Source organism: Haematobia irritans, chromosome 1 (genome assembly GCF_050003625.1).
Source record: "Haematobia irritans isolate KBUSLIRL chromosome 1, ASM5000362v1, whole genome shotgun sequence".
NCBI lineage: Eukaryota > Metazoa > Arthropoda > Insecta > Diptera > Muscidae > Haematobia > Haematobia irritans.
In genome coordinates, this window is record NC_134397.1 from 191,145,514 (window position 1) to 191,600,962 (window position 455,449).

At 31.6% G+C, this 455,449-nt stretch overlaps 3 protein-coding genes and 3 long non-coding RNA genes across 6 annotated transcripts; 2 read left to right on the forward strand and 4 right to left on the reverse strand.

Annotated features, from left to right (window-relative positions):
• Nucleotides 1-1,293: 1,293 nt before the first annotated feature.
• On the reverse strand, nt 1,294-2,078 carry LOC142222295 (uncharacterized). The gene is made up of 3 exons (XR_012718299.1): nt 1,925-2,078; nt 1,709-1,867; nt 1,294-1,605 (listed from the first exon to the last, which is right to left on the reverse strand). It is a non-coding gene; the product is annotated as an uncharacterized LOC142222295 (long non-coding RNA).
• A 2,061-nt stretch (nt 2,079-4,139) lies between these two features.
• LOC142242980 (uncharacterized) lies at nt 4,140-4,787 on the reverse strand. Its single transcript, XR_012724278.1, has 2 exons — nt 4,410-4,787; nt 4,140-4,342 (listed from the first exon to the last, which is right to left on the reverse strand). It is a non-coding gene; the product is annotated as an uncharacterized LOC142242980 (long non-coding RNA).
• An 88,003-nt stretch (nt 4,788-92,790) lies between these two features.
• LOC142222297 (uncharacterized) lies at nt 92,791-447,459 on the forward strand (the record flags this gene model as incomplete). The annotated part of the gene is given in 4 exon segments (XM_075292344.1): nt 92,791-93,940; nt 416,876-416,998; nt 441,764-441,934; nt 447,312-447,459. Coding segments are annotated over 4 exon segments (677 nt in total), but the record flags the coding sequence as incomplete, so codon positions are not given.
• Nucleotides 288,129-288,577, forward strand: LOC142242982 (uncharacterized). The gene is made up of 3 exons (XR_012724279.1): nt 288,129-288,183; nt 288,313-288,388; nt 288,483-288,577. It is a non-coding gene; the product is annotated as an uncharacterized LOC142242982 (long non-coding RNA).
• LOC142242983 (uncharacterized) lies at nt 395,956-396,631 on the reverse strand. The gene is made up of 2 exons (XM_075314439.1): nt 396,088-396,631; nt 395,956-396,029 (listed from the first exon to the last, which is right to left on the reverse strand). Exon 1 carries the CDS (start codon nt 396,601-396,603, stop codon nt 396,124-396,126), a length of 480 nt encoding a protein of 159 aa, XP_075170554.1. The 5' UTR covers nt 396,604-396,631; the 3' UTR covers nt 395,956-396,029; nt 396,088-396,123.
• Nucleotides 398,205-409,762, reverse strand: LOC142222296 (serine/threonine-protein phosphatase 2A regulatory subunit B'' subunit gamma-like). The gene is made up of 3 exons (XM_075292343.1): nt 409,326-409,762; nt 408,344-409,262; nt 398,205-398,749 (listed from the first exon to the last, which is right to left on the reverse strand). The coding sequence occupies exons 1-3, from the start codon at nt 409,669-409,671 to the stop codon at nt 398,659-398,661; spliced, it is 1,356 nt and encodes a 451-aa protein (XP_075148458.1). The 5' UTR covers nt 409,672-409,762; the 3' UTR covers nt 398,205-398,658.
• Nucleotides 447,460-455,449: the final 7,990 nt, after the last annotated feature.

Below are 455,449 nucleotides of genomic sequence, written 5' to 3' on the forward strand. Positions count from 1 at the left end.
ATTTTGAAATTGTGCATTGAGTGTACAATATTATTGTATAGCAAATTTGGTCAAAATCGGTTTAGATTGGAACAAATTCCCCATATATATTCTTCCATGAAGACAAAAAGAAAATTTCTTTAATGTTAGGATACCAAATTTTAAGTGGAAACACTTAACTATAAGGACAAAACGACTTCATTGAGCATTTTTTTCTTTGTCTTTTGAACAAGAAAAAACTTTATATGAGAGAAATGCGCATTCCTAAATCTTTGTCCTCTGAAAATATTTTTTTCAGTGTGTGGAATGTAATTTTCTGTAACAGGTCGCAAAACTTATGTTAAAACTTATATTTTGGTTTATTTTCATAATTTTTATGATTATAAATAAGTAAATAAATAAATAGTTTTATCTATAAAGTAGCGGAGCAAAAAATGGACCGCTCCGAATCCCTGGTCATATGTGTGAAAATCGGTCGAGAGATATATGGGAGCTATATCTGAATCTGAACTAATTTCAACCAACTTTGACTTGAATGGCTACAATGTCTATTCTACTCACTGTGCCAAATTTCAAGAAAATTGGATTAAAACGTTGGCCCCTATGGTCATTTGGGTATACATGGGGGCTATATCCGAAACTGAACTGATTTCAACCAACCTTGACAAGTATAGTTATTAGGAAAGTTCTACTCCTTATGCAAAATTTCATGTAAATCGGAGTAGAATTTTGTCCTCTGTGGTCAAATGAGTGTAAATCTGAATTTGAACAAATTTTAACCAACTTTGACTTGTATAGCTACAATGTCACTTCTACTCACTGTGCCAAATTTCATGGAAATCGGGTCAAAACATTGACTTCAGTCGTCAAATGAGAGTAAATCCGTCAAAAGATATATATAGGAGTTATATCTGAATCTGAACTAATTTCAACCATCTTTGACTCGTATAGGTACAATGTCACTTCTACTCACAATTTCAAGAAAATCGGATTAAAACATTGATTTAAGTCGTCAAATGACATAAAATCCGTCAAAAGATCTGAAATCTGAACTAATTTCGACCAAATTTCAAGAAAATCGGATAAGAACTTTAGCCTCTGTGGTCATTTGGGTACACTACAAAAGATTTATATTGCTGAAACTTTGACCTCCATTATCACATGACTTACTATATATAGGGCGCTATGTCAAAATCGAAACAAATTTCCACCAAATCTATTTATAAATCTAAGTTGACAATCTGTATATATATATAGTAGTTGTTATCACATTCACATCATAAAAAACTAAATTGCACAATCAAAGTAAACGTGTTGGTTTTCAATTCCATTTATTTTTATACTTCAAAGCTAATGTATTTTTTTAGCACCAAGCTTAGATAATGCAAATTGTTTCGCGAGTCAAATTTATCATTTAGTTTCATTTTCCAAGTCATTGCATTACAAATAAACGGAACATCATTAAAATTGTTATCGTTCACGAGGATCCTTGTGGCATTGATCTCACCATCACTGTTCTTTTCTATATATCCAGTAGACGTTAGTCTCCCGCTTTAAGGTTTATGATTTATACATTTTGAAACTTCTTCCTGCTACACCTTCAGTTGCCCAGCAATTATATTCTGTCTGCAATGAAAAACATGGCATAGGAAAAAAAAACACAAAAAACATCAGCATAAACAGCCAAAAGGCTTTAACAAATTGGTCATCATTCATTTTTTATACCCACATTTCTATTGTATCCCAAGGGACGAGGAAATTTAGTTCAACATTCAACATCCTTGTGCCTTATAATCTCAGCGTCGTTGTCATTTTATAGTTTCGGAAGCCTTTACTGTTCTTATATAACCACATTTTTATTTTATGCCAAGTTCCCTGGCAAAGTCACCTGAAAATTGAAATTATATTTAAATAATTATCTTTTGACAAATCTTTTTTTACTTACCGTTTGCCTCGAAATTCAAAAACTACATTATCTTTGGTTTGTTTTGTTTCTCACAATGAATGTATTTTTTTTATAGTGATGGCATAAGAGGTGGTGCCATCCACGACGTGAGAATATAATGACAGCGATTATCGGCGGGCGACTTTACATTGTATATATAGATAGTTTAGATTTGATTTGATTCGATTTTGAATTTTGTCAAAAATAGTTTTATTGGAATACACTGAAAGAAAATTAACGAAAATTTTGTAGTTTGAAGGAATAACTCGGAGTTAAAAATTGCAAGAATGACTTTAGTGACATACACTATTAGAAAAAGTTTCGTTATATTAACGAATTGTGTCGTTAAAAGTCGTTTTCTATGTGTGTACGAAGTTCACGATGGACACATTTTTGGTAAAATTTACAAATTTAAAGAAATAATGAACTATTTTGTGAAAAATACGAAATTAGGAAATCTTTATGCTTTATTTATGTATATTTTTTTCCATTTTTTAGGTTCATTTAACTAACGTAGGCAAAAAATTATTTTAGTAAAGAAAACTTTTCCCAAAGATAATGATTTTATGAACTGAAATAGAGTTAACATGGCTTTAGTGAAATAGAGAGTTCACTTTTTTTGAGTGCGATAACACAAGTTTACTAACTATTTGTTTTTTCTTTATACATTTAATGATGTGGCTGTTCGTATTTATTTTGATCTGCTGAATTCGAAAATAAATAAATAAATATAATAAAACTCTCCTCTCATCAAATTTACATTTTCAATTAAATTTTCATACAAACGATACGAACTTTCACAAATACAAAAACTAACTTGATTTGAATTTGAGTGATTGATTTCAAGAAATCGATCCTTGAAAATTACAATATTTTAAAAATTTTTGGCTGCTTTTATTACACAATTTAACAAAATAAGTGCATATTGGTTATAGCTAGTTTATTTTAAAGATGAAAGGTCCAGTAACAATTTTGCCAAAGAGACTTATTTTTCGAGATATTGATTGTTGAAATTTTAAATTTGTAAAATTTTTTTAATGGTTGTATTTTTTTTTAAATTTTATAAAAAAATTCATATTGGGTAACAATAGAGTATTTTTAAAGAGAAAAAGCTAAGTAACAATTTTGCAGCCATGGCTTAATTTTTCAAGATATCGGTCCTTGAAAATGTATATTGTTATTTTTTTTTTAATTGGCTGCATTTTTACAAAATTTAACAAAACAAGATCGTATTGGGTATAAATAATATATTGTAAAGATAAAATGTTAAGCACAAATTTTATCATAAAGCCCTAGTTTTGTTTCAAGTAACAATGCTATCAAAAATGCTTAGTTTTCGAGATATCGATCGATGAAAATTCAATTATTTTAGCACTTTTTCAAAATATGGCTGCATTTTTCAATACGTTAATACAAGATGTATATTGGGTATATATGGTGTATTCTAAAGAGATAATGTTAAGTAAAAAATTTGCCAAAATGGCTTAGTTTTCGAGATATCGATCGTTGAAAATTCACATATTTTACGACTTTTTCGAAAAATGACCGCTTTTTTCAAGAAGTTAATACAAAACATTTATATTGGGTATATATGGCGTATTATAAAGAGAAAATATTAAGTATGCATCGTTGCAAATTTAAGTATTTAATTTTTTTTTAAATGGGTGCATTTTTTACAAATCTTAAGACAAAACATGCACATTGGGAAAGAATGGCGTATTTGAATGAGAAAATGTTAAGTAAAAATTTTGCCTAAAATGCTTAGGTTTTGAGATATCGATTGATGAAAATTCTACTATTTTAGCACCTCTTCAAAATATGGCTGCATTTTTTCGAAAAGATAATACAAAACATGCACATTAAGTATATATGGCGTAATCTAAAGAGAAAATATTAAGTAAAAATTTTGCTGAAATTGCTTAGTTTTCGAGATATCGATAGTTTAAAATTCATATATTTTCACTGCCAACATTTTTTGAATTTGGGGGCGCTTCTGAGAATCCCCAGTACGTCGAAAACAATCATATACGATATCAAAAACTCGTCGGAAAAGCGCCGTCACTATTGAGAAGTTGTATCACGCCAAGTTACTACAAAAAGGTTTCGCATGAGTGCAATTATTAGGTGCCTCTATAGATCAATTTAGAACGACGCCAATAAGAGACCCTCCAAACAATCAGAAAAAGCACATTTTAAGATAGTGGTAAAAGAATCATTGTGGTCGAGTAAAACACGTTTGTTTAGATATTTATTAATTTGATTAATCATTTACAAATTCGTAAAAATATAACATTTATACCACTATCACATCACATTTAACATAATTTTTTGCATTAATTATGATGTAGAGTTACAAGTAGCGAGTTACATGTTGCAGCGTCTATCAGCCAGTGTTTTTATTCGATGGAGGCAGCGTGTCTGTAAAATATTTGAAAAACAATCACTTTATTCCATTTGGAAAATCAAAAATTGTTCACCAATATACCTTTCACAATTTTAAGCGTAAAATCTATGTTTTCAGAACGTTATTTTCGTTTTTTTTTTAAATAAAATATAACAAGCTGGTTGCGCTTGGCGTTTCACAAAAAATAAAATGGCTTTTGTAAAAGTAGTGATGGCAAAATACATGTATGAAGTACATTTTGTACTTTATGATATGCTGCCCCCCATCACAGTAGGATGGTTGTAGTGACAATTACGAGTCTGTGGTAGCGATGAAGATGAAATGGAACTTTGAAATGTTAGCAGGGTTACGACTTTTTCGCTAATGGCTGAATTTTTTTAAAAAGTTAGTACAAAACATGTACATTAAATATATATGGCGTATTCTAAAGAGAAAATATTAAGCACAAATTTTGCCTAAAATGCTTAAAATTTTGCCTAAAAATTCATTTAAATACTTAAACATTTTTGAGTTGTCCGCCCAAATTCACTACAAAATTTGCCCGCTAAATTTTGTTTTTCGAAAAATAGTTGCCAATTTGAGTGTTTTAATTAGAAAACGCATAATTATAGAAATAGTTTGTTTTTAGTTGAAAATTACGTAATCAGGTGTTTTATTGTTAATACCTTAATAACATAAATCCCTTTCAGTTTGTACCAAATATTTTCTAATTCCCATCACTGATGTGAAATGTGATCATATGAGTGTCAGTGATGCCACTTCATATACTTTTTTAAGTTTGGGGGTTCCCAATAAACAAAGGATGAGCGTTTTTCAAATGCAAAAACATTTCAATTTGATGACAGTGTTCGTGTCGCACATATCCCAAATATTGGCTACACTATATGTTATGTTTGAAGACATAATCGAAATTACTGCTTGTTTATGGGATCGTTAACACAATCGATATTGTGACGAATTTGATAATTATAGACATAAGTTTATTTAAATTAGTTTCCGTTAATTTAAAATTTCAAATTGTAACGATAAAATTTCGCTATCACTTCTTGGAATCATCTACTCATTTTCTAGTATTTTCCTGAATTTCTTTTATGTTCTTTTGTTTGCTTACCGAAATGTTAGTTCTTACTCTCTCATAGAATAACAACCCCTTTGCTTTGTTATTTTGCTTTCTCATTTCATCTCATTGTCTATTGTCATTGTTGTTGTAGTAATGCGAGCATATATCTATGTGAGTGTGTATGTGTTTGGCAGCCACCAGACGAATAACTTAATGGTCGTAGATCCTTCTAGCCTTGTCTAAGAATGTTATGGCGTTGCCAGAATATTGTAGTGCTACCAGAATGTTCTCGTATTGCCACACCGTCATATATAAAAGCGCTCACATGCTGCTAACGAGTCAGTCTTAATTAAAGCGTCAAACGAATAACTCCAGTGTGAACGAATTGTAAAGTGTGAAGTCATAGTAAATAAATTGTAGATTGTCGTTATTTAAAAGAACTGTGTTTTAATTGTCGGGTAATTAAAAACGCCTAAATATAAAAACGTAACAATATTTTAGTTACGTGAGTAAATTCTTAGATTCGGCCACACTGTAAGATTCTTTAGAAACACAGATCTTCCGTCCGGAAGAACTTATAATGTGAACGGTGCATAATGATATGTTCCCGTTCTCCTCATTCGTTTTTCTAAAACATTTCACCGTTTTCACACCATTTTTTGCGAATTACTTCCAGTTTGCCAAAATATTGACATAATCTTTGAAAATGTGTGGAAGATAATATGAGAAATCTTTGACAAAATACTACCCTAAAATGCAACGAAAAAGCCATGTGGTTTTTATACGTCGTTCTCACAAAGCATGTTTTGGGGTTTTAGATGTTTTCCGTTTATACACTCAAAAGAAATGAACTCTATTTCACTAAAGCCCAATTAACTTTATATCATTTCATAGAATCATTACGTTTGGAAAAAGTTTACTTCACTCAAATAATTTTTTGCGTACGTTAGTTAAATTAATTAAAAAAAAGAAAAAAATATACACAAATGAAGCAAAAATGAAGACTTCCTAATTTCGTATTTCTCACAAAATAGTTCATTATTTCTTTAAATTTGTAAATTTTATCAAAAATGCGTCTATCATGAACTTCGTATGTCACTAAAACCATTCTTGCAATTTTGAACTCCAAGATTTTCCTTCAAACTTCAAAATTTTCTTTAACAAGTGAAAAACTTAGTTATGTGTAATAAATTTTCTTGAATTTGTCGAAAATTATTTACTTATTTTTGTCATATCGGAATGATGCCAGCGCTTGTAATACTGTTTAGTTAAAATTTTCTAAAACGAATCGAAAGTTATCTCTCCTGGTGGGTTCACTGTTTTTTCAGTATGATACTTTGTTTTTTCGAGTTGAAAAACTGATGTTTATAGCACGGCGCCATTTGCAATGTGAATTAAGAAATAATTTATTATATTAAAATCTACACAAACACGGACTATAGTTTTGTTCCGAAACTATACAAAGGATCAAAGAAGTAGCACATCAATTGCCCAAGGAAAATAAAATGTTAATTTTGTAATAGCAGGCAGCAGCCACCAACTTAATTTAAAATCGCTCCCTGTTAAATAGCGCTCCAAGCTACCTAAAAAAGCGCCACTTTCTATGTGCGAAATAATTGTTTCCATAAACATTTTTCGCAAGAATTAACGTAGTACCTGCCTTAAAGGCCGGTATTCAGTTCGGTTTTTGCGTTGAAAATCCATACAAAACCAAAAAATGCGAAAAACTAGCGAAATTTATTCCATTTGTGATACTTTGTTTTTTCGAGTTGAAAAACTGACGTTTATAGAAACTGCCATTTGCAATGTGAATTAAGAAATAATTTGTATATTCAAAAACTATTGTGTGTTTTATTTCCATAAAAATTTTTCGCAAGAATGAACGTAGTACCGGCCTTAATGCAAAATTCACGAGAGAACCATTAACATGTTTTGGGGTTTGAAATATTTATAAGCGTTTCAAAATAAGTCGTTTTTCCCATCCAAAAAATCATGTTAAATTCACAAGTTTTCCTCAAAAAGAAGACAATCAATCGCGTTATTTATTTTGCCAAAAAGTGCGTATATTTGAATTTGGAGTGTGTGAATGTGGTATAATGAAGGTTCAAAAAGTACCAGATGTGTGGCATGCGTAACATGTCACTTTTTGTACCCTAATTGTATCAATAAAAAGTACAGAAGTAACAACTTTATCAACCCTGACGTGAATTACAAACAAAAATAATACATCTATTTTTCTAAGAATACATACATCTATTTTTCTCTTTTAATTTTTTTAAGCACAACAAGCGATCCTTCAAACTTTTAGTTGTGATGACTTCTCGTTAGTGCTGTGGTGTTCGTACAAAGCCTAATTTGGAGAATTCGATAGATAAGATGTTTGCAGTCCAATTCAATCATAGAGAGGCTTGGGGAGTGAGCTATCATGGAAAATGTAAACTTTTTGGAATTGTGCACTTCTTTGAATCACACTTCAGAACATGATCTTCTGGTCTTCCCAGCTTACCGCAAGATTCTCCTTTCATCGATTGTCACCATACAATACAGAATCTTAATCGGGTTTTTATACCAGTTTTATACGTTTTACGAATGTGATTTGTTTATAATGTGTATGATTGCAAATGATTTGGAACAAAATAAATAGGAAAAAGATACTACTACTACGCGATTTGCGTTCCATAAACAAGAGTGAAATATTTGTCCTTTCCATTTTTCAAAAATTCACGGACAACCCTCTCTTGCAGTAAAGCAAAAACACGGAGAATTTAGACTATCAAGATGAAAATATTTGCAAAAATCAAAAATACCTTTACAGTAGGTGCATAGCAATTTAAAGGCAATATCGCTCATAATTTGTTCACTCCTATTGTACATAAATAGTTACTGAATACGTATGTATAATCAAACTATGAGTCATAGTGTTTCAATTCATTTCAGATTTATGTTGGGATTCTCTTGTTGACTGCAATCAACATTTTGCTGGGACATAAAAATACATTTTAGATAATAGTGTCTAATTTTGTCTTTTTATAGAGATAAAAAATGTCTTGTTCCTGTATATCGAACAAGAACTTACTTTCGTATTTCAAACAAAATAAATTGCATTTGGGTTCTTCTGTTTCGCCATGAAAGTCACTTCATATTTTGTTGTCGAGTAAAAAAGTGAAAACATTGCTAAAATTTGACTGAATACTAAGTCCAAATAATTGAAAATACTCATTTTCGCACTGAAAAAACAGTGAACCCACCAGGAAAGACAACTTTCGATTAATTTTAGAAAAATTTTGACATTTTTTGGAAAATTTTAACTAAACAATATTACAAGCGATGCCATCATTCCGATATGACAAAATGAAGTAAATATTTTGCGAAAAATTCAAGAAAATTTATTAGACATAACTAAGTTTTTTCACTTGTTAAAGAAAATTTTGTAGTTTGAAGGAATAACTTGGGGTTACAAATTGCAATAATGTCTTTAGTGACATACACTATTAGAAAAAGTTTCGTTATATTAACGAACTGTGTCGTTAAAAGTCGTTTTCTATGTGTGTACGAAGTTCACGATGGACACATTTTTGGTAAAATTTACAAATTTAAAGAAATAATGAACTATTTTGTGAAAAATACGAAATTAGGAAATCTTTATGCTTTATTTATGTATATTTTTTCCGTTTTTTGGTTCATTTAACTAACGTAGGCAAAAAATTATTTTAGTAAAGTAAACTTTTCCCAAAGATAATGATTTTATGAACTGAAATAGAGTTAAAATGGCTTTAGTGAAAAAGAGAGTTCACTTTTTTTGAGTGCGATAACACAAGTTTACTAACTATTTGTTTTTTGTTTATACATTTAATGATGTAGCTGTTCGTATTTATTTTGATCTGCTGAATTCGAAAATAAATAAATAAATATAATAAAACTCTCCTCTCATCAAATTTACATTTTCAATTAAATTTTCATACAAACGATACGAACTTTTACAAATACAAAAACTAACTTGATTTGAATTTGAGTGATTGATTTGTTTTCTTGACTGGGCTTTCGTTCGATATACAAATATAAGGCTGATAATATGCATTTATTGTATGGCTGCAGTGGTCAGTTCGTTTTAATGAAATCGGTTCAGATGTAGATACACACAAAGAAAATTTCATTATAATTCAGCCAACGAAACATTCATTCATATAACGAAACATTTTCATTAATACAATGAAAATATTCGTTAATAGTACGAAACGTTAACAGAAAATTCGTTATAATAACGAAAAATGTCGCTATATTATCGAATTTGTTTCATTGGCTGACTTTTAACGACATATTTCGTTAATATAACAAAATTTTTTCTATTAGTGCACATATATGTAGTTCTCAGCGTACTGATTTTAATACCTCAAAAAATGCATTACATGGTTAAACCGTTTTCATAGAGACCAGTTTCAGTTGGGAAAGAGAGTAAATTTGTCATTCTATCTACACATACCAAAGATGGTTGATTTGAATATAGTCCCCATATATATCATACGACCGATTTACACTCATGACTGCAGACACCAAAGCTTTACTCCGACATGCATACATAAATTGTTGCAAAAGGGTTAGATGTGTTATTCTAGTTATACGCGCCAAAGTTGGTTGAAATTGTAAATCGTTGAAAAGACGACGCTTTGATTACTATGTCAATCGCTAAATCATGTAAGTCATTTCTGGTATACTTTACTTTTTTAATAAAAGCAATATGTACAACAATAAAATACGTTTTTAGACATTTTTCTTCGAAATTTGTAAATTTGGTCCGCTGGAGGAAATGTTGGTCCGATTTTGGGAAAAAAATTGGTCCAAAATAGAATTTCGTTGTGGCAACGCTTTTCTATATATAACATTTATTCAGACCGACGACCAGAGAAGAAAGTTTTACTGCGATTTACATGAAATTTTGCGAGTAGAATTTGGATTGTTGCTATGCCGAATTTGACTGATTTAAATTTAGCTCCCATGTTTCGTCCGAATTAAACTAATATGACAATGGAGGTCAAAGTTTTACTCCGATTTACGTAAAATTTTACATAGAGCATAGAAGTGACATTTCGGCTATGCATGATAAGCTTGATTAAAATCGGTTCAGATTCAAATGTAGCTTCCAAATGACCATATAACCAAAGAGGACAAAGTCTTACTCCGAATTACGCGAAATTTGGCAGTTCAATCAGTTCAGATTCAGATACATATGTAGCTTCCATTGAAATTAGTTCAGGTTCAGATATAGCTCCCATATACACTGCCCCACATAAATATTGGCACAGCAACTAAATCACATAGTGGTTAGGGTATCTGCGAAAAAATGTGCCTACGAAAAATATTTATTTTAAGCTCCATTAAATGTATACCAATCGTCTCAGAAGCACCTCCTGAGTCAGATTAGCCCTCGGTGGCCGTCCGCCTTACCATGTATTTGTTGTTCGCAAAATTAAGGCTACTATTATTAACCGATTTTGATTAAATTTGGTACATTGTTGATGGAAGAATGGGGATATATAGTTACAAATAAAACAAAAAATTTGTCCATTCATTGTCTAAACTGCTTGATGATGTTATCAAACAAAAATGAATGCTCAAAAAGTAGTAAATGTACCAAAGAACTAATTTTGAACTACCTGTGCCAATATTTTTGTTCATCAAAATCTTCGCCTTGTTTTAATTTTTTATAATTTAAATATTTAAATTTAATTTTTTTTCTAAAATAAAAAGTGATCTATATTTTTAATGCTGTTACAATCCAATTTATAATATTTTTTAATTTAAAATAGCTTCATAGCACTTTTAAAATATGGTTTTTAAATAAAATTGTTTGGTGGGACAATACTTATGTGGGTCACTGTATATCTTTCGGCCAAAGTTTTACTCAGATTTACTTGAAATTTTGCAAACGGAGTTAAAATTTCCTTCTAGCTATACGTATCATATGTATATGAAAGCTGATTTAAATAGGTGTTTTATCCCAGATTGTTGTATTCACATTCGAATATTTTTGTCGGAATGTAAGTGTTGATCTTCACCTTCATGGTGTTTCTGCGGATGAAGAGGTGAGAAACTGCTAGGTTAACACTCTTCTTGGAGTTAGGTTAGGTTAAAGTGACAGCCTGATTAAGTTTCAGGCTCAGTTAGACTATTCAGTCCATTTTGATACCACATTTAACAATAATTACCTATTACATATGGGCACTTCTAGTCGTAACCACTGTACCTTCTCTATTATTTTATTTTGTTGAACAAACCATATTGCTCCAAAAACATTAACAGACTGCTTAAGTCCGCCAGTATCTAAAGCTATATGCTCCTAACATTCGCTTGCGCCTTACACAAAATTCAGGACAAAATTCAGGGTATTGAATTGATTATTTCCCCACCTAAAGCACAGGAGGAAAGATACCTATACCAAAGGGTAGTTTTGAACCAACCAAGATCAGGGATGTACAGCCGCATCAATTCCTAACTATTAGAGATTGTATCTCATCAACTAAGGGTCGCATGACATGCATCACCTTTTCACTTGCCCAGCATTCCTTGATGTGGATACAAGCAGATGTACCAAAGCCATAACTATATGGATCATAACGCCAAGAACTATTACAACTAAATCGTCAAAGAAATCAAAAAGAAAAGTTCATTGCACCAGAATGGACCCTTCTATCCCTAGGAAGTTTATTTATATATTTGCCCTTTTAATAAATTGTTTTGGCTATTTTCTGTAAACTATTATTTAGTTCTTCTTCTTATTCTCCAAATTCAATTTATGTAGTATCCCAATAAACACAAACGAAAAATGCTGAAATTCAACAAATTTGCAATATTCAAGTCGAAAAATTGAGGAGACAATCGCCTTATCAATATAAACAGACATTAACATCAACAGTAAAGTTCAAGAAATTAGAAATAATTGTAATCTTCACATTGAAATGCACCGGTACTAATTATTTCCTCAAACTCCCTTCGATGTGAGACAAACTAAAAATTAACATTACTGCGAATACTTTAAAACCGCCATTTGTATAAAAGACAATCCCATCATTACTCAATTTCCATGGGTTTTGTATAATTTATAAATATATATTTTTGACAAAAAAAAAAAATAATAATAAAATAAGCGAAAGTTCTTCCTACAATATTATTTACTTCTTCTTATTCTTCAAATTCAAGTTATGTTATCAATGTTTTTGCATTGCACAAATCGTCTGAGCTCAAAGTCGGTATATTTAACGGCGTAAAAAGTTGCTAAAAAGGGTAGTAAAGTGGCAATCCTTAATTTTTTTACATGTATCGCATAGAATGGGGACACGTCCTCAAAATATGCGGTACATAGGAGGAAGTCCCGAATAAATGCGGTAAATAGAAAATCGGTTATATATAAGCAACAAATAAACGAACATGACAATTTTTGTGTGCAATAAGTGTCAAAAAGTATATTTAACAGAATTAACCGTAAAAAATGTCAAAATTTTTGTGTCCCCAAAACATGCGTTAGACATACATATATATATATATATATATATATATATATATATATATATATATATATATATATATATATATATATATATATATATATATATATATATATATATATATATATATATATATATATATATATATATATATATATATATACGTAAAAGTAGTCCGCTATGACCCATGTACAATACCATCCAACCTACATTAATAACAACTACCTGTGCCAAATTTCATATATATATATATATATATATATATATATATATATATATATATATATATATATATATATATATATATATATATATATATATATATATATATATATATATATATATATATATATATATATATATATATATATACTTTATGGGGACTTAGAACAATATTTCGATGTGTTACAAACGGCATGACAATGTTAATATAACCCCCCATACTAGGTTAGGTTAGGTTAGGTGGCAGCCCGATGTATCAGGCTCACTTAGTCTATTCAGTCCATTGTGATACCACATTGGTGAACTTCTCTCTTATCACTGAGTGCTGCCCGATTCCACATTGCAGTGAGACCACTTAGAGAAGCTTTGAAACCCTCTGAAATTTCACCAGCATTCGGTATATTAATAAAGCTATTCACGTACAAACAAATGCTAGTTTAAAAATCCAAATTTTGACGGATACTTCGAAGTAAAAAATATTTTCTTAATTCCAAAAAAAAAACTTTAAACCAAAGATGCTAAATCACCTGGAAATCTAGAGGTATTTTAAGAACATATGAACCATAAATATATGAACCATGTTTTGGTTTTATCCAATTTGTCTGATATTCGAAATCTATGGGTATTTTACGACCACAAATAGATGTTACGAATATATTGTGTTTCGGTTTTTCAATCATTGACTTATTTAACATAATGTTTCTATCTTGATTAAAAAGTTAATTGTATCAATTAATTTATTAATTGAACAAATTTTCAACTTCAATCATCTTTTGAATTGGAAATATTTTGGTGATATTTTTTTCCTGTGTACACTATGGATTTCATGTACAGGCACATAGAAGAAAGAACAGAACAATTGATCTTTCATTTCCTCATTTATGATATACAGAGTTTTCATTAAAATTAACATAAAAATTGGCATTCAATGACCACAAGACATGTGTTCACATCATCATTATTAGCAGCAAAAATATGAATATCAATAGTGAATGGTAACAAATGTTGCCTTTGTTGAGGATATACAATCACCTATCATAATTCATATACAGTAAACTGAAATAAGCAACAAATTCAGACACGATTGACCTACATAATGACAAGAGAAGAGAATCATATCTGTCTATGATTAATATTTGTGATATATCCCCATACAGGTATGCACAAATTTATGTCCATTGTAGCCAAACACTGCGTGAATATGTCCATACAATTCTCTTTTCGTTTAAAGACATGACATGATTTTCTGAAATTTAACTTTTCACTTATGTACTTACCATATGCTATAATGTCTTTTTCCTGCGTATGTGTGTGCGAAAAGATTAATAAAGATGTATGTATAAATAAACATTTATTTTGTGGATTAGGTTAATTAATATTATTACATATACAACAACAAGTGATGCCATTACATTATTGTTAATGAACAACTTTATATTGTCATAGAGCAATCAGGCAATGGATTATCTTGTATAAATTGCTGATGTTGCTTCTAATTAAATGTGTAATAAATGGCTTTTGTATAAAAACCAGTTAATATTTATATAATTAATACATGATTGGTTCGATTAATATTAGTTATTAGCTGAACTCCAAAAACACATAGTTTACTTGGATCCAAAGATTTTGGACTTTCTTTAAAGTGTTTGGTATCGATTACGAGCCATAGATGCAGATACTTAAATGTAAGGACATTTTAAGCTTCAATATGGTTACCCCTCGTCCACACTGTTAGAAAATATGTGTTTCTTTAAAATAATGAAATTTTAATTAAAATAAAGTTTATAATCTTTGCTTCAACATTTTTATATCCTACGCCACACTGTGGAACAGGGTATTATAAGTTAGTGCATATGTTTGCAACACCCAGAAGGAGACGAGATAGACACATGGTGTCTTTGGCAAAAATGCTCAGGGTGGGCTCCTGAGTCTGTCCGTCTGTCTGTCCGTGAACACATTTTTGTAATCAAAGTCTAGGTCGCAGTTTTAATCCAATCGACTTCAAATTTGGCACAAGTATGTGTTTTGGCTCAGAATAGAACCCTATTAATTTTGAAATCGATTCAGATTTAGATATAGCTCCCATATATATATTTCGCCCAGAAGCCAGAGTTTTACCCTAATTTGCCTAAAATTTTGCACAAGAAGAACAATTAGTACTATAGCCAAGTGTGCCAAATTTTATTGAAATCGGTTCAGATTTAGATATAGCTCCCATATATATCTTTCGCCCGATATGGACTAATACGGTCCCAGAAGCCAGAGTTTTACCCCAATTTGGTTGAAATTTTGCACAGGGAGTAGAATTAGGATTGTAGCTATGCGTGCCAAATTTGGTTGAAATCGGTTCAGATTTAGATATATCTCCCATATATAGCTTTCGCGCGATTTACACTCATATGACTACAGAGGCCAATTTTTAACTCCGATTTAGTTGAAATTTTGCACAAGGAGTAGAATTAGCATTGTAGCTTTGCATGCCCAATTTAGTTGAAATCGGTTCAGATTTAGATATAGCTCCCATATATAGCTTTCGCCCGATTTACACTCATATGACCACAGAGGCCAATTTTTTGCTCCGATTTATTTGAAATTTTGCACAGAGAGTAGAATTAGCATTGTCGCTGTGCGTTCCAAATTTGGTTGAAATCGGTTCAGATTTAGATATAGCTCCCATATATAGCTTTCGCGCGATTTACACTCATATGACCACAGAGGCCAATTTTTAACTCCGATTTAGTTGAAATTTTGCACAGGGAGTAAAATTAGTATTCTAGCTATGCGTGCCAAATTTGGTTGAAATCGGTTCAGATTTAGATATAGCTCCAATATATATGTTTTTTCTGATTTCGACAAAAATGGTCAAAATACCAACATTTTCCTTGTAAAATCGCCACTGCTTAGTCGAAAAGTTGTAAAAATGACTCTAATTTTCCTAAACTTCTAATACATATATATCGAGCGATAAATCATAAATAAACTTTTTCGAAGTTTCCTTAAAATTGCTTCAGATTTAAACGTTTCCCATATTTTTTTACTAACATTGTGTTCCACCCTAGTGCATTAGCCGACTTAAATTTTGAGTCTATAGATTTTGTAGAAGTCTATCAAATTCTTCCAGATCGAGTGATATTTAAATTTATGTATTTGGGACAAACCTTTATATATAGCCCCCAACACATTTGACGGATGTGATATGGTATCGAAAATTTAGATCTACAAAGTGGTGCAGGGTATAATATAGTCGGCCCGCCCGACTTTAGACTTTCCTTACTTGTTTTTCATTAAACTTAAGACACAAACTTTTGAAATTTGCGTCCCTCCGTTAAAGTCGCATGTCTTTGCACTTATGCCAATTTTCTTCACAGTAAAGAAACATAATTTTGATTTAAAGAAATCATCCTTAAATTAACTGAAATATTGAATCTTTAGATTTAAGATAAAAACGCTTCAAATATGGGCTAAGACTTATTTCGATGTATCCGTTATAATTTGGATTTTTAAAATGTCATTTGTTTGTACGTCAATGGCTTTATTAATATACCGTGAAAAGAATTCTAAAGGGTGATTTGTTAAGAGCTTGATAACTTTTTTTTAAAAAAAAACGCATAAAATTTGCAAAATCTCATCGGTTCTTTATTTGAAACGTTAGATTGGTCCATGACATTTACTTTTTGAAGATAATTTCATTTAAATGTTGACCGCGGCTGCGTCTTAGGTGGTCCATTCGGAAAGTCCAATTTTGGGCAACTTTTTCGAGCATTTCGGCCGGAATAGCCCGAATTTCTTCGGAAATGTTGTCTTCCAAAGCTGGAATAGTTGCTGGCTTATTTCTGTAGACTTTAGACTTGACGTAGCCCCACAAAAAATAGTCTAAAGGCGTCAAATCGCATGATCTTGGTGGCCAACTTACCGGTCCATTTCTTGAGATGAATTGTTCTCCGAAGTTTTCCCTCAAAATGGCCATAGAATCGCGAGCTGTGTGGCATGTAGCGCCATCTTGTTGAAACCACATGTCAACCAAGTTCAGTTCTTCCATTTTTGGCAACAAAAAGTTTGTTAGCATCGAACGATAGCGATCGCCATTCACCGTAACGTTGCGTCCAACAGCATCTTTGAAAAAATACGGTCCAATGATTCCACCAGCGTACAAACCACACCAAACAGTGCATTTTTCGGGATGCATGGGCAGTTCTTGAACGGCTTCTGGTTGCTCTTCACTCCAAATGCGGCAATTTTGCTTATTTACGTAGCCATTCAACCAGAAATGAGCCTCATCGCTGAACAAAATTTGTCGATAAAAAAGCGGATTTTCTGCCACTGATTTTGGTAATAAAATTCAATGATTTGCAAGCGTTGCTCGTTAGTAAGTCTATTCATGATGAAATGTCAAAGCATACTGAGCATCTTTCTCTTTGACACCATGTCTGAAATCCCACGTGATCTGTCAAATACTAATGCATGAAAATCCTAACCTCAAAAGAATCACCCTTTATAAATGAGACCTCAATACTGATTTAAATTTTTTTGATCCTACACTTAAAAAAAAGTTTTTTAGTTCATGGAATTACTATGTTTCCTTTACTCTAATAATTATACCCTTCACCACTACTGTGGTACAGGGTATAATAAGTTTGTACATTTCGTTTTGTTTGTTATTGTTGGCTTCTCTTCAATCGTTATTGTTGTTTTTGATCTCAGCTTAAAGCCATGCATTGACTAAACTACAAGTGTAGCTTAACCAACAGAGGAAAAGTATGCTTGTCAAATTTATTTGGGCAAAGCCCTATAGACTGCAAGATGGTTGGATGTACAGCTGTTTCGGAATTACCACATTCCTCATCAGCATCCTCTACTTGCAGCAAAACTATCAACCTATTATCAGAATAAATTCGGGTAATTCACTCAACCCAAAGTGAACTACACTTGAACCTCCCGAAAAAGGGTTTGATAGTCGGCTACTGCTTAAACAAGCAGATATGCTGGCAAATTTGTTTAAGCAGTAGCCGACTATCAAACCCTTTTTCGGGAGGTTCAAGTGTAGTTCACTTTGGGTTGAGTGAATTACTCGAATTTATTCTGATAATAGGTTGATAGTTTTGCTGCAAGTAGAGGATGCTGATGAGGAATGTGGTAATTCCGAAACAGCTGTACATCCAACCACTTTGTACATTTGTATGTAACGCCAAGAAGGAAAAGTCTGAGACCCATCGTTGGCAGATAAGTCCCCGGTCTAACAAAGGAAAACACATTTTTTTTGTCAAAATTCGTTTTTATTGATCAACATAGTTCCCTTCAAGAGCGATACAATGATTATAACGACCTTCCAATTTGTTGATACCATTTTGTTAGTACTCCTTCGGTTTTGCCTCAAAATAGGCCTCAGTATCGGCGATCACCTCTTCATTGCAGCCAAATTGTTTCCCTGCGAGCATCCTTTTGAGGTCTGAGAACAAGAAAAAGTCGCTGGGGGGCCAGATCTGGAGAATACGGTGGGCGGGGAAGCAATTCGAAGCCCAATTCATGAATTTTTGCCATCGTTCTCAATGACTTGTGGCACGGTGCGTTGTCTTGGTGGAACAACACTTTTTTCTTCTTCATATGGGGCTGTTTTGCCGCGATTTCGACCTTCAAATGCTCCAATAACGCCATATAATAGTCACTGTTGATGGTTTTTCCCTTCTCAAGATAATTGATAAAAATTATTCCATGCGCATCCCAAAAAACAGAGGCCATTTCATTGCCAGCGGACTTTTGAGTCTTTCCACGCTTCGGAGACGGTTCACCGGTCGCTGTCCACTCAGCCGACTGTCGATTGGACTTAGGAGTGTAGTGATGGAGCCATGTTTCATCCATTTCACATATCGACGGAAAAAATCGGGGGTATTACGAGTTAACAGCTGCAAACACCGCTCAGAATCATCAACACGTTGTTGTTTTTGGTCAAATGTGAGCTCGCGCGGCACCCATTTTGCACAGAGCATCCGCATATCCAAATATTGATGAATGATATGACCAACACGTTCCTTTGATATCTTTCAGGCCTCTGCTATCTCGATCAACTTCATTTTACGGTCATTCAAAATAATTTTGTGGATTTTTTTGATGTTTTCGTCGGTAATCACCTCTTTCGGGCGTCCACTGCGTACACCGTCCTTCGTGGTCATTTCACCACACTTGAATTTTGCATACCAATCAATTATTGTTGATTTCCCTGGGGCAGAGTCCGGAAACCCATTATCAAGCCAAGTTTTTGCTTCCACCGTATTTTTCCCCTTCACAAAACAGTATTTTATCAAAACACGAAATTCCTTTTTTCCATTTTTTTCACAATAACAAAAGTTGCTTCACAAAAGACGCTCTATCTCACAAACTAATTTACTTACAGACGTCAAATTTTTACACGAATCATTTGAAGGTTGGTACTATATAAAAATAATACGCATTTAATACTAGCGACGCCATCTATGTGTCAGACCGGGGACTTATAAGCCAACCTGTTATACCGATCGTCCTAGAATTAAATTCGGAGTCGATTTAGCGATGTCCGTCTGTCTGTTTGTCCGTCTGTCTGTCTGTCTGTCTGTCCGTCTGTCTGTGTGCAAAGTACAGCTCGCAGTTTAAGTCCGATCGTCCTCAAATTTGGCACATAGTTTTACATTGACTCAAAGACAATCGCTATTGATTTTGAAAAAAAAAATCGGTTCAGATTTAAATATAGCTGCCATATATATTTATCACCGATCTGGTCATAATTGACGCATTTATCAACGTATTTTCTCAAAACTACGGGCAATCAAATATTTTGGGGCTTTCGTAAAATATGCAATATATCAGCTAAATCGGTTCAGATTTAGATATAACTTCTATATATATTTAAGTTCTTTAAGTCAAGTTTAGCTTTCATAAAAATATTTAAACAAAGTTATGTAGTTACCAGCATTTCGTTTTGTTATTCTTAAATTGATATATCACTACATCTCATTACCTTTTCATAAGAAAATTCAGAAAGGAAAACCGCCACACATAGTACCCACACAATATGTTATGTAAAATCTTTAATATGACACTGAAAGGACAGGATTTCTCTTAGGATCATTGACAAAGTCGTTTCTAATGATAATAAGAGGAACATGCTTTACTTTCATCCCCAGTCTCAAAGGCAGATGTATTCAAGTGGAAATGTATAAATGTGACTGTTTTCCAGTATTTACTCATCTTATCAAGCCCTTTGAATACAATTACAACATTGAAGGATGTGTATCTGTAGCTGTGTGTGTGTGTGTGGATGTCAACGATATAATTGTTTCTTTTTATGCTAAATCTCTCGCTTATTGTACATTGTCTATCTATACTTTTGCAGGCTAAGACGAAAGACTTTCTTCACAGCATTCATCCAGCAGTCACAATGTCCTTGTGTTATTATCCCATATTAACATCTACGCATTTGTTTTTGCGTTCTTGAGTCTGGAAGATGTCTGATGGATGTTTTGTGTGAATGTCTGCTTTGTTTGAAATTGGTGGAATAATCCAAAGGGCCATTAACCTTATGGGCCTACAGGAATAATGTGGCTTTAAATCGATTATGCTGAATATAACTGTGTTATTCAAAGAGTAAAATAATTTCTCTGATCACCAAAACGAAAATCCACACAAAAAAGTGCACAGTACCGAGATCAAGAAGCTACGAAAGGATGCATATAGAGAGATCTGAGGGTTAGTCGGATAGTTCAACGGGACAAGCGAAGAGGTGTCGCGTTTAATGTGGCCTTGAATGCATATGCAATAGAATTCTAATAAAAATTGTAGTTTTTTACTGTTTGGTAGAATTATTTCTATAGAAATATAATTTTGACAAAATATTTTACAGAAATAAAATTTTGACAAAATTTTCTATAAAAATAAAATTTTCGCAAACTTCACTTTAGATATAAAATTTTGACAACATTTTCTATAGAAATAAAATTTTAACAAAATTTTCTATAGAAATAAAATTTTGACAAAATTTTCTATAGAAATGAGATTTTGAAAAAAATTTCTATGGAAATAAAATTTTGGCAAAATTTTCTATAGAAATAAAATTTTGACAGCATTTTCTATGGACATAAATTTTGACAAAATTTTCTATAGAATAAATTTTGACAAAATTTTCTATGGAAATAAATTTTTGACAAAATTTTCTATGGAAATAAATTTTTGACAAAATTTTCTATGGAAATAAATTTTTGACAAAATTTTTAATAGATATGAAATTTTAACAAAATTTTCTATAGAAATAAAATTTCAACAAAATTTTTAATAAAAATAATAGTTTGACAAAATTTTCTGTAGAAATGAAATTTTAACAAAAATTTCTATAGAAATAAAATTTTGACAAAATTTTTAATAGAAATGAAATTTTGGCAAAATTTTCTATAGAAATAAAATTTCTACAAAATTTTTAATAGAAATAATATTTTGACAAAATTTTCTATAGAAATGAAATTTTAACAAAAATTTCTATAGAAATAAATTTTTGACAAAATTTTCTATAGAAATAAAATTTTGACAAAATTTTCTATAGAAATGAGATTTTGACATAATTTTCTATGGAAATACAATTTTGACAAAATTTTCTATGGAAATAAAATTTTTACAAAATTTTCTATGGAAATAAAATTTTTACAAAATTTTTAATAGAAATGAAATTTTGACAAAATTTTCTATGGAAATAAAATTTCTACAAAATTTTCTATAGAAATGAAATTTTAACAACAATTTCTATAGAAAAGAAATTTTAACAAAAATTTCTATAGAAATAAAATTTTGTCAAAATTTTCTATAGAAATAAAATTTTGACAAAACTTTCTATAGAAATAAAATTTTGACAAAATTTTCTATAGAAATGAGATATTGACAAAATTTTCTATAGAAATGAGATTTTGACGTAATTTTCTATGGAAATAAAATTTTGACAAAATTTTCTATAGAAAAAAAATTTTGACAAAATTTTCTATAGAAATAAAATTTTGACAAAATTTTCTATAGAGTTAAAATTTTGACAAAATTTTTAATAGAAATGAAATTTTGACAAAATTTTCTATAGAAATAACATTTTGACAAAATTTTCTATGGAAATAAATTTATGACAAAATTTTCTGTAGAAATGAGATTTTGACAAAATTTTCTATTGAAATAAAATTTTGACAAAACTTTCTATGGAAATAAAGTTTTGACACAATTTTCTATAGAAATAAAATTTTGACTAAATTTTTAATAGAAATGAAATTGTTACAAAATTTTCTATAGAAATAAAATTTTGACAAAATTTTCTATAGAAGTAAAATTTTGACAAAATTTTCTATGGAAATAAAATTTTTACAAAATTTTTAATAGAAATGAAATTTTGAAAAAATTTTCTATAGAAATAAAATTTCTACAAAATTTTTAATAGAAATAATATTTTGACAAAATTTTCTATAAAAATGTTGACAAATGTTGATAAAATGTTGACAAATGTTGAAGTATTCTATAGAAATAAATTTTTCTATATATATTTCTATAGAAATGAGATTTTGACAAAATTTTCTATGGAAATAAAATTTTGACACAATTTTCTATAGAAATAAAATGTTGACAAAATTTTCTATAGAGGTAAAATTTTTACAAAATTTTTAATAGAAATGAAATGTTGACAAAATTTTCTATAGAAATAAAATTTTGACAAAATTTTCTATAGAAGTAAAATTTTGACAAAATTTTCTATGGAAATAAAATTTTTACAAAATTTTTAATAGAATTGAAATTTTGACAAAATTTTCTATAGAAATAAAATTTCTACAAAATTTTTAATAGAAATAATATTTTGACAAAATTTTCTATAGAAATGAAATTTTAACAAAAATTTCTATAGAAATAAAATGTTGAAATATTCTATAGAAATAAATTTTTCTATATATATTTCTATAGAAATGAGATTTTGACAAAATTTTATATGGAAAATAAATTTTGACATAATTTTTTATAGAAATGAAATTTTGACAAAATTTTCTATGGAAATAAAATTTTGACAAAATTTTCTATTGAATAAAAATTTTGTCAAAATTTTCTATAGAAATAAAATTTTGACAAAATGTTTTATAGAAATAAAATTTTGACAAAATTTTCTATAGAAATAAAATTTGCTTAGTTATTTCGTTGAAAGATTTTCGGCAGTCTGTGGCAGTTTATGATGATTTCCATCTCAACCATTTTCCCTTTATTCCTAGGAACCTTTTACGACATCTCAAGCTGTGTTTAGAAATTTTCCCCTTACAACCAGTGTCATATCATCCACGAATTCCGCCACTTAATATTTGGGGGTTCTAAGAAAGAGAGAGAGAGCAATGGGATGTTTATAGCAACTTTCCAAAGTAACAGTTTTAGGACTTCTGCTCGGAGAGTGCCTCTGTTCATATACATGAATGTGTGCTTGCTTTAAGTGGGACTTAAAGGGTTCAGTTCAGTCAAAATTAACCTCTTCATTTGCCTTAAAAGGCCATCTGACATCTTCTCTCAACGATTCTTTTCGCTACACACTGCGTGGAAATTTCAATTCAAACAGAGACCGGCCTTCTTAAGTTACTTCCTGAGTCCTGGGGCTTACCGACTCACTCACAGTAACAATGTTTATTGATGCTGTCATTGCTCCATTTGGCACCGCAGGCATTCCTTCACTTCTTCTCAACATTTTGTTGTCATTACTGTTGTTGTTGTTATTATTGTAGCATATTTGGTGTTGCTGTCTGCTTGTCTTATCACTCGCTGTATATCTTTCCTTATTGCCTTTGGCTTAATTCAATATAACAACAAATATGACAATTAGTCTGCAATGGTATGACATAATACTGGAGTGTAATGTCATTTTTAATTATCATACTTACCCACACACACACACACAATTGTGTGCGTTTGTTACGCACACAAGCTTATGTTAATTTGCCTGGATCAGATTCTTGAGATTGCTTTTCTTTAATTTCCTTTATAAGGCAAACAAACATCTCGTCGAACCACATAGAAGCCAGGAGAGAATTTACTTGGAAAAAATATGTTTTTAATTAGTCAAATGACTTTTCTACGTACCAAAACCACTTAGATATCATCACAACACCAAAATCACAACACAACACAGCAATACCATGACACATAGACGCATACATGTACATACATACACGCAAAACAACGTTTAATTTACCATTAAAATACTCTAACACACACACATACATATACGTTTACCGACATTAAGCCTGTGGTGAAGGTGGGTAGTATTACCTCTGAAACTCTTTCCTAATGCGGTTTTTGTGAAGGTAATGCTATACATTTGACAACACTTTTTGGGAAACAGAAGCATTTTTAAAGATTTCAAATAAATTTAAATAGAAAGATGATAATATGATATTCTGAAGAGTGTCTGATATTTAATACAGCAAAATAAAGCGCTATACAGTTTCTTCTTTATTTATTTTATTGCTCAGAAGCAAAAACGTAGAAAAAAAATTAAAATTTAGTTTAGATTCTGCAAAAAAAAAAAGCTTACTTGAATTCAAAGATTTTACCATCAAAGTTGATGCTTGTTTTTAAATAAGAGATTGTTTAGGGAGCTATCTAGCTTTAAATCTAGGCTCTATAATATTAAACTAAGTATACAGATCTTACACTGAAAAAAAACAGTGAATCCAAGAGGAAAGAAACTTATAGTTAATTTTAGGAAATTTAGATTAATTTTAGTAAATTTTAACTAAACTGTATTAGAAACGCAGATGTCACGCCGATTTCACAAAACAAGTATATAATTTTGAAAAATTCAAGAAAATTTATTACACAAAATTAGTTTTTTTACTTATTAAAGAATTGATACAAATAACTTAATAAATGTTACTTTATTAATTTTTTATACACTCCACCATAGGATGGGGGGTATATTAAGTTTGTCATTCCCTTTGTAACACATCGATATATTGCTCTAAGACCCCATAAAGTATATATATTCTGGGTCGTGGTGAAATTCTGAGTCAATCTAAGCATGTCCGTCCGTCCGTCTGTTGAAATCACGCTAACTTCCGAACGAAACAAGCTATCGACTTGAAACTTGGCACAAGTGGTTGTTATTGATGTAGGTCGGCTGCTATTGCAAATGGGCCATATCGGTCCACTTTTAACAGATTGGCTGATAAGTCCTCGGTCTAACAAAGAAAAACACATTTTTTTTGTCAAAATTCGTTTTTATTATTCAACATAGTTCCCTTCAAGAGCGATACAACGAATATAACGACCTTCCAATTTTTGATACCATTTTGGTAGTACTCCTTCGGTTTTGCCTCAAAATAGGCCTCAGTTTCGGCAATCACCTCTTCATTGCAGCCAAATTTTTTCCCTGCGAGCATACTTTTGAGGTCTGAGAACAAGAAAAAGTCGCTGGGGGCCAGACCTGGAGAATATGCTGGGTGGGGAAGCAATTCGAAGCTCAATTCATGAATTTTTGCCATCGTTCTCAATGACTTGTGGCACGGTGCGTTGTCTTGGTGGAACAACACTTTTTCCTTCTTCATATGGGGCCGTTTTCCCGCGATTTCGACCTTCAAACGCTCCAATAACGTCATATAATAGTCACTATTGACGGTTTTTCGCTTCTCAAGATAATCGATAAAAATTATTCCATGCGCATCCCAAACAACAGAGGCCATTACTTTGCCAGCGGACTTTTGAGTCTTTCCACGCTTCGGAGACGGTTCACCGGTCGCTGTCCACTCAGCCGACTGTCGATTGGACTCAGGAATGTAGTGATGGAGCCATGTTTCATCCATTGTCACATATCTACGGAAAAACTCGGGGGTATTACGAGTTCACAGCTGCAAACACCGCTCAGAATTATCAACACGTTGTTGTTTTTGATCAAATGTGAGCTCGCGCGGCACCCATTTTGCGCAGAGCTTCCGCATATCCAAATATTGATGAATGATATGACCACCACCTTTGATATCTTTAAGGCCTCTGCTATCTCGATCAACTTCATTTTACGGTCATTCAAAATCATTTTGTGGATTTTTTTGATGTTTTCTTCGGTAACCACCTCTTTCGGGCGTCCACTGCGTTCACCGTCCTCCGTGCTCATTTCGCCACGCTTGAATTTTGCATACCAATCAATTATTGTTGATCTCCATGGGGCAGAGTCCGGAAACTCATTATCAATCCAAGTTTTTCCTTCCACCGTGTTCTTTCCCTTCAGAAAACGGTATTTTATCAAAACACGAAATTCTTTTTTTTTCCCATTTTTTTCACAATAACAAAAGTTGCTTCACAAAAGACGCTCTATCTCACAAACTAATTGACTTACAGACGTCAAATTTTGACACGAATCATTTGAAGGTTGGTACAATATAAAATAATATGCATTTCATACACCATGTATGTGTCAGACCGGGGACTCTAAGAGAAACCTATTTCACCCGATCCGGTTGAAATTTGGAACATGGTGTTATTATATGGTCTCTAACATCCATCCAAAAATTGGTCCACATCGGTTCAGAATTATATATAGCTCCATATAAACCGATCGCCAGATTTGGCTTGCGGAGCCTCAAAGAGAAGCAAATTTCATCCGATCCGGTTGAAATTTGGAACATGGTGTTATTATATGGTCTCTAACATCCATCCAAAAATTGGTCCACATCGGTTCAGAATTATATATAGCCCCATATAAACCGATCGCCAGATTTTGCTTGCGGAGCCTCAAAGAGAAGCAAATTTCATCCGATCCTGTTGAAATTTGGAATATGGTGTTAGTATATGGTCTCTAACAACCGTACAAAAATTGGTCCACATCGGTTCGCAATTATATATAGCCCCCATAGAAACAGATCCCCAGATTTGACCTCCGGAACCTCTTGGAGGAGCAAAATTCATCCAATCCGGCTCAAATTTGGAACGTGGTGTTAGTATATGGCCGCTAACAACCATACCAAAATTGGTCCATATCGTTCTATAGTTATATATAGCCGATCTCTAATCACACAAATTGGTCTATATCAGTTAATAATCATGGTTGCCACTCGAGCCAAAAAAAATCTACCAAAATTTTATGTCTATAGAATTTTTTTTTTAAATTTTATTTCTATAGAACATTTTGTTAAAATTTCATTTCTATAGAAAATTTTTTGAAAACATTATTTCTATGGAAAATGTTGTCAAAATTTTATTTCTATAGAAAATTTTGTGAAAATGTTGTTTCTATAGAAAATTTTGGCAGTGTTTAGAAGAAGTTTCTACGCAATCTATGGTCGGAGGGTACATAAGCTTCGGCCTGGCCGAACTTACGGCCGTATATGGTTAAAGTGGCAGCCCGATTAAAATTCAGGCTCACTTAGACTATTCAGTCCAGTTGAAAAAGTATATACGGCCGTATATACTTTTTCAACTTTTTTCTTTATGTGCTATTAAAATTCATTAAAAACGTGTTAACGAAAACTTAAATCTTCAAGTTCAGACTAGACTACAAGTACAGATGTTATGTTACAAGTAAAAACCGTCTTTAAAATAAAGTTTTAAAAATATCTCATATTTTTAAACACTTTTTAGCTTCGTTGGTTAAGATGCAAAAAGTCAAGATATTTAAAGACGATTTTATTAATTTTTAAGATAACAAGAAGTATTAAAGCCAAGTTGATCTTAGTAAAACGAAATTTTCTTTATTGTTTGGATACTCAATTTTAAGTCGGAGCACTTAACTATAAGAACAAAACGACTTCATTGACAAGTTTATAGATTTTCGAACAAGGAAACAACTTTATATCAGAGAAATGCGTCATTATGCTAAGCAAAATTCGCATTCACAAAGACGTAAAATCTTTGGCCTCACGTCAATATTGTGCGAATATCTGTAACAGTTCGCGAGATATGGGTTTTACAAAATGTTGTTATACAAAATTTGATCAAAGTGGGGTCAGTATTTTGAAGTTTTGTTTTCTTTTTCGATTTTTGTTTTCTCTCTTTAACGGCATTCCTTAAAAAATGCCACGTATTTTAGAAGAAAATTTTGGTATTGATTCCGAGCCAAAGACGCGGAGAATTCAAGTAAGAATACGTTTAAGACACAATTCTAATTTAAATTTGGGTTTTCAGCTTTTTTTTCTTCATATGCTCTCAAAGTCCTTTAAAAACAAGTTAACGACAACTTTATTTTCCAAATTCAGATACGACTTCCAGTAGAAATTATGCTGTGTTTCAAGTATAAACGCCTTTAAAATAATGTGTTGAAAAACATGTCCTATTTTTGAACGAGTTGGCAAAAAATATTTCTTTTATTCCAAACGAAATTTTAGACAAACCACCATTATTTACCATTAAGGAAATCTGAACAAACGTGTTTTTTTTATAGGATGCAAAAATAATTTCATAAAGACTAACCCAACAATTTCGGGTTTCAGTATTTTTTTCTGTAATAAAAAAAATGTTCGATTTCTAATTAAAAAAAAAACAAAAACTGCAACAAAAGAACAACGTTAGCAATAGCCATTTTCCAAACGTTTTTTCGTCTTTGTATGTACTCTCATTTTTTGCTGACCAGTCAAGGTTACAACCTTGTTCCCAAAATCGCTAGTATGATTACCACCAGCAAACCGTAATCTAAGACTCACTTCAATCTAGCTCATGAAACATAATATTTTTAATTTCTTAAACTGATTTCTGTTTGTCTTGGAATACATTGTCTAAATTGTCTTTGAAATGTATCCTCGTATATACGATATCTTGTCACAAATCTGTGTTGTGGGCGATGACAACGTCAAGAGCCACATAAAAATTACAGTGATTTATCTACGTGAAATTAGATGTTGTATATAGAGAAGGCAAATACGTTTGCTTAGAACTAAGTGCTAATTAAACTCAAATTGCTACATTGTCCTACAGAAGTGAGCAAAAAAATAGTAGAATTTTCATAATACTCGTACGATTGTCATTATGGTTGTAACTGGATTTCCGGTTATATAAAATATATATTATTAATAAGGATACAATTTTAACACTATCTAACAATCACACTTCATCTTATAATAATAGAGCTATAGAGCTAAAAATTTTCACAGTATTTTTTTGTATGCAAGTCATGGACAAAGATAGACTATATCGGTTCAGGTTTCGATACAACGTCTTACCTATTTAATTTCTTGACAACATACAAGCCGAAAGTTTGCTTTTATTATATTAGAATTGGAAATCCAGAGATATTTTCTATTCATAAATTTGTGGGCAGAATGTGGTTTATATCGGACCATTTTCCCATACAAATCGATTTGATTTCTTGATGACATGGAAGCCGTTATTTATATCCCAGTCCACCCAAAAAGTTGAAATGTACTGTTCCAATATATTTTCCAAATATAGGTTTTATCGGTCCATATTTCGCTATAACACGCAGATATGGTTTTTTGAAGGCGTAGAAACCTATACATTCATTTAATTAGCCTGAAATTTAATTTTGAGCCCAACAAGTATATTATAAAATTTTATTACTACTTGGGCATATTTTAATAAAGCCTCCGTATAGAACGATCTACGGGTCACTAAGGAGGCAACTGAAGGAACAAAGAACAAGATTCATCTCATTTCAAATTCCACATTAGAAGTAATGACCACATTGTTTAAAAAAGTCCAAAAAGCTGTAGATTTTGATTTTGAAAATTGTAATTTTTTAATGATTACTTTTCATTAAAAAATAATTTTAAAGAAAATAAACTTTTTGCATTGGTACTGTGAACCCTTCCGTTTTCAAGTCATAATAAACTGTGACAAAATTATTTTCTGTTTTACTTATTCATTTTTTAAACCCTCAACCATAGGATAGAATGACCTTATCATTCCGTTTGTCCGTTTGGATCGCGGTGAAATTCTGAGTCGACCTAAGCATGTCCGTCCGTCCGTCTGCGGAAATCACGCTAACTTCCGAACGAAACAAGCTATCGACATGAAACTGGGTTCAAGTAGTTGCCATTGATGTAGGGCGGATGGTATTGCAAATGGGCCATATCGGACCACGTTTACATATAGCCCCCATATAAACTGGCTCCCAGATTTGGCTAGCGGAGAAGCACATTTCATCCGATCCAGTTGAAATTTGGTACGTGGTGTTAGTATATGACCTTTAATATCCATGCAAAAATTGGTCCATAAGGGTATATAATTATAAAGGGTGATTTGTTAAGAGCTTGATAACTTTTTAAAAAAAAAAAAACGCATAAAATTTGCAAAATCTCATCGGTTCTTTATTTGAAACGTTAGATTGGTCCATGACATTTACTTTTTGAAGATAATTTCATTTAAATGTTGACCGCGGCTGCGTCTTAGGTGGTCCATTCGGAAAGTCCAATTTTGGGCAACTTTTTCGAGCATTTCGGCCGGAATAGCCCGAATTTCTTCGGAAATGTTGTCTTCCAAAGCTGGAATAGTTGCTGGCTTATTTCTGTAGACTTTAGACTTGACGTAGCCCCACAAAAAATAGTCTAAAGGCGTCAAATCGCATGATCTTGGTGGCCAACTTACCGGTCCATTTCTTGAGATGAATTGTTCTCCGAAGTTTTCCCTCAAAATGGCCATAGAATCGCGAGCTGTGTGGCATGTAGCGCCATCTTGTTGAAACCACATGTCAACCAAGTTCAGTTCTTCCATTTTTGGCAACAAAAAGTTTGTTAGCATCGAACGATAGCGATCGCCATTCACCGTAACGTTGCGTCCAACAGCATCTTTGAAAAAATACGGTCCAATGATTCCACCAGCGTACAAACCACACCAAACAGTGCATTTTTCGGGATGCATGGGCAGTTCTTGAACGGCTTCTGGTTGCTCTTCACTCCAAATGCGGCAATTTGGCTTATTTACGTAGCCATTCAACCAGAAATGAGCCTCATCGCTGAACAAAATTTGTCGATAAACACATTTCGAACCGAACACTGATTTTGGTAATAAAATTCAATGATTTGCAAGCGTTGCTCGTTAGTAAGTCTATTCATGATGAAATGTCAAAGCATACTGAGCATCTTTCTCTTTGACACCATGTCTGAAATCCCACGTGATCTGTCAAATACTAATGCATGAAAATCCTAACCTCAAAAGAATCACCCTTTATATAGCCCCCATATAAACCGATCCCCAGATTTTGCTTGCGGAGCCTCTAAGAAAAGCAAATTTCGACATGAAACTTGACAAAAGTAGTTGTTATTGATGTAGGGTGGATGGTATTGCAAATGGGCGATATCGGACCACGTCTACATATAACTTAGCCCCCATATAAACCGACTCCCAGATTTTGCTTGCGGAGCCTCTAAGAAAAGCAAATTTCATCCGATCCGGTTGAAATTTGGTACGTGGTGTTAGTATATGACCTCTACTATCCAAGCAAAAATTGGTGCATATCGGTCCATAATTATATATAGCCCCCATATAAACCGATCCCCAGATTTTGCTTGCGGAGCCTCTAAGAGAAGCAAATATCATCCGATCCGGCTGAAATTTGGTACATCGTGTTAGTATATGGTATCTAATAACCAAGCAAAAATTGGCCCATACCGGTCCCATTTAAACAGATCCCCAGATTTGACCTCCGGAGCCCTTTGGAGGAGCGAAATTGCTTGCGGAGCCTCTAAGAGAAGCAAATTTCATCCGATCCGGTTGAAATTTGGTACGTGGTGTTAGTATATGACCTCTAATATCCAAGCAAAAATTGGTCCATATCGGTCCATAATTATATATAGCCCCCCATATAAACCGATCCCCAGATTTTGCTTGCGGAGCCTATAAGAGAAGCAAATTTCATCCGATCTGGCTGAAATTTGGTACGTGGTGAAATTTGGAAATATTGCGCTAGTATATGTTATGACCGCTAACAACCATGCCAAAATGGGTCCATATCGGTCTATAGTGATATATAGCCGATCCCCAAAAATAATCTACCAAAATTTTATTACTATATAAAAATTTGTCAAAATTTTATTTCTATGGAAAATTTTGTCAAAATTTTATTTCTATAGAAAATTTTGTCAAAATTTTATTTCAATAGAAAATTTTGTCAAAATTTTATTTCTATAGAAAATTTTGTCAAGATTTTATTTCTATAGAAATTTTTGTTAAGATTTTATTTCTATAGAAATTTTTGTCAAAATTTTATTTCTATAGAAAATTTTGTCAATATTTTATTTTTGTAGAAAATTTTGCCAAAATTTTGCTTCTATCGAAAATTTTTTCAAAATTTTATTTCTATAGAAAATTTAGTCAAAATTTTATTTCTATAGAAAATATTGTCAAAATTTTATTTCTATAGAAAATTTTGTCAATATTTTATTTCTGTAGAAAATTTTGTCAAAATTTTATTACTATAGAAAATTTTGTCAAAATTTTATTACTATAGAAAATTTTGTCAAAATTTTATTTCTATGGAAAATTTTATCAAAATTTTATTTCTATAGAAAAATTTTGTCCAAATTTTATTTCTATGGAAAATTTTGTCAAAATTTTATTTCTATAGAAAATTTTGTCAAAATTTTATTTCAATAGAAAATTTTGTCAAGATTTTATTTCTATAGAAATTTTTGTTAAGATTTTATTGCTATAGAAATTTTTGCCAAAATTTTATTTTTGTAGAAAATTTTGTCAAAATTTTGCTTCTATAGAAAATTTTGTCAAAATTTTATTACTATAGAAAATTTAGTCAAAATTTTATTTCTATAGAAAATTTTGTCCAAATTTTATTTCTATAGAAAATGTTGTCAAAATTTTATTTCTATAGAAAATTTTGTCAAAATTTTATTTCTATAGAAAATTTGTTGAAATTTGGTACGTGGTGTTAGTATATGACCTCTAATATCCAAGCAAAAATTGGTCCATATCGGTCCATAATTATATATAGCCCCCCATAAAAACCGATCCCCAGATTTTGCTTGCGGAGCCTATAAGAGAAGCAAATTTCATCCGATCTGGCTGAAATTTGGTACGTGGTGAAATTTGGAAATATTGCGATAGTATATGTTATGACCGCTAACAACCATGCCAAAATGGGTCCATATCGGTCTATAGTTATATATAGCCGATCCCCAAAAATAATCTACCAAAATTTTATTACTATATAAAAATTTGTCAAAATTTTATTTCTATAGAAAATTTTGTCAAAATTTTATTTCAATAGAAAATTTTGTCAAAATTTTATTTCAATAGAAAATTTTGTCAAAATTTTATTTCTATAGAAAATTTTGTCAAGATTTTATTTCTATAGAAATTTTTGTTAAGATTTTATTTCTATAGAAATTTTTGTCAAAATTTTATTTCTATAGAAAATTTTGTCAATATTTTATTTTTGTAGAAAATTTTGCCAAAATTTTGCTTCTATCGAAAATTTTTTCAAAATTTTATTTCTATAGAAAATTTAGTCAAAATTTTATTTCTATAGAAAATATTGTCAAAATTTTATTTCTATAGAAAATTTTGTCAATATTTTATTTCTGTAGAAAATTTTGTCAAAATTTTATTACTATAGAAAATTTTGTCAAAATTTTATTACTATAGAAAATTTTGTCAAAATTTTATTTCTATGGAAAATTTTATCAAAATTTTATTTCTATAGAAAAATTTTGTCCAAATTTTATTTCTATGGAAAATTTTGTCAAAATTTTATTTCTATAGAAAATTTTGTCAAAATTTTATTTCAATAGAAAATTTTGTCAAGATTTTATTTCTATAGAAATTTTTGTTAAGATTTTATTGCTATAGAAATTTTTGCCAAAATTTTATTTTTGTAGAAAATTTTGTCAAAATTTTGCTTCTATAGAAAATTTTGTCAAAATTTTATTACTATAGAAAATTTAGTCAAAATTTTATTTCTATAGAAAATTTTGTCCAAATTTTATTTCTATAGAAAATGTTGTCAAAATTTTATTTCTATAGAAAATTTTGTCAAAATTTTATTTCTATAGAAAATTTTGTCAAAATTTTATTTCTATAGAAAATTTTGTCCAAATTTTGTTTCTATAGAAAATTTTGTCAAAATTTTATTTGTATAGAAATTTTTGTCAAAGTTTTATTTCTATAGAAAATTTTGTCAAACCGAAGTATATACGCATTTAATAGACCTTTTTTGTTTAATATATATCCCGTATGGACTAAGTTACAATTGAGAAGACGGTGTTAAGAAGTTTTAAGATACCTTGCCATCGGCAAGAGTTACCGCTTCGATGGTGGATGACAGTCTTTAGTAGAAGTTTCTATGCAATCCATGATGGAGGGTACATAACTTACGGCCGTAGATACTTGTTTTTTTTTTTTTTTTTTTTTTTTTTGTTTTTTTTTTTTTTTGTAAACCATTCACACATTGAGTCTAAAAATTAAGTACGTATAATTTTATTGGTTACGACAACTAAAGGGTGATTTGTTAAGAGCTTGATAACTTTTTTTTTTAAAAAAACGCATAAAATTTGGAAAATCTCATCGGTTCTTTATTTGAAACCTTAGATTGGTCCATGACATTTACTTTTTGAAGATAATTTCATTTAAATGTTGACCGCGGCTGCGTCTTAGGTGGTCCATTCGGAAAGTCCAATTTTGGGCAACTTTTTCGAGCATTTCGGCCGGAATAGCCCGAATTTCTTCGGAAATGTTGTCTTCCAAAGCTGGAATAGTTGCTGGCTTATTTCTGTAGACTTTAGACTTGACGTAGCCCCACAAAAAATAGTCTAAAGGCGTCAAATCGCATGATCTTGGTGGCCAACTTACCGGTCCATTTCTTGAGATGAATTGTTCTCCGAAGTTTTCCCTCAAAATGGCCATAGAATCGCGAGCTGTGTGGCATGTAGCGCCATCTTGTTGAAACCACATGTCAACCAAGTTCAGTTCTTCCATTTTTGGCAACAAAAAGTTTGTTAGCATCGAACAATAGCGATCGCCATTCACCGTAACGTTGCGTCCAACAGCATCTTTGAAAAAATACGGTCCAATGATTCCACCAGCGTACAAACCACACCAAACAGTGCATTTTTCGGGATGCATGGGCAGTTCTTGAACGGCTTCTTGTTGCTCTTCACTCCAAATGCGGCAATTTTGCTTATTTACGTAGCCATTCAACCAGAAATGAGCCTCATCGCTGAACAAAATTTGTCGATAAAAAAGCGGATTTTCTGCCAACTTTTCTAGGGCCCATTCACTGAAAATTCGACGTTGTGGCTCGTTAGTAAGTCTATTCATGATGAAATGTCAAAGCATACTGAGCATCTTTCTCTTTGACACCATGTCTGAAATCCCACGTGATCTGTCAAATACTAATGCATGAAAATCCTAACCTCAAAAGAATCACCCTTTATTTCTCATTTCAAATTTTTGAGTCAAAAATTTCCAAAAATTTTCTGGGGGCTAAGGCCACCTACAGAGAAATTTTTTAGATCCGCAAATGTTACCGAATCGTTGATGTTTTTAAAAAAATATTGCTTTTCTTAATTTGCTCTAAAAATTATATGTAAGTGACGTTTATATCAAGGTCTACTAGTTCGCAAATCGACATATATAGATATCAGTACATTTGTTACTGCGAACAAAATGATAAATACAAAATGTGTGCTACATTATACGTCAGAGCTGTAACAGTCGGCCTAACCATCAAAGGTAAAATTTAAATCCTATCTGTCTGCAAGTGTTAAACAGCTACGAGCTGTGTGTATGTGAGAATCGGTTTCAGTGTACACGTGCAGGCTGCCATAATGGGGTACTTGTTTCCATTGTGGTTCGGCTTTGGCGCGTTAAATGAGTTTGAAACGTGCTGTAATTAATTGCATTTAATGTTGCTGATACTTAGACGCCCTCACGCATACACAGAGAGAAAGAGAGGCATAAACACTACCCACACAAGTACTCACACTCATTACACTTTATATACATAGCATGCAAGCAAACAAAAAATGTTATATATCAATTAAAAAAAAAATTTTGAGAGCAAAAATTACCTAACTCTTAGAAAGAGAAATAATGAAAGGATAGAGAAACATTTTTTTTAACTTCATAATTTAAGTCATTTTTCCTTTCAGTGCCTGCATTGAAACAATCTGTTTGCATAGATGTAAACGTGTACATCATAATTCAAATGCTTCATTTGGCTTTATAAACATTTGAATATTTCTATGTATGCATGTAAAATCTATGCATGTATGTGTGTGTGAGCGTATGTGCGTGCGTATCTGCGGAAAAAGTGAATATATGTCTTTGTGTTATTGGGGGGGTAATTTAAAAGTTAAAGTTATGTTTATTGCCACCAGTAGTACTCGTTTTTATTTCTCTCGGTTATATTTTTTCCGCTTTAATCAAACATCATGAAAACGTGTTAAATTCAAGTAAAACATCTTCAACGGAAGCCTTATGCTGTCGGGAGGGGGACTGTTTTGGGGTAAAGCCTCAGACATGTTTGAAGACGTGAACCAAAAGAGAAACATTTCCCTCCTTAACCCAGTTTGCTATGCTGCATTGGTTTGGACTGGGTAATTTTCTTTACATCAAACGCGTTTGAAATCCTTTTGAATGGAAATCTTCCTTTGGGGAGCTTATCTTTAAGTGAAATAATTTAATTTTGTGAAAACGAAATGAATGAAAATAAACAAAACGTAAATCAAAATACATCGTAATAAATCTTTGGGAAAAAGAAATGGAAATTTTACAGAAATTATGTGAATTGTAAGTAAAAATCTGTTAAAATGTTAAATTTCGAAAATAAATGCTTGCGGAAAATATTTTAAATAACTACACAGAAAAAAAAATAAAAAGTTATCTATGCAAAAAAATGAAGTACCGAAATTTAAATAAATTGCTCTCCATTTTTTTTTTAATTTTCTCAATGCATTATTATAATAAAACCTGTATATACTGGCAGTTACTTCGGCCGGGCCGAATCTTAAATCAAAAAAAGTTTACTTGGCTCCAATGATTTTGACCTTCCCTTAAGGATTTTGGTAGTGAATTCCGAGCCAAAGATACGACTTCTTTAAAACCGTTTTATAAGGGGCTATATCAAAACCCTATACCGATACTCAATATATTCGGCCTAAAAAAACTCCCGATTTCTAATTTCAGACAAACTGGATAAAAACTTCGCTTTCTAGAAAGCCAAGAAATAAAATCGGGAGATCTATATATGGGAAATATACCAAATCTTGAATCGAATTTCCAATTTCAGGCAAATTGGACAACAACTACGGATTCTATAATCCCATGAAATAAAATCGGGAGATCGATCTATATGGGATCTATACCAAAACATTGACCGATACTCACGATCTTCGGCACACCTTTGTATGGTCCTAAAATACCTCTACATGAAAATTGAGGTTTCTATAAGCCTACGATGCCAAATCGAGAGGTTTGTTCATATGGGGACTATACCTGGGACCTGGACCGATGTAGCCCATCCTTGAACTTGACCTGTCTGCAAACAAAATAAAACTATGTTCCAAATTTAAGGACAATAACCATTATTGTAGCCTGTAACGTAATTACAAGAGACAGACAGTCGGACAGACGGACATGCTGTTAGAATTTCTCCCTGATCAAGAATATATATACTATATTTCGATATGTTGCAAATGAAATGACAAACTTATTATACCCCTATCACCATTCTATCATAATTATTACAATACACTGAAAAAATTATTTACTTGATATTAATGATTACAAATCTTAACTTTTAGGATGCGCAATATACAAAATATTAAGGATTTTTTCTTTTTTAATAATGAAATTTAAATTTAAAATTCATCCGATCCGCTTGTAATTTGGTACGTGGTGTAAATATATGGTGTCTAACAACCATTGGTCCATATCGGTCCATAATTATATATAGCCCCCATATAAACCAATTCCCAAATTTGACCTCCGGAGCCACTTGCAGAAGCAAAATTCATCCGATCCGGTTGAAATTTGATACGAGGTGTAAGTATATCATCTGTAACAACCATGCAAAAATTTGTCCACATCGGTCCATAATTATATACAGCCCCCATATAAACCGATCCCCAGATTTGAACTCCGGAGCCTCTTGGAAGAGCAAAATTCATCCGATTCGGTTGAAATTTGGTACATTGCGCTAATGTATAGCCGCTAACTGCCATTCAAAAATTGGTTTATATCGATCTATAGTTATTTATAGCCAATCGCCACTCACACAAAAAATTGGTCCATATCCGCAAAAATAATCTACCAAAATTTTATTTCTATACCAACTTTTTAAAAATTTTATTTCTATAGGAAATTTTTTCAAAATGTTATTTCTCTAGAAAATTTTGTCAAGATTTTGTTTCTATAGATAATTTTGTAAAAATTTTATTTCTACAGAAAATTTTGTCAAAATGTTGTCAAAATTTTATTCCAGTAGAAAATTTTGTCAGAATTTTATTTTTATAGAAAATTTTTGCCAAATTTTATTTCTCTCGAAAATTTTTTGACAATTTTATTTCTATAGAAAATTTTGTCAAAATTTTATTTCTCTAGAAAACTTTGTCAAAATTTTGTTTCTATAGAAAATTTTGCCAAAATTTTATTTCTATAGAAAATTTTGGCAAAAATTTTATTTCTGTAGACAATTTTGTCAAAATTTAATTTCTATAGAAAATTTTATTTCTATAGAAAATTTTATTTCTATAGAAAATTTTATTTCTATAGAAAATTTTATTTCTATAGAAAATTTTGTCAAAATTTTATTTCTCTAGAAAATTTTGTCAAAATTTTGTTTCTATAGGAAATTTTGTCAAAATTTTATTTCTATAGCAAATGTTGTCAAAATTTTATTTTTATAGAAAATTTTGTCAAAATTTTATTTCTGTAGAAAATTTTATTTCAATAGAAAATTTTGTCAAAATTTTATTTTTATAGAAAATTTTGCAAAAATTTTATTTCTGTTGAAAATTTTGTCAAAATTTTATTTCTATAGAAAAATTTTTTTTAAATTTTATTTCTAAAGAAAATTTTGTCAAAATTTTATTTCTCTCAAAAATTTTTTGTGAAAATCCCGATCCGGTTGAAATCTGGTACGAGGTGTTAGTATATCATCTGTAGCAACCATGCAAAAATTGGTCCATATCGGTCCATAATTATATACAGCCCCCATATAAACCGATCCCCATATTTGAACATCGGAGCCTCTTGGAAGAGCAAATTTCATCCGATCCGGTTGAAATTGCAAAAATTTTATTTCTGTTGAAAATTTTGTCAAAATTTTATTTCTATAGAAAATTTTTTCAAAATTTTATTTCTATAGAACATTTTGTCAAAATTTTATTTCTCTCAAAAATTTTTTGTGAAAATTTTATTTCTCTAGATAATTTTGCCAAAATGTTATTTCTGTAGAAAATTTTTTCAATTTTTTTTTTATAGCTTGAAATTTGGTACGAGGTGTTAGTATATCATCTGTAACAGCCACGCAAAAATTGGTCTATATCGGTCCATAATTATATATAGCCCCCATATAAACCGATCCCCATATTTGAACTCCGGAGCCTCTTGGAAGAGCAAATTTCATCCGATTCGGTACGTGGTGTTAGTATATGGTCTCTAACAACCATGCAATAATTGGTCCATATCGGTCTTAATTATGTTTAGCCCCCATATAAATCGATCCCCAGATTTGACGTCCGGAACCTTGGAGGAGCAAAATTCATCCGATTCGGTTGAAATTTGGTACATTGCGCTAGTATTTCTATACAAAATTTTGAATTTTTTTATAGAAAATTTAAATTTTTTTTTTTAGATAGAAAATTTTGTCAAAATGTTATTTCTCTAGAAAATATTGTCAAAATTTTGTCAAAATTTTATTTCTATAGAAAATTTTGTGAAAATTTTATTTCTATAGAAAATTTTCTCAATATTTTAATTCTATAAAAAATTTTGTCAACATTTTATTTCTATATAAGATTTTGTCAAAATTTTATTTCTGTAGAAAATTTTGTGAAAATTTTATTTCGATAGAAAATTTTGTCAAGATTTTATTTCTATAGAAAATTTTGCAAAAATTTTATTTCTGTAGAAAATTTTGTCAAAATTTTATTTCTGTAGAAAATTTTGTCAAAATTTTATTTCTGTAGAAAATTTTATTTCTATAGAAAATTTTGTCAAGATTTTATTTCTATAGAAAATTTGTCAAAATTTTATTTCTATAGAAAATTTTGTCAAAATTTTATTTCTATAGAAAATTTTGCCAAAATTTTATTTCTGTATAAATTTTTGCCAAAATTTTATTTCTATAGAAAATTTTGTGAAAATTTTATTTCTATAGAAAATTTTATTTCTATAGAAAATTGTGTAAAACTTTATTTCTATAGAAAATTTTGTAAAATTTTATTTCTATAGAAAATGTTTAAGATTTTTTATAGAAATATTTGATATATACCCCGTATGGACTAGCTTACAATTTAGAAGACGTTGTGAAGAAGTTTTAAGATAACTTGCCATCGGCAAGTATTACCGCAACCCAAGTAATTCGATTGTGGATTACTGTCTTTAGTATAAGTTTCTATGCAATCCATGAAGGAGGGTACATTAGATTCGGCCTGGCTGAACTTAAGGCCGTATATACTTGTTAACTTTTGTTTAAGTTTATTCTAATTTATATTTTATAGAAAAAATGAGCACTAAAAATACTTTCATTTTCGGTAATGTGAACCTTTGTTTCGCAACGAAACCGGCAACCTGGCTGAAGAAGAATTTTACACTCAATATTTAATAAAATATTAAGGACAAATGATGAGTTGGGCCGGCAAAACCATTTTTCAGTTGCTTGCTGCACACAAGGTTTCTATTGGCATTGATATGACATCGAGGGATTTAAAGATGTATTACGAGTGTAGGTAAATGCAATGAAAGGATGCTAGCATATATTCCCATATCATAACTGCAGTATATCTTCTCTACATCCATCATGTCATTCGTTTTGTTGTCTAATATATATGTACAAGGATATCGGTAAGGTTGTTTGGAATTTTTGTTCCATTTTTCTATGATAATTGAGATAACTGACATTGAGATATGATGTTATCATACCATTTTAATTACTCCATTATAATTTAATTACAATACCGTGAATAGAAAAGTTACTCTTATACTTATAAACTAAAAATGTACCTTCTAGATGCTGGAGATGGGAAAATAGATTTTATAGTACCTGTATTGAAGAATTAAACATCCTCGATTAATCCATAATCTATCTAAATTTTCTGTATATTGAACCAAGTTAATTTCCATTAAATTCTCCTTTTTCCCACCTTTGAAATAATTCCACAAAAAACTCAACTAAATTTTCCCAGAAAACTTCAAATACTTGTCTAAACTCCCTTGGGTGCATTTTACCTAATCAGACATCCAACTAATCAGCACTGATTGACTTTGTCTTGACATGACCTAATTTCTTAGAAAATTTATTTCAATTTCCTTATAATCACAATAAACCGACAACAAACTCCGTAAGGCGAATTAACCTTAATATCCTAGAGAAAATCATGTTTCTTGTACTCCCCAAAGCCTACTATTGTGGGTGATTGTAATGAACGAACAAACAAAATTTAAACAATAATTAATTACAACCAATTTACAGTGCTTTTCACTCACTCTATGTCCTTCATTTGCCAAAGGCTCCTTAGCTTCTCTATATAAACACTAATAAAGCGCTAATTTTTGGCTATAAAATTCAAGTCGATTGTTGTTGGTCTCCAAAGGCTAAATAAATGCTGCCTCCCAACTCTTTCCAATGCTTTAACCATCTTTTATGTTCATTAAATGAATTTTTATTAGTAGAACGGCAAGAACACCAACAAAGCTGGTTAAAAAGCCGCAAGCTACAATAATAGAGTACACTGGAAAAAAATTTGCGAATCGAAAAAATTGCTTCCAATGAAAGGGTATCGGATGATGGCAATTTATAACAACTGCGATACCTTTTGCACTGACTGTGGTGCATAAATAAAGACTCCTTGAGAAATACCCCACAATAAAAAATACTAGGAGAATTTTTAATTACACTTAGTTATAATTTATAATTGATTTAAGAATTTTTCACAATTTTTGGAGAGTTTTTCGTGGTAGGTTTTTTATTTTATTTTTTTGTGTTTTCAAATGTCATTTCAAATTATTGGGTGCGTATTTAATTCGGAATGTTCTTTTTTTCTTCATGAATGATTTCGGAATTATTCACAAGTTTTGGGAGACTTTGTCATAGTAGAGTTTTGGGAAACACCAAAAAGCAATAGTTAGCATGATCACCTTCCATACCGAAGGTCAAGGTTACAGTTTCGACCAAAACACCAAAAAGTATTTCAGCGGTGGATTGTCCCTCTCACTGGTGACATTTCTGAGTGGTTTCACCATAATATTCTTCCACAATCGGACTCAGCAGCACCCATTGCTAAGAGCGAAGTTCACCGCCTGTGCTACCACAATGGACTGAATAGCTTAAAGAAATTTAACGGGCTGCCATTGTTCCCAACTTTACAAGTTGAAGGGTTTTGGGGAATTTTTCATCTTTTTTGTTATGTTGAGGTAATTTTTTAGAAATTTCTTAAAGCATTTTTATACCCTCCACCATAGGATTTTGTAATACATTTGTAACACATCGAAATATTGCTCTAAGACCCCATAAAGTATATATATTCTGGGTCGTGGTGAAATCCGGAGTCGATCTATGCATGTCCGTCCGTCTGTTGAAATCACGCTAACTTCTGAATGAAACAAGCTATCGCCATGAAACTTGGCACAAGTAGTTGTTATTGATGTAGGTCGGATTGTATTGCAAATAAGCCATATCGGACCACTTTTACGTATATCCCCCATATAAACCGACGCTCAGATTTGGCTTGCGGAGCCTCTTGGAGGAGCAAAATTCATCTGATCCGGATGAAATTCGGTACATGGTGTTAGTATATGGTCTCTCACAACCATGCAAAAAATGGTCCAAATCGGTCCATAATTATATATAACCCCCATATAAACCGATCCCCAGATTTGAACTCCGGAGCCTCATGGATGAGTAAAATTCATCCGATTCGGTTGAAATTTGGTACGTGGTGTATATGGTCTATAACAACCATGCAAAAATTGGTCCATACCGGTCTTAATTATAAATAACCCCCATTTAAACCGATCCCCAGATTTGACCTCCGGAGCTATTGGAGCAGCAAAATTCATCCGAAAGGTTGAAATTTGGTACGTGGTAAAATTTGGTACTTTGGCTAATATATGGCCGCTAACAACCATGCCAAAATTTGTCCATATCGGTCTATAGTTATATATAGCCGATCCCCAAAAATAATCTACCAAAATTTTATTTCTATAGAAAATTTTGTCAAAATTTTATTGCTATATAAAATTTTGTCAAAATTTTATTATTATAGAAATTTTTTAAAGATTTTATTTTTATAGAAAATTTTGTCAAAGTTTTATTTCTACAAAAATTTTATCCAAATTTTATTACTATAGAAAATTTTGTCAAAATTTTATTACTATTGAAAATTTTGTCAAAATTTTATTTCTATAGAAAAACTTGTCAAATTTTATTGCTATAGAAAATTTTGTCAAAATTTTATTTCTATAGAAAATTTTGTCGAAATTTTATTTCTAGAGAAATAAGTTTCTATGCAATCCATGGTGGAGGAACAAAATTCATCCGACCCGGTTGAAATTTGGTACGTGGTAAAATTTAGTACATTGCGCTAGTATATGGCCATTGACAACCATGCCAAATCGGTCTATAGTTATATATAGCCGATCCCCCAAAATAATCTACCAAAATTCTATTTCTATAGAAAATTTTGTCAAAATTCTATTAATATAGAATATTTTGTCAAAATTTTATTACCATAGAAAATTTTGTCAAGATTTTATTTTTATAGAAAATTTTGTCGAAATTTTATTTCTATAGTAAATTTTGTCAAAATTTTATTACTATTTATTTCTATAGAAAAACTTGTCAAATTTTATTGCTATAGAAAATTTTGTCAAAATTTTATTTCTATAGAAATTTTGTCGAAATTTTATTTCTAGAGAAATAAGTTTCTATGCAATCCATGGTGGAGGAACAAAATTCATCCGACCCGGTTGAAATTTGGTACGTGGTAAAATTTAGTACATTGCGCTAGTATATGGCCGCTGACAACCATGCCAAATCGGTCTATAGTTATATATAGCCGATCCCCCAAAATAATCTACCAAAATTCTATTTCTATAGAAAATTTTGTCAAAATTCTATTAATATAGAATATTTTGTCAAAATTTTGTTACCATAGAAAATTTTGTCAAGATTTTATTTTTATAGAAAATTTTGTCGAAATTTTATTTCTATAGAAAATTTTGTCAAAATTTTATTACTATAGAAAATTTTGTCAAAATTTTATTACTATAGAAAATTTTGTCAAAATTTTATTACTATACAAAATTTTGTCAAAATTTCATTACTATAGAAAATTTTGTCAAAACTTTATTACTATTGAAAATTTTGTCAAAATTTTATTACTATAGAAAATTTTGTCAAAACTTTATTGCTATAGAAAATTTTGTCAAAATTTTATTACTAACAAAATTTCAAGATTTTATGTCTATAGAAAATTTTGTCAAAATTTTATTTCTATAGAAAAACTTGTCAAATTTTATTGCTATAGAAAATTTTGTCAAAATTTTATTTCTATAGAAAAACTTGTCAAATTTTATTGCTATAGAAAATTTTGTCAAAATTTTATTTCTATAGAAAATCTTGTCAAAATTTTATTTCTATAGAAATAAGTTTCTATGCATTCCATGGTGGAGGAACAAAATTCATCCGACCCGGTAGAAATTTGGTACGTGGTAAAATTTAGTACATTACGCTAGTATATGGCCGCTGACACCCATGCCAAATCGGTCTATAGTTATATATAGCCGATCCCCAAAAATAATCTACCAAAATTCTATTTCTATAGACAATTTTGTCAAAATTCTATTAATATAGAATATTTTGTCAATATTTTATTACCATAGAAAATTTTGTCAAGATTTTATTTTTATAGAAAATTTTGTCGAAATTTTATTTCTATAGAAAATTTTGTCAAAATTTTATTACTATAGAAAATTTTGTCAAAATTTTATTACTATAGAAAATTTTATTACTATAGAAAATTTTGTCAAAATTTTATTACTATAGAAAATTTTGTCAAAACTTTATTACTATTGAAAATTTTGTCAAAATTTTATTACTATAGAAAATTTTGTCAAAACTTTATTGCTATAGAAAATTTTGTCAAAATTTTATTACTAACAAAATTTCAACATTTTATGTCTATAGAAAATTTTTTCAAAATTTTATTTCTATAGAAAAACTTGTCAAATTTTATTGCTATAGAAAATTTTGTCAAAATTTTATTTCTATAGAAAAACTTGTCAAATTTTATTGCTATAGAAAATTTTGTCAAAATTTTATTTCTATAGAAAATCTTGTCAAAATTTTATTTCTATAGAAATAAGTTTCTATGCAATCCATGGTGGAGGAACAAAATTCATCCGACCCGGTTGAAATTTGGTACGTGGTAAAATTTAGTACATTACGCTAGTATATGGCCGCTGACAACAATGCCAAATCGGTCTATAGTTATATATAGCCGATCCCCAAAAATAATCTACCAAAATTCTATTTCTATAGAAAATTTTGTCAAAATTCTATTAATATAGAATATTTTGTCAAAATTTTATTACCATAAAAAATTTTGTCAAGATTTTATTTTTATAGACAATTTTGTCGAAATTTTATTTCTATAGAAAATTTTGTCAAAATTTTATTACTATAGAAAATTTTGTCAAAATTTTATTACTATAGAAAATTTTGTCAAAATTTTATTACTATAGAAAATTTTGTCAAAACTTTATTACTATTGAAAATTTTGTCAAAATTTTATTACTATAGAAAATTTTGTCAAAACTTTATTGCTATAGAAAATTTTGTCAAAATTTTATTACTAACAAAATTTCAAGATTTTATGTCTATAGAAAATTTTGTCAAAATTTTATTTCTATAGAAAAACTTGTCAAATTTTATTGCTATAGAAAATTTTGTCAAAATTTTATTTCTATAGAAAATTTTGTCAAAATTTTATTTCTATAGAAATAAGTTTCTATGCAATCCATGGTGGAGGAAAAAAATTCATCCGACCCGGTTGAAATTTGGTACGTGGTAAAATTTAGTACATTGCGCTAGTATATGGCCGCTGACAACCATGCCAAATCGGTCTATAGTTATATATAGCCGATCCCCAAAAATAATCTACCAAAATTTTATTTCTTTAGAAAATTTTATTTCTATAGAAAATGTTGTCAAAATTTTATTACTATAGAAAATTTTGTCAAAATTTTATTACTATAGAAAATTTTGTCAAGATTTTATTTTTATAGAACATTTTGTCAAAATTTTATTTCTATAAAAAATTTTGTCAAAATTTTATTACTATTGAAAATTTTGTCAAAATTGTATTACTATAGAAAATTTGGTCAAAATTTTATTACTATTGAAAATTTTGTCAAAATTTTATTACTATAGAAAATTTTGTCAAAACTTTATTACTATAGAAAATTTTTTCAAAATTTTATTACTATACAAAATTTTGTCAAGATTTTATTTCTATAGAAAATTTTGTCAAGATTTTATTTCTATAGAAAATTTTTTTAAATTTTATTACTATAGAAAATTTTGTCAAAACTTTATTACTACAGAAAATTTTGTCAAAATTTTATTACCATACAAAATTTTGTCAAAATTTTATTACTATTGAAAATTTTGTCAAAATTTTATTACTATAGAAAATTTTGTCAAAACTTTATTACTATAGAAAATTTTGTCAAAATTTTATTACCATACAAAATTTTGTCAAAATTTTATTTCTATAGAAAATTTTGTCAAATTTTATAGCTATAGAAAATTTTGTCAAAATTTTATTTGTATAGAAATAAGTTTCTATGCAATCCATGGTGGAGGGTAGATAAGATTCGACCTGGCCGAACTAATGGTCGTTTATACTTGTTTACACTTCTGATTGAGAAAAATTTTCATAAAATTTTTTTGTGGAATACTGAACCCATGTAAAATACCTCTATCCGCTTCTAACATACCTTTCCTTATTATAGAAAAATTTAAAAACGTTTTTTCTAACAACTTCAAAAACTACATTTAATTTTGGGAGTGTAACTTCAACAAAATCTCTACAAAGACTAAAAGATTAAATGTTGTTAAGTCATAACAATGACAACAATAATGCCACCAAGAGTTGAAAGAAGCAGGATGTTAACAACAACAACAACACTCAAATCCATGTAATGATTCTATACAAAGGAGCTTGGTTGTATGAAGAGACGGATAGACTTTTAGAGGTGAATGAAAAAAAAACAAAAACAATTACAAGTCTATTTTGCCAAAGGCCATTTGCAATGAGCGTAACAACAACAAAAACAAAAAAATCTAGAAATAAGTCCATAAGCCAAGGATCTTTTAACCCATTGGCTGTATGATACCATTGACACTATATCACAATAGTTAGTAGTCGTCCAACTGTATAAGTGTATACAAGAGTTTATAAAACAGAAAAAACATTGCTTGATTAGTCTTTGTTGTATAAACTTTTGTTAAAATCATGAACTTATGTAACAACATGAATTATTAATTCATAAATCTTTTATACAAAATATTACGGTCAGTGAAGTTTAAACCAGGTGAAGGAATATGACAACCTCAAGAGCATAATATTGTTTTTGGATGGGGAACATATAACATGTTTGCCGTAATCTGGGTTGTGGAGTCGGAGTCTGCTAGTCGGACTCTGAAGAGTTTGAAGCCCGAGTCGTAGTCAATTTGCTCCACTCCGACTTCGGTCAAACCAAAATTTTGAAGCAATTAATATTTTTGTAATTAAAGAAATATTTACGCAAATTTTATTCCATTGACTTCTCCAATCCATCAATGGTTGTAATTGCGATACAGCTTCCAATGATGATGATTATTCTATGTTTCCTAGAAGGTTTCACTATAAGATGGGGTGAATCGATCGATTTCAATTCCTACCAATATAAAATTCTATTTATCAAAATATTGCTTTTAATTTTATTTTTTTTTTTTTCAGTTTTATTTTAAAACTATGTAGTTATGTCCGTATATATGATTATTTACACATACACACCAATCTTTGGATTTAGTTTCTTGAGTTAGGCTAATCTGATTCTAACAAAAAGATCTACCATTTAGTCCAACCTGAAATTGTCATACGATTTGCAAGAAATTGGGATCCCCAAAGGAATATGCAAATGTTGCTCTCATCGGCCACACATTCAAATTATTGTTGTTGTTTTTTTTTTCTTACGTACTTTTTTATATAACACTCGCAGAAACCGATACCAGGATTTTAGTTCCTAAACTTTTTGAAGTCAAATTATTTTTCTTATTTTTGTGTTTTTATAAAGACATATGCTGAATATTTTTGGTATCTGTTCATATTGTGACGGGGCCTCTATATAGATTTATGTCATATTTTAATTTCTTGAACCAATTTGTAATATAGATCACAAATGTTAAACTAAAAGCGGAATCGGAGTCGGGGCAGATGAAAAATGGAGATGTCGCAACCACGGCTGCCACCAAAAATGGTAGATTTTTTGCTGTTTGGTAGATTCCACGCAAACAGAATATTACTTTTTTTATAGAAATACAATTTTGACAGAATTTTCTACAGATATAAAATTTTGACAAAATTTTCTACAGAAATAAAATTTTGACAAAATTTTCTACAGAAATAAAATTTTGACAAAATTTTCTACAAAAATAAAATTTTTACAAAATTTTTCATAGAATTGAAATTTTGACAAAATTTTCCACAGAATTGAACTTTTGACAAAATCCTCTATAGAAAAAAAATTTTGACAAAATTTTGTATAGAAATAAAATTTTGACAAAATTTTCTATAGAAATAAAATTTTGACAAAATTTTCTATAGGAATAACATTTTGACAAAATTTTCTACAGAAATAAAATTTTGACAAAATTTTCTACAGAAATAAAATTTTGACAAAATTTTCTATAGAAATAAAATGTTGACAAACATTTTCTATAGAAATAAAATTTTGACACAATTTTCTATAGGAATAAAATTTTGACAAAATTTTCTATAGAAATAAAATGTTGACAAAATTTTACATAGAATTGAAATTTTGACAAAATTTTCCATAGAATTGAAATTTTGAGAAAATTTTCTAAAGAAATAAAATTTTGAGAAAATTTTCGAAAGAAATAAAATTTTGACAAAATTTTCGAAAGAAATAAAATTTTGACAAAATTTTCTACAAAAATAAAGTTTTGACAAAATTTTCTATAGAAATAAAATTTTGACAAAATTTTCTATAGAAATAAAATTTTGACAAAATTTTCTATAGAAATAAAATTTTGGTAAAATTTTTTGTAGAAATAAAACCTTGGCAAAGTTTTCTATAGAAACAAAATTTTGACAAAATTTTCTATAGAAATAAAATTTTGACAAATTTTTCTATAGAAATAAAATTTTGACAAAATTTTCTATAGAAATAAATTTTTGACAAAATTTTCTTAAGAAATAAAATTTTTACAAAATTTTCTATAGAAATAAAATTTAGACAAAATGTTCTATAGAAATAAAATTTTGACAAAATTTTCTAAAGAAATAAAATTTTCGTAAAATTTTGATAGAAATAAAATTTTAGTAAATTTTCTATAGAAATAAAATTTTAGTAAAATGTTTTATCGAAATAAAATCTTGGCAAATTTTTCTATAGAAATAAAATTTTGACAATTTTTTTTTGCAAATAAAATTTTGAAAAAAAAAAATTTTAAATAAATAAATAAAAATGAAATTTTGACAAAATTTTCTTTGGAAATAAATTTTTGACAAAATGTTCTATAGAAATATATTCTATGTTCCCCGGCCAAAAAATAACATTATAATCTTGAAACATGTTTTTACAGTGATACATACCAATTTGGAGCTTTTAGCATTTTGATACCAATTTTAGTAAACTTAGTGATTTTTGATTTCCATAAAGCACCAAATTGCCTTTTAGTTCCTTTTCAAAATAAGCACCAACTTGGTGTTTTCTGCCGTTTTCATTTAGTGATTTTTATAAATTTGAACGGTATTGAGGTAAATTGACGACATCTTTTCATACAAAAATTCTGATTATACTGTAAAGGCTTAAAAAAACTCAACTATATTGCCATATATAGTACTTCATTATTATTAAGGATGTATTGACTCTTTTTTATCAATATTGTAATTAAGGATATTCTTTTTAAAAGTCTAGCGACGTGTGCAGAATTTGATAAACTTGATAACTTGATAAAAATGTCTTTGAAAACGTTTGTATTAAATTCACAAAAGCACTCAAAACTTAATATTTCCAATCCCTCCAAATATTTATATATCCATATTTAATGTCGAAAGAGAGAAGTTCACCACTGTGGTATCACAATGGACTGAATAGTCTAACTGAGCCTGATACATCGGGCTGCCACGTAAACTAACCTAACCTAATGTCGAAATATTTATTTTCTCTTCTGAAAAAACATATTTTGAAATGTGAAAACCATTACTGATCAAAATGCGTTCAATGAATGTTCAGAATTTCATAAAATTAAAAATACTTCAAATCAAATCAATACCCAAAAGTTCTACAATAAATCATTGGATTTTTTTTAGCAGTAGACATTGAAGATTAGTTGGCTGGAGGAGTTTTTGTGGTGGGGAACGTGTGTGTTAGAATTTATATTGGTATGTTAGAATATAATACTTTTGTTTGCTTTTTGCATCAATGATGTTTGAGGTGGTCATATTTCGTGTATACAAGTTATAGTTCTATACACGAAGTCGCTGTGAGGTATTAGTTATCACAAGTTTTTGTGCTAAATGTAAATGATCAAAAATTGGCTAAACAAGGACCTCTCAGGACATCAGATACAGAGTTTGTCTTTGAGACACAACCAAATTCTAATTAATGCCTTACATTGCGTCCTAGCATTTTAATGTAAATAAACTTTTTTCAACATTTCATGGATAGTCCAAATATTTCCATATCCATTGGAATAGATCAGTATTGTCCATGGACATTTTATCGATCTATTAGTTTCAATTTTACAATTTAATAAAACTATATTTTTTATTCTCATTAAAAATGCATTACTCCAATATTTTCTACCTTATTTCTTATAATGTTTATGCGATTACATCAATCTTTCAATTTCACCTTTATAATTTAATACTCAACCAGATTTTCATCTATCATCGTCACCACAACATACGGATAATGTTTTAAAGTAAAAGCATCTGTTTTGTAAATGTATTTGATGGTGAGTGTGTTAGTGCTTGCTGCGTATAAATGTTTATGTATCAGAATATGAGAGGTGAAAACTTTTTAAATTTGTACCTATCAACAGCACAAAAGTTTAAAGAACCAGCAATTTGGTATATAAGATTGTGGAAAGTTTATGCTGATATGCGTTCGGTGTAGGGTTTTCAGTGATGTTTTTTTTTTATTTTTTATCTTTCTACTCCTTATAAGTACTAGGAAAATTCGACAAACGAAAGTCTAACAAGTATACATGGCGGAAAGTTCTAGGCCGATTATGAAATCTGAATCCACCATGGATTGCGTACAAAGTTCCATAAAAGACTGTCATCCTCGCTCATGGATGACAGTCTTTTATGGAATTGCTAGAGCTGTAGTAACAGTTGACGTCTGTAATGTATACTATAACTTCCACAAACGTGTTCTAACATCACGCACCCAAATTCAACCAGATCGTGGGCTATTTTTTGTGGGGCTGTGTTAAAACTAATCTCTATACAAACAGGAGGGCAATCTTGAAGTATTTCTTCGTGAGATACCGGCTTAAATGTTCGAAAGAGTATGCCAAGTGAATGGACCATTTAAGGAGCAGTCGCGGTCAACATTTGCATGAAATAATCTCCAAATGAAGTTTTCTGATTTTTTTTAAAGCTTTTCCTATAGCTGTTGATCAGTGTTTGCACAGTTGTTAGAGCCGATATACCACCAGTGCGTGCCAAATTTCTACCGGATGGTAAAAAATTTACACTTCCAAGATGCTCCGAAAGACAAATCTGAGGGTTAGGTTGAAGTGGCAGCCCGATTAAGATTCAGGCTCACTTAGACTATTCAGTCCATTGTGATTTACATTTAGCACAAAAATCTGAGGGTTAGTTTACATGGAGGCTATGCATAAACGGGGTTCGATACTATTCAGTTGCAGTCACGGTTGCCACAGTTGGAAGAATTCTACCAAAAATGGTAGATATTTTACTGTTTGGTAAATTTGTATAATTCTTGATGTTTTGGCAAATTTTGCAAAAAATATCTCTCCAACTAATAGATACTTAAAGTTTTTGGAGAAATACAATTTTGACAAAATTTTCTATAGAAATAAAATTTTAAGAAAATTCTCTATAGAAATAGAATTTTGAAAAAATTTTCTATAGAAATAAAATTTAGAGAAAATTTTCTATAGAAATAAAATTTTGAGAAAATGTTCTATAGAAAGAAAATTTTGAGAAAATGTTCTATAGAAATAAAATTTTGGCAAAATTTTCTATAGAAATAAAATTTTGAGAAAATTTTCTATAGGAATAAAATTTTGACAAAATTTTCTACAGAAATACAACTTTCTATAGAAATAAAATTTTGACAAAATTTTCTAAAGAAATAAAATTTTGACAGAATTTTATATATAAATAAAATTTTGACAAAATTTTCAATGTAAATAAAATTTTCACAAAATTTTCTATAGAAATAAAATTTTGAGAAAATGTTCTATATAAATAAAATTTTGAGAAAATGTTTTGAGAAAATTTTCTATAGAAAGAAAATTTTGAGAAAATATTCTATAGAAATAAAATGTTTACAAAATTTTCTATAGAAATAAAATTTAAGAAAATTTTCTATAGGAATAAAATGTTGACAAAATTTTCTAAAGAAAAAAAATTTAACAAAATTTTATACATAAATAAAATTTTGATAAAATGTTCGAGGTAAATAAAATGTTCACAAAATTTTCTATAGAAATAAAATTTTGAGAAAATTTTCCATAGAAATAAAATTTTGCCAGAATTTTATACATAAATAAAATTTTGATAAAATTTTCAATGTAAATAAAATTTTAACAAAATTTTCAATGTAAGTAAAGTTTTCACAAAAATTTTCTATAGAAATAATATTTTGACAAAATTTTCTAAAGAAATAAAATTGTGACAGAATTTTATACATAAATAAAATTTTGATAAAATATTCAATGTAAATAAAATTTTGTCAAAATTTTCTATAGAAATAAAATTTTGACAAAAATTTCTATAGAAATAAAATGTTGACAAAATTTTCTATAGAAATAAAATTTTGACAAAATTTTCTATAGAAATAAAATTTTGACAAAATTTTCTACTGAAATACAATTTTGACAAAACTTTCTATAGAAATAAAATTTTGAGAACATTTGTTGACAAAATTTTCTACAGAAATAAAATTTTCTATAGAAATAAAATTTTGCCAAAATTTTCTATAGAAATAAAATTTTGACAAAATTTTCTATAGAAATAAAATTTTGACAAAATTTTCTATAGAAATAGAATTTTGAAAAAAATTTCTATAGAAATAGAATTTTGAGAAAATTTTCTATAGAAATAAAATTTTGAGAAAATGTTCTATAGAAAGAAAATTTTGAGAAAATGTTCTATAGAAATAAAATTTTGGCAAAATTTTCTATAGAAATAAAATTTTGAGAAAATTTTCTATAGGAATAAAATTTTGACAAAATTTTCTACAGAAATACAACTTTCTATAGAAATAAAATTTTGACAAAATTTTCTAAAGAAATAAAATTTTGACAGAATTTTATATATAAATAAAATTTTGACAAAATTTTCAATGTAAATAAAATTTTCACAAAATTTTCAATGTAAATAAAATTTTCACAAAATTTTCTATAGAAATAAAATTTTGAGAAAATGTTCTATATAAATAAAATTTTGAGAAAATGTTTTGAGAAAATTTTCTATAGAAAGAAAATTTTGAGAAAATATTCTATAGAAATAAAATGTTTACAAAATTTTCTACTGAAATACAATTTTGACAAAACTTTCTATAGAAATAAAATTTTGAGAACATTTGTTGACAAAATTTTCTACAGAAATAAAATTTTCTATAGAAATAAAATTTTGAGAAAATTTTCTATAGAAATAAAATTTTGAGAAAATTTTCTATAGAAATAAAATTTTGAGAAAATTTTCTATAGAAATAAAATTTTAAAAAAAATCTCTATAGAAATAAAATATTGAAATAGAAGTAAAATGTTGACAAAATTTTCTATAAGAATAAAATTATGACAAAATTTTCGATAGAAATAAAATTTTGCGAAAAACTTTTCTGTAGGAATAAAATTTTGAGAAAATTCAATATCTTTAAAAATTTTATTTTTTGTTATGTTTCAAGCTATCAAAGGAAGTTCTCCCTTTTTGAACTTATGAAGCATATAAAATTCGATGAAGTATATAAAATTCGACACATTCAAGGGCATTTATGCACCAAAAATATCTTAACAAGGCAAAAAGGTGTTTAAAAATAGGACATGTTTTTCAACTCTTTATTTTAAATATGTTTGGCTTAAAACAAAGCATAATGTCTACTTGTAGTCGCGTCCAAATATGGAATTTAAGTTGTCGTTAAAATGATTTTAAAGGACTCTGATAGTACATGATGAAAACAAAAAAAAAAACTAAACTAAACTAAAACAAGTATATACGGCCTTAAATTCGGTCAGGCCGATGCTTATGTACCCTCCACCATGGATTGCGTAGAAACTTCTTCTAAACAATGCCATCCACAATCGAATTACTTAAGTTGCGGTAACGCTTGCCAATGGCCAGGTATCTTAAAACCTCCTAACACCGTTTTCTAAATTGTATGTAAGTCCATATATATTAAATCAAAAAAGATCGATCAGATACGATATAATTCAGTTTGACAAAATTTTCTATAGACATAACATTTTGACAAAATTTTTTATAAAAAAAAAATTTAACACAATTTTCTATAGAAACAAAATTTTCAAAAAAAAATTTACAGAAATAACATTTTGACAAAATTTTCTATAGAAATAAAATTTTGACAAAATTTTCAATGTAAATAAAATTTTCACAAAATTTTCAATGTAAATAAAATTTTCACAAAATGTTCAATGTAAATAAAATTTTCACAAAATTTTCTATAGAAATAAAATTTTGACAAAATTTTCTATAGAAATAAAATTTTGACAAAATTTTCTATAGAAATAAAATTTTGACAAAATTTTCTATAGAAATAAAATTTTGACAAATTTTTCTATAGAAATAAAATTTTTACAAAATTTTATATAGAAATAAAATTTTGGTAGATTATTTTTGGCTCAAGTGGCAACCATGATTATGAGCCGATATGGACCAATTTTTGTGTGATTGGAGATCGGCTATATATAACTATAGACCGACATGGACTAACACCACGTTCCAAATTTGAACCGGATCGGATGAATTTTATATATATATATATATATATATATATATATATATATATATATATATATATATATATATATATATATATATATATATATATATATATATATATATATATATATATATATATATATATATATATATATATATATATATATATATATATATATATATATATATATATATATATATATATATATATATATATATATATATATATATATATATATATATGTATACTTTATGGGGTCTTACAGCGAGCTTTTTTTCAGTTTACAGAGTGGTTCAGTGTATAAAAATAATACATTCCAAGTTCATCTATTTTAATAGTTTTAGTCCTTGTCTTGAAATTTTAAAAATTTATGAAACAATGACATCCCTGATTTCATGTATCCAAATACAAAGTTTTCCCAAAAAAATCCTTAGCAAAGAACACAAGTTAGGCGTTCACTTTTGCTCTGTGATATCTCAGTGACCTAAATGGCATGGAATGTGGGAGATGACGAGACGATGAAAGAAGAATTCGTTGCACAGACATTTCGGATTACTGATGATGGCGGTAATTTCTGTGAACATTTTGTAGCCCAAACAAGTGTTGCCTGAACTTTGACAAGGTTTAATAAACTTCATTTTTACGCTATATTAACTCAATCAATTTAATTTGTTGTAACTTTCTTTTACGAGATTTCCAAATGCCATCGTAAACGGTGGCCGTGACAGTTGGAGGGTGTGTCTTCAACACAGACATAGTCATCTGTCCATCAAAATCTTTTGTTCGAACATTTTAAGATTTCCTCTTGACCAACAGCAAGAAAGGTAGAAGTTCTTATTTGTATACCGTTGGTCCTTGATGGGCATAATGCATTTTACTTTCGTTTTGGCCAGTTTTTTTTTTTTGTTCATTTGATTTCCTATGCTTTATCTTAAGGGGATTGATGAAATGTTTGTTGTATAATATCAAGGCAACTGCAAAGAAACGGAGAGATTGCCAGAAATTTAATTAAGCTAATTTGATTTCCATGGTCATTTTCAAATCATTAGAAATGTTCAAGGATTTTTGTTTTACACAGAGATAAGAAGCGAAGTCTTTTGAAAGGCATCAGCATGATGGCCTTGAGATTCAAATGTGTAATTTGAAAGGATTACAAATTTAAAACATGTTAGAAGAAAGAAGGATGTCTACACAGAATGAATTTAAAAAACAAAATATTTTTGTAAGACCCTTATTCGAAACCTAAGTTATTTGATCGTAGGAATTTAGATAACCAACGGTAAAGCTACATAAATTTAAGTGAGTCTCTATACTATTTTTCTCTCTTACATTTCCATAATATTTTTTTGGAAAATTCAAAACTGATCCATGACCCACAAACTGGCTATGATAAACCAATCGAAAAATAATTTCCTTTTTGTTTTGGCCCAATACCTTTATAGAGACCAACCAAAAAACTTTTTTTCTTTGTCCCCCAATGGCTTTACTCTACATTTCATAAACCCCAAATGTATCGAAAGAAATCGGACAGTTGGTTCGTTTATTATAAAACAAATCGAATGCAATCGAACATTTCATGGGAATAGAAACGGGTAAACTAATTTTCAAAAACCTCAACACAAATGTCATAAAATGTCCGCAGAATGGCAGGAGAAGTCGATGTGACAGCATATTAATGAAAATGGCATTTTTGGTTATGGCTTGCTTGGCTGTATGTATGAGTTAGATAGTTTTATTTAGGATGTCCTTGCACTGTAGATTGCCATGGACTATGACAGGGATGAATGCAAATTTTTTGCTATACCACAAATATACATTTACCATTAGGCCGTAGCGAGATAGAAATAAAATATAAAATTTAATCGAATCTATTGACATTTTTTGATGATCCAATATTGCTTTCCTCTCGTAGGGGTTTTTAAATCCCAAGTGAAATAATTTTTGAAGACTATCATTAATTCAGAATTCATAGTAGGAAAATGATCTTTCTTTCTTTCTTTTAGCTTTCTAAAGCAAAAGCTTTTTGAGAAAATGAGTATTGGATCAGAAAAAACACACTGATAATTTTCACGTCGGCCAAGATATAGAAACGGTTGCCACTCTAGGCAAAAATGTTACCAACCAACAACCAAACAAAAAATCAAATTATTTCGATAGAAAATGTTTTCAAAAATTTATTTCTATAGAATATTTTTTTCAAAATTTTATTTCTATAGAAAATTTTGTCAACATTTTATTTCTATAGAAAAATTTGACAACATTTATTCTATCAAAAATGTTGTCAAAATTTTATTTCTTTAGAAAATTTTGTCAAAATTTTATTTCTATTGAATATTTTTGTCAAAATTTTATTTCTATAGAAAATGTTGTCAAATTTTTATTTCTTTAGAAAATTTTGCCAAAATTTTATTTCTATAGAAAATGTTGTCCAAATTGTATTTCTATAGAAAATTTTGTCAAAATTTTATTTCTTTAGAAAATTTTACCAAAACTTTACTTATATACAATTTTGTCAAAAAATTTTTTTACATAGAAAATTTTGTAATTTTTTTTCTTTTTTTTGTTATAGAAAACGTTATCAAAATGTTATTCTATAGAAAATTTTGTTTCTATATAAAATGTTGTTCAAATTTTATTTCTATAGAAAATTTTGTCAAAATTTTATTTCAATAGAATATTTTGTCAAAATTTTATTTCTTTAGAAAATTTTACCAAAATTTTATTTCTTTAGAAAATTTTACCAAAACTTACTTATATATACAAATTTTGGTCAAAATCTTATTTCTATATAAATTTTGCTCAAAATTTTATTTCTATATAAATTTTTCTCAAAATTTTATTTCTATAGAAAATCTTGTCAAAATTTTATTTCTATAGAAAATTGTGCCAAATTTTATTACTATAGAAAATTTTGTAAAAATTTTATTTCTATAGAAAATTTTGTCAAAATTTTATTCTATAGAAAATTTTGTGTCTATAGAAAATTTTGTCAAAATTTTATTTCTATCAAAAATTTTGTCAACATGTTTTTCTATAGAAAATTTTGTTAACATTTTATTTCTATAGAAAATTTTGTCAAAATTTTATTTCTATGGAAAAGTTTGTCAACATTTTATTTTTATAAAAAAATTTGGTCAAAATTTTATTTCTATAGAAAATTTTGTCAAAATTTTATTTCTTTAGAAAATTTTACCAAAACTTACTTATATATACAAATTTTCGTCAAAATCTTATTTCTGTATAAATTTTGCTCAAAATTTTATTTCTATATAAATTTTTCTCAAAATTTTATTTCTATAGAAAATTGTGCCAAATTTTATTACTATAGAAAATTGTGCCAAATTTTATTACTATAGAAAATGTTGTCAAAATTTTATTTCCATAGAAAATTTTGTTTCTATAGAAAATTTTGTCAAAATTTTATTTGTATCAAAAATTTTGTCAACATTTTATTTCTATAGAAAATTTTGTTAACATTTTATTTCTATAGAAAATTTTGTCAAAATTTTATTTCTATGGAAAAGTTTGTCAACATCTTATTTCTATAAAAAATTTGGTCAAAATTTTATTTCTATAGAAAATTTTGTACAAATTTTATTTCTATAGAAAATTTTGTCAAATTTTGATTTCTTTAGAAAATTTTGCCAAAAATTTGTTTCTATAAAAATTTCTGCAAAATGTTATTTCTATAGAAAATCTTGTCAGAATTTTATTCTATAGAAACCTTTGTCTCTATAGAAAATTTTGTCAAAATATTATTTCAATAGAAAAATTTTCTATACAAATTTTGGTAAAAATTTTATTTCTATATAAATTTTTGTCAAAATTTTATTTGTATATAAATTTTTCTCAAAATTTTATTTCTATAGAAAATTTTGTCAAAATTTTATTTCTATAAAAAATTTTGTCAATATTTTATTTCTATAGAAAATTTTGTCAAAATTTCATTTCTATAGGAAATTGTTTCAAAATTTTATTTCAATATAAAATTTCGTCAAAATTTTATTTCTATAGAAAATTGTGTCAAAATTTTATTTCAATAGAAAATTTCGTCACAATTTTATTTCTATAGAAAATTTTGTCAAAACTCTATTTCTATAAAAAATTTTGTCAATATTTTATTCTATAGAAAATGTTATCAAAATTTTATTCTATAGAAAATTTTATTTCTATAGAAAATTCTTTCAAAATTTTATTTCTATAAGATTTTGTTTCTATATAAATTTTGGTCAAAATTTTATTTCTGTAGAAAATTTTGTCAAAATTTTATTTCTATGGAAAAGTTTGTCAACATTTTATTGCTATAGAAAATTTTGCCAAATTTTTTCACAAATTTATTTATTTTTTCACAAATTTATTTCTGTAAAACATTTCGTCAAAATTTTATTTTTAAAGAACATTTTATAAAAATTTTATTTCTATAGAAAATTTTGTCAAACATTTTAATTTCTATAAAAAATTTTGTCAAAACTTTATTTCTACAAAAAATTTTGTCAAAATTGTATTCTATAGAAAATGTTATAAAAAAATTTATTCTATAGAAAATTTTGTTTCTACAGAAAATTTTGTCAAAATTTTATTTCTATAAAATATTTGGAAAAATGTTATTTCTATAGAAAATTTTGTCAAAATTTTATTTCTACAGAAAATTTTGTCATAGTTTTATTTCTAAAGAAAATTTTGTCAAAATTTTATTTCGATAGAAAAATCTTGTTTCTTTAGAAAATTTTGTTAAAATTTTATTTCTATAGAAAATTTTGTAAAAATTTTATTTTTATAGAAAATTTTGTCAAAATTTTATTTCTATAGAAAATTTTGTCAAAATTTTATTTCTATAGAAAATTTTGTCAAAATTTTATTTCTGTAGAAAATTTTGTCAAAATTTTATTTCTATAGAAAATTTTGTGAAACTTTATTTCTATAGAAAATTTTGTCAAAATTTTATTTCTATAGAAAATTTTCTCAAATTTGTATTTTTTTAGAAAATTTTGTCAAAAATTTATTTCTGTAAAAAATTTGGTTAAAATTTTATTTCAATAGAAAATTTTGTCAACATTTTATTTCTATAGAAAATTTTGCAAAATTTTTATTTCTTTAGAACATTTTGTCAAAAATTTACTTCTATAAAAAATTTCTTCAAAATTTTATTTCTGTAGAAAATTTTGTCAAAAATTTTTATTTCCATAGAAAATTTTTTCAAAAATTTTTATATCTATAAAAAATTTTGTCAAAAATTTATATCTATAAAAAGTTGCGTCAAAATTTTATTTCTATAGAAAATTTTGTCAAAATTTTATTTCTATAGAAAATTTTGTAAAAATTTTATTTCTATAGAAAATTTTGTCAAAATTTTATTTCTATAGAAAAGTATTTCTATAAAAGTTTGTGAAGTACCACTACCTACCAATCTACAAAACAGTAAAAAATCAACCGTTTTAGGTAGAATTCTACAAATTGTGGCAACCGTGGATATAGATCGGTACCCTTTTCAGATTATTGTGGAAATTTCTATTATTTATTTGTCCTTACTGTACCCTGTGAAATTCAGATAATTTATATTTATTTGGAAACTTGTGTAAAAGTTAACTATTTTACACAGAAAACAAGTTAACTCTTTTGTAGGAAAATGTTAGGCTGGAAAGAGCTAAGAGTTCTCCGTTGAGAAGCCATTGGATACAAACAGAATAATCGGGTTTGCTTTCCAAATGGCTCATGGGTTCAATCCCATTTTAGAGTTAACACCAAAAAAATTTGTTAGCGTTGGATTATCCCCTCTCAGTAAATCTGGTTGCATTTCGGAAAGTTTAATAAAAGCTTCCCTAAGAGGTTTCACCGCAATGTGAGACACCGTTCGAACTCGGCTATACATGGTAGGTCCCTTGTCATCGAGCTAAACATAGAATCGTGCATTACTTATTGATAAGAGCCTACAATAACAGGCTGCCGCTATATTTAAACCTAAACTTTGCCAAAACTTGCCAAAGAAGTCAGCTGAAATTTACCATTTCGATTGGCCACCTAAGCTGTACCGGCCGATGGTCTCTCTCCGCTTGTACTTCTCGGCCGTGGGGTCAAAATAAATGCCCTATATTATTGAGAAAGTGTCCTAAAGATGTAGTCAAGCCCTGGGCAGGCAAGCCTTTCGGTCGCATGAACATTCCAACAGGACTCAGCACCATCGCATAGGAAGTTCCCTGCATCACTTCCAACGCACAATAGCTACAAACATCTCCGGAGTTTAATCCGTTGGTTTTTTTGTGCTTGTGACATTTGGAGAGTAAAGTTAAAGCAATAAAAATGCCAAAGCATCGATATTTCAAGGCCACAGAAATCTGGGCAGAAAAGACTATCGATTGCATGAACACTCCAACAAGACTCACCACCATCGGAAAGTAGATTCCTCACATCACTTCTAACGCACAATAGCTACCAACATCTCCGGATTTCAATCCGTTGGGATTTTGTACTTGGGGCATTTTGGAGAAGAAGGTTATGGCACTAAAAATACCAAAGTGCCGATAATTTCGCGGCGACCTTGAATGGGCCAAGTTACCGTTTTATCGGTCATTTGGGAGTACAATGATATCTCTGTGAAGTGAACATCCACGGTTGCTTAAATTTTGTCCATATTTGGGACATATCCAGCTAGGATATATTAATTTTAATAGGCTAATATAGCAAATGTTCCTAAAAAACTGTCCACTTCTGAGATATGCCCGTTTTCATGGTGTCCTACATACACTGAAAAAAATATTGTCGTGAGGTCAAAGATTTCATGTCTTTAAGATACCAATACAAATTTTGCTTAGCATAGAAGACGCATTTCTCTAAAATAAAGTTATTTTCCTTGTCCAAAAGTCGATAAACTTTTCAATGAAGTCGTATTGTCCCTATAAATAAGTGATTTGACTTAAAAATGTGTATCTTAACATGAAAGAAAAAATGTATAGGCTAAGGTCAACTTGACTTTAATAATTCAGAAAAATTCTTTAAATTTAATGAAATTGTCTTTAATTTTTTTGTCTTTTTGCATCTTGACTACAAAGCAAAAAATCGTTCAAATATAGGACATGTTTTTCAAAACTTTATTTTAGAAGTTTTTTGCTTCAAACATAGCAAATTTCTGCTGGAAGTCGAGTCTTAATTTGGAAAATAAAGTTGCCGTTAACTCTTTTTAAAGGACTTTGAAAAACTGAGAAATCGAAAATTTAAAATTTGCTTCCTAGAAGCAGGTACACAAAACCCAAATTTAAAAGAGAATTGTGTCTTAAAAGTATCCTTACTTGTATTCTCCGCTTCTTTGGCTCGGAATCAATACCAAATTTTTTAAAGTAAAGACAAAATCTTTGGAACAGAGTATGCTTTTTTTCAGTGTATCTATCATACATATCTACCTCATATTTGGTTGGAGTTTAGTTTGTTATTCTTCAACTGCCATAAATAAAATTTGAAACATACATATCTACCCATTTTGTTTTTTTGAAAATCTTCTTTCTTTTCTAAACATATTTTGATTTCGAATAGCTGGAATTTCTGAGCTAACTTTTCATAGTTTTTCTTAATCATGCTTTCACCTTGACCATATTATCTAGCAAATTAAGTTTCTCTAAATTGTTTATTTTAACTTAAAAAGGACAACCATCATTATGCGAACCCATTCAAAGTCAAACATATTCCTTCCGTTAACGCAATTCAACTAAATCTATGACCTCCCTCTAAGGATCAATTATCCTTATAAACTTTAAAACTTTGAAGAAAATCCATTAAAAATAACAAAATAATGTGAAATTTAATAATTCATAATAATGCGGCCAAAAACCACATCGCATGTCTAACAAGGCAATGATGTCTACTACCAAAAACCACTACAAAATGTGGAAGTCCCAAATGCAGACACATACATATTCACACCGCAAAACCAAAAAAAAAAAACTTTTCAAAGTTTTTAGTCTCAAACTAACAAGAATAGATTCCTGCCAATGGCATTGATTGGGATGGTGATGGTAGAGCTGGTGCTGGTGCTGGTGGTTTCCATCAAATCATTCACATTTTTTAGGCCATGTCAATATCAAAAGGAATTGGGGAAAGCTGTATCCCAAAAAAATAATAAAAAAAAAAAAAACAGAAAACAAAAAACTTCTCGCCGACTGTAACATATCTCTGCCATTTGCCTGTATTGATAAATTGTCAATTTTATTCTTATCCTCCTCCATTATATGTAACGTCGATACTGCTACGTTAAATTATGACTCTGACTCTGGCGATGATACTTCTCTGCTTTTGCTCCTGATGGGGATCAAGATATGGTTGATGACGACTACGTTAACATTCACCATGAAGAAGATGGGGATGATGATGACGATGCTATTTCTGTGATAAGGGCCAGGTAGTGTAACTCATCCACTGGAGTCGTTCATATTGATGTGTCCAATCCAATTCTTTCTCTCCTTGGTCCTTTGGTTCATTTTGCTTTACTCTTTGCCTGTCAATCATAGAGGGAATACAAATACATCTATAAACCTGGGCTATAGGAGTGTTATATTTACTCTTGATTTTGTGGTATGAGTGTCAAGGAAATTCACCAAATCAAGGAAGGAAATATACTGCAGATACGTCTCATATATCTTAAAATTCCAACATCACAAAATGACTAGGATAGACCTCAATGATGGGACACATTCCTTGTTTTTTGGTTAAACTTACACCAACCAACCGAGCAACCAGAAAAAAATGAAAGAATGGTGCACTTCTACAGCAGTGACTGTAACCTCAAAGCTACCAACCAGAAGAGAACGAAGAAGAAGATGATGATGACAGTAAGAGTCTTCCCCCCGAAAAAAAAAGGTCCATAAAATTGCTTCATCGTAGTAGTTTGATTATAGACAAATTGATGAAATGCCAGTTCAGTAACCAATGAAACTAAAAATTTTAAAGGAAACTCTTAACTATTGCATGATGATATGGACTATAATGGTCATAGCTCTATGTGTCGTCGAAATGGATGATGAAAAAATGCGACAAAATTTAACAAAATAAAAAAGAAAAAAGCAGAAACAGAGCTATCGCAGTAACCTCAAGGAAGCATTTGGTGGTTAAAGTAATTGATTACAATTTTTCAAATTAAATATAAAATATCGATTTCCTTCCTAAGGAGTTTCTCCCTAGGATGGGATCTCATCTTAAAGGTTGTCTTAAGATGTTGATTTGATACAAATTAAATTTGAAAGTAAATCACTATAAGAGGAGGACTAAGGAATATAAATCAATATGGTGCATAACAATTTTTGGATATCTATGTAGAATATCTCATGTCGACTGATGGCAACCCATAAATCTGGCTAGGACACTATCTGTCTGCATTGCTCAATAAAAAAGAGCGTAGAATTAAATATAGATCTATCTTATATATATCTTATACATATTGCAAACATTTTAAACCAAAATTTCTTAACTATATCCACCACCATAACAGGTTTGCCATTTCGAAATATTGATTTCCGACTATACACTGAAAACAAGCCTACCCTGTTCCAAAGATTTTTTTCTTTTTTTTTTTCTTTACATAAAAGATTTTGGCATTGATTCCGAGCCAAAGAAGGCCAGAATCGAAATAACGATAACTTTAAGACAAAATTATCTTCTAAATTAGATTTTTGCGTACTTGATACTACGGAACAAATTTGAATGGATTCGTTTTTTCTGAGATTTTATACCCTCCACCATAGGATTTGGGGTATATTAACTTTGTCATTCCGCTTATAACACATCGAAATATTGCTCTAAGGCCCCAAAAATTATATATATTCTGGGTCGTGGTAAATTTCTGAGTCGATCTAAGCATGTATCGGTCCATATCGGTCCACTTTTACATATAGCCCCCATATAAACGGACCCTCAGATTTGGTTTGCAGAGCCTTTTGGAGGAGCAAAATTATCCGATCCTGTTGAAATTTAGTACATGGTGTTGGTATATGGTCTCTAACAACCATGCAAAAATTGGTCCACATCGGGCCATAATTATATATAGCCCCCATATAAACCGATCCCCAGATTTGGCTCGCGGAGCCTCAAAGAGAAACAAATTTCATCCGATCCGGCTGAAATTTGGTACATAGTGTTGGTATACGGTCTCCAACAAACACGCTAAAATTGGTACACATCGGTCCATAATTATATATAGACCGCATATAAACCGATCCCCAGATTTGGCTTGCGGAGCCTCAAAGAGAAACAAATTTCATCCGATCCGGCTGAAATTTTGTACGTGATGTTGGTATATGATCTCTAACATCCATGCAAAACTTGGTTCACATCGGTTCACAATTATATATAGCCCCCATATATACCGATCCCCAGATTTGGCTTGCGGAGCCTCTAAGAGAAGCACATTTCATCCGATCCCGTTGAAATTTGGAGCATGGTGTTAGTATATGGTCTCTAACAACCTTGCCAGAATTGGTCCATATCGGTCCATAATTATATATAGCCCCCATATAAACCGTTCTCCAGATTTGACCTCCGGAGTCTCTTGGAGGAGCAAAATTCATCCGATCCGGTTCAAATTTGGAAAGTGGTGTTAATATATGGTCGCTAACAACCATACCAAAATTGGTCCATATCGGTCTATAGTTATATAGCCGATCTCCAATCACACAAAAATTGGTCCATATCGGTTCATAATCATGGTTGCCACTCGAGCCAAAAATAATCTACCAAAATTTTATTTCTATAGATAATTTTGTTAAAATTTCTTTTCTATAGAAAATTTTGTCAAATTTTTATTTCTATAGAAAATTTTGTTACAATTTTATTTCTATAGAAAAATTTGTTAAAATTTTATTTCTAGAGAAAATTTTGTCAAAATTTCATTTCTATAGAAAAGTTTGTCAAATTTTTATTTCTATAGAAAATTTTGTCAAAATTTTATTTCTATAGAAAATTTTGTTAAAATTTTATTTCTATAGAAAATTTTGTCAAAATTTTATTTCTATAGAAAATTTTGTCAAAATTTTATTTCTATAAAAATTTTTGTTAAAATTTTATTTCTATAGAAAATTTTGTTAAAAATTTTTCTATAGAAAATTTTGTCAAACTGAATTATATATGTATTTAATCTTTTTTTTATTTAATATATACCACGTATGGACAAACTTACAATTTAGACCACGGTGTTAGGATGTTTTAAGATACCTTGGCATTGGCAAGTGTTATCGCAACCCAAATAATTCGATTGTGGATGGCAGTGTTTAGAAGAAGTTTATACGCAATCCATGGTGGAGGGTACATAAGCTTCCGCCACGTACTAAGTTTCAACCGAATCGTATGAATTTTGCTCCTCCAGTTGGCGCCGGAGATGAAATCTGGGGTTCGGTTTATATGGGGTCTATATATAATTATGGACCGATGTGTACCAATTTTTGCATGGTTGTTAGAGACTATATGCTAACATCATATACCAAATTTCAGCCGGATCTGATTAAATTTGCTCCTTCAAGAGACTCCGTAAGCCAAATCAGGGGATCGGTTTATATGGGGGCTATATGTAAAAGTGGTCCGATATGGTCCATTTGCAATATTATCCGACCTACATCAATAACAACTACTTGTGCCAAGTTTCAAGTCGATAGCTGGTTTCTTTCGGAAGTTAGCGTGATTTCACCAGACGGACGGACGGACATGCTTAGATCGACTCAGAATTTCACCACGATCCAGAATATATATACTTTATGGGGTCTTAGAACAATATTTCGATGTGTTATAAACGAAATGACAAAGTTAATATACCCCCCATCTTATGGTGAAGGTATACAAATAAATTTTAGCTTCACACTTTAGATCCTCCATTTTGCACAAAAGATGTTTGATAATTCTCGTGAGCCCTAAGCAACCAAAAATACACGATGGTTGATATGTTATTGGAACAAAGTAAAACGCCATATTTTTTAAAATTTTAATGTTCAAAATAAAAAATCTCGAAAACAACGTCAAAGTTTGGAATCTGTTTAGATTTTGTACCTTGGACACATATTGTGAGCTTCCAACGGCCGATAGAGTCATCACACGCTGCACTAAAGTGGGACAACGGTATTTCGGTATTGCTCAAGGCCCAAAGATTCAACGGATTAAGAACGGTAGACATGAAGCGAGGTACTCCTTTTTCAGACATTCTTGATTGACAATGGTCTACGACCGAAATGCTTGTCTGCCCAGCTTTAATACTTTCTTTATATTATTTCCCCGATCACATTCGGCATTTATGTTGACCCCACGGTCGATGAATACGAACGGGGATTCACCATCGACCGTTACGGCACCATTACCATCGGTGACGCATAAGTTACGTTGCTCAATCTAAGGTGCGAAGCATTTCCATGGATCTTCCAATCTAATGGCGATTTCGATTGGGGGAAAAAGGTGCAACATTCTTGAAATTGATAACAAAATATAAAGGTTACTGTCATTGCTTTTGGGTCCTGTATCTCTCACAATATTATGAATTAACAATAACTTTGGAATGACACTATCATTTGGGCGAAAATACATTGAGGGAAAATGTAGTGTAACACCAAAGCAAAAATATTTTTTGCGAAACGAAAACGCCCTAACATTATTTATGTGCATGTGGTGAGCTCGGTCAAATCTAGCCTTCACATTTCGCATCGTTTCTGGTGTCGTTACTATTTCTTTTGTTCCCTTTTTGTCCGGATTTAAAATATGAGACAGTGTCTTGTATTTTCAAAATTTCCAATGCAATTGACTAAAATCATAAAATCGGATAGAATACTAAATTCCCCATAAATTTTAATTTAACATATTTGTTTTTTTTTTTTTTTGTTTTATTGCACTTCATTGCAAATGCCAGGATTGCAATGCATCATGTGGTTTGGGCTTGTGTTTTTAATAGAATTAAATTGCAACAAATGGCAATAACCTTTTTAATACCCAATGTTTCCTTTTTTTCCACTCCAAGTGCTAATGCAGTATAATTTACTTTTTGGTTTTTGTGGTAATTTGGTCTCGACTTTGATTGACTGTAAAGGATGGCTTTTTAATTGTTTGCACTCATGCATTGACAATTCTGCTCTAAGTGCAATCATGTAAAACTCATTGTCGTACGCTAAGAAGAAAGTGCATACCAACACATACAAGATGTGGGCCGAGAGAAAAAAATGGTCTCGTTTGTTTAAAGAAAATTGTTAAATTGAAAAAAGTTGAAAATTACATATAGCTTAAAACAAAGTCTCAAACATTTTTAATTACTTTGTAGAAAATTTTATTTCTATAGAAAATTTTGTCAAAATTTTATTGCTATATAAAATTTTGTCAAAATTTTTTTACTATAGAAATTTTGTCAAGATATTATTTTTATAGAAAATTTTGTCAAAATTTTATTTTTGTAGAAAATTGTTTCAAAATCTTATTTATAGAAAATTTTGTCAAAATTTTATTTCTACAAAAAATTTTGTCAAAATGTTATTTCTATAGAAGTTTTTGTCAACATATTATTTCTATGGAAACTTTTGTCAAAACTTCATTTCTATACAAAATTTTGTTAAAATTGTATTTCTTTTGAAAATTTTGTCAAAATTTGAATTCTATGGAAAATTTTGTCACAATTTCAATTCTATGGAAAATTTTGTAAAAATTTTATTTCTATAGAAAATTTTGTAAAAATTTTATTTCTTTAGAAAATTTTGTCAAAATTTTATTTTTGTACAAAATTTTGTTAAAATTGTATTTCTATAGAAAATTTTGTCAAATTTTATTTTGATAGAAAATTTTGTCAAAATTTTATTTCTATAGAAAATTTAGTCAAAATTTTATTCCGATAGAAAATTTTGTCAAAAAATTTTTTTGTAGAAAATTTTGTCAAAATTTTATTTCTACAGAAAATTTTGTCAAAATTTTATTTCCATAGAAAATTTTGTCAAAATTTTATTTCTTTAGAAAATTTTGTCAAAATTTTATTTCTTTAGAAAATTTTGTCAAAATTTTATTTTTGTAGAAAATTTTGTCACAATTTTATTTCTATAGAAAATCTTGTCAAAATTTTATTTCTATAGAAAATATTGTCAAAAATTTTTTTTTTTAGAAAATTTTGTCAAAATTTTATTTCTTTAGAAAATTTTGTCAAAATTTCAATTCTATGGAAAATTTTGTCAAAATTTCAAATCTATGGAAAATTTTGTCAGAATTTCAATTCTACGGAAAATTTTGTCAAAATTTTATTTCTATAGAAAATTTTGTCAAAATTTTATTTCTTTAGAAAAATTTGTCAAAATTTTATTTTTGTAGAAAATTTTGTCAAAATTGAATTTCTATAGAAAATTTTGTTAAAATTTTATATCTATAGACAATTTTGTAAAAATTTTATTTCTATAGAAAATTTTGTCAAAATTTTATTTCTATAGCAAATTTTTTCAAAATTTTATTTCTATAGCAAATTTTTTCAAAATTTTATTTTTGTAGAAAATTTTGTCAACATTTTATTTCTATAGAAAATTTTGTCAAAATTTTATTTCTATAGAAAATTTTGTCAAAATTTTATTTTGTACAAAATGTTGTCAAAATTGTATTTCTATAGAAAATTGTGTAAAATTTTATTTCTATAGAAAATTTTGTAAAATTTTATTTCTATAGAAAATTTTGTCACAATTTTATTTCTATAGAAAATGTTGTTACAATTTTATTTCTATAGAACATTTTGTCAAAATTTTATTTCTTTAGAAAATTTTGTCAAAATTTTATTTCTATAGAAAATTTTGTCAACATTTTATTACTATGGAAAATTTTGACAAAATTTTATTTCTATAAAAAATTTTGTCAACAGTTTATTACTATGGAAAATTTTGTCAAAATTTTATTTTTGTAGAAAATTTTTTCAACATTTTATTTCTATAGAAAATTTTGCCAAATTTTATTTCTATAGAAAATTTTGTCAAAATTTTATTTCTATAGAAAATTTTATTTTTGTAGAAAATTTTGTTACAATTTCAATTCTTTGAAAAATTTTGTTACAATTTTATTTCTATGGAAATTTTTGTCAAAATTTTATTTCTATAGAAAATTTTGTCAAAATTTTATTTCTGTAGAAAATTTTGTCAAAATTTTATTTCTATAGAAAATTTTGTCAAAATTTTATTTCTATAGAAAATTTGTCAAAATTTTATTTCTATAGAAAATTTGTCAAAATTTTATTTCTATAGAACATTTTGTCAGAATTGTTTTTCTATAGAAAATTTTGTCAAATTTTATTTCTATAGAAAATTTTGTCAAAATTTTATTTCTATAGAAAATTTTTTCAAAATTGAATTTCTATGGAAAGTTTTTTCAATATTTTATTTCTATAAAAAATTTTGTCAAAATTTTATTTCTATAGAAAATTTTGTCAAAATTTTTTACTATGGAAAATGTTGTCAAAATTTTATTTCTATAGAAAGTATGTAGTTGGAGAGGAATGTTTTGGAATGAATTCTACCAATCAATAAAAAATATAATTTAGTGGAATTCTACCACATTTGGCAACAGTGACACCAATGCCTTTTTGAATATTGCCTATTTTTTACAAAAATCTTGTACAAATATACCTAAACTAGGACTACTTCTATTTCTTGAGCATATATCCTTTAATTTTAGTTTATATATGTACGTATAACATTATCCGTTTTCAGGGCAAGACTTCTGCCTGCACATCAATGAATATAGCGATTAATACCCATGGCATGTAGAGTGGTTTTTAAGACCTCTATAAAAATACACCCCTTTTGTGAGTTTTCCAGGCAAATGGACGAGGATATCTGAGGATAAATTTGTCTTTACAAGTTTTCTTTGTTTACCTTGTAAAACTTGCCACAATTTTTTATATTTACTATTACTTATATACTACTACTATAGTTTGATGTACCATTCAAGTTGGTGCATGAAACTTTCTTAGGTGCTGCAATTTAATTTAGTTTAACTAAGTGGTAAGCTTTGTTTGCTTTCAATTAAACTAAAAAGGAGAAGCCTCGATATATTTTTTGTAGCCACAGTAAAAGTAAAATTACAAAAACTATGATCGCAAAGCATCGATTGACTGATGGTGTAGATGTGAGTTAAATGGTTATAGTTCATTCTGGGCTATTTCCTTCCGTGAGTATATTTCAGAGTGGTAGCAAAATCGTAATACGAAACATGGCACGATAACAGGAAACGAAGAGGCAAATAAACTATCGATAAAAATTATGACACATAACGAAAATGAACTTAGAGAACGCAAAGCCCAAACACCAATAAACAAAAACATGAACGGCGTGAACGTTTCAAAACGATCCGTCCATGAAAATGAATCAACACACATGTGGTGTCAAACAGAGAACAGACAGACAGGTATCATGCCGACAACAATAAATAGACACCATGTGTTGTCAAAACAACAACCATGTTTCAATAAATACCTACGTATGCCTCCTTAGTTCTTGATCGTTTTATATAGAGAAATAATAATGAAGGCTATGGCTATTATGGGGCCAAATTTCAACCGGATCGGATGAAATTTACCCTTCCAAGAGGCTTCGGTAGTCAGATCAAGGGATCGGTTTATATAGGGGCTATATTAATTTATGGACCGATATGAACCAATTTTTGCATGATTGTTAAAGGGCATATACTAACATCACGTACCAAATTTCAACTGAATCGGTTAAAATTTGCTCTTCAAAGAAAGTCAAAGATAAATCTGGGGGTAGGTTAATATGGGGGGAGTTACCAGTGGTCCGATGTGGCCCATTTGCAATACCATTCAACATACATCAATAACAACTACTTGTGCCAAGTTTCAAGTCGATATCTTATTCCTTCGGAGGGACAGCCGGACAGACGGACGGACATAGGTAGATCGACTCAGAATGTCGCCACGTCCAATAACACATATGCTTTGTGGGGTCTTTGACAAATTTTTCAATGTGTTGCACACGGAATGACAAATATATACCCTATATATTATATCCGGATCTCAATCCGTTGGACTTTAATGCCTCAAGGGCATTTTATAGCCGGTGTACATTTTCACCTGACCTCTTTGGCAGGTAAACCCGATTGTTTTATTTGATTACAATCTGCTCAATTTGAAATGGCTCCTCATCGGGGAAAATCAATTTTGGTAGCTGCTACGAGAAACAAAAGATGTATTCATATTTAAATGCTGGAGGGCGCTTATTGAACTCCGTTCCATCATTAACTATTTGTCATGACTTATATATTTAAAAACACAAAACAAATGAATTAAAAATCTATGAATTTATTGAATGTTTATAATGTATCCCTACTGACATTTGAATTAATACTGCAAGCGGTAGCAAATTATGATATTCCAGCGTAATATAAACCAATTGTGCTATCACTTTGTAATTTAAGGTAAATCAAATCTTCCGCCTTCTGAAAAAGTCAAATCGAAAGATCCGATTTTACATTATCGTGTTAACATTAGAAACATTGCATTCTCTTACAATGTCTCCCTAACTTATCACAATAACCTTCTCGTTTTATTGACGTTGGAGATACGATATCATAAAATCGTCGTAGCTTAATTTTAGCTCTTTGCACGTGTATATTTAAATAAATGAAAATAATTTCAAGCTCATTGAAATTTTATTGGTGACCTTTTTCAAATGTCAATTTAATTTGTACTTAATGCATGGTCTCTTGTAAAATTTTAATTGTTTTTTATTACTGAATATAAACGCTCATTTAAATTACACATTTAAATTCCATTCATGATATTTTAATAGGATAATTGAAGGCGGAAACACAGTCATGTCTCCATTTACCATCAAAATTGTAACAAATGTTGTGTAATGCAATGAAAATCAATAAAAAATAAATGAAGGTCATGGGGATTTTTTTAATGTGAGTAAAGTATCGACAAAATGAGGTTTGCTACATATATGGGGTCCTTCAACCACATACTGTTCCAAATAACTCATTTGTAATACCTTGCGACCTTAGCTATAAGAAGTCTTTAAACCAAGTGTCAAGTAGATATCTCAATTCCGTCAGGAGTTTATGTGATTCCAGCTGTAGAAGGTACGGACGGACGGACATTAATAGATCTAACAGAAAATCCATATGACAAAGAATAGCACACAATTGTACTCATGTGGTCTTTCTCATAGGATCTCTGCTTAATAAATTTGTCCACCGGAAACCTGATTCTAATCTTTTTTTCAATTTCTGGTTTTGCGCTCTGAATGTAATTTTACTTCTCTGGGAGATTTCACTTAACGCTGTTACAGTCCACTTATAGATATTTGTCGTGGAGTTGAACATGGTCCTTCGAGCCGTATATGAACCAGCGACCTATGGATGGAACTGTAGAGGTGCTTTGCATTTAATACAGAAACGTTCAATAACATTTATTTGAAGCCCAAAAAAGTATTTTAATAAAAAATAGCGAATTTATAAAAAACAAGTATATACATCCGTAAGTACGGCCAGGCCGAATATTATGTACCCTCCACCATGGATTGCGTAGAAAGACGGTCACCCACAATTGAATTACTTGGGTTACATGGTAAGGCATCTTACAACTTCTTAATTGTAAGTTAGTCCATGCGGGATATATATTAGACAAAAGAAAGGTCGATTAAATACGTATATATTCAGTTCTTGGCCGGTATATATAGGGAAGAAATAATTACGAGCCACCGTGGTGCAATGGTGCCCACCTTGCATACACAAGGTCGTGGGTTCGATTCCTGCTTCGACCGAACACCAAAAAGTTTTTCAGCGGTGGATTATCCCACCTCAGTAATGCTGGTGACATTTCTGAGGGTTTCAAAGCTTCTCTAAGTGGTTTCACTGCAATGTGGAACGCCGTTCGGACTCGGCTATAAAAAGGAGGTCCTTTGTCATTGAAGTTAACATGGAATCGGGCAGCACTCAGTGATAAGAGAGAAGTTCACCAATGTGGTATCACAATGGGCTGAATAGTCTAAGTGAGCCTGATACATCGGGCTGCCACCTAAACTAACCTAACCTATATGCAGTTTTGTGCGGTAATTATAGAGCCGGAATTGAAATATAGGGGTCGCTTTATATGGGCGCTATATAAAATAATGAACATGAGTCTAACAAAACTGAAAGATTTTTTACTGCAATTTTGTAGTAAAATTCTGTCGAAATTTTCTATAGAAATACAATTTTGAGAAAATTTCCCAAAGAAATAAATTTTTGACAAAATTTTCTATAGAAATTATATTTTGACAAAATTTCCAAAAGAAATAAAATGTTGACAAATTTTTTATAGAAATCAAATTTTGACAAAATTTTCTATAGAAATATACAATTTTGACAAAATTTTCTATGGCAATAAAATTGTGGTAGATTATTTTTGGCTAATCACAAAAAAAAAATATCACGATTGCCACCGTGATTTTTTTGTGATTAGGCATCGGTTTATCTGGGGGCTATATATAAATATCGATCGATACGGACCAATTTTTGCATGGGTGTTATGGACCGATATGTACCAATATATGCATGGTAGTTAGAGACCATATACTAACACCACGTACCAAATTTCAACCGGATCGGATGAATTTTGCTCCTCCAAGATAGAGGTGTGTACGTGATACGAAATTGTCGTGACTCACGAAAATTTTCGTGATTCGTGCGTGAGTCAGGCCCATGACAACAGCGTGAGTGTGCGTGAGCGTGATTAACAAACCAAAATGTCGTGCGTGAGCATGAGTCACGAAAATAATATCTTCGTGAGTGTGCGTGAGTAACGAATTACACTCACGAAAATATTCCTACTCACCAATATAAAACGCTTAAGAGTTAAATTCTTTTACAATTTTAATGACACCTGTGATGTTAAGATTTTAATAACATTCTCGATTTTAATAATGCTCATATTTTCAGACACTTCGGTAAGGTAAATTAATCATAAAATTATTCGTGTGTCACGATATTTTCCGTGAGTCACGGTATTTTTCGTGAGTCACGACGTTTTCGTGAGTGAGTACAAATTTTCTTTTCGTGAGTGTGCGTGAGCGTGAGTCCTACCAAAAACTATCGTGCGTGAGTGTGCGTATGATTTTTCAGTCGTGAGTGTGCGTGAGCGTGAGAAAACTATTACTCACGTGCACACCTCTACTCCAAGAGGCTCCGCAAACCAAATCTGGGGATCGGTTTAAATGGGGCTATATATATAATTATGGACCTATATGGACTAATTTTTGCATGGATGTTAGAGACCATATACTAACATCACGTACCAAATTTCAACCGGATCGGATGAATTTTGCTCTTCCAAGACGGTCCGGAGGTCAAATCTGGTGATCGGTTTATATGGGGGCTATATATACTTATGAAACGATATGGACCAATTTTTGCATGGTTGTTAGAGACCATATACTAACACCAAATTTCAGCCGAATCGGATGAAATTTGCTTCTCTTAGAGGCTCCGCAAACCAAATCTGGGGCTATACGTTTATATGGGGGCTGTACGTAAAAGTGGACCGATATGGCCCAGTTGCAATACCTTCCAACCAACATCAATAACAACTACTTGTGCTAAGTTTCAAGTCGATAGCTTGTTTCGTTCGGAAGCTAGCATGATTTCACCAGACGGACGGACGGACATGCTTAGATCGACTTAGAATTTCACCACGACCCAGAATATATATACTTTATGGGGTCTTAGAACAATATTTCAATGTGTTACAAACGGAATGACAAAGTTAATATACTATGGTGGAGGGTATAAAAAAAGTCCGCTAACGTGACTCGAACTTGGATTGTCTGTTTCATACGCGTTACATTTGCCTTAGAACATTGGACCACCGACAAAGTTCCCATAAGAATGTCTAACGAATATTTTAAGACTTTTCATGGCCAAAGAAAAACGAAAGCCGTTCTTGAAATCATGAACACCCGTGAACGAAACCATGAGCATTCTGTTTTGATTTCTCGTCAACGTCCGCTGCATTTTTTTTTTACCACCACGTTCACGATTTTAGAATGTAGTTTTTTTATTAGTGTAGTATTGTTATCTACCAACTGATAGCTCTATAATTTAGTTTGATATTTCTGAGGTTAGGTTAGGTTATGTGGCAGCCCGATGTATCAGGCTCACTTAAACTATTCAGTCCATTGTGATACCACATTGGTGAACTTCTCTCTTATCACTGAGTTTTGCCCGATTCCATGTTAAGCTCAATGACAAAGGACCTCCTTTTTGTAGCCGAGTCCGAACGGCGTTCCACATTCCATTGAAACCACTTAGAGAAGCTTTGTAACCCTCAGAAATGTCACCAGCATTACTAAGGTGGGATAATCCACCGCTGAAAAACTTGTTGGTGTTCGGTCGTAGCAGGTATCGAACCCACGACCCTGTGTATGCAAGACGGGCATGCTAACCTTTGCACCACGGTGGCTCTGAGGTTATACGCACCCAGAACCTTTGGATATACGAGAGCTATTTGTGTTGTTTGAATCATTTCGCTCAAAAAATGGAATTAAATCGTGAACATTTTTGTGCGATTGTTTTTTACAACGTTCCACATGGATTTACTCAATATCAGTAGATCGATCGAACTTAATTTAATTTGTGGCAATGAAGCTCTATCAATGACAAATGTTTATCAATGGTATAGTGAATACAATCGAATACGTAGTTAACTCCAAGACGAATTTCGTGAAGGTTTCCGGAAAATCAATTGTTTTTCCGGAAACCTTTGATACTGTGCTCCAACTGATATTTCAAGATCGTCTTGTGACCTATCGTGAGATTAAGACAACCTTAGGCATTAGTGGGACCAGAAATCAAGAAAACCAACCGGCGAAGAAGGATCAGTCGTCACCACGAGAATGAGAACTCCCACACATAGTCCCAAATAACTGCTTTGTTTGAGGACTCAAAATATTGATTTGATGGGCCATCCGCCGTATAGTCCTGACTTGTATCGGAATGACTTTCTTTTATTCCCATATGGAAACATTTTTCAACACCTGAAGAAGCGTTTGAAGCCTTCAGAATGAATGTTTCAGAGATACGTCAATCATAGTGTCATAAGAGCTTCGACAATTGGTTCAAAATCATGCAAAACTCTATAGATTTTAATGGGAAATATTTTGGAAGACTATAACGGCCATTTTTATGTAGGCCTGTTAGGTTTTAACTTCCAGTCAACAGAAAGTAAAATCGAAATATCTTATCTCCGGTTAACTTTAACTGAGAATTTTTCAGCAGTTAAGATCCTAACTGACATATGGAATATATAATCAAGATGTCAGATATGTCCGTAGTACGGGTTAAAAGTTCGTTAGCTAACGGAGCACTAACGGGGATTCATGAAAATGGGCGTAAATCTATTTTCGTTGGTTAAAATTTGTTTTTGTTCTCTAATCCCGGAATAGAAAAGGCAACCCTCGTATCAAAAAACCAAAAAAAAAAAAAAACATCAAGCTATGTCTAATGATGTATCATTTCATTCGTTTATTTAACATAAAAACAAATCCAGTTGTTTACTCTTCGTCATCAATATTTTGAAATTTACCTTGAAAATTTTACGCTAGAAAATTACAAACTTCAATTGCACCAGATAACCATATGAATTTATTTTATAATGTCAAATATAAACAAGAATGGTGTCAAGTGAAAAAAAAAAATAAACAAAAAAAAAAACAACTCACATCCAATACTTTAGCCAACAAAAAATTGTACTCCTGCTGAAGGAGGGACCTCGAACCGACCTAAACATTGCAGACATTGTAATTAAGAATGAACAAAATGAAAAAAATACAAACTCAACAGAAAAAAAACTGAACTGAAATCTCATAGAACGAACAATGAGTGAGTCAGTGTACTACATTCCAAAAGTTCTGTTAAATGGAAATGTTCAATGTTGAATGTATTGTGCTCCTATTGTAAGGGAAGGAGGAGAAACAAAAACTGCTGGGTAATAGCCTGAATAGAAATTTCCTCACAAGAAGCAAAATAATTTCAAAACACAACTTCTACAATAACCAAAAATGAACACAAACAACATTCAAACTAACGCCTGCGTTGAAAGCAACCACAGGAATAAAAGAATCCCAACAAGTATATACAGCAGTAAGTTCGGCCGGGCCGAATCTTAAATACCCACCACCATGAACCAAATATTAGGGTGTCCTTTGAAATTTCAGGAGGGCTTGAGGACTTGAGGACACTTCCCGAAGATAAATTTAAAGATTTCATCCATGAGGACTATATCAGATTCTGCATTTATAAGAACCATTTTTGTTTGAGTTTTAGAGGAATCATTAACATCTCTTGTAAGTGTGCAAGAAAATTATAAAATAACGTCTTGATTTGAAATCTTAAATCTGTAGAAGTAAAATCTGGAAATTTTACATTGAGTTTCAAGCAATTTTCATCATCAGTGCGCCTTCTACACCCTCAAGAAGTGAAGTCGGTCTATATGGAGGCATTACCAAATGGACCTATAAAAACCTAATCCGATACACGTTATTGTGAGCCTAAAATACCAGAATATTTACAATTTCAGGCAAATCAGATAAAAACTACGGTTTCTAGAAACACAAGGAGTTAAATCGGGAGATCATTCTTATGGGGGCTATACTGAAATATGGATCGATGTTCACCGTTTTCGGCACACCTCTTTATGACCCGAAAATACCTCTAGATTTCCAATTTCAGGCAAATAGGATAAAAACTTCGGATTCTAGAAGCCCAAGAAGTAAAATCGGGAAATCGGTCTATATGGGGGCTATACCAAAATATGGACCGATCCTCACCATTTTCGGCACATTTCTTTATGGTCCTAAAATACCTCTAGATTTCCAATTTCAGACAAATTGGATAAAAAATAAGGTTTCTATAAGCCCAAGACCCCAAATCGGGAGGTCGTTTTATATGGGGAACATACCAAAACATGGACCGATACTCACAATTTTTGGCACACGTATTTGTGGTCCTACAATACCTCTAGATTTCCAATTTCCGGTAAATTGAATAAAAACTGCGATTTCTATAAGCCAAAGAAGTAAAATCGGGAGATGGGTCTTTATGGGGGCTATACCAAAATATGGACCGATACTCACAATTTTTGGCACACGTATTTGTGGTCCTACAATACCTCTAGATTTCCATTTTCAGGTAAATTGAATAAAAACTGCGGTTTCTATAATCCCAAGAAGTAAAATCGGGAGATCGGTCTATATGGGGGCTATACCAAAATATGGACCGATACTCACAATTTTTGGCACACGTATTTGTGGTCCTACAATACCTCTAGATTTCCAATTTCCGGTAAATTGAATAAAAACTGCGATTTCTATAAGCCAAAGAAGTAAAATCGGGAGATGGGTCTATATGGGGTCTATACCAAAATATGGACCAATACTCACAATTTTCGGCACACGTATTTGTGGTCCGACAATACCTCTAGATTTCCAATTTCAGGTAAATTGAATAAAAACTGCGGTTTCTATAAGCCCAAGAAGTAAAATCGGGAGATCGGTCTATATGGGGGCTATGCCAAAACGTGGACCGATACTCACCATTTTTGGCACACCTCTTTACGGTCACAAAATACCTCCAGATTTCAAATTTCAGGCAAATTGGATAAAAACTACGGTTTCTATAAGCCCAAGACCCCAAATCGGGAGGTCGGTTTATATGGGGACTATATCAAAACCTGGACCGATACAGCCCATCTTCGAACTTGACCTGCCTGCAGACAAAAGACGAGTTTGTGCAAAATTTCAGCACGATTGCTTCATTATTGAAGACTGTAGCGTGATTACAACAGACAGACAGACAGACAGACAGACCGACAGACGGACAGACGGACATCGTTATATCGTCTTAGAATTTCTCCCTGATCAAGAATATATATACTTTATATAGTCGGAAATCGATATTTCGATGCGTTACAAACGGAATGACAAACTTATTATACCCCCGTCACCATTCTATGGTGGTGGGTATAAAAATAGTTTGAAACCAAAAAATGATTCCACCCAAGGCAAAACAATTCTAAGGCATTTTGTTTCGAGGTTTAAATTTTCTACTGAAATGTTAGGAGAGCAAATGATTGGCGTTGGATCATTCATGTAGCCAGGTATTACAATTGACGTGCCTAATTATGTAAATTTGTTGAATACCGTGGAAAATATTTCAACTTGAATATATAACGGAATTAAGCTAACAGCGAACTGACACATAGATACCACTCAGAAACAATTTCATAATATCAATGAAAATGTTCATTAGAATTAAGCCATCGTGATTTATTCATAAATATTATGAAAATGTTCGTTATTGTAATGACTTTTTCTAAAATAACGAACATTTTCATATTAAAAATATTAATTTCAATGATTAAAAAAATTGTTGGCTAAATTTTAACAAGTAACTACGGCCGAAAGGTCGAATCTTATGTACCCTCCACAATGGATTGAGCACAAAATTCTACTAAAGACTAAAGACGCATGATATATAGAAGGCCAAATTTCAAACGGATCAGATGAAAGCCTTCATGAGGCTTTCGAATTTCAATTTTAAGGTTAGGTTTATTTGGCAGCTATATATAATTATGGACCGATATGGACACATTTTTGCATGGTTTTTAGAGGGCATATACTAATATCACAAACCAAAGTCCAACCAGATCAGATGAAGTTTACTGGTTTATATGGGTGCTCTATATAATTTTGGACTGATATGGACCAATTTTGCTTGTTAGGGGGTATATACTAACATCGCGTACCAAACTTCATCCGAGTCGCAAGCCATATCTGGATTTCGGTTTATACGGGGACTATACGTAAAAACGGATCGATATGACCCATTTGTAACACCAGCTGACCTACTTCAATAACAACTACATGTGCCAAGTTTCAAGTGGATAGTTTTTTTCGTTCGGATGTTAGCGTACTTTCAACAGGCAGACGAGCTGTGCTAAAGATGATATATATGTAGCCATAGATGGCATAAGAAGCTGTGCGGCACCCACGTGCTACTTGGTTTAAATCGAGTAGGCTACGAAATAATAATTGTAACAGCTAAAAATAAAATATTCATTATCTACCTATTTCTCAACCTTAGAAGTTTAATAAAAAAATATACAGCAGTAAGTTCGGCCGGGCCGAATCATAAATACCCACCACCATGAATCAAATATAATAGTTTACTTTGAAAACTCATCGTCGTAGCGGGTTACTTCATAATATATAGCATTTTAGGGGGCTTGATGACAAATCTTCTCCCAAGCAAATCAGTTCAACCAGTACGCTTCCCGAAGAAAAAAATTAAAGATTCTACCTTTGAAGACCAGTTCAGATTCTGGATTTATGAGAACCAATTTTGTTTGAGTTTTAGAGAAATCATAAACATATCGTGTATATGATGAAATAACGCCTTGATTTGAAGTCCTAGAAATAAATTCGGGAGTTAGGTCTATATGAGGCCTATACCAAAACATGGACCAATACTCACCACATCATAATGTTCCTCAAAATACCTCTAGAATTCCACTTTCAGACGAATTGGTAAAAACTACGAATTCTAGAAGCCCAAGAAGTAAAATCGAGAGATAAGTCTATATAGGGGCTATACCAAAACATGGACGGGTACGGACCATTTTCGACATACCTCTTTATGGTCCTAAGATACGTCTACATTTCTAATTTCCGGAAATTTGGATAAAAACTATTGATTCTAGAAGCCCAAGAAATAAAGTCGGGAGATCGGTCTATATGGGGGGCTATACCACAATATGGATAGGCACCATATGCGACACACCTATTTGTGATCTTAAAATACCTGTAGATTTTCAATGTCAAGCAAATCGGCTAGAAAATATAGTCTCTAGACGCCCAAGAAGTAAAACCGAAAGATCGGTCTATATGGGGGTTTTGCCAAAAAATGGACCGATACACCTCAATTTCGGCACACATATTTGGGGTCCCAAAATACCTCTAGATTTCCAATTTCAGGCAAATCGGGTAATAAATACAGTTTATAGAAGCCAAAGAATAAAAATCGGGATATCGGTCTATATGGGGGCTATACCAAAACATGGACCTATAGGGACCATTTTCAAGACACCTCTTTATGGTCCTAAAATATCTCTAGATTTTCAATTTCAGGCTAATTGGACAAAAACTACGTTTTTTATAAGCCCAAGACCCCAAATCGAGAAATGGGTTTATATGGGGACTATATCAAAACTTGGACCGATATAGCCCATCTTCGAACTTGAACTGCCTGCAACCACAAAACGAATCTGTGCCTAATTTCAGGACGGTAGCGCAATTATTGAAGGCTGTAGCGTGATTACAACAGACAGACAGACAGACGGACATGCTTATATCGTCATAGAATTTCTCCCTGATCAAGTATATATATACTTTATATAGTCGGAAGTCGATATTTCTATGTGTTACACACGGAATGACAAACTTATTATACCCCCATCACCATTCTATGGTGGTGGGTATAATAAAATTTTCTTATCAGATAATTTTTATACCCTCCACCATAGGATGGGGGGTATATTAACTTTGTCATTCCGTTTGTAACACATCGAAATATTGCTCTAAGACTCCATAAAGTATATATATTCTGAGTCGTGGTGAAATTCTGAGTCGATCTGAGCTTGTCCGTCCGTCCGTCTGTCTGTTGAAATCACGCTAACCTCCGAACGAAACAAGCTATCGACTTCAAACTTGGCACAAGTAGTTGTTATTGATGTAGGTCGGATGGTATTGCAAATGGGCCATATCGGTCCACTTTTACGTATAGCCCCATATAAACGGACCCCCAGATTTGGCTTGCGGAGACTATAAGAGTAGCACATTTCATCCGGTCCATAATTATATATAGCCTCCATATAAACTAATCCCCAGATTTTAAATCCGGAGCCTATTGGAGGAGCAAAATTCATCCGATCCGGTTGAAATTTGGTAAGTGGTGTTAGTATATGGTGTCTAACAACCATGCAAGAATTCGTCCATATCGGTCGACAATTATTTATAGCCCCCATATAAACGGATCCCCAGATTTGGTTTGCGGATCCTCTAAAAGAAGCAAATTTCATTTGATCCTGATGAAATTTGGTACATGTTATTAGTTTATGGTCTCTAAAAACCATGCCAAAATTGGTCCATATCGGTCCATAATTATATATAGCCCCCATATAAACCGATCCCCAGATTTGAACTCCGGAGCCTCTTGGAGGAGCAAAATTCATCTGATCCGGTTGAAATTTGTACGTGGTGTTAGTATATGGTATCTAACAACCATGCAAGAATTGGACCATATCGGTCGACAGTTATATATAGCACCCATGTAAATCGATCCCCAGATTTGACCTCCGGAACCTCTTGGAGGAGCAAAATTCATCCGATTCGGTTGAAATTTGGTACATGATGTTATATGGTCTCTAATAACCATACCAAAATTAGTCCATATCGGTCCATAATTATATATAGCCCCCATATAAACCGTTCCCCAGATTTGATTTCCGGAGCCTCTTGGAGGAGCAAAATTCATCCGATCCGGTTGAAATTTGCAACGTGGTGTTAGTATATGGCCGCTAATAACCATGCCGAAATTGGTCCATATTGGTCTATAGTTACATATAGCCGATCCCCAATCACACAAATCATAATCATGGTTGCCACTCGAGCAAAAAATAATCTACCAAAATTTTTGTTTTTATAGAAAATTTTTTCAAAATGTTTTTCTGTAGAAAATTTTGTTAAATTTTATTTCTATAGAAAATTTTTTCAAAATGTTATTTCTATAGACAATTTTGTAAAAATTTTATTGCTATAGAAAATTTTGTCAACATTTTATTTCTATAGAAAATTTTGTCAATTTTTTTTTCTATAGAAAATTTTGTCAAACTGAATTATATACGTATTTAATCGCCATTTTTTATGTTTAATATATACACCGTATAGACTAACTTACAATTGAGAAGACGGTGTTAAGAAGTTTTAAGATACCTTGCCATCGGCAAATGTTACCGCAACCCAAGTAATTCGATTTTGGATGACAGTCTTCAGTAGAAGTTTCTACGCAATAAGCTTCGGCCTGGCCGAACTTACGGACGTATATACTTGTTATAATTGGTTACCCCGAAATTTGAAATTTGTTTGGATTTCAGCTCTCTTACCATCATGGTTAATTTCTATATTTGTCTTTTCAGAGTCTCTATCTGACTAGATGTTTGTCTAGTAACAATTGTCTAGGAAAAGCTAGGGGTTTCGGCAATTCTGTCGGCTAGTTTTGAGAGTTCTTCGAGGGAAGCCGGTGATGCGATGAGTGTAGCCTGTATATGTGGCATGGGAGCCGGTGTAATCAAAGCATGTTTAAAAAATCGTCTGTTACGTCATTTTTAGCAAAATTACGCATTTCTCGTAACATTTGGGAGGGCTTTTTGTACTCACTAAAAGTTCTTGGATTCTTTGTTCTTTGGAAATAACCAATCAGACTTCTTTAATCCGTTGGTATCCATTTTCCGGTTGGTTGGTTTAATCTCTCCTTAAGAGCGTGGCAGCCGCATTTTTTATGTGATTTAAAATGGCATTTTATAGTTGTAAAGAGCTAAATTGTAAAATTGGTATATATAAGGTCAAGCCTTGAAACAGCTCAAATATGTATCAATCTCCCGATTTGACCTCTTGAGAGCGTGGAATTTTCAATCATATTTGCTTGAAAATTGAAATTTAGAAATATTCTAAGTTAATAAGAACTTCCTTTTATATATCGGCCCCCAATATAGACCGATCTTTCGATATGACTTCCCAGCAAAAAAAGAGCTTCCAAAAAAGTAGTTTGGATCCCCAATCTGTGATCCGGAAGTAGTGCAAACTTGGATCATCTCCAATGAATTTTACATGGGCTTGTCATAGGACGGAAGTACTCCCTTTTTGGATCCTTTGCATTGCTTTAGAAGTTGTGCCCTGGAATTTAATTTGAATGAAGAAATTTAAAAAGCGAAAAAAAATTTTTTTCAACCAATTTCACTTTTTTTTTCATCCATATGTTTTATTACACAATTATTTTCCTATTATCTAATTTTTACAATTTGAAAAACTTTTTCGCACCGACAGGGGTTGAACCTGGGTTTGCTGGCACCATAACAGAACGCCTTAACACACTCAGCCACAAACGCCATTGAACATAAAGCGTCGACAGGTCAATTCAAATGTTTATGATATGATCGTAATACGACACCAAGGAATAACATTTTAATTGCTTCTCAAGATGTTCTTTATTAGTATGAACGAAAAAATAAGAAACGCAGGTTCAAATCTCACCAGCGGCAATTTTTTAAACAAATATTTTTCTAAAAAATTATTTTTTTATGTCATGCATCGTTTTTATTTTTTATTTTCGGCATATATTTTCGTATAAATATAACTTTTCCATTAAAAATCATCAAAAAAAAATATAAATTCTCGTAAGTTGCAAAACCTTCTCAAAAGAACTTCCATGGAAGCGAAAAAGTCAAACGGCACAGGTTCAAATCCCAGCGCGGATGAATTTTTCCAATTTTTTTTTTGCTGGGTTATTGATGTAATTTTAATGCAATTTGCATTTTATGAACTGTGACAACACAATCTAGTGAATCCTCTGGTTCATGCAATTCGTTGCAAATGGATTTTACTACGCTGACGAGCTTAATGGTATGTCGCTCAACCGTGCCAAATGTAAATGTATTCCTTATTTTCATAGTGTCTATATCATTGGAAATTATACACTTGAGAACATCACGAATTTTCATGATCTGGGTGTTCTGATGGATTTTCGTATGGATTTTAACTCTCATATTGAATCCTGTGTTGTTAAGACATATAAAATTCTAGGTTTTATCAAAAGTTAGTCTAGGGAATTCAATGATCCATATCTGACGTAGCTGCTTTTCAGATCCTTAGTTCGGACTCATCTGGAGTATGCTTGCTTACTGTGGTCCCCTTAATATAAGCAGTACATTACAAAGATTGAATCTGTTCAGAAACAATTTCAACTACTCGCATTAAGAGCCTTGGTATGTGATTACAATAATCTTCCTTATAAATTCATCGAAGAATTCCTTGCAAGGGCAAGTGCTGCTTAACTTTTCTTCCTTTACAAAGCTGCTGAAAATTCAGCAAGTTTGTTGCTGGGATAGTTCACAATCTTCAGTGGTAAGCAGTACTGCACAGAGCTGATCTAATGAGTCTAAGATAAATTAGCCCCTTGTAGTAGAGTTCTTCATAGTAAGCGTTTTAAATCCCTATTTGCTGCTTAAAAATAACTCCCTTTATTTTTTTTCCACTGTAACTTGCCGCTTATTTTGTCACAAATGTGTTCAATTTACTCCACTCTCTGCTTTGTTTTTGTTGTTGGAGCTTTTCCACGTATTTCCATGTATATCGCATATCGGGAGTGAAACTTTTCAAAAACAAAAAACAATGCGAGTGTGAGAGTACTTTAAAGTTTCATTTGTATTATAACAAATTGTTCTGCTTGCTCTCTCTTTCTCTCTCTCTCGGTAATAGTTATGATACTAAAGGTAATGGTGGGTGGTTAAATATTGTATGTCACTCAATGGTCTGGTGAAACTGGCGAGGTTTGTTCGAGAGCCAATTTTTTTAGTAATTGAGAAGTTTAGCGTAACGCTTTTTTGTATTGTGTCATTTACATGGAATTACCATAGAAAAAGACTAGTTGGAATAGCAACAATACGCACAACAACAACAATAATAATAATAATAAGAAAAAGAATCGTTCTAATGAGACACCTCTACAATCACCATTGTTATCAGGTTAATATTAGGGATTACAATTCAGGGGGAAAAATTTTATGGTATGGTAATTTCTATAAATTTTCTTAAGGTTCACTCACATGTATCTGAAAATTGATTACTATTGATCTTAGTATTAGCTATATTCATCAATTATGTTTAATTTTTAAATTCTCATTTAAAGACTTATGAACAATAACATACTTCATCAACAGTGTTGATGTGATGTAAGTCTTCTGACAAATAGAATTGGGGGAAAAAGCGAAGCCTTATTCAGACTTCACTTCACCAGGTCGACCGCTTTATCAATTTAAGGTTATGCCATTTGGCCTTTGCAGAATAATGGACAAAGTTATGTCCGCACGTCTAAAACCCAAGGTATTCATATACTTAAGTACTTACTTATGATTGCCGACAATTTTGATGCCCGCCTAAAATTGCTAAGGGAAATTGGGGTTCATACTGATAATGAAGACAGGTCATGAAGAAGAAGAGGTCATTAAGGGCTATGAAGGGTGGGCATGTGTGGGAGCGTAACATCAAGCTCCTGTGAACAGAATGTGTGTTTTGGGTTTTGTTTGAGTTTATTGTGACCATGTTGTATACACAGCTTCAATTATTTTAGTGTCCTCATGGGCTAAGGTGGCGGATTGAGACCGTTTGGGGTTTACTTTGGTAAGTCACCGTAGTACCACGATAGGGGAGAATTTCGGAGTCACTGGGAGTAACATTTTAAAACTTAAACAACTTAAGTTCGGCCAGGCCGAAGCTTATGTACCCTCCACCATGGATTGCGTAGAAACTTCTTCTAAAGACTGTCATCCACAATCGATTTACTTGGGTTGCGGTAACACTGGCCTCTAAATTGTAAGTTAGTCTATACGTAGTATATATTAAACTAAAAAAGGCCGATTAAATACGTATATAATTCAGTTTGACAAATATTTCTATAGAAATAAAAGTTTGACAAATTTTTCTATAGAAATTAAATTTTGGCAAAATTTTCTATAGAAATAAAATTTTGACAAAATTTTCCATAGAAATAAAATTTTGACAAAATTTTTTATAGAAATTAAATTTTGACAAAATTTTCTATAGACATAAAATTTTGACAACATTTTCTATAGAAATAAAATTTTGACAAAATTTTCTATAGAAATAAAATTTTGACAAAATTTTCTATAAAAATAAAATTTAGACAAAATTTTCTATAGAAATAAAATTTTAACAAAATTTTCTATAGAAATAAAATTTTGATAACATTTTCTATAGAAATAACATTTTGACAACATTTTCCATAGAAATAAAATTTTGACAAAATTTTCTATAGAAATAAAAAAAAACTATAGAACTAAAATTCTGAGAAATTTTTCTATAGAAATAAAATGTTGCCACAATTTTTTATAGAAATAAAAATTTGCCACAATTTTTTATAGAAATAAAATTTTGACAAAATTTTCTATAGAAATAAAATTTTGACAAAAATTTCTATAGAAATAAAATTTTGACAAAATTTGCTACAGAAATAAAATTTTGACAAAATTTTCTATAGAAATAAAATTTTGACAGAATTTTCTATAGAAATAAATTTTCTATAGAAATAAAATTTAGACAAAATTTTCTATAGAAATAAAATTTTGACAAAATATTTTATAGAAATACAATTTTGACAAAATTTTCTATAGAAATAAATTTTGACAGAATTTTCTATAAAAAATAAAATTTTGACAAAATTTTCTATAGAAATAAAATTTTTACAAAATATTTGATAGAAATACAATTTTGACAAAATTTTCTATAGAAATAAAATTTTGACAGAATTTTCTATAGAAATAAAATTTTCACAAAATTTTCTATAGAAATAAAATTTTGACAAAATATTTTATAGAAATACAATTTTGACAAAATTTTCTATAGAAATAAAATTTTGACAGAATTTTCTATAGAAATAAAATTTAATAAATTTTTCTATAGAAATAACATTTTGAAAAAATTTTCTATAAAAACAAAAATTTTGGTAGATTATTTTTGGCTAGAGTGGCAACCATGATTATGAACCGATATGGACCAATTTTTGTGTGATTGGGAATCGGCTATATATAACTATAGACTGATATGGACCAATTTTAGCATGGTTGTTAGCGGCCATATACTAACATCACGTTCCAAATTTCAACCGGATCGGATGAATTTTGCTCCTCAAAGGGGCTCCGGAGGTCAAATCGGGGGAACGGTTTATATGGGGGGCTACATATAATTTTGGACCGATATGGACCGATATGGACCAACTTTTGCACGGTAGTTAGAGACCATATACTAAAACCATTTACCAAATTTCAACCGAATCGGATGAATTTTGCTCCTGCAAGAGGTTCTGGAGGTCAAATCTGGGGATCGGTTTATATGGGGGCTATATATAATTATGGACCGATATGGACCAATTTTTGTATCATTGTTAGCGGCCATATACTAACACCACGTTCCAAATTTCAACTGGATCGAGTGATTTTGGCTCCTCCAAGATGCACCGGAGGTCAAATCTGTTGATCGGTTTATATGGGGGCTATATATAATTATAGACCGATATGGACCAATTTTTGCATGGTTATTAGAGACCATATACTAACACGACGTACCAAATTTCAACTGGATCGGGTGATTTGGATCCTCCAAGATGCTCCGGAGGTCAAATCTGGGGATCGGTTTCTATGGGGGCTATATATAATTATGGACCGATATAGACCAATTTTTGCATAGTTATTAGAGACCATATACTAACACGACGTACCAAATTTCAACCGGATCGGATGAAATTTGCTTCTCTAAGAGGTTCCGCAAGCCACTTCTGGTAGTCGGTTTCTACACTCAAAAAAAAGTGAACTCTCTATTTCACTAAAGCCAATTTAACTTTATTTTAGTTCATGGAATTATTATGTTTGGAGAAATTTCCTTTACTCTAATAATTTTTTGTGTACGTTAGTTAAATTAACGAAAAGTGAGGAAAAAAATATACTCAAATGAAGTATAAAGATTAACTAAATTCGTGTCTTCCACAAAATAGTTCAGAATTTCTTTAAATATGTAAATTTTACCAAAAATGCGTCCATCATGAACTTCGTATGTCACTAAAGACATTCTTGCAATTTTGAACTCCAAGTTTTTCCTTCCAACTACAAAATTTTCTTTAACAAGTGAAAAAACTTAGTTATGTCTAATAAATTTTCTTGAATTTGTCGAAAAATATTTACTTATTTTTTGGACATCGGCGTGATGCCAACGTTTGTAATACTGTTTAGTTAAAATTTTCTACAAATATTCAAAATTTTCTAAAATTAACCGAAATTTTCTTCCTGGTGGGTTCACTGTTTTTTCAGTGTATGTGGGCTATACGTAAAAGTGGTCCACTATGGCCCATTTACAATACCATCTGACCTACATCAATAACAACTATTTCTGTCAAGTTTCAAGTCGATAGCTTGTTTCGTTCGGAAGTTAACGTGATTTCAACAGACGGACGGACGGACGGACATGCTTAGATCGACTCAGAATTTCACCACGACCCAGAATATATATTTTTTATGGGGTCTTACACAATATTTCGATTTGTTACAAACGGAATGACAAAGTTAATATACACCCCATCCTATCTATGGTGGAGGGTATAATAATATACACGCAAAGAAAAAAAACGTTTGGATAACGTGTACCGAAAACGTTTTTCTTTTGTTAGAGTTTTTTGAATTGCTTCGAAAATCACCAAAAAAATCGTTTGTTACAAAATTTTTATTTTTTCAACAAAAAAAAGTTATTTTTGAAACATCAACACAGTCCATTTCGTTTATATCAAACACTGTTCTTTTCTGACTTTAGGTCTTTAATAAGACACATTTTACAGTTCAAAATTTAATATACTACAATGCAATGTTGAACATTTTTTCGGAATCTTCCGAACATATCTGGAATATATGTAAAAAAAAAACAAAAAAAAAAAACTTTGGTCGAAGCAGGGATCGAACCCACGACCCTTGGCATGCAAATCGGACTTAGCAACCACTGCTCCACGGTGCCAAACTAAATGTTTGTTTCTGTTAAGTAAACTATGTTATTCGGTTCGTGGGCGCCACAAGCTATGCTATATAAATATAACTTATATGGATAATTATCTATTGATGACCATAACAGGTACATAGCTCAGTGGTTAGTATGTTGGCTTACAAAGTGCATGGTCCGCGGTTCGATTCTCCGTCCAGGCGAAAGGTAAAAAATGTAAAAAAATTATAAAATCGTATAATTTCTTCTACATTGTTGGTATTACAAAGATATAAGAGCAAAAACCAAGTTCTGTGTTCAGCATTCTCCTATATGTAGTTTACACCGACTTGAATTGAGCTGCATTAAATCAAACTTTATTGCATAGGGTTCAATTTCAGAAAGGACAGGCTGAATGCTTTGAATTACATTCATTTAAATTTAACTCCTTGTAATTGCATTGAATAGTAATAATTTTAAGTTGAATTAAACTGTATTGCCTTCATTTGAAGAGCATGATATTGAACGGCTTTGGAATGACAAACATAAATTAAATCAAAATAGGTTTACTCAATTTTCATGTCAAAAATGTTAGTGATTATTTAAGCCCCACAGAAAATCTGGATTCCCTAGAAATACATTTTGTTCGTAAAACGTTTCTTCATTCTCTCGCAAAATGTCTCATCGTTTTTTGGAGATATCAAAAATTCTTCCAAAACGAAAAAAAAAATTATATGAAAAAATGATGCACAGTGTTGGTGAAAAAATGGTTCAATGTAGGAAAAATAATTCTCGTATGTGAATTTCATAAGGAATTAACATAAAATGACCCAAATTAAATCATCTCACCCGGCCAGCTCCTACTAAAGGCTATGGAAATGTGTAGTGGCCAACACTGAAACATGTGTATAGTTAGACTTGCGAGATTGGAATCTGGCATTTTCTTTTCAGTAACTTAATAATATCAATACCCCTAGTCTTCCTGTCCAATAAACTCGACTAAATATTGTAATAATATGCAGTATAAATAATTTGGACATTGAACCAACCTTCTACTCGCAACTGACATCTCTACTCATAGCACAATCACCTTTAGCCAGTTGTAGCAACAGCAACACCAAATGGATCTCTTTCAACGGATATCAACGAATCGACGAACCGACACGTGATGGTTATGGTCGTACTTGCAAAAATTTCCACTTTAAAGCAATGAAAAACTTAAATTGAACGTGATTTTCCTTTGTTTTTCCTTACAATTTTAGAAAATTTCTTAGAGCGATACAGTGATAAAATTCTCCAACAACAACAATGGATGTTAAATAACAATATCATGGATTTGTTAAACCCACCAGGTAACACCAAGCTTATGTAGCACAAGGGAACATTTTACCATAGGCGACGGTGTGACAGTCTGCTATCACCAGCAATCATCTTAAAAGAAAAGTAAACTTTGAGTGGGGCTAGCTGGCATCAACAGAAAAATCACAAAAACTAAAAAAGAAAATATATACACATCCAGGACAATAATAATAAAAAAACAACAAGAAAATCTCTTTAGTAAAAATATACAAAATAAACTTTGGGCTCAGCGAGATTTTTTTGGTTTTGTTCAATCTTGTGTTACATGATTGTGTTAGTCCCGCTCTCTTGGCAAAAGGATTTTTGTATTTGGTTGTTGGTGAAGGGGGTACTGAGAAGAAGAAAATTCTGAATATCCTTTCAATACCAACAAATACTCAAGTGACAATACAGACATCAAAACAGAGAGGGAGATAGAGAAGGTGAGGAGCGAAGGAGAAACAGGAAGCAAAGTAAATATTTATAAAAGGAAAACATAGTCAACATCAAGAACAACAACAAGAACTATAAGACGAGTACTAACAACATAGTCAGCAACATTGTAATCACCATAACAACAATACCAGTAACACAACCAATAACAACGACTCCATACCAGCCACATCAGCATAGCGTGGGTCCTGAAACTCAAGGATCAACTTTAACTTTAAACACCACCGTCATCATTACCCCATCAGCCATAGTGTCCTTATTTTGGACGTTGTTGTGGGTGGTGGTGAATTGTTGACGTTACCAGCATTGCTTGGGCTTTTCTTGAATTCTTTGTCACTGGCCTCGCCTACGCCGTTGCCGTTGTCGTCGCCTCTGTTGCTGTTGCTATCATCATGACCCGCTTTAAAATAAAAAACTTAAAAATTCTCTCCTGTTGCCTGAGTATATGGTTCGTTATATTTGGAGCCTTACATTTGGTCCGTTGTAGTGAATTTCCCGAACGGGAATGCTGTGATTTAACCACCACATCTACAGTAAGTCCATTGCCTGTGCCGCCTGCAGCATTACCCACAGATAAAACGTTGTCAGCGACAACAGCCGTACAGACAATATCAGTTGGCAGATCAGGTAAGTGAAAAATCAACAATGCTAGCTAGTAATTGCCATGAATGTCAGTCATATAAAGTAATAAAAAAATAGCATGCAATTTTTCATATCATATAAAGTGATTCTGTCGTTGGTTTTTCTTTTGTAAACTCCAATTGTGGATATTTAGATGACAATTGGCTTATAGGCCGGACCATGTCTTTAGAACCCACCACCATGAAATACTCCTATTTCATCACATGGTTTCCTTAATGGTATCCTTTAAACAAATCGAAGAAACTTGGATTTCCATAGGAATACATGCGAATGTGAGGAAAAGTGAAATCCCTTCAAAAAATGAAATACTGAATAGTTTTGATGAACAAAGCAGGAATAGTCGAAAATTGTCTTTCAGAATAATAAACTTTTTATCATAAATAGTCGAATACTCAAGGTGAAATGATGCGTTTTTAGCCCCTTATAAAATTTTGAAAAAGGTAAATTTTCCAAATTTTGATAAAACGACATTTTTTATTTCCGGAGGGGATGGCTCCTCGTCACCAAAATATTTTAAAACTTAGTACAGTATTCCAGTCGCTGGACCATACATTTTCGGTTTTCATACCCTCCACCCTAGGATGGGGGTATATTAACTTTGTCGTTCCGTTTGTAACACATTGAAATATTGCTCTAAGACCCCATACAGTATATATATTCTGGGTCGTGGTGAAATTCTGAGTCGATCTGAGCATGTCCGTCCGTCCGTCTGTTGAAATCACGCTAACTTTCGAACGAAACATGCTATCAACTTGAAACTTGGTACAAGTAGTTGTTATTGATGTAGGTCGGATGGTATTGCAAATGGGCCATATCGGTCCACTTTTACGTATAGCCCCCATATAAACGGACCCCAAAATTTGGCTTGCGAGGCCTCTAAGAGAAGCAAATTTCATCCGATCCGGCTGAAATTTGGTACATGGTGTTAGTATATGGTCTCTAACAACCATGCAAAAATTGGTCCACATCGGTCCATAATTATATATAGCCCCCATATAAACCGATCCCCCGATTTGGCTTGCGAGGCCCCTAAGAGAAGCAAATTTCATCCGATCCGGCTAAAACTTGGTACATGGTGTTAGTATATGGTCTCCAATGACCACGCAAAAATTGGTCCACATTGGTCAATAATTATATATAGCCCCCATATAAACCGATCCCCCGATTGAGCTTGCGGAGCCTCTAAGAGAAGCAAATTTCATTCGATCTGGCTAAAATTTGGTACATGGTGTTAGTATATGGTCTCAAATGACCATGGTCCACATTGGTGCATAATTATATATAGCCCCCATATAAACCGATCACCAGACTCTTGTGGTCCTCCAAAATTCATCTGGTTCAGTCGATATTTGGTACGTGGTTTTAATATATGGCCTCAAACACCCATGCAAAATTGTGTCCATAGTTATATATAGCCCCCATATAAACCGATCCCCAGATTTGACCTCGGGAGCCCCATGGAAGAGTAAAATTCATCCGATTCGGTTGAAATTTGGTAGGTGATGTTAGTATATGATATCCAACAACCATGCATGAATTGGTTTATATCAGTCTATAATTATATATAACCCCCATATAAACCGATCCCTAGATTTGACCTCCGGTGCCTTTTGGAGAAGCAAAATTCATCCGATCTGGTTGAAATTTGGTACGTGGTGGTAGTATATGATATTTAACAAATCGTGGTCCATATCAGTCCATAATCATATATAGCCCCGATATAAACCGATCCCGAGATTTGGTTTTGGAGCCTCTTGGAGGAGCAAATTTTATCCGAGTCAGTTGAAATTTGGTACATTGTGCTAGTATATGACCGTTAACAACCATGCCTAACTAGGTCCATATCGGTCTATAGTTATATATAGTCCTCAGATAAATCGATCCCCAATCACACAAAAATTGGTCTATATCAAGTTCATAATTGTATATAGCCCCCATATAAGCGACCCCCATATTTCAATGTTGGCTCCCTACGTACCGTGCAAAAGTCCATATCGTCTAATATATACCACGTATAGATTGTCTGATATATACCACGTATGGACTAACTCACAATTTAGAAAATGATTTAAGATACCACAACCCAATTAATTCGATTGTGGATGACAGTCTTTCGTAGAAGTTTCTACGTTATCCATGGTGGAGGGTACATAAGATTCGACCTGGCCGAACTTACGGTCATATATACTTGTATTTTTTTTTTTTTGTAAATTGTAAAAATTTTTTAATTTTTACATAAAAAAAGCTGGGAAGAGGGAGATTCCCTTCCCGTGCAAATATCAAAAAGTTAATCTCAGATTTCTTATATAGGATACATTCCTTCGGAACGAAATTTTACCCAATCGAAATTCTCCTTTTTCTTAAAGTATTTTCTATGAAAGCCAATAAACCCTAATTTATGGCAAGCGATGTCTATAATAATTATTATATACTCTCAAAGAACATTTATAAATGTCAAAAAAATCTTCGTTTATCGATTTCGTTCACCAGAAAAGAAAACTATTCTTTCCTGTAAAGGTTCGACCATATATCGCAAAATAAGATATCGTATACTTATTTCATAACCTTTCCCAAAAGCCTTGTAAAACGAAATTGGAGGAGTTTATATACATATGTATTTCGTTATCCTTTAAAAATGAAATTCTGGAAAAGGGGAGGTTCCCTTCCCCTATCAAATGTCGAAAAATCAGAAACCCTGTATAGCTTTCCTAACCTCCCCACGTTGCGAGTAAATTTCAAGTAAATATTTGAAATTTGATATTTTCACTATTTAAAACAAGTAAGGAAAGACTAAAGTCAGGCGTGGTCAACTATTTCTATTCTATGCCCTGTCCACTTTGTGGATCAACGTTTTCGATACCATCTCAAATCCTTCATGTTTGTTGGGTTCCATACATAGAGGTTTTTATTGCCAAAAATTTTTTTGACTTCTACAAAATCTCTTGGCCGCCGAGTCGTACCGCTAATTTCATTCGCCGCCGACCATTTTTTGCCAGTCGATGCCGCCGCCGAATATGTCGACTCAAATTTAGCCGCCAATTTATCAAAAATATTGATTTAAATCAGAACAAGTATATAAAGCAGTAAGTTCGGCAGGGCCGAATCTTAAGTACCCACCACCATGAATCAAATGTAATAGTTTCCTTTGAAAACTATTCGTCGTAGCGGGTTACTTGCTAATGTATAGAATTTCAGGGGGTTTTATGACAAATATTCTCCCTAGCAGATCTGTTCAACCAGTACACTTTTCAAAGATACAGTTAAAAATTCTACCTATGAAGAATAGATCAGATTCTGGATTTATAAGTACATTTTTTTTGAGTTTTAGAGGAATCATAAACATACCCTGTAAGTGTCAAGAAAATGATGAAATAACGAATTGATTTTAAATCTAAAATCTGTAGATTTTACGCCAATTATTTAAATGATAACGAGAAGTAAAATCTGACAATTTTGCATTCAGTTTCAAGCTATTTTCATGATCAGTGTGCCTTCTATACCCTCAAGAAGTGAAATCAGTCTGTATAGAGGTTCTAGAATGTAGACCCCAAATCGGAGAACCGATTTATAAGGGAGCTATATTAAAACTTGTACCAATACCCAATATATTCAGCACACCTATTTATAGTCCTAAAAACTCCAGATTTTCAACTTCAGGCAAATTGGATAAAAATTACGGATTCTAGAAGCTAAAGAAGTAAAATCGGAAAAACAGCCTATATGGGGGCTGTACTAAAACATGGACCGATAATCAACATTTTCGGCACACGTATTTGTGGTCCTAAAATACCTCTAGATTTCCAATTTCAGGCAAATTTGATAAAAACTGCGAATTTTAGAAGGCCCAGAAGTAAAATCGGTAGATCGGTTTATATGGGAGCTATATCAAAACATGGACCGATAAACAATATTTTCGGCACACGTATTTATGGTTCTAAAATACCGCTAAATTTTCAATTTCAGGCAAATTTGATAAAAACTACAAATTTTAGGACGCCAAGAAGTAAAATCGGTAGATCGGTTTATATGGGAGCTGTATCAAAACATGGACCGATTCTCACCATTTTCGGCACACATGTTTACGGTCCTAAAATACTTCCAGATTTCAAATTTCCAAATTTCGGTTTCTATAAGCCCAATACCCCAAATCGGGAGGTCGGTTTATATGGGGACCATATGGAAACCTGAACGGATATAGCCCATCTTCAAACTTGACCTGCCTGCAGACACAAGACGTGTCTGTTGAATTACTCCATGATCAAGAACATATATACTTTATATAGTCGGAAATAGATATTTCGATGTGTTACAAACGGAATGGCAAACTTATTATACCCCCATCACCATTCAATGGTTGTGGGTATAGAAAATTAGTTGCTAGCAACTAAATCTTATTAAATTTGTATATATTATATTCCGCCATGTATATATAATTGTCGTATTTTTTCAAAATTTTGAACACAACCAATCATTTTCAAGCAGCTATAATAATTTTTAAAAAATTTAGCTTAGAAAATTTGAATGAAAAGTAAATTTGTTTGTAAGATTGGATGTAAAAATAATCTCATTACCATTCGAATAACTTCAAATTGATTTTATAATGGATTAGCCGTCAAGCCGTCGCCGGAGGCAACCATTTAGTGTGAGCCGCCGCCATCAGGTCGGCTTCATTCTCTGGTTGTATTCTGACCCAAAACAGAAACTTGTGCAAAATTTGAAGTCCATTGGACTTAAACTGCGAACTAGACTTTGATTACAAAAATGTGTTCACAGACAGACGACTGGCCGGACATGCCTATATCGACTCAAGAACCGATCCTAAGCATTATTGCCAAAGACACCATGTGTCCATGTGGTCTCCTTCTGGGTGTTACAAACATATGGACTAACTTATAATACGCTCTTCGACAGTGTGGCGCATGATATAAAAAGCTTGCAAAGGAGAGTTCCCCTACCTCAATAATCAATAAAATCGGAGGACTTTTCATTCCTTTTATAAAAGTCGGCCATGGGGGTTAGGTTAGGTTAGGTTATGTGGCAGCCCGATGTATCAGGCTCACTTAGAATATTCAGTCCATTGTGATACCACATTGGTGAACTTCTCTCTTATCACTGAGTGCTGACCGATTCCATGTTAAGCTCAATGACAAAGGACCTCCTTTTTATAGCCGAGCCCGAACGGCGTTCCACATTGCAGTGAAACCAGTTAGAGAAGCTTTGAAACCCTCAGAAATGTCACCAGCATTACTGAGGTGTGGGATAATCTACAGCTGAAAAACTCTTTGGTGTTCGGTCGAAGCAGGAATCGAGCCTACGACCTTGTATATGCGAGGCGGGCATGCTAACCATTGCACCACGGTGGCTCCCGGCATGGGGGTTCCCTTCGATACAGATGGAAGCAAGGTCCTAAAAGTTTGCCCCAGACTGTTTCATGAGCAGTTGTCTAAGGGGTAGTCATACTAAGTTGTTCCAGGATGTGTCCTTTGGGATGAGTCCGAGTTTTGTCCTAAAGTGTAATTTTTCCCAGCCAATGACAAACCCATGTTAAAGTGACCGGTCCATTCCATACGCTTGGACCAGAACTGTGAGCAGGGACTAACCCTGTACCGGTTCTGGGGTTGACCCATTTTCCGTAGGGGTATTATGCCCTCATTGCATAGTGATGTAAGCTGTAAACATTAAAGAAATAATATTTTTATAATAAAATCACGTCATTTTATCATCAATAATAACAATATTTTTTTTGTTGCTCATTTATGGTTCAAGCATCATTATAGTTTTTATTATAATTAATGATAATTTGTATGACTACACTTCTCATATAATGAAGGTTAATGAATAGTTACAATAAACAAAAAACAAAAAAAAAACAACAAATAAACAATTAGTTTACACTGCATAATTTAGACAAACTCGTAAAGTTTATTACCACTAAATATAATCATAAAACCAACTGCACAAAAAAACTCTTTCTCTACAATTTTATTTAATGTAGTTTGCTTTTTCTAAATTCTTTGACAAACAAACAAACTGAATATCAAATATACCACTTTAATGAAATATTAATTATATAGTAGATTTTATGGAAAATTCTCTCTATTTGTGAAAAGCAAAATATGGTTGAAGTATTTTCATTAAATTTACTAAAATTATGTGTGGTTAACCCTTTTCCATAGGTACCACATGAAAAGGGGGAAAAATTACTTTGATATGCCTACAACAAACATTTTTGTAATTAACAATTTTATTATTCATATCATATTCCTGGAATAGATTTTATAAAATTTACTTTATATGTAAATCAATAGACATTGTAGTAGGGCAATATCTAGATAGACATAAATACAAGGGTATTAGGGTGTAACGAAAATCGAATTTGACATACATTACTCAGACAAAATTCCATTGTATGCTTAAATAACCGGTGTTAGTTAATGAAAACATGTTGTAATGGGAGCCAATGGGTAGTGCAATGGCTAGCATGCCTGCAATGCGGCATAGGTGGTGGGTTTAACCGCAGTTTCCAGTTTTTCAGGGGTGAATTATACCCCCTCAGTAATATTGATGACATTTGTGAGTATTTTATAGCTTCTCTAAGTAGTAAGTGAAACGTCGTTAGGACTCGGCTATAAAAAGGAGGTCCCTTGTTATACCCTCCACCATGGGGGGGTATAATAACTTTGTCATTCCGTTTGTAACACATCGAAATATTGCTCTAAGACCCCATAAAGTATATATATTCTAGGTCGTGGTGATATTCTGAATGGATATAGCTACGTCCGTCCGTCTGTTGAAATCACGCTAACTTCCGAACGAAATAAGCTATCTACTTGAAACTTGGCACATGTTGTTGTTGTTATCGATGTAGGTTAGGTTAGGTTAGGTTAGGTGGCAGCCCGATATATCAGGAACTTCTCTCTTATCACTGAGTGCTGCCCGGTTCCATGTTAAGCTCAATGACAAGGGACCTCCTTTTTATAGCCGAGTCCGAACGGCGTTCCACATTGCAGTGAAACCAATTAGAGAAGCTTTGAAACCCTCAGAAATGTCACCAGCATTACTGAGGTGGGATAATTCACCGGATAATTCGGTCGAAGCAGGAATCGAACCCACGATCTTGTGTCTGCAAGGCGCTAACCATTACGGTGGCTCGATGTAGGTCGGATGGTATTGCAACTGGGCCATATCAAACAACTTTCAAGTAGAGCCCCCATATAAACCGACCCCTAGATTTGGATTGTGGAACCTCAAGTATAGCCCCCATATAAACCGACCCCTAGATTTGGATTGTAGCACATGTTGTTGTTGTTATCAATGTAGGTCGGATGGTATTGCAAATGGCCCATTTGCAATACCATCCGACCATCAGACCACTTTCAAGTGTAGCCCCCCATATAAACCGACCCCTAGATTTGGATTGTGGGGCCTCAACCGATCCGGTTGAAGGTTGGTACGTGGTGTAAGTATATTGTCTCTAACAACCATGCAAACAAATTATCCATATCGGTCCATAATTATATATAGCCCCCAAATAAACCTATCCCCAGATTTAAAAAAAATGTCTATAGAATAAAATATTGACAAAATTTTCTATAGAAATAACATTTTGACAAAATTTTCCATAGAAATAAAAATTTGACAACATTTTCTATAAAAATAAATTTTTGACAAAACTTTCTATAGAAATAACATTTTGACAAAATTTTCTATAGAATTAAATTTTGACTTTTCTATAGATATACAATTTTCTATAGAAATAAAATTTTGACAAAATTTTCTATAGAAATACAATTTTGACAAAATTGTCTATTGGAATAAAATTTTGACAAAATTTTCAATAGAAATAAAATTTTGACAAAATTGTCTATAGAAATAAAATTTTGACAAAATTTTCTATAGAAATAAAATTTTATTTATCGTTTTGATCTCAGCTTAAAAACCATTGCGTTGACTAAACTACAAGACTAGCTTAACCAACAGAGGAAAAGAATGTTTGTCATATTTATTTGGAAGCACGTTTCGGAATTACCACATTCCTCATCAGCATCCTCTACTTGCAGCAAAACTATAAACCAATTTTCAGAACAAATTCTGGTAGTTTATCAAACCCAAAGTGAACCACACTTGAACCTTCCGAAAAAGGTCTGTGATAGTGGACTTTTGCCGAAATAAATCTTTGTACAAACATTTTCTTTCTTTTTTCTAAAGAAATAAAATTTTGACAAAATTTTCTATGGAAATAAAATTTTGATAAAATTTTCTATAGAAATAAAATGTTGACAACATTTTCTATAGAAATAAAAATTTGACAAAACTTTCTATAGAAACAAAATGTTTACAAAATTTTCTCCGGAAATAAAATTTTGAAAAAATGTTCTATATTTAGGAATAAAATTTTGAAAAAAATTTCTATAGAAATAAAATTTTGACAAAATTTTCTATAGGAAAAATTTTTCAATAGAAGTAAAATTTTGACACAATTTTCAATAGAAATAAAATTTTGACAAAATCTTCTATAAAAATAAAATTTTGACAAAATTTTCTATAGAAATAAAATTTTGACAAAATTTTCTATAGAAATAAAATTTTGACAAAATTTTCTATAGAAATAAAATGTTGACAAAACTTTCTTTTGGAAAGTTTTCTATTGAAATTTTTCTATAGAAACAAAGGTTTCTATAGAAATAAAATTTTGACAAAATTTTCTATACACTCTTAGATAAATATGTTTTTCATATGTTCCGATATAAACAAAATGTGTTTCGGGCACAATTTTAAAACACAATATATTTAAGTGCAAACAAGGAATGTTCCTAAACTAACACTAAATGTTTGGGACATCTATGTTAATATGTTAGAATATATTATGTTTGGGGCATGAATGTTTCATAAAAATCATATGTGTGAATGCAAACATATATAAATTTACAAATTTCGACTAAACATACATATGTTGTGATATTTTATTCAAAGCGACAGAGAGAGTATAGAGAAAGAAATAGAGATGGAAACCGGGAGAGTTGACGGGAGAGTCCACGTGGCAAACAAATGTATGTTTCTGTTAAATAATGTTATGTTTGCATGGGCTCGTGGGCGCTGCAAACTATGCTATATAAATGTAACTTATAACGATAATTATCTACTGGTGACTATAACAGCTACGTAGTCCAGTGGGTAGTTTGTTGGCTTACAAACTGTATAGTCCTCGGTTCGATTCTCCGTGCAGGCGAAAGGTAAAATTTAAACAAATTTATAAAAGTGAATAATTTCTTCAACATTATTTGTATTACAGAAAAAGGTGCCAAGAACTAAAATATTTCGAGGAAGTGAAAATTACGAGTATGTTAGGCAATGAGCACAATCGTCTTTGGGAAAAATTCTTCCAAGCATATAATATTTTTGGGCTCAAAATGCTTCCAAACATATGATATGTTCACATAAAACAAACATATTAATGTTTCGGCAGTATCCAATAATATATGTGCTTCCTGCAAAATATGTTTGGAACATATGTTAAAGAAGCGATTTTTTTTTGAGGGTGTAGAAATAAAATTTTGACAAAATTTTCTATAGGAATAAAATAGATTTTCAATAGAAGTAAAATTTTGACAAAATTGTCTACAAAAATAAAATTTTGACAAAATTTTCTATAGAAATACAATTTTCACAAAATTTTCTATAGAAATAAATTTTCTACAGAAATTCTACAGAAATAAGGGAGCCACCGTGGTGCAATGATTAGCATGCCCGCCTTGCATACACAAGGTCGTGGGTTCGATTCCTGCTTCGACCGAACACCAAAAAGTTTTTCAGCGGTGGATTATCCCACCTCAGTAATGCTGGTGACATTTCTGAGGGTTTCAAAGCTTCTCTAAGTGGTTTCACTGCAATGTGGAACTCAGTGATAAGAGAGAAGTTCACCAATGTGGTATCACAATGGACTAAATAGTCTAAGTGAACCTGATACATTGGGCTGCCACCTAACCTAACCTAACCTAACAGAAATAATATTTTGATATACTTCTAAATACGTGTTTTTAAGTTGGTAGACTATTTGTGGCACGAGTGGCAAATGTGCTGGGGACCCACAAACAAGCAAATTTAAAGGAAAAACGGATAACTGGTGTGAAGTTTATACGCACTAGCATCCATTTTATTATTAATGATCTTCCCTCGGTCTGGTCATATTTTTAAAATTGTTCCACACTATATTCTGTTTTTTGTCAGCCACATTGTACCACCCTATTGTATATGATTGCAAATATTTTAATGGGAAATTCTCTATTCTAATGGAACCACACCGGTCCTGTGAAGTAGAATATATTGAACTAGTGAAAGCAATGGCCCTTACTATCTATACATGGTCTTTGGAAAATTTGCGTTTTTCCTACGTTTGAATTCCACCCACCTCATATGAAGATGTAATGGGAACACACATGTTTAAAGTCCATACAACCATTTGTACACATTTCCAATGAAATGAAACCTACGAACGAGAGTATATTAAAGTAATTGAGAGTCTAACTCTTTTTATAGAAGCAGATGTTAAGAAATTTTCTATGATTCTTAGAAATTCTTAACTATCTCATAGAGAAGAAGGGTAAGCGTAAGTGAACAGAAAGCAATTGAAGTTGACAGGCCAACTGTCACATTGAAGTAAACTATAGGTATTGTTTCCATGCTCATGAATGACCAACACATATGGCTAACTGGAAAATATCTGGTTAGTGGCCACAAGCTAGAGAATAATTGAAACTACCCAATAATTAAAGGGACATTATAGTTCTTTCCTCCTCTAGAATGTGATGATGGGTCTTTGATTATCGTGAAATAATTAAAAATTTATTCGATCCAACTAATTGTAATACATGGCTATATATACGAGGGTTGCCTTTTATAAACCGGGCTCAGAAAAAAACACAAATCATCGTTCTTTAATGTATATTTTTACCATTTTTAAATTAAATAAATAATCTTTAAATTTTAAAATGTATATATATACGTCCGTAAGTTCGGCCAGGCCGAATCTTATGTACCTTCCACCATGGATTGCGTAGAAACTTCTACCAAAGACTGTCTTCTACAATCGAATTACTTAGGTTGCTTTAACACTTGCCGATGACAAGGTATCTTAAAACTTCTTCTAAATTGTAAGTTAGTCCTTACGGGGCATGTATTAAACAAAAAAGCAGATTAAAAACGTATATAATTCAGTTTGAAAAATTTTCTATAGATATAAAATTTTGATAAAATTTTCCATAGATATAACATTTTGACATAATTTCCTATATGAATAAACTTTTGACAAATTTTTTTATAAAAATAAAAAATTGACAAAATTTTCTATAGAAATAAAATTTTGTCAAAATTTTCGGTAGAAATAAAATGTTGACAAAATTTTCTGTAGAAATAAAATTTTGACAAAGATTTCTACGGAAATAAAATTTTGACAAAATTTTCTATAGAAATAAAATTTTGATAAAATTTTCTATAGAAATAAAATTTTGACAAAATGATCTATAAAAATAAAATTTTGCGAAAATTATTTATAAAAATGCAATTGTGAAAAAATTATCTATAGGAATAAAATTTTGACAAGATGTTCTATAGAAACAAAATTTTCTATAGAAATACAATTTTGACAAAATGTTCTATAGAATTAAAATTTTGACAAAATTTTTTATCGAAATAAAATGTTGATAAAATTTTCTATAAAAGTAAAATTTTGACAAAATTATGTACAGAAATAAAATTTTGACAAAATTTTCTATAGAAATAAAATGTTGACAAAATTTTCTATAGAAATAAAATTTTGAGAATATTTTCTATAGAAATAAAATTCTCACAAAATTTTCTATAAAATTTAAAAATTACAAAATTTTCCATAGAATTGAAATTTTGACAAACTTTTCTATAGAAATAAAATTTTGACAACATTTTCTATAGAAATAAAATTTTGACAAAATTTTCTATAGAAATAAAATTTTAAAAAAATTTTCTATAGAAATACAATTTTGACAAAATTTTCTATAAAAATAAAATTTTGAAATTTTTTTTTATAGAAATAAAATTTTGACAAAATTTTCTATAGAAATAAAATTTTGACAAAATTTTCTATAGAAATAAAATTTTGATAAAATTTTCTATAGAAATAAAATTTTGACAAAATTTTCTATAGAAATAAAATTTTGAAAAAAATTTTAATAGAAATAAAATTTTGATAAAATTTTCTATAGAAATACAATTTTGACAAAATTTTCTATAGAAATAAAATTTTGACAAAATTTTTACATATAAATAAAATTTTGACAAAATGTTCTATAAAAATAAAATTTTGACAAAACTATTTATAAAAATTCAATTTTGCAACAATTATATATAGAAATAAAATTTTGACAAAATTTTGTATAGAAACAAAATTTAACAAAATTTTCTATAGAAAAAAAAATTTACAAAATTTTCTATAAAAAGAAAATTGTGACAACATTTTTTATAGAAAGAAAATTTTGACAAAATTTTCTATAGCAATAAAATTTTGACAAAATTTTCTATAGAAATAAGATTGACAAAATTATCTATATAAATAAAATTTTGACAAAATTATCTATAGAAATAAAATGTTGATAAAATTCTCTATAGAAATAAAATTTTGACAAAATTTTCTATAGAAATAAAATGTTGATAACATTTTCTACAGAAATAAAATTTTGACAAAATTATCTATAGAAATAAAATTTTGAGAATATTTTCTATAGAAATAAAATTCTCACAAAATTTCCTATAAAATTTAAAAATGACAAAATTTTCCATAGAATTGAAATTTTGACAAACTTTTCTATAGAAATAAAATTTTGACAACATTTTCTATAGAAATAAAATTTTGACAAAATTTTCTATAGAAATAACATTTTGATAAAATTTTCTATAGAAATACAATTTTGACAAAATTTTCTATAAAAATAAAATTTTGAAATTTTTTTTTATAGAAATAAAATTTTGAAATTTTTTTTTATAGAAATAAAATTTTGACAAAATTTTCTATAGGAATACAATTTTTAAAAAATTTTCTATAGAAATAAAATTTTGATAAAATTTTCTATAGAAATAAAATTTTGATAAAATTTTCTATAGAAATAAAATTTTGACAAAATTTTCTATAGAAATAAAATTTTGAAAAAATTTTCTATAGAAATAAAATTTTGATAAAATTTTCTATAGAAATACAATTTTGACAAAATTTTCTATAGAAATAAAATTTTGACAAAATTTTCACATATAAATAAAATTTTGACAAAATGTTCTATAAAAATAAAATTTTGACAAAACTATTTATAAAAATTCAATTTTGCAACAATTATATATAGAAATAAAATTTTGACAAAATTTTGTATAGAAACAAAATTTAACAAAATTTTCTATAGAAAAAAAAAATTACAAAATTTTCTATAAAAAGAAAATTGTGACAACATTTTTTATAGAAAGAAAATTTTGACAAAATTTTCTATAGCAATAAAATTTTGACAAAATTTTCTATAGAAATAAAATTGACAAAATTATCTATATAAATAAAATTTTGACAAAATTATCTATAGAAATAAAGTGTTGATAAAATTCTCTATAGAAATAAAATTTTGACAAAATTTTCTATAGAAATAAAATGTTGATAACATTTTCTACAGAAATAAAATTTTGACAAAATTATCTATAGAAATAAAATTTTGCCAAATTTTCTGTACGTATAAAATTTTGACAAAAATTTCTGTAGAAATAAAATTTTGACAAAATTTTCTATAGAAATAAAATGTTGACAAAATTTTCTATAGAAACTATATATAACTATAGACCGATATGGATCAATTTTGGCATGGTTGTTAGCGGCCATATACTAGCGCAATGTACCAAATTTCAACCTGATCGGGTGAATTTTGCTCGTCCAAAATGCCTCGTAGGTCAAATCTGGGGATCGATTTATATGGGGGCTATATATAATTATGGACCGATATGGACCAATTTTTGCATGGTTGTTATAGACCATATATTAACACGACGCACCAAATTTCAACCGGACCGGATAAATTTTGCTCTTCCGAAAGGCTTCGGAGTACGAATCTGGGGTTCGGTTTATATGGGGGCTACATATAATTATGAACCGATATGGACCAATTTTGGCATGGTTTTTAGAGACCATATACTAAAACCACGTACCAAGTTTCAACCGGATGAGATGAAATTTGCTTCTCTAAGAGGCTTCGCAAGCCAAATCTGGGGGTCAGTTTATATGGGGGCTATACATAAATTTGGTCCAATATGGCCCATTTGCAATACCATCCGACCTACATCAATAACAACTACTTAATTCAAGTTTCAAGTTTCGTTCGGAATTTAGCGTGATGTCAACAGACGGACGGACGGATTTTCACCACGACAAAGTAAACAAATTTTAAATTTTGAAATAAACACAAAAAGAGCATTTTGTATGCAAATAGTTTTTCTTTTTTGTAATCTATAATTTTCATGTGTAACAGAACTCCAACTCTTGAGTGTATGACGTTATTGATTAAACACTCAAATGTCGGGTCTGGTTTACCGACTGACTGACTGCATAACTTGACCAAATGACGTACTGAGTGCATATTATACAAATCGATCCTTTTCGAATATTCTCTGTGTATTTGTGTTGGTAATGACCACAAGTCCATTTCGATTGATTGTTATTTGCTCATAGGTAAGTGAGTTTGAGAGTGTGTGTGTGTGTCTGTGTTTTATTGCAGTTACCCACTTTAACGAGTACCCGTTTTTATGTGTGAGTTTCAACCATGTGTTACGGTGAATCAAAAAAAGAGTGCAAGCGGAAAAGATGAGGAAATTTCTCTTTCATATATAAGTGGAAAATTAACTTCGAAGTGGTCATGTGCACAATATTGAATGGATATTTACTTGGACGACCAACATGTCAAGGGGACAATTGGGGGGCGATGACGAAAACCAACGCCATGGAATCACATATACCAATGTATGGAGTTATATACGATATATTGCGTATAGATGCCGCAGTCTTTGGCAAGTTAGTATACTTAGGGTCAGTCCTAAAGAGGAGAAGACAAAAAAAATGCAATAAAATAAAACGGAAATGAACTTAACTTGAGGGATATTTCAACATGAGCACGTAATCATTTTTCCGTTTAGCATTGCAGTAATGTAGGTAGATTCCACATAGACATTTTACACTCCCTACAATCTGTCTTTTGTGGAAGGTGATATTCAATTCAAAAAGCAATTTTGTAGGGGCTGGAAGATATTGTTTAAATAGCTGCATAAAAATTTCGATTTCGATGTGAGACCAGAATATAGAGTTTAAAGGACAATAGAAAGAGCATTTTGCAATATTTCTTTGTATAAATTGTGTGGGCACCAACGCTAAAATATTCATGCTGGTCTCATTAATGCGTAAGGTTGTCTCAATCTCACAATAAACCACATGACGACCTTGCAATATCAGTTGGCGTTAAGCATCAATGGCCTCCGGAACAAACAATGATTTTGTAAGATTTTCACGAAATTCGCCTTGCAGTAAAGTACGATCTCTGTTGAATTCACAATGCCATCGATAAATACTGGCCCTTTACGAAGCTTCACCGCCAAAATTTGAATTAAGTTCATCTATACACTGTTGTTGAGTTAATCCATTTCGAAAATTGGACGAAAGTTTGCACGAAAATGTTCACCAACTTTTTCCATTTTTTAGGCGAGTTGAATCATTTAAGTTGCTGCAAACAACGCGAATAGTGCTAGTATGACAATACATTCTTGGCACATATAACCTCAAAAATTTAAAGCTTTACGATAGAGCTTGCAACACTAGCATTTCCCAAACCCGAAATATAAAAGACAACCCTTATATTCGTGTGAGAGAATGATATGCCAGTTCCAGAAGATTGATAATTGAATTTATTATTTAACGAAACTCATATTTTTGCGGATAGTGTTTTGCTATAGCCAGAAAAGTTTAATCAATTTTCTTACAAAAATATATTTTACAAAAAATCCGATTCTCAATTCTGAAACAGTTGATGACTGGCGATGAGAATTGAGGCTGTGAGCAAGAGGAGGCGATGATCAAACCAGGATTGATGGTCAGGTAGATTTTACTGAAGTAATTAATTGTGTCAAAGCGACAAGCGTTGGCAAATATAAGAGGAACTTTGTGCAATCAGAACCATGCCAGATCAAACATATCAATGGAGTATTATCAGAACTCCGGGCCCTTGGTTGGGAAGTTATTTTGTATCCAACATATAGCACTGGTTAAAATATTACTGTATCTGCCTATGTTTCTGTCTTGACTGAACGGATTTTATAGACAATTTTGTCAAAATTTTATTTCTATTAAAAGTTTTGCAAAACTTTTTATTTCTATAGAAAATTTTATTTTATGTGTCAAAAATGTATATCTATTTATTTTATTTTATTTATAGCAAATTATGTAAAAATTTTTATTTCTATAGAAAATTTTGTCAAAATTTTATTTCTATAGAAAGATTTACCAAATTTAATTTCTATAGAAAATTTTATTTTATGTGTCAAAATTTTATAGATATAAAACATTTTGTCAAAATGATATTTTTGTCTAAATTTTATTTCTATAGAAAATTTCTCAAAACTTTATATTTGTAAAAAAAAATTATTTCTATAAAAAAATTGGTCAAAATTTTGAAAATTTTTACAAAATTGTATATCTTTAGAAATTTGGTCAAAATTTTATTCTTATAGAAAATTTTGTCAAAATGTTATTTTTATAGAAAATTTTGTCAAACTTTTATTTCTATAGACATTTTTTGCAAAATTTTATTTCTATAGAAAATGTTGTCAACATTTTATTTCTATAGAAAATTTTGTCAAAATTTTATTTGTATAGAACATTTTTTCAAAACTTTATTTCTATAGAAAATTTTTGCAAAATTTTATTTCTATAGAAAATTTTTGCAAAATTTTATTTCTATAGAAAATTTTGTCAAAATTTTATTTCTATAGAAAATTTTGTCAAAATTTTATTTCTATAGAAAATTTTGTCAAAATTTTATTTCTATAGAAAATTTTGTCAAAATTTTATTTCTATAGAAAATTTTGTCAAAATTTTATTTCTACAGAAAATTTTGTCAGAATTTTATTTCTATAGAAAATTTTTGCAAAATTTTATTTCTATAGGAAATGTTGTCAAAATTTTATTTCGATAGAAAATTTTGTCAAAATTTTGTTTCTGTAGAAAATTTTGTCAAAATTTTATTTCTGTAGAAAATTTTATCACAATTTTATTTCTATAGAAAATTTTTTTCAAAATTTTATTTCTATGGGAAATTTTGTCAAAATTTTATTTGTATAGAAAATTTTGTCAAAATTTTATTTCTATAGAAAATTTTGTCAAAATTTTATTTCTGTAGAAAATTCTGTCAAAATTTTATTTCTATAGAAAATTTTGTCAAAATTGTATTTCAATAAAATATTTTGTCAAAATTTTATTTCTAGAAAATTTTGTCAAAATTTTATTTCTATAGAAAATTTTTTCAAAATTTTATTTTTATAAAAAATTTTGTCAAAATTTTACTTCTATAAAAAATTTCGCCAAAATTTTATTTCTATGGAAAATTTTGTCAAAATGTTATTTCTGTAGAAAATTTTGTCAAAATTTTATTTGTATAGAAAATTTTTCAAAATTTTATTTCTATAGAAAATTTTTTCAAAATTTGTTTTCTATACAAAATTTTTTTCAAAATTTGTTTTCTATAGAAAATTTTGTCAAAATTTTATTTCTATAGAAAATTTTGTCAAAATTTTATTCCTATAGAATTTTTTTTTACACATTTTATTTGTATAGAAAATTTGTCAAAATTTTATTTCTATAGCAAATTTTTTCAAAATTTTATTTCTATAGAAAATTTTGTCAAAATTTTATTTCTATAGAAAATTTTGTCAAAATTTTATTTCTATAGAAAATTTTTTCAAAATTTTATTCTTATAAAAAATGTTGTCAAAATTTTACTTCTGTAAAAAATTTCGCCAAAATTTTATTTCTATGGAAAATTTTGTCAGAATTTTACTTCTATAAAAAATTTCGCCAAAAATTTTATTTCAGTAGAAAATTCCGTCAAAATGTTATTTCCCAAGAAAATTTTATCAAAATTTTATCAAATTATTTCTATAGAAAATTTTGTCAATTGTTTATTTCTATAGAAAATTTGATAAACATTTTATTTCTACCGAAAATTTTGTCAAAATTTTATTTCTATAAAAAATTTTATCAAAACTCTATTTCTATACAAAAATTTATCAAGATTGTATCTCTATAGAAAATTTTGTCAAATTTTTAGTTCTATAGAGAATTTTGTTAAAATTTTATTTCTATAGAAAATTTTTTAAAATTTTATTTCTATAGAAAATTTTGTCAAAATTTTTTTTGTATAGAACATTTTTTCAAAATTTTATTTCTATAGAAAATTTTTTCAAAATTTTATTTCTATCGAAAACTTTGTCACAATTTTATTTTATAGAAAATTTTGTCACAATTTTATTTTATAGAAAATTTTGTCAACATTTTATTTCTTTAGAAAATTTTGTCAAAATTTTTCTTCTATAGAAAATTTGGCAAAATTTTTCTTCTATAGAAAATTTTTCAAAATTTTATTTCTATAGAAAATTTTTCAAAATATTATTTCTTTGGAAAATTTTGTCAACATTTTATTTCTATAGAAAATTTTGTCAAAATTGTATTTCTATAGAAATTTTTTTTTCGAAATTTGTCTTCTATAGAAAATTTTGTCAAAGTTTTATTTCTGTAGAAATTTTTGTCAAAATTTTATTTCTGTAGAAAATTTTGTAAAAATTTTTTTATATAGAAAATTTTGTCAAAATTTTATTTCTATCGAAAATTTTGTCAAAATTTTATTTCTATCGAAAATATTGTCAAAATTTTATTTCTATAGCAAATTTTTTTCAAATTTTATTTCTATTGAAAATACAAAAATCTACCAAAACATCAGTAGTTCTACCAGTCTATTAAACAGTAGAAATTCTGCCAACTGTGGCAACCAACGCATCGCTTGTTCACGCTGCGCTGCAAACGCGGCAAAAGACATGACCAATCCAATACGCTTCCGGATTTCGGAACTGTTTGGTTTGTGACTGATTTTCTAAAATCAGTGTTCTGTTCGACAATGTGCACATCTAGTCGCCGTGTGTTCTCGTCCGTTGGAACAGGGTCCTCGATAATGAGCAACAGTAATATGGACGAGATTATGCAGCCCTATCTTACTCCAGTCACAACATGGAACGAGTGGGATGATTTTCCTTTATCCAGAACATATCAGTTTGCACCATTGTAACTTTTTTTAAAAGGCTTATTAGCTTTGGCAAAAAGCCTCTTTAGTGAAATGAATTCCAAATTCAGTCATGGTTAATACTATTGAAGGCCTTTTCAAAATCTTTGAAAAGTAGATGTAGTTCAGATTGTAGTTCGACACTTTGGATGGTATTTCTATGACCAGCATATGAGCATATGATGAGAATAATTTCAGCAATTGTTGTTGCAATTGTCGGTAGTACATAGAAGCCTCCGCCAATTTCATATTATTTTTCCCTTCTTGGCAATTTCAACATCTTTCCATTTCGCTTGGAAAAACCCTTTCCATTCGCTTGGAAAAACCCTTTGCTTTCAGACTTCAGTTATCAAAGGCAGGAGGAATTCAGTACCAAGATTTACATGGGCTTTGAAAAATTCGGCGGGTTTGTTTGGAAAGTATGGACTTTTTGTGATATATGTTGACTCTTTTACAGAAAGTGAAAACAATTTAATAAAGACTAAGTAATTTATTTGTCTGAATCTTATGGCTAAATACCTTATCTCTCATCTATTTTTCACTTCCAAGTGGTTAACTTACTCTCATCAGTTTTTTTTTTTAATTATTCGATTTTATAAATTTTGTTTAATATCATAATTGATAATGATCCTATATTTTTCAATAAATAAATACATTTTGTAAAATAGACCTTATGTCCACACTGCAAGTTAGACAAATTTTCCGAAGGGGAAATATTTTCTATTAGAGCAAATAAATCCGAATTAATGACAAGATTTGCAATGTTTCTCTCTAATATTGTTTTATTTTCTTTCAAGAAATTTTTTTTATGGTCAAACAAAAATTCCTTTTTCGAGATATACATTCCTCAGAAAAGAAGACTATTCTCTCAGTGTAGTGATGTCGAGCAATAAAAAGTTTATATGGCAATTACCAACACTCTTTACTTCAACCCCATTAATATTCCCTTTCTACCTCTTGACAAAGGGAATATTTTTAAAGCAATTGCAAATACAGCGTTTTTACAGGACACTTATTGACAAGTCGAAGTCATTATAATTCCATAGATATTACTTACCCCACACTCAATACATACTGTATATACAGGCAATTTCCTTCAATATTCTCAATTATAGTTATTTTTACTTTAAATGTACAATGAATGTGAGAAATATGGTTAATATTACTTAAATTTCTAGGAAATTTCAAATAGAGCTCCATAAGAAATATGAACCTCTATTATTTTACGAAAAGTCTAGTGCTGGTAGAGTAAGTTGAGATGATAGGCTTTAGTTGGACGTCATAGTAATTTTTAATGGGCTATTGGTTGTTTTTCCTATTAAATATTTATGTCCTTGCCTTCTATCCTCCAGCAATTTGAAAGGCTTTTGAGCTAACAATATATACTCGCTTTTAAGTTTTTTTTCAGTAATTTTTGTAGCAATAAATTGTTGTTTGATTGAACTTCTTGTCTATGGAATGACTTGACATTTTAAATGTGATAATAATTTGACAAGAAAATGCAATTTGTGAATATTTGAAATACAAGGTTGTTTTCAATTTCTTTCGATACTGGCCTTCTTACATAAATAATTTTTTATAGAAATAATATAATGACAAAATTGTCTATAAAATTAAATTTTAACTAACTTTTTAAAAGAAATAAAAATTTTACAATTTTGTTTTCAGAGAAATAAAATTTTGGCAATAGTTTTTAAAGAATTAAAATTTTGACAAAAATTTTTATAGAAATAAATTTGGAAAAAAATTCAATAGAAATAAAATTTTTACTAAATTTTATAGAAAAATCAAATGTTGACAAAATTTTCTATAGACATAAAATTTTGACTAAATTTTCAATAGAACAAACATTTTGACAAATTTTTCTACAGAAATAAAATGTTGACAAAATTTTCTACAGAAATAAAATGTTGACAAAATTTTCTACAGCAATAAAATGTTGACAAAATTTTCTATAGAAATAAAATGTTGACGAAATTTTCTATAGAAATAAAATGTTGACAAAATTTTCTATAGAAATAAAATGTTGACAAAATTTTCTACAGAAATAAAATGTTGACAAAATTTTCTACAGCAATAAAATGTTGACAAAATTTTCTATAGAAATAAAATGTTGACGAAATTTTCTATAGAATAAAGTTTAGACAAAATTTTCTATGGAAATAAAATTTTGACAAAATTTTCTATAGAAATAAATTTTGGAAAAAAATATAAATAAAATTTTGACTAAATTTTATAGAAAAAGAAAATGTTGACAAAATATTCTTTAGAAATAAAATTTTGACAACATTTTCTACAGAAATAAAATTTGGACAAAATTTCCTATGGAAATAAAATTTTAATAACATATTCTATAGAAATAAAAATTTGACAAAATTTTCTATAGAAATAAAAGTTTGACAAAATTTTCTATGGACATAAAATGACAACATTTTCTATAGAAATAAAATTTTGACGATATTTTCTACAGAAATGAAATGTTTGCAAAATTTTCAATAATAGAGAAAAAATTTCGACAAAGTTTTCTACAGAAGTAAAATGTTGACAAAATATTCTATAGAAATAAAATTTTGACAAAATTTTCTACAGAAATAAAATTTGGACAAAATTTTCTATGGAAATAAAATTTTGATATAAAAATAAAAATTTCACAAAATTTTTTATAGGGATCAAATGTTGACAAAATTTTCTATAGAAGTAAAATTTTGAGAAGAAAAATAAATATTTAAACAAAACTTTCCATGGAAATAAAAAGTTGACAAAATTTTCTATAGTAGTAAAATTTTGATAAAATTTTCTGTAGAAATAAATTTTTTACAAAACGGTCTATAGAAATGAAATTTTGACAAAATTTTCTATAGATATAAAATTTTGATAAGATTTTCTATAGAAATAACATTTTGATAAGATTTTCTATAGAAATAAAAATTTGACAAAATTTTCTATAGGAATCACATGTTGACAAAATTTTCTATAGAAATAAAATTTTGAAAAAAATTTTCTATAGAAATAAATTGTTGACAAAATTTTCCATAGAAATAAAATTGTGGTAAAAATTTCTTTAGACATAAAATTTTGATGAAAATTTCCCTACAAACGAAATCATGATAAAATTTTCTCTAAAAATAAAATTTTGACTAAATTTTCTACAGAAATAAAATTTTGATAAAAAATTTTCTAGAAATAAAATTTTGACAAAAAATTCTCTAGAAATAAAATTTTGACATATATACCTTAAAAATAAATTTTCTATAGAAATAAAATGTTGACAAAATTGTCTACAGAAATAAAATGTTGACAAAATTTTCTATAGAAATCAAATGTTGACAAAATTTTCTATAGAAATAAAATGTTGACGAAATTTTCTATAGAAATAAAATTTTGACAAAATTTTCTATAGAAATAAAATTTTGACAAAATTTTCTGTAGAAATAAAATTTTTCATAATTTTCTATAGAAATAAAATTGTGACAAAATTTTCTACAGAAATAAAATATTGACAAAATATTCTATAGAAATAAAATTTTGACAAAATTTTCTATAGAAATAAAATTTGGACAAAATTTCCTATGGAAATAAAATTTTGATAAGATATTCTATAGAAATAAAAAATTGACAAAATTTTCTATTGGAATCAAATGTTTACAAAATTTTCTATAGAAGTAAAATTTTGAGAATAGAAATAAAAATTTAAACAAAACTTTCCATGGAAACAAACATTTGACAAAATTTGTTATAGTAATAAAATTTTGACAAAATTTTCTATAGAAATAAAATTTTGACAAAATTGTCTATAGAAGTGAAATTTTGACAAAATTTTCTATAGATATAAAATTTTGACAAAATTTTTTATGGAAACAAAATATTGACTAAATTTTCTATAGACATAAAGTGTTCACAACATTTTCTATAGAAATAAAATTTTGACAACATTTCTATAGAAACAAATTTTGGAAAAAATAGGAACAAAATTTTGACTACATTTTATAGAAAAAGAAAATGTTGCCAAATTTCCTTTAAAAATAAAATTTTGACAAAGTTTTCTACAGAAATAAAATTTGGACTAAATTTCCTATAGAAATAAAATTTTGACAAAATTTTCTATAGAAATAAAATTTTTCATAATTTTCTATAGAAATAAAATTTTGACAAAATTTCCAATAGACAAAAAAATTTTGAGAACATTTTCTACAGAAATAAAATGTTGAGAAAATATTCTATAGAAATAAAATTTTGACAACATTTTCTACAGAAATAAAATTTGGACAACATTTCCTATGGAAATAAAATTTTGATAAGATATTCTATAGAAATAAAAATTTGACAAAATTTTCTATAGGAATCAAATGTTGACAAAATTTTCTATAGGAGTAAAAACAGAAATAAAAATTTTAACAGAAGTTTCCATGGAAATAAAAATTTGACAAAATTTCTGTAGAAATAAAATTTTGACAAAACTGTCTATAAAAATGAAATTTTGACAAATTTTTCTATAGATATAAAATTTTGATAAGAATTCCTATAAAAATAAAATTTTGATAAGATTTTCTATAGAAATGAATATTTGACAAAATTTTCTATAGGAATCAAATGTTGACAAAATTTTCTATAGAAATAAAATTTTGAAAAAATTTTCTATGGAAATAAAATGTTGACAAAATTTTCCATAGAAATAAAATTGTGGAAAAAAATTCTATAGACATAAAATTTTATCAAAATTTTTCCTACCAATGAAATTATGATAAAATTTTCTCTAAAAATAAAATTTTGGCAAGATTTTCTATAGAAATAAAATTATGACAAAATTTTCTACAGAAATAAAATTTTGACAAAAAATTCTCTAGAAATAAAATTTTGACATATATACCCTAAAAAAAAAATTTTGACAAAATTTTCTATAGAAATAAAATGTTGACGAAATTTTCTATAGAAATAAAATGTTTACAAAATTTTCTATAGGAATGAAATGTTGACAAAATTTTCTATAGAAATAAAATGTTGACAAAATTTTCTATAGAAATAAAATGTTGACGAAATTTTCTATGGAAATAAAATTTGACAAAATTTTCTATAGAAATAAAATGTTGACAAAATTTTATATAGAAATAAAATGTTGACAAAATTTTATATAGAAATAAAATGTTGACAAAATTTTATATAGAAATAAAATTTTGACAAAATTTTCTATAGAAATAAAATATTAACGAAATTTTCTATAGAAATAAAATTTTGACAAAATTTTCTATAGAAATAAATTTTGGAAAAAAAAATAAAATTTTGACTAAATTTTATAGAAAAAGAAAATGTTGACAAAATTTTCTATAGAAATAAAATTTTGACAAAATTTTCTACAGAAATAAAATTTGGACTAAATTTCCTATAGAAATACAATTTTGGCAACATTTTTTATAGAAATAAAATTTTTCATAATTTTCTATAAAATAAAATTTTGACAAAATTTTCAATAGAGAAAAAATGTTGACAAAATTTTCTACAGAAATAAAATGTTGACAAAATATTCTATAGAAATAAAATTGTGACAAAATTTTCTACAGAAATAAAGTTTGGACAAAATTTCCTATGGAAATAAAATTTTGATAAGATATTCTATAGAAATAAAAATTAGACAAATTTTTCTATAGGAAATTTTCTATGCAAGTAGAGGATGCTGATGAGGAATGTGGTAATTCCGAAACGTGCGTCCATCCAACCATCTTGCAGTCTATAAGGCTTTGACCAAACAAATTTGACAAACATTCTTTACACAGTTTTAGTTTACGTCCAATTTTTTATGATCGTAGTCATAAGGAAAAACATCTGTGATATTTTAATTTAGTTTTGTAATTATTTTTGAAAATATTTGAAATATTTGTTTAATGTCGTGGTGTTCCTGTGCCGTTACTTTTTACAATTTAAAATTAATTTTAAAAAATATGACAAAAGACTAAATATTTCAATAAAAAATTCATCCCAGAAGAAGTTGGAAATCACCAACGAAACGTCGGATGTAAATATGAAATAAAGTCTTTTTATTTGCATATTGAGAGACCTTGAAAGCCCATTTTAGAACAGATCTAAAAATAACCAAAAATAAAGAATAAGGTCGTACCAAAAAATTTAACAACAAAAAAAAAAATTCTTTTCCTCTGTTGGTAAAGCTACACTTGTAGTTTAGTCAATGCATGGTTTAAAGCTGAAATAAAAAAAAACAACAACAGGAATCAAATGTTGACAAAATTTTCTATAGAAGTAAAATTTTGAGAACAGAAATAAAAATTTAAACAAAACTTTCCATGGAAATAAAAATTTGACAAAATTTTCTACAGAAATAAAATTTTGAATAAAAAATTTTTTAGAAATAAAATTTTGACAAATATACTTTAAAAATAAAATTTTGACGAAATTTTTTATAGAAATAAAATGTTGACAAAAGTTTTTACAGAAATAAAATGTTAACAAAATTTCCTATAGAAACAAGTAAGGAAAGTCTAAAGTCGGGCGGGGCCGACTATATTATACTCTGCACCACTTTGTAGATCCAAATTTTCGATACCATATCACATCCGTCAAATGTGTTGGGGGCTATATATAAAGGTTTGTCCCAAATACATACATTTAAATATCACTCGATCTGGACAGAATTTGATAGACTTCTACAAAATCTACAGACTCAAAATTTAAGTCGGCTAATGCTCTAGGGTGGAACACAATGTTAGTAAAAAAATATGGGAAACATTTAAATGTGAAGCAATTTTAAGGAAACTTCGCAAAAGTTTATTTATGATTTATCGCTCAATATACATGTATTAGAAGTTTAGGAAAATTAGAGTAATTTTTACAACTTTTCGACTAAACAGTGGCGATTTTACAAGGAAAATGTTGGTATTTTGACCATTTTTGTCGAAATCAGAAAAACATATATATGGGAGCTATATCTAAATCTGAACCGATTTCAACCAAATTTGGCACGCATAGCTACAATGCCAATTCTACTCTCTGTGCAAAATTTTCACTAAATCGGAGCAAAAAATTGGCCTCTGTGGTCATATGAGTGTAAATCGGGCGAAAGCTATATATGGGAGCTATATCTAAATCTGAACCGATTTCAACCAAATTTGGCACGCATAGCCACAATGCTAATTCTACTCCCTGTGCAAAATTTCAACTAAATCGGAGCAAAAAAATGGCCTCTGTGGTCATATGAGTGTAAATCGGGCGAAAGCTATATATGGGAGATATATCTAACTCTGAACCGATTTCAACCAAATTTGGCAGGCATAGCTACAATGCTAATTCTACTCCCAGTGCAAAATTTCAACTAAATTGGAGCTAAAGATTGGCCTCTGTGGTCATATGAGTGTAAATCGGGCAAACGATATATATGGGAGCTATATCTAAATCTGAACCGATTTCAATAAAATTTTGCACACTTGGCTACACTGCTAATTCTACTCCCTGTGCAAAATTTCAACCTAATTGGGGTAAAACTCTGGCTTCTGGGACCGTATTAGTGCATATCGGGCGAAAGATATATACGGGAGCTATATCTAAATCTGAACCGATTTCAATGAAATTTGGCACACTTGACTATAGTACTAATTGTTCTTCTTGTGCAAAATTTTAAGCCAATTAGGGTAAAACTCTGGCTTCTGGGGCCATATAAGTCCATATCGGGCGAAATATATATATGGGAGCTATATCTAAATCTGAACCGATTTCTTCCAAAATCAATAGGGATCTATTCTGAGCCAAAACACATACTTGTTCCAAGTTTGAAGTCGCTTGGACTAAAACTGCGACCTAGACTTTGATTACAAAATGTGTTCACGGACAGACGGACAGACGGACATGGCTATATCGACTCAGGAGCCCACCCTGACCATTTTTGCCAAAGACACCATGTGTCTATCTCGTCTCCTTCTGGGTGTTGCAAACATATGCACTAACTTATAATACCCTGTGCCACAGTGTGGAGGAGGGTATAATGATAAAATTTTCTATAGAAATAAAAGTTTGACTAAATTTTCTATAGGAATAAAAGTTTGACTAAATTTTCTATAAACATAAAATGTTGACAACATTTTCTATAGAAATAAAATTTTAAAAAAATTTTCTATAGAAATAAATTTTGGAAAAAAATAGAAATAAAATGTTGACTAAATTTTATAGAAAAATAAAATGTTGACTGTTGATAGAAAAATAAATAAAATGTTTGACAAAATTTTCTACAGAAATAAAATTTTGACAAAAAATTCTCTAGAAATAAAATTTTGACAAATATACTTTAAAAATAAAATTTTGACACAATTTTCTATTCAAATAAAATATTTGTTAAATATTGTCTATAGAAATAAAATGTTGACAAAATTTTCTATAGAAATAAAATTTTGACTAAATTTTCTATAGAAGTAAAATATTGAAAAAAATTTTCTATGAGAATAAAATTTTGACAAAATTTTCTTTACAAATAAAAATTTGACTAAATAAAATTTTGACTAAATTTTTTATAAAGATAAAGTTTTGATAACATTTTCTTTAGAAATAAAATTTTGACAAACTTTTCTATAGAAATAAAATGTTGGTAAAATTTTCTATAGAAATAAAATTTTGTTAAAAATTTCTCTAGAAATAAAATGTGGATAACATTTTCTATAGAAATAAAATTTTTACAAAATTTATCTAGAAATAAAATTTTTACAAAATTTATCTAGGAATAAAATTTTTACAAAATTTTCTATAGAAATAAAATCTGGACAAAATATTCTATTTTATTTTATAATTTTCTTCAAATTTTGGTAGAATATTTTTTGCACCAATGGCAACCATGGTTGCAATACATACCAAACACCGTGTAAATCTCTGCCTTTTTTTAATTTAGCTAGAGATAGCAATTTTACCTTTCATAAAATGTTTTGTGTGAACTAATTTATACTCCACATTTTGGGAATTCCACAAAGCCTTGTTAAAATCAAGAAAATTTAATGCTCTGGTGTACTTTTTAACTACAATTCAAGAAATTACACCCTCTTCTAGAAAAAAAAATTAACTAAAAGTTAAGTAAAAAATCGTTGGCGCCAAATCATGTCCATTTTAACCATGCTGTAACCATGTCCATTTAAGCATGCTATTGGTTTTTTGTAATCGTGTGGAAATTTTCTTTAGCTTTAATTCATATTCAACTGATGTGCACGGTCATTGAACTTTATATCCACATTTAGTTCACACTCTAATACAAACTGCTTAAAGTCCTTATAAAAACTTGACCTTATATAAGTCACGCCCATTTTCATGTAGCTCCGTTAGGCTTTAACTGCCAGTTGATAGAAAGTAAATTGCAAGTATCTTCTCTACGGTTAATTTTATCTGAACAATTTTCAGCAGTTAAGATACTAAATGACATATGGAATATATAGGCAAGATGACAGATATTTCCAAAGTGTGGTTTAAAAGTTCGTTAGCTAACATAGCACTAACAGAGCTTCATGAAAATGGGGGTCAAAATCATATTTATCGCCTTTTTCAAAATATGATCGTCCACATTTTATTTTACTTAAAAACATTTCTTTCTTAAATGTGTCAATTTTCCTAATTATTTTGGTTTTTTCTCATTGCAGGTACGTTTTTAATATAAATAACGGATGTATGGTAAGCAACAAGAATCATTTCATTCAATCGTGCAAGAATTTATCTGACCACCCGCTTACATTCCCCAAATTTGTGAATTCTTAAGAAGTGGACCTACGAAATTTATATCCTTGAACATTTCATATAATATTCGAGTGCAGCAGATTCTTAAAGACCCGTTTCATTAATTATAAATATGCGTAGCATGGTGTAGTATTGCATAACACAAGTACCATTCTAAGCCACAAAAATAGGAAATTTTTTTTTTCTAAATTCGTATTCAAAGGTCTTCCATTTCATTCTTCCCAAAATGCAAGTAAACAAGTCTATTGACCTTGCCTTGGTTTAAAGTGTTGCTGCTCTATTACTTGCCATATCGAAAATAAAATTAATGCTATTTTATGTGCTCGCCGAAAAAAATGTGGAAAAATACAAGAGAAAAAAAAAATAAGTGAATCAAGATGTACTTTCACTTTCTCTTTTGTGGTACATAGCATATTCATAAGCTTCTTCTTCGCCTTGCCATGACTACACAATTCCTTAAAAACTTGACGTCGCCATGACGAAAGTGAAATTGAAAATGCAACGACAACAGCCATAATGTCAACAAGACAGAAAGTACGCAAGCCAAGGTAGTATGAGAACTAGAGCTCTGTGTAAAGTCAATTCACAGTAGTTGTGATTTGTCTTATATCAAAGGAAAAAAATTTAAATGCTTTGCAAAATTTTATATTCGCGATATGTTGAGTGACTAAGAAGCGGATAGTTGACCTTTTGAAAAAACAATAGACACACATTTTAGTGCGGCTAAATTGAACTAAAAATACTTATTTGCTTACACTTAAAAAAAAAAACTCTATATGGCACTAAAGCCAATTTAATTTTATTTTAGTTCAAAGATTTGGCTTCAACACTTTTTTGAGTACGTTTGTTAAATTAACAAAACAAGAGGGAAAAATATACAATAATTGAGCATAAAAACTTACTAAATTTTTGTTTTTATAAAAAACAAGTATATACAGCACTAAGTTCGGCCGGGCCGAATCTTAAATACCCACCACCATGAACCAAATATCAGGGTTTCCTTTGAAATTTCAGGAGGTCTTAAGGACTTGAGGACACTTCCCGAAGATAAATGTAAAGATTTCACCTATGAGGACTATATCAGATTCTGGATTTATAAGAACCATTTTTGTTTGAGTTTTAGAGGAATCATTAACATCTCTTATAAGTATGCAAGAAAATTATAAAATAACGTCTTGATTTGAAATCTTAAATCTGTAGAAGTAAAATCTAGAAATTTTACATTGAGTTTCAAGCTATTTTCATGATAAGTGCGCCTTCAACACCCTCAAGAAGTGAAGTCGGTCTCTATGGAGCCATTACCAAATGGACCGATAAAAACTTAATCCGATACATGTTTTTGTGAGCCTAAAATACCAGAATATTCTAGAAACCCAAGGAGTTAAATCGGGCGATCGTTCTTATGGGGGCTATACTAAAATATGGACCGATACTCACCGTTTTCGGCACACCTCTTTATGACCCGAAAATACCTCTAGATTTCCAATTTCAGCAAATAGGATAAAAACTTCGGATTCTCGAAGCCCAAGAAGTAAAATCGGGAAATCGGTCTATATGGCGGCACACCTCTTTATGGTCCTAAAATACCTCTAGATATCCAATTTCAGACAAATTGGATAAAAACTACGGTTTCTATAAGCCCAAGACCCCAAATCGGGAGGTCGTTTTATATGGAGACCATACCAAAACATGGACCGATACTCACAATTTTTGGCACACGTATTTGTGGTCCTACAATACCTCTAGATTTCCAATTTCAGGTAAATTGAATAAAAACTGCGGTTTCTATAAGACCAAGAAGTAAAATCGGGGGATCAGTCTATATGGGGACCATACCAAAACATGGACCGATACTCACAATTTTTGGCACACGTATTTGTGGTCCTACAATACCTCTAGATTTCCAATTTCAGGTAAATTGAATAAAAATTGCGGTTTCTATAAGACCAAGAAGTAAAATCGGGAGATCGGTCTATATGGGGGCTATACCAAAACATGGACCGATACTCACCATTTTTGGCACACCTCTTTATGGTCATAAAATACCTCTAGATTTCAAATTTCAGGCAAATCGAATAAAAACTACGATTTCTATAAGCCCAAGACCCCAGATCGGGAGGTCGGTTTATATGGGGACTATATCAAAACCTGGACCGATATAGCCCATCTTCGAACTTGACCTGCCTGCAGACAAAAGACGAGTTTGTGCAAAATTTCAGCACGATTGCTTCATTATTGAAGACTGTAGCGTGATTACAACAGAAGACAGACAGACGGACAGACGGACATCATTATATCGTCTTAGAATTTATCCCTGATCAAGAATATATATACTCGGAAATCGATATTTCGATGTGTTACAAACGGAATGACAAACTCATTATACCCCCGTCACCATTCTATGGTGGTGGGTATAAAAATAAATATAAATATACTAGAGTAACCCGGCCCGCTTCGCTGAGCCTCCGGTAGCATATTTTCGTTAACTTAGTCAAGCATAACCTTCGATCTGAAAACAAATTCGAAAAGATTTGAACTCTTTTAAAGAGTAAGATCAGGGGAAGTCTGGCACAGAAACTGAAGTACTGATTAATCACTTCATGGTTTCCACACACGTGTCGCATACATTTCAAAAAAATCGGACTACTTGCTTTTCCATTTACAGAAATAGGGCGGTTATGCAGATGTAAAACAGACCGGCTTAACAAACGTCGTGTAGGTGGTGTTCCCTTTCAACCATTTTTTGTTTATTAGTTGTTCTGAATTCACATTTTTGGACAATCTTCTACATTTCCTGTGAATTTCAAGCGTGGTTTGGCGACGGGAGGTATACTTATCCTCTACAATAAATCGGTACGTAAACATTTACCATGTTAGCATTTGTTAAAGTGTTGGACACGGAGAACATGCATTTCCCAAACATATACCGGAAAATGAAGCACCTTCTACGTTGCCTGTCAACTTCATGTAAATTTAAGTTTTTTACTTAAAACAAGTATATACGGCCGTAAGTTCGGCCAGGCCGAATCTTATGTACCCTCCACCATGGATTGCGTAGGAACTTCTACTAAAGGCTGTCATCCACAATCGAATTACTTGGGTTGCGATAACACTTGCCGATGGCAAGGTATCGTAAAACTTTTTAACACTGTCTTCTAAATTGTAAGTTAGCCCATACGGGGTATATATTAAACAAAAAAAAGGCATATTAAATACGTATATAATCTAGTTTGACAAAATTTTCTATAGAAATAAAATTTTGACAAAATTTTGTATAGAAAAGAAACCTTGACAAAATTTTCTATAGAAATAAAAATTTGACAAAATTTTCTATAGAAATATAAACTTGACAAAATTTTCTATAGAAATAAAATGTTGACAAAATTTTCTATGGAAGTAAAATGTTGACAAAATTTTCTATAGTAATACAATTTTGACAAAAATTTCTATAGAAATAAAATGTTGACAAAATTTTGTATAGAAATGAAATTTTGACAAAATTTTGTATAGAAATAAAATGTTGACAAAATTTTCTACAGAAATAAATTTTTTACAAAATTTTCTATAGAAATAAAATTTTGACAAACATTTCTATAGAAATGAAATTTTAACAAAACTTTCTATAGTAATAAAATTTGACAAAATTTTCTATGGAAATAAAGTTTTGGTAGATTGTTTTTGGCGATATGGACCAATTTTTGTGTAATAAGTCATCGGCTATATATAACTAAAGACCGATATGGACCAATTTTTACATGGCTGTTAGAGGCCATATATTGACAAAATGTACCAAATTTCAACCGTATCGGATGACTTTTGCTCCTCCAAGAGGTTCCGGACGTCAAATCTGGGGACGGTTTATATGGGAACTATATATAATTATGGACCGATATGGACCAATTTTTGCATGGTTGTTAGAGACCATATACTAACACCATGTACCAAATTTCAACTGGATCGGATGAATTTTGCTCTTCCAAGAGGCTCCGGAGGTCAAATCTGGGGACCGGTTTATATGGGGGCTATATATAATTATGGACCGATATGGACCAATTTTTGCATGGTTATTAGAGGCCGTAAACTAACATCAGGTACCAAATTTCAACCGGATCGGATGAATTTTGCCCCTCCAAGAGGCTCCGGAGGTCAAATCTGGGGATCGGTTTATATGGGGGCTATATATAATTATGGACCGATATGGACCAATTTTTGCATGGTTGTTAAAAACCGTATACTAAGACCACATACTAAATTTCAACCGGATCGGATGAATTTTGCTCCTCCAAGAGGCTCCGGTGGTCAAATCTGGGGATCGGTTTATATGGGAGCTATATATAATTATGGACCGATATGGACCAATTTTTGCATGGTTGTTAGAGGCCGTATACTAACATCAGGTACCAAATTTCAACCGGATCGGATGAATTTTGCCCCTCCAAAAGTCTCCGGAGGTCAAATCTGGGGATCGGTTTATATGGGGGCTATATATATTTATTGACCGATATGGACCAATTTTTGCATGGTTGTTAGAGACAGTATACTAAGACCACGTACCAAATTTCAACCGGATCGGATGAATTTTGCTGCTCCGGGAGGCTCCCCAAGCCAAATTTGGGGATCGGTTTATATGGGGGCTATACGTAAACGTGGTCCGATATGGCCCATTTTCAATACCATCCGACCTACATCAATAACAACTACTTGTGCCAAGTTTCAAGTCGATAGCTTGTTTCGTACGGAAGTTAGCGTGATTTCCACAGACGGACGGACAGCCGGAAAGACGGACAGACAGACGGACGGACGGACAGACGGACGGACGGACGGACATGCTTAGATCGACTCAGAATTTCACCACGACCCAGAATATATATACTTTATGGGGTCTTAGAGCAATATTTCGATGTGTTACAAACGGAATGACAAAGTTAATATACCCCCATCCTATGGTGGAGGGTATAAAAAGTCTGGCAGAAGCCTGTGGAAAAATCATAAATTATATACCGAGTTCCCATTTATCGACTTTCCTCTACTTTCTATTTTTAAAAAAATCGGGCAAAAGGGAACCCCCTTCCTTCCTCCTCGACCAGATATCGTAAATTCACGTACCCTATATTCATTTCACAAACTACCCAACTTCACTATTCCCAATTTGAAGTAAGTCGGAGAAGGTTAGATTTTGCTCTAGTTTTTGTAAAGCGACATCACTTTCTCTGCAAGTTCCAAGAAAATCTGTAAACTTTCCTTAAAGGAGAAGGTTCCCGTCCAAATACCCAAAAATACGCTATATTGATTTCATAACCTTCGCCTAGGGTCTTTGTACATTTAAAGTAAACTTGAGAATTCTAGAGGAAGTCTCCCTGTACTCTCACATATATATATATAAATCATATACATCATGTAAATTTCATAATCTCCCCCAAGTTCACCGTAAAATTTCAGTAAGTCGACAAATTTTGGTTTTTTCATTGTCCTTTAAAAAATGTCGGACAAAGGAGAGGCCCCCTCCTAGACCAAATATCTCTGAAAATTTCAAGCAAATCGGATAATTTTGTTCCAATTCCGCCTTCCCGTCCAAGTATTAAAAAATCAGTTATCCCATAATAAATTCATAACCTCACGGAAGCCGAGACCTTTCCAACGAATGCAAAACCGTGGAAATCAGTTAATGCGTTCTGGAGTTATTGCGTCAGGAAGGAAAACCGGACTTAAGGTTGAATTACACACCATGCGTCAATCCGTGCGTTGATGGAAGGGTTGTTTTTTTTCTGTTTGTGGCAGACTATTCGAGCTTTTGATTTCAAAGAGAAATTTCAACTCTTCAATCATCGGACGCATTGAACGCATGGTATGTAATCCTACCTTTATTTTTATGTAGTAGAAGATTAATTCAACATTTATATTTATTTTTATACCCTCCATCATAGGATGGGGGTATATTAACTTTGTCATTCCGTTTGTAACACATCGAAATATTGCTCTAAGACCCCATAAAGTATATATATTCTGGGTCGTAGTGAAATTCTGAGTCGATCTAAGCATGTCCGTCCGTCCGTCCGTCCATCCGTCCGTTGTCTGTTGAAATCACGCTAACTTCCGAACGAAACAAGCTATCGACTTGAAACTTGGCACAAGTAGTTGTTATCGATGTAGGTCGGATGGTATTGAAAATGGGCCATATCGGTCCACTTTTACGTATAGCCCCCATATAAAGGGACCCTCAGATTTGGCTTGTAGAGCCTCTAACAGAAGCATATTTCATCCGATCCGGCTGAAATTTGGTACATGGTGTTGGTATATGGTATCTAACAACCATGCAAAAATTGGTCCATATCGGTCCATAATTATATATAGCCCCCATATAAACCGATCCCCAGATTTGGCTTGTGGAGCCTCTAAGAGAAGCATATTTAGTCCGATCCGGCTGAAATTTGGTACATGGTGTTAGTATATGGTCTCTAACAATCATGCAAAAATTGGTCGACATCGGTCCATAATTATATATAGCCCCCATATAAACCGATCCCCAGATTTGGCTTGCGGAGCCTCAAAGAGAAGCAAATTTCATCCGATCCGGCTGAAATTTGGTACATGGTGTTGGTATATGGTCTCTAACAACCATGCAAAAATTGGTCCATATCGGTCCTTAATTATATATAGCCCCCATATAAACCGATCCCCAGATTTGGCTTGTGGAGCCTCTAAGAGAAGCATATTTCATCCGATCCGGCTGAAATTTGGTACATGGTGTTGGTATATGGTCTCTAACAATCATGCACAAATTGGTCCACATTGGTCCATAATTATATATAGCCCCCATATAAACCGATCTCCAGATTTGGATTGCGAAGCCTCAAAGAGAAGCAAATTGCATCCGATCCGGCTGAAATTTGGTACATGGTATTGGTATATGGTCTCTAGCAACCATGCAAAAATTGGTCCACATCGGTCCATAATTATGTATAGCACACATATAAACCGATCCCCAGATTTGGGTTGCGGAGCCTCTAAGAGAAGCAAATTTCATCCGATCCGGCTGGAATTTGGTACATGGTATTGGTATACCATGAAAAAATTGGTCCATATCGGTCCATAATTATATATAGCCCGCATATAAAAAGTTCTTCAGAGCCTCTTGGAGGAGCAAAATTCATCCGATCCGGTTCAAATTAGGAACGTGGTGTTAGTATATGGTCGCTAACAACCATACAAAAATTGGTCCAATCACACAAAAATTGGTCCATATCGGTTCATAATCATGGTTGCCAATAGAGCAAAAAATAATCTACCAAAATTTTATTTCTATAGAAAATTTTGTCAAAATTTTATTTCTAGAGAAAATTTTGTTAAAATTTTATTCGGTTCATAATAAAATTTTCATCATTGTCAAAATTTTATTTCTATAGAAAATTTTGTTCAAATTTTATTCGGTTCATAATCATGGTTGCCACTCGAGCCAAAAATAATCTACCAAGATTTTATTTCTATAGAAAATTTTGTCAAAAGTTTATTTCTATAGAAAATTTTGTTAAAATTTTTGTTCTGTCGACATTTTTGTCAAAATTTTCTTTCTATAGAAAATTTTGTGAAAATTTTTATTTCTATAGAAAATTTTGTAAAAATTTTATGTCTACTTTGTCAAACTGAATTATATACGTATTGGATCGATCTTTTTTGATTTAATATATACCACGTATGGACTTACATACAATTTAGAAGATGGTGTTAGGAGGTTTTAAGATACCTTGCCATCGGCAATCGTTACCGCAACTTAAGTAATTCGATTGTGGGTGGCAGTGTTTAGAAGAAGTTTCTACGCAATCCATGATGGAGGGTACATAAGCTTCGGCCTGGCCGAACTTACGGCCGTATATACTTGTTTTTTTAAATTTGTTCAACTAAGGTATAATAGCAAATTGATTATCTATATATATAAAATTCAATCTATGTTTGTTTATTTGTTTGTTTGTTTCCTTGTTTGTTTGTATGTTCCGAGTTGGCTCCGAAACGGCTGAACCGATTTACTTGAAACTTTCAGAGATCGTAGGGGGCGTTCATGTGGTGAAAATAGGGTACCTCATTTTTTGACACCTGGTCGCGGAGGGGGACCTCCCCTTTGTCGGACTTTTTGAAAATTGGACCAAAGTTGACCGATTTGCTAGAAATTTCCATTGAAGATTGGGGTTGGCATCTAGACAAAGATCAGCTACTTTTTATTTCGATATTTGGTGGCGGAGGGGGGCGTGCCCTTTGTTCGACTTTTTTTTAAGTACAGCGAAAAAAACTAAAATTCTCTAAATTATCTGAGATTTACAGAGAATATGTGGTGACGTTATGGAATTAATCTGGGGTACCTGATGATTTCATATGTGGATGGGGAGGGGGACCTCTCCCTTGCCCTACTTTTTGAAACTTGTAACAAAATTATGCGATTTGCTTGAAATTTTCATTGAATGTTGGGGTTGGCATCTGGACAAAAATCCGCTACATTATTTTCCGATATTTGGTCGGGGAGGAGGACCATCCCTTTGCCGGGATTTTTTTTAAAGTACAGTGAAAACAAAACTAAACTCCCCCGACTGAAATTTTACGGAAAAAATGGGTGAGGTTATGAAATTTATATCAGGTTATTGATTTTTTAATAAAAATAAAGGGGCATAGGGAGACACCCGCTTCTCTTAAGTACATACAAAGAAACAATTAAACTTTACCGAGTTACTTGAAATTTACAGAGGACTGGGGAGAGGTTACGATATTAATTGTTGATACTTGATTTTGTGATATTTGGACGGAAGAGAGGCCGCCCCTTTAGGCTTATAATTTGCTTGACATTTTCTGGGACGTTTACAAAAGATACGCTACATCACTTTTCGATATTTAGTCGGGGAGGAGGTCCTCCTCTAAAACTGCAAAGAAAAACAACAATTCTTAAGTTTTCTTGAAATTTATATAGGCAGTGGGGGAAGGTTATGAACGAAGAGGCAACCTTCCTTGCCCCACACTTGAAGGAAAGTTTCAAGAATTTTCAGGGAAGGTTAGGGTGCTATTCACTACGGTGTTTGTCGATATTGTATCGGGGAAAGTGACGTCCCTTTAAAACAATAGAGCAAAATTTAAACATCGCCGATCTACTTGAAATTTACAGGGAACGTGGAAGGAGGTGATTAAATTTATACATGATTTTTAAATTAGTATATGATTTTTCGATATCTGGTTGGGGAAGGGGAAAATTGAAATAAACTTTGTCGATTTACTTCGATAGAATTTATAAGGACCATTGAGTAGTTGCGAAATTAATATAGGGTACGTGATAGTCCGATATCAGGTCGGAGTGGATCGAAGTTGGGGAGAGGGTTCCCTTTTGTCCGTTTTTTTTTCTTAAATTGAAAGTAGAGGGTTGTCCGTAAATGGGAACTCGGTATATAATTTTATGATTTTTTGCACTGGCTTCTGCCAGACTTCTTTTTAGTAAAGAACTTAAATTTACATGAAATTGGCTGCCAATGTAGAGGGTCCATCATTTTCCAACATTTTAGCAAATGTTAATGTGGTAAAATTTTTTACTACTTTGCTGTTTCCGATTTATTGGATGGGAAACAGTAATTTTTTGTATGTTATTATAATATAGTGCTTATTTTCAGATATGTTGAGGAGAAGGATACCTTTCCTTGACAAACCACACTTAAAATTCACGAGAAATATAGAAGAAGGTACACCCTCTCCCGCCGTATTTGTACCTATAAACGAAAAATCAAGTAGTCCGATTTGTTTAAAAGAATTCAAATCTTTTCGAATTTGTTTTCTGCACGAAGGATATAGTTGACTAAGTTAACGCAAAATGTTCCTCCAAACACGCTTCGGAAGGCGCAGCGAAGCGGGCCGGGTTACGCTAGTATTATAATAAAATCTAATAAATTAGTTTTAATTTTTATTTAAGTTTTTTTTATTTTTTTATTTTTTTCTTGAATTTCTATTTATTTGACCATACCACACTATTATCATCCATCCATTGTTCACTGGGAAGAATTCAACAAACACTCACAAGCTGTACGGTGGGGGTTGAAAAATGAGATGAACAATATGCTGTGGTTTAGTATTCAAGTCATGTTTAGTAATGTTTACTTGAAATAGGCTCATTGTGTATGCAAAACATCAACAGATGATGCAAAAAACGAGATGAACGAACCAAAGGACAAGCAATGCTCGCCTCGAACATGTTGCGTTATTTATGCATTTATTGCAATCAAAAAAAAAAAAACAATCTGTGAGAAAATGTTGCCCGAGGTCGAGAGATAGAGAGAGTGGGACAAAGAGAGCAAAAGGGGCAGAGGCATCAAAACAAACACAGAAAAAACGGAAATGTCTTTAATAAACACGTACCATCATTCCTCACATTGGTGAGCAGTAAAGTTTTTGTTTTTCTCATTCTGACGATACGACCTTAGCGACCACACAACAGCACAAATAATGGTGATGATGGTGTTGTCAGAGACGACTTTTGAATATGTGCCAGTTTCACTATCTAACGCCTCCATGGATTGTTAACCAAATGGCCTTCAAAAGTTCACCTTAGTAAATCTATAAAGTTGTTGTGGGCATGGACATGCATATGATAGTCGTCTTAAATTTATTTTTTTTTCTTCGCTCCAAGCGGAATTGAGGGAAAGATGATACCATCAAACACAAACACACACGCACAGTTACTCTCACATACTGCAGGAAATTGAGTTGTTTTCCTCTTTTGGTGTCTTTTCGGTTGGAATTGTAGCGCCGCATATCGCATCTCATTTGTGATGAAGACACGTGCAGAACATGCTGTTTTCATATTCTTTATTACCATTTATTTATCTGGCAACGAAGGTGGTATGCCGGAAATGTTACTTTTGCTGTTTACGTTACCAAGAGGCAATATTCGCAGTATTTGGTACTACTTAATGCATAGAAACGAGTCAAAAATTCTTATTACCAAATAATCTTGGAGGTACACACAAAATTATTTTTTCTGATTCAATCACGAAATTAAGTGATCATCCAATTGAGTTTTTAATTGAAATGTCTTCAATCACTAAAATGGTAGTATCAATCACAGTTTTAATTGGACATTAAAGAATAAAAATTAATTGATTTCATTAGCAAATTTCAATTAATATTTTCATTGATTCAATTAAAAATTTAATTGATGTTGATTGCAAAGCTCAATTATTTTTTCATTAAACACGTAACTATTTTCAATTACTTTCTTAACTGACTTGGTGCTTTTAGTTTGATTAAAAACTTTATTGTTTGAAAAAAGTTTTTAGTTAAAAATTAAAACAAATTCCATCACTTTTTTAAGTTGTTGTTGTAACAGTTTGTTGTGATTTCATCCATTTTTATGTTATACGCTCTGGTACTTCAGATTGTGGCCAGATCGAGGAACTATGCGACTAAGGTGGGGTGCGTCCAGAGTGATCTGGTGCTTAGTCGGGTTGGTTTAGCAGGGCAAGAGAAAAGATGACGCGTGTCGTGTGGCCCTTGGTTGCAAATTGGACATACGTCAGCTACGCTGCTATCAATCACTGATAAGTTGGAATTGAGGCGGCTGCACTTGCCTGATCTTAATTGGGCTAAAACTACCCTCGCCTGCCGTGGGAGATCTCTTTCCTCCGGTGCTATGGGCGGTGGACGAACTCCGAGCACAGGATTAACCTTGTCCTGTTCAAATCTGCCTGGTACGCTGCTTGATCTCGAGGCTCTCTTTTGTAAAGCTGGATCTCGCGCTCTAGATGATGTATATCAACCCTTACATTCCCGGGTGGTGGTTGTGTATCCATGAGATGGTGGTTTGTATGATTACTGCGATAACAACCCAGGAGATACTGCTTTGACAACATATAATTGTGTCTTCCCACAGGGATGATCTGTGGAGACAACATAAAGGTGATCCAGGGGTGTGCTGCGGAGACACCCAGTCGCAGTTCTAAGGGCAGCGTTCTGGCAGGTCTGTATGTTATTCCACTGCGTGTCATTGGTCTGCGGTGTCCACACTGGAGCTGCATAGTTTACCACTGACCGGCCAATTGCCTTATAAGTAGTTAACAAGGTTTCTTTAACCGCACCCCAAGAACTGCCGCCAAGTGACTTGAGGACCTTGTTTCTACCGCGGATCTTATTACATATTGCAGTGGCATGGACAGATGACCTAAAAAGGCTGTTGAATGTTACCTCGAGTATCTTGGGGTAGTTTACTGTCGGAATTATTTCGCCATCGACTCTAACATTCTACTGCCTACGCACTTCCGCCGTCCATGTAGTAAACAGTATGGCTAAGGATTTGGTGGCAGATACCCTCAGATCTCTAGCAGTGAAATGACTGGTAAGATCAGTAATGTGACTTAGTCTTCTGATTTTGTTAAACATTTTAGTTAAAAATTAAAAAAAAATCCATCACTTTTTTTATACCCACCAACATAAAATGATGATGGGGGTATAATAAGTTTTTCATTTCGTTCCTAATACATCGAAATATCGATATCCGACTATATAAAGCATATATTGTATATTCTTGACCAGGGAGAAATTCTAAGACGATATAATCATGTCCGCCTGGTTGTCTGGATGTCTGTTGTAATCACGCTACAGTCTTCAATAATGAAGCAATCGTGCAGGCAGGCCAAGTCCGAAAATGGGCTATATCGGTCCAGGTTTTGATATAGTCCCCATATAAACCCACATTCCTATTTGGGGTTTTGGGCTTATAGAAACCACAATTTTTATACAATTTGCCTGAATTTGGAAATCTAGAGGTATCTTCGGACCATAAAGAAGTGTTCCAAAAATGGTGAGTATCGGTCTATGTTTTGGTATAGCCCCCATATAGACCGATCTGCCGATTTTACTTCTTGGGCTTATAGAAACCGTAGTTTTTATCCAATTTGCCTGGAATTGGAAATCTAGTGGTATTTTAGGACCATAAACAGGTGTGGCGAAAATGTTCAATTCAATAGACCAATATCCCGATTTTACTTATTGGGCTTCTAGAATCCGTATTCCATTTGCTTGAAAGTAGAAATCTAGAGGTATTTTAGTACCATAAAAATGTATGCCAAAAATAGTGAGTGTCGTTCCAGGTTTTGATATAGTCCCCATATAAACCGACCTACATATTTTGGGTCTTGGGCGTATGAAACCGTAGTTTTTATCCAATTTGCCTGATATTTGAAATCTAGAGGTATTCTAGGACCATAAACAGGTGTGGCGAAAATGTTAAATATCGGTCCAAGTTTTGATATATCCCCCATATAGACCCATCTCCCGATTTTATTTCTTGGGCTTCTAGAATCCGTAGTTTTTATCCAATTCGCCTGAAATTGGAAATCTACCGTACAATGGCCACCAGAATCTTCGAATCTCAATCACGGTTACCACAGGAGCCAATAACAATCCACCACTGTTTTAAGAAAATTTTACCAAAAAACTACCAAATAGAAATATCTTATTTCGCAGTGTTTGATCAAATGTGAGTGGTTATTATAAAAAAATATTTCTTCTATAGAAATTTTTGACAATTTTTTCTATAGAAAATTTTGTCACAATTTTAATTCTAAAGAAAATTTTATCATAATTTTATTCCTATAGAAAATTTTGCCACAATTTTAATTCTAAAGAAATTTTGTCATAATTTTATTTCTATAGAAGATTTTTTTTTTATAAATTTAGTTGGAGAGGAATATTTCGAAAAATCTACCAGAATATCAGGAATTTTACCAATCTACCAAACAGAAGGAAAATCTACCATTTTTTGTAGAATTCTACCAATTGTGGCAACCGTGATCTTAATCCGTTGGACTTTTGCAACTGGGGCATTGCGGAGAGTAGGGTTGGCACAAAAAAATACCAAAGTATCGATAATCTCAAAACGGCACTTCGCCGGGAATGGGCCAAAATACAGCAGAGCAAGTTTCGTACAGCGTGTGATGGCTTCATCGGCCGTTTGAAGGTCATTACTCGTGCCAGGTAAAGGTAGCCCTTCGAACAAATTTAACAGTTTCTAAAATTTTCTGTTATTGCCATCATTTATAATTGACCAATGATATTAAAAAAGAAAATGAAAAATTTTCGACAAATTGAATTTTGCCCACTTAAGAAAATTTTGTATTTTAAAGAATACTGAGCCATTGGCATTCCTAAAAATCTAGACTTGGAGTTGGACCTTATCTTGCTGGACATTTTACAAAACGAACGAACTTATGTTATTTTGTCGTGTTGGCAAGGTCAAACTCAACTCATTTTGAAAATCCAACTTCTCTTAATTTATTAAATAGCAACAGCAGTGGTCAGGAAAGGAGAACTATCTGATATACGAGAAAATCCTAACACATATAATTTTCGACTTTCGGAGAGGAAAAATAAGGTGCATATTTAATTAACAAAAATAAAACATTAAAGAAAAATTCTGTATGTATTTCAAGTAGTATGTCAAGTGGTCATGATATTAATCTCAATCCGTTTAAAAATAAGTGCTTTGTATTAATATATTATTCCTAAAAAAATGTCAAAAACAATGCAGAAAATATACCTCGTTGTTGCAAAATGGGAAACATATTGCAATAAACTTCTAAGAAAAATTACTTCTTTAAATAAGATTCGTAAACAATTCTACCTTAAGCTTTGCTTATACTTTTATTGCGTGCAATTTTTGAAAAACAAAAAAAAAAACAATAGCACGTTTCCTTTGGCGGACGTGAGCGCATTAACTGTCACATGACATTAAGATAAATTGAAAATATATATACGAAAACCAAAACAATATTCTTGGTAAGGAAGGCAACAGTACTCAGTTTCCTAAGGAGTTTTGAAGATGTTTGTTAAGAATGGGACTGTTAAAAATGACCTAGACTTAGGGCAGAGTATAAACGAATAGGAAGGAAGGTAAGATATACTGTCCTTGGTTATCATGATGAAATATTGAATTTCAGGTTTGATCAGATTTCCTCAAATAATATCTAACTGGATCTCTCAAAGAAATGAAATGTTTTAAAGAAAACAAGTAAGAAAAGTCTAAAGTGGGTCGAGGCCAATTATATTATACCCTGTTCCACTTTGTAGATTTACATTTTCGATACCATCCTTCAAATTAGTTGGGTGCTGTATAGAAGGGATTATATTCTCATATACATATATTTAAATCTGAACCGATTTGGACAAAATTTTTACATTTCTACAAACTGTCTAGACTTAACTACTATTGGCATGGGACCGAGCAAAATGTTATTTAAATCAATAGGGTTATATTCTGGCCCAAAACAGAAAGTTGTGCCAAATTTGAAGTTTATTTACTGCGACCTAGACTTTGAACACAAAAATGTGTTCGCAGAAAGACGGACAGACGGACATGGCTAGATCGACTCAGGGACCCGCCTTCGTCTCAGGGACCCACCTCCTTCTGGGTGTTGCAAACATAGGCACTAACTTATAATACCCTGTTCCACAGTGTGGCGCGGGGTATAAAAATAAAATTGGGAAATATTTCAATCTAAAGCCATTTGTATGCAATTTCGCAACAGTGCATTTACGATTTACTACAGAAAATATCTACGAATATATGAATTCTGCAATGTGGCGCGGAATATAATAAAATTATATTACATTTTCCTTATTATACCCTCCACCATAGGATGGGGGTATATTAACTTTGTCATTTCGTTTGTAACACATCGAAATATTGCTCTAAGACCCCATAAGGTATATATATTCTGGGTCGTGGTGAGATTCTCAGTCGATCTGAGCATGTACGTCCACAAGTTGGCACAAGTAGTTGTTATTGATGTAGGTCAGATGGTATTGCAAATGGGCCATATTGGTCCACTTTTACGTATGGCCCCCTCTAAGAGAAGCAAATTTCATCCGATCCGGCCGAAATTTGGTACATGGTGTTAGTATATGGGCTCTAAGAACCATGCAAAAATTGGTCCACATCGGCCCATAATTATATATAGCCCCCATATAAACCGATCCCCCGATTTGGCTTGCAGAGCCTCTAAGATGTTAGTATATGGTATCGAACAACCATGCAGGAATTGGTTCATATCAGTCCATATTTATATATAACCCCCATATAAACCGAGCCCCAGATTTTGGAGAAGCAAAATTCATCCGATCTGGTTGACATTTGGTACTTGGTGGTAGTATATGATATTTATCAACCATGCCAAAAGTGGTCCATATCAGTCCATAATCATATATAGCCCCAAAATAAACCGATCCCGAGATTTGGTTTTGGAGCCTCTTGGAGGAGCAAATTTCATCCGAGTCAGTTGAAATTTGTTACATTGTGCTAGTATATGTCCGTTAACAACCATGCCTAACTAGGTCCATATCGGTCTATAGTTATATATAGCCCTCAGATAAATCGATCACACAAAAATTGGTCCATATCAAGTTCATAATTCTATATAGCCCCCATATAAGCGACTCCCATATTTCAATTCTGGCTCTCTACGTACCGTGCAAAAGTCCATATCGATTCGTAATTATTTGTAGACTTACCTACACATACCTTTTTTGTCTAATATATACCACGTATGAACTCTCTTACAATTTAGAAAACGATTTAAGATACCACAACCCAAGTAATTCGATTGTGGATGACAGTCTTTCGTAGAAGTTTCTACGCTATCCATGGTGGAGAGTACATAAGATTCGGCCTGGTCGAACTAACGGCCATATATACTTGTTTTTATTAAGGTGTACTAGTTAAGCTGATCTCTTTGGCATTGAACTCAATTTTGATATTAATTAACGAACATTTTCTGACACTTTTGGGTTTTCAACTTCCATTTACGAAATACATCCTTCTCGAAAAGCAAAAATAAATTTAATAAAAAACAAGTACATACAGCAGCAAGTTCGGCCGGGCCGAATCTTAAATACACACCACCATGAATCATTCTAGAAGCCCAAGAAGTAAAATCTGGAGATCGGTCTATATGGAGGCTATACCAAATCATGGACTGATACACCCCATTTTCGACACACCTCTTTATGGTCCAAAAATACCTCTAGATTTCCAAGTTCAGGCAAATCGGATAGTAAATACAGTTTCTAGACGCCCAAGAAGCAAGATCGGTCTATATGAGGGCATCATTTCCATACCAAAACATGGACCGATGGGCATCATTTTCGGAACACCTTTTCTGGTCCTCAAGTACCTTTAGATTTCGAATTTCAGGCAAATTGGATAAAAACTACGGTTTTTATAAGCCCAACACCCCAAATCGGGAAGTCGGTTTATATGGGGACTATATCAAAACTTGGACAAATCTGTGCCAAATTTCGTGATTACAAGAGACAGACAGACAGACGGACATGCTTATATCGTCGGAAATAGATATTTAAATGTGTTAAAAATGGAATGACAAACTTCTTATACCCCCATCACCATCCTATGAGGGAGGGTATAAAAATTGGCGTCAGATCATTACCATTTTAACCACATAAATCGGAGTAACACTTTTTAACAACTCTGTAGTTGATTCTTACAATTCTTGAAAAGTGTACAAAAAACTTTTTCTGCTTTAGTTAGCATTGAACTTATTTCTATGTCATTAAATCAGTTTTACAACTGACTATTTTTTGTGCACAAACATCTCAATTTGGAATGTCTTCTCAGGGAAAAAAACAACTTTGTTTACTGTCCTTTTGCGTATAAAGGAAAGTAACTCTTGCCACACGAAATTTTTGGGCAGCAGTGAGCTTGCATTTCTTGAAAATTCACTGGCTTTAATCCACGCTCATTATACCCACCACCATAGAATAGTTTTTCATTCCGTTTGTAACACATGGATTTCCGACTATATTTTAAACATATATTCTTGATCAGGGAAAAATTCAAAGATGATATAACCATATCCGTCTGTCCGTTGCAATCACGCTACAGTCCTCAATAATAAAGCTATCGTAGTGAAAATTTGCATAAACACGAAGCAAATTTCATCCGATCCGGCTGAAATTTGGTACATGGTGTTAGTATATAGTATATAACCACCATGCAAAAATTTGTCCACATCGGTCCATAATTATATATAGCCCCCATATAAACCGATCCTCAGATTTGGGTTGCGGAGCCTCTAAGAGAAGCAAATTCCATACTATCCCTCTGAAATTTGGTACATGGTGTTAGTACATGGTCTCTAACAATTACGCTAAAATTGGTCCACATCGGTCCATAATTATATATAGCCCCCATTTAAACCTATCCCCCGATTTTGCTTTCGGAGCCTCTAAGAGAAGCAAATTTCATCCAATACGGCTGATATTTGGTACATGGTGTTAGTATATGGTCTCTACCAACCATGGACAAATTGGTCCAAATCGGTGCATATTTATATATAGCCCCCATATAAACCGATCCCCAGATTTGACCTCCGGAGCCTCTAAGAGAAGCAAATTTCATCCGATCCGGCTGAAATTTGGTACATGGTGTTAGTATATGGTATCTAACAATCATGCAAAAATTTATATAGCCCCCATATAAACCGATCCCCAGATTTGACCTCCGGAGCCTTATGGATGAGCAAAATTCATCCGGTTCGGTTGAAATTTGGTACATGGTGTTAGTATATGGTCTCTAACAACAATGCAGGAATTGGTCCATATCGGTGCATATGTATATATAGCTCCATACAAACCGATCCCCAGATTTGACCTCCGGAGCCTCATGAATGAGCAAACTTCATCCGATTCGGTTGAAATTTAGTACGGTGTGTTAGTATATGGTCTCTAACAACAATGCAGGAATTGGTCCATATCGGTCATTAATATATGTAGCTCCCATATAAATCGATCCCCAGATTTGACCTCCGGAGCCCCTTGGAAGAGCAAAATTCACATTTTATTTCTATAGAAAAATTTGTCAAAATTTTATTTCTATAGAAAATTTTGTCAAAATTATATTTCTATAGAAAATTTTGTAAAAATTTTATTTCTATAGAAAATTTTGTCAAACTGAATTATTTACATATTTAATCGGCCTTTTTTTGTTTAATTATACACCGTATAGACTAACTTACAATTGAGAAGACGGTGTTAAGAAGTTTTAAGATACCTAGCCATCGGCAAGTGTTACCGCAACCCAATTAATTCGATTGTGGATGACAGTCTTTAGTACAAGTGGAGGGTACATAAGATTCGGCCTGGCCGATTTTACGGCCGTATATACTTGTTTTTTTTTTTCATATCTACCAGTATCAAGGTAACGAGCAATGGTTCGAGAACTAAAAGATATATTCACATTTAAATGCTGGAGGGCTTTAACAATAGTCACCTTTGGTTTTCCAACCAAATATAAAGCAATCACACTTGAATACCGTCATCAACTTTATTTCTGAATCTAGTAGATCAAAATGCTTTTGTAAGTTTGTAAATAATAAAATGAACTTACACTGGATTAAATCTGTGAACTGTAAGATGAGTGGTTCAATATTTGATAGCAACCTGAATTATTGTAACCATTTTATATCCAGGTCTAAAATTTAATGTATTCAGAATTGCGTTTCCACCTATAACCTTAAGCACCTGCATTACATTCCATCTATGGTACATATGATTGTTTACTATAAAGTAAACAATACTTTGTTTATCAAATAAGCTTATGTTTCTATATTTATATCTTGCAACTCTATTCTATAGTGATCTAACTTTGTTCTATACTACGTTGTAAAAAAAAAACCATCTCGCTTTACGTTTGACTAGTGGTGAGTTCACTTTTTCAAGAAAACTAAGGATGATTGTTATTCCTCTGGTCTTATAGGTTTTGTCTACAAAGGGAAACAAAGTGACCTAGTTTCACGTTATGCTTCATAACTAATTCAATAGCCACTGATGTTGTTATTGTTTGCTGGTGTTTTTTTTTTCTGTTCGTTTTCATTATTGTGGCAACAAATACTTTAACAATACAAAAAATACAGTTGACCCTTTAATAAACTCCGAAAAACAAACGAGACTTCATATATGGGAGTAGTTGTGGAAAAAACCAGATCTGTTTTTGTAAGGGCCTTAAATGCAATATGAAATGATTTTTTATACTAAATTTAAGTTTCCTTCGCATAAAATTGAGAAAATTTGCTTTAATATCCCTACAAAAAATTAATCTTTGTTTCTTTAACACGTGCGGATTAGAAATGATATCAATCTGAAGTTAGATGCCATACATATCAGCCAAACTGTAAATTCATACATAGTATCACACATAATTACTTTCTTAGACATTCTCATAAGGCCAGGGATCCGGAGCGGAGCGTGGAGCGGAGCGGAGCAAGCCCTTTTTTAGCCGGAGCGGGAGCGGCATTTCTAAAATCCGGAGCGGAGCGGGAGCGGAGCGGTTTCCAAATGAAAAACCGCTCCGCTCCGAATAAAATATTACTTGAATGAAATGTGTAACTTTGAAATTACACTGTGTAGGTAATTTCAAATTTAGCTAGTACTTAGCGTAGTGTGAGCAAACGTTTAAAATGTACGATGTGTATTTTTGTACGTACGTACATTGGGGAAAACACAACGTGTTTTTTTAGTAATTGTTTTCAAAAACGGCAAATGTCAAAATATATCTCTAGTATGTGTTGTAAAAGTAACAACAGTACTTTCGATCAATTTCATCCCGTATTACTACAAAGATGTTTGTAATGAACGTCAAATAAATGCAATTAAACGATCTTATTTATATTTAATTTTTTTAGTTTTCTACACTGAAAAAAATATTGTCGTGAAGTCGAAGATTCCATGTCCTTAGAATAAGAATGCAAATTTTGCTTAACATGGAGGACGCATTTCTCTAAAATAAAGTTTTTTTTTCTTGTCCAAAAGGCAATAAACTTTTGAATGAAGTTGTAATGTCCTTATAATTAAGTGATTTTACTTAAAAATGTGTATCATAACATGAAAGATAAAATTTTTGAGGTAAGGTCAACGTGACTTTAATAATTAAGAAAAATTCTTTAAAATTAATAAAATTGTCTTTAAATTTGTTTCCTTTTTGCATCTTGCCTACAAAGCAAAAAATCGTTAAAAAATAACACATGTTTTTCAACACTTTATTTCAAAAACGCTTTTTACTTGAAACATAGCATAATTTCTACTGGAAGTCGAGTCTTAATATGGAAAAAAAATAACTCGTTAACTCGTTTTTAAAGGATTTTGATAACAACTGACGAAAAAAATCTAAAAAAATTAAAAATTAACATTTGCTTCCTAGAAGCAATTACATAACCCCCAAATTTAAAAGAGAATTACGTCTTTAAAGTATCCTTAATTGTATTCTCCGCTTCTTTGGCTCGGAATTAATACCCAAACTGTTAAAGTAAAGACAAAATCTTTGGAACCGGGCATCCTTTTTTTCAGAGTAAGGACATTCATATTTGCTTTACTATTGTACTGTATCCTAGCATTCTCTTATTTCTGATATTAGTTCTCGAAAATTTAATTAAAATTATGGATAGTTTCAATTTTGGTTGAAAAATGTGCGTATATAGATTTATTATACAATAAAGGGGAAAAGGCGAAATTAGGTAACACTAGATCTGAGTAAGAATATTCGTAGGTATACCACGGACTGATGTCGATGGAGGTTGTTGCAAACATAAACATACACACACACATTACAAATATAACAAAACCTCTTCTCTACGTCTGTTGCAAAACAAAAAAAAACTTTCGGAGAGTAGTTACTTCTACTCTGTGTATAGACTTTCAATTCCAATCAGCGTTGCCGTTTTGGTCCGATCGGACCAAAATTGGTCCAAAAGATTTCTAATTTTTAAATTTGGTCCGATGGTCAGACTAAACAGAATTTGGTCCATTTTGGTCCATTTTCATAAATTTGGTTTCTATCACATATTAAATAGTAGATGGCGCACCGCAAAAAATATTGTCGGGAGGCCAAATATTTCACATGCTTAAAATACGAATACGAATTTTGCTTAGAATAGAAGACGTATTTCTCTGAAAAAAAGTTTTTCCTTGTCTAAGTGATTCGACATAAAAATGTGTATCCTAACATGAATGCAAATTTCGTTTTAATGAAGTCAAAATGGATTTAATATTTCTGAAAAAATCTTCAAAATTAATAAAATATTTCAACACATTGTTTTAAAGTCATTATACCCTAAACCACATAGTGGTTAGGGTATAATAAGTTTGATCTGCCAAAAAATGTGCCTACAAGAAATATTGATTTTAGACCCCATAAAATTATACCGATCGACTCAGAATCACCTCCTGAGTCGATCTAGCGCTTGGTGTCCGTCCGTCCATCCGTCCGTCTGTCCATGTATTTGTTGTTCACAGGATTTCGGTCGCAATTATTAACCGATTTTGATGAAATTTGGTACAGGGAGTTTCTTTGGGCACAAGGACGAACGTTATTGAATTTGGAAGAAATCGGATCAAATTTAGATATAGTTCCCATATATATGTATTGCCCGATTTCGACAAATGGGGTCATGTTGCACTTTTTTTACTAACCGATCGTCGTCAAATTTAGCACAAAATAATCTTCTGTATCACCCTTTAAGTCTGAAAATTTCATCGAAATCGGTTCAGATTTAGATATAGGTCCCATATATATGTATCGCCCGATTTTGTCAAATTAGGTCATAAAACCCTTATTTATCAACTGATCTTACTCAAAGTTGGCGAAATGTAATCTTCTATAGCACTAACTATATGTGCAAAAAATCATCGAAATCGGTTCAAATTTAGCTATAGCTCCCATATATGTACCGCCCGATTTTTCTAAATAAAATAAAACTCAATTGAACAAATAATACAATGTTTGTACTATAATTTTCTCGAAGAGGAGCGGAGCGTGGAGCGGAGCGGAGCGGAGCGATTTTTTTTTCTCGGAGCGGAGCGAAGAGCGGAGCGGTTATTTTTTCTCCGGAGCGGGAGCGGAGCGAAAAAAATGGACCGCTCCGGATTCCTGGTACAAACACTGTGGTTAAGGATCTGCTTACGGATTTACGGTTTACATCAAAGTCAATTTATTTTAGAATTTCAGATGTATCTACTAAGACAAGAAATCACCCATCCAAATAGCAAGGGTCAATAGTAGATAGGATCTGGTGTAAGGATGGTTACATAGGACCACCGCAATCACCACCCTACAAGGAAGAATGGCTTAAAGTGGAGGTTGCTCGTTTCATATCTAACGCATCATGGCCAATAAATGTCCGGATCTCAATCCGTTGAACTGTTAAACCGAGGCATTTTTTCGATTATTTCAAGACGGTGCTTCGCAGGGAATTGGTAAAAATACCATAAGTCACTTTCGTGCAGAATGTACACCAAGAGAAGGAATATGATCACCTCAAAAATGTTTTAAGAGCAAAATGTTATTTTTGGGTGGTGACAAAATTTTCTATAGAAATAAAATTTTGACAAAATTTTCTATAGAAATAAAATTTTGACAAAATTTTCTATTGAAATAAAATTTTGGTAGATTATTTTTGGCTCGAGTGGCAACCATGATTATGCACCGATATGGACCAATTTTTGTGTGATTGAAGATGAACAAAATTTTCTATAGAAATAAAATTTTGACAAAATTTTCTATAGAAATAAAATTTTGACAAAATTTTCTATAGAAATAAAATTTTGACAAAATTTTCCATAGAAATAAAATTTTGGTAGATTATTTTTGGCTCGAGTGGCAACCATGATTATTAACCGATATGGACCAATTTTGTGTGATTGAAGATCACATATAACTATAGACCGATATGGACCAATTTTTGCATGGTTGTTAGAGACCATATATCAACATCATGTACCAAATTTCAGCCGGATGGGATGAAATTTGCTTCTATTTGAGGCTTCGCAACCCAAATCTGGGGATCGGTTTATATGGGGGCTATATATAATTATGGACCGATATGGACCACTTCTGGCACGGTTGTTAAAGATCATATACTAACACCATGTTCCAAATTACAACCGGATTGGATGAAATTTGCTTCTCTTGGAGACTTCGCAAGCCAAATCTGGAGATCGATTTATATGGGGGCTATATATAATTATGAACCGATGTGGACCAATGTTTGCATGGTTGTTAGAGACCATATACCATGTACCAAATTTCAGGCGGATCGGATGAAATTTGCTTCTCTTTGAGGCTTCGTAAGCCAAATCTGGGGATCGGTTTATATGGGGGCTATATATAAATATTGACCGATGTGGACCAATTTTTGCATGGTTGTTAGAGACCATATACCAACACCATGTACCAAATTTCAGGCGGATCGGATGAAATTTGCTTCTCTTTGAGGCTCCGCAAGCCAAATTTGGGGATCGGTTTATATGGGGTCTATATATAATTATTGACCGATGTGGACCAATTTTTGCGTGGTTGTTAGAGACCATATACCAAATCATGTACCAAATTTCAGCCGGATCGGATGAAATTTGCTTCTCTTTGAGGCTCCGCAAGCCAAATCTGTGGATCGGTTTATATGGGGATTATACCAAAAAATGGACCGATACACCTCAATTTCGTTACACATATTTGGGGTCCCAAAATACCTCTAGATTTCCAATTTCACGCAAATCGGGTAATAAATACAGTTTATAGAAGCCCAAGAATAAAAATCGGGAGATCGGTCTATATGGCGACTATACGAAAACATGGACCGATACGGACCATTTTCAACACACCTCTTTATGGTACCAAAATACCACTAGATTTCCAATTTCAGGCAAATCGGATAGTAAATACAGTTTCTAGAAGCCCAAAAAGCAAAATCGGGAGATCGGTCTATATAGGGGCTATACCAAAACATGGACCGATGGCCACCATTTTCGGCACACCTTTTTATGGTCCTCAAGTTCCTCTATATTTTCAAATTCAGGCAAATTGGATAAGCCCAAGAACCCAAATCGGGAAATCGGTTTATATGGGGACTATATCAAAACCGATATAGCCCATCTTCGAATATGAACTGCTTGCAAACAAAAAACGAATCTGTGCCAAGTTTCACGACGATAGCGCCATTATTAAAGGCTGTAGCGTGATTACAAACAGACTGACGGATAGATGGACATGATTATATCGTCTTTCAATTTCTCCCTGATCAAGAATATATATATACTTTATATAGTCGGAAATCGATATTTCGATGTGGAATGGCAAACTTATTATACCCCCATCACCATTCTATGGTGGTTGGTATACAAATATATATAGCGGTTTACTTTATCACCCTGTAGGTATTATGATCAGGTGTCCTTGTAGAAGGTTGGTCATGTCTAAAGCAGCATGCTGTAGACCCTCTCACACAATTTTTTCTATACCGTAGACATTGTTCATAGTTGAATCGAACCTTTCGTGGACCCTGTTTAAATCCTTATTAATAGTTAAATGAGTTTTTAAAATATATTTCATATAATTTATCCATAGCCATTCGTACTTATTTTATTTCGATTTCCAAACTTTTCTAAGTTATTTTAGAACGACATTTAACAATTTTATCTCTTCCAATTCATTGCACTTTTCTTGATCTGTTTCAGTAAATTTAAAAAAAAAAATCTTTCGCCATTTCAAAGTAGTACTGGTATGCTAGACAAACTTCCATTATCCCATTTGCATAAAAAAGTGATTTTGTTATCGATTAAAATGTTTATCAAACTAACTGAACAAATTCTAATGCCTTGAATTTCATTTCGTTAAAGCGGATTTGCTTAATAAAAAATGTCTCTGCAGCGTTTTATCTCAACTGCTTCGTATATTTGGTGTAATCCTACCACCCTATCAGGCAACATTGAAGTGTTTGTATTTCACATTTGCTAAAAGAGTGGGTGAGTGTGTGTGTGTGCGAGTGTGGGTTTTCCTCTTCCAACAAGTATCGATTTCTTGATGTAATTTAAGCAAAGCACACGCATTCACTTACACACCTATACTCTGATAACTGCACACGCACTCACTTTAGCTCAGTTAAGAATGATTTCAACAAGAAATACTAGAATGTATATAAGGGTGTTATGAAGGTGTGTTTTATACCTACCTCCATGGGAGGGAGCTATACAGCAGATAGCCGATATAAGAAAGAAAGTCTTTTTATATGCGGTTTTTAGTTTCCCTATAAACTGTTTGCTGATAGATATGAATATAAAAAATTGTTAATATTCAAATCAGCATTTTTTTTTATATTTTAAAACAATTCACTTTTATAAATATATTTAAAAATTTTGTTGTATAGTTTTAAAAATAGTTTTTACCATTTCACTCCGCCAAAAAAAAATCCGTTTTATTAAAGTTCGGTGTAGTCCACTCCAATTAAGGAGGACCTTTAACTAATTAGCCTTTAGCACCATGCCCCCTCGTTTTTTCGCACTGGTTCACCCCAATGTTCTAGTGTATAAAACAACCAGCATTTTTGAAAATTTGGCATATGCGTGTTTACCAATTTCCATCCCCAAAAAAAAAATCACTGCTGCCGAAAAAAAGGCACATTAGATGAGAATTTAGTTGTTCCCGCTGTCGTTGTACATTTCTTTAATGTTTATACTCCAAACACACATATCAAATCATTACGATCTAAATGACATTTTGACAGGAGATGACGGCGAACACGATGACGATGTCGATGGTAAAGTCGACGACAATTTAAGCGTTACAAGCGTTGGTTGTACAGATCCAAAGTACAACTCAAAGGAGCTTAAGTAACAAAAAGAACTCGTTAAGATTAACTCTTATGCAAATACCTTGAAGGTGATTTATTTTAGTATATAAAAGACCAGAGGTATACAAAATTGTAGCCAAAACTTAATTTCATATTAATGATCAAAATTTATATAAAAATTCTTTTACATAAAAATTCTAAGTTTTCGTTATTTTTTTTGACATTTTCTCTAAAGGCATTTCTCCTTCAATGATAAATTTTTCCATTCATTTAAAAATCCAGGAAAATTTTGTTAGACAATTTTGAATTTTACTTTGCCTCTATCAGTACCTCAACTGAGTTTTCCTTTCAAGCTAAATTGAGAAGAAACACAAATATAAATGAACCAAAAACAAAGTAAACCGAACCGAAATGAAATGAAATAAACGTTGAAACAAGAGAAACAAAATGTCAAGAACCAGCTATATGGCATTAAAAAAAATTGCTTGACACAATTTCATTTTCCTGAAGTAGATTTAAGAGTAAGAAAATCTACTGCACAAATTTGAAAAATTAGTCACTACAATGTGTGATAAGATTCAAAGCTTAAAAAAAATATATTGATAAATTTTATGAAAATTTAGCCCAATTTTTCGAAATATTAAACAAGATACCAAAATCTAGTATTTTATCTCTTGTCCTCAAAAATTATAAAAATAAAATAAAATAAATTTGTGGGTAACATGACAAGATAGGCAGTACTTGTATTTTCGAGCAATACGTAAATTTTAAATAATTTTCTAGATATTGAATTTTTATATGCATATAAAAATTCAATATCTAGCAAATTCCATGGAATTGTAAAATAGTTTTTTTAGGTTAAAATTTAGGGAGCCACCGTGGTGCAATGGTTAGCATGCCCGCCTTGCATACACAAGGTCGTGGGTTCGATTCCTGCTTCGACCCAACACCAACAAGTTTTTCAGCGGTGGATTATCCCACCTCAGTAATGCTGGTGACATTTCTGAGGGTTTCAAAGCTTCTCTAAGTGGTTTCACTGCAATGTGGAACGCCGTTCGGACTCGGCTATAAAAATGAGGTCCCTTGTCATTGAGCTTAACATGGAATCGGGCAGCACTCAGTGATAAGAGAGAAGTTCACCAATGTGGTATCACAATGGACTGAATAGTCTAAGTGAGCCTGATACATCGGTCTGCCACCTAACCTAACCTAACCTAGGTTAAAATTATTTTAACGATAATTATACCCTGCGCCACACTGTGGAACAGGGTATTATAAGTTGATGCATATGCTTGCAACACCCAGAAGGAGACGAGATAGACACATGTTGTCTTTGGCAAAAATGCTCAGGGTGGGCTCCTGATTCGATATAGCCATGTCCGTGAACACAGTTTGGTAATCAAAATCTAGGTCGCAGTGTTGGTCCAATCGACTTCAAATTTGGCACAAGTATGTGTTTTGGCTTAGAATAGAACCCTATATATTTTGAAAGAAATCGGTTCAGATTTAGATATAGCTCACATATATATTTCGCCCGATATGGACTTATGTGGCCCCAGAAGCCAGAGTTTTACCCTATTTTGCTTAAAATTTAGCACAAGAAGAACAATTAGTACTATAGTCAAGTGTGCCAAATTTTATTGAAATCGGTTCAGATTTAGATATAGCTCCCATATATATCTTTCTCCCGATATGGACTAATACGGACCCAGAAGCCAGTATTTTACCCAAATTTGGTTGAAATTTTGCAGTAGGAGTACAATTAGTAGTGTAGTCAAGTGCGCCAAATTTTATTGAAATCGGTTCAGATTTAGATTAGCTCCCATATATATCGTTCGCCCTATTTACACTCATGTGACCACAGTGGCCAATATTTTACTCCGATTTAATTGAAATTTTGCACAGTGAGTAGAATTAGCATTGTAGCTATGCGTGGCAAATTTGCTTGAAATCGGTTCAGATTTAGATATAGCTCCCATAAAAAGCTTTCGCCCGATTTACACTCATATGACCACAGAGGCCAATTTTTTGCTCCGATTTAGTTGAAATTTTGCACATGGAGTAGAATTTGCATTGTAGCTAAGCGTAACAAATTTGGTTGAAATCGGTTCAGATGTAGATATAGCTCCCATATATATGTTTTTCTGATTTCGACAAAAATGGTCAAAATACCAACATTTTCCTTGTAAAATCGCCACTGCTTAGTCGAAAGTTGTACAAATGACTCTAATTTTCCTAAACTTTTAATACGTATATATCGAGCGATAAATCATAAATAAACTTTTCCGAAGTTTCCATAAAATTGCTTCAGATTTAAAGGTTTCCCATGTTTTTTACTAACATTGTGTTTCACCCTAGTGCATTAGCCGACTTAAAGTTTGAGTCTATAGATTTTGTAGAAGTCTATCAAATTCTGTCCAGATCGAGTGATATTTAAATGTATGTATTTGGGACAAGCCTTTTGTATATAGCCCCCAACACATTTGACGGATGTGATATGGTATCGAAAATTTAGATCTACAAAGTGGTGCAGGGTATAATATAGTCGGCCCCGCCCGACTTTAGACATTCCTACTTGTTTTATCTACATTTCTGCGAAAATTATTCATTGAAATTGACTGTAACCTGAACATAGGAAACGTGCCACAAAAGTGCCAAAACTGATGCAAATATTTCACACTAGTTTCTTTTTTTTTGTAAAAAACAATTTTTTTCTTATTCAGTCACGAAATTAATTGATCCAATTAATTGTTTTTATTGAAATGTCTTCAATCACAGAAATGATAGTATCAATTAAACAATTAATTGACAGTCAATTAAAAATTAAATGGTCCAATTAACAAATTAATTGATACTATTCATTGTTGTGAATGATTTTTGTTTTAATAAAAAAATTGTTGAATCAATTAAAAATTTAATTAAATATTTTTTAAAACTCAATTAAAATTTTAATTGGAAAAATTTTCGTGAATTTTTTTTTCTGTGAAGACATGGGGCGATTGCCTTAAAAGGTTATTTTTAATATGGTAATATAAGGTCTCATAAAAATTGTCCAGTTTTGACTGTGTCCGCTCAGAGTTTTGGCGGGATTCACTGTAGTGTACTAAAAAAAACTTCATAATATTAAACCAAAGATTGTTCTCATCGGTTCATTTGTTGATATTACGCTTGTATTGACTAGTATCCCGTTTTTAATTCAAGAGCAATTGAAAGCCGGAATTTAGACAAAATTAGCCCGAATATTTTAATTTAGTGTAATTTTAAATCTATATTAAATATGGTTTATGCGTTTTTAGCAACGGATTTCGTTATATCTTGTCAAAACAAGCTACCCAAAATGGAGCTTGGATCCCAAATTTGTGATCCGAAAATAGTGAAAACTTGAATTATCTATAATGAATTTTACATGGGCTTGTCATTGGATGGATATTATTATGTTTGGAACCCAACAAGGTTTTTTTGGTGTATTATAACAATTTATGCTAAATGAAAATTTCTTAATTTTTTGAACAAATTCATCCATTTTAAAATTCTATTGCTTGACATTCACAAATATATATCCAATTGTTACACTTTCTCATTTAAATTATTGGCCAAAGATGTATGTGACTTTAGGATATGCATTAGATAATCGATCGTCCACAATATAATCCTTGATGATAGATAAAACTTAGATAAAACTTTTCAATACATTTATCACACGATTTTAAAATTCATCAAAAAATTACGTTTATGTTTTGAAACAGGGTTTATAAATTCAATCAATTTCAGATTTGTATATAGGTACATACATACATACATACATACATACATACATACATACATACATACATACATACATACATACATACATACATACATACATACATACATACATACATACATACATACATACATATGTTATCCATAAGGCATACTTAAAAGAAGTAAGGAAAGTCTAAAGTCGGGCGGGACCGACTATATTTCTGTAGAAAATTTTATCACAATTTTATTTCTATAGAAAATTTTGTCAAAAATGTATTTCTGTAGAAAATGTTGTCATAATTTTACTTCTATAGAAAATTTTGTTAAAATGTTATTTCTATTGAAATTTTTATCAAAATCTTATTTCTGTAGCAATTTTTTTCAAAATTTTATTTCTATAGAAAATTTTCTCAAAATTTTACTTCTACAGAAAATTTTCTCAAAATTTTATTTCTATGGAAAAATTTGTCAACATTTTATTTCTATAGAAAATATTGTCAAAATTGTTTTTGCTGTAGAAAATTTTCTCAAAATTTTATTTCTACAAAAAATTTTCTCAAAACTTTATTTCTACAGAAAATTTTCTTTCTATAGAAAATTGTGTTAGAATTTTATTTTTATAGCAAATTTTATTAAAATTTTATTCCTATAGAAAATTTTCTCAAAATTTTATTTCTATAGAAAATTTTTCTCAAAATTTTATTTCTCTAGAAAATTTTATTTCTACAGAAAATGTTCTCAAAATTTTATTTCTATGACAAATTTTGTCTAAATTTTATTTTTATAGCAAATCATATAAAAATTCTATTCTATAGCAAATTTTGTTAAAATTTTATTTCTATAGAAAATTTTGTAAAAATTTTATTTAAATAGAAAATTTTGTCAAATTTTATTTCTATAGAAAATTTTGTCAAAATTTTATTTCTATAGAAAATTTTGTGTAAATTTTATTTCTATAGAAAATTTTGTGTAAATTTTACTTCTATAGAAAATTTTGTCAATTTTTTTTTTATAGAAAATTTTGTCTCTAGAAAATTTTGTCAAAATTTTATATCTTTAGAAAATTTTGTCAACATTTTATTTCTATAGAAAATTTTGTCAACATTTTATTTCTAAAGAAAATGTTGTCAAAATTTTATTTCTATAGAAAATGTTGTCAAAATTTTATTTCTATAGAAAATATTGTCAAATTTTTATTTCTTTAGAAAATGTTGTCAACATTTTATTTCTATAGAAAATTTTGTCAAAATTTTATTTCTATAGAAAATTTTGTCAAAATTTTATTTCTAAAGAAAATTATGTCAAAATTTTATTTTTGTAGAAAATTTTGTCAAAAATTTATTTCTATAGAAAATGTTGTCAACATTTTATTTCTATAGAAAATTTTGTCAAAATTTTATTTCCATAGAAAATTGTGTCAAAATTTTATTTCCATAGAAAATTGTATCAAAATTTTATTTCTAAAGAAAATTGTGTCAAAATTTTATGTCTATAGAAAATTTTGTCAAAATTTTATTTCTATAGAAAATGTTGTCAAAATGTTATTCCTATAGAAATTTTTGTCAAAATTTAATTTCTATAGAAAATTTCGTCAAAATTTTATATCTATAGAAAATTTTGTCAACATTTTATTTCTATAGAAAATTTTGTCAAAATTTTATTTATATAGAAAATTTTGTCAAAATTTTGTAAATTTTGTAAAATTTTATCTCTATAGAAAATTCTGACAAAATTTTATTTTCAAAGAAAGTTTTGTCAAAATTTTATTTCTATATAAAATTTTGTTAAAATTTTTTTTCTATAGAAAATTGTGTCAAAATTTTATTTTTAAAGAAAATTTTGTCAATATTTAATTTCTATAGAAAATTTTGTCAAAATTTTATTTCTATAGAAAAGTTTGTCAACATTTTATTTCTATAGAAAATGTTGTCAACATTTTATTTCTATAGAAAATTTTGTCAAAATTTTATTTCCATAGAAAATTGTGTCAAAATTTTATTTCTAAAGAAAATTTTGTCAAAATTTTATTTCTATAGAAAATTTTGTCAATATGCTATTTCTATAGAAAATTTTGTCAAAATATTATTTCTATAGAAAATTTTGTAAAATTTTATTTCTATAGAAAATTTTGTCAACATTTTATTTCTATAGAAAATTTTGTCAAAATTTTATTTCTATAGAAAATTTTGTCAAAATTTTATTTCTATAGAAAATTTTGTCAAAATGTTATTTCTATAGAAAGTTTTGTCAAAATTTTGTAAATTTTGTAAAATTTTATCTCAATAGAAAATTCTGACAAAATTTTATTTTCAAAGAAAGTTTTGTCAAAATTTTATTTCTATAGAAAATTTTGTTAAATTTTTTTTTCTATAGAAAATTGTGTCAAAATTTTATTTTTAAAGAAAATTTTGTCATCATTTAATTTCTGTAGAAAATTTTGTCAAAATTTTATTTCTATAGAAAAGTTTGTCAAAATTTTATTTCTATAGAAAATGTTGTCAACATTTTATTTCTATAGAAAATTGTGTCAAAATTGTATTTCTAAAGAAAATTGTGTCAAAATTGTATTTCTAAAGAAAATTTTATCAAAATTTTATTTCTATAGAAAATTTTGTCAAAATTTTATTTCTAAAAAAATTTTGTCAATATTTAATTTCTATAGAAAATTTTGTCAAGATTTTATTTCTATAGAAAATTGTGTCAAAATTTTATTTCTAAAGAAAATTTTGTCAACATTTTATTTCTATAGAAAATGTTGTCAATATGTTATTTATATAGAAAATTTTGTCAAAATATTATTTCTATAGAAAATTTTTTCAAAATTTTATTTCTGTAGAAAATTTTGTAAAATGTTATTTCTATAGAAAATTTTGTAAAATGTTATTTCTTTGGAAAATTTTGTCAACATTTTATTTTATAGAAAATTTTTTCAATTTTTTTATAGATTTTTTTTTTCAAATTTTTATTTCTATAGAAAATTTTGTCAAGATTTTATTTCTATAGAAAATTGTGTCAACATTTTATTTCTAAAGAAAATTTTGTCAAAATTTTATTTCTATAGAAAATTTTGTCAAAATTTTATTTCTATAGAAAATTTTGTCAAAATATTATTTCTATAGAAAATTTTGTAAAATTTTATTTCTATAGAAAATTTTGTCAACATTTTATTTCTATAGAAAAATTTGTCTAAATTTTATTTCTATAGAAAATTTTTTCAGAATTTTATTTCTATAGAAAATTTTGTCAAAATTGTATTTCTATAGAAAATTTTGTCAACATTTTATTTCTATAGAAAATTTTGTCAACATTTTATTTCTATAGAAAATTTGGTCAAAATTTTAGTTATATTTATGAATTACCTCTTAGTTGGAAAGGAATATTTTGCAAAATTTACCAAAACGTCAAGAATTCTACCAATCTACCAAGTAGTAAAAAATCTACCATTTTTGGTAGAATGCTACCAACTGTGACAACCGTGATTTTGAACCTCTTAGCAATAATAGTGACATTTCTGAAAATTTCAAAGTTTTTCTACTTTGTCTCGCCATGGTGTTGCGACGACGTTACTTTGATTTTTGTGATTTCACAGACTTCTTCACACACACACTTCTATGAAATTTCCATTTCCATGGTGTCATTACACTACTCCCCCAGAAGTTAAAAAAAAAAACCAAAAAACGTGTATAAATTTCACTTTATAAATACCACCTTTGGTGTAATACCAACGACCACAGTAACAGAAATGCCTTCACCAATACAACTACTACACATTACCTTAAGAGTTCTGATATTCATTGCCGGCGGTGACGGGTTTACTCTCTTACACACATAAATGTAAATAGGTGTGAGAGTGGGTGAGAGAAGTGTCGTTTTTTTTTTTGTTGTCATTTATATCAGTGATGTTTGTGATTTTGTTGTTGTTATTATTGTGAACATTTGTGTACCATGTTCTTTACAATGAACTTCCTTAAGCGAAAAGCTTTCCGCTTCCGGTGTTTTCATACACACTCACCAATACACGCAAATACATTGGATTAAGTCGAACAACTGATGTGAGTCTTGAGTGTTGGCACAGGGTGTGTGTGTAGCTACATATCTGAGTCGGTTTATGTTCAGAATTGAAATTATTTGTATTATTTTTGTGGGTTTCACAATATTCTTGTAACACTATTCTCGGTATGTGGGAGTCGACTTCAGTTTGGTTAGTCCCACAGTCTGTTGCATGCAAATTAGTACAAGTTGCCAGTCATGGGGATAAGCAAACAAATACCATGGAAAAAGGGTATGCGTTTCTGGTGTACATGTAAATTCGGTCATAATCTCCACTCCAATTTTATATATACAATTTTTGTACGAAAACTAATTTAAATATTCGCTATTTTTAAAGAACATACTCAGATATTGCAAAAGCTTTTTTGTTAAATATTTCAATGAAGTTGGTATCATAAAATTAATAATAACAAAATAAAAAAAGAAATAAATTTTACTTTAAAATATTTACTTCAAAGAAAACTTTATTGGAGATATTTTCAAAATTACTTTTCTATAGGAAATTTTCTGATAATTTCATATCCACATTCTGCAAATTTCTTGTCTATGGTAAATTTTCCGAAAGTTTCTTGTCTATAGGAAATTTTCTTAAAATTTCGTTGCTATAGGAAATTTTCTGATAATTTCATATCCATTTTCTGCAAATTTCTTGTCTATGGGAAAATTTCCGAAAGTTTCTTGTCTATAGGAAATTTTCTTAAAATTTCTTGTTTATAAGGAGATTTTAAAAAAAGTGTTTAGTCCATAGAACAATTTTGGACAATTTTTTGTTTATAGGAATTTTCTGACAATTTCAGATCAATTGTATAAAAATTTCAGTGTGAAGGAAATTTTCTTAAAATTTTAGTGTTAAGGAAATTTTCTTAGAATTTTAGTGTTAAGGAAATTTTCTTTGATATCTATAGTAGATGTTCTTCTTTCGTCTTGAAAATTTCTTGTCCATAAGTAAAAGAAATTCTCTTCTTTTGTCTCTCCGAAATTTTCAAAATATTTCTTGTCCATAAGAACTTTTATTGAAAAATGAACCTCCATAAGGAATGGAAATATTTGAAAACTTCGTGTACTATATAGGAATGTTACGGACAGTTTCGTGTTTTAAGAAAATTTTCAGAAAAACCTCTAAGAATTTTTCTGAATATTTTTTATTTATAAGAAATTTTTTGAAAATTTCTTTTCCGTAAGAAATTTTCTAAAATTATCTTGTCTAAAGAAAAAAAATTTTAAATGATCAGTAAATAATTTTTGGAAAACTTCTAGTCGATAAGAAATTTGTTGAAATTTGCATTTCTATAAAAATTTTCTGAAAATATCTTGTGAAGGAAATTTTTTGTCAATGGGCAAATGGTGAACATTGGTCCATGTTTTGGTATACCCCATCTAGACCGATCTCCAGATTTTATTTCTTGGGCTTATAGAAACCGTAGTTTTTATCCAATTTGCTTGTAATTGGAAATCTTGAGGTATTTTCGGACCATAAAGAGGTGTACCAAAAATTGTTAGTATCGACCCATGTTTTGGTATAGCTCCCATATAGACCGATATCCAGATTTTACTTCTTGGGCTTCTAGAATCCGCAGTTTTTATTCAATTTACCTGAAATTGGAAATCTAGAGGTATTTTAGAACCATAAAAAGGTGTGTCAAAAAATGTGAGTATCGGTCCATGTTTTGGTATAGCTCCCATATAGACCGATCCTCCCAATTTTCTTCTTGGGCTTCTAGAATCCGCAGTTTTTATTCAATTTACCAGAAATTGGAAAACTAGAGGTATTTTAGAACCATAAAGAGGTGTGCCAAAAATGGTGAGCATCGGTTTATGTTTTGGTATGGTCCCCATATAAACCGACCTCCTGATTTGGGGTCTTGGCATAGACCAATTAAAATAGAGACATACCTTGATAATTCACCATGGTTTTGTTTATTTGCAGAGCGCAGTCATTCCACTCAATTGCGCAGTCAAGTGACTCAATTTCTTTTTGGAAAACGAGAATTACCGTACAAATCACCTAATTTGCATTACAAAAACGGTGTGGATGGATAGAATTTTATATGCTTTTTCAATATTTGTTGTTTTCTCAAGAGAACAAAGGAAAGAAAACACAAATAAAGCCAAATTAAAAATCACTCATTTGCAGACGAAAAAGAGCCATCTACGGTGTGCAGACAAACTACAGCGCTGTGAATTCACTTGAGATGTCTATACCTTCCTTGGTCTATGGTCTTGGGCTTATTTATAGAAACCGTAGTTTTTATCCAAATTGCCTAAAATTGGAATTAATGAAATTGGTATTTTAGGACCATTAATGCCGAAAATGGTGAGTATCGGTCCATGTTTTGGTATAGCCCCATATAGACCGATTCCCGATTTTACTTCTTGGGCTTCTAGAATCCGAAGTTTTTATCCAATTTGCCGATTGGGGTCTTGGGCTTATAGAAATCGTAGTTTTTATCCAATTTGTTTGAAATTTAAAATCTAGAGGTATTTTATGCCCATAAGGAGGTGTCCCAAAAATGGTGAGTATCGGTCCATGTTTTGGTATACCCCCATGTAGACCGATCTCCAGATTTTACTCCTTGGACTTATAGAAACCGTAGTTTTTATCCAATTTGCTTGAAATTGGAAATCTTGAGATATTTTCGGACCATAAAGAGGTGTGCCAAAAATTGTTACTATCGACCCATGTTTTGGTATAGCCCCCATATAGACCGATCTCCAGATTTTACTTCTTGGGTTCTAGAATCCGCAGTTTGTATTCAATTTTCCTGAAATTGGATATCTAGAGGTATTTTAGAACCATAAAGAGGTGTGCCAAAAATGGTGAGCATCGGTCTATGTTTTGGTATGGTCCCCATATACACCGACCTCCCGATTTGGGTTCTTGGGCTTATAGAACCGTAGTTTTTATTAAATTTTCCTGAAATTGGAAATCTTAAGGTATTTTAGGACCATAAAGAGGTATCCCAAAAATTGTTAGTATCGACCCATGTTTTGGTATAGGCCAAATATAGACCGATCTCCAGATTTTACTTCTTGGGCTTCTAGAATCCGCAGTATTTATTCAATTTATCTGAAATTGAAAATCTAGAGGTATTTTAGAACCATAAAGAGGTGTGCCAAAAATGGTGAGCATCGGTCTATATTTCGGTATGGTCCCTATATAAACCGACCTCCCAATTTGGGTTCTTGGGTTTATAGAAATCGTTGTTTTTATCCAATTTGCCTAAAATTGGAATGAATTGGTATTTTAGAACCATTAATAGGCATGCCGAAAATGGTGAGTATCGGTCCATGTTTTGGTATAGCCCCCATATAGACCGATTCCCGATTTTACTTCTTGGGCTTCTAGAATCCGAAATTTTTATCCGATTTTCCTCACAAAAACGTATATCGGATTAAATTTTTATCGGTCCATTTTGTAATGCCTCCATATAGACCGATTTCACTTCTTGAGGGTATAGAAGGCGCACTGATCATGAAAATTACTTGAAACTCAAAATTTCTAGATTTTACTTCACGGGTAAAAATCTACATATTTAAGATTTCAAATCAAGACGTTATTTTATAATTTTCTTGCACACTTACAAGAGATGTTAATGATTCCTCTAAAAATCAAACAAAAATGGTTCTTATAAATCCAGAATCTGATATAGTCTTCAAAGGTAAAAATTTATAATTTATCTTCGGCGAGTGTACTGGTGCAACTGCTCTGTTTGATCTGTCCTCAAACGCCCTGAAATTTCAAAGGAAACCCTAATATTTGATTCATGGTGGTGGGAACTTAAGATTCTGCCCGGCCGAATTTACTGCTGTATATACTTGTTTTTTGACAATTTCTTATCTATAAATAATTGTTGGAAAACTGCTAGTCTATAAGATTTTTTTTGAAATTTGCATTTCCACAAAATTTTTTCTGAAAATGTCTTGTTAAGGAAATTGTTTGCAATTATCTGAAAATTGTATTTGGGCAATTTTCTGAAAATTTCTTGTCAATAGGAAATTTAAAAAAAAAAAATAGAAATTTTTGTTTTTTTTTTTTAATTTCTTATCTATAACAAATTTTTGGAAAACTTGTAGTCTATAAGAATTTTTTTTGATATTTGCATTTCTATAACAATTTTTCTGAAAATGTCTTTTAACGGAAATTTTTTGAAAATAGAAAATTTGTATTTCTATAGGAAATTTTCTGAAAACTTTTTGTCAAGAGGAAATTAAAAAAATATTTTTTTTTAAATTTCTTATCTATAAAAAATTTTGAAAAATTTCTAGTCTATAAGAAATTTTTTGAAAATTGCATTTCAATAAAAATTTTTCCGAAAATTTCTTGTAAAGGAAATTTTAAGAAAAAGTTTTGTCTGTGGACAATTTTCTGAAAATGGTATTTCTATAGGAAATTTTCTGAAAATTTCTTGTCAAGAGGACATTTTTTAAAAATTTCTTGTATATAACAATTTTTTTTTTTTTTTGGAAATTCTATAGGAAATTTTTTGTAAATTTCATTTCCATGAGAAATGTTCTGCAAATTTCTTGTCTATGGGAAATTGTGATGTACTAGAAAGATGTTCATAATTTTATAGGCTAAATTTCTTCCCTTGGTAATAAAAGTTGTAATTTTTCCAACATTTCTGCGGTTTTGAGCATGAATATAAGAAATTTCTATTCAGAATTTTTTTGGCAGAGCCAAGAGCTACAACTTTACAGCGTCACAGCGTATTTCGAGCTATGGCATGTGAAAATTGTGCCGAAAATCGAATTTTGGCGAAAAAAAAAACTCATAAAAACGAACGGCAACCAATCTAGCAATATCCAGATATACTCGTAACTTTTCTTCTCTCATCGAGTACTCTCGGCTGTGATGCATAATTTTTTATTTGGAGTCAAAAAGTAGAATTTTGCGCGACAATGTTTTTGAACGCTTTGTAGTCGATATACAAAAACTCAAAAAATTTAAAGACGGTTCATTAATTTTGAAGAATTTTACAGAAATATTAAAGCCAAGCTGACCTTAGTCAAATAAAATTTTCCACAAAATTTAAAACGAATCACTTAACCATAAAGAGAAAACGACCCCATAGAAAAGTGTAGCGATTTTTGTACAAAGAAAACAACTTTATATCAGAGAAATGCATCTTCTTTGCTATGCAAAATTCACATTCGTATTTTAGGGAAATGAAATCTTTAGCCATTCGTCAATATTTATACCTTTCACCACTACTGTGGTACAGGGTATAATAAGTTTGTGCATTTGTATGTAACGCCAAGAAGGAAAAGTCTGAGACCCATCGTTTAGTATACCGATCGTTTTAGAATTAAATTCTGAGTCGATTTAGCGATGTCCGTCTGTCTGTCTGTCAGTCTGTCTATCTGTCTGTCTGTCTGTCTGTCCATCTGTCTGTCTGTCTGTTTGTCTGTCTGTTGGTGTATTTTTGTGTGCAAAGTACAGCTTGCAGTTTTAGTCCGATTGTCCTAAAATTTGGTACAGGGTCCTGTTTCGGCTCAAAGACGATCCCTATTGACTTTGGAACAAATCGGTTCAGATTTAGATAAAGCTGCCATATATATTTTTCACCGATCTGGTCATAATTGGCGTGTATATCAACCGATCTTCCTCAAATTCCGTACATCCGAATATTTTATGAGTCTCGAAAAACTTGCTAAATATCAGCCAAATCGGTTCAGATTTACATATAGCTCCCATATATAGCTTTCGCCCGATTTACACTCAATTGCCCACAGAGGCCTATTTTTTGCTCCGATTTAGTTGAAATTTTGCATAGGGAGTAGAATTAGTATTGTAACTATGCGTGCCAAATTTGGTTGAAATCGGTTCAGATTTGGATATATCTCCCATATATAGCTTTCGCCCGATTTACACTCATATGACAAACGAGGCCAATTTTTTGCTACGATTTAGTTGAAATTTGCACAAGGAGTAGAATTAGCATTTTAGCTATGCGTGCCAAATTTGGTTGAAATCGGTTCAGATTTAGGTATAGCTCCCATATATAGTTTTTTCTGATTTCGACAAAAATAGTCAAAATACCAACATTTTCCTTGTAAACTCGCCACTGCTTAGTCGAAAAGTTGTAAAAATGACTCTAATTTTCCTAAACTTCTAATACATATATATCGAACGATAAATCATAAATAAACTTTTGCGAAGTTTCCTTAAAATTGCTTCAGATTTAAATGTTTCCCATATTTATACCCTTCACCACTACTGTGGTACCGGGTATAAAAAGTTTGTCCATTTGTATGTAACGCCAAGAAGGAGTAATCATAGACCAACCTTTTAGTATACGGATCGGCTTAGAATTAAATTCTGAGTCGATTTAGCGATGTCCGTCTGTCCGTCTGTCTGTCTGTCTGTCCGTCTGTCTGTCTGTCTGTCCGTCTGTCTGTCTGTTGATGTATTTTGGTGTGCAAAGTACAGCTCGCATTTTTAGTCCGATTGTCCTAAAATTTGGTATAGGGTCCTGTTTTAGCCCAAAGACGATCCCTATTGATTTTGGAAAAAATCGGTTCAGATTTAGATATAGCTGCCATATATATTTTTAACCGATCTGGTCATAATTGGCGTGTATATCAACCGATCTTCCTCAAATTCCGTACATCCGAATATTTTATGAGTCTCGAAAAACTTCCCAAATATCAGCCAAATCGGTTCAGATTTACATATAGCTCCCATATATAGCTTTCGCCCGATTTACACTCAATTGCCCACAGAGGCCTATTTTTTGCTCCGATTTAGTTGAAATTTTGCATAGGGAGTAGAATTAGTATTGTAACTATGCGTGCAAAATTTGGTTGAAAATACCAACATTTTCCTTGTAAAATCGCCACTGCTTAATCGAAAAGTTGTAAAAATGACTCTAATTTTCCTAAACTTCTAATACATATATATCGAACGATAAATCATAAATAAACTTTTGCGAAGTTTCCTTAAAATTGCTTCAGATTTAAATGTTTCCCATATTTTTATACCCACCACCATAAAATGGTGACGGGGGTATAATAAGTTTGTCATTCCGTTTGTAACACATCGAAATATCGATTTCCGACTATATAAAGTATATATATTCTTGATCAGGGAGAAATTCTAAGACGATATAAGCATGTCCGTCTGTCCGTCTGTCTGTCTGTCTGTCTGTCTGTCTGTCTGTTGTAATCACGCTACAGCCTTCAATAATGGCGCTATCGCCCCGAAATTTGGCACAGATTCGTTTTTTGTTTGCAGGCAGGTCAAGTTCGAAGATGGGCTATATCGGTCCAAGTTTTGATATAGTCCCCATATAAACCGACCTCCCTATTTGGGGTCTTGAGCCTATAAACACCGTAGTTATTATCAGATTTGCCTGAAATTGGAAATCTAGAGGTATTTTGGAACCATAAAGAGGTGTGTCGAAAATGGTCCGTGTCGGTCCATGTTTTGGTATAGCCCCCATATAGACCGATCTCCCGAGTTTGCTTCTTGGACGTCTAGAAACTATATTTACCATCCGATTTCCCTGAAATTGGAAATCTAGAGGTATTGTGGGACTATAAAGAGGTGTGTCGAAAATGGTTCGTATCGGTCCATGTTTTGGTATAGCCCCCATATAGACCGATCTCCCGATTTTGTTTCTTACGCGTCTAGAAACAGTATTTTCTATCCGATTTGTCTGAAATTAAAAATCTAGAGGTATTGTGGGAATATAAAGAGGTGTGTCAAAAATGGTCCGTATCGGTCCATGTTTTGGTATAGCCCCAATATAGATCGATCTCCCGGCTTTATTTCTTGGGCTTCTAGAATCTATAGTTTTTATACGATTTGCTGGAAATTAGTAATCTATAATGAAATTTTAGACAAACGAAATTTCCTTTTCGTATAAAGTATTTTCGTTTATTCAACGATTGTCTCTAAAATTTGTGTCAAAAAAAAAAAAAATTTGCTTGTCTAAAATTACGTTTCTCAAAAAAGAAAACACTTCTTTCATGGTCATGAAAATTGCTTGAAACTGAAAGTAGAATTTTCCAGATTTAACTCATCGTATATGGCGGAAAAAATCTACAGATTTAAGATTTCAAATCAAGTCGTAATTTCATCATATACACGATATGTTTATAATTCTCTACAACTCAAACAAAATTGGTTCTCATGAATCCAGAATCTGATCTGGTCTTCATTGACTTGCTTGGGAGAAGATTTGTCATCAAACCCCCTACAATTCTATATAAAGGGTGATTTGTTAAGAGCTTGATAACTTTTTTTTTAAAAAAAACGCATAAAATTTGCAAAATCTCATCGGTTCTTTATTTGAAACGTTAGATTGGTCCATGACATTTACTTTTTGAAGATAATTTCATTTAAATGTTGACCGCGGCTGCGTCTTAGGTGGTCCATTCGGAAAGTCCAATTTTGGGCAACTTTTTCGAGCATTTCGGCCGGAATAGCCCGAATTTCTTCGGAAATGTTGTCTTCCAAAGCTGGAATAGTTGCTGGCTTATTACTGTAGACTTTAGACTTGACGTAGCCCCACAAAAAATAGTCTAAAGGCGTCAAATCGCATGATCTTGGTGGCCAACTTACCGGTCCATTTCTTGAGATGAATTGTTCTCCGAAGTTTTCCCTCAAAATGGCCATAGAATCGCGAGCTGTGTGGCATGTAGCGCCATCTTGTTGAAACCACATGTCAACCAAGTTCAGTTCTTCCATTTTTGGCAACAAAAAGTTTGTTAGCATCGAACGATAGCGATCGCCATTCACCGTAACGTTGCGTCCAACAGCATCTTTGAAAAAATACGGTCCAATGATTCCACCAGCGTACAAACCACACCAAACAGTGCATTTTTCGGGATGCATGGGCAGTTCTTGAACGGCTTCTGGTTGCTCTTCACTCCAAATGCGGCAATTTTGCTTATTTACGTAGCCATTCAACCAGAAATGAGCCTCATCGCTGAACAAAATTTGTCGATAAAAAAGCGGATTTTCTGCCAACTTTTCTAGGGCCCATTCACTGAAAATTCGACGTTGTGGCTCGTTAGTAAGTCTATTCATGATGAAATGTCAAAGCATACTGAGCATCTTTCTCTTTGACACCATGTCTGAAATCCCACGTGATCTGTCAAATACTAATGCATGAAAATCCTAACCTCAAAAGAATCACCCTTTATTATCAAGTAACCCACTACGACGAAGAGTTTTCAAAGTAAACTATCATATTTGATTCATGGTGGTGGGTATTTAAAATTCGGCCCGGCCGAATTTACTGCTTTATATACTTGTTTTTACTAACATTGGGACAAACCTTTATATATATTGGCCCCAACACATTTGACGGATGTGATATGGTATCGAAAATTTAGATCTAAAAAGTGGTGCTGGGTATAATATTGTCGGCCCCGCCCGACTTTAGACTTTCCTTACTTGTTTTTTACTAAAATTGTATTCCACCCTAGTGCATTAGCCAACTTAAATTTTGAGTCTATAGATTTTGTAAAAGTCTATCAAATTCTGTCCAAATCGAGTGATATTTAAATGTATGTATTTGGGACAAATCCTTATATATAGCCCCCAAAACATTTGACGGATGTGATATAGTATCGAAAATTTAGATCTACAAAGTGGTGCAGGGTATAATATAGTCGGCCCCGCCCGACTTTAGGCTTTCCTTACTTGTTTTTTTTTTTTTATTATTTTGAATCGAGTTCATTTTCCATAGCCTTATTAATTAAATATGTGTTCTAGTAGGCAATTTAGAATTACTGTAGAATTTCGTTCATGCTATTGAAATGTACTCACCTATTAAAACACATTCTATGTATTTCATTTCAATACTCTGTTTATACTCCTACAACTATTTTAGGTGGCATATTGCACAGGTCCCACGGTAGAAAGAATAACATTTTTTAGTTACCAATGCATTTTTAGCAAGATAGTGTTTTTTGCCTTTGGTTTTATAAACGGATGTCATTCTATTGCTTGTAAACATTTAAAACTTAAGAAGTGCAAAAGCTAACTAAGAAGTTTTCACAGTTTTCGTTTTTATATCTTATGTCCATTCCTGGAAAATTTCTATTTGAATGCATTTATGTGGAAAATGCTTTTCTATGATAGTGATTTTATGGACTTGATACTATTTTGTAGTTCTAAACTGTTATTTTAATGGTATCATTGTATGATGACAACTTAACTAACAGGAAGGAAGTCCAATGTTTTTTTGTGCAAGTTTCTCACAGTGTTGGTTACCAACAATGCAAATGGGCGCATTGCACTAACTTCAATTTAAATTTTCAATTTCTTTCTTATTTTTGAGACAACGGAATAAACATACGTGGAAGTAGAAAAGAACTATATAGGCCAGGTGGAATCTTATGTACTCACCACTACCCGTAATGGATGGTCATATACAATGCATAAATAATATGACAACCACGGTTTCCAGTATTGGGGGGTTTTCCCCAAATCTGGGATATGTTTTCGTGGATGGGGACCAAATTTTTGATTTAGCAATTTGATAGTATATTTTCAGATTTTTTTTTCGGATTTTTCGAAATCTGTTCAGTATATGAATAGTCGTTTATATGAAATACTTTTTTCCAAATTTTTAACACAAGGCTTAAAGAATTCAAAATAAAAAAAAAACTTTCCTCGTATTTACTCCACGGCATTTGTTTCTTTTTTTTTGGCGCAAGCGTTAATGTAGAATTAACTCTGCTTGGCTAAGGAATTTTTCTACTATTGTGAAATTATATCATGATGAGTTGGGTCGAGATGTTATCTTTAATTTGTGTACATCACTGACTTGGAAAATATTTAATAGGGTTCATATCGACCCAACAAGACCTTCATATTGAAATATCGCCCAATTTAATTTCTTGATGTAGAAGTTAATTTTGATTCATAAAAACACATGCTGATCTAACTCGCATTTATTTTTATTTCTTGAATATTCACAAGGCTATTTGCATAATATACAAATTCGATGACTTTATATGTTACCCATAACTTATTGTGATGAGGTCTCCTATGTGAAGATATTTTGCACACCCATCTCCTAATTTTGTGTGGTGAAATCTTCATTTTATTGTATCTCGCAAACTGGCATAACAAAAATTCCATATTTTTTATACCCTCCACCATAGGATGGGGGGTATTTAAACTTTGTCATTCCGTTTGTAATACATCGCAATATTGCTCTAAGACCCCATAAAGTATATATATATTCTGGGTCGTGGTGAAATTCTGCGTCGATCTAAGCATGTCCGTCCGTCTGTTGAAATCACGATAACTTCCGAACGAAACAAGCTATCGACTTGAAACTTGGCTCAAGTAGTTGTTATTGATGTAGGTTGGATGGTATTGCAAATGGGCCATATCGGTCCACTTTTACATATAGCCACCATATAAACCGATCCCCAGATTTGGCTTGCGGAGCCTCTAAGAGAAGCAAATATCACCCGATCTGGCTGAAAATAGGTGCATGGTGTTAGTATATGGTTTCTAACAACCGTGTAAAAATTGGTCCACATCGGTCCATAATTATATATAGCCCCCATATAAACCGATCCCCAGATTTGACATCCGGTGCTTTTGGAGAATTTTAAGAAAGTATAAAAAAGGTATTTTTTGAACCAGAAAGTACTTTCCACTAAATTTTTTTGAACGAAAAAGTACTTTTCACTAAATTTCAACAAAAATTCCATTGGAAAATTATTGTCAAGAGCTCCTTTAGACTGAATTTTAAAGAAAATAAAATTTTGTTTGTCAACTACTCAATTTTAAATATATATTTTTTTTAGTTTTACATCCGCTTACAAAGGCTACCGTAGTATTGTAATCACGGTTGCCTCAGTTGTGCTTCATACATTTTCTGAAGAGAAAAAGAAATAACATTTTGACAAAACTTTCTATAGAAATAAAATTTTGACACAATTTTCTATAGAAATAAAATTTTGACACAATTTTCTATAGGAATAAACTTTTGAAAAAGTTTTCTATAAAAATAAACTTTTGAAAAAGTTTTCTACAAAAATTAACTTTTGATAAAAATTTCTATAAAAATAAAATTTTGACAAAATTTTCTATAGAAATAAAATTTGACAAAATGTTCTATAGATATAAAATTTTGGCAAAATTTTCTATAGAAATAAAATTTTGACAACATTTTCTATAGAAATAAAATGTTGATAAAATTTTCTATAGAAATAAAATGTTGATAAAATTTTCTATAGAAATAAAATTTTAACAAAATTTTTTATAGATATTAAATTTTGGCAAAAATTTCTATAGAAATAAAATTTTGACAAAATTTCCTATAAAAATAAAATTTTGACAAAATTTCCTATAAAAATAAAATTTTGACAAAATTTTCTATAAAAATAAAATTTTGACAAAATTTTCTATAAAAATAAAATTTTGACAAAATTTTCTACAAAAATAAAATTTCTATGGAACATTTTCTATCAAAATTTTCTATAGAAATAAAATGTTGACAAAAAATAAAATTTTGACAAAATTTTCCGTAGAAATAAAAGTTTGGCAAAACTTTCTGAAGAAATTATTTTTTGCAAAATAATATTTTTTGGTTCGTATTGTTTTAGTAAGCGATCGATAATTTCTCATCTAGAAAGTGTTCTTTTACAGAATTGAGATTTTCTTCCCGCATGAACTTGTCTGTTTTGCCAAATTTTTAAAATACTATTAGTAAATAAGTTTGTTAAAGACTTTCTTAAAATATTAAAATATTTTGTTAAAACTTTTGTACAATAAATCTGAAATCACCTCAAAAATGTCTATACGAAAGGTACTAAACTATTCGCGGGGGTACTACGATACTGACCAGGGTGGAAAAGTATTGAAAAAAGTACTATAGTACTGCATTTTCCATCCCTGGTATATGGTCTCTAACGACCATGCAGGTATTGGTCCATATCAGCCCATAATTATATATATCCCTCATATAAAGCTATCCCGAGATTTGGTTTCGGAGCCTCTTGGAGGAGCAAATTTCATGAGAGTCAGTTTAAATTTGGTACATTGTGCTAGTATATGGCCGTTAACAACCATGCCTAATTAGGTCCATATCGGTCTATTGTTATCTATAGCCCTCAGATAAATCGATCCCCAATCACACAAAAAGTGGTCCATATCAAGTTCATAATTGTATATAGCTCCCATATAAGCGAACCTCATATTTCAATTCAGGCTCTCTAAGTACCGTGCAAAAGACTATATCGATTCGTAATTATTTGTAGACTACCTATACATACCTTTTTTGTCCAATGTATACCACGTATGGACTAACTTACAATTTAGAAGATGTTAAGAATTTTTAAGTATTACCACAACCCAAGTAATTCGATTGTGGATGACAGTCTTTCGTAGAAGTTTCTACGCAATCCATGATGGAGGGTACATAAGATTCGACCTGGCCGAACTTACGGCCGTATATACTTGTTAAATTTAAAATGTCTCTTATTTTCAGCAGAACCTTTTATGTGAATACTCTTCTCTTTTTTCAAAAACACACACATCTGGGATTTTTGTGGAGAAGAAAGTGTTCCAATTTGGGGACAAGAGCCAGGGAAATTCTGTCTGCACTTATGACAACTTTTGATATTGTTAAAAAAACGGTACAAATTCGGTTAATATCGCGTAGGAGCCACGGTCGTGCAGTGATTACCATGCTCACCTTTCATACATAGGGTCAACCCCAGTCTCGACAGAATACCACAAAAAAAACAGTTAAGGAAAGTCTAAAGTCGGGCGGGGCCGACTATATTATACCCTGCACCACTTTGTAAATCCACATTTTCGATACTATATCAAATCCATCAAATGTGTTGGATGCTACATATAAAGGTTTTTGTCCCAAATACAAATATTTAAATCTGACTCCATCTGAACAATTTATAATTTAAAATTTAAGTCGGCTAATGCCCTGGGATGGCACACTATGCCAGTAAAAAAATATGTGAAACATTTCAATCTGAACCAATTTTGAGGCAACTTCGCAAGAGTGTATTTATGATTTATGGGTCGATAGACATGTATTGGAAATAAAGGAAAATTTGAGTCACTTTTACAAACTTTCGACTTATCAGTGCGATTTTATAGGCAAAATGTGGGTATTTTTGTCATTTTTGCCCAAATCGGAAAAACATATATATGGAAGCTATATAGAAATCTGAACCGATGTCAACCAAATTTGACATGCATACTTAGTATTTTAATTCTACACCCTGTGCAAAATTTCACGTCAATCGGACTACAATTTTGACCTCTGTGGTCATATGACGGATAATCGGGCGAAAGATATATATAGTAGCTATATCTAAATCTGAACCGATTTCAATAAAATTTAGCACACTTGAACACACTACTAATTGTACTCCTAGTGCGAAATTTCAACCAAATTGGGTTAAAACTCAGGCTTCTGGGACCATACAAGTCCATTTCGGGTGAATGATATATGTGAGAGCTATATCTAAATCTGAAACGATTTTAATCAAATTTGCACGCCTGACTATAGTACTTATTGTTCTGCTGGTACAAAATTTCAAGGAAATTAGGGTAAAACTCTGGGCCCGTAAAAGTCCATATCGGGTGAAAGATATATATGGGAGCTATATCTAAATCTGAACCGATTTCAATCAAATTTTATACATTTGACTATACGACCACGTGTTATGTTTGTACAAGCAAATCAGGGTAAAACTCTGGCTTGTGGGCCCATGTAAGTGCAAATCGGGCGAAAGATATATATCACAATGGACTGAATAGTCTAAGTGAGCTTGAATCTTAATCGGGCTGCCACTTTAACCTAACCTATATATGGGATCTTATCTAAATCTGAGCCAAAATCGATAGGGTTCTATTCTGACCCAAAACAGGAACTTGTGCCAAATTTGAAGGCGATTGGACTTAAACTGCGACCTAGACTTTGATTACAAAAATGTGTTCACAGACAGACGAACATGGCTAGATCGAGTCAGGGACCCACCCTGAGCATTATTGTCAAAGACACCATGTGTCTATTTCGTCTCCTTCTGGGTGTTGCAAACATATGCACTAACTTATAATACCCTGTTCCACAGTGTGGCTCAGTAATGCTGGTGATATTTCTGAGTGATTCTTTAAGTGGTTTCTTCGTAAAGTAAAGTCCAATCGACTCGGGCGAAATTTCGTTCGCCCGATTTACACTCATATGACCACAGTGGCCAATCTTTTACTCCGATTTAGTTGAAATTTTGTACAGGGAGTAGAATTAGCATTGTAGCTATGCGTGCTTAATTTCGTTGAAATCGGTTCAGAGTTAGATATATCTCCCATATATATGTTTTTCTGATTTCGACAAAAATGGTCAAAATACCAAAATTTTCCTTTTAGAATCGCCACTGCTTAGCCGAAAAGTTATAAAAATAACTCTAATTTTCCTAAACTTCTAACACATATATATCGAGCGATAAATCATAAATAAACTTTTGCGAAGTTTCCTTAAAATTGCTTTAGATTTAAATGTTTCCCATATTTGTTTACTAACATTGTGTTCCACTCTAGTGCATTAGCCGACTTTAATTTTGAGTCTATAGATTTTGTAGAAGTCTATCAAATTTTGTCCAGATCGAGTGATATTTAAATGTATATATTTGGGACAAACCTTTATATATAGCCCCCAACACATTTGACGGATGTGATATGGTATCCAAAATTTAGATCTACAAAGTGGTGCAGGGTATAATATAGTCGGCCCCGCCCGACTTTAGACTTTCCTTACTTGTTGTTTTTTTTTTTAATTTTTTTTGTACAATTTTTAGAATTCTAACAACTGTGGCAACGGTGCTTGCATAGCTCGATAGAGATCCAACCACTTTAAAAGAGCCTTGGACCGGAATTCAGACACAGTGGCCACATATTCCATACTAACACATCAAGATCAAAGTATGTCTGGGGGTGTAAAAATATTAAAAAGAGAAATTTCTTAAACGAGCAAAAGTGTATACTTTGGTTTTATTTTATGTTTTATACCCTCCATCATAGGATGGGGGTATATTAACTTTGTCATTCCGTTTGTAACACATCGAAATATTGCTCCAAGACCCCATAAAGTATATATATATATATATTCTGGGTCGTGGTGAAATTCTGAGTCGATCTAAGCATGTCCGTCCGTCCGTCTGTTGAAATCACGCTAACTTCCGAACAAAACAAGCTATCGACTTGAAACTTGGCACAAGTAGTTGCTATCGATGTAGGTCAGACGGTATTGAAAATGGGCCATATCGGTCCACTTTTACGTATAGCCCCCATATAAAGGGACCCTCAGATTTGGCTTGTGGAGCCTCTAACAGAAGCAAATTTCATCCGATTCGGCTGAAATTTGGTACATGGTGTTAGTAGATGGTCTTTAACAACCATGCAAAAATTGGTTCACAGCGGTTCTTAATTATATATAGCCCCCATATAAACCGATCCCCAGATTTGGCTTGTGGAGCCTCTAAGAGAAGCATATTTCATCCGATCCGGCTGAAATTTGGTACATGGTATTGGCATATGGTCTCTAATAACCGTGCAAAAATTGGTCCACATCGGTCCATAATTATATATAGCGCCCATATAAACCGATCCCCAGATTTGGGTTGCAGAGCCTCAAAGAGAAGCAAATTTCATCCGATCCGCCTGAAATTTTGTACATGATATTGGTATATGGTCTCTAACAACCATGCAAAAATTGGTCCACATCGGTCCATAATTATATATAGCCCCCATATAAACCGATCCCCAGATTTGGCTTGCGGAGCCTCAAAGAGAAGCAAATTTCATCCGATCCGGCTGAAATTTGGTACATGATGTTGGTATATGGTCTCTAACAACCATGCAAAAATTGGTCCACATCGGTCCATAATTATATATAGACCCCATATAAACCGATCTCAAGATTTGGCTTGCGAAGCCTCAAACAGAAGCAAATTTCATCCGATCCGGCTGAAATTTGGTACATGGTATTGGTATATGGTCTCTAACAACCGTGCAAAAATTGGTCCACATCGGTCCATAATTATATATAGCGCCCATATAAACCGATCCCCAAATTTGGGTTGCGGAGCTTCAAAGAGAAGCAAATTTCACCCGATCCGCCTGAAATTTGGTACATTATATTGGTATATGGTCTCTAACAACCATGAAAAAATTGGTCCACATCGGTTCATAATTATATATAGCCCCCATATAAACCGATCCCCAGATTTGGCTTGCGAAGACTCCAAGAGAAGCAAATTTCATCCAATCCGGTTGTAATTTGGAACATGGTGTTAGTATATGATCTTTAATTGGTCCATATCGGTCCATAATTGTATATAGCCCCCATATAAAACGTTCTCCAGATTTGACCTCCGGAGCCTCTTGGAGGAGCAAAATTCATCCGATCCGGTTCAAATTAGGAACGTGGTGTTAGTATATGGTCGCTAACAACCATACCAAAATTGGTCCAATCACACAAAAATTGGTCCATATCGGTTCATAATCATGGTTGCCACTAGAGCCAAAAATAATCTACCAAAATTTTATTTCTAGAGAAAATTTTGTTAAAATTTTATTCGGTTCATAATAAAATTTTCATCATTGTCAAATTTTATTTCTATAGAAAATTTTGTCAAAATTTTATTTCTATAGAAAATTTTGTCAAAATTTTATTTCTATAGAAAATTTTGTCCAAATTTTATTCGGTTCATAATCATGGTTGCCACTCGAGCCAAAAATAATCTACCAAGATTTTATTTCTATAGAAAATTTTGTCAAAAGTTTGTTAAAATTTTATTTCTGTAGAAATTTTTGTCAAAATTTTCTTTCTATAGGAAATTTTGTCAAAATTTTTATTTCTATAGAAAATTTTGTGAAAATTTTATTTCTATAGAAATTTTTTTTTTTTAATTTTATTTCTGTAAAAATTTTATGTCTACTTTGTCAAACTGAATTATATACGTATTGTATCGATATTTTTTGATTTAATATATACCACGTATGGACTTACATACAATTTAGAAGATGGTGTTAGGAGGTTTTAATATACCTTGCCATCGGCAAGCGTTACCGCAACTTAAGTAATTCGATTCTGGATGACAGTGTTTAGAAGAAGTTTCTACGCAATCCATGATGGAGGGTACATAAGCTTCGGCCTGGCCGAACTTACGGCCGTATATACTTGTTTATTATCATAAATATCACTGAAAAAAATATTGTTTTTTTTCCAACGCTATATCATGAAACTTTTAAATAAAACATGGTATTTATTTGATGCTTTTAAATGCAGTTTTAAACTAAATGTTGTAAGTATGTAACCCCAAGGGATCGCCCCTGCTGCTACCTGTTTCCTAAAGTCCCTCTTTACTGGGAATTTAACACAAAACCCTGCCTGTTTTGTTAAAGCATAATAAATTATTTGCTACGTAGACTTTTGCTTTATAAGTAAAACATTTTTTCCATCCATTATCTTTTACTTTATTAACCATATTCAATTATTTAGTATTTTTTTTTGTTCGTGAATCAATTTATAATTAACAATCCTCTTCTTTTTTGAATCTCTTTTCAGGTATGTCTCATGTTATGCTGGGTAAATGAATCTGCTCAATATTTCCGCAACAATATAAACAAAAACAAACAAAAAAAGAACAGAGCTGAAAAACGCCATAACTCAATGGTGAGATAAAATTTGGAGGGGAAAAAAGAAAAACGACGAAAATAAAAAATAACAACAATGAAACCATTGAGGTCGGCATTAAATGATGACCTTTTTTTGCTACATGTCTTCACAGTATAATTATAATTATTAATAATAAATGCTTGTTTGGTTTCAAGTTCACCATGACAGAAAATGAGAGAAAAATTAAAATAACAACACATCAGATGTATCTATATTTACATTCAGGGTCTATCGAGGGTACCGATGGAACATTTGTTCATGGTCGAAACAGAAAAGCAATATTAATGCAACATCCACCAGCCACTATGGGCAGTTCGCAATTAGACCATGAAGTTTTTCACTAACCATATGACAATTTTTCTTGGTCATAACATAAACAACGGTAGGTCTTATACTAAGAGAATGTTTCAACGTTATACCATGTTTAGGTTTTCGCTTTATCTTCATTTCATTGCAAAAAATATCAGATGCTAAAGGCCAATGAAATAGGATAAAATGAAACGCCAGACTGGCCACCGAGTTAATGTCAAACGGAAGGTAAAACAAAGAATGCAAAATATAGTAAATATTTTATAGGTCATTGAATATTATGAGAGATACGAAAAAACGAGAAACGAGGGCTTATAAAAGGAAGAATTGTTTCAGTACAAAAAAAAATATTATACAGCTAAATTATGAAAAACGATGCAATATTTTTTGTATTTCATAAAATATACGAAATTTAATATATTTTTTGTACTCTTCACTACAGGGTATAATAAGTTTCTATATTTGTATGTAACGCCAAGAAGGATCATTCGGAGACCTATCGTTTAGTGTACCGATCATCTTAGAATTCAATTCTTAAGCGATTTAGCGATGTACGTCTGTCTGTTCATGTATTTTTTGTGTACAAAGTACAAATCGTAATTTAAGTCCCATCTTCCTCAAATTTAGCACAAGGTCTTATTTAGGCTAAAAAAATGATTTTGGAAAAAACCGGTTAAGATTTAGTTATATATTTTCACCGATCTGGTCTGGTTGACATATTTATCAACCGATCTTTCTCATTCTAAATACATCCGAATGCGTCTTGTAAAACTTGCAAAATATCAGCAAATTAATTCAGATGTAGATATAGCTCCCATATATATCTTTCGTTAGATTTACACTCTTATGAGCAGAGAGCCCAAAATTTTACTCCGGTTTATACGAAGAGAGAGCAGAATTGGCATTATTGCTACGTTTGGCAAATTTTGTCAAAATCGGTTTAGATTGAGACATAACTCCAATATAAATCTTTTACCCGATTCAAACGGATTTATTTTAAAAATTTGCAGAAATTGTAGAATTAACATAAATGCCAAAGATTTAGAAATAGTTCCCATATATATCTTTCGATCAATGTATCTGTGGTCGCCTGAAACCCATATGGATCTATTTTGACAAAATTTTCTATAGAAATAAGTTCTGGACAAAATTTTCTATAGAAATAAAATTTTGGCATAATTTTTTTGAAATAAAATTTTGGCATAATTTTTTTGATATAAAATTTTGACAAACTTTTCTATAGAAATAAGTTTTGGACAAATTTTTCGCTAGAAATAAGATTTTGAAAAAATGTTTTATTGAAATAAAACATTAACAATATTTTTTTATTGAAATTAAATTTTGACGAAATTTTCTATAGAAATAAAATTTTGACAAAATTTTCTATAGAAATAAGTTTTAACCAAAATTTTCTATAGAAATACAATTTTGAAAAAATTTTTTATTGAAATAAAACATTCCAAAATTTTCTATTGAAATAAAATTTTTAGAAAATTTTCTATAGAAGAAAAAATTTGACAAATTTTGTTATTGAAATAAAAAGTTGACAACATTTACTCTTGAAATAAAATTTTGACAAAATTTTTTATTGAAGTAAAATTTTGACAAAACTTTTTATTGAAAAAAAATTTGACAAAATTTTCTATAGAAATAAAATTTTGACAAAACTTTCTATAGAAATAAAATTTTGACAAAATTTTTTATAGAAATAAAATTTTGACAAAATTTTCTATAAAAATAAAATTTTGACAAAATTTTTTATAGAAATAAAATTTTGACAAAATTTTTTATAGAAATAAAATTTTAACAAAATTTTCTATAGAAATAAAATTTTGCAAAATTTTCTATAGAAATAAAATTTTGCAAAATTTTCTAAAGAAGTAATTAATTACTAAAAAAATAAACAAAATATTATCTAAAAATAAAATTTTGACAAAATTTTCTCTAGAAATAAAATTATGACAAAATTTTCTATATAAATAAGTTTTAAACAAATTTTCTATAGAAATAAAATTTTGACAAAATTTTTTTTGAAATAAAATTTTTACAAAATTTTCTATAGAAATAAAATTTTGACAAAATTTTCTATAGAAATTAAATTTTGACTATATTTTTTATTGAATTAAAACTTTCCAAAATTTTCTATTGAAATAAAATTTTGAGAAAATTTTCTATAGAAATAAAAATTTGACAAAATTTTGACAACATTTTTTATTGAAATAAAAGTTGACAAAATTTTCTCTAGAAATAAAATTTTGACAAAATTTTCTATAGAAATAAAATTTTGACAAAATTTTTTATTGAAATAAAATGTTGAAAAAATTTTCTCTAGAAATAAATTTTTGACAAAATTTTCTAGAGAAATAAAATTTTGACAAAATTTTCGATCGAAATAAAATTTTGCAAAATTTTCTATAGAAATAAATTTTTCTACAGAAATAAAATTTTGACACAATTCTCTCGAGAAATAAAATTTTCTATAGAAATAACATTTTGGAAAAATTCTCTATAGAAATAAAATTTTGACAAAATTTTCTATAGAAATAAAATTTTTGACCAAATTTTCTCTAAAAATAAAATTTTGACAAAATTTTCTATAGAAATAAGTTTTAAACAAATTTTCTATAGAAATAAAATTTTGACAAAATTTTTTTTGAAATAAAATTTTTACAAAATTTTCTATAGAAATAAAATTTTGACAAAATTTTCTATAGAAATAACATTTTTGAAAAATTCTCTATAGAAATAAAGTTTTGACAAAATTTTCTATAGAAATAAAATTTTGACAAAATTTTTATTGAAATAAAATTTTGACAAAATTTTCTATAGAAATAAAATTTTTGTCAAAATTTTCTATAGAACTAAATTTTAAACAAAATTTTTTATAGAAATACAATTTTGACAAAAATTTTTATTGAAGCAAAACATTCCAAAATTTTCTATTGAAATAAAATTTTGAGAAAATTTTCTATAGAAATAAAAATTTGACAAAATTTTGACAAATAAAAATTTGACAAAATTTTGACAAATAGAATTTTGACAAAATTTTCTTTAGAAATAAAATTTTGACAACATTTTCTAAGGACGTAATTGATTACTAAAAAAATAAACAAAATATTATCTAAAAATAAAATGTTGACAAAATTTTCTCTAAAAATAAAATGTTGACAAAATTTTCTAAAGAAATAAGTTTTAAACAAATTTTCTATAGAAATAAAATTTTGACAAGATTTTCTATAGAAATAAAATTTAGACAAATTTTTTTTTAACTAAAATTTTGACAAAATTTTATCTAGAAATAACATGTGGACAAAATTTTCTATAGAAATAACATTTTGGAAAAATTCTCTATAGAAATAGAATTTTGACAAAATTTTCTATAGAAATAACACGTGGACAAAATTTTCTATAAAAACAACATTTTGGAAAAATTTTCTATAGAAATAGAATTTTGACAAATATTTCTATAGAACTAAAATTTTGACAAAACTTCCTATAGAAATAAAATTTTTACAAAATTTTCTATAGATATAAAATTTTGCCAAAATTTTCTATAGAAATAAAATTGTGACAAAATTTTCTATTGAAATAAAATTTTGACAAACTTTTCTATAGAAATAAAATTTTACAAAATTTTCTATAGAAATAACATGTGGACAAAATTTTCCAAAGAAATAACATTTTGACAAAATTTTCTATAGAAATAACATTTTGGAAAAATTTTCTCTAGAAATAAAATTTTGACAACATTTTCTATTGAAATAAAATTTTGACAAACTTTTCTATAGAAATAAAATTTTGCCAAAATTTTCTATAGAAATAAAATTTTGACAAAATTTTCTATAGAAATAAATAGTTGACAAAATGTTATATAGAAATAAAATTTTTACAAAATTTTCTATAGAAATAACATGTGGACAAAATTTTCCAAAGAAATAATATTTTGACAATATTTTCTATAGAAATAACATTTTGGAAAAATTTTCTCTAGAAATAAAATTTTGACAACATTTTCTATTGAAATAAAATTTTGACAAACTTTTCTATAGAAATAAAATTTTGACAAAATTTTCTATAGAAATACAATTTTGACAAAATTTTCTATAGAAATAAAATTTTGACAAAATTCTCTATAGAAATAAAATTTTTACAAAATTTTCTATAGAAATAACATGTGGACAAAATTTTCTGCAGACATAACATTTTGGAAAAATTCTCTATAGAAATAGAATTTTGACAAAATTTTCTATAGAAATAAAATTTTGACAAAATTTTCTAAGGAAGTAATTAATTACTAAAAAAATAAACAAAATATTATCTAAAAATAAAATGTTGACAAAATTTTCTATAGAAATACAATTTTGACAAAATTTTCTATTTAAATAAGTTTTAAACATATTTTTCTATAGAAATACAATTTTGACAAGATTTTCTATAGACATGAAATTTTGACAAAATTGTCTGTAAAAATTAAATTTTGACAAAATTTGTTATAACAATAAAATTTTGACAACATTTTCTATACACATTAAATGTTGACAAAATTTTCTGTAGAAATAAAATTTTGACAAAATTTTCTATACAAATTAAATGTTAACAAAATTTGTTATAACAATAAAATTTTTACTGCACAGTAGTTACCAAAATCACCGGATTCCAATCCGTTACACCTTTGGGTCTGGACAATCTCCAAACTTTGCACTAAAAATACATATAAATCAATAGTCTCAAGACGGGTATGATCCCAAATACTGCAGAGCCATTTTCGAACATCGTGTCGTGGCTTTTTCAACCATTTGAAGGCTAAAATTTTTGCCAAAGTTATCTAATTCGAACAAATCTACATTGATTCTAAAATTTGATGTTATTTCCGAAAATTTCTTTTGAATTTTTTTTTTGGAACTTTGTTGCATTACATTTCAGCCACCCTGTACATTCAGAACACCCCACCCCCTTTTTTAGCTTCTACTTACAGAATACTACATAAATTGCTGTAATTATGGGGAAAAGTTTTTTTCTTCAGCTTTAGTACGAAAATTTTGTTTGGGTTCATCAGTGCGTATGACGTACATATAGTCATTATAAATTAAGTATACCACACCATGGTCAAATTAATTCTATAGAACCAAAGCTAATATGGCGTACATCCACAGTTGCCACAGTTGATAGAATTCTACCTAAAATTGTAGATTTTTTTACTGTTTGTTAAATAGGTAGAATTCTTGAAGTTCTGGTGGATTTTGCTAAATAATACTCTCGAACTAAGAGATATTTTATGAATTTAAGCGAAATAAAATTTTGACAACATCTGCTATAGAAATTAAATTTTGAGGTTTGTTCAAGAAATAAAATTTTGACAAAATTTTCTATAGAAATTCAATTTGAACATACAATTTAAATTTGAAAATAAAATTTGTTTACATATTATTATTACAATATTCTCATATAGATACAATTCCTTAGTCTTATTTTTGATTTTGGTTTGTTACTACACTGATAAGAGGCGTATGTAAAGTAATTAATTTGGACGAAGAATCAGCCTGCATTGTTATCGGGCTAACATAAATAATAGGAAATAAATTCAATATCATACCTTCAAAGTCCATTGTGACTAATCTCTCCCTGTTTAGAGGGACACTTTTACAATTTAAGGTTTATTTATTCACCCAAAAAATGATCACTAGAAGGAGAGGCCATAATATATAGTATTACAAATACTGCAATATTACATTTCTTTCGCAGAAAAAATTTTTGTTCTTCATAATAACCACACAAATTTGATCAAATACTTCAAAATAAGAATTTTAAATATGGTAGATTTTTGGTAAAATTTTCTTTAAATTTTGGTAGATTATTTTTGACACAACTGTATACTTAATAGAAACATCTAATTAGAATATTTATGATCAAAATTCATATATCATAGATGTATAGCTTTGGTTCATTTTGATTTAGATCGCATTAACTTATTTGCAAAAATTTCCTAAATACAACCAATCAAATCAATCAAATCAAAAAAAATCTAATGCTTAAAGTATGTTTAAATTTTCCACATTATATAGCCACACACGCATTTAATACTAATTCTAACACTTCACCATATCGGATTATTGACAGGCAATTTTATTCAAATTCCATGTCACTGAACACGATGGATAAACTCATGAACTAACAGCTGCTTTTTGGGTGATATAATAAGTTTGGCCAATATTAGTTCAGTCTTAATAAATTTGTGAACTCGTTTATTTATGGGACACAAATATACTCGCACATACATATTCACAAGTACCCATCGAGCCAATCAAGAATGCATTTGAAATTGGATTAAATGTGAGTGCATGTGTACGTATGGATAGCCACAAGCATTTAGCCACAATTACCAATGCAGTGTTGTTTGTTTGTGGAGATCACATAGCGGCAATAGTGGCTATAGTCTAGTGATTGCAGTTTATTTTAAAGCTCAAATAACACTCTATACGTAAATATTTTCCATGACCAAGCGATGAGTGTGGGGGTAGGGTGCGAATTAGTAACTCTGTGAATGTCATTTAACATAAATATGAGATCTATATTTAATAGCGATATTTTGGAAAATGACTTAACTTTTAGAAAACTTTTATTTCGCTACTAGAGCAAGTAATAGTTACTAACAATGAAGTAGACGCAAACGGAACAAAACATTTGGATTTATACACAGAAAAAATTTCGCGAAAATTAAAATTTTTCCAATTAAGTTTTTAATTGGTTTTTAAAAAAATATTTAATTAACATTTTACTTGATTCAACAAACTTTTTAATTGAAATAAAAATCAATCACAATCAATCTCTTGCTTTTGTGTCGTTAACATTGACAATTAAATCAGCTGGCAAAAAAATTGTGGCATTAGAGGGTTACCCTCCACCATAGGAAGGGGCGGTATATTAACTTTGTCATTCCGTTTGTAACACATCGAAATATTGCTCTAAGACCCCATAAAGTATGTATATTCTGGGTTGTGGTGAAATTCTGAGCCGACCTAAGCATGTCCGTCCGTCCGTCTGTTGAAATCACGCTAACTTCCGAACGAAAAAACGACTTAAAACTTAGCATAAGTAGTTGTTATTGATGTAGGTCGGAAAGTATTGCAAATGGGCCATATCGGACCACCTTTACGTATAGCCCCCATATAAACCGACCCTCAGATTTGGCTTTCGGAGCCTCTTAGAGAAGCAAATTTCATCCTATCCAAAATTGGTCCATATGGGTTCATAATTATATATAGACCCAATATAAACCGGTCCCCATATTTGACCTCCTGAACCTCTTGGAGGAGCAAAATTCATGCGATTCGGTTTAAATTTGCTACACTGCTACAACTATATGGCCGCTAACAACCATGCCAAAATTGGTACATATCGCGCTATAGTTATATATAGCCGATACGCAATCACCTAAAAAAAATGGTCTATATCGGTTCTAATCATTGTTGCCACTCGAGCCAAAAATAATGTACCAAAATTGTATTACTATAGAAAATTTTATTAAGATTTTATTTCCATAGAAAATTTTGCCAAAATTTCATTTCTATAGAAAATTTTGTCAAAATTTTATTTCTATAGAAAATTTTGTCAAAATTTTATTTCTATAGAAAATTTTGTCAAAATTTTATTTTTATAGAAAATGTTGTCCAAATTTTAATTTCTATAGAAAGTTTTGTCAACATTTTATTTCCATAATAAATTTTGTCAACATTTTATTTCTACAGAAAATTTTTTTATAATTTTATTTCTCTAGAAATTGTTCTCAAAATTTTACTTCTATAGAAAATTTTCTCTAAATTTTACTTCTATAGAAAATTTTCTCAACATTTTATTTCTGTAGAAAATTTTGTCAAAATTTAATTTCTATAGAAAATTTTGTCAACGTTTTATTTCTATAGAAAATTTTATCAACGTTTTATCTCTATAGAAAATTTTGTGAAAATTTTATTTCTACAGAAAATTTTGTCAACATTTTATTTCTATCGAAAATGTTGTCAAAATTTTATTTCTAAAGAAAATTTTCACAAAATGTTATTTATATAGAAAATTTTGTTAACATTTTATTTCTATAGAAAATCTTTACAACATTTTATTTCTATAGAACATTTTGTGAACATTTTATTTCTACAGAAAATTTTGTCAACATTTCATTTCTATCTAAAATGTTGTCAAAAATTTTATTTCTATAGAAAATTGAGTTAAAATTTTATTTCCATAGAAAATTTTGACAAGATTTTATTTCTATAGAAATTTTTTTCATAATTTTATTTCTATAGAAAATTTTCTCAAAATTTTATTTCTATACAAAATTTTCTCAAATCTACCACATAGTAGATGGAATTATCATATGGTCTCTAACAACCATGCAAGAATTGGTCCATATCGGTCCATAATTATATATAGCCCCCATATAAACCGATCCCCAGATTTGAACTCTGGAGACCCTTGGAAGAGCAAAATTTATCCGATTCGGTTGAAATTTCGTACATTGCTACTACTACATGGCCGCTAACAACCTTGCCAAAATTGGTCCATATCGCGCTATAGTTATATATAGCCGAACCGCAATCACACAAAAATGGTCCATATCGGTTCATAATCGAGGTTGCCACTCGAGCCAAAAACAATCTACCAAAATTGTATTACTATAGAAAATTTTGTTAAGATTTTATTTCCATAGAAAATTTTGCCAAAATTTCATTTCTATAGAAAATTTTGTCAAAATTTTATATCTATAGAAAAATTTGCCAAAATTTTATTTCTATAGAAAATTTTCGCCAAAATTTTATTTCTAAAGAAAATTTTGTCAAAATTTAATTTCTATAGAAAATTTTGCCAAAATTTTATTTCTATAGAAAATTTTCTCAAATTTTTATTTCTATAGAAAATTTTGTCAACATTTTATTTCTATAGAAAATTTTGTCAACATTTTATTTCTATATAAATTTTGTCAAAATTTTATTTCTACAGAAATTTTTTTCATAATTTTATTTCTATAGAAAATTTTCTCTAAATTTTATTTCTATAGAAAATTTTCTCAACATTTTATTTCTGTAGAAAATTGTGTCAAAATTTAATTTTTATAGAAAATTTTGTAAAAGTTTTATTTCTATAGAAAATTTTGTCAAGAGTTTATTTCTGTAGAAAATTTTTTCAAAATTTTATTGCTGTAGAAAATTTTCCCAAATTTTATTTCTATAGAAATTTTTCTCAAAATATTACTTCTATAGAAAATTTTCTCTAAATTTTATTTCTATAGAAAATTTTCTCAAAATTTTACTTCTATAGAAAATTTTCTCTAAATTTTATTTCTATAGAAAATGTTCTCAACATTTTATTTCTGTAGAAAACTTTGTCAAAATTTAATTTCTATAGAAAATTTTGTCAAAATGTTATTTCTATAGAAAATTTTGTCAAAATTTTATTTCTATAGAAAAATTTGTCAAACTGAATTATATACGTATTTAATCGGCATTTTTTAGTTTAGTATATTCCTTGTATGGACTATCTTACAATTCAGAAGGCGGTGTTACGAAGTTTTAAGATACCTTGTCATCGGGAAGTGTTGACGCAACCCAAGTAATTCCATTGTGGATGACAGTCTTTAGTAGAAGTTTCTACGCAATCCATGGTGGAAGGTACATAAGATTCGGCTTGGCTTGGGATCAATTCGTGATTGAAGACAAAAAAAATATTTTTTGTGTGTACGATTATTTATTTATGTCATGTTTGTACTTTTACGTAAATTGCCAACATAAAGGTGATAAAACTACGACTAAGAAGATATATATACATATATATTATTTTTAATATTAATTGTTATACTATTTTTATTCTCAATACTTTTTAGATATGAGTATACGTGTGCATCGACTTGAAACTGTGTCACAGTTGGTCACTTTGCTTAGCATTTTCCCTCACAAAACACCGTTTTTACCGTATTGATTGTCCAGTCGCTGGTGTTAATAACCATCATTGATGGAGGAAAAGAAACTAAAGGTATGGTTTCATGGGACACCATGCACTGTGTTCTACAAGAAAAAATGTTCTAGATGCCTGATATTTAATTTCTTTTATACCCTTCTTCACTACTGTGGTGTAGGGTATAATAAATGTGTGCATTTGTATGCAATGACTAGAAGGTCCAGTCTGATATCCGTTTAGTATAGTCTTAGAATTAAATTCTGAGGCGATTTACCGATGTTCGTCAGTCTGTCTCTCTGTCCCTTTCATGTGTTTTTGTGTGCAAGGTTTAAGCAGTGTTGTCAGATTAGGGGATTTTTCCCCAAGCTAAGGATTTTGTGTAGTGTTTGGGGCTATTTTTTCACTTTGGGGATCTGGGGATTTAGCTGGAGATAACGTCGTGATTTGGGGTTTTTTTTGGGATATTTCCAGCTTCAATCACATAGTATTAAATTTGTTATAGAAAGTGTAAAATCGAAGTACAAGAAGGCATAGAGCATAAAATCTTATAGATCATAATTCTCAGTGAAGTTTTCGAGTTGGAAGAAAATGTCTAAAGTTGATGTCTAAATATGGGAATATCAGAATTGTTATCGAAGAAATTATATGACTGAAAAAATATTGTCATAAACGACGTTATTGTTGTAAATATCGACCACACTCATAGAAAAAATCATGCACGGCATGCTCATTTCAAAACGATTCGTTCATGAAAGTGAATCAACGCACATGTGATGTCGATAGGAGAACAGGCGGTGTCAATCTGACAACGATAAAATGACACCATGCGTTGTCGAAATAACAACCAGCGTTCACGATCTGAAAACGTTATGGTTACGAATTTATAAACAGAATTAAAAAAAAAAAAGATTTCTGCTACCGTGACTCGAACCTGTGTTTTCTGCACCATACGCGTTAAAAGTCGCCTTAGCACATTGCACCACCGATGGAGTTGTCTAACGATTATTTTAAGACTTTGCATGGCCAATGAAAAACGAATGCCGTTCATGAAATCGTGAACGCCCGTGGACGAAATTGTCAACATTCCGTTTTGATGTTTTGTGAACGTTTCCGTTTAATTTTGCCACCGTCTGTTCACGACTATGGAACGTACTTTTTCCTCTTAGTACATTCTTATCTTGGCTTGTCGAATTTTACCCCTGAAGGATCAACGAAATTTGACGGATATTATCAGATCACATTGGAAATTTAAAATAATTTGAGAACATTCCGATTTCTTGTAGTCAGTAGGGGAAAATAATCCCTAGATGTAAACTAACATAGGTACAAAACGTCGTCGCTTTCTCTCTTCGAATTCTTCTACTAGGTTATGCGAAAATGAAATATCTCGTGCAAAAGTTGAACTAAATTGTATTCCAAATTTTAGGTTCATTAAATTAACGAAAATGTTCTGACATTTTTTTTTTTGATTTTTAACTACCATTTACGAAATGCATCCTTCTCGAAAAGCAAACATTAACTAAAAATAAAAAAAAAATCTTATACGCCAGATCATTCTCATGTTAACCACACTGTAGTTCATTCTTACTATTTTTGAAAAGTGGACGAAAAACTTCTTCAGTGTTTGTTAGAATTAAACTTATTTGTATGAAATGGAAATTTTACTGCCTTTGACTTCATAAAATGTTTGAGACCTACTTAGAATAAAGAAAAAATCGTTGGGCTGGGAAAAATTTCTTACAAAATTTTAAAAATAAACTAAAACAAAATATTTTTTTTGCAATTAATACAAGTTAATTTTATCGTCAATTTTACAACTGACTTTTTTTTTGTGATACCACAACCCTTTTTTGTGATACTATCCTATTTCAATCTCTTCTAAATCGCTTATTTAAATTTCCAAAAAAACTAAAAAAAAAATATCTCGATTAAAGTCACAGTTCAACCAATGCAACCAATCGCTAATATTATTGTTCTCCTCGACCCAGAAACTACGATAAAACCAACTACGTCCATATACATACATAAATCGTGAATATTCCAATTGAACTTTGCCACCATCAAGCAATTAAATATACTTGTACACCAGATTGTATTTGAACAACCGGCTTCGTTAAACTCTGGAAAATTTTCCGCAGGCAACACCAATCTTTGGATGTACAATATGGAAATAAAAATCAATGAAATTAAATTCGAATAATAGCCAATGGGGATTAAAAAGGAAAGATAAATTAGCTAGACACACTTAAATCGAAATAAAGGAAAATCATGGAAGTTTATAATCGAATCAATGAGGTCTGTGAACTTTGGAATGGGATTGATATAGACAACGAAGATCATTGCAAGGATAATTCTCGGAATATACTATGTCTATAGAATTCTACTTTCTATGGCTAAATAAAAAACAATGGTTCCTTTTTATACAGCAAGTAATAAAGCTTACTTGTTACATCTGTAATAGGTTTATAAGTTTAATTCTAAAATATCCCCTTTACAAAAATTGATTATATTTTAAGACTATGATTTAGTTTTCATAGGGATTCTATTTATGTCTTTAAGATACGCCTAGAATATTGGTAGTAATTCACATAATTCGTTAAAAAATTAAAACCAAGGTTGTCTGATATGTCTGATATCGGCATAATAGTTTACTAGCGTATACTTTATTCTCATAACCGATTGCTATCGACATTTCAGCCACATCGAATACGTTTTTTTTGCGCGGAAGAAAGGATGAATATAATCAGAATCAAAAATTCGATTTTTTCTCAATATTCAATTGATGGTCGTTATTATTATGTCAAAAGAATGTTTCTTCAAAAGAAGTGTTTTATTATTTTATTTTAGAAGTTTTTTTTATTATTTTTCGATCACTCCTAATAGCAACAATTTATCTGAGTGTATAAATATCCTTTGGGACTTTGATAGTATGGCCTAAAACAAAAATTACAGTTATTAAAGTTAATTATAGAAAATGGTTATAAATAGAAAATTTTGTCAAATATATATTTCTATAGAAAATGTTGTCAAAATTTATTTCTTTTTTTTCTAAAGAAAATTTTGTCAAAATTTTATTTCTATAAAAAATTTTGTCAACATTATATTTATAAACAAGATTTCCTCAAAATTTTATATCTATAGAAAATTTTGTCAAAATTTTATTTCTAAAGAAAATTTTGTCAAAATTTTATTTCTATATAAGATTTTGTCAAAATTTTATTTCTATAGAAAATTTTGTCAACATTTTATTTCCAAAGAAAATTTTGTCAAATTTTATTTCTAAAGAAAATTTTATGAAAATTTTATTTCTAAATTTTATTTCTATACAAAATTTTGTCAAAATTTTATTTCTATAGAAGATTTTGGCAAAAATTTATTTCTACAGAAAATTTTGTCAAAATTTTATTTCTATAGAAAATTTTGTCAACATTTTATTTCTAAAGAAAATTTTGTGAAAATTTTATTTCTTTTTTTTTCTAAAGAAAATTTTGTCAACATTTAATTTCTATTAAAGATTTTGTCAAAATTTTATTTCAATGGAAAATTGTGTCAAAATTTTATTTCAAAAAAAAATTGTGTCAAAATTTTATTTCAAAAAAAAATTTGTCAAAATTTTATTTCTATTCAAAATTTTGTCAAATTTTATTTCTATAGAAAATTTTGTTAAAATTTTATTTCTATATAAGATTTTGTCAAAATTTTATTTCTATAGAAAATTTTGTCAAAATTTTATTTCTAAAGAAAATTTTATCAAAATTTTATTTCTATAGAAAATTTTGTCAACATTTTATTTCTATAAAATATTTTGTTAAAATTTTATTTCTATAGAAAATTTTGTCAAAATTTTATTCCTATCGATAATTTTGTCAAATTTTTCAATTTATAGAAAATTTTGTTAAAATTTTATTTCTATAGAAAATTTTGTCAAAAATTTATTACTATAGAAAATTTTGTCAAAATTTTATTTCAATAGAAAATTTTGTTAAAACTTTATTTCTATAGAAAGTTTTGTCAAAATTTTATTTCTATAGAAAATTTTGTCAAAATTTTATTTCTATAGAAAGTTTTGTCAAAATTTTATTTCTAAAGAATATTTTATCAAAGTTTTATTTCAATAGAAAATTTAGTCAAAATTTTATTTCAATACCAAATATTGTTAAAATTTTATTTCAATAGAAAATTTTGTTAAAATTTTATTTCTATAGAAAATTTTGTCAAAATTTTATTTCTATAGATAAATTTGTTAAAATTTTCTTTCTATAGAAAATTTTGTTAAAGTTTTATTTCTATAGAAAATTTTGTCAAAAATTTATTTCTAAAGAAAATTTCGTCAAAATTTTATTTCTATAGAAAATTTTGTCAAAATTTTATTTCTATAGAAAATTTTGTGAAAATTTTATTTCTATAGAAAATGTTGCCAGAATTTTATTTCTATAGAAAATTTTGTCAACATTTTATTTCTATAGAAAATTTTGTCAAAATTTTATTTTTAAAGAAAATTTTATCAAAATTTTATTTCTAAAGAAAATTTCGTCAAAATTTTATTTCTATAGACAATTTTGTCAAAATTTTATTTCTATAAAAAATTTTGTAAAAATTTCATTTCTATAGAAAATTTTGTAAAAATGCTATTTCCACAGAAAATTTTGCAAAAATGTTATTTCTATAGAAAATTTTGTCAAAATTTTATTTCTAAAGAAATTTTTTTCAATATTTTATTTCCAAAGAAAATTTTGTCAAACTTTTATTTCTAAAGAAAATTTCGTCAAAATTTTATTTCTGTAGAAAATTTTGGCAAAATTTTATTTCTATATATAACTTTCTTTCTATAGATAATTTTGTCAAAATTTTCTTTCTATAGAAAATTTCGTCAACATTTTATTTCTATAGAAAATTTTGTTAAAATTTTATTTCTATAAACAATTTTGTTAAAATTTTATTTCTAAAGAAAATTTTATCAAAATTTTATTCTATAGAAAATTTTGTCAACATTTTATTTCTATAGAAAATTTTTTTTAAAAATTTTATTTCTATAGAACATTTTTTCAAAATTTTATTTCCAAATTTTGTCAAATTTTTATATCTAAAGAAAATTTCGTCAAAATTTTATTTCTATAGAAAATTTTGTTAACATTTTATTTCTATAGAAAATTTTGTTAAAATTTTACTTATAAAGAAAACTTTGTCAAAATTTTATTTCTAAAGAAAATTTCGTAAAAATTTTATTTCTATAGAAAATTTTGAAACAATTTATTTCTATATAAAATTTCTTCAAAATGTTATTTCTATAGAAAATTTTGTCAAAATTTTATTTTATAGAAAATGTTGTTAAAATTTTATTTCTAAAGAAAATTTTGTCAAAATGTTATTTCTATAGAAAATTTTGTCAAAATTTTATTTCTATAGAAAATGTTGTCAAAATTTTATTTCTATAGAAAATTTTGTTAAAATTTTATTTCTATAGAAAATTTTGTTAAAATTTTATTTCTAAAGAAAATTTCGTCAAAATTGTATTTCTATAGAAAATTTTTGAAACAATTTATTTCTATATAAAATTTCTTCCAAATGTTATTTCTACAGAAAATTTTGTAAACAACTTATTTCAATAGAAATTTTTTAAAAATGTTATTTCGGAATTGTCAAAATTGTATTTCTAAAGAAAATTTTATCAAAATTTTATTTGTAAAGAAAATTTCGTCAAATTTTATTTCTATAGAAAATATTGTTAAAATTTTCTTTCTATAGAAAATTTTGTTAAAATTTTATTTCTGTAGAAAATTTTGTCAAAATTTGATTTCTATAGGAGATTTTGTTAAAATTTTATTTCTATAGAAAATGTTGTTAAAATTTTATTTCTAAAGAAAAATTTGCCAAAATGTTATTTCTATAGAAAATTTTGTTAAAATTTTATATCTATAGAAAATTTTGTCAAAATTTTATTTCTATAGAAAATTTTGTCAAAAATTTTGTCTATAGATAATATTGTCAAAATTTTTTTTTTATAGAAAATTTTGTTAAAATTTTATTTCTTCAAAATGTTATTTCTATAGAAAATGTTGTTAAAATTTTATTTCTAAAGAAAATTTTGTCAAAATGTTATTTCTATAGAAAATTTTGTCAAAATTTTATTTCTATAGAAAATTTTGTCAAAATTTTATTTCTATAGAAAATTTTGTTAAAATTTTATTTCTATAGAAAATTTTGTTAAAATTTTATTTCTAAAGAAAATTTCGTCAAATTTGTTTTTCTATAGAAAATTTTGAAACAATTTATTTCTATATAAAATTTCTTCAAAATGTTATTTCTACAGAAAATTTTGTCAAAACTTTATTTCTAAAGGAAATTTTATCAAAATTTTATTTCTAAAGAAAATTTTGTAAACAACTTATTTCAATAGAAAATTTTGTAAAAATGTTATTTCGGAATTGTCAAAATTTTATTTCTAAAGAGAATTTTATCAAAATTTTATTTTTAAAGAAAATTTCGTCAAATTTTATTTCTATAGAAAATATTGTTAAAATTTTCTTTCTATAGAAAATTTTGTTAAAATTTTATTTCTGTAGAAAATTTTGTCTAAATTTTATTTCTACAGGAGATTTTGTTAAAATTTTATTTCTATAGAAAATGTTTTTAAAATTTTATTTCTAAAGAAAAATTTTCCAAAATGTTATTTCTATAGAAAATTTTGTTAAAATTTTATTTCTATAGAAAATTTTGTCAAAATTTTATTTCTATAGAAAATTTTGTCAATAATTTTATTTCTATAGATAATATTGTCAAAATTTTATTTTTATAGAAAATTTTGTTAAAATTTTATTTCCATTGAAAAATTTGTCATAATTTTATTTCTATAGAAAATTTTGTCAAAATTTTGTTTCTATAGAAAATTTTGTCAATTTTTTATTTCTATAGAAATTTTTGTCAAATTTTTATTTCTATAGAAAATTTTGTCAAATTTTTATTTCTATAGAAAATTTTGTTAAAATTTTGTTTCTACAGAAATTTTTGTAAAAATGTTATTTCTATAGAAAATTTTGTCAAAGTTTTATATCTATAGAAAATTTTTTAAAAATTTTATTTCCATTTCAAAAATAAAATTAATGTCCGATTTGAATTCGTTAGTGGAAAGGTCGTCACGAAAAAAAAAACACAATAACACACGTGGATCCGATCCGAAAGAAATGTCGATTTTTGGCTTTGTGTGTAATTTCGAAAATTTTCGAAAAATACTTTTTAATGATTGGTCCTCATGGAAACGTATATAAATCACATTATGCTTTAATCAAAGTTGTCTTCTCGATTTTATCGTTAAAAGACATTATATTCCGGAGTTATTAGAACCCTTTGTGTTTCAGTTTTAGATGAATCTTAAAATTCTCTTTTAAGTGTGCAAGAAAATCTTGTGACATAACGCCTTTCACATGATTTTAATTTTAAATTTTGTATATTTTCGTCTCCACTACTAGTACGAGAAATTAAGATAAGAAATTTTAATTTTAATCGAAGAATGTACTGCGATTGCAACGGACATCATTAAATCGTCTTCGAATTTCTCCCTGATCAACAACGACTATATTCATTATTCACCCTAAAATCGATATTTCTATGTGTTAAAAAACGAATATCAAGCTTATTATACACCCATTACCATCCTATGGTGGTGGATATGAAAATTGTGACAACAATTAAAAATTAAAAAAAAGTAACATTTTAAATAGAGTTCAATCGACCATGGTCTGATTTAAATTTCCACAATGAAAATATACAACACGTAACATAAGTTCAACAATTCTTTCACCTACAACTTCCTTGCGATTGCTCTATGCAAACACCCTCAATAAATTAACTTTGTTTACACAATGGTAAATTTCAAATTTATAACCTACTTTTGTTGCGATAACAATGCATTATAATACAAAGACGAAAGTTATTACGGATTAAAGGCAAATGAATAAATAAATTGTATAATAACAATAGAAATTCGTTAAATATTTGTCAATCATAGAATCCAAACATAATGATGCTACGTGCAAATTATGTCAATAACATATAGGACGGAAATACAATAACGACATTAACATAGATTTTCACTTAAACGAATTGCTAAAATGTGATAATACCCCCACCTGCTAATAACCGCTGGCTGGAGAACAACATCAACATAACATTGAATCTAATATACGGCACTCAATTGTTATCTCTTTGCTTAGATATCTGTCTATTTCTATGTCACATAGGAGAATATTTTCATCCTATTTCACTGAGATAATGGGGGTCCATACCCACTATCTCTTCGTTCTTCACAAACACCAATACTCTAAAAATAAAATCTATATGTGTTAAAAAACAAAGATCCCTGCAAACATTTTCTATCGAAAGTGTATCGAAGTAGTTTCGCCGCGGAAGATAAAACTTTCGCAGGCGATATCATCTTCTTATCGAATTAGGGTCCCCGTTCGGGAACAAATGTCCCACTACGCGATAGTGTTCTCGGGGAATCGATCCAGTGACTAATAGTAGCTAGAAAAGCGATAGTTATTTTTAAAAAAATAAAAATGATGATCGGATGCACCGAGCATTGAACTCGGAACCTTTCGATTTCAAGTCAGAGGCTCTCCCTCTGTGCCACCCACGCTCGTTGGTTGATAGTGGCTTTTTACACACATGTACACTCGAGAGGTGCTATTGAAAAATTTGCTATGTCGATGTATGGAGTTTATATTTAAATTTTTGATCGCTGTTAGAGTCGAATTTGTTTCGAAACGGAAACACCCCACGCGACAGTTGTTTTTATTGTTGCTGTGCTTGAGATTTTACTACCAGAAAACTTCCTGGCGATCAGAAATAGTGACATCTTAGCGAAATACGATAAAACTATCACCCAAATGTTGGCAGGGATGATACAAAAAAAAACAATAAAATGTTTACTTTACACCCTAGTAGTAGATATTGTTGTTGTTGTTATTTAACGCGACTGTTACAATTTCTTTCTGTTATTCTTAGAGTACCAACACACATTCAAGGCAAAGCTAACTACTATTCGTGTGGTGAGTATGAGTACATATTCATACTCTTGAAATGATTTCGAAGGGAAGTGAGAGTATTGCTTAGTTCATATCAAGTGAATTGCAATGTACTCACTAACTGCTACTCATGAGCATACACAGTGTTCCTTTTGTAGTATTTACAGAATTTTTTGTTTTGTTTGTTTTTTGTTTTTTCATTCCTGAACTTCTCTCAATGACGTTTCTTCCGCACAATATGAAAGCTTCCTTTACCTTTTCCACATTGAAAAACCTCCATACGTACTCGTTTACTTATCAGTCAGATATTCTAACGTTGGCATGTGCAGTAGCATACGAAATATGGATTTTAATCGACGTATATTTCCGCTACAATAACTATGCGGAATATACATTGTGTTCCTGTTAACAACGAGCAAATAACGTATGAGAGCGAATAAGCAAATCGATTTGAAGAAGAGGGGTAATAAATGAGCATTTGAGAACAGACAGAGTCAGCTTAATTTTTTAAATTAAAATTTATTCTTTTTTTCTCTAAAGATTGAGTTCATTATTATCACATTTGAAAATTATTAACTTTAACTTTTTATACCCTCCACCATAGGATGGGGGTATATTAACGTTGTCATTCCGTTTGTAACACATCGAAATATTGCTCTATGTGGCAGCCCGATGTATCAGGCTCACTTAGACTATTCAGTCCATTGTGATACCACAGTGGTGAACTTCTCTCTTATCATTGAGTGCTGCCCGATTCCATGTTAAGCTCAATGACAAGGGACCTCATTTTTATAGCCGAGTCCGAACGGCGTTCCACATTGCAGTGAAACCACTTAGAGAAGCTTTGAAACCCTCAGAAATGTCACCTGCATTACTGAGGTGGGATAATCCACCGCTGAAAAACTTTTTGGTGTTCGGTCGTAACAGGAATCGAACCCACGACCTTGTGTATGCAAGGCGGGCATGCTAACCATTGCACCACGGTGGCTCCCCATAAAGTATATATATTCTGGGTCGTGGTGAAATTCTGAGTCGATCTGAGAATATCCGTCCGTCCGTCCGTCTGTTAAAATCACGCTAACTTCCGAACGGAACAAGCTATCGACTTGAAACTTGGCACAAGTAGTTGTTATTGATGTAGGTCGGATGGTACTGCAAATGGGCCATATCGGTCCACTTTTACGTATAGCCCCCATATAAACGGATCCCTAAATTTGGCTTGCGAATCCTCTAAGAGAAGCAAATTTTATCCTATCCAGCTGAAATTTGGTACATGGTGTTAGTATATGGTCCCTAACAACCAGGCAAAAATAGGTCCACATCGGTCCATAATTATATATAGCCCCCATATAAACCGATCCCCAGATTTGGCTTGCGGAGCCTCTAAGAGAAGCAAATTACATTCGAACCGGCTGAAATTTGGTACAAGGTGTTAGTATATGGTCTCTAACAACCATGCAAAAATTGGTCCACATTGGTCTATAATTATATATAGCCCCCATATGCCGATCCCCAGATTTGGCTTGCGGAGCCTCAAAGAGAAGCAAATTTCATCCGATCCGGCTGAAATTTTGTACATGGTGTTGGTATATGGTCTCTAACAACCAAGCAAAAATTGGTCCACATTCATCTGATTCAGTTGAAATTTGGTACGTGGTGTTAATATATGGCCTCAAACACCCATGCACAAATAGGTCGAAATCGGTCCATAATTATATATAGCCCCCATATAAACCGATTTCCAGATTTGTCCTCCGGAGCCCCTTGGAAGAGCAAAATTCATCCGATTCAGTTGAAATTTGGTACGTGATGTTACATCACGTACACAACCATGCAGGAATTGGTTCATACAACCATGCAGGAATTGGTTCATATCAGTCCATAATTATATATAGCCCCCATATAAACCGATACCCAGATTTAACCTCCAGTGCCTTTTGGAGAAGCTAAATTCATCCGATCTGGTTGAAATTTGGTACGTGGTGGTAGTATATGATATTTAACAACCTTGCCAAAAGTGGTCGATATCAGTCCATAATAATATATAGGCCCCATATAAACCGATCCCGATCAATAGATATTTGGTTTTGGAGCCACTTTGAAGGAGCAAATTTCATCCGAGTCAGTGAAATTTGGTACATTGTTCTAGTATATGGCCGTTAACAACCATGCCCAATTAAGTCCATAACGGTCTATAGTTATATATAACCCTCAGATAAATCGATCCCTAATCACAAAAGATTGGTCCATACACTGTTAGAAAAATATGTTTTTCATATGTTCCGATATAAACAAAATGTGTTTCGGGCACAATTTTTAAACGCAATATATTTAAGTGCCAACATGTAATGTTCCTAAACTAACACTAAATGTTTGGGACACATATGTTAATATGTTAAAATATATTATATTTGGGACATGAATGTTTCATAAAAATAATATGTGTGAATGCAAACATATATAAATTTACAAATTTCGAGTAAACATATATATGTTTACTATTTCTGTGAAACGGTTGTATGTTGTTTCGGAAAACTGCTTTATGATAAGGCCAAAAATGTCTAAATATTATTTAATTTGAATATTAGAATGAGTATTCGAAGTAAAGAGAATATACATTCGGAACCAAGAGCATAGAGATTTGAAAAAAACAGCATGTGTTTTCGCCTTAAGAGGAGAATTTTATGTATGTGTGGACAAGTGTTTTGTTTATCATTTTGGCATTATGGACACATATTTTTAACGGCCTTAAAGGTAAACATGAAATTAAGTACAAAACACGATAAGTTTTAAAGGCATTTAAAATGGTGTTAAATGCTAGTAAAAAACGGTTCACGCCTAAATAAATTTATGTGTACATTATAAAATTATTTATGTATGTTTATACTCTTCTTTTGTTAGAGTTTTTGATTTTCTTCCAAAATTTCAAACTTTTATACCAAACACAGTTTTTTGTTATAAAATTGTTATTTTGCAAAAAATTATATTTTATTCAAAAGCCATTTCGTTTATATCAGGCACTGTTCCGACTGTAAATCTTTAATAACCCACATTTCGGAGTTTCATTATAAAAATTTTATATAGTATAAATGTCTAAATTACAAAAAAAAAAAAAAAAATTGTTCAGTCGGAGCAGGAATTGAACCCACGACCCTTTGCATTCAAGGCAGACATGCTAACCCCTGCTGCACGTGGCCAACAAATGTATGTTTCTTTTAAATAATATTATGTTTGCGCTGCAAACTATGCTATATAAATTTAACTTATAACGATAATTGTCTACTGGTGACTATAACTGCTACGTATCTCAGTGGATAGTGTCTTGGCTTACAAACTGTATGGTCCTCGGTTCGATTCTCCGTCCAGGCGAAAGGTAAAATTTAAAAAATTTATAAAATCGAATAATTTCTTTAACTTATTTGTATTACAGAAAAATGTACCAAGAACTAAAAATTTCGTGGAAGCGAAACTTATGTTAGGGAATGAGCACAGTCGTCGTTGGGGAAAATTTTTCCAAGCATATAATATTTTTGGGCTCAAAATGGTTCCAAACATATAATAAATTCACATAAAACAAACATATTAATGTTTCGGCAGTATCCAATAATATATGTGCTTCCTGCAAAATATGTTTGGAACATATGTTAGAGAAGCGATTTTTTTAGGGTGTATCAAGTTCATAATTGTATATAGCCTCCATATAAGTGACCCCCATATTTCAATTCTGGCTCTCTACGTACCGTGCAAAAGTCCATATCGAGTCGTATTTATTTGTAGACGTACCTATACATAACTTTTTTGTCTAATATATACCACGTATGGACTAACTCACAATTTAGAAAACGATGTTAAGAAGTTTTAAGATACCACAACCCAAGTAATTCGATTGTGGATGACAGTCTTTCGTAGAAGTTTCTACGCAATCCATGGTGGAGGGTACATAAGATTCGGTCTGGCCGAACTTACGGCCGTATAACTTTGTTTTTTTTTTTTTTTTTTTTATTGATTTTCTATTATTTTTTGCAAAATTTAATTGTCCAAAACTTAAATTTTCACTTAAAATGATCTAATTCCTTACTTTCTAAGACTTGTTCAAAAGGACTGCATCGGAAGTGGAAAAAAATCGATAGGAGATCCCGGGATGCGCTTTAAAACAAATCTTTGTGGAACAACTTCAATTTTTTATTGCTGGGTTATTAATTATTTAATTATCAACGAAGAAATAGAAAATAAATATCGTTTTAATACACCTCATTGAAAATGTTGTAAGTTCTCAAAGATTTTAACTGATTTGTTCCCAGATAAAGGCTTGAAATACATGTGTGCCTGGAGAGACATTATAGTTAAAAAAAATTTAATGTCCCAAACATAAAATGCCCTAAAAAAAAGTGAAGCCTTTATGTCACTAAAGCCAATTTAGCTTTATTTTACTTCATGGAATGATTACGTTTTGAGAAAGTGTTTTTGACTTTAGTAATTTTTGTGTACGTTAGTTAAATTAACTAAAAACGGGGGAAAAAATTACACAACAAATGAAGTATAAAGAAAATCTAAATTCGTGTCGCCCACAAAATAGTTCAGAATTTCTTAAAATTTGTAAATTTTATCAATAATCCGCCCATCCTGAACTTTAAAGTGGCAGCCCGATTAAGATTCAGACTCACTTAGACTATTCAGTTCATTGTGAACTTTGTATAGCACTAAAGACATTCTTGCAATTTTGAACTCCAATTTTTCCTTCAAACTACGAAATTTTCTTTTACAACGGAAATAAAAATAATTATGTCTAGTAAATTTTCTTGAACTTGTCGTCTATGTTACATATATGAAGAGAGCAGAATTTTCTATTTCCCCAAAAACATTTTTTGCAACAATAAAATACATATACAATTTAAAGCTTACAATAGCAATAGTGGTGACCATGTTATGTATTTTTTTGATGGACACACTATAATCCTTCCAAATCCCCTCTGGCCTCAAACAGACATTCGCGACAAAATCACCCACATATGTACGAACATGCTAAAAGTATCTTAATCATATTCCGTGCGAATCAATTAACAAAGTGTGCATAAATTTCATTTGACGACTGACGCTTGTTGTATACCTGCCTACCCCAATGAGAACCAAGATGAAAACCAGAATTCCATTCATTTTGAGGAGGGAAGGAATATATTTTGCCGTATGATGTTGAAAAAGTAGGTTAGTGTACTTTGATGGTGGGGGAGAAAAACAAGATAGACAAGCCGTCTCCAAACATACTGACACTCGATACTTGACACATACGCAGAAATAGACAGAATAACAGACAGACAAACACCCAGACGGACGGAATGACTGACGGGCACACACACACACAAACACACCACTAATAGGCAATGCTAATACTTGTTTCACTTGAACCAAATTATAGGCACTTTGTTCGTAAGGTTTTTTTTTTCTTTTGAGTCCGGACTCAGTATATCCATTTATATGCCGTGCTACTGCAGAGGCCGCTGATGTTGTTATGTTTCTCTGGGCAAGCCATCCAGCCAACTAACCAATACAGCCACAGAATCCACAACCATCAAAAACTGTTACACATTCAAGCAAATGGATAGAATTTCACCAACATGTTTCTTCACACACACACACACACGTCAATATCGACAGGCTATCGTTGGATGAAATGATTTTCTTTTGAAATGGAATTATTTCACGTTGTGTATTGCTTCAAAGAGTGAGCCAGGCAATTGGGAAGGCTGGAGGACGAGATATGTGATGGTGATGATTTTTATGCGGATAAATTGTGTATATTTGTGTGCGAATGCTTAATGGCATGAAAATAAAAACATTTTCACTTATTTGCTGAGAAATTGGATAACAATCGAAATAAAATTGGATATCGCTCATTTTCGATTTCCTTATTCTTTTGAGATTTCATTAATCTTTGGGAATGGGTAATTTAGCCTTGACTACAGAGTGAAAAAGGAACTGTATCATAATTAAGGTACTAAGCAATTTTCAATAAAAGGAAAACCAAATAATATTTTGAGAGTGTACACATTTAACCCTTTGAGTATTCTATAAGCGAAATTTTAAAACGACCCCAAATTAGAAACTTCCAATTAGTTTCGATTTATTTTCTAATGCTAATTGAAAGTACTATATACAGGCTATCTAGGTTAAAGTGGCAGCCCGATAAAGTTTCAGGCTCACTTAGACTATTAAGTCCATTGTGATATCTATATACAGGGTGACTCATATGTATTGCAACCAAGTTGTTTTTATTTCTGGTCTGACAGCAGACTTGGCTTAGATTAGGTATAGTGGCAGCCCACTTTTCAGGCTCACTTAGACTATTCAGTCCATTGCGTTATTACAGTGGTGAATTTCTCTCTTATCACTGAGTGCTGTCCGATTCCATGTTTAGCTCGATGACAAGGGACCTCCTATATATACCCTGCGCCACACTGTGGAACAGGGTATTATAAGTTAGTGCATATGTTTGCAACACCCAGAATGAGACGGGATAGACACATAGTGTCTTTGGCAATAATGCTCAGGGGGGTCCCTGAGTCGATCTAGCCATGTCCGTCTATCCGTCCGGATAGACTTCAAATTTGCACAAGTTCCTGTTTTGGGTCAGAATAGAACCCTATTGATTTTGGAAGAAATCGGTTCAGATTTAGATATAGCTCCCATATATATCTTTCGCCCGATATGCATTTATATGGACCCAGAAACCAGAGTTTTACCCTGATTTGCTTAAAATTTTGCACAAACATAACACTTGGTCGTACAGTCAAGTGTGCAAAATTTGATTGAAATCGGTTCAGATTTAGATATAGCTCCCATATATATCTTTCGCCCGATATGGACTAATATGGCCCCAGAAGCCAGAGTTTTACCACAATTTGGTTAAAATTTTGCACTAGGAGTATAATTAGTAGTGTAGTCAAGTGTGCCAAATTTTATTGAAATCGGTTCAGATTTAGATATATCTCCCATATATATCGTTCGCCCGATTTACACTCATATGACAACAGTGGCCAATCTTTTACTCCGATTTAATTGAAATTTTGCACAGGAAGTAGAATTGGCATTTTTATACCCTTCACCACTACTGTGGTACAGGGTATAATAAGTTTGTGCATTTGTATGTAACGCCAAGAAGGAGTAATCATAGACCAACCTTTTAGTATACGGATCGGCTTAGAATTAAATTCTGAGTCGATTTAGCGATGTCCGTCTGTCTGTCTGTCTGTCCGTCTGTCTGTCTGTCTGTTGATGTATTTTTGTGTGCAACGTACAGCTCGCAGTTTTAGTCCGATTGTCCTAAAATTTGGTATTGGGTCCTGTTTCGGCTCAAAGACGATCCCTATTGATTTTGGAAAAAATCGGTTCAGATTTAGATATAGCTGCCATATATATTTTCACCGATCTGGTCATAATTGGCGCGTATATCAACCGATCTTCCTCAAATTCCGTACATCCGAATATTTTATGAGTCTCGAAAAACTTGCAAAATATCAGCAAAATCCGTTCAGATTTAGATATAGCATATATAGCTTTCGCCCGATTTACACTCATTTGCGTGCCAAATTTGCTTGAAATCGGTTCAGATTTGGATATATCTTCCATATAAAGCTTTCGCCCGATTTACACTCATATGACCACAGAGGCCAATCTTTTACTCCGTAGAGTGGCCACCAAATCTCAATCACTTGTACTCTTGCTTCTGGGGCCTTATTTAAAAAATCAAATTAAATTTCTTTTTCAAGTTCAATTAGTATAAAATTCAGGAAAAATATTCAGTTAGGATTTCGCTTTTCCAAATCCGAATTGCCGGGCCTCACGCTTGACACCTGCCACCAGATTTTGTAGAGCCACCTCTTCCACCTTCTTCGCCGCAGAAAGCCAGTTTGCCTTAAACTGCTGCTCGTCCTTAGCAGTTTTTTTGGTCTTCTTTAGGTTCCGCTTGACAATAGCCCAGTATTTCTCAATTTGGCGGAGCTCTGGCGTGTTGGGAGGGTTCTTGTCCTTGGGAACCACCTGCACGTTGTTGGCGGCGTACCACTCCATGGCCTTTTTACCGAAATGGCAAGATGCCAAATCCGGCCAAAACAGTACGGAACAACCGTGTTTCTTCAGGAAAGGCAGCAGACGTTTATTCAAACACTCCTTCACGTAAATTTCTTGGTTGACAGTCCCGTAAGCTATCGAAATGCTGCTTTTCAAGCCACAGGTACAGATGGCTTGCCAAACCAAATATTTCTTTGCGAACTTTGACAGTTTTATGTGCTTGAAAATATCTGCTACCTTTTCCCTTCCTTCCGTATCACCCTTTATACATTCTGAGTCGTGGTAAAATTTTGAGTCGATGTAAGCATTCCGAACAAAACAAGCTATCGACTTGAAATTTGGCACAAGTATTTGTTATTGATGTAGGTCGGATGGTATTGCAAATGGGTCATATCGGTCCACTTTTACGTATAACCCCCATATAAACGGATCCCCAGATTTGGCTTGCGGAGCATCTAAGAGAAGAATATTTCATCGGATCTGGCTGATAACAGGTTGGCTTATAAGTCCCAAGTCTGACACATAGATGGCGTCGCCAGTATTAAATGCATATTATTTTTATATAGTACCAACCTTCAAATAATTCGTGTCAAAATTTGACGTCTGTAAGTCAATTATTTTGTGAGATAGAGGGTCTTTTGTGAAGCAACTTTTGTTATTGTGAAAAATGGAAAAAAGGAATTTCGTGTTTTGATAAAATACTGTTTTCTGAACGGAAAAATACGGTGGAAGCAAAAACTTGGCTTGATAATGAGTTTCCGGTCTCTGCCCCAGGGAAATCAACAATAATTGATTGGTATGCAAAATTCAAGCGTGGTGAAATGAGCACGGAGGACGGTGAACGCAGTGGACGCCCGAAAGAGGTGGTTACCGACGAAAACATCAAAAAAATCCACAAAATTATTTTGAATGACCCTAAAATGAAGTTGATCGAGATAGCAGAGGCCTTAAAGATATCAAAGGAACGTATTGGTCATATCATTCATCAATATTTAGATATGAATCCAATCGACAGTCGGCTGAGTGGACAGCGACCGGTGAACCGTCTCCGAAGCGTGGAAAGACTCAAAAGTTCGCTGGCAAAGTAATGGCCTCTGTTTTTTGGGATGCGCATGGAATAATTTTTATCGATTATCTTGAGAAGGGAAAAACCATCAACAGTGACTATTATATGGTGTTATTGGAGCGTTTGAAGGTCGAAATCGCGGCAAAACGGCCCCATATGAAGAAGAAAAAAGTGTTGTTCCACCAAGACAACGCACCGTGCCACAAGTCATTGAGAACGATGGCAAAAATTCATGAACTGGGCTTCGAATTGCTACCCCACCCACCATATTCTCCAGATCTGGGCCCCAGCGATTTTATCTTGTTCTCAGACCTCAAAAGGATGCTCGCAGGGAAAAAAATTTGGCTGCAACGAAGAGGTGATCGCCGAAACTGAGACCTATTTTGAGGCAAAACCGAAGGAGTACTACCAAAATGGTATGAAAAAATTGGAAGGTCGTTATAATCGTTGTATCGCTCTTGAAGGGAACTATATTGAATAATAAAAAAAAAATTATTAAATATAATTTTGACAAAAAATATAATTTTGGCAAAAAAATGTGTTTTTCTTTGTTAGACCGGGGACTTATCAACCTGTTAGTTGGTACATGGTGTTAGTACATGGTCTTTAACCACCATGCAAAAATTGGTCCATATCGGTCCATAATTATATATAGCCCCCATATAAACCGATCCACAGATTTGGCTTGCGAAGCCCCTAAGAGAAGCAAACATCGTCCGATCCGGCTGAAATTTGGTACATGGTGTTATTATGGGGTGTTAGAGACCAAGCGAAAATTGGTCCATAATTATATATAACCCCCATATAAACCGATCCCCAGATTTGACCTCCGGAGCCTCTTGGAGGAGCAAATTTCATCCGATCCGGTTGAAAATTGGTACGTGGTGTTAATATATCGTCTTTAACAACCATGCCAAAATTGGTCCATATCGGTCGATAATCATATACAGCCCCTCTATAAACCGATCCCCAGATTTGGTTTTGAAGCCTCTTGGAGGAGCAAATTTTATCTGATTCAGTTGAAATTTTGTGTTTTGTGTAGCTATATGGACAAAAATTAGTCCATATCGGTCCGTGATTATATATAGCCCCATATAAACTGGTCTCCAGATTTCACCTCCCGAGCCTTTTAGAGAAGCAAAATTCATTTGATCTGGTTGAAATTTGGTACGTGGTGTTAGTATATGGTCTTTAACAACCGTGCCAAAAGTGGTACATAGCCCCAATATAAGCCGATCCTCTGATTTGGTTATGGAGCCTCTTGGATCAGCAAATTTCATCTGATTCAGTTGAAATTTTGTACATTGTGCTAGTATATGGCCGCTAACAATCATGCCAAACTAGGTCCATGTCGGTCTATAGTTATATATATCCTCAGATAAATCGATGCCCAATCACACAAAAATTGGTCCATATCAAGTTCATAATTGTATATAGCCCCCATATAAAGCGACCCCCATATTTCAATTCTGGCTCTCTAATTACCGCACAAAAGTCCATATCGGTTCGTAATTTTTTGTAGACTTACTTATATACACCTTTTTTGTCCAATATATACTACGTATGGACTAACTTACAATTTAGAAGACGATGTTGAGAAGTTTTAAGATACCTTGCCGTCGGCAAGTATTACCACAACCCAAGTAATTCGATTGTGGATGACAGTCTTTAGTAGAAGTTACTACGCAATCCATGGTAGAGGATACATAAGATTCGGCCTGGCCGAACTTACGGCCGTATATACTTGTTTTTTTAATTGAATAAATTAATTTTCCAATTAAAATTTTAATTGGAAAATTTTTCGTGATGTTTTTGCCTGTGTATTTAGTTTTAGCATGCCTTTGAAATTACACCGAGCGCAATCACCCGAGCACATTCTATATGAGTTGCAAACTAGGTTAGGTTAGCTTAGGTTATGTGGCAGCCCGATGTATCAGGCTCACTTAGACTATTCAGTCCATTGTGATACCACAGTGGTGAACTTCTCTCTTATCACTGAGTGCTGCCCGATTCCATGTTAAGCTCAATGACAAGGGATCTCCTTTTTATAGCCGAGTCCGAACGGCGTTCCACATTCCAGTGAAACCACTTAGAGAAGCTTTGAAACCCTCAGAAATGTCACCAGCATTACTGAGGTAGGATAATCCACCGCTTAAAAACTTTTTGGTGTTCGGTCGTAGCAGGAATCGAACCCACGACCTTGTGTATACAAGGCGGGCATGCTAACTAAATGGAATTACTACCGACTTTTTTGCTTCAGTATTCATTTTTACCCCCTCTTCACGGCATTTTTTGTGAAGAACTTCACTCCCCGGTGAAGGTGTTATTCGTTTACTGTACAGACACACTGTATTTCACTACGCTTCTACCTTAGAACGATGCCAATGAATTTTCTCTTTACGAGTGTCTCTGTGTTTGGGTACATACCAATACAATGAATGAATGTATTGGTATGTATTGAGCAGTTATTGGTCCATAAAACATTTTTCCGGTTGTTTAGTTTTTGTCTTTAAGCCCGATGGTGCTTTGAGCAACTTATTCCGTATATTATCGTAATAGAATTTGCTAAATTGAGGTTGAAATTTGAACAACACGAAAGCAGGCAAACAGGCAGCAACAGCAAAAAAATGCAGAAAACCACAATAACAACGACAACGGCAACAATAAGAAAACAATAAAAAGAAAAATAAAGGAGCAGAGCCGTAAGACACACCAAAATAGAAGGAAAAAAATTTTTATTTTATAACATCGTTTATTAATTACCGTCAAGGCTAACGTGGCATCATGCCATCCGTGAAACATACAATGGACGGACAAAGTAAAGGACATTTGGGGATGAGATGAGGACAAGAACGTGAATGTGGTCGATATATCGCAAACCTAGGATGAACCAACATTTTCTTTTCCATCTCACCCAATACACCAAAATCCTTCATAGGACTTGGGGGTGGATGAGGAGAGGCAATGTCGGTTTGCAGAAGCATGGGTTCGATACACTTATCAATTGCGTTTTTATTGGCAATAATTCTTTTCTAATTTTTTTTGTTTTGTTTTCCTATTGCCTCTTTCGTTTCGTTTTACTACCTTAGGCAGGGAGTGTGTCATATGACTGTTTGTCTATCTGTGCAAGTGGCTGGCTGTTTTTGGCTTATTCCTTGCCATTGATCCTTGCGTTACACCACAACTGCTCGCAACTATTGTTAGTCTTTCGCATTAACTGACTGGCTAGCTAGCAGGCATCAGGGAAGCGATGTGTTTATTTTGAGTTTATTGAGTTAAATGTTTATAGCTTTCTTCTAGGCTGCTCTGCTCCCGCGACCATGACCCCTAAGCTTTGTGTTTTTTCCACCGCGAATGATTTGCTATGAGAGCATGATTTTGGCTACTAGTTTGCAAGTATGTGGTTTTATTTCATCTAACATATCAAATGATTGGTTTGTGCGTTACGCTGTGATACTTTTGGCTACAGTTTAAGGTCCACAAATTGTCACTGAAAAGTGATCGATTATTTTCAAAAGCTTTCTATAAAAAAAAATACATGGGAGTGCATTGAAAAAAGCAGCTTAACCAGTTCCAAAGATGTTACCTTTACTTTAATTGTTTTGGTTTTGGTTCCGAGCCAAAGAAATGGGAAAGAATACATTTTAAATGCAATGCACTTTTAAAATTATTTTTTTTTTTTAGTATTTGATACAGGGATACAAATATTAATTTATAAATTTGTTCATTTTTAGTCTCCGTGCTAAATCAATGTCCTCCATAAACATGTTAATCTTTACTTGAAATTTCGTTCCACTGCACACAAAATATTTTTTCTCTGATTCAATCACCAAATTAATTGATCCAATTAATTTTTTAATTGAAATGTCTTCAATCACGAAAATGATAGTATCAATCACAGTTTTAATTGGGCATAGAAAAAATTCTTGATTAAAACATTAATTGATTTTTCCAGCAAAATTCAATTAATTTTTTAATTGATTCAATTAAAAATTTAATTGATGTTGATTGCAAAACACAATTAATTTATTAAGGTAACTATTTTAAAAAGGTAACTATTTTTAATTACTTAGTTAGATTGGCTTAGAGTTTTTATTTGGATTAACAAATTATTGTTTGAAATACATTTTTAATTAAAAAAGTAAAAAAAAAATCAGCACTTTTTTAACTGAATTAGTCTTCCGAATTTGATTAAAAAGTTAATTGTATCAATTAATTTTTTAATTAAACATTTTAAAAATTTCAATCATTGACTTAATTAACTTAATGTTTCTATCATGATTAAAAAGTTAATTGTATCAATTAATTTATTAATTGAAAAAATTTTCAACTTCAATTAACTTTTTAATTGGAAATATTTTGGTGATATTTTTTTCTGTGTGAATTTGCATCACTTCTTAAAGTGTGATTCGAATTCAGTGTTTTAGATGTGAATTAAAAAATTTTGTAATATTTTGTCAAATAAATAACATTTAAAATTTTTTACGATTTCTAATGCAATCTAACGCTTTCTTGAAACATTTGGCCTCAAAAATTCGCAATTTTTCTTGAACGACTTTAGCATTTTTTTTTTTTGACAAAATTTTAATAATTTGTACCATTTTATTAATTCTTACTCAGTTTTTAACCCAGTTAAAACAAAACAAGATAAAATTTCCCATTAAAAATATGAAAAAAGCTAGTTATAAAAAATTGAATTAAAAGAACTTCCTGCGTTGTTAAAATAAAAAACATCTTTGGATGAACATTTTTGGAAGTGTTTTTAAAGCTGTGCCTTTGGAACAACTTCCAAATTTTTTTGTTGGGATTTTTTGTTCACATCGCTAAATGTTTTGGTTAGGTTCCATATAAACAGATCTTCCGATTTGACTTCTGGGCTTATGGACACCGCATATTTTAAGCACTTTTCCTGAAATTCAAATTCTAGATGTATTTTACATTCACAAGTACGTGTTCCGAATGTGCCGTCTATAGCTTCGTGGATTTGATCTGATCCGATTTCAGCCAAAATTGGCATACATATATAGAACCTTAATTCTACTCCCAGTGCAAAATTTAAAGCTTCTGGGGCCACATAAGTGAATATCGGGCTAAAGATAGTATATATGTGAGCTATATCTAAATCTGAACCGATTTCAACCAAATTCGGCACTCTTTATGACTTTATGACAATTGCACTCATTGTTCAAAACTAGAAGCAAATAAGACTGAATTTCTGGCTTCTGGGGCCATATTAGTAGATATCGGGCGAAAGATATATATGAGAGCTATATTTAAAACTCAACCGATTTCTTCCAAAATAAATAGGGTTATATTCTGACCCAAAACACATACTTGTGCCAAAATTTGAAGTCGATTGGACTAAAATTGCGACATAGTCTTTGATTACAAAAATGTGTTCCCAGACAGACGGACATGGTTAGATTAGGTTAGGTATTGTGGCAGACCGATATTTCAGGCTCACTTAGACTATTCAGTCCATTGTGATACCACAGTCGTGAACTTCTCACTTATCACTGAGTTCTATCAGATTCTATGCTAAGGTCAATGACAACGGACCTCCTTTTTATAGCCCAGTCTGAACGGCGTTCCACATTGCAGTGAAACCACTTAGAGAAGCTTTGAAACACTTAGAAATGTCACCAGCATTACTGAGATGGGATAATCCACCGCTGAAAAACTTTTTTCGATATTTGGTCGAAACTGGGTTCAAACACTCGACCCTGTGTATGCAAGACAGCCATGCTAACCATTGCACCAATGTGGCTTCCGACAGACAGACAAAAAAGTTATGTATAGGTAAGTCTAAATTTCAACTGAATCAGATGAATTTTGGTCTTCCAAGAGGCTCCGGAGGTCATATCTGGTGATCGGTTTATATGGCGGCTATATATAATTATGAACCGATGTGATTTTTTGATAATTTTTTGCATGGTCACTAGATACCATATACTAACACCATGTACCAAATTTCCGCCGGATCGGATGAAATTTGCTTCTCTTAGAGTCTCTACAAGCCAAATCGGGGGATCGATTTATATGGGGGCTATATATAATTATAGACCGATATGGAACAATTTTGGCATGGTGTTTAGAGACAATATATTAACACCATGTACCAAACTTCGGCCGGATCGGATGAAATTTGCTTCTCTTAGAGGATTCGCAAGCCAATTTTGGGGGTCCGTATATATGGGGGCTATACGTAAAAGTGGACCGATATGGCCCATTTGCAATACCATCCGACCTACATCAATAACAACTACTTGTGACAAGTTTCAAGTCGATAGCTTGTTTCGTTCCGAAGTTAGCGTGATTTCAACAGACGGACGGACGGACTGACATGCTCAAATCGACCCAGAATTTGACCACGACCCAGAATATATATACTTTATGGGGTCTTAGTGCAATATTTCGATGTGTTACAAACGGAATGATAAAGTTAATATACCCCCAACCAATGGTGGAGGGTATAATAATTGAATCAATAATTGACAAAGAATATTTTTTTGTGTATCACAGTATATTTAAAATTTTCTAAAATTAACCTTAGACAATTTTATTTTCTAATGCAGCCTTATCGATCTAACACTCTTTTCCTCTCTACAAAAGTACTAATTCCATTATCTAAAATACGAAATATTTTAATCTTCCGCAAATTTATTTATTTACAACATTTTCCATCGCTTAATTTCTAACATGCAAGGAAATCTCCCAAGCACAATACTCTTGGGAGCACTTTTCCAAATCAAATCCTTGATGTTATTTTAACGCAATGACTAGTGACTGTTGAAGCATCATCTCATGCCTTTAAATGCCACATCATGTGAGGCTTATTGACGTAGACATAGCTAGGAGGGAGTGTATGGGTTGGCCAATTAAGTTTACTGGACTACTTATGGGGTATTATATGTTTTATTTGTTGTTTAGGAGATTTTTATCATTTAACCATTCATTTTCATTTGGGGATTGTGTGCTGCTGTTATGTTGCTTCTTACTGCCGAGGTTACTGTTGCTTTTGTTTTATGGCTCATGCTGCTGCTGCTGCTGCTGCCACTGCTCCTATTAAGTATTTTGTGGCCTCTGTTATTTAATTGTTTATTCCCCCGGTTATTGGCCCTAGTATTTATTGGTATTTTTCTAGGAGATAGGAGATACAACTAGGTTATATCAAAACAATGTGAAGGGTAGGGGGTATACCGATTTTGGCTGTTGCTGCCACAGGCAATGACCGACTATTTATTGTTTGGCCAACCAAGCATTTGTTATCTTGGGGGAATTTAAGCAAAAATGGAGATCCTAATTCAATTTGTTTTCTTCTGCTATTAGGTTTGTTGTGGTTTTTGTTGTTAGCAATTTTTGCTTGTTGTTCGATTGTGTTTGTGAGCCATAAATAAAATCCCAGTTAACTTGTGTAATTAGCTTAAGAGTTAATCAGTTTACATAGACAGACAATTGGGGAAGTTAATTTGTCTTAAAGCACGATAATAACACCAAACAATGAAAACACAGCAAAACAACCAGATCATCCCCATAAGGCATGACACTTTAAGGAATAAAGCATGCTAAGATAACGTGGTCACGTTTAGTCAGCAAGAAGAATTGTGAAAAGAATTTCGTAATAGTTGAATAACCTTATGCTGAGATTTGAAGATTTTTAAAGTTAAATCGTGTAAAGCGATTAAACAACAAGTGAAAAAAAATTAAAAAAGAATTTACAAGAAATAATGTAAATTTTTAAGCATCTCAAAATATCAAAAAATCGCTTTTTCAAATGTACACTAAAAAAATATGAATGCAGAAAATAAGGACAAAGGTCTCAGAGCACTGAACAAAAATAATGTCTTGAGGCCAAAGATTTCATGTCCTTAAAATACGAATGCAGATTTAGCTTAGCATTGAAAGTCGATAAACTTTTCAATGAAAGTCGATAAACTTTTCAATGAAGTCGTATTGTCCTTATAATTAAGTGATTTGACTTAAAAATCGGTATCATAACATGAAAGAAAAATTTTTTGGGCTGAGGCCAACTTGCCTTTAAAATTCTAGAAAAATTCTTTAAAATTAATGAAATTGTCTTTAAATTTGTTGTCTTTTTGCATCTTGACTACAAAGCAACAAATCGTTTAAAAGTAGGACACTTTATTTTAAAGACATTTTTACTTGAAACATAGCATAATTTCTACTGGAAGTCGTGTCTGAATTTGGAAAATAAAATTGTCGTTAATTTGTTTTTAAAGGACTTTGATAGCATATGAACAAAACAAGCTGAACAAACGAAAAATTAAAATTTGCTTCCCAGAAGCAGGTACATAAAACCCAAATTTAAAAGAGAATTGTGTCTTAAAAGTATCCTTACTTGAGTTCTCCCCTTCTTTGGCAATACCAAAATTGTTAAAGTAAAGACAAAATCTTTGGAACCGGGCATGCTTTTTTCAGTGAGGGTGAACTGTAGGGATAATGCCGAATTTCTCAGCACCGAAGATATAAGTGATGGAAATGTACTGCTGAAGATTTCAGAAAGTTCGAAGGCCTCAGTTAGAGAATTGCATTTCTAAGTAGTAGAATTTTAGTCCCAGATATCGTAGTAATAGATTTATTTGGCCTGAATTTCTCAGTAGCCCTGATGGTCTCAATGGTGGAACTGTAGCGCTGGCGCTGAAGGTCTCAAGGGGACGGCAAGCCCGAAGATCTGAATTCGGACCAAAGATCTCAGTAGCCCCGAAGATTTCAGCGGTGGAACTATACCGCTGAGAAGATCTGTATAGACTCGAAAGCCTCAGTTATAGTATTTAATTTCTTAGTGGTTAAGTTGTAATCCCACAGATCGTAGTGACAGAGTTGTTGCGGGGTCTTGGTGCCCAACAATTAAAATCGGATGACCGAGTTTTTGGGGATTATACAAACCATGCATCTCAAGTATCTCTAGATACCCATTACCTAGCAAATCGAAGAAAACCTTCAGTGTTTAGAAGTCTATTATGTCAAATCAAAACATCGGTATATATGAGGCCTATAATGTCCTAGGCCTATGGTTTTGTCAAACCATAGAAATGAAAGTTTGACAAAATTTTCTATAGAAATGAAATTTTGACAAAATTCACTATAGAAATTAAATTTTGACAAAATTTCCAATAGAAATGAAATTTTGACAAAATTTCCTATAGAAATGAAATTTTGATAAAATCTTCTATAGAAATGAAATTTTGACAAAATTTCGTATAGAAACAAAATTTCGACAACATTTCATATAGAAATGAAATTTCGACAACATTTCCTATAGAAATGAAATTTTGACAAAATTTCATATAGAAATGAAATTTTGACAAAACTTTCTATAGAAATGAAATGTTGATAAAATTTCCTAGAGAAATGAAATTTTCACAAAATTTAGTATAGAAATGAAATTTTGACAAAATTTCCTATAAAAATGAAATTGTGATAAAATTTCCTATAGAAATGAAATTTTGACAAAATTTCGTATAGAAACAAAATTTCGACAACATTTCCTATAGAAATGAAATTTTGACAAAATTTCATATAGAAATGAAATTTTGACAAAATTTCATATAGAAATGAAATTTTGATAAAATTTTATATAGAAATGAAATTTTGACAAAATTTCGTATAGAAAGGAAATTTTGACAAAATTTCGTATAGAAATGAAATTTTGACAAAATTTCGTATAGAAAAGAAATTTTGATAAAATTTCCTATAGAAATGATATTTTGATAAAATTTTGACAAAATTTTCTATATCGGAAAAAAATGTTGACAAAATTTTCTACAGAGATGACATTTTAACGAAATTTGCTATAGAAATGACACTTTGACAGAATTTCCTTGGGAAATGAAATTGTGACAAAATTTCCTAAAGATATAAAATTTTAACAAAAATTTTAACAGAAATAAAATTTCTTATAGAAATGAAATTTTGACAAAATTTTCTATAGAAATGAAAGTTTGACCAAATTTCCTATAGAAATGAAATTATGAGAAAATTCACTATAGAAATGAAATTTTGATAAAATTTCCTATAAAAATTAAATTTTGACAAAATTTTTTTATAGAAATGAAATTTTGACAAAATTTTCTATAGAAATGAAATTTTGATAAAATTTCGTATAGAAATGAAATTTTGACAAAATTTCTTATAGAAATGAAATTTTTACAAAATTTCCTATAGAAATAAAATTTTGACAAAATTTCCTATAGAAATGAAATTTTGACAAATTTTCCTATAGAGACGACACTTTGACAAAATTTCCTATGGAAATGAAATTTTGAGAAAATTCACCATAGAAATGAAAGTTTGAAAAAAACTCTATAGAAATGAAATTTTGATAAAATTTCATATAGAAATGACATTTTAACAAAATTTCTTATAGAAATGAAATTTAGAGAAAATTTCCTATAGAAATGAAATTTTGACAAAATTTTCTATAGAAATGAAATTTTGACAAAATTTCCTATGGAAATGAAATTTTGGCAAAATTTCTTATAGAAATGAAATTTTTACAAAATTTTCTTCAGAAATGAAATTTTGACAAAATTTTTTATAGAAATGAAATTTTGACAAAATTTCCTATAGAAATTAAATTTTGATAAAATATCCTATAGCAATGAAATTTTGACAAAATTTCTTATAGAAATGAAATTTTGACAAAAATTCCTATAGAAATGAAGTGTTGACAAAATTTCCTATAGGAATGAAATTTTGATAAAATTGTCTATAAAAATGAAATTTTGATAAAATTTCGTATAGAAATGAAATTTTGACAAAATTTCTTATAGAAACGACATTTTGACAAAATTTTCTATGGAAATGAAATTTTGAGAAATTTTGGTAGTTTTTTGTTAAAATTCCTAAATTTTTCCATTTGTTTTGTTTTGTTATTGTTGGTTTTGTTCTTTAAGCATTGTTGTTGTTTTTTATTTCAGCTTAAAACCATACATTGACTAAACTACAAGAGTAGCTTAACCAACAGAGGAAAAGAATGTTTGTCAAATTTATTTGGGCAAAGCCCTATAGACTGCAAGATGGTTGGATGGACGCACGTTTCGGAATTACCACATTCCTCATCAGCATCCTCTACTTGCAGCACAACTATCAACCAATTATCAGAATAAATTCAGGCAGTTTATTAAACCCAACAAAAACCACACTTGAACCCTCCGAAAAAAGGTTTTACATTGATAGCCGGCTTATGCCGAATTAAATTCGAAACAAACATATCTCTTTTCCTATGCCACTGTCAAATCATCGATTTTAATTCACATGGCTGGGTTTATTTTGAGCGTGCCTCCTCTTCTTTTTCCATTTGTTTTGTTTTGTTATTGTTGGTTTTGTTCTTTAAGCATTGTTGTTGTTTTTTATTTCAGCTTAAAACCATACATTGACTAAACTACAAGAGTAGCTTAACCAACAGAGGAAAAGAATGTTTGTCAAATCTATCTTTTCCTCTGTTGGTTAAGCTACTCTTGTAGTTTAGTCAATGTATGGTTTTAAGCTGAAATAAAAAACAACAACATTCCTAAATTTTGGTAGATTTTTTTTTTTTGTTGGTTCCTCCATCACCATTCTATGGTGGTTGGTATAAAAATATAAATTAAAATGTGAACAAAAATTTTTGCTGAATAAGAAATGTAATATTTTTTTATACCATATAAAAATTCTAGTATAAATTAAATGAATTATTATTTGCAATTTGGTTCAATTACCTTAAATAATATAATCAAGGTTTAAATTTTCACTTTACATAAAATTTAAATAAAATTTCCCTTTCATATGGTCTTCATTACCTTGAAATAACAAGTGTGGAATTTTTCAAGGTTTTCTCTCTCTCTTGCTCGATGGTCTTTATGGCTTTGAGATCTTTTAACAGTTGTAGGCTTCACGGTGAATTGCAATTTCCCAAAGTGAAACACAATGCCTTAAAATTCACATATAAACATTTTAACATACAAATTGCATCATTTACACAATTCCAACACATATAATTGTATGGCATACTACTACATACAAACTCACACATACACTCACACACACACACACAGACCCAGTCACCCACTTATGGCGATAAAGAAAACCATAGGATACTTTTACAAACATGTAAGAAAATAATAATGTAGCATATTTTAAGGAGCATCATTCAAAATTAAAATATAAAATGCCTCCAACAACCAGCGCAACGAAACCACCGCTCACCATAAAAACAAAGCAATACCAACAACAACAAGTTAACATTTACATCGGCCCTGTCGACGGCAATAAACAAAAGGATATGCCACTCTTTTTGTGGCTAAGTATGAAGAGTGTAAATGAGTGCATGTGTGGGTGTTCGAAAGAGATTCACTATCTCATGTGTATACATGGGCTTGCAAGAATTTATCTCACTCACTGGTGGACTCTTTACATGTGCATTTTTTTTCTTTAAACATTTTTTAAATGTTTATGTATCGTCTTTTTCTTCACGATTTTCATTTGTATTCCAACACAAAGTACTTTTATCTTTTACAAAGCACCTTTACTACTATTTGTGTTGCTTATTATGGGAATTTTTACCCACTTACATGGATTCAGAAACGTGCGAGAAAAACACACACCAACACATAGGCTATCCACCAAATGCGTGAAAGGCATATCCAATAAAAATACAAATGTGAAGATTACCAGTATATATGGGAAAATTTTTTATTCTCGAACAATAATAACTGGGAGAATCTTTTGTCCATGATATACAAAAGAATTTAAGACACATTTTAAATATATGAGGGTTTATCTCAGCCTGAAACTTGGATCATATCTAATGAATTTTACATGGGCTTGTCATAGGACGGAAGTACACCATTTTTGGATCCTTTGCATTGCTTTAGAAGTTGTGCCTTGGAAATTCATTTGGATGAAAGAATTAAAAAATAAATAAAATACAAATTTTTTTTTTCCAGTTTTACTTTTTATTTTTATTAGTATTTTTATACCCACCACCATAGAATGGTGACGGGGGTATAATAAGTTTGTCATTCCGTTTGTAACGCATCGAAATATCGATTTCCGACTATATAAAGTATATATATTCTTGATCAGGGAGAAATTCTAAGACGATATAACGATGTCCGTCTGTCCGTCTGTCTGTCTGTCTGTCTGTCTGTCTGTTGTAATCACGCTACAGTCTTCAATAATGAAGCGCTGAAATTTTGCACAAACTCGTCTTTTGTCTGCAGGCAGGTCAAGTTCGAAGATGGGCTATATCGGTCCAGGTTTTGATATAGTCCCCATATAAACCGACCTCCCGATTTGGGGTCTTGGGCTTATAGAAATCGTAGTTTTTATCCAATTTGCTTGAAATTAGAAATGTAGAGGTATTTTATGACCATAAAGGGGTGTGCCAAAAATGGTGAGTATCGGTCCATGTTTTGGTATAGCCCCCATATAGACCGATCTCCCGATTTTACTTCTTGGGCTTATAGAAACCGCAGTTTTTATTCAATTTACCTGAAATTGGAAATCTAGAGGTATTGTAAGACCACAAATACGTGTGCCAAAAATTGTGAGTATCGGACAATATTTTGGTATAGCCCCCATATAGACCGATCTCCCGATTTTACTTCTTGGGCTTATAGAAACCGCAGTTTTTATTCAATTTACCTGAAATTGGAAATCTAGAAGTATTGTAGGACCACAAATACGTATGCCAAAAATTGTGAGTATCGGTCCATGTTTTGGTATGGTCCCCATATAAAAGGACCTCCCGATTTGGGGTCTTGGGCTTATAGAAACCGTAGTTTTTATCCAATTTGTCTGAAATTGGAAATCTAGTGGTATTTTAGGATCATAAAGAGGTGTGCCGAAAATGGTAAGTATCGGTCCATATTTGGTATAGCCCCCATATAGACCGATTTCCCGATTTTAATTCTTGGGCTTCTAGAATCCGAAGTTTTTATCCTATTTGCCTGAAATTGGAAATCTAGTGGTATTTTAGGACCATAAAGGAGTGTGCCGAAAATGGTGAGTATCGGTCCATATTTTGGTATAGCCCCCATATAGACCGATCTCCCGATTTTACTTCTTGGGCTTATAGAAACCGCAGTTTTTATTCAATTTACCTGAAATTGGAAATCTAGAGGTATTGTAGGATCCCAAATACGTGTGCCAAAAATTGTGAGTATCGGTCCATGTTTTGGTGTGGTCCCTATATAAAACGACCTCCCGATTTGGGGTCTTGGGCTTATAGAATCCGTAGTTTAAATACAATTTGTCTGAAATTGGAAATTTATAGGTATTTGAGGACCATAAAGGAGTGTGCCAAAAATGGTGAGTATCGGTCCATGTTTTGGTATAGCCCCCATATAGACCGATATCCCGATTTTACTTCTTGGGTTTCTAGAATCCGTAGTTTTTATGCGATTTGCCTGAAATTGTAAATATTATTTAGGCTCCCAAAAACGTGTATCGGATTAAGTTTTTATCGGTCCTTTTGGTAATGCCTCCATATAGACCGACTTCATTTCATGAGGGTATAGAAGGCGCACTGATCATGAAAATTGCTTGAAACTCAATGTAAAATTTTCAGATTTCAGATACTTCTCGGGTGAAAATCAAAGCAAGACGTTATTTTATAATTTTCTTGCACACTTACAAGAGATGTTAATGATTCCTCTAAAACTCAAACAAAAATGGTTCTTATAAATCCAGAATCTGATATAGTCATCATAGGTGAAATCTTTAAATTTATCTTCGGGAAGTGTCCTCAAGTCCTCAATCCCTCCTGAAATTTCAAAGGAAGCCCTAATATTTGGTTCATGGTGGTGGGTATTTAAGATTCGGCCCGGCCGAACTTAGTGCTGTATATACTTGTTAATGACACATTTCGTTAATATAACGAAGTTTTTGTATTCAGCATACACTCCTTATTTTGCAAAACTTAAAGCCAATTTATGGAATTTTCAAAAAACAAAACCTTCCGTATATACTTATTGTAAATGTTTAATATTGAAAGTTTACATCAATACCAATTTATTTAATTCCAATAATCCATGCAAATCCTAAATTTGACAATTTTATTCACCTGACTTGTTGATTTTCTATTTTTTGCTTTTTTTTTTTTGTCATTTAATGGAAATAGCAGACAAGGTCTTGTTTACATGGGCCATGAGTTCTAAACTAAACCTTCAAAATCTCTATGTTGTCCATTCAAAAATTTTCCACAACTAAACAAACACTATTTGGGGTAGACGAGAGCCAACGCAAACCTCTACTAATGCTCATCTGAAATTCCATTGAATTACATTGGCTCTTTGTAGCTGGGTCAGTGTAAAATATACGTGCAAACATTGCTAACATTAAAAGTCAACAAATGATGTAATCGCCTATATCCAAACAGAAACAAATCCTTTGACCCACTATACACCACACAGATATACACAAATACAGACAAACAACCCTTTTGGCTCTGCATTAGAAAAATAGTTCACATTGACACAGTAATGTGAGCTTTTTCTCAGAAAGATGATAAAAATATTTGCTTTCACTCAGTAGCAGAAAAATAATTTGGTAATTTTGTGTAACATGAATGGAACAGAAATATTAGCCCATATTACCACAAAGAGATTAATTGTAACATTTTTTATACCCTTCACCACTACTGTGGTACAGGGTATAATAAGTTTGTGCATTTGTATGTAACGTCAAGAAGGAAAAGTCTGAGACCCATCGTTTAGTATACCGATCGTCTTAGAATTAAATTCTGAGTCGATTTAGCGATGTCCGTCTGTCTGTCTGTCTGTTGATGTATTTTTGTGTGCAAAGTACAGCTCGCAGTTTTAGTCCGATTGTCCTAAAATTTGGTATAGGGTCCTGTTTCGGCTCAAAGACGATCCCTATTGATTTTGGAAAAAATAGGTTCAGATTTAGATATAGCTGCCATATATATTTTTCACCGATCTGGTCATAATTGGCGTGTATATCAACCGATCTTCCTCAAATTCCATACATCCAAATATTTTATGAGTCTCGAAAAACTTGCAAAATACCAGCCAAATCGGTTCAGATTTAGATATAGCTCCCATATATAGCTTTCGCCCGTTTTGCACTCATTTGCCCACAGAGGCCAATTTTTTGCTCCGATTTAGTTGAAATTTTGCATAGCGAGTAGAATTAGCATTGTTACTATGCGTGCCAAATTTGGTTGAAATCGGTTCAGATTTATATATAGCTCCCATATATAGCTTTCGCCCGATTTACACTCATATGACCACAGAGGCCAATTTTTAACTCCGATTTAGTTGAAATTTTGCACAGGGAGTAAAATTAGCATTGTAGCTATGCGTGCCAAATTTGGTTCAAATCGGTTAAGATTTAGATATATCTCCCATATATAGCTTTCGCCCGATTTACACTCATATGACCACAGATGCCAATTTTTAACTCCGATTTAGTTGAAATTTTGCACAGGGAGTAGAATTAGCATTGTAGCTATGCGTGCCAAATTTGGTTGAAATCGGTTCAGACTTAGATATAGCTCACATATATATGTTTTTCTGATTTCGACAAAAATGGTCAAAATACCAATATTTTCCTTGTAAAATCCCCACTGCTTCGTCGAAAAGTTGTAAAAATGACTCTAATTTTCCCAAACTTCAAATACATATATATCGAGCGATAAATCATAAATTAACTTTTGCGAAGTTTCCTTGAAATTGCTTCAGATTTAAATGTTTCCCATATTTTTTTACTAACATTGTGTTCCACCCTAGTGCATTAGCCGACTTAAATTTTGAGTCTACAGATTTTGTAGAAGTCTATAAAATTCTGTCCAGATCGAGTGATATTTAAATGTATGTAATTGGGACAAACCTTTATATATAGCCCCCAACACATTTGACGGATGTGATATGGTATCGAAAATTTAGATCTACACAGTGGTGCAGGGTATAATAAAGTCGGCCCCGTCCGACTTTAGATTTCCCTTACTTGTTTTTATTTAATTTATTTATTTTTTTTTTTTTGACAAAGAATATGATACGTCCAAAATCAAAGCCAAGTGAATTTAGATTTTTCTCTTAAGTCTTACAGTGAATTTTTTGCACATTCTTCACATTCACACATCAATCCTTCCTACGTCCACAGGAAGAGTCAAAAGGCTAGAGATCAAAAAGTCATGGGCGTTTTAATGGGGAAAATACCCAATGTGTAGGGTAAGAGAATATAGTCGGCATTCTCTTACCCTACACATTGGGTATTTTCCCCATTAAAACGCCCATGAGTTTTTGGTGACTTTTTCGTCTTTAGCCTTTTGACTCGAACCATATGTGTTGGATAATATACCAACACATATGGTATATTACCCACGCCAATATTAAATTATTTGCGTGGTGGTAGAGCGAAACGATTACGTTAGATCTCTCAGAACTGCATCAATGGAAGTTTTTTCTTTTTCAGATTTCGTGGAATCGTGAATATTTAAATTTTTTCTATAGGGCAATGGTAGCACATGTAAATGGCAACGCTTGTAAATTTATCTTGAGTTCTGGAATACCCGTTCTATTTAAGCTTTATGAAAAAATTCCAAGAATCTTATATTGGAGAGGTAATAACATATGAAATTGTTTATCAATCAAAATGCAAAATTCCCACTAAATGCCCATGATTTTATTGTTGAAAATTAAACAATAATTTACTAATTTTACATTATCATTTCACACTTAGGTCGAAAATCTTAGCTGTTAGTGCCTTCATTTTTTTGTATTTATTTTCATAATTTATTATGATTTTAAACTAATAATAATAATAATTTTACACTACATATTACAAAATTTTAACATTAGCAACCATATAGTTGTGGAATATTTTTGCTTTAATTCGATAATTTTTTTACTTGTGTGAATTATCACAATGCCTTAATTTTAAAATTTACATTTATATTATCAAATCGATACTAAAATCTTATCGAAACTATATATTTGCTATGGTTTAACAACTTCTAAGACTGGTTCCTTCTGCAGACTTCTGGGATGCACATTTTTTAACAAGACTTTTTCGAAAATTTTTATTTTTTTATACCCTAAACCACATAGTTGTCAGGGTAATGATAAAAATAACTTTGATCTACCAAAATATCTGGCTAACAGAATTATTGATTTTAGACCCCATAAAATATATACCGATCGAATCAGAATCATCTCCTGAGCAGAGAATGAAGCCGCCGAGTCGCGCCGCCGATTTTAGCCGTCGCCGACCCGTTTTTAGCAGTCGACGCCGCCGCCGAATATGTCGACTCATCTCGACTCAATTTTAGGCGCCAATTAATCTAGAACATTGATTTATATCAAAAAAATTAATAATATTTGTTATAGTTTTTGCCAAAATTTTGAACTTTCCACCTTCAATCAATTCGTATCAAGTTGCTATAATAGTTTTACAAAAATTTAGCTCAAAAAATTTTAATGAAATGTAAATTTGATTGTACGATTGGTTGTACAACTAATCTCATTACAATTCGGAAAACTTCAAATTGATTTTATAATAGATAATTTTGCGCCGCCGAATAGACAATTTTTTATCGGCTTAGCCGTCAAGCCGCCGCCGCCGGAGGGAAAAATTTAGTATCAGCCGCCGCCGACAAAAATGGGTCGGCTTTATTCTCTGCTCCTGAGTCGAGCTGGCTCTTGGCGTCCGTCCGTTCGCCAAATTTCGACGATGCGTCCTAGAACGGACTTCAATTCGTGACCACATCCCAAAAATCAAATTTTCTTTGAAAATCCTCGAAAATTTTAAAATTCTATATGAAAAACTTATTTTGGCCACAACTTCGTAAATATGCGTCCTAAGACAAAAAGGACCTAAATTCCCTTCAAAAAATCAAAGTTTAAAATTAACAAGTATATACGGCCGTAAGTTCGGCCAGGTCAAATCTTATGTACCCTCCACCATGGATTGTGGTCATATGACCACAGAGGCCAATTTTTAACTCCGATTTAGTTGAAATTTTGCACAGGGAGTAAAATTAGCATTGTAGCTATGCGTGCCAAATTTGGTTCAAATCGGTTAAGATTTAGATATATCTCCCATATATAGCTTTCGCCCGATTTACACTCATATGACCACAGATGCCAATTTTTAACTCCGATTTAGTTGAAATTTTGCACAGGGAGTAGAATTAGCATTGTAGCTATGCGTGCCAAATTTGGTTGAAATCGGTTCAGACTTAGATATAGCTCACATATATATGTTTTTCTGATTTCGACAAAAATGGTCAAAATACCAATATTTTCCTTGTAAAATCCCCACTGCTTCGTCGAAAAGTTGTAAAAATGACTCTAATTTTCCCAAACTTCAAATACATATATATCGAGCGATAAATCATAAATTAACTTTTGCGAAGTTTCCTTGAAATTGCTTCAGATTTAAATGTTTCCCATATTTTTTTACTAACATTGTGTTCCACCCTAGTGCATTAGCCGACTTAAATTTTGAGTCTACAGATTTTGTAGAAGTCTATAAAATTCTGTCCAGATCGAGTGATATTTAAATGTATGTAATTGGGACAAACCTTTATATATAGCCCCCAACACATTTGACGGATGTGATATGGTATCGAAAATTTAGATCTACACAGTGGTGCAGGGTATAATAAAGTCGGCCCCGTCCGACTTTAGATTTCCCTTACTTGTTTTTATTTAATTTATTTATTTTTTTTTTTTTTGACAAAGAATATGATACGTCCAAAATCAAAGCCAAGTGAATTTAGATTTTTCTCTTAAGTCTTACAGTGAATTTTTTGCACATTCTTCACATTCACACATCAATCCTTCCTACGTCCACAGGAAGAGTCAAAAGGCTAGAGATCAAAAAGTCATGGGCGTTTTAATGGGGAAAATACCCAATGTGTAGGGTAAGAGAATATAGTCGGCATTCTCTTACCCTACACATTGGGTATTTTCCCCATTAAAACGCCCATGAGTTTTTGGTGACTTTTTCGTCTTTAGCCTTTTGACTCGAACCATATGTGTTGGATAATATACCAACACATATGGTATATTACCCACGCCAATATTAAATTATTTGCGTGGTGGTAGAGCGAAACGATTACGTTAGATCTCTCAGAACTGCATCAATGGAAGTTTTTTCTTTTTCAGATTTCGTGGAATCGTGAATATTTAAATTTTTTCTATAGGGCAATGGTAGCACATGTAAATGGCAACGCTTGTAAATTTATCTTGAGTTCTGGAATACCCGTTCTATTTAAGCTTTATGAAAAAATTCCAAGAATCTTATATTGGAGAGGTAATAACATATGAAATTGTTTATCAATCAAAATGCAAAATTCCCACTAAATGCCCATGATTTTATTGTTGAAAATTAAACAATAATTTACTAATTTTACATTATCATTTCACACTTAGGTCGAAAATCTTAGCTGTTAGTGCCTTCATTTTTTTGTATTTATTTTCATAATTTATTATGATTTTAAACTAATAATAATAATAATTTTACACTACATATTACAAAATTTTAACATTAGCAACCATATAGTTGTGGAATATTTTTGCTTTAATTCCATAATTTTTTTATTTGTGTGAATTATCACAGTGCCTTAATTTTAAAATTTACATTTATATTATCAAATCGATACTAAAATCTTATCGAAACTATATACTTACTATGGTTTAACAACTTCTACGACTGGTTCCTTCCGCCGACTTCTGGGATGCACTTTTTTAACAAGACTTTTTCGAAAATTTTTATTTTTTTATACCCTAAACCACATAGTTGTCAGGGTAATGATAAAAAAAACTTTGATCTACCAAAATATCTGGCTAACAGAATTATTGATTTTAGACCCCATGAAGTATACACCGATCGAATCAGAATTATCTCCTGAGTCGAGCTGGCTCTTGGTGTCCGTCCGTTCGCCAAATTTCGACCATGCGTCCTAGAGCGGACTTCAATTCGTGACCACATCCCAAAAATCAAATTTTCTTTGAAAATCCTCGAAAAATTTAAAATTCTATATGAAAAACTTATTTTGGCCACAACTTCGTAAATATGCGTCCTAAGACAAAAAGGACCTAAAATCCCTTCAAAAAATCAAAATTTAAAATTAACAAGTATATACGGCCGTAAGTTCGGCCAGGTCAAATCTTATGTACCCTTCACCATGGATTGAGTAGAAACTTCTACTTAAGACTGTCATCCACAATATAATTCATATATAATTCAGTGCTTGGCCCGGTATATGGAATATAGGGAAGTGTAAAAATTTTAAGGGCCGATGTTGAATGTCAACCACACCTAAACGCCAAGTTTTTTTCCGAATTTTATTTGACATTTCTCTATTTCAGACTTACTCAATTTGAACCATAGAGAGATACACAATCCAACAACGTGTTAAATGGTTCCAAGAAATGGCAACAGTAGATTATCAATTTTCGAAGAAAATCATCTTCAGTGATGAGGCACATTTTCACCTCAGTGGATTCATCAATAAACAGAATTGCCGCATTTAGGCAAATGAGAATCCAAGAGTGATTGTCGAAAAACCAATGCACCCACAAAGAGTGACTGTTCGGTGCGGTCTATGGGCTGGCGGCATCATCGGGCCGTATTTTTTTCCAAAATGAGGCCGGTCAGGCAGTTACTGTGAATGGTGTTCGCTATCGTGAGACGATAACGAACTTTTTATGGCCCGAATTGGAAGATATGGATGTGGACGATATGTGGTTTCAGCAGGACGGTGCCACTTGCCACACAGCTAACGAAACAATAGCTCTTTTGCGCAACAAATTCAATGGCCGTGTTATCTCACGTAATGGCGATGTCAATTGGCCGCCAAGATCATGTGATTTGACACCGTTGGACTTTTTTCTTTGGGGTTATTTGAAAGAAAAGGTGTAAGTCGATAAGCCAGCAACAATTCAAGAGCTAAAGGATGAGATAATTCGGCACTTTAACGGCATAGAACCTCCATTATGCCTCAGCGTCATCGAAAATTTGGACCATCGGATGAAGGTGTGCCACCGAGGTCGCGGCGCCCATTTGGCCCATATTTTGTTCCATACATAATTGAGTAACACCAATATATCATAATGAAATAAAATTACAAAAATTTCTTAAATAGTTTGTGTTTCATTCAAAATCAACATCGGCACTTGAAATTTTAACCACCCTTTAATTACCAACGGATATGAAGTTTTGCGCGGTAATTAGAGAGCCGAATTGAAATATGGGGGTAGTTTTATAAGGGGCCTTTATACAATTATGAACCGAAATGGATCAATTTTGGCATAGTTTTTAAAGACTAAATACTTATACCATGTACCAAATTTCAACCGGATCGGATGAAATTTACTCCTCCAAGAGGCTCCGGAGGTCAAATCTATGGATCGATTTTTATGTGGGCTATATATAATTGCACCGATATGGACGAAATTTTGCATGGTTTTTAAAGACTAAATACCTAGACCACGTACCAAGTTTCAATGGGATCGGATAAATTTTATCCCCTCCAATAGGCTCCGGAGGTCAAATCTGGGGATCGGTTTATATGAGGACTATATAATTATGGACCGATATGGATATATTTTTGTGTGGTTGTTAGGGACCATATACTAAATCCACGTACCAAATTTCAACCGGATCAAATCTGGGAATCGGTTTATATGGGGACTATATAATTATGGACCAATATGGACCAATTTGTGCTTGATTGGTGCAGACCCTATAATTACACCACATACCAAATTTCAACCGGATCGGATGAATTTTTGCCCCTCCAATAGCTCAAATCTGGGGATAGGTTTATATGGGGATTATACGAGTATATAATTATAGACCGATATGGATACATTTTTGCGTGGTTGTTAGAGACCATATACTAACACCACGTGCCAAATTTCAACCGGATCGGATGAATTTTGCTCCTCCAAGAGTGTCCGGGGGTCTAATCTGGGAATCGGTTTATATGGGGGCTATATATAATTATTGCCCGATATTGATCAATTTGTGTCTGATTGTTGCAGATCCTATAATTACACCACCTACCAAATTTCAACCGGATCGGATAAATTTTACCCCCTCCAATAGGCTCCGGAGGTCAAATCTGGGGATCGGTTTATATGGGGGCTATATATAATTATGGATCGATATGGACCAATTTTTGCATGGGTGTTAGATGTCATAAACTAACACCACGTACCGAATTTCAACCGGATCGGATGAAATTTGCTTCTCTAAGAAGCTCGCAAGTCAAATCTGGGCGTCGGTTTATATGGGGGCTATACGTAAAAGTGGTCCGATATGGCACATCTGCAATACCATTTGACCTACATCAATAACAACTACTTGTGCCAAGTTTCAAGTTGATAGCTTGTTTCTTTCAGAAGTTGGCGTGATTTCAACAGACGGACGGACGGACAGGCTTTAGGGTTTAGGTTAGATGGCAGCCCGATGTATCAGGCTCACTTAGACTATTCAGTCCATTGTGATACCACATTGGTGAACTTCTCTCTTATCACTGAGTGCTGCCCGATTCCATGCTAAGCTCAATGACAAGGGACCTTCTTATTATAGCCGAGTCCGAACGGCGTTCCAGAGAAGCTTTGAAACCCTCAGAAATATCACCAGCATTACTGAGGTGGGACAATCCACCGCTGAAAAACTTTTTTGTGTTCGGTCGAAGCAGGAATCGAACCCACGACCTTGTGTATGCAAGGCGGGCATGCTAACCATTGCACGACGATGCCTCCCGGACATGCTTAGATAGACTCAGACGGAATAACAAAGTTAATATACCCCCATCCTATGGTGCAGGGTATAAAAAGTTATTTTGGTCATAACTGCTTAAATATACGTTCTACAGCGAAAAGGACCTCAACTCCAGACCAACCCCGATAAACCAATCGTCGTATAATATAACACAATGTATTTTTGGGAAGTATCCTTTAAGTCGGACAAATTTCATTGAAATCGGCTCAGATTTAGATATAGCTCTCATATATATGTATGGCCCGGTTTTTTCAAATTGAGCTATAAATCCCATATTTATAAACCAATCTCTCTCAAAGTAAGCAGAATTTAATCTTCTATAGTACTTGCAAACATCTGCCCAAGACCCATCGAAATCGATAGAGATTTAGATATAGCTCCTATATGTATGTGTCGCCCGATTTTCCCAAATTTGGCTATACAACCCTTATTTATTTTAGAGATGGACACGTGACACAAAATTGTCTGACTCACGAAAATTTTCGTGACCACTCACGCGTGGGCAACGGCGTGAGCCATCACGTGAGCGGGAGTCACGAAAATGATATCTTCGTGAGTGTGCATGAATAGCGAATTACGCTTAGTGACACCTAGGATGTTAAGAATGTAATATTGTTCTCGATATTAATCGTGCTAATGATTTCAGACACCTTTACCACGTGACACGAAATTATCACGTGAGTCACGCTGATGTTAATTATATTGAAAATCATAAAAAAAAATTATAAAAATTAATTATTTGGCCAAATATCACAAACACTTATTAATTCACATCCAAACACTGAAATCGGATTACACCGTAAGAAGTGATTCAAATTCAGTGCAACGACTGTTGAAATGGTGAAAGTCCGTCCTATGACAAGCCCATGTTAAATTCATCGCTTCTGAGCCAAGTTTGTGCCACTTCGGAAACACGTTTAAATTCTTCCACCTGTGCTTTAAATCGTTAGTTTGTTAGGAAATCTATACCTGTATTTAAATGTGTATTAACATGAAATCTAAGCACGAAAAAGGAAATCTACTTTTGACCTCGAGTTCAAGTACTTGAATTGAGACAAGAGTTTTAGTTGCATTCAGGCAATAGAAGATATTTTTACACCTCAACTCTTAGACCCCTATACTCCTACTCACTCTGTAACATCTACAGATATTTTTGTGCGACGTGGTGGATGATGCTTTTCTCCACCTTAGTAAAGAAATGCTGCTTTTGTTTTGAATGCTATGGCATTCTTAAATCGCACAAGTTTGTTAGTGTAAGCTTTATTGTATTTCCGGATTCTGCTCCTTCCCTGACTTGATTTTCATTTTCTTCCACTTTTGTGATATGGCAGTCGACCCCATGCAATAGGTCCTCGAATTCATCTTAAGCATTGCAGACAAACCACTTGCTGTTGTTTTATTGCCTTTCCTGTTCCTGTTGAGATCCTTGAAGGTACTGGAATTTGATACTTGAAACAAAAGCAGTTAGTTAGGCTACACTTTTTCTCTTTGGAAGGTGTAGAAGGGCAGAGCAGATTTCTTCGAATGCTTTTAAAAAGGGAAGTGTCAATGTGATTTATTTCTTAAAATCACATTTACCGTGACTCTTATGACTTTATTCCTTTTCATTTCAACATGGAGAAAAGAAAAATGTGCATTGCATTGTCTGAGATCATTCACAAAGATATTGTATTCATAAGTTAACTTAAGACACGCAATTTTAAACTTAATCCAAATTTCTCCAAAAAAAAAAAAAAACGTTCGTTGAATATACATATACAAAATTTAATAATCTTCGATCCATTCGAACTTAGGGCTCATATTAAATATACATTTCTAATTATTTAATATTCGACTGGAAAGCTTTTAGCACGATGAAACAAATTTGACACTAATTGAAGCAATTTCAATTTCCTTTAAATAAACAAATAAAAAAAAAAAACAATAATCGTGACATTTTGTACATTTTAATTTAGATTCAAGTGCATGACATAATTTGTATTTATTCTTATCTAACATGATTTTAATATGTTTGACATGTACACAATACATGACAATAATGGAGTTCAAAAATGCGACAATTGTCTAGAGAATTTTTTTTTATTCGAAAAAAATGGAAAAAAATGGTAACAGTGATGTAGACAATTTTAGCACAGGATTTAAATAACCTAAAAAAACAATGAAAAATTATTTGTCAGTCTTTCTGTTTGTATTGTCTATTGAAACCAAATTTATTTTTTTCTATTTTTTTTTTAATCTATTGAAAATTGGATGCCACTTCTATTGCGTGTAGTAAATATAAACTTTGTTGAAAAAAATGTGAAAAAATATTCTCGTACTTTCAAAGATTAAAAAAAGTAAAGTTTTTTTGATAACAAAAAAGAACTAAGTTGTGCGAAAATTGAAGTAAATTATACTCCACATTTTGAGATTTCCAGAAAGCGTTATTAATCCAAGGAAAACTTATTGCTCTGGCATAATTATACCCTCCACTATAGGATGGGGGTATACTAACTTTGTCATTCCGTTTGTAACATGTCGAAATATTGCTCTAAGACCCCATAATGTACATATATTCTGGGTCGTGGTGAAATTCTGAGTCGATCTGAGCATGTCCGTCCGTCCGTCCGTCTGTTGAAATAACGCTAACTTCCGAACGAAACAAGCTATCGACTTGAAATTTGGCACAAGTAGAAGGTCGGATGGCATTGCAAATAGGCCATATCGGTCCACTTTTACGTATAGCCCCCATATAAACGGGCCCCCAAATATGGCTTGGGAATCCTCTAAGAGAAGCAAATTTCATACGATCCGGCTGAAATTTGGTACATGGTGTTAGTATATGGTCTCTAACAACCATGCAAAAATTGGTCCACATCGGTCCATAATTATATATAGCCCATATATAAACCGATCCCCCGATTTGGCTGGCGGAGCCTCTAAGAGAAGCAAATTTCATCCGATCCGGCTGAAATTTGGTACATGGTGTCAGCATATGATCTCTAACAACCATGCAAAAATTGGTCCACATTTCATCCGATCCGGCTGAAATTTGGTACATGGTGTGAGTATATGGTCTCAAACAAACAACAACAAAATTGGTCCTCATCGGTCAATAATTATATATAGCCCCCATATAAATTGTCCCCCATGGTCCATAATCATATATTGCCCCCATATAAACCGATCCCGAGATTTCCTCTTGGAGGAGCAAATTTCAACCGAGTCAGTTGAAATTTGGTACATTGTGCTAGTATATGGCGGTTAACAACCATCAATATCGGTCTATAGTTATATATAGCCCTCAGATAAATCGATCCCCAATCACACAAAATTGGTCCATATCAAGTAGAGGTGTGCACCTGACACAAAATTGTCGTGACTCACGAAAATTTTCGTGACTCACGCGTGAGTCGTGATTCACGCTGATGGCAACGGCGTGAGTGTGCGTGAGCGTGATTAACCAGTCAAATGTCGTGCGTGAGCATGAGTCACGAAAATAATATCTTCGTGAGTGTGCGTGAGTAACGAATTTCAGAAAAACACACTCACGAAAATAATCCCGCGTACGAACATAAAATGCTTACTAGTTGAATTCATTTATAATTTTAGTGACACCCTAGGTGTAAAGAGTTTTATAGCGCTCTCGATTTAATCATAATGTTTTCAATCAGGTTCCATAGGTAAATTACTCATAAAATTATTCGTGAATCACGAGTTTTTCGTGAGTCACGACATTTTTCGTGAGTCACGATATTTTTCGTGAGTCACGACATTTAAAAGATTTTCGTGCGTGAATGTGCGTGAGTACAAATTTTATTTTCGTGAGTGTGCGTGAGCGTGAGTCCTACCAAAAAATATCGTGCGTGAGTGTGCGTGAATAAGATTTCTCCGTCGTGAGTGTGCGTGACCGTGAGCAAAATATTACTCACGTGCACACCTCTAATATCAAGTTCATAATTCTATAGCCCCCATATAAGCGACCCCCATATTTCAATTCTGGCTCTCTACGTACCGTGCAAAAGTACATATCCATTCGTAATTATTTGTAGACTACCTTTTTTGTCTAATATATACCACGTATGGACTAACTCACAATTTTGAAAAGAAGTTTTAAGATACCACAACCCAAGAAATTCGATTGTGGATGACAGTCTTTCGCAGAAGTTCCTACGCAATCCAAGGTGGAGGGTACATAAGATTCGGCCTGGCCGAACTTACGACCGTTTTTAACTGCAATTCTCCAAACTACAGCCTATCATAGAAGAAAACAAGTAAGGAAAGTCTAAAGTCGGGCGGGGCCGACTATATTATACCCTGCACCACTTTATAGATCTAAATTTTCGACCATATCACATCTGTCAAATGTGTTGGGTGCTATATATAAAGGATTGTCCCAAATACATACATTTAAATATCACTCGATTTGAACAGAATTTGATAGACTTTTACAAAATCTATAGACTCAAAATTTAAGTCGGCTAATAGACTAGGGTGGAACACAATGTTAGTAAAAAAATATGGGAAACATTTAAATCTGAAGCAATCTTAAGGAAACTTCGCAAAAGTTTATTTATGATTAATCGCTCGATATGTATGTATTAGAAGTTTAAGAAAATTAGAGTCATTTTTTCAACTATTCGACTAAGCAGTGGCGATTTTACAAGGAAAATGTTGGTATTTTGACCATTTTTGTCGAAATCAGAAAAACATATATATGGGAGCTATATCTAAATCAGAACCGATTTCAACCAAATTTGGCACGCATAGCTACAATGCTTATTCTACTCTCTGTGCAAAATTTCAATTAAATCGGAGTAAAAGATTGGCCTCTGTGGTCATATGACTGTAAATCGGGCGAAAGCTATATATGGGAGCTATATCTAAATCTGAACCGATTTCCACCAAATTCGACACACATAGCTATAATGCTAATTCTACTCCCTGTGCAAAATTTCAACTAAATCGGAGCACAAAATTTGCCTCTGTGGACAAAGGAGTGTAAATCGGGCGAAAGCTATATATGGGAACTTCGAATAGCGAAAAGATTACCTAATCACTGTAGTGTTTTTCAGGCTGAAATATTAGCAATAAGAGAGGTGGCGAATTGGCTGAGAAGTAATGTTCCAAAAAATGTTGGCATTAATATATACTCAGACAGTCAACCTGCAATAAAATCCTTGGACTCTGTGTTCCTCAACTCGAAAACGGCCATCGACTGCCGCAAATCTCTCAATGAGATGGCTGAGCAGTACAATATTCACCTAATATGGGTGCCTGGCCATAGGAACATACCGGGGAACTGCGAAGCGGATGAGTTGGCAAGGCTAGGGACTACCTTACATATTCCAGGGGAACTAGAATTTGTTGGTATGCCCCTAGCTACCTGCAAGCTCATGCTGCGTGAGAAGGCTGTTATGATGGCAAATGTTCGATGGGAGAATTGCAAGGGTTGTAACGACACCAAGCAAATATGGCCCCATTTCAACTTAAACCGCACACTAGATATGCTAATGTTCTCGAGACGTCAGATATCACTCCTGATATCTGCTATAACGGGTCGCTGCCTGATAGGCGATTTTGCAAAAACTATTGGCGCGAAGTATAATGACTATTGTACGAGCTGTCATGATGCGGAGGAAAAAGAATCAATTAAACACCTCTTGTGTGAGTGTCCTGCATTTTGTGTAAAGCGCAAGCAACTTTTAGGAGCATATAGCTTCAGATTACTGGCGGATCTGGAAAACGTTAACTTAAGCAGTCTGCTACTGTTTTTGGAACAATCTGGTTGGTTCAACAAAGAAAAATAATCAAGAATGTTCAGCGGTTAAAACTAGAAGTGCCCATATGTAATAGGTACTTTTAGTTAATGTGGTATCACAATGGACTGAATAGTCTAAGTGAGCCTGAATCTTAATCGGGCTGCCACTTTAACCTAACCTAACCTAACCTATATATGGGAGCTATATCTAAATCTGAACCGATTTGGATGATATTTTGCAAGTTTTTCGAGACTCATAAAATATTGTGATGTTCGGAATTTGAGGAAGATCGGTTGATATACACGCCAATTATGACCAGATCGGTGAAAAATATATATGGCAGCTATATCTAAATCTGAACCGATTTTTTCCAAAATCAATAGGGATCGTCTTTGAGCCGAAACAGGACCCCATACCAAATTTTAGGACAATCGGACTAAAACTGCGAGCTGTACTTTGCACACAAAAATACATCAACAGACAGACAGACAGACGGACATCGCTAAATCGACTCAGAATTTAATTCTAAGACGATCGGTATACTAAACGATGGGTCTCAGACTTTTCCTTCTAGGCGTTACATACAAATGCACAAACTTATTATACCCTGTACCACAGTAGTGGTGAAGGGTATAAAAAGTATATATGGACTTAAGTTCGGCCAGGCCGAATCTTAAATACCCACCGCCATGAATCAAATAATCTAATGGTTTCCTGTAAAAACTCTTCGTCGGGTTACTTGAACTTATGGAGAATTTCAGGGGTGGATTTGATGATAGATAGTCTGATAAGCAAAAATATATACCAACACATGGAAATCGGGAGACTTAACACATGGGGTTGTATGTTACCAAACCATGAACCAATCCACACCATATTCGTTACACCTATTTGCGGACCCAAAATATCTCCAAATTTTGAATTTCAGGCAAATCGGATAAAAATTGCGGTGTCTAGAAGCCCAAGAGATCAGTCTATACGAGAATATATCAAACAAGTATATGGTTAGGTTTGGTTAGGCATAGTGGCAGCCCGATATTTCAGGCTCACTTAGGCTATTCAGTCCATTGTGATACCACAGTGGTGAACTTCTCTCTTATCACTGAGTGCTGTCCGATTCTATGTTAAGCTCAATGACAAGGGACCTCCTTTTTTAGCCGAGTCCGAACGGCGATCCACATTGCAGTGAAACCACTTAGAGAAGCTTTGAAAACCTCAGAAATGTCACCAGCATTACTGAGGTGGGATAATCCACCGCTGAAAAACTTTTTGGTGTTCGGTCGAAGCAGGAATCGAACCCACGACCTTGTGTATGCAAAGCGGACATGCTAACCATTGCACCACTGAGGTGGGACAATCCAGCGCTGAAAAACTTTTTGGTGTTCGGTCGAAACCACGACCCTATGTATGCAAGGCTGGCATGCTAACCATTACAAAAGGGTGACTGCCAAAAAACAAGTGTCTACAGCAGTAAGTTCGGCCGGGCCGAATCTTAAATACCCACCACCATGAATCAAATATAATAGTTTATTATGAAATCTCTTCGTCGTAGCGATGTACTTGATCATTTATAGAATTTCAGGGGGTTTGATGACAAATATTTTCCCAAGCAAATCAGTCCAACCAGTACACTTCCCGAAGATAAATTTAAAGATTCTACCTATGAAGACTAGCTCAGATTCTGGAATTATAAGAACTAATTTTGTTTCAGTTTTTGAGAAATCATAAACATAAATGATGAAAAATCGCCTTGATTTGAAATCTAAAATCTGTAGATTTTCACCCCCTTAATTTAAATGATTACGAGAAGTAACATCTGGAAATTTTACTTTCAGTTTCAAGCATGATCAGGGCGCTTGCTATACACTGAAACAAGAGTTTTCTTTTCCGAGGAACGAAATTTTAGACAAGCAATGTTTTCTTTTGACACAAATTTTAGAGACAATCGTCGAATCGCTTATCAAAAATTTGGATTAATTTGATCTAACTGAATATACCTTATACCAAAGGGGATTTCGTTTGTCTAAAATTTCATTCCGGAGGAAAATATTTTTAAATCGGTCTATATCGATGCCTTATCAAATGGGCCAGTAAAAATAAATGCTATACAGCTTTTCAGGGTCTAAAATACCAGTATATTTACATTTTCGATGAAATCGGATAAAAACTACGGTTTCTAGAAGCCCAAGAAGGTAAATCGGGAGATCGGTCTATTCAGGGGATATACCAAAACATGGGTCGACACATACCATATTTGGCTGACCTATTTGTGGTCAGTCGGATTCTAGAATACCGAATGTAGGTCTATATGGGGGCTAACCAAAACATGGACCAATACTCACAATTTTCGGCACACCTCCTAATGGTCCTCAAATACCTCTAGAATTCCAATTTCAGACAAATTGGGTAAAAACTACTAATTCTAGAAGCACAAGAAATAAAATCAGTCTATATGGGGGCTATACCAAAACATGGACCGATACGGACCATTTGCGACACACCTCTTTATGGTACTAAGATGCCTCTACATTCAGTAATTGAATAACAACTACGGATTCTAGACGCCCATGAAATAAAATCGGGAGATTGGTCTATATGGGGGCTTCACCAAAACATGGACCGATACACACCAATTTCGGCACACCTATTTGTAATTATAAAATCTTAAGATTGGATAGAAAATACAGTTTCTAGACGCTGCTTAATTAAAATCGGGAGATCGGTCTATATGGTGGCTATACCAAGACATGGACCGATACACCCCAATTTCGGCACAACTAATTATAGTATTAACATACTTCTTGATTTCATACTTCAGTCAAATCGGATAGTAAACACAGTTTCTAGAAGCCCCAGAAATAAACTCGGGAGATCAATCTATATGGGGGCTATACCAAAACATGGACCAGTACGGACCATTTTCGACACACCTCTTTATGGTCCCAAAATACTTCTAGATTTCCATTTTCACGCAAATCGGATAGTAAATACAGTTTCTAGAAGTCCAAGAAGTAAAATCGGGAGATCGGTCTATATGGGGGCTATATCAAAACATGGACCGATGCTGACCATTTTCGACACACCTCTTTATGGTCCTAAAATAAGTCTACATTTTCAATTTCAGGCAAATCGGATAGAAAATACAGTTTCTAGAATTTTCTAGACCAAGAAGCAAAATCGGTAGATCGGTCTATATGGGGGCTATACTAAAACATGCACCGATAGGCACCATTTTCGGCACATCCTCTTATGGTCTTAAAATACTTCTAAATTTCTAATTTCAGCCAAATTGGATAAAAACTACGGTTTTTATAAGCCCCAGACCCCAAATCGGGAGGTCGGTTTATATGGGGACTATATCAAAACTTGGACCGACATAGCCCATCTTCGAGCGTGACATGCCTGCAAACAAAAAACGAATCTGTGCCAAATTTCAGGACGTTATTGAAGGCTGATTGCAACAGACAGGCGGACATGCTTATATCGTCTTAAAATATCTCCCTGTTCAAGAATATATACTTTTTATAGTCGGAAATCGATATGTCGATGTATTACAAACGGAATGACAAACTTATTATACACCCATCACCATTCTATGGTGGTGGGTATAAAAATGGACAAGCCCCATATTCGGCGTACTTATTTGTGGACCAAAAATACCTCTAGATTTAGAATTACAGATAAAAAGGTTAAAAATTTGGATGTCTAGAATCAAATCAGGACATTGGCCTATTTGGCGGTGGCTATAGCGAAAGATGGACTGATACACACCATCTTCGGCACACTTATTTATGCACCCAAAATACTTGTAGATTTTGAAATTCAGGCAAATTGAATAAAAATGGGGATGTCTAGACGCTCACGACCCCAAATCGGGGGGTCAGGTTGTATGCGGGCCATATCAAAATCGGGACCGCTATAGCCCATCTTCGAACTTTAAATATCTGCAGGCAAAAGAAGAGTTGGTGCAAAATTTCGGCATGTAGCTTCATTATTGAAGAATGTGGCGTGATTAAAACAGACGGACAGACCGACAGACGGACATGGTTATATCATATGAATATATACTTTATGTAGTCGGAAATCTATATTCGACGGTGGTGGGTACCATTCTATGGTGGTGGGAATAAAAATAATTCATTTGGTAGACAGGGGAGTTATTAAATTCTATACTCTCTGAGAGGTTGACCATGTGTTTATTTATATTTCTAAATACCTATTTTACATACAATTCTTGGATTCTATGGTATCAGCTCTATACAAATTAACCCTCTAATGCCCAATCTCGCCTTTAGGCGAGCTTCGTTATATCAGGAAGCTTTTAGTAAAACACACCGTCAGACAAAAAAAATGGGTAAAATAAAAAGAAAACTTAGTTAAAACTGTTCAAGAGGCTTTGCAGCATATACTGAATTTTACCGTATTCATTTTTCTTGTTTAGTTTTCTTGCTTTTGTGTCGTTAACATTGAATATTTAATTAGCTGGCAAGAAAATTGGGGTATTAGTGGGTTAATATCAACTAAATATAAGATAATAATTTTGAACCTGACATTAACCATACCGTCATTGCTGACTTATAATCATGCAAATGTTTAACTTCATTTGTAACTATCATGGGCTTCATAACAATTTTCATGATAGATGAGATCTTTTTGTTGTATATCATTAATTGCAGCTATTTAATTGCTCTCCATTGTCTAGACTAGAGTTTATGATACCATCACAGCCCAATGGCAATAATAGAAAATTGACACAAATGCACTTTTGTGTCACATATCGTAATAATCTGAAGTACACCAGTATAAGTCATTATAAAGCAATTGTAATGCTTTATTATGATGAGGTTTCACAACGACATGCGCATAGTGTCACATATTCATGTGAATGAATGAGTTATTAGCTGTATGAGAAATTTCATAAATAACTGGAAAAGAGCTTATTTTTACCAATAATCAAGAATTTTAAATGTCCTGTCTCGTAAGTTCATGTGAAATTTCAGGATTAAGTTTCATCGAATCAGTTCATATTAAAAAAAGGGGATTATGCGTCCGTAAGTTCAGCCGGGCCGACTCTTATGTACCCTCCACCATGGATTGAGTAGAATCATCTACTAAAGACTGTGATTCACAATCGAATTACTTGGGTTGTGGTAATACTTGCCGATGACCTTGTCATCTTAAAACCTCTTAACACCGTAGGTTTTGCGCGGTAACTAGAGAGCCGAATTCGGTAGTTTCAAGCGAAACCCTAACCTCTCTCTCCGAGATGCCGCAAATAAGCTGGGTGTATCATCTACAACCGTGCATCGAGCCAAAAACGAGCCGGACAATCGACTTACAAGAAGGTAGTGACTCCAAATCGCGATGATAAACAAAATACGACGGCCAAAGCGCGATCCCGGAGGCTGTACACGACGATGCTGACGAAGTTTGACTGCGTGGTAATGGACGACGAAACCTACGTCAAAGCCGACTACAAGCAGCTTCCGGAACAGGAGTTTTATACGGCAAAAGGAAGGGGAAAGGTAGCAGCTATTTTCAAGCACATAAAACTGTCAAAGTTCGCAAAGAAATATCTGGTTTGGCAAGCCATCTGTACCTGTGGCTTGAAAAGCAGCATTATCATAGCTTCCGGGACTGTCAACCAAGAAATTTACGTGAAAGAGTGTTTGAATAAACGTCTGCTGCCTTTCCTGAAGAAACACGGCTGTTCCGTACTGTTTTGGCCATATTTGGCATCTTGCCATTACGGTAAAAAGGCCATGGAGTGGTACGCCGCCAACAACGTGCATGTGGTTCCCAAGGACAAGAACCCTCCCAACATGCCAGAGCTCCGCCCAATTGAGAAATACTGGGCTATTGTCAAGCGGAACCTAAAGAAGACCAAAAAAACTGCTAAGGACGAGCAGCAGTTCAAGGCAAACTGGCTTTCTGCGGCGAAGAAGGTGGACAAGGTGGCTGTACAAAATCTGATGGCAGGTGTCAAGCGTGAGGCCCGGCAATTCGGATTTGGAAAAGCGAAAGTCTAACTGAATATTTTCCTGAATTTTATACTAATTGAACTTGAAAAATAAATTTAATTTGATTTTTTAAATAAACGATTTCACCGATTTACACGCGTTTTCCCTTGACCAAATTTTGACCGTATCACCCTTTATATACTAAATCCACGTACCAAATTTCAACCGGATTGGATGAAATTTTCTCCTCCAAGTGGCTCCGAAGGTCAAATCTGGGGATCGGTTTATATGGGGCCTATATATAATTATGGACCGATATGGATATAATTCTGCGTGTTTGTTAGAGACCATATATAAACAGAACTTGCCACATTTCAACAAGATCGGATGAATTTTGCTCCTCCAAGTTCCGGAAGATCGGTTAATATGGGGGCTATATATAATTATGGACCGATTTGGACAAATTTTTGTATGATTGTTGCAGACCACATATTATCACCACGTACCAAATTTCGACCGGATCCGATGAGTTTTGCTCCTTCAAGAGGCTCCGGAGTTCAAAGCTGGGGATCGGTTTATATGGGGGTTATATATAATTATGAACCGATATAGACCAATTCTTGCGTGGGTGTTGGAGGTTATAAACTAACACCACGTACCAAATTTCAACCGGATCGGAGGATTTTTCGAGAATACTTTTACCTCAATATTTTTTTTTATCGATTATTGTTTTATTGAAAACTCCCCTATTTCGATGGAATAGCTCATAAATCTAATAGCGAGATTACCATTAGATTGCACGTGCTCTAACCGCCACATATAATGTAAGTATGTAGTAGATAATCATACATACATTTGATGTTATATGTGTTTATGTTAGTGTTCGAACCACCTTCATTGTTGGATGTCACATTCAACGGTTATTATGTCACGAGTGCGACAATAGCAAAATGAATAACTAAATTGGTAATGTTATCTTAATTATTGATCATCATTACATGTCACAGTAGGTAAAGGCAAAAAGTATAACGACATACCATTCTGCTCTCAAATACACTTCAACATCAAATATCACTCCAACAATAAAGTATACAATACATTCAAATCTACTCATTTTGGAGCACACACACACACACACCCGCACACACTTACACTCAATATATTCTCCTATAAGTAGATAAAATGAGCTCTCCAAAAATATGAATTATCAAACGGGGAAAGGGAGACATATGAGGAGAAATCTAATGTTCTAATTGACAAAGTATATGTGGAAAAAGGGAGGCTAAGGGAATATATTTTCGTAATGTGGTAAATTCATGTGAACTCTAGTGAGAGGTTCAATATATGGCTCTGAGCTTTATATACAATATTCTTTGAACTATTTGAAAATACATAGATATGTCTATTTTTATCTGGTTTTGTATAGATTTTTCGTATAGATTCATCAATTATATTGTATCTATGTCGTTCATATGATTAGCCTTGGATTGTTATTGAAGCACATTTGCTTACTTGTGATTTTTGGTGCAAAGAATGAAGGATTATACTGTAGTAATTTAAGTACCAGGAAATTTTGAAATTTAAGTTTTTCCAATAAATAAGTGAAAACTTGAGTGTTGCACACAAACAAAATATTCATTTTTCTGCGAAATTTGGAAGTAACGAAGTTTTCATTTTAAAGTAATCTCAAAACAACATTGCACCCTGTGAACCCACCAGGTACACTCAAAAAAAGTTTACTTGGATCCAAAGATTTTGACTATCCTTTAAGGATTTTGGTAATGATTACGAGCCCAAGATGCGCCTTCTTTAACCCTTATACTACGTTGGGGTCATTTGATGACCCATGTCGTATTTTTCATCACCGCATTTCTTACTGTTCGAATATAATTAAAAATGTCTATCACTCAGTGCGTGAATTGGTGACATATGCTGAATTCATACTGAGTAGTAAGAACTTTTAATTATAATCCAACAGTATAAAATTCGGTGATGAAATAATACGACCTAATACCCAACGTAGTATAAGGGTTAAAATAAAGAAATTTTTTAGCGACCTATTTGGCTTTAAATCTAGGGCCAATAAAATTAAAATTAGGATACAGATCTCATTTATCAAATTTTCATTCTCTTTTCGCGGTTTATTAATAAAGATACTCACGTACAAACAAATGCCAGTTCAAAAATCCAAATTATAACGGATATTTCAAAGTAAAAAATGTTTTCTTAATTCAAAAAAAAAAACTTTAAACCAAAGGCGATTGTTCAAAACAAATATGCTTTCAACATGGAATACCACAGTCGTTGATATTCCTGATAACAAAAACGATTATGAAGGGCACTTTAGCCATTATTCACTTGAGATAACGTATGTTAAGTGCATCTAGTTGTCTTAGGGTGGTCTATTATCAATGCCTTGTGTGTCGTTGCGTTTTATGACCTTCTTTCCTAAGAAGACCCTACTGAAACACAGCGGCATATGTTTGTTTAGGATAGCGATAAGATTTTAGGGTTAGCATGGGGTAACCAAGTGTTGCCTCTAGACTAGATTTAAGATTTGTCAAAACCTTTGTGATAGCATAGATTCAAATAAAGAATTTAGTTTGAAAAAACTACTCAACACGTCTGTTTCAATCAGAAACATTTTGGCCCTTCGAACCGGATCTTTGGTTGTACAATACAATTTGCATCATAAAATTTAGGTTGCATAATTTTTAATATCACGTAAATATTTTTTTCACTGTAGGAAAAGTTTGGTTAATTTTTGAAAAATTAGCTTAATTTTGGAAAATTGTAACTAAACTATATTACAAATGCATTTTTCAACAAATTCAAGAAAATTTGTTAGACATAATTATTATTATTTTTATACCCTCCACCATAGGATGGGGGGTATAATTCTGAGTCGATCTGAGCATGTCCGTCCGTCCGTCTGTTGAAATCACGCCAACTTCCGAACGAAACAAGCTATCGACTTGAAACTTGGCACAAGTAGTTTTTGTTGATATAGGTCGGATGGTATTGCAAATAGATCATATTGGTCCACTTTTACGTATAGTTCCCATATAAACGGACCCCCAAATTTGGCTTGCGAGGCCTATAAAAAAAGCAAATTTCATCCGATCCGGCTGAAATTTGGTACATGGTGTTAGGTCCATAACTATATATAGCCCCCATATAAATCGATCCCCCGATTTGGCTTGCAGAGCCTCTAAGAGAGACAAATTTCATCCGATCCAGCTGAAATTTGGTACATGATGTTAGTATATGGTCTCTAATGACCGTGCAAAAATTAGTCCATATCGGTGCATAATTATATATATCCCCCATATAAACCGATCACCAGATTTGACCTCCGGAGCCTCTTGGAAGACCAAATTCATCTAATTCAGTTGAAATTTGGTACGTGTTGTTAATATATGGCCTTAAACACCCACGCAAAAATTGGTCGATTTCGGTCCATAATTATATGTAGGCCCTATATAAACCGATCCCCAGATTTGACCTCCGGAGCACCTTGGAAGAGCAAAATTCTTCCCATTCGGTTGAAATTTGGTATGTGATGTTAGTACATGGTATCCAACAACCATGCAGAAATTGGTTCCAATCAGTCAATAATTATATATAGCTCCCATATAAACCGATCTCCAGATTTGACCTCCGGTGCCTTTTGGAGAAGCAAAATTCATCCGATCTGGTTGAAATTTGGTACGTGGTGGTAGTATATGATATCTAACAACCATGCCAAAAGTGGTCCACATCAGTCCATAATCATTTTTAGCCCCATTATAAACCGATACCGAGATTTGGTTTTGGAGCCTCTTGGAGAAGCAATTTCATCCGAGTGAGTTGAAATTTGTGGATGACAGTCTTTCGTAGAAGTTGCTACGCAATCCATGGTGGTGGGTACATAAGATTCGGCCTGGCCGAACTTACGGCCGTATATACTTGTTTTTTTTTTTTTAATTCCACATTTATAATATGTGATGTTTATATATTATGGGTTCCCAGATCAATATTTCGATGAAAAACTACAATTGAGTTAAAAAAAAAAAATAATTTTTTTTTTTGAAAATTTATCTTCATGTATATCTTTTGGTAATATCTTCATCTCTTCATACAATTCCCATTTTTTAATAAAAAAAAATCAGCATTGTAGTAGATTTATTGAATTCTTATGTTTTCTTCAAAAAAAATTTTTTGTGAAAACATAAGAAATGAATTACAAAGGTTGTATGGAGAAATTATTTGCATGTCGCATATCTGTCATTTATTCATTCATTTGTACGAATTTTATATATACTACACCAATTATTACCATCACCATATTACTTGGTTTCCATCCATGTAAATAATAATATGTTTGCATTTTCAAAGAATACATTTATCGAATATCTTGAAGAAATATACCTTAAATAGCTTGAATAGTTGAAATTCCCTTTAGGGAGTGTGCAAAATACCTTGGAGTTATTTTGGACAGGAAGCTGAACTCTAAGCTTAATATTGAAGAAAGGGCGAGGAAAGCAACGGTAGCTTTATACTCGTGCAAAAAGGCAATAGGGAAAAAGTGGGGACTAAAACAAAAATTGTACATTGGCTATACACGGCAGTGGTTAGACCTATAATGCTATATGGTTTTGTAGTCTGGTGGCCGGCACTTCACCAGCCGACAAGTTTAGACAAAGTTCAGCGTATGGCGTGCTTGTGTATCTCAGGTGCATTCAGCAAGACAGGAACAAACTCCCTTAATGTCATACTGCATCTATTGCCTTTAGACATTTTGGCCAAACAGTCAGCTGCAACAACGGCTGTGCGGTTGCGCGAGCTATCGCTGTGGTCGGAAAAAAGTTACGGTCACAGTTCGGTCCTCAAAATAATGCCAGATGTGCCTATCGTAGTGGATTACACTTTGGCGAGTCCACTTTTCGACAACAAGTTTGAGACTCTAATTCCCAACAGTGAGGCGTGGTGTACACGGACCCCGGGGAATAAAAGATATATAGATTTCTACACTGATGGCTCCAAATTGGATGGCCAAGTGGGTTTCGGAGTATATTCTAAAGATCTGGAACTTCGAATAGCGAAAAGATTACCTGATCACTGTAGTGTTTTTCAGGCTGAAATATTAGCAATAAGAGAAGTGGTGAATTGGCTGAGAAGTAATGCTCCAAGCAATATTGGCATTAATATATACTCAGACAGTCAACCTGCAATAAAATCCTTGGACTCTGTGTTCCTCAACTCGAAAACGGCCATCGACTGTCGCAAATCTCTCAATGAGATGGCTGAGCAGCACAATATTCACCTAATATGGGTGCCTGGCCACAGGAACATACCGGGGAACTGCGAAGCAGATGAGCTAGCAAGGCTAGGAACTACCTTACATATTCCAGGGGAACTAGAATCTGTTGGTGTGCCTCTGGCTACCTGCAAGCTCTTACTGCGTGAGAAGGCTGTCATGATGGCAAATGTTCGATGGGAGAATTGTAAGGGTTGTAACGACACCAAGCAAATATGGCCCCATTTAAACTTAAACCGCACACTAGATATGCATTTTGTGTCCTGCATTTTGTGTAAAGCGTAAGCAAATTTTAGGGGCATATAGCTTCAGATTACTAGCGGACCTGGAAAACGTTAACTTAAGCAGTCTGCTAATGTTTTTGGAACAATCTGCTTGGTTCAACAGAAGAAAATAATCGAGAAGGTTCAACGGTTAAAACTAGAAGTGCCCATATGTAATAGGTACTTTTAGTTAATGTGGTATCACAATGGACTGAATAGTCTAAGTGAGCCTGAATCTTAATCGGGCTGCCACTTTAACCTAACCTAACCTAAGGTTGATGCGTTATAGTTTAACCAGTGGACCGTATACTTTATGAAATGTACATATGTATTTATCATACGCACCCATGCCCAAAACAATGCAGGGCTCAATGTCAGTAACATACAAACTGAACATTAATACAAGTAAGTAAAGTCTAAAGTCAATTCAACACTGTGTAGACCAAAATGTATGTTACCATCTTAACTCCTTCAAATATGTTTTGGGAGTTATTATGAAGGTTTATATTCCCATAAGCAAATATTTATTTCTTAGCAGGTTTGGAGACAATTTTTTGTACTTCTACAAAATCTATAGAATTAAAATTTAAAACGGCTAACGCCCTGGGATGAAACACACTGTTTGTAAAAAATTTGGTAAATATAAAGCTAGAGCAATTTTAATACATTTGTACAAACGAGCATTTATGACATATTGGACGATACATATGTATTCGAGATGTAGGACAATTTGAATAATATTTACAATTTTTTCTACTTATCAGTGGCGATTTTACAAGGATATTGGTTAGATCTCGCCAATGTGGTCAATTGTGAGTTGTTACATATTATTTGGGCAATTCGGGCGATATTTCCACGAGTCGGAGGTTTATTGAAAATTCGACCATTCTGTGGAAAGTTTGGTATTACAGTGTGTAGGAGATGACTACGATATGGGGAAATCATCACAGAATTGTGTGTAAAATGTGGGTATTTTGGCCATATTAGATCAAGATGGAACACTTAAATAGCATATTAAATGTATTCTCTGTGGAATCTATCGAGTCAATTGGAGGAAACTCCCATTGAAAATGGGTTTAAAATATGAAACATTCTACCATATTTCCCCCACTCTGGCGTAAATATATATGGGAGCTATATCTAAATATGAACCGATTTTGAGATTCATAGTTAGAATAATAATCCTGCTATCTTAACAAAAAACGTAAATGGGAGAATAATTTTGGCCTCCGTGGTCATACGGGTGTAAATCGGGCGAAAAATATATATGGGAGCTATATCTAAATCTGAACCGATTTTGACTAAATTTGACACGCATAGTTAGAATAATCTTTCTGCTAACTCTGCAAAATTTCAAGTACATGGGAGTATAACTTTGGCCTTCGTGGTCATATGAGTGTAAATCGGGCGAACGATATATATGGAAGCGGGAGATATATATGGGAGCACACTTAATCATATTATTAAACATACTCTTTGTGGAAAATTTTAAGCAAATCAGGTCAAAACTCTAGCTTTTGATACCATATAAGTACAAATCGGACGGAATTACATATGGGAGCTTTATCTAAATCTGAACCGATTTCAACCAACTTTGGCAAAATTAATGATACTACTAAACGTACTCCTTGTGCAAAATTTGAAGCAAATCAGGAGAAAATTCTGTCTTTTGAGGCCATATAAGCTCAAATCGGACTAAAGATATTTACACAGAAAAAAATATCACCAAAATATGTCCAATTAAAAAGTTAATTGAAGTTGAAAATTTTTCAATTAATAAATTAATTGATACAATTAACTTTTTAATCATGATAGAAACATTAAGTTAATTAAGTCAATGAATGAAAATTTTAAAATTTTTTATTAAAAAATTAATTGATACTATTAACTTTTTAATCAAATTCGGAAGACTAATTCTGATTTTTTAAATTTTTAATTAAAAATGTATTTCAAACAATCATTTGTTAATCCAAATAAAAACTCTAAGCCAATTCAGAAAGTAATTAAAAATAGTTACCTTTTTGAATTAATAAATTAATTGAGTTTTGCAATCAACATCAATTAAATTTGTAATTGAATCAATTAAACAATTAATTGAAATTTGCTGAAAAAATCAATTAATTTTTTAATCAAGAATTTTTTCTATGCCCAATTAAAACTGTGATTGATATTATCATTTTCGTGATTGAAAACATTTCAATTAAAAAATTAATTGGGTCAGTTAATTTGGTGATTGAATCAGAAAAAAAATGTTTTGTGTGTATGGGAGCTATATCTAAATCTGAACCGATTTGGCTAATATTTTGCATATTTTATGAGAGCCCCAAAACGGATAAATATGTCAATTATTACCAAATCGGTGATAAATATATATGGCAGCTTTATCTAAATCTGAACCGATTTTTTTTCAAAATCAATAGCGTTTGTCTTTGAGCCGAAGTAAAACTGCGTGCTAAATTTGAGGACGATCGGACTTAAACTGCGAGCTTTACTTTGCACACAAAATTACATATACGCACGGACAGACAGACGGACATCGCTAAATCGACTAAGACGATCGGTATACTAAACGATGGGTCTCAGACTTTTCCTTCTTGGAGTTACATACAAATGCACAAACGTATTATATCCTGTACCACAGTTGTGGTGAAGAGTATAAAAAAGATATGTAAATCAATCGACATCTTATTAATATATTTGTAGTGGAGTTTTTATCGCTCTTCAACCTATATACTTTGTAGCGAATAACTATACAGAAAAAAATATCAGCAAAATTTTCCAATTAAATAATAATTAATTTTTTAATTGAGTTTCGTGTTTGATACCATCATTTCTGTGATTGAAGACATTTCAATTGAAAATTAATTGTATCAATTAATTTCGTGATTTTTTTTTTTTGAGTGTATGTAAGACGGTTAAGGTCTTAGTCTCCTACACGATCTACTTAAAAAAAAAAAACTTTTGATTTAGTATGAAAAAAATATGCGTTCTTCCATTAAAGTCATCTTTAAAGTTAGGCAAATTTTCATAAAATCGAAGAAAAATATTTTTAAGTTAAAGAAATATTTAAATAAATTTACATTTCTCAATTATGATGGTAACATTTCTGAGTGATTTACAAATTTCACCGCAACGTGAAATGTAGTTTGATTCGGCTATAAAAAAAGGATATAGGCCAATACCATCCGGCCTACATCAGTAAAAAAGCAAATGGGTCATATCGGACCACTTTTGAACCGATCCTCAGATTTTACTTCTTGATCTGAAAAAACAAATTATATCCGATTCGGTGGAAATTTGGTAACAGATGTCAGTATATGCTTTCTTCTAATCATACCTTAACATAGATTAACTTACAATTTAGAAGACAATGTTAAAAAAAAGACTTTTGCAGAAGTTGTGTTCATTCATAATATTAAGCTCTTCGATTACAGTCGATATAAATTAAAATCTCTGAGAATGTATGACATTTTTGCAAACGTTACAAACCTCTCACAACTGATAAAAAAATCACTCACATAGTAGAGCGGTATAAAATAAAAAAAGGAAGCGTAGATTTTCTATTTTAACCTTCCAAAGCGCTGCCATTACAATCTGCGTTTCATCGAATTTTCACAGGGGCTATGAACACTAAAACTTTATTTTCTTTAAAAAATTTTTCAAATTGTCAATGGGTTGCATTTTATCATTCTTTGTTTCCTATCAATAAGTTACTCAAACACTTCGTTGTTTTTTTTTTTCTATAAAGCATTCTAGCCTTGAGTGGAGATTTTTTTTGTTTTTTTTTTCATCTTTCTGCAGGAAACTACCAAACGTGTAGTGAAGAAGTTTTCAGCAATTGAACAATTGTTATGTGGTTAACTTTATATTCAAGCGAATCAGTGCACACGCCTTTGGCAGAGCAACCATTGTGCCCCAGAGTATGCGAGTATGAGGGAGAGAAAGTTAACATGTATACAAGACTCTTTTTCTTATTCTTCATTCTCCGCATACACTCTTATTACACTTGATTGCACACACACACGTATGTTTTTTATATGCATCGCCTGTACTTGCTTAAGGTTACCATTGAAATGATGTTCGATACTCGAGTATACTCGCCACTACAAAGGTTAAGTATATGAGGGAGTTTGAGCATCAATCTCTAAACACTCGGCAAAATGTCATCCGATTTTTTTTTCTTCCAGAGTTTATGCCACATATTTTTCTCACCCTTTTCTAGCTGGGGTGCAATCACAGAGAATTGTTCGACAATACTTGGGGTATTCTTTCGATCAAATAGGAAAAGAAAATCGACAATCATTTCTTGTGAAGAAGTTAAGAAAATATTTAAGACAAGTTTAACCCAAAATAAAAATAAAACCCAAGATAAAAAGACAATTTTGTATTGTGGGTCCAAGTTTTTCTATGGGTTTTATTTTTCTTTAGCAGTTTTTTATTTTATTTCCGTATTTGGTTGTTTGCAATTCCACTTTAGAGTTGTTAAAGAAATAATGTTTGACATCGTTCATGTGGAGATCTCTTGTTATACAAAAGAAAGTGAGAATTATAAGAAACTACAATGCATTTTCAAGGGAGTTCATAAAACATTGTTGGTTTTTTTTTATAAAACTAAATCGAAAAGAACTATATTGTTTGCTGTTTGTTTGAACTACAAGTTCATATGAGGTTTTTCCATATAAAGTTCTTTTTGTTTATGTACCTATTGCTTAACAAGTTTTTAATATGTTTACATATTTGAGAGTTGTATTTTAATCACATTTGTTTGCTTTCTTTTCAGGTAAGACTATTCATAGAATGTGGTTGTAGTGGTAAGTTAGAAATTTGTTAAACTACACAAAACTATAATAGGAAAATATTTCCAATTGAAAAGTGCCGGTTTGAAGAGGGGCCTCGGAAAATGAGACCCCAAAAACCGAAATAAGGAGGCGCTTCATATGGAATATGAGTCCCAAGAAATTCATGAAATAAAAGAATGAAAATCGAACCAAACAGCCTTAAGTCCATAACCAGAATGTTTGCAATTAAATAACCAGGAAACATCCTAATAACAAGTACAAATGGCCACAAGGAAAATAACATATTTTCTGTATTTTTAAATTAATCGTTATAACAATAGCAAATATTTTTCACAATTTTGTATTGTGGGTCCAAGTTTTTCTATGGGTTTTATTTTTCTTTAGCAGTTTTTTATTTTATTTCCGTATTTGGTTGTTTGCAATTCCACTTTAGAGTTGTTAAAGAAATAATGTTTGACATCGTTCATGTGGAGATCTCTTGTTATACAAAAGAAAGTGAGAATTATAAGAAACTACAATGCATTTTCAAGGGAGTTCATAAAACATTGTTGGTTTTTTTTTTATAAAACTAAATCGAAAAGAACTATATTGTTTGCTGTTTGTTTGAACTACAAGTTCATATGAGGTTTTTCCATATAAAGTTCTTTTTGTTTATGTACCTATTGCTTAACAAGTTTTTAATATGTTTACATATTTGAGAGTTGTATTTTAATCACATTTGTTTGCTTTCTTTTCAGGTAAGACTATTCATAGAATGTGGTTGTAGTGGTAAGTTAGAAATTTGTTAAACTACACAAAACTATAATAGGAAAATATTTCCAATTGAAAAGTGCCGGTTTGAAGAGGGGCCTCGGAAAATGAGACCCCAAAAACCGAAATAAGGAGGCGCTTCATATGGAATATGAGTCCCAAGAAATTCATGAAATAAAAGAATGAAAATCGAACCAAACAGCCTTAAGTCCATAACCAGAATGTTTGCAATTAAATAACCAGGAAACATCCTAATAACAAGTACAAATGGCCACAAGGAAAATAACATATTTTCTGTATTTTTAAATTAATCGTTATAACAATAGCAAATATTTTTCACAACTTTGATTTTTTAAATTTAAATCTTATTCTAATTTCAATTAAATACATTTAAATTTAATTTAATTTAAATCATGTGGTGAGAATAGGATACCTTTTTATACCCTGCTCCACACTGTGGAACAGGGTATTATAAGTTAGTGCATATGTTTGCAACACCCAGAAGGAGGCGAGATAGACACATGGTGTCTTTGGCAAATATGCTCAGGGTGGGCTCTTGAGTCGATATAGCGATGTCCGTCTGTCCGTGAACACATTTTTGTAATCAAAGTCTAGGTCGCAGTTTTAGTCCATCAGACTTCAAATTTGGCACAAGTATGTGTTTTGGCTCAGAATAGATCCCTATTGATTTTGGCAGAAATCGGTTCAGATTTAGATATAGCTCCCATATATATATATTTCGCCCGATATGGACTTATATGGCCCCAGAAGCAAGAGTTTTACCCTAATTTGCTTAAAATTTTGCACAAGAAGAACAATTAGTACTATAGTCAAGTGTGACAAATTTTATTGAAATCGGTTCAGATTTAGATATAGCTCCCATATATATCTTTCGCCCGATATGGACTAATACGGTCCCAGAAGCCAGAGTTTTACTCCAATTTGGTTGAAATTTTGCACAGGGAGTAGAATTAGCATTGTAGCTATGCGTGCCAAATTTGGTTGATATCGGATCAGATTTAGATATAGCTCCCATATATAGCTTTCGGCCGATTTACACTCATATGACCACAGAGGCCAATTTTTTGCTCCGATTTAGTTGAAATTTTGCACAGGGAGTAGAATTAGCATTATAGCTATGTGTGCCAAATTTGGTTCAAATCGGTTCAGATTTAGATATAGCTCCCATATATATGTTTTTCTGATTTAGAAAAAATTGTCAAAATACCAACATTTTCCTTGTAAAATCGCCACTGCTTAGTCGAGAAGTTGTAAATATGAGTCTAATTCTCCTAAACTTCTAATACATATATATCGAGCGATAAATCATAAATAAACTTTTGCGAAGTTTCCTTAAAATTGCTTCAGATTTAAACGTTTCCCATATTTTTGTTTACTAACATTGTGTCCCACACTAGTGCATTAGCCGACTTAAATTTTGAGTCTATAGATTTTGTAGAAGTCTATCAAATTCTATCCAGATCGAGTGATATTTAAATGTTTATATTTGGGACAAACCTTTATATATAGCCCCCAACACATTTAACGGATGTGATATGGTATCGAAAATTTAGATCTACAAAGTGGTGCAGGGTATAATATAGTCGGTCCCGCCCGACTTTAGACATTCCTTACTTGTTTTTTTTATATCTTGTCGGATATCAAATTGTACAATTTAAAAAAATTGGGCAAAATGTCTCTAATTTGCTCGATATTTTCAGGGAATATTAGGGATGGAGTCTAGAAAAAATTTTACGAAAATTTTTCCAATTAAAGTCTTAATTGAGTTTTAAGAAATATTCAATTAAAAATATAATTGATTCAACAAAGTTTTTAATTGAAACAAAAATCAATCATAAAAATTAATAGGATCAATTAATGGTTTAATTGACTTTCAATTAATTTTTTACTTTACACTATCATTTCTGTGATTGAAGAAATTTTAATTAAAAAATTTATTGGATCAATTAATTTCGAGATTGAATCAGAAAATTTTTTTTGTGTGTACTTTATTTTTCGTTAGTTGGTCGTGGAGGGGAACCTTTCGTTTACCCGACCTTTTTTTTAAGTACAGTAAAAAAACTAAACTTCTCCAATTTACTTACTATGGGGTATGGTTTAAAATATGCACGGGGAGGAGGCCCTCCCTGTTGCCACCTTGATAATTGTTTAAAACTTGATTTATTTTAAACCCTGTTTTAATTTAAATTTAATTCAATTTCAATAAATTTTATTGAATGTAAATGAACCTCTCCGTTGGCAGACTTCTTCAAAATTGGACTAAAGCTCTCCGATTTGCTTGAAATTTTTAGGAAAGGTTAGGGGTGCCATCTTGACAAATATTTCCTATATTATATTTGGTCGGGGACTTACCCTAATTTTGTTTAAGTACAAAGAAAAAATTAAACTTCTACGATCTACTTGAACTTTAGGGAGGACGTGGGGATATTATGAAGTTAATATGGGGTACCTGCTTTTTTAATTGGTGTACGGGGAGGGGACCTCCAAATTACCTCAATTTTTGATATCTGGTCGGAAAGGGAGACCTTCTCCTTGGCCAACTTTTTGGAAATTGAACCAAAATTCTAAGATTCGCTCGATATTTTCAAAGAAGGTTGAAGGTAGAATCTTTACAAAGATCCGATATTTAGTTGGGGAAGCGAACATCTTCTCTGTCAGACTTTGTCGCAAAGTAAAAATAACTAAACTTCTCCGATTTACTTGAAATCTACAGAGAACGTAGAGAAATTAATATGGGGTATCTGATTTTTTGATATTTGATCGGACCAATTTTTGTAAAGTAATGTGATAATATCTAAACTTCTCCAACTTACTTGAAATTTACAGAAAACGTGGTGAAAGTTATGCAATTAATATGGGGTACCCAGTTTTTTGGAATTGTTTTCAAGGAAGGGGGGACTCTCCTTTTTCCGACTATGTTTTAAGAGTATAGGAAAACAATAAACTTCTCCGATTTACTTCAAATTTAGAGAGGACGTGGGGGAAAGATATGGAATTAATATGGAGTACGATATTGGGACGAGCAGTGGGGCCTCCTCTGTGCCGCACCATTCATTTTTCCGATATTTCATTTTTCGATAATTTTTCTAGTATAGTGAAGAAAGTAAAATTCTTCTATTTATTTGAAATTTACAAAGACATTGGGGGAGGTTTTGAAATTAATATGAGGTACCTGATTTTTTGATATTTGCACTGGCAGGGTGGCCTCTTCTTTTTTTAAAACTTGAAGAAAAAACCCCAATTGCCCTGAAAATTTCGTGGAAAGTTAAGAAAGTCAGGCTCACTTAGACTTTTCACTCCATTGTTGACTGTTCGGAGAAGGTTGAGTGTGGTGTCTACTTCTTTATTTTTATACCCTCCACCATAGAATAGGGGTATATTAACTTTGTCATTCCGTTTGTAGCACATCGAAATATTGATCTAAGACCCCATAAAGTATATATGTTCTGGGTCGTGGTGAAATTCTGAGTCGATCTGAGCATGTCCGTCCGTCTGCTGAAACCACGCTAACTTTCGAATGAAACAAGCTATCGACTTGAAACTTGGCACAATTAGTTGTTATTGATGTATGTTGGAGGGTATTGCAAATGGGCCATATCGGTCCACTTTTACGTATAGCCCCCATATAAACGGACCCTCAAATTTGGCTTGCGAGGCCTCTAAGAGAAGCAAATTTCGTCCAATCCGGCTGAAATTTGGTACATGGTGTAAGTATATAGTCTCGAACAACCGTGCAAAAATTGGTTCATATCGGTCCATAATTATATATAGCCCCCATATAAACCGATCCCGATTTGGCTTGCAGAGCCTCTAAGAGAAACAAATTTCATCCGATCTGGCTGAAATTTGGTACATGGTGTTAGTATATGGTCTCTAACAACCATGCAAAAATTGGTCCACATCGTTCAATAATTATATACATATCCCCCATATAAACCGATCCCCCGATTTGGATTGCAGAGCCTCTAAGAGAAACAAATTTCATCCGATCCGGCTGAAATTTGGTACATGTTGTTAGTATATGGTCTCTAATGACCATGCAAAAATTGGTCCATATCGGTCCATAATTATATATAGCCCCCATATAAACTGAACACCAGATTTGACCTCCGGAGCCTCTTGGAAGACCAAAATTCATCTGATTCAGTTGAAATTTGGTACGTGATGTTAATATATGGCCTCAAACACCCATGCAAAAATTGGTCGATATCGGTCCATAATTATATATAGGCCCCATATAAACCGATCCCCAGATTTGACCTCCGGAGCAACTTGGAAGAGCAAAATTATTCCCATTCGGTTGAAATTGGGACGTGATGTTAGTATATGGTATCCAACAGCCATGCAGGAATTGGTTCCTATCAGTCCATAATTATATATAACTCCCATATAAACCGATCGCCAGATTTGAACTCCGGTGCCTTTTGGAGAAGCAAAATTCATCCGATCTGGTTGAAATTTGGTACGTGGTGGTAGTATATGATATTTAACAACCATGCCAAAAGTGGTCCATATCAGTCCATAATCATTTTTAGCCCCCATATAAACCGATCCCGAGGTTTGGTTTTGGAGCCTCTTGGAGGAGCAAATTTCATTTCAATTTCATGACAGTCTTTCGTAGAAGTTTTTACGCAATCCACGGTGGAGGGTACATAAGATTCGGCCTGGCCGAACTTACGGCCGTATATACTTGTTTGATATTTGATCGGTGGAGGGGACGGACGTCTCGTCTTCAAAAAATAGATCAAAATTTAAGCTTCTCCCCATTTACTTAAAACATTCATAGATCTTCAGTGAAGGTGATTAAATTAATAAAGGGTACATGATTTCTAGGTCGGCGGAAGGGGAATAGTTAAAAATTCTACACATCGTCGATTTACTTGGAATTTATATGGAACGTAGGGGGAGGTTATGAAATGAATATAGAGTTCGCAATTTTTCGATATTCGGGCCGGGGAGGGGGAAAGAGAAGGTCCCCAAGTTTGCCCAAATTTTTGAAAATTTGTTGATTTTCTTAAAATTGCCAGAGTACATAATTTAATTTGTAAAGGCGTTTTGCCAGACTTTTGTAAAAAAAAAAAACTTAAATTTATATGAAGATGAGAGGCAACATACGAGATAGTGTCATGGCCAAGATTTTATCAAATGTTATCATCCTCAATTCTTAAAAAAAATTACTTTTTCCATTTATCCAGACATTCCCGCCCAATATAGATTCTTTGTATGTATTTGAAATGTGATGCTGAACTTCTGGTGTGTTAAGGAGAAGGATACTTTCCCTTGGCCCATCACGCTTGAAATGCATTTTCGTTCAAGACTTGAATACTGAACATAATTAAAAAATCGAATTGGTGGAAAAGGACCAACCTTTTCCCGGAGAGGGATAATTTTACGCCTGCATATACACCGTATTTCTGTATATAAACGAAATAAAAAGGACACGTGTATGGAAACCATGGATTCAAAACAGGAGTACTTCAGTCTTTGGGCCTGTAAGGGTACTTCCCCTGACCATACGAGTACTCCAAAAAAAAAAAGAGTTCAAATCCTTTCGAAATGTTCTCAGAAGGCTTATTTTATTATCACATTCTGTATTCGGTGAAGACTGCGGTTGATAAGGGACTATTTCGTTTGGGAACAAATATATTGTTACACTACTTTTTCCCTCATAGTAGTTTCGCCCAAATGATAGTGTAATTCCAATGTTATTATTCATTCATAATATTTTGAAAAGTCCTGCACCTAATAAAGGGTGATACGGTCAAAATTTGGTCAAGGGAAAACGCGTGTAAATCGGTGAAATCGTTTATTTAAAAAATCAAATTAAATTTCTTTTTCAAGTTTAATTAGTATAAAATTCAGGAAAAATATTCAGTTAGGCTTTCGATTTTCCAAATCCGAAATGCCGGGCCTCACGCTTGACACCTGCCATCAGATTTGGTACAGCCACCTTGTCCACCTTCTTCGCCGCAGAAAGCCAGTTTGCCTTGAACTGCTGCTCGTCCTTAGCAGTTTTTTTGGTCTTCTTTAGGTTCCGCTTGACAATAGCCCAGTATTTCTCAATTGGGCAAAGCTCTGGCGTGTTGGGAGGGTACTTGTCCTTGGGAACCACCTGCACGTTGTTGGCGGCGTACCACTCCATGGCCTTTTTACCGTAATGGCAAGATGCCAAATCCGGCCAAAACAGTACGGAATAACCGTGTTTCTTCAGGAAAGGCAGCAGACGTTTATTCGAACACTCTTTCACGTAAATTTCTTGGTTGACAGTCCCAGAAGCTATGAAAATGCTGCCACATGTACAGATGGCTTGCCAAACCATCTGTACCTGACACAACTTTGACAGTTTTATGTGCTGGAAAATATCTGCTACCTTTCCCCTTCCTTTTGCCGTATAAAACTCCTGTCCCGGAAGCTGCTTGTAGTCGGCTTTGACGTAGGTTTCGTCGTCCATTACCACGCAGTCAAACTTCGTCAGCATCGTCGTGTACAGCTTCCGGGATTGCGCTTTGGCCGTCGTATTTTGTTTATCATCGCGATTTGGAGTCATTACCTTCTTGTAAGTCGATAGTCCGGCTCGTTTTTTGGCTCGATGCACGGTTGTAGACGATACACCCAGCTTATTTGCGGCATCTCGGAGAGAGAGGTTAGGGTTTCGCTTGAAACTACCGGCAACTCTCTTTGTCGTCTCAGCGGCTTCCGGTTTTCGATTTCCCCCCGATCCAGACTTCCTGGCTGTCGACAAACGTTCCCCAAACACTTTAATTACATTTGTAACGGTTGATTTGGCAACTCTAACCTATTTTGCCAGCTTTGCGTGCGAGTAGCTCGGATTTTCGCGATGCGCGAGCAAAATTTTGATACGCTGCTCTTCTTGCTTGGACGGCATTTTGACAACTGAAAGTGAATTCCAAAATCAAAATAGGAGCAACATTCTACACACACACACACCTTCAAAATGAAGGGTGTTCAGGTTTTTTAAATGCAAAATTGAAAGAAATGCGTCAAGTTTATATTGACCAAATTTTGACCGTATCACCCTTTAGCTATGATAGTGTCTTTGTTATTTCGATAATTATTCACTTTTTATTTGAATCGAAATTGTCAAAAGTTAATAATGCAAATTTTTCCTTAAAACTATGCCTCGGAAGGCGCAGCGCACCTAGCCGTATTCGGCTAGTAAGTACATAATGTTTAACTTTAGTATAATTAATCCACATATTTCTACCCAATCGATTTAATTAATCCATTCCATTAATCCATTTTTATTTAATTTTTAATTACTATTAACTTCCTATAAATTAATTTTTTTTAAAAATCGGCTTTTAAGAAAATAACCTTCTTAACTAAAAGTTCATTGTGTACTTTAAATTCTCATCTTGGTAAAATGTTAAGTTAAATAATTTTTAAGTGATTGCAATTGTACGTACGGAAAACGAAATGTTGCGATAAAAAAAAGTCATTCAAAAACTAAAGTTAAACACATTGGTATGCTCTTATGTTACTTACTGCCATACACATTCAAACCAAAAACTCTCCATAAAACGCAACGAAAAAAAAATCTCTACAACTTGTAATAAAGTTAAAATCTTCAACTGACTATTTTTCTTCATGTCTTCAAGAACATTCAATGGCATACCTTAAGAAATTTACGTCACCGTAAAGCCATTTACTGAGTTCTTCGTTGCATGGTGTTTGTTTGGTTGGTTGGCAGGCTGGTTTGGTTGACTATCTGGAATGGGTGCTTATTGGTATTCTATTGGAAATGTTCGTGGTGTTGAAGGAGGAACGATACGATGCACCTACAACGACAAATGAAGCGTAACCCTGTAACGTGACAGAAACACATGTGCTTCAACAATCGACACAATGATGAACAAAACAAAAAAAAAGAAGGGACACCTTTCCAATACATTACACAGTGGGCTGTAGTACAACTAATAATAATAATAATTCTGGTTAACGGTGATTTGAGTTGCGAGTTTTATTTCTAACACACAAAAATTATAGGCAAGCCGACGGACTTACTTAAATAGACTCAGAATTAGGAAGATGATTGGTACACAACCCCGTTAAGTTTTATACAAACTGCAAAATTTGGTAATATTCTTGCCACTCCTGCCAAAAATAATCCTCCAAAATTTGAAGAAAATTTTATCAAAAATCTACCAAATTTTAAAAATATCTTGAAGTTGTTGATCAAATTTTTATGGTTAGTATATATAAAAATTTTGTTTTATTTGAAAGAAATGTTTTATATGGAATTTATAAAAAATTTTGTTAAAATTTTATTTCTATAGAAAATTTCAGCAAAATTTTATTTCTATAGAAAATTTTGTCAAAATTTAATTTCTACAGAAATCATTGCCAAAATTTTATTTCTATAGAAAATTTTGTTAAATGTTGTCAAAATTTTATTTCTATAGAATTTTTTGTTTAAAATTTTATTTCTATGAAAATTTTGTCAACATTTTATTTCTAAAGAGAATTTTGTCAAAATTTTATTTCTACAGAAAACTTTCTCAAGCCTTTATATCTGTAGAAAATTTTATTTTTATAGAAAATGTTGTCAAAATTTTTTTTTTGTATAAAAAATTTTATTCCTACAGAAAAAGTTGTCAAAATTTCATTTCTATAGAAAATTTCGGCAAAATTATATTTCTATAGAAAATTTCGGCAAAATTTTATTTCTATAAAAAACTTTGTCAAAATTTTATTTCTATAAAAAATTTTTGTCAAAATTTTATTTCTATAGAAAATTTTTGTCAAAATTTTATTTCTATAGAAAATTTTGTCAAAATTTTATTTCTACAGAAAACTTTCTCAAGCCTTTATATCTGTAGAAAATTTTATTTTTATAGAAAATGTTGTCAAAAAATTTTTTTTGTATAAAAAATTTTATTCCTACAGAAAAAGTTGTCAAAATTTCATTTCTATAGAAAATTGCGGCAAAATTATATTTCTATAGAAAATTTCGGCAAAATTTTATTTCTATAAAAAACTTTGTCAAAATTTTATTTCTATAGAAAATTTTGTCAAAATTTTATTTCTATAGAAAATTTTGTCAAAATTGTATTTCCATAGAAAATTTTGTCAAAATTGTATTTCCATAGAAAATTTTGTCAAAATTTTATTTCTATAGGGAATTTTGTCAAAGTTTTATTTCTATAGAGAATTTTGTCAAAATTTTGGTAATTTTTCTATAGTAAATTCTATGAACATTTTTGCAAAATTATATTTCTAAGAAAATTTTGCTAAATTTTATTTTTAATAAAATTTTTGCAAATTGTCAAATTTTGGAACATCGGGCAACACATATATAAATATTAAAGATATTTATTTTTATTTTTAAATAAAAAACTTACTGAAGTGAAACTATATATTAAAAAAAAATAGTTTTTATATTATTTTTTGAATTGCATAGCATTGCATAAAAATGTTTTTGTTTAATTTTATTTTTAAACAAGACTGTATTCATTATGATTTTGTTGTTGAAATGCATAGTTGTTTCTGTTCTTTATACGAAATAAATATTTTTGTTTTTAATCAAAAAATTATTTTGGTTTTAATATTATTAACATTGCAGTTTTTTTGAGATTTTTAAAATGGAAGTGACGATTATGACGATTTTTTCGGAAAAAAGTGACGATTATTCTTGAAATTTTATTGGCAGCCCTGGGCAGGAACAATGGGCACGAAATATTCCCATGAAGTCAACTGATAAAGTATATCAGTACAGTTTGATATGTATTGGAACCAACTTCAAGCTGTTATCATTTCTAAACCGCTCATCTGACAGCTGACAAATTTATTAATGTGACAGTTCATTTGATTGTTTGATTTTGATTTATTGCATTCAGAAAAAAATTACTTCGTGATGGAACTTAAACGTGATAGTGTAATTGCTTTACGTTTGGTTGAAAAAAAAATGAGAATAAATATTATCGTGATACTGGTCTAACATCGCTTCCAAAAAATTAACGAAAAAACGACTGCTTGAATTTGTCATGTTTCGTGCCAATCGTAGCCAATCTAAGTTGATTCTAAAAGTTGATGTTATTTCCAACATTTTTTGCTTTTGAACAATAAAACTAGAAAAAACGCTTTACATTGCTGCATTGCATTTCAACCACCCTGTGATTTTTCTAGGATATTTTTAAACATTATTTGCTTTCGAAGTCAAGCATCAAAAGTCGTTGATTCGGCGTATTCGTCGTCGTATGACGTCGGTGACAGCTTAGTGTGGGTAATTTTGATTCGTTAATTCGAGTTTTATCGTTGACGATTCGTTAATACGGTTCTCGATGGCGATTCGGTTATATGGCGTCAGAAAATGTTCGGTTCAGTTTCGGTGGTCCTGGATTTTCGGTCTCGATATTCGGTTTGTAATACTAACACGAGGAAGGAAGGAAGCTAACTTTGGACGAACTTAACAATTAGTGTGGAAGCAAGCTAAAAGCAGAAACAATTGGTGTGGAAGCATCCAAATGCCGAAGCAATTAAAAGCAATTAATGCAGAAGCAATTGAACGAGGGAGCACGCTAAATGCCGAAGCAGATGGTGCGGAAGCAAGTTAAAAACCTCCCTAGGTTTTTAACTTGGTGCAATGGGTGGGTTCGATGCCTGCTTCAACCGAACACCAAATAGTTTTTCAGCGGTGGATTATCCCACCTCAGTAATGCTGGTGACATTTCTGAGGGTTTCAAAGCTTCTCCAAGTGGTTTCACTTCAATGTGGAACGCCGTTCGGACTCGGCTATAAAAAGGAGGTCCCTTGTCATTGAGCTTAACATGGAATCGGGCAGCACTCAGTGATAAGAGAGAAGTTCACCAATGTGATATCACAATGGACTGAATAGTCTAAGTGATCCTGATATATCGGGCTGCCACAAGCAAAGAAAAAAACGTTTGGAAAACGTGTACCGAAAACGTTTTTCTTTTGTTAGAGTTTTTTGAATTGCTTCGAAAATTTTAAACTTTTATCACCAAAAAATTTCGTTTGTTACAAAATTTTTATTTTTTCAATAAAAAGAGTTATTTTTGAAACAACGACACAGTCCATTTCGTTTATATCAAACACTGTTCTTTTCTGACTTTAGGTCTTTAATAAGACACATTTTACAGTTCAAAATTTAATATAGTACAATGTAATGTTGAACATTTTTTCTGAATCTTCCAAACATATCTGGAATATATGTAAAAAAAAAAAAAACAACAAAAAAACTTTGGTCGAAGCAGGGATCGAACCCACGACCCTTGGCATGCAAGTCGGACGTAGCAACCACTGCTCCACGGTGCCAAACTAAATGTTTGTTTCTGTTAAATAAACTTTGTTTATTCGGTTCGTGGGCGCCGCAAGCAATGCTATATAAATATAACTTATATGGATAATTATCTATTGATGACCATAACAGGTACATAGCTCAGTGGTTAGTGCGTTGGCTTACAAAGTGCATGGTCCGCGGTTCGATTCTCCGTCCAGGCGAAAGGTAAAAAAAAAAATTAAAAATTTATAAAATTGTATAATTTCTTCTACATTGTTGGTATTACAGGAAAAGGTGTTAAGAACTAAAAAACCTCGTGGATGTGAGAAAGATGTGAGGGAAAATGCAATTAGCAAGAAAACAATGTTTTTTTTTTTGTGAGTTAGTCTTTATGAAATTGTTTTTACATCCTGGAAAAGAATAAACGTTTATCACAAAAAGTATATACTTTTCTTCCAAATACACTTCCTTACAGCGAAAAGCAAATGAGAAACGAACTTTGTTTGTCTAAAATTTCGTTTGGGAGGAAAGAATTATTTTTTTGCGTGCACATAACCTAAACCTAAACCTAAGTTAAAAACCAAAGCGATTATTGCGGAAGCAAGCAAAATGCCGAAGAAATAATTGAGGAAGCAAGTTACAACCCGCAGCGATTGGTGCGGAAGCAATCGTATGGGGTTAAGCTCATTTAAGCACTGGGATCAATGCCAAAAGCAGCGTTGCCATTTTGGTCCGATTGGACAAAAACTGGTGCAAAAGATTTTTAATTTCTAAATTGGTCCGATAGTTGGACCAAATAAAATTTAGCCCATTTGCCAAAATCTGGTAAAATTTATAAATTTCTCCAGTGTTTTAATTTTTCTACCCTCCACTATAGGATGGGGGTATATTAACATTGTCATACCTTTTGTAACACATCGAAATATTGATCTAAGACCCCATAAAATATATATATTCTGGGTCGTGGCGAAACTCTGAGTCGACCTAAGCATGTTCGTCTGTCCGTCTGTTGAAATCACGCAAACTTCGAAACGAAATCAGCTATCGCCGTGAAACTTTCAACACATAGTTGTTATTTATTTGCAAATGGGTCATATCGGACCACTTTTGCGTATAGCCACCTTAGAGGCCCGCAAACCACCAGATTTGGTTTGCGTAGAGGCTCCGCAAATTTCATCCGATCCGGTTGAAATTTGGTACGTCGTGTTAGTATAGGGTCCCTAACAACAATGCAAAAATTGGCCCATATCGGCCCATAATCATATATAGCCTCCATATAAACTGATCCCCAGATTTGATATCCGCAGTCTCTTGGAGGAGCAGAATTCATCCGCTTCGATTGAAATTTGGTACGTGGTGTAAGCATATGGTCTCTAACAACAATGCAAAAATTGGCTCATATCGGCCCATAATCATATATAGCCCCCATATAAACCCCCCAATTTTGGTTTTGGAGCCTCTGGGAGAAACAAATTTCATCCGAATCAGTTGAAATTTTGTATTTTGTGTTAGTATATGGACAGTAATAACCATACACAGATTGGTCCATAATTATATATAGCCCCTATATAAACCGATCCCCAGATTTGCCATCCAGAACCTCTTGGAGGAGCAAAATTCATCCGGTTCGGTTCAAATTTGGTATATTGCGCTTGTATATGGCCGCTAAAAACCATACCAATATTGGTCCATATCGGCCCATAGTCGATCCGAAAATTAATCTACCAAAATTGTATTTCTATAGCAAATTTTGTCAAAATTTTATCTCTATAGAAAATTTTGGCAAAATTTTATTTCTTTAGAAATTTTTGTCAAAATTTTATTCCTTTAGAAAATTTTGTCAGAATTTTATTTCTATAGAAAATTTTGTCAAAATTTTATTTCTATAGAAAATTTTGTCAAAATTTTATTTCTATAGAAAATTTTGTCAAAATGTTATTTCTATAAAAAATTTTGTCAAAATTTTATTTTTATAGAAAATTTTTTAAAAATTTTATTTCTATAGAAAATTTTGTCAGAATTTTATTTCTATAGAAAATTTTGTCAAAATTTTATTTCTATAAAAATTTTGTCAAAATTTTATTTCTATAGAAAATTTTGTCAAAATTTTATTTCTATAGAAAATTTTGTCAAAATTTTATTTCTATATATAAAAATTTTGTAAAAATTTTATTTCTATAAAAAATTTTGTCAAAATTTAATTTCTATAGAAAATTTTGTCAACATTTTATTTCTATAGAAAATTTTGTTAAAATTTTATTTCTATAGAAAATTTAGTCAGAATTTTATTTCTATAGAAAATTTTGTCAAAATTTTATTTCTATAAAAAATTTTGTCAAAATTTTATTTCTATAGAAAATTTTGTCAAAATTTTATTTATAAATTTTATTTCTATAGAAAATTTTGTCAGAATTTTATTTCTATAGAAAATTTTGTCAAAATTTTATTTCTATAAAAATTTTGTCAAAATTTTATTTCTATAGAAAATTTTGTCAAAATTTTATTTCTATATATAAAAATTTTGTAAAAATTTTATTTCTATAAAAAATTTTGTCAAAATTTAATTTCTATAGAAAATTTTGTCAACATTTTATTTCTATAGAAAATTTTGTTAAAATTTTATTTCTATAGAAAATTTAGTCAGAATTTTATTTCTATAGAAAATTTTGTCAAAATTTTATTTCTATAAAAAATTTTGTCAAAATTTTATTTCTATAGAAAATTTTGTCAAAATTTTACTTCTATAGAAAATTATGTCAAAATTTTATCTCTATAGAAAATTTTGTCAAAATTTTATTTCTATAGAAAAGGTTGTCAAAATTTTATATCTATTGAAATATTTGTCAAACTGAATTATATACGTAGTTAATCGGCCTTTTTTGTTTAATATATACCCCGTATGGACTAACTTACAATTTAGAAGACGGTATTAAGAAGTTATAAGATACCGCAACCCAAGTAATTCGATTGTGGATGACAGTCTTTCCTATAAATTTTTACGCAATATATGGTGGAGGGTACACAAGATTCGGCCTGGCCGAACTTGTTTCTTATGGTATTATGTAAAGGTAAAAATGTTGTTGTTTCAGCACATATATTTTTCTGTAAAGTCTATTAGGTTCGATTTACCCACTGTATCACAGTGTGAGCAACAATAGCGTGAGCTATAAGAAAGTAACTATGGAATTTTCTTTCACATGTTCAATAAAGTTTTCAATGAAATGAAAAAAAAAGCTGGCAGAAAAACTTGTCGAAGACGACAAACTTAACCATCGTGTTACTATGAGTATAGAAAAGTAGAAAATCGATTTTTAAAGTAATTTTCTAAAATGAAAAATAAAATAGAAATCTATAAGAATAATATTCATACATACAAAAGAGAGTGAACAAGAGGCAGAGGGAGAGTGCGCTCTCCTGCTTACTAAAACGTAAGATATAAAATCCTTTGAAGCATGAAACCCAGTTGCAAGCACTAAAAGCAAAGAAAAAAACACAAAGTCATTACATTTTAATCAGAGTGAACAAGACTTCAGTCCATAATAAATTTTATTTCACAAAATTTATAACCTCAACTAAGTAGGGAGAAAGAAACTTATGTGTATGTACCACAAAAATGCTGCGTGTATGAATATTTTAATGAGCCGAGTGAGTCAAGAATCATTGCGGCCTGAGTTGCCATGGGTTACGCCACCACACGATATGCATGCATTTAGGGTGCCCATTGGCATGAGTAGGTGTCATTCATATTTCAAGCCTACCCGCGTGCCTGATTGCCCGCCTATTGACAGGGGAAAGTGCGTGATTTTTGTATTTTTCCTTCCCTACACAACAAAATGCCATCGGGACTACAAGAAAAAAACCAGAAGTAGTAAAAATGAACACCCTAAAGCACGCAATGTCCGGAGAGAGAGAGTGGGTAAGCAAACTCCAACGAAAAAGGAAACCTAAAATTTAATTCATTTGCTAAACAAAAATTGATTATGTCGTAAAAATTTAAATGCATTTTTCATTAATGCCCAAAGTGATTGTTCACCATTGCCCACAATCTCGTTGGCTTCCACCTATCCGCCTCATTCACCTACGTACCTGGGCTCAATCGCATTAACTTAAGTGTTGCGATATTAAAATTTTGTATGCCAGCAAAACAACAACACCAATACCAACATTGTTCATATACATGAGAATATTTTCATTACATTAAATATGCATTTTGGATAATAAAAATGTGTGTAATATTTAATATTGCAAAAAGGATATGGCAGTATTTTTTTCCTCCTGCGGATATGTAAGGGCGCATTTCATAAAATAACATGGGTAATGGATGCGAATGCGAATGCATGAAGCCTCGACTCATGTCGATTGAAAGTGATTGGCAGTTTGCGCAGAAATGTCAGTTTCCTTTATGTTTATGAGTTTCCGAGATATTTGACATATTTATTGAGTTTCTCATCGATTATTCCTTCTATGTCTTCTGGATCAATTAGCTGGTAGATTAGAAAAACATATATTGGCAAAAAGAAATACATACACGCAGAGAAGGAATATGATCACCCCAAACATGTTTTAAGAGCAAAATATTATTTTTGGACGGTGAACATGGAAAATTATTGTCGCTAAAATGTTCTTTTCTCCACTAACCTATACATGGGTGCCGAAATCAAATACATAATTTTCGAGAAAATAACATGCAACATGTTTGAGGTGATCATATTCCTTCTCTGGGTGTATTTACGGCATAAAGTTCGGCTGGATCGAATACATTAAATACACCTAAAAAATATTGATTTGCAACCTAAATTTTAGCACAAATAATTTATAAAAAATCATTCCCAAATTTCTTTAAAATGAAGAAATTTCAATTAAAAGAAATTTCGTTATTTTTCCTTTAACGTTTTTTTCTTTTAATTTCGGAATTTACATACCTCCGTTAAACTCGCATGCTTTCGAAGTAAAGCAAAAATATTTCTGATTCAAAGAAATAATTTTTAAATTAACTTAGGTATTGAATCTTTGGATTATACATAGAAAAACTTAAAAAAATAGGCCAAGATTTATATTGAATATTTTGCATTTCTTGTATAAAATTTTTATGAAATTTAGAAAATATGTTTTTTTTTTTTAATTTCAAATATTTGGGTTTTTAAAATCTTAGCTTGCCAACGCCAAAAAAAACATAGATATTTATCCTAATTTTAATTCGCCTGGTTTTAAAACTAACTACACTGAAAAAACAGTGAACCCACCAGGAAGAAAACGTTGCGTTAATTTTAGAAAATTTTGAATATTTGTAGAAAATTTTAACTAAACAGTATTACAAACGTTGGCATCGGGCCGATGTCATAAAAATAAGTAAATATTTTTCCACAAATTCAACAAAATTTAAGTTTTTTCAATTGTTAAAGAAAATTTTGTAGTTTGAAGGAAAAACTTGGAGTTCAAAATTGCAAGAATGTCTTTAGTGACATACGAAGTTCATGATGGACGCATTTTTGGTAAAATTTACAAATTTAAAGAAATTCTGAACTATTTTGTGGAAGACACGAATTTAGTTTATAATTATGCTTCATTTGAGTATATTTTTTTCCTCGGTTTTAGTTAATTTAACTAACGTACACAAAAAATTATTAGAGTAAAGGAAATTTTCTCCAAACATAATAATTCCATGAACTAAAATAAAGTTAAATTGGCTTTAGTGAAATAGAGAGTTAATTTTTTTTTGAGTGTAGCTTTCTAAAAATGTCTTTATTTTAATATGGCTTGAAATCAACACCAAAATTCTTTAAATAGGGTCAAAGTTTTATTTTTCTGTAGAAATGAAATTTTGGCAAAATTTTCTGGAGAAATGAAACATTGACAAAATTTTCTACAGAAATAAAATTTTGCAAAATATTCTATAGAAAAAAAATTTTGACAAAATTTGCTATAGAAGTAAAATTATGAAAAAATTTTCTATAGAAATAAAATTTTGCAAAATATTCCATAGACATAAAATTTTGACAAAATTTTCTATAAATTCAATATTTTGAAAATAGGGTCAAAGTTTTATTTTTCTGTAGAAATGAAATTTTGACAAAATTTTCTGGAGAAATGAAATATTGACAAAATTTTCTATAGAAATAAAATTTTGCAAAATATTCTATAGGAAAAAAAATTTGACAAAATGTTCTATAGAAATAAAATTATGAAAAAATTTTCTATAGAAATAAAATTTTGCAAAATATTCCATAGAAATAAAATTTTGACAAAACTTTTCTACAGAAATAAAATGTTGACAAAATTTTCTATAGAAATAAAATTTTGACAAAATTTTCTATAGAAATAAAATTTTGCAAAATATTCCATAGAAATCAAATTTTGACAAAACTTTTCTACAGAAATAAAATGTTGACAAAACTTTCTATAGAAATAAAATTTTGACAAAATTTTCTATAGAAATAAAATGTTGACAAAATTTTCTATAGAAATAAAATTTTGATAAAATTTTCTATAAATTCAATATTTTGAAAATTTTAATTTTTTAAAATTTTTATAGAAATAAAATTTTGACAAAATTTTCTATAGAAATAAAATTTTGACAAACTTTTCTATAGAAATAAAATTTTGACAAAATTTTCTATAAATTCAATATTTTTAAAATTTTAATTTTTTAAAATTTCTATAGAAATAAAATGTTGACAAAATTTTCTATAGAAATAAAATTTCGATAAAATTTTCCATACAAAAGAAATTTTGACAAACTTTTTCTACAGAAATAAGATGTTGAAAAAAATTTGTATGGAAATAAAATTTTGACAACATTTTTCTACAGAAAAAAGATGTTGACAAAATTTTCTATAGAAATAAAATTTTGACAAAATTTTTCTACAGAAATAAGATGTTGACAAAATTTTCTATAGAAATAAAATGTTGACAAAATTTTTCTACAGAAATAATATGTTGACAAAATTTTCTATAAAAATAAAATTTTGACAAAATTTTCTATAAATTCAATATTTTGAAAATTTTATTTTTTTTTTAATTTCTATTGAAATAAAATGTAGACAAAATTTTCTAAAAAATAAATATTTATCCTAATTTTAATTCGCCTGGTTTTAAAACTACCTAGCTTTCTAAAAATGTCTTTATTTTAATATGGCTTGAAATCAACACCAAAATTCTTAAAATAGGGTCAAAGTTTTAATTTTCTGTAGAAAATAAAATTTTGACAAAATTTTTTCTAGAGAACTAAAATAAAATGAAATTTGGACAAAAATTTAAAAGATTACCATATTTTTTTGCTAAAGAAAAACATTTATTTTCGTACTAACTAAAAAATTTTAAAAATAAGATTTTTTTTTTAAATTGGTGGACCTTTGGTAAAATTTTCTTCAAATTTTGGTAGATTATTTTTGACACGAGTGGCAACCGTGTATGTAATGAAAATTACGGTTTCAATTTCCGGGTTATATGGGGACTATATCACAGTACGGACCGATACTAGACAAAAATATTGTCGTGACACCAAATATGTCATGTCCTTAAAAAAACGAATGCGAATTTTGCTTAGCATAGAAGATGCATTTCTCTGATATAAAGTTTTTTCCTTGTCCAAAAATCTATAAACTTTTCAATGAAGTCCCTTTGTCCTTATAATTAAGTGATTCGACCTAAAAATGGGTATCATAACATGAAAGAAAATGTTGTTGGACTAAGGTCAACTTGACTTTAATATTTCTAAAAACTTCTTCAAAATTAATGAAATTGTCTTAAAATTTTGCAAAATTTTTATAGTAATACAATTTTTACAAAATTTTCTATAGAAAAAAATATTTGACATAATATTCTATACATTCAATATTTTGAAAATTTTAATTTTTTAAAATTTCTATAGAAATAAAATTTTGACAAAATTTTCTATAGAAAAAAAAAAATTTACAAAATTTTCTATAAATTTAATATTTTGAAAATTTTAAGTTTTTTTAAATTTCTATAGAAATAAAATTTTGACAAACTTTTTTTGCAGAAATAAGATGTTGAAAAAATTTTTATAGAAATAAAATTTTGACAAAATTTTTCTACAGAAATAAGATGTTGACAAAATTTTCTATAGAAATAAAATTTTGACAAAATTTTCTATAGAAATAAAATTTTGACAAAATTTTCTATAGAAATAAAATTTTGACAAAATTTTCTATAGAAATAAAATTTTGACAAAATTTTCTATAGAAATAAAATTTTGAGAAAATTTCCTATAGAAAGAAAATTTTGACAAAATTTTCTATAGAAAGAAAATTTTGAAAAAATTTTCTATAGAAATAAAATTTTACCAAATGTTTCTATAAAAACAAACTTTTGACAAAATTTTCTATAGAAATAAAATGTTGACAAAATATTTTATAGAACTAAAATTTTGACAAATTTTTTTTTATAGAAATACAATTTTGACAAAATTTTTCTATAGAACTAAAATAAAATAAAATTTTGACAAAAATTTAAAAGAATATTTCTTTCGAAGAAAAGACACCTTTTTCATACTAATCAAAAAAATTTTAAAATAAGATTTTTTTTTAAATGGTACACCTTTGGTAAAATTTTCTTCAAATTTTGGTAGATTTTTTTTTGACAGGAGTGGCAATCGTGTATGTAATGAAAATTGTGGTTTCTATTTCCGGGTTATACGGGGACTATATCACAGTACGGACCGATACTAGGCACATCTACATTTCATTGAAAAAATATTGTCGTGAGACCAAAGATTTCATGTCCTTAAAAAACGAATTTTGCTTAGCATAGAAGACGCATTTCTCTGATATATAGTTTTTTTCCTTCTCCAAAAGTCGATAAACTTTTCAATGAAGTCCTTTTGTCCTTATAATTAAGTGATTCGACCTAAAAATGGGTATAATAACATGAAAGAAAATGTTTTTGGACTAAGGTCAACTTGACTTAAATAATTCAGAAAAATTCTTTAAAATTAATGAAATTGTCCTTAAATGTGTTGCCTTTTTGCATCTTGACTACAAAGCAAAGAAGTGTTCAAAAAAAGGACATGTTTTTCAAAACTTTATTTTAAAGACGTTTTTTACTTCAAACATAGCATAATTTCTACAGGAAGTCGATTCTGAATTTGGAAATTTATATTGTTGTTAACACGTTTGTAAAAGACGTTGATAGCATATGAAGAAAACAACTTGAAAACACCATAAAATTAAATGTTGATTCCCAGAATCAAGTACGCAAAACCTAAAATTAAAAGAGAATTGCGTCTTAAAAGTATCCTTAGGTTAAGTTAGGTTAGGTGGCAGCCCGATGTATCAGGCTCACTTAGACTATTCAGTCCATTATGATACCACATTGGTGAACTTCTATCTTAGCACTGAGTGCTGCCCGATTCCATGTTAAGCTCAATGACAAGAGACCTCCTTTTTATAGCCGAGTCCTTACTTGAATTCTCCGCTTCTTTGGATCGGAATCAATACCAAAATCATTAGCGTAAAGACAAAATCTTTGGAACCGGACATGCTTTGTTTTCAGTGTTGGTTCAAAAACAAAAGTTACAGTCAAATCTGGAAATAGATTCATTGTCAATTTTGCCATGTATTTCATATAAAATTTTCATAGTTTCTGAGAAAGATTTTTGCTAAATTATTATAACAATATGTCATTGTATAATTGGGAGATCATTCGCAACTTCCTGACACTCTAATGCCTTTCTTTCTCGCATTAAAGAAATTGTCTATCTTCGTATTAACTTGCAATTTAATTGAATTTTTCTTTTATTACAAACATATGTAATAATCTAAAGCGCCATTGACTGCATCAGACATTCGCAGAAAATCTTGGAAAAGTTTTCTTTAGAAATTTTATGCAATTGCCATAAAACTAATTATGGCAGATAAATTCAATTTTTGAAATTTACTTGATAACTCCATACTTTTATTTAGGTCCCTTGAAAAGTTTTACTTGAGCAGGAAATATTCACAGTTTCTAAGATAAAGTTTCATCTTTACTCTGAAATTAATCTCTCAATAATTCACTTTCCCAAATAAATATTTAACTTAAGACAATGGCATGATAGAGAAATTAAATCCAAGGAAATAAAAAGTGTTGGGCAAAAAGTTCTTTCCACTATCATTTATTTTTATACTTATCTTTATGCAAGAAAAAGTCAATAAAATTGAATGGAACTAAATTTAACTTTTAAAACATTTATTTTTCTTCCAGTTGCATTTTTTTTTTTTTTTGGGAAAATATTATCCAACATTGGCCACAATGACAGAAATAGTTCACTTCCTTGGCATGGAATGGGGGCAATAAGTTGAAACACACACACACACACAAATGGCAAAGTAAAAGAAGACCATAACAATAAGGATATCCGTAGATATTGCTACAATGTTCTTATGTATGAATATAAATATATATGTACATTTGTTTCTTGTTTTGCATACTTATATTTTAGCATATAATCGAAATCTGTTTTCAACATTTCACCAGCTACCAAAAAAAAAACACCAAAAATATTTTGTATTTACAAGAATTTGGTAAGAGTTTCCTTTCTTACTGTCTCACAAGAACATTCTCAAAAAACCCTCCGACACCAGAAAAGAAAATGAAATTTCCGTTGCAGTTTTCGTTTATTTTTGCCATTAATATTGTTAATTTTATACAAATGTAATAAAGAACGAAATCGTCTTATATAAACTAAGGAAGGAAGTGCTAACAACAGTGGGAGGTTGGAATTGATGACAGTTAAAGGGACGGACGAACCACAAGTTAAAATGGATTGATAGAATTGCTGGGGTGGGGTACAGTAGGTCAAGATCTAAAACCCAGGACCCAGTAGGTCAAGATCTCAAACCCAGGATCCAATAGTCAAAGGGGCCAACTGAGTGGGGTCATGGGTTTAATTCATCGTTGATGTTAGTGAGATTTCCCAGTTTTTTAGGCGCAGAAATGTTCGTGAGAATGGTGTCAAAACTTCCTTGATATTAAAGTCCATGGGCCATACAGTAATGAAATTAATCGTGGTTGAGAACGGACGTGTTTTGTTAAAGCTCTTATTAAAAAGCTTTTTCCCAGTGAATAACACAATCTTAAGTTTAAAAAAGTGTCGTTATAAACAAAAGCTGTGATTTCGGTTTTGTTTCCGACATTTGTGTTAACTTTATGTGAAGATTTAAGACGTAAAATATAAAAATATCTTCATCAAAATTTTCCTAATCATTTTGCGCATACATATGTGGAAAACAAAACAAAAGAAACGAAAACAAATTAGTTGAAAACACTGAGAGATACTCTCGTCATAACTGTTGAGAAACGAGTGAAATTATACAAAATACGCACACAAAGAAGTGAAAGCTCGACCTGTACTCAAACCGTTTAGATCTGCTTATCGAATTTTGCAACCCTTATTTACCATATTCATCCTAAAAATATACTACAATTTTTAAACATTAAGTCAATAATATAAATACTGTTAAACTGTTCATCAAATTTTACAACCAATATTACCACAATCATCCTAAAAGTAAACTTTATTTTACGAATATATATCTTACCACATCGTGTTGCCAGAAAAATATTTTTCGGTAGTTTGTGTCTATGATGAAGCGTTGATCGTTCAACATCATTAACAATAGTATTTAAACACAAAATTAAAACAAACTCTACTTTCAAATAATAGACGAAGGAATCAAACTCAATAATCATGCCGTCTACACCATCAATCAAACGCATTCCCGGTCTCACAAATACAACAAAACATCTTGATACTCCCAAACTCTCTGATTACGGTTCATCACCAAAATTATTGCAACTAATGGAACAGAAACTAATGAAACAATTTGAAAACGTAACTGCAATGATAAGAGATAGTGAAAGGAGAATTCTGCAACAAGTGACAGAGTTAAAGTCAGATTTTCTCTCTTTGAATAAAAGAGTAGAGGAAGTAGAGAAAGTTGTCAGTGATGTCAATACACTAAAAACTGAAATTATTGACTTGAAAAATAAGTTATTACAGCAAGAAAACTCCTTAGTGGCGTGTGATCTTAGAATAAATGGAGTACCTTTCTATGATAATGAAAACTTATTTGATCTAATTGGAAATCTTTGCAACTGTATACAAATACGTCCACCGGAAATTAAAACGATCTACAGAATACAAACCAAGAATAATGAAACTGCTCCAACAATAATTGTCAAATGTATAACTCCGTATGAAAGAAATTTCTTTCTCAAAAATATTACTGCACACCGCCGCAAAACTAAAGATTTACTCCGCTTAAACATGCTTGGGTTTAATTCTGGTAATCCATTCTACATAAATGAACAATTATCTCAGCATAATTTCAAAGTGTTTAGAGAAGCGAGAAGATACAAAAACGAGAAACGTCTGCACTCTGTATACACTATGAGAGGTGTCGTATATGTAAAATGCACAGAGAACGATGACCCAATACAACTTAATTCTATCGATAAACTAACAAAACTTTTTCGCAATCCAACAGAACAAAACTAAAATCATATTTATATTCGAAGTTATCATTATGTCCAATATAAATAATTATACAATACCTTTTATGTACTACTATTTCTACAAACTTCATAAACATATCAATAATACTAATAGTTCTGAAGAACATTCTTATTGTAAATCAATATTTAAAAATTTTTTGAGTGTTGCTGATGGCTTATTATTTAACAGAAACTATTTAAAATATGTCATTAAATAACAATAATGTTTACAGAGGCGCATTAGCAGATATGGTTAAAGTCCTTGTAAAACAACGTGTTGGCCTTCATGTTTGCCACATAAACGCACAAAGTCTAAAGAACAAAATTGACGAATTTAGATGGACCTTTGAACATTCGCAGGTTGATGTCATATGTTTATCTGAGACCTGGTTTAATACTTCTATAACTAATGCGTTTGTATCTGTAAAAGGATATAAACTATATAGAGCTGATAGGAAATCACACGGAGGTGGTGTAGCAATTTACGTAAAAGACGGCATTAACGCAAAAGTAATTTCATGCACTGGTGAAACTGATCAGATTGAACACATTTTCTTGGATATCAGCACAAAAGAATGCAATATATTTATGGGAACAGTTTATAGACCAAATTCTATGATAAAAACCGACACTTTCATGAACAAATTGGAATCCGCTGCTCTTTCGTATAACGATATTATATTAGTTGGTGATTTTAATGCTAATATACTGTACGACATGAGTCTTGTTGACAACATGAACTCTATTGGCCTTTCACCAACAAATTATCAGTTACCCACACACTTTACATCTACATCAAGCACGTTACTGGATTTATTCTTTGTAAACGATCAAACCAAAATTCTTTTATACGATCAACTTTCTGCTCCTTGTTTTTCGAAACACGACCTGATTTTTATCACCTACAACGTTCAAGTGAACTCACCTAAATCACAATATACATATCGGGATTTCAAAAACATAAACTACGAAAAATTGGAGAATGAGATTTTCAAGATTGAATGGGATTATATATATACTATGGCCTCAGTAGATGATCAAGCATTTTTCCTAGAGAATAATATTGAGAAACTATATGAAAGTACTGTGAAGCTAAAAACCAAAACTATTAAAAACTGCAATAGCCCGTGGTTTTCAGATCGTATAAAACAGTTGATTATAGATCGAGATCTTGCTTATCAACGATGGAAACGTTTTAAACTGGATGACATGAAAGAACATTTTCGTAGTAAACGAAAAAAAGTGAATGAAGAAATAAAGAAAGCAAAGACCGCTTATTATCAGAATCGTTTCTACAATGCAGTCAGTGCAAAAAAAACTTGGCGTACAATACGAGAAATTGGTATTGGGAGGTCAGAAAACACAATTCAAGGGAACGTGGATGTAAATGAAATTAATAGTAATTTTGTCAATATACCCATGATACAATCCATCCCAAGCCATTACAATTTCCTTTATGACCAGAATATGGATTCTTTTAATAAACTTGAATTTATCCAAATTACAGAGTTGGACTTTCTCGCAACCTGTTCCAAGATAACATCAAACTCTGTTGGGTATGACAACATGCATCCAAGGTTCTTAAAAATTATTTTACCTGTTGTATTACCTTTCATTGTTTATTTCTTTAATTGCATCATTAAAAACAGTAGTTACCCCAATAGCTGGAAACATTCAAAAATAATTCCTATACCAAAACCCAATGGAGAACTACGACCTATAGCAATTCTATCTTTCTTATCAAAGGTTTTCGAAAAATTACTGCATCGCCAGATAAGTTCTTTTATAAATAAACACAAATTACTGACATCAGGACAATCCGGATTTCGAGCTCAACGTAGCTGTACTACAGCGCTATTAAATGTCAGCGAAGATATTCGTTCTGAGATTGAAAATAATAAAATTAATATTCTGGTTTTACTAGATCATTCAAAGGCGTTCGATACTGTAGATCATGACATTTTGATAACAAAACTTAAGTACATGTTTCGCTTCTCGAAATCGGCAATTAAACTAGTCCAATCTTATTTGTCCAACAGATATCAATCAGCTTTTGTAATGAATACTCGATCAGATCCACTTTTAGTTACTCGGGGTGTACCTCAAGGGTCCATACTGGGACCCCTTCTATTCACCTTGTATGCAAATGATTTGCCAAATCAATTACAATTTTGCAAAATGCATCTGTATGCCGATGATGCTCAAATGTACTTAGCAGGCGATATAAACAAGTTACAGGAAACTGTTAGAAACATAAATTTGGATTTGCAAAGAGTCCATAAATGGGCATGCGCAAATGGCTTAAGCTTAAATCCATCGAAGTCAAAGTGCATTTTAATAAAGAAAAAATCACTGAAAATCAGTTTGAATGTTGATATAATTCTAAACAACGAAAGAATCGAAATTGTTGAAAATGCCAAAAACCTCGGTATATGTTTCAATTCGTCACTTACATGGTCCACTCATATTGGAAATATAATTGGATCAGCTTACAACAAACTGCGCGTTCTTTGGAATACACAATATTATACACCACAAAAAACTCGAACCTTGATTGTGAAGTCTTATATAATGCCTACCATACTGTATGGATGCGAGCTTTTTTCAAACACTGACGCAAACAGCAAGCAAAAACTCAATCTTCTATTTAATAACATAACAAGGTATGTCTATGGCTTGAGGAAATATGATCACATATCTACTTTCAAAACTAAAATATATGGTGTATCCTTTGAAACTCTTTTAAAAAGTAAAGCCTTGTGTTGCTTGCACAAGATTATACATCACAATGAACCAGATTACCTATACGAAAGATTGATTTTCTGTAGGTCAAACAGAGGGAAGAAGCTGGTACCTTTTCGACACCAAAGTTTAACATCAGAGTGGCAGTTCTTTATTCACGCTGTGCGTCTCTGGAATGCCCTACCATCAACACTACAAACCATCAGCAACACCTATCAATTCAAAACAAAAATATATAACTACTTTTTAAATACTTAGAATTTCACGGTTACGTTTAATTTGTTTGTGATTATATAAATTGTATTAGTTTTACATATTATATACCTAATTTTGCTGAACCATATAACTTAATCAATATATATTCCTATGCTATAATTATAAGATTTATATCTTGTTGTATAGGAAATTCGCATAAATAAAATAAATAAATAAATAAATAAATACATGGGCGGTGCCGACTATATTATACCCTGCACCATTTTATAGATCCACATTTTCGTTGCCATACAAAATCCGTCAAATGTGTTTGATGCTATATATAAAGGTTATTGTTCCCCTATACATACATTTAAATCTGATTCGATCTGGACAAAATTTGTTAGACTTCAAAAAAAAAAAACTGTGGACTTAAAATTTCAGACGGCTAATCCCCTGGGGTGGAACACAATGTTAGTAAAAAGAACAAGTATATATGGCCATAAGTTCGGCCAGGCCGAATCTTATGTACCCTCCACCATGGACTGCTAAGAAACTTCCGCTAAAAACTGTCATCCACAATCGAATTACTTGCGTTGTGGTAATACTTACCGATGGCAAGGTATCTTAAAACTTCTTAACATCGTTTTCTAAATTGTGATTTCGTGCATACGTGGTATATATACAAAAAAGTTATGTATAGGTAAGTTTACAAAGAATTACGAATCGATAGGAACTTTTGCACGGTACGTGGAGAGCCAGAATCTAAATACACGCAGAGAAGGAATATGATCACCTCAAACATGTTTCAAGAGCAAAATGTTATTTTTGTATGGTGACCATGTAACATGTTTGTCACTAAAATGTTATTTTCTCGTCAAATATAACCTGCTTGCCGAGATCAGATACATGATTTCCGAGAAAATAACATGGTTGCGAAAACCATGTTACATGGTCACCACCCAAAAATAACATTTTGCTCTTAAAACATGTTTGAGGTGATCATATTCCTTCTCTGGGTGTATGGGGGTCGCTTATATGGGGGCTATATACAATTATGAACTTGATATGGACCAATTTTTGTGTGATTGGGGATCGATTTATCTGAGGGCTATATATAACTGTAGACCGATATGGACCTAGTTAGGCATGGTTGTTAACGGCCATATACTAGCACAATGTACCAAATTTCAACTGACTCGGATGCAAGAGGCTCCTCCAAGAGGCTCCAAAACCAAATCTCGGGATCGGTTTATATGGGGGCAATATATGATTATGGACTGATATGGACCACTTTTGGCATGGTTGTTAAATATCATATATTAACACCACGTACCACATTTCAACCAAATCGGATGAATTTTGCTTCTCCAAGAGGCTCTAAAACCAAATCTCGGGATGCGTTTATATGGGGCTATATATAATTATGGACTGTTATGAACCAATTCCTGCATGGTTGTTGGATACCATATAATAACATCACGTACCAAATTTCAACCGAATCCGATGAGTTTTGCACTTCCAAGGGGCTCCGGAAGTCAAAACTGGGTATCGGTTTATATTGGGGGTTATATATAATTATAGACCGATGTGGACCAATATCTGCATGGTTGTGAGAGACCATATACTAACACCATGTACCAATTTTCAGCCGGATCGGATGAAATTTGCTTCTCGTAGAGGCTCCGGAGGTCAAATCTGGGGATCGGTTTATATGGGGCTATATATAACTATAGACCGATGTGGACCAATATCTGCATGGTTGTTAGAGACCATATACTAACACCATGTACCAATTTTCAGCCGGATCGGATGAAATTTGCTTCTCGTAGAGGCTCCGAAAGCCAAATCTGGGGATCGGTTTATATGGGGGCTATATATAATTATAGACCGATGCGGACCAATTTTTGCATAGTTGGTAGACACCATCTACCAACATCATGTACCAAATTTCAGCCGGATCGGATGAAATTTGCTTCTCTTAGAGGATCTGCAAGCCAAATTTGGGGATCCTTTTATATGGGGGCTATACGTAAAAGTGGACAGATATGGCCCATTTGCAATACCATCCAACCTACATCAATAACAACTACTTGTGCCAAGTTTCAAGTCGATAGCTTGTTTCGTTCGGAAGTTAGCGTGATTTCAACAGACGGACGGACGGACATGCTTAGATTGACTCAGAATTTTACCACGACCCAGAATATATATACTTTATGGGGTCTTAGAGCTATATTTCGATGTGTTACAAACGGAATGACAAAGTTAATATACCCCCATCCTATGGTGGAGGGTATAAAAATAATCCCTAATATTATGTAAATTATGTGTCCTAAAATTTAGGCTTCACAATCAATATTTTTCAGTGTGTGGACAGTATTTTTTATGGGGTTGTAGAAGAATACAAAGGAACAAATGCATATTTCAATAATATTCATTAATAATCGCTTGGTTAGGTGGCAGCCCGCTGTATCAGGCTCACTTAGACTATTCCGTACATTGTGATAATTAATAATCGTTACCCAGACTCCAAAAAAATATTCAATCACGAAGGTAATTGATCGAATTATTTTTTTTTAATTGGAATGTCTTCAATGATAGTATCAATTAAACAATTAATTGAAAGTCAATTAAAAAAATTAATTGATACTATTAATTTTTGTGATTGATTTTTGTTTCAATTAAAAAATTGTTAAATCAAATAAATTTTTATTGAATATTTTTTAAAACTCAAATAAGATTTCAATTGGAAACATTTTTGTTTGATATGCACTATCATGAACCCAAATTGAAACTTTACATCCCAATTTTAAAGTAAAATCCAATGTCCTGTAATAATAGTTACAATTTGCTTTTGTTACCATTGACTACGTTGTACACGCAGTAGTAGTAGTAGTAGTAGTAGTCAAGGAATACACAAAAATTGTTTTCGCCATCTAATGTTTTGTTGCAGGGGGCAAGAGGAGGATTTTGTAGTATTCATGGATTTAATTTGCCATGTTGGTTTCTCTTTTTTACAGAAACTCACAAATTTGCTTGCAGTTGAATTTGTGTTTTTTGTGCTGTTGCTTTAGTGATTTGGTGCTCGTTAGATTGCAACAAAATAATGGAATTCGATAGAAACGGACTAACACCATTATCACTTGGCACTAAAATTGTTCGTAGCCAAGGAAAGAGAAGACATTTTGATGGCATTGAGAAAGAAGATTTCCAAAAAACACAAAAACACACACACACACATTTTAAGCTTAATCGAAAATTCTCAATTCTAAGATTTATTGATCATCTTTTAAGGGAAATGGCATTAATGTCAACATGATGGCAATGGTGTCAGTTGGCTTATTTGAACTGATTTCAGGCAAAATAAAAGAATGAATTATAAATGACGTTTGCAAAGGGTTCAGCTAAACCACAAAACCATATTGAGGATATATTAAAGTTCAGAGAAAAACAAGGAAAAATGATGTTTGTATGGTATTACATTACAATTGATTTTCAAGTGAAGGATTCTAATTCGGAAGTGATTCCATAAAAAATATAAAAACGTTCTAAAATTGTGTCATATATCCTTCACTGTGTGAAAAGTAGAAAATATTTAATAGTCTTATGATCGGATAGAAATCAAAGAATGTATATCAAAATGGTGTGATATGAAAATTTTTCGAAGCAGAATGTGAGTTGCTAGAAATGACATTAAGTTTTTCGAAAAAGTTCCGTGATTGTAATATGATAATTTTGTATGGCAGGAAACATGTTTTTAGATCGTTGGAGTTTATGTGTAGTGAATCTCAAACTTTAGATATTGATCTTATAATATGAACTTGCTTATCTATTTAATTGTTATCATGGCCCCCTAATAAATTAAAGCTATGGTCATATTAGGCAACTAATTATTTGACCAAATTGAGTATCAAACATTTTTCCAGAACCATTGTCGCAATATCTCGATTCCTACCATAATTTTATATATCCAATATGAGACAAAAATAACTGCTAGTTTGACTGTGGCGACGAATACATTTTTGACTTCTGTCAAATATTTGGCCCGTATGACTATACCGTAAGTCTTCCTATTGTTATTATTTTTACTTTTTCTTTATGAGCTGTTTTAAAATATTATCTTTTTTATTTTTTTTTACCATTTGTAACACATCGATATATCGACTTCCGACTACATATAGTATATATACATATATATTCTTGATCAATGAAAAATTCTACGATGATACAACCATGTCCTTCTGTCCTTTGTAATCGCGATACAGTCTTCAATGGCGACGCAATCATAGTGAAATTTGATACCGATTATTTATTTTTGTTTGTCTGCACGCAGGCCAAGTTTGAAGATTTACCATATCGGTCCATCTTTTGATACAGCCCCTAAAAAGCCGACCCCCTGATGTGGGCTATTGCAATTTCTATCCGGTTTGCCTGAAAATGGAAATCTAACAGGTTGGCTGATAAGTCCCCGGTCTGACACATAGATGGCGTCGCTAGTATTAAATGCATATTATTTTTATATAGTACCAACCTTTAAATGGTTTGTGTCAAAATTTGACGTCTGTAGGTCAATTAGTTTATGAGATAGAGTGTCTTTTGTGAATCACCTGTTGTTATTGTGAAAAAAATGAAAACAAGGAATTTCGTGTTTTGATAAAATACTGTTTTCCGAAGGGAAAAAATACGGTGGAAGCAAAAACTTGGCTTGATAATGAGTTTCCGGACTCTGCCCCAGGGAAATCAACAATAATTGATTGGTATGCAAAATTCAAGCGTGGTGAAATGAGCACGGAGGACAGTGAACGCAGTGGACGCCCGAAAGAGGTGGTTACCGACGAAAACATCAAAAAAATCCACAAAATTATTTTGAATGACCGTAAAATGAAGTTGATCGAGATAGCAGAGACCATAAAGATATCAAAGGAACGTGTTGGTCATATCATTCATCAATATTTGGATATGCGGAAGCTCTGTGCAAAATGGGTGCCGCGCGAGCTCACATTTGACCAAAAACAACAACGTGTTGATTATTCTGAGCGGTGTTTGCAGCCGTTAACTCGTAATACACCCGAGTTTTCCGTCGATATGTGACAATGGATGAAACATGGCTCCATCGCTACACTCCTGAGTCCAATCGATAGTCGGCTGAGTGGACAGCGACCGTCTCCGAAGCGTGGAATGACTCAAAAGTCCGCTGTCAAAGTAATGGCCTCTGTTTTTTGGGATGCGCATGGAATAATTTTTATCGATTATCTTGAGAAGGGAAAAACCATCAACAGTGACTATTATATGGCGTTATTGGAGCGTTTGAAGGTCGAAATCGCGGCAAAACGGCCCCATATGAAGAAGAAAAAAGTGTTGTTCCACCAAGACAACGCACCGTGCCACAAGTCATTGAGAACGATGGCAAAAATTCATGAATTGAGCTTCGAATTGCTTCCCCACCCACCGCATTCTCCAGATCTGGTCCCCAGCGACTTTTTCTTGTTCTCAGACCTCAAAAGGATGCTCGCAGGGAAAAAATTTGGCTGCAATGAAGAGGTGATCGCCGAAACTGAGGCCTATTTTGAGGCAAAAACGAAAATGGTATCAAAAAATTGGAAGGTCGTTATAATCGAGGGAGCCACCGTGGTGCAATGGTTAGCATGCTCGTCTTGCATACACAAGGTCGTGGGTTCGATTCCTGCTTCGACCGAACACCAAAAAGTTTTCAACGGTGGATTATCCCACCTCAGTAATGCCGGTGACATTTCTGAGGGTTTCAAAGCTTCTCTAAGTGGTTTCACTGCAATGTGGAACGCCGTTCGGACTCGGCTATAAAAAGGAGGTCCCTTGTCATTGAGGTTAACATGGAATCGGGCAGCACTCAGTGATAAGAGAGAAGTTCACCAATGTGGTATCACAATGGACTGAATAGTCTAAGTGAGCCTAATACATCTGGCTGCCACCTAACCTAACCTAACCATAATCGTTGTATTGCTCTTGAAGAGAACTATGTTGAATAATAAAATTTTGACAAAAAAATGTGTTTTTCTTTTTTAGATCAGCCAACCTGTTAGAGGGATTTCCCTCTATACCATATATCGGTATAGCCCAATCTTCCGATTTGACTTCTTCGGCTTCTAAATACCGCGATTTTGATCAGATTTACCTGAAATTGGAAATATAGAGGTAATTTAGTTCCATAAACCCGATATAGCCCATCTTCGAACTTGACCTGCCTGCAGACAAAAAACGAGCTGGTTCAAAAATTCAGCACGATTGCTTCATTATTGAAGACTGTGGAGTGATTACAACAGACAGACAGGCGGACATTGTTATATCGTCTTAGAATTTCTCCCTGATCAAGAATATATATACTTTTTTTTTTTTTTGAAAGTGTAAGTGTCTTTATTTACAATTTTTCTTACATACGTATATATTGTTTGTAACAAAGAGTTTAGGAACTATTATCCTTTTCTACTTAATTATTAATAGGTTACTTATAGTTTGATAATGTTTTGCATCTGCAAATTGTTTGTTATTGTAATATGAGAAAAATATTATATATACTTTATATAATCGGAAATCGATTATTTCGATGTGTTACAAACGGAATGACAAATTTATTATAACCCGTCACCATTCTATGGTGGTGGGTATAAAAAATTCATCAGGCACTTCCTGATGAAAGTTTTACAAAAGCACAATATTGGAAAGTCGTTGGTTCTTTCAGGAATGCTGATTACATTTATGAGTGTTTCAAGAGTTCTATAAGTTTCTTCACAAATAGTATGGGATGCCTATAGGATGTCTATCGGTTATAGAAAAGAAGTCCATCACGCAGCACTCATTGTCAATAGAGAATTTCTGTGGTATCACAATGGATTGATTGTTGTTCATTTACGACTTATAATAATCTTTCAATAAGGGATGTACCCTGAAAAATATTGATCCTTTATGTGATGCAGTCTTAATATGAACCCAACTTCAAACTAAACATCTTATCAATTTTAATAGATTATCGATTTTATGTAAAATAATTAATTTAAAAACAAAAGCCGATTAATCGAAAGAGATTATTACAAAAAATCGAATTTTTTGTTTTTTTTTTTAAACATTCAATGAGTTGATTTACGTCTATTGCATTTCCATCACATTGTATGGGATTACTATTATTTCCCCTATCACTCCCAGTGACCTTCTTGGGTACTCTCAAAATCTACAAATCCTTTCCTTTTATATAAACATAATCTATAATTCTTGTTAGCATTTGACATTTCCTCCGATTATAATCCCAAAACAGTGAAATGTCTATGAGAAAACCTTGATTAACATAATAGCTAGTTCTAACCCCAAAAGCTCATGGTTCGCCATCAATTCTTGGAAATTTAATTACAATTCTTCCTTCAAAATAGAACAATAATGAAATAATAATAACAACATTAGAATACACCAATGACAGTGAAAGACAAGTACTTCTTCGAATAAGGAAAGACAGGTACTTCCAATGCTCATCTCCCAGTGTAAAAACAATAACGTTGGCCAACAAAAACAATGATACTCGTATTTTCAGCAACAATTTGAGGGAAAAACAAAAACAGGAAAATACCATGGATTCTGTTTAGAGAATTCATAAACCACCTTGGCACTTCCATTTACATGGACATTCTTAGTAACGGGAAAATAAAGCAAAACGCCCGAAGAGTTATGAATAAATCATATGTTCAGCATACTGAGGTGAGGTTTGCAATTGAAATGGACAGGTTGAGATGGGAATTATGGACATGAAGTGGACGAATATCTGGAGTCACAATCATTTTGCATCTTGGCATCTGTGTGACAGAAATCGGGTGATTGTGAAATAATGTAAGAGTAAGACGACAACTGTATTGAAATTTTATATACACATTTTTGTGTATATTATTAGTGTGACCTGATTAAATATAGTGAATTGTGATTCAGATTCAGAAATAGTTTGGAAGGTGGCTTCGTTCACATATTAATACGCTTTCATTCCTTCTTCTTTATGGCATATCCTATATTCGAATGTAAGCGACCATATTACATTTCATGTAGAGTTTTTAATAATATATGATAATATATCAATTATTGACAAAATAAAAAAAAATAATTCTCTGTTTCTAGTTACTCTTAAATTAAGTGCGTACTCCATGTGCCAAAAAAAATTTACCAAAAATTGAAGAAAATCTTTCTTTAATTCTATAGAAAAGTTTGTCAAAATTTTATTTCTGGAGACAATTTTTATCAAAATTGTATTTCTATGGAAAATTTTTATCAAAATTTTATTTCTATAGAAAATTTTGTCAATATTTTATTTCTATAGATAACTTTTATCAAAATTTTATTTCTACACAGAAAAAAAAGTGTCTCGTAAATTTAAGAAAATTTTTACAATAATTTATTACAAGAATTTTCCAGAATTTTAGTTCATTTTTCGCATCTTCGACGAAAATTAACTACTCGGAAGGAAATTTTACAAATTCTAAGTAGCAATCGTTTAGTTCATGGCCTACAAAATACGATGGAAATTTCCTTAAAAAATTTCTTAACTGGTAGTTAAAAATTCGTTTGTCATGCTATAAAACTACTTGTGAAATGTAAAGTATTTTGTAAATAATAAGTGCAATTTACTATAAGATTTTTTTGTATGAGAAAATATTTTTTTACGAAAAATGAACTTGAAAGTGGATAGCAATTTCTTACTGACAATTCCTATAGTTAATAATTGTTGGTAAAAAATTACCCAATGAAATATTTTTAGTTCACATGTAATTAAATTTATAGACATTTTCGTCAAAAATGGTAGATAACATTTCTTGAAAATTTTGCAAATTTTAAGTTAAAAGTTTCATTGTTCGTAAACTGGTGTGTCTTTACGAATATTATTCTTACAGTAAATTGTCAGCAGATGCGTTGAACTAATGCATAGTACAGAGATCTTTAACGGCATAGTGGAATGTGATTAATGTAAATATGATGTTACTTGAGTTTTGTTGTGTATACATGAGCGTGGTTTTCTAGTGGTTTGTGTGTGTTTGTTATTCGCGGATGGTTTATTTGGCTGGATGAGGTGTTGTTTTCAATAAAGGCACATGTGTTTTTGTTGTTGTAGGAATGTTTTGGCTTTGCTTGGTTTTGTTTGGCATGCTTCAGTTGTATAGTTGGCGTTGGCGTGGGCTGTTGCATCTTTTAAGTAGGTATGCAACAGGGGAATATAAAAGCATGGAATATTTTGGATTTTTGAGACATATATTGGTGTTTGTTTATTAAACCTTTTAAATGAAAGTTATTAATATTTTATCGGTAGTTTAGAAAAAAGTTATTACGAATATTTAGGAAAATATGTTGAAATTGAAAGTGTATTGAAATTTTTATTATTCTATGTAAAAAATTAATATTCAATTCCAGATGAATTTGGAAATTTTTTGTTATATCTCAGCGTATAGTTTATTCATAAATTGGTAAGTATTTTTTTAATATGGCTTTCTTTTAAAAAGAATATTTTTTATGTATATTATTATTTGTTAATTAATTTTTTTGGAAACCAGTTTAATGTTTTTCTTTGTTGTAAAAACAATATTTAATTTCAGAGCAACTCCAGATGGATTCGAACAAATAAAAAATAGAGAATTGGTAAGTTTTCTTTTAAAAATTGGCTTTATTTTAACTAGAATATTTACGTTTTTGTGACCTTTTTATCATCAAAATTACAGGTTTTTAATGCCTTATTTTAGTATTTCTTTAATCAAATTTTTTGGAAACCAATGTAATATTTTTAATGTAAAAACAAATATTTAATTTCAGAATAACCCCTTAAACATTTGGACAAATTTTTAGTACTCCTTTGCCTGTAATTTAATAGTGAATTGGTAAGGATTCTTTAACTTTCTTTTAACCCTGGACACTCATCCTTATTTTTTGTATATTAACGTCAGCCTTCGTCATTTTGACTACGGCTCATTTCAAGACGCTAAATTTTCATCGTGAGCGAAAAAGTGAACCAAACTTGAGTTTATTTTCTTATTCAATTTGGTTTTAATTAGTATAAAACAAAAATTCATAAAACGGTCGAATTAGTATAACTTAAATTTACCATTTCCCAATAGACTAAAATGCATTTTAAATCGAAAATGAAATTACGTGTCGTCATTTTGACGAATGATGATGTCTAGGGTTATCAAGAATATTTGGTTTTTAATGCATATTATTATTTTTTTCATTAGATATTTTGAAAACTTATTTAATAATTTTATTTAATATTTAATTTCAGAGTAACCCAAATAAATTTGGACAACTTTTTATATTTCCCCTCGGCGTACAATTTAATAGAGAATTGGTAAGTTTTATATTAAAACTTTGGCTTTCTTTCAACTAGAATATTAATTTTGTTATATCCTTCACATCGATAACAACACAGTTTTATGAGTTTATTTAGAATACTTCATTATTTCTCTAATTGTTTCAGGTACAAATTTTATGAGATACGTTTTCCAAAGAAAAGTTGAATTCTTTACACCATTTGATAAAATGCCCCAAATATGGTAAGTTACAAGCTAAAATGAAGAATTAAAAATTATATTTCATTACATGGTGTTAATTTTTAACAATTTTCATTTTTGTTTCCATTTTTTCCAGCAAGATATGTGAAAAAACTACCTACGATGAATAAAAAAAGGATAAGTCAAAATGTCCAAACAGCGGGTTCAAATGAACTACTCTCTGTTCCACGTGGTCATAATTTTTATTCACAAAAAAACTTTGTATTATGAACTTTAATCATAACTTTTTATAATAAAGTACTTTTGCTTAAAGAAAGTTTAATTTTAATGTATGAAAATTTTCATAATAGTAAAACGGTTTGTTGTTCCTTTAATTATTTAATTTCTCTGTACTGTGGAATGATTGATTTAAAAATAGTTTAGTCGTCGACATTTTAAAGAGACTGTTAACCAATTTTTATTATCGGGTTTCCCACAAAATAAGCAAGTAAACCAAAATAATACTGACTTTTTAACTTGGTAGGGGTATATAAATCTTATGGTGTTGTAAAAATGAACTAAACTACAATGTTATAGATGAACTAAAATTTAAGAAAATTATAAACTAGACAAGTTGAAAAAAATCTTAAGGGCTAAATCATGGTCAATATTACTACAGTTTAGTTCATTTTGCAATGAAAAAGGGTTCACTGTTTTTTCAGTGTATAGAAAATTTTATCAAAAATTTATTTCTATAGAAAATTTTATCAAAAATTTATTTCTGTAGAAAATTTTGTCAAAATTTTATTCCTATTGAAAATGTTGTCAAAATTTTATAGATTTTTTTCAAAACTTTAATTTCTATAGAAAATTTTTATCAAAATTTTATTTCTATAGAATTTTTTCTCAAAATATATTTCTATAGAAAAATTTCTCAAACATTTTTTATTGAAACTTTTTCCAAAATTTTATTTTTATCTATACAAAGATTTTGACTTTCCCTTAAGTATTTTGTTATTGATTCCGAGCCAAAGATGCGGCTTCTTTAAAATAACGATTTTTTTAGGAACTTTAAATCTAGGAATATAAATAAAAGTCATTCTTCATTCATTCTTTTTTTGCGATACATTAATAAAACTATTTGCGTACAAAGAAATGCAAGTTTAAAAATCCAAATTATAACGGATACTTCAACGTAAAAAATGTTTTCTTAACTCAAGAAAAAAAAACATTAGACCAAAGACGCTAAATCATCAAAATAAGTCTTAGCCTATATTTTAAGCGTTTTTATCTATAATCTAAAGAATCAATATTTCAGTTAATTTAAAGAAAATTTCTTTAACTCAAAAATGTTTCTCTTTTCTTTAAATAAAATGTGTCTTAGTTCAAAGACAAATTTCCAAAGTTTGTGTCCCAAATTTATTACAAAATATTTTTGATGCAAAGATCATAAACTTTCGTTTCATTAAATTTTCACTTTTTTAAAGTAATTTATTCTTATGCAGGATATTTTATGAATAAAGAGAAGCAAAGATATTTAAGTCCTTTAAATCATAATTTCTCCAAAATTGATCCACCGAAAAAAAATCCGATATCGCTTTTTTATCATTTCAGTGGCGTGACAAGTTCATTCATCTTAGAGAAATTATTTGTTAGTATTATTGAATAGGTTTTCAAAAAAAGAAAGACGCTCTATCTCTCAAACTAATTGACTTACAGACAAATTTTGACACGAATCATTTGAAGTACCAATACTATATAAAAATAATATGCGACGCCATCTAAGCGTCAGACCGGGGACTTATCAGCCAACCTATTATTATTATCATTTTTCCGTCCAATTTTTGGACACGATGAAACACTATGGTAACGAGCACTGGTACGAGAAACAAATATATTCACATTTAAGGAGAACTCTAACAATAGTCACTTGCGGGTTTTTAGCCAAATATCAAGCAATCACATTTTCACAGTTGAATTCCACAGCGAATAACTTTATTTATGAAAGCCATAGAGCAAAATGCTTTTGTAAACTTGTAAAGAATAAAATGAACTGTCACTGTAAAAAATTCATATGTTAGCAGCCAGACAAGCGTTTTAGAAATGACAACAATCCGAAATTGGCTACACTATACATGATAGAAACTTTAGAGAACTCTCGATACATCCTTATACTACCCATATTGTATAAAAGCGAATTAAGAAAGGGCCAAATGTAATATTCAAATGTGTTTTAGTCGTTTTTCTTTTTTTGTCACCGTTTGTTTTCGTTTTGAATTCGTGTCATCGTTTTGAGCACACACAAAACTCATTCTGCAAACGTTATGAATAATAAATCCTTTGTTTTATTATTATTTTACATTTCATACATATATTTACATGTTGATACTTTAACGAATACATTCGTTTGTAGGTCTCAAATTTTCGATGATGGTATAGCATGGGCTCTCACTTTTAGTAAAGAAAAAAAAACGTAAAAAAACACAAACACAATATTTATTTAATAAAGGCGAAAAAGTCTTAAAACAGAAGCGGCGATTTGGTTTTACATATTTTAAATATGAGATAACATAGATATCATAACAAGGAGAAGAATACATATAATACGGCCAAGGTCGCAGTAAATTTCCTGCATATATTAGAATGTATGCAGACACATAAATTTATACTTTCATTTATCATTTTCAAGCGTATTCAGATTCTAGAGATGAAACTAGACTTGTTGCGAACAACACTGAAAATAAATATTATCGTGAGTACAAAGAATTCTTGTCCTTAAAATTCGACTGCAAAATATGCTTAACATAGACGATGCATTTCGATGATAAAATTTTCTTTTCGTTGCCCAAAATTATATACATACATTTTTCAATAAGGTCTTTAGAATTACCCAGCAAAAAAACGTCGCCAAAAAAGTAATGAAACTGATCCGGAAGTGGTGCAAAATTGACGCAGAAGTGATGAATTTAATATGGGCTTGTCATAGGACGGAAGTCCTCCATTTCAACAGCCGTTGCACTGAATTTGTATCAATTCTTTAGGTGTGAGCCGAATTCAATGTTTTGGGTGTAAATTAAAAAATTCTGTGATATTTTGTCAAATAAATAATTTTCATAATTTTTTATAATTTTTAATGGATTCTAACGCTTGTCGCAAACGTTTCACCTCAAATATTTTCACAAATTCACAATTTTTATACCCTCCACCATAGGATGGGGGTATATTAACTTTGTCATTCCGTTTGTAATACATCGAAATATTGCTCTAAGACCCCATAAAGTATATATATTCTGGGCCGTGGTGAAATTTTGAATCGATCTGAGCATGTTCGTCCGTCCGTTCGTCCGTCTGTTGAAATCACGCTAACTTCCGAACGACTTGAAGCTATCGACTTGAAACTTGGCACAAGTAGTAGTTATTGATGTATGTCGGACGGTATTGCAAATGGGTCATATCGGTCCACTTTTACGTATAGCCCCCATATAAACGGACTCCCAAAATTTGGCTTGCAGACTCTCTAAGAGAAAATTTCATCCGATCCGGCTGAAATTTGGTACATGGTGTTAGTATATGGTGTCTAACAACTATGCAAAAATTGGTTTACATCGGTCAATAATTATATACGAGTATAGCCCACATATAAACCGATCCCCCGATTTGCCTTGCGGAGCCTCTAAGAGAAGAAAATTTCATCCGATCCGGCTGAAATTTGGTACATGGTGTTAGGTTAGGTTAGGTGGCAGCCCGATGTGTCAGGCTCACTTAGACCATTGTGATACCACAGTGGTGAACTTCTCTCTTATCACAGAGTGCTGCCCGATTCCATGTTAAGCTCAATGATAAGGGACCTACTGATTATAGCCGAGTCCGAACGGTGTTCCACATTGCAGTGAAACCACTTAGAGAAGCTTTGCAACCCTCAGAAATGTCACCAGCGTTACTGAGGTGGGATAATCCACCGATGAAAAACTTTTTGGTGTTAGGTAGAAGCAGGAATCGAACCCACGACCTTGTGTATGCAAGGCGGGCATGCTAACCATTGCACCACGGTGGCTCCATGGAGTTAGTATATGGTCTCCAATGGCCATGCAAAAATTGGTCCACATCGGTCCATACTTATATATAGCCCCCATATAAACCGATCCCCAGATTTGGCTTGCGAAGCCTCTAAGAGAAGAAAATTTCATCCGATCCAGCTGAAATTTGGTACATGGTGTTAATATACGGCCTCAAACACTAATGCAAAAATTGGTCGAAATCGGTCCATAATTATATATAGCACTCATATAAACCGATCCCCAGATTTGATCTCCGGAGTCCCTTGAAAGAGCAAAATTCATCTGATTCAGTTGATATTTGGTACGTGATGTTAGTATATGATATCCAACAACCATGCAGGAATTGGTTCATATCAATCCATAATTATATATAGCCCCCATATAAACCGATCCTCCGGTGCCTTTTGGAGAAACAAAATTCATCCGATCTGGTTGAAATTTGGTAGTATGGTGGTAGTATATAAAATTTAACAGCCATGCCAAAAGTGGTCCATATCAGTCCATAATCATATATAACCCCCATATAAACAGAACCGGGCCTCTTGGAGGAGCAAATTTCATCCGAGTCAGTTGAAATTTGGTACACTGTGCTAGTATATTGCCGTTAACAACCATGCCTAACGAGGTCCATATCGGTCTATAGTAATATATAGCCCTCAGATAAATCGATCCCCTATCACACAAAAATTGGTCCGTATCAAGTTCATAATTGTCTATAGCCCCCATATAAGCGACCCCCATATTTCAATTCTGGCTCCCTACGTACCGTGCAAAAGTCCATATCGATTCGTAATTATTTGTAGACTTACCTAAACATACCTTTTCTGTCTAATATATACCACGTATGGACTATCTAACAGTTTAGAAAACGATTTAAGATACCACAACCCAAGTAATTCGATTGTGGATGACAGTCTTTCGTAGAAGTTTCTACGCAATCCATGGTGGAGGGTACATACGGCTATATATACTTGTTTCATATTGGATTTAGTATTTTTGTCGACAAAATTTAAATGATTTGTACCATATTATGAACTCTTAAGCTGTTTTTAACCTATTTGAAACAAAAAAGGTAAAATTATTCATTAAAAGAATGAAAAAACCAAGTTATAAAAAATTGAATTAAAAGAACTTCCTGGGTACTTAAAATAAAGAACATCATTGGGAGTGCATCTTCTGGAAGTGCTTTTAAAGTTGTGCCTTTGGAAGAACTTCCAATTTTTTTTGCTGGGTAGGTGCTTCACTTAATAACTGGTATCTTACATACATAAAAGAAAATTCTCTCAATTTGAAACTAATTTTCAGCATTATTGAAATACTCCTTAAATGCAATGATTTTTTTATAACTTCTCGTATTCAAAATTGGGAGATATATTTGAAGAATTTATTTAAATTTTTTTTTTTTTGAAGCTACTGTGGTATCACAATGAACTGAAATGTCTAAGTGATCCTGTTACATCGGGCTGCTATAGAGCTCTCTTAAAAATGTATTTATTTTAAAGAGGCAACCATAACCAAAATATCAATAACCAAAATTCTTAAGATAAGGTCAAAATTCTTGAAATCATGTAAACTTTTTTTGAGTGTACCCAAAAGTAAATTGGAATTAAGGTAAATTGGTTCCGTTTTGTTTGTCTTGGCTTAGGTTTTTCGTAGGTAAGGTGAAGGTCTTGTTCTTCGATGGATAAGGAGACCCCCCTCACAAATTTTTTCGAATAAATAGGAGTTTTAACTTTTTAAGAATATTAATGAAGTCTGCATTTGTTCACTGAAAAAAATATTTACGTAATATTAATATTTATGCAACCTAAATTTTAGGATGAGCAATTTACAAAATAATAAGCACAAATTTCTTTAAAATAATGAAATTTTAATTAAAATAAAATTTATAATCTTTGCTTCAATTTTTTTTTTTATTACACACAAATTTTGGAAATTTGCGTCCCTTCCTTATAGCAGTATGTCTTTGACCTAAGGCAAATTTTCCCTAAAGCAAAAAAAAACACGTTTTTGATTTAACGAAATCGTCCTTAAATAAACTGAAATACTGAAACGCTTCCAATAAAGGCTGAGACTTATTTTGGGGATTTAGCATCTTTGGTTTAAAGGTGTAATACCCTGTTCCACACTGTGTAACATGGTATTATAAGTTAGTGCATATGCTTGCAACACCCAGAAGGAGACGAGATAGACATATGCTGTCTTTGGCAAAAATGCTCAGGGTGGGCTCCTGAGTCGATATAGCCATGTCCGTCTATCCGTGAACACATTTTTGTAATCAAAGTCTAGGTCGCAGTTTTAGTCTAATCGACTTCAAATTTGGCACAGGTATGTGTTTTGGCTCAGAATAGAACCCTATTGATTTTCGAAGAAATCGGTTCAGATTTAGATACAGCTCCCATATATATCTTTCGCCCGATATGGACTTATATGGCCCCAGAAGTCAGAGTTTTACCCTGATTTGCTTAAAATTTTGCTCAAGAAGAACAATTGGTACTATAATCAAATGTGCCAAATTTTATTGAAATCGGTTCAGATTTAGATATAGCTCCCATTTTTTTTATGTTTATATCTTGGCCCGATATGGACTAATATGGTCCCGGAAGCCAGAGTTTTACTCCAGTTTGGTTGAAATTTTGCACTAGGAGTACAATTAGTTGTGTACTGAAGTGTGTGAAATTTTATTGAAATCGGTTCAGATTTAGATATAGCTCCCATATATATCGTTCGCCCGATTTACACTCATATGACAACAGATGACAAATTTTGCACAGGGAGTATAACTGCCATAGTAGCTATGCGTGCCAAATTTGGTTGAAATCGGTTCAGATTTATATATAGCTCCCATATATATGTTTTTCTAATTTCGACAAAAATGGTCAAAAAAACCAACATTTTCCTTGTAAAATCGCCTCTGCTTAGTCGAAAAGTTTTTAAAAATTAAATAAATTCGATCTATATCGTAATTTTAATTTTATTGGTCCTAGATTTAAAGCCAAATAGGTCGCTAAAGAATTTCTTTATTTTAAAGAAGACGCATATTTGGCTCGGAATCAATAACAAAATCCTTAAGGGAAGGTCAAAATATTTGAATACAGGTAAACTTTTTTTGAGTGTAATTTTAACTTTTTTGCTTCATATAGTAGTAGTAGGAATTAAAAAAATAGCTAGAAAAATTGCGAATTTTTGAAATTATTTGGGGTCAAACGTTCTTTAATTCATATCCAAAACACTGAATTTGGATCACACTTGAAGAAGTAATGCAAATTCAGTGCAACGGCATTTGAAATGGTGGACATTCGTCCTAAGACAAGCCCATGTTAAATTCATCGCTTCTGTGCCAATTTGGACCTATTACGGATCCAAAAAGAACATTTTCATTACGCTACGCTTTTTTGCTGGATTAAGAAAATGTCTAAATCTTTGGATCCAAGTAAACTTTTTGTTGAATGTACACGTTGTAGCCAAAAACCGAATTTAACCACGACAATTTTTACAGTTTCAGCAATTTAAAAACGTGTTGTTTCCGACGTTTTTAAATGCCAGTTTTGGAAAAATTTGCAAATTACTGTTGAATACAAATTTCAAATTATTATCAACAATTCAAAAATTCTTCAATATGCTTTAGGATATTAAAAAATACTCGTTGTTTGAAATCAAATATAAGTATCCTGTAAGTATTTTTGACATTTACCTCGTTTTATACAGGTATATGACGTTTTCGACGATTACTGCTTTCTGACAATAGAGAACCGAAAAAATGCTACTCACACTATATCTTGTTACAGTACAATAACGAGCAATGGTACGAGAAACAAAAGATTTATTCACATTTAAATGCCCTCCAGTAACAATTGTCACTTGTGAATTTCTAGCCAAATATAAAGCAAATGTTTGCAACCTGAAGTAGGTTGCAGTACACATTAGTCCCCCAGTAAATATGAAAAAAAAACTTAAATGTTGAATATTATATTCATTCAATGACAAACTTGAAATCAAATTTCTTAAGAAATATAATTTGGACAACATCAACCACAGAAATATTGAGATCAGAAAATGTATTTTTCCCTCCAATACGGAATACTGCCATCAAACCGATACATACATATTTACAGAAATTCTTAGAATCAGATATACTTTTTATACCCAAAGACTGCAAATGTAGAGACTTCTTAAAATTCATTGCGGTTTGAGAATTAATTCGAATTGCCTTTCATTTCAGAGAATCATGATGACTATTCGTAAGATATACGCATTTCATTAAAAAAAAAAAAAAAACAGAAGAGCTCAACATATGCAGGGTTGAAAGGTTTCCTACAATCCGCCCCAAAAGAGGGTGGTAATGTAAACAAAATAAATGCAAATTGTCCCAATGTAAAATATGGAACAAGTGTCATGGTTGCTCACTTTTTAGGCCTGTCGTCATTGCTTTCATTTCATTTTCCACAAAAGAACAATAAAAACAGAAAGACAAAAACGATTTCTTTGTTTTTAAATAAATTTCACTTCTTTTTCAGCAAATGCTCCATCACCAAGGTGTGAGTTGAAAATAAAATTGAGGTCATTTTTAAAAATAATCTTTGTAGATGAAAACCAAAAGAAAAAAGAGATGGCATACAAAAAATAATAAAAAGTCGGCACTTGGATTTTTTTTTGTGAACACCTCTTTGTTTCTTTACATTTGGATTTTGGCGATGATGCTCACAGATGATACTGCTTCAGCAGTAGCTACTGCTCTTCCATCTTAAGCTTATGTCTTACAAGTCACTTGACATATGTGACACACCTTTTGACCCATATTTTTAAAACCTTTTACTTTCACTTAAAACAACCTAGAAGCATTATTGTGCTGCTAAAAAAACAAAAAAAGAAACGAACAGAACAGAACAGAACAGAACAAAAGATACCATAGAACAGTAAAAGTGAACCGAATTCTCCTTTAGCTAGTGACCTGCTCGATTTGAAGTAATGAATGGAATTGAAATCAACTGAATACGGATGCTTTAACCAACTATGAGGATACTAAAAATTAAATAGCAAAAAGCAACAATGTATGAAAATTTTGTCAAAATTTTATTTCTATAGAAAATTTTGTCAAAATTTTATTACTATAAAAAATTTTGTCAAAATTTTATTTCTATAAAAAATTTTGTCAAAGTCTTATTTCTATAGAAAATTTTGTCACAATTTTATTTCTATAGGAAATTTTGTCAAGATTTAATTTCCATAAAAAATTGTATATCTATAGAAAATTTTGTCAAAATTTTATTTCCATAGAAACTTCTGTCAAAATTTTATTTCTATAGAAAATTTTGTAAAAATTTTATTTCTATAGAAAATTTTGTCACAATCTTACTTTTATAGAACTTTTTGTCGAAATGTTATTTCTATAGAGATTTTTTCTAGTTTTATAGAAAATTTTGTAAACATTTTATTTCTATAGAATTTTTTTTTTCTGTACAAAACTTTGTCAAAATTTTATTTCTATTGAAAATGTTGTCAAAATTTTATTTCTATCAAAAATTTTATTTCTATAGAAAATATTGTCAAAATCTTATTTTTATAGAACATTTTGTCAAAATTTTATTTCTATAGAAAATTTTGTCAATATTTTATTTCTATAGCAAATTTTGTCAAGATTTAATTTCCATAAAAAATTTTGTAAAAATTTTATATCTATAGAAATTTTATCCATATTTTATTTCTATAGAAAATTTTGCCAAAGTTTTTTCCCATAGAAAATTTTGTTAAAATTTTATATCTATAGAAAATTTTGTCACAATTTTATTTCTATAGAAAATTTTGTCAAAATTTTATTCCTATAGATATTTTTTTAGTTTTATAGAAAATTTTGTACAAATTTTATTTCTATAGATTTTTTTTTCTGTAGAAAACTTTGTCAACATTTTATTTCTATATAAAATGTTGTCAAAATTTAATTTCTATATAAAATGTTGTCAAAATTTTATTTCTATCAAAAATTTTATTTCTATATAAAATTTTATCAAAATCTTATTTTTATAGAACATTTTGTCGAAATCTTATTTCTATAGAAAATTTTGTCAAAATTGTATTTCTATAGAAAATTTTGTCAAGATTTAATTTCCATAAAAAATTGTATATCTATAGAAATTTTGTCAAAATTTTATTTCTATAGAAAATTTTGTCAAAATTGTATTCCTATAGAAAATCTTGTAAAATTTTTTTCCTATAGAAAATTTTGTTAAAATTGTATTTCTATAGAAAATTTTGTCACAATTTTATTTCTATAGAAAATTTTGTCAAAATTTTATTTCTATAGATATTTTTTTTTAGTTTTATAGAAAATTTTGTAAAAATTTTTTTCTGTAGAAAACTTTGTCAAAATTTTATTTCTATAGAAAATGTTGTCAAAATTTTATTTCTACCAAAAATTTTATTTTTATAGAAAAAAATTTCTTCCTATGAAAATTTTTTTTCCTATAAAAAATTTTGTTAAAATTGTTTTTCCTATAAAAAATTTTGTTAAAATTTTATTTCTATAGAAAATTTTGTCACAATTTTATTTCTATAGAAAATTTTGTCAAAATTTTATTTCTATAGAGATTTTTTTTTTAGTTTTATAGAAAATTTTTTAAAAATTGTATTTCTATAGAAAATTTTATTTCTGTAGAAAACTTTGTCAAAATTTTATTTCTATAGAAAATTTTGTCAAAATTTTATTTCTATCAAAAATTTTATTTCTATAGAAAATTTTGTCAAAAATTTATTTCTATAGGAAATTTTGTCAAGATTTATTTTACATAAAAAAATTTGTAAAAATTTTGTATCTATAGAAAATTTTGTCAAAAATTTATTTCTATAGAAAATTTTCTCAACATTTTATTTCTATAGAAAATTTTGTCAAAATTTTATTTCTATCAAAAATTTTTATTCTATAAGAAATTTTGTCAAACTCTTATTTCTTTAGAACATTTTGTCAAAGTCTTATTTCTATAGAAAATTTTGTCAAACTTTTATTTCTATAGAAAATTCTGTAAAAATTTTGTCAAAATTTTATTTCTATAAAAACTTGTGTCAAAATTTTATTTCTATAGAAAACTTTGTCAAAAATTTTATTTCTATATAAAATTTTGTCAAAATCTTATTTTTTAGAACATTTTGTCAAAATTGTATTTCTATAGAGATTTTTTTAGTTTTATAGAAAATTTTGTAAAACTTTTTTCTGTAGAAAACTTTGTCAAAATCTTATTTCTATAGAAAATTTTGTCAACATTTTATTTCTATAGAAAATTTTGTCAAGATTTAATTTCCATAAAAAATTGTATATCTATAGAAATTTAGTCAAAATCTTATTTCTATAGAAAATTTTGTCAAAGTTTTTTCCTATAGAAAATTTTGTTAAAATTTTATATCTACAGAAAAATTTGTAACAATTTTAATTCTATAGAAACTTTTGTCAAAATTTTATTCCTATGGATTTTTTTTTAGTTTTATAGAAAATTTTGTAAAAATTTTATTTCTATAGAATTTTTTTTTTTCTGTAGAAAACTTTGTCAAAATTGTATTTCTATATAAAATGTTGTCAAAATTTTATTTCTATCAAAATATTTATTTCTATAGAAAATTTTGTCAAAATCTTATTTTTATAGAACATTTTGTCAAAATCTTATTTTCATAGAAAATTTTGTCAAAATTGTATTTCTATAGAAAATGTTTCAAAGTTTTTCCTACAGAAAATTTTGTTAAAATTTTATATCTATAGAAAATTTTGTCAAAATTTTATTACTATAGAAAATGTTGTCAAAATTTTATTTCTATAGAGATTTTTTTTAGTTTTATAGAAAATTTTGTAAAAATTTTATTTCTATAGAAAATTTTATTTCTGTAGAAAACTTTGTCAAAATTTTATTTCTATAGAAAATTTTGTCAAAATTTTATCTCTATCAAAAATTTTATTTTTACAGAAAGTTTTGTCAAAATCTTATTTTTATAAAACATTTTGTAAAAATCTTATTTCTATAGAAAAATTTGTCAAGATTTAATTTCCATAAAAAAATTTTGTAAAAATGTTATATCTATAGAAAATTTTGTCAAAATTTTATTTCTATAGGATATTTTGTCAAGATTTAATTTCAGTAGAAAATTCTGTAAAAATTTTGTCAAAATTTTATTTCGATAAAGACTTTTGTCAAAGTTTTATTTCTATAGAAAACTTTGTCAAAAATTTTATTTCTATAGAAAATTTTGTAAAAATTTTATTTCTATAGAAAATTCTGTAAAAATGTTATTTCTATAGAAAATTTTGTAAAAATGTTATTCCCATAGAAAATTGTTGTCAAAATGTTATTACTATAGAAAATTTTGTCCAAATTTTTTTCCATAGAAAATTTAAAATTTTGTAAAAATTGTATTCCTATAGAAAATGTTATCAAATTTTTTTCCTATAGAAAATTTTGTCAAAATTTTATTTCTATAGAAAATTTTGTCACAATTTTATTTCTATAGAAATTTTTGTGACAATTTTACTTCTATGGAAAATTTTTCCAAAATTGTATTTTTAGGAAATTTTATTTTTAGAGAAAATTTTATTTCTAGAGAAAATTTTGTAAAAATTTTATTTCTAGAGAAAATTTTGTCAAAATTTTATACCTATAGAAAATTTTGTCACAATTTTATTTCTATAGAAAATTTTGTAAAAATTTTATTTCTATAGAATTTTTTTTTTCTGTAGAAAATGTCAAAATTTTATTTCTACAAAAAATTTTATTTCTATAGAAAATTTTGTCAAAATCTTATTTTTATAGAACATTTTGTCAAAATCTTATTTCTATAGAAAATTTTGTCAAAATTGCATTTCTATAGGAAATTTTGTCAAGACTTAATTTCCACAAAAAAATTGTATACCTATAGAAATTTAATCAAAATTTTATTTCTATAGAAAATTTGGTCAAAATTGTTTATCTATAGAAAATTTTGTCAAAGATTTTTCCTATAGAAAATTTTGTTAAAATTTTATTTCTATAGAAAATTTTGTCACAATTTTATTTCTACAAAAAATTTTGTCCAAATTTTTTGTAGAAATTAGTTTTATAGAAAATTTTGTAAAAATTTTATTTCTATAGAAAATTTTATTTCTGTAGAAAACTTTGTCAAAATTTTATTTCTAAAGAAAAGTTTGTCAAAATTTTTATTTCTATAGAAAATTTAGTCAAAATTTTATTTTTATAGAACATTTTGTCAAAATCTTATTTCTATAGAAAATTTTGTCAAAATTTTATTTCTATAGGAAATTTTTGTCAAAATGTTATTACTATAGAAAATTTTGTCAACATTTTATTTCTATAGTATATTTTGTCAAGATTTATTTTCAATAGAAAATTCTGTAAAAATTTTGTCAAAATTTTATTTCGATAGAAACTTTTGTCAAAATTTTATTTCTTTAGAAAATTTTGTCAATAATTTTATTTCTATAGAAAACTTTGTCAAAAATTTTATTTCTATAGAAAATTTTGTAAAAAATTTATTTCTATAGAAAATTCTGTAAAAATGTTCTTTCCATAGAAAACTGTGTAAAAAGTTTTTTTCCATAGAAAATTTAAAATTTTGTCAAATTTTATTTTTAGAGAAAATTTTGTAAAAATTTTATTTCTTTTCTATTTTCTGTAAAAATGTTATTTCTATAGAAAATTTTGTAAAAATGTTATTCCTATAGAAAATTTTTGTCAAAATGTTATAACTACAGAAAATTTTGTAAAAATTGTATTCCTATAGAAAATGTTGTCAAATTTTTTTCCTATAGAAAATTTTGTCAGAATTTTATTTCTATAGAAAATTTTGTCACAATTTTATTTCTAGAGATATTTTTGTGAAAATTTTTCTTCTATGGAAAATTTTGCCAAAATTGCATTTTTAGGAAATTTTATTTTTAGACAAAATTTTATTTCTAGAGAAAATTTTGTCAAAATTTTATACCTATAGAAAATTTTGTCACAATTTTATTTCTATAGAAAATTTTGTAAAAATTTTATTTCTATAGAAATTTTTTTTTTCTGTAGAAAATGTCAAAATTTTATTTCTACCAAAAATTTTATTTCTATAGAAAATTTTGTCAAAATCTTATTTTTATAGAACATTTTGTCAAAATCTTATTTCTATAGAAAATTTTGTCAAAATTGTATTTCTATAGGAAATTTTGTCAAGATTTAATTTCCATAAAAAATTGTATACCTATAGAAATTTAGTCAAAATTTTATTTCTATAGAAAATTTGGTCAAAATTGTATAACTATAGAAAATTTTGTCTAAGTTTTTTCCTATAGAAAATTTTGTTAAAATTTTAATTCTATAGAAAATTTTGTCACAATTTTATTTCTACAAAAAATTTTGTCCAAATTTTTTGTAGAAAAAATTTGTTAAAATTTTGTTTCTATAGAAAATTTTATTTCTGTAGAAAACTTTGTCAAAATTTTATTTCTAAAGAAAATTTTGTCAAAATTTTATTTGTATCAAAATTTTTATTTCTATAGAAAATTTTGTCAAAATCTTATTTTTATAGAACATTCTGTAGAAAATGTCAAAATTTTATTTCGACCAAAAATTTATAGAAAATTTTGTCAAAATCTTTTTTTTATAGAACATTTTGTCAAAATCTTATTTCTATAGAAAATTTTGTCAAAATTGTATTTCTATAGGAAATTTTGTCAAGATTTAATTTCCATAAAAAATTGTATACCTATAGAAATTTAGTCAAAATTTTATTTCTATAGAAAATTTGGTCAAAATTGTATATCGATAGAAAATTTTGTCAAAGTTTTTTCCTATAGAAAATATTGTTAAAATTTTATTTCTATAGAAAATTTTGTCACAATTTTATTTCTACAAAAAATTTTGTCCAAATTTTTTGTAGAAACTAGTTTTATAGAAAATTTTGTAAAAATTTTATTTCTATAGAAAATTTTATTTCTGTAGAAAACTTTGTCAAAATTTTATTTCCAATTAAAATTTTGTCAAAACTTTATTTGTATCAAAATTTTTATTTCTATAGAAAATTTTGTCAAAATCTTATTTTTATAGAACATTTTGTCAAAATCTTATTTCTATAGAAAATTTTGTCAAAATTTTATTTCTATAGGAAATTTTTGTCAAAATGGTATTACTATAGAAAATTTTGTCAAAATTTTATTTCTATAGGATATTTTGTCAAGATTTAATTTCAATAGAAAATTCTGTAAAAACTTTGTCAAAATTTTATTTCGATAGAAACGTTTGTCAAAATTTTATTTCTATAGAAAATTTTGTAAAAAATTTATTTCTATAGAAAACTTTGTCAAAAATTTTATTTCTATAGAAAATTTTGTAAAAAATTTATTTCTATAGAAAATTCTGTAAAAATGTTTTTTCCATAGAAAACTGTGTAAAAAGTTTATTTCCATAGAAAATTTAAAATTTTGTCAAATTTTATTTCTAGAGAAAATTTTGTAAAAATTTTATTTCTATAGATAATTGTGTCAAAATTTTATTTCTATACAGATCTTTTTTTAGTTTTATAGAAAATTTTGTTACAATTTTATTTGTATAGAAAGTTTTGTCAAAATTGTACTTCTGTGGAAAATTTTGCCAAAATTGTATTTCTGTAGAAAACTTTGTCAAAATTGTATTCCTATAGAAAATTTTGTCAAAATTTTATTCTTATAGAAAATAGTGTTAAAATTGTATTCCTATAGAAATTATTGTCAATTTTTTTTGCTATAGCAAATTTTGTCAACATTTTATTTCTATAGAAAATTTTGCCAAAAGTTTTATTGCAATTTTAAGAAGTTTTTGGTTTACTCGTGTTGAATGCGATAGTGCTTTGTCCTACTGGAACTTCCATGATCTGTGGTCGAAATATTTGTCTGCTCAAGGCTGCAATATCGTTTTGGAACATCTTCCCCATAATGTTCATCGACCCCGTGGTTGATGATTATAACTGAATACTACCCGATTCTATGGTGCATTTTAAGCAAAGTTTTGTTTTTTATCGACCACTTATGTGGGTTGTTTAAATCTCCTTGAGGCTCTCTTGAAAAGGACGCCTTAGATTATGACCTACTTCTTTCTACACGCAATGACATTCTTGTCCAATAAATGTACACATACAAAAACATAAATAAAAATTCTATTTACCATAAATTGTTTTTTATTTTATTTATTTTTTTTTTATTTATTTTTGTTTTTATTTTTTTTTCATTCTTTCTTCAAAGATGAGATTTAGTTTCTTAAAATTTCAATATGGATAATGGCAAATATTTTCCCGAGTGTACAGTGTTTTCTACTGATTTGACCATGGTCATAAGCAGCACCATTTTCAACCCGAAAAACCAAAAAAATAAAACGATTTATTACGCTTAAGTTTACAGAGGTTTTTAAGTTCTTTTCTTTTAGTGTTGATATTGTCACTTGGCTTCGTTAGCAATAAACCCCAACAAACAATGGCTTAGCCTATAAACCAGGTGAAGTTATTATTGCAATGGTTACAATTCTTTTGGCCACTCGAGCATAAACAAAAACTCCAAGATTTATGGGAAAATGTTTTCACTTTGAAGCAGTTTTTATACCCATCAGCATAGGATAGCGACGGGAAGTATAACCACTTTGCCATGCCGTTTGTAACACATCGAAATATCGATTTCGGACTATATGAAAAATATATATTCGTAATCCAGGGGAAGTTCGAAAACAATCTAATGATGTTCGCTTGTATGTTGTAATCACACAAGAGACCTTAGTAATGGAGCTATCGTTCTGGTACTTGGCACATATTCGTTTTTTGCTTGCATGTTAAATACGAATCTAAGCTCTATCGGTTCAGGCTATGATATAGTCGTGCCTCCCGATTTGGTTTCTTAAACATTTAGACGACCCAAATTTTATCTGACCATCCATCTAGTAGTATTTGATGTCTATAAATAGATTTGTTAGTAATGTTCCACAGTGCGGCGCAGGGTATAAATATGGGAAACATTTAAATCTGAAGCAATTTTAAGGAAACTTCGCAAAAGTTTTTTTATGATTATTGCTCGATATATATGTATTTGATGATAAGAAAAATTACAGTCCTTTTTACAAGTTTTCGACTAAGCAAGGGCGATTTTAAAAGGGAAAATGTTGGTATTTTGACCATTTTTGTCGAAATCAGAAAAACATATATATGGGAGCTATATCTAAATCTGAATCGATTTCAATCAAATTTGGCACACATGACTATATTACTAATTGTACTCCAAGTGCAAAATTTCAACCAAATTGGGCCAAAACTCTGGCTTCTGGGGCCATATAAGTCCATATCGGGCGAAAAATATATATGGAAGCTATATCTAAGTCTGAACCGATTTCAACCAAATTTGGCACACATAGCTACAATGCTAAATCTACTCCCTGTGCAAAATTTCAACCAAATTGGGGTAAAACTCTGGCTTCTGGGGCCATATAAGTCCATATCGGGCGAAAGATATATATGGGAGCTATATCTAAATCTGAACCGATTTCAATAAAATTTGGCACACTTGACTACACTACTAATTGTACTCCTAGTGCAAAATTTCAACCAAATTCGGCCAAAAATCTGGCTTCTGGGGCCATATAAGTCCATATCGGGCGAAAGATATATATGGGAGCTATATCTAAATCTGAACCGATTTCAATCAAATTTTGCACACTTGACTATATGACTAAGTGTTATGTTTGTACAAAATTTCAAGCAAATGGGTATTAAACTCTGGCTGCTGGGTCCATATTAGTGCATATCGGGCGAAAGATATATATGAGAGCTATATCTAAATCTGAACCGATTTCTTCCAAAATCAATAGGGTTCTATTCTGACCCAAATTAGGAACATGTGCCAAATTTGAGGGCGATTGGACTTAAATTGCGACCTAGACTTTGATCACAAAAATGTGTTCACAGACAGACGGACGGACGGACGGACAGACGGACATGGTTATATTGACTCAGGGACTCACCCTAAGCATTATTGCCAAAGACACCATGTGTCTATCTCGTCTCCTTCTGGGTGTTACAAACATATGCACCAACTTATAATACCCTGTTCCACAGTGTGGCGCAGGGTACACGCAAAAAAATTTCACGAACATTTTTCCAATTAAAATTTTAATTGAGTTTTAAAAAATATTCAATTAAAAATTTAATTGATTCAACAAATTTTTCAATTGAAACAAAAATCAATCACAAAAATAATAGTATCAATTAATTTTTTAATTGGATCAATTAACTTTTTAATTGACCTTCAATTAATTTTTTAATTGATACTATCATTTCTGTGATTGAAGACATTTCAATTAAAAATTAATTGGATCAATTAATTTCGTGATCGAATCAGAAAAAAAAATTTTGTGTGTATTAAAAGTAATTAAAAACAGTGACGTTTTTAACTAAAAAATTAATTGAGTTTTGCAATCAACATCTAAAGAAATGAATGATTGATACTATCATTTTCGTGATTTGAGATATTTCAATTATAAAAATTATTGCATCAATTAATTTCGTAATGTAATTATATTCGAATTCGATTTTATTCTTGGACGTTTCGTATCCGACCCCTTTTATCCCATTTGTCTAAAGTTGAAAATTTAGAGGTATTTTGGGTTCATAAGTTGGTGGGCAGTTCATAGTTTCACACAAAAAAAAATTCTGATTCAATCACGAAATTAATTGATTCAATTAAATGTGTAATTGAAATGTCTTCAATCACGATTGATACGATAGTATCAATCACAGTTTTAATTGGACATTAAACAAATACTTGATAAAAAAAATTAATTGATTTTATTAGCAAATTTCAAAAAACTTGTTAATTGATTCAATTAAAAAATCAATTGATGTTGATTGCAAAGCGATCGATTAATTTTTTTCATTTAAAACATAACTATTTTAATTACATCTTAGCTGACTTTGTGTTTTTAGTTTAACTAAAAAGTTACTATTTTAAATATTTTGACTTAATTAACTTAATGTTTTTATCTTGATTAAAAAGTTAATTGTATCAATTAATTGAAAAATTGTTCAACTTCAATCAACTTTTTAATTTGAAATATTTTATTGATATTTTTGTCTGTATTGGTATAGTCCCCATATGAACCTATCTCCCGATTTTATTTCTTGGACTTTTAGACACACCATTTTAATCTAATTTTCTTCAAATTCGAAATCTAGAGGCATTTTAGGTTCAGATATATTAAATTTAGTTTATATCGATAAGTGTTTGATAAAGCCCTCATATTCAAAGATCTTCCGATAGGAGCCACCGTGGTGCAATGGTTAGCATGCCCGCCTTGCATACACAAGGTCGTGGGTTCGATTCCTGCTACGACCGAACACCAAAAAGTTTTTCAGCGGTGGATTATCCCACCTCAGTAATGCTGGTGACATTTCTGAGGGTTTCAAAGCTTCTCTAAGTGGTTTCACTGGAATGTGGAACGCCGTTCGGACTCGGCTATAAAAAGGAGGTCCCTTGTCATTGAGCTTAACATGGAATCGGGCAGCACTCAGTGATAAGAGAGAAGTTCACCACTGTGGTATCACAATGGACTGAATAGTCTAAGTGAGCCTGATACATCGGGCTGCCACATAACCTAACCTAACCTAACCTAGGGCAGATAGAAGGGGTACCGAGCATTCAAATTTGCCGAAACTAAAATAAAATTTCCCAAATTTTACTTCTGGGGATCATTTGAGTATTTTGGATAAAATCTAGAGAATTTAGATTTCAAATTATATGGATGACGACATTAGATGAGAATGTGTCACTTAAACTCAAACAAAAATAATTCTCATAAATCCAAAATCTGACGTAGTCTCCATATACGGAATATTTTCCTTATCATTCGAGCCGATATTCTGAGGATTTTTTTTTATACCCACCATCATAGGATGGGGGTATATTAACTTTGTCATTCCGTTTGTAACACATCGAAATATTGCTCTAAGACCCCATAAAGTATATATATTCTGGGTCGTGGTGAAATTCTGAGTCGATCTAAGCATGTCCGTCCGTCCGTCCGTCCGTCTGTTGAAAATACGCTAACTTCCGAACGAAACAAGCTATCGACTTGAAACTTGGCACAAGTAGTTGTTATCGATGTAGGTCAGACGGTATTGAAAATGGGCCATATCGGTCCACTTTTACGTATAGCCCCCATATAAAGGGACCCTCAGATTTGGCTTGTGGAGCCTCTAACGGAAGCATATTTCATCCGATCCGGCTGAAGTTTGGTATATGGTGTTGGTATATGGTCTCTAACAACCATGCAAAAATTGGTCCACATCGGTCCATAATTATATATAGCCCCCATATAAACCGATCCCCAGATTTGGCTTGCGAAGCCTAAAAGAGAAGCAAATTTCATCCGATCCGGCTGAAATTTGGTACATGGTGTTTGTATATGGTCTCTAACAACCATGCAAAAATTGGTTCATATCGGTCCATAATTATATATAGCCCCCATATAAACCGATTCCCAGATTTGGCTTGCGGAGCCTCAAAGAGAAGAAAATTTCATCCGATCCGGCTGAAATTTGGTACATGGTGTTGGTATATGGTCTCTAACAACCATGCAAAAATTGGTCCACATCGGTCCATAATTATATATAGCCCCCATATAAACCGATCCCCAGATTTGGCTTGCGAAGCCTAAAAGAGAAACAAATTTCATCCGATCCGGCTGAAATTTGGTACATGATGTTGGTATATGGTCTCTAACAACCATGCAAAAATTGGTCCACATCGGTCCATAATTATATATAGCGCCCATATAAACCGATCCCCAGATTTGGCTTGCGAAGTCCAAGCAAATTTCATCCAATCCGGTTGTAATTTGGAATATGGTGTTAGTATATGATCTTTAACAACCGTGCCAGAATTGGTCCATATCGGTCCATAATTATATATAGCCCCCATATAAAACATTCTCCAGATTTGACCTCCGGTTCAAATTAGGAACGTGGTGTTAGTATATGGTCGCTAACAACCATACCAAAATTGGTCCAATCACACAAAAATTGGTCCATATCGGTTCATAATCATGGTTGCCACTAGAGCCACAAAATAATCTACAAACATTTTATTTCTATAGAAATTTTATTTCTATAGAAAATTTTGTCAAAAATTTATTTCTATAGAAAATTTTGTCCAAATTTTATTTCTAGAGAAAATTTTGTTAAAATTTTATTCGGTTCATAATAAAATTTTCATCATTGTCAAAATTTTATTTCTATAGAAAATTTTGTTCAAATTTTATTCGGTTCATAATCATGGTTGCCACTCGAGCCATAAATAATCTACCAAGATTTTATTTCTATAGAAAATTTTGTCAAAAGTTTATTTCTATAGAAAATTTTGTTAAAATTTTATTTCTGTAGAAATTTTTGTCAAAATATTCTTTCTATAGAAAATTTCGTCAAATTTTTATTTCTACAGAAAATTGTGTGAAAATTTTATTTCTATAGAAAATTTTGTTAAAATTTTATTTCTGTAGAAAATTTTGTCAAAATTGTATGTCTACTTTGTCAAACTGAATTATATACGTATTGGATCGATCTTTTTTGATTTAATATATACCACGTATGGACTTACATACAATTTAGAAGATGGTGTTAGGAGGTTTTAAGATACCTTGCCATCGGCAAGCGTTACCGCAACTTAAGTAATTCGATTGTGGATGGCAGTGTTTAGATGAAGTTTCTACGCAATCCATGATGGAGGGTACATAAGCTTCGGCCTGGCCGAACTTATGGCCGTATATACTTGTTTATATTCACCTGAATTATATTTACTATAACCATGGTGTTGGGAATTTAAGATTCGTCCTAGCCGAACTTACGGTCCTGTGTACTTTTTTCATTGAATTAAAAAATAAAAAAAATTTAAAAAATTTCCTACTGTTACTATTCGTGATGATGGTATGGCATTACGTTTTTTTCTTTAGACCTTCGTGCGTTAAATTTTTGTTAAAACCCCCACGAAAAATACAATCTCTTCTTTTTTTGTGTTAAACCACTATAGACTTTGACTAATGGTGGTTTATAAATTTTACCGGTAACCCGGTTAAGGTTTGCACAAATATTTCTCCAGGGTGTTTGGTTGTGTATATAGGATGAGTAAGTATTTCCATACATAATGGTGATTACATTTCACGGAGATGGTAATACGTAATGGCTGTAATCAATGCAAATTTGTTTACTCATAACAACGAGAAATTCATGTGAGAAATACATACAAGTTTGTTTTATTCAAAATGAGATTTATTTGCAAATTGATTATATCGAGGCTTCCATTACATTACATGTCATCATTGTACATCGTCAAAAGGTGAAACTATAATGGGATAATAAATGAAACACGAAAGAAAGTGTAAAATAAATCAATAATTGATAGTCCAAATCTCAAAATGGAGTGAAATCCGTTCTATCACAACCATTAACAATTTTTTTGATTTGTTTTCTGTTATTTGTTATTTTAGAATTTTAGATTATTTTTGGGTGTATAATAAATTCAAAGAATTTATTTTTTTATTATTTTTTATATTTTTTTTATTAAATGGAAATATACACCTTATTATGTTTTTTAATGGTTAGTATGTCCACCTTAAACTACAATAGTTGTTTTGCCAAAACTTAAAAACAATAAAAACAAGTAATGAAAGTCTAAAGTCGGGCGGGGCCGACTATATTTGTACCCTGCACCACTTTCACTGAAAAAAATATTGTCGTGAGGTCAAAGATTTCATGTCTTTAAAATACGAATGCAAGTTTTGCTTAGCATAGAAGACGCATTTCTCTAATATAAAGTTTTTTTCCTTGTCCAAAAGTCGATAAACTTTTCAATGAAGTCGTATTGTCCTTATAATTAAGTGACTTCACTTAAAAATGGGTATCATAACATGAAAGAAAAAATGTTTGGGCTAAGGTCAACTTGACTTTAATAATTCAGAAAAATTCTTTAAATTTAATGAAAATGTCTTTAAATTTGTTGTCTTTTTGCATCTTGACTACAAAGCAAAAAATCGTTCAAATATAGGACATGTTTTTCAAAACTTTATTTTAAAGAAGTTTTTTACTTGAAACGTAGAATAATTTCTACTGGAAGTCGAGTCTGAATTTGGAAAATAAAGTTGTCGTTAACTCGTTTTTAAAGGCCTTTGATAGCATATGAAGAAAAAAAGCTGGAAAAACAAAAACTTTATATTTGTTTCCTAAAAGCAAGTACACAAAACCCAAATGTTAAAGAGAATTGTGTCTTAAAAGTGTCCTTACTTGTATTCTCCGCTTCTTTGGCTCGGAATCAATACCAAAATTTTTAGAGTAAAGACAAAATCTTTGGAACCGGGCATGCTTTTTTTTCAGTGTTGTAGATCTAAATTTTCGATACCATATCACATCCCTCAAATGTGTTGGGGGCTATATATAAAGGTTTGTCCCAAATACATACATTTAAATATCACTCGATCTGGACAGAAGTTGATAGACTTCCACAAATACTATAGACTCAAAATTTAAGTCGGCTAATGCACTAGGGTGGAACACAATGTTAGTAAAAAATATGGGAAACATTTAAATCTGAAGCAATTTTAAGGAAACTTCGCAAAACTTTATTTATGATTTATCGCTGGAAATATATGTATTAGAAGTTTAGGAAAATTAGAGCCATTTTTACAACTTTTCGACTAAACAGTGAAGATTTTACAACGAAAATGTTGGTATTTTGACCATATTTGTCAAAATCAGAAAAACATATATATGGGAGCTATATCTAAATCTGAACCGATTTCAACCAAATTTGGCACGCATAGAAACAATGCTAATTCTACTCCCTGTGCAAAATTTCAACTAAATTAGAGTAAAAATGGCCCTCTGTGGTCATATGAATGTAAATCGGGCGAAAGCTATATATGGGAGCTATATCTAAATCTGAACCGATTTCAAAAAAAATTGGTACAGACAGTTGAAATGTTAATTATACCTCCTGTGCGAAATTTCACGTAAATCGGAGTAAAATATTGGCCACTGTGGTCATATGAGTGAAAATCGGGCGAACGATATATATGGGAGCTATATCTAAATCTGACCCGATTTCAATAAAATTTGGCACACTTGACTACACTACTCATTGTTCTTCTTGTGCAAAATTTCAACCAAATTGAAGTAAAACTGTGGCTTCTGGGACCATATTAGTCCATATCGGGCGAAAGATATATATGGGAGCTATATCTAAATCTGAACCGCTTTCAATAAAATTTGGCACACTTGACTACACTACTAATTGTTCTTCTTGTGCAAAATTTTAAGCAAATTAAGGTAAAACTCTGGCTTCTGAGCCATATAAGAAAGATATATATGGGAGCTATATCTAAATTTGAACCGATTTCAATCAAATTTGGCACACTTGACTATAGTACTATTTTTTCTTCTTGTGCTAAATTTTAAGCAAATTAGGGTAAAACTCTGGCTTCTGGGCCAAATAAGTCCATATCGGGCGAAAGATATATTTGGGAGCTATATCTAAATCTGAACCGATTGCTTCCAAAATCAATAGGGTTCTATTCAGAGCCAAAACACATACTTGTGCCAAATTTTATGTAGATTGGACTAAAACTGTGACCTAGACTTTGATTACAAAAATGTGTTCACAGACAGACGGACATGGCTATATGGACTCAGGAGCCCACCCTAAGCATTTTTGTCAAAGACACCATGTGTCTATCTCGTCTCCTTCTGGGTGTAGCAAACATATGTGGCGCAGGGTATAAAAAACAAAGTTGCCAAGATTTATTTCTTATATAAAATGTCATTAAAGAATATTGAGCGAAAATATAGACCGATCTCCCGATTTTACTTCTTGGGCTTTTAGAATCCGTAGTTTTTATCCAATTTGCCTGAAATTGGAAATCTAGAGGTATTCTAGGAAAATAAAGAGATGCGCCGAAAATGGTAATTATCGGACCCTATTCTGATATAGCCCCCATATAAACCGATCTCCCGATTTTACTTCTTGGGCTTCTAGAAACCGTAGTTTTATCCAATTTGCCTGAAATTGGAAATGTAGAGGTATTCTAGGAAAATAAAGAGATGTGCCGAAAATTGTGATTATCGGTCCATGTTTTGATATAGCCCCTATATAGACCGATCTCCAGATTTACCTCTTGGGCTTCTAGAATTCGTAGTTTTTATCCAATTTGCCTGAAATTGGAAATCTATAGGTATTCTAGTACCATAAAGAGGTGTTCCGAATATATTGAGTATCGGTACAGTTTTTGATGTAGCCTCCTTATAAACCGACCCTCCGATTTGGGGTCTACATTCTAGAACTACAATTAAATGTGCTGAATACTGTGTGTATCTTTCCATGTTTTGGTATAGCTCCCATTACACCGAACTCCCGATTTAACTCCAAGGGTTTCTAGAAATTGTAATTTTTATCCCATTTTTATCCCAAATTGAAAATATACTGGCAATTTAGACCCATAACAAAATGTATATGATTTTGTTTTATCGGTCCATTTGGTAAGGCCTCCATATAGACCGATTTCATTTATTGAGGGTATAGAAGGCGCACTGATCATGGAAATTGCTTGAAACTGAATGCAAAATATCCAGATTTTACTTCTCGTAAACATTTAAATAATTGGGATGAAAATCCACAGATTATAGATTTCAAATCAAGGCGTTGTTTCATCAATTTATTGTACACATACAAGATATGTTTATGATTCCTCTAAAACTCAAACAAAACAAAATTCTTATAAATTCAGAATCTGATCTAGTATGTGGGAAGCGTACTGGTTGAACTGATCTGTTTGGGAAAATATCTGTCATCAAACCCCCCTGAAATTTTCAAAGGAAACTATTATATTTGATTCATGGTGGTGGGTATTGAAGATTCGGCCCGGTCGAACTTACTACTGTATATACTTGTGTTAATTTACTATGTATATAAATTAAGCCAAAATGTTCTGTTTATAGAAAAAATTTACTACTTTAAAAATGTTCCAAAATTTATAAAAAAAAAAAATTGAAATAATTTACTATTTATAGAAAATTATACCAAGATTTACCAGTTACATAAAATTTTGCTAAAATGTACCACTTATAGAAAATTTATTTTAAATTTGCTAGAAACAAATACTACTTATAAACTTTTTGCTAAAGTTTACTATTTATAGATTTTTGTTTCAAAATTTACTATTCATTTATCGAAATTACTAATCATAGAAAATTTTGCCAAAATTTACAATTTATAGAAAATTAATCCAAAATTTGCACTTACTGTAACACAAATTTACTACTTATAGAAAATTTTGCCAAAATTTATTACCTATTGAAAATTTCGTCAAAATTACTAATTATAGAAAATTTTGCTAAAATGTACTATTTATAGACAATTTTATTAAAAATTTGCTATTTATAGAACACTATAGGTTAGGTTAGGTGGCAGCCCGATGTATCAGGCTCACTTAGACTATTCAGTCCATTGTGATACCACATTGGTGAACTTCTCTCTTATCACTGAGTGCTGCCCGATTACATGTTAAGCTCTATGACAAGGGATCTCCTTTTTAAAGCCGAGTCCGAACGGCGTTTCACATTACAGTGAAACCACTTAGAGAAGCTTTGAAACCCTCAGAAATGTCACCAGCATTACTTAGGTGGGATAATCCACCGCTGAAAAACTTTTTGATGTTCGGTCGAAGCAGGAATCGAACCCACGACCTTGTGTATGCAAGGCGGGCATGCTAACCATTGCACCACGGTGGCTCCACACTATAGGAAATATTGTGAAATAGGTAGAAAAAAAACGAAATTTTACAAAAAATAAAGTTTTTTATTTTTATGAAAATGAGCCCCTGGAAAATTAGCCCCAAAATCCCACATATGTGGGGCGACGTTTCACAATGAATATGAGCCCCATGAAAATGACCCCAAACAAAATGTAACTGAAGCCCGAAAATTGACCCCTAAATTAAAACTAAAATTAGTGCTCATTTTCACTTTTGAATTAAAGGACCGTGTGAAAATAAACCCAAATCTATGGAAAAAATATGGAATTTTAAGAAAAGATTAAATATTTTTTAATGAGTACAAATTTTTTGGGAATTGCGTTAGCCCACTTTGGACTCTGTCCCAAGGAGAAAATCTTAAACATCGTCCGAAGGTCGGCCAATTTTTTCATTTTCATTTGAAATATAAGGCCCCCAAAAACTAAATGATGTTACTCCCAAAAAAAAAAAAAAAAAAACATAAAAATTTGATGTTTTTGATTTGCTTATAATTTTTTTAACTTGTTCTTCTCGAATATTCCCATACACCTTGAGTGATCATCTTCAGCGAGATATTATATTTTACAAAGTAATAGCATTTCCTTGCAAAGCTCTTGTCTAACTACACTGTCCGGTTCCAAAGATTTTGTCTTTACACTAATGATTTTGGTATTGATTCCGAGCCAAGGAAGCGGAGAATTAAAGTAAGCATAATTCTAAGGCATAATTCTTTAAATTTGAGTTTTGCGTACTTGAAACTAAGAATAAAATTTGAATTTATTACTTTTTTCAGCTTTTTTCCTCATACGATATCAAAGCCCTTCAAAAACATGTTAACGACAACTTAAATTCCCAAATTCTTACTCGACTTCAAGTAAAAACTATAACATAGTTTCAAGTAAGAATATCTTTAAAATAAAGTGTTGGAAAATATTTCCTATTTTTTACGTTTTTTTGCTTTGTAGTCAAGGCCCAAAAGAATTCCTCAGAATTATTAAAGCCAAGTTGACCTTAGTCAAATAAAATGTTCTTTCATTTTACGATATCCAGTTTTAAGTTGAATTACTTAACTATAAAGACAAACCAACTTCATTGAAAAGTTTATCGACTTTTGGACAAAGAAAAAAATTAATATCAGGAAATATGCTAAGCAAAATTCACATTCGTATTTTAAGGACATGAAATCTTTGGCTTCACGGCAATATTTTTTTCAGCGTAGTAGATTACTTTGTAAAATTTTATATATATATATTTTTAATTAGGCCAAATATCGACAGAAGTGGCAATTTTATGTGATTAGCCTGTAAACAAAGTAAAAGTTATTCCGGCTCATATTTCAATAAACCCCGATCTTATTTCATGAGCATATCTAAAATTTTAAGTGTTGGATTATTTAATAGATGTTCTCAAAATGGTTTAATATCCGATGTATTTAAAAGGGAAAGCGATTCCGGAGGGGCTCCACAGCCAACAGAATCTATCTTGTCGTTGTCGCCATGGATTAAGAAATATAATAAAAATAACAAAAACCAAAAAAATATCATTCCGGTTCAAGTGTCTCGAAACAAGTGGAATGACCAACGAAAACCCCCCAAGAAAAAAAAAAGAGAGAAAAACACTTCATGGGACCATTACAAAAAAAAGGGCTCCAACATCCATATTAGCCAAGTACATGAACATAAACACATTTTTTCCTCCAACAGTTATCATTGCTCGACTGCGGCCAAGGATTTACTTGTTTAACCTACTAACGTTTGGCAGACTCACAACTTGGGGATGTGCGACCAGGCAACACTGCTTGTTTCGACTGCTCCTACTGCAGCTGCGGGCATTATGGTCAATTATGTGCGAATCCCCCCATCATTGTCTCTGGTTGGGTAGTGGATTTTTGTTGGTTTTTTTTTATTGTATATTTTATGGTACCACATTTTTGCTGTTCCATCGTATCCACCAGCACCAGCATTGGTCCTAGAGAATCTGGTGCCGTTTGTTTTCGCCTCTTGAAACGGAGATTATTTGGACAGAGTGTTTCGTGATAATTGAATAAGAGCTTCGATGTCAGAGGAGTTCATGGCAAACAAATGAAATGATACCCTCTGAATACATGATATATCGCTTTAAATATTTTATGATGATCCAAAAAGAAAAGTGGACCAAAAGAATAAATGAATATTGAGTTGTCGTTCTATTCAAACTGAGATCATAACCTGGAACAATCCATTATTATGTATTGCATTGGGTCAAAGACCTATTTCGATGGTAGACAATTTTTATATGGCGCGGGACATTATAAATTTAATTACTTCAGGGATTCAATTGAAAAAGGTTGCAGTAGACAGCATCGAATCCTTTCCCTGTGGCAACAATTTTCTACTACATTTCTTAAAAAAATGAACAAATGTGAATTATTATTGAGTGTAATTGAACTTTTATAACTTTTTTTTGAGTATTACTTTTTGCCTTCCTTAAGAAAAAGAATGGCTGAATACGCAAATAACGAAGGAATACATATGGTAGCAAACTTCCCAGCTTCAATTCCTGGAGCCGTTTATTGATATCGAAAAGGGCAAAGAATATTTTTCTAGGATTCAATATTTCAAAGACGGAAAACTCAATACTTCAAAGACTGAGAAATGTTTACGATTTAATTTCATTTTTTGTGCGAGATAAATCTTGTAAACATCTCAAATAGAGATCGTATGCCAAAACGTTCAGAGTACGTACAACCTCAAAAATGTCAAGCTTTGCGCTATAGCTGTCAATTGGCAAATTGTAACACTAGCGTTCAAACGACTTATTTTGAGGATTTCGTATCATTTACGAATTCTTTTTTCAAACTAAGAAAACGCGTTTGGGTCTCCAACTTGCGATGCAGGAATAATGTTTTCCGATCCTTTACATTGCATTAGAAGTTATGTATTGGAAGCCTTCTCGGAATCAGGTACGTTTCATATCTTAAAGTGCAATGTGTTCCCCTTAGAAGGCCTTAATGTTACGGTTGCCATAGTTGGTAAATTGTAGCACAAATAGTAGATATTATACTGTTTTGTAGATTGGTAGGATTCTTGATGTTTGGGTAAATTTTTGGTAAAATTATTACTCTCCAATTAAAAAGTATTTAAATTTTCTATTAAAAAAATTGACAAAAATTTCTATATAAATAAAATTTTGACAAAATTTTCTATAGACATAAAATGGTGACAACATTTTCTATAGAAATAAAATTTTGACAAAATTTTCTATAGAAATAAAATTTTGATAAAATTTTCTATAGAAATAAAGTTTTAAAATTAATATTTGTAAAATTAGAAATAAAAAATTGTAAAATTAAATAAACTTGTGTTAAAATTTTCTATAGAAATAAAATTTTGAAAAAAAAGTTCTATAGAAATAAAATTTTGGCAAAATTTTCCACAGAAATAAATTTTTGACAAAATTTTCAATAGAAATAAAATTTTGACAAAATTTTCCACAGAAATAAAATTTTGAAAAAAATTTCTATAGAAATAAAATTTTGACAAAAATTTTCTATAGAAATAAAATGTTGACAAAATTTCCTATAGAAATAAAATGTTGACAAATTTTTCTATAGAAATAAAATCATATAGTTTTTGTTGTTTTTTTTTTCAGACTTTTTATTCTCAAAATGCATTTATCATACAACAAATAGTCTAGAATGCGCATCACTATGATAAATGCTTTTTGAAATAAAATTTGCAAAAATTTTCTATAGAAATAAAATTTTGACAATATATTCTATAACTTCAATATAAAAGATTTTTTTCCAATAAAAACCATTTTTATACCCTCCACCATAGAATTTTTTTTTTTTATTTCAATTTATTACAACTGAGTAAAAAACCCATCTAGTAATTATAGATTATCATTACATATAGCTTATCACTAAAATTTAACATTAGCAAGCACATGGTTGAGGAATAATTCAATAATTACACTCTACTTTTACAATTTTCTGAATTAGTTGGCTAGGTCCATGGGGACAGTCCTTAAAAGTCTTCTTGACGTTACATAGCCGTTGAAAACCATAGAATGGGGGTATATTAACTTTGTCATTCCGTTTGTAACACATCGAAACATTGTTCTAAGACCCTATAAAGTATATATATTCTGGGTCGTGGTGAAATTCAGAGTCGATCCGGCTGAAATTTTTTACATGGTGTTAGTATATGGTCTCTAACAACCATGCAAAAATTGGTCCACATCGGTCCATAATTATATATAGCCCCCATATAAACCGATCCCCCGATTTGGCTTGCCGAGCCTCTAAGAGAAGCAAATTTCATCCGATCCGGCTGAAATTTGGTACATGGTGTTGGTATATGATCTCTAACAACCGAGCAAAAATTGGTCCATATCGGTCCATAATTATATATAGCCCCCATATAAACCGATCCCCAGATTTGGTTTGGGGAGCCTCTAAGAGAAGCACATTTCATCCGATCCGGTTGAAATTAGGTACATGTTGTCAGCATATGATCTCTAACAACCATGCAAAAATTGGTCCACATCTGTCCATAATTATATATAGCCCCCATATAAACCGATCCCCCGATTTGGCTTGCGGAGCCTCTAAGAGAAGCAAATTTCCTCCGATCCGGCTGAAATTTGGTACATGGTGTTAGTATATGATCTCTAATAACCGTGCAAAAATTGGTCCACATTGGTCCATAATTATATATAGCCCCCATATAAACCGATCCCCGGATTTGACCTCCGGAGCCTCGTGGAAGAGCAAAATTCAACCGATTCGGTTGAAATTTGGTACGTGATGTTAGTATATGGTATCCAACAACCATGCATTCGTTGGAAAGGTATCGGGCTCCGTAAGGTTTATAGCAAAGAAAATTCAAGCAAAGTTTCAACGGAAAAGCGGGAAAATCTATTTTTATATACAGCGCCATTTCTGATGCAGCTCCAGAGCGCACAAACTGATTTCCACGGTGTTGCATTCGTTGGAAAGGTATCTGGCTCCCTTAGGTTTATAGCAAAGAAAATTCAAGAAATTCAAGTTTCAACGGAAAAGCGGGAAAATCGTTTTTTACATACAGCGCACATTACAAAATATTATATATTGAATTCAACGCAGTTGCTTTTGTTATAAAATAATTTTATTTTTCACATGAAAAATGTTTGGAGAACGTAGAGGGTAATCATGGACCCATTTCGAACAACTTTGCATGGGTGTTTGAGGTCATATATCAACACCACGTACCAAATTTCAGCTGAATCAGATGAATATTGATCTTGTTCATGGTCTTTAAAGACCGTATAGTAACACCATGTACCAAATTTCAGCTGGATCGGATCAAATTTGCTTCTCTTAGAGGCTCCGCAAGCCAAATCGGTTTATATGCGGGCTATATATAATTATGGACCGATGTGGACCAATTTTTGCATAGTTGTTAGAGACCATATACTAACACCTTGTACCAAATTTCAACCGAATCGGATGAATTTTGCTCCTCCAAGAGGCTCAGGAGGTCAAATCTGAGGATCGGGTTATATGGGGGCTGTATATAATTATGGACCGATGTGGACCAATTTTTGCACGGTTATTAGAGATCATATACTAACACCATGTACCAAATTTCAGCCGGATCGGATGAAATTTGCTTCTCTTAGAGGATCCCCAAGCCAAAATTGGAGGTCCGTTTATATGGGGGCTATACGTAAAAGTTGACCGATATGGCCCATTTGCAATACCATCCTACCTACATCAATAGCAACTACTTGTGCCAAGTTTCAAGCTTGTTTCGTTCGGAAGTTAGCGTGATTTCAACAGACGGACGGACGGTCGGACGTGCTCAGATCGACTCAGAATTTCACCACGACCCAGAATATAAAGGGTGATTCTTTTGAGGTTAGGATTTTCATGCATTAGTATTTGACAGATCACGTGGGATTTCAGACATGGTGTCAAAGAGAAAGATGCTCAGTATGCTTTGACATTTCATCATGAATAGACTTGCTAACGAGCCACAACGTCGAATTTTCAGTGAATGGGCCCTAGAAAAGTTGGCAGAAAATCCGCTTTTTTATCGACAAATTTTGTTCAGCGATGAGGCTCATTTCTGGTTGAATGGCTACGTAAATAAGCAAAATTGCCGCATTTGGAGTGAAGAGCAACCAGAAGCCGTTCAAGAACTGCCCATGCATCCCGAAAAATGCACTGTTTGGTGTGGTTTGTACGCTGGTGGAATCATTGGACCGTATTTTTTCAAAGATGCTGTTGGACGCAACGTTACGGTGAATGGCGATCGCTATCGTTCGATGCTAACAAACTTTTTGTTGCCAAAAATGGAAGAACTGAACTTGGTTGACATGTGGTTTCAACAAGATGGCGCTACATGCCACACAGCTCGCGATTCTATGGCCATTTTGAGGGAAAACTTCGGAGAACAATTCATCTCAAGAAATGGACCGGTAAGTTGGCCACCAAAATCATGCGATTTGACGCCTTTAGACTATTTTTTGTGGGGCTACGTCAAGTCTAAAGTCTACAGAAATAAGCCAGCAACTATTCCAGCTTTGGAAGACAACATTTCCGAAGAAATTCGGGCTATTCCGGCCGAAATGCTCGAAAAAGTTGCCCAAAATTGGACTTTCCGAATGGACCACCTAAGACGCAGCCGCGGTCAACATTTAAATGAAATTATCTTCAAAAAGTAAATGTCATGGACCAATCTAACGTTTCAAATAAAGAACCGATGAGATTTTGCAAATTTTATGCGTTTTTTTAAAAAAAAAAGTTATCAAGCTCTTAACAAATCACCCTTTATATACTTTATAGGGTCTTAGAGCAATATTTCGATGTGTTACAAATAGAATGACAAAGTTAATATACCCCTATCCTATGGTGGAGGGTATAAAAATGAAAAAATAGAGCGCTTAACATTATTGCATTACCTTCCAACTACCCTATAAGGACCAATAACATATAAATCTGGTCACTGATTTCCTCTGGGTTAGTTCGTTTATCTGTCATAAGCCCATTAAATTTATTCACTTTTAAACTTCTACTACAACCTGTGTTTGGGAATATCAATTATCTAATAATAGTTGAGCCCCGAGTCGAGTTCATTTCCATACAATTCCAGCATCGTCATCATCATTTATAATCTATCATTTTTGTGGCATTTGATAACAGGTTACTGGTCAAAATAAACCAAACCAAAATGACATTTATGGAGTATCTTATGAAGTGAAAATGTTTTCATGTATGACCAAAAATTGGACAGATAGGCTTCAATTCATTGTTTTCGAGTAATCATGAATGGATGGATAGTTCCATATATGCCATTGTTAACATCAACTATGTATATATGAGACCAATAAAATTCATTTCATTATTATTGTCATCGTCGTCATCATCATCATGGCCATTGTCATTGCTTGTTGCCCATATCCATCTCACACAGCTTGGTCACACGATTACTGGAGAATGAAAACGAAAACGAAAAAAATTAAAAAGCTTAAAGAGCTCTTGCCACATACGACACAATTGTTGTTGTTTTTAAATGTTTTGAATATTGTCGGAGAGTATCTGTGGCCGGTGATGTCCTTTATTCGCATTCACACTCTGCTGTGGTGTTAATGTTACTGAATGGTGAGATCCATGAAGTCATAACAACACTCTCGGTTTAAGTATCTGCTGTATGTGTCCGTGTTGTGTGGGTTGTTTTACCAGAGCATTCGTTGTAATTAAAATGGATAATTTTGGTCTGTAAAGAGGAATTTTATTACACACGCATTCACCCACATGCTCATATATGTGCCATGTATTTTTATTTAATGACGATAATACGGGTATCAAATTCTACAAATGAGCAACCAGAGAAATTGTGAATAATGGGGACGGACAATCTACAAATTGAATACAAATTATTAAAATCGCCGACCTCGTTGTTGTTGTTTGTGTTGATCTTTGGTCTTTTGTGACCTGTATATATAAAGAGTTGGATGATATTAGTGATGAAATCAAAGTACTATGCTATGTAATAGCTCACATATGAATATTTGACTTCAAAAGGCACTGTTAATTGCGACAAGAGGTAAAGGCGCCTCATATTAAATTTTAACAGAAATGATTATTGAGAGACATTTAGTAACTGAACATCAATTATACTCGTAAATAGCAACAAGTATCAGTGGGCGACAAGGACAATCTGTAGGTTTATCGTTTATAAAGTTTAATTATGATACAAAGGAAAATTTTAGTTGGATGTTGTTTGTTATCGATCCAATAATACAATAAGTTTGGATCAGTTCCAGATTAAATTAGAATCCATTAGTTTAAGTCCAATTGACTTCAAATTTGGCACAAGTGTGTGCCTTGGGTCAGAATAGAACCCTATTGATTTTCGAAGAAATCGGTTCAGATTTAGATATAGCTCCCATATATATCTTTCGCCCGATATGAACATATATGGACCCAGAAGTCAGAGTTCTACACTAATTTGCTTGAAATTTTGCACAAGAAGAACAATTAGTACTATAGTCAAGTGTGCAAAATTTGATTGAAATCGGTTCGGATTTAGATATAGCTCCCATGTATATGTTTTTCTGATTTCGACAAATATGTTCAAAATACAACTGTGCCCATTAAAAGTATCGAAGTAAAATCGAATACTAAACAACACAATTAAAACTGCAAGTAGGGAAGGAGATATTGCATACTCTCGATGGAAGCGCTTTAGATTACCACAACTCCACCATAGGATGGGGGTATATTAACTTTGTCATTCCGTTTGTAATACATCGAAATATTGTTCTAAGACCCCATAAAGTATATATATTCTGGGTCGTGGTGAAATTCTGAGTCGATCTAAGCATGTCCGCCCGTCCGTCTGTTGAAATCACGCTAACTTCCGAACGAAACAAGCCATCGACTTGAAACTTGGCACAACTAGTTGCTATTGATGTAGGTCGGCTGGTATTGCAAATGGGCCATATCGGACCACTTTTACGTATAGCCCCCATATAAACCGACCCCCAGATCGGGTTGAAATTTGATACGTGGTGTTAGTATATGGTCTCTAACAACCATGCATGTATTGGTCCATATCAGTTCATAATTATATATATCCCCCATATAAACCGGTACCCATATTTGACCTCCGGAACCTCTTGGAGGAGCAAAATTCATGCGATTCGGTTGAAATTGGTACATTGCTACTACTATATGGCCGCTAACAACCATGCCAAAATTGGTCCATATCGCGCAATAGTTATATATAGCCGATCCGCAATCACACAAAAATGGTCCATATCGGTTCATAATCATGGTTGCCACTCGAGCCAAAAATAATCTACCAAAACTGTATTACTATAGAAAATTTTATTAAGATTTCCATAGAAAATTTTGTCAAAATTTTATTTCTATAGAAAATTTTGTCAAAATTTTATTTCTATAGAAAAATTTGTCAAAATTTTATTTCTATAGAAAATTTTGTCAAAATTTTATTTCTACAGAAATTTTTTTCATAATTCTATTTCTATAGAAATTTTTCTCAAAATTTTACTTCTATAGAAAATTTTTTCTAAATTTTATTTCTATAGAAAATTTTCTCAACATTTTATTTCTGTAGAAAATTTTGTCAAAATTTAATTTCTATAGAAAATTTTGTCAAAATTTTATTTCTATTGAAAATTTTGACAACGTTTTATTTCTATAGAAAATTTTGTCACAATTTTTTTTCTATAGAAAATTTTGTCAAAATTTTATTTCTATAGAAAATTTTGTCAAACTGAATTATATACGTATTTAATCGTTTTTTTTTGTTGTTTAATATATACCCCATATGGACTAACTTACAATTGAGAAGACGGTGTTACGAAGTTTTATGATACCTTGCCATCGGCAAGTGTTAAAGGGTGATACGGTCAAAATTTGGTCAATATAAACTTGACGTATTTCTTTCAATTTTGCATTTAAAAAACCTGAACACCCTTCATTTTGAAGGTGTGTGTGTGTAGAATGTTGTTCCTATTTTGATTTTGGAATTCACTCTTCAGTTGTCAAAATGCCGTCCAAGCAAGAAGAGCAGCGTATCAAAATTTTGCTCGCGCATCGCGAAAATCCGAGCTACTCGCACGTAAAGCTGGCAAAATCGCTAAATGTTGCCAAATCAACCGTTACAAATGTAATTAAAGTGTTTGGGGAACAACTGTCGACAGCCAGGAAGTCTGGAACGGGGGGAAATCGAAAACCGGAAGCCGCTGAGACGACAAAGAGAGTTGCCGGTAGTTTCAAGCGAAACCCTAACCTCTCTCTCCGAAATGCCGCAAATAAGCTGGGTGTCTCGTCTACAACCGTGCATCGAGCCAATAAACGAGCCGGACTATCGACTTGCAAGAAGGTAGTGACTCCAAATCGCGATGATAAACAAAATACGACGGCCAAAGCGCGATCCCGGAGGCTGTACACGACGATGCTGACGAAGTTTGACTGCGTGGTAATGGACGACGAAACCTACGTCAAAGCCGACTACAAGCAGCTTCCGGGACAGGAGTTTTATACGGCAAAAGGAAGGGGTAAGGTAGCAGATATTTTCAAGCACATAAAACTGTCAAAGTTCGCAAAGAAATATCTGGTTTGGCAAGCCATCTGTACCTGTGGCTTGAAAAGCAGCATTTTCATAGCTTCCGGGACTGTCAACCAAGAAATTTACGTGAAAGAGTGTTTGAATAAACGTCTGCTGCCTTTCCTGAAGAAACACGGTTGTTCCGTACTGTTTTGGCCGGATTTGGCATCTTGCCATTACGGTAAAAAGGCCATGGAGTGGTACGCCGCCAACAATGTGCAGGTGGTTCCCAAGGACAAGAACCCTCCCAACACGTCAGAGCTCCGCCCAATTGAGAAATACTGGGCTATTGTCAAGCGGAACCTAAAGAAGACCAAAAAAACTGCTAAGGACGAGCAGCAGTTCAAGGCAAACTGGCTTTCTGCGGCGAAGAAGGTGGACAAGGTGGCTGTACAAAATCTGATGGCAAGTGTCAAGCGTGAGGCCCGGCAATTCGGATTTGGAAAAGCGAAAGCCTAACTGAAGATTTTTCCTGAATTTTATACTAATTGAACTTGAAAAAGAAATGTAATTTGATTTTTTAAATAAACGATTTCACCGATTTACACGCGTTTTCCCTTGACCAAATTTTGACCGTATCACCCTTTACTTCAGGATCACAAGATGGGGATCCAAACTACTTTTTTGGAAGCACTTGTTTTGCTAGACAGAAAAAAGATTCTCCAAAAAAGTCGTGAAAATGTTCTTTTGGATACGGAAATGGTTCAAAATTGGAGCAGAAGCTATGAATTTAACATGGGACACAGGTTCAATTGTTTTAGTTTTTATTATTTTTCCCCAATTTTATGCTTTGGTTTGTACTTTAACTGAGATCTCAAGAATTGTGTACTCTTACCATAAGATAAAATATGTTTACATTTATATTTTCTCAAGTAATTATTGAAGAAAATTCACAGAAGTCCCTACAACTTTTGTGTACCAAAAATTTTCAACTCTTTAATATATATATATTTAAATTTTCTCATTTTCCTTTCAACTGCGATGAACGGATATTCAAAGCAAAAGATAAAAAAACGAAAAACTGAAAATGTGCACACAACAGATTTTGGATACAAAAGGATCCAAGTCAAATGCTTTTGAACTACATTGCCACTGTTACGAAGAAAGGAGAGCGAAAAAAAGCAGATTCCACATTCAATATAACTTGCTTGGAGGAAAAAGAGAATGTTCCAAAAAAAAAAAAAAAAAAAAAAAAAACAACGTAACAAATAATTCACAAAGTAACATTGGCGTTGTGCTTGTGATTTTGCAAATTTCTTAACGTATCTGAATGTGACACAAATAAATTTGTTGCTTCGTGTTTTTGTTATGCTGAGCAGTTTTTCTGGTTCATTCCTCTTTTTCGCTTTCCCGATGACATTCACAAAAAAAATTAATGAAGGGGTTTCACATTTTCAGTTTTTATATAAGGACTGTCTCAGTAAATGTAGGAGTTATTGTGTATATTTGTACATTTTGGAGGTACTATAAAATGATTACTTTTAAAATTTGGATACAATTCCTGGTGGTTGATATTTTACCGCTATAAGAAGGATAAGATCGATGAAAGTTATATTACGAAAAAATTACACGCGGCCTTTAGTATTTTGGTGATCAGACGAAGGGTTTTGAAAGGCAAACAAATATACGTTCCGAAATTTTTATAAATACGATGCCAATTATCAGCCACATTAATTCAGATTGAAGTATATTCGCGGAGAAGGAATATGATCACCAGCTATAGGAAAATTTTATTTTTGGATAGGGGGAAATAACATATTTGCCGCAAAAATTTTAAAATTATTGTTGAAATCAGATATATAATGTCCGAGAAAATAAAAATAAAAATAATAAAAAAAAGTATATACGGCCGTAAGTTCGGCCAGGCCGAATCTTATGTACCTTCCACCATGGATTGCGCAGACACTTCTATGAAAGACTGTCATCCACAATCAAATTACTTGGGTTGCGGTAACACTTGCCGATGGCAAGGTATCTTAAAACTTCTTAACACTGTCTTCTCAATTGTAAGTTAGTCCATACGAGGTATGTATTAAACCAAACAAAGGCCGATATAATAATATAAATCAGTTTGACAAAATTTTCTATAGAAATAAAATATTGACAAAATTTTCTAAAGCAATAAAATGTTAACAAAATTTTCTAAAGCAAAAAATGTTGACAAAATTTTCTATAGAAATAAAATTTTGACAAAATTTTCTATAGAAATTTTGGTAGATTATTTTTCGGCTATATATAACTACAGACCGTTATGGACCAATTTTGGCATGGTTGTTAGCGGCGACATACTAGCACAATGTACCAAATTTCACCACGTACCAAATTTCAACCGGATCGGATGAATTTTGCTCCCCCAAGAGCTCCGGAGTTCAAATCTGGGGATCGGTTTATATGGGGGCTATATATAATTATGGACCGATGTAGACCAATTTTTGCATGGTTGTTAGAGACCATATACTAAGACCATGTACCAAATTTCAACCGGATCGGATGAATTTTGCTCCTCCAAGAGGCTCCGCAAGCCAAATCTGAGCGTCGGCTTACATGGGGGCTATACGTAGACCTCGGACTGCTTATCGTACCAGCAGGCGGCAATGTGGATCAATTCCTACATGGTTGTTAGCGACCATATACTAACACCACGTACCAAATTTCAACCGAATCGGATGAATTTTGCTAATCCATGAGGCTCTGTAAGCCAAATCAGGGGATCGTTTTATATGGGGGCTATATATAATTATGCACCGATGTGGACCAATTTTTGCATGGTTGTTAGAGACCATATACTAACACCATGTACCAAATTTCAACCGGATCGGATGAATTTTGCTCCTACAAGAGGCTCCGCAAGCCAAATCTGAGCGTCGGTTTACATGGGGGCTATACATAGACCTCGGACTGCTTATCGTACCAGCAGGCGGCAATGTGTATCTTTCCTTCCTTCACATTCGACAACGCTCCTATGGTTATCAGTTATCTTAAGAGGGAAGATCCTAGACTGAAGATCGTGCAAGCGGACGATAAAGGCATATCTTTCGTGCCTTCAGTTAAAAGAACGTTCTCCACACCGCCAATTCATTCAGCAATTCATTCAGATAGTCTGATTACTAGGATACTGAAGCCCATTGGAGAGGATGTGACCATATACTTGGCCTACACTTTGAATGTACGTCCGTCCTCCTTGATACACCAGATATCTGGAAAATATTAAATGTTGTTCCGGTACTGAAATTAAGAAAACAAGCATGCCGTGGAGACTCGTATCGGGTAATTGCTACACCTTCCCTTGCAATTAAGATTGTGGAAGCGAGCATAAACACTCAATTCTCATACAAAACTTTTGCTACGGTATAGCGAACTATACAGCTCGTAGGCAGATCGAGAGATAAGATCTTAGCCTGAAGGAGGAGCACTATGCTCCTCAGTTTGAGCGCCAAGCTTCATGGAGTGACATTTCGTAATCTGTCTTGCCAAAATTTTTTGAAGCCCAAACATGATACTAACTAGTAGAAAACCTTGGATAAGGATGAGGAAATGTTTCAAAAGACATCCAGGTCCTTAAACGCCCTCTCATCGATTACGTTGCTTTTTGCATGCATTTCAGGAAGCCAATGGATAAATTGCTAAACGCTGGAAAATACTGGACATCCACAGGTTGTCAATCAAAGACACCGGAATAGTATCTGCAATGTGAGTGCAGAATGAGTTTGGCGAAGGAACGTTAGGTTAGGTTTATATAGGTATAGTGGAAACCAATCTTTTTAGGCCTACTTCGACCATTCAGTCCGTTAAGGTGAACTTCTTTCTTATCAATGAGTGCTGCCCTCTATTCTTTGTTTAGCTCAACGACAAGGAATCTCATTTTAATAGCCGAGTCCGATCGGTATTTCACAGAAATGGCACCAGATGGAATAATCCATTGCTGAAAGATTTTTTGGTATTTGGTCGAAAGTGGAATTGAACCCATGTCCCTTGCATGCAAGGCGGACATGCTAACCATTGCATCATCGTGGCTCCCAGGAACGTTAAAAACTCTTCAGCAACTGATAAAGGTACTTTTCTAATATGGACGTACCCAACAGAGGGAGATCTTATCAGGCATAGGTTAGGTTAGGTGGCAGCCCGATGTATCAGGCTCACTTAGACTATTCAGTCCATTGTGATACCACATTGGTGAACTTCTCTCTTATCATTGAGTGCTGCCCGATTCCATGTTATGTTCAATGACAAGGGACCTCCTTTTTATAGCCGAGTCCGAACGGCGTTCCACATTGCAGTGAAACCACTTAGAGAAGCTTTGAAACACTCAGAAATATCACCAGAATTATTGAGGTGGGATAATCCACCGCTGAAAAACTTTTTGGTGTTAGGTCGAAGCAGGAATAGCCTTGTGTATGCAAGGCGGGCATGCTAACCATTGCACCACGGTGGCTCCCAGGCATGATGTGGGCGTTTTATTTTTCATTAATTTTGAGGTCTTCTCGTTATTTTTACGAGATTGTCAATTCTTGGGCTTGTAGACGCCCCAATTTGCATCGGATTAGTTTAAAATTGGAAATCTAAAGGTATTTTAATTTACGAATATTATTATATTACAAAATCTTAAGACAGTACTTATTTGTGTACCATGCCCATTGAAAATGTTAGTCTTCTATCACAAAAAGGCCTCCCTTTATTACCCAACACTCAACAAGAAACGGGGAAGAAAAAAAGAATTGGACAAACTGATAAAAATGGCACAAACATTACATTTTGGTATGCAAATTTATTATATCCCTTAACAAATTTTAAATGGCTGATAATTGTTTTATTGTGTCTTAGATTTTATTTATTTATTGTATTTCTTTTCGCCGTCATCGCACCCTTGTAAAAACAGAGGGTGCGTGTTGAATTTTTCATTTCATTGCCGACAAATTGGCTTTAAAATGCGCGAATCCCATTGCGGATAGAGGGGACGCACACACAGACGACAACGCAGAACTGGTGTTATGTTTAATGATTGGCATGATGGCAGCATTAAATTGAATTTATCGATTGCCCCCATGTTCAAGAATTTCTATTAATGTTTAAACGGGTTTCTTTTATTTCGTACTTTTGATAAAGGCCAATTTTACGTGGACCCTTTTGGGTCGAGACAACAAAACGACGAGAACAATTTGTTTCCCCTTGACAATAAACGCTATGCAAGGGAAAAAGACGTGAATCTGTTGAGGAGCCACGAGAACATGAATGACGACAATCAATTTTCAATTGCAACTCTAGCAATATAAGGATGAAATAAAATTCTACAATCATTTGACGATGCTCAAAAGTATTCTTGACATTATGGGATTTTAATGCATATAACGACTAAACGAGTGAGGCTTAGGTTAGGTTAGGTTATGTGGCAGCCCGATGTATCAGGCTCACTTAGACTATTCAGTCCATTGTGATACCACAGTGGTGAACTTCTCTCTTATCACTGAGTGCTGCCCGATTCCATGTTAAGCTCAATGACAAGGGACCTCCTTTTTATAGCCGAGTCCGAACGGCGTTCCACATTCCAGTGAAACCACTTAGAGAAGCTTTGAAACCCTCAGAAATGTCACCAGCATTACTGAGGTGGGATAATCCACCGCCGAAAAACTTTTTGGTGTTCGGTCGTAGCAGGAATCGAACCCACGACCTTGTGTATGCAAGGCGGGCATGCTAACCATTGCACCACGGTGGCTCCCGGTGAGGCTTACTGGATTGTGGGCCAATTTTTACACCTCAACCTACACTGAAAGAAAATATTGTCCTATGTACTAAGATTTTATTTTGTAAGAATTTTATTTCTATAGACAATTTTCTCAAAACTTTATTTCTATAGCAAATTTTGTCAAAATTTTATTTCTATGGAAAATTTTGTCAAAATTTTATTTCTATGGAAAATTTTGCCAAAATTTTATTTCTCATGTCTAATTGTGTTAGACATGAGCATTGTAAAGAGAAAGTCTATTACTTTGTAAAATATAATATCTCGCTGAAGATGATCACCGATGGTGTATCGAAATATCCGAGAACAGCAATATTTCAATAAAAAGTAATGAAAAACATTAACATCAGCATTTTTCATTAGTCCATGACCTCAAGCCAAACAAATAATCCCAAAATTGTAAAATTCCAAAGGTCAACAAACAAAACTAAACAAATTTTATTTCAACAGAAAATTTTGTCAAAATTTTATTTCTATAGAAAATTTTGTCAAAATTTTATTTCTATAGAAAATTTTGTCAAAATTTTATTTCTATAGAAAATGTTGTCACAATTTTATTTCTATAGAAAATTTTGTCAAAATGTCATGTCTATAGAAAATTTTGTCCAAAATTTTATTTCTATAGAAAATTTTTTCAAAATTTTATTTCTATAGAAAATTTTGTCAAAATTTTATTTCTATAGAAAATTTTGTCAAAATTTTACTTCTGTAGAAAATTTTGTCAAAATTTTACTTCTATAGAAAGTTATGGAAAAATTTTATTTCCATAGAAAATTTTGTCAAAATCTTATTTTTGTAGAAAATTTTGTCAAAATCTTATTTTTATAGAAAATTTTGTCAAAATTTTATTTCTATGGAAAATTTTGTCCAAATTTTATGTCTATAGAAAATTTTGCCAAAATTTTATTTCTATATATTTTTTTTTTAAATTTTATTTCTATAGAAAATTTTGGTCAAAATTTTACTTCTATAGAAAATTTTGCCAAAATTTTATTTCTATAGAAAATTTTGTCAAAATTTTATTTCCATAGAAAATTTTGTCAAAATTTTATTTCCATAGAAAATTTTGTCAATATTCTATTTCCATAGAAAATTTTGTCAAAATTTTATTTCTATAGAAAATTTTTCAAAATTTAATGACTATAGAAAATTTTGTCAAAAATTTTTTTCTATAGAAAATTTTTCCAAAATTTTAGTTCTATAGAAAATTTTGTCAAAATGTCATGTCTATAGAAAATTTTGTCAAAATTTTATTTCTATAGAAAAAATTTTCAAAATTTTATTTCTCTAGAAAATTTTGTCAAAAATTTTTTTTTTGTCAAAATTTTATTTCTATAGAAAATTTTGTCAAAATGTCATGTCTGTAGAAAATTTTGTCAAAATTTTATTTCTACAGAAAATTTTGTCAGAAGTTTACTTCTATAGAAAAACTTCTTAAATTGTATTTTTATTTCTATTGATTGTCAAAATTGTCAAAATTTTATTTCTATAGAAAATTTTTTCAAAATTTTATTTCTATAGAAAATTTTTTCAAAATTTTATTTCAATAGAAAATTTCGTCAAAATTTCATTTCTATAGAAAATTTTGTCAAAATTTTGATTTCTATAGAAAATTTTGTCAAAATTTTACTTCTATAGAAATTTTTGTCAAAATTTTATTTCTATAGAAAGTTTTGATAAAATTTTATTTCTATATAAAATTTTGTCAAAATTTTACTTCTATAGAAAATTTTGTCAAAATTTTATTTCTACAGAAAATTTTGTCAGAATTTTATTTCTACAGAAAATTTTGTCAGAATTTTACTTCTATAGAAAATATTTTTAAATTATATTTCTATTGAAAATTTTGTCAAAATTTTATTTCTATATAAAATTTTGTCAACTATGTCAAAATTTTACTTTTGTAGAAAATTTTTTCAAAATTGTATTTCTATTGAAAACTTTGTCAAAATTTTATTTCTTCACAAAATTTTCTCAAAACTTTATTTCTATAGCAAATTTTGTCAAAATTTTATTTCTATATACAATTTCGTCAAAAATTTTATTTCTATAGAAAATTTTGTCAACATTTTATTTCTATAGCAAATTTTATCAAAATTGTATATCCATAGAAAATTTCGTCAAAATTTTATTTCTATAGAAAATTTTGTCAGAATTTTATTTCTATAGAAAATTTTGTCAAAATTTTATTTCTACAGAAAATTTTGTCAGAATTTTACTTCTATAGAAGATATTTTTAAATTGTATTTCTATTGAAAATTTTGTCAGAATTTTACTTCTATAGAAAATATTTTTAAATTGTATTTCTATATAAAATTTTGTCAAAATTTTATTTCTATATAAAAGTTTGTCAAATTTCTACAGAAAATTATGTCAAAATTTTACTTCTATAGAAAATTTTTTCAAAATTATATTTCTATTGAAAATTTTGTCAAAATTTTATTTCTACAGAAAATTTTCCAAAACTTCATTTCTATAGCAAATTTTGTCAAAATTTTATTTCTATATAAAATTTCGTCAAAAATTTATTTCTATGGAAAATTTTTCAAAATTTCACGTCTATAGAAAATTTTGTCAAAATTTTTTTTTTTCTATAGAAAATTTTGTTTTAAATTTTATTTCTATAGAAAATTTTGTCAAAATTTTATTTCTATCCGTCCTTTAGTTGTTATTGATAAAGGACGGATAGTACCAAACAAGCGTTAGAATGCATTAAAACTCATTAAAAAAAATTGTAAAAAGTATTTATTTGGCAAAATATCTCAAACATTATTAATTCACATCCTTAATTCAGATCGCACACTGAATTCAGATCGCACCTTAAAAAGTGGTGTAAATTCAGCGCAACTGCTATTGAAATAGTGGACATCCGTTCTATGACAAGCCCATTTTGTAAGGAGTTCTCATGTTTTGGCTTTGAAATGTTTTCCCTTTATAAGCATTTCATAACGAGTCGTTTTCCTCATACAAAAAATCAAGTTCAAAACACAAGTTTTGCTCAAAAACACATCAATTTTATAAGGTGAACGCCCCTTATCTGGAATAGGCTCTGACTGAAAATACTCTTATGTCAAAGGTTAGGTTAGGTTAGGTGGCAACCCGATGTATCAGGCTCACTTAGACTATTCAGTCCATTGTGATACCACATTGGAGAACTTCTCTCTTATCACTGAGTGCTGCCCGATTCAATTTTAAGCTCAATGACAAGGGACCTCCTTTTTATAGCCGAGTCCGAACGGCGTTACACATTGCAGTGAAACCACTTAGAGAAGCTTTGAAACACTCAGAAATGTCACCAGCATTATTGAGGTGGGATAATCCACCGCTGAAAAACTGTTTGGTGTTCGGTCGAAGCAGGAATCGAACCCACGACCTTGTGTATGCAAGGCGGACATGCTATTGCACCATCATTAAAAAAAACGAATAAACAAAGGCTTTGAAGAACATATCGATGTAAAAATAACTTAAAAAATATTTTCCCTTTGCGATCGCGGTATTTATTTGAACAAACGGTGGGTATATTTGAATTTAGAATAAAGGGGAATTTCGAGATTCCAAGGCAACCGTCAAACTACAACATCTCAACTCGGTTTGAACGGTGAAATGTTTTGGAAAAACGAATGAGGAAAACGAGTCGCTTCTGCGCCATATTTGCACCACTTCCGGACCCAAAAAGAATACTTTCACTTCCTTTTTGGCAACGCTTTTTTTGCTGGGATATTAAATGTAACCTTAGTGTAAGTCCTCGCTTCTTTTGGTAGATTTCCCATACAACAGTTTACTTTTTTTTCTGTGTACAAGTAATGCAAAAATTGGTCGTTAAATGTTGCTCCAAGATAGGGTTGACAAATGAAAACTCATCTGAGAAATTAATTTCCACAATTCAAATAACTCAGGCATAAGTGATATATTAGCATCTTTCTTGTAGAAATTTCGCCCAACTACTTGGTTGCGGGATTGCTAGTCGATTGTTGACCACATATATCACAAGGGTCAATTACTTACATTTGAGCCACAATTACTCAAAACTTTATATTTTCTTTCTCCAACATTTCCGCAGAATTTACCAAAACAGTTTTCTTTCGAAATTAACTGAATGTGTTTGGTTTAGACTATCTAGCCTTGTTGAGGGCGGTTAAAAGTTTGCAACATTCTCAAAACTTTAAAGAAATAAAACTTTGCATAACACAAAGTTTCGTGTGTGTGTGTATTTTTTTTTTTTTTGTCGATTGGATATTTTTTCTACAAATCTTAAACTTTTGCCCTCTTGCCCTGATATGAACGAAAAAGCAATGGGCAGCAGGCTAAAAATGCTATGCAGGTCAAATGCCGATGAACATACAATGCAACAATGAAGTGAAACTAACATAAATACACATCCATATGCTAGAGGAGGGAACCTCTATAAGCTTTTTGGGCGAAAAAAAAAAGAATTATGTGTAGAATTCGAATTTGAATTGAAAAACGAAGAAAATTGGAAGAAGTTCAATTTGGTAAATGGCTTTGTGTTATTTCTTTGTAGAACGTAGACTTTTAGAATATAATTTTTATTTGATAGAGGCCAGTTAAAGTTCTATTTAGTCTCATTTCTATGCAAATGAACTTTTCAGACATTAAGAAAATTTAGTGTTTTGTTTTTTTTTCTTTTTTCAAGTATGGCTACATTGTTTCAAGTTCTTATTAACGACTTGACGCACCATTTATTTTTTTTCAGGATTTACTTAATTTTTATTTTTTTGGTATAATATTATACATTTGCTTTTGCTCTAGTACCTTTGCTTTATGACCATCTCATTGTATCAGGAATTGCTGTCGATTATTCGGCTAGAGTGCTTCCTGGCCAAAAGTTTTCAAGTTTCTTTTTCACAATGGTGACAATAATAAGTTTGAATATTTTAGAAATTTCATGTTCTAGTCACACAAAGACCTGTTAAAAATTTATTGGCATTACGACAGTTAAACGGGTAAAAGTTAGACGTTATTTCCGGATGATTAATATATAATGGAATAATATAAGCGGTCCAAGACCTATGTACCCTACACCATGGACTTGCTAAAGAAGAATTATGGCAACGGTCATAGATGACAAAAGTACACTGGAAAGAAATATTTACGTGATATTAAAGATTATGCAACCTAAATTTTAGGATGTGCAATTTACAAAATATTAAGGACAAATTTCTTTAAAATAATGCCATTTTAATTAAAACAAAATTTGTAACCCTGGCTTCAAAAATTCATTTTCATTAAATTTAGGACAAAAGTTTTGTAAATTTTCATCCCTCCATTAAAGTCGCATGTTTTCGAACTAAGGAAATTTATTTATTTATTAAAGAGTTTAAAACCATAATAAATTATGATATTAAATGAGATAGGTACTAACAACAAAGGTTTTCGACGTAAAACTAAGGAAAATTTTTCTTAAAATGAAAAAAAAAACACATTTTTGATCTAAAGAAATCTTAAGGACGATTTCTTTAGATCAAAAATGTGTTTCTTAACTGAATTAACTGAAATATTGAATCTTTAGATTTAAGATAAAAACAAGTAAAGAAAGTCTAACGTCGGGCGGGGCCGTCTATATTATACCCTGCACCACTTTGTAGATCTAAATTTTCGATACCATATCACATCCGTCAAATGTGTTGGGGGCTATATATAAAGGTTTGTCCCAAATACATACATTTAAATATCACTCGATCTGGATAGAATTTGATAAAATTCTACAAAATCTATAGACTCAAAATTTAAGTCGGCTAATGCACTAGGGTGGAACACAATGTTAGTAAAATAATGCGCCACAGTGTGGCGCAGGGTATAAATATGGGAAACATTTAAATCTGAAGCAATTTTAAGGAAACTTCGCAAAAGTTTATTTATGATTTATCGCTCGATATATATGTATTAGAAGTTTCGGAAAATTATGTTAGAGTCATTTTTACAACTTTTCGACTAAGCAGTGGCGATTTTACAAGGAAAATGTTGGTATTTTTACCACACCCAGAAAAAAGTGCCTTCGAAACTAAAGGAAAAAATTTTCATCAATATAGTTTATCCATTTTATTTCCAGTAAGGTAAATTTTTGTGAAAAATAATAAAATTTACTCGTTTCAGTAAAAAAATCCTAAACTGTAAGCAGTTAGGAATAGTTCATTAACTAGAATAAGGCATGGAATTTTACTCATACTATTTTCTTCGCTGGGTATAAGAATTTACTACTGAAAAAGAAAATTTTATTCACCGATAACAAAGCATTCGTAAAAATAAACAAAAACCGAACTAAAACCAAGTTTCCTCAAAATTAGTAAAATTTCTTATAAAATTATAATTGCGACTTCCTTTATAATAGAAAGTTTTTCATACATACGAACAACACTTGGCATAGAAAAATATTTTAGTTCATTCGTACTAAGAAGTATGCAATCCTTTCAAAACTTAAGGAAACACACTTGTTAGAATATAGGAAATTTTCCTAAATTTCTATTGTCTACCTGTAATCGATACCTGTCATCGTAATCGATGTGTTTGCGCGTGGGTGTAATCGATATATTTGCGCGTCGGTTGTTTTTTTAGTTGGAATCGCGTTGTTTTGGTATACGGAGAGATTGTTAAAAAATAATATGGTAAAATAATATAATAAATAACAAATAAAATATATAAAATATTTGTTATTTTAAATTAGTGAGAAAAATTTTCGTTTTTTTAAATAAATCTATCAATGTTCGTGATAGTGTATAAAGAAAGAAAACACCAGCAGAATAACAACCCTTTCATTTGTCTTCATTTTGGAATCTTCAATTATCAGGTAATATTCAGTGACGCTAACCTTTTGCAACAAAAATGTTTTATGATTTTTTATATTTGTAGGTATTGAAATTGTAAAAGGAGGACAAAATCGTTAGGCAGCAACTTATTAAAAGTGAAAAGTACAAGAAGAAGAAAAAGTGCGTTTTACAGTTGATAATATCACACGGAAATTGGAAATAGTGGAATAATAAACTAATATTTCAAAGAGATTCGATGCTGTTGATTCTTAATAAATATATTCAATATATTAATAAAACATGTCTTTTATTGAAGATAAAATTGCTTATAGAAATAAATAAAATTGTCATAAAAACGAAGGTAAGCAGTTCTAATTATGAAGTAAAAGTTTTACCACAAATGTGTAAGATTTGTCGAAATGAATGAAAAAATTTCAATAAAATCATTCCATATATGAAATCAAATTAGTTAAATTTTTTCAATCTGTAGTATAGTGGTATATAAATATAGGAAAATGTTAACTAATATATGGAATGCATTATTCCTAATTTCTACGAAAATCACATCGTTCAAACAAATACAAATGTCTTTGGCGCTATACGAAGTGGGTGCATTTTTGTCGAATTCAGAAAAACATATATATGAGAGCTATATCTAAATCTGAACAGATTTCAACCAAATTTGGCACGCATAGCTACAATGCTAATTCTACTCCCTGTGCAAAATTTCAACTAAATCGGAGCAAAAAATTGGCCTCTGTGGTCATATGAGTGTAAATCGGGCGAAATCTATATATGGGAGCTATATCTAAATCTAAACCGATTTCAATAAAATTTGGCACGCATAGCTACAATGCTAATTCTACTCCCTGTGCAAAATTTCAACTAAATCGGAGCAAAAAATTGGCCTCTGCGGTCATATGAGTGTAAATCGGGCGAAATATATATATATATGGGAGCTATATCTAAATGTGAACCGATTTGTTCCAAAATCAATAGGGTTCTATTCTGAGCCACAACACATACTTGTGCCAAATTTGAAGTCGATTGAACTAAAACTGCGACCTAGACTTTGATTACAAAAATGTGTTTACGGACAGACGGACATGGCTATATCGACTCAGGAGCCCACCCTCAGCATTTTTGCCAAAGACACCATGTGTCTATCTCGTTGCCTTCTGGGTGTTGCAAATATATGCACTAACTTATAATACCCTGTTCCACAGTGTGGCGCAGGGTATAAAAAGCTTCAAATACAGGCTAAGACTTACTATGAGGATTTAGCATCTTTGATTTAAAGTTTTTTTTGGAATTAAGAAAACATTTTTACTTTGAGGTATCCGCTATAATTTGGATTTTTTAAACTGCACAGAAAAAAATACCACCAAAATATTTCCAATTAAAAAGTTAATTGAAGTTGAAAATTTTTTCAATTAATAAATTAATTGATACAATTAACTTTTTAATCATGATAGAAACATTAAGTTAATTAAGTCAATGATTGAAATTTTTTAAATTTTTAATTAAAAAATTAATTGATACAATTAACTTTTTAATCAAATTCGGAAGACTAATTCCCTTTCACTACCGAAATAAACCTAATGTTAAAAACTTTAATTTTTCTTCTGTTTTTAGTTGAACTAACAGCATGTAGAACAAAAATTGCCATTTTGAAAACCTACTTCAAATACTTCAAGAGCTATATGAGCTTGTTTTGAAAATTTGATTCTTGAATTGTGACCAAGTGCCCTTACGAAAATAAGCGCTATTTGGCCTATAATGTCCTTCAAAGTGTGAGCAAAAATACAAAAAAGAACCCGAAAAAGTGTCAGCTATAGTTTTGGTACGAATGTCCATTTACTAGAAACATACATTAGAAAAATTGTCTCAAATTTACGTATTTTTCGTTTATTTCTAAAGAAGTTTACAAAAATGTATTTTGGACCTCACCAATATGGAAAATATTTATAGGTTATTTAGATTACTTTAAAATAACATCGAAAAATAAATCAAAACTAAGTGGAAAAATAGAATTTGGTGTCTTTTTCGAATGTCCTTCAAAGCGGACATCGGTAGTGAAAGGGTTAAAAAAAGTGCTGATTTTTTTTTTAAATTTTTAATTAAAAATGTATTTCAAACAATCATTTGTTAATCCAAATAAAAACTCTAAGCCAATTCAGAAAGTAATTAAAAATATTTACGTTTTTTAATTGATAAATTAGTTGAGTTTTGCAATCAACATCAATTAAATTTTTAATTGAATCAATTAAAAAATTAATTGAAATTTGCTGAAAAAATCAATTAATTTTTTAATCAAGAATTTTTTCTATGCCCAATTAAAACTGTGATTGATACTATCATTTTCGTGATTGAAGACATTTCAATTAAAAAATTAATTGGATCAATTAATTTCGTGATTGAATCAGAAATTTTTTTTGTGTGTGTGGTATTTGTATGTGAATAGCTTTATTAATATAACGAGAAAAGAAAATGCAAATTCGATTATGAGATTTGAATCCTAATTTTAATTTTATTGATTCTAGACCTAAGGCCAGATAGGTCGATAAAAAATGTATTTATTTTAAAGAAGCCGCATCTTTGGCTCGGAATCAATACCAAAATCCTTAAGAGAGGATGAAAATCTTTGGATCCAAGTAATCTTTGTGTGAGTGTATCTAAACCTACTGGAAATTATTTTTTACACTTAAGTTAGCTAATATGAAGCCTTTGTGAAAAATAAAAGAGTACACAGAAAAAATCTGCAGGACATCGGTTTATATGGGGCTATGTACACTGAGAAAAATAGTTACATGGTATAAAGATTACGCAAACTATATTTTAGGATGCGAAATCAAAAAAATATTAAGGAGAAATTTCTTTAAAATAATGAAATTTTAATTATTTTCACACAAATTTTGTAAATTTGCGACCTTCCGTAAACGTCGCATGTCTTTGAACTAAGGAAAATTTTTCTTAAAATAAAGAAACACATTTTTGATCAAAAGAAATAATCATTAAATTAACTCATATAGAGAATCTTTCGATTTAAGCTAAAAACGCTTCAAATATAGGCTAAGACTTATTTTGAGGATTTAGCATCTTTGATTTAAAGTTTCTTTTATTAAGAAAACATTTATTACTTTGAAGTATCCCTTATAATTTAGATTTTTAAACTTGCATTTGTTTGTACGCGAAGAGCTTTATTAATATACCACGAAGAGAATGAAAATTCGATAAATGAGATCTCTACCTAATTTTTAATTTTATTGATCCTACACTGAAAAAAATGCATGCCCGGTTCCAAAGAGTTTGTCTTTACTTAAAAATGTTGGTATTGATTCCGAGACAAAGAAGCGGAGAATACATGTAAATGGTGTTACGGTCAAAATTTGGTCAATATAAACATGACGTATTTCTTTCAATTTTGCATTTAAAAAACCTGAACACCCCTCATTTTGAAGGTGTGTGTATACTTTCTGATCCAAATTTTGTTTGGATTTCCCTGTTTTCAAAATCTAACTTTGCGCTAGTCTGCGTTAGCAGATCAAGGCCAATTATACCATCGAAAGTAGAAAGCGATGGTAGTATAAAGAATGTAGTATTTGTGCTGAATAAATTGACACGACATTTATCCTTAACTGTATTGAAACCGTGAATTGATTTTTCTATAAAGGGATTATTCACAGGGACTATGTTCTCAATTTCCTTAAGTGGTTTTATGTAGTTTTTTGATGCCCCTGTATCTATTAATAACGTAATGGTTCTCCCCGCGATCGTTCGTTCTATGAACGGTAGCAGGGAGTTTTGTCTAAAAAATTTATTTCGTCAAATTCGTCCTCGTCATTGATTTGCGAGACTACCGATTCAGCCATATATTGATAGTCATCTTGATCATTATCATCTACTTGCGAGATGTGGTTAATCCTCTGCAGTTTAGGTCCTGTAAATCTAGCAGAACCATTGTGCTGCCGCTTCATTGCCTGGCCCAGAGCTGGACCACTGTGGTACCGAGCCTGTGGTGTTTGACCATACTGATTCCGTGGTTGGAAATCGTGGTTGGCTAGTTGAGGGGGCCCCTATTTCCTGCTTGAAATCTTGCCGACGGTCTAGAACGCATCGACTCGTCCACGTCCATTGGTTGAACAGGTTCTCTATTCCGAGGAGTCCTGTTATCGAAGTCCCGGCTCCTTGTGAAATAAGGATTTTTGGGTGTTTGGTTTCCCATGACACTTTCCCTATTTGATTTTTTTTCCCTATTTTCGAGAGACCTCACATAATTTGTGGCAAATACGTATCGTTCATGGTTAGACTCGACCTCTTGGGCTAATGCCAAGGCTGTGGGTAAATCAGTAGGTCTAGCCGAAAACAGGACATCGGTCAACCCTTTTTTAGTACCTGATATGAAAACCCGCAGTGCATCCATTCTATACTTCTCATTTATGGATGCAGAGGTTGACCTGTCATATGTCATAATTGTCTTATTTGTCAAAAGCGTAAGTTTCCTTTCGGCCTCTTCGTAGAACTGCAAAAGAGTTTTATTGCCTTGGCTCAATTAAATAAATTGGTCTGTTCAATTAAATAAATTGGTCTTTTATCCGAATATGTGAAGTCAAGGCGATCAATGATTGCCTTAAAATTAAGAACCGTATTGAAAGACGAAAGCACCATATCGGCGGGTCCTTTTATTTTATTTCTAATAATGGCGACAGCCTGGTAGTGCTTCGAACTACCTTCATAATTTTCAAATACCTTATAGGCAGTATGCGCCGCTTGACGCCATGAGACGTACGTCTCCTGCCTCCCATCGAAGTCCGGCAGCGATTTTACTATGTCTACACTCTCATAAAAAATCGCTTCTGTAACATATACTCCCAAACATATTTTGCTTCAAGCATATACATTTTTGGGTATTGCCCAAACATTTATATGTTTGATCTCTTCCAATATATAATATGTTTGAAAGCATATTGGTCTAAACAATATATGTTTGGGTAGTCTAAGTTCCAAACATTTTGTATTTTTGCATCCAAATTCAATAATGTTGTCTTCCAAAAAACAATATGTTATTTTGTGAACATATAATATGTTTGGAAGCATTTTGCACCCAAAAATATTATATGCTTAAAAAAATTCTCCCGAACAATATTGTGCTCAAAATTTTATTTATTTATTTATATATTTACAATCACAATGAATTATGAAAATAAACAGGTAACATAGGTGCTAACAACATAGGTTTTCGACCTGAATGCTCAAAATTTTGTTTCTGCCTAATTGTATATTCCCCCACATCTTTCTCACCTCCACGAGATTTTTTAGTTCTTAGCACCATTTTCTGTAATACAAACATTGTAGAAGAAATTATTAAATTTTTTTTTATTTTAATTTTATCTTTTGCCGGACGGGGATTCGAACAGCGGACCACACAGTTTGTAAGGATCAAAGAAGTAGCTGATCAATTGCCCAAGGAAAAATAAAATGTTAATTTTGTAATAACAAGCAACAACCACCAACTTAATTCAATATCGCTCCCTGTTAAATAGCGCTCCAAGCTACTAAACACATATATGTTTATAGGCTATTTCTAAATTAATATATGTTTGCATCCAAGCATATTATATTTACAAACATTTTATGTCCCAAACATAATATGTTCTAACATATTAACATATATGTCCCAAACATGTTATGCTAGTTTATGAACATTATATGCTTGCACTCAAAAATATTGTGTTTAAAAATTTGTGTTCCAAACATATAATGTTTATAGCCAAACATATGAAAAACAGTCTTTTTCATCCGTGTAGTGGCTCATCACATTGCCTTCCAGACACTATTTCAATTTCCTTATATGGTTCAACATTAGGGTTCGTGACTGCAATTTGGTTAAATCGTTGATTAATTTCCTCTATCTGATTATCGAATGCCTGCTTTTGCTCCTATTTTGATTTTGGAATTCACTCTTCAGTTGTCAAAATGCCGTCCAAGCAAGAAGAGCAGCGTATCAAAATTTTGCTCGCGCATCGCGAAAATCCGAGCTACTCGCACGCAAAGCTGGCAAAATCGCTAAAAGTTGCCAAATCAACCGTTACAAATGTAATTAAAGTGTTTGGGGAACGTTTGTCGACAGCCAGGAAGTCTGGATCGGGGGGAAATCGAAAACCGGAAGCCGCTGAGACGACAAAGAGAGTTGCCGGTAGTTTCAAGCGAAACCCTAACCTCTCTCTCAGAGATGCCGCAAATAAGCTGGGTGTATCGTCTACAACCGTGCATCGACCCAAAAAACGAGCAGGACCATCGACTTACAAGAAGGTAGTGACTCCAAATCGCGATGATAAACAAAATACGACAGCCAAAGCGCGATCCCGGAGGCTATACACGACGATGCTGACGAAGTTTGACTGCGTGGTAATGGACGACGAAACCTACGTCAAAGCCGACTACAAGCAGCTTCCGGGACAGGAGTTTTATACGGCAAAAGGAAGGGGAAATGTAGCAGATATTTTCAAGCACATAAAACTGTCAAAGTTCGCAAAGAAATATTTGGTTTGGCAAGCCATCTGTACCTGTGGCTTGAAAAGCAGCATTTTCATAGCTTCCGGGACTACACAGAGAATACAGATTGGTTGTGACAATCGAATTTATTGCCAACCTCCTTTTGGCAGTTATACCAACTACCAGTTGGCAGTTGTGTCACCCGACTGATTCGGTCGACACAACTAATATCTCATATGGTGTAGGTTGGGTCTGCCGACGACATCGGTTGTGCTGCCAGAACTTAATAGTGCTCATGACCAAATTAAAGACCAATTTCTTCTCAAATAAATATTTTATTTTATTTTATTTAAATATATATAGTATAAATCGAAAAACAATGTATTTGATCAAATGTCTTGTAATTACGCTACAGCCTTCAATAATGAAGTTATCGTGTTGAAATTCTTTTGTCTGCAGGTAGGTCTTTATCATCGAGACATTGCAATTTCTATCCGATTTGCTTGAAAATTGAAATCTTAAGTTATTGTTAAGTTATTGTGTGTGGTATAAGAAGTGTATCGGTTTCGTCTAACCTCAATAAAGACCGATCTTCCGATTTGAATTCTTGAATCTAGAAAACCGATATTTTTATCCGATTTGATTAAAATTTGAAATCTACATGTACTTTATTTTCCTGAAATTGTAAATCTAGAACCATTAATTGATATATCAAATTTGCTTTATACCGGTATGGGTTTGATATATTCCTCATTTGCACCGCTCTCCCATATTAACTTCAGTGAAAAAAGCGTACTAATCACCCAAATTGGATGTGACTAGAAGTAAAATTTCCGAGTTTAGTTTTGGTACTCATTCATAATGCGGGTAAAGATATGTAGAATTTAGATTTGACATCATATTAAGTCAAGAATCTTATGGAGACAACATATGTATAAACTTTATATTTATCTTCGGGAAGCATACCATTTGAACCAATATCTTTGTGGAGAGTACCGGAACCAGCAGGATTCAAGTTAAACCACTCCTCCATGTTTGTTTGCCATACATGCTAGAAATTCGGTACATGGAGTTATTTTGAGTTATCTAAAAAATATTTTCAATACAAACCAATGTTTTTTTTTTTTTTTGTCCACAGGAAACATCCCTTTCATTATGTGTTACGATCCCATCCATGGTGAATATTCCACATTCCTCGATTTAAAATTTCGATATTAAATATGAACATTTTTCTTCTTCAATTAATTTTAATATCATCAAATGACATTTAAAAAGTATTTGAAATATCATTCGGCTGTAACTATTATATGAAAATGGTGGCTACTAACTGATACTTAAGAAATGTTTTTACGGTTGGTCGTATCAACCAATTTGAATCACAATTATTAAAAGGAGGTAGATTTGGTTGCCACAACCATTTATCTTGTGACACGACAGAAAATTTGTTGAAAATCTCACCAAATGGTTATAAGTACGAACAAATACATGTAAATACTGAAAATTGATATGAACAACTTATATATATTTCTAAATATGGAATGTTCCTAGCTACAACCGAATTCCAACCAATCTCTTCTCTGTGTGTATCAACCAAGAAATTTACGTGAAAGAGTGTTTGAATAAACGTGTTTGAATAAACGGTTGTTCTGTACTGTTTTGGCCGGATTTGGCATCTTGCCATTACGGTAAAAAGGCCATGGAGTGGTACGCCGCCAACAACGTGCAGGTGGTTCCCAAGGACAAGAACCCTCCCAACACGTCAGAGCTCCGCCCAATTGAGAAATACTGGGCTATTGTCAAGCGGAACCTAAAGAAGACCAAAAAAAACTGCTAAGGACGAGCAGCAGTTCAAGGCAAACTGGCTTTCTGCGGCGAAGAAGGTGGACAAGGTGGCTGTACAAAATCTGATGGCAGTTGTCAAGCGTGAGGCCCGACTATTCGGATTTGGAAAAGCGAAAGCCTAACTGAATATTTTTCCTGAATTTTATACTAATTGAACTTGAAAAAGAAATTTAATTTGATTTTTTAAATAAAAGATTTCACCGATTTACACGTATTTTCCCTTGACCAAATTTTGACCGTATCACCCTTTAAGGATACTTTTACTTGCTTCTAGGAAGAAAATTTTAATTGTTCGCTTTGTCAGTTTTTATACCCTCCACCATAGGATGGGGGGTATATTAACTTTGTCATTCCGTTTGTAACACATCGAAATATCGCTCTAAGACCCCATAAAGTATATATATTCTGGGTCGTGGTGAAATTCTGAGTCGATCTGAGCATGTCCGTCCGTCCGTCCGTCTGTTGAAATCACGCTAACTTCCGAACGAAACAAGCTATCGACTTGAAACTTGGCACAAGTAGTTGTTATTGATGTAGGTCGGATGGTATTGCAAATGGGCCATATCGGTCCATTTTTACGTATAGCCCCCATATAAACGGACCCCCAAATTTGGCTTGCGAGGCCTCTAAAAGAAGCAAATTTCATCCGATCCGACTGAAATTTGGTACACGGTGTTAGTATATGGTCTCTAACAACCATGCAAAAATTGGTCCACATCGGTAAATAATTATATATAGCCCCCATATAAATCGATCCCCCGATTTGGCTTGCGAGGCCTCTAAGAGAAGCAAATTTCATCCGATCCGGCTGAAATTTGGTACATGGTGTAAGTATATGGTCTCTACCAACCATGCAAAAATTGGTCCACATCGGTCCATAATCATATATAGCCCCCATATAAACCGATCCCCAGATTTGACCTCCGGAGACTCTTGGAGGAGCAAAATTCATCCGATCCGGTTGAAATTTGCCACGTGGTGTTAGTATATGGTCTCTAACAACCATGCAAAAATTGGTCCATATCGGTCCATAATTATATATAGCCCCCATATAAACCGATCCCCAGATTTGGTTTGCGGATCCTCTAAGAGGAGCAAAATTCATCCGATCCGGTTGAAATTTGGTACGTGGTGTTCGTATATGGTCTCTAACAACCATGCAAAAATTGGTCCATATCGGTCCATAATCATATATAGCCCCCATATAAACCGATCCCCAGATTTGACCTCCGGAGACTCTTGGAGGAGCAAAATTCATCCGATCCGGTTGAAATTTGCCACGTGGTGTTAGTATATGGTCTCTAACAACCATGCAAAAATTGGTCCATATCGGTCCATAATTATATATAGCCCCCATATAAACCGATCCCCAGATTTGGTTTGCGGATCCTCTAAGAGAAGCATATTTCATCCGATCCGATATATATAGCCCCAATCACACAAAAATTGGTTCATATCGGTTCATAATCATGGTTGCCACTCGAGCCAAAAATAATCTACCAAAATTTTATTTCTATAGAAAATTTTGTTAAAATTTTATTTCTATAGAGAATTTTCTCAAAATTTTACTTCTACAGAAAATGTTGTCAAAAATTTATTTTGTCAAAATTTTATTTCTATAGAAACTTTTGTCAAAATTTTATTTCTATAGAAAATTTTGTCAAACTTAATTATATACGTATTTAATCGGCCTTTTTTTAGTTTAATATATACCACGTATGGACTATGTGGTATATATTACGGTGTTAGGAAGTTTTAAGATACCTTGCCATCGGGAAGTGTTACCGCAACCCAAGTAATTCGATTGTGGATGACAGTCTTCAGTAGAAGTTTCTACGCAATCCATGGTGGAGGGTACATAAGCTTCGGCCCGGCCGAACTTACGGCCGTATACACTTGTTTTTTTCTTCATCTGCTATCAAAGTCCTTTAAACACGAGTTAACGACAACTTTATTTTCCAAATAAAGACTCGACTTCCAGTAGAAATTATGCTATATTTGAACGATTTTTTGCTTTGTAGTCAAGATGCAAATAGACAACAAATTTAAAAACAATTTCATTAAATTTAAAGAATTTTTCTGAATTATTAAAGTCAAGTTGGCCTTAGCCCAAACATGTTTCTTTCATGTTATGATACCCATTTTTAAGTCAAATCACTTAATATTAAGGACAATACGACTTCATTGATAAGCTTATCGACTTTTGGACAAGGAAAAAACTTTATATTAAAGAAATGCGTCTTCTATGCTAAGCAAAGTTTGCATTCGTATTTTAAAGACATGAAATCTTTAAACTCACGACAATATTTTTTAGTGTAGATTTAAAGCCAGATAGGTTGCTAAAAAATGTCTTTGTTGTAAAGAATCATTGGCCCGGAATCAATACCAAAATCTTTAAGATAAGGTCAAAATCGTTGGATCCTAGTAAACTTTTTTTTGAGTTGCACGAATTTTAGACAGCATATACTAGCATCACATACGAAATTTCAACTGTATCGAATGAAATTTACTCCTCCAAGAGCCTGGGTCTGATATCAATAATTCAATGTGTTATAAACAGAAAGGAAAAACTAGAATACATGTTACATGTTCCCCGCAAAAAAGTAACATTGAACTCATATTACATCTATACGTGTAACATATAGCAACATTTCCAACATTTTTAAATTTTTGCAACTATAAAATTTGTTTATTATATTCTCCATATATGTAATGACCTGTATTTGTAATCTTTCTTACAGGTATGTAAACAAACAAATCCAACAGTCAAGAATGTTTCACAATACTTCCTGCAAGTGTACTGTCTAAGATAAGTATACTCATAAAATTAAACTCTATTTATAATATAAAAATATAAGAATGTAGCCCTTAGACCCCACATTTCATCAACTCAAAATCATTTTGGCCCAGCAGGTTCTAATTTCGATTCGCTTTTCATGAACTTTGTATGAGTTTTATTTTTGGGAACAAAGACGAACACTATTGACTTTGAGATTTTACAAAAATTAACTTATTTATTAATTACGTGCCGAGAAGCAGATTCCTAATTTGATATAGTCCAACTCCCATTGAGGAGAATTACATGACTGTATCAACCATTAGCGCAGCTAGACAATTTTCCTAGGGGGGGGGGGGGGGGCTTAGGCCCCTCTAGCTAAAAATTTATAGACTGAACTTATAGGTTCAATTATTGTTTTATTTCATAAAAAAGAATACAAAAATGGACATCAAAATAATATATAAAAGTAGTAGTAGTAGTAGTTCCACACTTTTCCCAGCAAAAAAAAATTGGGATTTGTTTTAAAGGCACAACTTTAAAAGCACTTCCAAAAATGTCCTCACAAAGAAGTTAATTATATTAACTACACAGGAAGTTTTTTACTTCAGTTTTTTTCATATTTTAATGCGTAATTTTTGTTTTCTTTTTTCAAATAGTTTAAAAAAAGAGTAAGAATAAATAAAATGGTCAAAATTGATCAAATTTTGCCACAAAAATGCTAAATCCATTATAGAAAAATCGATAATTTTTGAAAATATTCAAACAAGCGTTAGAATGTATTAAAAATCATAAAAAAATATAAAAATTATTATAAATTAATGTTTCTTAAAGCTCGAGGTCTTTATAAATATTTATATAATTCTAACAAAAGGTCGAACAAAAATCAAATAAAAAACGAATAAATAAAAATTATTTATTTGGGAAAATATCACACAATTTTTTAATTCACATTCAAAACTCTGAATTCGGATCACACCGTAAGAAGTGATGCAAATTTATTGCAACGGCTGTTGAAACGGTGGACATTCGTTCTATGACGGTGGACATTCGTTCTATTACATTCATCGCTTCTCCGCCAATTTTGCACCACTTCCGGACCCAAAAAGAACATTTTCACTTCTTTTTTGGCGACGCTTTTTTGCAGTATTATTAAGATATTAATTTATGAAAGAATAGTTTTAATACCAATTACTATTTTTTAATTAAGATGACTAAACCAGACTAAACAATATAATAAAGGAGCTTTACAGCCTGTTTCTGTATGTCGAATGAGCTCTGTGGATCGACTAAAATGGAAACAAACAGCTGAATTTATAACCAAAAAAAAGCTGTTTCTATGCATTTCAGTCGATCGATTGAACTCGTTCGACATACAGAAACAGGCTGTTAGTTATTCAACTAAACCATAAGTTCAATCACAGCTCTATTTCAACCCAAGTAATTCGATTGTGCATGAAAGTCTTTAGCGGAACTTTGTGCGGTTGTATATACTTGTTTAATCTTTATAAAAATGTAAAATCGTAATAGGTTTTCAAATTCTGGGGGGGGGGCTAAATTTTTTCTGGGGGGGTCTAAGCCCCCTCCCCAGAGGCCTTCCTACGCTTATGGTATCAACACTCAAAAAAGTGAATCCTCTATTTCACTAAAGCCAATTTAATTTTATTTCATGAAATTATTATGTTTGGTGAAAGTTTCCTTTACTCTACTTCGTACTTCTCACAAAATAGTTCCTTATTTCTTTAAATTTGTAAATTTTACTACAAATGCGACCATCTTGAACTTCGTATGGCACTAAAGACATTGTTGTAATTTTACACTCCAAGTTTTTTCCTTCAAACTACAAAATTGTATTTAACAAGTGAAAAAAAATTAATTATGTCTAATAAATTTTCTTGAATTTGTCGAAAAATTTTTACTTATTTTTGTGATATCGACGGATAATCTAAATTTTTTTTAAATTAACCAAATAATTTTTTTTTTAATTAACCAAATTTTGTCTTCCTACACGCAAAGAAAAAAAATGTTTGGAAAACGTGTACCGAAAACGTTTTTCTTTTGTTAGAGTTTTTTGAATTGCTTCGAAAATTTTAAACTTTTATCACCAAAAAAATTCGTTTGTTACAAAATTTTTATTTTTTCAATAAAAAAAGTTATTTTTGAAACAACAACACAGTCCATTTCGTTTATATCAAACACTGTTCTTTTCCGACTTTAGGTCTTTAATAAGACACAGTTTACAGTTCAAAATTTAATATACTACAATGTAATGTTGAACATTTTTTCGGAATCTTCCGAACATATCTGGAATATATGTAAAAAAAACAAAAAAAAAAGCTTTGGTCGAAGCGGGGATCGAACCCACGACCCTTGGCATGCAAGTCGGACGTAGCAACCACTGCTCCACGGTGCCAAACTAAATGTTTGTTTCTGTTAAATAAACTTTGTTTATTCGGTTCGTGGGCGCCGCAAGCTATGCTATATAAATATAACTTATATGGATATTTATCTATTGATGACCATAACAGGTACATAGCTCAGTGGTTAGTGTGTTGGCTTACAAAGTGCATGGTCCGCGGTTCGATTCTCCGTCCAGGCGAAAGGTAAAAAAATTTTAAAAATTTATAAAATCGTATAATTTCTTCTACATTGTTGGTATTACAGAAAAAGGTGCTAAGAACTAAAAAACTTCGTGGAAGTGAGAAAGATGTGAGGGAAAATGCAATTAGCCAGAACAAAAAAAATGTTTTTGAGTTAGTTTTTATGAAATTGTTTTTACATCCTGGAAAAGAATAAACGTTTATCACAAAAAGTATATACTTTTCTTCCAAATGCACTTCCTTTCAACGAAAAGCAAATGAGAAATGAACTTTGTTTGTCTAAAATTTCGTTTGGGAGGAAAGAATTATTTATTTGCGTGTAATGGGTTCACTATTTTTTCAGTGTATTAAACCGGTGTCTGCTTTGGACACTATTCCACTTGAATTCCATTATGTTAGCTACCCTGTAATTACACTTATTAAATTCTAATGCCCTGAACAGTTTATTACAATTACAAATTATCTCACTTTAGAAGCTTTCTATTTTCTAGTTTTATCTTCAAAAAACAAAAAAAAACAACAAAAACGAGAAAAACGAGAAAAACCAACAAATATCCTACTTATATTGTCATGTTTACCTAACATTAATATCCATTTGCCACAAATGAAAATACAACGGCAATGACACCCTTTAGACCTAAAACTTCAACAAAATAACAACGAACAAATAAATACCACGGATTTCAAAGCTGAAACGCTAAACAAGCAAACCAAACTCACAATCGCCTCGTTAGAATAGAATTGCCATGAACCATCAAATGACCGAAAAAAGCAAAAAACCGGAAAATGTAAATTGTATGTGGTGAACCATAAATATTAGGATACTTGTTGTTGTTATTGTTTTGTTTTTAGAAAAATTAAAGTGATGGTAGCAGTGGTGTTGTTGTCTATTTGGTCAAGTGTTATTTTAAATACTACATATAACCACAATACACAATAACACAAAAAAACACCACAATACATAGTCATTTCTTCCGTTTCCTTACTAAAGGTTAAATCAAATGGACTAACCTATAATACCTACAACCATCAAGTTGGATAGACAAACAAACTATAGCTAGAAAGCTGTATTTTTGTTACAAACTCTCTATGGCTCTTGTTGACCACTTGGCCTCACTCGCTCTCTCTCTCTCTCTGTCTCTCTGCCTAGTTTGGTTTGGAACAACAATAACAATTGTAAGTTAAATGTTTTTATAGCAATGAGTCCATAATATTTGCCAACACCACTTATCGTCCACTATCTACTACGATTCACTTCTTTGTCCAATCCTCACTCCTTTTGACCAACTTATTTCCGAAATAGACAAAACAAATTAGATTATAGCAGGGAGTCTTTCGCTAAGGAAGCAACTTGCTGCTATCAGAGACAGAGAGAGAGAGGAAGAGAAATAATATCATTTTGAGTGAATGAATAGTATTTTTGGTGAAGCATTGCGGAAATCCAAAATAGAATTGTGTGAAATCGCATATACTTTGAGTTTATTTCAAATGGCAAATGTGGAGGGAGGGGAGTCCGTAACGAGAGTGCTTAAATTAGTTACATACGGAAGTTGTAAAGCTGTCATTTGGTATACAGTTTTTCTTACTTAAATTTTTGCCTCATAAAGTTTAACAAATGATTTTATGTTTTTGTAAATTCCCATTTTTGAAATTGTTACAAAAAAAAAACAACCTAGATAAAAACAAGTTAAACCTAAAATATCCAAAAATCATGTATCATCGCTCAAAGCAGTGAGCTTTTAACAAATGAGAAATAGAGCTAAAATCACGGTTGCCACAGTTAGTAGAATTCTACCAAAAATGGTAGATTTTTTACTGTTTGGTCTATTGGTAGAATTCTTGAAGTTTTGGTAGATTTTGCGAAACAATGCTCTCCAACTAAGAGGTATTTTAATTCTTAAAAGAAATACAATTTTGCCAAAATTTTCTATAGAAAAACATTTTCCCAACATTTTTTATAGAAATAAAATTTTGCCAAATTTTTTTTAGAAATACAATTTTGCTAAAATGTTGCCAACATTTTTTATAGAAATACAATTTTTCCAAAATTTTCTACAGAAATACAATTTTGTCAAAATTTTCTAGAGCAATCAAATTATTCCAAAGTTTTCTATAGAAATAACATTTTGCCAACATTTTTTTTAAAGAAATACAATTTTGTCAAAATTTTCTATAGAAATAAAATTTTGCCAAAATTTACTATAGGAATAAAACTTTGCAAAAATTTTCTATAGAAATAAACATTTTGAAAAAAGTAAGGATTTTTTAACATGAGCGACTTTTTACTGTTTGGCCTATTGGTAGAATTCTTGAAATAAATTTTTTTTAGAAATAAAATTGTGCTAAAATTTTCTATAGAAATAAAATTTTGCCGAAATTTACTATAGGAATAAAATTTTGGCAAAATTTTCTATAGAAATAAACATTTAGACAAAATTTAGGGTTTTTTAATATGAACGACTTTTGGTAGAATTCGTGGTAGAATTCTTGATGTTTTGGTAGATTTTGCGAAACAATGCTCTCTACACTGAAAAAATATTGTCATGAGGTCAAAGATTTTATGTCTTTAAAATACGAATACAAATTTTGCTTAGCTTAGAAGACGCATTTATTTTTGTATTTATTGAGTTTGGTTCCTGCACGACAAGACTCAAGGTCCTATAATTTACAGTACAGGCATTTGATTGTATGCGAACAGATTTATATCATAACAAAATTTAATAAAATTAATTTAACTAAAACGAAATTTAAAATTATCGTTTAGATAGATAAATGAGTGACACATGAGGTAAAAAGAAATGATTGTTTGCTACGAAAATAAAAAGCATAAATAAATATATAAATAAATAAATAAATAAATAAATAAAATATCAAAATTGAAAGTTAACTTAAACAGGGTCAATTAATAAACGTTTCTAGAGATTATATGAATCTTATTGCCAATTAAAATACAATTAAAATACAAAATATAATTATGATAAGTACAATGAAAAGAAGTGAACGGATAGTGTAGTTTACTTATTATTATTGTGGAACATGTCAATATTAAAGAAAATATATAAAAAGTTTGTTTTTGAATTGTGCTCTGCTTGTAATTGTCTTTATATTTAGTGGTAACATGTTCCAGAGACGAATCGCATGGATGAAGAATTGCCACTGCGATGCAACATGTCTGTGGCGTAGTTGGATTAAATTACCAGTTCTACCTGATGCACTAAAGCGTAATCTATTAAATAGATGTTCAGGTTCCTTGTCCATAATAATCCTATGTAGAAATACTAAGACACGAATTTTCAGGTAGTTCTCAAAATGGACCCCCAATATTCTGGTTGAAAACGGAGTCAGATGGGCATACCTGTTGAGGCCGAAAACGTATCTTATAATTGCATTAAAGGAGACATTCAATTTCCGTTTGCTCCTAGCATCACAACTAGAAAAGATTTCGCACCCATACGTCAATACCGGAATTAAGTAGGTCTTCGCCAAGAGCAGTTTGATTCTCAGTGGTAGATATCTCTGTGTCTTCCAAAGAGTTCTAAGAGTGGCAAATGTCCTGCCACAGATCATGGTTATATGGTCTGACCACGTTAAAGAATCATTAAACATGATGCCAAGATTCCTATACTTTCTGACAATCTCAATAGGTTCATCATTTATATGAACGAGGGGAGTTAATGACAGGCGATTAACACGCTTTTGGATTACCAGACACTTGGATTTCGTCGCATTGAGGGACAAGCCGTTTCTCTGCGCCCATAAGTTTACCCCTCGCAAATCCTCATTAAATCTCTCTACACATCTATCAAACTCCTCTGGGCTACTGCTTAGATAGATTTGAAGATCATCCGCATACATCCGAGATTTGGAATGAGTTAAGACATCCGGTAAGTCATTCGCATAGACAGAAAATAGTAATGGTCCTAAGATAGAACCTTGTGGAACACCTTGTAAAACTGGCAGTGCCACAGATCTATTCCGACCAACCTGAACATATTGCGATCTGCCACTGAGATATGATGCTATTAGGCTTGAAGAGAACACCGAGAAGTGCATAAATACTGACAGTTTCTGTTGCAGGACGTGATGATTAACCGTGTCGAAAGCTTTCGAGTGATCCAGCAGGCCAAGTAGTGCGATATCACCATTGTCTATACTCTCTCTTATGTCCTCAGCCACATCCGTCAACGCTGAAGTACAGCTATGATGAGCTCTGAACCAGATTGTCGATCTGATAGAAGATCATTGCGGCTAACGTGTGATGTGATTTGTCTATGCAGTAGGTGTTCGAACACTTTCGATAAAAATGGCAGAATAGCAATTGGTCTATACTCGGAGTTCTTCTTCGGTATGGGTATTATCCTGGCGATTTTCCAGCGATCAGGAAAGATACTCCTAGTAATAAATTGATTAAATACGTATGTCAAGTAAGGTATCAGTTCAGGCAGAAGAATCCTAATAAATCTCGGATCAATGTTGTCTGCGCCGACTGCATTGGACTTCACAGACAGGAAGCTTCTGATGACATCAAAACGACTTACACATTCAAAATTGAAAGATGATTCGATCGGAGTATTCGGTGTATCATAATATGATTGATCCGCAGGAGAAATTAGGAAGGTGGAAAACGTTTCGTTCAGGGAATCAAGATCGATAGATGGATCAACAGTTCCACCAAACTTGCCAATACCAACATCCTTGTTATATACAGATTTGACCGTAGTATTATTTTTTGTTACAGTAGGTTTGTTATACTGGTTTTTTAATTCTTTATTTGAACATATGTACTTATATAAATTAGTTTTCATCGTAGTAGACTTTGTTTTTGAAATTATTGAAACTTAATTTTCTCTATTACTTTTTCATTTGTGTTTGAATTTTCAATGTTGCGGAAGGGTCTACAATTGTAAGTTCTTTAATTTAATTTGTAATACATATAATTTATTTATTGTAATTTTTAGTGAATAAACGAATTGAACAATTCCTGTTTATCAAAGGCCCTTTGGTTTTTTTGGCAACATTAATAACATTTTTATTCAAATTGAAAGAATTCCGAGGAAAATCTGGTTGATTTCTCTTTTGCCTTGTGAGAAATCCAGATAATCTAAGAGTTAATTTGGAAATCATAAATGTGAACATTGACGTTTGGATTATATCTTTGTGTAAGGATAATATAAAATATTTGTCGTTCTCTCTCTGTCGTTTGAGAGTTCCAGCGAAGTTTGATGATCATTTGTCGTTCTCTCTTTGCCGTTTGAGAGTCCCAGCGAAGTTTATTCTTTAAGTACGAATCCGCATCTCTATATGCTTCTTAGGAGTGGAAAATCTACGTCGATTGAGATGCCTTTGGAAAGATCTCCACAACGTAACGTCAGTCAAGATCAGAGTTCCGGCTCAAAAGGCCATCCTGAATCGCACAGACAAGGCTCTGGCGATGGAAATAATCAACAGCCAGTATTAACAATAGATAGTGTAGAAGAAATATCTGCACGATTTGCAAGACAAATGGAGGAAATGCAGTCAAATTTCTTAAGGCAAATTAACGCAATGCAATCAATGGTTGAAAGCAGCAATGTACAAATTAGAGACACGATTTCATCTCTAAGAAGTGAGTTTCAAAATAATGCATCTAACAATGAAATGCGGGTGAGTTTCTCGAACGCGAATAATGCAATATCAACAAATATGGGAAATTTAACCCATCTTGCCGACTCGAATTATGATATTTCAAACCCAGCTATATCCCAGATACAATTTAATACAACATTCGACAATACATATACAACTTCAACTACGTCATTCCAATCGAATATACCAAACTTTAGCCAATATACAATGCCAACGTTAACATCCGTACGTACAGGTCCGTGTTTATATCCATACCAAATTGCTAATGATTCTTCATATTTAAATCACTCACGTGCTATGCCGTATCCTACGACGTCGGGAGGTAATATTTCATTTACTCCATTGCCTCAGGACAATAACGCCAATTTGCATCGTCATAAGAAAATATATGATTTGCCAAAATTTTCGGGCTCACCTGAAGATTGGCAAACTTTTATTGAATCTTTCAATAGCACTACGGTAGAGTTTCAGTATTCTGATTTGCATAATATTATGCGTTTACGTGAATCTTTATATGGAAAGGCTCGTGAAACGGTAGAATCGCTCTTAACAAACTCTAAAAATGTAGGAGCAATTTTGGACGTTTTGGCGGAAACCTTTGGAAGGCCAGACCAGTTGATAAAGTCACAAATTCAAAAGGTGCGAGTGCTTCCTAACATAAACGAAACTGATTTCGATGGCCTCCTGAACTTTTCTATAAAAGTGACAAATATGACAACATTTTTGCAGTCAGTAGGGGGAGATTTTCATTTGGCAAATCCAATGCTTTTAAGCGAGCTTATATCGAAATTACCGGTATCAAAGAGAATTCACTGGGCCGAAACATGTCTAAGCTTGGGAAGTGCCCCAACTATTCTTGATTTTTCCAAGTGGTTGCATGATCAAGGAAAAATCATCCACATGGTAGCTGACTCTCTGCCCATCACCTCGACCGAGAATGATAAACGATCTAAAAAGTTTGCTTGTACTAGCGCGTCTGTTGAAAGTAAAGGATGCATTTTATGCTCAAAACATTGCAAATCGTTAGGTGAATGTGGCGATTTTATAAAACTGCCTTTGGAAATTCGATGGCAAAAGGCTAAATTATTTAAAGTATGTTTTATATGTCTAAAAGGAAACCATCAATCTTCAAAATGTTTTAAGAAGAAAAAATGTGACATAAACTCTTGTATGCGGTTCCATCATCGACTATTACATAAGGACCAGAATAATATAACTCAGATTAATAACTTGACCAATAACGATGGCGTAGAACAGCCAAATTCTTCCCAGCAAACATTAGGCCGTAATTGTCTTGCTGAAATAAATCCTAGAAATTGTTCGGTTTTATTCCAAGTAATTCCTGTCAGAGTGTTTGGTCCCACGACCTCAGAAATTATCTATGCGTTTATAGACGATGGGGCCAATGTGTCTATGATTGACGAACAGGTTGCTCGTAGCCTAGAAATTACTGGACAAAAAGATACTTTGGAATTACAGTGGATAAACAACCATGTTTCTAGAGAAGAGACACAGGTTGTAACAGTCAAAATAAGTGGGATAGAACAAGACTCAAGCAAGTACACAATGAGGAATGTTTATATTACCTCGAAACTGAACTTACCAGTTCAAACTTTTAATCCCTCCGAGATATCTGAAGAAGCTAAACAACTTAATCTTCCTGGAGTTAATTTACATGGATACACTAATATAAAACCAAAAATGATTATAAGTCTGGCGCATGCATATTTGACAGTCACGATCGATACACCTAAAGTACTCTCTCCTTCTGGACCCATAGCTGCAAAATCGAGACTTGGGTGGATAATATATGGGCCAGTTGATAAACCAAAATCAAAATACATTTCATGTCATGTTAAAAGGTCAGAAAATGAAGAAAGGTCCCAGAATGAATTGGATAATATGATGAGAGATTATTTTGGCCAAGAAACTTTCGGAATCAAGACTCCTGTGAAACCATTGGTTTCCAGAGATAACCAAAGAGCATTAGACATTTTGAATTTGAGTACTAGGAAGTATGGAGATAGATTTGAAACGGGTTTGTTGTGGCGAAATGATAACGTTTTGTTTCCGGAATCCTACGAAATGGCGTTTAAACGATTGCTTACGGTTGAGCGAAAAATGCAAAAGGATTACAAATATGCAACAGAATATTGCGCCAAAATCGATGAGTATGTACAGAAAGGGTACGCAAGAATTATGGAGGAAGAAGAAGCGAATATGAAAACCAGTAAAACATTTTATTTGCCTCATTTCGGTGTCATGAATCCGAACAAGAAAAAGATGAGATTAGTTTTTGATGCAGCGGCTGAAACCCATGGAGTATCTTTAAATAAAAATTTAATTGCTGGACCCGACTTGAACCAACCCCTTCTAACAGTTCTTTTTAAATTCAGAGAAGAAAAAATAGCTGTTTGCGGCGACTTGAAAGAGATGTTTCATCAAATATGCATTAAGAGATCGGACCAAGAAGCACAGCGTTTCCTATGGAGGGAAGGGGACCCATCAAAGCCAGTACGAAGCTATGTGATGCAACGTTTAATATTTGGAGCTACGTGTTCTCCAACAATTGCACAATATGTCAAAAATAAAAACGCTGAACAATTTGTTGATTCTTTTCCTAGAGCTGTCAAGTCAATTAAGGATAAGCACTATGTGGATGATTTTGTAGATTGCTTTGAAAGTGAAATGGAAGCTGTTCAAGTGGTTCGATCCGTGATAGAAATACATAAAGCTGGAGGTTTTGAAATGCACAATTTTGTTACCAACTCAGATTTTGTGGCGAATCAACTAGGTATTGAAATGCAAAATGATTCGGTGAATGTAGGAAAAACCGCAGAAAGGATTTTAGGAATGCATTGGCTGCCAAAATATGACAAGTTTACGTTCATATTAAAATTTCATAAAGTTCCAGAGGACGTATTGAACTTGAAACGAATACCCACAAAAAGAGAATTACTCTGCATAGCTATGTCGGTGTTTGACCCATTTGGGTTTGTTGCAAATTATATGATCGGTTCCAAAATACTAATGCAGGAAGCATGGAAGAATGGTATTGGTTGGGACGAGAAATTGCCGGAAACTATATATTCAAAATTCAAACAATGGTTGCAACAGATCAAAAAACTTGAATGCTTTGAAATCCCTCGATGGTATTTTGATGGGCGTAAAAGGAAATCGATCCAACTGCACATATTCTGTGATGCGAGTGAACAAGCAGTAGCTGCTGTGGCTTACTGGCGAATAGAATATGAGGACAATTCCATAACAATAAATTTTATTCCAACAAAAAATAAATCTTTAACGACGGATGTTTTCGTACAATTAAATTTTTTCAGGTATTGGTTGGGACGAGAAATTGCCGGAAACTATATATTCAAAATTCAAACAATGGTTGCAACAGATCAAAAAACTTGAATGCTTTGAAATCCCTCGATGGTATTTTGATGGGCGTAAAAGGAAATCGATCCAACTGCACATATTCTGTGATGCGAGTGAACAAGCAGTAGCTGCTGTGGCTTACTGGCGAATAGAATATGAGGATAATTCCATAACAATAAATTTTATTATTGGCAAAACGGCATGCGCCCCCTTGAGATTTCATTCAATACCAAAGCTGGAACTACAAGGAGCGGTGTACGCAGCCCGATTAAAGAAAACCATAGCAGAATGCCATGAGATAGAATTTGACAAATGTTTTTTATGGACAGATTCTCGTACAGTGTTAAGTTGGATCAGATCGGACCAAATGAAATACAAGCAATATGTCGAAAATAGGGTATCCGAAATTTTGGAATATTCATATGAATCTCAGTGGCGTTGGTGTCCAACTTCAAAAAACCCAGCAGATAAAGCAACGAGAGCCCATTTCCCGTTTAAATATGACCCTGAAGATGAATGGAAAAACGGACCTGAATTTCTTATTCAATCGGAATTCGATTGGCCTAACGAATGTAATATTCTGGGAATATCTGACAGATGTAAGGAAGAGTTAAAACAAAAACATATGACGTGTGCTGCAATAGAATCTCCTAGCATCTTAGAAAAGATTGTGAACGGTAATTCCAAATATATCAAGGTACGCCGGATAGTAGCTTGGATATTAAGATTCATCAACAACACTCGTCGAGTTATTCACGGTGACGAAATGTTTAGACATGAGTTGTCTGCTGAGGAGATATCCGAAGCCGAAAATCTCATCTTGATACAGATTCAGAAAGAAACTTTTTGGGAAGAATATTCAGATATAAGTAAAGGAAAGCCTGTTTCGAAATCAAGCCCTTTATTGACGTTATTACCGTTTCTGGACGAAAAAGGCATAATTCGAGCCAATGGCCGTCTTCAAAATGCGACTTGCCTTTCAGAACAAGCAAGAAACCCTGTAATACTTCCTAAAGGGCACCGATATAGCCGTCTAGTTGTGGAATACTATCATCGGAAAAATTGTCATCAAAATTCCGCAAAGGTAATCTGTGATGTTCGGGAAAAATTTTGGATTCCATCAATAAGAAGCCTACTAAGGTCAGTTGAAATGCAATGCAATTCGTGCAATCTAAGAAAAGCGAAACCCTCGCAACCGGTAATGGCAGCCTTACCTATTGATAGAGTTACACCATTTGTGCGTCCATTTTCTTATACCGGAGTGGATATTTTTGGGCCTTTTAATATTAAAATAAGAAGGTCGACAGAAAAAAGATATGTGGCATTATTCACGTGCCTGACTGTAAGAGCTGTTCATATGGAAATAGTTGCAGATTTATCTACCGACTCTTTCATTTTAAGTTTAAGAAATTTTATGAATAGAAGAGGAATTCCTTTGCAAGTGAGAAGTGACAACGGGAAAAACTTTGTTGGTCTGCAGAAAGAATTAAGAAACGAAAAAGAATTTCTGGATCATAATCAAATTAATTGTTTTTTATCTTCACTCGGAATAAAATGGATCTTTAATACCCCTGCGGATCCCAGCGCTGGTGGGGCTTGGGAGCGCTTAATACAGTCCATTAAAAAATCTCTTGAAGTATTGTTGCGTGGTCTTGATCCGAAACTCGAAGTTTTTCAAAGCCTACTGTTGGAAGCAGAAAATATTGTGAATTCTAGACCACTCACACACTTGCCTTTAAAACCAAACGATCCTGAGCCCCTTACCCCCAACCACTTTTTAATTGGAACCACCAACTCAACACAAACTCCCGCGGCGTTCGATGCCAGTTTGGTGAATTTGCGAAAACAATGGCGCATTTTAAAAAATTTAAAGAATGGCTTCTGGGGGCGATGGTTAAAGGAATATTTGCCAGATCTAACCAGAAGGGTTAAATGGTGTGTGCCTTCAGAAAAACTTCAAATTGGGGATCTTGTTATTGTCTGTGACAGTAATCTACCCAGATCAAAATGGAAACGAGGCAGAATATTGGAAACCTATTGTGGAAGTGATGGTGTAGCTAGATCTGCAGATGTAAAAACACAAGATGGAATTTTCAAAAGACCAATATCGAAGCTGGCCAAATTGGATTTTGAATAGTGGTGAATTTCCGCACGTCAATTCACGGGGGCGGGAATGTTATATACAGATTTGACCGTAGTATTATTTTTTGTTACAGTAGGTTTGTTATACTGGTTTTTTAATTCTTTATTTGAACATATGTACTTATATAAATTAGTTTTCATCGTAGTAGACTTTGTTTTTGAAATTATTGAAACTTAATTTTCTCTATTACTTTTTCATTTGTGTTTGAATTTTCAATGTTGCGGAAGGGTCTACAATTGTAAGTTCTTTAATTTAATTTGTAATACATATAATTTATTTATTGTAATTTTTAGTGAATAAACGAATTGAACAATTCCTGTTTATCAAAGGCCCTTTGGTTTTTTTGGCAACATTAATAACAATCCTTTAGAGTCTTCCATGTCTTTCCCGAACCTAGAGCATTCCCAAACATTCTTTCGAAGCTCCTACGTTTCTCCCGAGAGATCTCCCTATTCACAGCCCTACGAGCAGCACGAAACTCGTCGTGGGCTTCTGTAGTCTTGAGGATTTTCCACTGGGTGAACCTCAAATCCCTTTGATCGATCAGTTCCCTGATACGAGAAGTGAACCAGCCATTACCTTTCCTCCTTACTGTCCTGGTAATCATCGGTACGGTCATGTCAAAGAGCGATGTTACATTATCCTCCAAAAATGCTAACTGATCATCGGGGGAATCGATGCGGTATATAGATGACCAATCTATAAGAAAAAATTGTTGCCTCAGAGCTGAGTAGTCAATGTTCCTAAAATCCCTGTAAGAATAAGTGTCAGTTCCAAATGGAACACAAATTCTATAGGTCTATAGGTCACATATTCTATAGGTCTCTAAAATAAAGTTATTTTCCTTGTCCAAAAGTCGATAAACTTTTCAATGAAGTCGTATTGTCCTTATAATTAAGTGATTTGACTTAAAAATGGGTATCTTAACATGAAAGAAAAAAATTATAGGCTAAGGTCAACTTAACTTTAATAATTCAGAAAAATTCTTTAAATTTAATGAAATTGTCTTAAAATTTGTTGTCTTTTTGCATCTTGACTACAAAGCAAAAAATCGTTCAAATATAGGACATGTTTTTCAAATCTTTATTTTAAAGAAGTTTTTTACTTCAAACATAGCATAATTTCTACTGGAAGTCGAGTCCTAATTTGGAAAATAAAGTTGCCGTTAACTCGTTTTTAAAGGACTTTTATAGCATATGAAGAAAACAAGCTGAGAAAGCGAAAAATTAAAATTTGCTTCCTAGAAGCAAGTACACAAAACCTAAATTTAAAAGAGAATTGTGTCTTAAAAGTATCCTTACTTGTATTCTCCGCTTCTTTGGCTCGGAATCAATACCAAATTTTTTAAAGTAAAGACAAAATCTTTGGAACCGAGTATGCTTTTTTTTCAGTGTAAGATGTATTTTAATTTTTAGTAGAAATAAAATTTTGCCAAAAATTTCTATACAAAAAATTTTGTCAAAAAATTCTATAGAAAACAGTTTCCCAAAGTTTTCTATAGAAATAAAATGTTGCCAAAATGTTCTATAGAAATAAAATTTTGCCAAAATTTTCTATAGAAATAAAATTTTTCCAATGTTTTCTATAGAAAAAAAATTTTGCCTCAATTTTCTATAGAAATAAAATTTTGCCTCAATTTTCTATAGAAATAAAACTTTGCCATAATTTTCTATAGAAATAAAATTTTGCCATAATTTTCTATAAGAATAAAATTTTGCCAAAATTTTCTATAGAAATAACATTTTGCCAACATTTTTTATAGAAATAAAATTTTGCCAAAATTTTCTATAGAAATAAAATTTAGCCAAAATTTTCTAAAGAAATAAATTTTTGCCAAAATTTTATATACAAATAAACATTTTGACAAAAGTTAGGATTTTTTAATATGAACGACTATTTACTGTTTGTTTTGGTGGATTTGGCGTAACAATGCTCTCCAAGATGTATTTTAATTCTTAATAGAAATAACATTTTGCCAAAATTTTTTATGGAAAAAATTTTGTCACAAATTTCTATAGAAAAAAGTTTCCTAAAATTTTCTTTAGAAATAAAATGTTGCCAAAATGTTCTATAGAAATACAATTTTGCCAAAATGTTCTATAGAAATAAAATTTTTCCAAAGTTTTCTATATAAATAAAATTTTGCCTAAATTTTCTATAGAAATAAAATTTTGTCAAAAATTTTCTATAGAAATAAAATTTTGCCAAAATTTTCTATAGAAATAAAATTTTGCTAAATTTTCTATAGAAATAAAATTTTGGCAACATTTTTTATAGAAATAAAATTTTGCCAAAATTTTTTATAGAAATACAATTTTGCTAAAAATTTCTATAGAAATAAACATTTTGCCAAAATTTTCTATACAAATAAACATTTTGACAAAAGTTGGGATTTTTTAATATGAGCGATTTTTTACTGTTTGGTAGATTGGTAGATTCTTGATGTTTTGCTAGATTTTGCGAAACAATGCTCTTCAAATAAGAGGCATTTTAATTCTTAATAGAAATAAAAACTTTCTATAGAAATAAAATTTTGCCAATAAATAAATAAAGTTTTCCAAAATTTTCTATAGAAGTAAAAGTTTGCCAAAATTTTCTATAGAAATAAATATTTTGCCAAAATTTTGGGGTTTTTGTACCCTGTACCACACTGTGGAACAGGGTATTATAAGTTAGTGCATAGGTTTGCAACACCCAGAAGGAGACGAGATAGACATATGGTGTCTTTGGCAATATTGCTCAGGGTCGGCCCCTGCCGTCTGACTGTGAACACATTTTTTTGATCAAAGTCTAGGTCGCAATTTAAGTCCAATCGACTTCAAATTTGGCACAAGTATGTGTTTTGGGTCAGAATAGAACCATATTGATTTTGGAAACTATAGCTCCCATATATATCATTCGCCCGATATCTACTAATATGGCCCTAGAAGCCAGAATTTCAGTCTGATTTGCTTTAAATTTTGCACAAGGAGTGCAAGTGATAGTGTCGTAAAGTGTGCCGAATTTGGTTGAAATCGGTTCTGATTTAGATATAGCTTCCATATATATCTTTCTGCCGATATGCACTTATATGGCCCCAGAAGCCAGATGTTTGCTACAGGGAGTAGAATTAATGTTCTGGATATACATGCCAATTTTGGTTGAAATCGGTTCGGATTTACATATAGCTCCCATATATATCGTTCGTCCAATATACACTAATATGACCCCAGAGGTAGTTGGATTAACGTTCTCGATATACATGCCAATTTTGTTTGAAATCGGTTCAGATTTAGATATAGCTCCCATATATATCTTTCGTTCGATGTACACTCATATGACCCCAGAGGTCAAATTTGTTATTCGATTTAAGTAAAATTTTGCTCAGGGAGTAGAATTAATATTACAGCTATGCATGCCAAATTTGGTTGAAATCGGTTCAGATTTAGATATAGCTCCCATATATATTTTCAACCGATATATACTTATATGATACCAGAAGCCAGAGTTTTACCCTGATATGCCATAAATTTTGTACAGGGAGCAGAATTAACGTTCTCGTATACATTCCAATTTTGGTTGAAATCGGTTCAGGTTCAGATATATCTCCCATTTATATCTTTCGTCCGATTTACACTCATATGACTCCAGAGGTCATATATGTAATCCGATTTAAGTAAACTTTTGCACAGGGAGTAAAATTAACATTGTAGCTTTGCATGCCAAATTTGGTTGAAATCGGTTCAGATTTAGATATAGCTCCCATATATATGTTTTTCTGATTTCGGGAAAATTGCCCAAAATACCCACATTTTCCTTGTAAAATCGCCACTGCTAAATCGAAAACTTGTAAAAATGACTCCAATTTTCCTATACTTTAATACATATCTATCAGCCGATAAATCATAAATACACTTGTGCAAAGTTGCCTAAAAATTGCTTCAGATTTAAATGTTTCCCATATTGTTTTACTAACATATTGTTCCACCCAAGGGCATTAGCCGACTTAAATTTTAAGTTTACAGAAGTCTACCAAATTTTGTCCACATCGAGTCAGATTTAAATATATGTATATGGGAACATAAACTTTATAAAGGGTGATTTGTTAAGAGCTTGATAACTTTTTAAAAAAAAAAAAAACGCATAAAATTTGCAAAATCTCATCGGTTCTTTATTTGAAACGTTAGATTGGTCCATGACATTTACTTTTTGAAGATAATTTCATTTAAATGTTGACCGCGGCTGCGTCTTAGGTGGTCCATTCGGAAAGTCCAATTTTGGGCAACTTTTTCGAGCATTTCGGCCGGAATAGCCCGAATTTCTTCGGAAATGTTGTCTTCCAAAGCTGGAATAGTTGCTGGCTTATTTCTGTAGACTTTAGACTTGACGTAGCCCCACAAAAAATAGTCTAAAGGCGTCAAATCGCATGATCTTGGTGGCCAACTTACCGGTCCATTTCTTGAGATGAATTGTTCTCCGAAGTTTTCCCTCAAAATGGCCATAGAATCGCGAGCTGTGTGGCATGTAGCGCCATCTTGTTGAAACCACATGTCAACCAAGTTCAGTTCTTCCATTTTTGGCAACAAAAAGTTTGTTAGCATCGAACGATAGCGATCGCCATTCATCGTAACGTTGCGTCCAACAGCATTTTTGAAAAAATACGGTCCAATGATTCCACCAGCGTACAAACCACACCAAACAGTGCATTTTTCGGGATGCATGGGCAGTTCTTGAACGGCTTCTGGTTGCTCTTCACTCCAAATGCGGCAATTTTGCTTATTTACGTAGCCATTCAACCAGAAATGAGCCTCATCGCTGAACAAAATTTGTCGATAAAAAAGCGGATTTTCTGCCAACTTTTCTAGGGCCCATTCACTGAAAATTCGACGTTGTGGCAGATCGTTCGGCTTCAGTTCTTGCACGAGCTGTATTTTATACGGTTTTACACCAAGATCTTTGCGTAAAATCTTCCATGTGGTCGAATAACACAAACCCAATTGCTGCGAACGGCGACGAATCGACATTTCACGGTCTTCAGCAACACTCTCAGAAACAGACGCAATATTCTCTTCTGTACGCACTGTACGCATTCGTGTGGTTGGTTTAATGTCCAATAAAGTAAACTGAGTGCGAAACTTGGTCACAATCGCATTAATGTTTGCTCACTTGGTCGATTATGTAGACCATAAATCGGACGTAAAGCGCGAAACACATTTCGAACCGAACACTGATTTTGGTAATAAAATTCAATGATTTTTATTACCAAGCGTTGCTCGTTAGTAAGTCTATTCATGATGAAATGTCAAAGCATACTGAGCATCTTTCTCTTTGACACCATGTCTGAAATCCCACGTGATCTGTCAAATACTAATGCATGAAAATCCTAACCTCAAAAGAATCACCCTTTATATAGCACACAATATATTTAACGGATTTGATATACTGTCGAAAATGTGGATCTACAAAGTGGAGCAGGGTATAATATAGTCGGCCCCGCCCGACTTTAGACTTCCCTTACTTGTTTACTCTTAATAAGAATGTATTTATAACAAAAGTCTATTTCGTTTGTCTAAAATTTAGCTTCGGAGAGAAGGTCGACTTAAATTCATCCTCAACTGGCTTTCAATCATTCTCAATTTGTTTTGTAGAAATATATGCATCAAATATAAATCCGCCTAAAACCAAAAAAGGAAATGAATGCATTTTCCTCTCGAAATAATTATGACAGACTTACATCTTTACTTGAACTCATCGACAGATTGTCTCGGAAGCCATAGAATGACCACAAAATTTACCCACATGTTGATGTTTTCAATAGAAATTTATAATTTATTAAGTCATTTGAAAGGATACACAAGGACCACAAGAGTTATCTCCTAAGGTTTGAACTTACTTTCCACCTCTTCACCTCCAAGTCAATGGTCAATCTTTGTTAAAAGTAATTTCCTGGTTACTTAACCACTCAGTCCATGCGGCTGTAACCCTTCCGTTTGGTTGTCCAACTATTCCGATGTGCTGTGAGTTTGAGCTACGTACATCCCCAGAGCATAGTTGGTAGTGGTCATGAAAGAGGTCTTCTTTCTGTGAGTTTCCTCGAATTCATTTAATGTCGGCCAGAGTTGAGTTAACCACAGTAATAAAAACTTATGTAACCACAAACAATTTGTGGTGCAGTCTTTATATGCAAAAACCATCGAGGGTTATAAAAATCCATAACGAGAAATGTGAAACATACCAACAATCATTGTGCAAAAGCCTTCAATAAGAACCGAAACAATTGTGGTAAAACTAAAAGGGTTATAGAAGTTGTGCAGATTTTTTTTTGGAATATAATGAGACACAGTGAAAAAAATTTGTAAAATATTTAAAGTGTTTGTATACTGAAAAAATCCTGTACGTGATATTAAAAATTACGCAACCAAAATTCTTACCAAATGTTAATGAACAGTTTCTTTGAAATAATGAAGTTTTAATTAAAATAAAGTTTATAATTTGTGCTACAATTTTTATACTTTTATAACAACATTTAGGACACACATTTTGGAAATTTGCGTCATTCCGTTATGTTTTTGAACTAAGGTAAATTTTGTTAAAGTAAACACATTTTTGTTTTAAAGATATCATCCTTAAATTAACTGAAATATTGAATCTTTGGATTTACGATACAAACGCTTCACAGACTTATTTTGAGGATTTAGCATCTTTGGTTTAATTTTTTTTTGAATTTAAGGAAACATTTTCTACTTTGAAGTATTCGTTATAATTTGGATTTTTAATCTGGTATTTGTTTGTACGTAAATAGCTTTATTAATATATCTAATTTTAATTCTATAGACAGCCAGATAGCCAGATAGGTCGCTAAAAATGTCTTCATTTTAAAGAAGCCGCATCTTTGGCTCGGAATCAATACCAAAATCCTTAAGTGAAGGTCAAAATCTTTGGATCAAATTAAATTTTCTTTTAAGTGTAAGGCTTAAATTAATTTTATTAGATCACAACATTTTTTTCTTAAGAATTTTGGTATTAATTCATTTTCATAATATTGTCGTGATTAAAACTTAAAAAAAGATGCAGTAAATAAATGTTAGCTTGTATTTGATGTTTTTTATACCCTCCACCATAGGATGGGGGGTATATTAACTTTGTCATTCCGTTTTTAACACATCGAAATATTGCTCTAAGACCCCATAAAGTATATATTCTGGGTCGTGGTGAAATTCTGAGTCGATCTGAGCATGACCGTCCGTCCGTCTGTTGAAATCACGCTAACTTCCGAACGAAACAAGCTATCGACTTGAAACTTGGCACAAGTAGTTGTTATTGATGTAGGTCGGATGGTATTGCAAATGGGCCATATCGGTCCACTATTACGTATAGCCCACATATAAACCGACCCCCAGATTTGGCTTGCGGAGCCTCTTCGAGGAGCAAAATTCATCCGATCCGGTTGAAATTTGATACGTGGTGTTAGTACATGCTCTCTAACAACCATGCAAAAATTAATCCATATCGGTCCATAATTATATATAGCCCCCACATAAACCGATCCCCAGATTCGACCTCCCTAACCTCTTGAAGGAGCAAAATTCATCCGATCCGGTTGAATTTTGGTACGCGGTGTAAGTATATGGTCTCTAATAACCATGCAAAAATTGATCCATATCGGTCCATAATTATATATAGCCTCCATATAAACCGATCCCCAGCTTTGACCTCCAGAGCCTCTTGGAGGAGCAAATTTCATCCGATCCGGCTGAAATTTGGCACATGGTGTTAGTATATGGCCTCCAACAACCATGCAAAAATTGGTTCACATCGGTTCATAATTATATATAGCCCCCATATAAATCGATCCTCCGATTTGGCTTGCGGAGCCTCTAAGAGAAGCAAATTTCATCCGATCCGGCTGAAGTTTGGTACATGGTGTTAGTATATGGTCTCTAACAACCACGCAAAAATTGGTTCACATCGGTCCATAATTATATATAGCCCCCATATAAACCGATCCGTCGATTTGCCTGGCAGAGCCTCTAAGAGAAACAATTTTCATCCTATTCGGCTGAAATTTGGTACATGGTGTTAGTATATGGTCTCCAACAACCATGCAAAAATTGGTTCACATCGGTCCATAATTATATATAGCCCCCATATAAACCGATCCTCCGATTTGACTTGCGGAGCTTCTAAGAGAAGCAAATTTCATCCGATCCGGCTGAAATTTGGTACATGGTGTTAGTATATGATCTCTAATAACCACGCAAAAATTGGTTCACATCGCTCCATAATTATATATAGCCCCCATATAAACCGATCCCCCGATTTGGCTTGCGGAGCCTCTAAGAGAAGCAAAATTCATCCGATCCGGCTGAAATTTGGTACATGGTGTTAGTATATGGTCTCTAACAACCATGCAAAAATTGGTCCATATATATAGCCCCATTATAAACCGATCACCAGATTTGACCTCCGGAGCCTCTTGGAAGACCAAAATTTATCTGATTCAGTTGAAATTTGGTACGTTATGTAAATATATGGCCTCAAACACCCATGCAAAATTGGTCGATATCGGTCCATAATTATATATAGCCCCCATATAAACCGATCCCCAGATTTGACCTCCGGAGCACCTTGGAAAAGCAAAATTCTTCCCATTCGGTTGAAATTCGGTACGTGATGTTAGTATAGGGTATCCAACAACCATGCAGGAATTGGTTCCTATCAGTCCATAATAATATACAGCTCCCATATAAACCTATCCCCAGATTTGACCTCCGTTGCCTTTTGGAGAAGCAAAATTCATCCGATCTGGTTGAAATTTGGTACGTGGTGGTAGTATATGATATTTAACATCCATGTGAGTTGAAATTTCTGGATGACAGTCTTTCGTAGAAGTTTCTACGCAATCCATGGTGGAGGGTACATAAGATTCGGCCTGGCCGAACTTACGGCCGTATATACTTGTTATTCTTCATATAATTTAATGATTATTCCTTTACATCAAAAATATTTTTCTTTATATTAATGAAAATTTTACCTTACTTCAAAGACATACAACTTTAATGGAGGAACTCAAATTTCAAAAATTTGGGTCATAACAAGGATATACGGTTACCAATGTTTTTTAAATTGAAACTTAGTCTACATGAATACATAAATAAATAACAAGTGTAAACGGCCGTAAGTTCGGCCGGGCCGAATCTTATGTACCCTCCACCACGGATTGCGTAGAAACTTCTACGAAAGACTGTTATACACAATCGAATTACTTGGGTTGTGGTATCTTAAATCGTTTTCTAAATTGTGCGCTAATCCACACGTGGTATATATTAGACAAAAAGCTATGTAAGTCTACAAATAATTACGAATCGATATGGACTTTTGCACGGTACGTAGGGAGCCAGAATTGAAATATGGGGGTCGCTTTTATGGGGGCTATATACAATTATGAACTTGATATGGACCAATTTTTGTGTGATTGGGGATCGATTTATCTGAGGGCTATATATAACTATAGACTATGGACCTAGTTAGGCATGGTTGTTAACGGCCATATACTAGCACAATGTACCAAATTTCAACTGACTCGGATGAAATTTGCTCCTAGAAGAGGCTCCAAAACCAAATCTTGGGATCGGTTTATATGTGGGCTATATATGATTATGGACTGATATGGACCACTTTTGGCATGGTTGTTAAATATTATATACTACCACCACGTACCAAATTTCAACCAGATCGGATGAATTTTGCTTCTCCACAAGGCACCGGAGGTCAAATCTGGGGATCGGTTTATATGGGGGCTATATATAATTATGGACTAATATGAACCAAGCCATGCATGGTTGTTGGATACCATATACTAACATCACGTACCAAATTTCAACCGAATCCGATGAATTTTGGCCTTCCAAGGGGCTCCGGAGGTCAAATCTGGCGATCGGTTTATATGGAGCTATATATAATTATGCACCGATGTGGACCAATTTTTTCATGGTCATTACAGGCCATATACTAACACCATGTACCAAATTTCAGCCGGATAGGATGAAATTTGCTTCTCTTAGAGGCCCCGCAAGCCAAATCTGGGGATCGGTTTATATGGGGGCTATATATAATTATGGACCGATATGGACCAATATTTGCATGGTTGTTAAAGACCATATACTAACACAATGTACCAAATTTCAGCCGGATGGGATGAAATTTGCCTCTCTTAGAGGCTCCGAAAGCCAAATCGGGGGATCGGTTTATATAGGGGCTATATATAATTATAGACCGATGTGGACCAATTTGTGCATGGTTGTTAGAGACCATATACTAACACCCTGTAACAAATTTCAGCCGGATCGGATGAAATTTGCTTCTCTTAGAGGCTCCGCAAGCCAAATCGGGGGATCGGTTTATATGGGGGCTATATATAATTATTGACCGATGTAGACCAATTTTTGCATGGTTGTTAGAGACCATATACTAACACCATGTACCAAATTTCAGCCGGATCGGATGAAATTTGCTTCTCTTAGAGGGTCTGCAAGCCAAATTTGGGGGTCCGTTTATATGGGGGCTATACGTAAAAGTGGACCGATATGGCCCATTTGCAATACCATCCGACCTACATCAATAACAACTACTTGTGCCAAGTTTCAAGTCGATAGCTTGTTTCGTTCGGAAGTTAGCGTGATTTCAACAGACGGACGGACGGACGGACATGCTCAGATCGACTCAGAATTTCACCACGACCCAGAACATATATACTTTATGGGGTCTTAGAGCAATATTTCGATATGTTACAAACGGGATGACAAAGTTAATATACCCCCCATCCTATGGTGGAGGGTATAAAAAATGGCAGATTTATATATATGTTATATAAGCCAATTCAGTTCTTCATCTTTTTATACAGAGCAGTGTAAAAATAATTTTGAACCAATTTTCGCACGGTAAATAAGGAGCCACATTTAAAACGTATCGGATGAAATTTGCGCCTTCATGATTTGCACCTACAGGAAGGTCCAAAAATATGGGAGTCGCTTCATATGGGTGCTATATATAAATTTGAACCAATTTTTGTGTGGTGGCTAGATGCCACCATACACGTACCAAATTTCAACCGGATCGGATGAAGTTTGCAACATCAGGAAGCTCAGGAAATCAAATCTGGGGATTGGTTTATATAGAGGATATAGAGAGAAGTTCTCCAATGTAGTGTCACAATGGACTGAATAGTCTAAGTGAGCCTGATACATCGGGCTGCCACCTAACCTAACCTAGAGGATATATTTTATATGGACCGATATGGAAATTTTTTCGCACGGTTGTTAGAAGGCATTTACTAATATGACGTACCAAATTTCAAGCGGGTGCCATGAAATTGGCCACTACAGGAGACTCAAGAAATAAAATCCTGGGATCTGTTTATATGGAGACTCTATATAATAATGGTATAATATGTTTCAATTTTTGTATGGTGTTTAGAGGCCATATATTGACATCACGTACCAAAATTTCAACTGGATCGGATGAAAGAGGCTCCGCAATCCAGATGAAACGATATGGATCAATTTTTGCATAGTTGTTAGAGGTCATATACCAACTATAAAAACTACTTGTGCTAAGTTTCAAGTTGATAGTTTCAAGTCGATAGACGGACGGACAGACATAGCTAGATCGATTCAGAATTTCGTCACGACCCGGAATATCTATATACTGTATAGGTTCTGATACCTATATTTCAAACAGAATATCGAAATAATAAGTTAAAATACTCCTCGTCCTACACACAAAAAAATATTTGTTGTCTTCAATCACGACATTAATTGATCCAATTAAATTTAAATTGAAATGTCTTCAATCACAGAAATGATAGTATAAAAAGGGTAAAAAGTTGACAAATAGAAATTTTTGAAAAATGGATTTTTGGACTTTTAACTTTTTGTGATTATTGAAAAATCCACTTTTGACATCGCGAAGACATAAATGGTTGATACTGATTCTTCGGGCGTATACAAAACGTCAACATCAACATTTTTGTTTTTCTATTAATATTCGAATGCATAACACTGTGGCTCACTTGGCGCCATATCCTAAACCAAAAGCCCCCCAATTCAATAACCCTTTATCGCTCTCAAAACTCATAATAATGTATTAACAGTATTATGGAAAACCAAATACCACAGCCAGCTGAATGGACGGACATTTGCTGGACATTCGGTCAAACAAATGAAATGTAATTCAAAAGAAATAAGAACCGAAATACAAGCAGCCAGCACACCGCCAACACCACCACCACCACCAACAACAACAACAAGGGAAATAATGATACAAAAATGCAACGGCACTTCATAACAATATATTTGTTGGATATTTCATTTCCGTTTTCAATTTTTATTTTGTTTTTGTTAGAATCCTACATGCGATGCAAAGGAAGAACAGGTCTCCTCGAGAAAGAAAAAAACACACAACACTCGCGAAACAAGAAGGATAAAACCCCTTGGCATAAGATTTTCAAACGTGCCATCCATGGTCAAGTCAAACCATCAGGCTGTGAACATTATTGTGTAACCACAGTGTAACGTGTTCTCGGCATGGGAAGGATGTCCATGAGAGGTATAAACAACTACAGCAGGAGTAGTGCTATATAGCATAGGCAATAACCACCAGTACATGCTGTTAACATAGCCCACAAGGAGAACATGCCAAGCGAAAAATTCAGCCAGTCCTGGACTGGACTGAAGAGCGAGGCCAGTGAGTGCCGGCTGCAAATATTGGATACTTGGCATTTTGGGCCATAGTGAAGTCACTTCACTTATTCATACATTCACTCAGTCATTCTGGCCCATCTATACTGGCAGTCAGCAGGCAGTCATCCAACCATTCAGTCACTCAGTCATCGTCAGTAAGTTGTGTGACTGACCACATTTCAGTTCCCTTCATTTGAAGGCAGTCACATGAAGTTCCAAACTACTTTATTCCCCTACCATAGTAACGACAGCCCTGCCACAATGTTGGACCCCACACTAGAGGTTTGCTCATCCCCATTGAGTTGCTGTTTTGTTGGTGTATATGGAATTATCGAAGCCTTTTGGCCTTTGGCTGTGTCCACAACGAAGGGGGTATTACAGTTTCGGTACCCAGCCAAAAACACAAATTTACATTTTCCAATCTGGCACGTACTCCTCATTTACCTTTTTAACTGGTCAATGGAGTTGGCACATGCGGGATCACTCAAAATTGGTATAACATGCAACAATCGATGAAAAAGTCGAGTTAAGTTTTCTTGGTAAAAGTTAGGGCAGGGTTGTTTTGACAAATATCAAAAAAAAAAAAAGTTTAAAAGTGAAATTTTAGGAATATTTTAAGCATCGCAAGAATTTAAACTACAGAGAAGAAAATATTTTTTGTCTTTAATCACAAAATTAATTGATCCAATAATTTTTTATTGGAAATGTCTTCCAGCACAAAAATGATAGTATCAATCACAAAATTAATTGTTCCAAATAAAAACTTAGATTTTCCAATTAAAAAATAATTTGATACAATTAATTTTTGCACACTTGAAGAATGGCGAATTATATTACTTTGTGCTAAATTTGATGACAATCGGTTAGAAAATCAGCGCAATGTGAACCCATTTATCCAAATCGGGCGATACATATATATGGGAGCTATACCTGAATTACGATTTTTCCAAATTTAATAGCGTTCGTACTTGTGTCAAAAAAAAAAAAAAAAAACACTGTACAACATTTCATCGAAATCGGTTGATAAATGGGACCGGAATCCTGGGAACGCCAAATACATGGACGGAGGGACGACTAAGGAGCACCGTTGCCACAGTTGGTAGAATTCTACCAAAACTGGTTTATTTTTTACTGTAGATTGGTAGAATTCTTTATGTCTTGTTCTTCCTCACCTACGAGGTACTTCAAAAATTTTCTATAAAAATAAAATTTTGACAAAATTTTCTATAGAAATAAAATTTTGAAAAAATTGTCTATAGAAATAAAATTTTGACAAAATGTTCTAAAGAAATAAAATGTTGACAAAATTTTCTATAGGAATAAAATTTTGACAAAATTTTCTATAGAAACACAATTTTGACAAAATTTTCTATAGAAATAAAATTTTGACAAAACTTTCTATAGAAATAAAATTTTGACAAAATTTTCTATAAAAATAAAATTTTGCAAATTTTTCTATAGAAATAAAATTTTGACTAAATTTTCTATAGAAATAAAACTTTGACAAAATTTTCTATAGAAATAAAATTTTGACAAAATTTTCTATAGAAATAAAAATTTCGACAAAATTTTCTATAGAAATAAAATTTCGACAAAATTTTCTATAGAAATAAAATTTCGACAAAATTTTCTATAGAAATAAAATTTCGAAAAAACGTTCTATAGAAATAAAATGTTGACAAAATTTTCTATAAAAATAAAATTTTAACAAAATTTTCTAGAGAAATACAATTGTTTTATTTTCCTGCGAATGCCAAATGCATGGACGAACGACTCTGGAGCACCGTTGCCACAGTTGGTAGAATTCTACCCAAAATGGTAATTTTTTTACTGTTTGGTAGAATTCTTTATGTTTTGGTAGATTTTTCAAATTATTCTTCCTCATCTAAGAGGTACTTCACAAATTTTCTATAAAAATAAAATTTTGACAAAAATTTTCTATAGAAACAAAATTTTGACAAAATTGTCTATAGAAATAATATTTTGACAAAATTTTCTAAAGCAATAAAATGTTGACAAAAGTTTCTATAGGAATAAAATTTTGACAAAATTTTCTATAGAAATAAAATTTTCACAAAATTTTCTATAGAAATAAAATTTTGACTAAATTTTCTATAGAAAAAAAAAAAAAAATTTTTGACAAAATTTTATATAGAAATAAAATTTTGCAAACTTTTCTATAGAAACAAAATTTTGACAAAATTTTCTATAGAAATAAAATTTCGACAAAATATTCTATGAAAATAAAACTTTGACAAAATTTTCTATAAAAATAAAACTTTGACAAAATTGTCTATATAAATAAAATTTTGACAAAATTTTCTATAGAAATGAAATTTTGACAAAATTTTCTATAGAAGTAAAATTTCGAGAAAACGTTCTATAGAAATAAAATTTTGAAAAAAGTTTCTATAGAAATAAAATTTTGATAAAATTTTCTATAGAAATAAAATTTTAACAAAATTTTCCAGAGAAATAAAATTTTAACAAAATTTTCTAGAGAAATACAATTTTGAAAAATTTTCTATAGAAAACAATTTTTAACAAAATTTTCTATAGAAATAAAATTTTAACAAAAATTTCTAGAGAAATACAATTTTTTTATTTTCCTGCGAACGCCAAATGCATGGACGAACGGACGGCTCTGGAGCACCGTTGCCACAGTTGGTAGAATTCTACCCAAAATGGTAAATTTTTTACTGTTAGGCAGAATTCGTTATGTGTTGGTAGATTTTTCAAATTATTCTTCCTCATCTAAGAGGTAATTCACAAATTTTCTATAAAAAAAATTTTAACAAAATTTTCTATAGAAATAAAATTTCGACAAAATTTTCTATAGAAATTCAATTTTGGCAAAATTTTACATAGAAATAAAATTTTGACAAAATTTTCTATAGAGATAAATTTTTGGCAAAATTTTCTATAGAAATAAAATTTTGACAAAATATTCTATGGAAATAAAATTTTGACAAAATTTTCTATAAAAATAAAACTTTGACAAAATTGTCTCTAAAAATAAAGTTTTGCAAAATTTTCTATAGAAATAAAATTTCGACAAAATTTTCTATAGAAATTAAATTTTGACAAAATTTTCTACAGAATAAAATTTTGACAAAGCATTGTATGGAAATAAAATTTTCACAAAATTTTCTATAGAAATAAAATTTTGACAAGATTTTCTGTAAAAATACAATTTTGACAAAATTTTCTATAGGAATAAAATTTTGACAAAATTTTCTATAGAAATAAAATTTTGCAAAATAAGATTTTTTTTGTTTGGTAGTTTGTTGGTAAAAATTGCTTAAAATTTTGGTAGATGACGATCACAGTTGTTGTACTGTTTCAAAAATTAAACAGACAGACAGACGTTAGTAGAACTTTGTACGCACTCCATGGTGTAGGTTACAAAAGATTCGACCTTGTCGAACTTTCGTCCTATATACTTTTTATTTTTCCCTTAGCACCATAAAAAAACAATAAATATGCCTATTCATTACAGGACCAAAAGGTACGTTTCTTGTAAACCTTTTTAAAACCCAGGGTCTGAAATCAAAGAGACTGGATAATCCTAAATCTGATAACTACGCTCAAAAGAAGAACTGAGAAAATAGAAGTAAGTTAATTCGAACCATACCATCCCTCGTCAGATACCCAGTCCCAGTTGTGAACGGAAAAGATTTCATATGAAAGTATTAAATTAATTATTTTAAATCTGTCCATGCACACGCAAGTAGATTACCCTATTTCTCTGCTTCTAAGTTAGCTTCCCATGAAGAAATTTGACTAAGACCCTATTTGTTCTGAATTGGCCATTAAAAATGTTAAGGGAATTCAACGTTCTCTCGCCTCCATATTGGGTGAATGTTGGTGAAGGCTTAGTTTCATTTTCTGCTGCTCTTCAAAAATGTCTTGGGTGTTGTGGGACCGGAAAACTTGACTTAACGGCAAATCACTAACTAACCCAAGCAACAAACTTCACTTCACCATTGAACTTTCCTTTGGTAAAGTTTTGTCGTTTTTTGTTTTTTGCTGTGAACCATTTACTATCCAGTCCAGCCGGCAGGCAGGTTTGTGAATATGGTAAATTTCTAATATTTTCTGGTTGTTTCATACAAATTCATGCAAATGCGAAATATTTCATTTTCCCTTCACTTCACATTCAACGTCGTTTCTTGGTTTCTTGGTTCGTTTCAAAAATTGTTGATGTCCTCTTTTTTGCCTGGCCTCTTTAGAGGATTTGCATTTCATACGGCAAGAGTCTATGGTAGCCTAGCCTCGCTAGTTTCGGTGTTATTGTTTTGGATTTGTAGTCTGAAGTTGAAGTTAAAAGGTAGTTTTACTGTCCCAGTTCCATGTCTCTTGTAATGTTCAAATACAACATGAGTGACTTCATTCTTGGCCTTAAGCAGCCTAGGGGAGAGTGGGAGAGAGTGAGTTTTGAAGTCATGTTCCATGATGATAGTGGTCAAGACTATGATTGTCCCATGGCCTGTGTCTATTCATTAATGCATTAGCAAAGTTTGGTTTTTCTGTTTTTTGCAAAAACTTTTGGAGAAGAAAAATAGTCTATTATCCGGAGTAAATGCAAAGTGCTTGCTAGCAAGCAATGATGTTCGAAGATATGGAAGAGGAGACCCATGGCGGTTGCCGTAGTGGGAGTTACAATTGTTTTCACACTAGAACAACGACTACTATGATTATAATGATGGACAAGCCGTCCTATGTGCCATGTGCTGTGGGTTGTCACATGCACCTAAAATATGTCTGCCATAGAATACTTTAGTGGAATTACTTTTTTTTTTGGGGGGAAGTTGGGACAAACGGACTTGATTTCTTCTTTACTTGGCCGAAAACATGAAATAAATAAATCAACGAAATGGAATTTTCAATGGAACAGCTAATGAAATGGGGTTTCTTTTTTCATTTGACTTTATTAAACCTGTGACTCCAGAGGTGAGGATAAGATCACGTAGAAGCAAGATTATTTGTGTAGATAGAGAGATATTATTAGCAGTGAAAGAGCCAAAAATAATCTACCAAACTTTGGAGAATATTTTACAAAAAAGAAAAAAAAACTACCAAACAAAAAATAAAATATTTTGTCAAAATTTTACTTCTATAGAAAATTTTCTCAATATTTTATTTCTATAGAAAATTTTCTCAAAAGTTTATTTCTATAGAAAATTTTGACAAAATTTAATTTCTATAGAAAGTTTTGCCAAAATTTTATTTCTATAGAAAATTTAGTCAAAATTTCTTTTATATAGAAAATTTTGCCAACATTTTATTTCTTTAGAAAATTTTGTCAAAATTTTATTTCTTTAGAAAATTTTGGCAACATTTTATTTCTTTAGAAAATTTTGTAAAAATTTTAGTTCTTTAGAAAATTTTGGCAAAATTTTATTTCTTTAGAAAGTTTTTCAAATTTTTATTTGGACAACATTTTTTCAAAATTTTATTTCTATAGAAATTTTTTTCAAAATTTACTTTCCATAGAAAAGTTGTCAAAATTTTATTTCTATAGAAAATTATGTCAAAATTTTATTTCAATAAAAATTTTTCTGAAAATTTTATTTCTCCAGAAAATTTGTCAAAATTTTATTTCTATAGAAAATTTTGTCAAGAGTTTATTTCTATAGAAAATTTTGTCAAAATTTTATTTCTATAGAAAATATTGCAAAAATTTTTTTAGATAGAGAGATATTATTAGCAGTGAAAGAGCCAAAAGCCCAAATTATCTACCAAACTTTAAAGAATATTTTACAAAACAAAAAACTACCAAACAAAAAATAAAATATTTTGTCAAAATTTTATTTCTATAGAAATTTTTCTCAACATTTCATTTCTATAGAAAATTTTGCCAAAATTTTATTTCTATGGAAAATTTACTCAAAATTTCTTTTCTATAGAAAATTTTGCCAAAATTTTATTTCTATAGAACATTTTGTCAAAATTTTATTTATTTAGAAAATTTTGGCACAATTTTATTTCTTTAGAAAATTTTGTCAAAATTTTAGTTCTATAGAAAATTTTGGCAAAATTTTATTTCTTTAGAAAGTTTTTTCAAATTTTTATTTGGACAAAATTTTTTCAAAATTTTATTTGTATAGAAAATGTTGTCAAAATTTTATTTCTATAGAAAATTATGTCAAAATTTTATTTCAATAAAATTTTTTGTGAAAATTTTATTTCTACAGAAAATTTGTCAAAATTTTATTTCTATAGAAAATTTTGTCAAGATTTTATTTCTATAGAAAATTTTGTCAAGATTTTATTTCTATAGAAAATTTTGTCAAAATTTGTGTAGATAGAGAATTTTTATTAGCAGTGAAACAGTCAAGAGCCAAAAATAATCAAAAAAAAAAAAAAAAACTACCAAACAAAAAATAAAATATTTTGTCAAAATTTTATTTCTATAGAAAATTTTCTCAATATTTTATTTCTATAGAAAATTTTCTCAACATTCCATTTCTATAGAAAAATTTTCCAAAATTTTATTTCTATCGAAAATTTAGTTAAAATTTCTTTTCTATAGAAAATTTTGCCAAAATTTTATTTCTTTAGAAAATTTTGTCAAAATTTTATTTCTTTAGAAAATTTTGGCAAAGTTTTATTTCTTTAGAAAGTTTGTTCAAATTTTTATTTGGACAAAATTTTTTCAAAATTTTATTTCAATAAAAAAATTTTTGTCAAAATTTACTTTCCATAGAAAATGTTGTAAAAATGTTATTTCTATAGAAAATTATGTCAAAATTTTATTTCAATAAAAAATTTTGTGAAAATTTTATTTCTACAGAAAATTTGTCAAAATTTTATTTCTATAGAAAATTTTGTCAAAATTTGTGTAGATAGAGAGATATTATTAGCAGTGAAAGATCCAAGAGCCAAAAATAATCTACCAAACTTTGGAGAATATTTTACAAAAAAAAAACTACCAAACAAAAAATAAAATATTTTGTCAAAATTTTATTTCTATAGAAAATTTTCTCAATATTTTATTTCTATAGAAAATTTTCTCAACAGTTGATTTCTATAGAAAATTTTGCCAAAATTTTATTTATATAGAAAAATTAGTTAAAATTTCTTTTCTATAGAAAATTTTGCCAAAATTTTATTTCTTTAGAAAATTTTGTCAACATTTTATTTCTTTAGAAAATTTTGTCAAAATTTTATTTCTTTAGAAAATTTTGCAAAATTTTATTTCTTTAGAAAGTTTTTTAAATTTTTTATTTGGACAACATTTTTTCAAAATATTATTTCTATAGACATTTTTTTTTTTTCAAAATTTACTTTCCATTCCATTTCCATAGAAAATGATGTCAAAATTTTATTTCGATAAAAAATTTTGTGAAAATTTTATTTCTACAGAAAATTTCTATGGAAAATTTTGTCAACATTTTATTTCTATAGAAAATTTTGCCAGTATTTTATTTCTATATAAAATTTTGCCAACATTTTATTTCTATATAAAATTTTGCTAAAATTTTATTTTTATTGAAAATTTTGTCAAATTTTTATTTCTATAGAAAATTTTGTTAAAATTTTATTTTTGTGGAAAATTTTATCAAAATTTTATTTCTATAGAAAATTGTCTCAAAATTTTATTTCTTTAGAAAAATTTCTCAAAATTTTATTTCTATAGAAATAAAATGTTTCTAAAAGTTTGTCAAAATTGTATGTCTATAGAAAAATATGTCATCATTTTATTTCTATATTAAAATTTTGTCAAAATTTTCTTTCTATAGAAAATGTTGTCAATTTTTTTTTCTATAGAAAATTTTGTCAATTTTTTATTTCTATACAAAAATTTTTATTTTTATATATTTTGCAAAATCTACCATTTTTGTAGAATTCTACCAACTGTGGCAACCGTTATGATGATACACTCAACGAAGAGACATATTTGACAGCATTCATTGAGAACTTTCATATTACATGACAAAAATAGACAGAAAAACTAATAAATTAAGATGTTTGTCCTAGTATCAAGGATGCAAAATTAAATTTAAAAGTCGTAGGTATGTTAAATGTATTGTTAGTGAAGGTGGTCCGGAGTCAAGACCAAAGTTTTTTAAGTAAAAACAAAATCTTTGGACCTGTGTTCCGAGTTGATCTAGCCATGTTAGTCCATAGGTTCGATTATCCTTCTGTTGAAATCTCTCTAAATTTCAACCAAATTGATATACCTGCTTGAAACTTTACACAAGTTGTCATAGATCCAAATGTGGTATATAACCTCCATATAGACAGATCACCAGATTTGATTTCTTGAGCGCCCTGAAGCCTTTTTTTCACCCGATGGATTGTAAATTCGGTACGCGATATCTCAATCAACTATACAAAACATTGTTGATATCGGTCCATAGATATAGCCCCTTGAATTATTGAGTGGCTCCTAAGTCGCAAGTCGAAGTCTTTGTAATTGTCAACTTCGACTAATTGACTTTTTAAATTTTTGAAAATAGACTCAAATCGACTTTTATGGTTGTCAAAATCGACTTTATAAAATCAGGAGTCAAACCACCTTCCAAAAGGTGGACTTTTAGAAAAAAAAAAAAAAAACGAAACGACTTTTTCATTAAATTTCAGTCGTTAATTCATATTATTTTCTAAAATATTTGCAGTCTTCTTAAGTTACCCAGTGTTTCAAATTTCTTGCCAAATAGCTGTAGAATGCACAGTGATTGGCACATCTGGCATCTGAAGTATGTGCTATAATTTGGATTTTTAAACTGACATTTATTTTTACACCCAAAGAAGTTTGTTAGTAGGGATAGCAGAAAAGTCTGCTGAAAAGGGGAAAGGAGTCACTGTTTGCTGAAATAGCAAACATTGTCTGCTATTTTTTAAACTCGATTACACTAAAACATATTTTAGCTTGGCTGAAACAAATAAAAATGTCAACACAATTAAAATAATATTTTATGAATATCTATAGTATTTGCCCAAAAATCTCAATATGTATCAAATTGAGGTATAACAGCAAACAAAATGTTTGCTGATTGTAAATAGAAGGATTTAAGTATATTACAGTGCAAAAGTATACCAAAAGTTACTGTTGGTTCTTAAATATGCTTTGGGGAAAAATTTATAACCCATAAATTTTATAATTTGTGGTTCGTTAGACCCTGAAGTACAAAAATATAACAGCAGACATCTACTGTTGTTTTTAGCAGACGTTTTTCTATGAGTGTACATGAATTTTAATGTAATTTATTATCATATCGATGTCTCCATTCCAAAGTATGTTAAGTCTAAAAAGTGAATTTTACAGGAAACAAGTTCAAACTTTTTTTTTGGAATTTCTCAAAAGATATAAATTCACTTTTTTCGGTCTTAAAATCATGTTTATTGTAGTTTTTTTAAGTATAAACGAATTCTAAATAGTGATAATGGAACATTGCTAAAAATGACTTAGACCACTTTAGACGGAACAAAGCTTTTTGCACTTTTTGGATTGGAAATTTTTAAAACTTTACTCACAGGCTAATACCATAACTATTGATAGAAGTGTCCAATAAATTCCAACTTTTGACAGGATGCAATTCACATCAATCCGAATAAAAAACAACGAACTCTGTCAAAAAATGCTAAGTCCACTTAGCGTACTCTGGAATGAGGGCATCGATATGTCACTAAGCCTTAAAAAGGCCTTATACAGTTACTTAAAACATTTTAAAAACTACTCAAAACTGAATGCCTTTTGATATATAGCAAAAAAAGAACGAAAAGTAAATAAATGAGATGTGTATTCATATTTTAAATTTATAGAGCCTAGATTTAAATTTAAATTTAGATAGCTCCCTAAAAAGTATATTTATTTTTAAGAAGCAGCATCTTTGGCCCGGAATCAGTACCAAAAACTTTAAGGGAAGTTCAAAATCTTAGAATTCAAGTAAACTTTTTTTTGAGTCTAACCAATCCACAATTTTCTGTTTTAGTCCCCACAAGGCTACCGTTACCCAGCAAAAAAAGCGTCACTAAAAAAGTAGTGAAAATGTTCTTTTTGGATCCGGAAATGGATCCAATGGATCGCCCAGAAGCGATGAATTTAACATGGGCTTGTCATATTACGGATGTCTACCATTTCGCATCACTTCTTAAGGTGTGGTCCGAAATTAATGTTTCGGGCGTGAATTATAAAATTGTGGAATATTTTGCCAAGTGTTTTTAAAGCAGTGTCTTTAGAATAACTTCCTTTTTTTTTGCTGGGTAGTTACTTTTCTCGCCCTTTCTTCAATATTGAGATTAAAATTCAGCGGTGTGTAACTCTGAGAGCCACCGTGGTGCAATGGTTAGTATGCCCGCCTTGCATACACAAGGTCGTGGGTTCGATTCCTGCTTCGACCGAACACCAAAAAGTTTTTCAGCGGTGGATTATCCCACCTCAGTAATGCTGCTGACATTTCTGAGGATCTCAAAACTTCTCTAAGTGGTTTCACTGTAATGTGGAACGCCGTTCGGACTCGGCTTTAAAAAGGATATCCCTTGTCATAGAGCTTAACATGTAATCGGGCAGCACTCAGTGGTAAGAGAGAAGTTCACCAATGTGGTATCACAATGGACTGAATAGTCTAAGTGAGCCTGATACATCGGGCTGCCACCTAACCTAACCTAACCTAACTCTGAGATATTTTGAACACTCACAATGAAGGGAGTTGGGCTTAACCGTGAGATTTTTGAGTTTTTTGCAGAAATAACTTCTAGACCAATATTCTTCGCCCATTCATAAGTGCTCCCCGTATAAGAACTCATCATCTGCGTTTACCATCACTTTTATCTTTTCTTTTTCTAAGGAATCCAGAAGACGGCTTATAGCAACATTGCACAGAGGAAGTGATAGATGATCAGCCTCTGTCTCCTTTGAGCAACATTTTTTAATGTTAACAATACGCGGTCTCAGCCGACCTGTCCTTCGGGTAGGCATATTGAAATGCAATAGCCCATTGCTAAATTAGTAAACGTCCGTTCGTGAAACCGTGAACATCTGTTCACGATTTTGCAGCAACATTTTGCCTAAACCAATACTTTGTAGTAACCATAGAAGGCGAATTAGCGCTTACATTGTATCCAGAATCTCAAAAACCAGATATTGATTTTTTTTTTGATTCTTTGTAGAATCGGCTGACGTAGCTGTTACGGCTACTCTATAGTATGGTAGTAAAACATATTACTTTAAAAAAAAATGTGTACATTTTAATGTCTATTTTTCTTTAAAATTTGGGATTGTTTATACCAGTATAGATTTCAATTTTACTTCTGATCCATTAGAAAATAATGCTCATGTGACAGATATTGGAAACTTTAATTTAATAAACTTTATAGAAAACATCAATGTTTAATAACCCCATATCAAATATTTTTTGACGACAAAAACGCTCCCCCTGAGATAGCAGAACTAACAACAATGCATTTTATTAACGAATGCAGCACATTCTAGACACATGAAATGTATGTACAGAAAACTATTGGGATTCATTACAAATTATGGCAAATAACAACGGTAACGATGCTGTCATGATGACACCATGACAGCAACAAGAAAATCATTTTTGTCTCGTAATTGAAAAGGACTTGCGACGAGAAAAACTAAATGGAGATATGCTAAAGAAAAACAAAAAAAAAAAATACGTATTTTAATCTCGACGAAATCTATAAAATTCAATGATTATGGGGACAAACAGAAATGGAAATTTCATCAAAGACGAGATGAATAACAATTTTTAAAATGGTTATTACCCGAAAAAAACAACGAACAAAAATCAAAAAGATAGTTAGCAATCTTGAGTTGTGATAATAACACAATAAGATTAGATAAGAGGGAAATCCCATGATCTTCACTGAATAAGACCATCCGAAAACTTAGATATTATTCTATTGGAAGGGTTTCTTATTTGCCCCCTTTACAATGGAGAAATAGATGAAAAGATGTAAAGATGTAAAGGGTGATACGGTCAAAATTTGGTCAAGGGAAAACGCGTGTAAATCGGTGAAATCGTTTATTTAAAAAATCAAATTAAATTTCTTTTTCAAGTTCAATTAGTATAAAATTCAGGAAAAATATTCAGTTAGGCTTTCGCTTTTCCAAATCCGAATTGCCGGGCCTCACGCTTGACACCTGCCATCAGATTTTGTACAGCCACCTTGTCCACCTTCTTCGCCGCAGAAAGCCAGTTTGCCTTGAACTGCTGCTCGTCCTTAGCAGTTTTTTGGGTCTTCTTTAGGTTCCGCTTGACAATAGCCCAGTTTTTCTCAATTGGGCGGAGCTCTGGCGTGTTGGGAGGGTTCTTGTCCTTGGGAACCACCTGCACGTTGTTGGCGGCGTACCACTCCATGGCCTTTTTACCGTAATGGCAAGATGCCAAATCCGGCCAAAACAGTACGGAACAACCGTGTTTCTTCAGGAAAGGCAGCAGACGTTTATTCAAACACTCTTTCACGTAAATTTCTTGGTTGACAGTCCCGGAAGCTATGAAAATGCTGCTTTTCAAGCCACAGGTACAGATGGCTTGACAAACCAGATATATCTTTGCGAACTTTGACAGTTTTATGTGCTTGACAGTTTTATGTACCTTTCCCCTTCCTTTTGCCGTATAAAACTCCTGTCCCGGAAGCTGCTTGTAGTCGGCTTTGACGTAGGTTTCGTCGTCCATTACCACGCAGTCAAACTTCGTTAGCATCGTCGTGTACAGCCTCCGGGATCGCGCTTTGGCCGTCGTATTTTGTTTATCATCGCGATTTGGAGTCACTACCTTCTTGTAAGTCGATAGTCCGGATCGTTTTTTGGCTCGATGCACGGTTGTAGACGATACACCCAGCTTATTTGCGGCATCTCGGAGAGAGGTTAGGGTTTCGCTTGAAACTACCGGCAACTCTCTTTGTCGTCTCAGCGGCTTCCGGTTTTCGATTTCCCCCGATCCAGACTTCCTGGCTGTCGACAAACGTTCCCCAAACACTTTAATTACATTTGTAACGGTTGATTTGGCAACTTTTAGCGATTTTGCCAGCATTGCGTGCGAGTAGCTCGGATTTTCGCGATGCGCGAGTAAATGCGCTGCTCTTCTTGCTTGGACGGCATTTTGACAACTGAAGCGTGAATTCCAAAATCAAAATAGGAGCAACATTCTACACACACACACCTTCAAAATGAGGGGTGTTCAGGTTTTTTAAATGCAAAATTGAAAGAAATACGTCAAGTTTATATTGACCACATTTTGACCGTATCACCCTTTAAATATCCAAATAGGATAGAATTGCGTAAACACCTTATAAAGCATATCATTTCAAACTTCAAAACTGGCTTGGGTGGACCCCATATTTGGCATAGTTTCAAGAACACAATATTAGCAATAGTTCATATATTGAAGATATTTTAATTAAAAGAAACTTTTTACAAACCAACAAAAAGTTTGATATCAATGGCATTATTTGTTTCTTGTTATATCGATAGTTTAATTGTTGTACTCATGCTACAACCTTCAAAAATATTGATAGTTTGCTCAAAATCGTTTCTAGTCTGCAAACTGGTCAAGTTGGAAAACCCGCACGGTGTCCACAGTTGGAAGACCGGCACGGTTGCCACAGTTGGTAGAATTCTACCAAAAATGGTAGATTTTTTTATTAATGGAATTTTTGGTGTTTTGGTCGATTTTACAAAATTTCTATAGAAATAACATCTTGACAAAATTTTCTATAGAAATAAAATTTTGACAAAATGTCCTATAGAAATAAAATTTTGACAAAATTTTCTATAGAAATAAAATTTTGACAAAATTTTCTATAGAAATAAAATTTTGACAAAATTTTCTATAGAAATAAAATTTTGACAAAATTTCCTATAGAAATAAAATTTTGACAAAATTTTCTATAGAAATAAAATGTTGACAAAATTTTCTATAGAAATACAATTTTGACAAAATTTTCTATAGAAATAAAATTTTGACAAAATTTTCTATAGAAATAAAATTTTGACAAAATTTTCTATAGAAATAAAATTTTGACAAAATTTTCTATAGAAATAAAATTTTGACAAAATTTTCTATAGAAATAAAATTTTATCAAAAAATTTTCTATAGAAATAAAATTTTGACAAAATTTTCTATAGAAATAAAATTTTGACAAAATTTTCTATAGAAATAAAATTTTAACAAAATTTTCTATAGAAATAAAATTTTGACAAAAATTGTGGCAAAATTTTCAATAGAAATAAAATTTTGCCAAAATTTTCTATAAAGTTAAATTTGATAAAATTTTCTATAAAAATAAAATTTGACAAAATCTTCTACAGAAGTAAAATTTTCTATAGTTTGAAAAAATTTTCTATAGAAATAAAATTTTGACAAAATTTTCTATTGAAATAAAATTTTGACAAAATTTTCTATAGAAAAAAAAATTTGACAAAATTTTCTATAGAAATAAAATTTGCAAAAATTTTCTATAGAAATAAAATTTGAAAAAATTTTCTATAGAAATAAAATTTTGACAAAATTTTCTATAGAAATAAAATTTTGACAAAATTTTCTATAGAAATAAAATTTTGACAAAATTTTCTATAGAAATAAAATTTTGACAAAATTTTCTATAGAAATAAAATTTTGACAAAATTTTATAGAAATAAAATTTTGACAAAATTGGCTATAGACATGAAATTTTGACAAAATTTTCTATAGACATGAAATTTTGACAAAATTTTCTATAGACATGAAATTTTGACAAAATTTTCTATAGAAATAAAATTTTGACAAAATTTTCTATAGAAATAAAATTTTGACAAAATTTCCTATAGAAATAAAAATTTGACAAAATTTTCTATAGGCATTAAATTTTGACAAAATTTTCTATAGACATGAAATTTTGACAAAATTTTCTATAGACATGAAATTTTGACAAAATTTTCTATAGAAATAAAATTTTGACAAAATTTTCTATAGAAATAAAATTTTGACAACATTTTCTATAGAAATAAAATTTTGACAAAATTTTCTATTAAAATAAAATTTTGACAAAATTTTCTATTAAAATCAAATTTTGACAAAATTTTCTATTAAAATAAAATTTTGACAAAATTTTCTGTAGAAATAAAATCTTCTGCAGAAATAAAATTTTGACAAAATTTTCTACAGAAATAAAATTTTGACAAAATTTTCTATAGAAATAAAATTTTGACAAAATTTTCTACAGAAATAAAATTTTGACAAAATTTTCTATAGAAATAAAATTTTGACAAAATTTTCTATAGAAATAAAATTTTGACAAAATTTTCCATAAAAATAAAATTTTGACAAAATTTTGTATAGAAATAAAATTTTGACAAAATTTTGTATAGAAATAAAATTTTGCCAATATTTCTATAGAAATAAAATGTTGACAAAATTTTCTATAGAAATAAAATTTTGACAAAATTTTCTATAGACATGAAATTTTGACAAAATTTTCTATAGACATGAAATTTTGACAAAATTTTTTATAGAAATAAAATTTTGACAAAATTTTCTATAGAAATAAAATTTTGACAAAATTTTCTATAGAAATAAAATTTTGACAAAATTTTCTATAGAAATAAAATTTTGACAAAATTTTGTATAGAAATAAAATTTTGACAAAATTTTGTATAGAAATAAAATTTTGACAAAATTTCTATAGAAATAAAATGTTGACAAAATTTTCTATAGAAATAAAATTTTGACAAAATTTCCTATAGAAATAAAATTTTGACAAAATTTTCTATAGAAATAAAATTTTGACAAAATTTTCTATAGAAAAAAAATTTTGACAAAATTTTCTATAGAAATAAAATTTTGACAAAATTTTCTATAGAAATAAAATTTTGACAAAATTTCCTATAGAAATAAAATTTTGAACAAATTTTCAATAGATATAAAATTTTGACAAAATTTTCTATTAAAATCAAATTTTGACAAAATTTTCTATTAAAATAAAATTTTGACAAAATTTTCTATAGAAATAAAATCTTCTACAGAAATAAAATTTTGACAAAATTTTCTACAGAAATAAAATTTTGACAAAATTTTCTATAGAAATAAAATTTTGACAAAATTTTCTACAGAAATAAAATTTTGACAAAATTTTCTATAGAAATAAAATTTTCTATAGAAATAAAATTTTGACAAAATTTTCCATAAAAATAAAATTTTGACAAAATTTTCTATATAAATAAAATTTTGACAAAATTTTCTATAGAAATAAAATTTTGATAAAATTTTCTATAGAAATAAAAATTTTGACAAAATTTTCTAGAGAAATAAAATTTTGACAAAATTTCCTACAGAAATGAAATTTTGACAAAATATCTATAGATATATAGAAATAAAATTTTGACAAAATTTTCTATAGAAATAAAATTTTGACAAAATTTTCTATAGAAATAAAATTTTGACAAAATTTTCTATAGAAATAAAATTTTGACAAAATTTTCTATAGAAATAAAATTTTGACAAAATTTTCTATAGAAATAAAATTTTGACAAAATTTTCTATAGAAATAAAATTTTGACAAAATTTTATAGAAATAAAATTTTGACAAAATTTTCTATAGATATAAAATTTTGACAAAATTTTCTATAGAAATAAAATTTTGACAAAATTTTCTATAGAAATAAAATTTTGACAAAATTTTCTATAGACATAAAATTTTGACAAAATTTTCTTTAGAAATAAAATTTTGACAAAATTTTCTTTAGAAATAAAATTTTGACAAAATTTTCTATAGAAATAAAATTTTGACAAAATTTTCTATAGAAATAAAATTTTGACAAAATTTTCTATTTATTTCTCTAGAAAATTTTGTCAAAATTTCCTACAGAAAAGAAATTTTGACAAAATATCTATAGAAATAAAATTTTGACAAAGTTTTCTCAAGAAATAAAATTTTATGATTTTTGTGCTTTTGCGATCTTTATTTTTTAAATGACAATTCTATGTTTTTTCGAGCTTGAGATTATATGTTTTTATTTGTTGTTTCTTCAATAATTCGTAATTTTCTTGAATTGCTTCTTCAATTATTTGTTCCAATTAACAATTTAATTAAAAAATTGCATCGATGTTGATTGCAAAACCCAATTAATTGTTTAACTGAATTAAATAGTTAATTAGAAATTGGATGGAAGTTTAATTATATAATTAAATGAATCAATTAAGAAACTGGTTGAGTTTTCCAATCGACATAAATTAAATTTTTGATTAAATCAATTTAAAAACAAGTAAGGAAAGTCTAAAGTCGGGCGGGGTTGACTATATTATACCCTTCACTACTATGTATACCAACATTTTTGATACCATCTTAACACCTACAAATTTGTTAGCAGCTATATAAAGGTTTATATTCCCATATACAAATATTTAAATATGAACCGATTTGGACAATATTTACCGAACTTTCACAAAATGTCTAGACTCAAAATTTAAATTTTTTAGTGACCGGGACGGACCACAATGTTAGTAAAAAAATATTGGAAATATTTGAATTGCATAAAATTTCGCAAATCTGCATTTATGATTTATAAGTCGATATATACGAATCAGAGAATAAGTAAATTTTAGTAATTTTTGCGAGCTTTCGATTTTATAGGGAATAAGTGGGTATTTTGGTCATATTTGATAAAACCGGAATAACATATATATGGGGGCTTCATCTAATTCTGAGCCGATTTGGATAAAATTTGACACATTGCTAAAATTTTAATTGGCCTCTCAGTGCAAAACTTCAAAATTTTCGAAATGAAACTTTATCGGGCGAATGTATATGAAAGTTATATCTAAATCTGAACCGATTTTGACCAAATTAGACATGTGTAGCAAGAATGTTAGTCGTACTCTGTATGCAAAACCTTAAGTAAATCGGAGTGAAATGTTGACCTCTGGGGCCATATCGGACGAAAGATATATATGGCAGTTATATCTAAATCTGAACCAATTTCAACTAAATTTGGCATGCATTGTAAAAATGTTATTTCCATTCCCTGTGCACAATTATAAGTAAATCGGAAGTATTTACCGTAGATTTTGATCTACGGTGGTCATATGACTTTAAGTCGGACGACAGATATAGATACATGGGACCTATATCTAAATCTGAACCGATTTCCACCAAATTCGGAACGCATATTTAGAATATTAATCATACTCCCTGTGAAAAATTTCACGTAACTCGGAGTAAACCTTTGGCCTCTGGGCCCATAGGAGTGAAGATCGGGCGAAAGCTATATATGGGAGCTATATCTAAATTTGAACCGATTTCAACCAAATTCGGAGTGCATATTTATAATGTTAATTTTACTCCCTGTGCAAAATGTCACGTAAATCGGAACAAAATATTGGCCTCTGTGGCCATAGGAGTGTAAATCGGGCGATAGCTATATATGAGAGCTATATCTAAATCTGGGGCCAAATCACCGCATTCGTTATCGAGTTCTGTTTCGTATCGAGAAACATTTCGATCGCAGTAAATTTTTGGATCACCGCATTCGATCGTAATTTGTTTTGTCTACTACTTTTTTTTACATTTCTGTAAACATATGGTAATAAGAAAATGTAAACAAAAGATGTTTTCAAAATAACTTTTTGTGATCAAAATATTTGTGATCTGAGAAGTTTTCATTGTTTTTGTGCGTTATATATAATAATATGTTATGAATCCAAGCGTATTTTTGTTTTCCTCGTCTTCGGATTCAGAGGATGAGCACAAAGTGGCTTTAATAAGGAAAAATATTCGTGACAAAAGCAGTCCTTTAGCATTGTCTGAAGTAGAGTAAGTGATTCTATTTTGAAGTGAGTGCTTTTAACTAATTATGTTTTTAACATCCATAGATTTAAAAGACGATTTCGCCTTTCAAAAGATGCTTTTAAATATGTTCTAGAAAACATAAATTTTTCTGGGCACATTTCGACGTCCGTACCACAAATTTTACAGCTTGCCGCCACGTTGAACCTTTTGGCCAGTGGCAGTTTCCAGCATAACGCCGGGAACGACTTCTTACTGTGGTTAGCACAAAGTACCATGTGCAAAGTGATAAAAAATGTCACTATCGAAATACAAAAGAAGTTGTGTCCCATAATGATACAATTTTTGCCTCAAGAATCTGAGGAGTGCATGGAATATTTCATGGAAAAATTTAAAATCCCTGGAGGTATTTGTACAATTCATATTGGAGGTATATATGTCACATCTTTAAAACAAAAATTACTTTCAGTGGTTGGTTGTGTAGACGGCACACACTTTGGCTTCCAAGCACCCACAGATGATGAATACATGTTTTTCAATAGAAAAGGATTTCATAGTGTAAATTCAATGATAGTAAGTTGTGTATATTACAAAAGCATTTATCTTTTAACAGTTTTGTAAAACATTTAGATTTGTGACCACAAGTACAAAGTACTGGCCATAAATTCAAAGTACGGTGGTGCTTCGCACGACAGTTTTGTGTGGAAGCACTCTGAAGAACGAAGTTTACTGGAGCAACTGTACACAGAGAACGGTTTAAACGTTTGGGTTCTTGGTAAATATTATATTATTGGGCTTATTGTAAATATTCACATATATATGTATTTATTATTAGGTGACTCTGGATATCCCACAGAGCCCTGGTGTGTAGTTCCATATGCTGTTGCTGCTGAAGGGTCTACAGAAGCCTATTTTAATGGAGTTCATGCAAAGGCTAGGTGTATTATAGAACGCACAATAGGAGTTTTAAAAGCTCGATGGAGAATCCTATGCAATGAGAGAAGAAGTCGATACACTCCCGAAAAAATGGCACTATTTGGAAATGTATGCGCTGCTTTGCACAATATATGTATAATGTTTAATGTGGCTATGTACACACATGTGCATTCTAGCGAGCCTTGCAGCCTTGAAGTATATACTGGCGGGGAAACCCGTTTGATAAAAATTGGGGAAAAAATAAGGGACCAAATAAAAATTTCTTTAAATAACATTTAAAAAATGGCTTTATTAAAAAACTTAGTAAACAAAAATACATTTTATGTATTGACAAGTACTACGGACTTTAATAAAAAAAATGAAACGAAACAAAAACGAATTTCCATTCTTTGATAAAAACTATACGTATTAAAACTGTTCATCACATTTAAGTGGTTATGAGATCATGGAGGTAAATCGATCAGCCAGAGAATGAATCAATAAAAAATGAAAGGATCTGAAAATAAAAAAAAGCTATTAAACGATATTGAGGCAAAAGTAATTCGAATACTAACCCGACCGCAATAAAAAGCAAATTTATTTAATTCTCCTCAAAAGGATTTTGATTTCAGCGCGTCAAGCTCCAATGTTTTTATTTGTAGGTCAATTCGTTTACAGGCTATGCTTCCGTCAAACTCCATTTGTTTCAATTTGAAGGCTTGTTCCTTAAGAGAGATCAATTTATCTAGCTTACGATTAGTTGCCTCTTTTATTTTAAGTGACCGCTCTTTAATGTCAATCAACTTGCTCAATTGGTCAATGTTTTCTTTAACAAGGTCTATCTTGGTATGTTTTTCATCAATCTTTTTTGTGGATATACGTCTTTTTGAAGTTGTGGGCAACTCAATTTCAATATCTGAAAATTCAGTTTCCGATGTACCACTAATGCTTTTTTCGTTTGTGGGTATATTCTCATTTTCGGCACAAGTTCGATTGGTGGCACTTCCGAAACACTCGACATTTCTTAAGCCAGCTACAGCCGCAGTTAGCCCAGCTGCTTCCACAATTTGCTCCTCTGCAACAGTAAGCATTATTTGATCATATGGGCCGCCACCAGTTTTTTTTTTCGAGGCCTTGTTGTGCGAGTTTTTTTTTTTGTATTATGCTTTTGATCGGCATACACCTTGCGCCAACTTGTCACATCTTTCACTGGAGGGCCCCAGGAATTTAGTTTGGTAGTCAACTCGCGCCATAAGTTGTGGCTCTTGACTTTAGCTTGAGCACAGTTTTTTAATTTATTCTTGGCTAGATCCGGGTGTTCCACCATAAATTGAGCCAGTACTTCTTTTTGTTTTGCGTTTACTTTGTTACAGTTTTTTTTTGAAGCGGCTGTTGAGCACTTTATTTTTTGATCCGTTTCCCTAAATGCATGTAATATTATATTTTATTAAATGTATTTTTGCCAAAATAAAATAATACTTACATTTTCACAAACTTCTCGTATCTTTTTGTTTACCTTTTTTCGCGCAAAAATACTACGTACGTTGATTTCGATAACATACTACCTATCGAGTACAACTTCGAGTAGAAACAATTCGATAACGACTGCGGTGATCCGCGTAAACTACATTACGATAGCAAAGTACTCGATTTCGACTGCGGTGATTTGGCCCCTGAACCGATTTGACTGATATTCTGCAAAATTTACGAGACTCATAAAATATTCGATTATATGAAATTGGAAGAAGATCGGTTGATAAATACGTTATTTATGACCAGATCGGTTATAAATATATATGGCAGCTATATCTAAATCTGAACCGATTTTTTCCAAAATCAATAGGGATCGTCTTTGAGCCGAAAAATTACCCTATGCCAAATTTAAGGACGATCGGACTTAAACTGCGAGCTGGACTTTGCACACAAAAATACATCAACAGATAGACAGACGGACATCGCTAAATCGACTCAGAATTTAATTCTAAGCCGACCGGTATATTAAAAGATGGGTCTATGACTACTCCTTCTCGGCGTTAAATACAAATGCACAAACTTATTATACCCTGTACCACAGTAGTGGTGAAGGGTATAATTAATTGGTTTTTGCAATCAACATAAATTAATTTTTTTAATTGAATCAATTAAAAAATTAATTGAAAATTTCAAATTAATAAATTTTTTAATCAAATATTTGTTTATACACATTTCGTGATAGAAGACATTTCAATTAAAAAATTAATTGGATTAATTTCGTGATTGAAACATAAAATTTGTTTTTGTATGTATTATATGGGCTATAGGTATGGAAAATTTTCAATACCATCCGACCTACATAACAAGTACTTGTGCCCAGTTTCAAACCAAAAGATTATTCCATTTGATAGTTAAGAAACGGAAGGACGGACTAGAATAACATACAGACCTGCAATACCCTGCCCTTAGAACTGCTGCACGATCTCACCCCTGGATCATCTTTATGTGGTGACCAAGATCATCCCTGTACGTAGACACAATTATATTAACCATCCATATCAGCATCTTGTGGATAGGCAACCACTACCCAGGAACGTAAGAATTGATTTTCACTTTCCAGAGAGGGAGATCCAGCGTTACAAGAAGGTATCGCTAAAATGCAGTAGCCATGAATGTCAAGATGAGATGTGAAGTGAATATAGCGTTCAGCAAATCTGTGTTCGTTAAATCAAAACGGACATTTATTTACATCATTACGGAAATGCTTATCCTTATTGTCAAATTTCTACTTTAGTTAAGGATAAATGAATTAATTATACAATAAGGATAATGCACAATTAGTTTCATGGGAAACTAAAACAATTATATTGACTAAAATAAAATAATTGTATTTTGTTTTTAGTTTTAAATATTACTATAAAAAAAACACGAACTTAAACTTAACATTTATCGATAGATTAAGTACATAATTCAAACAGAATTTTTCGAAAAACATAAATAAATGCCATCTTGCAAATAAAATGAAGTCTAAAAATAAATAAAATTACCTTTCACAAAAAATATAGAGTATATAATAGTTATAAATTAAATAAAACAATACATCTAGGGTGCTAGTCTATACTATATACGAATATGCACTAGGCTTAAAAAACTAAACAATACAATGGCAATAATTAAACATTGTGTGAACCTTCCTCTCGGTTTTCATAAGCCCAGAATTTATGAAATTCAATTAGGATGGAGACAACAGTTTCAGCTTGGCCACTGCAAAAAAAAAAAAGAAAAAGAGAAGGATACATGAATTAAAATTGAAAAGGAAACGTGAAATATGAAACTTATGAAACTTAATCGGAACAATGCCTAAAAGAAAGCAAAAGCTTTTCTTTGTCTGGCCACTGCATTGTAGATCATACTATACATGATTTCTCAATGCCGATGTAGAAGGTTCTACAGCAACAAAAAAAAAACAATGTATACATATTCAATATGTATGATTTTAATTAATATCTGCTAAATTAAATCTACTTGCAACAGTGAAAGTTGAAGAGAGAGACTTTATGATGGCATGAAACATGAAACATGCATTACCAGGCCCCAAAAAAAATTCTTCACACAAACTTCAACTCCACACAGAGGATAGGTATATATTGATGTACCAGCTATGTGTGAACGGTTGTAGGCTATGTGAAATGTTAATGTAATGGCAACATATTATCGAAAGGGTAAAAACTACATGCATCATAAAAACCAATCGACCTACCTAACTATCCACCTAGCTAACATTGGAGTTCGATGCATAAGTTTTGAGTTTATTTTTTATAAGTGTGGTGATGTCGATGGAAGTTTTGTTAATTTAAATATAAAAAGTAGATAGTATGATAACGTGGGGTAGCCTCCAGGAAGTATGTAGAATATGACTTTATTTCATGACGGCGCAAAAATCAAAAATAGATTAGAAAATAAAACCCCAAAAGAAAAATAAAACCGCAAAGTGTTAGGAAAAAGCATGAAATCGATATTTCATGTCCATTCATTTTAATTTTCAAAATTGTATCTACACACAAAAATTTTTTTCTGATTCAATCACGAAATTAATGGATTCAATTAATTTTTTAATTGAAATGTCTTCAATCACAGAAATGATAGTATCAATTAAAAAATTAATTGAAGGTAAATTAAAAAACTGATCCAATTAAAAAAATAATTGAAACTAATTTAATTTTTTGTGATTGATTTTTATTTCAATTAAAAAATTTGTTGAATCAATTAAATTTTTAATTGAATATTTTTTTTAAACTCAATTAAAATTTTAATTGGAAAAATTTTCGTGAAGTTTTTTTCTGAGTAATTTTTGGGGTTTTTATTATATTTTAATTCAATTATTATTTTTCAATCGAATTAAATAAATCTCCAAATCATAAACAACACTACAAGAAATATTGTTTTATTCCTGTGTTTTTAATACGCTTCACCACTACTGTGGTACAGGGTATAATAATTTTGTGCATTTGTATGTAACGCCGAGGAGGAATAGTCATAGACCCATCTTTTAGTATACCGATCGGTTTAGAATTAAATTCTGAGTCGATTTAGCAATGTCCCTCTATCTGTCTGTCCGCCCGTCTGTCTGTATATGTAATTTTGTGCACAAAGTACAGCTCGCAATTTAAATCCGATCGTCCTCAAATTTGGCATAGGGCCGTTTCTTGGGACAGAGGCAATCGCTATTGGTTTTGGAAAAAATCGGTTCAGATTTAGATATAGCTGTCATATATATTTATCCCCGATTGGTCATAGTTAGCGTGTTTATCGACCGATTTTCTTGAAATATCGTACATCAAAATATTTTATGAATCTCGAAAATCTTGCAAAATATCAGCCAATTCGGTTCAGATTTAGATATAGCTCCCATATATATCTTTCGTCCGATTTAGACTCATAAGACCACAGAGGCCAAACTTTAGTACCGATCTTCGTGAAATTTTGCACAGAGGGTAGAATTGACATTCTACCAATGCTTGGTAAATGTGATTGAAATCGGTTCAGATTTAGATATAGCTCCCATATATATCTTTAGTCCGATATGAACTTATATGGCCACAAAAGCCAGAGTTTTGTCGTGATTTGCTTCAAATTTTGCACAAGGAGTACGTTTAATAGTATAGTTAAGTGTGTCAAAGTTTGTTAAAATCGGTTCAGATTTAGATATAGCTCACATATATATCTTTCGCCTGATTTGGACTTATAGAGTCTCAAAAGTCAGAGTTTTGTCCTGACTTATTTCAAATTTTGCACAAGCGGTACCTTTAACGATATTATTGTATGGAATATGGTCAAAATCGGTCAGATTTAGATATAGCTCCCATATATATCTTTCGTCCGATTTGAACTTATATGGCCTCAAAATCCAGGGTTTTGCCGGGATTTGCTTCAAATTTCGCACAAGGAGTACGTTTAGTAGTATCGGTAATTGTGCCAAATTTGGTTGAAATCGGTTCAGATTTAGATATGGCTCCCATATATATCTTCCGTCCGATTTGCACTCATATAACCAGGGGGCCAAAGTTATACTCCCATTTAACATACGTGAAATTTCGCATAGATAGCAGAATTATTATTCTAACTATACATGTCAAATTTAGTCAAAATCGGTTCAGATTATATATAGCTCCCATATATACGTGCACCAGAGTTGGGGAAATATGGTAGACTGTTACACATTTTAGACCCATTTTCAATGGAAGTTTCCTACAATTAACTGGATAGCGTTAGACGATTTAAATTTTAATTCTAGAGATTTTGTAGAAGTAAAAAATTGTATCCTTTATATAGCTTCCAGCAAATGTGAAGTAGTTGAGATGGTAACAAAAATTTTGGCCTACATAGGGGTGAAGGGTATAATATAGTCCGAAGGGTCATATAGCCCAGCCCGACTTTAGATTTTACTTACTTGTAGTAGTGGTGAAGGGTATAATAATTTTGTGCATTTGTATGTAACGCCGAGAAGGAATAGTCATAGACCCATCTTTTAGTATACCGATCGGCTTAGAATTAAATTCTGAGTCGATTTAGCGATGTCCGTCTGTCTGTTTATCTGTCTGTATGTTGATGTATTTTTGTGTGCAAAGTCCAGCTCGCAGTTTAAGTCAGATCGAACTCAAATTTGGCATAGGGTCCTTTTTTGGCTTAAATACGATCCCTATTGATTTTGGAAAAAATCGGTTCAGATTTAGATATAGCTGCCATATATATTTATAACCGATCTGGTCATAATTGACGTATTTATCAACCGATCTTCTTCAGATCCAGATATAGCTCTCATATATAGCTATCACCCGATTTACACTCCTATGGCCCCAGAGTCCAATATTATATTCCGATTTACGTGAAATTTTGCAGAGGGAGTAGAGTAAACATTTTAAATATGTACTCCGAATTTGGTTGAAATCGGGTCTGATTTACATATAGCTCCCATATATAGCTTTCGCCCGATCTTCACTTCTATGGTCCCAGAGGCCAATATTTTGTTCTGATTTACGTGAAAATTTTCACAGGAAGTATAATTAACATTATAAATATGCACACCGAATTTTGTTTAAATCGGTTCAGATTTAGATATAGCTCCCAATATAGCATTCGCCCGATTTAACTACTATGGCCCCAAAGGCCAAAGGTTTACTCCGAGTTAAGTGAAACTTTTCTCATGGAGTAGAACTAACATTATAAATATGCATACCGAATTTGGTTGAAATCGGTTCAGATTTAGATATAGCTCCCATGTATATCTGTCGTCCGATTTGCAGTAGATTTTGATCTTTTGGGAAAAGCAGAATGAATTGTATCAATCCCAGACATGAGCACACGCAGCTGTACATCGACGTCGGAGGTTAAGTATATATGCGAGAGATCAACACACGAAATAGTATTTCGCAACAACTGATCATCATAGTTGTTGTAATAAAAATACTCAGAGATGTCGCTGCTTTGGGGAACGCAAAAATCTAAAGATAAATAAATAAAGGCGTGCTTTGAAATGCCAGGAGAAATAAGCTGTCCACCAACACGTTTATGTTCCGGACAAGAAATCCAAAAATAGTCAATGAGGGAAGATGACTGATGGTTACGTTAGGTTAGGTGGCAGCCCGATGTATCAGGCTCACTTAGACTATTCAGTGCATTCTGATACCACATTGGTGAACTTCTCTCTTATCACTGAGTGCTGCCCGATTCCATGTTAAGCTCAATGACAAGGGACCTCCTTTTTATAGCCGAGTCCGAACGGCGTTCCACATTGCAGTGAAACCACTTGGAGAAGCTTTGAAATCCTCAGAAATGTCACCAGCATTACTGAGGTGGGATAATGCACCGCTGAAAAACTTTTTGGTGTCCGGTCGAAGCAGGAATCGAACCCACGACCTTGTGTATGCAGAATGTACAACCTTTGTCGTAAGTCGATTGGAAATAAATAACGCAACACCTCCTCCTCTCCGAAGTGGCCTATCATTTCTGTATGAAGAATAGCCAGATATTTTAACTACATTAGAATTTTGGCCCTTTTGGTCAGGTCTCACTTACGCCGACTATATCGAGTAGACTACCCTCAGCAATACTTCTAATTTCTGCCAATTTTGTCGACGTTGGCTTTATATTGAAACTCTCCATATTGAACGGAATTTTCGTGAAATTAATCCACTATCATGAATCAAAGTTGAATTATGCCCGCGTTGGATATATTTCCATTTAAAAAAGGACTTTGAATTTCTGCATATCGAACTTTTTTTTCGTATTTTAAGCGAAAGAAATGAATTTTGCATATTATTATTATTATTAGAATTTTAATACGAACTAATTGGACATGAAAGATTGAGGAATTGATTGATTATGAAGCTACCAACCAATACACAAGCCTGACTAGACATATGTTTCTTTGCTGCACACAAAAAAATTTCACGAAAAATTTTCCAATTAAAATTTTAATTAATTTTAATAATTAATAATCAAAATATTTAATTAAAAATTGAATTGATTCAACAATTTTTTTAATTGAAACAAAAATCAATCACAAAAATAATAGTATCAATTAATTTTTTAATTGGATCAATTAACTTTTTAATTGACCTTCAATTAATTTTTTAATTGATACTATCATTTCTATGATTGAAGGCATTTCAATTAAAAATTAATTGGATCAATTAATTTCGTGATTGAATCAGAAAAAAATTTTTTGTGTGTGGCTAGTTTAGATCTGGCTTTTGGTTCGTTACGTTAACATTTGAATGAAAATACCCTTTTTTGATAATCAATGTATTCTCATGCCAACGAAGTACAGAAATACAAATTGATTTGAATTCGAGTGACTGGTTTTTTTTTTTTTCGTTATATAAAGGGTATGAATTAAAAGAAGTCTCTGAATTCGACTTATTTGGATTTCCAATCTAGTGAATAGTGGATCTTAACATAATTTGAAGAAACCCCCCAAAAACCGAAATGCAAGAATTTAATTTTCTTATAAAGAGGATATTATGATATCTTCGGACTTCAATCTACGTTCAGTTGGATCTTCTTATTAAAGAGAGTGGTGTTCAGAAAATATAGCCAAACAAAAATTTTGAGATTTAAGATTCCGAATATCGGAACATGGGAAAAAGACATTTGCATGGGACAATCTGGTCTAAATGTTTTTGTATTAAGTTAGCAAACAAAGCATTAGGCCCCTACCATACCACACCAACCTCGAGAATTGTATTTGCTATTATTTTACAAGCATGTTGGAATTTACAAGAGTGTTACAACGAGTAAGTAAAAATCGCGTATATTTAGTGTTCAACTGTAGTTGTTATATACTCAAAGAAACTCAAAGTAAGATTGCACATACATACAACCAACCATTCACCCACACATCCACATCAACATGTACATAAATGCACTTTTATGTAGGTAACGAAAGTTTCATCAGCATAGCAAATGTAATGTTAATAATGGAAATGTACATATATGAATGTTCCATATGAATACAACCACAAGGATACACTGGATATGTGTACTCATACTCCAGAGTAGCAATAAAGCAAGCATGACAGGCGGCTGGCTTCCAGACAACCAAGGAATATGAAATGGAATGTAATAAAAGTTAAACAGAATACCAATTTTTATATAAAGTATCAACGAGAGGAGTGAAAAAAAATACAGCAACAGAATATGTATGCACTTTAGCGTATATTCCATAAGCATTCTACATATTCCCCCATATACTATATATATATGATTGTATGAATAAATTCATATAGAGAATAGCATAGAATGAAGAGGGGACGCGTATGCAAGTGCATGTGTATGTGTTTAGTAAATGAGGTCAATATGTTAATGTTAAATGCATAATAAATATTAAAATTGTATAATAGTCATATTGTGAATCTGTGTGTGCGTACGTGCAAGTAAATGTGAAATAATAAAATAATTTTTAAATACGTAAGCAAATTAATTTAAACGTCATTAAAAGTGTGTAAATGAAAAACGAAAGGGCTGGTGGTTAGCATCAATTTGCTGCGGTATGCAAAACCGGTATCCTCTTTTGGGCAAAAAGTTACGTCTTTAAATTTATATTTAATATGAATTTAAATTATGCCATTTATCAAGTTTTTTTTTCAGAAATTTTTGTAAAAAAAATATTGTACAATTCACTCAAATCTTTAATATTTTCATGAAATGAATAGGTTTATTTATTATCCTATTATTGCAATTGTTATTGGGGTTCTGCTCGCCTTACACCCCCACTACAAAAAATCTGCTAAAACACTAGAAATTCTGCAGTCGTTGTTTGCTGAAATAACAAACAGTGTCTGCTATTTTTTATACTCCATTACACTTACGTATGTTTTAGTTTGGCTAAAGAAAAAAGTAAAACTTAACTACTGTACTTTAAATCTAAGAATAGAATAAATCAAAATCAAATCAAAACTCGTAGCTATCGTAATACCAGAAATACCCATCTGGGTGATTTCCGCTGGGCCGAATTTTAAATTCCCTTCTAATTCGTTCAATTTGGCTGATCAATGCGTCTAATATACCCTTAAGGTGGGTATTAAGTTCGAGTTTAGCCGCTAAAAACATGATTTTTTCACGATTACTTTTCTTTAATAATTCATTTTAAGGAAAACAAACTTTGTGAAAATTTGCTTTGGGCTTTTCCCCATCAAGTTATAATAAAATTTGCAACAAATATGTATAATTTCATGCATTTTTCTTACTGATTTAGTTTTCACTTTAGCGATTTTAGCGGCTAAACTCGAACTTAATACTCACCTTTAAGAACTAAACTGGATAGAACTGGAGACCGGTTTATATGAGGATTATAAAAAAAACCCCTTTCCGATATAGACTCATTTCCAATTTGAGGCAAATTGGACAACAATTGTAGTGTAAAGCTCAAGAAGACAAATCGGGAAATTGGTCTATATGGGGGCTATACCAAAACATTGTTTATCTATAACACCTCGTTATTGAGTCTTAGATAAATCGGACAAATATTGCGGTATCTGGAAGCACAAGATATCAAATCGGGAGATCCGTGTATATAAGTGTGGAAAGATAAATTGGAATTTGAAATTTGCTGCAAAAACTTAGCCGACACGCACACCAGCACCATAAATATTTTTCAAATTCGAATTTGGATTTGTAGTATTTGGCTTATTACCCAAAAACTAAGCCGGTCCATTGTAAAGGGCTTGAGTTCAGTTTTCATAATCACAAAAATCTTTTTATACCCTGCGCCACAATGTGGAACAGGGTATTATAAGTTAGTGCATATGTTTGCAACACCCAGAAAGAGACGAGATCGACACATGGTGTCTTTGGCAAAAATGCTCAGGGTGGGCTCCTGAGTCGATATAGCCACGTCCGTCTGTCCGTGAACACATTTTTGTAATCAAAGTCTAGGTCACAATTTTAGACCAATCGACTTCAAATTTGGCACAAGTATGTGTTTTGGCTCAGAATGGAACCCTATTGATTTTGGAAGAAATTGGTTCAGATTTAGATATAGCTCCCATATATATCTTTTGCCCGATATGGACTAATACGGTCCCAGAAGCCAGAGTTTAACCCCAATTTGGTTGAAATTTTGCACTAGGAGTACAATTAGTAGTGTAGTCAAGTGTGCCAAATTTTATTGAAATCGGTTCAGATTTAGATATAGCTCCCATATATATCGTTCGCCCGATTTACACTCATATGACCACAGTTTTGCACAAGAAGAACAATTAGTACTATAGTCAAGTGTGCCAAATTTGATTGAAATCGGTTCAGATTTAGATATAGGTCCCATATATATCTTTCGCCCGATATGGACTAATACGGTCCCAGAAGCCAGAGTTTAACCCCAATTTGGTTGAAATTTTGCACTAGGAGTACAATTAGTAGTGTAGTCAAGAGTGCCAAATTTTATTGGAATCTGTTCAGATTTAGATATAGCTCCCATATATATCGTTCGCCCGATTTACACTCATATGATCACAGTGGTCATATGAAATTTTGCACAGGGAGTAGAATTAGCATTGTAGCTATGCGTGCCAAATTTGGGTGAAATCGGTTCAGATTTAGATATAGCTCCCATATATAGCTTTCGCCCGATTTACACTCATATGACCACAGAGGCCAATGTTTTGCTCCGATTTAGTTGAAATTTTGCACAGGGAGTAGAATTAGCATTATAGCTATGCGTGCCAAATTTTGTTGAAATCGGTTCAGATTTAGATACAGCTCTCATATGTATGTTTTTCTGATTTCGACAAAAATTGTCAAAATACCGACATTTTCCTTGTAAAATCGCCACTGCTTAGTCGAAAAGTTGTAAAAATGACTCTAACTTTCTTTAACTTCTAATACATATAAATCGAGCGATAAATCATAAATAAACGTTTGCGAAATTTCCTTAAAATTGTTTCAAATTTAAATGTTTCCCATATTTTTTTACTAACATTGTGTTCCACCCTAGTGCATTAGCCGACTTAAATTTTGAGTCTATAGATTTTGTAAAAGTGTATCAAATTCTGTCCAGATCGAGTGATATATAATGTATGTATTTGGGACAAACCTTTATATATAGCCCTCAACACATTTGACGGATGTGATGTGGTATCGAAAATTTAGATCTACAAAGTGGTGCAGGGTATAATATAGTCAGCCCCGCCCGACTTTAGACTTTTCTTACTTGTTTTTTACTAACATTGTGTTCCACCCTAGTGCATTAGCCGACTTAAATTTTGAGTCTATAGATTTTGTAAAAGTCTATCAAATTCTGTCCCGATCGAGTGATATTTAAATGTATGTATTTCGGACAAACCTTTATATATAGCCACCAACACATTTGACGGATGTGATATGGTATCGAAAATGTAGATCTACAAAGTGGTGCAGGGTATAATATAGTCGGACCCGCCCGACTTTAGACTTTCCTTACTTGTTTAGAAATGTATTTGTGAAAAGCGCAAATTTGAAAACAAAAATTTCAACAAATTTTTACCACGTGGCCCACTGTGCCAAAACTAAGCCGCTTGCGGTATCGAGACTAGAATCATTGGAAAGAGCTTGAATATGTAATGGGATTGGCATTTATATTTTTTGTTACACTGGCTCTTCGATTTTTGAAATTAAAAAATATTCGGAATAACACCTTTTTGAAAAAGTAAAAAATCCTCAATTCGAGGTCTTCAAAGTCGAGTGATCAACTTTGTGTGCAAATTTTCTTTCACAATTTCAATGAATTTATACTATGTAGAGTCTAGTACCCAATTTTCATGCAGATGTAATTGATTTATTTCTTTAGCAAATCTTGTTCTCAATTTATCTTTATCAACTTACCAATTAATCAAATCCTGCAAAGTGATTTTATAGGGATCCTTTGATTTAACCATATCGAATATTTCATCCTTAAGATCTTCAAAGTTGACAGCCTCAGCATTTACAGCACGTATTTGCTCCTGGATTCCTTTGAAAAAGTAGTGTAATGTTTGAGCAGTCAAATACCCCTTATGTTGCACATCCAATATACGGAATAGATAATGCAGAGATTGTGGTTCATGACGATTGTCTAAAGCCAATACGAAATCCAAAAAAGTTTTGTAATCCATTTCTCCATCGAAAGTACGACACTCATCAAAAACACGATCCAAAAATACGGAAGTCAATGTACCCGATCCATAGTCAGCCAATTCTTGTTTACTCAGCATACCATTGTGATCCTTATCGAGATTCAAATAATTTCCATATACGGTTAAAACCGAACGCATCGAGAACCAATTATGTTCTTGCGATTCTTTCGATGATTCTTCATCGCGTAATTCCAAAAGTTCAGTTAAAAGACCTGAGGCCAATATGTCCCTTATCCTTATGCGGCCAGTGTGTAGGGGATCCAAAAAGAAAAAGAATTTCTTAACAACAGTACAAACATAGAAACTTTGAAAGGAGGGTTGAACACAGCCACTAATTTGGGCCAATGTTGGTATTATATCAATAATATAGTTTTCCATATCAATCTCTCTCAAATAGCCTTGGCCCACCTCATCGTAGAACGATAGACCAATACGACCCTGGGTAAGCCAAACCTTGCGCATGGTGTAATTGAAAATCGATACAATTTCTACTTTTCCCGGATAACCAGAATGGCACTGCAACTTGGCAAATAAACGAGCTGTCAAATATTTGCGACATTTTGTGCTGACCGCCTGCATTACTTTCAAATAATCATCATAGCCAATTAATTGTTGGCCCAATGGCGTGACTGCAAAATACATATCAAAGAATACACATGAATTCGCATGAAACATATCCATACAAAACATACCTTGAGTACAATGTTTCTCCAGTATAGACCACAAAGTGTTCAATTCCTCATTATCCAGCAATTCCTGGGATCGTTTCTGCAGGAACAGTGAATGTGCTTCTTTACGCAAATTTTGCCTTAAGGTATCCGATGGAGACGGAGGAGCATGGAAAAATTTCGGTATTGTTGCATATGTGGGATGGTTTACATTTAATTTTCCATTTTTCTGTTGTCCATCACCACTGCTGGATCCATTGTATTTTAGTAGGGAGTTTTCATCGAATTTCTCCAGTTCTTCTTTCTGTGGCTTTTCGTTGGATACTTCTAATTGTTCAAATTCCTTTATAATATCTGGATCTAGTTCCATTGTTTACGTTTGCGTTAATTTATTAAAGAGACAGAAAATCCTTCAGTTCAATAAATTTGTTACTTCTTCTTCTTCCTCCTCTATTCGTAGACGATCAGCAAGCAGATGTTTGAAACAGCTGTTGTTAAGGGTGATCAAAGAGATGATCAGGCGAATAGGGTTGGAGTTAATTTTAGTTGGCAATTCGAAGAGTGCTGCCAAATAAAGATTATGAACCACGAATATTTGCAGAACCACAGTTATCTTCGTTTGGCGACTACTTATTTGACTGATAGGGGAAATTTTATTTAAAATTTAAATATAAATGTAATTAATCTATAAATAAATGTGTTTTTACCATGGCATAATTAGAAAGATATCAAGTGATAACCATTTTTCATTTGAGCAGAACTTTGATTATCGGTATTTGGTTAGCTACGCCTATGCAGTAGCTAAGAGGGTTTTATGGGTCTGTTAACTTACCCCACCAAATACCATGCAGTATTTTTTAATTTATGAAAGGCACAACTTCTCAATAGTGACAGCGCTTTTTCGACGAGTTTTGGATATGTATAACGGTTGCCATCCGTACCACAAATAATCTACCAAAATTGGGAGAAAATATCACCAAAAAACCTGTCAAACAAAAATCTTTTTTTGTAAAACATTATCCCCCATATTCATAAAAGTTAACGTTAACTTTAAACCTACTATTACCATACAAATTCCTTCGATAAACTGTCACTAAAATATTATGAATATGGACATATATCTATAGAAATTTTTTTTCAAAATTTTAGTTTTATAGAAAATTTCAGCAAAATTTTATTTCTATAGAAAATTTTGTCAAAATTTTACTTCTATAGAAAATTTTGTCAAAATTTTATTGCTATAGAAAATTTTGTCAAAATTTTAATGCTATAGAAAATTTTGTCAAAATTTTAATGCTATAGAAAATTTTGTCAAAATTTTATTTCTATTGACAATTTTCTCAAAATTTTATTTCTATAGAAAATTTTGGGAAAATTTTATTTCTATAGAAAATTTTGTGAAATGTTATTTCTATAGAAAATTTGGTCAAAATTTTATTTCTGTAGAAAATTTTGTCAAAATTTTATTTCTATAGAAAATTTTGTGAAAATTTTATTTCTATAGAAAGGTTAGGTTAGGTGGCAGCCCGATGTATCAGGCTCACTTAGACTATTCAGTCCATTGTGATACCACATTGGTGAACTTCTCTCTTATCACTGAGTGCTGCCCAATTCCATGTTAAGCTCAATGACAAGGGACCTCCTTTTTATAGCCGAGTCCGAACGGCGTTCCACATTGCAGTGAAACCACTTAGAGAAGCTTTGAAACCCTCAGAAATGTCACCAGCACTACTGAGGTGGGATAATCCACCGCTGAAAAGCTTTTTGGTGTTCAGTCGCCTTGTGTATGCAAGGCGGGCATGCTAACCATTGCACCACGGTGGCTCCCATTTCTATTTCTATAGAAAATTTGAACAAAATCATTGTCAGAATTTTATTTCTATAGAAAATTTTGTCAGAATTTCAATTTCTATAGAAATTTTTGTCAGAATTTTAATTTCTATAGAAAATTTTGTCAGAATTTTATTTCTACAGAAAATCTTGTTAAAATTTTATTTCTATACAAAATGTTGTCAAAAATTTATTTTGATAGATAATTTTGTCAACATTTGATTTTTATAGAAATTTTTGTCAAAATTTTAGTTCTATAGATAATTTTGTCAAAATTTTATTTCTATAGAAAATTTGGTCAAAATTGTATTGCTATAGAACATTTTGTCAAATGTTATTTCTATAGAAAATTTGGTCAAAATTTTATTTCTGTAGAAAATGTTATTTCTATAAAAAATTTTGTCAAAATTTTATTTCTATAGAAAATTTTGTCAAAATTTTATTTCCATAGAAAATTTTGTGAAAATTTTATTTCTATAGAAAATTTGAACAAAATCTTATCAGAATTATATTTCTATAGAAAATTTTGTCAGAATTTTATTTCTATAGAAAATTTTTTAAAATTTTATTTCTATCGAAAATTTTGGCAAAATTTTATTTCTATAGAAAATTTTGTCAAAATTGTATTTCTATAGAAAATGTGTTAAAATTTTATTTCTATTTTTTTTTCTTTTGAGAGAAATTTTTATTTTTATATAAAATTTTGTCAAATTTTATTTTTATAGAAAATTTTATTTCTATAGAAAATTTTGTCAAATTTTATTTTTATAGAAAATTTTGTCAAATTTTATTTTATTTATATAGAAAATTTTGTCAACATTTTATTTCTATAGAAAATTTTTTCAAAATGTTATTTCTATAGAAAATTTTGTCAACATTTTATTTCTATAGAAAATTTTGTCAAAATTTTATTTTTATAGAAAATTTTGTCACATTTTATTTTTATAGAAAATTTTGGCAACATTTTATTTCTATAGAAAATTTTGGCAACATTTTATTTCTATAGAAAATTTTGTCACAATTTTATTTCTATAGAAAATTTCGTCAACATTTTATTTCTATAGAAAATTTTGTCAAAATTTTATTTCTATAGAAAATTTTGTCAAAATTTTATTTCTATAGAAAATTTTGTGAAAATTTTATTTCTATAGAAAATTTTAACAAAATCTTATCAGAATTATATTTCTATAGAAAATTTTGTCAGAATTTTATTTCTATAGAAAAATTTTTAAAATTTTATTTCTATAGAAAATTTTGGCAAAATTTTATTTCTATAGAAAATTTTGTCAAAATTGTATTTCTATAGAAAATGTGTTAAAATTTTACTTCTATTTCTTTTTTTTTTTGATAGAAATTTTTATTTTTATATAAAATTTTGTCAAATTTAATTTTTATAGAAAATTTTATTTCTATAGAAAATTTTGTCAGATTTTATTTTTATAGAAAATTTTGTCAAATTTTATTTTTATCGAAAATTTTGGCAAAATTTTATTTATATAGAAAATTTTGTCAACATTTGATTTCTATAGAAAATTTTTTCAAAATTTTATTTCTATAGAAAATTTTGTCAAAATTTTATTTCTATAGAAAATGTTGTCAAAATTTTATTTTTATAGAAAATTTTGTCAAATTTTATTTTTATAGAAAATTTTGGCAACATTTTATTTCTATAGAAAATTTTGCCACAATTTTATTTCTATAGAAAATTTTTTCAACATTTTATTTCTATAGAAAATTTTTTCAAAATTTTATTTCTATAGAAAATTTTGTCAAAATTTTATTTCTATAGAAAATTTTGTCAAATTTTATTTTTATAGAAAATTTTGTCAAATTTTATTTTTACAGAAAATTTTGTCAAATTTTATTTTTATAGAAAATTTTCTCAAATTTTATTTTTATAGAAAATTTTGTCAAATTTTATTTTTATAGAAAATTTTGTCAAATTTTATTTTTATAGAAAATTTTGGCAACAGTTGATTTCTATAGAAAATTTTGTCACAATTTTATTTCTATAGAAAATTTTGTCAAAATATTATTTCTATAGAAAAATTTGTCAAAATTTTATATTTATAGAAAATTTTGTCAAATTTTATTTTTATAGAAAATTTTATTTCTATAGAAAATTTTGTCAAATTTTATTTTTATAGAAAATTTTGGCAACATTTTATTTCTATCGAAAATTTTGTCACAATTTTATTTCTATAGAAAATTTTGTCAACATTTTATTTCTATAGAAAATTTTTTCAAAATTTTATTTCTATAGAAAATTTTGTCAAAATTTTATTTCTATAGAAAATTTTGTCAAAATTTTATTTCTATAGAAAATTTTGTCAAATTTTATTTTTATAGAAAATTTTGTCAAATTTTATTTTTATAGAAAATTTTGTCAAATTTTATTTTTATAGAAAATTTTGGCAACATTTTATTTCTATAGAAAATTTTGCCACAATTTTATTTCTATAGAAAATTTTTTCAACATTTTATTTCTATAGAAAATTTTTTCAAAATTTTATTTCTATAGAAAATTTTGTCAAAATTTTATTTCTATAGAAAATTTTGTCAAATTTTATTTTTATAGAAAATTTTGTCAAATTTTATTTTTACAGAAAATTTTGTCAAATTTTATTTTTATAGAAAATTTTCTCAAATTTTATTTTTATAGAAAATTTTGTCAAATTTTATTTTTATAGAAAATTTTGTCAAATTTTATTTTTATAGAAAATTTTGGCAACAGTTGATTTCTATACAAAATTTTGTCACAATTTTATTTCTATAGAAAATTTTGTCAAAATATTATTTCTATAGAAAAATTTGTCAAAATTTTATATTTATAGAAAATTTTGTCAAATTTTATTTTTATAGAAAATTTTATTTCTATAGAAAATTTTGTCAAATTTTATTTTTATAGAAAATTTTGGCAACATTTTATTTCTATCGAAAATTTTGTCACAATTTTATTTCTATAGAAAATTTTGTCAACATTTTATTTCTATAGAAAATTTTTTCAAAATTTTATTTCTATAGAAAATTTTGTCAAAATTTTATTTCTATAGAAAATTTTGTCAAAATTTTATTTCTATAGAAAATTTTGTCAAATTTTATTTTTATAGAAAATTTTGTCAAATTTTATTTTTATAGAAAATTTTGTCAAATTGTATTTTTATAGAAAATTTTGTCAAATTTTATTTTTATAGAAAATTTTGGCAAAATTTTATTTCTATAGAAAATTTTGTCAAAATTTTTTTTCTATAGAAAATTTTGTCAAAACTTTGGAAAATTTGTGAAGTACCTTTTCGCAAAATATATCAAAACATCAAGAATTTTACCAATCTACCACACTGTGAAAAATCTATCAGTTTTGCTAGAATTCTACCAACTGTGGCAACCGTGTGTCGTATACAACTTTTTTCGACGTGGTTCACAGAAGTGCCGTCAAATTCAAAAAATGTTAGCAGGGTAGGCACTGTCAAAATGTGGATTTTAAACAATGAATTATATTAATATAGTCAGGAGAATTGTTTCACGTGATACAAGAAAATTTTCGTCGATAGATTTGCAGTCCGTAGATTCTCGGGAATCTTCAATAATATTCGTATGTCCAGCCATAAATTTTGTCAAAATTTTATTTCTATAGAAAATTCTGTGAAAATTTTATTTCTATAGAAAATTTTAACAAAATCTTATCAGAATTATATTTCTATAGAAAATTTTGTCAGAATTTTATTTCTATAGAAAAATTTTTAAAAATTTATTTCTATAGAAAATTTTGGCAAAAATTTATTTCTATAGAAAATTTTGGCAAAATTGTATTTCTATAGAAAATTTTGTCAAAATTGTATTTCTATAGAAAATGTGTTAAAATTTTATTTATATTTTTTTTTGATAGAAATTTTTATTTTTATATAAAATTGTGGCAAATTTTATTTTTAGAGAAAATTTTATTTCTATAGAAAATTTTGTCAAATTTTATTTTTATAGAAAATTTTGTCAAATTTTATTTCTATAGAAAATTTTGGCAACATTTTATTTCTATAGAAAATTTTGTCACAATTTTATTTCTATAGAAAATTTTGTCAAAATTTTATTTCTATAGAAAATTTTGTCAAAATTTTATTTTTATAGAAAATTTTGTCAAATTTTATTTTTATAGAAAATTTTATTTCTATATAAAATTTTGTCAAATTTAATTTTTATAGAAAATTTTGTCAATTTTTTTTTATAGAAAATTTTGTCAAATTTTATTTTTATAGAAAATTTTATTTCTATAGAAAATTTTGTCAAATTTAATTTTTATAGAAAATTTTGTCAATTTTTTTTATAGAAAATTTTGTCAAAATTTTATTTTTATAGAAAATTTTATTTCTATAGAAAATTTTGTCAAATTTTATTTTTATAGAAAATTTTGTCAAATATTTTTTTTTTTATAGAAAATTTTGTCAAAATTTTATTTTTATAGAAAATTTTGTCAAATTTTATTTTTATAGAAAATTTTGTGAAATTTTATTTTTATAGTAAATTTTATCAAATTTTATTTTTATAGAAAATTTTGGCAAAATTTTATTTTTATAGAAAATTTTGGCAAAATTTTATTTATATAGAAAATTTTGTCAACATTTTATTTCTATAGAAAATTTTGTCAAAATTTTATTTTTATAGAAAATTTTGTCAAATTTTATTTTTATAGAAAATTTTATTTCTATAGAAAATTTTGTCGAATTTTATTTTTATAGAAAATTTTGTCAACATTTTATTTTTATAGAAAATTTTGGCAACATTTTATTTCTATCGAAAATTTTGTCACAATTTTATTTCTATAGAAAATTTTGTCAACATTTTATTTCAAAATTTTATTTCTATAGAAAATTTTGTCAAAATTTTATTTCTATAGAAAATTTTGTCAAAATTTTATTTTTATAGAAAATTTTGTCAAATTTTATTTTTGTAGAAAATTTTATTTCTATAGAAAATTTTGTCACATTTTATTTTTATAGAAAATTTTATTTCTATAGAAAATTTTGTCAAATTTTATTTTTATAGAAAATTTTGGCAACATTTTATTTTTATAGAAAATTTTTTTCGACGTGGTTCACAGAAGTGCCGTCAAATTCAAAAAATGTTAGCAGGGTAGGCACTGTCAAAATGTGGATTTTAAACAATGAATTATATTAATATAGTCAGGAGAATTGTTTCACGTGATACAAGAAAAATTTCGTCGATAGATTTGCAGTCCGTAGATTCTCGGGAATCTTCAATAATATTCGTATGTCCACCCATAAATATCGTATGTATTCAAATTAATTAACGTGGTCGCCTAAAGTTGTATTTAGTATGCTTGTTGTAGCATGAAAACGTAGGTTGTTATAGTTTTTCTTTAAAAACTATATTTGTTTTTCACTTTCATTCGGTTATTCAGAATGTTTATTTTTTGCTGAGAATCTCCCAAATTTCTAGTGTGTATGTCATAGATTTCGCAATAAAATTGAGATTAGTCAAATATAAAAATTACCAAAAGTCGATTGTTTTTTAGAAAAAAAAGGGATTTTTTACATTTTCCTTCGTACTAAAATTTAGTGCCTCAAGGCTTTGTTACCAATTACTAAAGAAAGGTCTAATAATGCCGTTCAACATCACTATTAAAAGTGTGATAGAATAGTCACCCTGTGTTAATGTTTTTCAAAATGTATTGCATACCTTAAGGCAAATACTAATAATCAATTGTTTATTGTTCTTTTATTTCATTGCAGGTTCAAATATAAAAGTCGCTTCGGCTATATTGAATTGTATATTAGCACGTCAATTATGTTTTGAAGATCCTTCATGTTCAGCAATATTAGAAATAATACCCAGAGTATGCGGTCCTATACCAGGTAAGTTGAAAAATAAATATTTTCAATTTCAGAACGAAATATAGAATATCACACATGAAGTTTTAACAAGAATGTTAAGTGGAAATATCAACAGTAGAGGAAAAAATAAAATTAGATATTTCTTATATGGAAAATTTAAATTTTAACTGCTATAAATATTGTGGACAACGAATGCCAATAACAACAGACGTATTAGTCTTATTCCATATCCATAATTACCACCTATGATCGTAAAGGTTAGTGCCCCCCAAATTATGTTACTGTTGGAATTGTTTGGCAGAATCATCTCATTTCTTCTTAAATCTTATATTTTACGCTTAATAAATAATGCTTAAATAGCCATGCCCTAATGAATCAATCCTAGTCATATTTCTTTATGCAACAAGTCGATATTGTGCTCCACAAATCATTGTTGAGAATAACATCCAAGTGTAAAATCCTCCCCGAATATCCTTATTGGTATTATAGCAAAAGTAATTTTCTCTGTAATTGATATGGGTTTGGTCATAGCATAAATATTTCCGATTATTTGTGAGTCTCGTTAGCTCTTAATGACAAGTGTTAGTTCTTGCTATTATGATGATGTTTATGTAGACATCGTATAATGAAAGTGTTTGTGAGTGTACTAGGCAATGTATTTGGCATGTTGAATGGATATAAAATTCACTGTTTTTATGTCCTTAACAGTTCACAAAATGTTCGTAAACATAGACTTGTATTTTAAATGTGTGGATACACTGGAGCCAAAAGGACAAGTTTTTGTCCAGATTGAAAATTATATAAACTCCAAGATATGGTGGCTGATATGTAATGCAACAAAGTAAAGAGCTATATTTGTTTCATTTTTTCTGTAAAATTTTTGTTCAAATAAAAAAAGGCACATCCGACCATTAGAATTTTTTGATTATCATTTACTGTCCATATATTTTTTCTAAGAATTTGATAGTTCCCAAATAATAAAGAAATTAAAAGTCAGTGTGAGTTAAAAGCAGCAGTTTGTATAATAACAAGTATATACAGCAGTAAGTTCGGCGGTGCCGAATTTTAAATACCCACCACCACGAATCAAATATATTAGTTTCCTTTGAACATTTCAGGGGAGGGGGGTTTGATGACAGATATTTTCCCAAGCAGAAGAACCACACAACCAGTACGCTTCCCGAAGGTAAATGTAAAGATTCTGGATTTATAAGAACCATTTTTAGTTTGAGTTTTAGATGAATCATAAATATCTCTTGTAAGTGTGCAAGAAAATGATTAAATAACGCCTTGATTTGAAATCTAAAATCTGTGGATTTTTAACCCAATTATTTAAATGATTACAATAAGTAAAATCTGAAAATTTTACATTCAGTTTCAAGCAATTTTCAAGATCAGTGTACCTTCTGTACCCTCAAGATCTGAAATCGGTCTATATGGAAGCCTTACCAAATGGGCCGATAAAAACTAAATCATATACAATTTTTTGTGGGTCTAAAATGCCAGTATATTTTCAATTTGTGGCAAATCGGATAAAAACTACAATTTCTAGAAACCCTAGGAGTTTAATCGGTAGATCTTTCTAATGGGGGCTATGACAAAAAACATGGAGGGATACACACAATATTCAGCACATCTAATTGTGGTTCTAGAATCTAGACCCCAAATCGGAGGGCCGGTTTATAAGGTGGCTACATCAAAAACCGATACACAATATATTCGGCACACCTCTTTATGGTCTTAGAATACCTATAGATTTCCAATTTTTGGCAAATTAGATAAAAACTGCGGATTCTAGAAGCCCAAAACATACCAAAACATGGTCCGATACTCACCATTTTCGGCACACCTCTTTATGGTTCCATAATACCTCTAGATTTCCAATTTCAGGCAAATTGGATAAGAATTACGGATTCTAGAAGCCCAAGAAATAAAACCTGGATATCGGTCTACATCAAACCATGGTCCGATAATCACCATTTTCGGCACACCTCTTTATGGTCCTAGAATACTTCTAGATTTCTACTTTCAGGTAAATTGGATAAAAACTACGGTCTCTATAAACCCAAGACCCCAAATCGGGCGATCGGTTTATATGGGAGCTATCACCATTCTATGGTGGTGGTAACATATTGGTCCCAGACCTCATAAAATATATTCTGGGTCGTGGTGTAACTCGGAGTCCGTCTATTGCAATCACGGTAATTTCCGAGTAAAACAAGCTATCGCTTTGAACTTGATACAAGGATCAATTATTGATGTAGATCGGATGGTATTGCAAATGGGTCATGTCGGACCAATTTCAAGCTTACCCCCCATATAAACCGACCTCATATTTGACTTGCAGAACTTTTTATAAGATCACATTTTATTCGATACGGTTGAAATTTGGTACGTGATGTTAGTTTATGTCCACTAACCTTACATAACTAGGTCTATATCAGCCCATAATTATATATAGCCCCTATATAAACTGATCGCCAGATTTGACTGCCGGAGCCTGTTGGCGGGACTAATTTCACCCGATAGGTTGATATTAATAATCCTACAAGAATTCGACAATATCGGTATATAGCCGCCATATAGACCTATCCCCAGATTTGATTATCGGTGCCTTTTGAAGAAGAAAATTTGATCCGATTCGGTTAAAACTTGATATGTGATGTTTGTATATTCTCTCTAATAATCATGCAAGAATTGGTCCATAGACCCACATAAACCGATTCCTATATTTTAATTCTGGAGCCTCTTCAAGGATCAAATTTCACCCGATCCGGTTGAAATTCGTTATGTGATGTTAGTGTATGCCATCTCATGCAAGAATTGATCAATATCGATCCATTATTATATATAGGCCCCATATAAATTCGATTCCAAATTTTTGTTCTGGAGCCTTATGAGGGACAAATTTCATCCGGGCTTCTGTATTTGCTCTTCATTTGTCTAAAATTGTGTTCTGGAAGAAAGAATTTTTTCTTTGGGTCTAGATCCTATTTGCCCATATGTCACTGGAACTAGGTTGCGGGTTCAACTCATTGGTGTAGCTAAGGGGGTCCTTGGGACTCATCATAAATTCGGGCTTCTGTATTTGCTCTTCATTTGTCTAAAATTTTGTTCCGGACGAAAAAATTTTTACTTTGTGTCTAAATATGACAATCCCTTTGCCCATATGTCGCTTGAACTAGATTGCGTGTTCAAAAAATGCTTTTGCCTTTGCTAAAAATGCTTTTGCCTTTGCTCATCTAAGTAACATTTTTGGATAGTTTTTCCTTTATCACATAATGAACTGAAAAAAATATTTACGTGATATTAAAGATTACGCAACTTAGAATTTTAGAATACGAAATTTACAAAATATTAAGGATTTAAGGATAATATTTAAAATAATGAAATTTTAATTCAAATAAAGGTTTATAATCTTTGCTTCAAAAAAAATTTTTATACCCTGCATCATAGGATGGGGGTATATTAACTTTGTCATTCCGTTTGTAACACATCGAAATATTGCTCTAAGACCCCATAAAGTATATATATTCTGGGTCGTGGTGAAATTCTGAGTCGATCTAAGCATGTCCGTCCGTCCGTCCGTCCGTCCGTCCGTCTGTTGAAATCACGCAAACTTCCGAACGAAACAAGCTATCGACTTGAAACTTGGCACAAGTAGTTGTTATCGATGTAGGTCGGATGGTATTGAAAATGGGCCATATCGGTCCACTTTTACGTATAGCCCCCATATAAAGGGACCCTCAGATTTGGCTTGTGGAGCCTATAACAGAAGCATATTTCATCCGATCCGGCTGCAATTTGGTACATGGTGTTAGTATATGGTCTCTAACAACCATGCAAAAATTGGTCCACATCGGTCTATAATTATATATAGCCCCCATATAAACCGATCCCCAGATTTGGCTTGCGGAGCCTAAAACAGAAGCAAATTTCATCCGATCCTGCTGAAATTTGGTACATGGTGTTGGTATATGGTCTCTAACAACCATGCAAAAATTGGTCCACATCGGTCCATAATTATATATAGCCCCCATATAAACCGATCCCCAGATTTGGCTTGCGGAGCCTAAAAGAGAAGCAAATTTCATCCGATCCTGCTGAAATTTGGTACATGGTGTTGGTATATGGTCTCTAACAACCATGCAAAAATTGGTCCACATCGGTCCATAATTATATATAGCCCCCATATAAACCGATCCCCAGATTTGGCTTGTGGAGCCTCTAAGAGAAGCATATTTCATCCGATCCGGCTGAAATTTGGTACATTGTGTTGGTATATGGTCTCTAACAATCATGCAAAAATTGGTCCACATCGACCCATAACTATATATAGCCCCCATTATCATGGTTGCCACTAGAGCCAAAAATAATCTACCAAAATTTTATTTCTATAGAAAATTTTGTCAAAATTTTATTTCTATAGAAAATTTTGTCAAAATTTTATTTCTAGAGAAAATTTTGTTAAAATTTTATTCGGTTCATAATAAAATTTTCATCATTTTCAAAATTTTATTTCTATAGAAAATTTTGTCAAAATTTTATTTCTATAGAAAATTTTGTGAAAATTTTATTTCTATAGAAAATTTTGTTAAAATTTTATTTCTGTAGAAAATTTTGTCAAAATTTTATGTCTACTTTGTCAAACTGAATTATATACGTATTGGATCGATCTTTTTTGATTTAATATATACCAAGTATGGACTTACATACAATTTAGAAGATGGTGTTAGGAGGTTTTAAGATACCTTGCCATCGGCAAGCGTTACCGCAACTTAAGTAATTCGATTGTGGATGGCAGTGTTTAGAAGAAGTTTCTACGCAATCCATGATGGAGGGTACATAAGCTTCGGCCTGGCCGAACTTACGGCCGTATATACTTGTTTTTCATTAAATTTAGGACACAAATTTTGTAAATTTGCAACCCTCCGTTAAAGTCCTATATCTTTGAATAAAGACTAATTTTCCTTAAAGTAAGGAAACACATTTTTGATTTTAAGAAATTGTCCTTAAATTAACTGAAATATTGAAACTTTTCATTTACGATAAGAACGCTTCAAATAAAGGCTAAGATTTATTTTGAGGATTTAGCGTCTATGGTTTAAAGTTTTTTTTTTTGTGGAATTAAGAAAACATTTTTTACTTTGAAGTATCCGTTATAATTTGGATTTTTAAACTGGCATTTGTTTGTACGGGAGTGACTTTTTTAATAAACCGCGAAAGTAGAATGAAAATTTGATAAATGATATCTGTATCCTAATTTTAATGTTATTGGTCCTCGATTTAAAGCGAGATAGGTCACTAAAAAATTTCTTTGTTTTAAAGAAGCCACATCTTTGGCTCGCAATCAATACCAAAATCCTTAAGGGAATGTCAAAATCTTTGGATCCAAGTAAACTTTTTTTTTTGAGTGTGTATACAAATTAAGTACATTAAAAAAATATTCCCAGTTTTTTCCCTTGACTTTTCAATGAAGTCGTTTTGTTCTTTTAGTTAAGCTATTCGACTTAAAAATGGGTATCTTTACTAGAAAGACAATTTTGTTGGACTTGGCTTTAATAATTTTGAAAATTTTCTATTTGAAGTCGGAGCCTGAATTTTGAAATTTAAGTTGTCGTTAACTCTGATAGCACAGGAAGAAAAAAAGCAGAAAGAACGAGACGACTGTTAGCACAACCGAAGTAATTCGAGTGTGGATAACACTCCTTAGAATAACTTTGTACACAATCCATGGTAGAGATATTTTTCAAAAAATTCTTTTGTCCCTGCCAAATTCCCATATTTTAGTTAGAAATCGGGAAACCTCCATTGGTTCAGGATTCAGGATTCAGAATTTAGAATTTTTACATTTAATGACTTTCTAAAAACATGATAGCTTTATGTTTATAATTTTAAATTAAATGCAAAATAATGATACTAAAACAATGCTTTAATAGACTCTCTTCTCAACAGTGGAAGTTCTATTTAGTTCATAATTAAATATCCCCTACGAATGTTTCCAAATTGATTGAGATGCCCACACACACACAAAAATATCACCAACACATTTTTCCAATTAAAATTTTAATATAATACTAAACAAATTTAAATTAAAAATTCAATTGATTCAATAACATTTTTAATTAAAACAAAACTCAATCACAGAAATTAATAGTATCAATTAAATTTTTAATTGGATCAATTAAAATTTTAATTGACATTGGTTATAATTTCTGCGATTGAAGCAATTGCAATTAAAAATTAATGGGTCAATTAATTTCGTGAATGAAGACAAAAAATTGTTTTTTTCTATACGAAATCCAAAAATGTTGACAGGGATATTTCATCCAATTTCCAAGTTTAAAGTTCTCACTAATGAGATCATAATAAAAACATAGCTAAATAAATATAATGTTCATATCTATGCGCATTTAATATTTACCAACTAGCAAAATAAATCTCATTAAACCTAAAAAAATTTAATATGGACTACTTTGTAAATAAACCCATGCCTATTATTCCACCCGAAAACTCCCATTTGTTACCACTGTTCCAAACACGTTTTGCTTAAGGTAGCTTAGTCAGCAAATTATGGTTTATTTTCCTAATTACTTGGTCTTTATCCTGGAAAAGCATTACAAATATTTGCATTTATGTTTATTTTCCTAGCTATCAGTACAATTACAATTCATCGTACTCAATAAATATTTCTTAAGCAAATAATAATATTTTGTTAATGGCATTTCTCGATATTTGTTTCACAAATAAGGTGGAAAGGACATACATTCAACGATATCAACATACTCAAACCTTCGTCTAAAGAATATTGGCTATCTTGATAGAACGCTTGTATAGGCCCCAAAAAATTTATAAATTTTACTTTCCCCCTTAAAGGATATTAATAAATAGATGTAATATTTTCATGTTGTAAACTTGTCTGAGTTCTATTTTATATTCAAACATAATAGTAGAGTTGATGGCAAAATAATGTGTGTGTATAATAATCGTATATGTATGTGTGTTTTTTTCCTCGTTCCTACTCAAAAGGACAACAATTAATTTAATTAAACATTGTGTGTGTGTGACATGAAATTCTGAATAACGTGAGTCGTGAACAAAATTCATACTTATTCTCGTGAACTTCGTTAGTGACTGAAAAATTAAATCGGTAAGTGAAATTCACGAAAATCACGCTCACGTCCAGATTTAAATTTTGCTTATTTGGTAATCACTATGGGTGAGTATAAGTCTTTAAAGGTTGTTCGTGCGTCAATACTGGATTTCATTTTATGAATGTGCGGGAGTTCCTACCGCCTTGAATGTGGGCGAGTCACCGTACCGTTTTTTTTGTACCGTTTTTAAAAATTTTATTCAATTTACTAAATTCTTTAAACAAAAATCACAAAACTTTAACGGATTGAGATAGAGCTCGAACAGTTCATACATGTATTATAAGAGTTTTCCACGTAAAAACGTTATTGTAACACGTCCTGTCTTATTTCTTTTACTTATGATTTTTTAATCTTTTATTTTTATTGAAAATTTTTTAAAAATTTATTTCTATAGAAAATTTTTCAAAATTTTATTTCTATAGAAAATTTGTTGAAATTTTAGTTCTGTAGAAAATATTGTCAATATTTTTTCCCAAATTTTATTTCTATATTTCAAATTTTATTTCTATAGAAAATTTGTTAAAATTTTATTTCTATAGAATATTTTGTCCAAATTTTATTTCTAAAGAAAATTTTGTTCAAATTTTATTTCTATAGAATATTTTATCAAAATTTTATTTCTATAGAAAATTTCATCAATATTTTATTTCTATAGAAAATGTTGTCAAAATTTTATTTCTATAGAAAATTTTGTAAAAATTTTATTTCTATAGAAAATTTTTTAAACTTTAATTTCTACTGAAAATTTTTAAAATTTTATTTCTATGGAAAATTTTTCAAAATTTTATTTCTAAAGAAAATTATTCAAAATTTATTTCTATAGAATGTTTTGTCCAAATTTTATTTCAATAGCAAAATTTTTAAACTATTATTTTTATTGAAAATTTTTAAAAATTTTATTTCTATAGAAAATTATTCAAAATTTTATTGCTATAGAAAATTTGTTCAAATTTTAGTTCTATTGAAAATTTTGTCAAGATTTTTTTTCCCCAAATTTTATTTCTATAGTTCAAATTTTATTTCTATAGAAAATTTGTTCAAATTTTATTTCTATAGAATATTTTGTCCAAATTTTATTTCTATCGAAAATTTGTTCAAATTTTATTTCTATAGAAAATTTGTTCAAATTTTATTTCTATAGAAAATTAGTTCAAATTTTATTTCTATAAAATATTCTATAAAAATTTTAAACTTTTATTTTTATTGAAAATTTTTTAAAACTTTATTTCTATAGAAAATTTTTTAAAAGTTTATTTCTAAAGAAAATTTGTTCAAATTTTATTCCTATAGAAAATTTTGTCAAAATTTTATTTTGATAGAAAATTTAGTCAAAATTTTATTCTATAGAAATTGTTGTCAAAATTTTATTTCTATAGAAAATTTTTTTAAAAAATGTATTTCTATAAAAAATTTTTAAACTTTTAATTATATTGAAAATTTTATATCTATAGAAAATTTTTCAAAATTTTATTTCAAATTTTATTCATATAGAAAATTTTGTCAAAATTTTATTTCTATAGAAATTTTTTTTAAAAAATGTATTTCTATAAAAAATTTTTAACTTTTAATTATATTGAAAATTTTATTTCTATAGAAAATTTTTCAAAATTTTATTTCAAATTTTATTCATATAGAAAATTTTGTCAAAATTTTATTCCTATAGAAAATTTTGTCAACTTTTTACTTCTATAGAAAATTTTGTCAAAATTGTATTTCTATTGAAAATTGTGTCAAAATTTTATTTCTATAGAAAATTTTGTCAATTTTTTATTTGTATAGAAAATTTCATCAAACTTTTATTTCTATTTTGCCAAAATTTAATTTCCATAGAAAGTTTTGTCAAAATGTTATTTATTTCTATTTTTTATTTATATCTATATACATATTTATTTATTTCTATAGAAATTGTTGTCAAAGTTTTATTTCTATAGAAAATTTTTTTAAAAAATGTATTTCTATAGAAAAAATCTTAAATTTTAATTATGTTGAAAATTTTATTTGTATAGAAAATTTTTCAAAACTTTATTTCTATAGAAAGTGTGTTCAAATTTTATTCATATAGAAAATTTTGTCAAAATTTTATTTCTATAGAAAATTTTGTCAACATTTTTACTTCTATAGAAAATGTTGTCAATTTTTTTTTGTATAGAAAATTTCATCAAAATTTTATTTCTATAGAAAATATTGTCATAATTTAATTTCCATAGAAAGTTTTGTCAAAAGTTTATTTCCATAGAAACTATGGTCAACATTTTATTTATATAGAATATTTTACTAAAATTTTATTAATATAGAAAAGTATTAAAAATTTTATTTTTATAGAAAAATTTTGTCAAAATTTTATTTCTATAGAAAATTTTGTCAAAATTTTATTTCTCATTAGTTTGTTTTGAGCTTAAACCCATGCGTTGCATAAACTATAAGGGTATCTTAACCAACAGAGAGAAAATGTTGTTAACATTTTATTTCAATGGAAAATTTTGTCAAAGTTTTATTTCTATAGAACATTTTTTTCAAAATTTTATTTCTGTAGAAAGTCATCGGTGTAGCAGTTATTTCCCTCCAATCCCATTCTTCCAGGGCCATCTTAAAGGCGTCAGAATGTTCCACTTGGGAGCGATGGCCACCTCAGGTATACGATTATGAGGTGGCCATAGCTCCCATAGATTTTAGTTACAATTTCATTATTTTAACGAAAATTTTCCTTTACACTGTGTAAATTGCTAGTCTTAAAATTTAAGTTACATACTATTTTATATTAGGTCAATATCTTTTCAGTGAAGGTACACTGAAAAAAATATTTACGTGATATTAAAGATTACGCAACCTAAGTTTTAGGATGCAAAATTTACAAAATATTAAGGAAAAATTTCTTTAAAATAGTGAAATTTTAATTAAAATAAAGTTTATAATCTTTGCTTTAAATTTCATTAAATTTAGGACACAAATATTCTAAATTTTCATCCCTACGTTAAAGTCGCACGTCTTTGAACTAAGGCTAATTTTCCTTATAGTAAAGAAACACATTTTTGATTTAAAGAAATTGTCCTTAAATTAACTGAAATATTGAAACTTCAGATTTATGATAAAAAACACTTCAAATATAGGCTAAGACTTATTTTGAGGATTTAGCGTCTTTGGTTTGAATTTTTTTTTCGGAATTAAGAAAACCTTTTTACTTTGAAGTATCCGTTATAATTTGAATTTTTAAACTGTCATTTGTTTCGTACGTGAGTACTTTTATTAATAAACCACGAAAAGAAAATGAATATTTGATAAATGAGATATGTATCCCAATTTTAATTTTATTGGCCCTAGATTTAATGCTAGATAGGTCGCTAAAAATGTCTTTATTTAAAAACAAGTAAGGAAAGTCTAAAGTCGGGCGGGGCCGACTATATTATACCCTGTAGATCTAAATTTTCGATACTTTGTAGATCTAAATTTTCGATACCATATCACATCCGTCAAATGTGTTGGTGCTATATATAAAGGTTTGTCCCAAATACATACATTTAAATATCACTCGATCTGGACAGAATTTGATAGACTTCTACAAAATCTATAGACTCAAAATTTAAGTCGGCTAATGCACTAGGGTGGAACACAATGTTAGTAAAAAAATATGGGAAACATTTAAATCTGGAGCAATTTTAAGAAAACTTCGCAAACGTTTATTTATGATTTATCGCTCGATATATATACATTAGAAGTTTAGGAAAATTAGAGTCATTTTTACAACTTTTCGACTAAGCAGTGGCGATTTTACAAATGTTGGTATTTTGACCATTTTTGTCGAAATCAGAAAAACATATATATGGGAGCTATATCTAAATCTGAACCGATTTCAACCAAATTTGGCACGCATAGCTACAATGCTAATTCTACTCCCTGTGTAAAATTTCAACTAAATCGGAGTTAAAAATTGACCTCTACGGTCATATGAGTGTAAATCGGGCGAAAGCTATATATGGGAGCTATATCTAAATCTGAACCGATTTCAACCAAATTTGGCACGCATAGCTACAATGCTAATTCTACTTCCTGTGCAAAATTTCAACTAAATTGGAGAAAAAAATTGGCCTCTGTTGGCAAATGAGTGTAAATCGGGCGAAAGCTATATATGGGAGCTATATCTAAATCTGAACCGATTTGGCTGATATTTTGCAAGTTTTTCGAGACTCATAAAATATTCGGATGTACGGAATTTGAGGAAGATCGGTTGATATACACGCCAATTATGACCAGATCGGTGAAAAATATATATGGCAGCTATATCTAAATCTGAACCGATTTTTTCCAAAATCAATAGGGATCGTCTTTGAGCCGAAACAGGACCCTATACCAAATTTTAGGACAATCGGAGTAAAACTGCGAGCTGTACTTTGCACACAAAAATACATCAACAGACAGACAGACGGACAGACAGACAGACAGACAGACAGACAGACAGACAGACAGACAGACAGACAGACAGACAGACATCGCTAAATCGACTCAGAATTTAATTCTAAGACGATCGGTATACTAAACGATGGGTCTCAGACTTTTCCTTCTTGGCGTTACATACAAATGCACAAACTTATTATACCCTGTACCACAGTAGTGGTGAAGGGTATAAAAAGCCGAATCTTTGGCTCGGAATCAATACCAAAACCTTTAAGGGAAGGTCAAAATCTTTGGATCCAAGTAAATTAGTAAATTAGTAGACGTTAAGATAAGCCGTGGCGGTGACTGGACCAATCCGACAGGTATTAAAATAATTTGTCTTATAAACCATAATGACTGAGGCCTCAAAACACACAACCTCGCAATATTCCTTCTATGCAGGTATTCTGTGTTTTTTATTTGTACATCATAGTCGTCACAGTAGCCGCAAAATGTTCTCACATTAAGCACAACATGTGGCCCATAAAAGTCCTTTTTGTTTTAGCTGGCCACATACATGGCCAAGTGAGAACACCCATGAAGATGGCCGTAAGTGTCTACAACCGCATATGGTGACTCGGTGGTTCTTGAAATGTATACAGCACAGAGTATGTGTATGTGTGAGTCATCATTAGTGTATGTATATATACTGGTGAAATATGTGAATACATTCGTGTAGTTTTTTTTTTTTTGCTGAGGACTACTATGAGGCCTACTATTATGAATGCGAAAGTTATACTTCTTAATGGAGCACAAGGACACAGTCATTAAGAAACCAAATCAGTGTTTATTATTTAGGACACTAAAATTTAATTAGTATTTGCCTGAGTTTATTATATTTGTTGAAATGAATGCTATAATTAAGGCTAGACATTAGGCTTATGGTCTACTAAGCCATCGACCATGAATCATATTCTGCCGAGGGTTGAATTATAAGAAATATATCTTGAAAATACGAGCATTTGCTAATTATCAAAGGATTGAAACAACAACAAAAAAATCAACGTGACATTCATTATAGAAGTTTGCTTGAATTCAAAGATTTTGACTTTCCCTTAAGAATTTTGGTATTGATTCCGAGACAAAGATGCTGCTTCATTAAAATAAAATAATTTTTTATACCCTTCACCATAGGATGGGGGTACATTAACTTTGTCATTCCGTTTGTAACACATCGAAATATTGCTCTAAGACCCCATAAAGTATATATATATATATTCTGGGTCGTGGTGAAATTCTGAGTCGATCTACGCCCGTCTGTCTGTTCAAATCACGCTAACTTCCGAACGAAACAAGATATCGACTTGAAAGTTGGCACAAGTAGTTGTTATTGATGTAGGTCGGATGGTATTGCAAATGGGCCATATCGGTCTACTTTTACGTATAGCCACCATATAAACCGATCCCCAGATTTGGCTTGCGGAGCCTCTAAGAGAAGCAAATTTTATCCGATCCGGATGAAATTTGGTACATGGTTTTGGTACCGATTTGGACCAATGCAAAAATTGGTCCAAATCGCTCCATAATTATATATAGCCTCCATATAAACCGATCCTCAGATTTGACATCTGGAGCCTCTTGGAGGCACAAATTTCATCCGATCCGGTTGAAATTTGTTACGTGGTGTTAGTATATGGTCTCTAACAACCGTGTAAGAATTGGTCCATATCGGTCCATAATTATATATAGGCCACATATAAACCGTTCCCCAGATTTGATCTCCGGAGCCTCTTGGAGGAGCAAAATTCATCCGATCCGGATGAAATTTGCAACGTGGTGTTAGCATAAGGCCGCTAATAACCATGCCAAAATTGGTCCATATCCGTCTATAGTTATATATAGCCGATCCCCAATCACACAAAAATTTGTCCATATCGGTTCATAATCATGGTTGCCACTCGAGCCAAAAATAATCTACCAAAATTTTATTTTTATAGAAAACATTGTCAAAATGTTATTTCTGTAGAAAATTTTGTCAAAATTTTATTTCTATAGAAAATTTTGTCAAAATTTTATTTCTATAGAAAATTTTGTCAAAATTTTATTTCTATAGAAAATTGTGTCAACATTTTATTTCTATAGAAAATTTTTCCAAATTTTATTTCTATAGAAAATTTTTTCCAAATTTTATTTCTATAGAAATTTTTTTCCAAATTTTACTTCTATAGAAAATGTTGTCAAAATTTTATTTTGTCAAAATTTTATTTCTATAGAAACTTTAAACTTAAGTATATACGTATTTAATCGGCCTTTTTTAGTTTAATATATACCACGTATGGACTATGTGGTATATATTACGGTGTTTTAAGATATCTTGCCATCGGCAAGTGTTACCGCAACCTAAGTAATTCGATTGTGGATGACAGTCTTCAGTAGAAGTTTCTACGCAATCCATGGTGGAGGGTCCATAAGCTTCGGCCTGGCCGAACTTACGGCCGTATATACTTGTTTTGTCTAATATATACCCCGTATTGACCAACTTAGAATTTAGAAGACGATGTTAAGAAGTTTTAAGATTCATTGCCATCGGTTAGTATTATCACAACCCAAGTAATCAGGATGTGGATGACAGTCTTTAGCAGAACTTTCTACGCAATCCATGGTGGAGGGTACATAAGATTATCTCATTAAATTTAAAGATTATTTATTTAATTGAAAAATGTTTTTTTTACTCCAAGGAAAATTTGCCTTACTTCAAAGACATCATCTGTAACGGAGGACAGACAAAAATTTCAAAGATTTGTGTCCTAAATTTAAAGAAAATAATTTTCAAACTAAAAAATTGTCCTTAATATTGTACATAATTTTTCAAATAAGGTCAATATTTCTTCACAGCAGTTTATATTATTTTCATCCTTAAATTAAAGAAGACTACAAAAAAAAAAAATATTTTTATTCCTGCCTTATTTTTGATTATAAAATTTCTCAAACCTGTGCTTGTGTCGAGTTTTGTTCGAAAACCATGAAATTGTTTTCCCCTTTCCACATTTTTCCTTGGTTTTTCAAATCATATGTTTTATTACATTGGCTCCTGTTATCCATGAACAGCAGGGGTTTGTTATATGATTTTTTGTTCGTTTTGTGATTTTTAATGTGAAATATTATACTTGAAAGTAAAATGGGGAGCAAAAACAAAAGATTCAAAAGATTTATGTTTGACATTGTTGGCGTATGTCTACCACTTTTTTTTGGAGGGTACTCGAGTGGTAAGCGTTATTGTTGCAAATAAATTTTATATTATCATAAATTTTATTTGCCATGTTTTACACTAAATTGGAGATATGTACGAATGATTAATTGTCTTGCTTTTGTTGAGGCTTGCTGTGACATTTTTTTATAATTTAATTAAAGAAATTTTAGAAAAAATGGTGGCATTTAAATTTTAATCTGGGTAAAGGATTTTATAGTTGATTCAATTAATAAACAAACATTATAAACAATAATGTTTTATGTACCAACATGGATAATATTTAAATTTCAATATCAATAAAATATGAATTTTTCCTTATAAATAAAATAACAAGAAATTTTATTTAATTTTCTGCATTACATATATTTTTACCCTGCGCCACACTGTGGAACAGGGTATTATAAATTAGTGCATATGTTTGCAACACCCAAAAGGAGACGAGATGTACATATGGTGTCTTTGGCAATATTGCTCAGGGCCGGCCTTTGAGTCGATCTAGCCATGTCCGTCCGTCTGTGAACATAATTTTGTAATCAAAGTCTAGGTCGCAATTTAGTCAAATCAACTTCAAATTTGGCACAGGTATGTGTTTTGGGTTAGAATTGGAAGAAATCGGATCAGTTTTAGATATAGCTACCATACATATATATTTCGCCCGATATCTACTAATATGGCCTCAGAAGGCAGAATTTCAACGTGAGTTGCTTTAAATTTTGCACAAGGAGTGCAAACGATAGTGTCGTAAAGTGTGCCTAATTTGGTTGAAATCAGTTCAGATTTAGATCCCATATATATCCTTCGCCCGATTTACACACATATAACCATAGAAGCCAAAGTTGTACTCTGATTTACGTGAAACTTTGCATACACATTTGATGGATTTGATATGGTATCGAAAAGGTGGATCTACAAAGTGGTGCAGGGTATAATATAGTCCGCCCCGTTCGACTTTAGAATTTCCTTACTTGTTTTTATAAAAATTTATACAGAACTACCGCATGTCAAGAAAAAAATTAACGTTTCGTGGAATTAAATTTATACGAAACTATATTTAAAATTTAAATTTCTGCGAAATTCACAAATCCAGTTTCCACAAAATGGTCATTGGAATGTTTAAGGCTCCACTCAATAATATGCCAAGACCAAAATAGTTTTAGTGTTTTTTTATACCCTCCACCATAGGATGGGGGTATATTAACTTTGTCATTCCGATTGTATATATATATATTCTGGGTCGTGGTGAAATTCTGAGTCGATCTGAGCATGTCCGTCCTTCCGTCCGTCTGTTGAAATTACGCTAACTTCCGAACGAAACAAGCTATCGACTTGAAACTTGGCACAAGTAGTTGTTATTGATGTAGGTCGGATGGTATTGCAAATGGGCCATATCGGTCCACTTTTACGTATAGCCCCCATATAAACGGACCCCCAAATTTGGCTTGCGATTGCTCTAAGAGAAGCAAATTTCATCCGATCCGGCTGAAATTTGGTACGTGGTGTTAGTATATGGTCTCTAATGACCATGCAAAAATTGGTCCACATCGGTCCATAATTATATATAGCCCCCATATAAACCGATCCCTAGATTTGACTTTCAGAGCCTCTAAGAGAAGCAAATTTCATGCGATCCGGCTAAAATTTGGTACATGGTATATGGTATTTAACAACCATGCAAAAATTGGTCCACATAGGTCCATAATTATATATAGCCCCCATATATATCGATCCCCCGATTTGGCTTGCGGAGCCTCTAAGAGAAGCAAATTTCATCCGATCCGGCTGAAATTTAGTACATGGTGTTAGTATATGGCCTCCAATGACCATGCAAAATTGGTCAACATCGGTGCATAATTATATATAGCCAGCATATAAACAGATCCCCAGATTTGGCTTTCGGAGCCTCTAAGAGAAGCAAATTTCATCCGATCCGGCTGAAATTTGGTACATGGTGTTAGTATATGGCCTCCAATGACCATGCAAAAATTGGTCCACATCGGTGCATAATTATATATAGCCCCCATATAAACCGATCCCCCGATTTGGCTTGCGGAGCCTCTAAGAGAAGCAAATTTCATCCGATCAGGCTGAAATTTGGTACATGGTGTTAGTATATGGCCTCTAATGACCATGCAATAATTGGTCCACATCGGTGCATAATTATATATAGCCCCCATATAAACCGATCACCAGATTTGACCTACGGAGCCTCTTGGAAGACCAAAATTGATTCAGTTGATATTTGGTACGTGGTGTTAATATATGGCCTCAAACGCCCATGCAAAATTGGTCGAAATCGGTCCATAATTATATATAACCCCCATATAAACCGATCCCCAGATTTTACCTCTGGAGCCCCTTGGAAGAGCAAAATTCATTCGATTCGGTTGAAATTTGGTACATGATGTTAGTATATGGTATCCAACAACCATGCAAAAGGCACCGGAGGTCACATCTGGGGACCGGTTTATATGGGGGCTATATATAATTATGGACTGATTATATATAGCCCCCATATAAACCGATCCCCCGATGTGACCTCCGGTGCCTTTTGGAGAAGCAAAATTCATCCGATCTGCTTGAAATTTGGTACGTGGTGATCGTATATGATATTTAACAACCATGCCAAAAGTGGTCCATATCAGTTCATAATCATATATAGCCCCCATATAAACCGATCCCGAGATTTGGTTTTGGAGCCTCTTGGAGAAGCAAATTTCACCCGAGTCAGTTGAAATTTGGTACATTGTGGTAGTATATGGCCGTTAACAACCATGCTACCGAGCAAAAGTCCATTTCGACTCGTAATTATTTGTAGACTTACCCACACATACCTTTTATTTTTGTCTAATATATACCACGTATGGACTACGTTTCTACGCAATCCATGGTGGAGGGTACATAAGATTCGGCCTGGCCGAACTTTTGGCCATATATACTTGTTGACTAGTAATATTTACCGCGAATTTAATGTGTTTATATATTTTTATAGTTTATAAGTTGATTGTGAAATTAATAGAATTTTTATATCGTAGTTTGTATCATGGCTTTTTATCTTTTTTTTAAATCTTGCTAAGGTGACTCAGACTTTTATCGAATTAACGATCATTTAAGCGATTCCAATTTGCTTTCTATTTTCACTTATTTGGCCATAAATTCAGTCGAAGTAAAGAATGCACTTTATTAACGTTTGACATGTTGATTCGATTTTAATTAGATCCATTAATTAGGCAAGTCTATGAAATATTCCAATAAAGATTTCATATTTATCAGCAGCATCATCAGTGTGCCATAGTTATTTTGCTCTTTGAGTAGTCCAAAGTTTCTATGTGTTTGTTAATACGTGTGTTGGCATCAGACATCGATATATCATTTCCTGGTTTCCGGGGGTGTGCATGTGTGTGTGTGTGCGCGGTATCGTACTAGCATGCTTTTGTTCGATTCCATGCTTCTTCATATGCACAACAAATGTTGTGCACATTAGAAAAGTGAGACGATATCATTTATTTTGGCTTTAAATGGTCATAAACCAAAATAACGAACAAACATCAGGTAGAATGAGACAAAAAGCTCATGCATTCTATTTCATCCTATGTAGGGCGATTATAGTTAGCCGGAAAAATATTTACGTATATACGTAATACACGAGGGAAGCGTATTGAGTTAATCACAAACAGATATTAGCTCATTCGCTTATTGCAATGACGTTGAATTTTTAACAAGTATAAATATTCGATAGAAAATTTTCAACAATTCTTCGCTGAAAAATGGTTCGAGTATGTACTCGTAACTACCATAAGACGCTTGCATACAAGACACATGCCCCCCTTGCAGATCTATGTAAACGCTATGGGAATTCGAATTAGTCAGAGATGAAACTTGTGTTAGTCAGACTTGTGTACACTCAAAAAAAAAAAAAAAAAAATAATAATAATAATAAATAAATAAATAAAAAAAAATTTTCTTGGATCCAAAGATTTTGACGTTCCCTTAAGGATTTTGGAATTGAATCCAAGATACGGCTTCTTTCAAAGAAAGACATTTTTAGAGCTTCACGTCTAGAATCAAGAAAATTGAAAATCGGAATACAGAACTCATTTATCGATTTTTCTTTCTCCTTTTGCACTATAGTAATAAATCTGTTCCCGTATAGACAAAATCTAAATTATAATAAATAAATAAAAAAAAAAACAAGTAAGTTCGGCCAGGCCGAATCTTATGTACCCTCCACCATAGATTACGTAGAAGCTTCTACTCAAGATGGTCATCCACAATTAAACAAGGCATCTTAAAACTGCTTAACATCATCTTCTAAATTGTAAGTTAGTCCATGTGGTATATACAGTAGACAAAAGAAAGGCCGATTAAATACGTATATATTCAGTTCTTGACCGGTATATATAGAGAAGAAATAATTAGGAACCGATATGAACTTTTGTGCTGTAATTATAAAGCCAGAATTGAAATATGGGGGTCGCTTTATATGGGGGCTATATACAATTATGAAGACGAGTCTACCAAAAATGACAGATTTTTACTGTGTGGTAGATTGGTAGAATTCTTGATGTTTTGGAAGATTTTGCAAAATATTCTTCTCCAACTATGAAATGCTTCATAAATTTTCTATACAAATAACATTTTGACAAAATTTTCTACAGAAATAAAATTCTGACAAAATTTTCTATAGAAATAAAATTTTGACAAAATCTTTTATAGAAATAAATTTTTAACAAAATTTTGTATAGAAATTATATTTTGACAAAATTTTCTAAAGACATAAAATTTTGAAAAAAATTTCTATAGAAATATAAAATGTTGACAAAATTTTCTATGGCAATAAAATTTTGGCTCGAGTGGCAATCGTTATTATTCTGTGATTGGGGTTCGGTTTATTTGGGGGCTATATATAATAAAGATCGATACGGACCAATATGGGTATGGTTGTTAGCGGTCATACACTAGCGAAATGTATCAAATTTCAACCGGATCGGATGAATTTTGCTCCATCAACAGGCTCCGGAGGTCAAATTTGGGGATCGGTTTATATGGGGGATATATATAATATTGAACCGATATGGACCAATTTTTCCATGGTTGTCAGAGACCATATACTAACACCACGTACTAAGTTTCAACCGGATCGGATGAATTTTGCTCCTCCAAGAGGCTCCGGAGGTAAAATCTGGGAATCGGTTTATATAAGGGCTATATATAATAATGGACCGATATGGATCAATTCTGGCATTGTTTTGTTAGAGACCATATACTAACATCATGTACCAAATTTCAGATAGATCGGACGAAATTTGCTTGTCTATGAGGCTCCGCCAGCCAAATCTGGGATCGGTTTATATGGGGGCTATATATAATTATGGACCGATGTGAACCAATTTTTGCATGGTTGTTAGAGACCATATGCCAACACCATGTACCAAATTTCAGCCAGATCGGATGAAATTTGCTTTTCTTCGAGGCTCCGCAAGCCAAATTTAGGGGATCGGTTTATACGGGGTCTATATATAATTATGGATCGATGTGGACAAGTTTTTGCATATTGCAAAATTTCACGTAACTCAGAACAAAAGATTGGCCTCTGGGACCATAGGAGTGTAAATCGGGCGAAAGCTATACATGAGAGCTATATCTGAATCTGAACCGATTTGATTGATATTCTGCAAAATTTACGAGACTCACAAAACATTCGATTATACGAAATTAGACGGAGATCGATTGATAAAGACGTCATTTATTACCACATCGGTTATAAATATATATGGCAGCTATATCTAAATCTGAACCGATTTTTACCAAAATCAATAGGGATCGTCTTTGAACCGAAAACAGGCGCTAAGTCAAATTTGAGGACGATCGGACATAAGCTGCGAGCTGTACTTTGCGCACAAAAATACATGAACACACAGACTGACAGACGGACATCGCTAAATCGACTCAGAATTTAATTCTAAGACGATCGGTATTGTAAAGAAAAAACTCCAAATATTTTTATTTAGGTCGAAACCTATGTTGTTAGCACCTATATTTTGCTGTTTTTTTCATAACTCATTAAATATATATATAAATAAAAAAATAAATAAATAAAAAAAGAAATATATTTAAAACAATCCAATTTTTTTTAAGTAATAAAACTTTTTTGGCCAATTTCGTTGGAAAACATGTTATTAAATTATTTTGTTTAAAGGAAGAACATAAAAAAAAACAACAAAACAACTTTTTATACCCTGCAACACACTGTGGAACAGGGTATTATAAGTTAGTGCATATGTTTGTAACACCCAGAAGGAGACGAGATAGACACATGGTGTCTTTGGCAATAATGCTCAGGGTGGGTTCCTGAGTCGATATAACATGTCCGTCTGTCCGTCCGTCCGTACGTCTGTCTGTGATCACATTTTTGTGATCAAAGTCTAGGTCGCAATTTAAGTCCAATCGCCTTCAAATTTGGCACATGTTCCGAATTTGGGTCAGAATAGAACCCTTTTGATTTTGGAAGAAATCGGTTCAGATTAAGATATAGCTCCCATATATATCTTTCGCCCGATATGCACTAATATAGACCCAGCAGCCAGAGTTTTATACCGAATTGCTTGAAAATTTGTACAAACATAACACTTAGCCGTATAGTCAAGCGTGAAAAATTTGATTGAAATCGGTTCAGATTTAGATATAGCTCCCATATATATCTTTTGCCCGATATGGACTTATATGGCCCCAGAAGAAGCCAGTTTTTTGGCCGAATTTGGTTGAAATTTTGCACTAGGAGTACAATTAGTAGTATAGTCAAGTGTGCAAAATTTGATTGAAATCGGTTCAGATTTAGATATAATTCCCATATATATCTTTCGTCCGATATGGACTAATATGGTCCTAGAAGCCAGAGTTTTGGCCCAATTTGTTTGAAATTTTGCACTAGGAGTACAATTAGTAGTGCAGTTAAGTGTGCAAAATTTGATTGAAATCCGTTCAGATTTAGATATAGGTCTCATATATATCTTTCGCCCGATATGGACTAATATGGTTCTAATATCCAGAGTTTTGGTTGAAATTTTGCACAGGGAGTAGATTTAGCATTGTAGCAATGCTAGCCAAATTTGGTTGATATCGATTCAGATTTAGATATAGCTCCCATATATATCCTTCGCCCGATATGCACTTATATGGACCCAGAAGCCAGAGTTATATCCCGATTAGCTTTAAATTTTGCACAAGGAGTACAGTTAGTAGTATAGTCATGTGTGCCAAATTTGATTGAAATCGGTTCCGATTTAGATATAGCTCCCATATATATCTTTCGCCCGATATGGACTTATATGGCCCCAGAAGCCAGATTTTTGGCCGAATTTGGTTGAAATTTTGCACTAGGAGTACAATTAGTAGTATAGTTAAGTGAGCAAAATTTGATTGAAATCGGTTCAGATTTAGAAATAGCTCCCATATATATCTTTCACCCAATATGGACTAATATGGTTCTAATATCCAGAGTTTTTGCCCAATTTGGATGAAATTTTGCACAGGGAGTAGATTTAGCAAATTTGATTGAAATCGGTTCAGATTTATATATAGCTCCCATATATATTGCTTTCCCCCGATTTACACTCATATGACCACAGAGGCCAATTTTTTACTCCGATTTAGTTGAAATTTTGCACAGGGTGTAGAATTAGCATTGTAGCTATGCGTGCCCAATTTGGTTGAAATCGGTTCAGATTTAGATATAGCTCCCATATATATGTTTTGCTGATTTCGACAAAAATGGTCAAAATACGAACATTTTCCTTGTAAAATCGCCACTGCTTAGTCGAAAAGTTGTAAAAATGACTCTAATTTTCCTAAACTTCTAATACATATATATCGAGCGATAAATCATAAATAAACTATTGCGAAGTTTCCTTAAAATTGCTTTAGATTTAAATGTTTCCCATATTTATACCCTGCGCCACACTGTGGAACATGGTATTATTTTTTACTAACATTGTGTTACACCCTAGTGCATTAGCCGACTTAAATTTTGAGTCTATAGATTTTGTAGAAGTCTATCAAATTCTGTCCAGATCGAGTGATATTTAAATGTATGTATTTGGGACAAACCTTTATATATAGCCCCCAACACATTTGACGGATGTGATATGGTATCGAAAATTTAGATCTACAAAGTGGTGCAGGGTATAATATAGTCGGCCCCGCCCGACTTTAGACTTTCCTTACTTGTTTTTTGTCATAAAAACATGCTTAGCGACGGACTTATGTTTTATTTCTTTTAAATACGGTTTTAAAGAGGGTTTAAAATGGAACTTGGAGTAACAGACGGCTACTATACACGGTTGCCACTTGAGCTACAAATAATTCTTCTATAAAAAATTTTGTCAAAATTTTATTTCTATAGTACATTTTCTCAAAATTTATTTCTTTGGAAAATTTTCACAAAATTTTATTTCTATAGAAAATTTTCTAAAAGTTTTATTTCTTTAGAAAATTTTCTCAAAATTTTATTTCTATGGAAAATTTCCAAAAATTTTATTTCTATAGAAAATTTTCTCAATGTTTTATTTCTTTAGAACATTTTCTCAAAATTTTATTTCTATAGAAAATTTTCCCAAAATTTTATTTTTATAGTAAATTTACTCAAAAATTTATTTCTATAGAAAATTTTCTCAAAAATTTATTACTATAGAAAACCTTGTCAAAATTTTATTGCTATAGAGATTTTGACAGAATCTTATTTCTATAGGAAATCTTGTCAAGATTTTATTTCTATAAAAAAAAATTTGTCAAAATTTTATTTCTATAGAAAATTTTGTCAAAATTTTATTTCTATAGAAAATTTTGTCAAAATTTTATTTCTATAGAAAATTTTGTCAAAATTTTATTTCTATAGAAAATTTTGTCAAAATTTTATTTCTATAAAAAATTTTTGTCAAAATTTTATTTCTATAAAAAATTTTTGTCAAAATGTTATTACTATAGAAAATTTTGTCAAAATTTTATTTCTATAAAAAAAAAATTGTCAAAATTTTAATTCTATAAAAAAAAAATTTTGGCTAAATTTTATTTCTATAGAAAATTTTTTAAAGGAATATTTTGCAAAATCTACCAAAACATAAAAATTATACAAATCTATCAAACAGTGAAAAATTTACCATTTTTGGTAGAATTCTACCAACTGTGGCAATCGTGCTGCTATAACCTAACCTAATAAAAAAAAAACGTAATTCGTTTATTTCTATAATTTCTTAAGAAATATTTTTTAGTACAAATTTTGCCAAAAATTTATTCTGAAATAGTCCTTAAAATTTTTGTCGCAGGATATTCCATCAATTTGATCAATTTCTTTTCACAATAGCAATATTATATGTGTAAAAGTTTTCTCTAATCCCTAAATTCCTGCCTCTTATCTACTTGTGTACTATATTCAAGTCAACATTTATATGAATTATTATAGTCAGTAAATATCTGCAAAAGTTTTATGGGTTGAATAGCTGTGCTACCATTTTCTCTCGATTTGTCAGATTGGCCTGTGTGGTTATAAATGATGCATATGTATATATATCCATACCCATATATATAAACAGGCTGGACAGGAATGTTAACAAACACCAAGAAGCCTTAGGATATAAATGGAATATCTGTGTGAGTGGGTGTGTGTGTGTTTGTATGTGCGGTACAGAGTGAGAAAAACAAATTACTGGACAAATGACATCATAAATACTATTGATGTTCGAGCATATCATGAACTCGTTCATATAGACAATCATCAGGATAAAGTTCGTAATTTATGAAAGTAAATTATTCATATGAAAAATAATAATAAACAATAACAACAACAACACATCAGAAAGATATACGTAAATATAGATTTCTAAAGAAATATATAAACGTCATTTGATTGCTTATTTATAAATAAATATAATATATTTATACGTTATTGTTAAATTATTCTTATAGTGAATTTGGAATTTCATTTGATTTCTTTTTCTTCTCTTTTTCTATTTATCATTGTAGTATCCTGCAGTACAGTAACAGTTACCAAATGCCAAGCGGCTTTAAGAACCTTACAAGCCTTTCAATTCTTTCGTCCCACGTGCCTGTGCAAGGAGCCGGGTATGGATCCCGATTGCAATCATTTTCGAGATTTCCTATTTGATCATCCTTGCGGTTTTGTGCTCAAAAAAGGTAAGTGAAGAAATATGGTCTAAAGTGATTTTAGGAGAATAAAATTAATTTCACTTAAATTTTATTCTAAAATTAAACTAAATTTTCTAAAATGAACCAAAATTTTCCTTTTGTATGGGGTTCACTGTTTTTTGAGTGTATCTAAATAGTTTTCAAATTCGGTCAAGGTTTTATATATTATTCTGTATATATTTCCATGACCAAAGATTATTCATTGGCTTTACTTTCTATTACAAATGTATATTTTAAAGAGCTTTTTTTGAAGCATACGTATACAATTTCATTCCAAATTTCTCAAATTCTAAATTCCAACTTTTTGTAACCTAAAAACAAAAATAAATTATAATCCCCCTTAAGATCATCGGAGACATACATTACATGACAACTGCTGCTTAAATGGAATATAGTTTTAGAACGCATTACTTCATCCTTTTCCATTTAAAATGTATCCCATATTACCTTACATTAGATGTGGATTCTGTACCCAAATGCTATGTGCTTCCGGTTTTTTTGTTATGTCCTTAACTCTCAGTTAAATATAAAAAGAAAACTTTGTCCTAACATTCTTACGAGGTCTTATACACACACATTACATATTTATAGGGTAGTGAGTGTGTGTGTATGCGTGAGTATGTTTACAAGGATAACATAAACAATGGTTACAATCATTTAACTTAAGTGTTCTATTGTTTATCTTGCAAAATAAAACAAAAAACAGTAAGAACGGCAAAAACTCTTCACACATGCAAAATTGTTTCCTTAAGTGCTTATGTTGGAGCCATGTTAAATAGAAAAAGATTCAAGTTTTCCGTGAAGAAACAAACAAATCTCTGAAGTATAATGTAAATCTTAGCGCACAGTGTTTGAAATTATACTCATTTAAGGGTAATTACGAGTTCACAATTATATTGATATTATTTATAAGGAGGACATTTAAAAAATAATAAACAAAACGAAAAAGATATGGTCAAAAGTTCGGCTGGGCCGAATTTTTAACCCCCACAAGAATTTTCTTTGAAAAAATTTCTTCGTAATGCCATATACATATAGTGCAAATTCAGATAATATCAGGTATTTAATAAATTATAGATAGTTAGGGATTTTGTTATGGACATTTAAGGGCATACTTTTATATAAAGACCCAGTAAAAAAAGCGTCGCCAAAAAACGTAGTGAAAATGTTCTTTTTGGATACGGAAGTGGTGACAAATTGACGCAGAAGCGATGAATTTAACATGGGCTTGTCATAGGACGGATGTCCAACATTTCAACAGCCGCAGCACTGAATTTGCATCACTTCTTAAGGTGTGAGGTGAATTCAGTGTTTTGGATGTGAATTAAGAATTTTTGTGATATTTTGACAAATAAATAATTTTTAAAATTTTTATGATTTTTAATGCATTATAACGCTTGTCTGGAACGTTTGTCATCAAATATTTTCAAAAATTCGCAATTTTTCAAGAAAGGATTTAACATTTTTTCGGCTAAATTTAAATAATTTGTACCATTTTATTATACCCTCCACCATAGGATGGGGGTATATTAACTTTGTCATTCCGTTTGTAAAACATCGAAATATTGCTCTAAGACCCTATAAAGTATAAATATATTCTGGGTCGTGGTGAAATTCTGAGTATATCTAAGCATGTCCGTCCGTCCGTCTGTTGAAATCACGCTAACTTTCGATAGAAACAAGCTATCGACATGAAACTAGGCACAAGTAGTTGTTATTGATGTAGGTCGGATGGTATTGCAAATGGGCCATATTGGTCCACTTTTAGTTATAGCCCCCATATAAACGGACCCCCAAATTTGGCTTGCGATTCCTCTAAGAGAAGCTAATTTCATCCGATTCGGCTGAAATTTGGTACATGGTGTGAGTATATGGTCTGTAACAACCATGTAAAAATTGGTACACATTGGTCCATAATTACATATAGCCCCCATATAAACCGATCCCCCGATTTGGCTTGCGGAGCCACTAAGAGAAGCAAATTTCATCCGATCCGGCTGAAATTTGGTATATGGAGTAAGTATATGTTCTCTAACAACCATGCAAAAATTGGTCCATATAGGTCCATAATTATATATAGTCCCCATATAAACCGATACCCCGATTTGGCTTGCGGAGCCTCTAAGAGAAGCAAATTTCATCCGATCCGGCTGAAATTTGGTACATGGAGTAAGTATATGTTCTCTAACAACCATGCAAAAATTGGTCCATATAGGTCCATAATTATATATAGTCCCCCTATAAACCGATACCACGATTTGGCTTGCGGAGGCCCTAAAAGAAGCAAATTTCATCCGATCAGGCTGAAATTTGGTACATGGTGTTAGTATATGATCACTAATGACCATGTAAAAATTGGTCCACATCGGTCAATAATTATATATAGCCCAACCCCCCCCCCCAATATAAACCGATCCCCCGATTTGCCTTGCGCAGGCTATAAGAGAAGCAAATTTCATCCGATCAGGCCGAAATTTGGTACATGGTGTTAGTATATGGTCTCTAATGACCATCCAAAAAAATTGGTACACATTGGTCCATAATTACATATAGCCCCCATATAAACCGATCCCCCGATTTGGCTTGCGGAGCCACTAAGAGAAGCAAATTTCATCCGATCCGGCTGAAATTTGGTATATGGAGTAAGTATATGTTCTCTAACAACCATGCAAAAATTGGTCCATATAGGTCCATAATTATATATAGTCCCCATATAAACCGATACCCCGATTTGGCTTGCGGAGCCTCTAAGAGAAGCAAATTTCATCCGATCCGGCTGAAATTTGGTACATGGAGTAAGTATATGTTCTCTAACAACCATGCAAAAATTGGTCCATATAGGTCCATAATTATATATAGTCCCCCTATAAACCGATACCCCGATTTGGCTTGCGGAGGCCCTAAAAGAAGCAAATTTCATCCGATCAGGCTGAAATTTGGTACATGGTGTTAGTATATGATCACTAATGACCATGTAAAAATTGGTCCACATCGGTCAATAATTATATATAGCCCAACCCCCCCCCCCCCCCCCCCCCCAATATAAACCGATCCCCCGATTTGCCTTGCGCAGGCTATAAGAGAAGCAAATTTCATCCGATCAGGCCGAAATTTGGTACATGGTGTTAGTATATGGTCTCTAATGACCATCCAAAAATTGGTCCACATCGGTCCATAATTATATATAGCCCCCATATAACCCGATCACCAGATTTGATCTTCGGAGCCTCTTGGAAGACCAAAATTCATTTGATTCAGTTTAAATTTGGTACGTGGTGTTAATATATGGCCTGAAACACCCATGCAAAAATTGGTCCACATCGGTCCCTAATTATATATAGCCCCCATATAAACCGATCCCCCAATTTGGCTTTCGGAGCCTCTAAGAGAAGCAAATTTCATCCGATCCAGCTGACATTTGGTACATGATGTTAGTATATGGTAGGGAGCCACCGTGGTGCAATGGTTAGCATGCCCGCCTTGCTTACACAAGGTCGTGGGTTCGATTCCTGCTACGACCGAACACCAAAAAGTTTTTCAGCGGTGGATTATCCCACCTCAGTAATGCTGGTGACATTTCTGAGGGGTACAAAGCTTCTCTAAGTGGTTTCACTGCAATGTGTAACGCCGTTCGGACTCGGCTATAAAAAGGAGGTCCCTTGTCATTGAGCTTAACATGGAATCGGGCAGCACTCAGTGATAATAGAGAAGTTCACCACTGTGGTATCACAATGGACTGAATAGTCTAAGTGAGCCTGATACATCGGGCTGCCACATAACCTAACCTAACCTAGTATATGGTATTAAACCACCATGCAAAAATTGGTCCACATCGGTCCATAATTATATATAGCCCCCATATAAACCGATCCCCAGATTTGGCTTGCGGAGCCTCTAAGAGAAGAACATTTTATCCGATCAGGCTGAAATTTGGTACATGGTGTTAGTATATGGTCTCTAACAACAGATTTGACCTCCGGAGCCCCTTGGAAGAGCAAAATTCATACGATTCGGTTGAAATTTGGTACGTGTTGTTAGTATATGGTATCCAAAAACCATGCAAGAATTGGTTTATATCAGTCCATAATTATATATAACCCCCATATAAACCGATCCCCAGATTTGACCTCCGGTGCCTTTTGGAGAAGCAAAATTCATCCGATCTGGTTGAAATTTGGTACGTGGTGATCGTATATGATATTTAACAACCATGCCAAAAGTGGTCCACATCAGTCCATAATCATATATAGCCCCCATATTTGGTTTTGGAGCCTATTGGAGGAGCAAATTTCATCCGAGCCAGTTGAAATTTGGTACACTGTGCTAGTATATGGCCGTTAACAACCATGCCTAATGAGGTCAATATCGGTCTATAGTTATATATAGCCCTCAGATAAATCGATCCCCAATCACATAAAAATTGGTCTATATCAAGTTCATAATTCTATATAGCCCCCATATAAACGACCGCCATATTTCAATTCTGGCTCTCTACGTACCGTGCAAAAGTCCATATCGATTCGTAATTATTTGTAGACTTACCTATATATACCTTTTTTGTCTAATATATACCACGTATGGACTAACTCACAATTTAGAAAACGATGTTAAGAAGTTTTAAGATGCCACAACCCAATTAATTAAATTGTGGATGACAGACTTTCGTAGAATTTTCTACGCAATGCATGGTGGAGGGTACATAAGATTCGGCCTAGCCGAACTTACGACCGTATATACTTGGTAATGTTTCAAACATATTATGTTTCACCTTAGGCATGGTAGAAAAAAATTAATGAAATTTTGTTTGTGTATATATATTTTTAAGGCGCCAATTGGTTATTTCCATTCTTTTACTTGCAGCTAACTCTACGTCTGTCTATCTAAACACATATATGTTTATAGGCTATTTATAAACTAATATATGATTCCATCGAAACATATTTATATATTTACAAAAATGTTATGTCCCAAACATAATATGTTCTAACATATTACCATATATGTCGCAAACATGTTATGCTAGTTTATGAACATTATATGCTTGCACTTAAAAATAATGTGTTAAACAAATTTGAGTTCCAAACATATAATTTTTAAACCCAAACATATGAAAAATAGTTTTTTTCGTCCGTGTAAATTTTCTAAAAGTAAACAAAATTTTCTTTCCTGATGGGTTCACTATTTTTTTTAGTATTAAAATATTTTAGTTCCAATTTTCTAAAATAAAATTAATTTTTTTTTTTCATGGTGGATTCACTTTTTTGGGTGTAGATCTGAAACAAATCCTATTACGCATTTTTTTAATAATCTATGCCATAACTACATTATTCTAATAATTTGAATATTTTTCAATTTATTTTTACAGCCGAAAAAGATCCATATCCTATCGATGCATTACCAACCTGTAATCATGCCCTATCGGTGTGTCAACAAGAACGGAAATGCCTCAAGCTCTTTGAAGATTTCAAAACACACTGTAAAGTTAGAGACAATAAATGTAAAATGGAGAGTAGGTAAGTATTGCGAATACAAAACGAACTCCAACTCACACTCACCTATACTACGACAACCACAACCACTATTACATTATTGAGTATAGATTTTAGCGACCACACACAAAAACTTTGGCAAGTATACCGAACATGAGTGGAAAAAACCAAAAAAAAAATCGATTCCCAAAAGCGAATCTTCATTATTATTCAATTGCATTCAATTTCGATTAGTTGCGCATAGCAATTTTGGCCATGCCATAACCAAGCAGTTTTTGGTAATATCGTTGCCAAAAGATAATTGCAACAATTGCCATTTAGGCTGGGATGATGATAATAGGAGGAGGTGTGTTGGATACCCAGGTTTATATTCCATAACTAGGGGGTGGAGGTGGTCTATCTATGATTATTCAATAATTAATAATTATGGCTCTAAGCGTTTTGTGCGATTCGAGTGCTGTTGCATGCAACTTTTCTTTGGTCCTATGGTGATTTTCCAGGAAACATTGAAAAAAGCAAACTTTTCCAATGCCGGGTATAGAAAACGAAACTTTTGATGGCAGTTGTGAGAGTAGGTATCAGAGAAGGAATACGAAGAACGCTAAGTATTATCTTGATATGTGTATGGGTTAATCCGGGTTCTTTAAATTGCAAATAACAACAAATAAAATGTTATTCCGATTTCGATCGCAGATATTTTCCTTTGTGATACAAATTTGTGGTTTTTTGTTGATTCAAAGAAATCCAAATTTAGTACATTTTTTATTTGATTCCCAGCAATTATGTACGTAATCGAATCATTACTGTGTTATAATTTATTAAAATCAAGCTGACCTCTCATTGTTTAATGAGGTCCGTCCTTCTGTCAGCATGCCACGAACTATGGCTTGCAAGCGGCCTACAAATCTATCGCGAAAGTAGGTCCTGGGTATTTTGACCCATTCCCGGCGAAGCTCCGTCTTGAGATGATCGACACTTATATAGCTTTCGCCCGATTTACACTCATATGACCACAGAGGCCAATTTTTACTCCGATTTAGTTGAAATTTTGCACAGGGAGTAGAATTAGCATTGTAGCTATGTGTGCCAAATTTGATTGAAATCGGTTCAGATTTAGATATAGCTCCCATATATATGTTTTTCTGATTTCGACAAAAATGGACAAAATACCAACATTTTCCTTGTAAAATCACCACTGCTTAGTCGAAAAATTGTAAAAATGACTCAAATTTTCCTAAACTTCTAATACATACAAATCGAGTGATTAATCATAAATAAACTTTTGCAAAGTTTCCTTAAAATTGCTTCAGATTTAAATGTTTCCCATTTATTTAATAACATTGTGTTCCACCCTAGTGTATTAGCCGACTTAAATTTTGAGTCTATATGTTAGATTTTGTAGAAGTCTTTCAAATTCTGTCTAGATCGAGTGATAATTAAATGTACGTATTTGGGACAAACATTTGTATGTAGCCCCCAACACATTTGACGGATGTGATATGGTATCTATCGAAAATTTAGATGTACAAAGTGGTGCAGGGTATAATATAGTCGGCCCCGCCCGAATTTCCTTACTTGTTATATTTCTGAAATAGAGAACAGAAACAAACATTAATTATCGAAAATCGTTTTATTCATTTTTCCAAATTATCCTCATTAAGATCTATACACATGCGCTTAAACAATGGCCGAAGCACTTTTGCCACTCTGATTGAGGTACGGGAATTAAAAGAAGTCATTCGGTGCCAAATCAGAATTATACGGCGGACAACCCATCAAATCAATGTTTTGAGTGGTGAAAATTGGAGTTGTTTGAGCTGATGTATGAGAGCTGGCATTTGGCGTGGTGAAGAGTGAACCATCTTCGGCGTATGGTTTTCCTGATTTCTTCGAAGACAACTGGCACAAAAATGGTTGTGTATGACTTAGAATTTTCTGTTCTGCCTGTAAGTGCTTTGAGCAATTTGAAAAATGGTTTGGGATTCAACGCGAAAAAAACTTTTAGAAGGTCAAAAGTTTATGGCAATATTGAATGTATGCTGGTTCCACTGATGCCTAAGTTCGCCTCAATCGTGTAATATCAGTTGGCGCACAGCATCAGTGGTTTCTGGAGCACCAATCGATTTTAAAATACCTTTACGAAATTCGTTTTGGAGTGAACTACGGCCTTGGTAGTATTCACCATAAATACTGGTCCTTGGCGGAACTTCATTGCCAAAACTTGAATGAAGTTCATCGATGAACGGTTGTTGAGATAATCCAAGTCGAAAGTTGTAATGAATAATCTAACGTAAGGAAGTGTTCTCGATTTAATTCCATCTTTTGGGCGTGATGAAAGTTTAAAGTTGATGCAAACAACACAAATAGTGCGGGTACGTCAAAACGTTCTGAGTATGTGAAGCTGCATGACACGATCCGATTTAGGTTTGCTGATTAGAGGAAAACGTATTGGATGAATATAGCACAACGGTGGCTCCCATGAGCCACCGTTGTGCCCGCCTTGCATACACAAGGCCGTTCGATTCCTGCTTCGACCGAATACCAAAAAGTTTTTCAGCGGTAGATAATCCCACCTCAGTAATGCTGGTGACATTTCTGAGTGCTTCAAAGCTTCTCTAAGTGAGTTCACTGCAATGTGGAACGCCATTCGGACTCGGTTACAAAAAGGAGGTCCCTTGTCATTGAGCTTAACATGGAATGGGGCAGCACTCAGTGATAAGAGAGAAGTTCACCACTGTGGTATCACAATGGACTGAATAGTCTAAGTGAGCCTGATGCATCGGGCTGCCACCTAACCTAACCTTAAGGTATGATGAAGTCAAATCTGGGAATTGGTTTATGTGGGTCATATACATAATTATTGATTGATATGAACCCCCTTTGAATGGCAGTTGGCAGTTCTCTGTCAGATGAAACTTATGGTTACAGGAAGCTTATGAAGCCGAATTTAGAGATCGGTGTATATGGGAGCTAAAACTAAAAGTGGTCAAATATGGATCATTTTCATACTATTAAAAGTATGAAAAAACCAAGATATAAAAAATTGAATTAAAAGAACTTCCTGGGTAGTTAAAATAAAGAACATCATTGGGAGTGCATCTTCTGGAAGTGCTTTTAAAGTTGTGCATTTGGAAGAACTTCCAAATTTTTTTGCTGGGTTGTTTCATGCGGAAGTTAGCAAGATTTAATCGGACGGACATATATGCCTAGATCGATTCCTAAGATCTAAGAACAGTATTCCTATACTTTACAATCGCAATGATAAAGTCAATATAATCCCATCCTATGGTGCGCAATGGTGGAAGGTATAACAATTACCAATTACATATCATGGTTTTATATTTTTCCTCTGTGTACTGCGTATAATTGAATGTCCCATATCCATATGGACGTTATGGTGCAACTTGTTCATAGAAAAATATATTCTCATATAAAACTTTAGCAAATCTCACAGGTATATTTTTACGGTCATATTCGTTGTATGTATACCACATACCTACAGTGACACACATAAGTATTGGCACACCAAACAATTTTGATAAAAACCACATGTTAAAAGTGATATGAAGCTTTTTTAAATTAAACAAGTAAGGAAAGTCTAAAGTCGAGCGGGCCGACTATATTATACCCTGCACCACTTTGTAGATATAAATTTTCGATACCATATCACATCCGTCAAATGTGTTGGGTGCTATATATAAAGGTTTGTCCCAAATACATACATTTAAATATCACTCGATTTGGACAGCATTTGATAGACTTTTACAAAATCTATAGACTCAAAATTTAAGTTGGCTAATGCACTAGGGTGGCACACAATTTTAGTAAAAAACAAGTAAGTAAATTCTAAAGTCGGGCGGTGCCGACTATATTATACCCTTCACCATTATGTAGACCAAAATTTGTGTTACCATCTTAACTCCTTCAAACTTGTTGGCAGTTATTATCAAGGTTTATATTCCCATATACAAATATTTATATCTGAAACGATTTGGAGTCATTTTTTTGTACTTATACAAAATCGCTAGAATTACAGTGTGTAGAATATGACTACGATATGGGGAAATCATCACCGAATTTTGTGTAAAATGTGGGTTTTTTTTGCCACATTCGATCAAGATGACACACTTAAATATCATATTAAATGTATGCTCTGTGGAAACTATCGAGTCAATTGGAGGAAACTCCCATTGAAAATGGGTCTAAAATATGAAACATTCTACCATATTTCCCATGCTCTGGCGTACATATATATGGGAGCTATATCTAAATATGAACCGATTTTGACCAAATTTGAGATGCAAAGTTAGAATAATAATCCTGCTATCTCAGCAAAAAACTTAAATGGGAGAATAATTTTGGCCTCCGTGGTCATATGGGCGTAAATCGGGCGAAAGATACATATGGGAGCTATATCTAAATCTGGACCGATTTCAACCAAATTTGATACGCTTAACGATACTATTAAACGTACTCTAAATCTCGAATCGAGTTTGACCATATTTGGCACATACAATAGTATCGTTAAAAGTACCGCTTTTGCAAGACTTTTGAGACCATATAAGTCCAAATCGGGCGAAACATATATATGTGAGCTATATCTAAATCTGAACCGATTTTAACAAAATTTGACACAAACAAAATTTGAAGCAAATCGCGGCAAAACTCTGGCTTTTGTGCCCATATAAGATCAAATCGGACAAAAGATATATATGGGAGCTATATCTAAATTTGAACCGATTTCAATCAAATTTACCGAGCATTGGTAGAATGTCTATTCTATCCTCTATGCAAAATTTCACGAAGATCGGTAGTAAACTTTAGCTTCTGTGGTCATATGAGTCTAAATCGGACGAAAGATATATATGGGAGCTATATCTAAATCTGAACCGATTTGGCTGATATTTTGCAAGGTTTTGGAGATTCATAAAATATTTGGATGTACGGTATTTCAAGAAAATCGGTTGTGAAAAACGCTAACTATGACCAAATCGGGGATAAATATATATGTCAGCTATATCAAAATCTGAACCGATTGTTTCAAAAACCAATAGCGATTGTCTCTGTCCCAAGAAACTGCCCTATGCCAAATTTGAGGACGATCGGACTTAAATTGCGAGCTGTACTTTGTGCACAAAATTACATATACAGACAGACGGACAGACAGACAGACGGACATCGCTAAATCGACTCAGAATTTAATTCTAAGCCGATCGGTATATTAAAAGATGGGTCTATGACCACTATTTCTTGGCGTTACATACAAATGCACAAACTTATTATACCCTGTACCACAGTAGTGGTGAAGGGTATAAATATGGAAACATTTAAATCTGAAGCAATTTTAAGGAAACTTCGCAAAAGTTTATTTATGATTTATCGCTCGATATATATGTATTAGAAGTTTAGGAAAATAAAAGTCATTTTTACAACTTTTCGACTAAGCAGTGGCGATTTTACAAGGAAAATGTTGGTATTTTGACCATTTTTGTCGAAATCAGAAAAACATATATATGGGAGCTATATCTAAATCTCAACCGATTTCAACCAAATTTGGCACGCATTGCTACAATGCTAACTCTACTCCCTGTGCAAAATTTCAACTAAATCGGAGTAAAAGATTGACCACTGTGGTCATATGAGTGTAAATCGGGCGAACGATATATATGGGAGCTATATCTAAATCTGAACCGATTTCAATAAAATTTGGCACGCATAGCTACAATACTAATTATACTTCCTGTGCAAAATTTCAACTAAATCGGAGCAAAAAATTGGCCTCTGTGGTCATTTGAGTGTAAATCGGGCGAAAGCTATATATGGGAGCTATATCTAAATCTGAACCGATTTCAACCAAATTTGACACGCATAGCTACAATGCTAATTCTACTCCCTGTGCAAAATTTCAACTAAATCGGAGCAAAAAATTGGCCTCTGTGGGCAAATGAGTGTAAATCGGGCGAAAGATATATATGGGAGCTATATCTAAATCTGAACCGATTTGGCTGATATTTTGCAAGTTTTTCGAGACTCATAAAATATTCGGATGTAAGGAATTTGAGGAAGATCGGTTGATACACACGCCAATTATGACCAGATCGGTGAAAAATATATATGGCAGCTATATCTAAATCTGAACCGATTTTTTCCAAAATCAATAGGGATCGTCTTTGAGCCGAAACAGGATCCTATACCAAATTTTAGGACAATCGGACTAAAACTGCGAGCTGTACTTTGCACACAAAAATACATCAACAGACAGACGGACAGACGGACAGACAGACAGACAGACAGACGGACATCGCTAAATCGACTCAGAATTTAATTCTAAGACGATCGGTATACTAAACGATGGGTCTCAGACTTTTCCTTCTTGGCGTTACATACAAATGCACAAACTTATTATACCCTGTACCACAGTAGTGGTGAAGGGTATAAATATGGGAAACATTTAAATCTGAAGCAATTTTAAGGAAACATCGCAAAAGTTTATTTACGATTTATCGCTCGATATATATGTATTAGAAGTTTAGGAAAATTAGAGCCATTTTTACAACTTTTCGACTAAGCAGTGGCGATTTTACAAGGAAAATGTTGGTATTTTGACCATTTTTGTCGAAATCAGAAAAACATATATATGGGAGCTATATCTAAATCTGAACCGATGTCAACCAAATTTGGCACGCATAGCTACAATGCTAATTCTACTCCCTGTGCAAAATATCAAATAAATCGGAGTTAAAAATTAGCCTCAGTGGTCATATGAGTGTAAATCGGGCGAACGATATATATGGGAGCTATATCTAAATCTGAACCGATTTCAATAAAATTTGGCACACTCGACTACACTACTAATTGTACTCCTAGTGCAAAATTCCAACCCAATTGAGGTAAAACTCTGGCTTCTGGGACCGTATTAGTCCATATCGGGCGAAAGATATATATGGGAGCTATATCTAAATCTGAACCGATTTCAATAAAATTTGGCACACTTGACTATAGTACCAATTGCTCTTCTTGTGCAAAATATTAAGCAAATTAGGGTAAAACTCTGGCTTCTGGGGCTATATAAGTCCATATCGGGCGAATTATATATATATATGGGAGCTATATCTAAATCTGAACCGATTTCTTCCAAAATCAATAGGGTTCTATTCTGTGCCAAAACACATACTTGTGCCAAATTTGAAGTCGATTGGACTAAACTGCGACCTAGACTTTGATTACAAAAATGTGTTTACGGACAGACGGAGATGGCTATATCGACTTAGGAGCCCACTCTGAGCATTTTTGCCAAAGACACCATGTGTCTATCTCGTCTCCTTCTGGGTGTTGCAAACATATGCACTAACTTATAATACCCTGTTCCACAGTGTGGCGCAGGGTATACAAATTACGGAAGCGTCTTTGTTGAACACCTGTTTCTATATGAAGGAGCTGCCAGATCGAAACAAAATTTAACATGTGTTCATAACAGAGATGGAAGTTTCCAAAACACTTAACTTTTTTCTGTTTATACCGCACTTTTTATGCTAGGCTAAGAAGTTTCCGAACTGCCCTCGTATATGTGCCAAGTTTCAAGTCGATAGCTCGTTTCGTTCGGAAGTTAGCGTGATTTCCACAGACGGACGGACAGCCGGACAGTGCAGACAGACATAGCTAGATCGATTCAGAATTTTACTGCCACCCAGAATATATACTTTATGGGGTCTTAGAGCAATATTTCGATGTGTTATAAACAGAATGACAAAGTTAATATACCCCCATCCTAGGGTGGAGTGTATAAAAACAATTGCAATTTGTTACTAACCCGTTTTTTCAGTGTATTTAGTAAATGTAGTGAACCATTACATCTCATATCTTACTCTCTCTTTTTACTTCAATATTTTTTTTTCAGTGTATATGTTTACATTTTACCCCAAACATTTACTGTGATTGTTTATGCCAATAATTTCACATGATAAACTTTTACAAATTATAAAAAGTCCCTTAAGTTTTGCTATGGCAAAATACC

Excerpts from the sequence above, each read along its gene's own strand:
- LOC142242983 (XM_075314439.1), bottom strand. The coding sequence starts at position 396,603 with ATGCTTACTGTTGCAGAGGAGCAAATTGTGGAAGCAGCTGGGCTAACT.
- LOC142222296 (XM_075292343.1), bottom strand. The coding sequence starts at position 409,671 with ATGGAACTAGATCCAGATATTATAAAGGAATTTGAACAATTAGAAGTA. Across the intron at positions 409,263-409,325 it reads GGAGAAACATTGTACTCAAG|TCACGCCATTGGGCCAACAA; the intron begins GTATGTTTTGTA and ends TGTATTTTGCAG. Across the intron at positions 398,750-408,343 it reads TTGCAGGATTTGATTAATTG|TGGCCAAGCTGAAACTGTTG; the intron begins GTAAGTTGATAA and ends TTTTTTTTGCAG.